Raw genomic sequence first — 576,716 nt, 5'->3', positions numbered from 1 at the left:
CGCAGTATGAACTATAACACAATAGGGAATCTATAAATATATGCCCGAATACATTTCTGCTTTAGTTTACCCATGGCTTATCTTGATTCTCCGGTAACTAGCAGGCCAACTTAGAATTATCGGCGATAGATTCTTCGAACCTAATTTTTTTTATTTAAAAGATTTTTTTTTATTCAGGCCTATTTGCGTACAAGCTTTACGTGGCCGATTGAGACGATTTTTTAAATAAATTTTTTTTTGCGTTGGATCTCTTTGTCACCCTTTTTCTAGGGCTAGAGGAGCTTCCATTTCCCTCCTGCGAGGATTGAGGGGCACTTCGTTTGTGGGTCGTCTCGTCATCAATTGCTGCATCGATGGTATTGTTGTCGATTTCCGTCTTCTTTCCGTTGCTAGTTGCTGTAGATGCGACTTGTTGTACATTGATTGCAGTTGCTGGTTGGTTGGAGGGTAAGTTGTTAACTGTAGCTGGTGTACTTTGTTCTATAGGGGATGATGATGGATTCGTTGAAGGGGATGCTTCATTGTTGTTGGTGGATGTCACAGGTGTACTGGGGTTGCTTGGGGTTGGTGTGAAATAAGCACCGTTGTCCTTTGGTGTGGTTGTCTCCTTGTCCAGTTTATCACATGGCTTACCGTAGTGAACTGCTTTTTGGCAATATTGACATGTAACCATCTGATTGTCATAGGTAACAAGTGATTTGCACGGAATTCTTGTATCTTGACCGAAAATCACATAAGAAGATATAGGCCTCTTCAAGTGTATGCGTAACAAACGTACGCCATTTAGAATACCGGGGAAAAAGTTCTTCCACTTTTCTTTTTCGATAGAGAAAATCTCTCCGTATTGGGACATAGTTTTGCGAATATAAGGATCGATGACGCTTGAGGGAAGATCATGCACACGCACTTCTATAGCATTATCATCCATATATACTGGAATGTTGTACTCAATGTTCTCGTGTTCCACATAGTGCACCCATAATAAATACAAAAATGACGATGATGATGGATGCACTAGAAGTCACAAATTATAAACTTGCTCTTCTTTTAGTGTTTACATTTTTGGCGAATGATCTATATGACAATTAGATTCTTTCAAAACAATTGATTCTACTCTATTTTGATGCCTTCAACAAATTTTTACAATTGAAAATTTTTGGAAAATATCCTTTAAATGAAAGTCAATTATGATGATTTCAAAGTTACTTAAAAGATCAATTTTAGATACGAGCAACCTCAAGATATAAATCTGGGAAAATGAAACGATTTTATATCATCATAATTTTCAAGATAGAGAACATACAAACTTAATTATTTCATAAACAGAGATTAGAGAAGATTTGGAATATTTTGATCGAAAAATATGAATGTGAAAAATTTGAATAACCGTCAACCAATAAATTCAATAATAGTGTAATTGTAATGATCCTTCGTTAAAAAGCGTCGATAATCTTCGGAAAGTGTCTGAAATTAGAATGGCAGCAATACAAGGAAGAAAATATGTGACACCGCCCGCAGAACATATTTTGTTACTTTAATTGATTTTCACTTTTGCTTATTAAGGAATCAATGCATACGCAACCAAATTCCTTAATTTTGTTCATATTGTAACTTGATTTTATTATCACATGAACGAACATTGTCATTGTAACAACGCATGTAGTGATTATTGTTTTGATGTAAATGATAATTTCACTGAAACTGGCGGTAACCCGAGTTTAGTAAGGATTTAAATGGTACATGTAAAATCGCAGATCAGCTTGTCTTGAGTTTATCTCTAATACTGTATTTTATTGCATCTGAGGGGCTGGGGTCCACTAGGAGATTGATAGTACCTATTAGCTCTCTCCGGACAGTACCAGCCAAGATGCTGTGTGGAATCCGGCGGAAAAAAATGAATCAAGAATAGATCCACTGGGTTCCTGCTTCCATGTCGTAAAAGGCGACAATTGCAGGAGTTTCTTTTTCCTTTCAGTTATCAGATATTTTCGACGTTTCACTTCTGATTACTCTATTTTACTAAATTATCTCTTCATTCAACCTATCAATGTCCGTCTAGCTTCGGAGAAAAGTTTTGTTTGGAATGTTTTCTTCTTCCAAATCTGTTGATATTACAAAGTTAACAACAGAGATAACATATATCGGTATATTGAATGCATAGTAAAAAAAATACTTCATATTAATGTTTCAAACAATAAATTAATATTTTTCTCGGTAGCCGGCTGCCCAGATCAACCAATTAATAATTTTAATAAATAATTAAAATAATAAAGCGGAAATACTAAAGAATCAAGACTCGCGTGAAATCTGCTGACCTTAATTTGGTGATTTAAAATGATTTTATAACAGAATATGTCAATGCAATGAATCAACAATGCAATCCTATACACTCGTTTATTTTGTATCACAGAATTTCATTCATAAAAAAACTACAAGGATCAGCCCCATGGGGTTGTTCGAGCCATTGATGTGGAACAAGGCCACCAAAATTTCTAATGATCTACAATCAAACAGTTCAATCAATCGTCACACTTTTGAATTCGCAAATGCACGAGAGTCTGCTTAGATTGAACTTTATTAGGAACCAAAACCGAACACGCGAACCCAGAATATAGACTTTATTTGTCGTGATTTGCATATGTTTTGTAGCCGACGAAATTACACCAATAGCCCAAATGTATGCAATTATATGTTTGTACACGAGCCGAATATCGATATTTAAGCCTGCGATACGGATATCGATGTTTAAGCTTCTCTTCGCCAAGCTTGTGTTCAATTTTTGTATGCAAGCAGTTATTTTTAAAGCGTTTCTTTACCATTGCAACCATTCTGCGATTTCGGTTGAAGCGATAAACATTTTCTTATTATCAATCGAGTTCATCTTATATAAATTGAAAATTAATCTTATGCACTCCAAATTTACCGTGGGGTAGTTGTCAACTTCTCAGGCGAAACGACATAACATGGAATTTTATCCGAACTTGCATGACACAAGATCAGAGCATACCAATTAAAGCTTCAAATCGTTTTATGGCACTTTTTGTCTTGCTGTCTAGCAACAACCTACCCCTAGCATGCTTCACGAAGGACTGAAACGTTAGCTATAATTTTGCTTATATTTATAGATTCGCGTGCTTCCAACAGCTTCGCTTTAGCATCGATTGACCAATCAGAGCAATGCTTTCCCTTTGATATATCGCTTACTCCTTCAAAACCGTCGACTATGGTAGGGAAATCCAGCATGCTGGAGATATTTTGGAGACAAAATAGAACACTGCTCGCTATTAATCAACATTTCAATGATATACAATTAAAAAATACATGGCTATGAACATTCAAATCAATACGTAGAAATATTTCCAATCAAATGGTGACATAATATTAATAATTGATACAAAATTGACTGAGTTGTAACTGTTCAAAACCTGACCACATTTCTACGTGTATTTTTCTTGAGTTTCTAATTTTTACCCCTATATAGAAAACAAAAATGTGTTCCACATTAAAATAGGGAAGTTTTTATTCTTTACGCGATAGTATTGGAAATTTTTCTTCAGTTTCCTCGAATAAGAGCTGAGAATCAAGACTTCACTCGGGAAGTCAGTGAGTTTAGTGGTGCATCCGAGCATCTTGAAACCGGAGCATGCTGAGTCGCGCGCGAATAATACCAATACTGAAATTTTTACTAACAAATATCCTTCTCCCGCGACACTTTTGGAGTGCGCAGTAGTATATACGGCCACTAGTAACAACAAGTGTTGGACTAACATCCTTTCCCATTCCTTAGACGACCTACGTTCGGGCCTGGCCGGCGCCGGTACTGATCAATGAATTCTGGGGTTACCAGAAGATGTATATTGAAGAATGATTTACCAGTCCCAGGTTGGATCATCTAGAAATTCCCTGTACAATTTCAGCTTATCCCGATCAGTAACGGAGTAGCAACCAGGGGTGGTCGCTCAAGCTCAAGCTCAAGCTCAATACTGTATTTTATTGCATCTGATAATTCTATATATGTGAGTCTGTGCAACTTATTTGTACTAAGTTCCGAAACTTTTGAAGCGTTTTCTTCCTGATAGGACAACAACAAATCGATACCGCATAACGATTTTCATTGCATTATTTTTGCTACACTTAGTCTGGATCCCTTCTATAAGATTCTTGGAAGCAAGAATCGATCAAAATATTATGCTTTATACTTCAATTAGGTTACACGATTATTGTTTGGTTTAATAATAGGGCCTGTGGGATTATGCTGAGAGATAGTTCTTTGTATTTAGCCACATTTAATGAAAAAGAATTATCTATGATTATCATCATAACACAACTTTATACTGAATTTATTTGCGTGCCACCGTGTTGTTCGTATGTAAATGGAGCTTTCAGTATGCAAACTACCCGTGGACAAATTAAAACATTTTTAAACTATTTCGAATCAAGTTAAATGAGGAAAATTTATCAATAAATCACAGAGATACAAGCGTTTCAAATTAGGTTCGAAAAATCTATCGCCGATAATTCTAAGTTGGCCTGCTAGTTACCGGTGAATCAAGATAAGACATGAGTAAACTAAAGCAGAAATGTATTCGGGCATATATTTATAGATTCCCTTTTGTGCAATAGTTCATACTGCGCAAATCGGACGATAGTTCGACATCATTCACTGAGACTGTCATTGGCTCGTGAAAACATAGGTCAATTCAATCCAATGCAATTGAAATACTTAAATAATATAGCTAAAACGATACTTGAATAAGATAGCTTAAACGATGAACGAAGAAGGTGTGCGACGCCTAATGAGCCGTGTTACAGGAAAAATTCGAGAATTCCTTCGAAACCGTGACGAATAATTTTATCCGTAATTTTTCTTAAAATTATGAAGAAAACGTAACATTTGTAAAAAAAAGATCTTGAATTCAATAATAAATAATTGAAATACAGGCAATTGTCTTTGTTCCAATTCTATCTGAAGCAAGCTTTATTTGAATGACTATTAGGCTAAACATGGATAATCGTAGCAAAAAGTGCATTTCAATTTGATAATTAAAACCATCATTGAGCATTGAAAAATTCCAACGCAGTTATCATCGCACTTGAATAATTTGTACAGCTTATTTTTAAAACATGAGCACAAAAGATGGAAAGTTACATCTAAAAATTTCTTCGCCGAGAAATGGACTGCCCGCTTTTGGAGTAGGCTCAAGCGGAAGTCTACTTAGCTTTTCCCATTCATGATATATCATTTGTCGACCTTGAAATTGCTGCGATGCTGGCGTGTACATTCGATTAGAGAAATCGCTTTCGGCGGTTTTCTACCGGTGCTGAATTCATTAAAACTCTCACTCACTCAACATCGACGACGACGAAGACGCGGTCATCGCTGGACGTCTTCGTCACGCGTCGTTAGGAACAACCAAGCCGGCTCATCCCGCAGAGCCGCCTAATGATCGAATCGATGACGGTTGTGTGCATGAACGTACTTTCACTTATAGAGTAGGTATTCGCAGTCGGTATCTTCTCCGGGTACGGTTAGTTTGAACTTGAACTTCGTTGTAAACGAAATACGTCTGGAATGACGAATCTATTGCGTTACTCAGATAATTTCTACTGCTGAATAATCTTTCCAACCATTACCGAATAGCGTGGTAAGCTAGCCGTTACAGTTGACTACGCTCATAGAAAAAAAATACCGAAAACGGTTGGCCAATCACCTACTCGAGCAAATCTAAAGCCTACAAGTGTACTGTTCTGCAACGCACGGATTTTCACTGGCTGAGCTTTTGCCACCAACCTGCTGCCATAATCGCATTGCCAGTGGACCAACAATTGTCTTAAACTGCAATTATGGCTAATTCTGCTTTTAATTCGCTATTCGCAATTAGATGAGATAATTTCATTCGCATCAATTGTTGCAGCACAGCTTTTCTCCCGAAGGCTCGCGGTCCGTTCGACTGTCAATTCAATTATACAACCAGCGTATAAACGATTCTGTGGCCATTCGCATCTCCGCGCACAGCACGGACGGCGCGGTTGGATTCTCTCGGTTGGACCGCGTGTTACATTTCCTCCGGGGAAGACCAGCACGGATGTGGTGTGTGCGGTTTTGGATTACTACTAATTACGTGGGGTTGTCCTATTTTACACTGCTCGGCGTTCTATTTTCTTCAGTTCCTGTATCACGTTTGTTGTCGTAATTGAGGAAACTGAGGACAAGTTTTTGTTTTCTTTCACAGCTTCGAAGCAATTTCACGGCGAACAAACACTGACTAGCAGGGGTTCGTAGCGCTGCTGAGCAGTAGCACAACTCCTGCGTAAAGATGCTTTGCTGCGATGGGTGCTGCTGCTGCTGCTGCTGCTGCAGTAAGAACATTGAACGATTAAATCGCAATTATAGTAATTTGAAGATTCGTATGAGTGAGTTAACACTTTGCATTTTCCGATGATGGCCTGAGGGAATTCTTTTGGGTCGTTTGTATTTGCTAAATGCACTAGGAAGAATCTTCGAGGTTAATTGTGTGTTAGGTATGTACTTAATATTGATCAAGCGAATCGTTTTGTATGTTAAAGTAATGATTGTGCATGAACTTCGAAAACTTTCTTTCAGATTCTATTGAATGTGGATTAGGCTATCGAGCTCTTAGTAATTACTTTCAATTGCTCGCTACGATAATATGAAAACTATACTCTGACGTTGTAGTCGATGTTGAACAGTCGTATGAACCGCACGTCAATAGCTCTTAACTTTTGTAAAATATTCTGGTTACGTGTTGCTTTATTTCTAACAGTATTTTTTTACAAAACTATATGAAGCACTAACAGTATCAAAAATTACTCTTTTGAGTGGTTAGTGTAATGAACTAAATCGATTTGAAAATATAAGTTGTTTCTATTTAATTACACCATAATTAAAAAATCTTTACTATTTCGTAACTAATACAAACTAATAATAGTATGGTCTATTGCCATACTAAATTACTGCAAGGAAGGAATACGGGAGAACTCCTCTCCCGTTTAACCAGTTTTTTCTAACAGCATTTACAACATTATTTCAGAATATAATTGTAGGAACATCGAAAAAAATACTTCTGAAATTCTTAAAATGGAAAATGTAACTAAAGTGGGGGTTCGTAATTCGTAGTTTGTAAATAAAGTTTTCGTTTTATCTTTTTTTTCTTTTTCTTATCTTTATATAAACATAAAAAAACCTGTTTTTATCCACCTAGTGGTATAATGATGCCTTTCTTATATTATTGATAACATCATAAATATTAATGTGGAATTCGCTAAAACAACTGTTCATTGAAAAGAAATAGGAAAGTTTGTTCGGACCTAATTCAACAAAATCTACAAATCCTGTTTATCCTGTAGCTCCGGAACTGGAGTAGTATCCACAAGAAATTTAGGAATTCCGCATAAAAGTGTAAAACTTTTCCTTTGAACTTATAAGTTTGTGAAAATCGATTTGGCCATCTTGAAGGAAAGCGAGTGAGATCCTTTTTGCAGTTTCTAATTACCATTCCCAATTCTTCCGAAACCGGAACTGGAATGGTATTACTGCACTACCGACTGTTAAAATTTGCATTTTTTCTCAAATAAATTTGAATTCAATGACATTCGTTTATTCTTTCGGTCGCACTTATCATAGAATAGATAAAATGGTTATCAACCGCAGCACTGTCTTTTACCAATACCACACACCAGTAGCAAACATCCGTAACCGTTTCTTCATACAAACGTGTACAAAATAGAACAAAGCACGCATCGTTCGTTTTGTGTTTTTTTCTTTTTTCGGTGTTGTGCATATTTTCAATCTATATGGCGAATATCTATTAAAAACTTTGACTCTCATCGCACCGTAACTGCGGAACCGGAAGTCGGTTCCGGATGAAATTTCACAGTAGCTTTGAAGATAATATGAGCTTCAATTCAAATCAAGATTTGTGAAAATCGGTTTAAGCATCGCATAGAAATCGAAGTGAGTTCTACTTTTGGAGGTTTTCTTCACCACTTTCGGTGCTTCCGGAACAGAAAAAGGGATGACCAGTAGTGCCGAATTAAGTTTTTATGCCCACAAACTAACAAGCGCTGCAAACTAGAAGAATTTATTAGATAGTTTTATGGAATTTGCACCAGTTTTTGACCATCGTTCGTGAAAAAATACTAATTAAATTGATAATTTTCCACTTATCACGCCGGAATAGGAAGTCGGATCCGGATGAAACGATATAGATTTTTTTAGGAAACTATAAGACCTTTCATTTCAATCTTAGTTTGTGAAAATCGGTTAAGACGTTTTAGAGAAAATTGAGTGCACACTTTTTCTCTAATTTTTACATCTTACCATGTAACTCCGGAACTGGAAGTTGGATCTAAATGAAATTCACTAGCAGGCTGTGGCACCATTAAGCCTTTCATTTGAATCTAAAATTGTGAGAATCAGTTCAGCCATCTCTGAAAAAATTGAGTGTATATTTTTTGCATTTTTTTGGTGCATATCATCCTATGTTATATCTCCGGAACCGGCAGGCTGATAGGGATAAAATTCAATAGCAGGCTATGGGACCATGAGACCTTTCATTTGAATCTTAGTATGTGAAAATCGGTTCAGCCATCTTCTAGAAAAGTTAGTGCATATTTTTGTTACATACATACTCACTTACACACACACAGACATTTGCTAAGTTCGTCGAGCTGAGTCGAATGACATTCGGACCTCCGGGCCTCGGTTAAAAAGTCGGTTTTTACAGTGATTGCATAGCCTTTTCATATGAGAAAGGCAAAACTAGGTATAGAATTCGCTCAAGCTTTGGAAAAAATTTCTGAGGCCCGGAGGGCCGAGTGTCATATACCAATCGATTCAACTCGATGAACGGAGCGAATGTCTGTATGTGTGTACAGAATAAAGAGGTGGAGATCTCAGAGATGGCTGAACCGATTTTTATCGAACTAGTTGCAAATGAAAGGTATTTTTATCAGCCAGAACGCTATTGCTTTCGTTCTTTGATCTGTTGTTTACTTTTAAAGTTATACCAAGTTTTATGTGAAAATTTTCAATATCTGTCACAATTGACCTCAAAAACAAAACAGATTCCAAAACTTAAAATTCTCGAAACTTAGAAATAACGTTTCCTCTCTATCCCAGTAAAAGAAGTTTTGAGCGTTTCATGATAAATCAATGTTTGGAAGCAAAGTGAAACACGATTCTAATATGCACTTGAAAAACTGTGTACAGCACCTAAAAGACAGTGTACAGCATCCTTTTCATGACATTTTGTGCAATGAGCTGAAACCTGTTTGCATTTCTTATATACAAAGGTTATGCAATCACTGAGAAAAGATACTTCCAAATAGATTGAATGGTATGTCATTCGAATCAGTTCTCCGAGATTAGCTAATGTCAGTTTGTGAGTACAAAATACGTAGTCGCTTTTCTCGGAGTTGGTTGCACGAATTCTTACAAATTTAGAAAGATATCTTAATCCTAGAGCCCGCTATTGAATTTCATCTGCATCAAATTTCTCAATTAACGTTAAAGACGTAGGTATTTTTGCTATTTTCCCGTTTCAAATTCAATTTTCTTGGAAACAGTGATGAATATCGAAAAACCCACCTGACAATGTCTTTGAAATTTAGTTGAGCATATTCTGTGATATTTTCAGAATGATTCATTGAGGTTACCGCTCGTGTTGTATTTTTTTCTGACTGAAGAACTGCTAAAAATTGCAACGATTGGAATAACACACATCTACTTGATCATCGAATATCTCGACTTTGAAAGCTTATATCTGAAATCCACCGTGACAAAGTCTAGATAATTTAGTTTAGATACGATAAGTACATAAAAACATATATGTTGTCGCGACAAAAATAAAGTCTCATATTTTTCTGTGCAACACAGTCAGTTTCAATGCGTCTGCCATTTTATTCGCTTTAATTTCCTGGTGGTGTCCGAGAAAAGAAGAGGAGAGGAGAGAAATCAAATCTACTCAACAAGGTTCCTAAACACACAGACGCAAAGGGAATCTAGGGAGTCAGGGGGGAAGATTCGAAATCTATACGCGACCCATTGTCCTCAGGCCTTAATGCCTTCTAATAGAATTTTATCCGGATCCGACTGGGGGTTCGGGAGTAAACGGGTAAAATGTGCGAAAAAATCAGAAAAGTAAACTCTTAAGAAAGAGGTCAAGATTTCATAGATGGCTGGACTGATTTTAATCAAGCTAGGTCTCCACGGTGACCTGAACACTAAAATTTTCAGTTTGTTCTCAATATCTGCCATAATAGTCCTTGTATACAAAATATGTTTTGAAACTTCCATTCCATTTTTACAATAATGAATGAAAAAAATTAATAGCAATCGTGGCTATGGATTCAATTCCTGGGGTAGAAAAACACGATCACGAAAATATGTTAAAATTAGTTGCTGCCGACAGTGAAAGCGTATTACAGTATGCAAAATACACACTAAAATTGGATTAAAATCGATCTCAGCTGTTAAAATTTCGGTAGGCGAAATTTTGCAGTAAAAATAACGTTCTATCACAACGGTACTTTGAGGTTGTGTTGTCAACAAATGTTCATTTGTGCTGATATATGAGCAGAATAAAAATGTTCGGTAGTTCGGTTGTTCAAAACTGGTCAATAGAATTCAGTTGAATGACGTTCGAAGTTGGCTTGCTACCAACGCTTTGCATGTGTTAAAGTGAAAACTGTGTTGGATTTGGCGACGACAAGTGAAAGCGACATAAAAATCGAATATACCACAACTAGTTTACTCGACTAGCGCCTTATACTAAGAAAGCTATTTTCTCAATTGTCAAAAATAATAAAATTCAAAATTCTCAGAAGAACTTTTTTCAAAAGTTTTTCTCAGATCCCGAAAATTCGATAGAGAGCAAATAAGTATGTCTGAAAATAAATCACTTTTTCTGAATATTTTTTATCAAAAACAAAAAAAAAAACTGGATGTAAATTGAGAAGTAAAACAAATGTAATAAAAGTCGAACCAATATTGATTAGCTAGTTTTCTGTATTAAAGAGACTTACTTTATTAAAGAGTAGTAGGTGCACTGACCTCTTTTTTTATAATCACAGGACTAATTCTAATGATTATAAACAACTCATGAAAATAATAACATTTGTAACTGTAGACCTAACCTAAATCTGTACAATGTTTAATTAAATCATTGGGATATGATGTACTAAAAACACCAAAATCATTTTTTCCTTGGAAAGGAATATTAATGTGAAACCGCGTTGCATAATCTGCAACGTAGTATCGGAGGCAACGTGCACATAAAGCGTAACATACACAAATATAGCCAAAATAGCTCTCCTTGTTATTTTGCTCGTTAATTGGTTGAAGAAATCAAATTATCTAACTGAATGCAAAATTTGTCTGACGAAAAATATCTGATTTGCGTTGGAATAAACCACGCAAAAAAAATAACAATTGAGAGCATCGATTGGCACCAGCTGTTCTCGAATCTTGTAACAACGATTGAAACAATGTTTGCGCACGAGCATATGTTATTTACACCCTCAACACTAACCCCTCTTCTTTAGTTGTGCATCCTCGTGTCGAACCTGCAGTTAACCAGTTACCAGCGAGAGAAAAGAAGAAAAAACATCCGCAATAAGAGCATCTTCTCGATTCGAGCAAGTCATCTACTTCTTTTATTCGCACTTGAAATTCGTTTGTGCTAAGCCACTTACTGGCAACTTTTCCTGTGGAGAAAAAAAACAGTTATGTTAATAGTACTGCGAGTAGTTGGAGTGGTCAGCTTTACCACAGCAGCCTACAGCGACAGTCCGAGCTGCTTGGGTCTTGGTATTGACCCCTTTCTCGTTTCCCGTTGACAAGCTTACTTCTAATGACTGGGATAAAGATTTACCTTTTGCCTACGCTTCATCGCCATCACCTGCTGCTGCCGGCCGAATGTCCTGGGACTACTGCTGGGACGGTTGCCTGATTTGGTTCGACACGATACTAATCAGAGAAGAACTGTTGTCTGCGTACCCAAGGCCAAGAACTTGGTATGCAATCAAGCTGCACCAGAATCGATGAGGTTGATGTTGGCTCTGTTTGCTACTCGCGTAACCATGCTCATGAGATAATGGTACGAGCACGGAATGTGTACTACTAACAGCTGATGGAAGCTACAAACATACATAGATCGTTCACCGAGATGCGACGACGACGTCCGGTCCGGTCCGGGTTGATCAGGCGGGTATCGTAGAACATGGACTCGGTTGACAGTGTTCCGTTCTTGGTTCGTATGTTAGCAAGCGTGTTTGCGTCTTATTATGTCAGATTTCCAACAAGCCGTAGAAAACAGTTTTCACGTTCTGATTTTTGCTGCTTCAAGACTACTGCTTTGGGTGTTATTGCGCTGATTTCGTAGCCAAAATGAGTTTAATGTTTTTGACACGAAAAACTGATTTATTCTTTTTTTATATTCCAATTTATCGTGTGCAAAGCAAAACTCAGCTAGATTAATAATTACAAACGTAAACCTGATTAGTAGCTGGCGATGCCGATTCGCGAGTAGCGGAGGATGTCGTAAAAATGAAACCTCTTTACAAGCGCAATCAAACCATTTTAAAGACCGATGGCCGTTGGAAGATAAGTGGTAGGACGTACATCTCTAATAGTAAAATGTAAAAAAAGTAATCAAGCGATATTTTATCCAATACAATCAAGTATCTATTTTCAATTCGCTCTGGATATTAAGCTATATACAGTGTAACATTAGCGTATTAGATCGTAAATTTATGAACAACAGTTCATTTGTGGACTAATAACGGTCAACATTTTGTAGATTGAATGCATATCGGAAATGAGTTTCGTTATCCGATCCAAAGGAATTAGGTTCTACTAAGAGGAAGAAGAGCTAACTTATTACCAATAAATCCCCGACGAATGATCATTAATGGTTAAAACCGGGGTGAAATGGAATAACATTATTAATAATAATCACCAATCAATTTGAAGTTCTTGGGCAGAGTAATTGCGTGCTATGCTATGTGTACACACTTAATTTCGTTCGGTAATTCTTGCCTCTTTTGACGAGTTCTCAACAGCCAAACTACCGAATATTTCCATTCTACTGATATATCAGCACAAATGAACATTTGTTGACAGCAGTACCTCAAGGTACCGCAGCGATAGAACGTGAATTTTACCGATAAAATCACCTACCGAGATTTGAACAGCTGAGGTCGGTAGTCCAATTTGAGTGTGTAGTATCTAAGGAACAACATATCGTGGCGTAACTAATCTTTCCGCTTCATCGAAACTTTTCGAGATTATTGTTAGTAGTGCTATATACCGAGAAGATCAGTTGCAACAAATCTGCGAACATTTACGTCAAAGTATATTACCAGCATGGATGCTAAAGCTCAGATGGATGTCGTTTACACGGATCTAAAAGCTGCTTTCGACGACCACACAATACTTGTCAGTAAATTGTGTCGTGTTGGATTTTCCGCACATCTTGTGTCCTGGTTAAGTTCATATCTCTCCGGGAGAGTTCATACAAGTAAACTAAAGCAACAGTTCATCATCTAAATTCTCTAACAAATCAGGAGTTCCACAAGGCAGTAATTTAGGACCTTTGCTTTTAGTGTTATTTTTAATGATGTTGCATATGCTTTGGAAAATGATTAAAAACTGACATATGCAGACGAGTTGAAATTGTACTTCGTTATTCGTACTGTGGAGGATTGTTGGCAGTTACAAAATGCACTTGCATTGTTCGTAGATTGGTTTAGCTCAAACAAACTTTTGATTAACGTAGCAAAATGTCTTTTTATCACGTTTCACCGTGCTCTTAGTCCTGTTAAATTCGACTATCACATCGAAGGTTTGAGTTTTGAATAGAGTTGCCTAGGTTTGCGATTTGGGAATACTGCGTGATGAAACATTATCATTTGATTTACAACGATCACTGATCGTCTCAAAAGCATCACGTCAACTGGGCCTAATCAGCAAAATCGCTAAAGATTTGCGAGATCCTTAATATTTGAAGGTTTTGTATTGCTCGCTTATCCGGCCTATTCTAAAGAATGCTGCAGCAGTTTAGAGCATACGTATTGAAAGAGTTCAAAAACGATTCGTTGGTCTGGTATTACGAAACTTACCTTGGCAAAACCCTGCAAATCTGCTGCCATATCAAGACAGAGAGGAACTATTAGGAATCGACATGCTTCATCGACGCCGAAAAATCCAACGAGCATTATTAATTACAAAACTGATCAATGGGGAGATATATGCTCCTTAATTGCGCTGTGAAGCAAATTTTCTGATACCGAATAGGACATTGCGGAACACAACCTTGCTTCAGCAGAGATATCAAATGGCTCGTTTGTGGGTTTTATGCACCGATAACTGCTTCCGTTCGAACTTTCACCGCTGCTGAGAATCTTGTATTCATTTCGCGAAAAAACTTAAACAATCTGCTGTGATTTGAATTTTTAACATACTTGTTTTATCAACGACATTTGAGATACTAGCTTCAAGTTTCATTGTTATTATTTTTTTTTCGTTGATGTTTTTAAAAGCACCCGTTTGAGAATGACAAACGAACTGTTCAACTCAAATGGGTTTTCCCACTCTAATTGTCTATTTAGATCATGTTTTCGATGGACACAATAATAGTAAATAAATAAATAAATAAACAAATAAATAAATAAATAAATAAATAAATAAATGAATTAATAAATAAATAAATAAATAAATAAATAAATAAATAAATAAATAAATAAATAAATAAATAAATAATTAAATAAATAAATAAATAAATAAATAAATAAACAAATAAATGAATAAATAAACAAATTAATAAATAAATGAATAAAGAAACAAATAAATAAATAAATGAATAATTAAATTTTATTATTGTGAAACACAACGGCCAAATTCAAAACTGCAAAATAAAATTTAATACAAAATGCTTCTTTTACTTTGCAATATTTTCAACATTCGTTGTTAATTTGATAATTGTCTTTTTAGAGGAAATCAACAATAATCTGAATACGTTTTATTTCATATCTGAATATGTCGAGAACGGCGACTTCTAGTAGATAAGTCGTCGTAGAGGTTGTTTCATCTATAAGTATCCCTCATATTAGACAATTATGCACACTCATTGGTTCAAAGCCATAGGAAGTTGGTGCTTGTTTTACTTACGAACAAAACATGTCGTCAGCCCACTGCGCTCAATCGCTGAAAATATTTCGGAGCCTCGGGGACCCCTAGTGTTGTATACCATTCGACTCAGCTCGTCAAGATACAAAATTGTTTGTGTATGTGTGATTTAGCCAATGATCAAATTCAAATCGATTATTTTTGCATACATTTGGTTTGAGGAATGTTGTTGAGGCATATAGATTTTTACAAACTAGCAAATAAAAAATTTCAAAATTCTTCAAAAATTCCTCCAGAAGTTGATTCAAATCCGACTTCCGTTTCCGGTATTACAGTGCGATTATTGCAAATTTTCAATTTCACAAGCGATGGCGAAACGAGGTGCACATTTTTTAAAACCTACTGCTAAATTCATCTAGTTGGCAGATCTTGTTAGTTAGTGAATATATATAAAACTACTTTGGGACTACTAGTCTCCGGTTTTCGCTTCCGAAAGCACCGATAACAGTGAAGAAAATCTCCAAAAACGGAACTCACTTCGATTTCTTACCAACGGTTAAGCCGATTTTCACGAATCATGTTTGAAATTATAGCTTTCATTGTCTTTAAATATACTGTGCAATTTAGTCTTGATCCAACTTCCGCTTCCGAAATTATAGGGAGAGTCAAAACATTCAAAATGACGATGCAAAACTAGTACGCGACGGTACGTGCGGCTTTGCTCCGTTCGCAGCGTGCTTTGTTCAATTTCGGATAGCGTTCAGAGTTGCCACATTAGAATTTATATTTTTCAGGTGAAAAAAAGGTAAATTTCTAATTCTTTTATTTAATTTGAACCTACTTGTTTATGATAACGATGCTTTTCTATAAAAGTACGCTTAATGCCTTTCTCATATAGAAAGTTTATGCAATCACTTGAAAAAATGACTAGTGAAAATGAGCCCAGAGGGCTAAGTGTTCTAGGTATGTTAGTCGACACAGTACATCGAGCTGAGCAATGTATGTGTCTGTGAGTATATGTGTGTGAGTATGTGTCAAATAATGTCACTCATAAAATGAAAAATCTCGTAGCCCCATAGGTTGCTATTGAATTTCACACCGTTAGCGACGATGCAATAAAGGGTTAAATTCTTCTAGATTTGGCTTACAACTGATTCTATTTGTAGGCTATATTAGTTACTTGCTAAACTAACCGACTTCAGCTATACTGGTTCCAAGTTCCAGAAGAACCGGAAATAGTAATCAAAAAGTTTAAAACGAAACGCACAGAATTTTTTCAGATATGATTTAATCGATTTCCACAAACAGGCTCAAATAAAAGTTCCTATAGTCTCATAGGTTGCTGTTTAATTTCACCCGAATCCGACTTCCGATTTCAGAACTATAGGGTAAAGTGTGTTTAATCCTTTAGTGCGACTATGCAAAATAAAGAAAAATTCTTATCAACTTGACATAACTGTATACAAATGGAAAAGGTTATGTTAGTTTATACTCACGAAAAGTTTCTTATTTTATTCAAGATTGAAAAAAAAAAAAAAATTCTTCACAGAATCTTCTTGTGACATTTTTGAAGATATTAGTAATATGAGAAAGGTATTACACCACTAGGTGGATTAAGAAATGTTTTTATTATTTATAATTATAATGAAGTAAATGATTTTAATGCAATGATCTGTATTATTTAACATTTGCCAAAGGAAAAAGTTGATTCACTGTGAATGTTTTAGCATTTATTTTGACTACGCTATATCTTTATCAGTATTGTTTAAACAATGTTTAATTTCGATCAAGGTAATCTAATTTTTGAAGAGATTTTGAAATAAGAGTTACTGTGTTATTCGTTCATTTTTTTTATTTTTTTTAAATAACTATTTATTGGAATATGATCTAAAAATTTAATTATTAAGATTTAAATTGGGTGTTCAACCACAAGTGGTGACTTTTCAGCCCTATTATATATATGATTTGGTTATTACCATGAGGACATTATTTGCTTCCGCAATTCTGAAATTTTTGTGTAGGGAAAATTCTAAACCTACTTGTATTGTGTAATGGGGAAAAGGAACTTATATACTAACTTACTAACTAATACAGAGAGCGAATCGATTAAATTGAAGATTGCATCGATTTTTGTCGGAATTTGTTTATAATATTATGTGACATTACATCTAATGGTTATCTATTTGTGAGTCTGTATAACTCATTTGTACTAAACCTGGGACGACGCTTCAAAATCCTTTTTAGAATTTTATTCTGAATCCTTTGAAGCATTTTCTTGCTGGTGGAACAACAACTTGACCAAATTGGTACTGCATAAAGCATGACTGGTCTGAAAATTTGTTTATAAATTAACAATTTGTTTTTTAGACAGAGCTTAGAATTTCTGTTTATAAGAGGATATAAACATTTAATATATTTATTACACTTTGCCTGGATTCCTTCAATGTGATCCTTGAAAGTGAGTTTTTTGTCATACGTTAAACCTAAGTATTTAGCTTGATCAGACCATGTCAATTCCAAGCCATTCAATTTGAGAATGTGATTGTTGTTTGGTTTAAGAAAAGAAGCTCTTGGCTTATGAGGAAAGATAATTAATTGCGTTTTTGCTGCGTTTGGTTTAATTTTCCATTTTGACAGATAAACACTGAAAATATTTAAACTTCTTTGTAGGCGACTGCAGATCACTCTTAGATTTCTACCTGTGGCTGACAGACTTGTGTCGTCACAGAATAGCGATTTCTGACAACCAAGGGGTAGATTTGGAAGATCAGAAGTGAAAATATTACACAAGATTGGAGCTACGCTCGAGCCCTGCGGAACACCTAAAGCTTGCTTCAGATAGAATTGGAACAAAGACAATTGCCTGTATTTCAGTTATTTATTATTGAATTCAAGATTTTAATTTTATGCAAATGTAGCGTTTTCTTCATACTTTTAAGAAAAAATACGGATAAAATTATTCGACACGGTTTCGAAGGAATTCTCGAATTTTTCCTGTAACACGGCTCATTAGGCGGCGCACACCTTCTTCGTCCATCGTTTTAGCTATCTTATGCCACCAGGTCGTCATCTGATTGATGTCTTTGACAACCTTTCTCTTTGCCTTGAGTCTCCTCTTCATGATTGCCCAGTATTACTCAATAGGGCGGAACTGGAGGCAGCCCTTTCTCTGCATACCATTCTTCAACGACTTTGCTGTAATGACAGCTTTCCAAATCTGGCCAAAACATTATGGAATGGTCGTGGGATCGAATGAACGGCAAAATTCGTTTTTGGAGACACCCTTTTTGGTATAGTTCCGATGTCATTGTCTTATTTGTAACGAAAACTTTCGTTTTTTGCCACAGCTGCAAATGCCCTGCCAAATCATAAATTTATAATTGCCAAGTAAAATTTTTGACATGAAATTTGCCCGAAGTCAGCCTTGACATAGGTTCCATCAGAAGACACCCGTCGAACTTGGTCAGCACCTGGTCATATAGTTTCCGAGCACGAATTTTGACCATACTATTCTGTTTTATGTAGAGTTCTCCTCACGGTACTATGGGTAGCACCGAATTTTCTGGCCAAATCACGGTCCGACAGATTAGGACTCTTAATCGTCTTCGAAATCTTATCATAATGGATTTTACAAATAACTGTGCACATTTTCTTCCCTTCTTTCGGCTTCCATGTTGATGTTTTTCAAAGTACAGTCGATTTGCGGAATTTTCAAAAATCATACGTGAAGCTGACAAAATTCCCGACACGTGGGCGGCAATAACTTTCAAATCCGTCCACCAGGAGCGCAAAAGTTTGTTCCAATTCTAAATGAAGCAAGTTTTACTCGTACGAGTAGCAATTCAGATTTACAATTAGCTAACCTGGAAGGTACGATCAGTTAAATTATTTTGAATCATTTGAATCAAATAAACAAGAAACTGGAAGTTGAATATTTTTGCTATTAAACATTTGTGCCAAACATTGTCGAATGCTTTTTCTATATCTAGAAGAGCAACTCCAGTGGATAACCTTTTATCATGTTCGTTACTCTAACATGTTGATAAGTAGTAGAATGTTCATGACGAAACCCAAACTTCTCTGGTAGAAAAATTGAATTCTCATTTATATGAGACATCATTCTCAGCAAGATATTTTTTAGCTAATTTGTCGAAAACTTAATGTTTCTGCTGTGGTTTTATCAGGTTTGATGATAGGAATTACTTTAGCGTTTTTCCATCTTTTAGGAAAGGGAGCTAATGAAAAACATTTGTTGAAAATTTTGACCAAGAGTGTCAAGGTAACATCGGGAAGATTTTTAATAAGAATATTTAAGATTCCTTCATTACCAGGAGCGTTCATGCAGTATCAACAAGTCATATAAAAAGAATCAACAAGTCAATACTTATGTATGTTTTCAGAACCCGTTAAGAATTTCAATGTGTCCGCCTTAGCCCCACTTTTTGTCTGGTTTAGCTCTACATAGACAATTTATTCTCGAGAGGCTACAATAATTTTATTTTCCACGTAATTCAAAACACTTAATAGTTTCAGGATACAGAGTGATATAAACTTTTACAAGCACTTTTCAGACCGTCGCTATGATTCACAGAAATTAAATATACCCAGGAAATCAGAAAATATAAAAAAATAAATACGTAAATACGTACACGTTTTGACATGAACACGATTGTCGCCAAACTGAATTGACATCCAGCTAACTGACGTCACATGATAGCGCGTTTTCAAAGTCAAAGCTGTTTAAGTTGTCCTGTTTAGCTTCGGTCTTCTCTAATCCATCTTCACGTACGTTTTGTCATTCATGAGGATGCATCTATCATATTTCGTAACAACTTCATTGAACAACTTCCTGACGTGTTCTCCGCTCACTAGATTATGTTTCAGTGTTCTGTGTAATAGCATACTGTCCCGAAATGAGCGAAATTCCTTTGACAGTCGAATACTTCTGAGAGATCTTTGGCTAAACTTGAATTTATTGGTAGTATCATGATCCGACAGTTACTGGTAACGAAATAATTGCATCCTTCAGGTATTGTTTCAGTCGGCTGTGTAAATTTCTCATTTCCGTATGCAATGATTGAATTTGAATAACATTTCTCCAAAAATAAAACGGTATAATTTAAATATTCGAGGGACAAACCGCATCGTATTGAATTCCGCGTTCTTTTTTAATAACAAAACGTGTTTAATCCACCTAGCAGTGAGATGATACCTATTTTTATCAATCCGCATGTGTTTTTTGCATGAATATTCTTCGGTGTTTGTAAGTTTTCATGACATTATTTTAATGACCGTCGTTTTAAGCGACAATTTCAGATTTTGATCACTCATTACTCTGTAATGCCGAAACTGCAAATCGGATCGAATTTGAATCTAGAAGTGTGATAATCGATTAAACATGCCATGATATGTAAGTTCCACTTTAGAGTTTACGGTTATTTAAGGTACTTCCAGAGCCGGTATTCAGGAACCAGCATAACCCAAACCGATTCGTATGGCCATATGACGAATAAATTACAACAGTTTTGAGTCCAACTTTGAAGCTTTTCGGGATTGTCATCTTCTATATCGGTTTGAATTTTAAAGATTCATCATCATGCAATTCGAGAACCGGAAGCCATAATTGGATAAAATTAATTAATTTTTGTATATAAGTTTGTTTTAATTTGAATTTTTGTTTCTGAAATTTGATTAGGCTTTTTTTGAGAAAACGATTGACCTTTGAGAAACGATTTTATACTGGAACCGGAATTCTAAAAGCGGTATAGCCGAAGTCAGATAAATTCACCTGAGTAGCTGTACAGTTTACATTTGTTTCAAAATATTTGAAAATCAGTTAAGACATCTTTGAGAGATCATAGCACGAACTGAAAGCAAGATGTTTTATAGAATATTGAAACTTTTCATTTGAATCTTAGATGATTCTTAGATTTCATTTGAATCTTAGATCGGTTCAGCCATCTACGAATAAAATGAGTTACACAATTTTGATTTCGTTTCACATATCATCCTGTAGTTCCAGAACCAGAGGTCGGAACCAAACATAATGCAGGAACTTTGTTTGGGAGCATACGACTTTTCGTATGAATCTGAATTTATAGAAAAGAAATTTTCCGAGAAAATTTAGTGAAATTATTTGTCACACACGCATTTTCTGATCTCGACGAACTGATTCGAATGGTGTATGGATGTTATGTTGTTCCAGCATTTATTGCTGTAAGTAGTTTAAAACAAAATAATTAAGAAAAAAATTGCCATCATCTGGTTTACATATGCCATATTCGAACGATTATGTTGCCAAAAACGAGCCGTGCTAAAATCGGTCCGAGGCTAAATGTTATGAAAAAGGATGCTGTACACAGTCCTTTTGGTACTTAGAAACAATTGTATTTAACAGTATAAAAAATCGTGTTTTCCGTTGCTCCCAAGCATTTCTTTGTCATACAGCGCTCAAAACTCCTACTGCTGGAATAGGGGGAAAAGTCGCTCTCAGAAAAATTTCGATATCTCCGTTAAAAATGGACGGATTTCAACAATCTATGGCTTGTTGGATAGGTATTACCGTGCGGAATCTAAGTCTGAAAACATATTCTGTTTTCAAGGTCAATTGTGACAGATACTGTCAAAAAACTGAAAATTTTGACATAAAACTTTGTATAACTCAAAAAGTAAACATCCGATCTCAAAACCATTCAATAGCGTTTTGGGTGACGGGGAGACCTTTCATTTGCGACTAGTTTGATCAAAATCGGTCCAGCCATCTCTGAGATCTCGACCTCTTAGTTGACAACACACATACAGACACACACACATACACACACACACACACACACACACACACACACACAGACATTTGCTCAGTTCGTCGAGCTGAATCGATTGGTATATGACATTCGGCCCTCCGGGCCTCGGAAAAATTTTCTAAAGTTTGAGCGAATTCTATACCTATTTTTTATATATATAAAAATAGGTAAAACTCAAGATAAAATTAGATGGAAGAACTGATTTTTTTTGTTTTTTTTTTGCCCAATAAAACAAAGCACTTAATAAACTGAATCGCAGAGAACACAAATGTAATGCAAAGACTTCTAAGACATTCCAATACCTTTCAACTAATAATGAGTTTGTATGTTGTTTCAATGCGTACCACATATAATCAAACAATACAAACTCCTGATTCGAGTTGCTTATATTCAGACATGTTTGAACTTTAACCAATGGTTTCGGAATAGAAAGAAAAGTTCAAAGAACACTACCAAATCTTTGGGAGTTAAATGCTCCACACGCCGAACGCAACCAAAGCTCGAAGCCTAATTATTGAACTGTCAAGGAGAATGACCCACATCCGATGCGTGAAAAATTCTTCAATCTCTGGCAGTTCCCTTCGTCGGAGCATGTCGGACATACAGTTGAACATGTTTCATTTTTCTTCTTCTTTCGATTCTTCGAACAGTCCCATCGGAAGAATCAAGAAACACAACATTCTGAAACATGAGATTCCCGGCAGCACGCCGCCGTTGATATCGTTTGCTTGGGTTTTTGCTTATTTAATACTTAATTACTCGTGAAACTATTATCACGCAAATTGTAGTGCCTCATGCAGGAACATTATTATTTTTTCTCTTTCTCTCGCTACTCGTTTCTGTTTATTTATACAATACTTGAAGTTTTAAATGTAAATCATCAGCCCGGACTTTGTTCGGTGGGGCAATCCTCAGCCGTAGCGTAGGATCCTAAACCTCACGGACGAATACACCATAGCCTAAGCTCCGATTACCTTAATCGTACAGGGTGGCGAGGAGGCAACAACTACTCATTAATTATCCCCATAACGATAAGAATTCGTCACTTGCGGAGGGCCTCCGATGAACTATATGCTAATGACGCTCTACTACTGACACTCTTAGACGCTAGTTGGTGTTAAAACCTTCGAGGGCAGGAAAGCCAGGCAATTTATGTGCCCTTATCATGCTCATTTTCGTTCGCACACGCACTTGTGTTTTATCGCAGCCATGCGACGGTCGGTCAGGAAAACCTCCTGTTCGCGGTGGAGATTGCAAACCGACCGCAACGACATGGTGCTGTAACAAATAACTGTTTATGCTTGTTCAAACCGTGCAGTGATCCTGTGCATATTCACTTCAAGAGGCGGCAGCTGATGCAGTGGCAGGCGAGACAAAGTGAGATGCTGAAAAGAAATGAAAAATAGCATGCGCGAAAAATGCGCTGTACTTGGCTGAGTTCGAGGGGTTCATCGCTGGTTTACCGTTAGGTGCGTTGATGTCACTTTTGCATGTGTTTCGGTAAGCATCTGCAAACAGTGCGAAAGACGGAATAATAAAAGATTTTCGTTTACCAGTTCCGTCCCATAACCCAGAATATTCGTGTTGATTAATTGAGTGAAACGATATTCATCTTATTTTTTTCATTATTCTTTGTTGCTTGAAGACAATGAATTACAATGTCTGTAATCGAGTGCCTAACCACAAATGATTGAAACAGAATAAAAACTTGATCCAATTGTGTAGGTAGAATACACAATTGGATCAAGTTTTTATTCGGTATTAATATTGCATCGTTAGAAAATTACACTGTAAAATGATCGGTTCACATTATAGCTCAAGCAACCAACACAAAACGGAAGAACTCGACAACATTACTCATTGAGGTCCTAGGGCGTCAATGCCAAAAGTGCACATTATCTAATCCGTCCTACACGACCGACGGCCTGCGTGGGTCGGTAACGCTCACTTTCAGAATTCTTTGCCGCTAAGCGAATACCCACATATAAACAGAATGTCAGCTTCGTTCCATATTAGGAAGCTTGCTACCGGTCACCGCTACGCTAGATACATGCGGAGGATGTTGCCTTGACAAGCGTGAGTAGCGGACAACTATTTCACCATTCCACACTACCCAGAAATCACCTCGGAAACATCCGATTGATTGGAAAACATCATCTCCGAAGCGCGACGCAGTGCAGTTTGGTTTGGTGTGTGGAAACATTCCCCAAACGCTGTCCGCTGTTGTTGTGTTTGTACGAGCAGAGAACTAGTTGTTCGATCGAAGCAAAAGGGTTGAATCACCTTATATCGATGCGATTCATTAGCATATAATAACTGAGAGAGGTACGCATAGTTTGCTACATCTTGCCCCCGGCTACCCTTCAGCCCCCTGATTGCCAGCTGACTGCTTTTGGAGCGCCAGAAGCGACGCAGTTTTTCCAGTGCATTCCATCGACGAACGATGATGGAAAGTTTTCTGTTTTTTATCGCTGAACTATGTTGCTAGGAGAGGAACATCGGTTCGGTTTAATGTCATGCGTTAAAAATTACACCTCAAAACTATGTAAATAGTTATCACAAATCATTCAATGGTGGGATGAACTGAATTCAATATCTGATATATCTGCATTTTGAAAACTAAACAATTAGACATGCGCAAAAAACAGACGTTCTAAAGACATTTTAATGATTCTACCAGATTCGCTTTGTTTGGAATCGAAACGTACAATTAGGAAAAAGAACAATTTTCGTGTCCCTTCTCTGAAATTACAAATTATTTTCTTCATTCTACCGGATTTGTCTTAAACAATTTCTGTTGCAGTGTTCCAAGCAAAACAGCTATACTAGTATAATTTTCTAGTAACCTTCAAGTAAAACACCTGTGTTAGTATTATTTCTAGTAGTCGAGTTAAAGGTAATGGGTTAAACGGTCTGGTTTTCAAATAATGAAATCCACACTTGAAAGTTCACGCAGAACTCCTACCGTACTTTCAAGTAATCAAAAGTACCCCTTTATGCTTTTAGCCAAGGAGAAAACTTACACGTAATGATTATTTTTTTCTGATATTGTGAAACTTGTATGGTAGCTTTCGATGAAACAAGTGAAGATTGTTTACTATCCGATGTTTCAGCCATTTGTTTAGGTCTCTTTCGAGGAAAAAATTACATTTGTTGTGAAAACAGCCATGTCAGACATTTCGCTGTCGAATCAATTAAAGAAAACCCATATAAACTAATGGTCTTTAACATGCATTGAGCCACAAAAAACTCCCCCAACTCCCGGGTGGGCGGTTCAATGCGTACGATGCCGGTCTACCAAATCATTTGTCGTATGTTCGAGCTCCGAGCTGGAAGGATTTTTAGTGTCAGCAGGATGTTTTATCAAGCAATGGTTCTGAACGCTAAGAATCGGCTGATTTTGAAGCGTCCTCCCTGGTTTAGTACAAATGAGTTACATAGACTCACAAATAGAGAACCATTAGATGTAATGTCACATAATATTATAAGCAAATTTCGACAAAAATCGATGCAATCGATTCGCTCTCTGTATTAGTTAGTAAGTTAGTATATCATTACACAATACAAGTAGGTTTACAATTTTCCATACACAAAAATCATAGAATTGCGGAAGCAAATGATGGTAATAACCAAATCATATATATATATATATATATATATATATATATATATATATATATATATATATATATATATATATATATATATATATATATATATATATATATATATATATATATATATATAAATATATATATATATATATATATATATATATATATATATATATATATATATATATATATATATATATATATATATATATATATATATATATATATATATATATATATATATATATATATATATATATATATATATATATATATATATATATATATAATAGGGCTGAAAAGTCACCACTTGTGGCTGAACACCCAATTTAAATCTTAATAATTAAATTTTTAGATCATTAGATCATATTCCAATAAATAGTTATTAAAGAAAAAAAACGTGATTAATCCACCTAGCAGTGAGATGATACCTTTTTTTATCAATACGCATGTGTTTTTGCATGGATATTCTTAGGTGTTTTAGTTCTCTTGACATTATTTTAAATATCGTCGTTTTAAACGGCAAATTGAGATTTTAATCACTCATTACCCTGTAATGCCGAAACTGCAAAACATATCGAATTTCAATTTTATCGTGCGACAATCGATTGAACATTCCATGAGATGTCGAAGTAAGTTCCACTTTAGAGTTTTTCGTCATTATTTATGGTATTTCCAGAGCCGGTATTCAGGAATTAGCATAGCCCAAAATGATTCGAATGGCCATAAATTATTACGCCAAACAATTTACATGAAATTTATAAACTCATCATCTGTAATTCCAGAATCGGATAAAATTCACCAATTTTGTATGGGACCTTAAGTCCTGTAATATTTGTTTTTGAAGTTCGATTTGGTCTTTTTTGAGAAAATGATTGAGCTTTGAGAATCGATTCGATACTGGAACCGGAATTCTAAAATCGGTGTAGCCGAAATCAGTTAAATTCACCTGAGCAGTGTGTAGACATCTTTGAGAAATTGTAGTGCGAATTAAAATTTGGGGGTACATTCCGAATCCAAAAACGAATACCACTCAAACTGAAATAAATTTATTTGGTAATCGACTATCCAAATCTGCAAACCCGATAAACCTGATTAATTTATGTGAAATGGACATTTTTATACTAATCACCCTGCATTTTCTAAACCAGAAGTCGGATCTGACTAAAAAGTAAGAGGTTGTATAGGATTTTAAGACCTCTCATTTGAATCATAGATGATTCTTAGATTTCATTTGAATCTTAGATCGGTTCAGCCATCTACGAGAAAAATTAATTGCATTATTTCAATTTCGTTTCACATATCATCCTGTGGTTCCGCAATCAGAAGTCGGATCCAAACGTAATTCAGGAACCTTGTTTGGGGGTATACGACTTTTCATATGAATCTGAGTTTGTAGAAAACGGTTTAACCATCTCCGTGAAAATAGAGTGAAATTATTTGTCACACACGCATTTGCTGATCTCGACGAACTGAGTCGTATGGTATATGGTATGTTCTTCCAGCATTTATTGCTGTAAATAGTTTAAATCAATATAATTATGGAATTACTTCAAACTCGATAATGCTGGTATCATCTGGTTTACATATGCCATATTCGAAAGATTATGTTGCCAAAAATGAACCGTGCTAAAATTGGTCCGAGGCAAATTGTCATAAAAAAGGATGCTGTACACAGTCTTTTTGGTACTTAGAAACAATTATATGTAATAGTACAAAAAATCGTGTTTCATGTTGCTCCCAAGCATTGCTTTTTCATACAGCGCTCAAAATTCCTTCTACTGGAATAAGGCTTACACAAAAATCGATATCTCCGTTAAAAATGGACGGATTTTAACAATCTATGGCTTGTTGGATAGGTATTACCGAGCGAAATTTAAGTCTGGAAACATATTCTGTTTTCAAGGTCAAATGTGACAGATACTGTCAAAAAACTGAAAATTTTGACATAAAACTTCGTATAACTCAAAAAGTAATCATCCGATCTCAAAACCATTCAATAGCGTTCTGGGTGACGGGGAGACCTTTCATTTGCGACTAGTTTGATCAAAATCGGTCCAGCCATCTCTGAGATCTCGACCTCTTAGTTGACAACACACATACACACACACACACACACACACAGACATTTGCTCAGTTCGTCGAGCTGAATCGATTGGTATATGACATTCGGCCCTCCGGGCTTCGGAAAATTTTTCGAAAGTTTGAGCGAATTCTATACCTATTTTTTATATATATAAAAAAAGGTAAAAAGAAAAAAAACGGTACAGGAAACTTTCCTTTACGCAACGGTGTAGAAAACTTGGCTAAAAACCGAGTTGTAATTGGTGTTTGTTTTTAATTTCCAAAAATTGTCAGGTTTTTCCCCGATTCTTCCTATAGACAGCTTCCCGGAAAAGCCTTTGGTCGAGATGATGTTCCTAGTGAGTACAAAATACGTCTATGGTGATAAATTTACAAAAAATAAACTTATGACCTGGCAAGGTATTTTTTACTGCGGACAGAAACCTAGGTTTTCATAACTAACAAGAAAATGGATTTACAAATGTACAAGCGTACCCGGAAGGCACAAATCTCCAAATAACTAGGGGAACGTTCCATTTGAGCCAATTAGTTATGATTCAGATTCAAGCTTACAATGGACCTGTCGAATTTTGACCCGATTGGCTAACTGTCGCTCCATTTTCGCGCAATTCAAAAATATTGGGCGGTTGCCAAGTAGAAGCTAAAGAAGAGTGGAAAGATGATTTGGAATGCGTCAGAGATGAAGAAAATATATGGAGAAATATTCCAACTTAGGTTAGCGAAAAGAGTGTCGAAAATATGTGGTGGTATTTAAAGAATAGCTTAAGATTTCATCAAAAAGTAATTGAATTTTTTTTCGGTATGAATTCGGTATGATTTTAATCAATAAATCTTCTATATGGTTGAAAAAGGAATAAATTAGTTCATACTGCTTAGAATTGCAACTCAAGCAAAGCAGAAATCTTAGTCTAAAACTGTTCCGTTTTTTTTAAAACTGCTCGAGAAAAATTATTTCAGTTTCAGCTCACTCCCACTAATACATTCGATTAGCAACGAACACATTACTATATGGATTTTCTCTTACATAAATTATGGCGAAAAAACCTTTAATTTAACACGCGAAAGGTAATGGATATGGAAGGTTGTCGTGGAACTATTTATTTTTCCGGAAACCTGCATTTTTAACAGAAAATAATTAGTTTTGTTTATTTTGTGTAGTGCAATCTAATACAAATACATTAGAGCAGTGTAGCAAACTTGTTTGCACCCGAATGTACGAGCAAGTTAAAAAAACCGATCGACCGTCGAGCAAAGGCGATTTGCATTTTTCATATTCAAGCAGCATTGTTTAGGACCATTTCCAAAATTTCGAAACGGTTTGACAGCAGTTAGGGTAGAAATTGGGTCAGACTTGACATCAAGCGAAAACGACATTAGTGTGTAGTATATGTCTGTCTTTTTAAAGTATTAAAATTGCAATCGGCAATTTTTATGAGTGAAATTATTCAACAAAGAAGTTCCATTAAATTGTGTGTGCGGAATCAAATTTCTGGTGTTGAAACGTTCAGAATGTTGCAAAAGACCTTCGGTGATAATTGCATGTCGCGAGCAAGTGTTTTTGATTGGTACAAGTTGTTCAAAGAGGGTTGAGAACGCGTTGACGACGAACCACGTCCAGGACAGCCATCAACATCAACTGAGGATGAACACGTCAATAAAATCAAGGAATTGGTACTTGAGAATTGACGATTACCAGTTAGGAACCTTACTGGGATCGTAGGAATATCGGAAGTTTTAGTGAGGCCGGAATTATGGGCCGACAACTCTTGGTTTGTGCACCACGACAATGCACCGTCGCATACTGCATTGATTCTTCGTGATTTTTTCGCAAAAAATTATGAACAAAGTCTTACTATTTTTTGCCCACAGTATTATTTTTCACTTCTGTCCCAAGGTTCGAGTGTTTATATATTTTTTAATTCAGAGCAACTATAAATTTGTATACATATATCACAATTTTTTTTTCATAAGTTGCAATATCATACAAACCTTTTCACACACACCGACTACAGTGCACTAAACAACAGCTTCTTTTCTCTACCTGCATCAGTTGATAGATTTTGGTCTATCAGTTTGATACGTTCTCAAGTAGCAATATCAAATCATGTATGTACGCTTGAATTACTGTCTAGGCGATTACAACACTATTTTTCATCCCATAATTTGAGCATGGTCTAACGTATCCTACATAAGCACCAAGACTAACACTTTTTATTTTTTGTAGATTATTGACTAATCTTAACGTGATCAAGGGTTTCTGCATATGTTTCCATTGAGCTAATTCCGGGAGGTGAATTCGATAACAAATTCAAATTTTGTAAGAAATCATCAAATTCTAAGCGGACCAAAATTAAATTGTGTACGTAATCGAATAAAAAAAATACAAGTGTGACGACCAAAGCGGTCCCATTAAAAAAACACAGCGACCAGAACGACCTTTACTGAGTGATATCGTCAAATCTATATACAGTGACTAGACAGAACTGAGAAAAAGGTATAATGCCGTCGTTATTTCGTTGTACCTGTACACTTTCGTGGAAGCCCATTGAAGAAAATTAGTGAAGCGGCAATGGATTTCTACATTATTTAATTATAACCCTGAAATTGCTCGGCTTCCACAAAACAAAAACTTCATAGCGAGCGAAAAAAAATCAATTAGAGAACGATTGCTGGAAAATTAGTTGAAGATGATATGTCTGAAATGTTCCTTTCTTTGGGTCAGTATTGATGGTAAAAGTAAATTTCTCTCTCTCTCTCTCTCTCTCTCTCTTGAATGATATATGATTAGTGAACTACAAAGAATATTGTGTACTGAAATGATTCAAATATGCATAACGGAAAAACAAATTAGCAGCCACTTCTCTGTACTTTTAGTGCTAAAAGTAGATGAAATCTTTAGGAGACTTATATCAGACTTGATTTTTCAGATTCTTAGCATATTTGTATTCACAATGTAATCTTTTTTTTTTTGGTTTCAATTATAGAGGTTTTAACATCTCAAGGTCATTCGCCTCTTCGGACCAGAAAATCTTTCTGGCCCTATGTGCGGGGTTGGGAATCGAACCCAGGTGGGCTGCGTGATAGGCATCGACTATCCCTTCACGCTATACCCGTTCCCTACAATGTAATCTGATTGTCGCGTCACTACACTATCACTAAACATAATGAACGTATTTTTATTCACACTGCCTTTAATTTTTATGTCAAAATCACCTACACCCACTGGGATTTTGTAATTAGCCTTTCCATACTGCTCATCATTATTCGCTGCAATGTATTGCAGACTCTACATTCGTAATATTACAGGTGGATTGCTTCCTTCATTTTGTTTTTGGTCTAACACTAAAACGAAAACTCTTGAAACCAATGATGATTGATTTTGAAATTCTACGCTTTTGCGAGCGGTCTTTCGAACGAACGGACGAAAACATGCATGTAGGCATTTTTTTGAGTTCTTTTTCATTTAATCCTCAATTCCTCCTAAGTTTTTGCGACAAAATAGTTGGAGTAGATCTTACGCTTCAAGTTAGCCCAGACATTCTTGATGGGACGCAGCTGGGGAACATTGGGCGGGTTTGTTGATTTGGGTGCCACATCGATATTCAGCCGCTCCATCTCCTCCAACAATCGCTTCGAGTAGTGATTCGGCCGAAACACCACGTCTTCAACCTGTCTTGATGAACGACGCAACTTTCGTCAGCATTTCGTACTATAAATTTCCCCGTTCACGGCTAGTTCGAAACGAAAGAAGAGCGGCTTTGACAGCCCTTTTTTGCTGGTTGTCAGTCACAGCAGCACTGTACATTTTTTTTTTAAGGCGTGAAATACTCAGAGTATGAAGTGGAGCGAAGAAATGTAGAAAAATTCTCTCACGGTTCATGCATTGAGGGACACGATTTCTTGTAACATCTTCCACCGGATTGAAAATGTTGTATACAATATAGATAGCAATATAGCAGCTTCTGTCAAATTTTCGACAATCACCAACACTGATCGTATGTACCGCTTCAGACATTAAAGACTATATAAGCAAACAGGGCCTAGCGGATACAATACAAAATTCTCCGAAGTTTCATTAACGGAGACACTGCAAACATAGAAGCAGTTGGTAGGACAAAATACCGATACGATACAGACGCATGACGACGAATAATTGACTGGTTACCGGGTGAAGCACATTTCCCACAAATTCTCTGGCGAACTTACAATAGAAGATACTCAAAACTTTCGTTGTAAATTGGTTATCGTAAATGAATCTGTAAGTTGGGTTACATGCTGGAGGGTTTCCTTCTTCCATAATAGTGTTCACTTGGATACCATAGCCTAGTTCGTCCGGTATGGAAAATGTGGAGCCTTGTACCTCCACCGTTGGCAAGAGTAGCCTGTTAGTTCAATCCAAAACGTATTTTTCAATCATTCAATTGTGCATTATTAGTCGTCATAAAAATAATCAAAGTTACTCAATTAGGCTACATAAACAACTATGAACTTTTGTGTTCACACCAGCCATTAGTGTCTGCGTAGACTTCTCTAGCTGCTTTTGTTCAAGATTTTCGAAATTTTCTATATTTGTAGCTTTTCTCTTTACGAGTGTCCAATATCGCTCAATAGGTCACAACTTCGAGCAGTTAGATACCAGGTGCTTCCACTGTTTTTTTTCCAAAATTAAAAGCTTTATTGCGAAAAAGTGCTTACAGATGTATTATTCAAAGTATTGTCTGTCGCTAGCGACAACTCTCTCCCATCTTTCCGACAATTTTCGGATCAAGGCTCGAAAAAAGGAGTCTTTTGACGTTTTCCATGAAGCAATCCATTTTTCCAACTCTTCGAAGGATTTAAAATGTTGAGACGTTTTGAAATGGCTTGCTGACTCACTCCCAATGATTCCGCAAGCTCTTCTTGGGTTTGGCACGAATCTTCATCAAGCAATGCTTCTAATTGTTCATCTTTGAAGGTTTTTTCTCTTCCACCACCATGTTTGTCTTCGACATCGAAATCACCATTTTTAAAACGTTGAAACCACTCCCGACACGTTCTTTTACTCAGAGCACCATCACCGTAAGTTTCTAAGAGCATTCGATGCGCTTCAGCTGCATTTTTTTCGATTTTTTTTGGTTACAGAAATGTAAACCTTCCCGCAAATGGCGAGAATTGGACACATAAACAGACATTTTCGAGCGTGAATAATACGAAAACAAGAACAACTGTCATTGAAACGGCAATGATAATTTGTTAGGCAGTGTACACACTCACTTTAAAGGCATTATCATCTATGTATTTTGAGCAGCCTCAGCCGGTACAGCCACCTATCGGAAAACGGCGGAAGCAAAGTTGTACACTTGATAGATTAACCTCTTGAATGAGCTCCATTCGGTTTCAATGAGCTACATTCGGTTGCATTACAAAACATCTTTGACGTAGTGACATGATACCAACACTCGTTAGAATAGCGAGGGCGCATCATGGGTGCGTAGGAATTTTTACAATAGCGATTTTAGACATTCTTCACGGTATATTTCCTTGTTCACCGTCCCGGTAGTGATGAAGCTTTGGCTTGCTCGACCACAGTTGCATATTGCATGTCAAACAAACTATTTTTTGAGAAACTTGGTCTTTTACTCCGTCCTGAAATGCTTGGCATGCGTTGCATGGCAGTATTAAAAGCAAAGGCCATCGTCCAAGTACCATGCGCGCGATGTGTCCAAAAATGTGTCCGAATGTGATCCTTGTTGCCAGCATAAGGCTTTTTGAAAAAAAATTTCATTCCATCGATTACACAGGAACATTTCGTCAAGTATTCGGAATACAACTTGCGAGTCCGGGTTTTAGTCTTCACATTTTGTTTATCATTACGATTCGGTACAGTTTTCACCTTGAACGACTTCATACCTTGCCGGTGCTTGGAAGTGCGCACGAAAGTTGGAGACATTTACATTTTTCCAGATTTGATATCTTCTGCAATATTTGCTTCTGTTTTGTTCCGCTTCCAGTCTTCCTGGCTGTTGTCAAACGTGTGTCGAAAGACTTAAGAGCGCTATGGAAAGTGTTTGCAGGAAAATCAAGTTTTCTTACTGCCAGATCTCGATTTTCATTGCGACCGCACACAATTGCTCTTCTTCCGCCGCCATCACACGTTCGTTCGACATACGTTCATCAGTCTGCGAAATATTTCACGCGATGATGAAGTATTTTCAAAGATATACGTATTTAGGGGTGTCTAGATTTTGTCGCAAACAAGCCATACTATGGAACACGAAAAATTAATTGGAGTGTGAAAATAAACCCTACCCTGCTGTCCTAAAATCAAAGAATTAACTATGAAATGTACTTAAACCGAAGGGTTAATAGCGCAACAGAATCTAGCACTGTTTTTGCTTTGCATTGGAATCCCCATTGCACTTCGGTTCAGAGCTAATGAGTGTATCTTCTATCGTGACTGGGTTGAGTGCAAAATTCTGGTCAAAATAAAGAAATGCGTCTTTTTTCACTCCAATATGCGTTACGTCATTAAGCCGAATGTGATGATTTAATTGACGTGAATATGTTTGATTCATTCTCCCGCAGGAGCAAGTAAATGACAAAATTGAAAAAAAATGTAACGTGATGGAACCTTCAATTTAGTCTCCCACTTTCACTAATTTATATAACCCTTACCGCAGGCTAAAATGTATGATGATTCTGGAAACGTGGTAACAATGGGTTTAAAGCCCTATAACAAGATCGATGGGGGAAAAGTGATGGTCTCATCTCAATTTCCCTTTTCAAATGAAAAAAAAGGGCTTATAAAAACAATGATTGGATCTCATGCCCAGTGCGGCGCTAGAACAACTACGCCAGACGTCTTCGAGTGGTCTCTCGCCCTTTGATGTGCTGCAGAATTTTGCAGAGCACCGAGGGAACGACGAGGAAGGAAACAACAGAACGAAACGAATGATGACCAGAGAAAATTAATGTTTTTCTTAATTGACTCCTGGAAGAAATCTTTTAACGGCTAACAGTGCGCTTCACCGCCGTTTCGCCGCCCATCCGGCGAAGCTTAGCAGAAAAGGCATGAGAACGATTCTTGACGTGTTTGATTTTTATTAGCTCGTAAGACCGCTGTTCTGGGTTTATGTTCTGATGCATGACAGCGATTGGACAAAGTCCCAGAGATCTGTACAAACAGAAAATAAGAAATCTTTGTTGTTACAATTCTGGGTGTGAGGTCAAGTGGATCACAAGAACCCGCGGGTTCTACACGACTAGCGAAGTATCACGAGTGTTGATGATGCTTCTGAATCAGATGCGTTTCGGATCAGTTTCGATGGGATTCGAGGTTCAGACCGAAACTGACGCCACTTATCGTATCTGCTATTCGGGTTTTTACCCGGCACCACTCAATCTGCGCTGATTAGAAAGAATCGGCCGCGTGTGCTCTAGGAATTTAAACTAATCAACGGATGAATTGCTCTTTTGATCGTCGATGGAATGAATACAGTTGTTTTGTTATGGCCGGTTGCTGGTTGCGGTGAGTTTACTATTAGCTACTTTTTTTTGGTTTCGTGAACTGTATCTGCCTTTGTTGTATGTGTACAGAGTGAAATCAAGTATAGCGATGCTGTGATTGTTCATTTGCTGATTGATAATAATGTCGATTGTGCCTTTCATGAGGAATGATTCAGCAAACCCGTCGATTAATGATTCGTTTTCTCCCATCCATTTGGTAGCAGTAGCAGAAAATCGTGCTTCTACCAGTACAGTAGACCAATGAAGGCGTGAAATGCATTTATAATAAGCGTTTAAAATTCACAATTGCAATGAAAGAAGCCGTTCGAAGCGAGTTGAGCTATTCAAGATTGATTAACTAATCGATTCGCATGCTGTCGATTCTCAACCATGAAGCCCATGGCACTTAGTCATACTAATTGAACTTGAAGTTCTATTTTTTTATTAAATCATACATCGCAACGCGTAACCAGTAACCGGATGAGGATAAGGACTAAATTTGAAATTTGCTAAAGTTTTTTGAACATTTGTTAACTGAAAAAACGGCAATATTTCATTGTTCAAATATTTGAAAAATAATGAAATAGGCTTTCGGTACGGGATCGTGAAGAGCCGAGCGCCCGATAATTCACCATAGCAAATCAAATCGCAAACAATCCACACAACCTTTGGTCTCGCGTGCCTCGCCAGATACGCGATGGAATTCTTACACCTTCTACATCATATATTTATTTGGTCTAGCAGGTTCCCAGCAGTGTGGAAGAAAATGAACCGGAATCGCATTGCGTTCGCATCGGAAGCCATTCACCCCTCATTCCGAGGCTCGATTTCAATTAATTCGATCACCACCATTGGCGGCTCGGCAGTCGTATTGGTGAACGGACTCTTACTCTTCTGGAGATGCGTGAATGAACAAAAATAGAGAAACATGACTGTAGCATGGTAAAAAAGGCCAATCTGCAATTCAGCTCTGTGCACGGTGAAGAATTCAGAGAAGGTGAAACTTGAACCCCGCACCAGCCAGCACCAGAAATGAGGCCGTGCCGTATCGAATATATTCCATCTCGGGTGGTTCAGGCCGCTGCCGCCACCAGTGTGAGGCATTGCTGTCTTTGTCTGATATATGGCAACTATTTGCAATGCAGTAATGGCCTAAAGTTACCCTCAATGTCCAATTACGATTGGCATTTTCCTACGGTGGTACGTGTTGGTGCCGCCGCCTCTGAGGTTACCTAGCTCACTATCAGCTTGCCACCTTTCCAGGGGCGGCAAAGTACACACATAAATCGATATATGTGTATATTGCCGTGTATTATCTGGTTGAAATTTAAGTCCATGCAGCTTGTGATCAGTTCATGCAAATGTGGGGTAGGGTGTATTCTGATGGAAATATTTGTTTGCGAAAACCCAAGTTTTCATCCAGATAGATTATATCTTGAAGTCACGACAACATTGTGGACGATTGTTATACTAGCTCCCCTGCAAACAAGAAATAATAGCACAAACAACAGAACCACCCTTAAATATACAGAATTTGCGAGGCATAACTAAAATCAGTGTATTTAGCCACCCGAGTAATACTGAGTAAAAATAAGTAAAAAATGTTTTATATAATCGTTTGTTTGTTTTGTTTAGATTATAGAGGTTTTAACCTTAAGGTCATTCGCCTCTTCGGGCCAGAAAAACTTTCTAACCCTATGTGCGGGGTTGGGAATCGAACCCAGGTTGGCCGCGTGTTTTATATAATCGCATTAGCGTTTTCTAAATTAGAAACTTTTGCAAGAAAAACAGAACTTTTGCACATACCATAATCAATGCTGGAAATTATTGTCAGTAGAGCCTGAAATGTGTCTATTTTTTTTTGTATAACACACAACGAGTTTTGATAAGGATCTGTACTGCAATGAAAGAAAAAAGTACGGGTGTGTAATGTCAGAGACATAACTGGATGTCGTGAATACGAATAAAACTCACACGATTTCTTTATACTTTCGAATTCGAATTGATAGTTGATAGATTGTGTGAATTGTGAAACTTTTCCCCTTTTCACTACTAGAATTTTAAACGATTTTTTACGTCGATTATTTCATTTCGGATTTGAACATTTCATTGAAAAAAGCTATCAAGGTGCTGTACAGGATTCATTTCTGCCTTTAAGAAGCACCAAATTGTGAAATTCTCAACGATCTCGCGCAGCAAAAAGTGCACGAAGCAAATCAAATTATTTTGGATTTTCACTAAACTGATGATTTTACCTTCGATTAGCAAAGAAGTAAACTTAATAGTTCTTTAGATAACATTTAGAGCCATTAGAACGGCTGATTTTATATAATGTTGTTCACTTTTCGTTTTTTCTTTTCTTTCTCTCTAATACAAACGACCAGAAGCTCTGTTGCATGATGCAATCGCTCTTGTTTGAGTTGAAACTAGCTTTGCGTACAAACCGCAGCACATCCGCTCAAAGTGCGAAATGAATGCGTCTTCCCGCCTTGACGACCGGAAGGCAAATGAGAACTACGACCTGAGCGTTTGAGGTTTTTAACCACGCAGAAGGTGCCTTTCCGATGCCGCTGTTTGAATGCGTCTTCTCACCCCGATGTCTGCTTCCATCCAACGCATAAGAAGAAATGATCGATTTTCGACCACGGTTCCCCTTTTATAACGTTCAGTTGAAGATATGAGCCTGAATACCTTAAAATCGTCGTCCTTGCGCGAAAAACCCAAGCGAAACTAAAAAGTTTTCCGCGTTGCTTTCAAATTCTGAGAAAATGTAATTTTTGAGTTGTTTGTGGTTATCTCACACTGATCAAAATATTATCCTAAATTCCTGATCATATTTTTATATTGCTGCCACAAATACAAGTCGAGATATTCACAATTAAGTTCTGCCCATTCTTCCATATGGCTAATTTTAAAAAAGTGTCTCATAGTAAAGTAAGTCACGACAAAAAACTGCTGTTGTCACAATATATAACTCACGGCAAATTGTTTTTCTTACGGGAAATTGCGAAAAAGTCTTTTCGACTTGGATGCATAATGCCACCCATGGTTCCAGAGTCGAGTTCTGACTACCCCACCCATTAAATTCGAACCGTTATTTTATTTTTTGTAAGCTGAAGCTCTTTCTTCAAATGCTTAATATAAACCTTGTACGAAGCTTAACGAAATCTTTTTATCAATTTTAGAATCTTATTAAATTAAAGTTTTCAACAGACAAAATTGAAAAAAAAATACAAAAAAATATAGAATAATCTTGCATCAGGTAACAAAAAACTTGTCCAGTGCACATCACATGTCTAGAACATGGTAAAACGAATGATACATTTTTAGAATACTTCTACAGACACAACGAAAGCGATAAAAAACATCATTCCTGAACTCAGATTTAAACATTATCCCCACCATTCCTTCTAGACTTGACCCCCTCCGACTATCATTTGTTTTCATCAATGTTTCAAGCACTTGCTGGGTAGCACTTCACTAGTGATGAATATGTGGAAAAATGGTTTCACGATTGAGTCGCTTGAAAATGTGAATAAATATTTCAGCGTGTTTTTGTGGCCTTAGTTTTGAACGATAATGACCCAGTTATTTGATGATATAACTCGGAAACATTTAAATTAAACATTTATGGCAACGTCATTTCAGGAGTCCATGCATATAGCGTATCATTAAAAATTGGCTTAAATCGACCTATATTTCCACGAACCAATCACAGCATACCATAATGATGTCATCCTTTCGATTGCTCTCCGACGGTTTCGATCGTTACTTCACACCTCGCATTTCACTCGGTAGCAATTCTGCTTCGATGCACGAACATTCACTGTATGAACCAGCGATTCCAACCCTACAGATTTATCAGTAGATCTACGGATTTCTGTCTTTTCTACGGATCGACAGATGAATCACATGAAATCTTCGCGTTTAGTGTTATTTTTTCAGAAATCTCTGAATTTTGCGTTAATTTTCTAGATATCAAAGGACAATAATTATATATTGTTACATCATCTTCTTAATTTTTTGGCAAGTTCGATTAGACAAATAATCATACATCTATTCGTCACCGTCTACTCACTTTTGGAAGCCTGTCTTCATGGAGTAGAGCTTCAAGCCATTAATTTTATGTGGATGTACAAATATAAGTACACTTGAATCAAATCTACGGATTTGACCTCAGGGAATAATGACATCACTGGTATAAACCGTCGCACAAAACGAAATCTTTAAATATATGCTATGTCACAATTTCCACTTTAGTCGGTGGTTGCCCACGAACGAAACGTTTCTGCACTGTTTGCGGTGTGTGGATGCCATTTTCTGTCTGCTTCACACCGTGATCACTTCAGTATATTAAATACCAATTAGTTTTTGATTTTGATTCTAGCAGGCCAATTCAGAACTATCGACAATAGATTTTTCGAACCTAATTTGAAGCGCTTGTATCTCGATGATATGTTGGTGAATTTGCCACATTTTACTTAATTCGAAAGCATTATCTCAATATTGTACACTTAAAAATGGATGAATTTGTCGACGGGGTCATGTACATACTGGAGTCTTTGTTTATGAGCAAAATGCCAGCAAATGGATTTAGTTCAATGTTGTTTTATGGATATAATCTTCTTATTTCTTTTTCATTATATGTGGCAAAAAGACCATAACCTATTTTTCAGCGTTGGCATATAGTTACTATGATTGAACTAAATCATAATCGTGTAGCCTAATTGACATGGTCTGGTCAAGCAAAATATTTTGGTATAATGTTTGATAGAAATCTTGCTTTCAAGGATCACATATAAAAAATAAAACGCCCCAAAAGATTCAGAATAAAATTGTAAGAGTTATCTTACAACGGCCTCCCAGGTTTGATAGAAATGAATTTCACAGACTCACGTATACAGAATCATATGATCTAATTCCATATAGTACGTCCTAGGTTCGGCTGGACATATACTAAAAAAATTCCACTTAGTATTATAATTAGACTTTGACCAACATATATTCAATCTTCTATAGAATCGTACGATTGTTGTCCTGGGTTGGCGTTTCAATGCAAATGGCACTGGCCTTACTTACATTAGTCTCGACCTGTAAGGATTCATAGTGTCAGTAGGATCGTAACACCAGTTATGCAATGGTTCTATACACTGAAGAATCGGCTGCGAAGTCTGGTGAAACAGAAGGTCAAATTCCACAAAACGAATGTAATACCAAGGCTTTGCTTTTTACGTACCTCAATTCCCGACCAAAATACAACTACGTTTACAATCTCTTCTACAGGATACAACTCAAAAGTTCCAGAACTTTTTAAACAGCGCGGCTCCTAGTATCGCCAGTACATTTGAAGTGTCGTTCGGAAAATTAGTATCGAACGAAGAACAAAAATTAAGACTGCCAAGTCGAACTTTGACGCTTGGTATCGGGCTCATATTCAAAGCACCATGTTTCGCCACCATTGACAATCGAATACAAAAAGTTTGGGTCCTTCTTGGCCTCTTTAATGATGTCTCTTGAATGTTGAATTCTGAGGTATTTTTCGTGCTGTTCCAAAGTGGCCGGAACAAATCGAGTACAAACCTTCCTTAGACCCAAATTTTCTGTCAAAATACGATAAATCGACGCTGAGAATATTGATAATTCCGATTTCAAATATTCAAGCGACTTTTTTTTAATGAATTCACGCACAATTTCTGTTTTTCTTCATTCACAACATCTTCTGGTCGGCCCGAACGTTCGTCGTCTTCCAAGTCCTCCCGTCTCCCTTGAAAACGTTTTAACCACTCCTAAACGCGATAGATGATTATCGCCGTAAACTTGTTTCATCATTTGATGAGTTTCGGTAAAAGTTTTTCCAAGTTTAAAATAAAACTTAATGTTGGCTCCTTGTTCGATGCTCATGTTTTGACCGACACTACAAATGTACTGTCATATTTAGTGTGATATTCCGATACGTCCGAATGTCATAAAAATTGTATACAACACTGGAGGATACACAATTGATGGATGAAAGTTTCAGACAGATGGCGATACTAGGAGCCGCGCTGTTTAAAAAGTCCTGGAACTTTTGAATTGTACCTTATAGAAACAAAAATCGCAGCATCACGGAAGCAAATGATCTAAATGCAGTAGATAATGGAATTGAAAAGTCGTCAGTCATACAAAAATCTAATCGTCAATTTTCCTGTTCGCAAACAATCTATTTGCTTTGATTGAAATAAATTATCAGTTATATGCATCCACCATCATACCAAAATTTATGATGTTTTTTGTATCTTCTAACCTTCCGGGCCACGCCGTCCGATGTACTACTTGTATTCGGTTTTTGTTTTCCGAGTGCTCAAAGTTTTCAGTGAGAGAGTCGATTTCGCGAAGTCAAATGAAGAAAACAGCGATTTAGAAGAAAAATTTTCAAAAAGAAGTTTATGTTTTGCTTATGTCTTTTCTCCAATACAACATCGTATACATACCTGCCAACATAGAAAATATAACCGCGACTGAAATTTTTTTCGGTGGTAGTGTGCCATATGGCTAGTAATCATTACGGTGTTAAAGTTTTTTCGGTGACAGAGCGCCATATAGCTGCAAATTGCAGAAACCTATTCAACCATTTATGTTGGTTGAAAACAACGTTTTATTTCTCCAATTCAACTAAAAAAAAAGTTGAATGGATATGAAGTGTGCCTTAGCTAAGAAATGATAGCACGTTCAATTGGTGAATTCAACTAAAAAAAATAGCCATTTCAACAAATATTTTATTATTATTATTAAGGGAATTAGAATTAAAAAATCTAAATTAGCAAAAGAAAGATTTTTTTAGTTGTCTCAAAAAATAACTAATCAGAAAATCAACTAATTTTTTCGCCAAAATGCTGATTTCGGTCTTTCCGTGTGTGTTTTTTAAAATAAAAAATATTCAAATGACTAACCAATAAACGCCAATCGTGAAAAAAATCTCTTCAAGTTGTTACAATTAGTTCCACACGAAAGGATTTTGATAGTAGAATTAGAAATATACTCACTTGCTTTTTTATATTTACCTTACTCAAAGCTTCGAAAACAGTAAGCCGTTTGTTGATATGATGCTAAATTATTGTATTCTATGATAGCAAAAATAAAAAAAAATGTTTATGAAAAGCTACTATAAGACACTTGGGAAAACAGGAACCTGAATACACAGCAAAGTAATACAGATAATACAGGAATAACCATACTCGGCGTCAGCGTCAGATGGGCGGAGAAATGTTCGAGAACAGTACCGAACATCCGGTAAATGTAATTGTTTGGGAAATTTGGTTACTAAATAATCTAAAATCAGATACTTCAATAGAAAAATGTCTCGAAGCATCGAAGTCATAACCTTTGAGTGGCTTTTACGACACAGACCCTATAGAAGATATATGAACCATCTTGTTCGACCGGGTAACCTGTTTACAATTTGAAGCAGCTATCTCGAGAAGTTGGAAGACTGTCGCTTCCTTGCAATAAGTTACATTCTTAGAGAAAATTATACTTACCTTGACTAAAATTCAAGCATGCCGTAATTTATTGGATGATGGCAGAGTGTTACATCCAAGGGGAGAGTCGCTTAACACACACTATAGTGTGCCTCTAAAAACACATGCTATACTGTGAGTCGAAGTGTACCTCTAAACAGTTACTTGTCAAAACTGAGCCCTTTATGTGCCGCAACTGTGCAACTGTATGAAAACGAAAGTGCCAATATTGATAAATGCACTAACGCATTGTGTTAATGCGTTATTGCCACATTGTTCTAGGCGTCCTCCCCTTGGTTACATCTTTTCATATGCAAAAATAAATATTGTGTTGGTTTCGTTGTCAAGCGCAGTTAAATTAGCCGTAAAGTTCTTGATATGATTCATTTTTATTTACTTTGAAATGTAAATGTAGAAGTGAATTGCGACGCCCGTTCTATGTGCATTTATATAGAGACGTGAATTGCGCAAGATGCAAAGGCATGCAAGGGGTCAAGATTATTTAATCGAGAAGTATTTTATCGAAATCCGTTTCGTCGAAAGTCATTCCACCGAAAGCCGTTTTATCAAAAGCCATATCGCCGAATACATTTTCACTGAAATGACCTTTTCACCGAAGACCATTTTGCCGAATCAAATAATTGTCTAAATATAGTAATGGAATTGATTTCAAATTAAGAAGAATTAAGGACGGTAGCGCTCACGCCGGTTTCGTTGACCCGAAATCGTGCATCTGATACCTTGCCTATTTTAAATAACGGATAAAATCATTCCGACATGATTTATTTCGTCGAAAGTCGTTTCGCCGAATGGGTCATTTCGCCGAATGTTGGGACATTATTTATAAGGAAACCATAAATTCTGGGTATTCATCGAAAATATTTTTTTGTTCTCATGGAAGTGGCGGCCTGTCGCATAGAAACCTGTAACCGCCTCTTTTGTCCGATATACTTGTAGCAAGATTACTGTGCCTCAGTTATGCAGCGAGGTCGGACAGCACATGAACAAAAACGATGTGACGAAGCCGCATTAGATAGTTTTTTATTTGCACGCAGTAAACGGAAAATGCCACAAACATTTGCTTGATAAATACACCAAAACGGGCTTTAATGGAATCATTTTTTTTTCTTTTTGTTTCAAATCAATTCCAATTACGATATTGAGGCAGTTGAAGGATTCAGCGAAATGAAATTGGCGAAAAGGACTTCGGCGAAATGATCCTTTCGGCGAATTGTCATTCGGCGAAATGATCCTTTTGGCGAAATAGATTTCGGTGAAACGGCTTTCGGCGAAATCACTCTGACTCTATTCATGAATAGTATTCTCTTGATTGAACCTTCTAGATATATTTATGATCCTCAAAATTGAATTTTAAGGAAAGCTAGCTGACTTTATTACATACCTATTAAAGAATTGGCGTTAACTGAGCGCAACCTCCTAATCGTATTTATTCGTATGCTGTTCGACTTCGCTTCAGCTCTTTCGGGTTTAACTAAGACAAAGCAAGCTAGCTTTGAGTAAACTCGACAAACGAGGCGGTCACATGTTTGTAGGTGAGGGGCCACTACTTCCAACGGGGTTCGGTGGTCAAATTTGCGTTGGCGTCACCTTGGTGGCATTATACCTTGGTTTTGACCTTTACTTCGGTTATGTACGACTGAGACACATCAATTATCTATGAAAATACATGAATAAATAATTTTGAAACGAAACCAGAATCTGATGTTTTAAAAATTTATAATGTTCGGCTTTAGCATTCTCTTAAATAAGAGAAGTGGTTTCATATTGTCCGACTTTTCGACCTCTGATTACTAGCATCTTAACGCCCCTCTTCTGAAAATAGTAAATCTTCAACTGACACAACCATATCAATAAAAAAACATTTGCTTCATGCCTATTTTACACTGAGCACTACCAAGAGATATCTTCAAAAATTATCTTTGAGTGTCTACAATTTTAGAACGAGAAATATTAAAATATTTTTTATTCATAAATAACAAAATCAGTAGTTGGAACGTCAGGCAGTAAAACAGTCGTTCTTGTTCAAGAGAACGCGTAAGTCAAATATATGAAAAAATAAATTGCGTATGCGGTCGCCTTATCATATTTGGAAACGGAAACGCGAGATTTACGCTACTATTCGCAATTGATAACCCTTTCGACGAAGCAACCCAGTCATTGAAAAGTCCCATTCGTCGAGACAGCTTTCCGCGGAATGGCTTTCGGCAACTTCGATTTCGGAGACAAGGTTTTCGGCCTCGAAGATACCACGTCATTTTCAATGACGATAGTGCGTAGCAAAGTTTACTAATTGATTTCACCGAGACTTTTACAATGTTTCAATAAGAATGATTGAAATAATTTCGAATTACTTACACCTCCGTTTTTGTGGAGCAAACTGTACATGACTCAGCAACTAATATTCACCTGATGTTACTTAAAGTTTTCTAATAAAAATATTTCCTGCTCGGCTGATATAGAATTGCGAATCATACCTTTTTCGTGTGTCTTTCGTTTCATAACTGTTTCTGAGATGCGATCTATTTTTTCTTTGCTCAACTTTAAACAATTGAAACATAATATTCAACATATTTTATCCTGACTTTTCGAGAGTATATATTGAATCAAGAACCGGTTTTTGTAACCATTCGGCATTAAATCATATATTGTTTTTTTACAGTTAATTAGAATGATTAGTTAAATAATCAACGTACATCCGTTATTATCTTTATATAATTTAAAACCCCTGTCCGTGATACTGAATAAACTAATCAACTGTTATCTCGTGGGTGCACTCTTCGAATCTTGAACTGGTAGCAATTTATCAGTCATTTTTCATTTCACTAAACTCGGGACGTACTCGATACTGGGCAGAAATTAAACACCTCCACTAACACTACCGTTAGCTGGTGATTTACCTGACCAGTAAAAGCGCACACCGTTATGGTGCTCAATCTACCACATGTGGACATTCGGAATGCCAAATATGGGTGCAAATTACAGCTTCACGTGTTCGTGCCGCTAACCAGTTGAGCAACTGCAGGTTTACATAATGTTTCAGACTTCTTCTTAAGCACGGTCAATATTCAAATCGTCTGAGAAATCCAGTTTTGCAGCGAAAAAAAAAACAGTAGAAGGTCAACCGTAAACTGATATAAACTTTTATATTGATCACACAAATGCCGATGGCGAAAAACCGATTTTTTCCGGCGTTGGCAGGAGTTTTGGAATCCGGTTCATGTGTGTCTCGATGTGTCAATATCAATATAACAAGACATCGAACAGCAATCAGAATGGCGTGTGACGATGGCAACACCTCCTACGGATGACGAGGAAATCGCTCTCCATTCATGGTGACGGTTCGTCACTCGTAGCCGTTGAAGTCACCGAGCATTCCGTTCATCGTTCATCGAACAACTCAACCTAATGACAGAGATGACTGGCTCTGTGATTAAGCTTATTCTGCTTTGGGTCTAATAGAATAGATTGATTCGGATAGAACGATTGAATTAGTTTGAAAATTAGCTAATTGCGGCGATTAAACAGAATTAATTGAACTCGTAATTGAGTTATTCGACGCGGGATGCTCAGCTAGACTTGCCTCTTTCGGTATTATGTGGTTTCATATAAAGCGCAACCACCACGAGAATGGGATAATTAGTGCCGAAAGAAAAACCGAACAGTACTGGCTGCGATGCGACGTCGGAGTCTGGTGAAAATTAGTTCATTGGTGCGATAGTCATCACGATCAGAGCACGTTAATTGATAATTGACTGACGGTGTGGAAAACTGGGCCAAACTAATAAATGGAATGGTGAATTCGAAAACTGATACGAAATTATGAAAATTTACGAATTATGCTCAATGGTTCGAATGATTGGTTTGAAATACTTACATCGTTTCTGATTGAGGACGATGATCAGAATAACTGTGTTGTTACATTCCTTGTTAACTAGTTTCTAAATTTGATTTGGTTCCAATGATATCAACAAAAATGAATATTGTACTTTCGTTTTGATAGTTTATATTAAAAATTAATTCATTCGAAATATTTTAATTACACCCAAAATTTTTGGTTTGATGCATCGAATTTCACTGAAGTCAGTACTTTGAATAACGAAAGAGTCAGCATTGCTTCAGTTTCACCTAATAAAAATAATCTTCACCTGCAATAAATCAAACCCATTTTAAGTATCCATCCCGAAATTCTAAAGTAGCTCAATCAATCATTTCATTTGACGTTTATTGTCAATACCACGACACTGATCGGCCCGCCACTTACGAAGGTTTCAGTATAGTTCAGCAACCCTCCTTAGACGACGAAACTCATCTTCGTTCGTCTATCGCCTAGAGCGAGATACCATTACGAGCGGTCCGTCATCAGCAGCAGCAATCCAAGTTCCACAGCTATGAAAGAAGAATCTGATCCCATTCACCCACCGAATAACCTTCTCCGAAACATTAAAGAACGACCACAGATTTTGGTTAAAGAGAAATGAAAATTTATTGTCACTTTTCTTTGTTCACTTGCTCACATGCTGAACGCATCAAAGCCAGAGTCGTAGAGTATTTTCTCATCTTTGCCACTCACTTTCCGTATCATGGTTTCAATTAATCAATCGCCCATCAGAAGAAATCATTGACTATCAAGTGGTGTGAAAGGTAACAGCTATGAATAATTTGTTGTTGCATGCCATGTCTGGAGAAGGAGTTACCCTCCGACTTGGCCAGAGCAACAACGAATGGCATTCCGAAGGAGGCGAATGATTGTCCCCTGGAGAACTTCTCGCATCCATTGCTTCAACTTCTAAATGCTTCGGGTCGTCTTGATGGCTTCGAGTGGAAACATGCAATGATGTAATAAAGGAGTGTTACTTTTTGTACTCGGTATGATGATGAGTTTTTTGAAGTTATAACATTTCTGACACATTGTATGCTAGATTTTGTAGTTTAGTTCGTTATCATATTGCGAAAAATATGGGATTCAGTGGTTTAATTTATTTTGATGCTAACAAAAATTGTTTCTCAAAAATAAGTCAAGTGATTCCGGAAAATTTGGTTTCATTAACGGGAAAACTTCAACTTTCGAAGATTGTTTCCATTACAAAAAAACCTGGAATAGGTTTGCTATCTTTAGAGAGAATAAAACATTTGTGTTTGTTAGATGGAATTCTTCTCAAGTGGTATCGCTTTACAGATAAAAAAAGATATTTCTATATATATTGTTAGTGGATTATATGTATTATGTTAATAATATCCTGACATCCCATTGCATACATAAAACATATGGTCCGAGGTCATTGTTTAATAATCAGTCTCATTCAATTTATGTTGTGTTTTTGAATAAATGTATTCATAAACTTACCTTAGATGACATGAACGGCAAGAGGTAGGGACTTGTGAGCTCAAGTTTCCATCTCACCTATCATACCTCATATTTCATCATAGCTCTATCTTTTCATACCTCACTAAAACCAAAATGGTTATAAATCTCTTCTGAACGATTGAACGTAGAAGCTAGTAAATTTTGGTAGTGTCTTTTTCTCTGTTCACTGCGTATTCTAAGATCTTAACTTTTGAAAAATATTTTGCAACATTCGAAATGTAATGAAATCCATAAAATCATTTTGTCTGGTAATTGATTTCATTATTCTCTGCAAAACTGAAGAAAGAATTTACATTCTGTCAATTTAATGATAAAAAATCTTGAACCCAAAATTTCACCCTGTCGTCTAAAAAATGAAGTTATTTTATTTTTGATAAAATTCAAGTAATATTTGTGAAATTTGGATGGAGGTCGCAGAAATTACTCATTTTACATTATAAAAACCTAATAAACTACTTCAATGGTAAAATTCTGGCACGAACCCGTTGGATATGCATGAGACTTAACATGTGTGATAGGTATAGCAACTGAAGTATTTTCCACTGGTCTAGAAATTTTTTTCACTCAAGACTATTTTTTAAAAGGGCGTATGTGTTTTTTAGCCACATTATTTTCAAACAATTATAACTAGGAATTTAAAACTTCTACAAAAATTATGTCAAAGAAAAAGTAGTAGGTAATCATTTAAACTTTCTATATACACTGAAAAAAAAATCTCAAATTTTTCGTGAAATCGAAAACAAAATTTATTTTTGAAAATTTTTATGTATTTTAAAATTATTCTTAAAATTTTATATCACAAATAACGTTAAATTACAAGGAAACTAATGAATATTTTACAAAGTTAAAGAGATGATAAAAAAAAAGTTTCCCGAGGAAAAATTTTTAACAATTTTCGAAAAACAATGATTTTATAGAAATACTTGTATCTGAGCAATGAAATGTTATTCTCCAAGCTGCGTTCAATGAAAAAGCTCATATGAAGCTACTTCATAAGTATAGTCATTTCCGAGTATATGAGGAACTAGATCGAGAAATTGGATATTTCATGAAAATACGCCCTTTTTGCCTTTCTCATATAGAAAGGCTATGCAATTTCTGTGAAAACCGACTTTCGAACCGGGTGTCATATACCATTCGACTCAGTTCGTCGAGTACGCAAAATGTTTGTGTATGTGTGTGTGTGTGCGCGTATGAGTGTATATAACGTTTTTTTGCACTAACTTTTCTCGAAGATGGCTGAACCGATTTTCACAAACTTAGATTCAAATGAAAGGTCTTGTGGTCTCATACAAAGCTCCGGAAGTTCGTTTGAATCCAACTTTCAGTTCCAGAATTACAGAGTGATATGCACCCAAAATGTGAAAATAATGTCACTCACGTTTCTCGGAGATGGCTGCATCGATTTTCACAAACTCGAATTCAAATGAAAGGCTGTACGGTCCCATACAAAGTTTCTGAATTTCAATTGAATCCGACTTCCGGTTCCGGAATTACAGGGTGATATGTACCAAAAATGTGAAATTAATGCACCAAAAATGTGAAAATAATGTCACTCACTTTTCTCGAAGGTGGCTGAACTGATTTCCACAAATTTCGATTTAAATGGAAGGTCTCAAGAAACCATAAGAATACTCCAATTTTCATTCGGCTTAAACCCCAGCTTCCGAAGGTAGGGTGCTTAGTTTAAAAATGTCAGTTTAAAACATATTTTTTGACATAAGTTCCCTTTTTTTATATTTGCTAGTCAAATTAACTAGTTTGCAGAAAATTTGTAGAGTCTGTAACCAAATAAACCATTGATAATCCCATAAAAGATCTGCTGAATTTTATTCCAATTTTTTCCAAAATTCAAATCTTCATAGAGAATCGTAAATAAATTTGTATGTCATATTAGTGTATGGTTGAATGAACCGAATGTCTCTATGCCAATATCCAGCTTTTGGTTGCAGAAGTACCAATAATAAAGACTGTCCCAGAAAGTATGGACGCAACCAAAAACCGCTACCATTTCACAATGGTTCAGAATCTGTCATTTTTTATGGCTGCGTCCTGTTGTTTACACTCTTCTCTAACCACTTGTGCAGTTGTTTATTCGTTTTCATTAGTTTGTTTCGAAATGCGGGGACTTTCAGCAGAACTACGTCGAAAAATTGTGTACAAATGGTGCACAGAACGCGGACTGTCACTGAGAAAGATAGAAAAAATGGAAGCAGTAAGTGAAAAAGCCGTGCGAAATGCAATCAGGAAGTTCAATGAGGATAACACCTTTGAGGATAAACCGAAAACGGGTCGAAAAAAGGTCCTGCTAACCCTCAGTTGGATAAACGTATACTGAAGGCGTTCGAACAAAAGAAGGAGGTTGCAGTTCGGGATGTGGCCAAAAAAGTGGGCACTTCGAAGTCAAATGTTCTTCGTGCTAAAGAACGTTTGAATCTTCGAACCTATAAGAAGCAGAAGCAACCAAAACGTAGTGTCCGAAACAAGTAGCATCGATCAAGGCGAGGGTTCGAAAGTTGTACAATACGATTCTTGCTGGAAATTTGAACTGCATAATCATGGACGACGAAACCTATGGAAACTCGATTACAAATCCTTGCCGGGACCACAATAGTATACGGTGCGAGAAGGGCAAGTGTTAAACCAGTCCGAGACATCGATTGGAGTCGAAAAATTTTGTAAGAAAGCTATGGTCAGGCAAGCAATTTGTAGCTACGGTAAGATTTCGAAACCCTTCATCACCACTGATTCAATGAACAGCGAAATATACATCAAGGAATGATTACACAAACGACTTCTACCCATGATTCGAAGCCACAAGGATCCTGTTGTCTTCTGGCTAGATCTTGCTTCTTGCCACTACTCGAAATCAACGGTAGAATTGTATACTACCAAAAATGTCACTTTTGTCCCAAAAGACATGAATCCACAAATCACCTACAACTTCGACTAATTGAGGAATTTTGGGCATTAACGAAGGCACATCTTAGGGAAAAATGTCTCGGCAGCCGAAACCATTCAACAGTTCCAAAAAGATAGGAAAAAAGTGTCAAAATTTGTCGCCAAGAAGTCTGTACGGAATTTCATGAGGAACGTTCGCAAGAAGGTGCGCCAGCTAGTCTACAATGGCTAAGTAGCAAATGTTGAGAATAATATTCTGTTGTTGTAGTCTAATAATATCAGTATATCGAATAAAATTTGAATATCTAACACTTGTGACTTATTTACAGCGAAATCAAAGTGCGTCCATACTTTCTGGGACAGTCTTTAGTAATCAAATGTAATAAGGTAACAGGTATTTTGGCCACTTCATATATTTTGGCCCACCTAAAAAAATTTATGGATTTAATCGATGTTAAGTAACTCATGTTGCATCAATTGGAAGCTAATCACATTAAATTACCTATTGCGGAAGGGTTTTTGGAAGATATTACAACATTTGATGTATATTTTTACAAACTGGGCCAAAATAAAATCAATCCTAAAGTGGGCCAAAATACCACTGTTACCCTAAAATGTACCTCGATTTACTTTCTCAAATATGATTGAATAGTTTTTCACTAAATTAAATTCAAATGTAGTATATGAATGTAGCAGTATTATGTAACAGAACAGTAGCTGTTTTCGAGATATTTTGAAACACAGTAACAGATAGTATGATTAAAGACTTTTCTGAATACTACAATGCATATTTGTGACTCATTCGATTATATTAATATTGACATGTGTCTGTTGATAGTGCACAGTACCGGAAAAAACCTCAGATCTGACAACTATCGTCAAGAAAAGTATTCCAAAATCGTTGAAGGCACCAGGAAACAACTATTCGACCACCCACCCCTAAATGAATCTGAAGAATTTGAGACAGTGAGTGACTGCTAAGGCTTCAGCATTCGACGAAATCATTGATAAACTAATGGCTGTATTTACCGTACCAGATTGCTCAAGAGATGATAAAAACGGATACTCTCAATATTACCCAACTCGTTGCCTGTTTCAATGACGATGGAAGAATTTAATGTGAATAGTCCATGCCGTATGTCGATGATTTGAAGATTTAATTCATCGTTCAATCTATTGAGGACTGCGTTTGCCTTCTAGCAATATTGCAAAAACTCTCCGACTGATGTCTTCGCAACAAGCTGCCATCGCCAATTTAGTGATCTGGGTTTGATTTTTGATCAAAAGCTTTCGTTAAATTTTCATCGATTTACAATAAGTGCAAAAGCTTATCTACAATTAGGGGTTCTCACGAAAATATATAAAAATGAACTGATCCGTACTGTTTAAAAGTTATCTACTGCTCGCTCGTTTGGAAAATACTGAAGAGCGAGGTTATATTACATGCAGAATACAATCAGATGGAATCGAACAATAAAAACTAAAAAAAAAAAAAAATCACAGGTTTGGACTAACAATAGCTTTCAAACGGGTCTAGACTTGTTGAAATCGGTTAAGCCAGCTCCGAGAAACTTGCGCGGTAGAAAAACAACACATTTTGTCGGTTACGTCACTTATACCATTTTATCTCCGAAACCAGTCACAGCTATTTGATCTTCGAACTTGATCAATGACCCGACAAAAGCTTTTAAACGAGCCTAAGTTTCGCACAGACATTTTCCGATCTCGTCGAACAGAGTCGAATGGTATATAATACTATGGGTCTCCGAGGCTCCGTTCGAAAGTCGGCTTTTCCCGCAATCCTAATACCTTTCTATAGAGAAAGGCAGAAAGCACATGCGGAATTATAAGAAAAGGTATCATCTAAGCACGTTTTGCCTTTCTCATATAGAAAGTTTATGCAATCACTGTGAAAACCGACTTTTGAACCAAGAACCGGAGGGCTGATTTTCATATACCATTCGACTCAGTTCGTCGAGTACGCAAAAGGTCTGTATGTGTGTATGTGTGTGTATATATGTATGTAACATTTTTTTGCACTCACTTTTCTCGGAGATGGCTGAACCGATTTTCATGAACTTAAATTTAAAGTTCCTGAATTTTATTCAGATCCGTCTTCCGGTTCCGGAATTTCAGAATGATATGCGCAAAAAAATGAAACTAAGTGGCGTGACCGATTTCAACAAACTTAGATTCAAATGAAAGGTCTCATGGTCCCATACAAAACCTTCAAATTTCATCTGGATCCGACTTCCAGTTCCGGAATTCTATGGTGAAGTGTGTTTAAAGGGGTTTTTGCTGAACGACCGAAGATTGTAGCCATAGACTCAAAAATGGATCCCAGTCACTTTTCTCCAAACAACTTCTATCATACCGGTTCTCAGATTCCGGTTTCGGAAGTACCTCTTTTTGTTTCCTCAGAGATGGTCTAACTGACCTGAGTACTGTTTCACTTTGTAAGTTATACTAGTTTTATGGACAAACCTTTTTGTTTTTTAAGAATTAAAGAAAATTATTTTTATGAATACCACACATTTATATATGAGAATATGTGAGAGATATGAGAAGGGCATCATTACACTACGTAGATTAAAACAGGTTTTCTCTATGGAAGTGCAAATAAACCACTGTCAACTGTCAATTGATTTTCTATACCCAACACTAGAGGTGTGTTGAATCGTAGCACTAGAATTCATGTATTCAAAAAAATCTCTTTTAACTATATCGGTCCTACTTCTAGAATCTTGAACAAAACTGCAAATGCAGGAATAACAATTAATTAGAAATTCAACTGACACGCTTGTATGATATACTGTTTTCGGATAGTTTTCAGGGATCTATTGATTATTCTTCCAATAAAGAAGCGAACAAAAGCGAAACCGGAACATGCTTTCCGATATGTGTGTACATACTTTGCACATAAAAGAAACGGAGAGTGAATTATTCCGGCCGTGGTATGAGAAACCACTTTTCCGTTCGCGCCCGTCGAATGGGTGCCCACGACTGAGGACTGTCGGAGTAAAGGAGAAGCGTTACAAATTTCTCAATAGCGGCTGAATTTCACCATCCCCACACTGATTCCGTTCCTCTTTTTTCCTGGATGTTCTCATAGAACATTGAACTTTTGATGAATTTACTCCGATAGACGCAAGACCGCACTCGAGCAAGTAAGACTATAAGTTTATTAATATAATCCCCTTGGCGTACGGTCGCTCAAAGGCAGTGCCGGGGTTAAGTTGCGACGAGGTGCAGAATTTAAATTACTTGAACGAAGTTCGGAAGAAGCGCAGAAGCCGATCGAAACAAACATCTGGTCTCCTAGCGGAAAATGGAGCTTGTGGTTGCGCTCCAGTGGTCACTGCTCTCTCGATTTCTCGGATCGAGCTGACGGACAGCTTATTACGTAACGACGTTCACAGGTGATATCATCGGCAGTACACTTGCCTCCCTGGGAGGTACCTGGGAGCAATCAGCCCTTACCCATGAGAGCTATTATTAATATCACACTCTTCTGTTCAGGGGCACTGGAAGAAAAAAATAACAGCTCGCGGTTGTTCTATCATGCGAAATGTATTAGGCGGGTATTTCCCGGATAATTCCCGCATTGTAGTCAACGAACGTGTGACGAGAAAAGCTGATAAAAAGTTTCGCCGGCACATCAGCAGAACATAAAACTAATCAACCATTTGAGTGGGCTTGAGACGGTCGCTGTTATGAGCTCTTACTGCGCGTTAGCAGTTTAAAAGTGACTTTCCCGACAAAGAACTTAGAGTCCGACACTTTTTGTCAGTGCTATTTCAAACGAGCAAATCTAATATAAAATTTTAGGAATTGCTAGCATTCAGGATGAGATATCGTCACTCTCTAAGTCACACACTCAGCATTACTCCATGCGAGTGAGAAATCTGCCAACCCGACATTACTGACATCACCTTAACTTCGCTTTGTGTTCATCATCATCAGCCTTAAAATCGCACACCAAACCGTCAATTTGCTCCGCATTCGACACGCCATAGCTTTAATAAAATTTTTGCATGGATCGCTTGAATCACCCAAATCCAGACAAATTAGAAAAAAAAATTAGTTTTGAAATTTATAATTTGTTAATTTCACTCCTGTTTTAAAAATTGTGATACTGATGTTATAACTCATTCTCGTGAACTAAGATTCTGATGTAGTTTAGACATTCACAAATTTTTCAGAATTTAGATTATAGATCATTCCTAGCTCTTATTTTGTTATTTCTTTTTTTTTCAGGTATGTTTGAGAACAGCTGTGTTGCGTGCCAAATCATCAGGTCCAATGCAGTAAACAATTGTGTATTTCTGTAACAGTTCATCAACGGAAAAGTAATTAGAATAAGTAAATAGTTTTGAGAAAACCTTTCAGATTTTTTCATATCAACAATGCTATTCTGTTTCTCACAATTACTCTTACTCTTTTTCACATCACCTAAATCAAACCCGATGACATGACGACAAATCCAGGGTATCGCACTTACTTCTCGAAAAACAAGCCTCTCGTCACTACTAGCGAAACCAACAAAAAATATAAAGAAACAATCACACATCAGATCCAATTAATCTTGCACAGCATCCTGAGCTGTCGTACTGTCAAAGTATCGCTTCGTACTTGGCATAATTTGTAACCTTATGGTGGGATAATTATAACCTTCAATCAAAATCATCAGCACCGCCCAAGTCAAGACTTCGGGTGCTACTGAGCGGCTTCACGTTGCCTACAAATGTGCTATCGGAACGCAACATACTGAGCTCGAAAAAAAAATGTTCGTTTCAGTGGGTTGCTTACAATCTGGGCAGCGAGTGATATTCGACTCTGCGATCGTCCCGTCCCATATTCCGCACAATACTTCGGGATTAAAGATAGCATAAATGCAGCACCTTATCGTTGTGATCACATTTCTGCTTGTTGAAATCTCCCGTCATCAACTGAGTGGCATGGCGGGGCCGAGGCATGCGTAGATGGTTGCAATTTTATCGAGCCGCCAATGTTTGATGACGGAGAGGCCGGGTCCAATCTGCGGGCCGCTGACAAGGTGCAACGGAATCCGTGTTTTAATATCATCACCAACCAGACAGATGTCGGAACAAGCGATGCGCCGTTTTCATCGTTCTCCTACTGGCACTGACGGTGGAGCATCTCAGAATGTGAGACGTGGTCATACAATGTTCAATCGAGCATATGTATGTTGGAAGATAACTGCAATCAAGGGTATTATGGGTAATATTGAAACAATTGGGTAATTTGTTTTCGCACGAAAGTTAGTTTAACAAAAAGACAAAACTAATATACAGATAAACAGCTAAACAGATAAACAGATAAACAGATAAACAGATAAACAGATAAACAGATGAACAGATGAACAGATGAACAGATAAACAGATAAACAGATAAACAGATAAACAGATAAACAGATAAACAGATAAACAGATAAACAGATAAACAGATAAACAGATAAACAGATAAACAGATAAACAGATAAACAGATAAACAGATAAACAGATAAACAGATAAACAGATAAACAGATAAGCAGATAAACAGATAAACAGATAAACAGATAAACAAATAAACAGATCAACAGATAAACAGATAAACAGATAAACAGATAAACAGATAAACAGATAAACAGATAAACAGATAAACAGATAAACAGATAAACAGATAAACAGATAAACAGATAAACAGATAAACAGATAAACAGATAAACAGATAAACAGATAAACAGATAAACAGATAAACAGATAAACAGATAAACAGATAAACAGATAAACAGATAAACAGATAAACAGATAAACAGATAAACAGATAAACAGATAAACAGATAAACAGATAAACAGATAAACAGATAAACAGATAAACAGATAAACAGATAAACAGATAAACAGATAAACAGATAAACAGATAAACAGATAAACAGATAAACAGATAAACAGATAAACAGATAAACAGATAAACAGATAAACAGATAAACAGATAAACAGATAAACAGATAAACAGATAAACAGATAAACAGATAAACAGATAAACAGATAAACAGATAAACAGATAAACAGATAAACAGATAAACAGATAAACAGATAAACAGATAAACAGATAAACAGATAAACAGATAAACAGATAAACAGATAAACAGATAAACAGATAAACAGATAAACAGATAAACAGATAAACAGATAAACAGATAAACAGATAAACAGATACACAGATAAACAGATAAACAGATAAACAGATAAACAGATAAACAGATAAACAGATAAACAGATAAACAGATAAACAGATAAACAGATAAACAGATAAACAGATAAACAGATAAACAGATAAACAGATAAACAGATAAACAGATAAACAGATAAACAGATAAACAGATAAACAGATAAACAGATAAACAGATAAACAGATAAACAGATAAACAGATAAACAGATAAACAGATAAACAGATAAACAGATAAACAGATAAACAGATAAACAGATAAACAGTTTTCAACAAACTTGGGCTCGTTTGAAAACTACTATTGGGCCAATGGATAGGTTCGAAGATTAAATGGCTGTGATTTCTGGTTCCGGAGATATCATGGTCTGGGATGAGAAATCCAAAAATCAAAAATCATTGCTTATCTAAGATCACTGCTGATGAAAAAAATTACTACTGACTTTATCACAAGTGATCTTAACCAATAAAAACCTGTTTTAATCCACCTAGTGGTGCAGTGATGCATTCCTCATATTATTCATTTTTCTTCTATATATTACAGCATAAATTCCCCGAAATGCTACAACTTAGTTTAGAAAAGTATTTTTAGAATTTCTGTTGTACATTTGAATTAAAGTTAGTGAAAATTTACTCAATCATATGTAAGAAAGTGAAATGAGCTCCATTTTATCACATTTGATTTCTATTGTTGGTACTTCCGGAACCGAAAGCTACACATTAACACATTTTACACTTTTTTTATGATTCTCTATGACGATTTGAATTTTGGAAAAAAAATGTACCGGTAGTCGGACTTAGATAAAATTCAGCATATCATTTATGGGACTATCCATGGTTTATTTGGTTACAGAGTCTCATGGTCTTTAAACTAGAGAAAATCACTAGCCAATATAAAGAGGCAGCTTATGAACAAAATATTCCTAAAATTGACGTTTTCATACTGAGCACCCTATCTCTGGAACCAGGAGTTTGATCCGAATGAAAATCTGGATATTCTTATGGCATCTTAAGAACTTGCATCTTCGAGAAAAGTGGGTGACATTTTCACATTTTTGGTGCATTTTTTTATATCATTTATTTTACCCCGGCTTTAAATATTTTGGTCGTTCACCGGGTTTTCGGTGCATTATTTTCACATTTTTTATGTATATCACCTTGTAATTTCGGAACCCGAATTCGGATCCAAATGATTTTCTGGAACTTTGTATGGGACCGTGAGACCTTTCATTTGAATCTAAGTTTGTGAAAAACGGTTAAGCAATCTCTGAGAAAAGTGAGTAACAATATTTGTTTCACACACACACTCTCTCACACACACACACCCTCACACACACACACACACACACACACACACACACACACACACACACACACACACACACACACACACACACACACACACACACACACACACACACACACACACACACACACACACACACACACACACACACACACACACACACACACACACACACACACACACACACACACACACACACACACACACACACAGACACACTGACAGTCGAATGGTATATGACATTCGGCCCTCCGAACCTCGGTTCAAAAGTCGATTTTTGCAGAAATTGTATAGCCTTTCAATATGAGAAAGGCAAAATTCATTTTTGCCTAATCACAACTGATCTAATCTCTAAGTGATTTTGATTTTTGTATGATCATGGATTAAGAATAGCGTTTTTATTAAATAATATATTTAATAATGCAGACTGCCTTAGCTCTAAGAGCAAATTCAGCAGCTAGAAGTTTTATATGGAAGATCTATAATAGAACTGAAACTGGAACAAACATATTCACAGCAATCAGTTCTAGTTTTATTTATTCGAACAGTCAAATTTAAAACTGGCATACGATGCCGTTCTATTTTTTCTTTATTTAAAACACGAGTAAAATACTACTCGAGATTAGTAAAGATCTATATTCTAAAAAAATCACTGCTGATTCGATCAAAATTTATTGATGTAGAAAATCGTTTCTGATGTGATCAGCAAAAGTGCACAGAGGATCGAGTAAATTATTGCAAAATTTAGCATAATATGAGTACTAACTTCAAACTAATGCATTGATAATTTTAGTCTATTTATATGAGATTGGATGCACCAATCTTTGGAAATTATGTATTTTAAAAAACAAAATCACGTTGCCGGTGTTTGGTGTTGATTGTACACGATACAAATATGTTAAATCACAAAGCATGTTAATTTATCTATTAAGCTAGAATATCATACACAGAAGTAACAGGAGTGCAGAATTTTACTACGTCAATTCAAACGCAGCGCTTGCAGTGTGTTTGAAACATGCCAAATCCTATGCTACTGTTACTTCTATAAATTAAATTTATGTTAAATAGCGTTTTATTACGTTGAATCAAAATAATGCATGAGCATCATCAGCATCAACCAGCTGGAAGTAAGACAAAGTATTTTGTCACTATGATCACTTTTATACTGTGATACATTTTTTCCCTAGTTTTGCATTGCTTGTTGCTATTACGTAGTGAAAGCTCAACATTAACAAAGTGAAAGCTCAAATTAACAATATTGATGTGATGACGATCTTAACTTATTATTTTCACAAACCTTCATCTAGCGTTCATTTCCCTTATTCTAGTATTCATTTTATTGCGAATCAAACAACCGGCTGCGAAATCGAACATGGGGTGCATCAAACGAGAACATATGTTGAAACTACGCAAGCCATGCCGTAACGAAACCGGTGTTTTTCCGAGCACTGCTGATAAAGAGTGTTAAAGAAGCATTCTAAAAAGTTTCAAATTGACAATGTTCCACAATTCGAGCACACTCACGCATATAATTCCCATATATTTCCCAAAAATAAGAAATTGGTAATTTTCCATGATTTTAAAATCCCATGATTTTCGACACGCTTTATTTTTAGTTAAACATTTCTGTAGGATTACTGTTGTTACTAATTTTCATACCCCTCATCGGGAGATCAACGATTTTAGATGTAAATCAATCGGCTCTCATGTCTGATCTTGCTCAGATGTTATCAACTATGCTCAAAGCAGATCGAGTCACTCAAAGATTGATTCTACATGAATAAGGAATCATTTTAGCTCAAAATCACTACCGATTTTATGTGGCGGAAGATCAGTACCGATTCTCATCAATGTGATTTAAAGATTACTGATCAACTGATCTTGAAAGTGATCAGTAGGGATCTTTATTGGAAAAGATCACAAGCATTCTTTCTTGGCAGTGATTTAGATTTGACGATAGTTTTAAATTTCCCAGCTCTGATAATGATATAAGTGACGTAAACGACAAAATGCTCTTTGTTCGCCTTTTTTTCTGCGATTGTTGAACCGATTTTAGCAAGCTTCGGCTCGTTTGAAAGATACTATGGAGTCGTGAATCATATCTGAAGATTAAACGGCTGTCACTTCCAATTCTGTTTGTTCTCTTCGCTCAATTCTCTCATAAATGCCATATCCAATTTAAAAAAAGTTACACGGATAAAAATCTATTCCCGGAACCATAATTAAAAATCATGAAATCATGAATCATGTCTATCATGAATAATTAGTCAAGATTTCATGATCAAAACGATTGGTATCATAAACAATAACACATCTTTCATGAAAATTTTCATGATATCAATCATTTTGCTCATGAAATTTCATAAGAAGACATGGTTCATGATTTCATGATTAAAAAATCATGGTACCGGCAATAGATATTTTAGATTATTTTAGAGAACTTATAAAATGTATTATTGTTGATATACTTGAGTTGAGAAATGTTACCGTGGATGTAACGTAAATACTGAAGCACGCTATTGTGAACTATTCAAATCTATCTGAATGAAATGGTATCGAAAATGAACCCAAATTATCTTCATAAAAAGGCAAAACGGTTTTGCAATTACAGAATAATTTGCGAAGAAATGAAAATCTTTGCACTCAATATTCTCGGAGATGGCATAGCCGATTTCCACAAACCCGTATTTAAATGGAAAGTCTTTCGATCTTTTAGAATGGTATCGGAAATTGGAAATTGAGGTAGAAAACTCCAAAATGGGATTAACATCTATTCCACAGAGATGGCTGGTCCAGTTTTGATAGACTTAGATTAATACAAAAGGTCACATCGATTGCTATTAAATTTAATCCGGATTTTTGGTTTCGGCATTACAGGTGTAAGGGTGCTTAAAATTGCAATTTTTGAGTGTTTGATATTTCAATATGAATAATAAGAGACATGCTTTATCATTTCAACTAAGTAGTTTAAAACAGGGGCTTTAATTACTTAGTGAATCAAGCGCTCCCACGAACAGTTTATTCATTCACTAGAATTCACCTGATAATTTCACTGAGCTCTAGGCAAACTTCAAAATGAGCATTTTTCATACAAAAACGAGCATGGAATTTGCTATCATGTTCGTTTTGTACCAATTCGTCCCTCCTTCGACTTTACCTTCTAGACTGACCATCTACTCCATGAAATTATGCTTGATGTGAATTCAAGCATGCCGTAATTTCTTCGGTGATGACACAATATTACATCCACTAACATGTAAAATTAAATTTTGCGTCTGTATCGATGTAAACTTCAATTAAATGACCTGTGAAGTTAATGAGATGACTTATCTTTACATGCTTTGAATTGTGAATGTACGTGAATTGCGACGTGCATCTATAAAGATGTAAACTTTTCTAAGTGTGTTGAAATCAATTTTCCTGGGAAAAAAAACCCTGTGATCTTACATCTTATTGGGTGCACATAAATGGAGTGTCGCAGTTCACGCAAATTTACGTGGAAGAACATTCAATATTGTGTCTAAAATTCCATGACATGAAATTTATTGAAATTTTAACAAAATGTGTACTGGATAGCGACCACCGCGACTTGAACCGAGAATCATAGAATCACAAAGTACGTTTGTTAATGGACTGAGTCACAGAAGCACACATCTGCTTGGCTGGTAAAAGGTACATTTAAATGCATACAGTCACACCTGCTAGAGGAACGAAAGTTACAGTCGAAACCGGTAAAATTCACGCTAATCCAACTTTATGTCACTACAATTTCCGTCAAATTTCCGTTATTTGACGAATTAGATCTTTATGAATAACATCGTATGAGGGATTAGGTCATCTGTAGAGTTCAATTTTTTTTGGTGTGCACACTTCTTAAAATGCAATTAAAAACACTCACATCTCCAAAGCATGATGCCTAAAAAATCTTTCAAGGAAACAGATTGATACTTTGAGTCCTGCTAACATTCATTTAGCGGAATGGATTTGCGACAAGTTTGCAGAATCAACATTTTCTAATCCCGCCGAAGAACTTTTTCTAGTATTTGTTTTTCACACTTCGCCCACTTATCGTCGAGGGGGGACTATTTTGTGAGTGAATTCTCTTGCTGTCTGTGGCGCGCTTGCTATTGATTTCCGATGTAAGCAAAGATCCACGAGGGAATCCTTGATTTAAGCTCAGATCAACCGTATTAAATGAACTTATGTACGAACTCTCACTAGAGCATTCAACAGTCTGTCTGTGCTTAAGAAATTATTACGGATGAAACACCGTGACTCATATTCGCGATAATTGGACGAAACGAAAAGGGCTGGAACTCTGGAAGTTGTAATTTATTTACTTTTTAATTACACTCCTTCCCCGGAGACTCCGGTGTGGGTTAAATATCCGCTACCTGGTTAGAGCGGCTTGCCAAGTTGCCAACATGTGTAGAAAGATATTTTCTAAATAGCAACCAGTCGACTGTGTGAAGATGCAGGGTTGTCCGGAACCGAAACTTCACATTCCTCGACCATCACCTCCGTTTCGAGTTCACAAAGAAAAATCATGGCTAGGAATTCCTTTGATTTATCGAGATGGGTTCATGACTCTATTACTAGCGAGTATGCCATTTTACCGACCGAGATCATTTCCCCGGATGGTGAACGCTTGGACTCGATCGTTGACCGCTCCCTTGTAGTCCGAAGGAGGTGATAATTGAATATGGTTGAAAACAGACTGGAATTCTAGGTCTTCGGCGCATATGGGATCTAAAGTGATTCTTCACTCCAGAGGAGAGCGAACAGAATATATTAATCATCTGAAAAATAAAATACGGAAGACATCAGAGTCCGGTGGAGATTCCTTGTTTAAATCGTGTTTCCAGCCATCAACGAGACATCGAACAAATGGGCCTTCATATTCATCAAGCTTGAGCTTTGAATTTATCTGTAATGTGACATTTTTGCAATGCCTTTAATTCCCTAATATACGATGAAAGATTATTCAACAATAGTGAGTAGGTTTTGTGGCTATGAAAAAATGTGTGGACGGTCCTCTACTAGTTTTTGAATCTGAGCTTAATAGACTGAGGTTCTGCGCAAGATGTCGTTTCACACAAATTAAAGTCGGAAGTAAATTGGGCGTTTTAAAATAATTCTCGAAATGACCCATGAAACTATTAGGCATATCTTGATGCGGCCCAGGCTGTATAATTTTGTTTGACATTCCAAATTAAATGGCTTTTTATTTGTAATTTTAAACAATACAACTGCAGGGTTAAAAGTGACTGCCGGTGAATACAGAGATAGTCATCAATTATTCCACTTCGGAAGGCACACGACCGCGACAGCAGGTCCACAATCCCACCGCCATCCGGAACGGGGCGTGTCCCATTACTAGCGCCTCGAGCAACGATTTCTACGTGCATTTTACTAGATCGAAGTTCTGTTGAAACGAATTTTCCTCTCCAGTATATACTGCAGCTACCTCCGTGCCATTGCAAGTTAAACTCAAGAACAAGTGTTCCTGTCGTTTTTTTTTCATTATTTGTGTTCGAGTCTTTCCAGAGCCACCAACAACACAACCACCAATTGTCTGTCTCGAGAAATGATATCTGTAATTAAGCTGGACCAGATTTTTTTGTTTCATTACGTTGCCGTTTAATCTAAAATGGACGGTACATGTGTGCATTTATCCGCCAGTTTCTCGGACCAGAAATCTTAAATGAATGATTATTTTTGTCATTATTATTGTCTGTGTGAGAGTCGGATTGTTTAATGAATGTCTTATTGCTGGGTCGATTGATGCCAACTAATGATGTTCAACATTAATCTCAGATACATAATTAGGAAATTTTTATGAAGTTGCTGTGCTTTCCGTTGAAGAGAAACGGGTACATTGAGACTTATGTAGGCGTCCTGGTTCACTTTAGGTAATGTTAGAAAATTACATTTTTTCGTAATTAAAATAAAATCACTAAGAGGCGAAGCCATTTCGAAAGATAAGCCTTTAAATAAATGATCCAATTTGATGCAATATGAAGATATCCATTTAAATATTTGCTTCATTTCACATAAAAATTTTTTTTGTATCAGCGGTTGGAAAAGGTAAATTAAAATAAGTTTTAGTAATTATAAAGGAAACTAGCTCTCGATTTCAGACATTTTTCATACACGAAGGATAAATTTTCCAGTTTTGTGAACGTATTCTTTTCTTGTTGCGAGTAAATGCAAATTTCGAACCACCACAAACTTCAACTAAACCAATCCAGTTAGACACAGCTGGCAGTTGAACAAGGAGATAAAGCGCAAACACGACTGGGCAGTTACTCGTTGAAATAACATGTCTATCTTTCCTGTACAATATCGCGGTAAGCAAACAGGCCGAAACTACTTTCACCCCACGGGTGCTACTTGTATACATAGACTACCCGATCAAAATTTATCATAAAAATTGTGCCAAAAAGATATGAATAATTCGACATTTATTCTTCACGTATGGATATTCAAATATCAAGTCTCTACAAAAAAATAGAAAAAAATTTAACATCTACGATGATCATAAATTAATCTATTTTATGAATTTACTTTTTATAAATAGCACTTTCTTTCATTATTATGCTAAGAGTATTTAGGGTGTTCGGTTTTCGGCACGCTTTTATTTTTGGCTTTTGACTTATTACAGACTATGTGCACATTTATATAGCAATGAAAAACTAAAGTCCTTAACTAACAACATATAAAGGAATTAAATTGATTCCAGTGATTGAATTTTCTAGCTATTTAGTAAGGTGATCATTTATGGTCACTTCAAAAGAGGTGCTCGGTTACCGACACACAAGAAATCTGCTACATATGGACAGATTTAAGTGAAAACAGCAATGATTGAAAGAAAAAACCTTTTTTAATCCACTAAGTGGTGTAAGAACCTGAAAAATATAAATTTTAATGTGGCAACCCTGCACGCTATACGAAATTGAACAAAGCACGCTGCGAACGGAGCAAAGCCGCACGTACCGTCGCGTACTAGTTTTGCATCGTCATTTTGAATGTTTGGACACTCATCGCTCTATAATTTCGGTACCGGAAGTCGGATCTGGATGAAATTGCGCAGTATCTTTTAAGACAGCGAGAGCTTTAATTTGAATCATGATTTGTGAAAATCGTTTAAACCGTTGCTGAGAAATCGAAGTGATTTCCATTTTTGGAGATTTTATTCACTATTATCGGTGCTTTCGGAAGCGGAAGCCGGGGAGGCCCAAAGTAGTTTTATATATTCACTAACTAACAAGATCTGCCAACTAGATGAATTTAGCAGTAAGTTTGATAAAATTGTGCACCTCGTTTCGCCATCGCTTTTGAAAAAATACTCATGAAATTGAAAATTTTCACTAATCACACTGTAATACCGGAACCGGAAGTCAGATCTGGATCAACTTTTCGGGGCTTTTAAAGAATTTAAATTCTTTTATTTGCTACTTAATTTGTGAAACTCGGTTAAGAAATTTCCGTGATAATTGAATGCGCATTTTTTAATAAATTTGCGCGTATTTCCTTGTTATTTTGAAACCGGAAATTGGATCCAAAAGAAAAACAAGAAAATTGTATGAGGCCATAAGACCTTTCATTTGAATCTAAGTTTGTGAAAATCGGTTCAGCCATCTCTGAGGAAATTGAGTGACATTATTTGTCACATACACACAAAAACACACACACACACATTTTGTGATCTCGACGAACTGAGTCGAATGGTATATGACACTCGGCCCTTCGGGCCTTGGTTGTAAAGTCGATTTTCTCAGCGATTGCATTTTATATGAAAAAGGCAAAAAGGAATTTTATTCATTTCGGAGGCATTTTGGACAAAGGTCTTGATTGTCTAATGGTTTTATAGCCACCAATCCTGACAATGAAGAATGTTTTTACTAATATGACGAATGTATGGAAACTGTCAAGTTGTCCACGTGCTGCATATCACCAGAGATGCAGGTAATATTAAATCCAAATAATAATACGGAATTCCGGACATTTTAACTAATGTTTTGGGTTTGAAACGCGTCGCTTCTCGGTTGGTGCCAAAAAAGCTGAATTTTATTCAGAAACAGCGTCGTGTTGATGTGGCCAAAGAGATGATTTCCAACACAGATAGTAACCCCACATTCATCGAATGCATCATAACTGGTGATGAGGTGTGGATCTATGAATATGACGTCGAAACCACCAACAATCGACCGAATGGCGCTTCGAAGGCGAGCCGTTGTTCTAAATTATCATCCACTAAAAAAATCGCCACACGAAAATTTTTCAACTTCTTTTTATAGACGCCAAACAAATACTAATCGTACGATATGCGTCAAAATTTGACAGAATGTGTATAAAAGTGTTGCCAACGTTGAGAGAATAAAAGTTTACCGATTGGACAAGCGCAGGAATTTTAAAATGAAAATTCCGGTTCTTTTTTGATCATAAGGTATATTATCCTCCCAACCTCAGTTAGTTCTCATGCCCCGATGCAATCGTAGCGTATGATGGCAACTCAAAACTTCCCGGTTCGAAACCAGTAGCTTAACTGTGCATGATTTTTTATGGCAAATCAAATCCCCTAAAGGTATGCAATTTCATCTTACTTCGCGAAATCTATTTTTAGATTTGCACGGTAAAGCCTTTCCCCCAAAGAATGGGTAAGCTGAAAAGTCGTACTAAATTTGTAACAAATTAAGATATAATATTGATATTTACATATCATTATTTGTAACAATTCTATTATCATCTAGGTTAAATTGAGTTATAGTTTTTGATATTTTAACTATTAACGAAGCCAAGATTATGACTTTAGATAGAAAAAACAAAACAACCCCAGATACAATTTTGTTCTCCCTTGTTGATCGGGATTAGGCATCAATTGTAACATTACAACCTTTAGAACGACACAGAGATTGTTGTGATATTATGTCTTAATCGCTGGACATCAGTAGTGAGTAGTGATGTGCAGAAATTTTGATGTAATATCACAAATGTGTTGGTGTCGTTCTAAGGGATGTAATATTATACAATTTTCTATCAGAATCGGCTAAGTATTCAGTCAAGCTGATGTAATCTACCGAATATGTTGTTTCGATGAAATAACGTGTGATTTATTTGTAATATTTCTCGAAAACAGAAAATTATTGCGTTTGATGTTCAGTACGTCTAAATTTTGTTCAAATCGATTGATAATCACAATGAGATTGTTACAATTCTTTTTTTGCTGTGTATTGAATCACGAAATAGATTGAATTCACTCTATACATATTTAATACATTCACCCTTTCGGTTTATGTTCTTCAATTTATGACACTACAAAATAGGTTAGAAAAAACTTTTGTGTTGATATTCACACCATCGAAAATTATTTTGATCGCAGCAAAAAGTCTGTTTACTTTGGAATTCGACACAAAAATAACGGACTACATTAAACACATATGACATTTGTCTGAATCACGATATCTGCTTTCTGTCAAACATTATGGTGGGTGCCGGCAACTGAACACCCCTAACTATTTACTTAGTTCTTCGTTTCGACTCGTCAGGGTATAACAGTTATTGGAACTTACATTACTGTACAAATAATGCCACTCAATTTTCTCAGAGATGGCTGAACCGATTTTCACAAACTAAGATTCAAATGAAAGGTTTTGAGGTTTCATACAATTCCTGAGTTCCATTTGAATCCCACTTCCGGTTCCGGAATTACAGGGTGATATGCATCAAAAAACGGGGAAAAAAAGTCACACACGTTTCTTAGAGATGGCTTCGGTTTTACAAACTTAGATTCAAATGAAAGGTCTTATAGTTTCATACAATTTTCTTGAATTTCATTTGGATCCGACTTCCGGTTCCGGAATTACAAGGAAATATGGAAATATTAAAAAATGCGCACTCAACTTTCTCGGAAACTTCTTAACCGATTTTCACAAACTAAGAAGCAAATAAAAGGTCTTAAAATTCATTAAAAAGTCTCCGAGAGGTTCACCCAGATTCGACTTCCGATTTCGGTATTACAGTGCGATTAGTGAAAATTTTCGATTTACTGAGTATTTTTCACAAGCGATAGCAAGACGAGGTGCACATTTTTATAAAACTTTCTGCTAAATTCATCTAGTTGGTAGATCTTGTTAGTTAGTGAATATATAAAACTACTTTGGGACTACTAGTCCTCGGTTTCCGCTTCAGAACGCACCGATAATTGCGAAGCAAATCTTCCAAATCGGAACTAAGTTCGATTTCTCAGCAACGGTTAGGCCGATTTTTACGAATCATAGTTCAAATTAAATCTCTCATTGTCTTTAAATATACTGTGCAGTTTCATCAAGATCCGACTTCCGGTTCCGAAATTATAGGGCGATGAGTGTCAAAACATTCAAATCGTCATTCAAAATGACGATGCAAAACTGGTACGCGTCGGTACGTGCGGCTTTGCTTTTTCAGGAGAAAAATATGTATATTTCTAATTTTTTTATTTAATTTGTACCTATATGTTAGTGTTATTAAAAGATCATGATAACGATACTTTCTATAAAAGTATACTTATTGCCTTTCTCATATACAAAGTTTATGCAATCGCTTTTTTTATTTAGAAGACATTTTTTATTCAGGCCTATTTGTGTACAAGCTTTACGTGGCCGATTGAACCGATTTTTGAATTTTTTTTTGTATTGGATCTCGTTGTCACCCTTTTTCTAGGGGGAGAGGAGCTTCCATTCCCCTCCTGCGAGGATTGAGGGGCACTTTGTTCGTGGCTCGTCTTGTCATCCATTGCCGCATCGGTGGTATTCTTGTTGATATCCGTCTTCTTTTCGTTGCTAGTTGCTGTATATGCGCCTTGTTGTACATTGGTTGCAATTGCTTGTTAGTTGGAGAATAAGTTTTTAGCTGCAGCTGGTGTATTTTGTTCTATAGAGGATACTGATGGTTTCGTTTAAGGGAATGCTTCATTGTTGTTGATGGCTGTCACAGGTGTACTGGGGTAGCTCGGGGTTGGTGCGAAGGAAACACCGTTGTCCTTTGGTGTAGTTGTCTCCTTGTCCAGTTTATCACATGGCTTACCGTAGTAAACAGCTATTTGGCAATGTTGACATGTGGCCATCTGATTGTCATAGGTGATTTGCACGGGATTCTTGTATTGTAACCGAAAGTCACATAAGAAGGTATAGGCCTCTTCAAGTGTATGCGTAATAAACGTACGCCATTTAGAATACCGGGGAAAAAATTCTTCCACTTTTCTTTTTCTATAGAGAGAATCTCTCCGTATTGGGACATAGTTTTGCGAATATAAGAATTGGTGACGCTTGAGGGAAGATCATGCACACGCACTTCTATAGCACTATCTTCCATATGTACTGGAATGTTGTACTCAATGTTCTCGTGCTCCACATAGTGCACATTGTTATTGTCTTTTGTGAATTGAATTGCATCCAACTCTTTTTAAAACTGGATGTAAACAACATCATTTGTCTTATTGCATTGAAGTAAATGCACACGTTCAATGTCAGGATGCATTACACCTTTAAGCAAACCCTAAAGTTCTCGTATCGAAGGTCGAATTTTGCACTGCCCAAAGTCAATTGTAATTGTATTCTTTCGTATCGGCGATAGCTTTTGTTAGTTTGGCTCACTCATTTCAAATTTCATCATGCTTTCATAGTGCAAAGTGTGTTTAAAATTGCACACCGTCATTCAGAGTGACGATGCAAAAAAGGATAAAATTCTTCTTGATTTGGCTCCAAACTGATTTCATTTGTTAGCTATATTAGTTACTTACTAAACGAACCGACTTCGGCTATACTAGTTCCATATTCCCGATTCCAGAAGTACCGAAAATATTGGTCAAAAAGTTTAAAACGAGACTCACTCAATTTTCTCAGAGATGGTTTGATCGATTTTCACAAACAGGCTCAAATGAAAGTTCCTATAGTCTCATAGGATGCAAAATAAAGAAGAATTCTTATTAAATTGACTTAACTTTTTAAAAATTAAAAAGGTTCTGTCCGTTTATACCCAAATAAGGTTGTTTATATTATATAAGATTTAAAAAAAAAAATCTGGTGATATTTTTGAAAACATAATTAATATGAGAAAGGCATCATTACGCCACTAGGTGGATTAAAACAGGTTTTTATATTTGGTGCAATGTGATTTCAGATGAGCCGAACGAAATTTGAACTATTTTCTCTTATATCTATACTGATTTTCTTACTACTGTTTCTTGTTTATTTTTATGTTTTTATTATTCATTTCTGATACTAATACAAAAATCGAACTCAAAAACTTGTCTATTCGGTTTCATGAAACTTCCAAGAAGGGTTGTGTGCTTAGCTATATTGTACCTTTTCATATATGTATTCACTTTTACTTTCAAACAGAGACATAACCATTCTTTTTGATGAAGTACGATATATGAATTAATTAATTCATTAAGGCATTAATTTTAAAGTAAACAAACAATTACCGTGATTATACGATCTTTACGATACGATTTAATTATAAAAACATACTAGAATTTTAATTTGCTTTTCCGCTCGGGCACATACAACACAGATAGGCAAGTTTTGCATTCGATGTTTTGATTCCGCTACTGGCATTATCAGCCACCATTGTTTGGGCTCGCTTGGTGTCAAAGAGTCGGACGGCTCAGGGAACGAATATTGTTCCACAAGCACCAGCGACAGCACAGTCACGATATCCAGTTGAATGTGACTTCCGTCATTTGGTAAACTTTTGCAATCAGAAATAACCACACTGACGTTGCTACAACCTTCAGCAGATCACCGCTGAACTGAACGATTGTTGGGAAGTTTTGATATGATCGACGGTGAGATTTGGTCATTGTTGCAACGGTCATTTGAGAATAACTTATTGCATAACAGTGTACGAGTAATTTCAGTTTAACGGTGTGCAAGCGTTCGTACGATGTTGTATGAATGAAATTTTACTTTCATCTGAGAGCTGAGTGTATTTATACAAATGTTTTTCTTTTTTTTGTGGCAAGTCGCTCGCTTAGAAGAGTAAACACAAAGCCACTTACGACTTTTAAACAGTTGAATGACGACTTTCTGCCATCACCTTTTATGTAAATGTGGTATTCACTAGGTTTGGGTAATCCGGGCAAACACTCGCAACTAGACATAGGTGATTTCTGTAGGGGCACTGCCCCCCCGCAGTGGCCAGCGTTTTAGACGGCGGGTCGCCGCCATACTCGCGGCTTTCGGCTGTCTAGACCTGAATCTATGACGATCTGAATATTGTGCTAGCAATAAGTGAGTTGCTTATATAAAATGATAGTGTGCTTTTTACTACAGAATTTAAAAAATAAAAAATAATAATACTATTTCACCTAATATTTGGACCGAATATAAAATTTACACATTTCGTTCGAGTTTTCCTTGCAAAACATCACTCGATCGAAACACAAACGAAAATTTACATTAGATTAAAGTATTCCGAATTCAATTTATATGACAAATGGCATCAACCAAAAGATCATTACGCTACACAGATTTATGCCCAACGGTATTATGCCAAATGACCTTATGCCGAACGGACCGCCCTCACCGCAACTCAATTACCGGATCCGAAGATCGAGTACTCCAAACCGGAAATCACTCCAATTTCTCAGGAATGGCTGGATCGACTTTCACAAACTTAATTCAAATAAAAAGTTTTGTTTTCCTTGATTCGGCACAGAACTTTTTGAATTTATCGATTATTAATTTTTTTGATTAATCTGCGGAAAGTACCGTACAAATATTTTTAACGTAGTGTAAAAATGTTTGTCTAAACTGATTGAAAATGTTCTTATCGCTAACTTATAACTGGATTTCGTTAAATTGAAATAAAAAAAGAAAAGTCTCATTTAATTCTTTCTCATATTACATATATTTTCAAAAACATTGCTAGAAGATTCTGTAAAGTTTCTTTTTTTGAAAATTGGAAAAAATTAAAAACTTTCTTTGGTATAAACTAGCATCACCTATTCAATTTGTGAACTGTTATGTCAAGTTAATAAAGATTTAAATATGGCGAACCTGCACGCTATACAAAATTGAACAAAGCACGCTGTGTGCTAGGCGGCTACCTTTTCCTATTCTTCCGTACCAGCACGCACCAATGCGTACCGATTTTGCATCATCTTGTATGACAGTTTGAAAGTTTTTATACTCATTGCCCTATAATTTCGGAACCAGAAGTCGGATCTAGATGAAATTGCGCAGTATCTTTTAAGACAGCGAAAGCTTTAATGTTGATCATGATTTGTGAAAATCGGTTTAACCGTTGCTAAGAAATCGAAGTGAGTTCCATTTTTGGAGCTTTTCTTCACTATTATCGGTGCGTTTGGAAGCGGAAACCGGGTACTAATAGTTCCAAAGTAGCTTTCTATGTTCACCAACTAACAAGGTCTATCAACTAGATGAATTTACCAGTAAATTTTATAAAAATATGCATTTCGTTTCGCCATGGCTTTTGAAAAAATCCTAAAGAAATTGAAAATTTTTTTCTAATCGCACTGTAATATCAGAACCGAAAGTGGGATCTGAATCAACTTTTCGGGAACTCTTTTCATAATTTTAAGACCTTTCATTTGCATCTTTGTTTGTGAAAATCGGTTAAGGAATTTCCGAGAAAATTGAATGCACATAGATAGATTTGCACATATTGCCTTGGAATTCCGGAGCCGGAAGTCGGATAAAGATAAAATTCAATAGCGATCTATGGGACCATAAGACCTTTCATTCGAGTCTGAGTTTGTGAAAATCGGTTCAACCATCTCTGAGAAAATCGGGTTACATTATTTGTCACGTACACACATACACACACATACACACACACACATTTGCTCAGTTCGTCGAGCTGAGTCGAATGGTATATGACATTCGGCTTTCCGAGCCTCGGTTCGAAAATCGGTTTTCGCAGTGATTACATAGCCTTTCTATATAAGAAAGGCAAAAAGGATGGTTTCTTATAACACGAACAGGAACATATACATTGATACTGGTTAAGATTTCAGAACAGTCAATACTATTCGATAGCATGTCATGAATAATTTTCTTTTTGTAAAAAAATACGATGGGATTCCAATGTTGTAACATCAAGTAGTTTGTATCTATCGGTGACAAGATCGTTAATGAATAAAACAAATATTAGCGGTTCCAAGTGATTTCCTTGAGGAACATCGGTAGGCATTTCGAGCGTATTTGAACGTACGTTATCAATCCTGACGAAAGAGAATCAACCGGTATCAATCCTTGTGAAAACAGATTCAAGCCATCTAGTCAGCTAAGGGGGGGAATTCAAGTCGCTGCAACTTTAAGATGACAACATTATGAGGAACTTTATCGAATGCTTTAAGAGGGTCGAAATATATCGTAATATATTTATTCATTTTGTGGCGTATATTAGTTGCCGGCTAAATGAACCATTTTCAGCTATACCAATTACCTGGTTCCTGGTTACGAAAGTACTAAAAATAGTGAATTATTTACGTTTCGCATTCAGCTCATCAATACATTAGTAGATTATGTTGATCTACTAATGCACGGGCAAAATTCCGATTCTAGAAATGAGCAAAACGAGTCATGATTTGGGAAAAATAGTGTATTTTCATGGTATGATAATACACCATGATTAAAACTTCTCGGATCATGATCCATTTGGACTGATTTCACTGGAATTCGAACGTAACGCACTTGACGTTTATGAGTATAACTTCAGGCGTGTTTCTGCTGCAATGGTAATTTTTGCAACATAAATTCAGGCGTTATGTTTTAAAATATGAAGGTTTCAAATATGCATTATTGGTGTGATGGACGTATTTTTATGCGATTTCAACTAATGTCTCAAATTATGTACATTTGAATATCAAAACAGTAGAAAGCACGACGATATTTTTTAATCAGAAACATTATCAATTAAAATATTAGGTTTCTGATAAACGACGCCTAAAATAACATGTTTACTTGCGTTCATTGCTTCAGTTTTGATTTTGTGTTTCAGAATTTAAACACTTACACGAACTGCATGAAAAAACACGTGTGAATCAAACTTCTTATTTATTGCGCGGATTGATTTTTCCTTTTATGTTTTCAAAATCGTCTTATTCAAAATATTTAGGTGAATCAATACAGCTTGTGTTGTTATATCTATGAAACGAATTATTCAAGGTGGTTGAAACTTTTTTTTTCTGATTTTCGTTAGATGGTGTTTCAAATTCACAATAGAATTTATTTTTCGGTTAACGCTAGCTCTCGGAATATTAATCTAACAATAACGGTGACATTAAATACGTAAGAATACATTCTAACAAAATGTAAAATTGTTGTTTATCAAATGAAAAGCATAGCCGGTGGGTAAAACAACATAATTTTTAAATGAATATGAATATCCTGAATCAAGTAAAAATGTTCAGTAATTGTTGCTTTTCATTGTCTGCTTTTTGCAAAGCAAAGCAAAGCAAAGGGTTCAAAGTGATATCCCGGTAGAAAATTGGAGTTACGAGGTTTGAAAGAAATACATTCCTCAAGTAACGCATTTTCGAACCATGAATAATTTTCATGGGAGAACAGCTATGGCTCATGATTTCATGAGAAATTAAAATGATTGGTTTCATGATTTTCAAATCATGAGAACTGTAATGGATTTCTTTCCGTGTGCCACCTCGCAGATCAACATAATCCGCTAAGCAGACGTAAAATCATTGCTATGTACAACGCACTTATTTTACACTAAATGTGCAATGTCTTTTCCAGAGAAGCCAGATCTGCAGATTTGTCTGTAAATTTGCAGATTTCGTAAATAGTGCATGTTTTGTTGCGTATTATACTTTATAGAGAAATAGCTGCCAGCAAGATATACTTGCTGACTGCAGATTTTTTTTCGGATATTCAGACTTTTCCAACCCTGTCTGAAGATATTTGATTGTCTTGGTTATTTGTCGACTACATTATTACATCCCTATTCACAAACCAAAGAATTAAAACAGGTTTTTGAGGTTCTAATTTGAAATAGTTCATGGGCAGTTCTGTGGATTCATGTCGTTGGTGGGCGGTGGCAAAACGTACCGAATTAGCCTTATATCATTTAAGCACATTTTTTGAAAAATGGCATGAGACAGAACCCGTATATAACGTCGGTTTTCCACAATGCCGCGCAAAATATGGTAAAAGACAACTACTACTTTTTTTAATGCACACATGACAGCTTTCCCAATCAGTACACTGAACCAAACAACTCCAAATATATGAAATATTTCTCGATATATACTGCACGAAAAAATAAGCTGTAAATACGGTTTAGAATCGCAATCTAATACTAACTTGGACGAGAACATTTTGTTTTTATAAAAATCCCTATTTACACAATATCAAGTTGTTTAATAAATAAATAAATGCTTCAAAACCGAACAATTTATTATATGAATAAACCGTAATTCGCCTCAACGAGAGCTATCAATTGACGTAAGAGTAATAAATATAACTTTTTTTTGCTTACTGTATTGCACTTATCATACTATTTATTAACATTTTTTCAGTACTAGAAAAACATTAATGAGCAAAATTAAATACTATTTTATAACTCTTTCTTGAAATTTCACCTCTGGGTGCACGCTAAACGAAAACTATTAAACATGACTGAACTAAAAGACTTTTCCGTCACGAGATGGTGTTACTGTGATGTCTTTCTCGATTTGTATTGAATTCGTTAAAGTAATCCATATTGATATATAATATGTTTGGTATTAACCATCATCTCCCTAGTAGCAAATGTAACTAATTGAAATTTCAAGAGGTTCTACAATTGTTTTAGAATTGTTTTTCATGTTAGATATGTTCAAAAAGATTCTTAAATATGTTAAAACCGGTTGTGCAACTTATACCTGTTAAGTTTCACGATAAAATCACTATAGAACAATTTTAAGTATATCTAAAACAATTGTGCAGCAAATCACCAACTTGCCCACGTTGCATTAGTAGTTATAGAAGCTCTGCCAAAATTTTCACATCGTCATGTAAAAACGAAGTAACAAAAACAATTGTTCAACTTATCAGAAATTTTCCAAATGGCTGTCATAATTGTATCGGACTCAATATATGCTGAAATGTCTGTATATCTGTTGTGAAGAAAACTATTTTGCTGTCGAGTACGCATTGTCTTGACTGCCTCATGAAATTTTAGGTCAGTGTGTGCAGTTTTCTTCATTTTCAGAAAAACAATTCGAAACTTGCAAATAAGTTGTACCAGGTTTATCTGCTTTAAATGAACGTAAAACTTACCGACATGAGAATATTATCAGAAAAGTTTCAGAAATACATTATTACATACGCAATGAAAACAAAAATCAAATCAGATAATTGGTATTCGGTTTTCATCTCGCGAAAAAATGAACAGACCTGACATCACTTTCCAAAGATATTGAACGAAAGGTTAAGTTCATCATAGTTACTCTCATAGTTATATATTACCGCTCGAGCAACTTGTTTTTGCAACTAAAGCACATGGGCTCACCAAAATAATACCTATAAGTGCTTTAACGACTGGTTGTGGGTTATTTTATTGTATTGTACGGCTTTTCTCAGTCTAAAAAGTAAGGCAGACAAGTTGTTTTTAAATTTGCCCGACGTTTCGGCCGTTTTTGATGGCCTTTTTCAAGGGAAAAATTAGTCTTGTCGTCTTTGTCGGTATGGCTTATTACAAGCGGTAAGAAGTATGTTGTTATGTTGGTACCAGTTAGCAGTGCGTGCAGATAAAAGTGTTGTGACCATCAAAAATAGTTTACGAAAATTTAATGCCGATGATAAAGAATCCGTTCCAGTATTTTGACAGAACTGACAACAACATACTTCTTACCGCTTGTAATAAGCGATACCGACAAAGACGACAAGGCAAATTTTTCCCTTGAAAAAGGCCATCAAAAACGGCCGAAACATCGGGCAAATTTAAAAACAACTCGTCTGCCTTACTTTTCAGACTGAGAAAAGTCGTACAATACAACAAAATAATACCTACAGTGCGTATCATAAATGTGGGGTTCACTAAGATGAATGACTGAACTGTATGTTATTGTTGTTTAAGTCAACTAGTTTGATAAAAGTAAAAACAAAAATTTCTCTTTTCAATATTTACATGTTTATATTTCCTTTTATTTAGGCAAAACAAATCATTACGTTGGGTGAACCATTTTCTTTTCAACACACTGTTATCCTCGATGAAAAATTGGAAAATATTGAAGACAAATTCATTTCAAGATTTTTCAGATTAATTGAACCATCAATATGATTAAAATCATCTGAAAAGGTGTATGAATGTTTGATAACTTTCTTGTACAAATTTTAAACACTCTCCCGATCATATTCATTGAAAAGAATAGATTGTTATTTTCATAGAAATTGATGTGCAATCATCAAAACACGTACATTCAAAGGCGCTTGAACGTTTCAGGCGTACGAACCCATGTTTCACCATAAAAATGCAGTTCGGTGTCGATTTTTGATTTACTGAAACATAAAAGATCAATTCTACAATATGTTGTATTACCATTTATTTATGTGCAGAATATTTTTACAGTTCCATGTTTGTGTTATGGGCAGTTGTATAGAAAATCAAATGTGAAACTTATTCTTTAGAAATTATGTTTGCTATGTTTTTGTGAACATCAATTCAATACTTGTTTACATTACGTAGCAGTTTCACAATTGTTTTTTCGCTGATTTAATTGCTGCATTTGTAATAGGATCGATGCATGAGTTTTTGTATCAGTTGCACAATAGTTGTGAATAAATGTTCGTGACAACGGAAGAACTTAAATATATGTTGCACAACATAGAAAAATTGCGCTTTTTCCATAACACAATAGTTACTAGAATAGTAATATGAACTAATTTGATAAATTGCACAATCTGTCTAAAAATACAGGACAGTAACTTAACGTGCTACTTGGGTATGTATTAACATAAACTTAGCAAACATAAACTTCAAATTTATTTTTTAACACCTTAATTCTAACCGAACCTCGTAAATAGGAAACGATCATTTTAGAAGAAACGTAGAAGTAAGCTATTTTAGTGAAAGAGAAGTTTTTATTTGCTTGCACAATGCACTGAATTTTTATTACGCAATTTTCGCACATTCTACGTATGGTAGCAGCGAATAAAGCCACTGTCTGTCAAGGCCGCGAACCTTTTTAGTAAACATTCAATTGCAATCTTCCATATTCGCCCTCAAGCAAACAACTCGTTGGTGTTTTCAAGTGCTGACTCTGACGGCAGTGAAAATCTATTAGACGAAAACCGATGTGGCAGCATAAAGACTACCTAATGACGGCACCTACAACCACTCCCCCGCACAAAAATAGTTACAAACGTACACTTAATCAGCGGTTGTTGGACAAGTCTTACGATTCCTTGACACAAACCTTCAATCGAAACGTTTACGGAATGCCTAGATGGTGTGATCTTCTCCCATTTTGAGCAGATGCAAAATAATACCCCATTGTTTTGTAGCATGTCGGAAAGTTGCAGCCGCGTGGACGGTTCCCGTGTTAACCACCGACCAAAGCTACAAAAGTCTGTCGGTTCCGCCTAACAGCCGAACTATAAACCTACAGAGCTCGACTTGTTGATGCGGAACATTTTGCTTTCGTTGGTTTAGACAGATCACAAGTGTAGGGAGTAATCAATTTTCGAAGTGTTGTCATAAAACCAGTAGCTGATAAAGCGTCACCTGTTCAGTGAAGATGACACACCGAACCTACTCGGTAGATAAAACTTCGTGACAGATGGATAATGAGTGAGAAATAACTTCATTACTTGTCGTGAAATTTACCTGGCGGGGCTTGAATATTAACGATTTTATGAGATGCTATAAGGTCGTACCCACAGCAAGGTTCGTTGCTTGCTCAGAATTGAAGTCTTTTGACAGGCAAAACGTCTTAACTGTCGTAAACTAGCTTGATGGATCAAGCTTATGGATTTATATATTGTAATTACTCACGCACCCTCTCTTGAATCACCGTCACACGTCAAACATCGCCTGTAATGAGTGCAAATCATTCTCAATGCTTTTCCAATCCCGTCTGCTATCAGAACAACTCGGCTGACGACGTTGTACTTGGGGTGTATGGGTTTGTCCGTGTTCACAAAACCCGCTGTAATCTATTCCTCACAAGTTTCTAGGCAAAAATTATATCATCGCGTGACAGCGCCGCAAAATCTTCTCCCCTTTAGTCACTGGCAGCTGCCGCAGTTGACAATATTTTCATCGCTCTGGTTGAAGAGCAGTCGTCAATTAAGTCTGAGGGTCTCCGGTTTCCTCAATGCACCGACCGACTGGAAGTAAAATGGGTAAAGGGTACCATCGCCGGTTGCTGTTGGTCGCTGTGTCGGTTGTCGTCATGCAATTACAGTGCCTTCCCCGGGTGGTGCGGTGGACAGTCACTTTGGTTCACTGCGGCACATGCAAACGACGGCCATAATCACATGATACCCTTCGATGATCATTCGATCGTTTAGGAACCGTCACACAATACGTTGGAAATTTCGTTCGGTACCGTTGAGTAAATCACAGGTTTTCTTTTCTGGTTTCCTGTTTTTCTTGTTACCACCAGAGAATAGTTCCCTTCGTAGCACTAGGTGGATTTTAACAGACTTTTTTTTAGCTATAGCAGTCTCATTCGGAAAGTAACTCAGAGCCGGTTAACTATTTGATGCAACTAGAAAAACAGGTTGAATAAAATTGCAATGATCAAACTATGTCATGCTTTGGCACTAGAAATTTAGTGTTAGCTCTTTTATGCAGACATGATTCATCATCACTCATCTTCAAGTGGCGAGGAAAATTTTGATGATTTAGTGTGTGCAACGAACTAACGCAGTTGTTATTGACGAGCGAACAATCCAGTGGATGTCTTAGCGGCTCAGAATCGAAAGTTAAAACTAACACGTACAGTAATTATCTTTTTAGCTTTAGTAGCATCAAATTTCATTCACTGTCCAGGAACAGGAAAAACCATTTAAAAATCACAAAACTAAAATTAACAATATCCATTATGTTTAGAGCTATTCAAAAATTAAAACATATTCACGAAAATATCACTCATCCTTGAAAACGATTCACAACCAATATTGGACCATATTTCCATGGTCCATTTCAAACCGAAGTATTCTAAGAATTTAGAACAACAACAATTTGACGTACCAAATAAATAAGTTCATGTTCAAAAGCAGCATATCTGGAACACCTTACAATCTCGAAGCACGTGCTCTGCGTTGTTCAGGCCCACTGCATCGTGACGATCTTCGTGACGAGTCTGTACAAATTAATACGGCAGTAAACAGCTGCTCCTCAATTAGCAAAGATATAATTAACTTTGGCTGAAATCATACGTACTGAGGGTAGAGTTGATATCTTTATGTTCGTGACCTTCGTATGGGGAACTGATCTTATTGTATATAATCTCAGATCTTATACATATTCAGCCCAACCAATTAATCACGAGTAATTGTTGTTGAATTTTAAGATTAGGTTGCCCTAATTGAGTTTTGTCGTGAATACGACTTACTCTACTATGTGGCGCCTTTTCAAATTTTATCCAGTACAAGAATGGATAGAACTTAATCATGAATATCTTTTATTGTACCTAACCCAACAACATAATTTTGCCTCGAAAATATGATCAGCAATTAATGATAAAGTTTTCAATAGTATGAAATAACCACAAATAACCTAAAATATACTTTTCTGAAATGTTTTTTATCAACGAATGTCAAAGCGAAAAACTCATGACTTTGCTTGTCTAGAAATAAAATGTAGACATTGACACGTTTCATTCATTCAAGACTGCTCGGTTGATTTTTATGTTTCAGTAAATTAAGTATCAATGATCTTGAATTAAAATTGTCAGAAAAAGTGAATCGTTCATTCGTTGTACTTTAGTATGGATGGTGGAAGTAAAAAATGAGACCTTTCTCAATTCACACAATATATTAACTTATGAGAACGATTTTAGATATTCAGAAGTGTGAAGAAACGTGTTAGCTTCATTCTTTATTCACGTCATCCTGTTATGTCACTGTCATTACCCACTCAATTTTTTCAAAACAGTTTATTCCATATTGCAGGAGCGGGTTGGCGGTTCAATGCATAGGACGCTGGTCTTACAAGCCAGTTGTCGTATGTTCGAGCCCCGACCTGGAAGGATTCTTATACCGTTTTCGTTTATTGATCAGAGCAGCCCGAAAGCTGACCCAGAGTCGCCAAAAAACGTTTGATATGTTTGTTTTAGCAACCTGAGGTCGCTCTAGATCGGACTCCAATCGCGTAGTTTCGCTCTGAAAATTTTCTCGGGTCGCACCACGCATCCAGCCGAGTTTGTTTATTTTTTCTTTTTTTCATGAGTTGTTGTTTAAGGCGCGTACCACGTGTTCGTTTTACTCGGAGTCAGAGTAGCCCGCGTCTAGGTTCAAAAACGAAAACGGTATTAGTGTCAGTAGGATCCATAGTACATATCCATGCAATGATTCTGTACACTATAAATCGGCTGCGAAGTCTGTTGAAACAGAAAGGCCAACTTCCACAAAAAGGAATGCAATATCAGGACTTTGCTAGGAGCAGGATTGACAGATATCGTAAGCGTGATAATATTTGAACCATCGTACATTACTCCTATACATACAATATACAGTGATCCGAAACGGGAATTTAGCGATACGAAAATAATTTTCTCTATCAAATATAATTTTTTGATGGCTAGTGTTCTCACAAAAGTTATTTGTAATCAAATGGTGGCGTGACCGATTTCAACAAACAGGTTCAAATGAAAGTTCTCATGGTCCCATAGAAAACTTTCAAATTTTATCCGGATCCAACTTTCAGTTCCAAAGAGTGAAGTGAGTTAAAAGTTTGATACCGTCACTTAACGCGGCGAACCAAACACGTGAAAAAAATCTAAACTGGCCTCGAAACTATTCCAATCAGTAGCCATTGTCAAAAGACGGCCAAACCTTAATTTAGCTTTCCTTGTTTTTAATTAACGACCGGAGATTGTAGCCATAGACTCAAAAGTGGATCCCAATCACTTTTCTCGAACCAACTTCTATTATACCGGTTCCCGGATTCTGGTTGCGAAAGTACCTGCAATAGTGGAACTTACTTCGTTTCCCCAGAGATTTCCTAACATCCTGAGTACTGTTTTACTCTATAGGTTATACTAATTTATGGACAAACCTGTTTGTTTTGCAATAATCAAAGAAAATTATTTTGAAGAATTATTACCACACATTTATATATGAGAATGTGAGGCTTATGAGAAAGACATCATTAGACTACTAGGTGAATTAAAACAGGTTTTTATATATCCATTCTGAAAATTTATATTTTCCACATAACATATTAAAAAAATACGAAGTGAAATTTGTTTTCTTCTCAGTTAGAATAAATTCAATATAATTACATGCACTTCAAATCGAATGTTATTTAAAAAAAAAATCCTCTTTTCTGTTACTGTTCGTCTAACTTTTTACCCTTTTACTTCTTTCCGACCGATATAACATTATCTCATTCTTCTTCCTGTTTCCATTCACTTAATTTTCGCTGTCAAATCTTCTACCTTCGTCATACTCCTTTTCAATTGAACCACGGTTTGTCCCATTTAGGTAAGTCGGTGTCGTTCGTCATCAGTGGTTTTAACACAATTCTTTCAATTTTCATATTTTTTGTGTGGAAAGTATAGAGTTTTCTACACAACATATACAAAAATGAATATCGGTTCTGGGGTAACCAAGTTATGATTTTTTTAAATATCAGTATTCCAGAAGACCGAAAAAATTGATTTGTCGAATTTTGTTACTAGTAAAGTGTTCTTCTTATTTATTTCTACATAAAGAAAATGGCCACCGATAGTCATTGTATTTTGGTGGGAGTACAGGATGAGAATGCTCTAACTGAGCGAACGGGTCGGAAGAGGTTTGCAAGCGGCAGCGTTGATTTGCAAAGTTTGAAGATGAAGAATTGGAGGAACTGTTCAATCAAACTCCGTCGCAAGCACAAAAAGAATTAGCAAAATCACTCGAAGTTACTCAGTCAGCCATTTGTCAACGTTTAAAAGCAATGGGAATGATCCGAAAGGTAGTGAATTGGGTGCCGTATGAATTAAAGGCACAAACTAATTTGTTATTTCTTATAGTAGAAATAAATGGTGACTGAAAAGTGTAATTTTATGCTTCAAAAGATTTTACTAACTGCTCTAGTTAAAATAAGTGAGTGCAAAAAAACCTCAGATCATGCACATATGCAAATTTATGTACTATGAAATGAACTACAGTAGACCATGAAACCTAGTGACGGCGCAAACTTTTGTCAACTTCCATTCTGAAGAATTCGACGCTTTTAGTAAGAAATGGAGAAAATTGAACTAATTGTTTATAATTATCTATGAGACTGAAAAGTGCCATGAATTGCCATGACTTATAGGATCTGCCTTTAGACAGAACTGAGTTGGGCACTCGGTAAACTCGTCCGAACTTCGACTCGGAATGCATTGTGAAAAGTGTTCTCCCAATGGAGTTCCTTTACACCATTCTGCTGCTCGCTTCATTCCAAGACGATTAGCAAGCCTTTGGTATGATTTTTCTTTGTGTTCTGCTGCGACAGTGCTTCTGCACAATTCTGTTGCTCGTTTCATTTCGAAAGCGTGAGGTCTCTGGTGTTGCTATCCCGTATGTCTTACTATAGAAAAAGTCTTTTCGAATTGTCATATTGGTTATCGTCTGCCTACTAACATATTATGGAATAATTTATAAAAATAGAAGCTAGAGATAGTCGGGCTTCGGGTATTTTACCCGAAACCCGACCCGAACCCGTATCGGACGGGTTCTTGGTTGGGTACTGGTAAGAATATTTTATTTTAAATCGGGTAAGGATAAAAAAAATTACTGCTCCCTCGGGTACGGGTTAATGATTTTAATTGTTCCATCGGGTACGGGTAAATTTTTTTTGATCGATTACCCGACCATCTGTACTTCACATAAATATGCCTACACGTTGACGAGAAGAATTTTTTATTGCACAACAGCTTTTCCGAAAAAAATAAACAATTTGATTCAAGGGGTTTTGACATTCGCGCCTAGGACCAGACCTTAGAACTGGCATCTTTTTGTAAAAAAAATGGCATCGTTTTTCTAGATATTTCTCTTCTTCATTAAAAAAAATGATCACATTATAGTTACGTGAAAAGTTATGTGAATATTTTCCACCCTACTATTTTTTAACAATATATTTAATAAGACACACTACCTTAGCTCTAAGATTCTGAAGTCAGATACTATTTTTCACGTAGGCTTTAATGGAAACTGTTTAATGCATAATCTAGTAAAAGTTACGTGATTCTCAGAAAAAATGTAGTGTAGTACTCATATTACATTTAGATACCAAAGAATTGTTACATGAAATATTGGTTGGAGATTTTCTCAAATTTTCAAATATATCATTAGGATTCTTACGGGCATAGTTGAAAGATTAATTTTAATCAAAATCACAATTTATTTTGCTTTGTAGTATAACATTGTAACTAAAAAAAAATTTCGCGAATTTTCAAACTACTTACACTTGAAGGACTTACTGCTGACACCCCCAATTGGAAGGTTTTCTGGTCACATACAATTTTCCTGATTTTCATTTGAATCCGACTTCCGGTTCCAGAATTACAAAGATATATGTGCAACTTTATTAAAAAATGCGCACTCTTTTTCCTCGGAAATTTCTTAACCGATTTTCACAAACTAAGAAGCAATATTGTGTATTACATTACAGGTATTACAGTGCGATTGTAGAGCAATGAGAGCCAAAACATTAAAATCGTCATTCAAAATGACTATGCAAACCTTGTACGCGTCGATACGTGCTGGTACTAAAGAAGAAGAAAACACCACCAGCTTTGTTCCGTTGGTAGCGTGTTTTGTTCAATTTCGTATAGCGTGCAGAGCTGCCATATGTAAATCTATATTTTCCTTGTGAAAAATATGTAAATTTGTAGATCTTTTATTTAATTTGTTCCTACTTTTTAGTGGTATTACATAATGATGATAACGATGCTTTTCTATAAACTTCTAATATAGAAAGTTTATACAATCACTTGAAGAATTTCTAAGTGTTCTACATCATTCGACACAGTTCTGCGAGCTGAGTAATGTCTCTGTGTGTATATGTGTGAGCAGTGTTGCTAATAGAGCGAGAACTCAGTGCATGCAGCACATTCTCGAACGAGTGCGAGGCACAAATCTCCAAATATCAAGGGGAACGTGCCATTTGAGCCAATTTGTTCTGATTCCTGAGAGTCAGCAGGAGTAAACACACTTAGTGGGTTACTGCTGCGAGTCAGCTCGCTCTATTTCAAATTATGTCTGATCGCTCGCCGAACGTCCAAAATGTTGGCTACAATAGCACTTGGTAGGACGCTCTTTTCTTGCCACCGGGCTGGTTTGAAAGCTTGTTTGTGTTCTCTCTAGCCGAGTACTGTGCTCCTGTTACCTCTGTGTATGAAATTCAAGTTGGGGACGGGTATAGCGTGATGGGTAAGTCGATGCCTTTCACGCAGCCCGCCTGGGTTCGATTCCCAACCCCGCACATAGGGTCAGAAAGTTTTTCTGGCCCGAAGAGGCGAATGACATTAATGTTAAAACCTCTATAATTGAAACAAAAAAAAAATTCAAGTTAAGTATGGATATTTTTTTTTTGCCTTTCTCATATAGAAAGGTTATGCAATCACTGTGAAAACCGACGTTTGAACCGAGGCCCGGAGGGCCAAGTGTCATATACCATTCGACTCAGTTCGTCGAGTACGCAAAATGTCTGTGTGTGTGTTTGTGTGTGTGTGTATGTGCGTATGTGTGCATGTAACGTTTTTTGCACTAACTTTATGGGGTAAAATGTGCAAAAAAATGAAAATATGTGTTCTAACTTTTCTCATAGATGGCGCGACCGATTTTCACAAACTTAGGTTCAAATGAAAGGTCCTGTGGTCCCATACGTAATTCCTGAATTTCATCCGGATCCGACTTCCGGATCCGGAAATATAGGGTAAAGTGTGTTAAAAATTTTATACCATCACTGAAAAGAGCGAAAAACCGTAAAAAGTTTCCTAAAATCGACCTCAAATCTTTTCCAATTAATAGTTATCAGTAGACGATCAAACAAATCTATTTCGATTATTCTTTTAAAAATCGAAGAAAAATAATTTTGAAGAATACCACAGTATTATATATGATAGTTTGATTGCTATGAGAAAGGCATCATTACACCACTAGGTGGATTAAAACAGGTTTTTTTTTTTTATTTTTACACAATACAAGTAGGTTTAGAATTTTCCCTACACAAAAATCTCAGAATTGCGGAAGCAAATGATGTCTTCATGGTAATAACCAAATCATATATATAACAGGGCTGAAAAGTCACCACTTGTGGCTGAACACCCAATTTAAATCTTAATAATTTAATTTTAACTCATATTCCAATAAATAGTTATTTAAAAAAAAAAAAAAAAAAAAGGTTTTTTTTATTGTCATTATATTTGCTTCTAATCACAGCATGATCGAGCTTGATCAGATTGCATATTGATCAGAGGTATAAGAGTACGAGTGGGAGTAAAAATCTGAGTGGGAACAAAATGCTGAGTGGGAGCAAGAGTGCGAGTATTTATGAGGAACAGCGTAAGTAAGAGTGTGCACGCCGACGAGTTGGCCAACGAAAGAAATATGGAATATGCACGATAGGAGTGCTCGGTGTTTCGTCGTCACTCACAGAAGAGCACTGCGATAACAAAATAAAGGATGGAAATATTCATGCACACGGGAGTTTTAGATGTATTGATGACACACAAGTGAGAATTATCTGCACAATATGAGCGATCTTAGCAACACTGTGTGTGAGTATGTGTCAAATAATGTCATTCATAGAATAAAAAAATCTCATATTCCTACAGATTGCTATTGAATTTCATCAGGGTAAAAGGGGGTTTAAAATAGCATACCACCATTTAGGGCGACGATGCAAAAAAGGATAGAATTCTTATAAAGTTGGCTCGAAACTGATTCAATTTGTAGGCTATATTAGTTACTTATTAAACCAACCGATTTCGGCAATACTTGTTCCTAGTTCCCGGTTCCAGAAGTACCGGAAATAGTGGTCAAAACTCTAAAATGATACTCATTTACTTTTCTCAGAGATGGTTTGATCGATTTCCACAAACTTAGGCTCAAATAAAAGTTCTTATAGTCTCATAGGTTGATGTTCAATTTCATTCGAGTCCGATTCTCGGTTACAGGTTTAAAAGGTAAAATCTGTTCAATCATTTAGTGCGACGATGCAAAATTAAAAAATATTCTTATTAACTTGACACAACTATTTACAAATTGAAAAGGTTATTTTAGTTCATATCCCAAGAAAGGTTCTTATTTTATTCCAGATTGAAAAATAAAATTCTTGACAGAATCTTCTTGTCATATTTTTTAAAATATAAGTAATATGAGAAAGGCATCATTACATCACTAGGTGGTTTTTACCCAACAAGTTTTGGTCGGGTGCGAGTAAAATTTGTACTGCTCATTCGGGTTCGGGTAATTTTTTTTTTAATTTCTATAGGGTACGGGAAATTTTTTTTTTCGGGTACAGGTAAAAATTTTCACTGCTCACTCGGGTACGGTTCGGGTTCGGATATAAGAATCTCTATACTCGACCATCTCTAATAAACAATATATAAAATGCAGGAATATTTAGGAGCTCAAATCATTGGTCGTAACTGTTTAAGATCCCAACACAGATCATCGATGCATGCGGGAAATAAATAATAATTATTCTGTCTGAACCATATTTAATTATTACCGGATGTAATAACGATTACCATTGATAGAGCATAGTCGAAGTAATAAAGTCATTGAGTTCACTCGGATTGGTTCTTATCACAGTCCGAATGATTTCTTATGTTCTTTATCGATTCCGCTGCATGTAGAATTGAAAAAAACTACATACAACTCTGAGAGTTGCAATACTGAAGTAGCAATTTGTTATAAAAAAGATAGGTACTTTACCAAAAATGAAAAGTCATCGAGTGTATTTGCGAGATGATGTTGCTTTTTTCAATCACTGAAGGTCGTTAAAAAAAACTGTTATTTTCTTGACCTGGCTGCATCCTGTGTGCTGCAAGGGTCGAAATAGTTGTATTAAATATGGTCATCATGTGGGCTCATTTGTGTCAAGATGTATCCGGAACTTCATCCGCCACCGTGCATAGAGTTCCGATGAAGTACGGTACACATTCGTACTGGAGTGATTATACACCCTTTGGACGTCATTTGCTGTTCAATTAGCTCGCGAATCAGATCGTTGTACTTTTTTTCTAGCACTAAATACTACCTATGGGCAGGAACAGCTAGCAAAAAATAGCTTTCAGCGGCGGAGCTCAAGGTAAGGCATAATAATAGGTATAAGTCGGGACAAATAAAAACCGCAATTGAGCGGGAGCAGTAAGGTATGGGTCATGTAGATATTGAACGTAAGAGCTTGGCATAAAGATTTTAAGTGATTGATTATTCCAAAATGCCGGAATGGCTTGTTATTAAATTCAAACCGGGCAAGTTTTTCTGTCAGAAAACTCCGATTGCCTTCGTTATTGAGACATGCCTGAGCATAATGAGATGATGCCGTCCAGTATGCTTTGACGCCTTGCGCCCGTGACCAGCTGGGCGTAAATTAACCGACCCACTTTTCAGTAACTAAGCACAACATTCGAAAATATAAATTTTCCGTTACAAAAAAAGCAACTGGTTAAAATCTCTTCTTGAACAGAACCAACCAAACTAACCCATTTCGAGTGGAAAAGCGCCAATATTCACATTGCCACTGGCGATACACATTTCACAGCTGGTGTAAAACAATGTTATCGACCGGCTGAAATCTTTATTGCGACGCTGAAGATTTTTCTTGTTGGTTGGTAGTTTCGGCGTGTTAGTTGAGAACCTTTGAGAAACGCTATGTAATCATTTACTTCCAACTAATTTTATGTAGCATTAATTGCAAATATGCTCTATCGAATGATAAGCTCTTCCATAAACGAATAGGTGAAAAGTGCTGTGTCTCTTATAATATTCATTAGTAAAATACTGATTTGTTGACGTCTTTGTCGAAACACAGCACAAAAATAAAACACAAATTTCCTAAAGTGAATAATCATTAACATGCCAATAAGTGAGGTTCTGAGATAAACTAATACTAAAGTGAGGTTCTGAGATGAACTAATACTAATAAACTATTTGATAACAAATACATTACAACAAAATTTGAATGAATTTTACTTGTGAGCTTTGAAGTTACACGGTTTACAAGTGAGCAATTCTGTAAATGGTTGGTAAGTTATTAGTCGGTTACGTCGGTTACGTCACTTATACCATCATATCTCCGGAACAAAAAGTCACAGCCGTTAAATCTTTGAACTTGATCAATGGCCCAATAGTAGCTTTCAAACGAGCCCAAGTTTGTTAAAATCGGTTCAGCCATCTCTGAGAAAATTGAGCGCGTTCAAATATCTTCTAAAAGTGCACACACAAACATTTTCCGATCTCGGCGAACTGAGTCGAATGGTTTATAACACTATGCGTCTCCGATGCTCCGTTCGAAAGTCGGGTTTTCCAGCAATTCTAATGCCTTTATATGGAGAAAGGCAAAAAGCTTTAAAAACGAAACTCTCTTCGATTTCTCAGCAATGGTTAAACCGATTTTCACAAATCATGATTCAATTTAAAGCTTTCGGTATCTTTAAAGACACTGAGCAATTTAATCTAGATCCGACTTCCGGTCCCAAAATTCTAGGGCAATGAGTATCAAAAGCTTCAAACTGTCATACATAATGATGCAAAATCGGTGCGCATCGGTACGTGTTGGTACGGAAGAAGAAGAAAACGCATCCACCTAGCATGCTTTGTTCATTTAAATCTATATTGATTTGACATAACTGTTTACAAATTGAAAAGGTGATGGTAGTTTACACCAACGAAATTTTTTGATTTTATTCAAGTTTGAAAAAAAAAATCTTGACAGAATCTTCTAATGATAAAAAAACCTAAGTAATATTAGAAAGGCATCATTACACCACTAGGTGGATAAAAAAAGGTTTTTATTTTAAATTTTTGTATAGTTTCTTAATACTTGAAGAGCATTTCATTTTATTTTTCAGAGCATATTTTTCAAAGTGCTAGAGTAATGTTTTTCTTCTACACATAAGATAGAGTAGTTTTATGATTTGTTACCAATTTTTGGAATTGTCCAGAACGCAATAGAAAATGCCTTTTAAAGCAAAAACTCCGGAAATCCTTTACTTTAATTCTACTATTTTCCCTCACATTCTTACTAATGATACTTATTCTTACTAACATTCTAGAAAAGCAGCAAATATATAATTCGATTTCCAACTATCATACTACACGTACCCCTTAAACATAGTATTTTGACGCTTCAGCAGCTTTTTTCAGGAGTATCAAATCGCTCTCCACGCAGTTTATTGTTCACGGAAGAGAACAAATAGAAATCGTTAGGTGCCAAGTCAGGAATATACAGCGGGTGGCTCATCTATTCCACGTTTTGGGTGCTCAAATATTCGGTTCTTTGAACCGATTTGTGAGAGCTGTCGCTGAACGTCTTGCGTCTTGCGCTCGTTTTCCTTATTACACGAAAAAAAATCTGACCAACAAATGGTGGTATACCAATCAGAATTGACGGTCTTACGATCCTCTAAACCAACGGTAGCAATATGTCCGTTTTTACCGAAAACACAAGCCACCATCCATTTGAAGTGCTTTGATCGCGAACGAACAACTTTTGTTGGATTTGGTACACCCATACAGTCGACTGCTGTTTAGTTTCGGGCTCATATGAGTAAATCTATGTTTCGTCACCTGAATTAACGTTATACATTAAATTTGAAGCACAACGATTGAATATTTTCAGCATATTTTGCAATAATCGACACGAGTTTTTTCTGGAACGATTGTCAAATTATGTGAGACCCAACGTGAACAAATTTTGTTCACGACTAAATTTTCATGCAAAATACTATGTAGGCTTTTCACACTGATGTCCAAGACTGCCTTCATTTCACGGTACGTCACACGGCGATCTTTATTAGCAAAACAATTGATTTTGGACGACTTTATTTGAATTCATCGGCAAGCGAACTACCACCACGATTGAATTTGTTTTACCAGTTTTTTTGCAGTTGTATAGGATAGTGCTACACTGCCAAAATCGAACTAAGTTGATTGAAGCACTCTTGTCATGATAATCTACGACAAAAATCGTACGAATTCACTGCGCGAAAATGTTCACGATTCAATTCCAGTTTTTTTGCCGAAGTAAAATTTTCAACTAACTGAAAGCAAAACAAATAGCACTCAAATGACAGAATGTTCTGAAGATTACCAAGGCTAAATACGTAAGTAACAATCTACGTAAATTATTCAAGAGATCGACGATTTCGGCTGTGGAATGTGGAATCTTGTGAAGTAATTAACAAACCAATAAGCACACCAAATACCTCAATCTGCCGATTTTGTAAAAATGAAAACCTCGTATGAACTGCTAGATGGATGAATACTGAAATTGGCGTGAATTGTTACACGGTTGTACGAGGAAACACCCCCGGCGAGTCATATTGGATACTACTCGAACGCATTGTCTGTAGAAGAACGATGATCAATACCCGCTGCCCTGCGACCGCAACGCAACAGAATTCAATCCGAACGTCAGTCGGGGCGGATGAGCTTACGACGATGTGATTTGAATAAATTCATCATCGCTCATTCGACTGCTCTTTTTGTGTGTGTCTTTTTCTCGACTGACAAGTGGAATATAAATACAATAGTGTGGAGAGGTTCTTCTTTACTGTTAGAAGTAAAACTAGATACTCGAAGTTATTTGCTATGAAGTATTCATTGTTGGTGGGTAATAGAATTCCCGACCGGAGATTGACTGCCGGGTTTACGACGACAATGAAGACGGCATCGCAACGGTGCGGTGGCGATGATGACAGTTCATCTACATGCTTTCCAACTTCCCGCTGAGGTAAGGTCGGTGCTTCTACAACAACATCGTGCTAGCGAGCGATGCTAAACGCTGATGGTAGCAACAATAAGTGCATATTAATTATCTAGAAGCCGTTCGGTCGTATGCAAATTACGTACACACATAGCATGCCTTTTCGGTGTTCTTTTCACGTTTTCCAATCTGACTGTCTAGCCTACCCCCCCCCCCCCCCCCCCTCTACCACGGACATTGAAACGTAAACTGATGTTTTATCCCTGATTGTTTTCTGCTACCATTGCTAGTGTTGTTGGTTTTTGTGCAGCTGATGTCATTCGAAATACTTCTCTCGAACACCATCGTCTCGTTTACCATTGTTGTGTATAAAACACTTGACTGAACTTTGGTGTTATACAATGCATAATTTTATTTCCATTAGTTGAAGGTGTTTTTAATTTCCCTCGTATGTTTCGTTTCGTTTCAGATGTATACGTTTGATATCTGTCGTCGAAAAAATTCATCAATATTGGGTAAGTAATCACTGTATACTATTGCTGTACGAGATACTTTTAATAAGCATATTTTTGGTACGATGTTTTAAAATAACGTCAACTATGAAAAAGGAAAATACAAGTTTCGGTGTATCATACGTTTTGCGATAGAAATTTTAATCTTGTTTATTTCGAGTTACTTAAAAAGTAGATTGAATTTGGACAACTATTGAGTATTTTTACAGCATTCAATTAAAAAAAAATTTCTTATTTTAGTTTGCAAACAGATGTTCAAGAATTTCGAATAAAATTCGTTCAAAAATTAGAGAATATGCCGAAAATATCCATCTGTAGTCGTAGTGAAGTTTGTCGATTGACTTTAGGAGTCTGCTCTAGGTTAACCCAACAATCTCAAAATAGCAATATTGTAGTTGTTGTGTTCTACTTCATTTATTCCAACTGCAACGTCATTGATTCAATTAAAATTTCTTTTGATTTTCGCTATCACTTGTGAAAAAATACTCATCAAATCGAAAAATGTTTACTTATCGCCCTGTAATACAGGAACCGGACGTCTGATCGGGATCAACTTTTTAAATAAATTTAAGACCTTTTATCCGCATATTAGTTTGTGACAATCGGTTAAGAAATTTCCAACAAAATTGAGTGCAGTAGTTCAACATAATCTGCTAATGCACTGATGAGCTGAATGTGGAACGAAAATAATTAAAATTAGTCATGTACACTTTAGCACAAACCGGTACTCAAGAGGTACCAAACCCACAAATGACCAGATAATTTTAATATCCTACTAGCTGAATTACCCGGCGTTGCTCTGATGTATTTCGTAAAGGCAAGGCCGCATAAGATTTTTAAAAATGTCCTGTCTATCGAAATCCTCTGAATGTAGTGAAACACAGCAACCTGATTGCGCACGGCCAGTATCCCATCTCAGACCACTGTCAAATCGGGTCAGTTTTATGTTTTTCGTAAAATTCAAATAATTTTACCTTACACTTACCATGTTTGGGACACTTGCTACACTCCCTCTCCCTTGAGATAACGTGATAATTTCCTTTGATTTAAAATAGTATCTGTATTTGTTAAGAAGCATCGTTTCTCGTTGAATAAATTTTATACGGAACTTCCCTTTTTAGTGAACGTACTACAGCTCTCCTCCATGATTATTCATATAACCAGTAGTGTATCAAGTATCTGAGCTTATCATAAAGTATCGATTCCCACCTATTATACATGAGCCAACATTTTGCGCTGCATTCAAATGAACAATAGCAATACTAACTAGCACGAGCACGAATACCCTTATGACCATATTTGAGTTTTTCAAAAAATATGGATGGTCATCAAAAATTATCGATTCTCTTTAAATTCTTGAAAAATTCAACATTTCCCCCTCCCATGTTAAAGACATTTACTACACACTCTCCCCATGAAAATGTCCTAATGATCGTCTCTGAGCAAGCAGTATTAGTGTCAAATTTGATAGTAATCCGTTCAGTATTTCCGAAGTTATTAGAGAAAGGATTTTTAGAGGTGCAAATTACATCCACTCCCAACAAAATCTCATAAAATCATATTTGAGTTTTTCAAAAAGTATGTATGTTCTTCAGAAAGTGTCGATTATCTCCCTCCCCTCGGCCATGTTAAGGACACTTGCTACACACTCTCTCCTCTGAAAATGTCCAGCAGTTAGTATCTGTGGCAATCCGTTACAAATATTACACCCCCCTTTTTAAAAGCACTTTGCACAAAAAAAAAGTTTCTATTGTCTTTTTAAAGTTATCGATTCTCGTTAAACTATATACATTACACTTATGACCATCCCTGAAGAGTAATTTGTCCGGTAGTTTCAGAGCTATACCGTCACAAATATTCCGTCCCCCTTTTGAAGGCACATCCTCCTCTCATATAGTCATATCTAAGGTATGAAAAAAGCTTCTACGGTCTTGAAAAAGTATTATATGAATTTTTTCATGACCCCCCAATGTCAATAATACTTGCTACGCTCGTTTCTCTAGAAAAAAAAACGCTTATGACCATCTCTGAAGAGCAAGAAGTATCTGTGCCAACTTTGATATCAATCCGTTCAGTAGTTTCGGAGTTATGCCGTTTTAAACATTACACCCCCCTTTTTAAAGGCACTTGCTGCATCCACCCCCCATATAGTCATATCTAAGGTAAGCGAAATATTTTTATTGTCTTCAAAACGTATCGATTCTCGTCTAGTTATATGCATTTTTCCATGACCCCCTCCCCTGTTCATGACACTTGTTACGCTCCCTCCCCTATTACAATCCCTGAAACGCAAAAAAGTACCTGTGCCAAGTTTGCTGCAATACGTTCAGTAGTTCGGGAGTTATGGCGTTACAAGCATACAAACTTACACCCTCTTTATTATATATAGATAGATAGATAGATAGATAGATAGATATATAAAGGGTGATTTTTTAAGAGCTTGAGAACTTTTTTAAACAATAAAACGCATAAAATTTGCAAAATCTCATCGGTTCTTTATTTTAAACGTTAGATTGGTACATGACATTTACTTTTTGAAGATAATTTCATTTAAATGTTGACCGCGGCTGCGTCTTAGGTGGTCCATTCGGAAAATCCGCTTTTTTATCGACAAATTTTGTTCAGCGATGAGGCTCATTTCTGGTTGAATGGCTACGTAAATAAGCAAAATTGCCGCATTTGGAGTGAAGAGCAACCAGAAGCCGTTCAAGAACTGCCCATGCATCCCGAAAAATGCACTGTTTGGTGTGGTTTGTACGCTGGTGGAATCATTGGACCGTATTTTTTCAAAGATGCTGTTGGACGCAACGTTACAGTGAATGGCGATCGCTATCGTTCGATGCTAACAAACTTTTTGTTGCCAAAAATGGAAGAACTGAACTTGGTTGACATGTGGTTTCAACAAGATGGCGCTACATGCCACACAGCTCGCGATTCTATGGCCATTTTGAGGGAAAACTTCGGAGAACAATTCATCTCAAGAAATGGACCGGTAAGTTGGCCACCAAGATCATGCGATTTGACGCCTTTAGACTATTTTTTGTGGGGCTACGTCAAGTCTAAAGTCTACAGAAATAAGCCAGTAACTATTCCAGCTTTGGAAGACAACATTTCCGAAGAAATTCGGGCTATTCCGGCCGAAATGCTCGAAAAAGTTGCCCAAAATTGGACTTTCCGAATGGACCACCTAAGACGCAGCCGCGGTCAACATTTAAATGAAATTATCTTCAAAAAGTAAATGTCATGTACCAATCTAACGTTTAAAATAAAGAACCGATGAGATTTTGCAAATTTTATGCGTTTTATTGTTTAAAAAAGTTCTCAAGCTCTTAAAAAATCACCCTTTAGATAGATAGATAGATAGATATGAAGAGTAGGCTCATCACATGGTTACTTATAAAAAATACTGTCGATATTGCATTTTTAATCTAAGCACCATATCTCCGGGACCAGAAGTTAGATCTGAATAAAAATCGGAATATTCTTATGGCATTTAAGGCAACCTTTAAGTTGAATCGAAGATGGTTAAAATTGGCTGAGCCATTTTTGAGAAAAGTGATTGATGTTACTTCCATTTTCAACACGCATCACCCTGTAAATCAGAAACTTCGAATTTTATTCGAATGCAATTACGGAGCTATGTATGGGACTATAATAGCATTTGTTTGATTTTTAGTTCGTAAAAATCTATTCAGTACCCTTTTAGAAAAGTTTATTTTCACTTTCTGGTATATTTCGCCCTGTAATTCTGGAACCAGAAGTTGGAACTAAATGAAATTTCGGAACTTTGTATTGGACCATAAGGCCTTTTATTAGAATCTATGTTTGAGAAAATCAGTTCAGCCATCAGCCATCAATTAACAAAATTATCAAAAGTATAGATTTATTCTTCCAGATTTATTTTACACACCTCAAAGTAATCCCCCCGGTCCTAATCAACTTGTGCCAACATTTTTTTCCAATCCTCGAAACAGTTGTTAAAGTCATTTTTCGGTATAGCCTTCAATGCGCGTAGCGATTCACGATTTTCGACTTCTTTTGACTCAAAACGGTTTACCGGAGCAGTCGTTTTAGTTTGAAGAACAGCCAGAAGTCACACGGAGCTAAATCAGGTGAATACGATGGTTGCGGAACGATATTGGTTGAATTTGTTGGTTGGTTGAAAAAATCACGAAGAATCAATGCAGTAAATTGAGAAATTTTGGAACCAATCGTGGTTTCACTTTTTCTTCGGCCCATATGATCTTTCAAAATAGTTTTTACGGATCCTTCCGATATTCCAACGATCCCAGTAAGGGCTCTGAATGTTAACCGTCAATTTTTGAGCACCAATTCCTTAATTTTATTGACGTGTTCATAATCAGTTGATGTTGATGGTCGTACCGGACGTAGTTCGTCGTCAACACGTTCTCGACCGTCTTTGAACAACTTGTACCAATCAAAAATGCTTCACTGCTCGTAACAAATGATTATCACCGAAGGCCTTCTGCAACATTCTGAACGTTTCGGCACCAGAAATTTGATTCCACACACAAAAGTTAATGGAACTTCTTTGTTGAATAACTTCAAAGCAAAGTCTTGGCATTACATTCCTTTTGTGAAATTTGGCCTTTCTGTTTCAACAGACTTCGCAGCCGATTCTTAGTGTACAGAATCATTGCATGGCTAGTACTATGGATCCTACTGACACTAAGAACCCTTCCAGGTCGGGGCTCGAACATACGACAACTGGCTTGAATAACTTCATTCATTGTAAAAATCGCCGATCGCACATTTAATACTTCAGAAAGACAGACCTATACTAAACACCAATGAATATTTTGACGTGACACTTGGCACAGATGTCACTGACAATGATACCAACCTTGAAAAAAAAAAGGTTTCCACGCGAAATATAATTCAAAAGTCTCGCTACTTTTTGCCCACAGTAGTATATGTAATTTAGCCCTCGGTTCGAAAGTACGCTTTTACATTGATTGCATAGTCTTTCTATACAATAATCTATGTTTGGTTCAAAATTGATTTATTTTGTTGCTGGTTAAACAAATCGATTTCGGCAGCACCAATACCCGGTTTCAGAAGTACCGAAAATAGTGGTCAAAATTTCAAAAGCTTCTATTTTTATCATTTTCGCAAAGAAGGCGTAATCGTTTTTCACAAGCGTGGACTCAAATGAAAGGTCTTATGGTTCCACATTGTGCAATTGAATTTTGTCCGGATCCGACTTGCATTTTAAAAACAGCAAGGTGAAGTGTGTTTAAATTTCAAACCGTCAATCAAGGCGACTTCGCAAAAGCGGAAAGGTATCATTACACCCCTAGGTGGATTAAAACAAGTTGCGTATGTGTAGAATCACGTTTAACATGTTGTTGTTTCTAAAAATGGTGAACTATAACCATAGTTTCCTTTCAACGGATGTACTTTGGCCCTGATGAAGGTCATATGTAGTGAACGAAATGCTTTGCAAAACTTTCTACTATTTCTACTTCCAAGTACGAGCGTTGGCGATAATTAATACTTCTAGTTTGGCTTAGTGGTCTTGCATCATATGCCTAGGTCCAATACTACCAGGCGACGTACGCGCAAGTGGTAATTCTAAGCAAGTTAGTATACTAATTGTTAAACAGAGATCTAAAAAAATCGACCCGACCGGGGTGGATAATAAGCGGTTGACATTATTTCATAGTCATGACCAAACTATTTATCTACTCAAAACAAAAGCGTAATTTCAACGGTGGTACCGAAAGGTGCCGATCATTTTAATGCAATGCGACAGACCAAACATTATGCGACAAAAATCAATTCGAGCATTACCACACCTCGGGTAAACATTTCACGATGCAACGACGACGGATGACAGCCGCGCTCTGGCCAGCGCCGGTATGACGCGTACAAACACGTCCGTTTCATTTTGTCAATCGGCTCAAACTCGCGCGAACTGTGCCACTTCGTGGCAATCGCTTACGTAATGGTCCTGAAAATAACTCGCTTGTATATACCGTAAGCAACCACCGCACCGATGCGGCCGCATGACACTTCTTCTTCTGTTGCTGTGCTGCTGCTGTTGCCGTTGTTGACGTTGTGTTATTGTTTGCCGCCGCATATGGTTCGAAAATACGGCGATATAACGGGACCAATCGGGACTGCCTGGAGGTTGTGTAATAAAAATGAATATGCCAATAGGAAATGGTTGGTTGACGCGAAAACCGCTCAGTTCGGATAATCCGAAGCGGTCAGGTCATCGCCATCTGGCCTCATTCTTGGGTGCGGTGAAGTTTTCGTTTCGCAACAATAGATCTGGACACATTCGAACGGTCGATGACGCATTTCCGTTTCCGGGGAATGGACTCGATAAACGATTTCAGTCGGCAATTTGTGTGATTTGCCCTGTGGCATAATATTTGATTTGATCTCTTCCTCTTTGCCCTTTGCTATGCACGCCAGAATCAAGTCCGGGTAGCAGAGCCTCGGGCACATGATCGTGAGAATCTCGTTGGACGGCGGGTTGTGCGCCGGTTGCAGCTTCATTTCATTGAAAGCTATCGCAATCGGCAAATCAATGTCATAAATTTATGATTATGGCTGGATTGTTTCGAAGCATGAAGAAAAAGTTCCGTACTCAAAACAGTTTCCATTCTGGAGTAACAGGGCAAAGACTGTTGCTTGCGATTAGCAATGGACAGTTACAAAAAGCGAGAGTTTGGCCAACGGACTACCGAAGGATCGTGACTGCCAAATTATGGCATCGTGAGAAAAGTGAAGAATGCAGTCCAATTTCGAACTAACTCACGAGGTCGACTAGGGATCGAAAGGTGGGCCACGTCTCTTCCTTCCACAGTGGGATCGTGATTGGAAATGCCTAATTTGAGCGTAATTATGTGATGAGATAGATGGGATGGATTAGAAGACAACCACACTGGAGCAAAAAAAATAAAAACAATATTCAGAACTAAAAGTAAAGAACAACATCGAACGCAGCGGGCTTCAATTAGCACTAATCGGAGGTGATTTTAGTCCCTCGTTCTAGTCGTGCCTTGGTTCGATTCATAATCGATAAGCCGCACTGTTGGAGGTTGTACTTCCTGGTTATTTGTCGATTATAATTATTATTTTACTCGGTGATGGATCCGGTCGGTTTAATTGTATAATAATCTCATGGACTGAAAGTTTATCCTTGTATTGCGTTGCTTTGAACAACAGTTCGCACTGATATATGATTAATTATCATCCACAATCACACAGACATCGCTTATAAAACAATCCGATCTGTCTTAGTCTTACTTTGATTGAGATGAAAAGTTCGACAAGCAACAAATCAGCTGGTTTCACTTCCGAGGACGCTCAAGGACGGCCACCTGCTGTCGAATGTTTTGCGGTGGATAAACAAAATCGGTTTCAGTGCTGCTACTCTCGATGTTGTAGATGACTGTGGAATAAAAACAAAACAAAATAAAAATAAAAAAACAACCAGCCACCGTCCAAAGTGTTGACGAATTCCGATTTCAACCACCGACTGTGAGCTGCAATCGTCACACTTCGCTGCTGTCGGAAGAAGTTGGGTGAGTAAAACGATTCATTCGGTGGCGCGACACGCTTGATTTCAATTCAGCAAACATGCCAACGATTTATGTAGCATTTCACATTTGTCACTAGAACTGGTTTGACCTTTTCTAATGAAATATGACTCATGTTGTTTGAATGCAGTGATCACTCACTGTTTGATACCAACTTATGTATTAACTGCGATGGTAGTTGATTGATGTAATATATACGACTTTTTTGTCCTAACTTTCCCAACAAAATTCGGCACCTTTTGTCGTGAATACTTTACTATGGAGTGCCTTTTCAAAATGTACCCTCTGAGAGAGTGATAAGTTGATCACAATTTTATGACAAAATTTTCAGTTGTGTGACATAATCTCAAATAATTCAAAATTAAACTTTTCTGAAATATTTGGTATAAACGAGTATCAAGGAGGATAATTCATAAGCCTCGTTTGCCTTTCTCGTATTTTGAAAGCTCATATCTCAGTAAACTGTGAAAAGATTTATATAATCTAACTACCAAGAATCGAAATTTTTCAACTTAAACGTGTATAGCAAAAGCATTGAAGTATTTCAATAGTACACTATTGAAAAACTTCTCTCATTTGACCCATGTCAACACCAGCCAATCAGAACGCGTTCTGAGGAAGAGAACAAAATATCTGCTGCTGTACAACAAACTGTTTGAGAAAAATGTTCCGAACAGTGCTTAATATCGTAGTGAGTTCCACAATTTGGTCCTTCTGAAAGGCAGGAATGAATCCCGTACAGCATCCTGATAGTTTCTTTCAATGAAGTGCAAATCCGAAATGAAATAATCGAAAATAAAATTCTGTATGCGGCTATTTTTATAGCCGTTAGGACCGCCCATTAGTGAAAAAGCTACATACGAAATCACATAAAAAGAAAGCTCTTAACAAAAATTGGATCAGTTTGGATTCTGTCGCCACTGCGAGCAGATGATTTTGTGTCGTTTGCAAAGCTAGTTTCGCTTCCGACAAGAGCGATTACGTCACAGCTGCCAGTTTTTTGCATTAGTGAAAATACAACGAAAAGTGGACAACGGTGGAGAGCATCACACAAAATCGGCTGTTCTAAGAGCCAAAGTTTTCTAAAGAACTATTAGGATTTCTTGCTCGCAAATCGAAGGTAAATATCCTCAGTTTAGTGCAAATCTAGAACTGTTTGATTTGATTTGTGCACTTTTCGCTGTGTGAAATTCACAGTAATCGAGATCAAGTGAAGCTTTATTTGTTTCTGCGAAAAATGTGAAAAAGGGAAATGCTTACATAATTCATACAATTGATCAACTAATTGATATTCGGAAGTGTTAAGGAACATGTCACTTGTTTTCGTATTCACGACATCCAGTTATGTCTCTGACATTACCCACCCGCATTTTATAATAGCAATACTCTCTGACGCAAGATCATTATTTCTTATTCAAAGTGACCTTAAAACATCAATCACAATTTAAATTAATAGTCATGATAATGAAAAATATTTGGATTTTTTTAAATACTTTACAAAGAAATATGTAATGCATTAACAAAAATAATGCTGATCTAACATGCTCAGTGTGAAGAGTGTCTTTACTTAAAACGACTTTCAAAATCTTTTTTATTTCTTAAGTTTTGATTTTAGTACAAACAAGTAGCTTTTAAAATCTTGCACAAATTTCTTTTTAAAATCATGTTTGTTCTAAAATATTGATGACCATCAAAAACATAGCATATTTAGATACTTGCGGAACAGACGCACTATATTTAAATCGATCAATTTTCTTAAAGGGAGCTTTTCCATTAATCGGAATCTTTCGTTTCTTCATTTTATCAGTTGATTAAAACAAACTACGGGATACCACATCTTAAATTTTTATGTATACACACAGCAGAAAGTATGAAATTTACAGGTGACGTAAATCATTCGTAAAATGATTGAATTTCACAAGAATACTTTAAATGTACCTAACTTTTCAAGAAGACGTGTAAACTTACATGTTTCAGCAGTTAAAAATATATCAAAATGCATTTAACTTGTGTTCGGTTACCTGTAAAAATGAGTCATTTTTGGTGTACGAACATGTCGGTCTAAGAAGACGTAAATTTGCACGATTTTTTCTAAGTGTGATCTTCAAGAAAAAAACTCTGTGATTTTACATCTTATTAGATGTACATAAATTAGGCGTCGAAGTTCACGTAAATTTACGTGGAAGAACATTTCAGGTTGTGTCTAAAGCTTCATGACACCAAATTCATTGAAATAATAATAAAAAAAAAGAATACTGATGATAGCAACCGCCGCGGCTTGGCCCGAGAATCATTGGATCGCAAGTACGTCTGTTAATCGACTGAGACACAGAAGCACTTGTTAGCAGAACGCAAATTACAATCGAAACCAGTGAAATTCAAGCTAATATAACATTAAGTCATTACAAATAAAATTTTCCGTCATTTGACAAATTTGGTCTTTATAAATTACATCGTATGAGGGATTAAGTCATTAATTTTTTTAGAGTGCACACTTAAAAAATTTTACATCCTATTAGATGCACATAAATGGAGCGTCGCAATTCACGCAAATTTACGTGGAAGAACATTTAATATTGTGTCTAAAACTCCATGACATAAAATTCGTTGAAATAAAAAAAAGAACACTGATAGCAACCGCCGCGACTTGAACCGAGAATCATTGGATCGCAAGTACGTCTGTTAATCGACTGAGCCACAGAAGCATACATCTGCTTGGTTGGTAAAAGGTGCATTTAAATTCATACAGTCGCACCTGCTAGCAGAACGCAAGTTACAGTCGAAACCAGTAAAATTCAAGTTCATCTAACATTAAGTCATTACAAATGAGATTTTCCGTCATTTAACAAATTAGGTCTTTATGAATTACATCGTATGAGCGATCAAGTCACCTGTAAAATTCAAATTTTTTTGGTGTGTAAAATTTGGTAAAATTGAATTTTACTGGTGACTTAATCCCTCATACGATGTAATTCATAAATACCTAATTTGTCAAATGACGGAAAATTTCATTTGTACTGACTTAATGCTAAATTAGCTTGAATTTTACTGGTTTCGCCTGTAACTTGCATTCTGCTGGTAGGTGCGACTGTATGAATTTAAATACACCTTTTACCAGCCAAGCAGATGTGTGCTTCTGTGGCTCAGTCGGTTAACATACGTACTTTGCAATCCAATGATTCTCGGTTCAAGTCGCGGCAGTCGCTATCAGTATTCATTTTTTTATATTTCAACGAATTTCATGTCATGGAATTTAGACACAATATTAAATGTTCTTCCCCGTAAATTTGCGTGAAATTTGACGCTCCATTTATGTGCATCTATTAAGATGTAAAATCACAGGGTTTTTTCGAAGTGTGTAAAGAACAGCTTGAGCAATTTAAAAAATTTATATGGTATACTTTATGTGCCCTATGCACAAAATAGGTTAACCTCTAAATGAATTCATATAGGATTAAATCGCACCCATTTTTGAGTGGAACATTGTTGAGCAAATTGTAAAAAAGTGAGTCCCACTTTTAAACAAATTTTACGAAGAATAATTGGAAATGCAATTTATTTTTATATTTTTTTTGTAGGAATAAAAAACCGTTTACTGGAGAAACTCCCCTCAATAAAAATTAATTGTAAAATGATATTAGGGGTAGAGATAAGTTCGTGCCGTATATTCTAGATTTGATACTTTATTGATAAAAAAATGATTACAAATTCCATATTCGAAGTATTGCACGTTTCCTAATCTTTCTGGGAATTCACGTATGTTATACCCATTTCAAAAATTCGACCGGTTTGGCTGCAATACATGACGTCACCATAAATGAAGAAGTGCTGGTCAGCCAGGCCAGGCTAAAATGACAGGAAAAATCTGAAGGAGTAATGTCTGAGCTATACGGCGGGTTGGGTAGGACTTCCCATTTGAGCGTTTCTGTGTATGTTTTACCGACTATGCAACATGTGGGAGAGCATTGTCAGGTCAAAACACGAAACATTAAAATCAACCGAATCTATAAATAGACCCTGTTGCACATTTGCTAGTTTCAGTCTATGATAATACATGAACGGAAACACATCGAGTGCGCAGACTGTCATCTACGTCAAGGTAATGGAACTACACCCGGTATTATTCAACTGGTGCTTCAGTCAATGGCCAATATGAGGTTCCGTACCTCAAGCCTAAACGCAAAAAAACAACTAGTTTCAATTTCATTTCTTTCAATAAATTATTTAAATCCGAAATGAAAAAATCGACCTCAAAATTCTATATTTAGCAAATTTTGTGGCCGTTTATCATGGAAATCATGTAAAAAGAAAGCTGTTAACCAAAATTGGTTCAGTTTGGAATTAATCGGCAGTGCGAACAGATGTGTTACGGTTCTTTCGAAAAGCCAGTTTCGCTTCAAACAAGCGCCATACAGCTTTCTGGTCGTTTGCATTGGAGGAAAAGAAAACGTTCTAATGGCTTTAAATGTTATCTAAAGAACTATTAAGGCTACTTTCCTTTCAAATCGAAGGTAAAAATCATTAGTTTAGTGCTAATCTAGAATAATTTGATAGGTTGTACACTTTTCGCTTCTCACCAAACGAATGCAAACAAACCCAGTATACGGCATATCAATATCGTACAATATACAGTGAGTAACAGAAAAAATACATTTAATCGGCCCGAAAAATGAAAAATGATAATCTGAAATGAATTAGTTAACCTTAAAATTCTATATGTTGGTATTTTTGTAGCCATTAGAACCGCTCTTTTGAGCTTTTGATCTATTATGATCATTGTTCGCACCGTTCGCAGAGCGGCTTTCGCTTCAAAGTTCTAAGGGTCATAAATGATAGTGTTATAATCTGCAATTACGGTCAAATCATTTAGTTCTAAACCGTTTTCATTCATATATATTAATTTGGTTATATAAAATTGATTGGCAATCAGAATAAGTGTCGTCAATAATCCTTATGACGTCCAACTTCGTGGGTGCCATGACTCGGTGCGAAACGTTAGCGCTGTAGGGAAGGGCACACAAGCATGTGGCAGATTTACTTTGTGCGCCGTTCGCTAAACGAGAGGCAACCGATTTGTTCAGAATTTTGCTCGTGGAAATAATTGTCAAATGTGTTGAAAGTGTTGAAAGTTGGAGAAATGGTAAACTTCGGTTCTTTTCAGAATCCAAAGCATTTTACAAAGACCTAATGAGATTTACTTGAAATGGATAATTTATTAGTAGAACAATGTACCAAAATAAATGTGCATTCTAAAGCGATCTGCCACTTGTCGACAACAGTCCTACCTCAATCTCGCGGTTATGTCTGTAACATTACCTACTACAAGTTTTTCATTTACGCAAGAAAGTTACAAGCATAGTTCTACTGGTAATTTTGGCGAAAAACCAGGAATAATCCGTAGGATTGTTTCAAGTCAGTTATTCTTGCGGTAGTGCATAATTCTTATTAGTGCAAGCATAGTTCGAACTAGGTTACGTTTAATTTTATTAATTTAGTTCATTTCATGACTCACGATTCAGAAAATCAATATCAATAGTATAATTACTTATGAGTAGAGAATATATTTAGCTTTGGCAATCGTAAATGTCGTAGTTCACATATGACACCTATACTCGTTAAACTGAATTACCGATATTTAAGTACATTTATGTTTAGAATACTCACTACTCTGCATCAATCAGCGTTATGCTGCAATGAACCATCGAACATACAAACATACAACTGGTAAGACCAACGCCCTATGCATTGAACCACCAACCTGGGTGCAAAATAGGTTTATCAAACCTCTTCGCATAGGCTAAATGCCCGCACCTTGCACTAAACGCTACCCATCATATTCTGGTATTGTATAAAAAATTTGAAATAAGCGCTCTTGATAATTTCTCCTTTATCGAGAAGGTACACCAGAGCACTCATTCCGTTATCTGGTGGGTAACAATAATTCCTGATATAATCAAAAGTTATCAGAAATCCTAAAATATCCATTTCAACATGGTCAAACAAGCTTCCCAAGTTCGCTTACGTTCATGTTTCTGGTCCGGAGTCAGCATGTGTAACATCTAGCGGCAGGATAATCTTTTCATCCGCGGAATCTCGACCAAAATCTCGACATGTGTGCTCAGAACTAATCGTCATGGTAGCCAGAAGCTTTCTCACTCTAAATTTTCGGTCGACCACCATGATTACTCGTATTTCTTGACTTTGTTTTATGTAATCGCATCGGAGTGGCTACCGCTGTAAACTTCATCGGCAGTGCCATTTCTGTGTCTACGAAACTTTCGAAATTAATACGCCTGAGTGTAATCATAAGGAGAACCAACTCCATAATGTATGTAATTCATATTTTTCAACGAATATCATTTTTTCCATACTAATCATGACACGTTAACAGAAATCGACTATCCTGAATGAACAATAAGGCACTACAAACTTCTTCGTATTTCTACTTTTCCAGATTCCACATAGTTCAGTGAAAAAAGCTCAAACTAAACAAAATCACTACCAAACTAATGATCGTGTTAACATCGAACTAATATATTACCCTGATCTACCCAGACCAGCAGTTTAGTTGGCATTTTCAATTAAAAATCAATTTACAGCGAATCGGGACCCCGTCGTTCCAGAACGTTGCCTTTCGGTCCTGCTCGTCATTCTCAAGAGTCTATCTTGTGTGTGGTAGAATTCGAACTTCCTCTCGAAACCGGAGAACCTGAGGCGTGGAACGAAACAGTCACTTTTTGTTTCAAACGTTGTTTCCTTTCTATTGTCGATTCGACTCGGATTAAATCGCAAGGCCGGCCGCGAAACCGAAACGGACGGACCACGGCGGAGGGATAAGTCGTTGACATTTGCACAGAAAAAGGTGGCCCGCGTACACCCACGGGGCCCCTGCGTGCTGATTTCATTAGTTCGTTTTTTGTTGTTTTTGTTGTTGTTGTAATCTGTTGATTGACCGGATTGAATTTCCATGTCAATGACACCATCGTGATTAAGTGATGATTTCGGGTGTTCGTGAGGATGATCATCGTGATGTGGGGTTCGTAATTTGCTGCCTAAGAGCAATGACTCTCTCGTGGAATAGAATTTATAGGCTGATGGAAAATACAACCTTCTTCTCCGATATATTATTCAAACTCATTTGGCTTTACATTCGAAAATAATGCTACAGGAAAAGTTTAAAGATTTATCACAGCTTGAAACTATACATTTTTTCAGTTTCATATCAGCTCATAGAGTTGCACTGCATTGCGACGATGATCTTTTACATTGACTTAATACTAATATCATCGTGTTTTTTTTCTGATTATCTCAAAATAGTACTTTAAAACAGCTTGAAGAGTGCTTTAAAAATTAATATGTTATTAAGGAAGGGATATCAGTTAAATATCCAATCACCTATGAACAAACAACTAGTTTTGTGAAAGATGTCCCTTAAAGTTAAAAAAGGTGCAAACGATTCAAGAAATTAAATTTCTTCCCGGTTTGCCTTCGACTCATCGGTGCTTCAAAAGTTCTAATTGAACAGCCATTCTCACCTTAACTTAAATCGTTAAACAAACGCAAAGTTGACACTACTTTTGTAATACTTTTGAAATATTGCATCGAAAAGGTAATTTTGGGGTTTGAATCCGAGTAACCGTTCTTCGCCAAAGGCACACGACTTTTCTTCACGTTTCTTCTACGACTTGTCATCGTTTTTTATTAACGGGTGCTTTTTTAGGTGGATTGTTTTTTGCCTTTCTCTATAGAAAGGTATTAGAATTGCTGGAAGAACCGACTTTCGAACGGAGCCTCGGAGACCCATAGTGTTTTATACCAGTCGACTCAGTTCGACGAGATCGGAAAATGTCTGTGTGTGTGTGTGCACTTTTCGAAGATATTTTTACCGCTCGATTTTCTCAGAGATGGCTGAATCAATTTTAACAAACTTAGGCTCGTTTGAAAGCTATTATTAGGCCATTGATCAAGTTCGAAGATCAAATGGCTGTGACTTTCGGTTCCGGAGATATGATTGTATAAGTGACGTTACCGACAAAACGCGTTGTATTTTTACGCGCTCAATTTTCTCAGAGATGGCTGAACCGACTTTAACAAACTTATGCTCGTTTGAAAGCTACTATCGGACCATTGATCAAGTTCAAAGATCAAATGGCTGTGACTTTCGGTTCCGGAGATATGATGGTACAAGTGACGTAACCGTTGAATTGTTGATTTTTACCGCTTATATATATAAGGGTTCTAATATTTTGGGATCACCTCTAATTTCGTAAAGCGCTGTTGATCACAAGTTTGAGCATCTCGAAAAATGTCCTCATGCAAAATTTGAGCTAAATCGGACATGCGTAAGGGGTGCTGCCCGGCGGTTAAGGTTTGGAAATTTTCGATCTTGAAAAAGCACCATTGCGGGGAGTACATGAAATTTCCAAAATCGAAAAAAATTTTTTGATGCCGAAACTCTTAAAACTGCATCAAACGTCGAGATTTAGTGTCACCTAAAAATATTTTTTTTGAAAATATCAACTTTCTGGGATTTTGATATTTTTTCTAAATCCCAAAAAGTCGATATTTTTTCGAGATGACACTAAATCTCGACGTTTCATGCAGTTCTTAGCTTTTTGGCATCAAAATTTTTTTTTCGATTTCGAAAATTTCAAGTAACCTCCCCTATGGTGATTTTTCAAGATATATGAAAATTCCACTAAGTAGACTAAGAAGGGTTTTTTAGATTAGCATCACTCTTCTCATACAAATAGGCAACGCAAATTTAAAGCACTGGTTTGGAAAAATGATGCTGGCTGTGTCACATAAACACTGAAACATGCTTTTGTGATCTACACAGTTCGAAAAAATCTTGTAATTTTACATCTTATAAGATGCACATAAATGGAGCGTCGTATTTCATACAAATTTATATTCAGGAACATGTGAAATTGTGTGATTTGAAAATAACATGCCTTGAATTCGAATGAAATGAAAAAACCAAACATCGATAGCAGCAGCGCGGCTTGAACCGAGAAACATTAGATCACAAGCATATCGGTTATTCGACTGAACCGCAGAGCTCATATCTGTTCATTGAACAATTGATAAATATAAATCCTTACAGCGCCACTTTGCAGCCGAATGCGAATTACACTCGGAACATGTAAAATTCTATGCAAGTGGAGCATTGCGTCATTTGAAAAAATAAGTAGTTGTGAATTGTATCGTTTGTAGAATTCTGTCACCTGTAAAATTCATAATTTTTTTCTGTGTACTCGAATCAATCTAAATCAATTGGTGTCAAAATTAGTATCCGAAATCATTTAATAAAAGTATGAAATATATTTTCATGAACTGTAATGAAAGAAGAGAAAGGCATTATCACACCGCTAGGTGGATTAAGAAGGGTTTTTTTTCAATAGGGATTACTCGATTATCTGAAAGTTGTTTTGACAGTGGAAAGTGACGTCTGTACTCAGTATTGTTTGGCAAATCATCGTGAATAGGTTAACTCCAGAACAACGCTTCCAAAAAGGGGAAATTTATTTTCAAAATCAGTGTTCAATTAGAACTGTTTATAGCGCAAGTTCTCTTCAGTGATAAGGCGCATTTTTAGTTGAAGAAGCAAAATTGTCGTATTTGGAGCAAAGATAATCCACACGCCATTCAAGAATTACCGAATCATCTCGATAAATGTACTGTTTGGTGCGGTCTATGGGCTTATTTCTTTAAAAATGGGGTAGGTCGAGGCATTACCGTGAATAAAATCGACACAGAACCATGATCAATGAATTTTTGTAGCCAAATCTTCAAGATATGGATGTGGACGAAAACAGGATGGTGCTACCTGTCATTCAGCGGCCGAAACAATCGACTTATTGAAAGAACATTTCAACGACAACATTATTTCGAGAAATGAATCGGTGAATTGGCCTCCACGTTCGTGTGATTTGACGCTACTCGATTATTTTTTTGTGGGGATGTAGTCTTTGGTTTATGGGAAAAAACCAGCAATGATTGATGCTTTGGAAACCAATATTCAACGTTTCTTTGCTGAAATAAGCCCTCAAAAATTGAAAAAGTGGACGAAAATTGGACTTCCGGAATGACTTTTGTGAAACATAATCGTGGCGGCCATTCGTCCGAAATCATATTTAAATATTGAATGCCAAGAAACTATTAGCCAAATAAAAAAATTTGATCATTTTATAACTTAGCATGTGTTTTATTTGAATTTCAAATCAGCAAGCTCTTAAAAAACACCCTTAACAATTGCTTTCTTCTTTCAATTCATTTAGAGGTTACACCCAAATCTTCATTCACGTAATAATCGAGGGTTCGTAAATCGAATTATGACGTAAAACAGATTATGTTATTTGGAATTTTCAACGTGAAAAAAGTTTTCCATATGTATATGTATTTTGGGATATTTATAATATATTGGATAATTATGGAACGAAAATTATTAGTTTTTGTAGGTGGCATCAATTCCCAAGATGGCGACTTCCGGTTCATCGATATTCGTTACAAACCATCAGAATATAAGTATTTTCGGAACGGGTTTGATGAGTACATGTCGGAAACAATGTTTCAGGTGGTTCTGAATGCCAAGATGGTGACTTCCGGTTTATCGATTATTACATCGATTTCCGACATATGCTCATCAAGCCCGTTCCAAAAATACACATATTGTAGTAATTTCCATGGAATATAAATGAGCCGGAAATGATTTTCATTGTATGAAAAAAACTCTTTTTACGAAGTAGGTACGTAAAAAAAGTTTACGTTATTTGTGATTCGGTTCGTAAAAAGAGTTACGTATAAAGAGGTAACGTAAAAAAAGTTTACGTAAACGAAGGTTTGGGTGTATCCTGTTTGTTCCTACGGCACATAATCGTATTGAATTTTCTTTACGTGCATTGACGAGTCAAAGACGAAACGTAAAGAAAATTCTTTCAATTGGTCATGCAGAAAAAGCATCCACTCTTCACGGAGTTCGTTAAATGAATCCTTCATTTTATTTCTATTAATTTGTTGATTACTTAGATAAAAGCTTATATATTATACAATAATTACCGTTGCGGGATAACCTCCTGATTACAAATTGAATATATGCAAACTCCACATAACTTGATTCGAAAGAAATCAACAAATGAATATTGTTTAGATTTGATCTTTTCTTTTCGCGAAACCTTCGCAAAAGTGAAACTATTCCATTATTACAATAATTATTTACTGAGTCAGCACTTCAAATTGAGCTGTTAGTTCTCCATAACAGTTCAATTTGAGTGTCTCTATTTCAAATATCTCAAACAAAAATAATGGACCGCCTACTGACTGGTCACAGATTGTAATTATTTGACTTTACGTCAAACCAACTAGGAACTAATAAATCGTTATTTAGCGACTTGGTAAGACTAAATATGCTCACACATAATCATTTCGATAAATTTCTTCCCTGTGATTTGAAAAGGGCTGGAATTAAACCAATTGGCAAGCGCAATCTAAGAAAGAAGCTTCATCATTTTGGCTCAACCTGATCTTATGGTTTACTCATTTTGAGAAGCCAACAAAGTAGTGTAGAAAATCACTGTGGTGCAATGCACAAGTGCATCGAAAACAAGAAGTCAATTGTTTACTGATACCGTCCTCGTAGGATAGGATTCAAATTAGCATATATATTAAAAGGCCATGTTTTACAACGACTCGTGTCGAGATCAGTCCCGGTAACCACTATATTGTTGTGCAAACCTCGACCGATCAACGGTGTGTGTGTCCATCCACTGGGTCTTCCTTTTAATGAAGTGTAGACTGTAGAGGCAGGAAGCCCGATAAGAACCATCTGTCCTGTTACTAGACCTGCACCAGATCCCGACCCGACCGGCAACTTAATCCGTATGCAAAATAAGCGTGCAGAAACTAGTACGAAATAAACTTGTTAATGATTTTGACATCCGCAATCACACATTCCCTGAATCGTGGCTGGTATCCGGGCAAGGTTCCTCATTCTGAAACTTAAACCGTGCCAGAATGACTCAATTGGAGCTGTAAACATCCGAGATTTCCTCTGTCGAATGCTGAACAAAACCAAATTAAAAACAGATTATGCTAATGAATGAATGAATAAATCATCGATTGTTCCCAAGCGCAGTATCAGAGAAGAATTGCTTCCGTGCTTGTTCATTTTTGGTTTCGGTTTCGTTAATGATAAAATCTCTATGAATAAAATTTGCACTCGTTATGTGTCGACAGCGGACAGAGCTCTGGAGCAACCGAAATCTGCATACCGCCTTAAACCAAGCGGTTGCTGCTGCGGCTACTGCTGCTGCTGCTCCTGTGGAATTGGGTGTGGCATGAGACGCTGGGTTCTGGGCTGCAAATGGAGTAAATTTGAACCAACAATCGTCGTGCAGACACACAATGCCAAACTTGTTTTTCGTCGATACTCAAAACGGTACAAAATTCCCTGCAGGCAACGTTTCCCCATTTAATGTCAAAGTTAAGTAACTGCAGTTGAAAGTGAAGCTAGAGTTATGTCGGTTGGGACCCACCGGTCGAAAGTGAAAAGGTATAACCTTCGGAAAGGGCTTCTCTTTGGGAAACGGGTTTTGCTACCTCAATACAAGTCTATTTCGAAGGAAATAAGCAGACACCAGAGTTTGTGCTGGTTGAAAGATTAACGAATGCAAAGGGATTCGGGTCCTTCGTTGTGACATGCGCTTAATTTATTACAGTTTTTTTTTTGTGCAAAACTGTTGGGCATTGCTTCTGATGTTTATTTAAGAACGCGGGCGTTTTCGTTTCGGTCGTTCCTTTCGCTAACCCATAATACAAATGAGTGCAATTTCATACACTGACGATTGGCAGCAGAGTTCGTAGCTTACAGCATCATACAAATCACTGCAGCGTTTTTTTTTAGCTGCGCCGTTTGATGCAATGTGATTTAACTGCAGAAGTCGAAAGTCTTTTTCTTCATAAACAGAAAAGTAAGTAGTTATGAACATTTACTGAAAACAATTTTTCTTGGTATTATTTTTTTCGGAATGTTAAAAAAGAGTGCCTTCGTGTATGATTTTGTCACTGTGATAAATGATAATGATTTCTTATGATGGAGCTTAAAATTGTTAAACTCAAGCCTTCCATTCATCTCACATAGTAAAACCCTTGTTTGGAGTGATATCTGCCATCTTTGTTCAATGCCTTAGCTCAAAATATGCTATGAAAATTTTTCATTTATTAATTTTTTTTCGTGTAACTATAACAGAAAAATTGCATATTTGTCGCTTTCATTTTCCTTAGATATTGCTTCTTAGAGTCAAAATGGAAATGTTATATCTGGTTTTAAGTGACGCTCCTAATGCTTATACAGGGTCCCGGGTTGGCGGTTCAATGCATAGGACGCTGGTCTTACAAGCCAGTTGTCGTATGTTCGAGCCCCGACCTGGAAGGATGCTTAGTGTCAGTAGGATCCATAGCCATGCAATGATTCTATACACTAAGAATCGGCTGCGAAGTCTGTTGAAACAGAAAGGCCAAATTCCACAAAAGGAATGTAATGCCAAGACTTTGACTTTCCTAATGCTTATACAGGGTCCGCCATGTAACTTTTTTTAACATGCAGTAAAACACAAACGGTTCATACGATTCCAAAATTTATTTTTTCATATTAAAGTACAATCCGTCCGGTTAATTGTGGAATACAGTTTCATTCAAATGGCTCCCTCGGTTGGCCTTGCAGTACGCCATACAGTCCAGTTTTTTAGTACATTTTCGATTGTATGCAGCTTTATTTCAGTAATGGCTGCACGAATTTTGTCCTTCAAGGCTTGAATTGTTTCTGGCTTGTCCACATAACACTTATCTTTGACAGCCCCCCAAAGATAATAGTCTACCGGCGTCAAATCACAGCTCCGAGGCGGCCCGACATCCGAATTTCGACTGATAATTCGATCTTCGAAGACTGTGCGCAGAAGATCGATCGTAGCGTTGGCTGTGTGGCACGGACCGTCGTCTTGTTGGAACCAAATGGTTTCCAAGTCTTCCTCTTCAAGTAACGGGAAGAACCAATCGCAAATCATGGCGCGGTAGCGATCGCCATTGACCGTGGCGGCGACTCCTGCCTCATTTTCGAAGAAAAATGGCTCAATGATGCCGCCAGACCAAAATCCGCATCAAACCGTCACTCTCTGAGGATGCATCGGCTTCTCCATGATAACGTGCGGGTTTTCCGTCCCCCAGATGCGACAATTTTGCTTATTAACATACCCGCCGAGATGAAAATGTGCCTCATCCGAGAAGATGATTTTTTGGCAAAAATCGGCGTCTTCTTCAAGCTGATTTTCAAAGTAAAACTGCACTGTTTTCACGTGTTCCTCAAGCGTATACACAACCATTTTCGTTCAGCGGAAGGATAAAACTAAGTTTCTTTAAAATCAGAAGTGACATTAAGGTTACCAATGTCGAAATAACCGCTAGTTAAAAAAAAAGTTAGATGGCGGACCCTTATAAAGCCGATGTAAGACACCGTTGCCATTCTTCTGCTCTATAATTCACAAAATGGGTGGGACGAAAATGACATTTCACATTTTGACACAAGAGACAATGAGACATGATCTAATATTGTGTGTAAATAATTTTTTGTTTGGCCCTATCGATATCTTACAACTGTTTTGTACATGAAAAATATCATTTCACCTTAAAATTGTTCATATTGTGAATTCAATTTGAAAAAAGATTAGAAAAAAATATGTGAAATGAAACGCAATTGTTTTTCTTTATTTTAGTTAATACCAAAATTTAAATGAATAAAAAATCGTTTCACTCATAATCCTCCCCTAGATTGAAAAACCAAGAGTTGTAGTGAAACTTCAAATCTTTTAGTGTCACATTTTTTTTTAAATAAAACACACAAATAGGTAAATTTTGGCCAATTATTTTTGAATTTGGGGCATGTGATCTCCTCGGCTCTTCTGCACGAATGCCATACGGTCGGTCCAATTTTTGACCTGTTTCTCGCAGAAATCGGGATGTATTTCACTGATAACACGCTTAATGTTGTCCTCCAAAGCATCCAAAGTGTTGGACTTGTTTGTGTAGACCAGCGACCTAACATAGCCCCACAAAAATAATCATGGTGAGTCAGTTCACACGATCTAAATGGCCAATTGACGGGGCCAAAACATAAGATGACATAATCACCGAAGATCACCGAGTCTTCAATAAATTAATCGATTCGCCCGAAGTAAGGGATAATGCGTTCGTCCTGCTGAAATCAAAACTCTTCAGAATTGATGTCTTCGATGTTTTGGAAGAAATAATCGTTGAGCATGCCACGGTAATAGAGTTCATTCACCGCGACGTTTTTAAAGAAATGGGGCGCAAAACGCTTCGCCAAACAATGCGTTTTTCTGGGTGTAATGGTCTCTCGAGAACTTCGTGAGGATGTTCTCGCTCCAAAAATAAAAATTTTGTTTGTCCACAATCCAATTGAGCCAAAAATCCTACGTTTGTTGGGTCGCCGAAAACATTTCTCAATTTTCTGTGCATTTCACGAATTGATCTATTGTTTTCGAAATGAATTTTCTCAATTTAGAAGCGTTGTTCTAGTGTAAACCTTTCCATGATGAATTGTCAAAAATTACTGAACAAAACATCAGAAGTGACTTTGACCTCCAGTGAATTTGTCGAACTGCATCGATCCGATTATCGGCTTGATTGAGCACGAAATCAATGCGGTCGTAGCGCTACGATCAGGCCGTCATCGGACAATTCTACGCCACTCGCATCAACCGCGCCAACTTAAAAAAACATATGATTACTTTTCGAACAAGATTAACGTTTCTATTATGTACCGCTAGTGCGAAAGGGTGAAAAGATATCAAAGCAAGGATCACAAACCTCTAGCGATGGGTATAGGACTTAGGGTTAGAGTTTTTGTGGCCAAAAGAAGCGAATGATCTTAAGGTTAAAACCTCTACCATCGAAACCAAAAAATGTCCGTGCTCTTTATCATTATATCGGGTACACGGAAAAAAATCCGTTACTGTTTTCATGGTTAGAAAATCATGAAACCAATCATTTCAACTTCTCATGAAACCATGAGCAATAAGTCTTCTCCTATGAAAATTAATCATGGTCCAGAAATGCGTTACTTGATGAATGTATTTCTTTCAAAACTTGTAATTCCTATTTTCTACCCGGATATCATTTTGAATCCTCTGTCTCAAGTGATGTGAGGGATTGCTCAACAGATTAATGGTAAGGTAAAAAGCAATCATTGAAAAGCAAGAACTACTGAGAATGTTTATTTGATCCTGAGGCATATTCATTTCATAATTGTATTGTTTTACCCAACGGCTGACAGAAAATTTACAACATAAAGATAATTAACCGAAAATTTACATTATAAGAGACTAAGCGCGGATACGCTTTTCATTTGGCAAACATAAATGTTACATTTTGAATGAATATATTTAAATGTATTCCCACAAATTTAATGTGAATATTGTTGTAAAAATAATATTACAAGAGCTAGTGTAAACCGAAAAATAAATTGGACTGTGAATTTGGAACGCGCCAACTAACGAAAATCAGAAAACTTTTTGTTCAACCACTTTGATTAATTTGTTTCATAGATATAACAACATAATCTCTATTAATTCACCTAAATATTTTTAATAAGACGATTTTGCAAACAATGTTTTGAAAAAATCAAAGAAAATATAAATCCGCGACATTTGCAAGAATTCGACATAGAGTTTTTTAGGAGGTTTGATTCACACGTTTTTTCATGCTGTTCGTTTTAGTGTTTAAATTCTGACACACAATATCAAAACTGGAGTAATTACTCAAGTAAATACGTTATCTTAGGTGTCGTCGTTTGTCATAAACATAATATTTGAATTGTTTATGATTAGTTGAAATCGCGTACAAAATAAGTTCATCGCATCATTCCATTTAATTCATATTTAAAATCTTCCTGAATAACGCCTCAATTTATGTTGCAAAGATTACTACGAAGCACAAACACGCCTAAAGTTATATCCAACAACGTCAAGTGCATAACGTTTTAATTTCAGCGAAATCAGTCCAAAAGGATCATGATCCGAGAACTTTTAATCATGGTGTATTATCATAACATGAAAATATATTCTTTTCTCCAAATCATGACTCGTTTTGCTCATTTTCTAGAATCGGAATTTTACCCGTGTAATAATAAGGGGGTCCGATCAAAGGCCGGGTTTCGCAGCAATTCTATATCCTTTCTATAGTATATTGAAAAATGAAGAGCTGTAATGTTATGTTTCAATGTCTGCACTGAATATGTGCAAGAAAATAGAAGTAAATTGATAAAATATTTTCATCTGTTTAGTAAAGAATATTATACTATACTTCCAAATTACAGGAAACATTATTATTTTAATATTTCGGAAAGAAATGCTCTACGTTTTGTTTATTTTTATTAGTTAAAATATTCTAGTTGAATTAAATAACAATACAGTATAGCCATTCATCTTAGCGGGCCCGACTTTTGTGACATGCACTGTAGATATTATTTTGGTAAGCCCATGTGCTGGAGTTGCAAAAACAAGTTGCTCGAGCGGTAATATATAACTATGGGAGTAACTATGATGAACTTACGTTTTCGTTCAATATCTATAAAAAGTGATGATATCAAACTAACTAGAGATTATAAGAAGAGAAAGAATATGAATATTATAGAGCCATAGTACTCAAGGAAGAGCAAGGATGTGAAGAATAAAGTGCGGAAAAGTGAGACGGGACAAGGGTCATTTAAGTAAGCAGAAGGCTTCTCGTATCTAAACTTTTACCTTCTACCAGAGGAGTCGAACTTAGGCATCTTTAGTGATACGAGTCACCGTGCCGGTTCGTATAGTAAATGGCAAATTTCAATAAGTTACATTGCTTAGCGGTTCAAATTGAACTGCCGAGTTTAGCACTAAGCAGTTCAATTTGAACTGCTCTGCACTGATGAGTCAAAGACGAAACGTAAAAATAATGAAAACGGTTATGTGCCCTAGCACAAAACTTGGCTAACCCCTAAATGACCATACCTGCATCGGCCAGAAATAGTCGAAAACACGTTTTCGTTCGGCATGTCAGAAAAGACATAGCACTTCGTTGCAAAACAAAAAGTGTTCTGTAAGTAGCAGAAACTTTACGTCTGCTTAGCGGTTCAAATTGAACTGCCGAGTTTAGCACTAAGCAGCTCAATTTGAACTGCTCTGCACTGATGAGTCAAAGACGAAACGTAAAAATAATGAAGTTACATTTGCTACTTGGGTTGTCTGTAGGATGAAACGCACATACATCAAGTAATTCAAACACGCATTTAAGGAAAGAAAACCCTGACTTGCTTGTTCGCGAAGAAATCATCTGCTCATAATAACCATAGTATTCACAATGATCATAGTATCAATTTCAAATCAAAAGATGGCTTTTCGATCAACTGTTTCTCATCAAAACATTTCTTTTTCGTTAACGGCCATCGTTTCGAATGTCATGCCTTCATCTTCAGAGCAACTATAATTATATGCATTTATTAGTCACAGAATTTTCACTAAACTAAAAACAACATTAGTTTTACAAAAGATACTCACAACAACTAAGCTTATAAAAAATGGCAGACTGCAGCGGGCTGGACATGTAGCAAGAATGCCGGAAGAATGGCCTACGTTGACACTTCCCACGCACAGCGAGTTTGATTGAGCACTGATATATTGCAAACAGTGAGTATGGAAGACAGTAAAGTAAAAATTAGAACGAGACAGATGAGTTGTTGTAGGCAGTGATAAAATTGACCGGAGCTTACGAAGTTCTTGAATAGCATTCTAGACAGCCCGTTAGGCCAAAATATTTTGAATCAATAACGCAACATATTGGAGAAAATAATCAAACATAAATGGAGAGTCGCAGTCGCTAAACGTAACTTTTCTTCCAATAAGAAAATAAAATGCTTTAATCATTATTACTGTATTTTGTACTCATTTCTCATGAGGAAAGTGAAACAAGAAACTATCATATGTATCCCATAAAATGATCAGTTGGAAAAATCCTGGTTCATGATAAATCAAACAAGAGGTTTCGCTAGAAAGAACGCAAATCATAATTCAAAAGATTGGCTGAAAAAACGTAAATGTGCAAGCTCATTACGATCACCTTCGGCTTGACCAAACGGCACACTATTTCTAACTCTTTCCGCCTAACGCTGGAAACATGGCACCGTAGCAACAGAGCGGAGAGGTTGTAGGCCGTACCTTATGGAACATTTAGCACCGCTAGTTACCCTGTGATCACGTAGTAAGTAACAGATGACTCGTGCTAGATCGAACCCCTCGAAAGAGCGCACCCCTCCTGGAAAACCCGAAGCAAAACAAAACCTCGAAAGGGTACAGCTTCATATGGACACGACCTACCTTTTTCTCCGAGCCGGTGTAAAACACAGTCGCACCGTTTAGCTGGGGCCTGTGTAAGTGGAGTCAAAGTTGCGCCACGATGATCTGCTGTGAGGGCCTACCGAGGGGGAAAGACACGATCCGAACCGCCACGAATGCTGCCGTATATCTGGCTATAATTAAATAATATGCATGCTCATAGAGTTGCAGTACACCAACCGACGACTCCCAGCAGCGTAACAGCAGCTGCTAGAGAAAGAGAGGCTCACATCATATCTAACGTGGGTAGTTAGCAAGGAAAAAGAGGTCAAGTCGTTTTCAGTGAAACCATTAAAGAAGTGTCTCACCAGCACCAATACCAACACCAACGGCGGGGTGACCGGAATCGTTACAATCAATACAGACCCCGCATGAGCCTGTCGTCATTTTGCTGCTCATTCATCGGCGCTAATCGATCGGAGGTTGTATAAATATAATAACAAATAAATACGACTGAACCCAAACTATGGAGTGATTTCTACCGTGGCGTGGATGGCGTCGACGATGATTGTGAAAGATTTTGCGACGGTGTCAACCTTGAGCAACGCCTACTCTAAGCGGCCATATGAACTATGTCACTGATGAATTGGTGATTGCTTTGTGAACCGCACGGGTTTTTTTTGTGGAAACGGATTGAACGTTGTCGTAGGCGAAAAACGTGTTTGGCTGGTTGATCATGATTCAACGGGGTTCCTGTTTGTGTAGTAACTGAATTCAACTTCCGAGAATGATCGAATTTTGACCTTAAAATATAATTTCGTAAACTAACGAATGTGATTTCGTCTGTGGGCGCCGATTTCAGAAAGCAGCTTGCTGTACTGGATTACTAACTAACACATGGATCAATAAGTCCCGAGTTGCTTTTTTGCAAAATTTTTTTTTATTCATCAACACCTTTTAGGGTGATACAATGGTTCCAACGTTTTTCCAATTTTTCAATACCATGTTTATAAAAAAATTTATCTTTCGCTTCAAAATAAGCTTCAGTTTCAGCGATGACCTCCTCATTTGAGCCAAATCTTTTTCCCTGGAGTATTTTTTTAAGATCAGCAAAGAGCCAGTAGTCACTGGGGGCTAAATCTGGCGAGTGTGGGGGGTGGGGAAGCAGATCAAAGCCCAATTCGTTCAATTTCGCCATTGTTTTCATCGACTTGTGGCAGGATGTTTTTGTTCCATCGAAAGCAATCGCGGCACCCACTTGGAAAAAACCTTTTTCATGCTCAATTTTTCATGAAGGATATTAAATACACTTCCATATGATATCTGTGTCATCTCAGCAATCTCACGGAGCTTCACTTCACGATCTTTCATTATAATTTTTGTCACTTCACTCACATTTTCCGGTGTAACGGCTTCCACAGGTCTACCCGAGCGTTCCGCGTCATTTGTGTCGGCACGACCACGTTTAAACTCGACGAATCACCGATAAATCGTTGCTTTTGATGGACAAGAGTCCGGATAACATTTTTCAATCCATTGTTTCGCTTGCACGCTGTTTTTACCCATCAAAAAACAATGTTTTATCAAATCACGAAACTCGGTTTATTCCATTTTTTAAACAAACTACAAAACGACTTTACTCTAACCTCGATAACTATTTTGTTGAACATTGAGGATTGGCTTCAATTATTGTAGAATGAAGTTTTTGTTTCTTGATTAGATTGACACATTTTTGCACTAAATTTTTGCCTTTCTTAAATATTGAATTTTATTTTAATTCGACTTTTGTTTCCTGAATTACAGGGTGACACGCAGAAAAAAAAATCAATTGCAAAAGCATTGAACTAGCCCTATAATCCTTATAACGTGTATGTCTCATCGATTGATGACTAAAACATTAAATTTCAAATATACCGGTTTCCAGTTCCCGGAAGTACTGGAAGCAGTTGTCAAAAACTCCCAAAAGAATTTTCTCAGAGATGACATAATCGATTTTCACAAATTTAGGTTCAAATGAAAGGTCTTATGGTCCCATGATCTGTTATTGAATTTTATTCGAGTCTGACACTCGGTTTCGAAAGTACACAATGAAACGTGCTGAGAATTTCATACTGTCATTTAGTGCGAGGATGCAAAAAAATGAAAAATGTTGACTTAATTTGGCTCAAAATTTGTTTCAATTTCAATTTGTTGATTATGTTAATTAAACTGACCTTGGTTATACGAGTTCCAGAAGTATAAAAAAATACAGGTAAAAAACGAATTCACTTCATTTCCTTAGAGAAAACCCAACCAATTTGCACAAACTAAAATTCCATTAAAAGATCATACGGTCTTCTAGAATGTTATTGAGCCTTATCCAAATCTGACTTCCATTTCCGGAAACACATGTGCTTGAAATTTTAAATTATCATTTAGAATAACGATGCAAAATAATTAAAAATTCTACTAAATTTTGCATGTAACTGTTTCAATTCATAGCTTATGCAAGCTTGTGTCCTAATAAGATTTAATAAAAGGTTTTACGATGCTCGAGAATTTGAGAAGTTACTGAAAAAGCTCGTGTTGATCAAAATATCTTGAACCCAATGAGTGTTTGCATAGTCTGCAGTACAATAGTCTGGTCAATATGAACAATAATATTTTTTCCACATTCCAAGCAGTGACTATAGCGACGAAAGGCTGCTTTAATTCCAGCTGGCTAATTACACTGCATCATTTAGATTAAACCTAATAAAACGCTATATAGCAAGAATTTGATTCATAAAAAGTAACAGGAGCGCAGCATTGTCAGCATGTCTCAAACACTCGAACCTGCGCCTGGCGCGTTTGAATTGGCGTAGCGACAGCCTGCGCTCCTGTTAGTTCGGCGTACGATATTCAAGTTAAATTGGGTGATATTTTCAATCAACAGCATACTTTGTGATTGTTATTTTAATAATGTTTTTACTATCAATATAACTAATATTAATCACAGCACTTGCTACTTTTATTGATGACATTACTCCACTACCACGGTATTGCTAAGTAAATCTCGAATATATCACCACTATTGATCCAGTTACGCACACTTTATCGCTACGCGCACTGAACTTTTCCAGGAAGGTTCAGTTTTTGTTCGTCAGCGAATATATTAATCATGTATTCTGAAAAGCGGTGAGATATAACGGCTATGAAAATTCATTTCCCAAAAATCTTCTGTTCGAGATTCATTGCAGGTATATTCAATGTGTTTTTTTCTTTAATATCACCGAGCAGAACGTTCGCTAGTGAACTTTTCACAATTGAATTTCTGTTGTGTTTCTTGAGAATCGCGTTGTCAAAAAATCAGCACTAAATTCTTCTTCTATGAGTTTCCTGATCGATGTTTTTTTAAATAAAAATCACGTGTGAAACATTTCAATCGCAATTTTCGAAATTTTGAATTTTTCTCAACACTGAATTAACTATTAAGCTAATAAAGTAGACAAGACATCAGTAACTGGTTGCTTAATTTTTAAGCTCTCGAAACAGCTTGGAAACATATTGATCTGGAAAATCTCGAAAACTTTGTCGAAAGGTTAAATAGTGAATGTTGGGGAATAAAGTCAAAGATATAACTGTTTATTTATGACGTGCTTACTCCACCTAACAGTGAGATGATAATGATATAATCGTTTTTATCTCAAAAATTGTGACTAGAAAGACTGGCAATCAATAATCAGGACAATTTCAAAAAAAATATATATTTTTTGATATATTATTTATATATTATTTATCACTTTGAATTCGAAGATAATGCAGAATTTCCAATGTAAGGATCAACACGTCACAGTCGAACAGTTATGTTGTCAAAAACGAACCGTGCTAAAAACAAATCGACGGCAAAAATACTGAAGAATATTGTATACAATCCTTCAATTATTCAGAAATGATTATATTAGAAATTGTGTTTAATTTAGATTCCAATCTACAACTCCTTTGATTAGTATTATGATAAAGTATCTAAATTTGGAACATATTAAAATTTATTGTCAAAAAATTGCAAGTTTTGCAATAAACGTTTGTATAACTCGGAAAGTAATCATCAGATCTAAAAACAAACAAAAATTTGTGTATATACTTCCTGGAAGATCTTGCAATGCACATACAGATACACACACACACACTCTAAACCTATTTAATTATTTATAAAAAAATAAAACTAAATTTGGAGCCTCCGATAAACAATGCTTCATATCTCGACACCAATCCATTTTGAAGAGTTCATATGCTCTGCATGTTTGCTTGTAATAATATGGTCTATAGCTTTACCGAAGAAATGAATTCTCTATAATGCAATATAGGAAAATTATAACTTTAAACTCACTTCTAGGAGGATTTCTGACAATTTTAGACTGCAAAATCAACCTCTGAAGCTTGAGTGAATGTTATGTCTATTTTTTATATTTATAAAAAAAAGGATATCTTTTGTCCATTTTGAAGTAACGCCTCAACAATAAAAAGTACTTATTATGCCCAGAAGAAAGTTATCCTCTATCAAAGGAAAGAACAAACACTGTACATGCATAACATTCGGTATTATCGACTGATCACTGCGATGTGTTAGTTCTAAAGAAAATAAATTCCATTTCATTTCTGCGATGTGATTTATCCTCATTTGCTGGCTAGCTCAATTATAACGCAGTTCCACTAATTGGTTGAGATATGCGGACTCGAATTTTGTTACAGAGAATTACATTTTCGCTTTTTGATTCATTTGTCGTTTTAATTTGTTTATCATTAGGTGTTGATATTAAAGAAGAATACTTTGATTGGTTAGCTAGGCTGGTCTAGATCTCTAGAGTTGGAAATACACAATTTTGATAAGAGAATAGTTCGATGTCCAAATCTACTGAACTAGCGTGGAATGAGATCAGAGACATTTCTGCTACTAAGCAGATACTGTATGGTAGAGCCGGCAGTCAAGGCACAAATCTGCAAATACCAAGGGGAACGTGCCACTTGAGCCAATTAGTTCAGAAGGTAGAGTCGGCAGCCTTGGGACGGCGTATGCATTGGGCCACTCGTTATGGAAAAGAATTGAAGGAATTTATTTGAATTTTCTACTGTAAGTAAAATGAATAATTTTTTAAGACCCCCATTCAAATTTCATCAAAATAACAGTTTTGTGGAGAATAATGAAATTGGGTATCAGAGAATAGAATTTTATGAATTGCAATGTAAAGACTATGTAAAGAGAATAGGGTACCTTGGGTCACAGCGAAGTAAGCTCGGGACTACTCATGATCAGAGAAAAAAAGAAAAAATCAGATACGGTCCTATAATGTGCCGCTTTGGACAGCAAACTTAAGAAGCTCTAAACACCTAGAAAATCAGTATAAAAGTTAAGTTAATATATTGCGCCAAATGTAGAGATCAATTTCGCTCCAAGTAAATATTACTTTTAATTTTTACTTGTATGAGATTATAAATCATAATTTACGATATAACTTTTAGTAAAAATTAGAATTTCAGTGCGAACCCTAACACTTTTTTCTTTTCATGGAACAGTATTATTCAAAGTTTTATCAATTGAAACAATTATAATTTCAACTATGATAGTTGATGATAGTCGTGACTTGAGCTAAATATCATCAAATCTTCAAGTTAATTTTTAATGTAAAAGTACAAAAGTATATATTTACAAAAAAATCAAAATGAAGGTAAGGAGGTATTCTAAAATGTCAGTATGCGTAATGTTTAAACACCTTTAATTAACAGTTATAAAAAAATATTCAATGAAAAATGGCCTAAGGCAGTTAGTACTTCTATGACACTTAAGGAGTGTATTGAAAATAAGCTATCCACAAATTTTTCTTTCAAATTATGATAAAAAACGATATTTTATTCAAACTAAAAATTGATCCTTTATTGTACGAGGTTAAACTTGAACATAATGAAAACCGGATGAAATTTAAGTTATTCCTTCACGAATTTTCGAAATTTGGATCGGACGCTCTTCATCAAGTTCCGGACAAATGTTGCATCGCATTTTTTGGACGCTTGAGCCCAAATTTTTTTGAACTCCTGCATGTGCCCAGCTTCCTTACCAGTCTTCTTGAAGACCCTCTTCACGATTGCCCAGTGACGTTCGATGGGTCGAAGCTGACGGTAATTTGGTGGATTGATATTTTTCTCAACGAAATTTATACCCTATTCCGCAAGCCGGTTTTGGCATAGTGAGCCGACGCTAAATCCAGACAAAACAGTGGAGGTGTACTACGCTTCTTATATCATGGCAGCAATCTCTTCTGGAGTCACTCAGATCGATAGATTTCTATATTTCTAGTTTCGGTAGTGTAAAAAATGGTTGACTTCAAACCACAGGAACATATTGCTTGCCATACCAGTACCTTTCGACCGAATCGACCTGTCCGCATCGCTCACATCCTCCCCAACGACGACAGTAAAGTATTGTGGACCTGGAAGGGTTTATGAGTCCTCCTTTACATAAGTCTCATCGTCCATCAAAACGCATGCATGTGGACACTGCAAAATACGCGAATACAGTTTCAGGGCCCTTGTTGTTGCTCGCGTCTTCTGTTCTACACTTTATTTCGAGATTTTCTGCTTCTGGTAGGTCTTCAGGTGATTTCGCCTCTTGATACGCTGGATCATTCCGACACTCGTTTCTGCATTGGTTTGTTCTTCATGATTAGAGACACCACTTTCTGGTCCAGTTTCGGGTTGGAAGAACCGGGTTTTCTGCCTCTTCATGGTAGCTCATCCAAAGAATAGTGTTTCTTAAACTTATTAATTCTAAACCGCTTCGCCAATTTTCGCATATTAATACCCTTCTCACTTAGCCATGTGTCCAGAACTTTAATTTTCACTTCCTTTTCAATACGCGACATTTTGAAAACGCAGAATTTCAACCGCACAAACAAGTAAACAAACGAAAGCTGACAGCCAAAAGCATAGCCAGCTGTGATCTGAGCATAAAAAAACATCACAAATACATTCGTACAACACTAATGTATGTGGATAGCTTATTTGCGATACACTCCTTAGATCGCCGGATTCTGGCACAATTCTAGTAATTGCCTTTCCAGATTTGACTAAAAAATGTTTTGTAAAAAGGACGAAGTCAATTTCTGTTCACACTTTCTTTTTGCCAATTGTGTAAGTAAACTTGTTCATTCCCTCTGTTCATTCATTTATTTTTAATATCAGAATAACAATGTGCCTGAAACAATTCAAAAATTATTTGAAATACTGAGTGCATCGATTTGTTTTTGACATAAATTATTACCAGATTTGACCTTGAATCATTCGAACTAAATACCTTTGGAAAATACGAAGAAGATAGGTCACACTGACAGTTTTGCAAAAAAAATTTGCTGGTCAGAATCAAAGCACTACGAGTGATGAGCGGCGTGGACAAATATAGTACAAAGTATGATTGTCATTAGTTTTTTGGTATGTCAAAACAAATTAAGATACGTTAAAAAGATACCTTCTTCAAGTCAAACGTTTTGAAAAACATTTTCATCTGTCGTGCGACATTATATACACATTACCAAGCTTAAAAAAACCACCAGTGTTGGTGATTGCCGAAAATTTGACAGAAGCTGCTATATTGCTATCTATATTGTATACAACATTTTCAATCCGGTAGAAGATGCTACAAGAACTCGAGTCTCTCAATGCAAGAACCGCGAGAGAATTTTTCTACATTCCTTCGCTCCACTTCATACTCTAAGTATTTCACGGCCCTTAAAAAAATGTCTAATAATGATCGTTGCTGTGTGGAATTTCCCAAGAAAGAATCGCAAGTTGACAATTATCGCAGAAAATCGAGTCGATGATTCAACTTGATGATTCTCATACTAGGTTGTAATATTTCAAAACCCTTGTGTGGAGCATTCACATACATTTTCATAGACACAACTTATACAAAGATTATATGCACATAGTTAGAATAAGCGGCAATAGTAAAATGAATCTATCGCAATTATCAACTTGCATAAGCGACCGTTTGTTGCTTCAGAGAAGATCCCCACAGCAGCGTGCTAACCTTTGATTCTCAGAAATGTCATCGAGAGAAATTCGCTCTCGCACTGGTGTCGATTCTATGTTAAATGAACCATGCCGGGGTTTTGTTGTTGCGATGATATCCGTATCTCTTTGATGGCACTGATTCAATCGTTGAAGAGTTGCCAGTGAGCGTTCTTTGATACGATAAAAGCCATCCTTGAAAACCACTTATTGGATTTTTACCAATTTTGGCAATGTTCAATCAATTTGAGGAAATCGTTTCATTCCAATGGCGATTTAATGCCTTTCACTATAGAAAGCTAATAGCATTGCTAGAGAAAAAGAATTTCGAACGGAACCTTCAAGACCCATCGCTTTAACATATATACCATTCGACTCATAATGTGTGTGTATGCACCATCAAAATTTTTTTTACCGTCCGACTTTCTCAGAGATGCTTTAACCGATTTCAACAAGCTTATTCTCGTTTGAAAGCTACTATTAGACCATTGATCAAGTCCGAAGATCAAATGGCTGTCGCTTCTGCTTCCGGATATTCAATGGTATAAGTGACGTAATCGAAAAAACGCACTTTTTTATCTATAGATTTCTCGGAGTTTACTAAACTGAATTCTACATATTATCAAACATCCACATATTATCAAGTTTAAAGATTAACCGAACATTTTACATCGGCTTAATTTACTCGAAGATGACACTACGAATTTCGATAATCTTATGCTTATTTAAGTACTACATCGTGTTTAACTTATGGCAAACATCTGATTCTCATCTCTAAAGTAATTAGGACAAACTACTAAATTAATTAAATTCGATTTTGTAAAGTTGATTGGAAAGAGAAAAACTGGTGTCTGGCGATTCAAATCTACCTTTCCAACATTTTTAGGTTTGGTACTTGTTGTGATAATTCCGGTGCTTTGAAACTCATTTATCATATCCAATGATGCTTGCTTTACATACGCTAGGTGAATTCTTATCTACATTAACTCCGCATGTAACACCCGCGTGGGACGATGATTACTTACGATGATTGCTCCAAAATCCAGTCATGATATACTTTCCCACTTTCAAACTTAACATTGGAAGGCGATTATTTTTTTCCACGAAAGGTACGAGAAAGGTATTTACCCTAGCCGGGAATTTTAACTGTATCCAGAAAAAAACAATAAATTGCCAGCTAACGCTGTTGAACTGCTAAGCCTATCTGTAGTCACTGGCGGGGCCGCCACTAATGGAGCCCATCAATCACATCATCATTATAATTGCAGGATGATCACTCATACAAAACGAGCTAATTTTGATCACCGCTGTCATTAGTTCATAGTTGTACACGTCCGCCTATCAACATATCGCTCACGACGCCTTCCACATTCAGGTGAATACTTGCTCCCCAATCTGTGCTGTGCTGTAAAAAAAAAGGATTAATTGCACTTGTTATGTAAAAGCAAGACACGGCACCAGTCTCCACTAAACACAAAATTTAGGTCATGCAAAACTATTTCTATGCATTTCCTCGGAAACTAGATCCAGCCTCCTGCTACACGGCGCAGGATGGCACGATGTATTACAAGGATGATTGGTGGTTTTGCAACGCAGAAAATAGTTCCTCTTACCCCAAACTGAGCTCGTACAAGCATATCACGAAGTCTCATCTTTCACCGCATCGTGGCAGAATCGACCGTTTTCGCATGAGAAATTTTAAACCCAGCGTTCTCCCGTGTGTGTACCAAACGTTGACTATCGTTAAACGATACGAGCAAAACGATCTGTCGATGGAGGTGGCACAGTTCTGTGAAACCCGACGGCCGGAGTCGCGGTCGGACTTGATTCGCGAGCGACGTGACGCGACGCCTCGAGCAACCTATTAGACCTATTTACGTTTCCTCGAACTGAAGATCCACACCGAAGATCCATTGCTTGGTGGAGTTCAGTGGTGTCAGCCTGGTACTCTGAGGTAATCTCCGTTTCAAACCCAGGAATGCTTCCTGGTCCAATGGACCATGAACACATTTCGGTCATGATCTTGTACATCAATCGGCGCGTTCGATCGATCATTAGACCGACTAGAGTGTAAAGATTGAAATGAAGGTCATCGAGAAAGCAGTGAACTGAAATGAGACAATCTCGGTTTCATGTGACCAATGATTAAAGAACAGGGAGACCGTGATCCACCTCAAGGTTCTTTTTCCGTTTCCCCCTTCGTACGGAATGAGGAAAACGATTGGCGCGAGCCATTCTCCATCACAAACACTTGGGGTGCTGAGTGGGTAATGTTTATTGAAAGTTCAAACCGCAGACAACAGTTCGAGTGAAGCGAATTCAAAAATAGTATAAATTTCATTAACGTAACTGTAAAGTGAAACAAAACAAAAAAAAACAACAGTTAAAACAAAGCCGCGTCAAACAAGCTCGGCTTTGTTGCTGTTGTTGTCCGATGTTTCTCTACATACAATGGAATTGATGGCCAAACACAAGCAAGCAAAAGAAGATACCTCAGTTTCATTGCCAATTTAAGTGCCCATGATACGACGGGACGGTCGGGCGGAACTTGAGATACTTTTCATTTAGGCAAGTCAAATTGGAGGTTGATTTTTTTGTGTGAGAAACTTTGGCTAGTGCTAGTGAGCGGGGGAAGGAAACCGAAAAGATTGCGAGGTGGGAAACCGAAACAGACGGACACTGGAAGTATGAGCTCCAAACGAGATGGGAAAATTGTGTAAGTGTTGCTAATAGAACTCGAGTCTCCGAAAGCGGAACGCGGTGCCTTCGTTCACTAGTGGATATTACGTTGCAACGATTAGCGTTGCTTTCTTGTGCTGACAACAGATTGCATGGAGATACGTTCTTGCCCAAACTGACTTGGACGGTTGAATATTGAGCATATTTCCATAAGTTTATTTCAAGCAACTAAAACAACTAAAACAGAAACTTGTATGAAACCTCAGTGGAATGAAGTATTTAAGATATTGGCAGGACCCTTCCAGATTTCAACCAAACTTTCTCGCCATGTAAACTTTGTCACCAAAGGTTACTTAGCATACCTTGTTCTTCCAAAATTGATCTAGGCCAGAGACCGAGAATTTTGTAACCGGAGCCTCAGAATAAAAAATCCATAGATTCCCGATCCGACTAATCTAGACTCTATTGAAAATACCCAAACATTTCCTACCGATTAAAAGTAAATTGATATAATTGAATATTATCTACAGATAGATCTTATCAATCTTTAAACATTCCAACAGGATTTTTTGTTGTCCTAACTTAACTTTTTATTTCAGTGTGCTTTCATCAAAACCTGTTTTAATCCATCTAGTGGTGTGATGATGTCTTTCTCCTTTTACTCTTAACAAACCATGCAGTGAAAGCTGAAAACTACCAATTAGGCAATGCGAAAATGTGAACAAAACAAAAAATGTCTGTAAGAAAGATGCAAAAATGTACCATTTGAATCACTTAAATTGTAATTCATACAGCAATGTAACAAAAAGGAATAATAAAAATTGAATGAAAAAAAAAAATGAATCTCCTTTTACTCATATTGTCATGAATATTACTGCGGTATTCCTCAAAACTAATTTCATTGAACGATTTGTTTTGGTCTAGTAAAATGTTGAGCCAAATTTTTACATTTTATCAGTATCTGACGGGCAAAACAAATTGGAAAGATGACTTATGAATTCAACTGTGAAAATTAGAATAGCGATGAAATTATCACAAATACGGGCCTGGAACAAGGTTATCAGATGTACGGATTTCTCAGTATTTTACTGATTTTCAAGCACATTGGCAAAATTTACTGAATTTCATACGGATTTTGCAAAAAAATACTGATTTTTTACAGATTTTCAAGAAAGTCTAGTCTAAACTTGAGTTATCTCTTATCTACTCATTTTTCAGTTAAGTAATAAAGCTGTCAAAATTTCAGTATTTTGTACTCAAAATAAGAAAATAAATGTTCTTCAAAATATGAGTGAGTTTAACATAAAATTTAAGTTCCTTGCGTTTCCAAATCGTTTCATTTCAACTGGTTTGGAGTCAGAATTGAACGATTTGAACACCCTCTTGTTGGACTTCTCACTTAGCATAAATAAAACTACAAAATAACTACTGAAAACATTTATGATTAATGATGCATGGTAGTATTTTTTACACTCAAATGTTTGATAATTCAACGCTTACTTTCATGTATGATTAAATGCGAGAGAATTCATGACTGGAGTAAATTCTACTCAAATCTCAAATCTAGACTAAAATTTTGACATATTGTTGAGTTTATAAACTTGAGTAATCACAACTCAATCCAAGGGTTACGTCCAAAGAGCGTGTCTGATGGTAGAGGAAGGTGTCAATCGGTTCGACAATCGGACCGACTCCGGCCGACAAATTTCATTTATAATATTTTTTATTCTTTTATATATCATTAAAAATGATAAAACTTCCTTCTTCGACCGAGATGTATTCTCCTGGGTGTATTTAGGCACTAAAGCGCAATAAAGATAGAGATAATTTGCTTTGGATTAAATTAACTTTTTTTCTTATTAAAAAATAAAAAATTCGTTCAAAAACCAATAAATCGCCCTTGCATTACGCAAGATTTGATATCAAAAATTCAATCGATATAAAATAAGTTATACGGATTTATACTGATTTCTTCCTTTATACCACCACTTCAATACTCGATGGAATATGGAAATTTAGCACGCACGATCTGGCATCGCTGTACTGGAAATTCGTAGCTGTCTCCTAACCGGGGAAATTACGTTGAGTCTTGAACAAAAACAAGAAAGTTTGTTCGGGCGTAAACTAGCATAACCCACAAATTGAAAACGATTTTTTAGATTTATGTCGTTTATTTATCCCCGGCTTTAACCTAAATTGAAAACGCTTTGAGTCTAATTTAGTTTAGTTTCATTTCACCCTGTATTTCCGGAACCGTAAGTCGGATTCGGATGAAATTTAATAGCAGTTTATGAGACTGTAAGCCCATTTATCTTTTTTTGAAAATCGATGTTGCCATCTCGGAGAAAATTATGTGAGATGATTAGGAAGACAATAAACTTATCAGTTTCATTACCATATCTAAAGTAATGACTTACTATATAATTACAGTACAGTTGTTCATCTCCCTAGCTCATAGCAAGCCTTGCTCTAGAGTATGAAAATACCATAGCAACCCCACGAAAGCTATATTTTTAACATATTAGTTGAACAAACTGATAAATATACCACAAATTTAACTTATGCGGCAAATCCACTGTTCATCCAAAGGATCAAAATGTCAAAAAACACGAAGGAATATATTATACTGAAAAAACAAGAAGTTCTACAGTTTTGTGCATATTCCTGATGAAAAAATAGAGACAAAAAAGGACTCTGAATATGAACCAACAATATTTGCATATATTGGACATGACAAAATGGCATGCATCAATACAGCAATAAGCAAGCCTGTACCGATTCAGTCTGCGAATAAAAGACATATGACGGGTGGGTAACGTCAGGGACATAACTGGATGACGTGAATACAAATAAAATTGACATGCTTTATCTACACTTCCGAATATCGATAATCACAAGACAACTATCAATGCTTCACTTGGGCGGAATACACTAGTAAAAAATTACAGGGTTGTGAAGAGGACAAGACCGATTACGATGACCAGAGCTGCTATATGACACTATCAACTAGCAACTTGGAAAGCTTATGTCACTGGACTGCTGCCAACCAGGCTCAACAAATCACCATATATTGAGTGTCTGAGAGGCGATTTGTCAGAACTTAAATTCTCTTGATATTACACTCACCAGGACGCTCATTGATTGCCGATGTAATTGATATTATCTTCATTTCTCCTGCCACAGCTTGATTAAGATGTGACTAAATATTAATCAAACAGTATATACAATGAATTATATTCATTTACACCAATAAACTCCGAAATTCGATGACTCTTTGCAAAGAACAATGAACGTTATCAATTTATGTTTACTACTACTGTACGGATCAGGGTCATGTCGCCGAAAGCCATTTCGCCGAGAGCCGTTTCGCCGAAAGCCGTTTCGCCGAAAGGGTAATTTCGCCGAATGTCATTTCGCCGAATGGGCCACTTCGCCGAATGTCATTTCGCCAAAAGCCATTTCGCCGAAAGGGTCATTCCGCCGATTCCTGCAATTGTCCTAAAATCTCAATGGGAATCGATTTAAAATAAAGACAAATTAAAGATGATAACGTTAACGCCCGATTTGTTGACCTACAATTGTACTTCTTGAATAAAGATTGATTCATGAACCTCAGAACGGAGTTCCCAAAGAAACTTTTTGACTACTAATCATCAAAGCAATTCCATAGGTATCTACCAAGCAAATGAATGTGGTATTTTCCGTTTACTAAATAAAAAAATATCTAATGCGGCTTCGCCACATCGATTTGATTCGTGTGCTGTCCGACCTCGCTACCGCTCGTTCGGACCTAACTAAAGCAAATAAACCTAGCTTTGAGTAGACCGGGCAAACGAGACGGTTACAGGTTTGTATGCAAGAGGCCGCCGCTTCGGATGGCGGGTCGGCGGCCAACTCAGCCGGCGTCGCCTCGGCGGCTTTATGCCGCCGAGCCATCTTGGCTTCGGTATCAGTTATACAGGAGGCATAATAACACAAAAAATAATTTGATGGATTCGAAATTACCCTTTCGGCGAAATGACCCTTTCGGCGAAACGACTTTCGGCGAAATGACCTATTCGGCGAAACGACTTTCGACGAAATGGCATTCGGTGAAACGACTTTCGGCGAAATAGCTTTCGGCGCAATGACCCGCTCCCCTACTGTACTACTTACTGTACTATCTTCGATTTTTTTTACTTCAACAGGGAATAGGAGAATGAGAGAGAAAACAAAAAAGTCGCTTGTCTTTGACTGAGTATACTTCTACCTACTTGGTCATAGAACTATCGAGTATCTCATTCGACAGTCACTTTCACCGTACCGATTACAGTTGACAATGATTTTAGTCAGTCTGTCAAGGTCATTTGACATGACTGACAAATTGCAGCTCTGACGGTGACATTGAAAATGCAATGTTCAAATTCATTCATAAATTCATTTAAATTTGAATAATCTTCGCAAGTTCCAACACAACAAACCGTGTCATCAAAGATTTAAAAATTTGAGTTAATAATTAATATGTTATAAAAGTAAACAACTTAGTAGGCTTTTACACATAATTAAAATGACACGCAACAAATCAATAATATCTTCCACCCCAGGTTTCCTCAATTATAAACCTAATCTACTGCAATTACTCCTTTTTGGGAAACATCAAAAGAGTTGAAACTAAATAGTATAGGCAGAATAAATGATTGATAAACTCAATAAACTCTGGGCGATTCCAAGGATTGACATTGAATTAAAATATGGTTATTTCGCGTGTTTGCCATCATACTGTCAAATCACTTCTTAATAGTTTACAAAAAAATACAAACTCCAGCAAGTCACGTTCTCTGAACGGTTTGATCTACCGATATGATATGCACATCAAACACTAAATATTTTAAGTGAACATCTCACAAAATCTTATTTGAATGTTATTCAGTTCTTTTAAAAAAGGATGCATGGTTGGAATCAGTTTGGTGAAGCAGGCGCGTACCCAGAAAAAAATCTCGGTGGTTTTCATAATTTAGAGGAGACCAGGGCTAAATCGGACATTTTTTTAGAAATTTGAAAAAAAAACATCCATTAAAACTGGGTTTTGCCCAAGTCATCTCTACCGCGTCATCTCTAAGCACATTAAAAAAGTCAATCCATAAAACGAATTAATTGCAGGTTTATAAATTATTTAAGCTGTCCAGTTTAACCACGTATCCGGTTTAGCTCCTGCCTCCCCTAATAATTTCTTGAGTTTTGGAGTACCCCCCTGTAAACGCGTCTGAGGTGAAGTATTGTCATCAAGTCAAAGATTTTGACCTGTAATAGGCGAGAAAATCAATTATAAGAGCTTTTTGTTCATAAATTGACCGGCTTAAACAACAATCATTAATGTGTCTCACTCATATTAGTCAATGAAAATACTCATGATTTATAACCACACATAGTTATTGCCTGAAAACTAACTAGAAACTAGCGAAAAAAACGTGTCGTAAGACAAATGCACTCAATCACTGACAATATTCCGTATTTTTATGTGTCGGTTTTGTACGATACGCTTTGTGCGATGATTCGTTCAATTCATGTGGTTGAAATTTTTCGCTCCATATTTTGGCACTGAGTTTCTTCTTAATTCTCGTTCATACCAGAAGTTTTAGAAAACTTGAATTCATCTTCATTTTTAAGTTATTTATAGTTATCTAATACTACTGAAAATTTTATCAAAGATTGCTGAACACACTCAAGAAATATAGGGTGATATAATGGGGAAAGTATTTACTTATCTTGAGACAAAATTCAATTGAAATCTAAAACGGTGTTTTAACTATAGAAAGATAATAGAATTACTGGAAAAAGCAACTTTTGATCGAAGCTTCGGAGACACCTAGTGTTATCTACCGACTCAGCTCGACAAGATCGGAAAAAGTCGGAAAAAGATTGCTTTTTTACTGCACAATTTTCTCCGAGATGGTTGAACCGATTTTAACAAACCTAAACTCGTTTGAAAGCTACTGTTGAGTCATTGATCAAGTTCGAAGACCAAGTGGCTATCACTTCTGGTTCCTAAGATATAATGCTATAAGTGACGTAAACAACAAAACCCACTTTTTGGCTTACTGCTCAATATTCTCGGAGATGGCTGAATCGATTGCAATAAAGTTTTTCGCATTTAAAAGCTTTGTTGAGTTATTGTACAAGTTTATAGATCAAGTAGCTTTCACTTCTGGTTCCGGAGATCAGTGGCTCCGAGTTTTGGCTCACCCGAGCGATTTCTCCAGAGGTAGAGTTCAGTATTTTTTTTTGTTCACTAAACCTACGATGGGGGCAAATCTTATTTTTCCCCGAGCACCAAATTTTCTCGGTACAACACTGCCGAAGATGTAAAGGTAAGGAGTGTATCGAAAATAAGCTATCCAAAAATTTTTCTTTCAAATTATGACAAAAACCGATATTTTATTCAAACTAAAAATCGATCCTTTATTGTACGAGGCTAAACTTGAGTATAATGGAAACCGGATGAAATTTAAGTTACTCCTTCATGAATTTTCGAACTTTTGATCGAACGCTTTTCATGAAGTTCTGGACAAGTGTTGCATCGCATTTTTTGGACGCTTGAGTCGAAATTTTTTGAGCTCCTGCATGTTCCCAGCTGCTTTACCAGTCTTCTTGAAGATCATCTTCACGATTGCCCAGTAACGTTCGATGGGTCGAAGCTGAGGCCAATTTGGTGGATTGATATTTTTCTCGTCAAAATTTATACCCTTTTCCGCAAGCCAATTGAGAGTGATTTTGGTATAGTGAGCCGACGCTAAATCCGGTCAAAACAGTGGAGGCGACGACACGACCTGCCACTCGACTATCAAAACTGTATCGCAAATTTAACTACCCCTCAGCAACTGGTAATGTCAAAACGGAATCGCTTGAAAAAATGTTGGAACTGGCAACACAAATTGGTGAGTTATTGATTTTGAAAAACAGTTACCAGTATCCTTGGAAACCACATATGGAATGTAAACAAAAACAAGAGATTCTCACTTAAAACGAAGCCACTGAATGTAGTTGGCCCGCTGGTAGGTATTCAATTTATTTTTTCAGAGACATCTGCCATAGGGATTGTGTCGTATGCCGCTTTGAAGTCAATGGCGCGACACTTCTGGAGTACTTGTCTCATAACGAATATGTAATTCGTAGTGGCGTACCGTACCGGCAACGCAAATTATTCACTACCACAAATTTAACTTCGGTTGTTTAAGGCAATAAAAAAACTTCTCGTGTGTTATCTTCAGAGGGAATATATTAATCTAACTAAGCATTTATCACTTTCATAACGTTCCTCGTTTAAAGTTTCAACTTTATGTCGTCTATTTTGAAGTCTAGCCTGCAGATTTAATAAAAATGTATCTGTACTAGAACATTTTTACTTTTGCGTTGGGGATCTGAATGACATGTAAATGCTTACCTTAACGCAAGAATTGTCCGGACTTCGCTAGGTGTCAGACGCAATGTTGTTGAAGATGAATCCCAATACTCAGGTAATTCTGAAACGCTCTCTAGATTCAGAATTGTCGCTATTTGTTGCAATTTGGCAAGCTTATCGCGAACGGACCAGGATGCAGCTCCCGTAAGGAATAAAGCCAATGCTCGAGCTTCCTGGTCTAAATAAGTCCACCAAGCCGATTGAATGTCGACTTTTTAATAACTCGCTCCAGACGACTTGTAACTTTACTAGTAATGATACTAACCAATCCATCATAATTTCTTTTTTCGAGATCGAACTAAAAACACAAAGCGATTAGAAATCCATTTATACGAAGATAACCACTCACCAAGCATCGACGTTTGACAAACTTTATGTACAATTCAGCCTTCGAATGAATTATTGTTATTTTTTGCTGTTTTTTGTAAATGATTTTGAATAATCATGAACTGTGGAATTATTCCACAACTGTTTCAAAATGTTTGTTTATTTATTCTGGTGCTCCTTGGTAACTAGGTCATAGCAACTTAAAAAGTGTTGCTCGAATAGTTAGTTTTTGTCATTTTCAAGGGAACGCTATATTTATGGTAACTGGTGGTAAATCGCTCACGAACACATTTTATTCCGTTTTTTTTTCGGAGTGTCTGGTCGTGTCGTCGGTGGAGGTGTACTATGCTTCTTATAGATAGGCACCAATCTCTTCTGGAGACACTTAGATCGATAGATTTCTGCATTTATAGTTCCGGTAGTGTGAAAATGATTGACTTCAAACCACATGAACATATTTCTTGCCATACCAGTACCTTTCGACCGAATTTCTTCACTTGAATCGACCTGTCCGCATCGCTCACATCCTTTCAACGACGACAGTAAAGTATTGTGGACCTGGAAGGGTTTTCGAGTCCTCCTTTACATAATTCTCATCGTCCATCAAAACGCATGCATCCGGACACTGGAAAAGACGGGAATATAATTTCCGGGTCCTTTTCGCTGCTCGCTTCTTCTGTTCTACACTTTGTTTCGAGATTTTCTGCTCCTTGTAGGTCTTCAGGTGATTTCGCCTCTTGATACGCTGGATCATTCCGACACTCGTCCCTGCTATTTTTGGCCAAATCACGTATTGACATTGATTTGTTCTTCATGATTAGAGATACCACTTTCTGGTCCAGTTTCGGGTTGGAAGAACCGGGTTTTCTGTCTCTTCCTGGTTGCTCATCCAAAGAGTAGTGTTCCCCAAACTTTTTAATGATGGTTTTAACACTGGCATGATGAATTCCAAACCGCTTCGCCAATAGTAATACCCTTCTCACTTAGCCATGTGTCCAGAACCTTAATTTTCACTTCCTTCTCAATACGCGACATTTCGAAAACGCAGAATTTCAACCGCACAAACAAGTAAACAAACGAAAGCTGATATCCAAACGCACAGCATGCTGTGATCAGAGCATAAAAAATCATCACAAATACATGCGTACAACACGAATGTATGTGGATAGCTTATTTTAGATACACTCCTTATAAGTAACGTAACTGACAGGTCGTCCATTTTTGTTTATGCGATCACTTTTCTCAGAGACGACTCAATCGATTTTAATGAGCGTAGGCTCATTGGAAAGCTACTCTGTCGGTTCTGAAGATATAATCGTATGAGTAACTTTTTTACTATGCGGACAATTATATCAGATTTGACCTATGATGAAGTTCGAATGTAATATTTTCAATGTATTTGGTTTGAGACATGTTGCCGAATATGTGCCACAAGCGCTGAAGCAACTTTTGTAATCCATCCATTGATTCGGAAATGTATGAAATAGTATCAATAATAAGCTCAAATTCATGTTAGAAATTGTCTAAATAAAATATGAGTTTTAATGAGACTGGATGAATAACAAAAGAAAAGCATTATCACACCACTAAGTGGATTAAAAGTAGTTTTTCTATTGTAAATCGACTTTAAATTATTAAAATTCAACAAAAAAATTAGGGATTTTTACAGTACTCTTATTCGAAAACATGGCTATTTTGCATTGCATTCAACACTTTTAATCGTGTTTGTCATTTTTCGATTATATGCATTTGAGTAAATATAGTTTTTATGACTTACATGCCCAACAAGATTTATTGACATTTGAGAGAAATGCGTTAACACTAGAAAGCTTCAGTTATACTTCTACAATTACTGTGAACTTTTAGCTGGTGATTGCGCTGACACAGTTTTCCCCCGTTATTCTGATTGGAAATTTGCGTTGGAAACCTCAAGGAAAAGTGACCTTGAAAACCACAACTCAATCATCGCTCATTTCTTTGTGATTCTGATGATCATTATGGTGAAGAATTCTGCGGAATCCGGCACAACTCCGATAAACTTTTTTCTCAATGGACACACAGAGCAACTGAATGCATGCAACCGTTTATTAACTTTTTGTTTCTCCATCCATCAATCCCGTTTCCTATTATGAATAAACGCTATTGTAGCTACTGAGGGCAAACCGTTTATCAGCCAGTGGAACCAGTTTGTTTCTGATTTATTGCTGCAATTAAGGTGGGCTCCCTCAGCGCTTCAGTCCTCAACTCGACCTAAACCTTCGAATTCGTAACGTTGCCGGATCGGAATGTGATCGATATCATCATCGAATCTGATGCGTAAAACAGCATCTCATGGTAGCTGATGGAATTTCATAGCAACTAAAACTTACTGACAGACGTTAGCTTGCAAGGCCTTCACTGCCGAGACTCCTACGAGATAAGAGGCAAAGAAAGTGTGCGGAATTTCGACCCAAATAGAGTCTAATTAAGTCAATCTACGCGAGATAACTTTTTCCACTTGAAAGTCGGTTGAGGTAAACAATAGTACTCCAATCGAGGCAACCAGGTCTAGACGAAGCCCGCCCTCTTCTATCCAGATTACAGCATAACTGGCACAGAATTGAACCTCTGGCGTTACACGACGCAGTGGGTGGAATCGATGTATTGATGTGTTTTCTTCTTGTTCCTCTAACAAACCGTCAGATGAATGAGCAACCTAAGGCGGTGGCAGTGAGTTCCCGTTATAGGAATTAAAATACACAGCAGCTTCGGTGGTTTAGAGACATTTAAGCCTAGTTGGATCAGTTGCGCCGTTGATCCGCCCAAGTTACGACCGGTTAGAGTAACTGAATGACCAGTCGCAGCTGGTGAAGACGAGTTAGTTGTTGGCGCCACCGTATATAAGAAAAAATATTATTCTAAATAAGCACACAATTTCATTGCAAATTATAATTCATGTTTGTTTTGCAGAAGAAGTAAAAACAACCAGTAACGCATATTAACATTATTAAAAATCTTTCGTATTGGTAACGAAAGAAAATTCCTTCCAATTAATCTAATTGCTTCAACATTTGAGCTCTGGATTTATTAAAACTTAGTTATTGAAGTATGAACTAATTTCATAGCTTGATTTAATGGCCAAGAAAGCAACGGAAATGCTAACTCGTTACCAAGAACAAGAACAGTGCATCTAATTTGTTGAATGAAGGTGGTTTATTGGAAAAAAGATGTAGAATGACTTTTAATAGGATCGAACATTACGAACGCTATAATTGTGGTATCCTAAACCATGTGACACCTACAATGAGTTTGAGTACAATTGAGTTAGCGTGTATGCTTTGTGACTGAAAACCGGGTGATGCCAGAGAAAGTGTTGAGTAGAGAATAGAAGCAATTCCATTCCAATCTAACAGCTGCAAAAATGATGTGATTAGAGCATCATTCAATTCTTGTGAGATTTGTGAGAAAGAAAACGAAAGTAAGAAGATGAAAATATGAGTGCTGTTACGGCCAAGAATTGGTTAGATATGAATGAGTGTAATTAGTTTCAATGTTTCATTAGAAATTCATATCATGTCCATAATCCAAATTCAATTCATACAAAATACAGAAAAAAAAAATGTTCGGAATTCAGACCCAGAATCCTGCTTCCCTGTTCAGATTTTAGGTTCAGATCTAGAATTTCTGTCAGGAAATCAGATCCAGAATCTAGGCCTTGGATCAGATCTTATATCCAAAACACACAAAACTTATGTATTCCTGTCAGGAGCTCAGGTCTATAAACCAGGTCCAAAATGCAGGCCTAAAATTCGGATCCCGATTTACGCTCAAGAAGCCAGTTCCATGTTCTGAATTGGATTTAGAATTCAGGTGAAGAGTTAAGATTCAGGATCTAGTTTCATGCTCAAAAACTCTGTCAGGAGCTGATCCGGGGTCAAAACTCTGGCCCAGAACCAAAGACCAAGTCCAGGTTGAAAATTAAATTCCAGAATCCAGATGCAGAATTCAGGTTCAGGTAAAAAATCTCTGTGGTCCAGAATCTAACTCCAATTTCAGAATTCAGAGTTCAAATCCAGACTAAGAATTCCGGTCGAATCGAAGTCCCGATTTTAGGTTCAGAATTCATATTCTGCAGTCAGATCACAAACTCATGTTTAGAGGTTAGGTCAAGTTACTCAATTCAGGTGCAGGTTATATGTTCCAGTTATAGTACGGAATCCTGGTCTGGAATTCAGATCTTGGTTTAGAATCCATGTACAGAATCCAGATCCAAATTCAGAATCCAAATAATGAATTCTGTATCAGTTTCAGAATACAGAATCACGATTCTGGTGCATTCTCAGTATCTCTGTTAAATTTTTTGAATAAAAATCTTGTTTGGAATCCTGAATCCAGATTTAGAGCCAAAACCTTCATCGTAAACTCAAGCCAAGAAATCAGATTCAGGCCCAGAATCCAGTTTCATGCTCAGTATCCAAGTGTAAATTTCTGCTTCAGGTTCAGAATTTCTGTTCGAATTCTGGTTCAAAAACCATGTCCAGATTCATTATTCAGATCCAGATTCAGAAACCTTGTCGGATATTAAACTTCAGGGTCCTGGTTCAAAATCCTGGTCTAGGTTTAGAATCTCTGTCAATAATTTAGTTTCAAGAATTGAGGAATCCTAGAGAACTCAGATCCAGGATCCATTTCAGGCTCACAGTTCAAGTATAAAATAGGTTCAAAGTTTAGTTTCGGAAACTCTGTCAGAAGTTCAGAAAACAGAATTCTAACGCAGAATCCAGGTCCAGGATTTAGATTAGGGTCTCTGTCAGGAGTTCAGATGGACAATCTAAATCCAGGTCCAGAATCCAAATCCATGTTCCAAATATTAGAACTGAATTCAGCTTCAAGATCAGAATCCTTATTCGGATAAAGAATCTATTTCAAGAATCCAGCTTCAGATTCAGTACTCTGAACTAGAAACATTGTTCGATAGTTCAATATTCTAATCCAGTGTTCAGGTCCAGAATCCAGATCTAGATATCGCTTAGTTATTACTGGGTGAGAGGAATTGGGAGTTTTCCTAAAAATCATAGAACCAAATATTAACAAATGTAATAAACACAGTCATGCACATCTTTATCACCAAAACTTATTTTTTGTCGTAATTTCCCCTGTGGAAAGTCGTCGCTTGAGAGTCGCAAAAAAATGTTTGACCTCAAATAAACTGTTTGATTTAAAATGTTTTTGTTTCTGTCTCACACAGAAGAAGTAAAACCATGAGAACTAGAAATAACTCGAAAAGTTACTTTTGAGCGAGCTCTTATCCCTGTGTCGATGGTGCGAAAAACTCATCGAAGAATATCGGTGGCAACTAAAGGGATTTTATGACGGATCCGGCATTCCAATACATGCACACGCTGGCAGCTCAGTCATCGCCGATGAGGAAAAAAACGTCCCGGAGAGTCCCGGCATAGTGCGAATAGACTTTTAGACTAGATCTTCGTGTGTTTCACATGCAGGGTAACATAATTGACAATACGATTTCCCCGGATAGGAGCTAGCTACTGGTTCGAGTCCCGTCTCTGCGGTAGCTTTTCAACAGTTTTCATTTCAATTCATAGTTGTTTTCATACGTAATTTTTTTTCGATCACATTAGATACCGAAACAGTTACATATTCGAGTATGAAACAAATGTCATTAACATACAAATTAAAATGAAGGGGGCCTAAATGGGAACCATTCGGTGGAGTGACATGGATTGATTCATAAAGTTTAACTTAAAAGTGAACTGTTTGGTATCGATTCGAGAGATATTTATTTATTATTAGCACCATCTGGCTGTTGTCTACATGAAATAAAAAGTTAAAGCTATACACCAAAACAGTTAACTAAATACGTGACTTGATTAGTGAAATAAACCGGGATGATTGTTCTCCAAACTCATGTAACTCCTCGACGGTCGTGAAGGTTCGAATCATTGCAGTTATTGGTTTGAAATACCCAAAAGTAGTGTGATGAAAACGTGTCTCAAGTAAAGCACTACTACGAAGAACTCTCGGAGGAACTCGAAAAGTCAACATGGAGAGGAGCTCAGAGCTATCAACTTCACCATTCAATAACTTAGCCACAAAACTAGCTTGATGAATACGCCGACGCCGTTCTAATGTATCCATACTCAATAATCTACATCGATCATCATACGGAGGAAGGCTTATGGGGTCTCGCCATGGTAGATTACGAAATGCCAATCGGATGAACTTGCGTTGCACATTTTCAATCCTTAAACTCCACGTCAATTGATAGGGCAACCAAACAACAGATGCGTTTTCTAGAATTGGACAGACGAGTGAACAGTATAATGCTTTTAGGCAGTACGGGTCAGTGAAATTCTTTGCAATTTTCGACATGAAACCCAATTGTCGATTAACTTTTGCGATAATATCTAATAACTATACACTTCGAAACACTAACAGTTAGCTTATTACGATGACACCAATCGACAAAGAGGTCCAAAGTAGACTGAAAACGGATGCAATCTTCGGTGGTACGAACGACAAAATACAGTTTCAAATCATCGGCGTATGCAATCCTACTACCAGGCTGAAGTTGTAGCATCACATCGTTGAAATGCAAGATGAATGACAATGGGCCTAGGTTGCCACCTTGTGGCACATCAGATGACTTCGTGAAATTCGAAGACGTTATCGAGCCAATTGGTAAATCGTCCAGATATCCCAAGCTTGGATAGCCAAGTAATCAGATATAATTTAAGCCATTTCAAAAGATTGATTTCGCACCAATTGTCGCAGTTTGAATAGTAGCAACGGTGGTTAAATACTTTACTATAGTCAATGAATAATATTCCTACTCGGCCATTAGCCATTGCACTGAGAGCGAGTTATCTATTTGTCATAAAATTTGTACCAATTGAAATTTCTTTTTTGAAAAATTTTGGAATATACGCGATTATAGCAATTCAGCGATAGTCTAAATAAAGATTCAGGATCCTGAAATTCCTTGACACATCAAAGTAATATAATTGTTCGACATTACCCATCCGTTTTTTTTTCTGTGGATCGCTACCAGACAACGAGGCTCGAGATAGGTTAGTCATGCACGCATAGAAAATATAACAGAGAGAATAGAAATCAACAATTAAAATCGATTCCACGCAATTGATTTGATTCGAATTCAACAAATAAAAAAATGTTTCGATTATTTTCCAAATTATTTACTGTCCACAGTATGAAAAAAATAACGTTATATCGATATTAATGCTATATTAGTCTACATCAAATGTTTGAAAGTCGTTCATTCTAAAGTAACTATTCTAAGCCCTGAAAGCTGCTAAAATTAAATAACAAATTACTGACAGTTTGTGTTGTCTCTTTTATCTGAAGTTATAAAATGTTGAATCATATTTCAAGAATGCAAGTTTCTGATCACCAATCACCGCTGTTTTTTGTAGGTCGTCAAATGGTGAGATAACTAAGTCCTCACAAGTCCCTATCTCATGCCTCCCCGAGCGTCTATGATGACATTTGGTCAATAGAACGGCGTCGACTGGGTGCTATCGTCTTCTGCGTTAGTAGCAGAATGAGAGGGTGCGAAACGGCTTGCAGGTTGAAGCCCATCCTAAAGTGCAGTGTTTATCATAGTATATTACAACATATAATTCTGTTGTTTATTACATCATGTATTATTATTATTATTATTATTATTATTATTATTATTATTATTATTATTATTATTATTATTGTTATTATTATTATTATTATTATTATTGTTTTTATTATTATTATTATTATTATTATTATTATTATTATTATTATTATTATTATTATTAGAAGAGCGTAACTTACACTGCGACATTAACTGTTATATTGTATCATAGCATATTATTTCACATATTATCGTCTTACACTATTTTATGTTATTATATACTATGTTGTATAGTATTATACTGCATTGCATTATATCATATTATATTGTATTATATTATATTATATTTTATTATATTATATTGTATTCTATTATATTATGTTATATTGTATTGCATTATGTTGTATTATATTATATTATATTATAGGCTTTATTATGAGTAGTACTACGTACCTCTGCGCAAAATATAAATTTGTTTTCCTTATAAGTTATCATTTTTAAAGTAAATTTTAACTAAATATCAAGGTCGTCACAAGGTGAGCTTGGTGCTCACTGGTTCCTGTTTCATGCCTACACGTGTATCTGTGGTGACAATTGGTCGATGGAATGCGTTGATGGCAGAATGAGAGGATGAGAAATGACATATAAATTGAAGTAATATAATATCATAGCATATCGCAACATATCATTTTATTCATGCTATTATTTATTATATAATTCATTGTACTAAATTATGTTGTTTTTTATTATTATTTTCATTATTATATTTATTGTTATTATTATTAATTTGTCATCAATAATAATAACATATATTATTTTTATAGATGTGGATATTATTATTGTTATTAGAAGAGAAATATTCTACTTCCTGCAGTATTGCGAAGATAGAAGAGCATAACTGACACTCTACATTAACTGTTATTTTATATATTGATTTATAATATATTATATTGTATGACATTGTATTATATTATATTAAATTAAAATATATTATACTATATTATGTTATATTATATTATTTTGTAGTATTTAAGTATTATTATTATTATTATTATTATTAGTATTATTATTATTATTATTATTATTATTATTATTATTATTATTATTATTATTATTATTATTATTATTTTTATTACTATTAATATTATTAAAAATATTATTAATAGTATTTCTACTGTTTCTATAAGTATTATTTTTATGATTATTATTATTATTATTACTATTGTTACCATTATTATAATCTTTATCATTATCAGCTACATTTTCATTTCCATACTAAACATTTCACTTTACACATATATTATTAAATTGTATCATATTATATTACGTCATATTTTGTGGTATTATATTATATTACATTGTACTATATTATACTATATTATGGTACAATGTTTGGTTTTGTTTTATATAGTATTGTAATACATTTTTTTAATACACAATTATAAGTGTATTATATTGCATTGTGATGTATTACATTTTTATATTTTATGCATAATAATATTTTGTAATATTCAGTGTCGTATAGTGACCAAACTATATTATAATATATTATGGTATATTTTACTATATTATGTCACATAACATTATGCTACTATTATATTCATCATAAAATATTATAGTAGACTATAATACACTGTACCATACGATTTTGCACCGTTTTATACTATATTGTGTTTTATTGTATTATACTGCCGGAAATTATATTTAAGTGTATTATGTTACATTATATAATACTATGCTCAAGTACATTGTTAGGGAAGAGGGATGGGAGTGCATCAGGGTATCTTACAAGTGAATGACTGGATGAAGGAGTGAAATGTCAACCCGATTCACAGGGGAAAGCTGTGTGTTTTCCCCAGAAGGTCTGAAATGAGTAAGACGCACCCTTCTAACAAACAAACCATCAGGCAGGTTTAAGCTGGTACAGCGAATTCTTTTATTATATGGCCGGATGTTATTGCTGGAAGGCGCCGGGTCCTCAAAACCCATTTTGGCCTTCTTAACAGCAGTAATATGAAAGTTATCTGATAATCAAATTCGGATCTACTGTAAGTCTACCTGCATCCACTGGTAATGCCTTGAACTGATGGTGGCTTCACACATACATACATACATACATACATACCAATCACCGCTGTTTTTTGTTTTGTTTGTTCTGCAACATGCGAAATTCACATGCGCCAGTGAAACCATACGATCCCGGTTCAGACCAACGTTATAAAACAGGTTCGTTTAAATTCTCTTAAAAAATTGTTCAAGCAATTCGTTTCGGGTATCACTTTCATTAAACTGCGGAATTTCCAGTACAGAGCCAAGACATTGCACATATCTCGCAGACCATCAATCTGCCAACGGTTTCAATAGAAAACTCGGTGAGAAGAGTGAAAAACAGCCGAGATTATTCTGATTCAATATGAATAAACATATGTTTGGCGATGCATTAAACATGAGCATGAGCGTATCTTCGCAGGTCCCGATTCCCAGCTCGGTGAAGGATGGATGGGATAACAGGATAGACGGCCGTACGAAATCGTGTAGATTGCCGCAGCTATCTCCACATGCCGGGAATCAATGGCAGTATGAAGGAACCGAAGGCAACCGGACACGGGAAGACGAAAGAAAGAAAGCGCGATTACCAGCGAGTAAATGAACGACCTTCTCATATCCTTTAGCCATTATCGAGTTATGTTTTGCCCCTCACTTTCCTAGCATCAATAGCGCAAATTGCATATCTATGTAGCGTTGCGTTTCTTCGCCAACCCACACCCCCACCCACGGTCAACTTCTGAAGATGGAGTATCAACTTTGATATTTTCCCGACCTCTTTCGCACAGCCACACGGCTAGAGAAATGAGGTTTGAAAATTGAGTTGCTCTTTTGAAACAGGTCTGCGATCTTTTGTTGTTGTTAGTTACTAGATACTAGTGTGCGCCTGGATGCCGGGGACAGGAAGGAAGAGGTCGTGCTTAGATACTGTCGTATCGTACTGTTCGAGGGAGAAGAACAAGATTAGCATTCATATTTCCTCGATTGTAAAAAAAACGCGTAATCTAAATGTTGCATGACATGAAAAGCTAGTTCCTCTACCCCATTCTCCCCCAGGTGCATGCAAGAAGTGCAAGAGCATGAACTCGTTCTCGAAAGTAGTGCAATCAAGCGGCCTTTTCCCTTCTAGCAACCGTGAGTCGATCTAGTTTGGATCTTGCTGCGTGAGTTTTCGAGCTCAGGAATTCCGCTAAAGATACTGTTATTTATCAACCCGTCGGACAGGCTGTTCTACCGCCGAGGAAGCGCAGGATGGTATTTAGTGCGTATCCTAGGGCCGGAAAAGCTGGACTAACGGTGCGCACGTTGGTTGTACTGTGGACTTCTCTTTTGTCGATCATTTCCATTTGCTGGAAGGAACGAACTTCGCTAAAATATGTCAATTAGAAACAGTTACAATGTGTGAAAATACTAGGAAGTAAATTTTCTTTTCAAATAATCAGACTACGGCAAATGATGTGTCGTCAGTGGATAGTAAATCTCACTCTAATGACCGTCCGACGTACGTTGGTTCAGCGAATGGTACTGTGAAAAAGAAAACGAAACGAAAGCTTCGATTCCCATAGGGTTCCTGCAAGCCACGGACAGACATCTTGGCTGAATGAGAAATCCGAACGTTTGGCTCACGATGCAAGGTAGGACGCAGACCATAGGAGAAATAACCAATAACGTACGGGTGGAACGAATTTCAAATATGCAACTAATGCACACCAAAAATGAGAGATGCAGAAATTTAACCCATAAAATCCTATTGAGATATATTAAAATTTAACCTTTAATTTAAATCCTATTGAGATATATTAAATTTAACCCATAAAATTACTTGAGATATATCAAAATGCATCCGGTTGAAACAGAGAGTTCAAGGTGGGAATAAGTACACTGGCAGGTTAAGAGTGCTAAGAGTTAGGACAAGACCTAACAACTAATTGGCTTCTTGTTATTCCTTTGTTATTCTACTTTTCGTCACCTCAGCCATTCTGAAAATATATCAACTGCAGATTTATTTATGTAGATATGATGGCTGATAACTCCGCTCAGGCACACCATGATGAATAAGCAAGCATTTATATTGAAAATCGTTGACTTAACCTTTTGTTTCAAGTAACGACACACGAAACACCTTTCTCCAGACTGTTCTTTTTCAATCTTTCCAATCCAATTTTCTTGTTCAATTCCCGTGTTTGGTGGGCTTGGCGGTAATGCAAACATCATCAGATACAATCGATTAGAGTTAGAATTTAATATAGATATATGTTACAGCTTTAGCTTAATTATTCATTTTAATGAATGAAATACGGAACGACTTGAATAAGATGTTGATTGCATTACGCTCCAAACATCCGGGGTTTGGAGAGGCCGGTACGGCTTAACTGAGCTCTCTTTTATGTTTCATTTTCATACAACCGGCCCTTATTACCAATGTGAAGTGGGGAATTAAGTGAAGTGATCGTATCCCAATTGGGTTTCACACGATGACATGAAACGAACGGTAAATCTAGTCCTTCTTTGACATTTATTGGTGGTTTTTATATCATGGAATACTGTGGAATGAGCTAGAATATTGTGGAATAGAATAAAATAATACAAACTGAACAAATGAGCAAACCACTGATAGCTGTCAAACGATGTTCATCCAGTTCATTTTGTGAGGTAGTGTCGTTTTCATGTGAGACCTGATGGGTGAAATGATCTGTGAATGAAGTGTAAGCAAGAACCGTAATAAAGGCCACCGTTTCAGCTCAGGATTTACGATCGACCAATAGTAGAGATAAAAGTAGGGTAACGGTACCCTCATTTATCTCAGCTCCATTAGTCATCTCATATACGGAAACCATTAGCTAGAGTGAGATCTGATGTCTTTGTTCGATAGATTGACTTCAAAAGTAAAATGAAATTAGGAGCATTCGCTTTAAGTATTCGCGTCTCTATAACAACAGTATTGAATAATTTTCGAACTACTTTTTTGCGGTAGTGCTTCACAAATCCGAAGCAATGATATTATATTCGATTTTATCACAATGCATTAATTGAAAGTCGAGTAACCGCTAAAACAACATGGTGACTCTACTAATTTTTTTTAGGGGCCATGCTAATCTTCTCTGTATCGTTCCAATTTTAGTATATGTCCAGCCGAAGCTAGGACACTAATGAGATGATTATTGATACATTAACCCTAGTCAGAATCTATTAGAAAAGAAACAGTAGCTCAGTGTTACGATGTTTGCTTGTGGAGTATGTATATATGTATGTATATGTGTGAGTATGTTTGCGTGAATATGTATTTGTATATGTTTGTATAAATTGCATGTGTAAATAAATACTAACTCAACATTTCTATTCCATATGAAATTAATTCACACTGAGAAAATCGAACTAAGAGAAGCTCTTAAACTTGTAAAAGAAGAATGATGCAGAATACCATCAATATATAAAAAAAACTTTCTTAATCCACCTAGTGGTGTGATAATGCCTTTCTCTTTCTTCGAAGCAGTCTCATGATTTTTTTTTATCATTTTATGAAATAATTTCTGACACTAATTTTGGCTCATTTTTGACAAAAAATAATTCAGATTGATTCGAGTTCACAAAAGCATGCTGCACAGATAAAAATATTTTGTGAATTTACATTTATTTTCATGCACATATTTGGAGCAGGCAATTGAATGGAAAGTTACATTACAAAACTAAGCGGTTTGTAAATACACAGTCTTGTTCGATGAAAAACTAAATGAATTTTAATGTAATTTTACATCAATCATGGTTTTAAATCAGATTTTCATTTCAACTGATGTCTATTTCATAGTACTTTCGGTTTACATGTTGTGTAAGTTTCATCTTTTCTTTCTGTGTGCAGTGTTTATGTCACATACTCGGCGTCGTTTTTTCCAATCAAGCTAATCTAAAAAAACCTTTCTTAGTCCACTTAGTGGAATTTTCATAGATCTTGAAAAATCACCATAGGGGTACATGAAATTTCCGAAATCGAAAAAAAATTTGGATGCCAAAAGGCTTAGAATTGCATGAAACGTCGAGATTTAGTGTTATCTCGAAAAAAAAATTTTTTTTTAAATCGACTTTTTGGGAGAAAATATCAAAATTCCCAGAAAAGTCCCAGAAAGTTGATTTTTTCAAAAAAAAATTTTTTGAGACTCCTTCCCCCTATGGTGCATTTTCAAGATCGAAAATTGTCAAACCTTTACCACCGGGCAGCACCCTTTACGCATGTCCGATTTAGCTCAAATTTAGCATGAGGGCTTTTTTCGAGGTGCTTAAACTTTTGAGCACCAGAACTTTACGAAAATAGAGGTGATCCCAAAATGTTGGCGGAAAAAATCAACGTGTTTTGTCGGTTACGTCACTTATATCATTATATCTCCGGAACCGAAAGTCACAGCCATCTGATCTTCGAACTTGATCAATGGCCCGATAGTAGCTTTCAAACGAGCCTAAGTTTGTTAAAATCGATTCAACCATCTCTGAGAAAATTGAGCGGTAAAAATATCTTCGAAAAGTGCTCACACAGAGACATTTTCCGATCTCGTCGAACTGAGTCGAATGGTATATAACACTATGGGTCTCCGAGGCTCCGTTTGAAAGTCGGTTTTTCCAGTAATTCTAATACTTTTCTATAGAGAAAGGTTAAACGAATTAATAACGGAGAAGTACAGCAAATAAGATAAGTATGCAAAAAAACATCAAGTACAAAAACAATAACTAAACTATAAAACACAACCACACATTATAAAGACAATTTTATACAATCCATTTGAATTAGCACAAAAAAAACAGTGACCAAGTGGGCCTAGGAACGTCTGTGTGTTGATTTAAAATATAAGCTTTTTTTAAAGAGATTTTAACCTTAAGGTCATCCGCCTCTTCGGGCCAGAAAGACTTTCTGACCCTATATGCGGGGTTGGGAATCGAACCCAAATGGGAAAATAGAAGCTCATAGAAGCTTCTATTTTCCTAATCTTATCAAGGTCCAGTGTAGAACCGAAGCAAGGAACTGCTGCCACTGTGACTACTTACAAAACAACAAAATTTCTTTTTCAATTCTTTTATAAGTCCAACTGCAGAAATAATTTCGTTCTATGGGGCGCTACTATAGTTGTATAGTAATAGTAGTTATAATAAAATTACAAGAAATTAAATTTTATGACGAATTGAAAAATATGTATTTTATTCAGCCATCTGACACCGGTATGTTGGTACCAGCCATTTGAAAGTATATCGATTACGTTGAGCCCCTCGCGTTTCGTGCCTCAGACACTGCGATGTTTTGGTACTCAACGCGACTCTCAAATTGTAAAAAATACCTCTACTTGATGTCATACATTGTTTGCTGTATTTCAGGTAAATCGACAAGTTATTGTGATAGAATTGACCGAAGAATCTATAATTTTTGTGCAATAAACATGGTAAACCGTGAATCGATAACATTACTGTTTATTTATTTACGATGCAATCAACTGATTTTGAAGTTCCGATTTCGATCTCATCAAGATTTTATTCAACATGGCTTTGGTTTCTCTTATATTTACCAACACTGTCCATAAACCCACCAGGAACATTTGTTTTCTTTATTGTTTAGACGGAGTTATCAAAATCAGCCAATCAGTGAGCTGGAACATAAAATTGAAACAATGCCAGCCCCCAGTTGCCAGGTCTTGCCTTTGATCTTGTGTAGTGATCCAACAACCAGAGATCAGCGGAGAGAAAAATCGTAGATCTGGCAATGAGATGAACATAAATTCTGGCACCACTTGCACTAAAGTGTCACACTCAGATAAGTCAGATATTTAAAAAAAAACTCTATTGCTTTGCATAAAAAAATCATTTATCTATATTCACTAATAAAATGAAATTTCTACAATAAATAAAAGGTTTTTCCAATGGATGAGAGTTATTGAATAATAGATTCAATAAGCATTAATTGTTCATATCGTCGGAAGTCATTACCGCGCTCAAAAGCATATTCAACGTCGAAATATAATTTTTTTTCACATATTACATCACATTGTAATTTCATATACTTGTCTAGTGTGAAAATGCTGACTTCACAAGTTGACGTGCAATACCAACGCACAATATGCAACGTCATATCTGGTCATTCAATTCTCAGTCTGACAATAAAATTTCATGATGACATTCCTTGAATATCAGTTAAAATAGGCTATAAATCTGTATTAAATTAAATAAATCTTTACAAAATCTGTACTCCGTATTAAACCTGTATGCGCATGTCAAAAACTGTATAATCCAGACAGAGATGGCATTTCACTAGAGTGATACACCAGAGCGTAAGTTTCAATTGTACACTGCGGATACATTTGGTGTGCTCCACACAAAGAGGAAAGCGAACTTCTGCTCAGTGTGCATTAGACAGACTTTGAGTACGTGCTTGTGTTGAAAGAGCTGGTACGAAAGAATCACATTCTCTTCGCACGAATCGCTCTCACGTGCTCTCGCCTAAACACACCCAAGTGATCACTGGCGCGTGATGGTGAGCGAACACTTCTGTGAACTTTAATTAATAGAGAGTAGATCTGGCTTTGCTATGAAAAACTTGCAAGGGAAAACGAAAATTCAACAATAAATCGTTTTATTTGGCTGGTTTTGCGTGTCCACGCTTCTTCTACGCAAACTATACACCAGAGTGCTCACCGGCGTGTACACCTCTGTGAAAGTATCTGCATCCACCTCAGAGAATTTGATAGCTCTGCTCTAACACTTTGGTGCGATTAAGCGCTAGTGGTAAAAGGAAATAATCACGCACACTCATGATGCGTGCACACTTTATACAACAGTGATGTATATCTGGAAAAGAGAGGAACTCTCGTTGAATTTGTCAGTGCGAGGGGAGAAATTTTGCTTGCTCTTCGTCACACAGAGGAGATGGACATCTCTGAATCCAGATAAATTTGTATAAATGGCATTCCTCAGTTTTGCTCTAATTTAGTGAGAAAATAGCATAAAGCATTTGTAAACTATTTCACGTTTCTTTTAAATACCATACACGGTGAAAATGAAGTACCCATTTATGTGTATTTTTCGTCCCATTGCTGAAAAAACTGGGAAAACGAATTTAATGGGGTAAAGGTGGCGATTGGCCGCAGGTGACCGAATTTTTAATGTCGTTTTCACTCGAGAAAACTGAATCTTACCCAGGATAGTTTCATCAAACAAACGCTTTTCACGAAACTGCGTTGGGTTTGAAACTGATTCTATTTTCATTTCAATTTCGTTGATGCAAGGTTCGAAACCGTCGTCGGTTTGACAGTAGTTAGGGTCGAAACTGGGGTGGGTTTTGCTTCAATATTACGTCTCTCAAGATAGTAAACACGCCCACGAAACTTCAAACCTTGCTTCACAAAATGGTCATGATTTGTTTCTAAAAGTGCGCAAGGGTAAGGCAATCATGTGCAGTGGTAAATAATAATGCACACAACGCATTCTCTATAATTATCGAGTCTTTGTAGAAGATAATAATTTCTCGTCCCTTGGACACGTTATATATTCATATTTTTTGGGAGAAGTTTACCAAATTCAGCGAATTTATCAATCAAACCAATGCTACATGAAAAATTATATCATATGTTATAATTTACGTTCTAAACTTACGACTATTTTTTCTTGAAAGACTGAAGACACTTTCTAATTCGCAATTTCTCACTCGTTCACACAGAGAAAAAAATTGAGAGACTAACTAAACTTGAGCTTATCACAACAACAAAACAAAATTTGTTATTTCCTAATGAGTTAGTTTGTTTCGTTGCATTTTACGATTCGAACTCTTCCGCTAACTGCTTTGTTATTAAAAACAGGCCTACACTGAAAATCGAACTCTTCGTCGAGCTCTTCGTTATCGTAAATGCAATCAACTCAAACTATGACTCGATCGTAAAAAAAAATCAATCTTACATTTATCTAAACATTAAGGAAATCGCTCGTTAGTCTGGTAATATGTAATACGCTAGTTACCTAAAAATTGCGGAGAAGCACTATAGTTGATTTTGGGTGGATTTCGACCCAAAATTAGGTATATCTTATATATCGGGAGATTGATGCTAAAAACAAATTGATGGCATGGCACAAATCTTCAAATATCAAGAGGAATGTGTCATTTGAGCCAATTTGTTCTGATTCCTGATAGGTAACATCTGGTGAGAGTGTAATTTTGAGGCATGTAGTAAGCGAAAATGTAGCAATATCAGACGCACTTGGCGCACTATTTGAAAATAGATATTATAAATTCTATTTACTATTATAATTTCAAATTTGACGTGGTAATTAAAAGAAAATGACGATAACTTTAGTCTAAAAATTGTTACTAAATTAAGGAAAACTAAACTATGGCAAAACCTAGGAAATAAAGCTAATTTTCTACGACCCAAACACGCAAACAAAATAACAGATTTTTTGTGATGAAATTGTTGAGGTCAACTCCAAGTTGAGAAAATCAGTTATCTCCTGAAACAATAATCAAACCTAATAAATCGAAACCTAAATTTGAATAACGTGAGAACTTGCTCAATTGGTGAACGTAAATCATACGTTTATTAACATCGCGCAGAACTAAATTAAGATTGTCATTATCAATGTCGTTGATGACAATTATCTACTTTCCAATAATCGTTGTGTTCTATTTTGTTTCGAAATGATTGATTAACAATACTTTTTTTATTTTTCAGGTAATCTTTCTAACTAAGACTACTTAAAATAGCTGATATGAGTAAGTAAACAATAAATGATATACATTCAATTGAAAACCACAGATATGTTGTTTGCTGAAGGAGCAATTGAATTAAAAGCGGTTCATTGGCATTAACACCATTCATTGTCAAGAAAATTGCGAAGAATCTTGAAACACCTATCGATCATTTCCTATACGAATTAAAAATTCCTCTCTCTCTCTCTGTCCACTTGCAAAATCCAGTTTGATGACCCTTCTGTAGGAAACGCAAAGAAATGTCGACGATGCCGAATGAATCTTTCTCCGCATTTTTTTCTGGTTCCCGTGACATCATGTTACCAAAATAAACAAGCCGGTCATCTGAATTCGAAGCTCTCAAAGGGAGGTCATGCAAATCCCGTCGGTTTCGGATGCCTGCGAAGAATGTTTACCGTAAAAATTATCGCACCGAACGAACCGGTCCTGTAGTAAATAGCTGAGGAAACGGCAAATCTGTACACCACCAACGTTGACGATGAAACTGATGTTGGCTAATTTGACCGATCTTTGGAGCATTGGACGTCTAGATGGGTGATTGATGATCGGTCGGATGGCGCCTCGTCACGTGTGGGATATATTTTTGCATCCTCACTGAGGAGAGAATGATTACTCAAAAAATTAACCTCAACTGAACCCGGAGCCACCTACACGATCGTAAGTAGTTTGGCAAACGAAATTAGTCATTGAACGTGATTGATTTTTGTTGGATGAGTTTTTGCCGACACAGACAGTGAGTTACGTGCATAACGCACGCCGTATTACCTGTGTGTCCGTTTCGTGGTTCGTTCAAAAATGGGATAGAAAAGACGATGATGACTGCGATGACATGCTAAACGTGCGCGCTATCGTTTGTAGAAAATTATTGCCCGATCACGTTCATTAGTCTGAGGCCGATTCGATACAACAAGCCGCAAAGTTTTCGCCGATGTTATCACATGGGACAGACAGTGTTGGTTATTGGTTATCGGGAAGATTTAAATGGCTCCTCCGTTAGTGTGTTATTTCTGTTATTTGATTTTCGTTCTCAGAAAAATAGAACTTAAGTAGTTAATATGCCGACAAGACAGTGTTTTGAGAACTACATTGTTTTTGCAATATTTTTGTGTAAAACAAAGCATGTAAATATATTTAAAATCATTATGTGTGAATACCATCGGCACAGTAAAAAGTTTATTTGTATGTCATTTAGTTTTTTGACTCATGAACGGGTATTCTGCAGAATATAGATTGTGGGAAATATCGAAACACTGCGTATTTTTATGCGAAATAACAATAAATTACCGACAGAAAAGTAGTTAGGTTGTTTATTTCAAGCTTTTTTTAATGTTCTATTTGATAATTTATCACCTGCATTCCGCGTTACGTTATAAAACATGATCGATCAGAATGGCTCCAAAAACAAATTCTATTTTTATTTAATTATGTGTTCAATTAAAATCTCATGTTTTTTTTTCATTACGAAAGTGTAAATGAACATTTTACATGAATACTTGTTCAAATTGTCTCAATTTGCAAGGGAGTTCGAAAATTCCCGCGATTTTTCAAAGCAACAAAATCGAATACATTCGAATTTCTAAATTCAACAGATCTTAAACCGTAGCTTTTTACTTTTAGTTTAACCGCAGAAAACAGGCCCGTATATGAACTGAGTGTAAAATTTGCTCATTCAGCGTGGCAAATAATTGCAGATGTCACCACGATCGATACTATTTTGGGTGCCGCTTTCGCAGAAGGCACTGTTTTGAATGCTACTTACACCACACGCTAGATTTTTGTTTTGCTGCTAAATTTTTTAAGTTTTTTTGTTGTGTTATTCCAATTGAATTCTTGTGTGATTTAAACGACATGGATAGAAAGTTGTCTTTTACATCTATGTGAAAAAATTCAAATGGTTAAAGTTTGAATATTTCTATAATAGGCAGAAGAATTTTATTATCATTCCGGAACGTAGTAGAACGTTTTGAAAGATTGAGGCGAATAGTCGAGTATGTGACAGTAGTGAGCTCCTTGTTTCCAACGTAGGGGTAGATGGGGTAAAACGTACCCAGTAAGGAAATGTTGCTATATCTAAACTATAGATAATAACACTTAAGAATGTCATGCATGACTAACATACCTTCCGTCACCATTATTACTTATAATTACGAACAAATGCAGAAAAAAATCCATGAATTATCTTATTTTCCAAAACCCTTGAAAATTTTAAATTGATATATATATATATATATATATATATATATATATATATATATATATATATATATATATATATATATATATATATATATATATATATATATATATATATATATATATATATATATATATATATATATATATGCGGAGCATGACGCCCGATCGTGGAAAACATAAAAAAATCAGTTCGTGCTCGCATCTCACCCGACGCAGTTGAAAATCGTTTACGGTCGAAACAACAGAAACAAAGACAATGCGCCAGTGAACAATAGAGTATACGGAATGGTCAAATACGATTTAACAAAGCCTGAAACTTGGCCTGCAAGACCGAATTCAATTTGTATAGATTTCAAGCGTTGCAAAGTTAGACCAGCAGCAAATGAAATTGAAATCTTACTTAAAGAACGAATGCATCTAGACGCTAATAATGTAACTGAGATTCAATTCAACAAGGCGTCTAACTGTGTGTACATTATGTTTAAACGTGAAAGCGATGCAATTGCATTCGCTTCGGTTAACAACGAGGTGCACAGTGTTGAGTGTGATAGCATTGAATACAAAATCGCTGTGCACATGGTGGACAATGCCATAGAAGTACGCGTGCGTGACCTCCCCCCGCAGGCCACCGATCAGTACGTTCGAGAGAATATGTCGCAGTACGGTGAAATCCTTTCCATCGAAAGGGAAGTATGGCAGAATTTTTTCCCCAGCATCCGGAATGGCGTGCGAGTTGTGCGTATACAACTACGTAAGGCAATTGTAAGATGGAATTGCCTTACGTAGTTTCATCATTTGTGATCAAAGTGGGACACGTCCGTGTAAAACGTTGATAACCTTTGAAAATCAGCTAGTTACATGCCAGTTTTGTGAACAACCTGCACACTACGGTAAACCTTGCACTAAAACTGCGAAAAAGACATCTTCAACCAAAGACAAGATCAACTGTTCAACAACGAAAACTAGTGAGCGCAGTACTCATGCTTCACCATCAAACCAGAGCTCAAGACTACGAACAACAAGGAAAACGAAACGAAGACGGACACCAACAACAATACAACCGATGCGGCAATGGAGGACGAGACGAGCCACGAACAAAGTGCCCCTCAACCCTCGTAGGAGGGAAATGGAAGCTCTTCTCCTCCTAGAAAAAGAGTGACAACGAGATCCACTTCAAAAAAATTATTATTTAAAAAATCGGCTAATTTGGCCACGTAAAGCTTGGACGCAAATAGGCCTGAATAAAAATATCTTAAATAAAAAAACAAAAAAAAATCATTCTAAGCTATGCGAAGCCACGGGTATTTAAACACAGAGGCAGGACGATCTTAAACAACGGGTTAACATCCATCAAAACAACGACAACAGCGAGGCAAAAGGTACCCTCCCAAAGCTTCTTTCTTATTTTATTTAAAGAACATTTTAATCTTTTCGTGGACGAAATATTTGCCAGATGGAATACACTATTATTCATTTAATTGACAACTTATATATATTTTTTGTAAGCGAATTCTTAAGTATTTTGCCCCACACAATGCGCGTCATTTTGTCCCCAAAAACATGGGACGTTTTGCCATATAGTTGCATCGTCAGTATTAGAACTAATTTTGGAAACACGAATGATTTGCAAAGAAGCTCTCTGATTACATAATAAAATTATCTTCATCACTCTAGAAAATTACAATGAAACGAACATAAAAAATTGCTTATAATTGCTAAAATTGAGACATAATTGGTTTTTGGTTATTTTTATCAGATATGATTGAACTATCGCTACCAACATTATATAGTAATATAGCTGTTATGATGGACTTTTAGTTTCATTTAAATTTCAGTGAAAAAAGTTGGTAACTAGAGATGCATTTTGCTTGGGAGGTCCGTTTTACCGCATCTTCCCCTATAACAAATTTAAGCCTGTATATCTGTTATCTGTGGTTTAACATTTATTTCAACAATTTTGAAAAATTGCGATTTTCGGGTGGGATATCAGATGAGTCAGAATCAAAATGTGGTTCGAAATTTCCCGCTCTCTAATACATTTTTCGTATTTCATAAGAACCTCAATATAGGTATAACTTCCGAACACGTCTTTAGACCTCTAGGATTTGTTCTATTGTCATGTTCCAATGCATACAGTTGCGCGAAATTCTTCTCACAGATGAATTATTTCGACGGAGCATTAAATTTCTTTGCGGATATCACAATCCGATAAAATAAAAAAAAACAACTGTATTAATCCCAATAGCTCTCAACACTTCCAAAGTCCGCTTCGAATTCTTAGTTCTACTAACACATGGATCAATAAGTCCCGAGACTAACAATGGAAACAACATTTTTTTTGCAAAACTATTTTTTATTCATCAACATAATCACCTTTTAGGGTGATACAATGGTTCCAACGTTGCTGTTTTTATTCCATCGAAAGCAATCGCGGCACCCACTTGGAAAAAACCTTTTTCATGCTCAATTTTTCATGAAGGATAGTAAATACACTTCCATATGATATCTGTGTCATCTCAGCAATCTCACGGAGCTTCACTTTACGATCTTTCATTATAATTTTTGTCACTTCACTCACATTTTCCGGTGTAACGGTTTCCACAGGTCTACCCGAGCGTTCCGCGTCATTTGTGTCGGTACGACCACGTTTAAACTCGGCGAACCACCGACAAATCGTTGCTTTTGATGGACAAGAGTCCGGATAACATTTTTCAATCCATTGTTTCGCTTGCACGGTGTTTTTACCCATTAAAAAACAATGTTTTATCAAAACACGAAACTCGTTTTTTTTCTTCATTTTTTAACAAACTAAAAAACGACTTTACTCCAACCTCGATAACTCAGCTGTTTCTGGTCGGATCGACTTAAAATTTTGACCCGTTTCAAACAAAGGTTAGTACTCTAGAAAGACGTGGTTACTGGTTTACTACGAGCGCCATCTCTGCTTTAGTCTCGAGACTTATTGATCCATGTGTTACGACGCAGCAATTGCTTCTTCATTTAAGTTGAATTTCTCACCAATGAGCTTTTTTTTTGAATCAGCTAATAACCAGCAATCACCGGGGGCCAGTTCTAGACTTAAAGGTGGATGATGACGCAATTCGAAGTGTAATTCATTCATTTTAACCATCGTTACCAACAACTTGTGAGCATTGTCTAGATGAAACTGTGTTTTTTGTGATTTTGGCATTCAAATTTCAAACAACAAGTATTCGCTATTGATTGGTTTTCCTTTATCAAAATAGTCGATATGCATCCAAAAATACTGAAACCATAACCTTCCCAGCTAACTGTCTTTTGATGCTTCGGGCGTGGTTCACCGGCTGCAGTGACTCAGATGACAGTCAAATCAACACATTGTTTTTTTTTGTACGACTGAGAGTAAACGCAGCGCCCACTTTTAAAAAAAAAACTTGCTCTGATATCTTTATGACCTCAGCTATCGCTAGTAATTTCTATTTACGAGTAGATATAATCAATTTGTGAACTATTTTGAAGTTTTCAGGAGTAACCAACCACAACCAGATCGTTCACCATCATCGATATCTGTACGACCACGTTTTAATTCAGCCAACCAATCACTAATGGGTCTCAAATAAAGAGATGGCTTTTTGATCGTTGACCGTTAACGAAAAATAAATGTTTTGACGAGAAACCAATTGACCGAAAAGCCATCTCTTTATTTGAAACAACATTAATTGGTCGCACTCGCATCAAATAAACTAATGGGTCTTTTCGATGGAGCAGAGTCTGGATAACAATTTTGAAGTTATTGCTGAGCTTATGCAGTATATTTTTCATCAAGAAGCAATGATAAAACAACACATAAAATAACATTGTTTTGAAAATGACTGTTACTTTTTTTGATCAAAATGCCATGAAATTTCCACATAGTCTTTCGAAAGTTGATACTCCGTAAACCTCATATGGATTTGATGTTTTTTGTTTTGGATTCTAGAGGTTTTATCCTTAAGATCATACGACTCTTCGAACCAGAAAAATTATCTGACTCTATGTGATGGATTGGGAATCGAACTCAGGCGGGCTCCTTGACAGGTATCGACCTACCTATCACGCTGAGCCCGCCCCCTATGGATTTAATTTTGATAGCCCTATATGTGTATTATTGAGTGGTGTATTAGAACTCTAACCAACCATACACGCACAAGTAAGCGGTCACAAAACAACTAAAATGTTTGCTAGTTAGTTTTTTGAATTTTATTGGTAAACATTTGGTACAACAAATCGATTGTTTCACTGTCATTTTTTCTTTATCATGCAGGTAGTTTTGTGACATTCAGCAAAGACACGCACCACAAACGAATAATTAACGTTACAATTTAGTAATAACATACACCCTAAAAGAAAAATGAAACGTTTCAATGAGCTGTCACTCGTGCAACTGAGCAATGACACACTCCCAGCAAAGTTACCTGTATGTATGGAAGCAAAAAATGTCTCAGTTGTTTCAATCAATTATTTAGTTATTCGAACTTACGCGCCTATTGCAAAAAAAATATTTTCCACTGTTAGTTTGTTCGGAGACAGCTAATCGTTCACAGTTTAAACAACGAAAACTGCTGCCTAAGTAGCTGCTTAAAACCTGAACACAAAGCTCACATACACAGCAAGAAATTATAAAATTTAAAGGTGACGCAAATGCACATATGACTCAATTCATTAAAACGTAATGCGTAAAACGACTGAATTTCACATAAATGATTTAAATATTGGGCAAACTTGCCCCACCTTTCAAGCAACCGTGTAAACTTACAAGCTTGTGCACTTGAAGATATGTTAGAATGCATCAAATATGTGTTAGATCAACTCGATATTTCCACGACAAAAGGGCCTAACTGCAAATGAGAGCCTCTCTTTGTTTACTTTCTCTTTTGATTATTACGGAGCCATTATTGAAAATTCTCTAAAGTTTCCAATTTAAATCGAAAGCTTGTAGTTTTACCTTGAAAGTTTTGTGAAGAGTTAAGCGTCAAATATAAAATCAGCTCGGTAAATCGTGAAAGAAAAAGTAAACAAAGAGAAACTGTCATTTGCAGTTAGGCCCTTTTGTCGTGGGACGGTCGAACTGTGAACATTTTTGACGCTCGGATAGGTCGGTCTCAAAAAATGTAAATTTGCACGTAAATTCACACGACGTAAATTTGCACTATTCACAGATTTTCAATTACGACCTGAGCACAAACAGATTCTCTTTGTTCGCTTTTTTATTCAATTATTATGGAATTATTGTATTCATCAATAATTTCTTCAGTGCAGATAAAAAATAAAAGTTATAGTTCTTATTCTGTGCAAATAGAGAGAAGGACTACCATACAATCGGTACTCTATCAATTATTACTTTTTTTAGTTGTTTTCTAACTAATATTCACAATCAAAGTGTAAAAGAATATTTGGAATTATATTGTCATTGATGCAATATCGTTAATTCTGAATCGGTTATTTAATTTAACACCATTCTACAGGCGCCAGAAGCCGATCCAATTCCGGGAAGATACGATCCCTTGAGTTCAGTAGCTATCGTAGATCTTATCGCCATCGGCTTCAATCGTTATCTACTCTCCACAGCCACAGAAACACCTTCGAAGTTCTTCGAAGAATCGACCTTTTCCAGCGAGGTCGAGTTCATGCCAACAGATAATGGTTCTGAAAATTTGACGTCGATTCTGCCCTTCACTTCATTCCGTTCGGCTTCACGCTTTATCCAATGTGCATGTGTGTGACCGATGTATAACTAACAATATCACATCACACCGATCTTGAACGGCCGACCCAGGCATTAGTCATTGCTCCTTTCTCCTCTCGGTTTTTTTCCTGAATGGGACATCATTAAAGATGGACACAAGTGATCGACGAGAATATGACCATCAGGGCCAGTTTTCTCTTTCACCGCAGCCAGCTCAGAACTCATGCAATGCATCCATGAACGCACTTGGCGCGCTTCATTTCCCAGCTAATGAAGGATGAAATTTCGCTGACCGTGGTGGGTCGTCTTACGCTTTTCCGACACAAACGCCACAATCACGGTGTGGTCAATAAAGGCGGGCTCGTCTTACCAGAGGAGTCTTCTACTTCTATTTGGCATACATGCAACTCACATCATAGAGCACGCTTTGACTATCGAGCGGTCGGGCGATCAGCCGACACCGAGAAGGATTCTTTTGAAATCGACGCATCGTTCCACCGAAGAGGAATAAGATTGAATCATCGGGGCAGGTCGGGACGGCATTTTATCATGTAAAGTGCAGTTTTTGTTGACACTTGATTCATCGGTACCGTCTGTGATATTTATTTATACTCCCAATCTACCGGATATCAGGGCCTCAGGCCGTCCGCTATTGAATGGCTGTCGGTGCAAAACAACCGATGCCTTGCGTGCCGCAGACCATCGTTGGGAATGTGTCATTTTAGATCATAAATTTAATGAATTGGTCATTAATTGCTACTGATGGCGTTATTGTTGGTTTCCCGGTGTTCCTAGTGTCGCATTCAATACTTAACTTGTGTACTTAAAGATTTTATGGGAGGATGTTTTGCGGCAGTATTATTTGCTATCTTAAAGTCATCGAACCTCCTTTTTTTCAACCTACGCAGGGTCCCAGATGTGTATCCGAGTACCAAGGTATGTCTTTATCATACACACACACATATTGCAAAGTTTGGTTGATTATTTGCTAATTGAGATGCAATAAAATATATTCCACCTCAAAACTCATCCGCTGAAACCAAATACATTATGCCACCAATAATGGGAAAGGGATATGATGACCAAAATGAGTCAAACAAAATATCAAGTTTAATTTTAATTATTTCTAAAATATTTCCAAATCGGTTGTATTTAAAAAGACAATTTCCATGAAAACTTCGTTTGCAACTAGTTTGACATTACATTATTCGTTTTCCCTTTTCAATTACTACTATTCGATGCTTTAGTTGTGGAACGGTTTACTTGAAAATCGCCGGAATAAACGGGCAATTGGCTTTAATCTATAGATTTCAATGATTAAATAAGGCAGTTGAACAGTCCTAACAAAGGGTTTTTTGTTGTATTTTCGAACAAAAAAATCATCATTGTTTTGTTTCGATCATTGCATCTTTTGGTGATTTTTCTTGTTAGCTTTAGCGACCTTTTCTTAACTTGCTACTATTTCTTAATCTTGGAAGTATTCCGAATTACTTCTCTAAACCTGTGTTCAGCTCGCGCCTTACAATTGTCTAATATTTTACGATCGGATGAAATTGATAAAAACTGAGTCGTATTCTTGAAACTTCTCTCGACTGTAGTGACAACTTGCCAAATCTTATAAAAACATTTTGTTTTAATGTAAACCCTGATTGAGGAGGGGCTGGGGTCCACTAACAGATTAATAGACCTTATTATCTTTCTCCGAAAAAGATCAGCTCACTGGAAATGTGGAATCCAACGGTAAACAAAAATTAGTCCAGAATAGATTTACTGGGTTTCTGCTTCCATTTCGTAAAAGGCCACAATTACTGGAGTTTCTCTTTTCCAAATTTCAGTTGGCAAATTTTTCAATGTTTCAAAATTGGTTGTTGTTTTTCACTAACCTATATTTTTTGTTTCTACATACAATTCTATAAAAAATATGAATTCTTAATTTATTGAGAGAATTCTTTATCTGCTTATTCGAGCCTCAAAAGCTGGCAAAACTGTCTTTCAATGTATGCATGCATGTTGTAGATGAATCTGCCTAACTGCTTTGGTGGTATATTACGAAATAAGTACGTTAAAAAACTACAAGGATCAGGGGTTGTTCGAACCATTGATGTGGAGCAAGGCAACCAAAATTTCTAATGATCTATAATCAAAAAGTTCAATCAATCGTCACACTTTGCTTGAGAGTCTGCTTAGATTGATCGTGATTAGGAACCAACACCGAACATCGTTTGTCTGGAATTTGGATTTGTTTTATAGCCGACGAGAATACACCAATTTCCCAAATGTATGCAATTATATCGTTGTAAATACTTGTGATTTCGATATTTAAGCTTCTCTTAGCCAAGCTTGTGTTCAAGTTTTGTATGCAAGCAGTTATTTTTATAGCGTTAAGTTTCTCTACCATTCTGCGATTTCGGTTGAAACGAAAACTTTTTCTCATTATCAATCGAGTTCATCTTATATAAATTAGAAATTAATCTTAAGCACTAAAAATTTACCCTGGGGTAGCTGTTAATTTCTCAGGCGAAACGACATAACAAGGAATTTCATCCGAACTTGCATGACACAAGATCAGAGCATACCAAATAGAGCTTCAAATCCTACCTCTAGCATGCTACGCGTAGGACTGAAACGTTAGCTATAATTTAGCTTCTGTTTATAGATTCGCGTGCTTCCAACAGCTTCGCTTTTGCATCCATTGACCAATCAGAGAGATGCTTTCCCTTTGATGTATCGCTTACTCCTTCAAAACCGTCGTCTATGGCAGGGAAATACGATATGCCGGCGATTTTTAGCAGATAAAATAGGACACTACTCGCTACTAATCCAAAATTTCAATCATATATTATTGAAAATACATGGCTTGATACATTCAAATCGAAACTTAGAAATATTTCCAATCAAATGATGAAATAATATTAAGAATTGATACAAAATAGACTGAGATGTAAGTGTTTGAAACCTGACCACGTGCCATTTGAGCCAATTTGTTCTGATTGTTCTGCACCCCTATATAGAAAATAAAGATGTGTTCCACATCAATAAATCATCCCACTCCCGGTATTTCGAAAGTTTTCGGTACATGAGTCGCTTTCTTTTCTGTCGGATCACATTGTTTACCCAGACATATCCCAGATCTTCTCCCATCCCTACCAATATATCTCCTATCCTGTAATACTCGTGGAGATGTTGTGGAACCGACGGTCCCAAGAAACAACAAGTGTCGGACTAACATTCCTTCCCTTCGTCAGCGAATTTTGAGTGAGCGATAATGATTAGCTACTCCCGAGTCTCATTGTCTTAATTCGTTATTCTAATTCATACATTTTCACTCACTTGGTACACAGTTAGAAAAAGTCTTGTGATTTTACATCTTTTAAGATGCACATAAATGTAGCAACGTATTTGACATAGATTTATATTAAAGAACATGTAAATGTGTGATTTGAAAGTTGCAAGAGTTTGAAATCGAATGAAATTAAAAACAAAATATCAATAGAAACAACGACACTTGAACCGAGAAACATTAGATCACGAAGCCCGTCAGTTAATCAACTGGACCACAGAAGGCCCATATCCGCTTGATGAATAATTGATCCATATAAATCCATGCAGTGGCAGTGTGTGTAAAGCTGAGTGTAAATTCAAATCGGAGCCTGAAAAGTTCTGTGCGAATGGAATTTTGCGTCATTTGAAAGGTTAAGTAGTTATGAATTGTATCGTTTGTAGAATTATGTCGCCTGTAAAATTCATAATTTTTTTCTGTATATCCCATTTTTCAGGCACACAATACATGGTGATTTTAAAAATTTAGCTAAGTTAATTTCACATGGTGACTGTTTATTTAGCTAAAGTTTACATCGATACAGATAAAAAATATTTTTACATGTTAATTGATGTAATATTGTGTCACCATCGATGAAATTACGTCATGCTCCAATTTTCGTCAAGCGTAAATTTCATTTTTTCTAAAAGTGTACATACTTAAAAAAATGTTGCATCTTCTTTGATGCACATAAAAGAAGCGTCGCGATTCACTTACATTTACAATACATAGCATGTAAAGATAAGTCATATCATTAACTTCACAGTTAATTTAATTGAAGTTAACATCGATACAGACGCAAAATTTATATTTACATGTTAGTAGATGTAATAATTACCGAAGAAATTACGGCATGCTTCAATTTTCTAAAAGTGTAGAATTCTTTGGCAGCATACTTGACGATTTAATCTCAACATTTAAATACTCGCGTAATACGGCCGTATTCTAGAACATAAATACACAACATTTGTCAAGGTTGGTGAGCAAATCAAAAGTTGAAAACAGTTAAGTGTTTGATTTCACACCGAAAATGCCTCTTAGACCCTGAAAGCCATCAGTGTGGAAGTAACCCATTTAATTTGTTGTTGTTATGCTCATAGGAACGCATGCAATTACTGACAATTTTACATAGAACACTTCAAAAGCCGCAGTGATTTGGAACATTCCGTTTACGGTTGACATTCTTGACACCCCAAGCATCTCGGTAATTATATCGGGAACATGCACAAATCATAGATCCCTTCCCGTTTCTTTTGGCTGAAGGTATCCGGGACAGATTCAAGCTCTAAAGCATACCATGAAGCATGAAATAAGTCCCGCAATTTAAATGTTTTGTCACAAAGCAAAACCTTGACAATTTCTAACCTCATTACTCGATCTATCAAATTTTCCGTTTCTCCTGGTACATTCCGAACAAAGCGTAGCAGCAAGAACGTGAGGATGTATTTCAAATCGTGGATGCCGTACTGGAACATGATTACATTGACACTAGTAGCTAGGAACAGGCGGCAGGGACACGTTGCAGCCAGGCCTCAAGACAAATTGAGATCAGTCAAACAATCAGGAAATCACTCCGAAACGGTACCGTTCTTATGAAGTTGTAGGAGGCGTCTGTGCTTCTTCCTCCTCTATGAAGAACTAAGGCAATCAGATGTTAATCTTTGTGTTTCTTGTTGTAGTTGCTGCTTTTCACTGTCAAGCTTTCTGGTTTTCATCCAGAAGACATGGCGTTTGCTATGCGACGATCGTTCAAATATAGGAGACTGTAGCTGATGCGAGAAAAATTAGTTCATTGTTGTTCGCTCGCGGGCATGAGGAATTCTGAAACCGTCGGCTGCGGTCCCGTTACTGCTTGTATAATTCTGAGGGCACGGTTTTATGGGTTTTCGCTGGTTTTATCTGATTATTATCATATCTTCCCCGGCTTTCCAACCGCTTGGTTTACGTTCTCGGGTAATTTTGAGCGCGATTAACTCGTGGCATCGGGTGTCAACAAAGTCGTCTGGATGTCACTGCGTGGTGAATGGTCGGAATCACCGAGTTTTTAATTTAATTTAGATGTAAGCCAGGCGTAATTTTGGGAATCTGATTATAGCATTCCTACATCCACTAGTGCATCAAAACTTTAAAGTCTTCGAAATTGGGAAGTGGAAAATAGATTCACGAATAGTGGAGAATGAAGAGCTACTAGTAACCATAAATTACTATCCGACCGACCGAATACTTTGATAATGAAGCCGTTCACGTAAGTATTTCCACATTCACACATCTATCACACGAAACGGAGGTATTTTACTGAAAACAAAAACTCCATAGACATGAATCCTCAATTAGTACTCTCGACCGTTCGGACCAGAAAACAAAACAATGAAACGCGTCTCTTTAAGTAAAGTTATGAACAATCTCGTTTTGTTTTTTTTTCTCCCACCCTCCAGTATATCTCATCCATCCCTGGACAGCGCGCAGTGATTCACATCTATGTGTGCGAATGATTTTTATCCCTAATTAACAGTGGAATCTCATCGAAACGAGTTGATCGCAAAAAAGGAAAATCCGTACGATCAAGCTGAATTACCCCCTCTCTCAACCTCCTTGTCATCGCTGTAGAAGTAGACAACCATTGAAGGACGCAAGACAAAAAAAAAAGTAAACAGTAAAGACAGTGAACAACCTTATTGATTGTAAATTAGCTTTTACATAGATTTATGTGCATATCGAGAGTGACTTTTCTTTTTTGTGTCTCCATGGACCAAGTCAGCTCCCGGCAGCTAACCCGGCATGGTTCGGATGGCCTTATCTGTGTCCTCGATGTAGGCTCTCTTGTCAACCTTTTCCCGTCAGCCTGCACACCATGCTTTTTTTTCTTGGTAGAACTTTTTGTACCGATGGTTTAGTAGCGCAATAGTTGTGGAGACCAATTGGCAGCGGCCGATTCTGCCCAACGAGCAAAACCGTCATCGCTGAATTATGGCTGTTCGGTTTCGATAATGGGTGGCTTTTTCTGCGCGCAATGTGTGGCTGTGAGAGATTTGCTCCCATCGGATGATATGAAGATGAAGCAATTAGCTAATTAGAACAGATTGTGTAATGGTATAGTTTCTGGAAAGTGCATAAGTCTCTCATGCTGATCGATTAATGGCTGGTTGGACCGGATTTCTCGGAATCGTAAGGTGGTGAATTTTCGAAAATGGCTATGCCAACAACAGTGCATTCCTGTACACTAATCATAACTGAAGCCATTTATGTGTAATTTGCTAGAATTTTCTTTTGCTCAATATTCCATTACATTCAAACCAACAACTATTACTCTGCTAGTTGTTTGTGTTTTTTTATATAAGAACAAAATTTATTTTGTATTCTGATTTAGTTTCAAAACGTAGTTTTGACATAGTACCCAAACGAATTCCCTTGCCTTTCAAATGAATATTATTGAGCGGTTTTGTTTTGTACATTTTTGTTTGACTCAAACATGGCATACGCATTCTTCATTATCAAAGAGGACAATTCGCTTCATCGGTTCGCAATTTTGACTCTAGCCTTATTTTTGAGAAAGACCCAAGCGAAAAGTCCTTCAAAATTTTGAAAAAAAAAACACGTTGGTCCGATTGATTTGGTGTTTCAAACCACACAGATAAAAATATTTTGTGAATTTACATGCACATATTTGGAGCAGGTAATTAAACATAAAATACAATTCTGTACGTTTCAATACAATTTAATCGCAAAATAAGCGTTAATTGAAAAATACAGCTATATTCATTGAAAATTCAATGCAATTCAATTTAGTTTTGCATCGATGAAGGTTTTCAATCAAAATTTCGATTCAACCCATGACTATTCCATGTTACTATTGATTTACAACTCGTGTAAATTTCATTATTTCTTTCTGTGCATATAGAGAAAGTAAACACCATTTTTCTGTAGTACACCAAAGTCTTTTTTTTCATGCGGGAGACTAAACAATCGCAAAAAAATCGCCTAACTTCGAGAATTCGCTTAAAAACCCGCATATTTTTTTTTAAATTCTCATAAAAAAGATAAGTATCATTTTGAGATTTCCGAAATCGAAACATATTTTTACCTTTCTCATATAGAAAGGCTCTACAATCACTGTGAAAACCGACTTTTGAACCGAGGCCTGGAGGGCCGAATGTCATGTTTCATTCGACTCAGTTCGACGATCTGAGCAAATGTCTGTGTGTGTTGAATTTTCTAAGAGATAGCTTAATTGATTTCCACAAACTCAGATTCAAATGAAAGGTCTTATGGTCCCATAGATCGCTAATGAATTATTTCACAATCTAATTTCCGGTTCCGGAATTACAGAGTGATATGCAACAGAAATATGAAAAAAATGGTCACTCACTTTTCTCAGAGATGGCGTGATCGATGTTCACAAACTTATAATTAAACGCAAGGTTCTCTATGACAAAATACGCACTCAATTTTCTTGGAAATTTCTCAACCGATTTCTGCAAACTAAGGTGCAAATGAAAGGTCTTAAAATTCTTTAAAAAGTCCTCGAAAATTTGATTCAGGTCCGACTTTTGGTTCCGGTATTACAGCGCGATAAGTGATTCTGTAGATTTTTTCAAAAGTGATGGTGAAACGAGGTTTATTTTCTTTCATAAAATTTACTGGTAAATTCATATAATTCATTCATATTCATAGACCTTGTTAGTTGATATATAAATCTACTTTGGGACTACTAGTCTCCGGTTTCCGCTTACGGTAATAGTGAAGGAAAGCTCCAAAACCGGAACTTACTTCGATTTCTCAGCAACGGTTAAACCGATTTTCACAAATCATGATTTAAATTTACAACTCTTATTGTCCTAAAAGATACTGTGCAATTTCATCCAGATCCAACTTCCGTTCTGGAAATTATAGAGCAATGAGCATCAAAGCTTTCAAACTGTCATACAAAATGATGCGAAATCGGTACGGAAGAAAAAAGTGCCACCACCTAGCAAACAGCGTGCTTTGTTCAATTTTGAATAGCGTGCAGGATTGCCACATTTAAGGAGCAAGACTCTTTGCAAGCGTGTGAGTAATGTCAACAATGTGTGCGTAAAAACAAATTCCAGCGCTTCTTTTCCTGATTTTACTCAATAAATCTTCCATTTGGTAAAAAATAAACCAATCGGTTCATACTGCTTAAAATTGCAATTTAAGAAAACCGAAAACCTTAGTTTAAAACTCTTACGTTTTCCTTACATCCACTAACACATTTGATTAGCAACAAACACATATCTATATAAATTGCCTCTTGCAGAAATTATTACGATATAAAGATTCACTTACCTTTTATAAGTAAACCCGCAAAATATAAACCTTTAATTTAACACACGAAAGGCAATGGATATGGAATGTCGTAAAACTATTTATTTTTCCGGAAAACTGCTTTTGTCCAGAAAATATTTAGTTTTGTTTATTTTGTGTAGCGCAATCTTATACAGCGCATTGAATCAGTGTTGCTAACTTTTTTAAAATAAAGAATTAAAATCTACATTCACAAAATGTGAGCAATTTTCCTTCAAACGTTGGTGAAAAATTGATCAAAACTGATATTTCATCCAAAATGTCAGGCATTTAAGTTTAAGTTGAATGTTAACATTTAAGAATAAATTATTGTTAAAAAAGATTGTTTGAAACTCAATCGTGCAAGCCACTTTGATAAATTCGTGGCACTGCATATATGAATACATAGACCTATGACATATGTACCAAATAAAATGTACGTAATACACAAATTACCAACACAAGTTAACTTGGTTTACTCTTGATCCTTAAATCTATATTAACTTGACATAACTGTTTACAAATTTAAAAGGTGAAAAGGTCGTTTATACCAAAAGAAAGTGTTTGATTTTATTCAAGTTTGAAAAAAAAAATCTTGACAGAATCTTCTAAAACAATAAATTATTGTTTGTTAGGAGGGTGCGTCATACTCATTTCAGACCTTCAGGGAGAAACACAAAGCCCCACGTGACTCAGGTTGGCAATCCACTCCATCATCCAGTCATTCAATTGTAAGATATCCTGATCCACTCCCTGCCCCTCCCCGTTGTCGATATAATTGAGCATAATACAATATAATATAATAAAACACAATATAATATAACATAACATAACACAATATAATATGATACAATATTGCACTTCAGGATGGGCTTTAACTTATAAGCAACTTCGCACCCTCTCATTCTGCTACTAACGTAGAAGGTGAAAGCACCCAGTCGACGTCGTTCTATTGACCAAATGTCATCATAGACACACGGGGAGGCATGAGATAGGAACTTGTGAGTACTTAGTTATCTCGCCATTTGACGACCAAAAGTCGCATAAAAACAGTTTACAAAAAAAAACACTGCATAACGCTTGTTCGCGACATCTGGACATTTTAAATAAGGAATGAAACAAATTTGCTGTTAGTTCAAATAAAGAATTTTAGTTTATTTAATTGTGCATTATCAGTCATCTTAAATTTAATTACTTAATTAGTCTGCATGAAGAAACTACGAACTCTTGAGTTTACTCCAGCCATTAGAGTCAGTGCAGATTTCGATTCAATTTATGTCGTTTTCGTTTTTAAATTGCACTACACCGGTGTAGCGAAAGTTGCACCTAAACCGTTCGTTTTTACCAATTGCACTACACCAGTGCTACACTTTTTCAGCACCGATACCACTGGTGTAGCACTCATCAAAAGTTTGGTGTAGCTCTGTGCAATGGAATCGTTTATTGTAGTCAATGGTTACTGTTTATGTTTTCGTCATTTTTGTTCGTTTATTCATGCCTCAGTGTAGCACTGCACCGGTGTAGTGCAAATTAAAAACGAAAACGCCATTAGTTTCAAGATTTTCGAAATTTTTCTAAAGTTGTAGCTTGTTGATTATATTGAGAGAGTTCTCTCTTCACGAGAGCCGTCGAGTTCCTTTTCTTCGACACGTCCGGTTTCTTTTTCTGCTCAAGATGCTTCAACTTCTTCTTGGCGTAATGGGAAATACACTTGTTGATTGATGACCCGACCGATCGACTTGTACCACGTCTTTGAAATCCCTCTGTCCAATGTGGCGATGTACAGCTTAACTTTTTTTTCCAAATTTATGCTTAAACTTATATTTTCATCGAAAGGTGTAACCGACTTATCGCTGGAATAGTAGCTGTCATTTCCTCGTAACCTTCGTCGTCCAGCACGAGCAACGTCCCGCGTTCGCTATCTCCTCATCAGTATACACGGGGGACCGAGTCTTATTCCGACAGATGATGTCCTCCATCTTGAGAGTTCGATGTATCAAGATATGAGAGCAGTGAATGGGAGTTTTCATCTCAAAAGTTATCTACCGTAAACTTTTTCCCACGATGACCATGCGTTTCGTAAAACCATACAACACGCTCGCGGAGTGATTGCTGTTTCTACGCTATCTTTGATTGAACTGACAGCATCCGAGCGAAAAGAAATATGCCGCCCATTTCTAGGGAGTCCGGAGAGCAATTCTCGTAGAGAGAAAAAAAAATTACGCTGTTTACTTTGACTACAGAAAGGCATAGAAATCATTCTGATTTTTTGTTGAGCACCCGTTTGTGACCAGATCAGAAATTTTAAAAATTTTCTGAATTCGACTTTTCAGGCAACTCTCAAAAATTTGGCATAAAAGAAATCTTCGATTTCGGAATCTTAAAAATCTCAGAGCCGAACTTATTTAATTTTTTTTCGAGATGACACTAGATCTCGACGTTTTATGGAATTTGTTTGTTTAATTGTTTGTTGATTTGTTTATTTAGGGCAGGGAAAAGCTCGGTGGAGTTAGTTTCTGTCAAACTTGCGCTCCAACAGGCATAAAACCTCCTCATCTTTTGCATCAACAGATTACAATCATCCAAATGATACATTGCACTTAAACGTAGTATTTCTGAACTCACTAAAACTTGAATTAATTAGATAGTAACTCTAGGAACATTTTCTTGACAACGTTTCGTGATAGATTAAAGTCGAATGAATTGGAACAGTGGTTGAATGTTAGGCACATGCTGGCAAAAGGCTCGTTATACCCATAATTAGTTCTAGCATAGGGGATCCTAAGAAAAAAATAGTTTCTAAGATTACGGCGATGGATATCAATTTGTAAATGCTGTAAGAGCTCGAAGCAGTCTATTCTTGATTGAAGGAAATCAGCCACAAAAGTAGCCTTGCTGACATCGCGACGGACAGATAACAAATCGAGATCAATCAGTTTACATTTGGCATAGTAACTTGGAAGGTTTCTCCAAGGAAGCCGACGCAGAACAAATCGAACAAATTTTCGTTGAATTGCTTCAATGCGTTGGATGTCGTTTTGGTAGTACGGTGACCAGACAACCGAGGCGTATTCGGCACAAGGCTTTGGAGATAGTAAACTCAATGTGCTCCTTGAAATTTAGCTTATGTCGTTTTCGTTTTTAAATTGCACTACACTGGTGTAGCGAAAGCTGCACTGAAACCGTTCGTTTTTACCAATTGCACTACACCAGTGCTACACTTTTTCTGCACCGATGCCACTGGTGTAGCACTCATCAAAAGTTTGGTGTAGCTCTGTGCAATGGAATCGTCTATTGTAGTCAATGGTTACTGTTTATGTTTTCGTCATTTTTGTTCGTTTATTAATACCTCAGTGTAGCACTGCACCGGTGTAGTGCAAATTAAAAACGAAAACGCCATTAGAGTCCAAGAGGATACCAAGGTCCTTCACAGACGATGTACGTTCCAGAACAATTTGTGAAATATTATAGTCGAAACTGACTACAGACCGTATGCAACTAAAAGAGATGACGGAGCATTTGGAGGCGTTCAAAACCATTCTGTTGCTAATGTAACAGTTAGTCAAATTATTCAACTCCTCTTGTAGGAACTCTGCGTCAGCTGTGGATTTGATAACATGAAATAATTTGAAGTCATCGGCGAACGATAGGTTTATGCAGTTGATCGAAAAATTTAGATCGTTGAGATAAAGTAAAAATATAAACGGTCCAAGGTGACTTCCTTGAGGAACTCCGAATGATAAAATTGTAACGGTAACAGCGAATGATAAAGTTGTAACATAATTCTAGGATATTTTGCATGGAAACAAATTTCGATTTCGGAAATTTCATTTGGCTGACACTTGCGGTGCCGCAGAGATATAATTTTATAAGTGACGTAACTGACAAATTTTTTTTTTTTTTAATAGAGGTTTTAACCTTAAAGTCATTCGCCTCTTCGGGCCAGAAAAACTTTCTGACCCTATGTGCGGGGTTTGGGAATCGAACCCAGGCGGGCTGCGTGAAAGACATTGACTTACCCATCACACTATACCCGTTATTCATTTCCACAAATTATGTTTAGACAAATTAGCAGGCTGTTATGTATTATTGCTGATAGTTTTGGTTTCAGGAATGTCTTCAAATATGTGATTCAAACACTTTTGTGAGCTACTGAATCAAATTGTGTCAAAATTTGCGCAAGTTCGAGCCAGAAATTATCCTAAAAAATGTTTTATTGATACTGTTTGAGAGAGGTATTATCACACCACTAGGTTGATTGAGAACTCAGAACAGGTTTTATGTGATACAGTTTATAATTGAAGAGATTCATTGTACTCTAGGTCTAAATGAATCTACTAAAACTTTTTTTTCTTTTCCCTAATTCTTGAATAATGTTTGTAAAGAACAATTTATTCATTATGTTTTACACAGTTTGGAGCCACTATGTTGAGTTTCGTCTCACGGATTTATTTACCATATACAGAGGTCCTTTCTCATGCGACTGATGCATACCACCTAGAAAATCATAACTTCGGTAATCCACATGAATATCGCATAATTTCAGAAATCCTTTTAAAAAACATTATTATTGAGGATTTGTTTTATTCTTGTTTAGATGTAGAGCCGCCTTGTGCTAGATTTTATATATGATCAGTGTGTAACGAGGGAAACAAATAGGAAAAATGGCATGTTAATACAACTATGAATACTATACACATACATGTATACATCATCACACAAACACACAGGCATTTTCCGATCTCGTCGGACTGAATCTAATTGTGTATAACAATAAGGGGACCGGAGCTCCAATCAATCGCCGGGTTTCCCAGCAATTCTATATCCTTTCTATAGATCATACCGCTAAGTTTTGCTTCTAAAGTATATTGCAAAATGAAGAGCTGTAATGTTATATTCTAATGTCTGCACTGAATATGATGTAAACTGATAAAATATTTTCATCTGTTTAGTAAAGAATGTTATACTTCCAACATATGAAAGTTATGTCGACAGTCTCTCACCTAACCAAAATACGTAGTAAGGGATGGCGAGACGATACGAAAGAGATGCAGAGTTATGATTGCTACATCATTAAATCCTGGTTGACCGTCCCGGGAGAAAGCAACTCTTCGGATTCACCAAAAAGTTCCATGTGTTGCAGGCGATCTGTGAATGTGAAATTATGAGTCAACCCTTCATCACATCTTTCTAAATTAATGAACAAATTAACAAAAAGATCATATTACATATAAGTTTTAAAATGTCTTTCAAGATCAAACTTCAGGATGTTTACACTTGATTCCAATCTCACTCAAACCGCAAAAAACTGTAACTATCACACATCCTGCGCCATTATATGAGAATGTTTTAACACGATATTAATGACAATCATAAAATAATGGCACTCTATCCAGCTTCAGTCTAGCAGTCTTCAATCTCTGACTTTGGACTAGCACTAAACGATCCCCTCCTCTAATTTATTCGCTCATCCAATATGAAAAAAGCATTAATACTACTTACTGCAGACCGGGCTGTGCGGTAGCACTGCATTGCGAGGATGTGTTCCATCACCATCAGCACCAGCTGCCGACCAGAGACCAGCAATACGCGAAAATATCGCATACCCAATCAATTAGTGCTCTTTAGCCGGTCTTCACGCGTCGAACAAATCGGACGGAACCTGGTCTCGTAGGTTCAAAACTGGCTGGCGGACTACGTCGGGATAAAACAAGTCGCACTACTAAGCACATGAGTTAGAAAGACCTGAACTAGCCGCAGAGTTGGCACCTGAGAAGAAACTACCAACGGCAGACGAAGGGTTCCGAACTTCTTCGTTATTGATGTCGCAAAAGGAAGGGGAATGAGGATGGATGGTGAAATTTATGTGTACGAGATGGTTAATAATTTTGATATTTTCACCGATTGAGTCTTGGCAGTCGAGCCGGGAAAGCAACCTCGCAGCCTTCTGGATGAGAACCGTAAGCAAGGCGGCAGCGGTTGTAAGAACACATGATTGCAACTTTATTGACGACCATTTACGAGCGCAAGTACTTGTCAAGTGCTACACGATGCTCTCGAGGGTAAATGGAAGAATCTTCTGCGAGAAAGTCTTGCTGACTGCCATCGATGGAGTAATGATGAAAAATTACAGTTAACTGGGAGGGTCCGATCGATCAAAGTAGGATGCATCCGTTGCAGTCGCGATTCGAGTGAACTGCAATGTTCTGCTTGTCTACCAGGGCGAGATATTTCCAAAGTTTTAAATATAACGGATTCGAATCAGATCCGCAGTGTAATGAAAATGAAACCTCTTCGAACCAATAAACAAGCGTTTAATGAATGAATGATCAATGATCTTTTTCTGTTAACAACACCGTTCAATTCAATTTTACCTTAATTGGTTGCCTTTCCCCTGTATGACATCGCCAATCATTAATCAATCATAAATCTTCATTTTCTTGGATTGGGATCATCTTATATGAATGAAATGATGCGAATACTTGTAAAAGTCAGTGTTAACTGAATAATTTCTACATCTACATTTAGTGTTGTTTAAGAGGGTAAAAAACCATTAATAATTTTGTTTTTACTCATACCGTAAAATGTTTATGAATCATATTAACAGAATCTCATTGCTGGCAATAGATGGTAAATTACCGAACTTTTTGAATGTTTAAGTCTTTTTTTCGCCCTGCGCTGTCTCAAAGAACAAGAGAAACGGATAAAAAACTATCATTTCAGTCGTCAACTGTGTTTCTATTGTTCATGAAAGAGAAGAAGGAGAAGAAACTGGGTATGTTGAAAAAAATAATAGCTACTTGACTACTAGGCCTGTAATATCAGAGTGGCGAAATCTCAATCGTGATGTTGTCAACAACTCAAAACATTTAGTACAAAAATTTGGTAGCTTCGCAAGCTTTTCGTAGCTTTGACAGGTTTCTTGCTCATTTGAAAACATAGCTGTAATTCCAAAGGAACAACTCGATCAGACGGAAATAACAGAATTATAACAACTGGAGTAATTTATTTCAGAAATATTTTGTAACAAATTTTGAAATAAGCTAGTAAACAAAAATCATAACAAAAAAGACTCTAGCGGAAACAAAATCGTAACTGATTTTGAAACGTTTGTATCACAAATAATATTGAATTTGATATAACTACAGAAGTCCGAAAGCCGAAATTTATATCAAATTAATAGGCAGAAATTTTGTAATAAATTAATAAATAAATTGTAAGTTAGATAGCAAATTTAACACAGAAAAACTATATCACAGCTAACTTTTCAATCCGGAATTGTTGAATGATTTTTTTTATTAAAGAATAATTTATTTAGTAATCTGGTTACTTGTTTTAGTTTTTTGAAATTCTGATCATTATACAGGGTGATTTTTTAAGAGCTTGAGAACTTTTTTAAACAATAAAACGCATAAAATTTGCAAAATATCATCGGTTCTTTATTTTAAACGTTAGATTGGTACATGACATTTACTTTTTGAAGATAATTTCATTTAAATGTTGACCGCGGCTGCGTCTTAGGTGGTCCATTCGGAAAGTCCGCTTTTTTATCGACAAATTTTGTTCAGCGATGAGGCTCATTTCTGGTTGAATGGCTACGTAAATAAGCAAAATTGCCGCATTTGGAGTGAAGAGCAACCAGAAGCCGTTCAAGAACTGCCCATGCATCCCGAAAAATGCACTGTTTGGTGTGGTTTGTACGCTGGTGGAATCATTGGACCGTATTTTTTCAAAGATGCTGTTGGACGCAACGTTACAGTGAATGGCGATCGCTATCGTTCGATGCTAACAAACTTTTTGTTGCCAAAAATGGAAGAACTGAACTTGGTTGACATGTGGTTTCAACAAGATGGCGCTACATGCCACACAGCTCGCGATTCTATGGCCATTTTGAGGGAAAACTTCGGAGAACAATTCATCTCAAGAAATGGACCGGTAAGTTGGCCACCAAGATCATGCGATTTGACGCCTTTAGACTATTTTTTGTGGGGCTACGTCAAGTCTAAAGTCTACAGAAATAAGCCAGTAACTATTCCAGCTTTGGAAGACAACATTTCCGAAGAAATTCGGGCTATTCCGGCCGAAATGCTCGAAAAAGTTGCCCAAAATTGGACTTTCCGAAAGGACCACCTAAGACGCAGCCGCGGTCAACATTTAAATGAAATTATCTCCAAAAAGTAAATGTCATGTACCAATCTAACGTTTAAAATAAAGAACCGATGAGATTTTGCAAATTTTATGCGTTTTATTGTTTAAAAAAGTTCTCAAGCTCTTAAAAAATCACCCTTTATTTCGATTTAAAGCAACAGAAAAACTCATTTTTCCAATTTTTTAACGTTATCATAAGTCTTGCAAACGCAAACTGATTTTGTTATTATATTGTTATCATAAGTTTTAACTTTCAACTGTTTTCATTTGTTAAATATCTCAAAATAACACAAATTGTTATACATATTAACTGTTGATATACGTGTGTTATGATTTTATTATGTGCATCTGATCGGGAACTGTCGTCACTCTTATTATAGTCACTCTAGTGGTCACAATTTAAAACATTTAATTCAAAATGTTGGCGGCTTCGCAAGCTTTTCATAGTTTTGACAGGTCGCTTCAGAGATGCCAGGTCTGCGGATTTGTCTGCAAATCTAGAGATTTTTTACAAAGTGCTGCAGACATTTTTGCAGACTTTTAAAAATCGAGTTTTTACCAGACTTCCGACAAAACTTTTTGCCAATTTTCTGTGTCATATACTTTAAAGAAAAAGACCGCCCGCAGATATTTTTTCGGATTCACAGACTTTTGCCAACCTATGTGAAGATATTAGAAAATTTTACCTGTCATCTTTGGATCGCTTGCTCATTTGGATCAAACCTGCCATTTCAAACAAACATGATATTACTGGCAATCTAATAATTACACTTGATAGGGTGACGACTCCCTATCTCTATCTCATGCCTTCATTTCATAACTTTGAACATGGATTATATCTTTCTGCATACCTACACCAAACTGTGAATTGTTTTAAAATGTTTATTTATGTTTTTGTCACACTTTCCCATTAAGAAATGGATTCAAATCCTTCAGTGATCATTTTTTTTCATTAAAAAATAAATACGCTTCAAAATCTAGAAAACATCTCGTCTCAAATTTTGTAGTTCGTCAGGTTTCTGAATATTTACTAGTTGATTCGTATCAAAACATGATCACTATTTCCCATAATTTCACCACTATTCAATGTTGGATGTCTTCATAATTAGTAATGTTCACTTTTCACTTGTTACAACCACGTTTGAAAACTTCTAAAATTACCCGCTAAGCAATAAAAATCTTCAAAAATATGAGATGGAAATTTGAACTTAATTCACTTGATTACGCTTTGTTTTCATCTCATTTCGTTTCGCAAAGTTTCCAAGTTTTCTCATTACGTTATGAAAAAAATTTCATTTCTATCAAGAAGTATTTTTTCGGTATCCGTAACATTAGTTTAATGATATTATTGATATTTATATTTTTAATAAAACTTTGACGGCTTCGAATATTAGTAGAAAGTGCGTGATAAATACTAATGAAATAACCATTGCGGCAAATCTAGTAACACTGGTTTCATTCTGATATATTTCAACACGACGCTCTTAAGTGAGTGTGCAGTGGCGTATCTAGGAGGGGACATTCGCCCCGGTTGCAACAATATTAATGCTTGAGACCTTTATTTTTTGCTCGCCCAAGGCATCTTTCCGGAGATGGAGTTCAGCTTTGTTTTTTTTTGTTCACTAAACCAACGATGAGGGGCGGCAAATTTCTCATTTTGCCACTGTGCCAAATTTCCTCGGTACGCCACTGTGTGTGTGTTTGTGTGTGTTTGTATGTGTGTGTATGTGTGTGTGTGTGTGTTTATCGGTTATGCATCTGATATTTTAAATATTTTAAAAGGGCCAATCCAGATTAACCTTTCAATAATATTTTGAATGTAAAACGAAAGGAAACGAAAACAACCCAATTATTTCTAAAGTGGTTTAGGCTCTTTTAAGGAGAAGTCTGTCATTTTCAATCTGAGAATTTGATAGTACAATATTTTGTTTTGATTGCTATCGCCATTGCTAATTGTTAGGATGGATATAGGACCAACGATAGGATGAATAAAAATCCATTAAGATGAAATGAGGAACAGAGTAATGAACATATCGGAAGTATTTTAAGCTGTTTTCTCAATGTGGAGCAAGGCGACCTAAGCAGAAATATGAAATAATTAAAGTGATTTTAGTGGTTGAATCAGGTCCATACAAATGAGATGATATAAGGAGCCGTAACCCTATTTAATAATTGATTTAATTATATTCATGTTCAAACCAATCGTAATTTATTCATATTCTTAGGCGCTCAATATGTCAGTGGGTCAACCATAAACTGTTGCATAAAACCGTAGTATATTGTGATCAAACAGCACCTTAAAATTACACTCAATCATGAGAATGATCACATTCAACATTTCACTTATGTTTTGAAGATTATTTGTTTAAAGTTATAGTTGATTTCTTTGAAATATTACAATACAGTTAATCAAAATACAAGTTGTTAGTAGTTTTCACTACTTCACTAAATTCATTTATTGCACTGCAAAAAATATGAAATTTACAAGTGACACAAATCCACATATGATCTAATTCATAAGAACGTAATTCATAAAATGACTGAGTTTCACAAGAATGATTTAAATACTCCACCTTTCCAGCAGACGTGTAAAGTTACATATATTAGACCTTAAAATTATATCAAAATAGCAAATATATGTTAGATTGAATGTAGAAATGAGTCGTTTTTGAGGCTCGTATATGTCGGTCTCAGAAGACTCAACTCGAAAAACAAATTTTGGTTCTACATTAGTGGATGTTTTTTTCAATGAACAATGTAACATTCGTGCGAAATTTTCGATGAAACTCGCTATCTTTTTGCATGGATTGCATTTGTTTTGTTTGCCCAGCATAAGTAAGCAGATTATTTTTCATTTGTTTGTTTTGCACTTCTGTACGAACTCTCGATTTACGATGGTGTAGGTTCTAAAAAACGAAACGGCAGAGCTTCTCTAACGATCATCGAACAAATTCGATACGAAAACCAATTATATCCATAAATTTAGACTACTATTTAGTATTCTATTATTATTACTTTATATTATGGGGACGGGTATAGCGTGATGGGTAAGTCGATGCCTTTCACGCAGTTCGCCTGGGTTCGATTCCCAAACTCGCTCATAGGATCAGGTACACTTTTAGAAAAATGAAATTTACGCATGACGTAAATTCAAGCATGTCGTATTTTCTGCGGTGATGACACAATATTACATCTGCTAACATGTAAAATAGATTTTGCGTCTGTATCGATGTAAGCTTCAGCTAAATCAACTGTGAAGTTAATGATATGACTTATCTTTACATGCTTTGAATCGCGACGCTCCTTTTATGTGCATCTATTAAGATGTAAATTTTTCTAAGTGTGTAGTTTCTCTGGCGCGGAGAGGCGCATGGCCATAAGGTTAGATCCAAACAGAAATAAATTTCATATTTTTAAAAATTATATTGAACATGTCATAATTTTCTTCCATAAATTTGTATAGAAGTAGTGAATTCAAAGTATTTGGCCTATAAAGAAAGATAACTTTAACCATTATAACAAATTATGACTAATCTTCTTATGATTTTACAAAAAATGCTCTCTTCTCGAACATAAATATGGATAAACTAATTCTTTGAAAAACGTTGCCAAATATCAAGCAAAATAGTATACAGAGAAAAAAAATTATGAATTTTACAAGTGATATAATTTTACAAACGATACAATTCACAATTATTTAATTTTTCAAATGATGCAATATTCCACTTGCACAGAATTTTACACGCTCCGAGTGTAATTTACACTCGGTTACCAAGTGTGTCAATTATACAACAAGCAGACATGTGCTTCTGTGGTTCAATCGATTACCCGATGGGCTTAGTGATCGAATGCTTCTCGGTTAATGTCGCGCTTTGCTTTTGATCTTTGTTTTTTTTTTTATTTCTTTCGCACTCAAGCCACGTAGTTTTGAAATCAAACAATTTTAAATGTTCTTTAATATAAATTTGTGTGAAATACGACCCTCCATTAAAGTGCATCTTATAAGATGTAGATTTACAACATTTTTTCGAACTGTGTATGGAGTGAAAGATAAGATAGAAATGTCTCGATAATGAACATTTGGTGAGAAAGAGCCCTAATTTTGTTCGTTTGGTTGGCATGACTTCTGTCAAACATATTTCATATACATCAAGTCGTGGAACAAACAACGTCACATATTTCCATCGGTTCAGATTGAATATGTGACTGAAGCGCGGGAAATCGAAGGCAACGATACCGATGATGTCGATGATGAACTTCTAACCGCATCATACCGTCATCGATACTTTTTGTTCTGCCTCCCCAAAGCCACTACCTCGCCTCTCCGACAACCTGTTGTAAACCGATAAGATTCCGAAGAAGAGATAACAGCGAGAAGAGTTCGACCACTTACTGGCTTCTGTGGTTGGTGGTCGTCGGCGATTCTTCGATCATTGCTCTCCACATCCCGTGGACCTCGGACGGCATACTGCCTTTGTGGTCTCAGTCAATCAGTCTGCAAACAGCGTAAAATCGTTCGCATATTTTCCGTTCCAACCGATCGGCGAAGGGGTTTCAATGCACCGAGGAGGCTGGCATTGCAAACGACTTTGGCGACACTCTTATCGTCAGGAGTTTTTCGTTTGCTGCTGCTGCTGCTGATGTTATAACAGTCGTAAACCATGGGATGGAACAAACACTCCGATACACACACACCGTGATAATGAAAATTAATAAAGAGCTTAAGACATCGCGAGACACGATCGGACGACAACCGACCGACCGACCGACCGATCGGCCGAGCCTTCAAAGTGACCTTGGCGATCAATTATTAATACAAACAGCGTAGGAATGACAGAATTTTTTTTTGTTCTCTCTTTCTATGTCTGGTCCAATCTTTCCGCATTGGAAGCTCGTTTGCCGGGGTAGGCGAAGTGTGGAAATGTAGAAGCTGCAATGTTTTGATACTCGGCAGTAAAATAGCTCTAATCCGATTGTGTGGATGACTGGGTGGTAGACACTGATACGAACAAGTTGTGCGTGGCACATTGCAGGTTTCGCTAGGCATTAGCTAATGGTCTGAACGGGTCTGGATGTGGTTTCAGACAGCGGATATTGAAAATAGTTCTTTCGTTAAGAGCCCGTTAATATGTTGCATAAGATACTATAGACTTGAAACTGTTCACTCGAACATATCTCTGTAAGTAATTGAGCCAGTTCTGCATTACCCTTGCCAATAGGAAACTGTGGTAGGGGAATGCGCATTGCGTGATGGATAAAACCATCGCTTTCTACGCAGCCTAATGGGGCTTAAATTCAGAAATGGAGGTATTTCAGACACAGGAAGTTAGTGACCAATATTTCATATCCTCTTTAATCAAAATCAATACTATGGACTCTGCATCAAACAAAAAATTTGTTGCATAAAGCGGCCCTGCTGACTGAAGCACCTCCCTTCCTTTTTAAGGCATTCAACATTTTCCTAAAGAAAAGTTTTATCAATAACACTATCTTTTCGTTAGATATTTCTACTAGTTTGGCAGTTGTAGTCTGTTGCAAAATATAAATAAACTGAAGAAATCATTAGGCAGCTTTTCGTTTACTCGTAAAAAACGTCTAACAGTCGGTTGCTATTTTAAACCTGTCTTTTATTAGTTTTGATGGATCTGTTAATACATTGAACACACCCATGTAGTTGATATATCATCATTATTATTATTATTATTATTATTATTATTATTATTATTATTATTATTATTATTATTATTATTATTATTATTATTATTATTATTATTATTATTATTATTATTATTATTATTATTATTTTTATTATTATTATTATTATTATTATTATTATTATTATTATTATTATTATTATTATTACATTGTTTATTTACCCCAGATCTATTCTTATTGTGGTCGTTCTTTATACTTTTACTTTTATATAAAAAGATTAAAGATATCCAAATGGTACATAAAAGACATAAAACATAATAACAAAATGTCAATCCAAAATTTAATTTTCAATATTAACATCCCTGAATAGATTACTGTCTTTGAATATGAATGCAATCTTGAGCCTTAACTGTAACGTTTTTTTCTTCAGCTGCCCATTTCGAGTCAGACGCTGTTTTGAGCTGTCAGCATACGGCTAAAATGTTCCCCGGAGTCTTCAATCTTCACTATCTTTCTCAATCTTCACTAAGATTACTCGCACGAAAAACAAGAAATCGTTTCAAAAATTATTTTTCACATTTGTAATAATCTAATTCTAGAAGTTGGGGTTTGGGTTCCAATGGAAGATTTATTGTTTGTTTTATTTTGCTACAGGACCAACCTAGAAGCCGTGCGAAATTCGGCGCAAAAAAGATTAGCCCAAAGTATATTCACTGGGTTTCTGCTTCCATGCCGTAAAAGGTCACTACCGCTGGAGTTTTTCTTTTCTCATTTTCAGTTACCAGAACTCTTTTGTACTAAACTGTCACTTCGCTCAACAAATTGATTTAATTTATTTTTAATTTTTCGAAACTGTTTTGTCATATCTATTCCATCGAAGTTTTGAGAAAAATCTTATTGTGAAAAATTAGTTTTCTTTTCTCATGTTATTTCTCGTTACTCAATACTATAGATTGTGGAGAGATCCTCGTTTATTCTCGTGTGGTGATTCGTTAGCGGTTTATTTCATGGTCCACTTAGTTGTTTGTGGGTTTCTTTATTTCACACACTTCTAACATAAATTGAATTTTGAGTTTAGTTTTCTAATGCATGTTCTAAGACGTCTGGATGGTGGTGAATTCAATTTATCTGCATCTTTGATTTTTATTTTGAAGATGATGATTCTTTAGTAATAAAATTGTTCCACTGGAATAATAAGCGTAATTTAATTGATTGAACACGCATATCTTCTAACCAAACAAGCTGTTTTAATGCTTTGTTTAGTGTGTATATCATCAACAAGGAATCTGTCTGGGAGAAATACGATTTATATAATATGAGTAGGTCTCGCTTCAAACGTTTTGGTTGTTTTAGATATTTTTAGCTCCTAAGTAGTTTAACTAAATGAATAATAACTGTGATTCAATCTTCGTCTCGGAACTGTTAGGATTAGAGTAGCTACAGAGCAATAATAAAATAATTCAAATGAGACAACTACCGTCTTATTGTTTTATTATTATAGCACATCAGTTTCGAACTATTTGGCCGTCAATTAAAATAACTCCATATTTTCTCTCGGTAACCGGCTGCCTAGAGATTGAGAAAGCAAACTATAATTTTAGCAACCTACATTTCGTTAGAAACTTACTAGTATTTTGATTATTATAAATCAGACGCATTATGAATAACATTTTCTTTTGGAGATAGTTCTTATAAAATAATCGCCCTTGATATCGCGTTCTGAGGTACGAAATTGGTTTCAAATCGATTAGTTATCGTCCTCAGAATTTAAATTATACTTGATGCATTTTACTTCTAAATGGAAATATTTCATCAATAAAATATCGCGAAGTTTGGCATTGTCATGAATCGTTATTTTGATAATCGATTTATATATTTTATTCGTTTGGAGATCAGTTCAATTAAGGGAACCACACAAACGGTACACTAAGCTATGCTAAGCTTATAATCTAAATCTAAAAACGCCCCTTCGATGGATCACTAAAAATATTGGATTTGCAAACACAACTGTGTCTCGTGTGATGAGAAATTTCAATGGGCGACTGAGTGCTCGAAGAAAGAAAGAGAGAGGTCTCATAAGTAGTCCAACGGACAGTAAACTGGTCAGACAACTGGTGCAACAGTTTTAGAACCGTCCGAAAATGACAATTTGAACGGTCGCCGAAACGTCTAAGTTTTCAATCGGTTTTGTGTAGAAAACCTTGAAGCGTACTGGGTTACTTGTTTACAAGGTATAGAAAACCCCAAATCCGGAATGAAAAGTAAAAAACCACTGCGAAAATTCGTACCCAGAAACGTTACACGGAGAAGCTCACCAAATCGTGTTGCATCGTTAAATAACTAAACTTACGTCAAGGCCGGCTTCCATCAAATACCTTGGTGAGCCAATTTCGTTGTCAAGTATAATTTCGATGTTTCAGAAATTTACAAAGAAGCTTCTGATCTGACTGGCGATTTGCGGATGTGGTGAAATAAGTACTTCCTTCATAACTTCTGGAACAATAAACAGTGCGGTTTATATCCGAGAGTGCCTCAAGCGTATCATGCCATTAAGGGGGCATCTATGAAACGGTTGAAAAAAAAATGAATCGTTTTCTTTCATGGTACAGAAACAGAACATGAAAGCCGGATGGGTAATATCAGAGACACTACCGGATTGACGTGAATTTGAATATTTTCTCCTACTTTAAGAGCCGGGTAGAATTTAACATTTTTGAAAAATAATTTTTTTATATTTTCTTATAATAAAACAGTCAAGTTTTCAAGCACTCGGAACAAAACTCTGAAAGTTATGAGCTTTTATATTTTCTTATCTCATACTGAAAAGAGGCATGAGTTCGGTGTGATAAAGCTAGCTTGAAATGGTTTTACCATGACAAAATGTATAAAAAAATATTATTTTTCGAAAGAGTTAGATCCTACCCGCTCCCTAGAAAAATGAATTATTTCCTTTGATTTCATAGACAATAAACTTAAACGCGTTTTTCTCGGAAGCACATTAAAAAAATCCGTGTCCATCGTAATATAAAAACTACTTCACAAAATATTTTCAAATTTTGCACATACTTTCTACATATAGTATTCCTAACGCTCGTATCTGTGCTGTATTTTATAGTATTGTACTGTATTTTCGACCCAAATATTGCGTGCTGCTTTTTAACCTCAAATGTACTTGCTGTTGCTCTTTCTTGGAAACCAATCGCCAGTAAGCAAAAGCAAACCAGTTTCATTTTTTGTTTTGGAATACGAGTTACACCTAGATGAAAAAAACATGGTATTCGTGACTAATCGTGACTGGGCGAGGACGTGACGAGGATTTAGGAATTCCGTAACTAGTTTGGAAGCTCCAGACGTTGGACGAAAATGAGCCCATTCGTCGTCGTTAAGGAAGTGTGACATTTTTTTCAGCATATACTGTTTTCTTACGAAAACCAGATTATTTTAGAAAAAAATTAAATTTACGCTTGACGTAAATTCAAGCATGCCCCGCATCATTTCTTCTTTTTCTACCCTTTTCCTTTTTTTCGGTCGCGTGTTCCTGCGCAGCTAGATTTATATCATATCTAAGTGTATTTTCCTGCAATTTACGGACAAATTTTGTTTCGATATTTTGATATTTGTTTGGAAGAACCTGGCTTTAACAGATTTGACTTTAAACAACCTCCAAAGATTAAAAAATGTTAAAAAATGTGAAATAAATACGCACGGGTCTAGAAAAACATGTACTACAACTATGTAACTTGGATGTTTTTACTGTTGATAATTCTTCGCTGTTCTCGAAAATACTTCTTCGCCGACTTCGCGTTCTCGAAAATACTTCTTCGCCGACTTATTTCTCAATATTTTTCATGACAAATAATTATAAATGTTGTGCGAATGATGCTTTGTCTTATGCAAAACATTCGAATTTATAGTTTTGAACGATAACTCTAAAAAACATCGCAATAACTGAGTTTGGTTTTTCATCCGTTACTTTTCATTGAGCTTAATGCTTAATTCTGTATCGAGAACTGAACTCTGAACCTTTAACTACATTCAGTAACTGAATTCTTGATACTAGATTCTGAAACTGAGCTCTGGACCTGAACCAACTTGAATGAGATGCTTAAGATGTACGTGCTTTTGCAGAATAGATTGAACGAAATATATCAAGTGTTAACCCTTTATAACTACTAGCAATGGACGAGCACTCACGAGCCGTTCAATTGAACCGGTTCGTAGGCACGAGAGAACGAAAAGAGTACCGCAGCTCTCAAAAGGGAAAAAATGTAACTCAACCTGTGAACCGTGGATCATCCGAGCCGCAACTCAAATTTTACATGTCTGTTAAGTCTCATGATAAGTCAGAGCTGAAAACTTTAAACGGCGGCTTAAACTGCATCCCACATCGAGATATGAGACCGAAAATGAGCTGACTGAATATTTATTTATTTATTTGTTTATTCATTAAACAAAGTCCATCGGACTAATGTCTAAATGAACTAACAGAGTGGGAAAAAGTCCACCTGAGTTAAAAAATGTGTGTTATTCTCAGATAGGCATAAAAACCACTATCTTTTAAAAATAATCACAAAAAATTACATGATAATAACACAACAACTTAAAAGCTATTACAAACAACTTATAACGAATTAAATTATATCAAATTAACTATAGTCAAATTATTGCAGATCGCTTGATTTTTTTAACGAAGCGGCGGGAAGGTTCTCCAAATTCAAACAACTCTTCTACTGTAATGAATGTGCTTGTGTTCTGTGTATGTACTCTTGTGTGTCATGTCCGACATCGGCGTTATCTATCGACGTGGGCCTTACCTATCGACACTTACTCTCTTGAACCGCTTCTCCACATTGACAATTATTGAGAAAGAGCCGTATTGCCCTTTACTATCTACCCAGTAGGAAAAGAAGAAATGAAATGTCACTTACTACCTGAAAAGCGTCGTCGCGGGTACGAGAACGGCAATCACGCATTATGAGTTTTCCTCTTTGATACTCGATGACATTACAGAAAACTCTAATTTTGAACTATTCGTGGTTATGTTATACAACTGAAAATTTTATCATAAATTACTGATCATATTTCCGATGGCATATAACAAATAATATGTTGATACTCGAGACACAAAAAGAGATATTCACGATCAAAAACTTATCACTCTCCCAGAGAGTAAATTTGGAAAGGGAGCCCCTTATTAAAGTAAAACGTATTCACGTGAAAGGAACAATTACTTTCATAGTATCTGTAGATATAGGTCTGAGGATAAGAAGAGCAGTTTTTATAAATAAATAGAGCTAAATGGCGGACATATTGAGTATTGTATTGCTGAATTTGAAAAATCGCTTTGTGGTTCACACGTTCATCCGAAGTTCAAATCATCACAGAAAACTTCTCTCATCTCATCTCGACCTCAGGTACCATAAGAGAGTTAAATATTTAGGAACATAAATACATAAATTCAAAGAACAACACACTGCCGAAAAACCCGTGTGATTTTACATCTCATTAGAAGCACATAAATGAAACGTCGCAGTTCACGCTAATTCACCTGGAAGAACATTTTATATTATGTCAAAAATTCCATGACATGAAATTGAATGAAATAAAAACGTGCTTAATCCACCTAGCAGTGACTATACTTCGTTGTTTCAGTTTTCATGACATTATTCTAATGTCCGTCGTTTTAAGTGGCAATTTAAGATTTTAATCACTCATTACTCTGTAATGTCAAAACTGCAAATCGGATCGAATTTGAATCAAAAAGTGTAACAATCGATTAAACATTCCATGATATGTCGAAGTAATTTCCACTTTAGAGTTTAGGGTAATTTAAAGTACTTCCAGAGCCGGTATTCAAGAACCAGCATAACCCAAACCGATTCGTATGGCCATATGACGAATAAATTGCAATATTTTTGAGTCTAACTTTAAAGCTTTTCGGGATTGTCATCTTCTATATCGCTTTGAATTTTAAAAATTCATCATCCTACAATTTCAGAATAGGAAGACAGAATTGGATAAAATTGGAATTATTTTAATTCGATTTGGCTTTTTTTTGAGAAAATGATTGATTGAGCTTTGAGAAACGTTTCAATACTGCAACCGGAATTCGAAATTCGGTGTAGCCGAAGTCAGACAAATTCACCTGAGTAGCTGTATAGTTTACATTTGATTCAAAATGTTTGAAAATCAATGTAGACATCTTTGAGAAATCGTAGTGCGAATTAAATTTTTGGGTGCCTTCCGAAACGAAAACTGAAATTTTTTGATTTCAACAATCTATGGTTTGTTGGATAGGTATTACCGTGCGGAATCTAAGTCTGAAAAAATATTCTGTTTTCAAGGTCAATTGTGACAGATACTGTCAAAAAACTGAAAATTTTGACATAAAACTTCGTATAACTCAAAAAGTAAACATCCGATCTTAAAACCATTCAATACCGTTCAGGGTGACGGGGAGACCTTTAATTTGGGACTAGTTTGATCAAAATCGGTCCAGCCATCTCTGAGATCTCGACCTCTTAGTTGACAACACACATACAGACACACACACTTACACACACGGACATTTGCTCAGTTCGTTGAGCAGAATCGATTGGTATATGACACTCGGCCCTCCGGGCCTCGGAAAATTTTTCTAAAGTTTGAGCGAATTCTATAACTATTTTTTATATTTATATAAAAAGGTAAAAAATCATGAATACTTATAGCGACCGCTGCAACTTGAACCGAGAATCATTGGATCGCAAAGCACGTCTGTTAATCGACTGAGTCACAGAAGCGCACATCTGCTTGGCTGGTGAAAGGTGCATTTAAATTTATACAGTAACACTTGCTAGCAGAATGCAAGTTACAGTCGAAACCAGTCAAATTCAAGCTTATCTCACATTAAATCATTACAAATGAAATTGTTCGTTATTTGGCAAATTTGGTCTTTTACGAGTTACATCGTATGAGAGATTAAGTCACCTAAAAAATTCAAATTTTTTGGTGTGTATATCTCTGAAAGTATTTGAATTTCTTTTGGGAAACTTTGCAATTAGAGTCTCAGATAATATATTTTTCATTGAAAGCAGTAAATAAGATATCTATTTTTCGTGGAGTTCTTTCTTTAATAAGGATGCAAAAAAAATTAACTGTGTGTTGGTCTGAATTAAAATCTTGCTTCTACACTCGAAATGTTTTGGAGTAGGACCGTGTCAACGAGATTAATTTTGTGTCAAAAGATTTGATCTCACTCTCTTCACCGAAACCTAATCTAATTGAGAAAAAATCTAGGATTTTGTGAAGACAGAATTTCACAAACACCCCAAAACTATTAAAACAAAGTTGAAGAAGATATGGATAAAACACTGGGAAATCGGTTGTACAAAATTTGATATGTGGAGTAAAAAGGATGCCGAGGACTTTTGGGAAATAATTGTAAATCGTAACTCATAACTCATAGAATTAACTAACTGAGAGAGCTTTCTCACTCATGAACGATTCTGACAATTCTTAAACTCACATTGGTTCACTCAAAAAATCCTGATCGATTGATGCAATTTTCCCATGCATTCGCGTCATCGATGTTCATGTTGGCATGAGCTTCTTTAGAATCGAATATCATCCGCGTCTATGATTTATGGAATTCGTTCACCCGCAAATTCTTTCACGAATCGCCACATTCCACCCATGAGGGAGTAGACAATACCTATTCCAGTGTTCGTCGAAGTGCACCAAGTTGGGAACGCAGCATTTCAATGGCTGGCGGATCACTGCCGATAATTGATTCCGACATCTCCTTTATTGCTTGCTGTTCGTTTTTTTTTCGCGAACACATCATCGCAATTAAGGCGAGTCTCATAAATCATCTGTTCCGATCGTTGCTTGTTAGCATACAATCATGTGATTCCTCCTTCTATTCTTCCTCCGCTGCCTATTACGATTTTTATGGTCTTAGCAAAGGGGTCTGGTTTTATCACATCTCCCATAGAGCGAAGGTGCAATACAGTCAATGTGCGTGCGACACGTTCCTTCCGCGCGGTTTCGTCCGTTGGTTGATGCGTTTCGAGTTTTTGTCGCACAAGGTACCTTTCCCAGAAAAAAAAGTCCTGCCAGGAGTTCCGACGAAACCCGTCCGGTATCGAGCTGGGAAGAATGGATCAAGGAACGACTCATAAATCAGTGATCGGATCGGGTCGATATCGGCTGACCGCCGCCGTCGCCACAGTCTCCTTAGAAACGCACACCCTACTAACGAGCGGGGGGAGTTCATTGTTTCTGCAATAATAAATATTGATTTCTATGCCTATATACTTTACATAGATCATCGGCGTCTTCGTCATCACCGCACTCGGTTGGAAGTTGAACTTATCGGCAGGGGTCTCTCAACTGCTGCGAACACGGCCAGCTGTGTGGCTGGTGGTGTTCGAGCCGGGGATTGGAAAGAGGTCGTCGCTCTTGACCGAGCTGCTGCAATGCCAATTTTCACCAGTTTTTGTTGTTGTTTCTGTTCTCGAAGCACGCAGCTAGTTCCAAGATAAGTGGATTCTTACAGGGTTAAGATGAGGTTTTTCGTTCGTGGTTAAGGATCACTTGTACCAAGAGTGCGGTAGGATTAGATTTTGTATTGCCTCATATGTCAGAACCGTTAGTTTTTTCAGTTCAAACGATAGTTTAGAGGTTATTTAAATTGAGCTCGCGGTGTTTCCTGCTTCGACGAACATAACAGCACAGACTTTAAGGCTATTGAGCGATTAATGATTTGGAATATTTTTTCACAAAGTAGTAGAAACTATCATAGTAAGGAATGTTCTATAAACTTATCTGGAAGACTCAACTCGCTACTGAATTATCTGATCCTTAAATTGTAAATGCATTTCATCATTAATTTTATCTGATGAAATTGTTCCACTTCCACAATTCACAAGCGTTATTTTATTCGCCGCAAACAACTAAATCCCAGATCCATCATTCAACTGAAAACAAATTCGCGTCAAAGGTGGCATCTCTCTTGTGAATTCAATGTAACCCCCGGTGGGCGAAGGTTGACCGAATCCTGGCGAGGCACCTCCGTTTTGGTAATTCATTTTCATTCAAATTTCATACAGACACCAACAAAGAAGCACTTCTCTTCAGGGCCAATCTCGCATACCTGCGGTACGACACACCTCGAAGTTCAACAGAAACGAAACCGGATGACGTCGCCGTTGCCGCCGTCGCCAGCGAGAGAGCAGTCAAGTGCGTGGGATTGTCTTTGAACCTTCACGGGCAAGTAACACCTCGGCATTGTGCACATTGGGAACCCGTAAACCGGCCAACCATCCGTGCGTTCGCTGCAGCCCAGCCGGGAGTCGTCGTCGACAAATTTGCATACGCGTATGAAATGACATCATCATCCATTTCGCCTGAGTCATAATTAACACTAATGCCATATAAAGCGGGCGCAGTAATGGAACTAGTTTGAATCTGTAGCAACAAACTTTGTAAAAATACTCGCCCCGATAGTTCCTAACCGTTGGCGAGGCGTGAAATCTAAATTGAATCGGACATCGGTCGTTCCGGTCGTCGTGGTTTGCAACTCGGGTTCGTCGCTTCCAGCAGTGCAAGTCTCGCTTGCTTTTGTTCTTGCTCACCTTTCCGGAGCTCTCAGGCCGTGTCATAAATTGTGGCGAATTAATAATGACCTACACTCCAAAGATGGTGCAAAAGGATACCTCCCCGGATGGTTTGACTAGTTCGTAGCAGCAGGCAAAGTCAATGAAAAATTAGCTTTTTATCAACAACATTAGCACAAAACAAGAACTTTTTTTTTGCTGGCGTGAGCTACGACCGGTGATAAAAATTAAACACTCTGTAAACGGTCTGCTCAAGTTTCCTGCTGCAGGTACGAGCGTTCTAAGATCATGAGAGAAAACTTCGGAATGACATAACTCGCGGGAAGGGTCCGATGTTTTCAGCGAAATGAGTTTCGATTGCACTCCGGGAAATTTCGAATTTGTCTTAGATTACAACTGACCGTGGACTATAATTCATAATTACAAGCCAGTATATTATTTCCTAGCCATCGTCAAGATATACCGGATGCTCGGGACGAATGGATAGAATGCTGAAAAGAACGAACGGGCGGAGACAACGTAATAAATTGTGACGGAAAATGTTTGCACGATAGAAACGTGTGCTGGCTATTCGGTACCGAAGCGATTTGATCCCGGAAAAAAAGATCTGCCCGGCAATGTAGACGCTAGGCCGACTGAAACATTCCGTTACTTTGTTACGTGCTCTTGCAAATCTGCCGGAAACGTTCTTGGCCCGTAGGAAGACCACCCGGGTGTCGGCAAATAGAAAAAAATGGATCCAACACCTTCGATATCCGCGAGAGCTCTGGCACGATTTTGGGTTAGCCGTGATCGTGCAATGAAATTCAATTATGTCCGGAAGGATTTCTCGAGTATTCGGTCGAAAAGACCAAATGTCGTACAAAATCGTCTAGTTCGTTTCCTGTTTTGTGCAATTGACCCGAACGAAACGGTAAAACTTGAAACTTGAATAGTTTTTTTTAGCAAATAAATTTTCACAAATCTAAGTTTGATTCGCACTTAGCAAGAGTGGTTTGAGCAATCAGGTGTAAAATTTTTCCCGAAATTTAGTTCAATGTTGTTCAAACTGTGTTCCAATCTAACTTCAAACAAACTGTTTGATAGCAGTTCAGGTGAAAATTAGGTCAAGTTCGTCATCAAGCGAAAACGACATTAAATTAGCATTATAAATGATGCGAATGTTTAGCATTATAAAAAGCATCATTCAAACAACATTTTGTAATTTTTCGAGGAAAAATATTGTGAAATAAGTCGGTGAGGAGATATTTTTGAGGACGCTTCTTGAAAATCATGATTTGCGGTGTCCACTGCATCTCAGCGCACGCTAATCAGAAGTTAACGAATCAAATTTGCAAAGTTAGAGTAGAAGTTTTTCTAGACCCCAACGTTTCTGTTTGTTTTTTTTTTTAATTTTTTGAATTTTTGGTGGTTGTTCAAAGTGAAAACTACGATTTTTAATGAAAAAAAATCCGCCATTTTGTAGCTTTAAAACCTTTTCAAAGTAACAAACAACGGAAAGGAAAACGCTGGGGTCTTTTTTTTTATATGTAGAAAGTGTGTGCAAAATTTGAAAAAAATTGGTGCAGTAGTTTTTGAATGACGATGGACACGAACTTTCAAAACCTGCTTCCGAGAAAAACTCGTTCGAAGTTTTTTGTCTAGAAAATGAATGGAAATAATTTATTACTCAAGGGAACTCGTAGGGTCTAACATGATGTAACATTCCAAGAATGTTTTGTCAAATTTTTAAAGTCAATCGAATCAGGAATCTTGAGCCTGTGTGCCGATCTCTTACTTCTTCGCAGTATGAAATAAGCGAAGATAACCCATAACTTGCTGAGTTTTATTCCGATAGGCTTGAAAGTTTCACAGAATATTTATTAAATGGTTTACTACAAAAAAAAACAAATAAAAAAATTGATGATTTTTCAAATGTGTTAGACCCCATCCGCCCCTCTAAAAGAGCATATTTCGTCAGAAGATATAAATAAAATTACGCATATGGTTTAGTCGATGCCTTTCACGTAGTCCATTCTGGGTTTGATCCCTAACACCGCACGTAGGGTCAGAAAGCTTTTCTGGCCCGAAGAATCGAATGACCTTAAGGTTAAAACCTCTATAATAGAAACAAATGAAATACGCATATTGTTCAAATGGGACGACTTCATTGCTTGCGAATCGCCATATTCGAAAACGAAACAATGGACGTGGACAAATTGAGCTCACCACCATCTAGACGGCTTAAAACATGCATTAGAAAACTCAATTCAAAAACAAAGTTAGTAAAGGAAGCGTGTAAAATAAAGAGTGAATTAGTCATTTAAATACTTGAGCAGAGCTCACGAGAACTAATCTACCTTTCTCCTAAGAGGTAAGAAAATTAAGTTTATTAAGATACGGAATTCAACGTGCTTAGATTGTTGTTGAATTGGGCAGTGTTAGCTAACTATCGGTAATTGTATATTTAATTTATGATAACTGATATCGTGTTGTAAAATGACGCAATTTAACGAAAACCTGAGTTTTATGTCAAAATTTCTCGAGAACTGTATTTTTATGCGGTTCTTTTATGCGACTTTTTTGTGCGAATTTTCAGAGTTATGCGGTTTTTTTAATGCGATGTTTCAGAGTTTTTTTGTTTTTTTAACTCGCATAAAAAAGACTTCAGTGTATTTTTTTTTATTATAGAGGTTTTAACCTTAAGGAAATCTGCTCTCCGGACTTTCTAACTTCTTCAGGCCTCGGTTAAAAAGTCAGTTTTCACAGTAATTGCATCAAAAGCGAATGTGTGTGTGTGTGTGTGTACGTGTGTAACAAAAATACGCACTCACTTTTCTCGGCGATGGCAGAACCGATTTTCAAAAACTTAGATTCAAATGAAAGGCCGTATAGTCCCATAGCCTGCTATTGAATTTCATCCCGATTCGACTTTCGGTTCCGGAGAAATAGGGTGATATGCACTAAAAATATGAAAAAATATCCACTCGTTTTTTTCAGAGATAGTTAGACCGACTTTCACAAACTTAGATTCCCATAAAAAATCTTTTAGTGCCATAGCCTGTTATTGAATTTCATTTGGATCCGACTTCCGGTTTCGGAGTTATATGATAATATATGAATATCAAATATAAAATATGTACTCGATTTTCCCGGAAATGGTTTGACTGATTTTCACGAGCTTAAATTCAAATGAAAGGTCTTAACATTATTAAAAATTTTTTAGAACAATTCAACCGGATCCGACCCTTGGTTCCGAAACTAGAATACGATAAGTGAAAAATTTTCAATTTCATGTTTTTTCTCACACACTATGGCAAACACCAGTACAAATTGCATAAAACTGACTGATAAATTCCTCTGGTTTGCAAAATTTATTCATTTGTGGACAAATAAACTTGATGTGGCACTAATAGTTTCCGGAAGCCCCGAAGGCAATGAAGGAAAACTCCAAAAGTATAACTCACTTCGATTTCTCAGCGATGCTTGAACCGATTTTCACAAATCTTGATTTAAATTGAAACTCATATTGTGAAACTCATCTGGATCTGACTTCCGGTTCCGGAATTACAGGGCGATGAGTGATCTTTCAAACCGCCATATAAAATGATGATACAAAACCAGTACGCAACGGTACGAGCTGGCACGGAAGAAGAAAACACAATTCTCCTTTACAAACAATGCACACCGCGCACTGTGTTTTCCGATTTCCGATTCCGGAAGCATCGAAAATAGTGTTTAAATACTCCTAAATGAAATTCAAACTATTTTCTCAAAGATGGTTCGGCCGATTTTCTTGAACTTAGGTTTAAGTAGCAGGTGTTATAATCCCAAGTAAAATTTCTGATTTTCATTTGGATCCCAGTTCCGGTTCCGGAACTACTGGGTTAAGCGTTAAAAATTTTATACCGCTACCTAAAGCGACGAAGCAAAAGAGGGAAAATTTCTTTTTAATAAGTTTCAAAACTGTTCTAATTTGTTGGTCATATTTGTTGCTGATCATACGAACCAACTTAGGCTATTCCGGTCCTCAAAATTAGGTTTCAGAAGTATTGTAAATAGTGGTCAAAACTGCAAAAATGGTCTACCTTACTTTCCTAGTAACAGCGACGTGCTTATAAAATTACATCTGCCTATGTGTTTTCATACAGAGCAAATCGTGTTCCGAGGTCACCTTTCTATCGACCAGCCCTGCCTCAATGAAATATTTGCATCAATTGAATCCAAATATTACAGAAAGAATTGCCATTCCTCTTCAAATGGCAAGCAATTGACGCGTATTTATATTATGTTTATTCATGAATAATTTTCTTATAGAAGCTCCTACATAAAACACTAATAATAAGAATAGAAAAAATTGTTATACCCAAGCAGTAACTCCTACTCATAAGACGTATTTTGCTTTATGCGTCGAATTATTTAAGAATGAGAAGCTAATTTATAGATAATGCATTGAATTTTACAGGCGGTTTTTATAATTTCAAAATAAGCTGACAAAAACACTGGATAATTTAACGTCAATTTAAAACCACTTGAAGGGAATTAGAACTGATACACTGATGAAGGTTTCAAACACCAGCTGTGTCCGTTACTATCTCTTGACATTAGTTGCGAAATATGTAGTAATATTTTTAAAGCGGAATTTTTTTATTCAAAATTGATCACATTAAAGGGTTTAACTATACATCAGCAATAAGACGTCAAACCGAAATTGTTTATCAGTTTGAAGAATTTTTAATAATGTTCGCATTTCGAAGGAGTCATTAGATACGAAGCAATTTGCGCCCTCTCATTCTACTACGAACGCAGAAGGCGATAGCACCCAGTTGACGCCGTTCTATGGACCAAATGTCATCATAAACACACGGGGAGGCATGAAATAGGAATTTGTGAGCACCTTATATATCAAATTTGACGACCATGTGCTTATAAAACTACATCTGTCCCTTAAAAATGAATCTTGAGTCGAATACCATTCGACTTAGTGCGTCGAGTATGTCTAATTGTCTGTGTGTAGGTGTGTGTACGTGTATATGTAACGTTTTTTTAACTAACTTTCCTCACAGATGGCTGCACCGATTTTAACAAAACTAGATTCAAATGGAATCCTGAATTTTTTCTTGATCCGACTTCCGGTTCCGGAGTTACAGGATAAAGAGTGCTAAACATTTCAAGCAGCTATACAGAGTAATGAAGCGAAGCACGGGAAAATGTGTTTGCTAGGGGCTGAAATCAGTTAGAATTGATATACATTGTCAGTTGACAATCAAACGTATCCATTTCTGTACCAGTCCCCGGATTCCGGTTCCGGAAGCACCGAAAACAGTGATTACAAACTCCGAAATGGGATAAACTCACTTTTTTCAGTGATGGCTTGACCGATTCTAACAAACTTAGGTTCATATGAAAGGTCTTGGTTCCATGCATAACTCTTGAGCTTCATTTAGATCTGACTTCCAGTTCCGAAATTACAAAATGATGAGTGTCAAAAAATTCAAACCGTCTTGTGAAGCGCACCCGTACATGCATGCACTGGTAGAAAACAGAAAACACAACACTGCCTCTACGAACGTTGCACGCTGAAACCCATTTTTAAGAAAACATAATCAGGACACAGGCACGAATGTCTGTTACCAGAGTGTGATTTTTGTTGAATACGGTGCTCACGAGATGTGCGCCGAAAAGAAATAAAGAATTTCACTAGATTTTATTGAAGTTTATTTGAAAAAATATTTGCATCGTAATTGCAATTTATATATCCGATAGTACATTAATATCGTACCGGTAGTGTAGTGAACTGCACATAATGCATGCTGTGACCAAATTTGATGTTTTATGCAAATGATTAAAAAAATAATTCCCTGTGTAACTAGAATTTCACATACAATAGTAACAGAAGTGCAGGATTTCGCTTGAATCGTTTGTTTTGGAATAATTCTGTCAATTAAAATAGAACAAGAAAGGTAATTTAAACAACTGAAATTAAAACAAAGACTTTGTCTCTATAATCAATTTTCAGAATGAAATATTTTTTTCATTGAATTTATTGTTAGTGGGTATTGAAGATAAAACCAATTTCTTAAAAAGAACTAGTAAATTCCGACATGAAACTGTCATAATGTTTTTTGGGATTCATTTCTAGCCCCTAGAGAAGCCATGTTGAGGAATTTTCTCGAATCTCAAAGCAACTGAATGTTGGTTTTATTTGCATTCGTTTATTGCGCAGTTCGCATTGCGAACGGTTCACTATACTGATAATTTCATCAGATTTTTTCTAAACGGATTATTTTTTCTTCCAATTTGCATAATTCAAAGAAGAATAATTCTAATAGTCCTACCCGCTTGCATGTGTCTGGTAGATTTCCCCCCGGACACCTGGCAGCGTCTGTCAGAAGATTTTGCCGGAATGCTGGCAGAATTACGGCAAGAGTCTGGCAACAATGCAACAACTGTTTCTGGCAGAGAATTTCGACTAGCGGTTATCAACGGTTTTGTTTCTGCCTGATTTTTGCCATACAAGACTGGCAGAACCGTTTTGAATCGGTTCTTCACTTTTAACGCCTTTGGTTTTATTTTTTATTTTTTATTAAAAAAATTCATATGAAAGGCAAAGACAGCTTTTGAACAACCAAACATAATATGAAAAGCTCCTTCTTTCAATATACCAGTATTTTCATTTCATTTATCTGGTCTTAAGACTCGTTTTCATTTTTGGATGCACATGCTGGCTTGACGAATATCAAATGAAGTCGAATAGAAAAAAAAGAAGAAAGAAGTCTTGCAAGACGTGACGTGGCGAGAGAATGACGCAATTTCGCCTGCAAAATTTTGACAGCTGTCGGAATCTTGCCAGTCTTCGGTCGGCTGCCAGAATTTCTCACAAGCGGGTATGGGAAACTCTTAGAGAGGCCGATTGATTGATTTTTCTGTGTCGCTCACATTTCGGTGTATTTTTCTCGAATGCGAACGACCAGCAGCTGGATGATGACGCAATTGCTAATATATTTCAATATTTCATTTATCTCAATATTTCAGTGAACGAAACTATCAAAATACTGCACGTGATTCGTTTCTGGCATTTAGAAGGACTAAATTGCTAACGTTCGTTTGATGCAAATTTCGCACAGCGAAAAGTGCACAAGGTGCAATCAAATTATTCTAGATTTGCACTAAACTGATGATTTTTACCTTCGATTTGCAAATGAGCAATCTTAATAGTTCTTTAGATAACATTTAGAGCCATTAGAACGGCTGATTTTGTATAATGATCCCCAACGTTGTCCACTTTTCGTTTTCTGTTTCTCCAATGCAAACGATCAGCAGCAAGATAACACAATCACTTATGTTTGAAGCGAAACTCACACTGCGAATTTCCAACAGAAGATATGTGCACAGACGAACTAGTTGTTGTTTTTTCTGCGTTCAGCCATTGACTGATGCACCAGTTGAATAAGGCAGGGTGAGGTTCCACTTTTTCGGCGTCCTGCCTGCGCACGTCCCAGGTTGGCGGTTCAATGCATTGGACGCTGGTCTTACAAGCCAGCTGTCGTATGTTCGAGCCCCGAGCTGGAGAGATTCTTAAGGTCAGTAGGAAAACACATCTGGAGAAATTTCGTTACACTTTCGTGTTATGAATTTTTGAATATGTACTAAGGGTTAGTAAATAAATTCATAATTTTTATAGAAAAAGAAGTAAAAATGATCTTCTTTTTCTAAAATAAGAAATTTATTCTTCTAGTTTACAGGTCTTATAAGTTGAAGACCACACAAACTCACACCGGATATACCGGCTCTCGGAATCCAGTGCCGGAAGTACCGAAGATAGTGGTCAAAATCTTCAAAATGGAATTAACTCACTTTTCTTCGTGACCAAAGCAAAGTCTTGGCATTACATTCCTTTTGTGGAATTTGGCCTTTCTGTTGCAACAGACTTCGCAGCCGATTCTTAGTGTACAGAATCATTGCATGGCTAGTACTATGGATCCTACTGACACTAAGAATCCTTCCAGGTCAGGGCTCGAACATACGACAACTGGCTTGTAAGACCAGCGTCCAATGCATTGAACCGTAAACCCGGGACGTGCGCAGGCTGCTATCTACGCCGGAACAGTGGAACCACACCCTGCCTTATTCAACTGGTGCTTCAGTCAATGGCTAAACGCAGAAAAAACAACAACTTTCTTCGTGACCGCTCAATCGATTTTCTCAAACTTAAAGTCAAATGAAAGGGCTTACGGTCCTTTATAGAATTGCTGAATTTTATTCGGATCTAACCTATTCCGGAACTACAGAATGATGAGTGTTGGAAGTTTCAAGCCGTCGTATAGTGCGCAGTCCAAAAAAGGAAACAATCTTCCAACTTGGACTCAAAACTTCCAATTTGTAGGTCATATTAGTTGTTTCAAACTAACTTTGGATATTCACACTATCTTTCCTAACAAATAAAAAGCCCAAATGAAAGGTAATCCGGAACTACAGGGAGAAGTGTGTTTAATATTTCAAACCGTAACTTAGACCGATGGTGCAAAAACTGAAAAAAATCCTTTAATCCTTTCTAATTCTAATATTTCGATTTTTATACTTTGCTAGTTTTTGCTTCTTTGCGTCTATTCAATGAGCAGTTCTTCTCAAGATTACCACAGTAATATTGCAGAGAATACTAGTCACGTGAGAAAGGCATCAATACACCACCAGGTGGATGAAAATATTTTCAAATATAAAAATGTAAAAATTGGTACAGTTGGTAATTTTTATCATGTAGATAAGATACAGCAAAAAAGACTTCCTAATGTTCTGGTTATGCCATTACAGTAATGTCTCTTTGAACATATTTATAAAACGTTAAAAAAGCTAGTTTAAAACCTCCTTGGATGAAATTCGAAGCTTTCTCCCAAGAAGAAGGGCGACAACGAGATTCAATAGATTTGATTGTGTTCAACCAACAAAAAATTGCTGAATCGATTGTTTTAGGCTTATATACAAATAAGCCTGAATGAAAAATGTTATTCAAGAAAAAAAAACTTGTTAAAAAATAAGACATCTCTTTAAAATATATCTATTTCACAACAAATATGCGGAAAAAAATTACAATGTTATTCCAATAGTGGAACTTTTTCCAACGCCCCCATCGCGTGCCGTTCTTAACGTCATAGTCAACGCACCTTGATTTTTTTCAAAAAGACAAAACATCAAATGATGAAGTTTTATAAGCGACCAATTTGGAACCGAGCAGAATCTAGCAATTCATACTCATTTCCCTATTAGTTCCGCCCCGTCAAATCGGCTAGGCGGACATGTTTTCCAATTATACGGACAAAGTCCGATTCCCTTTTGGATCGATTTGCCTTGCAAAAACTGCTAATTGCCCCGCACGAAAGCAACTCTACCAATTCACCTCAACTCTACTCAAAGTCCATCGCTTTGCGTAGGCCGTCAACCAACGAGAACACCCACAATCAGTTGACCGTTCAGAACCAGAAAACAAAAAACACACTTCCAGGATCGGCAATATTCGTCGGAGGGCAATCTCGTTAGTGCTTCTTAGTACAATGCATAGCTATAAACAAAAGCAAACAAAAAAGGAATAAATACATAAATAAACTTATCAGTACTGAGCGCGGCCGCAAGGCCTTGTAACTGTCACCGGTGCGTACCTTGGTACGCCCCACGAGCGTCGATGTGACGACGGGTTCGAACCCACACACCGACTGGCACAGCCACCAAGTTACCGACCGACTCCGAAAGCTAATTTGTTTGCCCCGGTGTTAATGGCTTTTCTTGGATGAGGAACACATTCTCTTCAGAAAGAAAAAAAAAGATTTCCTTTCAACTCTCTCGCGAACTCTCCCGCGCACCCGGATCCGTACAGGCCAGCCAGACGACTGTAGCAAAGTGAAGTTGTCTTGAAGTCACAATCTCTCGATTTTAGCTCCGGCAGAGAAAACCCGCTTTTTTATACCACCTCAGCCTCGCTCGGTCGGTTCTCGCTCTGTACTCTTCAGTTTCTTCGCGGCTGCTCTACGGGAAAGGTGTTTTCCCGTCTTCGATCGAGTTATAGCGCTACTTCGATTCGCGCGCGGCCTCCAGCAAGATCATTCGGTTTCGTCGCTGCTCGATTGTAGAAGTCTTTTGCGTTTTTTTTTTTGTTCGCTGGAACTAGGTGCGGGTGCATGAAAATGTGCTCTAAATACGTGTGTTTTACTGGCAGTTGAAGTACGGCTAGATAGATTGAGGACCGTGTTGTATCGGTGACTTGCTGCTGTTGCTGCTGCTATTGCTGTTGCTGGTGTTCATGTTCTACAACCAGCAAAGGTGCAAACAACGGCGGAGATTTTAACGCTTGTCCGCTGCCGCAGATTGTAGGATGTTTCTGTCGGTTATGGATAAATGTTAAATGAATACCGTTTGGCGGCAGTGGTATTTTTTTTCTGAGAAAATGTGAAATGTCAAACGAAGTCAGCAAAAAGTGGCAAAACGTGTCGGGGATCTCTTTTCAAATCAAGTGAATGATTGCCGACTGGTTTTCGGTTCGGTGAGGAATGAAACAGTGAGACGGAATAGCGAGAAGTCTAGCCTAATGCTAATTAGTGCCGCAGCAAATTCTATAGGTGGCAAATTCGAAAATTGGTATGGAAATTTCGTCTAAACATCATTGATCACGGAAATAGAAATAAGGAAATAAAATACACAGTGGAAATTATAGCCCAGAAAAGTGAAGTGAAACTGGCGGATTTGAATTGATAGTTCGAGAATTACAAATGAAAAGGTGCTACTGTAGTGCATGGAAGTGAACAGTGATGTGCGTTACAGTGGAACGATTTCCGAAAGAGACAAGATTGGAAATTTTTTCCCTATGCTGGATGGTGATCACCGAGCCTTCGGGTCCCCTAGGACAAGTTGTCAAAAGCAAGGTTCGTAAATTATGTTGCTGCAGATTACGGTACTGAACCGGATGCGGTCGCTACCAAGCGTGAAAAGCATAATAATAATAGCCCATTGAAAGACATTCCGGATTGATTGTTTTTGTGTGATTTCGAACTGCTTAACTATTCGTGTGTTTTTCCAACGTCTTGGACTTTTGAAGCCAATTAGTATTGCTGATGTTTTGGGAATGTATAATTTTTCACATGAGCAGTGCTGAAAAAAAGATGAAATTTTGGCTTTAAGCAAGTTGTTTGATTAAGATTTCTGAGTTGCACATAAAGCGATGCGATAATATTATTAGCAAGGCTATGCTACACGGAACGACCGAAATTAGCTCTGTGCATAATTCGTATTACTGTTTTTGAATTAGTTGATTTTCACAACAAAATTTCTAAAATAACTATTAAATTTGTTAAAATTGAGAATTTACTTTGCTGAAAAAAAAACTCTTGTTTTTAGGGAATGTGTTTAGTTGGCGAAAGTTCCTGGACACAAACCAGCAATATTTCATTCCAACACGAAATTCTCATTGATAACTAATTTTGTTATTAAAATCAGAAAATTTGTTTCTATTTATCTATCACCGTCATTTTTTTTAACAAGTTTATTAACCAAACACTCCTGAGAAGTGTCAAAGCAAAACAATCTATTAAAAAGCTAAAAAGGACAGTCTTGTTGAAACTGCTTGCAAATTATTTTGATGTTTTTCGCATGTGTTACGACATACCCATATTTAAATTTCGCAACCGATATGTAAAAATGCCGTGAACTGTTAGTGGAATGTGTATTTATTCAGAAATTGTGCGCATTTGAAGCGATTATGCGTAATAATGTTTTATGTGGAACAGTGAAGTGAGTTTCGAATGTTGCACTCTAATTGTATATTGCAAATGATGTTTTTTTGTATCTTCCAACCTTCCGGGTGTACTATTTGCATTCGGTTTCTGTTTTCCGAGTGCTCAAAGTTTTCAGTTGGAGAGTCGATTTCGCGAAGTCGATTGAAGAAAACAGCGATTTAGAAAAAAAAATTTTAAACAGATGTTTATGTTTCGTTTATGTTTTTTTCTCCAATACAACGTCGTATTTCTACCTGCCAATGTTTAATTGGTGAATTCAACTAAAGAAACAGTCATTCCCACAAATATTTTATTATTACCTAGGGAATGAAAATTAAAAAATCTAAATTAGCAAAAGCAAATTTCTTTTTAGTTGGCTCAAAAACTAACTAACTAAAATCAGAAAATCAACTTATTTTTTCGTCAAAATGATGATTTCGGTCTTTCAGTGTATATGAATGCTTTTTATGTTGCGGTACTCGGAAGCGAATAGCTCGAGATTTATTTTGAAAATTGTGTAGTGTTGGCGAATATCTGAACCATTTGCTTGCTAGTGGATTCTTTTTTTTATGAATAATCTGGCTAAACGAGTTAACGTTATATTTGTGAAAAGTGTTTAGAGGTCAAGACAACTCTTGACAAAAAAGTAATTTTTATCCTCCTATTTTGCTTCCACTTGCAAAGGTATGAAGATAAGTGGTTCTCAACGATTTGTCATTGTTTTCGTAAAGTCCAGCTGAAGTACGATACGATTGTGGAGACTGCTAATTTAAAATCAATACGTGTAAGGAATCACAAGGATAAACTTTGTCAGCCGAGACAAATATTTTGCGCTTTAGTACATCGCATCTAAAGCACTATTACAATATTAAATTTATAAAAATGAATGATAATTTTTTTTTGTAAAAGTATAGCTAATTTTACAAGTCATGCTGATTTGTTTATGCGGAGCATGCAGAAAAGGTCTAAAAAACTTTTTGTCTGAGTGTTTGATGCCATTCTACAAAACATGTCTGAAGTTGATTTTCAAAAGTTTTTATTGTTTCAACGGAGTTTCTCTAAGTAACAAAGCTAATATTTTGGTATTAGATTCTTTGTATAATATTAAACTGATTTGTGTAAAATTAAACTGATTTGTTAGTTCAGTACCCTGTTCCCCGTTACATAAAACATTGTTGGACTAATATTTTTTTTCAATACAGCAACAATTTTATCATCCTTGACCCTTTGCAAGATTGCCCGACTAAGCAGTTTAAGTAATGTAATTATATTCGTTTACTGGTGCTTTCAAAACAACATTTCGTTTGGAAAATTATTTTCAATTGCTCATTAAAATATGTACCAAGCAGAAAGATGATGCTTATAAAACTTATTAACTTATAAAACCGATACACTGAGGAAGGATGTAAAAAACATTCGTATCTGTATTATAACGTTTAATACACTTTTGTGAAAATAGTGACTTTGTGAGAGTGTAATGACGTGACATAGTAGAACTAAACGGTACAACAACAGTACTATTAATGAAGATGATACCGTTTTTTATCAATTCGAATGTGTTCTTTGCATGAGTATTTTGCATTTTTAATGATCGTCGTTTTAAAGACAGTTTGGAATTTCAATCAATCATTTCGGAACTGCAAGTCGGATTGAGAAGCAAAATTATATAAAACCATAAAATTAATACTTTGAATCTAAACGTTAGAAAATCCATTAAGCATTCCATGAGATTTCGAAGTACACAGATAAAAATATTTTGTGAATTTATATTTATTTTCATGCACATATTTGGAGCAGGTAATTGAATGGAAAGTTACATTACAAAACTAAACGATTTGTAAATATATAGCCTTGTTCAATGAAAAAGTAAATGCATTTCAATGTAATTTTACATCAATCATGATTTTAAATCAGATTTTCGTTTCAACTGACGTCTGCTTAATAGTACTATTGGTTTACATGTCGTGTAAGTTTCATCTTTTCTTTCTGTGTAAGTTCCACTTTAGAGTTTTTGGTCATTATTTACGGTACTTCCGGGTCCGGTATTCAGGGATCCGCATAACCCAAAACGATTCGTATGGTCATGAAGTTACATGATGAATAGATTGGAATAGTTTTGAGCCCAACTTTGAATATTTTTTTATATCGTCATGTTCTATGACGGTTTAAATTTTTTAAAACTCATCACCCTGCAATCCCAAAATCGGAAGTCGGAATCGGATAAAATTTATTAGTTTTGTATGGCAACATAAGTCAGAAAACGATTAAGCTTCTCCATTTCCGATACTTTTGAAACCGGAACTCGGGAATCGTGTGTGTGTGTACAATTTTAATCGATTTTTTTTAAATCAGTGTAATCGTAGTTCGTTCCAAATGAAATATGAACGGCTTCGAGATTGCACTAGATGGCTGAGCCGAACTTAAATTCAAATAAAAGGTTATATTACCCAGGAAAAAGTTACATAATTTCATCTCTTACGTTTCGGATTTCATTCCGATCCGATTTCCAGATTTAAAGTGTGTGCCTAAAAGCCAAAATTTCAATGTCTAGAGTGAGCATATAAGAGTTTGCAGATCGTTTTACGGTCTCGGAAGCAGTGGTCACATAAAAATAAAATAAAAATAAAAGATTCGATTTCGCAGAGACGGTTAAATCGACTTTTAAAATCTTGTATTCAAATTAGAGGTCTGCAATGCTAAAATGAAACTTGTTTCATGTTTCTTATATTACCGGTTATGAGAAAGGTATCTCTACACCACTACGTGGATTGCATCAGGTGTTAGTCATTCCACATTACTCTTCTGCAATGCACAATTGGGTCAAAACTTGTTCCTATACCCAGTGATTCTTGCTGTGTAACGGGAAATCAGTATAAATTCTCAGATTCAATTTTCCACTAAAAATCATTGTTGTCACATAAGAGCATATAAACCAGCTTAGCAGCTGATAAAATTGTCATTAAGGAATTTTTGTTTGAGGCACATTCAAATAGTGAAAGACACACATCAACAAATCGTAGCACGCTTAAACTTGTGCATACCTGTACATGTACTTATCATACTGCTATTTTTGATATTATTTTGATTCGGCAGTCATTTGCCTATCATTGTGTACAGCAAATAATGTTCACGATAATCAAGCTGTAATAAGATTTTTGTGTGTAAAACAGGCTTCATCTCATGAAATTTATCATGGGTCGTGATTTCAAAAATAAATGGGGCAATGCTGATTAATTTGCTCACCTTGGACGCCTTACTGCCCACACAATTGTGATCTAGTTAATCTACTGGCTCAACTTGAAAGAGGTCATTTTTTTCTGACGTGAATACTTCTTAATTTACTACAGGGCGTCTAAAATTCATCATGTGGAATAATTGGTAGAACTTAATCGTTAATATCTCTAGTGGCATCAGAAACATGATAATCAATGCCTATAATCTGGAACTAAATTCTAAATTAAATTTTCAACAGTGTGAGATAACGATGAATAACTAAGAAAAATAATTTTCTCAAAGTTTTAGAAATAATGAGAAAATCATGCTTGCTTGACATTTTCGCATCCAGACGACGGTTTTGAGGTAGTCAGACACATGTCAGTCCCGATGTTCAGCTAAACGAGTATAAAAGGCAACCCATGGTTGAAAATCGATCATTTCTTCTTGTACGTTAGACGGAACTAGACATCGTGGTATAAAGCCACAAAATTCAGGACCAGGAACAACAACAACAAAAAACTATCAGCAATCGTATTCAGTGTCTTAATAATGGATCAGGATTTGGGAACTGAATTTTGGATTCGATTCTAAAACTTAATTTCAGGTTTAGAATTTAGTTCCAGATTATAGGCACAGAAATTAAAATTAGGCTCTGGTACTGAATCCTAATTTTGAATCCTGGAACTTTATTTTCAGAGCTGGATTTTAAAACTAAATTCAGTTCCTTGATTTATGTTTGGAACTGGACTTCAGAATCTCGATTCAGGAATTTAACTACATAATTCTGGAACAAAATTCAAGATATTGATTATTTTATATCCGGATTCCAGGGCCAAATTTCAGGTCTGAACTCCGTAACTGAATTTGGAAATACTTCTAAACCTTTCTTTTTTAATTCAGTTTCAGAATTATTTCTCAGATTTCAGAGCCTGCTTGCTGGAGTTAAATTCGGAACTTGGATTCTGAATTAGATTTTTAAACTGAATTCAGCTATTTCATTCTGGTTTCGAACTCAAGTTCAGAATTTAGATCTAGAACTGAACCTGGATTTTGAAAATGAGCTCAGTTCCAAAATATATTACTACCTATTACTACCTCAGTTCCAAAATATACGATACCTGTTGTATCGTTTTATTTGAATATGTGTCAGAACATTTGATGTAAAAAACTCGTTTCAAATTCTAGTAGTAAAGAAAGGGACAGCTTGCACAATTCACATAATCGATCAACTAATTGATTTTCGGACGCGTGAAGCAAACGTGTCAGTTTTATTCGGATTCACGTCATCCAGTTATGTCTCTGACATTACCCACCCGTACTTTTTCAAAAGGGCTTACGAAAGCTATGCACAGGGACTTAAAATGGTTTTAAATGTTCGTTGATTGTGTAAAAAGTGAAATAGATTTGTAGGACATGCAACCCAATTGCATACGATTCAAATTGTTTTTATTACTAAACGTATGTATGTCATTCCAATTAACATTGCGCTTCGATATGATTGTACTCGAGTAGAATCAATTTTGCTTAGTGATATAAGTTGAAATGCTTAGTTTCCACTATCAAGTCAATTCGCAGCAGACATTTAAAAGGATTGAGTTGGACAGGCTGGTTACCGAAAAACGCCCCCTTCAATGCATTGCAATGTCTGCAGTGTCAAAAGATCTAGACTGTTAAAAAATGTATTTAAACTACATTCTGTGAAGTGCATGATAGCGACAATATTTTTGAAAAATTAAGATAATCGTCCTGACATCACAAATAATAGAACACGCACCTTCGGGATTGAATAAATGACAAACTAATCGTAACATTAATCAGCTGAGTGCAGTCATTTATTATGTAACATTTAAGGTCATAAAGGTCTTAAACGGAAGACATTTTTTCGGGAATATCGAATGCAATAAACTGATCACATTGCCACGATTGTTGCCGGTTTTTCTAAGCAAAAAGTTAGAAGTAGTAGAAAAGAATCTTCAACAATCCGAGAAATCAATCAGTTTATTGCATCGGCTTCCATTGGTTATATTCCTTCAACTTCTTCAAATAAACCGAAAAATTTTGATTAAATAAGTGCTAATTAATAACTGTTCCGCAAGTGTTAATTAAACACTAACAACAACGGTTTATGTTGGCTACATGGCTATCAATGAACGAACCAATATTATAAGCTGTAAGTCTTTGTAGTGCTAGTGTAGAACCCAAATAATCTTTTCGAGTCGTCAAATATTTTCTGGGAGATCAGCTTGAATTTGATTTTCAATCCACATGTCAACAAATTTAACTACCAGAAAGGCGACTCAACGTTACAACTATGAAAGAGTTTTAAGAAGAATAGCAATGCAATTTCGAACAGTTGGCTGTAGAAATACAACCACGTTCCTAGAAAGCCAACGAATTTCAGTGTATCATATACGTAGTTTTGAGATTCTGTAAAGCAATATGAAAATATTACTAAATCATATAAACCTTTATGCATGGAACATTTGATTTTCGAACTGTTCTCTTGTCAAAATAGTGTATTCCTATCTCCAGAGATCTAGATCAGCTTATTTAACCAATCAAAATATTCTTCATTGATATCAATACCTAAACAAAATAGAAAACGGCAAATGAATGAACTCAAACATGCATACCTTATCCGATTCGTGGAACTGCTATGTAATTGAGCTAGCCTGGAAATGGAAATAATTCACATCGCAAAAATTGAACGAAATTTATTATAGGATATTTTTTTTTAATTTTTAAACACCATTGAATTCTACTATAAGTATATCACGTCACTATACACATTCAGTATGTATCACAACAACACTTTTAAAAAACATGTATAAAAGACGTCACATCACAGATACGAATGCCACTTACATTCTTTTTCAGTGTATCAGATTTCTAAGTAAATTGAAAGAATGCTGCAATGTTGTTCCTTTTATATGAAACGGAGGTAGATAGATTCTTACACAGAAAGAAATTATGAATTCTACAGGTGACATAATTCTTCAAACGATAAAATTCATATCTACTTAACTTCTCAAATGACACAATATTCCATTCGTGCAGAAATTTACTGGCTCCGAGTGTAATTTGCACTCGGCTAGCAAATGAGACTGTATGAATTTATATGCACGATTTACCAGCCAAGCAGATATGTGCTTCTGTGACTCAGTCGACTAACTGATGTGCTTTGTGATCTTATGTTTCTCGGTTCAAGTCGCGTTGTTGATTCGATCTTTTGATTTTTATTCACTCTTAGAAAAAATGAAATTTACACTTGACGTAAATTCAAGTATGCCGTAATTTCTTTGGTGATGACACAATACTACATCTACTAACATGTAAAAATAAATTTAGCGTCTGTATCGATGTAAGCTTCAGCTAAATTAACTGTGAAGTTAATGATATGACTTTTGTTCACGTTCCGTTTATGTGCATCTGATAAGATGTAAAATCACAAGAATTTTTCGAACTGTGTAACAACAGGTAGAAATACCTTAAAAATTTCTTAGGGTAGAAAAAAGTGTTTTCAGTGTTTGTTTGTCCCCTGTGTGTAGGTAGTAACTTAAAAAGCCAGGAAGACATATTTCCTTGGTCTCTGTTTAGTAAGGAAGTGGAATTATGTTCGAAAATTTCTAAACTTTCAGCTGTATCTAATTTCCATGGGTTAGAAATTTGTCTTAAGATTTTTATGTCATTAGTAGTGAATTCGTGGTTTTCGGAAAAGGCATGTTCTGCTACTTTTGACTTGAAATGGTGGGATAATCCTCTTTCCCAATTCTTGAATACTTTCCCTAGTTCTGCTATGTGTTTCTTGAAACGGGAAACTAATGTTCTCTTTGTTCCTACAATGTATAATTTATCAGAATGAACACATGAGATTTTATATACCCCAGATTTTTTCAATTTATCAGTAGGATTTTTTGTAGATCCTAGCAAAGTTTTCAAGTGGAAGTTAGTACTACTGAATACTAAATCCAAGCCAAAGGGTTTTAATTTTGATTTATTTATTTTCTTTAAAACCAACACTCGATTAAATCGAGCAAACGTATTTGGACAGGTCTGGACAAAACAAATCATATACCATGTAAGTTTTGTTTTTTCCTTCTATATCTCAGCTGATGAAGGGTAACTTTTTTCTGAACATAGAAAGTATTTTTGTACGACAAAATTATGCTGGCATGAAAAATGAAAGAATGTACATGACTGGCTATATATTAAATCATTTATTTCTAAGGTGGTATTTGAAAATGGACAAAATAAATTATACACCTTATTTTTTAAGGAAGGTTACGTCATGGGAGTTATTCCTCAATTTTTAATACTTAGTGTGACTCTCTCTTCAGTCTTACCTACTTTATTGTCAAGATAATCTTATAGATTGGCCTCAGACTCAAACCGTAAACTGCGGAGGACATTCTAGCATTTTGATTCGGTTAGACTTGAGAAGCATAGAAGTTTTCTACGCAGTTTGCCTTGGATCGTTGTTCTGTTGAAAGAACTATCTCCATACTCTGCAAACGCTCGATGTCTTCTGGAGGTATCTATCTGTCAAACTCTCGAGCGTCGAATAACTTATGAGCATGAACTTAGCGAGGCACCCCTCACCGATGATAACGCAAATAGGTGAATAATTTGTTGCTAATTTGTTGCTAATTAGTTACGGTAATTTTGAATTTGTTGCTCAATTTTTTTTAAATTTTTTTGAGTACTTCGCTAAGTTCATATGAAGTTAGCGAAGCCCCCCTCCAATATATGCTTCAAAACAAATCGAAGCCCAGTGAATAATTTGTTGCTAATTTGTTGCTAATTAGTTACGGTAATTTTGAATTTGTTGCTCAATTTTTTTTAAATTTTTTTGAGTACTTCGCTAAGTTCATATGAAGTTAGCGAAGCCCCCCTCCAATATATGCTTCAAAACAAATCGAAGCCCAGTGAATAATTTGTTGCTAATTTGTTGCTAATTAGTTACGGTAATTTTGAATTTGTTGCTCAATTTTTTTTAATTTTTTTGAGTACTTGGCTAAGTTCATGTGAAGTTAGCGAAGCCCCCCTCCAATATATGCTTCAAAACAAATCGAAGCCCAGTGAATAATTTGTTGCTAATTTGTTGCTAATTAGTTACGGTAATTTTGAATTTGTTGCTCAATTTTTTTTAAATTTTTTTGAGTACTTCGCTAAGTTCATATGAAGTTAGCGAAGCCCCCCTCCAATATATGCTTCAAAACAAATCGAAGCCCAGTGAATAATTTGTTGCTAATTTGTTGCTAATTAGTTACGGTAATTTTGAATTTGTTGCTCAATTTTTTTTAATTTTTTTGAGTACTTCGCTAAGTTCATATGAAATTAGCGAAGCCCCCCTCCAATATATGCTTCAAAACAAATCGAAGCCCAGTGAATAATTTGTTGTTAATTAGTTACGGTAATTTTGAATTTGTTGCTCAATTTTTTTTAAATTTTTTTGAGTACTTCGCTAAATTCATATGAAGTTAGCGAAGCCCCCTCCAATATATGCTTCAAAACAAATCGAAGCCCAGTGAATAATTTGTTGCTAATTTGTTGCTAATTAGTTACGGTAATTTTGAATTTGTTGCTCAATTTTTTTAAAATTTTTTTGAGTACTTCGCTAAATTCATATGAAGTTAGCGAAGCCCCCTCCAATATATGCTTCAAAACAAATCGAAGCCCAGTGAATAATTTGTTGCTAATTTGTTGCTAATTAGTTACGGTAATTTTGAATTTGTTGCTCAATTTTTTTTAATTTTTTTGAGTACTTCGCTAAGTTCATATGAAGTTAGCGAAGCCCCCCTCCAATATATGCTTCAAAACAAATCGAAGCCCAGTGAATAATTTGTTGCTAATTTGTTGCTAATTAGTTACGGTAATTTTGAATTTGTTGCTCAATTTTTTTTAAATTTTTTTTAGTACTTCGCTAAGTTCATATGAAGTTAGCGAAGCCCCCCTCCAATATATGCTTCAAAACAAATCGAAGCCCAGTGAATAATTTGTTGCTAATTTGTTGCTAATTAGTTACGGTAATTTTGAATTTGTTGCTCAATTTTTTTTTAAATTTTTTTGAGTACTTCGCTAAGTTCATATGAAGTTAGCGAAGCCCCCCTCCAATATATGCTTCAAAACAAATCGAAGCCCAGTGAATAATTTGTTGCTAATTTGTTGCTAATTAGTTACGGTAATTTTGAATTTGTTGCTCCATTTTTTTTAATTTTTTTGAGTACTTCGCTAAGTTCATATGAAATTAGCGAAGCCCCCCTCCAATATATGCTTCAAAACAAATCGAAGCTCAGTGAATAATTTGTTGTTAATTAGTTACGGTAATTTTGAATTTGTTGCTCAATTTTTTTAAAATATTTTTGAGTACTTCGCTAAATTCATATGAAGTTAGCGAAGCCCCCTCCAATATATGCTTCAAAACAAATCGAAGCCCAGTGAATAATTTGTTGCTAATTTGTTGCTAATTAGTTACGGTAATTTTGAATTTGTTGCTCAATCTTTTTTAATTTTTTTTTGAGTACTTCGCTAAGTTCATATGAAGTTAGCGAAACCCCCCTCCCAAATATGCTTCAAAACAAATCGAGGCCCAGTGAATAATTTGTTGCTAATTAGTAACGGTAATTTTGAATTTGTTGCCCAATTTTTTTTAGTACTTCGCTAAGTTCATATGAAGTTAGCGAAGCCTCCCTTCCAAATATGCTTCAAAACAAATCGAAGCCTAGTGAATAGTTTGTTGCTAAATAGTTGCGGTAATTTTGAATTCGTTGCTCAATTTGTATTATTTTTTCTCCCGCGAATAAAGTTTGTGCGCGTTTTTGAATTACAATTTTCTCTGCTTCTTTCATTTTCCAGAGGGTTTGAAACAATTCAAGTAAATGTATTGTTAACTAATAATATTTTTGCCTTTCTCTTATAGAAAGGTTATGCAATCACTGTGAAAACCGACTTTTGAACCGAGGCCCGGAGGGTCGAGTGTCATATACCATTCGACTCAGTTCGTCGTGATCACAAAATGTCTGTGTGTGTTGTGTGTGTGTGTGTGTGTGTGTGTGTGTGTGTGTGTGTGTGTGTGTGTGTGTGTGTGTGTGTGTGTGTGTGTGTGTGTGTGTGTGTGTGTGTGTGTGTGTGTGTGTGTGACAAATAGTGTCACTCAATTTTCTCAGAGATGGCTGAACCGATTTTCACAAACTTGGATTCAAACGAAAGGTCTTATAGCCTTATACAAGACAAAGTTCCTGAGTTTCATATGGATCCGACTTTCGGTTCCGGAATTACAGGGTGATATGCACCAAAAAAAAAAGAAAAAAATAGTCACACACGTTTCTCAAAGATGGCTGAACCGATTTTCACAAACCTAGATTTAAATGAAAGGTCTTATAGCCTTATACAATTTTCCTGAGTTTTATTTGGATCCCACTTCCGGGTCCGGAATTACAAGGAAATATGTGAAAATTTATGAAAAAATATGCAATCAATTTTCTCGGAAATTTCTTGACCAATTTTCACAAACTAAGAAGGAAATAAAAGGTCTTGAAATTCTATAAAAAGTCCCCGAAAAGTTTATCCAGATCCGACTTCCGGTTCCGGTATTACAGTGCAATTGGTGAAAATTTTCAATTTCATGGGTATTTTTTCACAAGCAATGGCGAAACGAGGTGCACATTTTTATAAAACTTACTGCTAAATTCATCTAGTTGACGGATCTTATTAGTTAGTGATTATATAAAACTACTTTGGGACTACGAGTCCCCGGTTTCCGCTTCCGAAAGCACCGGTAATAGTGATGAAAATCTCCAAAAACGGAACTCCCGTCGATTTCTCAGCAACGGTTAAGCCGTTTTTCACGATTCATGATTCAAATTAAAGCTCTCATTGTCTTCAAATATACTGTGCCATTTCATCCTGATCCGACTTCCGGTTCCGAAATTATAGGGCGATAAGTGTCAAAACATTCAAATTCAAAATGATGATGCAGGGGAACGGGTATAGCGTGATGGGTAAGTCGATACCTTTGACGCTGCCCACCTGGGTTCGATTCCCAACCCCGCACATAGGGTCTGAAAACTTTTCTGGTCCGAAGAGGTGAATGACAGCAATGTTAAAACCTCTATAATCGAAAAAAATGACGATGCAAAAGTGGTACGCGACGGTACGTGCGGCTTTGCTCCATTCACAGCGTGCTTTGTTCAATTTCGTATAGCGTGCAGGGTTGCCACATTAAAATTTATATTTTTCAGGTGAAAAATATGTAAATTTTTAATCCTTTTATTCAATTTGTACCTACTTCTTAATGTTATTACAAGATCATGATAAAGATGCTTTTCAATAAAAGTGCACTTATTGCCTTTCTCATAAAGAAAGTTTATACAATTACTTGAAAAATTGACCAGTGGAAATTGACCCGAAAGGCTAAGTGTTCTATACAATTCGACACAGTTCATCGAGCTGAGCGATGTATGTGGGTGTGTGGGTCAAATAATGTCACTCATAAAATAATCTCGTAGCCCTGTACGTTGCTATTGAATTTCACACCGTCATTTAGACCGTCGAAGGGTAAAATTCTTCTAGATTTGGCTTTAAACTGATTCAATTTGTAGGCTATATTAGTTACTTACTAAACGAACCGACTTTGGTTATACTGGTTCCAAGTTCCTGGTTCCAGAAGTACCAGAAGTAGTAGTCAAAAAGTTTAAAACGAGACTCACTCAATTTTCACAGAGATAATTTGATCGATTTCCACAAACAGGCTCCAATAAAAGTTCCTACAGCCTTATAGGTTGCTGTTTAATTTCATCCGGGTCTGATTTCTGGTTCCAGATCTATAGGATAAAGTGTGTTTAATCATTTAGTGCGACGATGCAAAATAAAGAAAAATTCTTATCAACTTGACATAACTGTTTACAATTTGAAAAGGTTATGTTAGTTTATACCCAAAGAAAGTTTCTAATTTTATTCAAGATTGGAAAAAAAATATCTTCACAAAATCTTCTGGTGATATTGTTGAAAATATTAGTAATATTAGAAAGGCATCATTACACCACTATGTGGATTAAAACAGGTTTTTCAAATTGAATGTACTGTGAAATCGTTTGCCAAGAAATTGACAGTAACGCACAAGTAAAATATTTGTTCTTTTTATCAAAATATTGATTGAAATAAACTAATCCATTGAGAAATATTTTTTGTCATGTTTTGTAGATTCTTCAAGCAGCAATATTTGCTAGATCAAAGCAAATTTTCTTTTGTCACTTTTGTCGTTCAGTCCGTCAGTTTTCTTTTGATCAGAATAATGGGCCTCCATGAAAAAAAAAACGGATGAAACTGACATGAAGACAAAACGCAACACTGAATAGTCACCACACACGCTCAGTTCAGTTAATCGTTCAGTTTTTCATTCCGTCCAAGGTTCATTTGGACTGTCCGGGAAACTGAAAGTGTATGTGCCGTTTATGGATGTAGAAATGTCGATCGAGCAATCGAATAATAATCCAGATACTCGAATAATATTAAATCGATTAGATTGAAACTAATATCGATTATTAAACTAGTCGAATGATTCGATTCGAATTCGATAATAATAATAATAATTGAATAAATTATCGAGTATTGGATAATTAATCGGGTATTCGATTATTATTTAATCGATCAATTTGAAAATTTTGCTCAATTTAAAAACTAATCTAGCAATTCGCAATTTCCGGACACCCGACTGTGCTCAACTTCACACTCAATAGGTACACAATACAACATTCAAATATCTTCAGACAGAGTTGCACAAGTCTGTAAATCCGAAAAAAAATCATTTCTCTATAAAGTATAAAAAACAAAACTGACTTAGCGAGTAAAAAAATGTTAATTTTGATAAAAGTCTGCAGAAAAAATCGATTTTCCACGCGTCAAAGAGTTGAGAAAATGTTATTGAAACATTCAATGGTTTTAGAATGAGAAATTCAATGAGCGTTCAATATTCGCATCTTCATATCTCACTATAAAATGACGAAAGTAAATGTTTCATCATCAACAATCGGAATAAACAAAATATAATTTCAATTCCATATACTTTCAAAATTTTACCCTCGTAAGTTTACGTGGGATATCAGCATTTAAGTTTCAATCTTAAGCCATCTCAAGCCAAGTCTCAGTCGGCAGTTGCTCTCGTATGCAATTTTGGTTTTCAGTGCTGCATTGGTCTGGTGTCGATTACTTTAAATGATACAACTTTGTCCACCAACAGCGAAATTGATCAATCGTCGTATGGATTTATAATAACACTAACTGACCCGTCGAACTTCGTCTCGTCAGAAGAATTGTCAAAAGACTAAGTGGTCAACGTTTCTCTGCATTATTTTTCTGATTACTCAACCTACAATCAACGGAATTCTACACACGTTCGCTTTAGCTCCAAAAGAAGAAACATCACCAAAGATTAATGTGAAAATATGAAATAATTCTGTTAAGCGAAAATTGAACAAAAGCACAGATTTCTATTCTGAACAGTCCGTTTTATGGAATTACTCATACGTTCACCCGACAGAACAAACTTTGAAGCAGTTTATTATACAGAAAAATTTCTATTTTTGTGTTCGGTAGTAATTTTTGCAGCAACGATCTGTAAAATATTATTTTTACTGAAAGATACGTAAAATTTATCCAACTTCTATGTAAAAGTTACGGTTATTTGTTATTTACTGATACGGTCTATGAACTCTGAAATGCCATTTCTCTTGACGAACTCAGTGAAAGTTCTACCAATATTCGGAAAATTAATAAAAAATAATGAAGAATTTCAGTAACCATCACTATACATTCAGCAGAAATACAGATCTGTCAAATAACATAATTTTTCCGCGGACCCTCACGGACCGAAGAATGCGGCCAACATAGAAAATTACCATCGCCATCTGGAATCATCTCATCCTAAATTCAATTCACCGGCCACTACCGATCGCCAGATACTATATTACATAATGATACTACTCTAGTTTTAAGTTAGACGATAATTAAGATTAGTAAATACCCTTGGCATCTTAGAGCTTAAGCAGTGTGCCTTAATATTATATTATACTATTGAATAAAAAAAAAAACATAATTTTTGGACGTAAAAATGTGAAAATTTCTAGATTTTGCAGAGAAAAAATAGTGGTGCGAATTGATTGCTAGAAAAATAGATAATACTGATTCCTAGCGGTAATTTTTCATTTAGTGAATATATTCAAAAAGCCTTTTAAAAATTTTTATTTCAGTACTCTAAAAATATGAAGGTCGATCCCATATTCTACTGAATTGCATCCGAAAGATATCTGATCATTTTATTTGAATAAATTATTTCTGGAGAGCAAATGTAATTCAATGCATTTTTCACACGCAAATAAATTAATTAATCGGATGGAAATATATTTTGAAAACTAAATTGCTTCTTCCTTTTCCAGATCTCTAATACAATTTACTAAAACACAGTAATACTTCACGGGTTAAGTCGTTTACATATTTTTAGAATTGTGAAGTCATTAGAATTATGACAGATCGAAGTTCAGTGGAACTGTACCGATCATTCAGCAAATAAAACTTTTACTGAACGGATTACCGAATATTCAGCTGTTTGAAAGTCAGTAAAACTGTACCGACATCCGTAGAAATAATTCGGTGTGTACAGCTATTAAGCAGTGAGAAATTTTTCTCAGAATCTGTTCTGTACGTTCAAGTTATCAAAAAGTACAATGCGTATTTTAGAACTCTAATAAAATGGATATTTTCAGGTACTGTGGAACTTTTGATTGCTTGGAGACGACGCTTAAATTGTAATTTGATATTGATCTTACCAGTTTGAACATTCTTCACAGAATATGCAACATGAAATAACAGTCTCAATTCATTATGGTAATCATCTTGAACATTGATATCTAATAACCACTCACTGTGTGCGCTTAGTCTTATCTAAATCATTAGAAAGAAAAATGCAAGGAAAATCTCTTAGTTTGACCTTAGCGCTTCTACAGCACAATCTTTTCATTGATTCGTTAAAAAAATTTCAGATTGGTTAATCTTGCCATTCTCCATTCCCATCTCCATTGAACACAATTCATCAGCTGGTAAATGATATCAAAACTTCTTCTCCTACCTACAACGGTTTTCTAGAGTCATTTATGTCGTTTTCGCTTGATGCCAAACCTAACCCAGTTTCATCTCTAACTTCTGTCAAACCGTTTGTTTGAAGTCAGTTTCGAACCTAGTTTCAACGTTCGACGTTCGTTTGAACTGAAAATCGAATCAGTTTCGAACCTGGTTTTTTAATCAGTTTTACTCAAACCCCCCGTTGCTATGTGCGAAATCAACACAGTTTCGTGAAGTGTTTGTTTGATGAAACTACCTTGGGTCAGTTTCAGTTTTTTCAAGCGAAAACGACATTAGTAAGCAATAATTTTGATACCCATTTAAGCACGTGGTTCGAAATGACGAATCACATCCATCAAGTATGCATGTGAAATCTCCACACAAAATATCTCGTTGCGCGCCAAACAATATTTTAAACTATCTAGTATTCCTTTCTTCGACGGCCAAACATTTATGCAACTCGTTATGCGCCAAACACCTTTCGATGATCTAGCAATTATTGGCGACTTTTTCAGTGGAAAATCCCATTATCAATGCAAAACAACTTTATGGATTTTTCTCACTTTTCCGGTAAGTTTCCTAATTTTTCTTATGTACGAACCCGGTGGGGGTAAAAACTGATCAAATAAAAAAAGAATCATGTAAATCCATCCATGAACGGATGGATCCATACGTGATGCAATTACAAAGAATGATCTCTGCATTTTTATATATATAGATTCGGCGGACAAGAGTTTAATGAATTGATTACGGAATCCACGAGACTAAGAAGAGATTAAAAAGGAAACTAAAAATATCACGTCATCAATGTTCTTAAACCGCAAGTCTGGACGGAAATTATATCGAACAAAAATTATGATGATCATCGACTACTCCACGGATATCATTTTGAAAGCAGTTACGTTAGTCAGGAGAGACTATCAGGTGGATTTACATGTGCGATAAAATTTCTTCAATCTTATTTCCAATATAAAATTTACGATCAACTTACGACAAAAATGAGATAATTGTTTATCCACTCCCCTTTTTTTAATTTTCGGGTTGGTATTGCTGATTGGACTGTCAAGCTACCATTAGCAGAAAAACCTGTTTTAATACAATGTGGTGTAATGATACCTTTCTCATGTACATATAATATTGTGGTATTCAATTCAAAAAATTTCTCTTCGATTTTTGAAAGAAACCAAGAGATTGTTTGTGCATAACATACAGAATAAAACAGTACTTTGATTGTCTAAGTCATCGTTAAGAAAACGAAGTGGGTTTACTATTATATGCACTTTCGGCACCGGAACCCGAGAACCGGTATAATCAAAGTCGGTTCGTACGGCCACCAACTAACATGACACACAAACTCTTCTAGTACGCACTCTAAATTACGATTTAAATGTTTGTTGCATCCGAAAATATTTTAAGTGACGGTGTACAATATTGAACACACTTTACCCTATAACTCCGGAGCCGGAAGTCGGATCCGGATGAAATTCAGGAACCACGAGATCTTTCATTTGAATCTAAATTTGTCAAAATCGGTTCAACCATCTCCGAGAAAACCTCTTGAGATTATTTGACACACACACACACACACACACACACACACACACACACACACACACACACATAAAGACACACAAAGACATTGCTCAGCTCGATGAACTGAGTCGAATGGTATATGACACTTGGCCAATTTTCACTAGTCGGTTTTTCAAGTGATTGCATAACCTTTCTATATGAGAAAGGCAAAAATATTATTAGTTAACAATACATATACTTGAATTGTTGAAAACCCTCTGGAAAATGAAAGAAGCAGAGAAAATTGTAATTCAAAAACGTGCACAAACTTTATTCGCGGGAGAAGAATAGTTCATATGGAGAAGAATAGTTCATATGAAGGAGAAGAATAGTTCATAAGTACTCAAAAAATAATACAAATTGAGCAACGAATTCAAAACTACCGCAACTATTTAGCAACAAACTATTCACTAGGCTTCGATTTGTTTTGAAGCATATTTGGAAGGGAGGCTTCGCTAACTTCATATGAACTTAGCGAAGTTATAAAAAAATAAGAAAAAAATTGAGCAACAAATTCAAAATTACCGTAACTAATTAGCAACAAATTAGCAACAAATTATTCACTGGGCTTCGATTTGTTTTGAAGCATATATTGGAGGGGGGCTTCGCTAACTTCATATGAACTTAGCGAAGTACTGAAAAAAATTTAAAAAAAATTGAGCAACAAATTCAAAATTACCGTAACTAATTAGCAACAAATTAGCAACAAATTATTCACAGGGCTTCGATTTGTTTTGAAGCATATATTGGAGGGGGGCTTCGCTAACTTCATATGAACTTAGCGAAGTACTCAAAAAAATTAAAGAAAATTTGAGCAACAAATTCAAAATTACCGTAACTAATTAGCAACAAATTAGCAACAAATTATTCACTGGGCTTCGATTTGTTTTGAAGCATATATTGGAGGGGGGCTTCGCTAACTTCATATGAACTTAGCGAAGTACTCAAAAAAATTTAAAAAAAATTGAGCAACAAATTCAAAATTACCGTAACTAATTAGCAACAAATTAGCAACAAATTAGCAACAAATTATTCACTGGGCTTCGATTTGTTTTGAAGCATATATTGGAGGGGGGGCTTCGCTAACTTCATATGAACTTAGCGAAGTACTCAAAAAAATTAAAGAAAAATTGAGCAACAAATTCAAAATTACCGTAACTAATTAGCAACAAATTAGCAACAAATTATTCACTGGGCTTCGATTTGTTTTGAAGCATATATTGGAGGGGGGCTTCGCTAACTTCATATGAACTTAGCGAAGTACTCAAAAAAATTAAAAAAAAATTGAGCAACAAATTCAAAATTACCGTAACTAATTAGCAACAAATTAGCAACAAATTATTCACTGGGCTTCGATTTGTTTTGAAGCATATATTGGAGGGGGGCTTCGCTAGCTTCATATGAACTTAGCGAAGTACTGAAAAAAATTTTAAAAAAATTGAGCAACAAATTCAAAATTACCGTAACTAATTAGCAACAAATTAGCAACAAATTAGCAACAAATTATTCACTGGGCTTCGATTTGTTTTGAAGCATATATTGGAGGGGGGCTTCGCTAACTTCATATGAACTTAGCGAAGTACTCAAAAAAATTAAAAAAAAATTGAGCAACAAATTCAAAATTACCGTAACTAATTAGCAACAAATTAGCAACAAATTATTCACTGGGCTTCGATTTGTTTTGAAGCATATATTGGAGGGGGGCTTCGCTAACTTCATATAAACTTAGCGAAGTACTCAAAAAAATTAAAGAAAAATTGAGCAACAAATTCAAAATTACCGTAACTAATTAGCAACAAATTAGCAACAAATTATTCACTGGGCTTCGATTTGTTTTGAAGCATATATTGGAGGGGGGCTTCGCTAACTTCATATGAACTTAGCGAAGTACTCAAAAAAATTAAAAAAAAATTGAGCAACAAATTCAAAATTACCGTAACTAATTAGCAACAAATTAGCAACAAATTATTCACCTATTTTCGTTATCATCGGGGAGGGATGCCTCGCTAAGTTCATGCTCATGAATAACTTAAACTTGCTTTCTGTCTGTCTATTAACTTCATTTCCATAACTTTACCGACACACTATTGCATTTTATTTCAAGTTCCAGCCGCATCTTCTGGTTCCGCTTGCTAATTATTGATCCCTTGGACGCCAAACAACTCTTCAATCCATCGCCATTGAACCATCGAAGAACCGCACGTCGATCGACACATAAATTTAGTAATTCAAAAATCTCTCTGGATGAAAAAAGGTCCCTCGACCTGGTTTGCCCCTATGTAACCAAACACAAAAATTGAAAATCAGTCATTCAGGGGTTAGCCAAATTTTGCGCTAGGGCCGAGTTTAGCACTTAGCAGTTCAATTTGAACTGTTCTGCACTGATGAGTCAAAGAAGAAACGTAAAAATAATTGAAAATCAGTATTTATCTGTATGAAAATTGAATTATCGGTATTTTAAGAGAGCATATCTGTATTCCTGTTACGAGTACAAAGATCGGTAGAAATACCGTTAAATCGGTATAGTTGGCAGCGCTGATCTGCACGGTTAATACAACTGTCAAACAATGCAGTGCTGCCAAATCCTAAAACTGGCTTTAGTCTTATTATTGAGAAATCCGATTCTTGAAGTGAATGATTCATTTTCTCCAAGGAATATCTATTTTAGAAAAAAAATAATCTCGAAAAACTTTATAACTTTTTTTTGATTTATGTATCGGTCTCTGTATTTAGCACACTTAGTTTGTGAAATTTATTAGTTATCTTTATATGTCACATCACTGTTGGGAAAATCATAATCAGAAAAAGTTCATTTCACTATCACTCGTGAAAAAAATCTGAGATTTCCTAAAAAACTCAGTGATTGAAAAAATCCATTTCATTCATAAAACAAGCTTCGATGGTTCAATGACGATGGATTGAAGAGTTAAACAACGTCCAAGCGATCAATAATTAGCAAGCAGAAACACAAGATGCGGCTGGAGTTTTCCATAAAACGCACTAGTGCGTCGGTAGACTTATGGAAATGAAGGTCTATTAACTCTATTAAGACAGAAAGCAAGTTTGAGCTATTCGACGCTCGAGAGCTTGACAGATAGATACCTCCAGTAGAAAAAAAAAACTCTAAACCTCAAAGTTCACAAGTGATTTTTAGTGTAAGCAAATGATGAAGCGTCGGTAGACTTATGGAAATGAAGGTCTATTAACTCTATTAAGACAGAAAGCAAGTTTGAGCTATTCGACGCTCGAGAGCTTGACAGATAGATACCTCCAGTAGAAAAAAAAAACTCTAAACCTCAAAGTTCACAAGTGATTTTTAGTGTAAGCAAATGATGAAGAACTTTCACCCACAGAAATATTACTAAAGAGATAATCGATAAGTTTCATTTCGACACCGAAGTGATTCGTGGAAGACTTTATTATTAATCAATAAAAAAAATCTCTACTGAATAAATTCGCAACTGAGCCGTTACCGTTAGAAATATTTACTAAGATATTCTTGATGCACGTAGGGTGGACCATCAATATGAACATTTCAAGCAGTGATTATAGCGGCGAAAGGCGACTTTAATTCCAGCTGGCTGATTACACTGCACTATTTAGATTAAACCCAATAAAATGCTATTGAGCATGAATTCGATTCATAGAAGTAACAGGAGAGCAGCACTGTCAGCATGTCTCGAACTCACAGTAGGTGTTGCGTTTGAATGGCGCGTTTGAATTGGCATAGCGGTAGTCTGCGTTCCTGTTACTTCTGCCTACGTTATTCAAGCTAATATTTTGAAATCAGCTGCATAACATGATATGTGATTATTTTTATTCGTGTTTTTATTATCATTCTATAACTATTATCAACTACAGCACTTGTAAATAAATATCAAATACATCACCATTATTGATTCACTTATTAACCGTCCTACGCACATACAGAAAGGTTCAGTTTTTGTTCATCGGCGAATTTATTCATCATGTATATGCAAAGGGTTGAGATATAACGTCAATGAAAATTCAAATCCCAAAAAGCTTCTGTTCGAGAATTATATCAGATATATTCAATGTGCGAACTTTGAACTTCTTAAATATCAGGTGTACAACTTTGCTTCCGCCGTTTTTTTCCAAAGTTAATAGCTTAATTGCGAAGAAGTGCTTACATATGTATTATTCAAAGCATTGTCCGTCGCTAGCGATAACTTTTTCCCATCTTTCCGGCAATTTTCGGATCCCGGCTCGAAAAAAGGAGTCCTCTTTTGACGCTAACCATGAAGCAATCCATTTTTCCAACTCTTCGAAGGATTGAAATTCGAAGGATTGAAATTCGAAGGATTTCCAGGTACTTTTTGACCACTTTTGCGACGTGAGGCCGAGCATTGTCGTGTTGAAGGATGACTTTGTCATGTCGCTCTTGATATTTTGGCCGCTTTTCTTTTTGCGCGCGACTAAGGCGCATCAGTTGCGTTCGGTAGCGATCTCCTGTGATGGTTTCACCCGGTTTTAAGAGCTCGTACTAAATCACACCGAGCTGATCGCACCAAAATACAAATAAACACCTTAGCGGTTTTGCTTTCGAGGAAGTAGCATGCCCGGGCTTTCCCCATGATTTTTTGCGTTTAGGATTATCGTATCGAACCACCGGTTAGGATTCGATGTAAAAACCCCTCACGATTTTGTCTTTGAAGCAGACGGCGCTCGATGTCCCTCGGTTTCAACTCCACCAAGTTTCCTTCTTTCTAAATCATACCCAGGGCCTTGAGACGTTTTGAAATGGCTTGCTGACTCACTCCCAACGATTCGGTAAGCTCTTCTTGGGTTTGACACGAATCTTCATCAAGCAATACTTCTAGTTGTTAATCTTTGAAGGTTTTTTCTCTTCCACCACCATGTTTGTCTTCGACATCGAAATCACAATTTTTAAAACGTTGAAACCACCCCCGACACGTTCTTTTACTCAGAGCAGCATCACCGAAAATTTCTGAGAGCATTCGATGCGCTTCAGCTGCATTTTTTTCGAATTGTAACAGAAAAGTAAAACTTCCCGCAAATGGGCACATAAACAGACCCCCGAGAATTGGGCACATAAACAGACCTTTTCGAGCGTGAATAATACGAAAACAAGAACAACTATCACTGAAACGGCGATGACAATTCGTTAGGCACTGTACACACTCACTTTAAAGGCATTATCATCTATCTAATTTGACCAGGCGGTACAGCCACCTATCGGAAAACGGCGGAAGCAAAGTTGTACACCTGATATCATCTAGCAGAATGTTCACTAGTGAACTTTTCAGAACTGACGACTCATTGAAACTCAATTTTCGTTGTTTCGTACAGGGGTTTAAATGAAACATTACGAACAAATGTAAATCTCGGCACTAAGAGACGTTTGAATATTTTTTGAAACAACTATCTTGCAATTTCATTATAAGTTGAAACTCCCAATTCCACTTTAATCATTCCTGAAACATAAAAAGCGATTACAGAACATTCAACGAGACAGGAAAATAAAATCGGAGATCATAAAGAAAATATAGATTCACTGAATAATTTCAAAATATCTGCATCTAAGCTGTGGGTTTTAAACTAACATAACAGTAATTGTTTGCAAATACTGTCAAATGCATTATGAAAGTAATTATTAGGAACTTATTCAGCAAATAACAATGTTCATTGGCTACTAATACAATGCAGGAAAATTCCTTGTGTTATTATTGTGATTAGACGGATTTGGAAAAAATCATACTTTTTGTTTAAAATTCGACTTATTATTTACTGAAACCCTTAGGGAAAAAACGTCTGAGCTGGGCGAAGAAACATAAAGACCGGTAGATATTAATTTTCCGGACTGCAGAAATTTTGAGAGATCGGAATCCACTGAATCGTGCCTAATTGGGAAACTGTACCGCGTTCATTTAGCGCACTGTGAAACATATGATAAAGGAGAATTTTTATTTTTTCCATAAATACGTTTGTTTCTTAAAGCAATTTACATAAGTTTTTCTTCGCCGTAGCATCATTTTTACATAGAATTCTTATCCTAATCTATTACTAATAAAGTCACAACGATTTGAGTTCAATAAAACATATTCCTCTTGTTATTTAAATATCATATTATTTGAACCAAACGATTAACTGCTATAAATTATAAAATAAGCTGAAATTTTTATTCATTTTGTTGTTGATTTTATAACCTATATGGAGTTTGTTTTTATCAGCACATCATTTTTATTAACATTTTGCTATTGGATGGACGCAGTAGGAGGATAGAATTTTTATGACCAAAAAGATTTTTGGATCCAATAACAGAATCATTAGGACAATAACTCGACATTTCAATACTATTTCTGTCATAACTTGAACAAGGAAAATTACATCGCAATTTTAAACTAATCTTTCCGATCTTCAGACGCAAGCTACCTCGGAGCAAACTTGCAAAAAAGTATATTCACAATTTCCAACAATCACTCAACGATTGTAGGCAACAATTGAAAGAAATAATTATTTTCAAAACACGTACATCTTCAAGAATATACTAAAAGTCACATCATGGTTCTCTACTCAATTTCAATTGTTCAGTCGATGAAAATCAATTTAGCAACTACAAACTATATGGCCATCACAGTATCTAATATGTAACAACGGTTTCGTTTGGTTGCTCAATGCATTTTATCGCTAGTTGCCGTGTTTTTGATACATTAGAAATATGCTAACTAAAACAGTAATTCATCTCCGCCAAACAGTCGATACTTATGGCCCTCTTCCATCACAGCTAATCGTGTTATTGTCCAAACAATCAGTTGTTAATTTCAGCCACATTCTGTTCGCAACTAGTAGTGCAATACATTCATCGAATTTTCAACACCACGGTGCATCAACCGTGTTGAGCAAACAGCAATCACCCTTGCCATCAACACCGTCAAGCAGCCGTGAACAGAAGGAAATTGCATCTCCGCATCTAACGCCTTTCGGTGCATCAAAATCTGACGCCCGTTTTTTTCTTCTTTCGTTTGTTTTCCACCGTTGAAGATAGATCCGACTAATGTAAAGCGAAACAAGAATTGATGGCGTTGTGCGGTGGTATATTCCCTTTTTCCACTGATTATGCAACATGCACTATGCGAGATTCTTGGACTTTTGCCCAACTGGTCGTCGGTTATGCAAAAATCGAACTGATCTAAGCCAACGATAGGAAACGATTCAGTAGCAGCAGAATCAGCAGAGGGGGAGGGGAGGAGGGGACGAAGGTTCTCCTGTGATCTAGGGTAGATGCAACCGAGTGTGGCACAATGATGGGGAAACCTAGGACCGAAGCAGCCACAGCGTGACTAAACTTTGAATACCTCCGTTTCGGACGACCGTCCAACGAGAATGAACTTTTCCCGCCCCCCTAAGCCCGTGGGCCGCGGATCGATACGTATAGTGAATGTTTTAGAACAGTCACGCAGTCGGAAAATGTGGGACTTTCCCAAGCTTCTTCAGACCAGCTGCTGCCAATAATGTTGATGTCTACGAGCGAAGGCAAAGGCACGTAGGCTCTCTGCACCACTTGCTGCTGGCCGAGAGCATCCAATAAGAGGGTTCCGGGGTGATAGCGTCGATCGAGGTCGTGTTGCACTCTGCTGGGAATAACAGTAAACCTTGTGAGGCTGGCGTAAACACAAGAGTGAACACCGTAACTGGCGCGCCATTTCCATCGAGTTTTGTAGGGTCTGTTGTTTTTTTCTTCAACTTCTAACAGATGCAATCCGGGGTCCAAACTTCAAGGGAAATGTAACTTCACGCGGTACTGGGTTTGATCTCCCTCAAGCATAATGTTCTCGGTGAGAACGTTTCCACCCGGAAACAAATGATGATTGTCGGTTTCTGTTGTTTCTGCAACTAACTAATTTTTACCTTTCTTGTTTTCTTTTTCTTTGCAGCAAAAATGAAAATATTTTTGCCATTAGTGGTGTGGATTGTGCTGTTTTTTCGGACGGTGAGTAAATTTTATTGTTCTTTTTTTTTCATAATTGGTAGCTACGTTGCCCAATTGGCTGTGACTAGCTTAGTAAACAGTGTGGTACGCATATTTCAATTAACAACCAATTACGTTTACGGTTGTACTTTCAACAAGCAGATATTTTGTTAATGTTTAAGGAATCGAGAAATTTCAGCAGAAACAAAGCCAGTATGTCGCATTTGAAAGTGGAACGGAAATCACGATTCAGGCAAAAAAGTCATAAATTCAAACTAGTTCGCAGTACTAGCGGTACCGATTACGATTTTTTTATGATCTCATAATTCCATGATTATCTTTTTTTCTGTAACACACCGTGCGAAAAATGATTGAGTGCATTATAAGTAGCGCAGTAAAGTTTCAATTCACTCAATTGTGATAGCATACACTTAGCCATGAATCATAAGTTGAATGAGCAGCACTCAATTAATTCGTTCCACTTTCAATACAAACGCATCTCTATCGCTCATCAGCCTATCGTTTAACTCCAACACATGAGAATATATGTCTACCAATTGATTGAATGAAATGATCCCAAATGAACCTCCGGTAAATAACTCATGAACTCGTTCAAGATAATGGATGATTGGTAGAAAAAGTGTTGTTGGTTCAAATGTTGGCCATCGAATAAACCGTTAATTACTTTCTCCACAAGAAACAAACATTCAGGCTGACGTATGAACTGTGTGCAAACCTTTTGAATAAACAGCCTGGCGAATACTTGCAAATGTCACCGCGAACGCTACTAGCTTAGGTGGTGAAGTTTTCACGTCAAAATTTTTGTTTTGGTTTAGGCTAATACCGCTAGTTATTTTTTCTTTAGTTCCGGTTGAATCCACGTCCACGTTTTCAAACGTCTTGTATGTATGTATGTATGTATGTTTGAAGCTACCATCAGTTCAAGGCATTACCAATGAATGCGGGTAGACTTACAATAGATCCGAATTTGATTATCAGATAGCTTTCATATAATTGCTGTTAAGAAGGCCAAAATGGGTTTTGAGGAGCCGGCGCCTTCCAGCAAGAACATCCGGTCATATAATAAAGAATTTCGCTGTACCAGCTTAAACCCGCCTGATGGTTTGTTTGTTAGAAGGGTGCGTCCTACTCATTTCAGACCTTCAGGGAAAATCACAAAGCTTCCCCCACGTGACTCAGGTTGGCAATCCACTCCATCATCCAGTCATTCACTTGTAAGATACCCTGATGCACTCCCTGCCCCTCCCCGTTGTCGATATACTTGAGCATAATACAATATAATATAATATAATATAATATAATAAAATATAATATAATATAATATAATATAAATTTATATAAAAAATATAATATAATATAATACAGCACAATATAATATATTAGATCTACTACCAAGCTAGTACAAACTTTTTTTAAAAGCTATGTAAAGCATACAAGTGAAAATCCGTTAAAAATTGCCGTTGCACACGACTTTGCACGTATGAATGTCTGTTGGATATCTGTTCTCTGTGATATAACATAATATAATATATTGTAATGTAATAATATATAACATAATATAATACAGTATAATATAATATAATAAAGTGTTGCATCGTATTTTTTGGACGCTTGAGCCCAAATTTTTTTGAACTCCTGCATGTCCCCAGCTGCCTTACCAGTCTTCTTGAAAACCCTCTTCACGATTGCCCATCAACGTTCGATGGGTCGAAGCTGAGGGTAATTTGGTGGGTTGATATTTTTCCCAACAAAATTAATACCCTTTTCCGCAAGCCAATTGACAGTGGTTTTGGCATAGTGAGCCGACGCTAAATCCGGACAAAACAGTGGAGGTGTACTATGCTTCTTATATAAAGACAGCAATCTCTTCTGGAGACACTCAGATCGATAGATCGATAGAATTTCAAACGCACAAACAAGTAAACAAACGAAAGCTAACAGCCAAACGCACAGTATGCTGTGATCTGAGTATAAAAACCCATCACAAATACATGCGTACAACACAAATGTATGTGGATAGCTTATTTTCGATACACTGCTTATAATACAATGTAATATAATTCAATTCAATATATAAAAAATAATGCAACAACCAACAGAACATACTACCATAAATATTGCACTTTAGGATGAGCTTCAAACTACAAGCCATTTCGCACCCTCTCATTCTTATATTCTTATATTGACCAAATGTCATCATAGACGCTCGGGGAGGCATGAGATAGGAACTTGTGAGGACTTAGTTATCTCACCATTTGACGACCACATCCAAACGTCTTGAGAACAAAATGCGAATTTCACACCTGCTGATATCAATTAATAAATGTTCTAACTGTTGTAGTTGAATTTTCTTTGTAATACACAAAACGTTTTCGTCCTTCCGGAACTAAGTGAAACATTTTGTAAAATTACCCGATCAGCAAGCAATAACAAGTTCACAACAGAAAGCAGTTTTCTTTACACGTATTGATACAAGTCTGGTTTCTATAGTAGTTAAAATAGAAAAATTTTCTAGCAAACATCAAAACGAGAAACAGTTTAGATATAATTCTGTTATGATGCGTTAATCAGGTAGAGAGACCAGTCGAATAAGTAGCCGTAGTGAGCCCATGGTTTTCAGCGTAGAACAAATTTGATTTTTTTATAGGTTCTTGAAAAACGTTGGTCGTGTCTGAATATGTTATCTGTACTTTTTAGAACGTAGGCTTAATTTCGCAGGCTGAAAACCATTTCGCGAATAATTTTAACCTGTGGAAATAATGTTGAGCCAATACAAAAGAGCAGATACAAAACGAAATTTTTGGAAGTTTACTGTCGAAGACATGCACGCCATTCAGTAGTTTGGCAGGAAAGCACAGACATGATGACGTGACAAAACTTCAATACTGCAATATAACAATAACGTCATAATTCTACATATTCCGAAAAAAAGTCAAGAGCAAAAAAACAGCGTAATGCGCACACGTTCGGGCGAACGCAATTTCACATACACATGAACCCGCGTGATAAAACAACTAATAGTCTATATTTGAATATTACACATATACGGGAAGTGAAATACTGAACATCTTCCAAAAAAATTTTTACAGAAAAACTACAACTTTGGGAGAACTGCTCCTGTAAACGATATTTTTCGCTCGTTTTTTCCGTGTGTGGATTAAAATATACTATGGGTTTTCTAATATTCAAACTTTATGCAAAAGCAACCGATTTGTAGCGTACAGAATTGTTGCATGACTGATATTACGATCCTTTCGACGCTAAGAATCCTTTCAGATCGGGGTTCGAACATACGACAGCTGGCTTGTAAGACCATTTGTGCATTAAACCGCCAACACGGGACAATTTTATGCAATTATTATTATTATTTATAGGAGACCACTATAGTCTTAATTTTATGTAAAAATATCGAGTCATTTCTGAGATATAATTACTAAAAGTACTATGTATTTGTAAAAAAATACCTCAACAAAAAGCTAGAATCAAATGTCTATTGAAATAAATCGAATGCTCTCTGTATATTTTACTATTGAAAAAAATACAACCGAAATGCAGAATATTATTCAAAATTTAATTTTTTTCGCAAATTGGTTCACAGCCTCAATGCATTTTACTATTCATGTTAAATAAAGTTTTATTTACTTTTTTCTAATCAAAATTTAACATCACTTAGACAGGCAGACCGAGGAATCGAGAGGAATATTTGTAAGCTGAAAATAGTGGTAACAGATGGTCAAAAACCTACCAAGACTTCAGAATCGACTTGCGCTTTCAGATATATACTACTATGTAGAGCCTCACATTCACGTCATTTCCGCTTGATGCCAAAATCTAACCCAGATTTCACTCTAACTGCTGTCAACCAGTTAAATTGAAGCCAGTTTCGAACCTACACACTTAAAAAATGTTGCATCTTCTTAGATGCACATAAAAGGAGCGTCGCGATTCACTTACATTCACAATACATAGCATGTAAAGATAAGTCATATCATTAACTTCACAGTTATTTTAACTGAAGTTTAGATCGATACAGACGCAAAATTTATATTTACATGTTAGTACATGTAATATTGTTTCATCACCGAAGAAATTACGACATACTTGAATTTACGTCAAGCGTAAATTTCATTTTTTCTAAGAGTGTAGTTTCAACGTTATTAGAATGAAAGCAGACCTAATTTCGATTCTTATATCGGGTTTGCTCTCAGCTAAAGTGCGAACCCAACACAGTTTCGTGAAAAGTGTTAGCTTAAGGAAACTACACTGGGTCAGCTTTTACAAATGTGAAGACTTTGGCCAGAAGTGGAAATACTTTAATAAAAGATGTTACGATCAAAAATTGGTTTCACTTCAACTTGACGCCTATGTTTATTATGAATCAATAAAACATTTTTTTCTTCAGTTGTAGAAACGGTATTTCATATTATTTTGCTCGTGCATTGAAAAAACCCAGACTACTCGCACGCCAATTAGGCAAAATTGTTGAATGAGGCTAAATCGATTGTCACCATTGTGATAAAAGAATTCAGAAAACGTTTTTCGACAGCAGAACTGGACTGAACAGAAATCTAAACCTGGAGGCCTCAGAAACGTCAATAAGGTGGTCAATTGTTTCGAGCAGAACCCAAACCTCTCCGAGACAGATGTCGCAAACCTGCTTGGTTTTTGTCTACAACCAATATTCAATGGTACTGTTTTAAAATTTGGCATGCGAAGATGGGAATAGTGGTAGAATCTAATTTATTCTAATCAAAAAATATTCAAATCTTCCGGGTTATTTTGATTGTTCCTATATGTCTCAAACTCGTTGAATCGCACAAATATAATACAATATTTTAATAATAATGCCCGCATGACCACGAATAAATACGAAATAAAAGTACAAGAACTCGGTGCGTGTCGTAGCTGCTTTCATTACGTCTTAGCGTCGTATATATCGAAGCATTCAGGATTTTTTTTTCATAATCACTAATAAAATACAAGTGTTTGAAAAGTTATCTTTTATCAGGTTTGTGCTGATGCGCGCAGTTCCTTTTAGCTAAGGAGTGTATCAAAAATAAGCTATCCACAAATTTTTCTTTCAAATTATGATAAACAACGATATTTTATTCAAACTAAAAATTGATCCTTTATTGTACGACGTTAAACTTGAGCATAATGAAAACCGGATGAAATTTAAGTTATTCCAGCACGAATTTTCGAACTTTTGATCTAACGCTTTTCATCAAGTTCCGGACAAGATTTGCATCGCAGTTTTTAGACGCTTGAGCCCAAATTTTTTGAACTCCTGCATGTTCCCAGCTGCCTTACCAGTCTTCTTTAAGACCCGCTTCACGATTGCCCAGTAACGTTCTATGGATCGAAGCTGATGGCAATTTGGTGGATTGATATTTTTCTCGACGAAATTTATACCCTTTTCCGCAAGCCAAATGAGAGTGGTTTTGACATAGTGAGCCGACGCTAAATCCGGCCAAAACAGTGGAGGTGTACTATGCTTCTTATAGATAGGCACCAATCTCTTCTGAAGACACTCAGATCAATAGATTTCTGCATTTATAGTTCCGGTAGTGTAAAAAACGGTTGACTTCAAACCACATGAACATATTGTTTGCCATACCAGTACCTTACGACGAATTTATACACTTGAATCGACCTGTCCGCATCGCTCACATCCTCCCCAACGACGACAGTAAAGTATTGTGGACCTAGAAGTGTTTTTGAGCCCTCCTTTACATAAGTCTCATCGTCCATCAAAACGCATGCATCCGGACACTGCAAAAGACGCGAATACAATTTCCGGGCTCTTGTAGCTGCTCGCTTCTTCTGTTCTACACATTCTGATTCCTGATTCTGCTTCTTGTAGGGCTTCAGGTGATTTCGCCTCTTGATACGCTGGATCATTCCGACACTCGTCCGTGCTGTTTTTGGCCAAATCACGTATTGACATAGATTTGTTCTTAATGATTAGAGGTACCACTTTATGGTCCAGTTTCGGGTTGGAAAAACCGGGTTTTCTGCCTCTTCCTGGTAGCTCATCCACTGAATAGTGTTCCCCAAACTTATTAATGATGGTTTTAACACTGGCATGATGAATTCCAAACCGCTTCGCCAATTTTCGCATAGTAATACCCTTCTCACTTGGGCCATGTGTCCAAAACCTTAATTTTCACTTCCTTTTCAATACGCGACATTTTGAAAACGCAGAATTTCAACCGCACAAACAAGTAAACAAACGAAAGCTGTCAGCCAAACGCACAGTACGCTATGATCTGAACATAAAAAGCCATCACAAATACATGCGTACAACACAAATGTATGTGGATAGCTTATTTTCGATACACTTCTTATAATTGAACTCTATATACATTTAATCAATTCAATGCAAATGATGCGATTTGCGTTACGGCACTTAGCGTGGGAAGATCCTTAAAACTCGCCCAGAGACAAAGATTGCTGAGACTTTTTAAGACGTGGAATACTGGAACTGTGGCTTTGGCATCGTTCGTTTCAGAAAGTACATTAGAAAAATCAAATATTCTCAAGTGAATATTGTGATATTCGTTCAATATTATCTGAAAGATCTTTCCATTAAGGATTAGAAATCGTTTCCTCCCAGAGTTAAAACATAATCTTATGTTTACTATATATATAAAAAATGGAAAAAATTAAAAAAAAAGAAATATCTCAGCCAACGACTAGTAAAATTTGTTAAAAAATATATCCTTTAGGTAGAGCGTAAATCTGTCAACTTTATCCAATTCGTGGTACTGCTCTTCCATATAGCAACTCTGGAAACACATCGTATCATTGACAATGCTTATTTGCGGTTAGTGTGTGTTGAACATTCTTATTAACAATCGATGGAAAACAGAAAAGCTTTCAGATAGCTGACATAAAACTGGAAGAATTTGCTGGGCACACGAAACACTATTTTCCTGCCAATATTCTGCTTCAGGCTATTCTCCTATTACCATTACATCTATTTTAATGAAACTTTAAATAATATTTCCCGCTATTCGTTACCGTCGGCCACAACCACGGCAGTAAACGATTCGCGCTGTCCCTAATATTCCTACTTTTACGTCACAGCGGCACAAAATAATAGCTGTCACAACAATTACTCTTCGCGAGGCATCCGCCACCCTCACGAATTCAAAATCCGTCTGATGTTTTCTCCGCCCAACCAATCAGCCAAAGCACCGTAAATCAGCGCTACCTTGAGAAATTACCTTTTTTTCCATGCTTCTCCCTTCACTATCGATCAAGTCTCCTTTCTTCGCATCACTTACCATGAGCCGTAGTCGATGGCGCTTGCGAATCTTGCCTCCAAACGGAGTCTTAGCTGACTGAATGAGTGCTCCCATCTCCTATGGCTGAATGGAAGTTGGACCGGTTTCAAAGAGGTGGAAAGTATGACCACTTTCTTTAAACACACGAAAAAATCCCAGTCTTCAGGGAAAAAAAACTTAGCGAATAAGGTTTCTAGGTTTCGCTAGCAATTCCCCCTTGGCGGCGTTGCTGCTGCTGCTGATGCTGCCGCTGTTGCAGATTAATGGCGATTTTATTTTGCGAACGACGAAGGCTGGTAACGTAGAAACTCGTTTCGTAGTCGACCAGTTCTTGTCGCTCATGTGACACACACAATGTGACATTTGACTTTTTATTTAATTCCGGATTTTATGCATCCCCTTTGAAGGTGAGTTGGATTTCTGCGGCCAGCAAGGAATCGTGAATTTATTCGCCTTGCTAATACGATTATAAGCGGGGTTTTCGAACACACCAAACCCGCTTCGATTGCAACAGTTCCGCAGGGCATCTGCCAGACCAAAAACTATGGTAGTAAGCAAAACAGTTAGATGATTACGCGGTCGTCGAGTGTCTGGTGCGGGGTCAAGAAGGGGTGCTATTAATGGTATATTTATTTATCCGAGGAACTGCGGCTTTTCGGAGGGAACATCCAAGCAGGGACACTTAAAAGGTGAATGAGGTTAGATGATTGGATCTGATTAGCTACCGAACTTGGCTCTCGAAGGGATTCGTTAGGCAGCCGAGCCAGTGACACACTTTCTTGTCCCCTCCTGAGAGGAAATTGCAAATACTGCCGGTCTTCTTGGAAACTGCTGTTCTGCTGATGAGAGACAAACGGTTTGGCGATTATTGTTGTTGATTGGAGCCACGGCAGGCCCACCGGTGGTCGTCATCGCGAAGGGTTTTGTTTATTGCGACGCAAAATGCTACATGGCGAAAAATTTTACTGATGATTTTACATTGTTAGATATTGAGGGAGTATTGTTGAATTTTATTTTTCTTTCCCATGGAGCTTGCAGTTTAACATCTGCCGGAAGGGATTTATACATACACTTAGCGAAAAAAATCATACATACTTAGAGAATAATCGTGTAAATTTACGTCGACATTGCGTAAAAAATCACATATTTTTGCAGTTAATTCAACACATGTTTAATGCTTTCGGATTTATTTTGAAGAGCTAACTTATTTTCAGGTGCTATAATTTTACGTACTTAGGTGAAAGGCTGGGTTCTTGCCCATTCCAGTCTTTTGAAGAAACAAAGTTCTTTCAAATTGTGTCATAAGTAGATTTGCGTCATCTGGAAATTCAATATGTTTTGCCGTGCATTTCATGACTGAACTGAAAACATCCATTAGTACTAGGTTTTTAACCAAATCATCTATACAGTTGCCTAGCTTTAACCTTCAGCTACAATTCCCAATGTGTGATTTGGAAAAGTATGCATTAGTTTTCGTACCAAGTTACGAAGAAGCACAAAAAAAATTAACCCTCTTTCGAATAGATTATCTGTTGGCTATGAACTTTCGTGAAAAAAATTCTGCTTACCGAATATATTGGTACTGTCTTGAAACTAGGCACCCTACGGTACCAAGTAATTGGTAGGAAAACTGACTTTAGAGTGTTTATTGAAGAGTGATTGATTGTTTTGCTACAAATACACTCTTCCAACTCTCTAGGGAACTGAATGTACGAGGTCTGTTCAAAAAGTTCCCGGAATTTTTTAACTGCGCGCGTCTGGAGAGTCCGGTGGTCAAAATTTTTTTTAGTGTGATTTTTTAGCGGCTGGTGTAGACGTGTTTTTTGAACTCGGCGATTTTTGTCTTGGTGACGTTGGGTGCTTCCACGTGGACGATTGTGCTTTTGTTTCGACATCATAACCGTACACCCATGTTTCATCACCAGTTATGACCCTTTCAAGTAAATTTGGATCGTCGTTGACGTCGTTTAACAGCTCCTGAGCGATGGTAATGCGTTTGTTTTTTTGATCAAAATTCAGCAGTTTTGGAACGAATTTTGCTGCCACTCGTTTCATGCCCAAAACATTTGAAAAAATATGATGGCATGAGCCAACTGATATGCCAACTTCATCAGCAACTTCTCTAATAGTGATTCGGCGATCATCCATAATCATTTTTTCCACTTTTCCCACATTTTCATCGATTATTGACGTGCTGGGTCGACCGGAGCGTTCGTCGTCTTCAACGTTTTCGCGGCTATCTTGTAAACGCTTATACCACTCGTAAACACTTGTTTTTTTCATAGCAGACTCACCGTAGGCTCTCTGTAACATTTCGCACACTTGGTTACACTTTATTTCATTTTCCACGCAAAATTTAATACAAATTATTTGACTCTACAATTCTTCCATTGTTTAAACTAACAAAAATCGCCGAGCTCAAAAAAACACGTCTACACCAACCGCTACAAGACAGAATGTAAACAATGAATACAGCTGAAAATTTCACCATACATTAGGAACATATGTACCAACACAATAAAAAAAAAATTTGACCACCGGACTCTCCAGACGCGCGCAATTAAAAAATTCCGGGAACTTTTTGAACAGACCTCGTATACAACATTATTTGTCTTGTATAACTGAAGTAAGTGATATCGTTTGAGATCAAGATGCATTTGCTTCTTAAGGGCTGAGGCCAGTAGGTCGCGTAAAACCACGTGCCTCGCTGTGCGTATTACATTTCTCTCCGTGCTCTCTCGCAAATGTGCAAAATGACTCTCGACGTGGCCGCGTTGCCAAGAAAGTTTTGATATTTTCGGTTACGAGTTTGATTACATCACATAAAATCCAAGAAAGCTTCCGCTTGTTTGGCAGCCTTTTTGAGCCGATTTTATTTCTCTCCCATGTTTCGTTATGTACCAGGGAACTGAAATGACGCCGTCATAGAAATCGACTTACCTTCACAAAAATAACTTTCACTTCATTTTAACCGCGACAACATATATGTTTTATACACTAATCACATCTAAATTAAATTATCTAGACATTGTCAGGATAGATTTTTGGTCCGATAATCAATTAACAAGTTGAAAGACGGCGTTTTCAGCTATGCAACTCTTCCTTCAGAAAAAAGACTTTCCCGACCGCTAAAGTCAATGAATCATTCTGAAATTATCACAGAATAATCTAAGCTAATTTTCTATAAGATTGTCAGTTTAGTTTTTTTATATTCATCACCGCTCCTGAGAAAGTCAGATTTGAAGCGTGAAAATAGCCCTCTGAAACACACTGCCCTCAGCCCTTAAGGGACAATTTAGAATACCAGGAAAACTGCCATTGTTGCAAAGCTCAAAAGCAGTTTTCTCTGCTGTCAATGAACGGAAATTCAAGAAAGAAATATCAGCTTATTTAGCTCGTTCATCGATATGGTTGGTTTTTCACGTACATTAATCTAGTGATAGCTGAGGAAATAGCTTTGGCGCTGTTCAGCAGGGACTGAAGTTTTCCTAAAATTGTAAGTAAAACCGCACCTCATTTCGGCTCATTCAGTTCCTCAGCTCAGAATTCTGCCCTCACCACTACGGTGAGAAAATAATGTATTAATGTATTTTTTAAGGCAATATGATTTAAATTTGAATTAAGATTTAAGTTAGGTGTTCAGTCACAAGTGGTGACTTTTCAGTCCTATCATATACATGATTACCATTGGGAAATAATTTGCATCCACAATTATGTAGGGAAAATTGTACACCTTCTTGTAAACTGACAAGAAGTTTAATCGATACGTATGGCCAATTTCAAATTATAGAAATCCTGCAAGTTTTTCACAGTTTGCTCGCACAACTCTATTATTTATTTATTTATTTATTTATTTATTTATTTATTTATTTATTTATTTATTTATTTATTTATTTATTTATTTATTTATTTATTTATTTATTTATTTATTTATTTATTTATTTATTTATTTATTTATTTATTTATTTATTAATTTATTTATTTATTTATTTATTTATTTATTTATTTATTTATTTATTTATTTAAATAAGCAAAATTAAGTACAAATTGCTCACTTGAGAGTAAAATTAAACGAGCGTGTAAAGCACAACAATCCAAAACGATTGTGATAATGCGGTAGATTACAAACATTACTTCATACGAAGACAACTAACTGCAAAGATCATTCACGAATAACACATCCAGAAGTGGTTCGAGATGACTCTCTTGGGGTACATCAGATGTTATGTTGACAAAAGTTCGAATGTACAGTTCCGACTTATGTAACATTTATTATACTAAATCATTCTATATCGGAATCACATTCTTCTCAACATTATTTTCTCTCCAGCACTTCATTATAAATCGGCGTGCTGCGATGTAAGTAAATTTTCCTGAAATCAAAACACCCAGGGCACGACAACGCATTCGGATTGTCTTTCAAATAGTGATTCAAAGCGAGATATGCAAACTTATGAAACATTGCACACCCACTGTCTGCTTATTGTGAAACCTTTCGTTACCCGGGGCCCCGTGCACACGAAGGTCTCGGCAAGATGAGACATCACCAAGCCGGAGATCATTCCGTTGCCCATTTGCAATCTCGTCTCGCACCGAGAGTCTTCCATAACCGCATGAGTGGGTGCGGGTGGCTTCAGAAAGCGCTAGGTTGGCTGTCAGCCGTAGCGAGTGAAAGTGAAATTCAAATCAGGGAAAAGTGAAGTCTTACCTCGCAATCAGTCGGACGAGGGGCTATATGGAAGAAAAAAAATGCCGTCATCCGGCCAACGCTGTTTCAATTATGACACGCTGTTATTCAGATCAAATGACGTGTGCAGTGTCGGGACAGCCTCGGGGGACTACACTCGTGTGTTGAAGGGAAACGAAGGGTACGTGCGGGGGTGAACTATAATAAATTGCATTCGTGAGTCTGCGACCAGATTAAGTCAGCTAGGTAATCGAAAGCTTTATGTTGCATGCCCGTATTACGGCTATATTAGAATTGTTGGTAAAAGTAAGGTCGAACAAAGAAGTGATCTGATGTATCGATATAAATACAAACAACAAATGATTATCATTGCAAATAGACCAAAATAAACATTTCAAGTATTCAGTATATGTGTGTGTGTTTGCACTGAATATGTCGCTTATTACATTCGAGCTCACTGAAACGAACATTCGTCTTACTACAAGTCAGATGGTGATTGTGGCAGCTCAGTACAGAAAGCTGTTTAGCGCCAATCGACTTGTGAAGGCCGGCCTCATGAATCAACATTTACGCAAATCGTGTAGGTCCAGGCGAGTTCATTTTTACCTGACGATGCACAACGTAATATTTTAATTAGAAGAAGTCAGTCGAAAGATGTACAGCTCAGACGTTATTCCGACGAACATCGTGGTCACTTAAACTTGCAAACAGATGGGTTTGCTGGTGACGTAACAGCAATCCCATTTAGGCGAACGGGTTGCCATCTTTGAGCAGACCTTTTGGCTCACAGCGGAATCAACCGCTACGAACTTTTGGTCACAACAACGCAGACACTAAAGAGAAAGTGAGGTCAACGATTTACCGGTGTTCGACGGTTGGCTGTTGCTCGAATCCAGGCGACTTTTTGGGTTCGCAAACGTAAACCGGAGAGGAACAATCAAAATGAATTATGCGTTTCGGTACTGCTTTTATCAGTTTTTTTTTTCAGCATAACGTTTTACATAACAAGTGGGATGCAGTCAAATTACCTGTTTGCAGGGGTATGAATAATAAACTAGCAGATTATGATTATGGAAATGACTTACACCTTTCAAATTGTGTGTCTAGAAACGGCGAGAATGAAACATATGGCATTGGAAACTATTGGTTTAGTAACAGATTTGATGAATGTGCAAATTTTGCCATAAAGTGCATTATTCGAATTTTGGAAACAAAATATAGAGCTTTCTCATGAACCATCGCGTGTTGAAATTGTGAAACCATGCCGCCTAAACTAAAAAATAATATCAATATAATATTTAGACTTGAAAAGTTAATCTGATGTATTTAAAAAAACGCACCAGCAATCTTAATGAATTGCGGTTTCTCACGGAATGGCAAACATTTCGGACCTCACCATATCTAGATAGCGATTGCTGCTTTTCGCTCTGTTTAATGCGGTGATTTTCAACCACGCGCCATTTTCGTCTCAACACAAACGTCGTGTGATGAGTTTTTTCTATCTAGGTTGAAGTTTGTGTGAAATATCGAACAAACAAGATAAACACTCACAAACTTCAAGCGAATGAATGAATGAAAATCGTTCGTGACAAATAAGATCAGCATTTGCATAATTTTAACTCTCACCCACCCGGTCTACTGTCAGACACAAAATAGCAAATCCTTTTCGCACGCAACAACCAATCCCGCTCACATCGCACAGAAGATAATCGAGACTCGAAAAGGCACACCTTTTCACCAGGTAACGTGCAGCTTTAGCGTTGATTTTCATGTCGCCGTGCTACTCCAGCTCTTAAGAAAATCTACGCCCGACGACAAGCTTATGGTTGTTGAAGTGTTTCCGAAATTGTTATTTCGTGCCGTTTTCGTGACTTTAGTTGACGCAGAGCAGACTAGAACCGAACATACGTAACATGTCGCAACAAATGAGGTGTGACATTTGGTCAGAATATCGAGAAACTGTCCCCATCATGGCATTCAAGTTGCCTTGATTTAGTTGACACATGTAAACTCCATCACCTTTAAAGGTCACTCACTAAGCATTTATGCTAATGGAAGATGTCATTAGAAAAAAAATAGTACACAATTTATATAGGCAACCTGTAATGACTCAATTTACCAAGATGCTAGGTGTATTGAGTCATTTTAGATTACCCATAAAAATTGTGTACCATGTAGACGACACCATTGAAGGATCAATAAATATTATAGGCACTGGTCATTCTGTTATTACATCATCCGACTTGTCGTGTTGTGTTGCCGAGACAAACGGAGTAAAAAAGGTGATTAATCGATATCGAGTAACAGCCATGGTAACACAAAAAAAAACAGAACAAGCAAAGCTTTCTAGAAAATTTACACGGTTTTAGTTGTCACTGTTCTTTAAAAAAGATTACATTTTTTGTGACTATATTGAGTGTCAGTTGAATTTCTTTCCTACACGGAAAAGCCCACGATCGCGAAACAACTAAAATACTAATTTTATTCTTAATTTGATTGGTTAAAACAGGTAGAGTGCCAGTATCATGATTAGAAAAATCATGACACATGTCTTCTCTTGAGATCTCTTATTAAATAATTTATATCATGAAAATTTTCATGGAAAACAAGTTATTGCTCGTGATCAGAGCTAATAAAAGTCAGTTTTCATTGACTCAAAATAGACGTACATTAAATGAAATATGGGTTTCAAAAAGGTATTCTTTCTTCCATATACCCTTTCAGTCATGTTCGGTTTCCAGTGTAAATCGTATATTGTGCATTACACTAAAACCTCAATTTACGCGAATTCAATTTACGCACCTTTGTTTACTCGTTTTATTTGAAATAACGTTTTTTGTATATTAAAGGAAATTTTCATTTATACGTATACAAATCAATCCAACATGCTTCAGTGAATTGAATATTATGAAATGTACATTACGGAATTGTTCGATTTCATATGATCTAGTTAAGGTCGTGGGTATCCAAGAATTCTCCGGGAAAAAGAAATCAGTGTATAAACGCGTGACTTTTGTATGGCTTTTGAGTGCGGTATATGCTTGTAGTACTACATTCAGCAAATTGACCTACTGTGATAATGTCTGTGGAAGTTCTTGTCAATCCAAAATCTCCTTGGAATTTAGACCTTAAGATCTACCAATGTAACCGATGCCAATAGTGAGTTTCTTTTTTGTGATCAATACTCGTGGAATCACATTCAATTCATGGGATCATTGTGAGGAATTATGAAGATGTGCTTGTTCATCCAAAAAACTACCTGGAGTTCAAACCTTAAGATCTAGCAGCATTACGAAGTGCATTAGCGAACATATTGTCCTCGGCCCGTACCCGTGATACCACATGCAATTCATAGGCTTATTGTGAATGATCTACGCCATCCAAATACTGCCTGAAGTTCAGGCCTTAAGATCTACTAGCATAACAAAATACAATAACGAACTTAATTTTCATGTTGATGTCCTTGAGTAACTGAAAATATCCCTGAAACAGATCAAAATAGACAAATAAGCAGTACGAGGTCTGTTCAAAAAGTTCCCGGATTTTTTTAATTGCGCGCGTCTGGAGAGTCCGGTGGTCAAAATTTTTTTTTATTGTGTTGGTACATATGTCCCTAATGTATGGTGAAATTTTCAGCTGTATTCATTGTTTACATTCTGTCTCGTAGCTGCTGGTGTAGACGTGTTTTTTTTAGCTCGGCGATTTTTGTCTTGGTGACGTTGGGTGCTTCCACGTGGACGATTGTGCTTTTGTTTCGACATCATAACCGTACACCCATGTTTTATCACTAGTTATGACCCTTTCAAGTAAATTTGGATCGTCGTTGACGTCGTTTAACAGCTCCTGAGCGATGGTAATGCATTTGTTTTTTTATCAAAATTCAGCAGTTTTGGAACGAGTTTTGCTGCCACTCGTTTCATGCCCAAAACATTTGAAAAAATATGATGGCTTGAGCCAACTGATATGCCAACTTCATCAGCAACTTCTCTAATAGTGATTCGGCGATCATCCATAATCATTTTTTCCACTTTTCCTACATTTTCATCGATTATTGACGTGCTGGGTCGACCGGAGCGTTCGTCGTCTTCAACGTCTTCGCGGCCATCTTGGAAACGCTTATACCACTCGTAAACACTTGTTTTTTTCATAGCAGATTCACCGTAGGCTCTCTGTAACATTTCGCACACTTGGTTACACTTTATTTGATTTTTCACGCAAAATTTAATACAAATTCTTAGACTCTTCAATTCTTCCATTGTTTAAACTAACAAAAATCGCCGAGCTCAAAAAAACACGTCTACACCAGCCGCTACAAGACAGAATGTAAACAATGAATACAGCTGAAAATTTCACCATACATTAGGGACATATGTACCAACACAATAAAAAAAATTTTGACCACCGGACTCTCCAGACGCGCGCAATTAAAAAATTCCGGGAACTTTTTGAACAGACCTCGTATGTAGCTCCACGACTATGAACAGCATTGTTTTCACTGAAGTTCTTGGACGACTGAAAATATTTCTGAAACAGATGAAAATAGACTGATTTATTTTGAGATTTTTTTTACATAAGCCATGTGTAGTTCTAAAAATACTTACTGTGGCACAGTGTAGTACAGGACAATATTCAGAGTAGCTCTTATATCTTGGAATATCTCTTACGGATTTCCATAGTAGCAAAATATGCTCAGATGGTCCTAGATACTTTTGCGTATGGACGTGGCTAGATTTTTTATGATATTTATACCAAATTTGAAATAACGCGATGTTTGCCTGGATTCCTTCAATGTGAAACGAGTCACAATGATTTTCAACTGCTGGTGTTCGTATCTATAGTAGTTTTGGTTTTTAAAGCAGTTCTGGGATGTAATTACTTCGATTTATCATATTTTAGACACGCTATATAGCCATACTTCACAGATTTTTATTATATGGAAGAAATAATGACAATTGAACTACTACAGATTCTCTCTATACAGACGTTATTCCGGTTTCGTCTTGTCATATGGAAGCGAGTGATGTTAACACTGGTACTCTCTTTTGTAGCAGTGAGAGACGAAAATGCTTCGTCTCTCTTCGTTGGTTTTAAATACGATCATTTACGAAAGACACAGTAATAAAATGAATACGATGCTGTAAGATTGGATTCGTTCATTGAAAATACGTGTCAACTTTAAACTCTGCTCGTGATATAAATGATCTTCATGTTTCGTGGAATGATGATGTTTTAATCATGGTACCGGCTAGAAATGGGCAATACGTTCGCGAACGGTTGAAAAGAATTAGTTCTTTTAAAAGAATGAATGAGCAAGAGTTCTTTTTTTCGAGAACGGTAGTTCCTCAGTTCATAGTCTCGTTCAGTCAAATCAACTATGAAAAGAACGAACGAACGGCTCTGGAGAACTAGTTCTTTCAATAGAACTCTGCATCACTGAACGGTTCTTTGAAATTAATTGTGTTGCCCATCTCTAGTGCTGACAATAGATTTTTATCCGTGTATTCGATTTCTTGTTGAACTGTTAGGTTTTATTTATAAAAACTAACTTATTGTGGTTCAGCAATGATATAAGTATCGAAAGATGTCTCTCTGAAACTGAAAACAGAAGCTATCTGAAGGGTTGGACTTGCCATCAACTTTTCGGAAACAAAATACATGAGAGGTAGAGGTTTAAAAAACAAAAACTTTTACCATCCATCCATCCCCGAAATCGAGGTGGTATATTTCTCAGAACTAAGTAGTCCTTGTTTTTTATGTCTGCTTTCCGTTGCAAATTCTATAACATTATAATTTGATTCTGAAGGTGACATCCGAGGTGAAATGAAATGAAGTCACGAGCATTTCTCAAATAACACATTTTCTGACAAGTAGTTCGGATTTTCGCGACGGGTGAGCAGAATTTTTAGACGTTGCTTGCTTTGTTTCGATGTCATTTTCAGAACTGAAGAGGTAATGGTAACATTAACAGTAGATATAAACACACAAACATTTTTAGAACGAGATGTTTGCAGAATTTTCAAATGCACGTTAGGTTTAAGTTTATCGTAATATCATTTATTATTATAAATGCGTTGAGTTGAAGTTTAGCGCAATACCATTTATCACTATCTGCTGGCTTACCTCGTTTCACAAATCTTACAACAAAGATACTACTCATTCACCTATCATCTCACTCTAACGTTCGTCATGCAGCAGCGGAAACTTAATTCAAAACATATAAAAATGATCTTTTCGTAAACGGAAGCAGGAGTAAGCTCACTGGAGTTGTAATGTAAAAAGTAGGTGTTCGGATATTTTTTCAACCATCTTTATCTTGCTACCGAATAAAAGAAGAGACAGTGGCAAAAGGTCAATTTTTTGCTTTTATTTTTTTCGGGGCCTCAATTGTCACAAATATATTATGTGATTGCAACTCAAATCAATCATGTTATGGTCTTTTTACCGAAGGGTAATTTTTTTACCATTGTTTTTTTAAAGATATTTATATTCAGGCCTATTTGCGTACAAGCTTTACGTGGCCGAATTAGCCGATTTTTTAAATAATCAATTTTTTGAAGTGGATCTCGTTGTCACTCTTTTTCTACGTCCCAACGTAATTTAAAATGGTAAGTGGATGGGGCGAAGAGGAAAATCAATTCTGCAACTCTCCAAAACCATTTTTGGAGCTAAAATAAATATGAAAACATTAGAATTTTTCTCAATCATTTGCACGGATCATTTTTATGAAATGTGTGATACAAAAATCATTTTCTTCGCGTTTTGCCTTCTACTTATCAGTGCTTAAAGCAGTTGAAATGCCATATCAATTTTCCCCATATTTTGGGAACTATGCCAAGTACACACAAAATGCGTATGCGTACATTACATTGTATAAATTGTTTTATATTCGAATTAGGCATCCCTCATATTACCTTAGAAACTTATTGTTAGTGAAATCTGTTTTCGAAATGTGGTCTACGGGTGAAACTTCGTGACGAAAATCCTGTTTTAATCCACCTAGGGTGTAATGATGCCTTTCTCATATTACTTATATTTTCGGTCAAGATTTTTTTTAAGCTTGAATAAAATTAGAAACTTTCTTCGGATATAAACTAGCATAACATTTTCAATTTGTAAACAAATATGTTTTGTTAATATGAATTTAGCCTAATTTTGCAAAGTCGCAGTAAATGACGGTTAGAAATTTTAAACATACACACTACCCTATAGCACCGGAGCCGGAAGTCGGACCCGGATAAAATTCAACGATAAGCTTAATTTTCAAATTCGATTCAATGACTTTTTAATTTCGTTGCGCTTCAATTTCTTATCATTACCATGTACAGATTTTCGGTACAGAATATTGATCCCCCGATACAAACATATAGATTTTTCTCCTGAAAAATATAGCTTTATATGTGGCAACCCTGTCGTATAGCGTCATTGAACAAATGACGCTGTGTGCTTCGTTCGCGGTGGTTTGTTTTGTTCTTCCTTACCAGAACGTACCGATGCGTACCGGTTGTTCATCGTCATTTTGTATGACGGTTTGAAAGTTTTGACGCTCAACGCCATATAATTCGGAACCGGAAGTCGGCTCTGGATGACATTACACAGTATCTTCTATGACCATGAGAGCTTCAATTTGAATCAAGATTTGTGAAAATTGTGAATTATGTCGTTTTTCATTGATTCCACTCGCTCGGTGCCAGTGTTTTGCCCGTTTTTTGCCGATCAATGAAACAGTTTTGTAAAGTTTGGTTTGCACACTTGCTGCTCGGAAAAAAAACGGTTGCAAAATAGTTGCTCGCGAATTGCCCCCGAAAGTGCATTTTTTGCGTACGGTGCAAATCAATGAAACACAGTGCATCTGTTTTGATTGCCCGACTACACGAAAAGTGCACGAATCGAGGAAAACACTCCACGACATTAATTTAACGAAAAACGACATTAGTTTAACCGTCACTGAGAAATCGAAGTAAGTTCCGTTTTGAGGGCTTTTCCTCACTAATATCGGTGCTTTCGGAACCAGAATCCGGAGATTAGTAGTTCTAAAGTAGGTTCATATATCCACCAACTAATAAGATGTGAAAATTCGATGAACTTACCAGTAAAAATTTGCACTTCGTTCTTCCATCAATTGTGAAAAATAACTTATGAAATTGGGAATTTTTGCTTATCGCGCTGTGATATCTAATTCGGAAGTCGGATCCGGATCAACTTTTTATGGAATTTCAAGACTTTTTATTTTCATCTTAGTTTGTGAAAATCGGTTGAGAAATTTCCGAGTAAATTGAGTGCGCATTTTCGCATAGATTTGCACATATTACCTTGTAATTCCAGAACCGGAAGTCGAATAAAGATGATATTCAATAGCAAGCTATGGAACCATAAGATCTTTCATTTGAATCTAAATTTGTGAAAATCGTACACACAGACATTTTGTGATCTCCTCGAACCGAGTCGAATGGCCTTCGTTCAAGAGGCGGTTTTCACAGTGATTACATAGCCTTTCTATTTAAAAAAAGCAAAAGCCTAGGTTTTGAATAGAAAATGTAGATAACGAACCGATGCTGTTTTTTCAGTGCAGTACATTTTTCGAGCGATCATGTTTTGCAACGCAACATGGTATATCGGTGCAAAATGATAAAATGATTCGACATTTCCCACATGCAATTTTATGCAAATAGTATTTTTAGAGTGCAAATAATATTGGTTTGGTACTACTCAGAAAATATCGCAAAACCAATGAAGCTTTAGAAACACGTTTAGTTTTCAATCTAAAAAGTTACTTGATTGTCACAGAGACCATAAATTTTTTTTGATCCGCTCGACTGCTAATGAAAAAATAGACCAAACTGAGATAATACAATGGTAGAAGTTTCGTATAGATCGGTGCCAAGTAATGACAGATAAGACTAATGTTTTGAAATACCTCGAATTTCCCTACTTATCTTCAACGTCCGCCTTTTCCATAGTATCCATTTTCTGGAAAGTTCCTCTACATTTTCTCTTTCACGAATTTCTTCCTTATTAACCGACTAATATCAACATATGTATAATTTTTCTTGTATATATGATACAAAAGACATCAATTTTTTGTCTAATTGTGAAAAAAATGATACTTTGTTTAATACATTTCAACGAAGATCAATTTAAATACCGACGGATACAAAAACTTTGCTTCACACGCACGAGAAACAGGAATCAAAAATTACCTTTAATCCGTCAGTTCCAAAAACGCAATTAACATTTCCACGCCAAACACAATTAGCACTCGGCTGACATCGGTAATGATGATGATGACCAACAGACTATAGGTCAGTGTAATTTAAGCTTTCAGATATTTTCCACAACCATTGATTAGCAAGTATAGACGCAAAATCGCGTGTGTCGTTTTCTTTCGCGGCGCGAACATGATTACGGCATAATGTTTGTATCGGTCCAATCAATCGACCGAAGCGTATCGGTTAATTTACACATCGAAAGGAGAAATTTCCCCTTCAAAGCCATCGCGAACAAATCAGCTGGGATCGGTGCGTGTGTGTGTGTGCGTGTCAGAGTGAGTCAGAGAGCAAATTGCTTCAAGTGGTTTTAAATCCAATTACGCTTAACTGTAACGATTTAAATACTCCTTTCTTCGGCATCTTGCTCGGGTAGTTCTGGTGCCAACGCATCGGAACCCGCCATGAAAACTGTGACAGAATACCGGATTGTCGACACACTGCACTGGGACCGACCGTCAAGGAGTGAAAAATGAATTCTTCCTAATGGGCCCACTCGTCGTTGTCTTCGTTGTGATTGTGATCATCATGCTGGCGAAATGGATGTAACGGGAACCGGGCTCCGACTGACAGATTACGGTTTTTATGTGCGGTGCAAGCAAGCGGGACTTCGTACGTGACGCGAGCAGAATACCTCGCGCTGCTTCAAGTAGGACGCTTTACGATGTAAAGCCATAATCGATTCTTTCTACAGGTATTGGCAATTAGCTGCGTCTGTTTGGATGAATGGAAGCGACATTGCGTCTGGTGCTGGAAGCGAATTTTTACGGGCGAACAGCTTGAAATTTTGATTGAGTCCTTCAAATAACGGCCTAACACTATAATTCAACCCGACCCGAGGCATTTCTATTTCTATTCGAAACGATTACCATCAATAGGAAAGTTCTCAACAAACTCCCTGACATGAAACAAGTTGTATTTTTTTTCTGTAACTCTCTTCAATCGGATACAATATTAGATTCCAATCTCAGACAACATGGTACTGCCATGTAAACACAAATGCGTTGCCTCTGATATTACGAATCACACCTAAACTGTCGCTTGATTATCATCTCCAACACGATTCCTACAAAGTAACAATAATCAATAACTAAGCACATTTCTCCGTCATCAATTCGAACGAAACAAAAAATCCAACCCTTTGATTCGTCGTCGTCCACCATGGCTTGTTCAACCGTGAAATGTTACATTGTGTTCTTTGAACTGATCTGACAGTTGACATCAGCACCACGATCAAGCATTCTCTCCACATGAGCTCCGAACAATTCATCTTCGGTTGATTCTGCATGAAGGGAGGGACAGTGGCGAGGTTGGCTGCTTTGTAACTCCGTAACAACTACAACAACTGCATTCCAAAAAGCGCACAAAGCTCGTCATGGAAGGGCTGAAAAAATCCGAGCAAAACATGAATCGAGGACAAACAATGACTGTCGTCGTCGTTGTCGTCGTTGTCGTGACTACGTGATTGAAAATGCCAACCGAGCGAGGCCAAGAACCGCAACAGAACCACAGGCCAACAACATTCTGGCCGTGCTGTTTTAGTCCCGTCCCGAAGAACCTGACACGACTGGAAATGAAATGGAAAACAATAAAAGTAAAAATTGTTCTTAAATTGTTATGATCGGAACAGTTGATGGCCTTTGCTCCCGTCCAAACTTTTCCTAGCAACCAAGAGCTATCTCATTGAGTTCTTCTGCCACCCTGCGAGTTGGTTTAGTCCCGTTGGAAGCAATTGATAAAATTTATCAGCTGTCGGGGTCCACCGGCGGGAAACGTGAGCCGAAGATCGATGACCTGCTCTATCGATCGGAATTTTTCCACGATAACATGTACCGCCGTCGATATAAATCAACGGGTATCTTGGAAGGAGTAATTCATTTTTGCATGTTGCAGCTCAGGAATGTCCTAAACCAGAACAATTTTCTCATACCACACAGCACATAAAACTAGTCCTGGTGGAAGATGTCATGTTTTTAAGTTTATGCCATGTAGTATATCCTTATGCGTGTGTTGTTAACCGACTCAAACTCGTTGCATGTCGGTATTCTAAGGTCGATTGCATGATTTCAAAAAATAGCCGGGTATCGAACGCGTTGGATGATCTTAAATAGGGATAAACTGGATTAAGCCCTGGAGGATACATTCAACTAATTTGAAACTAGAAACTATTATATAGAATTTAGAGCGACGAAGCATAAATGAAAAAAAATCTTCTGAAAGCAGCTCAAAACTATATCAATTTGTACGTTATGAAAGTTGTTTCCTAAACGAATCGACTTCGGTTATACCGGTTTCCAGCTCCCGAAAACTTCAACTTCACAACGGAAATCACTTGATTTTCTCAGAGATAGCTCCACCGATGTTCACAAATTAAAGAGATTATGGTCCCATAGAACACTATTGAATTTAATCCGGATCCGACTTCTGGTCCCGGAACAACTGAATGAAGTGTGTTTAAAATTTATACCGTCAGTTGAAGAGAAAACGCAAAAGAAAACGGAGAATTCGTATAAACTTGATTCAAAACTTATTTATAAATTGGAATAGTTATGCTAGAGTATGCTTAAACAAATTTTGCTGTTTTTATTCACGATTCAAATTAAAGGTTTTTGGAGAACTCCTTAGCAATATTTATGAAAACATAAGCTATACGAGAAAGGTGTCATCACACCACTAGGTGGATCAAAACAAGTTTTATTTAAAACGATTGCATGGAACTTCATAGCTACTACTAATCTAGAAACTATTATTCTAAGCATAACAATACTTAGAGCAAATTCAGCTGCTAGAAATTTTATATCCATAATCCATAATAGAGCAGAAACTAGGACAAACGTATCCCCAGTTCGCCATTCTAGTATTATTTATTCGACCAGTTCTTCTGTTAAATTTAAAACTGGACTTCGATACCGTTCTATTTTTTCTATATTTGAAACACGAGTAAAACACTACTGGGACTGCCAGTTTTTCTTGTTAAAAAATTCAGATTTAAATTTTGTAACTGACATAAATTATGCATCTAGAACTAGAACACTACTGAATATACCCTTATAGTTTATTGATCTGGGAGAAAAACAAAAAACAATGTTTAAAGGTTGTGTACTTCAAGTAACTTTGCGGTATTTGTTAATGTATTTTCCCAAACACACAATCTGTAAAGATGTTGTGTCTCTCATTTGAACCTAAATTTTGGAAAATCGTTCAAGTATCCTCTAGGAAGATTTTTTTTTGTATTTAGAAATTTACATAATATTCCTTTGAATTGAAACATTCAAAATATGGCTCTGGAAAAAGGTACAAAAATTCAGCCAAAATAATAGTTAGAACCGTATTCAACAGGCGACTACTTCCAAGTTATCTATCAAACATGGAATTCTTCTCCAGCTTTGCCGACATTTGCATCACATGTCCAATGAATTTAAATCCGTCGTATTTTAATTTATTTTCACCTCACCCTTAGATACAAAAATACATCCTCGAAACATTTTTTATATTCAGTTTTCGGTATGGCCATCAGAGCCATCTGCGATTTTTCCATAATCTCATCTTGGTTTCTGAAACGCGTTCCACGGAGCGGTTTCTTGAGTGAACCGAATACGAAAAAGTTGCAGGGAGTCAAATCGGGTGGATACGGTGGTTTCTGAATGGTTTTCGTTACGTTTTTAACCAAATGTTCCCGGATAACGATTGCATTGTGTGACGGTGCGTTATTGTGGTGTAAGATCCACGAGTTTTTTGCCAACAAATCTGGCCTTTTTCGGCGAATTGCTTCACGAAAACGGTTCATAACGCCCAAATAATACTCCTTGTTGACGGTCTCAATTGAAACTGTGAGCATCGCCTTCTTTTTCGACTGAAAACGACGACACTTCTGAAACGTTCGTGTCACTGATAAACGACAGTTTTCTTCCGAGTATCGTTGCCGAAGCACTCTTCTATCATTTGCAATGCCGTAGCACCATTGAATCAGATTTTAACGCAAAGTTTTATGCAAACTCATTGTTGCAAATTTAATTTCATTTTGAAAATTGTATAAAATCGAGAACACACACAATCACAAATATACTCAATGCAGCGTAGCTTTTACAAATGTCCAGGTATCAAGCTGAAAATTTTATAGAATAGCAATGACAGATGCAACCTAAAATATCTACACCGAAACCTCCATTTACGAACTAAACGGGGGTTCGTAAATAGAGGTAGTTCGTAAAAAAAGTTTACGTTATTTGGGATTTGGTTCGTAAAAAAAGTTTACGTTATTTGGAATTTACTTCGTAAAAAAAGTTTTATGTAATGAATGTGGAAACCCCCAATCACATGGCCATTTTCGGAACGGATGTGATAAGTGGGTGCAAGAAAATGATGTTTGGGGTCGCTTCAAAATCCAAGATGGCGATTTCCGGTTTATCGCTATTCCTTAAACATCCTTACAATGTGGGTATTTTCGGAACGGGATTGATGAGCAGATGACGAAAAACGATGTTTGGTTCGGAAATCCAAGATGGCGTCTTCCGGTTTGTCGATTTTCCTTAAAAACCTTTACAATGTGGATATTTTCGGAATAGGATTGATGAGTAGTTGACGGAAAACGATGTTTGAAGTGGTTCGGAAATTCAAGATGGCGTCATCCGGTTTGACGATATTCCTTAAAAACTTTTACAATGTGAGTATTTTCGGACCAGAATTGATGAGTAGGTGACGGAAAACGATGTTTGAAATGGTTCGGAAATCCAAGATGGCGACTTCCGGTTTGTCGATATTCCTTAAAAACCCTTACAATGTGAGTATTTTCGGAAAAGAATTGATGAGTAGATGACGGAAAACGATGTTTGAAGTGGTTAGTTATGGTTTTAAATTTCGACATTCTAAAAATTAATACTGTGTCGAAAAGGTTCTTTTATCAGGAAGAATAGATTGCCATACCAAAGAGGTGTACATTGTTTCATCCGATTCGGAGAAAGTCTATTCTGTCAGTTTATCTGCTATTTATTTCTGGAATTGCTCATAAATGTTAGAAAATCAGTGTCATGTGGTTGTCTAACTGATTCTTACCACTTGAGGCAAATAATATCCCTTTTTCTCAATTACTTACAAAATGTTAAATCATATTCCGACGGGCCAGTTGACATGAGATTTTGACAAGTTTAAATAAAAACAAATGTGTCGTGATGAGTGTAACAGTACTTTTTTCGACTTTATCACGTACACTAAAGCAACTGAAATTATAAAATGAAAATAAAAAAAATTGGAGAACACGGTCATTGATTTGAAACCAAATATTAATGTTTGTGATTGCTTCCAAATATTAGATTAAGACTTCCAGTTGTTCAATAAAATATTGAAAACATACAATATAATTATAACAATATAAAATTATTATAGCTAATCGGACGTCTACTTGTTATGGTCATTTCAAAAATATAGTACAGTATTCAAACAATTCAAAAATGTTTTTAAGCAATATCAAAGAACCGGAAATCGCCATCTTGGATTTCCGAACCATTTTAAACATCGTTTTCCGTCATCTAATCATCAATCCCGTTCCGAAAATATCCACATTGTAAGAGTTTTTAAGGAATATCGTCAAACCGGAAGTCGCCATCTTGGATTTCCGAACCACCTCAAGCATCGTTTTACGTCATCTACTCATCAATTCCGGTCCGAAAATACCCATATTGTAGTAATTTCCATGGAGCCGAAAATTGCTTTCATTAGATGCAAAAATCTCTTTTTACAAAGTTGGTTCGTAAAAAAAGTTTACGTTATTTGGGATTTGGTTCGTAAAAGGAGTTACGTAAAAAGAGGTAACTTAAAAAAAGTGTTCGTAAACGAAGGTTTGGGCGTAATTGGATGACTGAGAGCGCCACACGGTGGTGATTCCGGGAACATTTTGATCAAGGTAGTATGAGATGACTATTGTAACAAAGATTGAGCCCAAATTCGAGTCAGAAATTATCTCAATGAAAGAAGGTAAAAAAGTCAATGCCAAGAAGAAGGTATTACTAGATGCGTTAAGAATAATTTTTTCTATATAAAATTGCATTGTATAATATATCACTTGTTTCCTTCCGAAGGTATGACACGAGTCTGACGCGCCCTTCTAAAACAAACCATCAAGCGGGTGTAAGTGTCTCTGCTTACAGGTCTGGCCAACCACATGTGTTACACACTATAAACAAATTCAATGTCTATACTTTATGTTTCGTCTTCGACTCGTCAGTACATAGTTTATGTTGAACTGTTATATAACCTAGCAGTTCAACATAAACCGCTAGGCAGACATAGAGTTCCTTCCGATTCAGGTGATGGTCATTTAGGGGTTATTCTGCTAGGTTATATAATAGTTCAACATTAACTGTTATGTACTGATGAGTCGAAGACGAAACGTAAAATACAGAAATCGGTTATGTGCCCTATGCACAAAATAGGATAACCCGTGAATTAAAATTGAATGTTTTTATCTAGAAATTAGACAGTCACCCCAATTTTTTTAAATCTTGCCATATTCAACGTTAATTTGATAAATGTTTTCTAGAAAAAACAATGAATATACTGCTAGAACAATTTTCAATTTGCTTACAATGACGTTTCTTCTTAAAGTAGTCTCTTCCGAGATCTGTAGACATGAAATTCAAAGAACTTATATTTTTGTTGTTTTGTTAGTTCGTATTTTCAACTGTTTCCGAGTGACAACCTCTGCTTAGGGCAAGCCGTGAAGAGAATGAAACATTGAATGGTTAAGAAATAGTTTAAATTTCGTTGGGAGTACTGCCAAGTGTTCGGTTAAAATGAATGTTTGGGAATCATTACGTCTACCAAGTATCACTTAATATTATTTTTAATAAAATAAAAGAAAACGAAATTCGAATTTTCGTATTAATATTTTTAATGCGTCATATACTGGAATTTTCGCTGTAAAGCGAGTTGTACGGCTCGATTCCACTAAAAATATTTTCTACTCTATGGTAAAAGTTTTATTTAATATTGTAATGGCTTCCAGAACAATCTGTCCACTAGCTTTCCTGTACGGATAAAAATCTATTGCCTGTGCCATAATTCTTCAATCATGAAATCATGAACCATGTCTTCTCATGAAATTTCATGAGCAAAACGATTTATATCATAAACATTTTAATGAAAATGTGTTATTGTTCATGATATCAATCGTTTTGATACTAAAATCATAACTTATTATTCATGATTTCATGATTTTTAATTATGGTTCCGGCAATAGATTTTTATCCGTGTACTTACGACGACTTACAAAAAGAGAAGAACTTTAACCAACCTAGTCCTACACAGGTAATTTCTTAGATAATCGCCCTTATTCTGAATAACGTCGTATCGTTTTTTCGCTCGTATTTCATTCGTATTCCCAATAACGCTAGCAAATCAAAGGTAGCTATGATTCGATCGAATCACATTCGATCGAAAAATCAATACGTCGTTATTCAGAATAAGGGCGAATATATTGACCCAATGCCAACTTAATCCCGAAGGTTTTCCAAAATATGGTTTAGTTTTTTTCAATCTAAAGTACATCGGAAACGCCAAAAATATATCTGGATTCGGTAGAAATAATTGGAACAAGAAACAAGTGATATTATTATTAGTTCAACAGAATTTTTGATAAATTCACATACTTTGTTGATTTTAGAAGGTGGTGAGTACCATTTGCCCACGTCCCTTATTGTCAAATGACGATCCATTAACAATTGTACTATTAATTACGTTCTAAATGCATATCTGAAAAGACAATCCGAGTGACGCTCATGGAGTTCACATAACTTCGTACTAATCAGTATTGATGTCCTGTTTAATATTTACATGTTCAATTGAAAGTTGGTCCAGTAAAAGTTCAATGTTCGGAGAAATTCGCATTACTTAGTCTTAGTAGATTGTAAAATGAGACTTATGGTTTGCTTGCTTGTCATTCTTCTGACGGATGCAATATATAACTTCTGTAAAAGTATAAATACCATTCCGTCACATGTTGAATTGAGTACATCGGTCTTAGATTTCTTTTTAAGCTTAAGTCTTTTTTCCCCTTAATTTTAAACTTTAATTTTTGGAAGATTTCTACCTACTATTAATTAAACAAAATTACTTCCACAAATCACTTCAAATTAAAATCCCTGACTATGACTAATCACTGACCTGACTATGAAGTTTTTATTTTTTTCATTTGACAATTCAGTACATCTCTTGTTTTCCACGATTACCTGATAAAAAGAACTCAATTTCTCGGTAATTTCAGCTACGTCCTTCACCTGTTACGGTGCCGGCTTCTGGCTAGCCATGGTCTGACATTAGTTTGAGGAGGCACAAACACACTCGCCTGGCAGGAGCAGCCACACGCTTCTGGAACGCCAGAAATCTGGTTGTTATTACATCGAATGCACGCTTCTTTTTTGTTCCGTCTTGATCACGCAACAAAGATTTTTCGTTGTTGCTGTTGTGGTTGTTGTTGTTGTTGTGCAGCTTACATTCAGTGTGTAAGTGGTTCTGGCTGGTTGATATCACTGTGCGATTCCTCCTAATTAACATTTCAAGATGATTCGTGTGATTATATTCTGCTGTTGCGAACCGACCAAGATGTGATTCCCCTCCGCTACTTGACTTTCAGCATACGGCAGGAGTTGGACTGTGGCAGTGGCAATCGGCACGGGAAGCGATTCTGATTACGTATTGAGTGTAATTGATTGTTATGTGTTGTTATATTCGTAATTATCCCTGCTAGGACGGTGCGCACTGTGATCACTTCTTAAGAAATTCAGAGGCAGGTTGCTGAGATCGGTAAATGTTTGCATAGGAATTTGCGCAATTTGGTTGAGGAAACCGGCTTTGAGGAGATTTTTTGTTGAGATATCTATTTTTTGTATTACATGTGATATGAATGATTCGTGATGCGAACAACCTATGTTTCTACATTTGAACATAACAATACCTACACTGGCTCAATTTTGAGAAGAACTCATATCTGATTCTGTTTCAAAAGTTTTTTTTTAATGAAAAAGGCATTGCATTGCTTTGTCTTCGTTACACTTAGTCTGGATTCCATTAATGTGATTTTAGGAAGCAAGATTAGACTAAAATATTGAGCCACATTCAATGAAAATGAAGCATCTATGATTATTTTCATAATACAACTTTGAACTGAATCCATTTTCTAGTCACAGTTTTGCTTGTAAATGGAGATTGCAGTGTGCACCCGACTCCGCCGAAAAATCGATCCAATTTTAAGTGTACAATATTGAAGTAATGATTTCGAATCAAGTTAAATATGGCAAATCCATCAACAAATCACCGAGATACAAACGCTTCAAATTGGGTTCGCAAAATCTATCACCGATAGCTCAAAATTGACCTGCTAACTACCGGAAAATGAAAATCAATCGCTAATTGATTTCTTCGCGTTTTGCCTTCGGCTCAACAGTTGAACCGCTATCTCCGCCTAACAGTGCAATTTGAACCGCTAAGCAGATGCAAAGTCCACACAATCTGTGTGACCCTTCAAGGATATTGCACTAGGTGCCATATCCTATCTGACGTCTTGGATGAAAACGTGTGACGACCGACTACTGGCCGCCGCCGAATTTAAATATTTAGGGGTTTTTGGCTTGTATAAAAAGTACGCATTTCGTTTCGATTTCTTCGCGTTTCACCTTCGCCTCATAAGTGTTTAAAGCAACTGCTTTAAACACTGATTGAACTACTTTAAGCACTGATGAGCTGAAGGTGAAACACGTAGAAATCAAAATGAAATATGTACTGTTTGTACAAACAAAAACCCCTAAATGAGCTAATCAATATACTAAAGTGAACACGACGTTGCAGCAGACGGAAAATGGCATCAGACAGTGCAAAAGCGACTCTTCAGCGAGGGAATGGATATAACTTTCAGTGTGCTCTTCCACTCACTAGTCAAACTACCTGCCTCACTCACAGTCAGAGATTAACTGAGCAAAAAATGTGACACAACATATATGTATACATTCTGTGTTGTACTACAGTTCGTTCTGCGCTAATCGGACGAAAGGATGATATTATTATGGAAAGTTGTGACTGGCTCGTGAAAACATACGTCAATTCAATCCGTTTTCAATGGTGTGCTATAGAAATACTTAAACTACTTGTCTTCATGTTTAGGTTAAATGTTTCCTAATCGATAGATAGATAAATTATATAAATTCATCAACAAATGACTAAGTTATAAACGTTCAAAATTATGGCAGAAAAAGGTTACGCAGCTAGTTTTGCATTTTTCAATTGACCCCGAATTACAAAAGCAATTAACTTATTTTTGCGATTTTTAGTGTTTTCGTGTGCCCGAACGATTTCCTTCAAGAGTATGCTTTTTGGCAGTGGCTTCTCGTCCTCATGTGTACCTCTTGCACTGCACAACCGGTTAAAATGAAGAAAATGACTGCATCTCCAGCCGTATTCAGTTATTTTCTAGATTCTTTATTTATTCGATAAAAGGCGGTTGGATGGTACCAATATAAAATAATGAGCGACTTTGTCCATAGCACAATGTGCACAAACGACCTATACCTTCTTATGTGATTTTCGGTCAAGATACAAGAATTCCGTGCAAATCACTTGTTACCTATGACCAAGGAAGGGAATAATCGTATCTATTTTCACTCGGCTAGCACTCATAGACACGTTTCTACCTGATGCGAGTCACTCGATTTTATTCGTTCATAAGTGTGCTTCTGCCGAACACCCGATTGCCTCAAGTAACACCCGATCGTCAAAGCGCAATAGTTAATTCTCTCGCATTTATTCTCTCTTTCATTCGTTATGGAGCGCTGCCATTTGAATTCTGCTTAGTACATGTTCGGAACCAATCCGAACCAATGATGAGTTAACTCGCTCGGCAATCCGAATATTTGCAAGTATTTTGAATCGTGATTCAAGACGATCCATTCTTTTAACGCTCTGGAGTATAATGAAGGCAGGCGCAAAATAATCGTATCCGTGGGGTGATTTCACGAGCCGACGGGAAGTTTAAGTGCATTTTTGATTCATGCTGCAAATATGTGAAAAAAGTTGTTATTTTCTAAATTAAAGCGACATTATTTGCAGTTTTCACGATGTTGTTTCTAGTGGCCCGCTCACCTAGAAAATTTATGATACCGTATTTTCAGGTGATTGTAGTATCTCGATTTGCTATATTTCAGTAGAGGCTTGACAGTTGCCGAAAGGAACTAACATTTTCAACTGAAAACCTATTTTCTATGCACATTATATTTTCAACTTTTGTAACAGCATATTACAAGAGAGCAAAAGAAATGAATGAACAATGTTTGCTTCAATCGATAAATAATTATAAGAAATCATGAATGCAAAATTGGAAAATCAGTCTTACAATTCTTTCGGAGATATTCCCTTTGCGCGTTTTCTCGAAACCGTTAGGGAACACACGATAACAATAAAATTACTGGACCAAACTGAATATATTGCTTTTCCCTATAGAGAGGTAAAAGAATTGCTGCAAAATCCGACTTTCAAACGGATCCTCCGAGTCCCATTTTTCAGAAATGGTTGAACCGATTTCCGCAAGCATCCCGTTTGAAAGCTACTAACAGATATTGAGTGGGGGGTTATATAAATATAACACATATCGAAAAAAATAGGAATAATTCTTTATAATAACGCATGCGCTATCCAAAATAATAAACATTTCAACTGTTGTTGTTTACAAATCAGCGGAAACATTCTGTTAACAATATTATTCCTTGTATCTAAAACCCTGAATCGTGATTTTTTAATAGTCTAAAATTATTAATATAACCGCTTGGTGTATGTTAGTCCCATCAGCACCCAATAAATTAAAATTCGATGAACATAGAGTAGTTCCCAATTTTCGTCTAATATGTCAATTATGGTGTTGTTTAAGTGAAACTAAATTTGTCCTCTGGGGTATCGGAGGAGGGATCACGTACGGTGATCAAGCGGTGATCACCAGAAATTTAGCAATCACAGAAGGTGATCGTGTATCACCAGTCTGGTGATTGGGTAATGGGGCAATAATTTTTTTATAATATGGCTAAGGAAATAAAGTTTTCCAACCAAACTTTTTCCTATTCAAACTAATTTATTTCAGTGTCTTTTTATCGAAAACTTCGAAAACAAAACTGAATAGAATGTCGTAATCATTCAAGAATTCAATGAAACTCAAAAAAGTATCAGTACTTGACAAGAAGTGATGATCCATAAACTCGAACGTGATAATAAAATCATAATCATTCAAAAACATTCTCACTATTATCAGTCATGCAGAGATTCTCACTGAAAATGCTGAAATTCAATATGGTGGGTGATGTATTGAAAATCAATTTAAATCTGATCTTAATATGCCACTCTGTGATTAAAAACAATTATAATGACAATTATAACTTCAATCACGAAGCATGTTTCATGCAGAGTAAATTGCAGGTACATTTTTTATGCAGGTTTAAAAAAATATGTCACTATTGCTTGCTTTTCATACACCGAAGTAACAGGAGCGGAGAACTTGGCTAGAGCGAACACAAACAAGCGCTCAAACCAGCTCGGTGGAAGAGTGCTGTAGCAAGTGTTATCGTAGCCAACAGGCTTCCCAGTAGAGGGCTGGTTCAAGTGCTGCGCACAAATATTTGCACTCTTGTTACTTCTATACACAAAATTCGTGCTAAATAGCGTTTAATAAGGGCAATAAAGTTACTTAGACCATGAGATTTAATCAACCCTAGAATTAAAACAAAGTCCTTTGTCTCTATAATCAATATTCAGATTGTATTGTTTTTTTCGCTGTATCCTATTGCGCATATTGCTATTGCGTACTGGACTTCCGACATCTGAATATCATCATCTGCTAGTGCAAATCGCTGCATGGCTGATAATAGTGAGAATGATCATTCATAATCATGTGTGTATTTAAATAATATTACTGTAGTGATATTGAAAGGAAAGAAATTTTCCCCATACTTAGCGGAGGTGGACTAGGTGATAATTGTGCAGCACTGATCAGCACCCAATATCAATCTCAGGAAATCAAAAACATTTCGTTAACATTATAATGCAAACACTGGTGGTATGAAGATTTTTCGAAGGAAGGTTTTCCCAGTGTTACTTGTTTGATCTTCCTGAAATGAGTCAGAATATGCATTGATTGATATGATTAACAGAAATGCATAAACTGTTGCTTGAGAAGATTGAGCAAGCAACAAAGGGAACAACTGCTTTGGAATATTATGCCTATTGAGAGGTTTTACATGAAGATACAGTTATGATTATGTCCAGATTTCCAAAACAAACTTATATGAAATGCACCGATGATCGGCGGACAAATTTGTTAGAGTTGGAACTAATTGATTTCCTCATTCGTCAACTAACAATCTCATCTTATTTGTCTTAAAAGACCTAATTAACTCTGACTAGAATAGCACATCAAACTTGTAACATGTTAACATAACTGGCAATGTAACGATCATCATAATGCACATTGCCCTTCAAGCAAAAACTTATATTCAGCCGACCGAACTCATCATGCAATCTTGCCATAGCCAGTTTTTTTCCACCCTTCCCTACAACAGATCGTTTCGATCTAACTCCTGCTGAATATATCCAGTCACACTTGTCAATCGTTCGGATTTTCGATTGCACACGAACAGTTGGTTCATTTTTACGAACGAACATAATCGCTTCCGATGATGTTCGCTGGCACTCTTTAACTCATGCATTGGCAATTGGGTTCGTGTTTCAAAATTTTGCGATTTTCAATTCTCTTATTCTCCGCCATCGCACGCAGTATGATACCGAACGAGTTTGAGTGACTCTGTTATGTATTATTGAGTACGCAATGGAACGATGATGCATAGTGAAAGATGATCGTGTGTATTCAGGGTGATGATTGATTTTTTCCGTCCTTGCCTATGACAATCAGATAGCCACATGTCAATATTGCCAAAAAGCTGCTCACTATGGTAAGCCATGTGGCAAGGAGACAACCACACCAAAGGACAACGGTGCTTCCTTCACACCAATCCCAACCAACCCCAGTACACCTGTAACAGCCACCAACAACAATGAAGCGTCCCCTTCAACGAAACCATCAGTATCCTCTATAGACACACCAGCTGCAGTTAACAACTTACCCTACATCCAACCAGCAACTGCAACCTATGTACAACAAGGCGCATCTACAGCAACTCTCAACGAGCCCAAGACTACGATCAACAAGGAAAACGAAAAGAAAACGGAAATCACACACAACACCGACGATGAAGCAATGGATGATGAGATAAGCCGCGGACGAAGTGACCCCCGATCCTCGTTGGATGGAAATGGAAACTCATTTCCCCCCAGAAAAAGGGTGACAGCGAGATCCAATAGCAAAAAAAAAAATTAAGTAACAAAAATGTAAGCCAATCGGCCACGTAAAGCTTTTACGTAAAAAGGCCAGAATAAAAATTTTATAATAAAAAAAAGAGCGACTTTGTCCATAGCACAATGTGCACAAACGACCTTTTGATAGCGCATAGCCATGACCAATACAAGGCACTCTGAGCTCGAGATCTTTATGTTGTGCACCAAATTGCATGTGTTTACACACATCTCAAATACATCCAACCAGTATTGGTGATTGCCGATAATTTGGCAGAAGCTGCTAGATATTTATCTATATTGTATACAATCCGGTAGAAGCTGCGACAAGAACTCGTGCCTCTCAATGCATGAACCGTGAGAGAATTTTGCTACATTTCTTCGCTCCACTTCATACTCTGAGTATTTCACGGCCCTTAAAAAATTTACAGTCTGATAATGATCGTTGCTGTGTGAAATTTCCCAAGAGAGAATCGCAAGTTGACAGTTATCACAGAAAATTGAATCGATGATTCGACTTGATGGTTGTCATACTAGGTTGCAATATTTCAAAACCCTTGTGTGGAGCATTCATAGATAGCATTTTCATAGACACAACTTATACAAAGGTTTAATGCACATAGTTAGAATAAGCAGCAATAGTAAAATGATTCTAGCGCAATTATCATCTGTCCGTATAGAATCGGATTGTGAAACGAGAATAAGCGACCGTTTGTTGCTTCAGAGAGGATCTCCACAGCAGCGTGCTAACCATTGATTCTCAGACATGTCATCGAGAGAAATTCGCTCTCGCACTGGTGTCTATTCTATGTTAAATGAGCCATGCAGGTTTTTTGTTGCTGCAAAGAGTTGCTAGTGAGCTTTCTTTGATACGATAAAAGCCATCCTTGCATCCAATTCAATATTTCAAGTATCTCTTGGCGCTGTGTTAGTGTCTTTTCCGTGCACATGAGTTACTGTACAGATTCAACAAAAGAACGAATTACTCAGCTCAGCTTTGAAATTTGATGTTCTCTCTGTCATGAGAACTTGTATGCACACCGTTAGGAGAGGCCAGTGCGGTAAAATTTCATTTTCAATCGAATAATATCAGATGGAAATGAGATTTATGACCACTGACCGTCAGCATACCGATACAAATGCTTTTGACATTTGCTGGCATTTTCAAGTGAAGCTCCCAGAATTCATCGTCAGTTGAATAATCGTACCTAGTCATTTGAAGTTTTGTTTGCTCAGTTTCAAGTGCCAAGTAGTCTAGCTGCTTCATTGACTTCGCTGATGGTAGTGAACAAGTTCGAATGAATAGAATTATAAACGAAGTTTAGTATTAAAAAATGAAAACTGAACGGAAAACTATTAATTTATGTGTATTTTTTTTTTTGTTTCTATTATGGAGGCTTTAACATTAATGTCATTCACCTCTTCGGGACAGAAAAACTTTCTGACCCTATCTTCGGGACAGAAAAACTTTCTGACCCTATGTGCGGGGTTGGGAATCGAACCCAGGCAGGCTGCGTGAAAGGCATCGACTTACCCATCACGCTATACCCCTCCCCGATTTATGTGTATTCTGTAATTGATATTTCAGCTATCTGGTTTGTCTTTCATCTATTATCTCGAACCAATTCGAATGTTTACATGAACCTCATTTGAAGGTCGCTCTCATTGTGTCTATGTCAGAGTGTGAATCTTTCTGCAGTAGAGAGATCGTCAGTTCACATTCGGTTTCAATTGAATTGAATGAAGTTTTACTGAACTGGAAGAGGCTTATGTTCATGGTAGTTGAAAAAAAAAATTGCTGTCTGAGTTACAACGTCGAAGCGGTTTTATTGATGAAGTTATTGACGGATTTGCTCGACGTGCAGAAATATGTTTAATAAAGAAAATTGCATCCAAAAGTATATCGCTATTTCGTTGCATTGAAAAACACAAGCGGATATTCATTCCCCAATCTTCAGTTTTCACTTACAGCAAGCTGTTACATCTGATATCATACCACATAAGCAGTGCACAATCCGTAAATTTTGTCACGAGACGCCACTGCTTTTTGGCAAGTTTTCTTGTTCGCTATTTTATTCACAAATCATCTGTTTCATGTAGATCATTGAAACATATTAAAAAGTTTAACGTTTAACATAAAAAAGCAGTAACGAAAATTAACTACGAATTTGGTTGAAAACTTGCTTGGATTACATCAACACCGAAAATCTCTTCGATTCGTTTTTACAGCAATAAACTATCAACCGAAACTCTCTCCGTTTTTTTTTCCTTCTGAAACCCAATTCGGTTTTATAATCTTCCCATCTATTCTATACTTCCTTATGGCGCTAATTAAAGTGACCAAAATCGGAATAGCCAAACAATGTTCTAACGGCAATCAAACCACAGTTTGGCAAACGTCCTACTTCGGTCACCTGCAGATGAGGGAGAAGTCCCTAACCCAAGAACGGTACTCCCGTTAGTCGTTCGGTGGGTTCTGATCAAACTCTAAATTGTCCATCTGCGGCATCGGTTGACTAATAATAGCATTCCACTAATAAATGGAGAACTTGGCAAAGGGATTGCCATTTGGATGTTTTGGGTCCAACTGCTGCCTTCGAGTTCAACGACCCAAACCGAAAAATCTTCATTGGAATGAAAAATGCATGACCCTCTCGCACTCATTGGAACTGTAAGAAAACAAATGACTAGCGGATTACTTCTTTCAATTGTCTTCCCTCAAATGGCTGGTCCACATGGAGTCGATGTCTGCCTACTTGTGCCTATCCGGTGGGGGGAAGAGGAATGTGCGCTTTGGAATACTGTGAGCAAAAGAGAAGAAAAATATGCTTCCCCGAGGCCACGTGTTGTGGTTCATTTTTGGAAAGTACACCAAAAACCAATAAACGTATTAGTTACGGCTCTCGTGTTCCCTGATGAGGCTATGCAAATATGGACAAAGCACTGGTTAACTGAACGAAGGAATTGACTGAATAAGACAGATCGATCGAACAAACAAACAAGTTAGTTTCTTGAAAGATCGTTTCCATCCTGCAGCATAGATGGATGCTCCCGAGGGGGCAGGAAAACCGGGCAGCGGATGGTAGACAGCGGCTTGGACTAGCTGGTAATTGATTTTAAAAGGTTTGTTTTTCTCATTTTTCTACTGCGTTCGCCGCTCGGGTTTTGATTAGAACGCACGCTCGAAACAGTCCGCACTGCGCTGCTCTGCACTGCTCTGCGCAACGCAACGATCGCCGGGCCAAAGCGGAAATTGCTTGTATTCTAGGGCTCATCATTTGGGCGAGAACGAAGAAATTGCCGGCTGTGATGAAGTGCAATAAAAGCGTAATTAAGTGGAAAGTTTCTCGGCTTTTTGCCGAGCGACTGGGAGGCTCTGTTCGTAGAACGGATATTCCTGCTAATGAACGAGAACGGTTGGGAACTCGTTTGATCCATTTAGAATACACCGGTGCTGATGGAGAATCGTGTTGGAAGAATTGAACCTATGATGGATCAAATAACGATTATTATCTAGTGAAGTAAATTTTCTTGATTACTCGTTATTTAGATTTATGTGTGTTAAAAGGTATTATACGTGTACAGTATATTCAAAAAGTAGAGCAATTCCAGAAATGAATAGCAGAGAAAGTGGCAAAATCAAGATCTTCAGTATGAGAAACCATTTATTTAGCAGAGATGAAGAGACTAATTTAAATAAAGATTGATTTTTAAAAAGGAAAATGTGTTTCACCATACTTTTATTGGTAGAAAAATGATATCGAAAAAGAAGTGGTAGGAAATTGATTGAACACTCTTAAAAAATCTACAAACTGAAAAAAATAAAGCACTTTTTCAAGCATTCTATAATTGACAACTATGAAAAAGAAAGCGTTGTTCCATTTGTTATTGAAGCCCACAGAAATTAACGGAAATGCGATGCATGTCTTTGGTAAAATTCAGTAATAACAGCTGAAACAATTTTTAATGATTTTCAAGTACTCGTGTTCTCGATGAAAAACAGCCAAATAATGACTAGAACAAAATTTCATTGGTCAAAAGAAATAAACTTACTCATGATAACCTTTCATCTAGAAGTAACCGTTTTTGGAATATTTAGATATGAAATAAAAAAACTCAGAATTGCGAATTCTTCTTCTAATCGGTGAAGCTCGAAACCTACTAATTGAACAAAAAAAAAAAGAATCGAAGTTAAAGTTGCAGAAAACCGATTAGACACTCTTGAAAAAGTATACACAGAGAGAAAATTCGGGTATTTTCTCGGGAATAGAAAAAATTGCAGAAAACTTAAAAATAAAAAAAAAACGTCTCTTTAATTTTGCCTTTCTCTATAGAAAGGTAATAAATTTGCTGGAGAACGCAACTTTCGAATGGAACTTTGGAGACCCTTAGTGTTATATACCATTCGGCTCAGCTCGACGAGATGTGTATGTGTGTGTTCTTTTTTTTCATAAATACGTTTATTTCTTAAGGCAGTTTGCATAAGTTTTTCTTCGCCGTAGCATCACTTTTACATAAAATTCTTATCCTAATTTAATTCTAACATAGTCACAACGATTTGAATTTATTAAAACATATTCCTCTTATTACTTAAATATCATCTTAGGTAACTCGTCATTAATTATGAAATCTACTCGGAAATATTATTTGAACCAAACGATTAACTTCTATAAATTATAAAATAAGCTGATATTTTCAGGCATTTTGTTGATAATTTCATAAACTGTTTCGAGTTTGTTTGTATCATTACATAGTTTTTATTCTAATTTAGCTATTGGTTGAACTCATGGACGCAGCTGGAATCAGAACTAAGTCTTAAAAGGGGCCTTTATTAAATTGAAATTCCAATTTTCTTTATGAAATGATAAATAAGTTTCATGTATGAAAGGTCACGATATGCAAGAATGTCTCGAACTGGGACATTGGATAGTCTACCTTGGGTACGCAAAGAATTTATTAGTTGAGATCATGATCAATATCCCGATAACCTTCTCCGCAAGCACAATGATTAGTCTCGGAGAACCCAATTCGAAGGAGATGTGCATCTAACGTGTAGTGATTGGACATGAGTCTGGACATCACACGAATGAAATCCCTACTCACATCCAGTCCCCTGAACCATGCCTTTGTCGATATTTTTGGAATAATTGAGTGCATCCACCGACCCAGATCATCTTTATCCCAAGAAGCTTGCCAGCTGGCAAGTGTTCTTTGGCGAGACGAGCTATAGAATTCGTTGAAAGCAATCGGTCTCTCATAAATTTCACCCTCAATAGCACCACGTTTGGCTAAAATATCAGCTCTTTCATTGCCAGGTATGGAGCAATGAGCCGGGACCCAGACAATAGTGATTAGATAATTATTGTTCAATATGTCGTTCAGGCACTGTTTTATTTTGCCCAGGAAAAACGGTTCAGTCTTGCCAGTCATGTTTGAGCGAATGGCTTCAATTGCACTCAGACTATCTGTGAAGAGGAAATAATGGTTTGGAGATAATGTGACAATTACACTCAAACTATAATGAACTGCTGCTAGCTCTGCTATATAAACAGATGCAGGTTCTTGAAGCCTAAATGAGGCCGAAACAACAACATGTTGTTGAACATACCAAACCCTGTCGCTTCTTCAATTCGCGATCCGTCCGTGTAAAACATTTTCTCAGAGTCAATATGCCTGAACTTACTTGAAAATATTTTTGGGATTTCCGTCGAGCGTAGATGATCCGGGATTCCACGCACTTCGTGCTGCATGGATTTATCGAAAAATAAAGTTGAGTCAGGGGCACTCAGGATGCTGACACGGATAGGAATATATCTTGATGGGTTGATTTCCTGTGACATATGGTTAAAATATACTGTCATGAAATTTGTTTGAGATCGAAGCTCGACTAGTCGTTCGAAATTATTAATTACCATGGGATTCAGCACCTCACATCTTATTAGCAGGCGTGATGAAAGCTCCCAAAATCGATCTTTTAATGGAAGAACTCCCGCCAGAACTTCAAGACTCATTGTATGTGTCGAATGCATGCAGCCTAAGGCAATTCGCAAACAACGGTACTGAATTCGCTCAAGTTTGATAATATGAGAGTTTGCAGCGGAACGAAAACAAACGCATCCATATTCCATCACTGAAAGTATCGTTGTCTGATACAATTTTATTAGATCTTGCGGATGAGCACCCCACCAAGATCCTGTTATTGTTCGAAGAAAATTTACTCTTTGTTGGCATTTCGTTATCAGAAACCTAATGTGTCCTCCCCACGTGCATTTGGAATCAAACCACACCCCAAGGTATTTAAAAATTAAAACCTGTTGGATCATTCTTCGCATCATATGGAGCTTAAGCTGCGCGGGATCATGCTTTCTTGAAAAGACGACTAACTCTGTTTTCTCCGCTGAGAATTCGATACCAAAATGAACAGCCCAAAAATTTTGACAAGTGAACACATCCGCCGACTCCAACTAATCCGGGAAGCCGAACACAATTTTACAAGGCCGAATTTTCGGAAATAACGACGCCCTTTGACGAAGGAATAGACACCGAAATTAGTAATGTAAGTATTCCAGAATTCTCAAAAACTTCTTCGCTTCATAGACAAAATGTGACTGAAATTTTGGTCTATTGCCAAAATTTCAACCGCATGAAAAGCCCGGCCAAAATGAAAGAAATTCATCAAAATTTAATAACCTCCTCTTGCGACGTAATCCTTGGAACTGAAAGCAGCTGGGATGAAAGTGTTAGAAGCCAAGAAGTATTTGGAAATAATTTTAACGTATTCCGGCACGACCGAAATTTATCTCTCTGTCAGAAAAAATCTGGAGGTGGAGTCCTCATAGCCATAAACTCTTGCTTTACTTCTGAAGAAATTATTACTCCTAAATATAAAGAATTTGAGCATGTATGGGCCAAAGTCTCAATATTGGGAGAAGAACATATTTACTGCTCTGTCTACTTCCCACCCGAAAATGCGAACAAATTCTCTTTTGAATTTTTCTTTCAATCTTTAGACACAATTATTTCGAATATGGAACCTGAAGTAAAGCTTCATATTTTTGGCGACTTCAATCAACGTAATGCGGACTTCATTTCTGACATTGAAAATGAATCAATCTTACTTCCAGTCGTAGGAGAAAACCCAACATTGCATTACTTTTTCGACAAAATTTCTAATTTTGGCCTACATCAAGTAAACTCCGTAAAAAATCAACAAAACGCATATTTAGACCTTCTTTTCACAAATTGCACAGAAGACTTTTGTGTGAATGCATCAAACCTGCCATTATGGAAAAATGAAGCATTTCACACTGCAATTGAATATTCATTATTTACACACAATGCATCCCTTCCCTACGACTTGGAATATGAGGAAGTGCCGGAATACAATAAAATTGACTTTGAAGAAGTCAAGTGTAGACTAAGTATAATAAATTGGCGGAACATACTGAGTACAGAAGGAAATGTCGACGTCGAAATAAACAAATTCTATCACATTATAAACAAAATATTATCCGAAACTTTGCCCATGAAAAGAAGAAGAAAAAATCATAACAGCAAATTACCTGTATGGTTCAATTCACAACTAAAACATTTGAAAAATAGGAAACAAAAAGCGCACAAAACTTACAAACAAGAAAAAAGTGACGCCCATCTTCAAAATTACTTAAATCTATGCAATCAACTCAAAATAGCCATTAACACAGCACACGAAGAATACAACCGCAAAATTGAAAACGAAATAAAGACTTGCCCTAAGAACTTTTTTAACTACACGAAAACTAAACTAAAAAGCAACAATTTTCCATCTCAAATGCACCTCGACGAACATGTAGGGAAAAATAGTACAGAAATCTGCAATCACTTTGCAAATTTTTTCCAAGAAGTATATACATCTTATTCAGAAACTGACCGTGACCGTGAATACTTCTCTTTCATACCTGCATTTTCCAACTCTATCTCTGTAAACTATCTATCAGAACATGATATTTCGACAGCACTGAAAAACTTAGACGCCTCAAAAGGGCCTGGACCTGACAGCATACCACCAATATTTTTAAAAAATCTTGCTGAAGAACTTACACTACCACTACAACTACTTTTTAACTTATCACTTAATAAATGTACTTTCCCTAAAGCATGGAAATCTTCCTTTCTTGTACCAATATTTAAATCTGGTGCAAAATCTAACATTCGGAACTACCGTGGAATAGCAATTATCTCATGCATTCCAAAATTATTTGAAAAAATTGTAAACGAAAAACTTTTTCATCAACTTAAAAATGTAATAACAAACAAACAACATGGCTTTTTTAAAGGCCGCTCAACTACAACAAATCTCTTAGAATTTATGACATTCACACTGAATGCAATGGACGCTGGCAACTACGTAGAAACTCTTTACACTGACTTTAGCAAAGCCTTCGACCGTATTGACATACCTTTACTTCTACACAAACTACAAAAATATGGCATAAAACATACTCTTCTTGAATGGCTCAAATCATACTTAACGAATCGTGTACAGGTAGTCCGCTTCCAAAACATACTGTCTGAACCAATTAATGTAACTTCTGGCGTACCTCAGGGTTCTCACTTAGGGCCTCTCCTTTTCATTTTACATATAAACGACATTTCCTTCATACTAAAAAATCTGAAAGTGCTTATATATGCAGACGACATGAAACTCTTCATGGAAATTAAAAATATCAACGACGCTGTAATATTCCAGAACGAAATCAATCTATTCCACATTTGGTGCTGCAAAAGTCTACTCCAACTCAATGTAAAAAAATGTAACTCAATAACTTTCAGTAGGAAAAATGAAACTATACCTATAAACATACATCTAGGAAATCAACTTGTAGAAAAATGTAAAATTGTAAGAGATTTAGGCGTAATCTTAGACTCCAAGCTCACTTTTGTGGAACACTACAATACCATAATCAATAAAGCTAATAGCATGCTGGGCTTTATTAAACGCTTCAGTCATAACTTTCAGGATCCATACACAATTAAATTATTATACACTACATATGTCAGACCTATTTTGGAATATTGCAGCCTAGTATGGAATCCATACAATATTATTCACGAAGAACGCATCGAATCTATTCAAAAACAATTTCTTTTATATGCACTTCGTAAATTAAACTGGACAGCATTTCCTCTACCATCATATGAAGCACGCTGCATGCTTATCAATATACAAACACTTAAAGAACGCCGCGACTTTGCAATGCTTTATTTTATCAGCGACATTATTTCTCAACGCATTCAATCAGCTCCATTATTATCGCAATTAAATTTTTATATACCTAGCCGCCAACTACGTTCCAGGAAATTATTTTTAGAAAAACAAGCTAGAACAAATTATGCAAAATACAGTCCAGTCAATCGAATAATGCGCCATTACAATCAATACTGCGAACATCTTGACCTTACTATGTCAAAAAATCAAATCAAATCTAAGCTTTGTCGTAGAAATAATGTGTAGTATGTAAGTGAACATTGTAAACAATTTATATGTAGTCTACATTTGCTTGACGAAATAAATAAACAATAAACAAACGGACAAGTTATCTAAGGTATCTTGCAATGGTTTATGCAGATCAATAACTTTGGGTCCAGTAACTGAAACCACGCCATCATCTGCCAATTGTCTTAGTGTACATGGGGTTACTAGACAGCTGTCAATGTCATTCACGTAAAAATTATAGAGGAGCGGACTGAGGCATGAGCCTTGCGGGAGACCCATGTAGCTAATTCCAGTAACTGAAACCACGCCATCATCTGCCAATTGTCTTAGTGTACATGGGGTTACTAGACAGCTGTCAATGTCATTCACGTAAAAATTATAGAGGAGCGGACTGAGGCATGAGCCTTGCGGGAGACCCATGTAGCTAATTCTGAATGTTGCCAAATCTCCATGTGAAAAATGCATGCGTTTCTCTGACAAAAGGTTGTGCAAATAATTATTTATAACCGGTGGAAGTCCATGTTGGTGGAGCTTGTCTGAAAGAACATCAATGGAAACTGAATCAAATGCTCCTTTAATGTCTAAAAATACAGATGCCATTTGTTGCTTTTGAGCGAAGGCAATTTGGATGTCAGACGAAAGTAATGCAAGTCAATCATTTGTCCCTTTATTTCTACGGAAGCCAAACTGAGTATCTGACAACAAACCGTTCGTCTCAACCCAAGTGTCGAGACGTCGTAGAATAATTTTTTCGAACAATTTTCTGATGCAGGACAACATCGCAATGGGTCTATATGAGTTGTGATTGGAAGCTGGTTTCCCCGGCTTTTGAATGGCGATAACTTTCACTTGTCTCCAGTCAGGTGGAACAATATTTTGCTCAAGAAACTTGTTGAACAATTCCAACAAACGTCTTTTTGCGAGGTCGGGCAGATTCTTCACCAAGTTGAATTTAATTCTGTCCAACCCAGGAACGTTATTGTTACAAGACAAGAGTGCTATAGAAAATTCCATCATTGAAAATGGATTATTATTAAAACCATTATTTGGAGGAGATTCCCGTATAATGTCTGCGTAGGAACAGAATCTGGTCAAACTTTCCTAGCAAAGTCAAATATCCATCGGTTCGAGTATTCATCACTCTCATTGCCCACGTTACGATTCCTCATTCGTCTGACCGTATTCCAAAGAGTGCTCATTGAGGTTTCTCTTGACAAACCTTCGACAAAATGTCTCCAATAGCTACATTTGTTGGCTCGAAGTATGCTCTTGTACTTGGTTTCTAAAACCATAAGTTTTTCAAAATTCTGAGGAGTTCCTCCTCCCCGTTTTAGAAACGTCTTGCAAGCATTTTGTTTTGCGAGTTTAGCCTCTGAGCACTCTTTATCCCACCAGGGGTTGGGAGGCCTTCTGTTAGTCGTTGGCCCAGGAAAGCGTTTAGTTTGGGATTGTTCTGCTGCCTCCAGAATCGAACAAATGAGGAAGTCATATTCTTCAAGTGAAGGGAGCTCTTCCATTGAATTCAAAATACTAGAGATACTACTTTGGTATTTAATCCAGTCGATATTTTTTGTCAAATCATATGGAATACTAGCTGAAGTAGCAATGCAATTGCTACTGCTAATTGAGATGATGATTGGTAAATGATCGCTACCGTGTAAATCAGGCAATATTTTCCAGGTGCAATCTAGTCGAATTAATGTTGAGCAAAAAAATAGATCTAATGCACTTCGGCGTGCAGGAGGTCTTGGGATCCGTGTCATGCTACCCATATTTAATACCGTCATGCTAAAATTGTCACAAATGTTTTGTATTAAAGATGATCTGCTATCATTGTAAACGGAACCCCACATAATACCGTGCGAATTTAAATCCCCCAGAATCAATCGTGGAGAAGGAAGGGCTTCAACTATTTCATTAAGCTGTCGCTGTCCAACTTGTGCTTTTGGAGGAATATAAACCGAAGTTATGCAAATATCTTTGCCTTTAATGTTTATTTGGCAAGCAGCAACTTCTATACTAGAAGTTGAAGGGATGTTTAATCTATAAAAGTACTCCACCATACGGAGAGTCTCTATCGAGACGTATAATGTTAAAATCATTAAAATTTAAAGCTATGTTTGAAGTAAGCCATGTTTCGCATAAAGCAAATACATCACATTTTTGACTATGCAATAAGATTTTAAATGAATCAAGTTTTGGCATGATGCTTCGACAATTCCACTGCAGGACAGTGATTGTATCATTTGCGGCGGGTGATAAATTATCCATCAAAAGATACAAAACCTGAGACAATTGGCCATTGAGCTGATAACTGCTTCAAAAAGGTTCTAGCTATTGGAAGGAATGCCATTATGAGGGTCTTTAAGGGTTCAGATATATTGAATGCTGAGAAAATCCATTCAACAATTTCCGAAAACTTCAGTAATTCTGCTGGTGGCTGTGAAATGGAGCCCACTGGATTATTATCTTTTTCTGTGCTAGATCCTGGATTGGTTTGTGAATTTGACAAACCAGGAGGCACAGTCTTTGATTTTGACTTTTTTTGTTTAACACGGGGATCTTTTTTTGAAGATGAAATTTTAGGTGTCTTTTTTTTGGTAATTTGGAGGAAGACTTCTTTCTTTTAACTGACCCTTTGGGTAGTGATAAACGAATTACCTTCACTATTTTCGTCAGAGTCAGAGTCCTCTGGTTCCTCTAGATTTGAAAACCCGTTTTCGGTTTCCAAAGGGGGGACATCAATGACCGTTTTAAGCATTTCTGCATATGTGCGCTTAGACCGTGCTTTTAGAGAAAGCTTAATTTTGTCTTTGTGCACTTTAAATTTATTTTTATTTCGTCAAGCAAATGTAGACTACATATAAATTGTTTACAATGTTCACTTACATACTACGCATTATTTCTACGACAAAGCTGAGATTTGATTTGATTTTTAGACATAGTAAGGTCAAGATGTTCGCAGTATTGATTGTAATGGCGCATTATTCGATTGACTGGACTGAATTTTGCATAATTTGTTCTAGCTTGTTTTTCTAAAAATAATTTCCTGGAACGTAATTGACGGCTAGGTATATAAAAATTTAATTGCGATAATAATGGAGCTGATTGAATGCGTTGGGAAATAATGTCGCTGATAAAATAAAGCATTGCAAAGTCGCGGCGTTCTTTAAGTGTTTGAATATTGATGAGCATGCAGCGTGCTTCATATGATGGTAGAGGAAATGCTGTCCAGTTTAATTTACGAAGTGCATATAAAAGAAATTGTTTTTGAATAGATTCGATGCGTTCTTCGTGAATAATATTGTATGGATTCCATACTAGGCTGCAATATTCCAAAATAGGTCTGACATATGTAGTGTATAATAATTTAATTGTGTATGGGTCCTGAAAGTTATGACTGAAGCGTTTAATAAAGCCCAGCATGCTATTAGCTTTATTGATTATGGTATTGTAGTGTTCCACAAAAGTGAGCTTGGAGTCTAAGATTACGCCTAAATCTCTTACAATTTTACATTTTTCTACAAGTTGATTTCCTAGATGTATGTTTATAGGTATAGTTTCATTTTTCCTACTGAAAGTTATTGAGTTACATTTTTTTACATTGAGTTGGAGTAGACTTTTGCAGCACCAAATGTGGAATAGATTGATTTCGTTCTGGAATATTACAGCGTCGTTAATATTTTTAATTTCCATGAAGAGTTTCATGTCGTCTGCATATATAAGCACTTTCAGATTTTTGAGTATGAAGGAAATGTCGTTTATATGTAAAATGAAAAGGAGAGGCCCTAAGTGAGAACCCTGAGGTACGCCAGAAGTTACATTAATTGGTTCAGACAGAATGTTTTGGAAGCGGACTACCTGTACACGATTCGTTAAGTATGATTTGAGCCATTCCAGAAGAGTATGTTTTATGCCATATTTTTGTAGTTTGTGTAGAAGTAATGGTATGTCAATACGGTCGAAGGCTTTGCTAAAGTCAGTGTAAAGAGTTTCTACGTAGTTTCCGGCGTCCATTGCATTCAGAGTGAATGTCATAAATTCTAAGAGATTTGTTGTAGTTGAGCGGCCTTTAAAAAAGCCATGTTGTTTGTTTGTTATTACATTTTTAAGTTGATGAAAAAGTTTTTCATTTACAATTTTTTCAAATAATTTTGGAATGCATGAGATAATGGCTATTCCACGGTAGTTCCGAATGTTAGATTTTGCACCAGATTTAAATATTGGTACAAGAAAGGAAGATTTCCATGCTTTAGGAAAAGTACATTTATTAAGTGATAGGTTAAAAAGTAGTTGTAGTGGTAGTGTAAGTTCTTCAGCAAGATTTTTTAAAAATATTGGTGGTATACTGTCAGGTCCAGGCCCTTTTGAGGCGTCTAAGTTTTTCAGTGCTGTCGAAATGTCATGTTCTGATAGATAGTTTACAGAGATGGAGTTGGAAAATGCAGGTATGAAAGAGAAGTATTCACGGTCACGGTCAGTTTCTGAATAAGATGTATATACTTCTTGGAAAAAATTTGCAAAGTGATTGCAGATTTCTGTAGTATTTTTCCCTACATGTTCGTCGAGGTGCATTTGAGATGGAAAATTGTTGCTTTTTAGTTTAGTTTTTGTGTAGTTAAAAAAGTTCTTAGGGCAAGTCTTTATTTCGTTTTCAATTTTGCGGTTATATTCTTCATGTGCTGTGTTAATGGCTATTTTAAGTTGATTGCATAGATTTAAGTAATTTTGAAGATGAGCGTCACTTTTTTCTTGTTTGTAAGTTTTGTGTGCTTTTTGTTTCCTATTTTTCAAATGGTTTAGTTGTGAATTGAACCATACAGGTAATTTGCTGTTATGATTTTTTCTTCTTCTTTTCATAGGCAAAGTTTCGGCTAATATTTTGTTTATAATGTGATAAAATTTGTTTACTTCGACGTCGACATTTCCTTCTGTACTCAGTATGTTCCGCCAATTTATTATACTTAGTCTACACTTGACTACTTCAAAGTCAATTTTATTGTATTCCGGCACTTCCTCATATTCCAAGTCGTAGGGAAGGGATGCATTGTGTGTAAATAATGAATATTCAATTGCGGTGTGAAATGCTTCTGTGCAATTTGTGAAAAGAAGGTCTAAATATGCGTTTTGTTGATTTTTTACGGAGTTTACTTGATGTAGGCCAAAATTAGAAATTTTGTCGAAAAAGTAGTGCAATGTTTCGTTTTCTCCTACGACTGGAAGTAAGATTGATTCATTTTCAATGTCAGAAATGAAGTCCGCATTACGTTGATTAAAGTCGCCAAAAATATGAAGCTTTACTTCAGGTTCCATATTCGAAATAATTGTGTCTAAAGATTGAAAGAATAATTCAAACGAGAATTTGTTCGCATTTTCGGGTGGGAAGTAGACAGAGCAGTAAATATGTTCTTCTCCCAATATTGAGACTTTGGCCCATACATGCTCAAATTCTTTATATTTAGGAGTAATAATTTCTTCAGAAGTAAAGCAAGAGTTAATGGCTATAAGGACTCCACCTCCAGATTTTTTCTGACAGAGAGATAAATTTCGGTCGTGCCGAAATACGTTAAAATTATTTCCAAATACTTCTTCGCTTCTTACACTTTCATCCCAGCTGCTTTCAGTTCCAAGGATTACGTCGAAAGAGGAGGTTATTAAATTTTGGTGAATTTCTTTCATTTTGGCCGGGCTTTTCATGCGGTTGAAATTTTGGCAATAGACCAAAATTTCAGTCACATTTTGTCTGTGAAGCGAAGAAGTTTTTGAGAATTCTGGAATACTTACATTACTAATTCCTGTTTCTATTCCTTCGTCAAAGGGCGTCGTTATTTCCGAAAATTCGGCCTTGTAAAATTGTGTTCGGCTTCCCGGATTAGTTGGAGTCGGCGGGTACGTTCACTTGTCAAAAATTTCCCATAAGAGTCCAGGTCGGCCAGCGCTTCCTTAGGTTTCATTCCATATTCCTGATGCACTTCGATGAAGATTCGTAGGAGGTGGTCAGGTGTTGTTGGAAGGCCTTCTGATGCTAATAGCATTTTTATACTAGTTGGTGTCATACCCTCGATGCATACTGTAGGTTGTTGATTTTTCATGTATGACAAATACAGACGGACGACGTGCATTATTTTCGGGTCACGAAGCCTTGCTTTTAAGAAGCGTTCGTCGCCATTTGCAGATTGTGAAGTAAGACGTACAATTGGAGGACGCATTGGATCAATTTCGAATTGGCTGTCTGTATTCATGTCCTGTGATATTGCAGACGTATTTATGTTCTGTGATATTGAAGATGTGTTCATATAGTTAGTGGATGGTGCAGCTTCGATGTCATTACTTCCTAAGACCGGAGTAGTGTTGTTTTGAATACTTCTTGTTCCTTTGTAAGGGTTGATTGTTTCACCTTTTTGAAAATTTATGAATTTTGAGGCAATATCTGCACCTGGATTCCCGGAGAATTGAACCCGTGCAGCTGCTAGTAAGTCTTTGTCCAAGGGTAAGGTATATTGTAATGACACATTATTGTTATTGTTGTGGCAGGTATTGTTACTATTAGTGTTCAAGTTGCTGTTGTAGTGCACATTATCGTCGTTGTTGTTGTTGTTGTTGTGGTTGTTGTTGCTGCTGCTGCTGCTGTTGTTGTTGTTGCTGCTGTTGTTGTTGTTGTTGTTGTCGTGTTTGCTGTTGTTGGTGTAGTTGTTGTTTTTACTGCGTATACTGTAATTTTTATTATTTTGCTGTTTCCGCTTCCGATGTTTTCGTCTGAGGTTTGCTTTTTCTGCTTGTTTTTCTTGCAGTCGTCGAGTGCGCTGTTTTTTGTCATACTCGCTCCAGTCGCATTTCCATATTTTTTTGCTGCCGATGAAGCGCCAGCCTGACGTGACTTTCGAGTCAGCTTTTTCTTCCGAAGGTTTAGCATACTGGGCACTGATTCCCATTTCTTCAGCAATACATGGATGAGCTTGAGGGACTTGCTCTCTCTTCATTATTGCTTCATTGCACAGTGCTTTGATGTCGTCCAAAAATTCTTTCGATGATAAGCTGCATGGTGGGTCGATACTTTTTATTTCATTAATATTTGTTTGCACGCCGTCAATTTTGTTTTCGAAAAAAGTAAACACTTTTTCAAGGTTTACTTCTGTCTTAGTAGACAGTTGCTTGTTGGCGGTTTTTATGTCAGCTAAAAAAGTTTCGTCGCGTTCATTCAAAAGTGATGAAATGCGATTTATGACTTTACTGGCCGCGTTGCATGTATTAATGTTTACATTTTTTATGTCCGTTTCTAGCTTCAGCAAAAGAGATTCCATGCTGTCGAGAGCGTCATGTGATACTTTCATGCTTTTTATTTGTGCGAATAAAGCATGGTTTGCTTCAATTTGGGCACGGACTGTTTGGTTCAATTCCTGCTGTTGATGAATAAGTTTTTTCATTTGCAGTTCTTCGGCAAATTCCTGCTGACAGTCAATACAGAGAGGTACCATGAAGGTCCTTAATAATTCTTCGTGGTTTCTCTGTGTTCCCACGCAGGCTGCATGAAATTTTCGATTGCACTTTCCGTGACACTTCCAGAGATAGCGATTGTCGTAGACAGTACAATTACTAATTCCGCACTTCTCCATGTTTACGCGACGGTATGTTAAAAAATGATTACTATTTAAAAAAGAGTGCCTACTTGCACGTTTGCGTCGAAATAAAAAAGTTTAAATATACGCGCGCGATATACTGCGACACGAGTCCCGTGAACACGTCCGTTCGGTTGGACGGATGGACAAATGCAGTGCATACTGAAATATCATCATGAGGACTATTCCCACAATAAATACATTTTTCAATTTCCTTGTTGCAATCATTATCTTTATGAGACCCTTCACACTTAATACATTTTGGTTTATTACTACAGTAAGTAGCTGTGTGGCCGAATTTTTTGCAGTTCTTACAATTCATTACATTTGGAACAAAAAGCCGAACAGGGAGGCGAATTTTATCGACATAGACATGGGACGGCAACGCAGACCCGGCAAATGTCACTCGAAACGAGTCTGGTGGGCGATAATGTGTGTGTTCTCTTTTCTAAGACTTTTTTCACTATTCAATTTTCTCGAAGTAGGATGAACTGATTTTAACAAACTTAAACTCATTTAAAGGCTACTATTCAGCCATTAATCAAGTTCAAAGATCAAATGGCTGTCTTCCCATCCCCGCACATAGGGTCAGAAAAATTTTTCTGGCCCGAAGAGGCGAATGACCTTAAGGTTAAAACCTCTATAATCGAAACAAAAAAAAATGACTGTCTCTTCGTGTTTCGGAGATACTATGGTATAAGTGTCGTAACCGACAAAACGTACTTTATTCATTACCGCTACCATTAATAAACTTGAGCTCGTTTGGAAGCTACTATCAAGTGCAAAGAATAAATACCTGATTCGTTGATATAATGGTATGAGTAACTTAACCGACAAATCGTTTTTTTTTACCGCACAGATGCCTGAGCCGATTTTAATAAACTTAAGCTCGTTTGAAAGCTTTTATTTGATTTTTGATTAAATTCAAGGATCAAACTGTGGTTACTTCTGATTCCGGAGATGTAATGGTATAAGTGACGTAACTGACAAAACGCTCTTTTTCACCCATATCTTCCGATAGCCGAAACGATTTTAAACAAACTTCAGCACATTTGAGAGATACTATTGAGTAGTAAATAATAATCGAAGATCAAATGGCTGTTCCTGCCGATTCCGGAGATACAATGGTATAAGTGATATAACCAACAAACGCCAACAACCAACAATTTCTATCTCCGCTCAAATTTCTCGTAGATGACTGAACCAATTTCAACAATGTTAGGCTGTTTGGATGGTTACTACTATTGGTTCATGAAACAGGTTTGAAGTTCAAATGGCTGTCACTTTCGGTTCCAGTGCTTTAATGGTAAAAGTGACGTAAAGAAAGTGTTACGATCGAATATTTTATAACTTGACTGATATATTCATTAAGACTTATTATATTGTCAGATGAATAAATGGAATAAATAAATAAATAAATAAATAAATAAATAAATAAATAAACGACCAAACTCATTATTGTTAAATTTTTTCAAATTTTAATGAACTGATTTCATTAATTTTTGGCTCGTTCTAGACTAAAATGTATTATGAATCGAGGTCGAGGATCATATGACTGACACTTCAAATTTCGGAGATATAATCGTACAAATGACATAATCGACAAATCATTTTTTCTATCCACATAATTATTTCAGAGTGATCTATGATCATGTTCAAATATATATTATTGCTTATTGGTATGATAAATGTTGACGAATCCGCGTTGCGAACTACCCGAATCAATATGGATGAACTGCTATCAAAAATTAACCCAAATTAGTTTCAGAAACTATCTTAATTTTTTGTAATAATGTTTTAATGTGACTGACACAGTTAACACGATAACAAGAAAATGCATTATCACTTCACAAGGTGGATTAGGAATTGCTTTTTTTTAACTAATTTTATTTTTACTTCAACACTAAATCCACATTTGTTGAAATCGACTTAAAAATGAAAAATGGTTTCCATTTAATTCAACTATATTTGAATATATCTTTGCAATTTCGCCACTAATGTCACAAGACGGTAACAGAAAAAGATACCAATATTTCGGTGTGTTATTTGCAACCTTTACCAGTGTATCAGTTTTTCCACATTTGTAGTTAACTTAATTAGTGTCAATTGAAAAGGGTAGTTGCGGCAAATATTAAACATTTTTCAAGCATTTTCCCATTTACAATAACCTGATGGGAAATAGTCATTCAATCAAAAAAAAAGTTCGGTTTATTATTTTCAGTAGTGAAAAGTTCGGCTTATTATTTTCAGTAGTGAAAAGTTCGGTAACTATCGAAATTTTCAGTTCAGTCAGCCCTTTATAGTTAATTGTATTACTAAGATTGAGATTTATGTACACACTTCGAAAAAATCTTGTGATTTTAAATCTTACAAGAAGCACATGAATGGATCGTCGCATTTCACGTTAATTTACGTTCAACAATATGTTTATGAAATTCATTAAAATAAAAAGATACTGCTACCGAGAGCGGTGACTTGAACCAAGAATCATTGAGCCACAGAAGCACACAACTGCTTTGCTGGTTAATAATGAATGGAAATGTCATTCGGAACCAGTAAAATTCAGTCTCATCAAACATTAAGTCCTAATGCATCATATGTCGGATTATATCACCTGTAAAATTCAAAAATTTTTATGTGTAGAATCAAAATTTCTAGACAAAACAGTAGGTTTTCATAGGATTATTCGTAGGAAAGAAAAATCCGATTTGTTTATTTTTGCAAGATTCGCCCTTCTTTGAAAAATGGAAGTTTGTGCTAATTATTAGTCTGTTCCTATTAACCTGATAAAAATCAAATTGTTTAGTACCGTATTCAATTCACCGGGAAAAAACGATTCAATAAGAAAAAAAAATTAGTGCTCAAGGTGACCTAATCCCTCATACGATGTATTTCATAATGACACAGTTCGAAAAAACTTTGTAATGTTACATATTGTAAGATGCACATAAATGGATCACGCATTTAATAATATGTAACGATTTCAAGAATATGTAAAATTGTGTGATTTGAAAATTACACTTAAAAAATGTTGCATCTTCTTAGATGCACATAAAAGGAGCGTCTCGATTCACTTACATTCACAACACATAGCATTTAAAGATAAGTCATATAATTAACTGTACAGGTAATTTAGCTGAAGTTTACATCGATACAGACGCAAAATTTATATTTACATATTAGTAGATGTAATATTGTGTCATCACCGAAGAAATTACGGCATACTTGAATTTACGTCAAGCGTAAATTTTTTTTTAAGAGTGTACATGGCTTGAAATCAAATGAAATAAATAACAAAAGATCTATAGCAACAGCGCGACTTGAACCGAGAAAAATTAGATCACAAAGCGTGACAGTTAGTCGGCTGATCTACAAAAACACATATCTTCTTAATGTTTAATTGATACATATGAATCCATACAGCGCCATTTGGTAGCCAAGTGCAAATTATATTACAGCCAAACAGATGGATGTTTCTGTGACTCAGTCGATTAACAGACTTACTTTGTGATCCAATGATTCTCACCTTAAGTCGCGGCGTCGCTATCAGTTTTTTTTATTTCAATATTACATGTTCAGTACGTAAATTTGCGTGAACTGCGACATTCCATTTATGTGCATCTTATCAGATTTAAAATCACAGGGGTTTTTTGAAGTGTGCAGATATCTGTTCCAGGTTTACCACAATTGGGACTAAATCCGATAAATGTTAAGGTTGATTCGATTACCCAATATGTGTTCCATGAAAGAAAAGAACTAGAAAAGTTCACATTACACATAATAGCACTATCATCATAGCCCAATATACAGATCTCTCCGATCAGATCATTCCTTCTGGTGCGAATCAAAAAAGCAGACCCACACAAATCAGATATAACAGATATCCATTAACACCTACAATTATTCAATTCGATCTGAATCATCATCCACGAATCCTACGAGCACCATTCGAAGGTTCTAACGAACTAAGCAAACAACCTAGATTCCCCCTCGGTCCCTCTCTCGGATCGCACCGTCGTCATGCCAGCAGCGGAGTGAAACATATCCTAGACATTCAACTGGTCCAGAGAAGAAAAGGCTGACTGAGCCGGCGAGTTCATCGCTCCTAGCACTCACCCACCTGCGCGCGCTGTTCGCATATGTGGGCACATGTTTCGCTATGGCTATTTGACGCCACATTAACCACACAATCTGTTGGCTAATGTTCTGACACACGGCAGCCAACGGGAAATACTGAATCGGTGATCGCTCTATCGGTTTGTCCGTTCGCAGTTTTCGGATCTTGGCTAGTTGGAGGAGATTTGCGCTCGAGTAAGCGTGGCCAAGTGTCTCCATTACGATCAGAATTGCGGGTTATAAAGAATGATGACCACGGTGATGCTGACGACGGCGAAGCGAGCCAATTGTACCATAAAAGGAGCCAATAGTAGGGTGCTCCTGATGGTTTGAGTGGTCATGTTTTTACTATTCGAAATTCGGTTCCACGGTGGCTGATAGAAGCAACTGAAATGGTAACGGGAATCGAACCAATGAAGACATCTGCAGTTCAAAGGTTTGAATTGTTGATTATTTCCCGTTACGATACGATTCGTAAATGAAGAGACCATGAGTAAGACATTTTTTTACAATTTATAAGTTGTGATAGAGTATGCTAAATCGACATCTGTTACCGTTATTGCAGGGTCAGCATTAGCATGAACTGCTTTGGTACTTGAACGGTTGCCGATTTTCGTACGTTACGAAAAGAGTCGAGGATTCAGTTACATTCTATATTGTCATAGGCTCATCACATGTTACTGTCCTATTATGCGATATGTTTATTTATTTCGTCTCATGGTTCCAATCTGATTCGGAACAGTCAGAATGAATGAACAGATTTACAAGATTTTTTTGTGCTATTCATCTCATACCTATATTACCGAGTTTTCACATACTTAAAAGATAGAAAATTTCAGCCAAATAAGTTATATGATAAGGAATTGACAATAAAAACCGTACACCGAGAAAATTTTTGCCCGATGCGGTGATTTATCTCGAATTTACGACAGCTGACAGTGTTCGGTTAGGGGCCGTTCATAGGTCACGTATAGCTAAATTTAACACTTTTGATCACCTACCCAGTCCTCCACTCTTCATTAACCCACCCACTCTCATAGACCATTGCAGGCTATTTAAAATATTCCTACTCCGCCTCGTCGGTTGAAATTACGTAGATTTTCTGAGATTATGTGAACAGGTTAAAATTTCGACTGGGGTGATAATCGTGGAAAACTAGAAAACTATATTCGCTTGTATTATAAGACTGAGAAAGACGTTTTCCAGTTTTTCCACACAAATAAAACTTTTTTGTGAATTTACATCAATTTTTATGCACATAAAGGTTTATTTGTTTGCTGGTTTCCGGCAACACTGTTGGTTTATAATTTAATCATGGATCGACTTCCAACGTCTGACATTTGGTAAATGGGCGCTGGGCCTGTGAAAGAGATGGGTACGACGGGTAGTACATTCCCAATGTGGGTAATTATCCACCTGAAATATTTTTATTTTTATTTTTCTCGCATGACTGGTTTACATTTAAAATCAAATTACCACAAATCTTCAACGGCTTGCGCGGTTTTTTCCCTTTTAAAAGCAGTGTTTTACCAATTCGCAGAACTCGTTATTTCCATTTTTACCATTCTAACCTTTTTTACCTTTTTTATATACATAAAAAATAGGCTTCGAATTCGCTCAAATTTTCCTATGCCCGGAGGGCCGAGTGTCGTATACCTGTCTGTTACAAATGACCTTGAAAACAAGATATATTTTCAGACTTATTTTTATGTAATCGACTTTTCCCCCTATTCCAGCAGCAGGAGTTTTGAGCGCTGTATGACAAAGCAATGCTTGGGAGCAACGTGAAACACGATTTTTTAAACTGTAACATACACTTGTTTCTGAGTACCAAAAAGGCTGTGTACAACATCTTTTTTCATGACTTTTTGCCTCGGACCGATTTTAGCACGGTTCGTTTTTGGCAACATAATCGTTTGAATATGTAAACCAGATGATGGCAGAATTTTCAAGTTGAAAGCAATTCCATAATTATGTTGTTTTAAGCTACTTACAGCAATAAATGCTGGAAGAACATAAAACCCGTATACCATTCGAATCAGTGCGTCGAGATCAGCAAATGCGTGTGTGACAAATAATTTCACTCAATTTTCTCGGAGTTGGCTAAACCGTTTTCTACAAACTCAGATTCATATGAAAAGTCGTATGCTCCCAAACAAGGTTCCTGAATATGTTTGGTTCCGACCTCTGGTTCCGGAACTACAGGATGATATGTGAAACGAAATTAAAATTGTGAGTTTTGATATCCTATAAACATTTTGCTTTTTAGTCAGATGAAATTTCCGGTTTAGGGGATACAGAGCGATGACAATTCCGAAAAGCTTTAAAGTTGGACTCAAAACTATTGCAATTTATTCGTCATATGGTCATACGAATCGGTTTGGGTTATGCTAATTCCTGAATACCGGCTCTGGAAGTACCTTAATTTACCGTAAACTCTAAAGTGGACTTTAATTCGACATATCATAGAATGTTCATTCGATTGTCACACTTTTAGATTCAAATTCGAACCGATTTGCAGCTTCGACATTACAGAGTAATGAGTCATTAAAATCTCAAATTGCCGCTTAAAACGACGGCCATCAAATGTCATGAACACTGAAACACCGAAGAAAATTCAGAAATATTGGAAAAATGAAGTTAGTTTGACAAACGTAATCTTTAGTCTCTCGCCCCGGACCTTTTTGAACAGTGTGCTATGCAGATCAGCGACAGGACTGTTTATGGCGTTTGTTATTTTGTGCGTCGTTCGATTCGCATTCGAAAATCGACTGTTTCTTCGTATTCGTATTCGAATCCCAACAAACTATACGGTCAGGGTAACCGAAATTTTCAAAGAATTGAAAGCACAAAATAATGCTGTCTTGATATTCGGCACAAATATTGGCAGTGCTTTTGAAACTAGTTTAGCACATCTACAGTTCGAACAACCCCACAGTAATGTTATGTCGCATTTAACCCTTAAATGTGCAATTTTGTAAAAAAAAAATGTTTCAGACTTCGAATTTACGCGTTGCATGCAAAGTTATGTCGAAACAAAATATTATACAAATCATTTATTATTTTCTTTATATTTTCTCATAGTAAAACATTTCAAGAATATTCTGTGAAATTGTCAAGCCCATCGGAGAAAAACTCAGCAAGTTATGGGCTTTTATCTTTGCTTATCTCATACTGCGAAAAAGTAAGAGCTCGACATACAGGTCCAAGATTTCTGCTTCGATCGACTTAAAAACTTGACAAAACATTCGTGAAATGTTTCATTCTAGAAGAAAACAAAAGAAAAAATAGGATTTTATGAAAATGTTAGACCCTACGGGCTTCCTTGAGTAATGAATTGTTTCCATTGATTTTACAGACAAAAAACCTAAAACGCGTTTTTCTCGAAAGCAGGTTTTGAAAGTCCGTGCCCAACGTCATTCAAAAACTACTGAAGCAATTTTTTTTTTAATTTTGCACACACTTTTTACATATAAAAACCCAGACCCCAACGTTTTCCTTTACTTTGTTTTTTACTTTGGGGAGGTTTTACAGCTACAAAACGGGGAATTTTTTCGTGAAAAACCCTGCCCCCCCCCCCTTAAGGGATAAATATCATTTAGAATTAAGAAATATTTCAAAATAGTGGGTCGTTCACCCCCGTACAAAAAATTACCCATGTGGGCTTAACACGTTTCACCGGCCCTGAATGGACACAGGCAGAGTTGGAGGAAGATCAACTTTTTTATCGAAAAATTGTGTACAGCGACGAAGCTCATTTGTTGTTGAATGGCCTTTGAATAAGTACGGCCAGATGATGCCACCGGTCCAAACAGTGACTTTTTTGGATTTATTGGTAGCTCTTGCAATGCTTCTGGCTGGTCTTCACTCCAGATACGGCAATTTTTGAATGTAACGCTGAACACAATTTTTCAACCCTTTAAAATCCAGATCTCATCATCAAGCACAGAATCGCAATGAACGGTAGAACACGGTGAGAAAACTACGTGCACGGAAGTATTACACACAGATGTTGGTTAAATCGCATCATTATAGATGACAAGACGTACGTGAAAGCAGACTTCCAGCTGCTTCAGGGACTCTAACTATTCGCTGCCCATCATAAGTTTGAAGTTCCAGAAAACGTTGGAAAGCAGAAGATGTCAAAGTTTGCCAAAAAAGCATGATTTGGCAACCAATTTGCTCATGTGGAGAGCGGAACACTCCATTTGTGACAACCGGTACGATCAACAGATACGAATACACGTATACTGAGGTCTCTTTTTACGCGGGGAATACGTACCGGGTAAAAAACCGCGTAACTTCGGAAATCCACGTAAAAAGAAATCGCATGAAAAAAAAGTATCCGTAAAAGTAAAATCGGAGCAATATATGAAGAAAAAATTGATCTCCACGTAAAAAAAATGTTGGTCCAAACGTTTTACATGACCTCAAGAGAAGTGTTGAGAGGAAGGATCGAGCATTTGGATATGGTATTGAAATTGAATAAAGCGAATATAGAAAAAGTTGAATAATATTTTTAATTTGATTCAGGAAATGATCGGAATAAATGAACTTCGCCGAATATTTTATTAAGATGAAATTTGGGACCGTACACCCTTTAGCTAACCCAATCTAGTTTGTTTGAAGCTAAAAATAATTTTGAAATACTGATTCTGCTTCGTACATAATGTATACAAAACTCAACTCTCGATGCTACATTATAAATTATTATTTGTAACTTTTCGAAAATGATTAGAAAGAACTGAAAGCATTTTGATTGAAAATGGTAGTTCAACTTGAACTAGGGTATTAAACGACATTGTAACTGTTGTACATACAAAAGACAACCAAAATAATTAATAGAAAATACTTTGATGGTTTTTCACCAATATTCAACAATAATCAGTAGAAATAATCTCTCATGTATAATCTAAAATCTCAGTTAGTTCTGCAATAGTTCTTCCATTCAAACTAATAAAGAAACATCTCTTTTTTTTCAATATACGAGGATATTCTAAATAACATTTTTTTCTAAAAACGAGTTTCTTACATCATCATTCATAAAACCGTTAGCAACCGGGCACTCGAAACGCCTTTCATAGAAATCAATGAACTTCTAATCATTTCAACGTGTGATCCATGAAGAAACGTTCACACCAGTCGCCACTCAGTGCGTATTGATGGAACAGATCCGACGATGGGATCAACCTTAATCTGTCATATCCGCTCAACACTCACTACCGGTCCGGACTGGATGGCCACTCGTTCGGATAAACGGTTCCATCATATTCTCAAATGGCATCGTTGGCAGTTTCGAGCACATTCGCGTTCGCTACTAGAAAGGGGAATGGCACGTAGAGAATAGACCCGATAGACCGTAAAAAAAGACACCGTTTCTACTGCCACTTCATTATTTCATTTTTTTCTCCAACATGTTCACTTGGACTCTGCAATTTCTATCAATCTCGACCGCTGAAGAGGGCACTGACTTGGAGGCCTCAAGTGTTGGGCCACATTTCTTTCTGCCGAGAAGAGCATTACTTGGCTCCCTTCGCACAAATATCCACCCCACCCATCCCGAACACAATAGCATTAGAAAGCAATTTCAAAATCAGCTTACATTATTAGCGAACAATGAGAATAATGATTTTTTCTACTGATGCGACCCTCGTCAGGCCCCGTTCAAGAAACGCTAGGGCCTCCGGGCACAGACCGCGAAACGCTCTTTAGCGGCAAATATTCAAATTGAGCTTCGTGGTCGACGACGATGCGTTGCGAGAGGATAAATATTTGCGTAATTTTAGCGCACTCCGTCAGATCCACCAGATGAGCGTACTGTGCTGTACCTAATAGCGAACCATCGGCGCGCGTTCCGCGGTTGATGCCCAGAAAATTGAGCAATTCACGTGCCGTGGAATAATCAACCGCTATGATCTTTACGGTGCTGTGTTCTTTTCGGTCTCCCTGATGATTCTAATTTCGAGAATACAGATTTCCATTGTACTTTACAATTTTTTTTTCTTGTTCTTCTCATTTCAGGTAAGTGCTTTTCATCGCTTTTCGGACAATCTCACCGGATTCGGTTGAAGCAGTGACAGTACGGCACATTCCTGCAGGCCATTCCGGGAGTGGAAGCCATTGAGCGAGTGTTTACCCTTGTCCGAAGCAAACTCGACGAAAGTAGAAAACTAACCTCTAAATCACTACGAGAGTTCTACGGAATCCAGTTTAGCTCGATGATTTATTCGAGTAATTGTTGCTTTTAAAAAACCCATGGACTTGGAGATAGAGGAATGAAGAAGAGTCTCACTGTCAAAGCGGTGGCTGGGATTCGGCGATAAATGCACAGAATTATAACAAAGGGTCGGTGATAATAGTTGAAATATGAGGAGTTAAATGTAAACAACTTTGCTCATTATCTTAGAAGGGATCACATCGCCGCTGGGTGCCGCTTGCCGAATGGAATTGTGTTTTTTGTGTACACAAAGAAGTGATGTGATCGAGTTGTATAAGTCCAATTGTTTGCTTAAATCCCTCAGGGCTTAGGTAAACGGATTTCCTATAGATTTGGAAACAAGCCGAAGCTTATACACAGTTTATTGACACGTGATCATATTGGTTCGTCAGTAAGGATACAAATTGAGACATGCATTATATCAAACAATCAACTTTGGCAAGATGGACCGTGAGCCATTTAAATAGACAGAAAAAAACACTTTCATCTTGTGTGAGAATGCTATGCTATGATTTGAAAGAGTCAAAAAATGATGCCAGAATTTTATTCGAATCCGACTTCCGGCTCCGGAATTATAGGGTGACATGTGAAAAAAAATGAAAATAAGTGTACTAACTTTTCTCACAGATGGCTGAACCGATTTTCTTAGGTTGAAATGAAAGGTATAATTGCCCCTGAATTTTATTTGGATTTCAAAGTTAAATAAATGATGATCCGATGCTTTGAGTTAAAAAGCAAATTCGAAGGGCTTGGAACAAAAATGCGACTATTTTTTTGGAGGCATGATACAGTTGACCACAAAGAACTTTTTAGGTATAAAATGGTCAGTAGAATCGATTCCATTTATTTGGAAGGACCGTACGAAACGCTATCATGTTCATTTTATCCCAAGATCCCTTTTTGTTTTGTTTTCAATCTTAACTATTTAACATGGGGGACGGGTATAGCGTGATGGGTAAGTCGATGCCTGTGATATTCTATTCAAAATGTTTCTCTTCGAATTTTGAAAATTTCATACGATTTTGCCATCGTACTCTAAACTATGGTTTGAATTTTTGTTTAATCCGAAAATATGCAGTAATTCTTGGTAGGACCATAGGACCTTTCGTTTGACCCTAAGATTGGAAATATCGGTTTTGCAAACTCCGAGAAAAGTGAGTGAAGTCCATTTTTGAGCATATGCCTCCGGTCGTTAATCGAAAACCAGGAACCAGGATAGCCAGAATCGCTTTGTTAAATTGCCTTCTGATAATGGCTATTGATTTGTTTAGTTTTGAGTCCAGTTTAGAATTTTTTTTTTGCGTATATTGTTTCGCTGGTTTAAGGGACGGTGTACAATATCTAACACACTTTGCCCTATAACTCCGGAACCGGAAGTCGGATCCGAAATATGGTAGGATTATATGGGGTTGTAAGACCTCTGATTTAAGCCTTCGTTTGTAAAAAAAATTGATTGCACGGTTTTAGTTCATATTGCACCTTTTACCCCATAACTCCCGAACCGGAAGTCGGATCCAGAAGAAATTAAATAGTAACTTATGAGACTACAAGGCCTTTCAGGGGTTCAGCCATCTCCGAGAATACACACAATCATACACACACAAACACACACACACAGATTAGTTTCTTTTTTTCAAATTTTATCTAGTAACTGGTTTAATGTCTAGCAACTTGACATTCAATTCTTCACTACTGAATTTTATAGAGTTGATACATATTTACACACAAAAAAAATCTGAATTTCACAGGTGACTTAATCCCTCATACGATGTAATTCATAGAGACCTAATTTGTCAAATGACGGAAAATTTCATTTTTAATGACTTAATGTTAGATTAGTTTGAATTTTACTGGTTTCGACTGTAACTTGCATTCTGTTAGCAGGTGCGACTGTATGAATTTAAATGTACCTTTTACCAGCCAAGCAGTTGTGTGCTTCTGTGGCTCAGTCGATTCACAGACGTGCTTTGCGATCCAATGGTTCTCGGTTCAAGTCGCGGCGCTCGCTATCAGTATTCTTTGTTTTATTTAATTGAATTTCATGTTATGGAATTTTGGACACAATATTAAATGTTCTTCCACGTAAATTTGCGTGAACTGCGACGCTCCATTTATGTGCATCTAAAAAGATGTAAAATCACAGGGTTTTTTCGAAGTGTGTAGTTACATATTCCAGTGAAGGTGCAGAATATTCTGTAAATTAAAATTAATATTTTATTAATAATAATTTATAAAATTAATTTTTTAATATTTCGACACAGTTTATTTATGAAAAATTATTATGTAATTTTCGGATAACACTTAAATTAACAGAGCAGTTTTATACGCATATACATTGAATCAATTATTGAAAGTTGTTTGGTAAAAATCTCGACACTTCCGCAATACACTATCGATAATTGCTAGTACATGTTTTTTATCCACATGTGCATTCTTTGCCTTCTAAATTTTAGTCTAATAGATTTCGATTGGACGTAATTCAGAGTATTTCGAGGCCTTCAGGGCTTTGGGGACGAAATACACCCAGTAAGCCTCATAAAACTAAAGCTTGAAGCTAAGTCTAGCAAAAAAAACTTATTCTTCTTTGCATAGCACTCGGAATAGTAAAAAAAATATATTTGGGGGGTATTCAGTCACGTAGGTTTTACTTTTTATTACTTTCCATCACTGCCAACGATAAACAGACCGATACGAGCGCGAAATGGATGATCAAAACAGTGAAAAAATGCGAATAAGAATCATCCAGAAAAAGGACTTGCACGTTCCCGTTACCATAAAAAATCTGATCGAAATAGAATAACGTAGAATATGTGGGAACAGATTTCGTTTAATAGTGCTTAGTTTTAATAGTGCTAATCAAGTAAACGATGCTTTGTACGATCCGACTGAAATTCAAACTTGGTTACTCTGCCATTCTTGCATATCAGTCCCATATGGGAAATTGGCATGTCGAGATAAACATTCGACTGACATGTGGATACCTTGCATATGGGTAGACCCTGTCAGCTTGGAGCGGAATCAATCTTCAGTTCAGCAACGCCATCGCACGGCATCACATTCAACATATCATGTCAATTGTATGGGTGCGTAGCCCTGCTATTTTGGCGCGCACGAATTTGACATTTCCCTCTCCTACTTCTATGTTTGAGATTCGATGCGGACTCACCTGAGGGAGACATGCTCGCAAAAAAGGATGTTGCCAATGATTTGTTCGGGAAATGTGAGAGCTAAATATCTTGTTAATATGATGTCTTTGATATGGGACAGGCATGAGTTGATATTTTTTCACATTTTACTGAACAAACTCTCAACTTTTATTGAAATTTCTGAGAGTATATTGAGGATAGATTTCATTCCTCAAGCTAACTCAAAATTGGCGAAAATCGATATGGGACTGATATGCGAGTATGGGCAGTACTGGTGGACCTCGTTTCCCAAACCTGCATTATAGATGCAACCACAAATATTCTACCTCTTAGCTCAATCTGTCGTTCGGCGAGCAGGATGGGTTGAGAGGTTTTACTTTTGTCTTGTGCCGACAATCAGCATTATTTCACCATGATTGATGGCACCTTGAAGAGAATTTTACTTCCTTTTCCCCAGGTGCTAATATCGTACCAAATGCGAAATTACGATGCTATTGTTTTCTTTCTTTCGGCCTTTATTTATATAAAGGATACAGAATTACTACAAAAAAACTTACCTTTGATCGCACCTTCGAAGAATTCTGGTGTCATTTGCCACCCAACTCAGCTCGATGTGATCGAAAATTGTTTGTGTTCGTTTATAGGCATGTATGCTTACCCTTTCACACTTTTTCTATCCGCTCCATTTTCTTGTAGATGGCTAAACTGATTTCAACAATTTATGGCTAGTTTGAAAACAACTATTGAACCATTAATCCAGTTGGGTGAAATTTCCGGTTCCGGAGATAAAATCGTAGAAGGGATACTACTGACAAATCACTTTTTCTTAATCCATATAAATATTTGTGGGGGTGGTTATGCCGATTTCAATCATCTCAAGTTCAAATTGATCAAATTCGCGCTTTCTGCTGCTATATTTTTTCGGAGGTATTCCAACATTCTCCAGCTACTGGATCATCGATCAAGTTCGACATGAGTGTTAAAGTAATGAATTTTTTTAAAAATGATTGGATCTATCTAAATTAATGTCGAAAATTACTCCATAAAAATAATGAAACAGTTTAAATGGCAGAATAGTAGAATAGACGGATAGAATCCTTCTATCATACCAGTAGAAGGAGGATTTTATTTTCAAAAAGTATAATCCTCTTCAAACTTTGTTCTCTAATGTAAAATACCTGTCCTGACATTGATTAGTATCTGGTCATAATCCCCGTGAAAAGATATCTAGCGCAAGTCTTGACAACAATTCGCTGACGTTCACCACGGTTGGGGAGATATCAAACCCTTTATTCATGTAATCCGGCTCTTGTCTTGACCTTCAGGTCATTCCAAAAACCCAACTTTTTTGGCAACTTAAACGTTGAAAATTTTGAATTTTTGGTAAACTTTACTTCAACCTTTCCTTTTCCTACAAGATGCTCTTTTCTGCTTCCCGGTAGTGGCCTTAAGTCAACCGAGTCTTTGAACGTTTTTTGTGTACACAATGCGTCCATTAAGTTGCGAGACTGATTCCCTAAATCGCAAAATAAACCAGATTTCTTGAGTTTTTCAAATTCATTATTCGAAGTATTCGTGCTTCTATTTACACTAAGGTCTCTTTTTACGCAGGGGATACGTACCGTGTAAAAAACGCAAAAAACCGCGTAACTTCGGAAATCCGCGTGAAAAAAACCTCCAAACTGAAGAACAAAAATTTGTTGATGCCAAATATCTTAGAAATGCATGAAACGTCCAGATCTGGTGTAATCTCAAAAAAAAATTTTTGTGGAAATCGACTTTAGGACATAGAAAAATTTTGAGACTTGACTTCGGAAATCCGTGTAAAAAGAAACCGCATAAAAAACCGCGTAAAAAGAGACCCCAGTGTAATACATTTCTTATAGCGATTCAAATGCGTGCTCCAGCTCATTTTGTGGAATAGCCTCCAATGATCGTGTCGAAGCTGTTTTGATGGTTTCAACATCTTCAAAAAAAGCACCTTTTAGACTTTAACTTCAACTTTGGAAACAAGGAGAAGTCACACAGCGCCTAATCAGGTGAATACGGTGGGTGGTCCAACACACACTTGATTTCCGGCCAATAAATGACTAACAATGATTGATTTGTGACCCGGCGCATTGTTTTGCTACATGCACCATTTCTCTGGATCGCAATATTCGGATCGAGTACGACGGATTCTGGCCATCAAAACTTCCAAATAAAATGCATCATCGACCGTTTGACCGGTTCGTACGAACTCTTTGTGTATGATGTCTCTGCTATCGAAAAAAGTGATAAGCATAGCTTTGATTCTTGAAGGAGATGTTTGTGTTTTTTTGGTTTGTGATTAGTTTTTTGACATTCCGAACTATGGCGCTTAGTTTCTGAATCGTACTGAAATCACCAACTTTTCATTTTGTACAAAACTTTGTTCCTCGCGTGAGACGAGCCGTTTCTTTACCGATATTCATAGCCTCTTTCATTCCATCATTCGCAACATAATCACGAACTTTTTCAATCATTTCGGCTGTGAGAGCGAATGTCGAATTTCGCGTAAATTTACGTCTTCTGATATATGAAATTCATTAAAATAAAAAAATACTGATACCGAGAGCGGTGACTTGAACCGAGAATCATTGGATCACACAATATGTCCGTTAATCGACTGAGCCACAGAAGCACATCAATAATTGTATCATATATAATACTGTGGTATTCTGTAAAATAATTTTCGTAGATTCTTGAAGGAATAACCGGAATATCCTTGTTTGGTCGTCTACTGATAATGACCACCGATTGGAGTAGTTTTGATGGCGATTTAGAATTTTTTTTAAGTGTTTAGTTTCGTTTTTAAACACACTTTACGCTATAATTCCGAAACCGGAAGTCGGATCCAGATGAAAGTAAGAAGTTTTGTATAGATTCATAAAACTATTCATTTAAATTTTAGTTTGTAAAAATCGATCACGCCATCTTTGAGAAAAATTAGCACGCTTATATCAATTTTTTGCACATTTTACCCCAAAATTCCGGAACCGGAAGACCTATCCAAGCAAAGTTAAGGAATTTTGTATTGGATCAATAGACCTTTCATGTGAATCCAAGCTTGTGAAAATCGGTTCAGCTATCTCTGAGGAAAGTTGGTGCACTTATTTTAACAATATTTTACCCCATATTCCCGGAACCGGATGTCGGATCAAAATAATATTCAGGAATTTGGTATGGGACTACAATACCTTTCATTTGAATTTGAGTTTGTAAAAATCTATTCATCCGCTTCCAATAAATTGGAGTGATTTCCGGTTTTGATTACACGATCACTTTTTTCGATACTTCCGGAATCTAAAACGAAGATCCGGTACACCCAAAATCAATGTATTTGGTCAACAACTCACCAAATTTGTCCAATTCTAAAATTATACGACTATCTGAATGTATTGAATTGAAAATGTATGAAAAAACGCCCCTAAAAATTAAATTTATATACCTATCAGTATGTAATTCGGGAACCGGAAGTCGTATCCGGATGAAATTTGGTAAGATTATATGAAGCTGTAAGACCTTTCTTTTGAACCTACGCTTGTGAAAATTGGATGAGCGGACTCGATTGCACTTTTTCTTTATTTTTTTGCACATTTTACCCCGTTACTACGAACCGATAGTCCGATCTGGGTAAAATTCAATAACAACTTATGGGACCAAGAGACCTTTCATTTGAATCTAAGTCCAGCCATTTCCGAGAAAATCGAGTGTACATTTTTGTTACATACACACATAATCATCATAATCCATAATTCTAGGGGTGAAGCGATGCCAAATCAAGCTACTTCCTTACGTTCCTACATGTTCCAGAGTAACTTACTTGGAAGAGCATGTCCACGGTAAGGAGAAGGTTGGTGGTTCAAGTTCGGACTCAAGCAGTTCTTTTCACAAATTTTCACACCATCACAATTTTATTCACCTAGCTTCTCTCACGGTCTCGTTGGCAGTAATCTAAAGTAAGAACTCTATTCTAATGTCATATGTATTTTAGGTGATTTTCAGATACAAGTAAATCTTTAAAACATATTGCTAAATATGGTTGTTTTACACGAAGAATAAAAGCTTCACCTCTCGGTGTTTTACGTACGATAAATCTATTTAGATTGTCATTTACAAAATGGAGATCTGAAATTTTAGTTTTGAACGGTAATCGCAATAAGGCACACAATTTCATCTTCATTCGAAAGTGGAAAATTAGCAATCAGATATTATTGACAAGATTTTTCTAATACATAAAGTTTGTAAAAAAAAAGTTTACTCATTTGTACAAAAAAAACGTGATTAATCCACCTAGCAGTGAGATGATACCTTTTTTTTATCAATCCGCATGTGTTTTTTTGCATGGATATTCTTAGGTGTTTTAGTTCTCATGACATTATTTTAATTATCGTCGTTTCAAACGGCAAATTGAGATTTTAATCACTCATTACCCTGTAATTTCGAATCTGCAAATCGTATCGAATTTCAATCTTAACGTGTGACATTCGATTGAACATTCCATGAGATGTCGAAGTAAGTTCCACTTTAGAGTTTTTCGTCATTATTTATGGTACTTCCAGAGCTGGTATTCAGGAACTAGCATAACCCAAAATGATTCGAATGGCCATAAATTAATACGCCAAACAATTTACATCTTCTATATCGGTATGAATTTTAAAAATTCATCATCTGTAATTGCAGTGTAGACATCTTTGAGAAATTGTAGTGCGAATTAAAATTTGGGGGTACATTCCGAATCCAAAAAAGAATACCGCTTAAACTGAAATAAATTTATTTGGTAATCGACTATCCAAATTTGCAAACCCGATAAACCTGATTAATTTATGTGAAATGGACATTTTTATACTAATCACCCTGTATCTCCTAAACCAGAAATCGGATTTGACTAATTTTTATAGGATTTTAAGACCTCTCATTTGAATCATAGATGATTCTTAGATTTCATTTGAATCTTAGATCGGTTCAGCCATCTACGAGAAAAATGAATTGCATTATTTTAATTTCGTTTCACATGTCATCCTGTGGTTCCGAAATCAGAAGTCGGATCCAAATTTGGAAGTATACTAGTTTTCATATGAATCTGAGTTTGTAGAAAACGGTTTAGCCAATTGAGTGAAATTATTTGTCACACACGCATTTGCTGATCTCGACGAACTGAGTCGTATGGTATATGGAAGTTATGTTCTTCCAGCTTTTATTACTGTAAGTAGTTTAAATCAATATAATTATGGAATTACTTTCAACTCGAAAATGCTGATATCATCTGGTTTATAAATGCCATATTCGAACGATTATGTTGCCAAAAACGAACCGTGCTAAAATCGGTCCAAGGCAAATTGTCATGAAAAAGGATGCTGTACACAGTCTTTTGGGCACTTAGAAACAATTGTATGTCACAGTATAAAAGTCGTGTTTTCCGTTGCTCCCAAGCATTTCTTTGTCATACAGTGCTCAAAACTTCTACTGCTGGAATAAGGGGAAAAGTCGTTTACACAAAAATATTGATATCTCCGTTAAGAATGGACAGATTTTAACAAACTATGGCTTGTTGGATAGCTATTACCGTGCGGAATCTAAGTCTAAAAACATATTCTGTTTTCAAGGTCAATTGTGACAGATACTGTCAAAAAACTGAAAATTTTGACATAAAACTTCGTATAACTCAAAAAGTAAACATCCTGTCTCAAAACCATTCAATAGCGTTTTGGGTGACGGGGAGACCTTTCATTTGCGACTAGTTTGATCAAAATCGGTCCAGCCATCTCTGAGATCTCGACCTCTTAGTTGACAACACACATACAGACACACACACACACACACACACACACACACACACACACACAGACATTTGCTCAGTTCGTCGAGCTGAATCGATTGGTATATGACATTCGGCCCTCCGGGCCTCGGAAAATTTTTCGAAAGTTTGAGCGAATTCTATACCTATTTTTTATATATATAAAAAAAAGGTAAAACAACTTGGTATAGACATCAGCTTTACCAGTTTCTCAAAGATGTAGCAAACATCTGCAAAGATGTTGCTAACCGGGCACCCCGCTGGAAGTTCATCGAAACGGAACGAAAGCTTCCCCTCGGTGTTAGTGAAATCATTGAAAGGATCAATTACTGGTAGTAAAGTAGCATAATTAGCAGTTACGTAAATGAGTTTGCTTTATAGTGCAACTATGCCATTATGCAGATCAGTTATGATCACCAGTCGGTGCGAAGAAATTGTTGGACAAAAAAATATCGGTTACGAGCTTCTACTTTTTCACGGTCATGTAATTTTGTTCGTGCTCCGGATATTGACCCGAAACGAACCCAAGCAAACCTTTGGGACGAGTAGTAATCGCATACATCAAGTAGCAATCAAATATGGCTTTAAATCGGTGTTCTGTTTCAATAAAAAAAATAATTACCATATTTCCATACTGACTAAACTCCAATGCCAATCAAATAAGGTGGCACCGCGAGCTGTCATAGATCGAATTTTTATCCATCGATCGAAATCAAAAGTTTACAAGCCTTTCCATCCGACTAATTGCTTCCATTTGACTGTAAATAAGATGAAGGAGGGGGTCATTATTCATTTTAGTCTGAGCCGTCCGCGCAGGCCTATCTCGCCCAGGTCATCGGCGGCAATAACTGAAAGATTAGTCGTCGAAAGGTATTTCTGGTGGCACCATTAAAGTGTTATTAGGCACAAAAGAACATCTGTATTGACATGGTCGTTTATGGGGTGTAGATTGGAGGCACATTCCGAGAATGGGTATTAAATCGGGAATCGCTTTTAGATTATGTTGGAACGATATCGGGAAAGTCATAAAAACCATTTCACACCATAGAATAACTCCAGCTACAGTTACTTGCCTTTCTATGAATGATTCCGAAGTGCGTTGAGAGAACTTCCGGACGTACGAAGTATTCAACAATGATGCTTTATGCTGTTGAAGTTCAACAACGAAAAACTATTCAATGTACCAAGAATTACCAGTTGTAAAAAAAGGGACACCGATCGAATCAGAAAGAGAGACGAAAGCCTCTTCGGTTTACGCAAGATCATCTAATTGGTTCCATCACAAAAGTAGGTGGAATGAAGTGCAGCTCACTCACCCATTCAGTGGCAATATCAACACAGGAAATCCACAGAAGTCGCACATGACCTTTCACTCGTGGTTCACCGCACACCCCAGCACCCCTGTGATGGAAGACGATGAGAGATGACTTTTCGATTTGTGCCATCACAGTGTCATCGCGCCGGCTAGATAGGGCCGAGCCTGAGAGCCTTGCGCCGATGGCTATAATTCTGGTTCCCGTTAGATTCATTTCTTCAAGATTACTGTTTTGCTTCTTTGTCTGGTTTGTTTCTCGGTTTCGGGGTCTCTTGGTTACAACGAAATATGGTCCGCTACTGCAGCATCCGTTTATGCTAATGATTTAGTCGTTTCTCCCGATGTTTCAGGCTGCTGCTTACATCGATTGTGATGAAAATAAACCTGAACGAGAGAAAGAGAGAGGCACAACACGATACACAACTCAAACGTTTGACCTACAGATCGGATTGTTGACGATCGAGACCGAAAACTAGACCTTAATTGATGGCAGAATAGGAATTTTAACTTCCGATGGAGCCATGCTAGTTGATGTGTCTATGTCAGTTGCTATGTCAGTGAAGAGCACATTCTCGAATGGTGCTGGATATGAATGGGAAAAGGATGTGGATGTGTTGTACGTTTGATGCGTAACGCCTATATGAAGGATCCTTGTTATTCCCCGGCATTGCCGACATCATAATTTACCAAATCACACGAAACCACTCATCGATATACAGAGCAGATCAAAAGATCGAATACACAGCGTCGAAAGATTTGAATACTTTTTGGCTGGTCGATTTTTTGATAATCAAATACAAATTTAATATTACAACATCATCGGAAATAGGAGAAATATTTGTTTTAAATGCGGATATCAAATTATCAACAAAGAAGTTGAAACACCCATTCTTGAGTGTACTGAAACTTCTGACCAATGCTGTACGAATTTCCCATCTCATGACGAGACTTCGTATCACCATCGCGTGTTCAGGCACCGATGAAGTGTAGTGTGAAACCAGTAATTATGTTGTTTTATGTCGAGTTGATTATTATAATCCTGTATAGACTAAGGTTTTATTTCCGTGGAAGTCTGATATGCAATCAGTGAGATTAAATAACATACACGGTAGGATATACTGGCAATAAACCTTCTTGGTGTAGCCTTTTTACTCGGTCATTTAAATAAATCGGCTACATAAATTTTACACGCATAGGTAGCTGAACTCGACTCCAAGTTCCATTCATACTTTATTGTGTTCATCTGAATCACCTCAGCGAATAATTTTTTTCTTTTTTCACTAAAATTAGTAATCAGTGGAACTACGATAATCTGCTAAACTGCGCATGATCCCGACAGGATTTGCCTCAAGAAAACAGCTAATGTGGTGTGAATAATGGCACCCATCAGTACCAGTTTCACCTTTGACAACAAATTGTCTTAGCTTTGGAATCGGCTGAAGTATCCTTTAATGGAAATCATAAGGTGGAAAAGCTTAACGACTCATTCAGGGTAATTGTAGGTTCCTCGGTACGGATCACAGGTCGGATATGGTTTTATTAATAACGGACAGGACCGCGCGCACGAGAAGACCATGGCCCTTCATTCACACATTCATGATCGATCTTAGTTTGAACAGTGTACACAGAAAGAAATAATCAAATTTGCACGATATGTAAATCAATAGTAACATGAAATAGACAACGGTTGATTCGAAGGTTTGATTGAAAACTATCATCGATGTAAACCTAAAATGGATTGCATTGAGCTTTCCATAAATAGAACTGTATCTTTTACATTTAGGTTTTTTTTAGTTTGGGTAAAAAAAGCACAGCTTTGCGTCTGCTTAACGGTTTAAATTGAACTGCTAGGCGGAGATAGCAGTTCAATTTGATGAACTGCTTTAAGCACTAACGAGTCGAAGGCGAAACGCAACGAAAATTGTATCTTTCAATTAACGCTCAGTTTTACGTTTAAATTATATTGAAACGTACATAATTGTAAAGTAACATTAAGTTTGATTTGATGCTCCAAATATAGGTATGAAAATAGATATAAATCCACAAAATAATTTTATCTATTAGGTGAACAACTTTGCTTCCACCGTTTTTTTTTCCAAAATTTAAAGCTTTATTGCAAAAAAAGTGCTTACAGATGTATTATTCAAAGTATTGTCTCTCATCTTTCCGGAAATTTTCGGATCCCGGCTCGAAAAAAGGAGTCCTTTTTAGACGCTATCCATGAAGCAATCCATTTTCCAACTCTTCGAAGGATTGCAAATGTTGATCTGGGGACGGGTATAGCGTGATGGGTAAGTCGATGCCTTTTCACGCAGCCCACTTGGGTTCGATTCCCATCCCCACACATAGGGTCAGAAAATTTTTCTGGCCCGAAGAGGCGAAAATGACCTTAAGGTTAAAACCTCTATAATCGAAACAAAAAAAAAATGTTGATCTGCCAGGCCGTGTGCCATCGAACGGAATAGGTGGAAGTCAGAAGGGGCGACATCTGGGGAATACGGCTGGTGGGGCAAGACTTCCCATTTCAGCGTTTCCAGGTACTTTTTGACCACTTTTGCGACGTGAGACCGAGCATTGTCGCGTTGGAGGATAACATTGTCATGTCGCTCTTAATATTGTGGCCGCTTTTCTTTTATCGCGCGACTAAGGCGCATCAGTTGCGTTCGGTGGCGATCTCCAATGATGTTTTCACCCGGTTTTAAGAGCTCGTAGTAAATTGTTCTTGATTGAGAGAAAAACTCTTCCACCATCATGTTTGTCTACGACATCGAAATCACCATTTTTAAAACGTTGAAACCACTCCCGACACGTTCTTTCACTCAGAGCAGCATCACCGTAAGTTTCTGAAAGCATTCGATGCGCTTCAGTTGCATTTTCTCGAATTGTAATAGAAAAGTAAAACTCCCCGCAAATAGCGAGAATTGGGCACATAAACAGACGTTTTCGAGCGTGAATAATACGAAAACTAGAACAACTATCACTGAAACGGCGATGACAATTTGTTAGGCACTGTACTTAGGCACTTTAAAGGCATTATCATCTATGTATTTTGACCAGCCTCAGCCGGTACAGCCACCTATCGGAAAACGGCGGAAGCAAAGTTGTACACCTGATATGTATTCCTTTTTTTTATTTCTGTGGGACGAAACCAGCTCAAGATGTATGAATGTTATGATTATGAACGACTTTTTTTGTAAACCTATTTGTCAAGTGGAGGAGCAGAACTTACAAACTAATTTACTAATTATACTAGCAGAGAATCGAACCAATAGAAGATGACATTGATTATTGTCATTATTTGCATATAATACGAATGCTTTTCCTATATATTGAGGAGCAGTGCCAAAAAATTTTTTAAACCTGCTTCACAATCAACAATAAAATTACTCGGACGAATTCCATAGCAAGAATATATTAGATTTTATTTACGACTTTAAGGGTTTCAGAAGTAAAAAATGCGCTTTTATTTTCATCGTGAGTCCATAGATAAAAATAAGAATCATAACTAATAATTTTTTTTGTGATTTATCGTCATTTCGATATAAATCAGCTACGTTGCGTAAATCGTATACGTATCCTCATTTTTTGAATTCTGAAATTGATGTTAATAAATCCACCGGTAGAACAAAAAAATTTGTTGATGCCAAATGTCTTAGAATTGCCTGAAACATCGAAATCTAAAATTTCAGAAATAACTATTTTTGAATCGAATCTGGAATTTAGAAAAATTTTGAGATATCCGAAACGAACATTTTTTATCTTGGAATCTGAGAATTAAAAACTTGGGGATCTAAAATCTAAAAAAAGAAATTTTCTCAAATCGAAATCTAAAATTTCAAAAATATATTTTTTAACTAGGCCCTAGAATGCCAGATGTAATAGAAATGGCTTAAAGCATCGAGATCTAGTGCCATCTCTAAAATAATTTAAAAAAATCGACAATGAAACTTGAGATTTTCGAAATCGAAGTATTTTTAATTGTGAATGTCTTAGAATTGCCTCAAACTTCGAGATCTATTGTCATTTCTAAATTTTTGTTTTCGAAAAAATCGGAATTTTTTTGATTCCAAATGGCTTACAATTGCATAAAATGTCGAGATCTGGTGTTATCTTGACGTTTAAGGCCATTTTAAGATATTTGACATCAAAAATAAATTTACGATCTCGGACTTTACTCCGACAAAATTAATTGCCTCTCATGCACGGCGAACGCGCAGTTAGCTGATGAGCATAGAATCCTTTTCCGCAAGAAATTAATGTTTTCAAAACTAATTGAACAACAAATTTTTACCAATTCCATTATTTTTTGGCGCCCCCTGGATGTTGGTACCCAAGGCGGTCGCTTCACTCGCCTCACCCTCACTACGGCACTGAACTGTTCGTTGAATGGAAACAGAAAAGTATGTTCGAACGCAACTCTAGCAAAATCTACAAATCAAAAACACCATATAGTTCCGGAACGGCAAGTAGTATCTACAACAAATTCAGGGATTCCGTATGACTGTTCTTTTGAATCTACAAGTTTGTGAAAATCGATATCGCCTGCTTGAAGAAAAATGAGTGAGATCCTTTTTGCAGTTTTTGATTACTATTTCCAATACTTCCGAAACTGGATTCCGAGGACCGGATTAGCCGAAGTTGGTTCGTATGGCCAGCAACAAATATGACCTACAAATTGGAATAGTTTTGAAGCAAGTTAAAAATCATTTTTCCTTCTTCCACTTCGTCGCTTTAGAAGGTGGTATTAGATTTTCAATGCTTAACCTAGTAGATCCGAACCAGAGGTCGGCCCCGCATGAAATTCAGAAATTTTATATGGAACCATAAAACTTTCTACTCAACCCAAAGTTCGTGAAAATCGTTCAAACCATCTCTGAGAAAATAGACTGAGTTTCATTTTGGAATATTTGAACACTATTTTCGGTTCTTCCGAAATCGGAAATCAGTAATTTGGATAACCGGAATTAATTTGGTAGGCCGTTTATAAACAATGACTAATGCTTGGAATAGTTTCGAGCGCAGTTTAGAAATTTTGTTGCGTTTTTTGCTTCGTAGCTTTAAGTGACGATATAAAACTTTAAAACACTCTGCACTCGGTAATTCCGGTGCCGAAAATCGTATCGGGATGAAATTCTAAAGTTTTGTATGGGATCATATAGCCTTTAATTGAAATCAAAGTTTGTGAAAATAGATCAATAAAAGGTCTTAAGGTGTTTTTCAGAAACTAAAACATTTATACTGTAATTCCAGAACTGGAAATCGGATAAATTTTTAGTTCTGAAAAACACCTTAAGACCTTTTATTTGAATCTAAGATTGTGAAAATCTCCAAGAAAACTCAACGAAATGATTCGAATGGTATATGACACTCGGGCCTCCAGGTCCCGATGCAAAGATCGGTTTCCGCAGTGATTGTATAACCTTTCCATCTGAGAAGAGCAAAAGTTCCGTAAAACAATATTTCATTCTGAATATTGATTATAGAGACAGAGACTTTGCTTGAGCTCCTATCGGTTGATTTACTATCTCATGCTCTATTTCGATTAAACCTATTAAACGAATTCCACACGGAACCGCAAAACATGCTAATTTTAAGTACATTCTACCCAATTTGGGGGTTCCGTTCAATAACCTAGTTTTAGGTAAAATGGATCTAGGTAGTTTCCGTAAGGTACGTCAAAAAATACGTAAAAATAAGTTATGCCTACTCAATGGCAAGTTAGTTTTACTCTACAGTTGAGTCGTATTGACTGAATTTCAGATTGATACGGTTTGCTTAAGTTTAGCTTATTGAACGAAACTCTAGCTGTTGGGTGGTTTTACTCTTTGTATTTTGAGAACAATGGAAGGAGCTAATGGAGGAAAAGATGCAAAAGAACTCAAAATTAAGTAAAAAGAAGTCAAAAGATATGTAGTTTTTATTTTCCGTGTAAAACAAAGCGAACCTGAGTTTCTGGTACTTTTTCATATGTAAGTCAGTTATGAAAGATGACAGCATGACTCAGGAGCATATAGTAGGATTATTATTATTATTGTTGTTATAATTATTAGCATTGTAAACAATTTTCATAACAGTGTGTATGTTAATATTATTTACTTTTTTCATTGACATCACTACACCACCGCGGCACGGTATTACTGCACTGCTGTGAAAATTGCATATACATCGCGAAGCTTGAAATTTCTATGCATGCTTGTTTTAAAAAAAATCCATTCATTGACATTCTTTTATTCTTCCGGTTACTCTATTCGAAAAAAAAAGGCTTAGATTTTTATCAACCGCAGCACCGTATTTTACTACAATAACACACCTGTAGCAGACATTCGTTACTGTTTCGTTTTCATTATAGCGCGTACAAAATATAACAAACCACGCATCGTTCGTGTTGTTTGCTTTTTCCGTGCCAGTACGTACCGGTGTTGTATTGTCATTTTATATGGCGGTTTGAAACCGTTGACACTCATCGCCCTGTAATTGCGGAACCGGAAGTCGGGTGCGGATTAAATTTTACAGCAGCGTTTGAAACAATGTGAGCTTTAATTTAAATCAAGGTTTGTGAAAATCGGTTCAAGCACCGCTGAGAAATCGAAGTGCGTTCTACTAATGAAGTTTCTGTTCACTACTTTCGGTGCTTCCGAAACAGGAAAAGGGGAACCAGTAGTACCGAATTAAGTTCACATGCCAACAAACTAACAAGTTTTGCGATTCAGAAGCAGTCAGTCAGTGTTTTGAGATTTATACCTGTATTTCGATTATCGTTTGTACAAAAATACTCATGAAATTGAAAATTTTCTATTTATCACGTTTTGGTTCCGGAAACTAAAATCGGAAAGAAAATTGAGTGCATATATTTTCCGTAATTTTCACATATTACCCTGTAACTCCGGAACTGGAAACCGGATCCAAATGAAATGGAATAACAGACTATAGGACTATTAGACCTTCCATTTGAATCTAAGTTTATGAAAACCGGTTAAGCAATCTCCGCGAAAAGTGAGTGCATATTTTTGTTACCTACATACACACTTACATTTGCTCAGTTCGTCGAGCTGAGTCGAATGGGTCTCGGTTAAAAAGTCGATTTTCACTGTGATGGCATAGGCTTTCTATGCGAGAAAGGCAAAAATAAAACAAATAGCGATTCACTGGATCACAAAAAGTTCGTCCGTTGAGGGGTGGGTAAAGTATAGCACTTTTGAAAAATCATTTCTTTTTTCTTTTAATTTTATTATAGTAAAGAATATCAAGAATATTTTGTCAAATTTTCAAGCCTATCGGAACAAAACTCTGAAATTAATGGGGCTTTATCTTTGCTTATATCATATTGCTAAGAGACAAGAGCTCGGCGCACAGGCCCAAGAGTTCTGCTTCGATTGACTTGAAAATTTGACGAAACATTCTTGAAAGGTATTATTATGACAAAATACAAAGAAAAAAGTATGATTTGTCGAAAGTGTTGGGCCCTATGCACCCCCTTGAAACATAAAAATGCTACTTTCGATTTTATAGACAATAAACTTTGAACGTATTTTGTTTAGAAAGCATTTCTTCATTCGAAAATTACTACCGATTCTTTTCAAAAATTCCAGAATCCAACGTTTTCTTTTTCGTTTTTCGTTACTTTGGAAAGGTTTTGTAGCTATAAAATGGCGGATTTTTCGTTGAAAATCGTTCTTTTAACCTTAAACAACAACCAAAAAATCAAAAATAAAAAATAAAAACAAATAAAAACGTTGGGGTCTAGAAAAACATCTACCGTTTTCGCAAACCGTAAACGTTTCAAAAATGGCTCCAACTATTTAAATTTTAAGGCTATGATGGTTGATGATCTAATAAACCGACTTCAGCCTATACCAATATTCACACGGAAAAGCCTGCAATCACAAAACGACTAAAATATTAGTTGTTTTTAGGAATTTGATACATCTGATCGATTGTTGTTTTTCCTATACAGTCGTTTTTAATTCATCATACTGGCAGCTTAGCATTGACACTCACTACAACCAAGCAATACCACATACAAGACAAACGAAAAGGAAGGCATTCCAATGAAGTGCAATTCGTACAACTGAGCAATGACACACTCCCATCAAATACCTGTATGCACGAAAACACAAAGTGTCTCAGTTGTTACAACCAGTAATTTATGAACTGAACTATCTTTCACAACCAGGCACGTACCTAGAAGGGGGCCCGAGGGGCCCTTCCCGAAATCAGCCAATTTTATTAATTGTTCTTCCACATTTTATTCACTCATACATATTTTATAAGTATATTTTGTTATTAAAAAACAAGACCTTCATTCTCTCAAAAAACATTTTCATAAGAGACAAAACAACCAAAAAACATAGAAAATGCTTCTTCAGGGCGAACACGAGTGCATTTCGCAACTGTTCATGAAACCAGGATATTATGCGCCCGATTACCCGATAACAAAGACATCATATTAACAAGATATCCAGCTCTCACATTTTCCGAACAAATCATGGGCCACATCTTTTTTTGAGAGCGTGGCGCCCTCAGGGGAGTCCGCATCGAATCTCAAACATAGAAGTAGGGGAGAGAAATGTCAAATTAGTGCGCGAAAAAATAGCAGCACTGCGCACCCATACAATTGACAAGATATGTTGAATGTGATGCCGTGCGATGGCGTTGCTGAACTGAAGATTGATTTCGCTCCAAGCTGACAGGGTCTGCCGATAATGAATTGAAATCGTCACGAGTGCTCCGAAGCGGCCTAGGAATAGTCCATGGGTCGGAAACGTTATGACGTCTGTTTTCTGACATTGTCATGGTATACTTTTGGTAGAGTAGCCTAGGAAGGTATAGTGGAAGGTTGAGTAAATAACTATTGAAAATTTGCAATCTAGAAAGGTTTACTGGATAGTTTTAGGGTAATTTTTTCTCTTCAAATTGATGGTTTCAACACTCACCGCTGTGATATTCCAAAACGAGAAGTCGAATATGGATAAAATTTGATATAATCTCTTACCCTTTAACACTAAGAGATTTTTGTTTCAATCCCTCACAGTAGCATCCATTTTGATCAACCATATATCAAGAACAACTTGGTAGTTTTACATAAAGTATACACTGTATCAATTTCAAATAAAGAATAACAACAACTTAGAACTTGAACATTAGACAACCCATAACTGATGCTCTAAAAAGTTATTGAAAGCGTTCTGAGAATAAGAATGTTTTGGGCCCCTTCCTAAACGAAATCCTGGGTACGGACCTGATTTTAATAATTTTTTTTCACTGTTAGTCGCTTCGAAATATGTCACGATGTAATGTAATTGAATACATTTTTCATTCGGTAAGCAAGAAATTGAAGTAAGGGCTTTTAAATGGTAGTGAAATAACCCGCTTGAACAACGTAATTTTGTCCAAGTAGCTGCTCATAGATATTAAATTAATCAGCTAAACTTTTACAGACCATTGTGCAGTTTTAATTCCTTCCGTAAAACTGCTCGCTGAAGAGCATTTCTGAATCCGTTTTCACGTATGTTGATGATGAACCCAACGCTTCTTTCTAGATTTAAGTCCGTCTGAACAATTTAATTGTTTGCATGAAATACATTTAGCTACAGGATTCCCAAAAACTATTCTACGGCCCGGGTGTGGTTAGCAAATTATAAACTGAACTATTTCGAGAAAATTCTTTAAAAAGCTCATGTGGCAATTCCTTGTTTCTGAATCAAAACTTACCCTGAACGCAATGTGGCACAGAACGATCTGTCCGCCAATCTTTTCCCTGCACAAAAAACTTGTCGCCCCATTTCAAAACAATGCTCTACTCGTGCTGCATCACTTTGCAGTTGATAAATAATCAGGTGAATATAACATATTGATCCTGACAGCTCCCGACGATTACCAGTACCTGGGTTGATCGAGTGGTTAGCAATGCACGTCGTTGATTATTCCTGGCCAATGATGAAGCTTCCAAGCCGACGGTCGTACAGTGTTACGCTCTTTTCGAAAGCTGCAGTTGATGACGGTGGCGATCGCGATGGCAAAGTTCCATTAATATAAAATGGTCATCGTCGACTGTACTCACTATTTTAGCACTTTTCTATTATTACGAATTAGCCTGATTGCCGACTGAACGGGGAACGACCCACTGGATGGTGAGTTCTGTATCTGTTTCTACATACGCCCGATTCGCGATAAATTACACGCAAAGTCATCTCCCACTTCTGTGCGAGGCCGGGACTCGGCTGGGACGGCGGCGAACCCTCAGTGACAGTGATGTATTGTCGGTGCTCAAATTAGATTATAGTTGTGCGTCGTGCATATTCCCGAGCCTGACGGTTTGCCACCAAATGCTACGAGATGCTACGAGAAGACGACTGAAACCGATCAACAAATTAGTTATTACAGTTCTTCTTGTCGCGAAGAGCGGCCTTCCTTCCAGCGGACCACGGCGTTGAAGTCTGCGGCCAATTGGAACCATTAATCATGCAATAGACATGTTTGTTTGCAGACAATTTTATTAGTCCCCATTCGTCTCGGCATTAAAAGGAATGGCCTTTCTCCCGCTCTCGGCCACAGTGAATCTAATTAAAACGCCGCCGGAGAAATGCAGCTTGGTTGATTGGTACTATAATTGCTTCTGTTAATCAGTGGAAAATCGAATGTTCAGAGGTTAGGCAACCGTTATTCTGATACGAGATTACGAAATCCATTTGTCGATACTGGTAACTTCATTAGTATTTATGTGCGTAATTGAGTTACTTCCCATCCTTGACCTTGACTGGCCTACCCGTGTAAAACGATTAAGGAGGTCATAACGGTATCCTATTTACGTTGCGCTTCGAACCTTTTGCACCAGTGGTGATGATGCGCCTCGGCGTTGTTCAGTTGAGAAAGTTTCCAATCTCTATTCATCCAATCATTGCTTGCCAGTCTTCGATAAGAATTGAATGTCGCTTCAGATTCATCGTATTGCAACTACTCAAGCGTTTCTCACATTTTCACCGTCTTCCTTCGTAACGAAAGACGCCAATTGAAGCTGATTTGCTGGAGAGATGATTGTTCAAGTAGGAAGGTCGATCAGATCGCTGCCCATAATTAGTGATTCGAAACGGACATCTATTACCTCCATCGTTGTGCTAACTTGATTGAATATGATAAATGCACTTCTGTTTGTGTGTACATGTGTGTGTGTGTGTGTGTGTGTGTGTGTGTGTGTGTGTGTGTGTGTGTGTGTGTGTGTGTGTGTGTGTGTGTGTGTGTGTGTGTGTGTGTGTGTAGTTCTGCGTCTATTAATAGTGACTCATTGGTTTTCATTAGGCTGCTGTTGAACACTGGTCGGCTGCGACCTACGACGAATAGCCAATGCAAAGTAGAATCGTTTTGATAACTTAATTGATGTAACTGGAAGCTGACAGAAGGCGAATCAATCGAATGGCTGCTAACGGATTTGATGGACTACTTTTACGCGGAATCGAATTGTGGGAAAATCAACCTTTCAAAAGGGAACCGGTTATCGGTTCAATTAACAGAAAAAAACATTAACTTGTTGGTTACGCAATCCTACACACTTGGAACTAAACGTTCGGTTCGATAATTGAATTGATTACAAAACTTACCGAACTTTTTTGTAAGTTCAATATTGTAAAGAAACGGATAAAACGGCAAATTTAATAAGTTTTAGGATTTCACAATTCAACTTTTGAGCAAAAATCTCTTGAAAATGTTTAAAAAACTATATCTCATAAACGGTTGGTTCGATTGATGTTTTGGGTAATTATTGAAAAGAAAAGGATGTCTATTTATTTTATTCGGAAAATAAAATTTTTCAAATCAATGTTCTCAAGAAGCGATTTCATTTTAATATGTTTTGTAACTGACAACTGAAAAAGTTTATTGCACTATAGTTCAAGACGAAGAAATAATGGATACAAAGAGTTATAGGCTTTTTTCGATTATAGAGGTTTTAACCTCTATAATTCACCTTTTCGGATAAGAAAATCTTACCGGCCCTATGTGCGAACTTGGGAATCGACGTAGTTATCTCGCCCCCTATAATCTTTTAAACATAATCAAATTTTTTTTTAAAATTCAGTTTTTTTATAATTATTTTCCGAACCGATTTTGTGAATAAAAGTAAATTTTCAATCTAAAAAAATAATGCTAAAAGCTACCGTTCTCTAGATAAAGTGACAATTACTGAAAAGCGGTTTTTTGGTTGTAGGGGAGAGTGTTCGGTTACCGGCACTCTTTTCTTTTAAGCTTATAACTTCTGACTAAGTGCACATTATGCGGACATATATACATCAATGGAGAGCTAAAGTCCCTAGCTAACAACTGAATAAGAAACTAAGTTAATTCAATCGATTGAAAAAACTAAAATATAAGAAAAAACTGCAATTATTCAAAGAAAAAACGGAATTCATTCTTTTCGGAGGCGTTTTGGACAAAAGTCTTCATTGTCTGATGGTGACTTCGCCTTGGCTCTCTTGGCCAATGATTTGGATGGTGGCGCCTATGGTGTTGATTAGGCCGGTCTTCCACCGGCTTCGCGGGATTGAATACGTTGCTGCAATCAAATTTTTGGCTTCTTATCCACTAAGCAACGTTCAATGGCATTAATCAGTGCATTAAAGTTTATTTTCCTTGACTTGGACGATTTATTTGAAGTCGCCATGGCTAACAGAACCAGTGAACCAAAGTTTTTACTAATATGACGGATGTATTGAAGCCGTCAAGTTGTCCACGTGTTGCATATCACCCGAGATGCCATGTAGTAGGGTAAGGGCTGCCTATATCATCTCAGCTCCAATTTCCATCTCATTCCTTCACCTCATAACTTTGAACATTCATCATATCTTTAAACGTACCTGAACAAAACTGTGGAATGTTTTAAAACATTTATTCTAGGTTTTGCCATACTTTCCAATTAATAAAAATAGTTAAAAAACCTTCAACGATCGCTTTTTTCAATTAAAATAAACGCACTTTTTGATTTAGGAACCACTTTCGTTTTACAATTCATCATGTTTCTGTATATTTACTAATCGATTCGTCTCAAAAAATGATCACTATTTCACATAATTACACCACTATTCAATGTTAGATGACTTTATAGTTAGTAATGTTCACTTTCCACTTGTTTATTCAACGATTAAAGACTTCTGAAATTACCTGATAAGTTATGAAAGCAATGAAAAATATGAGATGAAAATTTGCACTTAATTCACTTGATTGCGCTTTGTTTTCATCTCATTTCGTATCGCAAGGTTGCCAAGTTAATCTCATAATGTTCAATAAAAAAAAATATTTTTTCTTCTTTAAATTATCATCAACTATTTTTTGGTATCCGTGACATTAGTTTAGTTATATCATTGATATTTATATATAAATAAAACTGTTTCGGATTCTAATATTATCAAATAGAGCGTGTTAAATTCTAATCAAATAACCATTGTGGCAAATCTAGTAGCACTGGTTTCTTCCCGCTATACGTCACCATAACACTGTTAAATGTGTGTGTGTTTCATCGGCTGTGCACAGAGATGACAGATATTTTCATAGAAAATATGCATCTGTTTTCACTAATAAAATGAACCAATTCAAATTCAAATCAAATTCAAATTGGTTTTAAATGTTAATATAAATGTTTATCAGTGTTTATCACCCAACATTTGCACAAAAGATTTCCATTTCAACATGTGATTTGCCCGTTGATTAATAAACTTTTAAAGAAGTACTGCAATCAAATACTAATAGATACTCAGAGAGAAAAGTCGTTTTACTTCTCACTTTTTATGAACCTTTACAAATAATAACGAACGCGAACGCAAAAATCTATACAATACAGATAAATCTATATGAATGGCATCTCTGGTTCTGCTTTTTGTTTTTAGAATGGCTAATGCCTAAATAGTAACAATTCTTTTTTTGTTTTTTTTTAAGTTCTTCAAATTAACTGCAGAGTAAAATTTTAAATTTGAAACGAAAGGTAATAAAAACGATCCAAAAAATTTTAAACGTCGAAATGATTCCAAACTGTTTCTTTTAAATATCGTGTGTTGTGTCATAATTGGCATTAGGCCCTTTTTAAGGAAAATTCTGACATTTTGAACCTGATAGTGTAATAGTGCAATATTTTGGTTTTGATTGCTGTCGCCATTGCTAATTTATGGGATGAATGAAGGACCAACGATAGGATGAATATAGAACCTTTGAGATGAAATTAGGAGCACAGTAGTGAACATATCAGAAGTGTTTTTAGCTGATTTTTTAATTATTATTTCAATTTCCAAGGAATGTGAATCAATTCCCAATGAGGAGCAAGGCGAATTAAGCAGAAATATGAAAAAATCGTAGTGATTTTGGTGGCTAAATCAGGTTTTTAAGGTAACGTCCTTACAAATGAGATGAAATAGGGAGCCCTTACCCTACAATAATTTTAGCTAGCAAAAACGAAAAGATCGCGCCAATTTTCAAAAGACTGTACTCTGACGAATGTCTGCAAACAATCGAAGTTTCAAAAGTCTGTAAAAAGTCTTTAGACGAAAAAAAGGTTTACATGTTAACTAAGAAATTGTATAATTTACAGACAAATTTGCAGATTTGGCATCTCTGCATATCACTGACAACTTTTCGCGATTTGTCGAAAAATATAGGATGCCGGTAACCGAACACCTTGGGGTGCCGGTAACCGAAATCGGTACAAATTTTAGAAATGACGAAAAAATACTTTGACTGCGAAAATTTTGATAGCATTTAGTATTGAATCACGAAATAGATATTCAATTCACTCACCTTTTCGATAGATGCTTTTCAATTTATGATACTATAAAAAACATAAAATAAACATAAATATGTATATGAAAAATGCCGAAGAGCAAGTGTAATTTCTCCCCTCGCACTGACACAATCAACGAGAGTTCTTCTCTTTCACACATATACACCACTGTTATAGCATTCGATCACACTAAATTGCTAGAGCAGAGCTCTGAAATTCTCTGAGGTGGATGAAGATATTTTCTCCGAAGTGCGGCTCGAGAATATTGGTTGAGAGAAGCGTGGGGAACGCATATTCATCAAAAGTGCAATTTATCGTTAAAGTTTAGTTTTTCCTTGCTGCGAAAAAGATTGTCATAGCAAGGCCATCGTTACCTTCTATAAATTTAAAAATTAAATCACAGAAGTGTTCGCTCACTAGCACGCACCAGTGGTCAATTGGGTGTATCTAAGCGAGAGCGCGTGAGAGCGATTCATGCGAAGAGAATGTGTTTAACCACAAGCACACACTCAAATGCTGTCTATTCGACACAGAGAAGAAGTGCGCTTTCCTCTTTGTGCGATGTTTCGCTTTTTGCATCCCTTGTGTAGACAAGAATCTGACGCCAGCGTGTATCACTCTGGTGAAATGCCATCACTGCTAACTACCAATAGTGTTTCCAGGGAAAACTGGATTTAACAAAAGTGCGAGAAACAAAATGACGAATGAAAACACTGCGACTTTTGCAAAACGACCTAACGACCTGCGACAGAGGTGTGGAGTAAACAAAAACAAAACTAACTGTCCGGTCAAATTGTGAAAATTGTAAATGAATTGTGAGTTGGTCACTATGATACGTTGCGCGCATGCAAATTGAAAGATTTCGTGAAATAGTAAGTTATTCCAACTACATATTTTTGAATAGGATTTAGAACAATGGGATTATTTTTCAACGTCACTTTTTTCGGTTCAGCGAAAATGATACTTTCGTCGTATTGAAATCTTCATACGGAATTATTCATTAACGTTTAGTTGTCACATCACTCCGATCAAGAATTTAATACAAGTCAATTTTTTCAATAATTCCAATCGTCATTGAACTCTGGAAATGTTTGTACAATGACCGAACATTAACTCAATGCTGCATTAGAACTCCGATTTCTAGCACAATTACGACGAATAAGCTCAAAGTTGGTAGTATCAAAACAAACATTTTTACAAAACAATGCGCTTAAACGATAAACGGTAGCAGCTGCCATCTTGTGATTACCGCATACGATAAACTATTTCAAACGGCTCTCAATGATCCCATTAGTGGGGTTGTTAGGAGTTAATTCACTAGAAATGTTCGCATTTCAACTAGCACTCCAAACCCTTGGCCTAGATCCTAACCTAACCTAACCGAAAGCCGGCCATAGTTATTTGCAGAGTCCCCGATGAGCAACTCTCGAGGTGCCATGAAAAACGACTGTTGCCTCTTCCGACGCTTACGATGGTGGTGACGACGACGATAGCGGCGGCGGCTGCGGCGGCGCATTAATCTAATTAAAGGTTGCCGGGTGTGTTTCGCGAGCCTGAATTAAATTGACTCGCGGCACCGTGCTCACTTAAATATGCGGTTTGGCTCGTGTGCTCCTTTCGCTCTGCACCGCCTCCCGGTGCAGGAGACTTACACATCAGAAGCACTCAAACACAGCCGGAGCGCATCGGTCAAGTAGGAGGAAGACAATTTCGTTTATGCCAGTTGGATGCCCGGTCCGAGGCATTCAAATATGCACCAAATTCCGGGTTGATTAAAAAGTCATACTCTATAAACTGGAATGAGTGCAAGCAATGCCTGTCTGACCGAGCTCCCGCATCCCGCACTTCGGCAGGTATACCAGCATCTAACCACAAATCAGACATGGAAGAATCCGTCTCGCTTGGAGGGGGGAGGTGGCTTCCAGACTTCCTGAAAAGCGCTGGTATCATCAGCATTACACGCATGGCCGTTTTCTTTGGTGCGATCCAGTCATGATCTTTTGTTTGGAGCTTGAGTGCGAAAAAAAGAACTACAGAAGCCGCCACCACTGATGGAGTCTCGAATGAGCCAATATAAAGTGAAACCGCATCAAACCGCTGCCGCCGCCGCCGCCGCTACAGGCTTGGGAGTTTCTGGCCTTTGCTGCGGTGATATCATTATTATAAATATTTACGTAAATAATCGAGATATAAGGAATTTATTCGCAGTTTTTCTGTAATGTGATGTGGTGCCGGGACGTTCCAAGCGGAGTACAATGGGCGCTATTTTCGCTATGAAAGGTTTCCTCCCTTGCGCACGGATACAAGAAGGCGCGGTTGCTCGGGGAATGTTGAAGCTTTCGAGGCTTAATTTAATTTAAGGAGCACCACCATTACGACGCCCCGCAAGTGAGCGCTAACTCGTGCATTATACAAGGGAAATGTGTATGATAAGATGCCGTACGAGGAGCAAATTGAAATCCGACTCACGGTAAGCTGGATGGAAATGGATTACTGCAATTGCCCCGGGGACGGAGCTCAATTACGCGCTCTCGCTCTATTTCAGAGAAATATGTTGATGATCACGGTTGAACTGGAAAAAAAATCGCGCAGATCCAATTACATCCACTGTTCAACGCCTAAAGTTCAAGTAGATTGGGAATTCTGCGCCATGAATCTTCCTCTCCCAGGCTCAATCGACGATGCGCTTGATTTTTTTTTTGCAAAGCGTTATTGGCGGACCACTAAGTTTAAGGTCAAAACACTTATCCATTAATTTCAATCAACAAGTATCGCAGTAAAAACGGACCATTCCTCGCACGATCTTCAAACTTGTAAGATCAACAAAAACCGTTGAAGCATTGTAGGCGCATCTCATGAATATTGGTTGTCGGTAAAAGCACCCATTCAGTTGTTGTTGTTATTCAAACAAACCGGAGCCTTGGCGGACCGCACTGATCAATAGACTAGTGGTAGTTTTATGCAGAAAAAAAAAATCAATGAGTCTGCTAGCCTATGCTCTTTCAAACAATCGATCCTAACTCGTTAGTTTGGAGATCCTTATGATGTTAAAAAGATTGAAGTGAATGATGTATTTCTAGCGAAATTAACTCGAATCATCACAGTCAATTTCAGTAAAGATTTCGCCTCAAACCAACGTCCGGGGTTGAACCGGGCTGGTTTTTAAAAGTTCCACACTGGTTCAGTTGTCCTCCGTTTATGTCATTCACTGATAAGAACACTTCAATTAGTGTATTTGACGTCCTTATTTAAAATTGCTAATTAGAGACTAATGGAAAATTGTCGCCTGTTACAAATGGTGTTACATTCTACATCTGATGCTAACCATTTGCGTCTGGAAGCCAAACGAAAATTAATAAGCTAAGCTGATGTGTCGGTTAATCATAACTATAACAACTGATAAATTTTACAAGATTGACTTAAATATGTGGCAAACATGCACAAAAATATGCATTTGCAGGTGGCTCAATTCTACATACGATACAATTAATAAAAACCTAACTTATCAACAAACAGAAGATTCCATTCGTGTTTAATTTTACAGACTCTGACTGTGTAGTTTGCACTTGGGTAGCACGTTCCGCAGTATGGATTTTTATCCGTCGAGTAGATGTGTGCTTCTGTGGCTCAATCGATCGACGGGCGTGCTTTGTGAACTAATGTTTCTCGGTTCTAGACGCACTGTTGCTATCGATTTTTGTGTTTTTATTTCAATGATATTCGAGCCTTGTAATTTTCAGATCAACTGAAAACGTGTGATTTTGGACGCACGAATATATCGATCTACGATTTTTTCTAAGTGTGTATGTTTATAAGTTATTTAGATACAGTGTAGTTTTACGTCCTACCCCAAAAACCCTATAGATATTTCAAATATTCGATGATGTAAAATGCTTCTTCAATGCGATTTTTCAAAGCTAGAAGACTTTCTGTAACACTTTCCCGCAGTTCTTCCGCAGGAAAAGAAGACTTCAGAGTATTTCACCCGTAAGTGTAAATTTCAAGCAAACGTGTCTCATATTTGGACCGAAAAGAATTCATTCTAATGTATCATGTAAAGTCTACTCAAACCAAATGATGCGGGACTTCCCGCAAAATTTCCTACCGACCAGTCTGATGTTGATCGAAAAAATACTAAAAAAATTTAAACCTAATTTATTAAATGACGGAATAATCCATTTTTAATGACTTAATGTTTGATGAGACTAAATTTTACTGATTCCGAATGAAATTTCATTTAATTACTAACCAGCCAAGCAGATGTGTGCTTCTGTGGCTCAGTCGATTAACGGACGTAACATAATTTGCGATCCAATGATTCTCGGTTCAAGTCGCCGCTCTCGGTATGTGCGTGTTATTATTAGCCAAAAAGTAGCTTTCAAACGAGCCAAATATTGATGAAATCAAGAGAATTGAGTGGATACCTATACACATCCGCTCAATTTTCTTGATTTCATTAATATTTGACTCGTTTGAAAGCTACTAATTGGCTAATAATTTAGTTTGAAAAACAAATACCAGACATGTCCGGCTCCGGAGATATAATCTAATAAGGACCGAACCGAGAAACGAAGATAACAGTACCGATTTTAAATCTTAATTTAAAGTCATTATCTGGCTAATGATCAAATTCGAAACACTCGACACATTCGATTTTGAAGATACAATTGTTAAAGTGACACAACCGACAAACTTGCTTTTTGCTCAATCGTCTAGAAAATGGCTGAACTTATTTCAATCATCTTGGTTTGTTTGAAATCTAGTATGAAGACAGTTTACGCAAACTTGAGTCTATTTTTTTAGCTAGAGTGCACAGTGGCTCAGAAAACAAAATTATAGAAAACAATTCTTGGCGTTTTCGTCTTTGGACTTTGAGATTTTGTGTCTTCTAGAAATTAGTTAAAACCATATAAACTTCATTTTTGATTGATTTTGGAGTACCTGTAAAATACAGGGTGACCAGAAATAACGGGAAAAAACTCCTAATCTCAAAATAACTAATTGTTTTCGAAATGCTCACCGGTTCTTTTTGCCTTTCTCATATAGAAAGGCTATGCAATCACTGTGAAAATCGACTTTTCAACCGAGGCCCGGAGGGCCAAATGTCATATACCAATCGACTCAGCTCGACGAACTGAGCAAATGTCTGTGTGTGTTTGTAACAAAAATATGCACTCACTTTTCGCAGAGGTGGCTACACCGATTTTCACAAACAAAAATTCAAATGAAAGGTCTCATAGTCCCATAGCCTTCTATTGAATTTCATTCGATCCGACTTCCGGTTCCGGAGATATAGGATGATATGTACCAAAAAAATGAAATAAATATGCACTCACTTTTTTCAGAGATGGCCGAACCGATTTTCACAAACTCAGATTCAAATGAAAGGTATTATGGTCCCATAGCTTTCTATTGAATTTCATTTGAATGTGACTTCCGGTTTTAGAGTTATATGGTAATATGTGAAAATTTGAGAAAAAGTTTACACACAATTATCTCTGAAACAACTCAACCGATTTTCGCAAATTAAAATTCAAATGAAAGGTCTTATAATATCCTAAAAAATTGTAGAATATTTTATATATATCCAGCTTTCGTTTCCGGAACTAAAACGTTATAAGTGGAAATAACCAATTTTTTTTTGGTTAAAAACAGGTACAAATCCCATAAAACTGTCTGATACATTCTTCTAGTTTGCAGAGCTTATTAGTTTGTGGGCATGAAAACTTAATTCGGCACTACTAGTCCCCTCTTTTCCTGTTCCGATAGCACCGAAAGTGAAGAATAAAAACTCCTAAAACTAAATTCATTTCGATTTCTCTGCGATGCTTGAACCGATTTTCACAAATCTTGATTTGAATTAAGGTTCATACTGTCTTTAAATCTACTGTGAAATTTTCATCCAGATCCGACTTCCGGTTCCGCAGTTGCAGGGCGATGAGTGTCAAAGTTTTCAAATCGCCATATAGAGTGACAATATGTACAACACCGAAAGAAGAAAAAAAAACACAAAACGAACAAGGCGTGCTTTGTTCTATTTCGTACACGTTGTGTAGTGATGTCAATAATAATATTAATAATAATAATAATAATAATAATAATAATAATAATAATAATAATAATAATATTAATAATAATTGTAATAACAATAATAGTGATAATAATAATATTAATAATAATAATAATAATAATAAACGCAGGTTCGTTTCGTTTGTTAGATTTCGTTTAGTTGGTTTAATCGAAATAGAGAATGAGATAGTAAGTATAGGTTTAACTACGTTCAAAACTGTTCGAATTTATAAGTCATATTTGTTGGTAGCAAACGAACCAACTTCGGCTATTCCGTTCATTCGAATCCAGTTTCGGAAGAATTGGAAATAGTGATTAAAAACTGCAAAAAGGATCTCACTCACTTTTCTTGGAGATGGCCAAATCGATTTTCACAAACTTATAGGTTTAAAAGGAAAGTCTTACAGTTTCATACGGAATTCCTTAATTTGTTGATGATACTACTTTCGGTTCCGGAACTACAGGGTAAACAGGATTTGTAGAGTTTGTGAGATTAGGTCCGAACAAATTTTCCTATTTCTATTCAATGACAGTTGTTTTTGCGAATTTCACGGTTATATTTAGGATGTAATGAGTAATATGAGAAAGGCATTATTACACCACTAGGTGGATTAAAATTGATTTTTTTGGACGTCGTACTTTTCGGGGATGGGTTGTTACTCAGCCGTCGTAATCTTGTCCCGTTCTCGAGTCAATGTTCGGTTGTAATCTTTTTTGCATGCTTTGAGTTGTAAATTTATGTGAATTTTGACGCTCTTTTCATGTACATCTGGAGAGACGTAAATTTACATGATTTTTTCTTAGTTTATAAAATGAATGTATTTGTTTCATTGGTTGTTTTATTTATTGTTTAGACAAAGGTTCTTACAGGTTTGGGCAAGAGCTAAATGTGACAAATTATTGTAGGTTAATGATGTGACATATGAATTTCCAGTTTTCATTGTCATTTTTATTAATTTTGAATGTGTTGATATCTGTATCAAGCAGAAATTCAAACTGGCGACGAACGAACTTCTAAGCAGCTTGTTGAATATGGGAGACCGGGGCTAGCTGGTCGAGTTTCGCTTTCGGAATTTCTGTACTCTTTCTGGTAAGACTTTTTGATAAACGGTTTGCTCTGTCATGTAGATACACCTTTCGAGTACATGTGTGATTTTTTTCATTCCTGAATAAAAATCAGCAAAAATAGTTATTAACAATGAAATGCAAAGAAAAAAATCGGCCAACCAACCCCATAACCTGGGGTAGATTGGCCGAGTTTGGTAAAAATATGTGAAACACATGAAATGTATCAATAAACGTTTTTATTAATTGAAAAAAGTTAGTTTTTTATTATGTAGGTACGTGACAAAAAACTACCCTTCTTGGTTTTTGATTATTTTTAACTATTTTGAACTAAGTTCCGGCAGCATTAGTAAACTTTTTCAGCTTCACTTCTATCTTTTCCTTCACCAGCGTTCGCGATTACGCTTGGTTTCATTTTTCTACTCCTCCAATGCTACTTATTAATTTTGGATCATTTCGCGATTTATGACCTTGACGCTCCTCCGAATCAGTTCGCATACTCGCCTTGGGAAGTAGACTGACATTTTCAGGATCTGCAGCAGATTCTATACTGATTGACGAGTTTCGTTTGGGGTTGGATCATTCTGCAACAAATCCTTTCAGGAACTTTAAATGCTAAAACTTTTGATGGCATTTGATTCATCAAATATTTTAAACATCTTTTCTATCGACAATTTCCAGCTTTTAATGATTTTAATCTCTTATTTCAATCATTTTAATTTATTTCCGTTACATATTTCTCATGCATATTTTTCCTTATAATCATGAATATAAGAATAACATACTGTTAAAAAAAACAAAGGATAACATTCCACGAATATCCAAGTGCATTTTGCTCTAAGCTAAAATTACAACTCGGCCAACCAAGCCCGCACAAAGCTCGGCCAACCTGCCCCAATGAATGTTTTCGTAAACAATCACGGTTAACATAAATAATAGTATTTTTATACTGGAAACCAATATGCCATTTTGTAAAGTTTTAAAATACCCTTTCCAATGGTACCACGCTTTTGAAAATCGAATATAAATTACTCCGCGTTACACGTATCCCTTTACAAAAACACAAATTTACTCACCAGTTTAAAAAAAAAGGAAAAAAAACGTGCTCCTGCACAAACGACACTTAAAAACACCTGAAATTACTTCGGTACGTGGGTGACCAAATTCTTCACAAAAATCATTATAGATGTCGCCACTGTGCATAATAGCCTTTTCAGAAAAACCACTCGGCCAACCAGCCCCGGTCTCCCCTACATCATTTTGCTTCTATGCATCAAGAAAGTTCACACGGAGCTTTTTCTCTACTTTTAAGCTCACAGAAGCTCTGCGTATACTTTTAAGCAGCAGGAAAGTGCACGGGCAAAATTCCGATTCAAGAAATGAGCAAAACGAGTCATGATTTGGGGGAAAATAGTATATTTTCGTGTTATGATAATACACCATGATTAAAAGTTCTCGGATCATGATCCATTTGGACTGATTTCGTTCAAATTTAAATAACGCATTTGACGTTGTTGGATTTCACTTCAGGTGTATTTCTGCTACGGTGGTAATCTTTGCAACATAAATTCAGGCGTTATGTTTTAAAATATGAAGATTTTAAATATTAATTAAATGGAATGGTGCGAAAGTGTGTCGCGTATTGTTTATACGATTTAAACTAATGTCTCAAATAATGTACATTTGAATAGCAAAACAGTAAAAAGCCCAACGAATTTCTTTTAATCTAATCAATTTATTAAATATGTTTTTGAACAACCACGACACCTAAAATAACGTGTTTACTTGCGTTCATTGTTCCAGATTTGATTTTTTGTTTCAGAATTTGAAAACATAAACGAACTGCATGAAAATACACGTATGAATCAAACCTCTTAAAAAGATACTCTATGTTGAATTCTTGCAAATAACGCGGATCGATTTTTCCTTTTTTGTTTTCAAAACATCGAAATTTTTTTCGGTTTATGTTATCGCTCAGAATATAATTTTAACAACAACAGTCACATCGAATATGTAAGAATACATTCAGATATATTCATACAAAATGTAAAACTTAAGATGTCAATTTTCGGTTCATTATCTTTATGTTGACAATTCTCTGTTTTTTTTAATTGTGTTGGTTTACTCACCGGCTGACAGAGAATTGACAACATAAAGATAATGAACCGAAAATTGACATCACAAGTCTTTTAAAAAATCCATCACGTCACTTGAGGCAGAGGGTTCAAAGTGACATCCGGATAGAAAATTGGAGTTACGAGCTTTAAAAGAAATACCTTAAGTAACGCATTTTCGGAACATGATTAATTTTCATGGGAGAAGGCTCATGGTTTCATGAGAAGTTAAAATGATTGGTTTCATGATTTTCTAATCATGACAGCAGTAACAGATTTCTTTCCGTGTGGAAATTTTCAGTAATTGTGGAACTTTGTGGAAATTGTGGAACTTTTGGTAGATAATGAAGAAGACAACTTTTTGCCTTTCTCATATAGAAAGGTTATGCAATCACTTGAAAAACCGACCAGTGAAAATTGGCCCGGAGGGCCAAGTGTCATATACCTTTCGACTCAGTTCATCGAACTGAGCAATGTCTCTGTGTGTGTGTGTGTGTGTGTGTGTGTGTGTGTGTGTGTGTGTGTGTGTGTGTGTGTGTGTGTGTGTGTGTGTGTGTGTGTGTGTGTGTAAGGATCCTAAGGATGGCTTACGCAATCAAAGCACTGTTTTATTCTGTATGTTATGCATAAAAAATCACTTGGTTTCTTTCAAAAATCGAAGAGAAAGTTTTTGAATAGAATACCACATTATTATATGTACATGAGAAAGGCATCATTACACCACTAGGTGGAATAAAACAGGTTTTTCAAATTTTAGTTACTTTGACCTCGTCTAAAAACTGTCGAACTATCATGATTTCGAGAAAAACGCGTTTAAAGTTTATAAATTTTCTTCGATGTGCGTTCGCGACGCTTTCACTTTTTGTACATAACGTCTCCGTAAAAAAGTTCAATATAAGTGCCGTATATAGCAGCTTGAAGCATTTTCAGAAGTTTGCTTTCGTGTTTGTTTGTAAATACTCCTAACCTATAGTTGATATGACAAATAGTAAGAACTTATATCAATCACAAACCAAAAACGCAAACGCCATGTGAACTGTGCCTGACGACTATCTTAAGAAGTCATCGAGGTGCGGGCTGAAAAATTTTACTGCGCTCTATTCTTCTTGAATTTTCTTCAAACTTACCTGCTTATGAAATCCAATTCAATTTTTCAACTTAGATCGTGACATAAGCCGTCATCCATCTCGATGACTGCTGGGAAAACATACGAAGCGAAACAGCGAGTCGGCGCAACCAGCTTCCGAATAAGGGCGAGGAAAGTTCGGCTTACATAAAAAAGCTTTCGATGCACTGATGGATTGGTACAAACTAGCACGAAAAACCGGTCCCTACATATCAGGTTTCCCGCACCGAGAGCCCGTTAGTTCCCTTATTATCAGACTAAACTCTGCGCCATCCCCCGAGGACTCGCTGATGGTGGGCGCCGTAATGCCTGTGGTTACATGATTGTTGTCATTCTCTTTGGAATATGGGTGCTTATAACTAATTACTATAGTTTTATTAATCGTTAATACTTGGTATCAAACGACGTTGCAGGAAAGTGCATGGAACGGAAAAAAAATCTCACTTAACCAAAGTAATTGAGCGACAAAGCTTCGTGATTATGAATGCCACAAATCTCATACGAGTTGACAATGTTATCTACTCACAAGTCTTCTCAATGCAAATATTCCAAGAACCTTGACTACGCAAATTTGTTATGATAAATTTTCGATATAAATCTCAAAAACGCACGATCATGGCCCCATAAGCGACGAGTGCGCGTGTGGCTTATGGCAATTATTATTACCCACCACACCTCACAACTGCAAGTTCTCACATTACATTAGACGCCACGATCAGGAGGCGAACCGAGCTAGACGGTCAGAAGCGATGCAATTGAGGTTCAAAAATTATGGTCCAGCCCTGCGAGCAACAGCGGGCGCTCTACCCGTTTGTTGTCTGTCCGACAGTCCGCCGATCCGTCTGTCTATTCGTCTCAACTGTGCTGCGATGGCGCGTGTTCTCCATTCCGAAACGGTAATTTCGCTAAACACACGTATCACTGACATTGTTGCCGCACTTCGTGTCTTCTTACCTTGTCTTGCTAATGCCAAAGGGGGCTGATTACTCGCGGTACCGATGATATACAAAGTAAAGGGTGTTGCTGTCCTCCAATTTGATGCTGTAAGAGTGTGTGTGTGTGTGTGTGTGTAAAGTAATGGAGGCGAGATTTTCGCGCTTTCGTAGTTTCACAGTCTCACGCCTGTGCAGTGCGCTAGAAATTGTTGCTAGTGTTTTATTTTCATTTCATTTCATTTCACCCTAACTTGACCAATCATTTACTCGTCATAATTTATTTCTTGGCGTGCGGAAGAAAAAAATCTACCTCCACCGAAATGCAAGCCGTTCCTTCCCAGTTTGATGTCCACTCATTAATCTTTCCAACATGCGCATCTTATTACCACCACAGGCTTCCTGCGATACCATTTTTTTCGTTGCTCATCGGAGTTAAATTCTCAGAATTCACAGAATATCAAGAAGTAAACAACCAAAAATTAAATGCATTATAATTTAAAAATTCTTCACTTTTTTCCCTCCTACTGCCGTGTTTTTCGGTTACTGTTAGCAATTGAGACATGCCATCGGGATTCGGGTTTCCGTGGAATTCTGCGAAAATTACCTGCGGAATTAAAATCATCAAGTTTGTACGACCGCCGTTCTGCAGTGAAGAAGACTGAAGTTAATTGGCACAATTCAAAAAATGGAAGCACACATGAATTTGTGAGTTCGAGGCTATAAATATGCCCAATGCTAAATGCTGTAAATTCGTAAGCCAGTTCGCGAAGTGTCAGAAAACGCTGTAGCAGCCCATTTCGCTGCCCGTCCATTGTCGTCTTAATTCGACCACGAAGAAAAAAATCCCTCTTACTGTGTTCCATTCATACTCAAGCCGCACGCGGGGAAGCTCGAGCATTAAAGGATGTTTTATGTTTCTAGAAGAAAAGTTTGTTATTCGTTTTCTTCCGAAGGATTTCATATAATGCGAAAATTGTATGCGAGAGAAACTGAAACTGTCCAAAATCAATTAATTTAAGTGCTTTCCATATCACTCTCTAGAATAGCTCTGATGTTGGACACCCATGAAACGGTTGTTATGTTTCTTTCATAGATTATTTAATCACATAAATCGCAAGAAACTTGTACAATTCCATTGAATCAGGTGTGACTGAAAGAATCCTTCATAAATAACAAAATATAACGTACAATTTGAAAAATAAAATGCTTTAAATTCACTTCAATAAAAAGCAAATCTCTTTCTCATACTGTTCATATTTTCATTCGTTGATCCTTAATTAGAAACAAGGTAGCTTGTATCTAAGTTTGTGAAAATCGGTCCACGGTAGCCTCTGAGAAAGTAAGATGAGTGCCATTTGGATTTGTATTTCAGGTATTTACGGAACCGATAAGTGAGAAACGTTAATAAGGAAATTATTAATTCACAGTTCGGAACGTTCTTGTGATTTTACATCTTATACGATGCACATAAATGGAGCGTCATATTCCACACAAATTTATATTCAGGAACATGTAAAAGTGTGTAATTTGAAAACTACTCCAAAAAATTTTGAATTTTACAGGTGACTTAATCCCTCATACGATGTAATCCAATAAGACCTAATTTGTCAAATGACGGACAATTTTATTTGTGATGACTTAATGTTAGATGAGCTTGAATTTTACTGGTTTCGACTGTAACTTGCGTTCTGCTAGCAGGTTCGACTGTATAAATTTAAATGCACCTTTTACCAGCCAAGCAGATGCATGCTTTTGCATGCATGCGTCTCCGTAAAAAAGTTCAATATAAGTGCCGTATATAGCAGCTTGAAGCATTTTCAGAAGTTTGCTTTCGTGTTTGTTTGTAAATACTCCTAACCTATAGTTGATATGACAAATAGTAAGAACTTATATCAATCACAAACCAAAAACGCAAACGCCATGTGAACTGTGCCTGACGACTATCTTAAGAAGTCATCGAGGTGCGGGCTGAAAAATTTTACTGCGCTCTATTCTTCTTGAATTTTCTTCAAACTTACCTGCTTATGAAATCCAATTCAATTTTTCAACTTAGATCGTGACATAAGCCGTCATCCATCTCGATGACTGCTGGGAAAACATACGAAGCGAAACAGCGAGTCGGCGCAACCAGCTTCCGAATAAGGGCGAGGAAAGTTCGGCTTACATAAAAAAGCTTTCAATGCACTGATGGATTGGTACAAACTAGCACGAAAAACCGGTCCCTACATATCAGGTTTCCCGCACCGAGAGCCCGTTAGTTCCCTTATTATCAGACTAAACTCTGCGCCATCCCCCGAGGACTCGCTGATGGTGGGCGCCGTAATGCCTGTGGTTACATGATTGTTGTCATTCTCTTTGGAATATGGGTGCTTATAACTAATTACTATAGTTTTATTAATCGTTAATACTTGGTATCAAACGACGTTGCAGGAAAGTGCATGGAACGGAAAAAAAATCTCACTTAACCAAAGTAATTGAGCGACAAAGCTTCGTGATTATGAATGCCACAAATCTCATACGAGTTGACAATGTTATCTACTCACAAGTCTTCTCAATGCAAATATTCCAAGAACCTTGACTACGCAAATTTGTTATGATAAATTTTCGATATAAATCTCAAAAACGCACGATCATGGCCCCATAAGCGACGAGTGCGCGTGTGGCTTATGGCAATTATTATTACCCACCACACCTCACAACTGCAAGTTCTCACATTACATTAGACGCCACGATCAGGAGGCGAACCGAGCTAGACGGTCAGAAGCGATGCAATTGAGGTTCAAAAATTATGGTCCAGCCCTGCGAGCAACAGCGGGCGCTCTACCCGTTTGTTGTCTGTCCGACAGTCCGCCGATCCGTCTGTCTATTCGTCTCAACTGTGCTGCGATGGCGCGTGTTCTCCATTCCGAAACGGTAATTTCGCTAAACACACGTATCACTGACATTGTTGCCGCACTTCGTGTCTTCTTACCTTGTCTTGCTAATGCCAAAGGGGGCTGATTACTCGCGGTACCGATGATATACAAAGTAAAGGGTGTTGCTGTCCTCCAATTTGATGCTGTAAGAGTGTGTGTGTGTGTGTGTGTGTAAAGTAATGGAGGCGAGATTTTCGCGCTTTCGTAGTTTCACAGTCTCACGCCTGTGCAGTGCGCTAGAAATTGTTGCTAGTGTTTTATTTTCATTTCATTTCATTTCACCCTAACTTGACCAATCATTTACTCGTCATAATTTATTTCTTGGCGTGCGGAAGAAAAAAATCTACCTCCACCGAAATGCAAGCCGTTCCTTCCCAGTTTGATGTCCACTCATTAATCTTTCCAACATGCGCATCTTATTACCACCACAGGCTTCCTGCGATACCATTTTTTTCGTTGCTCATCGGAGTTAAATTCTCAGAATTCACAGAATATCAAGAAGTAAACAACCAAAAATTAAATGCATTATAATTTAAAAATTCTTCACTTTTTTCCCTCCTACTGCCGTGTTTTTCGGTTACTGTTAGCAATTGAGACATGCCATCGGGATTCGGGTTTCCGTGGAATTCTGCGAAAATTACCTGCGGAATTAAAATCATCAAGTTTGTACGACCGCCGTTCTGCAGTGAAGAAGACTGAAGTTAATTGGCACAATTCAAAAAATGGAAGCACACATGAATTTGTGAGTTCGAGGCTATAAATATGCCCAATGCTAAATGCTGTAAATTCGTAAGCCAGTTCGCGAAGTGTCAGAAAACGCTGTAGCAGCCCATTTCGCTGCCCGTCCATTGTCGTCTTAATTCGACCACGAAGAAAAAAATCCCTCTTACTGTGTTCCATTCATACTCAAGCCGCACGCGGGGAAGCTCGAGCATTAAAGGATGTTTTATGTTTCTAGAAGAAAAGTTTGTTATTCGTTTTCTTCCGAAGGATTTCATATAATGCGAAAATTGTATGCGAGAGAAACTGAAACTGTCCAAAATCAATTAATTTAAGTGCTTTCCATATCACTCTCTAGAATAGCTCTGATGTTGGACACCCATGAAACGGTTGTTATGTTTCTTTCATAGATTATTTAATCACATAAATCGCAAGAAACTTGTACAATTCCATTGAATCAGGTGTGACTGAAAGAATCCTTCATAAATAACAAAATATAACGTACAATTTGAAAAATAAAATGCTTTAAATTCACTTCAATAAAAAGCAAATCTCTTTCTCATACTGTTCATATTTTCATTCGTTGATCCTTAATTAGAAACAAGGTAGCTTGTATCTAAGTTTGTGAAAATCGGTCCACGGTAGCCTCTGAGAAAGTAAGATGAGTGCCATTTGGATTTGTATTTCAGGTATTTACGGAACCGATAAGTGAGAAACGTTAATAAGGAAATTATTAATTCACAGTTCGGAACGTTCTTGTGATTTTACATCTTATACGATGCACATAAATGGAGCGTCATATTCCACACAAATTTATATTCAGGAACATGTAAAAGTGTGTAATTTGAAAACTACTCCAAAAAATTTTGAATTTTACAGGTGACTTAATCCCTCATACGATGTAATCCAATAAGACCTAATTTGTCAAATGACGGACAATTTTATTTGTGATGACTTAATGTTAGATGAGCTTGAATTTTACTGGTTTCGACTGTAACTTGCGTTCTGCTAGCAGGTTCGACTGTATAAATTTAAATGCACCTTTTACCAGCCAAGCAGATGCATGCTTTTGTGGCTTAGTCAATTAACGATTCAATGATTCCTCGGTTCAAGTTGCGGTGGTTGCTATCACTATTCTTTTTTCATTTCAATGAATTTCATGTCATGGAGTTTTAGGCATAATGTTAAATGTTCTTCGACGTAAATTTGCGTGAACTGCGACGCTCCATTTATGTGCATCTAATAAGATGTAAAATCACAGGTTTTTTTTAAGATAGGCAAGGAGAGTGAATAAACCAACTTTTCAGGAACATGTTGTTTAAGTGCTTAGTTATTTCATGAGAGTATCAAAAATATTCAAAATAAAATAAATTTCTACCTGTTTCATAAAGAAAGCCTACACTCTAAAAAAGACCTAATTCGTCAAAAGACGGAAAATTTCATTTGTATTGACTTAATGTTAGATTAGCTTGAATTTTACTGGTTTCGACTGTAACTTGCATTATGCTAGCAGATGCGACTGTATGAATTTAAATGCACCTTTTACCAAACAAGCAGATGTTTGCTTCTGTGGCTCAGTCGACATACGTACATACGCTCCAACGATTCTCGGTTCAAGTCGCGGCGGTTGCTATCAGTATTCCTTTTTTATTTCAACGAATTTCATGCCATGGAGTTTTAGACACAATATTAAATGTTTCTTCCACGTGAATTTGCCTGAACTGCGACGCTCCATTTATGTGCATCTAATAAGACGTAAAATCACAGGGATTTTTTAAGTGTGTGTCGTTCATATTCGAGTTTCCAAATTCGTTTGTGCCATCTCTAAATATCGAAGTGAGTACAATTTTGGAGTTTATGAACACTATTTCCGGTGCTCCTGGAACCGGAATCGTACACAGAAAGAAATTATGAATTTTACAGGTGACATAATTCTTCAAACGATACAATTCATAACTACTTCTCAAATGCCACAATATTCCATTCGTACAGGAATTTACTGAACTGAAAACTGAAAAATTTGAAAATTTTGCTGAAACCTTCACAAAAACACTCATTTTTTGGAGCTATATTTGATAACACTCGAAAAATCCTCCGAATTTTCCTGCTATTTTTGTATTATTTGTGATCCAATGTTTTTCGATTCAAGTTGCGTTGTTGATGTAGATCTTTTGATTTTTATTTCTTTCGTTTTAAAGCTATGTAATTTTCAATCCCACAATTTTACATGTTCTTGAACACAAATTTGTGTGAAATATGACGCTCCATTTATGTGCATCTGATAAGATGTAAAATCACAAGAATTTTTTGAACTGTGTAAGGTTCAATATAGCCAAAGTGAATTTGTGTGGTCATCTATTAGTAAAAGATGTTGATTTGGAAAATGTTCTAATTAACTTCAGGGAATAAGCCTTTCTTTACAACCTCATGTATAAAATTGTTTTTTTTTTTTACTCAGTATTCGTAAGTAGTATTCGGGTAAAAGTCAAAAAGTTTTCCATGTAATTATAACATCTTTTATTTGAATCGTTTGTGAAAGTCGTTTCAGTCGTTTCGGAGAAAAGCGGAAGCATATTTTCTTCAGTTTTTCTTGTTGTTCCGAAACCGGAATATGATGTCAAACGAACATTTATATGACCATGAGAATTTTTATTTGAATCAAAGTTTGCAAAAATCAGATCGGTTTCCAGTGTAATTTCACTTCTAGTTTCGTTAATCGTGATTCTTCTCGAAAACATTCATTAGGGTTGGTTGGCCGAGTTGCAATTTTAGCTTCAAACATTGTGCACCTGAATAGTCGAGAAATGTTATCTTTTTTTTAAACGAAATTGGATATTATACTAATATATGAGACATTCTGACGGTGTTTTATTGCCATGTCTGCTCGAAAATGCAAAACCAGAGCAATCCACGCCACCAGTGCTTTTCAATGAAAAACGCCATAAGTCTAACCAGAAATAGAACAGAAATTCCAAAAACTCGGCCAACCAGCCTCGGTCTCCCCTATTGTATTTTATATAAAACTATGTCCAGTACAGATTTGCATCTTCCCAAATTATGTCAGCTCATTTACCTCTCAGGTCAGAAAAAAGACCTATATGACCGCGTTTATTGTAAATGTTTAGATTTTTTCTTAAATTTATTTCAAACATTTACTATATGCATTGCCAATAACTTTGCAACAACACTAATGAGTTTTTCTTTCTATTTTTTCATTACAGGTAAGCATTCAAGCAAAATTATTCACTGAGAACTGCACACAACGCTCTCGGTACAGGTAAACTGTTTCAGCGGCTCTGGTTGAACTGTTGAAAAGTACCTCATGAAAAGCCCTCGAATGAAAGTGTGTTCTAGGAGATGGTGTTTTCAATGCCCGAAAAAAGACATGAAAACGTGATTTATATTTTCCACCTCGAATGAAGGCATGAACAGTTATCCGGTGCTACCACCGGGTTTGCTGGTCACACTAACACAGCCGTCACTCGGTGTGTCGGAACTTTCACGAGGCCAAGATCGTGAGCTTGTTTTACCGCCGACCCGCGACAGGCGACGATGCAGCCGGAAAAGTAACGTCGGTTGCCGGGTAATCCCACCTTGATTAATGTAATTCAAAAGGGCCGTCCTGCCAGCAAACAGTGTTTAATGCGATCTTCCCTTTCCACTGTAATGCCGAACAACGGTTTGCTATCAATTTTCGTCATTAGAAGATAAGTGCCAACCGGTTTATGGGATTGCAATTTGCTATCATCGGCTATATTAAAAGACTCGATTCTAACATTAGATTAATGTCTTGAGCTCTTCTTAGCACTCGTAAATTGCAGTGAATGACTACCTCAGCATTTGAACCCATCAATAATAGCACACCGAAACGACACTGGTACTTTCAGTGTCAGACCATCGTTTGCTTCGAGCAGATCATTCCAGTTCTGTCGAAGAGTTCACAGCAAGACCACCTCCAGGCAGTTCAAATGGATCACATCAAAGACGGGCAATGATCTTCCGCAAGCGTTATTCTTATTATCACTCATTTCGACGCTACTTTCTCAGCAACAAACATGCCCATAAACGGATTATAATCTCACATCATTGTACAATTAGCACAATGCTGGGGGGAGTTGCCATCGCCATAAATCAAGCTTGGCATTCTCACTGTCATTAGAATTTTTCACACTTAAATTTACCTCCATTCGTTACTTTCCATCCGTTGGCTACATTGGACCAGTAATGTCTGTGCCATGTTTGCTCTCAAGTATCTCCATGGTTTATTACTTCTGCTAACTAAAACTAAGCTCCTTGTATGAGAATAGACAATCGGTGAGATATGTGCCGGTTGCGTCGTCGGTTGGTAACAGTAAGACTTTGGCCACATGTTTCCGCGTACATGCCCTCGTCAGGGCCCAGGAAGCTGCAATTTGTCTGACCTGGGGACAGTTTTCTTGGACACGAATTCGACTCCGTTGGTTTTCTAGCAGGCTACCGCGTCCTTTGGGTAATGTTCTGATGCCAAATCCAGCTAGAACAGTAGTGGATTATGAAGTTTTCGGATCATGGGGATTAAAACCGGTCTACGTTGAATTTCGGACACCAAAATAATAGCAACCGAAAAATTTACACATAATTCATTAAAAAAAAATCAGAATAATACAGTTGTATGTGTATAAAAGCAGTTGATACAGACGTTAATCCTTCCCCGCAGCTCTCCAAATTCTTTTGAATTATCGGTACTAATAGCTTTCTTCTTAGTTTCGAAGAGTTTCTGCTTAACTGAAGCCCAGTACTTCTCTGTTGGGCAAAATTCTGAACAGTTTGGTGGATTAGACCTTTTGTACCTTATACAATTGCAGGACGGATTTCGCACAGTGACAAGAGGCCAAACCATCCGAAACATAACTGGAGAGTAAAAGGTGGAAACTGCTTCCGCAGACATTCTGCTTACACATGCCTATTGATAGTGCCGGTAGAAACGAAGCTTTCTACAATTTTTACTTTTGCCTGTTAAATCAAACACTTTTTTCGGAAACTTGGACACTCTTGCTATCCGAAAATGTTCGGCAATGGCATTCCTTCGCATTGTGGTATAAAAAGCCAGATTCGAGAGCTTCGGGCACGGATTTGGCTAAAATTTCATGGTTTATCATGGTTGGATACCTTATTCACTTTGTACGCCATCAGTGCTTTTCTCTGCTTCTCGTTTTTGTATTTGGGTATTTTTCTGAATAATGGTCTTTACTTGCCTATCTCGATCTATTCAAGAAATTTGCTTCGTTTTCCAAAAGCTTGATTGCATCACCAGTAAAACTGTATGAAATTTTCAACACTCTTCATCCTGTAATTCGGAAGACGGATCCGGATGGAGTTCGGAAAATTTTTTTTGGAAAACCTAAATTTGTAAAAATCCATCACGCCATCTCTGAGAAAAATGAGGAAGTAATTTAGAATTTTTCCACGAATCAATCTTTAATTCTGGAACTGGAAGTAATATCGAAATAAAGTTCAGGAGCTTTGTATGAGACTACCTTTCATTTGAATCTAAGTTCATGAAAATCGGTTCATCCATCTTTGAGAAAAATGAGTGCAGTAAAATGTTACATACATACATACACACAAATACATACATAAATACACACACAGTTTTCACAGTGATTGCATAACCTTTCTATAATAAAAAGGCAAAATTGAACTACGTCCACACGCAAAAGTATCTAATGTCATCTGAGTATGCTCTGAGACTATAGAAATCCTTATTAGATGTTCCTTGATCCAAGAACTACTTGGAATATTGTTCTTATGGACTATACTGTGCCACAGCAAGCAACATATGTGACGAGCAAGCAACATATATTAATAAACCTATTAATTGCATGTTGTAACTCAAGTGTTACGCTGTTACATCTTAAGGCCTATGCCAGTGGTGGTAAAGCATCGATTTCGAACACGCAAAACGTGTTCGTTCCGAACCAAAAAGCGAACCACCATCGCGAGTATAAATTTTCCGATACCATCGTTCGAGCAAGCATCGCCGAACCAAGAAGCGATGCTAATGGTGAAAGAACCGATGCTTTAGTTTGTGAGCCTATGGTTACTAGTATGTTCATGAACTTCCGATTCGAGTACTATAGGCTGCTGATTCGGATGAACCGAACTTTGTCAGCTGCGGCTGGACGTTTCAGTTTTTGGGTAGCTTAGCAGAGTATGGTAATTTTGTACATTTCCAGCGAACGTAGGGTGGCTCAATATGATAAATTGAAAATGTTTTAACTTTTGCAAATTCGATATTGAATAAATTGGTGAGTCAATAGCAATTAAAATTGAGTAATTTTGGGCATTTCCAACGAGCGTTGGGTGCCGGTATATGGAAAATAGAAATTTTTTTGACTAATCTCATTTCGATGCTCTATTGATTAGTGAATAAATAGCAGTTCGAATTGGATAATTTTTTACATTTTCAGCTAGCGGGGGTGGCGCAATATGAAAATTTGTAAATTTTTTGATTTTTACTAATTTGATGTTTTATTAAATATTGATTCAAAAGCAATTAAAATTTAACAATTTTGGACCGTAGGGTGGTTCTATTTGAAAAATCGACAAAAATTGTATCTTAGATTAATTCGATGGTCTGTTGATTCTGGAAATAATTTTTTACATTTTTATCGAGCGTAGGGTGGTGCAATATGAAAATTTGCATATATTTAGACTATTGCTGATTTCATGTTCCATTTAATAGTGAATCAAGAGCAATGTAAATTTGATAATTTTGGACACGAGCGTAGCGTGGTGCTATTTGGAAAATTTTAAAATTTTTGACTAATGTCGATTCAATGTCCTATTAATTGATGAATCAATAGCAGTCCCAATAGGATTTCCAATTTACAGCGAGCGTAGTGTGGTTCTATTTGAAAAATGTTAGTATTTGAATTTGCAGATCCGATGCTATTGATGATTGATGAATGAATAAAATTCGAATAGAATAATTTTATACATATCTTGTGGGCGTGGAATGGCTTAATATAAAAATTTGGGAATACTTTACCTTTTGCTAATTTAATGTTTAATAGATAGCAATTGTAATATTAGAGTTTTAAACATTTTTTTTGGTGGTAAGGCAGCTTTATATGAGAAATTGTGAACTATTTTTCCAAATCGGATGCTGTATTGATTAATATATAAATAGTAGTGGTGGTGAACCATCGGATTTAAACATGCAAATCGTCGAAGTGCCTGTGATTTTGATTGTAATTTTTAATGCGCTATTGCTTTGCTCATCAACTGAAATAGAATTTACTTTTGATGCTGTAGGTAGGCATTTCATCGAACCATAAATAATAAAACTACGCATCGAATAAAGCTCAATTGACTTTCGCCGATGGTTTGCCAACTGAATGGTTTGGTATGCTCTCTGAAAATGTCTAAAATTATCCAAGTTGAACTTCTATTGATTCAACAATCAATAGAACATCAAATTTAAATACGCTCGTTGAAAATACCTGAAATTACCTAATTTTCTTTGCTATTGACTCACCAGTTCATTAAACATCGAATTTGCAAGAGTAAAAAAAAAATCCCTTTTTATATTGAGCCACTCTACGATTGCTGAAATGTTCCAAAATATTCAATTCTTATTATTATTATAGATTCTATAACCAAAACCATAAAATTTTCAAAAGATCCAAAACTTACTATTTTCCATATCGAGCCACCCCACGCACACTGATAATGTCCAAAATAATACCATTTGAATTGCTATTGATCGATTTATCAATCGAACAAAACAATTTTTTTTGTGCTGATCACGTGTGCATTGATAATTTCAAAACCAGGATGCGAGAATTGAAATCAACAAACCATCGTATCGAACGCAGTTTACTCGACCCTCGCCGATGCACAGTGGTTCAAAAGCGCAATTTCACGCTCTTAATTGATAACTCATAGGATCGTGGTTTTTGAGGTACAGTATCTTCAACAAAGTTGCTCAGAATGATAGACGCCATCTTTTGGCAAATTTTATTTATGTGATTAATCCCCCTAAAAGTGAGATAAACATTTTATTTTAGTTCAGGGCCAACATAGGGGCTAAGTTACTTCGACAAAGTTGTGGAGAAAGTTATTTCAAACAAGTTTGCTGAAGATACTATTCCCGTAACTTGAGTGTAATTCAAGATATAATGTATCGTTCTGAAAAGGTGTCCAAAAACCAGTGAACTAAAATAAAATGTTTATCTCACTTTTAGGGGGATTAATCACATAAATAAAATTTGCCAAAAGATGGCGTCTATCATTCTGAGCAACTTTGTTGAAGATACTGTACCTCAAAAACCACGATCCTATGAGTTATCAATTAAGAGCGTGAAATTGCGCTTTTGAACCACTGTGCGATGGTCCGTCAACCGAACGATTCGAAACAGATTGCTTCGCCGAACACCGAGCACAGAACACCTTCGCATTAAACGAGGGAATAGTTTTCGAACCTATCGCATGCTTACGCTCGGTGAACATTTTTGAGAAAATTTGCAGAAGCATCGGCGTTCGGTTCGCAATTTACCACCACTGGCCTATGCTCCAGGTATTATTCGGATAAACAAGCACGTACTCATAATTCATCACATCAGTCTCATTAATTGAATGTGATACCACGAGTATAGACCACAAATCCGAAATTCGCTAATGTCTAATGGTTTGTTGGTAGACCTTAAGGCCTATGTTTTGAGGAGGTTCTGGTTGAGGAAGAACTTTCACCCATCTTATCACAGTGTATCAATGTGTTGTCTGTTGGAATACGAGTACACACCGCATTCAAAAGTGATGATTCGACTTTATTGGCTTTGACTGGTTCAGTATACTGTTGTAACACCGGCAAGGATTTTTGGGTTATTTATGGCTACACAGTTTAAATTCCCAGCAAGCATCGCATCGTACAACTTTCGAACTCTAGACCTGATGGAATATGGTTATTCAAAACAAAAGTTGGTTGTTTAAAAAAATACATTTGTTGAATCACACTTGAATTGTTATTGTCACTATATCAACCACAAAATTCGTTAGAATTACCCGGAATTCATTTATTCATACAATATTTTTTCTACGTATGAGTGAAAAATGTAAACAACAGGACGAAGTCATAAAAATACCGGTTCTCAAATATTGTGAAATGGCCGCAATTTTCAACTGCGTCCGTACATTTTGAGACAGTTTTTGATCGAGTGTCGACTTAACGAAATAATAAGAACTAATGTCAGATCTCTTGCTCAGGTTATTTTGCCTTCAATTCTCGCTTCAAATGGATTGATTGTTTTCAACACAACTATCATCGAATACAGACGAATCAGAAGGGTTCTGTCACTATGAAAAGCATCCGAGTGGTCGAACTATAGGAATAAAAGAACCGAGAAGAAAGACGAAACTTGTTAGTTACTGTCTACTTCTAACCTGACGAAACAAAAACGTACGAAATTTTCGAAGTAGATTTATTTGTAGACCTGGTTATTTCATGACCTTAAAAACTTACTGCAACTGCGACCGTCTCCAGATTCCGATTCCGAAAACAGTTATCCAAAAAATCCAAAATGAAACTTGCATCGATTTATCGTGAAATTTAAATGAGAATGGCACCATAACACAACCAGGTTGATTGAAACAGGTTTTCGAGTGATTGAGTCGATATGCCATTTCAGCGCCTAATCTGCAAACTCAAGTCAGGTCATACATTCTCAATTTGATAATGAAGTTTCATTCAAGCATCGCATTGATCTGCAGTTCAAGTCTAAGTTTCAAATATTCCATATACCGTATTTATTACCAAGAAGTAGAAAAAAAAATCATTTTATTTAGGTATTTGGACTCCACACTCTTCAAAAAGTGTAGTATTTATTTATTTGGTTTTGTTGATAGAAACATGCTTTGAGTTAATCCTTTCGAATCTCGAAATAAATAAAAAAAAAACGTGCTTAATCCACCTAACAGTGAGATGAAACCTTTTTTTATCAATCCGCATGTGTTTTTTGTATGAACATATTATTAAGCGGCAACTTGAGATTATAATCACTCATTACTCTGTAATGTCGAAACTGCAAATCGGAATTTGAATCTAAAAGTGTGACAATCGATTGAATATTCCATGATATGTCGAAGTAAGTTCCACTTTAGAGTTTACGGTTTTTGAAGGTACTTCCAGAGACGGTATTCAAGAACCAGCATAACCCACAACCGATTCGAATGAAAAAAAAATGACGAATAAATTGTAATAGTTTCGAGTCCAATTTTGAAGCTTTTTGAAATTAACATCTTCTATATCGATTTGAATTTTAAAAACTCTGTAATTCCAGAATCGAATTAAATTCATTAATTATGTATGGGACAATAAATCCTTTAATTTGAATTTTTGTTTTTGAAATTCGATTTGGTCTTCTTTTAAGGAAACGACTTAGCTTTGGGAACGATTTGATTCTGGAACCGGAATGCGAAAGTCGGATTCTGGAACCGGAATGCGATAAACCTCATTAATGTATGTGAAACGGACATTTTTATACTAATCACCATGCATCCCCTAAACCGGAAGTTGGATCTGACTGCAAAGCAAGATGTTTTTTAGGATCTTGAAACTTTTCATTTGAATCTTAGATCGGTTCAGCCATCTACGAGAAAAATGAGTTACACAATTTTAATTTCCTTTTACATATCATCCTGTAGTTCCGGAACTAGAAGTCGGATTATTCAGGAACCTTGTTTGGGAGTATACTACTTTTTATATGAATCTGAGTTTGTAGAAAACGGTTCCGAGAAAATTGAGTGAAATGATTTGTCACACATGCATTTGCTGATCTAGACGAACTGATTCGAATGGTAAATGGGTTGTATGTTCTTCCAACATTTATTGCTGTAAGTAGTTTAAATCAATATAATTATGGAATTGATTTCAACTCGAAAATGCTGCCATCATCTCCTACTGCTGTAATAGGGGGAAAAGTCGCTTTCACAAATATGTCGATATCTCCGTTAAAAATAGACGGATTTTCACAATCTATGACTTGTTGGATAGTTATTATCGTGCAGAATCTAAGTTTGGAAACATATTCTATTTTCAAGATCATGTGTGACAGATACTGTCAAAAAACTGAAAATTTGGACATAAAACTTCGTATAACTCAAAAAGTAAACATCCGTTCTCAAAACCATTCAACAGTGTTCTGGGTGACGGGGAGACCTTTCATTTGCGACGAGTTTGATCAAAATCAGTCCAGCCATCTCTGAGATCGAAACGAAAAAATAATAAGAACGGTTATGTGCCCTAGCACAAACTTTGGCCAACCCCTAAATGATCTAATTCTTGTTGAGACTTATGGCGATCTTACTCCAACCGTCAAAGCTTGTGAACACTGCTTTTAACGTTTCAAAACAACCAATTTTCATGTTAATAGCAAAAAACGTTCAAATCGATTGGAAAAGTGTGTAGATGACGAACAACCGTCATTATTGAACGAAGATGATACAGAAATAAAAATGATACATGATGGCGGAGCATTTGAATTGCATTCGGTAAGCTATTCGAGAGGCATGGCGAACATTCAAAATGGTTGGTAAATGGATTCCACACAAACTAAACGAATGACAGGCGGAAATGCAAAAACCCCAGTGTAAAAGGCTTCTTTCATGCTACGAATAAAATAATTTTTTGCATGGGATTGAAACTAGCGAAGCAAAATAAATGTATTCAAGAATCCGAAAAGCAAAAAATCATGGATAACTCCAGGATCAGTGCAGTAAAACTTCATTCAATTCAATTGAAACTGAATGTAAAACACACTGATGATCTCTCTACTGCAGTAAACTTCTCACTCTGACACACACAACGTTCGCTGACGTACCGAACGGGCAGCATTCAATTCTTCAATCGGTTCTCTTCAAATAGAAGTTCAGTTTAACCACCCTCAGTGATCTCTTGAACTAACAAAATATTTCTTTCAATAATGTGAAAGCGGCATTCAAATAAGGTTCATATAAACATTCTAATTGGTTCAGGATAATAGATAAAAGACAAACCAGATAGCTGAAATATCAATTACAGAATACACATAAATTAATATTCTCCTTCAACTTTTCATTTTTAATACTTTACTCCATTTTTAATTCTATTCATTCGAACTTGCTCACTACCCGCTGTGAAGACAATGAAGCAGCTGACTACTTGGCACTTAGAACTGAGCAAGCAAAACTTCAAATGACTGGGAACGATTATTCAATTGACGATGAAGACTGAGAGCTTCACTAGAAAAAGGCAGCAAAAGTCAAATGAATTTGTATCGATATGCTAACGGTCAGTGGCCATAAATTTCATTTTCAACTAATATTATTCGATTGAAAATGAAATTTCACCGCACTGGCCAGGACAACCATCAACATCGAGTTCAAGACCGAATCGTTTTGGGAAAAAGACAATGCTAGGTGTGTGGAGGGTTCAGAATACAGCAGTAAACTTTGAACATTATGAACCCAGCGGAACAAGTAATACCGTCCGCTACCATCACCAAAGAATTAATTTGAACAAATTATCAGATAAAAGGCCAATACTTGGAATTAAAAAGTGGGAGGCTAATGTAAGAGACATAACTGGATGACGTTAAACACGTTTATTTATACTTCTGAATATCTAAACTCATTCTCATAAGCTGATATATTGTGTGAATTGTGCAAGGTTTCACCTCTTTACTTCCAGAATTATAGCGTTGCACCTATACTAAAGTATGAGGAATCAACGACTCACTTACTCTAACACACTAACAGACAGAGCAAAAGAGAGTAGAAAATTGTTTGCCTACAGAAGTACACACTGTGAGAATTATATTAATTTCAATAGAAGAAAATATCAAAAAGTTCTTTCATAATTAACTTACTGATAATGAAAGTCAATTGCACAAGCTAGAACAAAAGAAACGCGTCAATTTTTAACTACCCATTAGGTAACGCGGGAATGCAATGTCGCTAACCGCATCAAAGCCGAAGTCTGAGCACCAGAAATAAAAAAAAAACAAGCGTCATGAACTTTTCGTTTGAGTGTTTGAACAGAATGATTTTACAAGGATAAATTTTTTAATATTGCCATTTAATTCTGTTATAAGTATATCACGTCACTATACAAATTCACTATGTATCTCACGACACTATGAATCTTGTATAATAAACGTCACATCACATATACGCATTTCGAATACAATTTATATTCTTCGCTCGTTGATACCAAACATCTTAAAAAAAACTATAGTTTTGAGTTATTTGTGATTATTTTATAGTAAAAGCCTTGGTATTACATTCCTGTAGTGGAATTTGACCTTCTGTTTCAACAGACTTCGCAACCGATTCAGAGTGTACAGAACCATTGCATGGCTAGTGCTACGATTCTACTGACACTACGAATCCTTCCAGGTCGGGGCTCTAACATACGATAACTGGTTTCTAAGGCCAGCGCCCTATGCATTGAACCGCCAACCCGGGACAATTTTGATTATTTTATAGTACGAATCATAAATTGCTGGTCATATTGTATGGAGAACAAAATAGGTTCAGTTAAACAAGTAATATTCACGAATTAATTCTACTCATTCTTGTACAGGGTGAATTTTGAAAAGGTACCCCATAGTAAAGTAAGTTTCATTCACGACAAAACGATTCGTCAACGAAAACGACATTTTGAACTTCCACAACTTAGTGATTTGTTTTTTGCTCACGAAACTTTTATCCCGCCACTGTTACCAGTTGGTTGAACCGCCAACCCTGGATATAGCTTACACAAAAAAAATATTTTGTTTTTTTATGTACTTTTTTCAAATCTGCACAAATATGTATTGAACATAAGAAAACTGTGCAGAATATGTACTCTGTGTAAAGGCTGTATGAGAATGTTCAAATCTATATAATAAAGATTAATCTGTATAAATGGCATCTCTGATTCAAATATAAGTAACTTTTTTATACACCATGAAGCAAATGTTTCGGTTGGCCTAATGGTCACTTGCTACGCTCAATTACCTTAAACTCTTGCAGTTTCACACAGTATCAGGTATCGATGAGCAACAAACAAAATAGTTCTACCATCCCGTCTGTCTGCTGCCGCAATAATATTCAATTTTCTCTTCTAATGTCTCTATACTTCCGTTGCTTCATTCGCATAAACATGCACACACCAATCCCAAGCAGACCAGCTCTACACCGGATGAATGCGGCTTTTCATCGGCATCGTCTCTTCATAATGCGCGTGTTTAGCATACAAGAATAGATAATCATATTACTGTTATTACCAGAACGTTAATCGGGTCCGGGCAGCAAACCAGACGGGCATTGATTCAACTGCCAGTGCCGCCGGGCGTTCTGCGTTTCGAGGAGGGAAAGAACTTTCCCCATTTGCATTTCGCGCACAAAACTTATGATGTACATAACAATTCACTTACAAGTTCCCGTTTTTCCTCTACGATTCGCCATCACAGTGCGACATTCTGAGGCTTCAGACTTCGCCTTTGTCCGTTCGCGTTCTAATGAACCGTACCTTTGTCCAAGATCCGTTCGATGGCCGTGAGTCATTGGGTACTTGAGAATCGAACGGACATTGTTTTCGTGTACCAAGAAGGATGAGCTCACTTTATCGCCGAGGTATTGTTACTGGCAGCGGTCAAGAGCCACTGAAGACTTCAATGCCGTAAGTTGTCCGTTCTGAAGCGACGAACCTCCGACGAAGGATCCATTCTAATGATGTTTCGATGTATGAACATAACTTCACTTACCAAAGAGGGCGACCGTCGCAGGAAATGTGTATCCGGAGTCATTGCGGCGTGTACAAGTTAAATAATATAATGGTATATTGATTGTGGCTTGTGGCTTTCAATCGGAGGAAGCAAACACTCATATAATAACCCAGTGGTTGCATTAATAACCCAGCATTAATTGAAAGCTAAAATGTATGTAAAGTCTAGAGGATCCACTATTTGTAATTTTAGTGTAATAGAAGCGCTATTGCAAAAAAAAAGTTTTAAAGTTATATCATTCCATGGAAATAACAAAAATGACCTCATCAAAATAAAACTCCAGAAGAATGACGTCGTCGGCATGACATGCTCATCAATTATGCACCACACATCCCGAAGCAGCACACTTTGCCGCTGCTGAGTCAGCTGCGAATTTATTTAACAACCGCGGAAGAAGACTCTTAAATCATCCCATAATCATAAGCAATAGACAGAACTTTACGACGTCCCGGTGAGCAGATGATTTTTGGGTCTCAATACTTAACAATAATTACAGTTCTGGGCTTCTTCATCATGTCCATCATTAGCCGACCGGATGTGAGGCGTTAAAACTTCGAATCAAAATAAGCACTTGGTTTGCGTGATCCGGAACCGAAACATCGAAAACGCAGCTTCGGTGGCCTTCACCTTCGGACCCAGCCTAGCAACGACATACGATTGTTATCGCTATGGCTGCTTTGTCAGACAGACGGCACAGTTTCTGATTAAAGACAATCCAGTCAAAACCTATTCTCTTTGTCAGACTGTGCGTATGCGGCACGCTCTCAGTGATTAATGAGCGGTTTCCTTCCATTCAATTGTCAACTGACGGGGGCACGTGTTATGTTTAGAAAATCATGTTGTTCTATACAGATCTTTCGGTACCGTAGTTTCCCAGCATACTAAAAGGCTAACAGTCGTCGCGCAACTTTGGGTATCTTTCTAAATTCTCGCGAAAACGAGCAGAAACATGCAGCACTGTTCACCTTTCAAAAACATTTTTTTTTTTCATACTCTTTCAAAGTGTCACGCTCTCGGTGGGATGAGCAAATTTACGAAACAAGTTGAATCTTAATCACCGGACGCTGCACCCGTAGAATACAACAAAAAAAAACAGTCGACTTTACCGCCCTTACGAGCCGAAAACAGAATCCTATCGCACCACGGTCCAGAATCTTCCTCATAAATAATCGCCCGAGATGATATTTTCTTTTTTTAACACAAGGGCGTAAAGTAAAAGTCTCTCATAAATTAACCATCACACGGTCAGGGACTCACTGGCCGCGGCGGTCGGTCGGTCGGTCGGTCGGATGGTTAGAACTGGGCATCACGTCCCGAAGGAGTGTGATTTCAACACCGTGTCCCACCGGGTTGCGAACCACATAACTCATCTGCCGGGGCCAGCCTGTTGCGGGGCCGCATCACTAGCACAGCAAACGGGAACGGAATTCACTTTTCGCCCGGATGCCATCGCATCTGGCCTCCGAAACCAGAGGCAGCGGCGGCGGCTTCGGTGGATTCTTATTACAGGGTACCGGACCTTGGACATTGAATCTTCTGATTTAAGATATTCAAATTCGACGCCCTCCAGTGGCGGTAGTTCAACGAGCCCCAAAGTCGTGCCCAGACGAGAGTACCGGCTCAAGTTCTGGTGTGTTGGAAAACGCCGGAGTGCAAAAATTCGCGAAAACTAAAAAGAACACGAAAATGTTTACGGGTGAGGGAAAATTGAATAATGAACTTGTTGGATATACTGATAACTGGGCACTGTTGATAGTAAGGCCCCGGTTGTGGTGAGTCACGGGGAAGGATAGTATATTCTACCCAAGTTAAATATTCCTCGGATGGTGTTACGAAAGACGTCGTTTTTCGGTTTATCACATTGAATTTTAATGAGATGTTTTATTTCTGCTGGGAGTCGTGGCTTGTAAAATAGATCATCTGATGCACCAGGGCCCTGATGGAATGCGACTAGTGAGGCTCGAGGTGCGAGATCCACGATAGTGCGACTGGCAGTTCGTGCCTGATACATTGTAGCTCGAAAGAAGGAACACTTTCTTGAAGTGAAATGTGGCATGTATGGTCTTATTCGATACTGCTTGAAAGTGTGCTATGATCTGCAGTAAATTATTGGTCGACAAAGGACACGTAGCAAAATATTTTCAAGACTGCGATAAGGAGATTTTATTAGATTCACATGGTCTGCAATTTAAAAATATGGTATAATATTGAAAAATATTTTGAAATTTTCCCCATCGGAATAATCAGCGCTTCAAACGATATATCACTTATAGCACTTGCGGTATATCATTGTAAACGCGGATTGTAAACAAATAATACTGACTGGTCTTTTAAGAAAATATTAAATTAAAATTAGAAAATGCCCTCGGCATCCTAGAGTTTAAGCAGTGTGCCTTCAAAAGTAGATTATTTAAATTAAAAAAATGCTGACTAGGTTAACCGGTTGAAATAAATGAAAGTTGTTTAGGGTAACTAAAGTATTTTGGCCACTCTAATATATGTTGATCCGGCGTATATATTTCTAAATATAATCTAAATAAAATGAATCATGAATCATGTCTCCGAATTTGAAAGATTACTTCATATTTGTAAAATAATAAAATTGAATATTCATTGTGATTACAATAAAATATATGAGCGGTGGGCCAAAATGTATTACAGTGGTCAAAGTCCCTTAGTTACACCTTAATTTTGAAATTATATCGAAACATTAGTAAATCTATCGGTTAAACTTTAACCTTTTTGCCTTTCTCTATAGAAAGGTATAAGAATTGCTGGAAAAACCAACTTTTGAACGGAGCCTCGGAGACCCATAGTGTTACATACCATTCGACTCAGTTCGACGAGATCGGAAAATGTCTGTGTGTGTGTGTGTGTGTGTGCACTTTTCGAAGATATTTGAACGCGTTCAATTTTCTCAGAGATGGCTGAACCGATTTTAACAAACGTTTGAAAGCTACTGTCGGGCCATTGATCAAGTTCGAAGATTAAATGGTTGTGATTTTTGGTTCCAGATATATGATGGTATAAGTGACGTAACCGACAAAACACATTGATTTTTACCGCTCTTATATATATATATATATATATATATATATATATATATATATATATATATATATATATATATATATATATATATATATATATATATATATATATATATATATATATATAAGGGTGCCAAAATTTTTGGATCACCTCTATTTTGGTTAAGCTCTAGTGCTCAAAAGTTTAAGCACCTCGAAAAAAGCCTTCATGCAAAATGGACATGCGTAAGGGGTGCTGCCCGGTGGTAAAGGTTTGACAATTTTCGATCTTCAAAAAGCACCATAGTGGGGAGTACATGAAATTTCCAAAATCGAAAATTTTGTTTGATGCCGAAACTCTTAAAACTGCATGAAACATCGAAATTTAGTGTCACCTCAAAAAAAATTTTTTTTGAAAAATTCAACTTTCTGGGACTTTGAAAAGAAAGTCCCAAAAAGTCGACTTTTTCAAAAAAATTTTTTTCGAGATGACACTAAATCTCGACGCTTCATGCAATTCTAGGCCTTTTGGCATCAAAATTTTTTTTTCGATTTCGAAAATTTCATGTACTCCCCCCTATGGTGATTTTTCAAGATATATGAAAATTCCACTAAGTGGACTAAGAAGGCTTTTTTTAGATTAGCATCACTGTTCTCATACAAATAGGCAACGCAAATGTCAAGCACTAGTTTGGAAAAATGATGCTGACTGTGTGACATAAACACTGAAGCATGCTTTTGTGAACTACTCGAATCAATCTGAATCAATTGGTGTCAAAATTAGTATCCGAAATTATTTAATAAAAGTATGAAACATATTTTCATGAGACTGTTATGAAAGAAGAGAAAGGCATTATCACATCACTAGGTGGATTAAGAAGAGTTTTATAATAGTTCGAATTACTCTACAAGCCAGCAACTTAAGGGAAAAAGAGGACTTTTTGGGGAATTATTTTGGGATTCAAAAAATGGAGTAATCCGAATTTTATTTAAAGCACTTTTTAATATGTATATTCAAGTACAAACAAATGATCAGTTTTAAAAATTGAAAAACAAAATGGCGGCTTGGCGGCATTTCCGCGAAAGTGCTGCATTTTGACGGCCGGAAATTCAACAAACAACAAAACATTTTCTAATTTCATATTACAATGTGCACAGATGTACGTAGGGGTTTTATAATTAATTGATTTTCTGTAAATTGGCAGCCCTTTGAAAATAAAACCGCATTTTTCATCACAAATTGTTCATAAAAATAATATTCACAATTTCCAAAAACCCCTACGTACCTCTGTGGAGATAACTATCGAGAATTTTCTGTAAAATGACTTATGGTTCCGGCCAGCTCAAAAAACGTAGAGTATAATTGTCGGAGTCTTGCGGTAAAACTCGAAATGAGACGTCTAGAAATTTTTCCCGCTTTTCATTTTTTGGAATATTATTTTTAAGATCATACATGACCTTTTGCTATGAAAAATTCCGATTTTTCGAAAATTCCACAGTAGTGTAACCCCTTAAACCATTAAAAGGTGTTAAATTTAAATAATTACCATTTGAAAGATAAAAGCGATTATAGTTATTTGTCTTAATATTGTAACAGTTTCACTGAATCTGAGTTTTACGTATTCTGTAAAGCTTTAAAACTATTGTTTGCCTTTCTCATACAGAAAGACTATACCGTCACTGTGAATACCGACATTTTATCCAAGGAAATTGTCTTGATTAACCCTGGATACTATTTTTACCTGTAACTGTTAGCGGAATATATTCAATAGTTGCACTATTTATGTACCATTTAATTCCACTATTTCACTGTCACGTTATTACACTTTCACAAAATCACTACACTTTCATGAAGTATAACAAACGTTACAATACAGATACGCGTATTTCGGAATGTTATTTACATCCTTCTTCAGTGTATCGGTTTTATAAGGTAAAAAAAACAAACTTATAAAACCGATACACTGAAGATGGATGTAAATAACATTCCGAGGTACGCGTATCTGTATTGTAACGTTTGTTATGCTTCATTAAAGTGTAGTGACTTTGTGAAAGTGTTATAACGTGACAGTGAAATAGTGGAATTAAAAGGTACATAAATAGTGCAACTATTTAACCCTGGATAGTAAATCCGAAATATTTTAATGTTATATTGTGGTAAGTCGTACTTTTGAAGAAGAATCTATACCTGCTAGATTAATGAGATCGTTTTCTTTTATTTACTGGTTAAGATATGTGCTAAAATATTCATTATCATTTAGATAACTCGTTCTGCTCACACCTTTGTAGGGGTATGAGGTGGGACCATCACCATCTTCATCATTTCATATAGCATTCGACTCAGCTCGTGTGTGTGTATGTATGTACGTAACAAAAATATGCACTCACTTTTCCTGGAGATTTCCCCAAAATTAGATTCAAATGGAAGGTCTCATGGTCCCATAGCCTGCTATTGAATTTCATCTCGATCCGACTTCCGATTCCAGAGATGAAACTAAAGCGTGATAAGCGGAAAATTAACAACTTCATGAGTATTTTTTCACGAACGATGGCCAAAACAGGTACAAAATCTGATAAATTCTTCTAGTTTTCAGAATTTATTATTTTTGTGTATATGCCCAAAATTTTTTTCAACTTAAAACAACTTAATTGGGCCAGACCCTGTCAGCTTGAAGCGAAATCAATCTTCAGTTCAGCAACGCCATCGCGCGGCATCACATTCAACCTATCATGTCAATGTACGAGATTCGATACGGACTCGCCTGAGGACGACATGCTCGCAAAAAAGGATGTTGCCAATGATTTGTTCGGGAAATGTGAGAGCTGGATATCTTGTTAATATGATGTCTTTGATTCGGCACTACTGTTCCCCCCTTTTCCTGTTCCGGAAGCACCGAAAGTAGTGAAGAAAAATTCCAAATTGAACCAAAATTTGCTTGAACCAATTTTCACAAATCCTGGTTTAAATTATTGCTCCAATTGTCTCAAAAGCTACTGTGAAATTTCATCCGGATCCGACTTCCGGACCCGCAGTTACAGGGTGATAAGTGTCGAAGTTTTCAAACCACCATATAGAATGACAATACAACACCGGTACGTGCAACGTGGAAGAAGAAAACATACACTCAGAAAAATCCTCACTTCAATGCTACGTGAAAACGTGTGTGATTTTTATCCATAGAACTTTTCTTGTAATACTTATGTGAAGTATAGATAGCACAGAATGAACTCATGAACTCTTAGTCCACATTTGTATCACGTAATATCTACGTCACTTTTTTCGTAGATTCTATAAAATACTTTTGTGAAATTTATACAAAGCTCATTTAAATTGTGCTGTAAAATTTATTTCATCTGAACTTACCTTTTACCAGAATTTTACTTAATAGTCGCATTATTTTCATGACATTGTTACTATAAAGTTCTATATTGAATCTTAATAATGTATATTGGTATTCATAACTAATAGATTACATAGTCTGTTGGACATAAAATTGCGATAAATTTTGTTCGCACGCAGATATTCTATTTTACTTTTAAATTCGTTTCTGTTGAATTACTTGCGAAAAATATCAAACATACAGAATGCATTGTTCTAAATCCTTTCTCCGGAGCAGCTAAACTGAAGCAAACATTGTTCCCTTCAAGGAATGCATTCAGCTGGAACTAGTAGTTCAAGATGTGATTGATGTGCTGGAACACAATCTAGAGCCTTTTGAACTCCGCTGTAGAAAAAAAAAACAAAATTGAATTGTGTTTCAGTTTCGTATTTTTGGAGCACAGAATTCGCGTAATGCCAATTGGTCATGCAAATAAGTTGTTGAGGATTGGGTTCGCAGAGCCATTTAGTAAACTCACTAAATGGTACATTCGCTTATAAATTATACTTCTGCTTGGTACTAATATTAGTTCTGAAAGTATAATAAAAATTAGCTAGACTGTCGATAAAATGAGCAATTATTTACCCTAAAATCACTGTGATAAATACCGTAGAAGGGTCAAAAAGGGTTTGGCCTATGTTGTTTGTTCTAGGTTTTTCAACTGACGCCCACAAAATGAACATGACAAAATGAATTCAAGTAAGTGCGTGACACATAAAATATATGTGACAACAGCAATAATTCTGACATATGGTTCATTTCATATTCAATCATGATCCGCTGGTTGTTAAGAAGATCACGTAAACTCCGATGACAAAGACATTTTTGGAATCTACTTGTTTTTTCACATACGGCTAACGTGTGGATTTTTCTGAGTGTAACACAAACGATGGTATTACGCTTTATTCTATTGTGTACACGCTTTAAAGAAAACGAAACGGTTACGGATGTCTGCTACTGGTGTGTGATATTGGTAATAGACGGTGCTGCAGTTGATATAAATTTTAGCTATCTTATGATACGTGCTACGAAAAGAATAAAAGAATGTAAATGTAAATACAATTTTCACAGCCAGTAGTGCAGTAATACAGTGCCGGTGATGTAGTGATGTCAATTATAACAATAATAATAATAATCCTACTATATGTTTTATGCTGCTGATTCAAGCTGTTTAGCTTGACTTACATATGCAAAATAACAGAAACGCAGGTTCACTTCGTTTGTTAAATTTCGTTTGATTGATTTAACCGAAGTAAGTCTATTACCGTTTTCGTTTATTGATCAGAGCAGCCCGAAAGCTGACCCAGAGTCGCCAAAACAACGTTTGATATGTTTGTTTTAGCAACCTGAGGTCGCTCTAGATCGGACTCCAATCGCGTAGTTTCGCTCTGAAAATTTTATCGGGTCACACCACGCATCCAGCCGAGTTTGTTTATTTTTTCTTTTTTTTTCATGAGTTGTTGTCTAGGGAGCGTACCACGTGTTCGTTTTACTCGGAGTCAGAGTAGCCCGCGTCTAGGTTCAAAAACGAAAACGATATATGTTTAACTAGGTTCAAAACTGTTTCAATTTGTAGGTCATATTTGTTGCTGGCAAACAAACCAACTTCAGCTATTCCGGTCATCTAAATCCGGTCTCGGGAATATCGGAAATAGTGATCAAAAACTGCAAAAAGGATCTCACTCACTTTTCTTCAAGATGGCCAAATCGATTTTCACAAACTTAGAGGTTCAAAGAAAAAGTCTTACAGCTTTATACGAAATTCCTAAATTTTGTTGTTAATACTACTTCCGGGTAAAGAGCTACAGCTTTAACAGAATTTATAGATTTTATTAGAATAAGTCCGAACAAACTTCCCAATTTCTATTCAATGAACAGTTGTTCTTGCGAACTCCACAATAATATTTATTTATTTATTAGTTTAAGATCAAATACGTTGACTTTGAGTATACCGGATCATCGTTCCTGGTTCCGAAAGTACTGGGAAAGTACTCCATACTCCATACAGGAAATCATTTCAATTTCTCAGAAAAAGGCCAAACCGATTTTCGCAAAGTCAGATTCAAATTCATGGTAGTGTGTATGAAATTGCAACCTGTCTTGTAAAACGATAACGCAAAAATCGTAAAAATTCTTCTAAAATTCAAATCTGTTTCAATTTATAGTTACTGACCAAATCTACTGATTTCAGCTATACCGGTGAGTCCGACATATTCGACATCAAAAATGACTCATTTTTACAGTTAATCAAACACAAGTTAAATGCATTTCGATGTATTTTTACTTGCTGAAAAAGCAGACGTGTAAATGTTTGAAATTTTTTGTAAAATTCAATCACGAACTGCGTTTTTTTTTAATTGTGTCAATTGTGAATTTACGTCACCTGTAAATTTCATATTTTTTGCTGTGAAGTTTTAAACCGTCATTTAGAGCGAAAATGCAAAAAAAACGAAAATTTCCCATTAACTTGGGCTAAAACTGTTTAAAATTGAAAAGGTTATGCTAATGTATGACCAAACAAACTTGTTTGTTTCAATTCAATATTCAAAGCATCTAGTCTCGGACCCAGATGAAATTCAGTAGCTGTCAATAAGTGTATACTGCTACTTAAATATACAACATTAATGAAATTATTCCTGCTATTTCCAGATTAACAACCTCATTCTCACAGTGACCTTAAGATAACTCTTATTAACTGATCGAAATCAAGATCGAATTGACCAATTCGATCTATTAAAAAGTAGCTCTTTGTGATGAAATATTTGTGATAATCAGTAGAACAGAAAACCAGAAATTGAAACCAAATGAAAAAATATTTTGTTATTTTCCGACTACTTTCATGAATGTATTAGCATCAAATCAAATTGTCATAAGATTTGCACACAGAAAATCTAGTAAAAGAAAAGCTCACAGTATATTGCGCACTTTATACTTGACTAAAATATACTTTATACTGCGAGAATAGTCCGTTTTCCTCAGTACACACATACAAATAAGCTCAGTGTATGAAAACTTCTTTACTACTACTTCTTTAATTCTATTTGTTTATAAATCCGAAAAAATAATCACGATGAGTTAAGAAGATTTTGCTCTTCAAATCACCACTACACACACCCAGCCAAACCATATTCTTATTTTAAAAAAACGTCACACTTTTGAATCCACAATTGCACGAGAGTCTGCTTGGATTGATCTTGATTAGGAACCAACACCGAACATCGTTTGTCTTGAATTTGTATTTGTTTTATAGCCGACGAAATTACACCAATGTCCCAAATGTATGCAATTATATCTATGTACATACCTGCGATACGATTTTGATATTAAAGCTTCTCTTCGCCAAACTTGTGTTCAAGTTTTGTATGCAAGAAATTATTTTTATAGCGTTAATTTTCTCTACCATTCTACGATTTCGGTTGAAGCGATAAACTTTTTCTCATTATCAATCGGGTTCATCTTATATAAATTAGAAATTAATCTTAAGCACTCAAAATTTACCCTGGGGTAAATGTCAATTTCTCAGGTGAAACGACATAACATGGAATTTCATCCGAGCTTGCATGATACAAAATCAAAGCATACCAATTAAAGCTTCAAATCGTTTTATGGCACTTTTTGTCTTGCTATCTAGCTACAACCTACCTCTAGCATGCTACGCGTAGGACTGAAACGTTAGCTATAATTTTGCTTCTATTTATAGATTCGCGTGCTTCCAACAGCTTCGCTTTTGCTTCGATTGACCAATCAGAGCGATGCTTTCCCTTTGATATATCGCTTACTCCTTCAAAACCGTCGTCTATGACAGGAAAATCCGATATGCCGGAGATTTTTAGCAGACAAAATAGGACACTGCTCGCTAACAATCAAATCTTCAATCGTTTATAATTGAAAATACGTGGCTTGATACATTCAAATCGAATCGTAGAAATATTTCCAATCAAATGATGAAATAATATTAATAATTGATACAAAATATACTGAGCTGTGAGTTTTTATAACCTGACCACATTTCGACGTGTATTTTTCCTTGAGTTTCTAATTTGCACCCCTATATAGAAAATAAAGATGTGTTCCACATCAAAAACTTCGACTTGTCACTTTGTGAAGTGACACAAAACTCAAGTCCAGAAAGTTGCTTGAAGTATTCTTCGACCATGCAGTCAATTTTAGTTAGCGATTTGTCGTACAGTTTACGTTCACTCATTTTCGAATTGGTTTTCTGCTTCTCGTTCTTGTGTTGAGTTTTTATTCTCTTAAACCATCTATATTGTTCCACAAAATAATGACAAATATATTAAAAACTTAAATTTGGATTTCACAATTACGGAATATTGAGCATCAAACCGTTAAGAAAATATCGATTTGGTAATGAACTGTTATAATACCAAGTTTTATATTTAACATATATCAATTGCAAGGGCGGTGTCATTCTCCCACTATACTAGTCTACTGTCCAACAAAATTTCTTCATAATAAAATTATCATTAGGCGATTTCTCAAATTAATATATTCAAAATCCATAGACATAGAAAAAGGTTCTCCCAGCATCGAAAATCAATCATTTCTTTATATCTCTTCTTTTCTGAAAGGACACAAATGGTAGTTATTTTCGAAATCCTTCAAGCACACGATACGCTAATAGTTCTCATAATCGAATGAATTAATCAGCCGTGCTCACATGATGAACTTGATGAATGCGACACGCAAACAATATACATTTATAAGCTGGCAATAACAATATCTCAGCAGTATAATTATTCGAAAACACGCCTAGCAAATGGACAACGCGATCAGAGCGTTGTGCCGAGTTCCCCTCAGAATCCTGGTAAAACTAGTTGAGTGCTCGTAATTTTCACCTTTTTATTTCGAACTCCTCCGCTTGACTCAGGCTATCAGGCCATGCAATGGGAGAAGATCAGTTTCCATAAACAGCAATCTTAAAGGAATATATAAAATAAAACAGTATCCGAATGATCATTTGCCTTCCACTCAATCGGTAGTGCTTCTAAACGGCATTCCTCCCTGATCAGCAACCGTGTTACAGCACTGGCAGCTTGACCTTGATAATGAAATTGAATTACGAATTGAAATTGCGAATACCTGTGTACCGTTCACACTCCGAACGCCTAGTCCTGCCTCTGCCCTCGGTTCCGTTTGGTGGTGATCCAACTCAGAAGAACCTGCCGACTGGATGTGGATGCTTCTGATTGATGTGAGTTTGTGCGCACGCCCTGATGTTGGACGTTGATACGAAGATCAAGCCGGCTGTCGATAAGTGGCCCGGTCTGTTATTAAAATTTAATTTGCTCACCAATCCCTCCCTGTGGTGCTGCTTGGGAGGGAAACTTTTATAACTTATGGACTTGAACCATGGAAAATATGTGTTAAAATTCACATTTAATATTATAGTGTCTATCCTAGGGAACACCGAATTCCAATTAAACGTTTGTCGGTTCGCATCAATGCGTTGCATTCCGCGATGGTCGGAACGGGAAGAGATAATCTCAGTTTGCGAGCGGAATTACGGTCCTGTGCAATAATGATGGGACTTAATGTGCACAGGCTAAACGCACATTAAAGGGCAATTGTCGATATTTTATATAGTGCCGCATAATGGGTTATCTCATGGTTTAACACTCATGTGATAAGTGCAACTTGACGAAGATTTGAGTGCGTTATTTTCATAATTTGTGATAATGCTTTATCAAGTTTCAAGGATCACGAGAATACCCCTCGGGAACAGGTCACTTCACTAAACCCGATTTGCTGCGTAAATCGCACAGGAAATCTACAATATAAGAGCCACTAACCACAAGCAAAGTTATTGATCTGGATCAATAACTTGTTTCTGTGGAGCATACTGATGGTTTCCAACGGCTCGGATCTCGTCCGGAATTGTCGGGTCTAGAAGAAACTACCGGGCTTCCGGCTATACTTCAAGCTCCTTTGCTATTACACAGCTGACAGCTAAAAAAAAATTTCGAACGGGTCAAAATTAATAACTTTAAAATTACAAACACAGAACCCGGATTTACTTGAAACAATCAGAAAGATAAGAGCTACGAACTCGATAAGGATTATGAAGTTTTTCAATTGATGAATGTCGTTTTATATACCTACAACTGATTTTCGCATATTCACCGAACATTGTAAACCCATTACCAAAAAGGTATACTAATTAATGAAGCAGTGCTGTGGTACGAAACGTCCTTGAAAACATCGTTAATTGCTCGATGATACACGGAAAGTCATGACAATTATATAAGATTTCATGATCATCAATAACGCTTCGCCCATGAAAATTATCCACGGTTCAATTCGTCCCGGATCACTTTCAACCTTCTGAATCAAGTGATAATATGAATTATGTAATAAATGATTGAAAACGCAGTAAGGAGACATTAAAATACAAGCACTAGTCAAAATGATTACTTGACTTTGCAGAATATTCTAATAATAAATAGAAGTTAATAGTGTTTTAATATTCATCGACATACAAAGAATTGACATTAGGAAAGATCCGCAGTTCGCTTTTACATCTCATCCAAGTCAGTCGAAAAAACAAAACCGCTTACGTTCGGGACAGAAGAAACCAAGTACAGTATTGTGTAGTGAACAATAGAACGACCTCGAAATGAGTGAACCAAACGAACAAAAGCTACCGCCGACACGAAAGAATACAATTATTGTTGACTTCAGGCATCGACCTTCGATACGAGAACTTGAAGGTTTGCTTAAGGAGCAAATGCATCTTGACATTAAACGTGTGCATTTACTTCAATGCAAGGAGACCAATAATGTTGTTTATATCCAGTTCTATAAAGAGTTGGATGCAATTCAATTCGCTAAAGACAATAATAATGTGCACTATGTGGAGCATGAAAATATCAAGTACAACATTCCAGTATATATAGAAGATAGTGCTATAGAAGTGCGTGTGCATGATCTTCACTCAAGCGTCACCGATTCTTATATTCGCAAAACTATGTCCCAATACGGGGAGATTCTCTCTATCGAAAAAGAAAAGTGGAAGAACTTTTTCCCCGGTATTCTAAATGGCGTACGTTGGTTACGCATGCGCTTGAAGAGGCCTATACCTTCTTATGTGACTTTCGATCAGAATACAAGAATCCCGTGCAAATCACTTGTTACCTATGACAATCAGGTGACCACATGTCAACATTGCCAAAAAGCTCAACATCAAATCAACAACAATACCACCGATGCGGCAATGGATGACGAGACGAGCCACGAACAAAGTGCTCTCAAATCCTCTCAGGAGAGAAATGGACAATCCTCTCCCGCTAGCACCCTTTCTACGAGATTCAATACAAAAAAAAATAAATCGACCACGTAAAGCTTGTACGCAAATAGGCCAGAATAAAAATATCTTTTAAAAAAAAATCAAGTTTTTTTTAAATACATTTGAATGTATTCTCAAGATTTTTCAAGATTTCAATAGTTTGTTTCTATGAGACTCGATTCACACGTTTTTTCCTCACAGCTCGTTTGAGTGAATTCACGAAAACGAAATTAAACCCGAAGCAATGAATTCAAAACTGTTCAGAGAACACGTTTTTTAACATTATTCTTCAAAACGCAATGTATAGATTATAAATTAGAAGCATTCAGATGAACAGAATTTAAACTGCTCCTAAAATTTCCTATTCAAAGATGAGGCATTAGGAACGCCATTTTCCTATTCAAAGATGAGGCATTAGGAACGTTAGGTAAAATGGAAAAAGTAAATGAAGCATAGGGGAAAGGTGGGCAAAAAAACGCGGTAAATATTAGTGCGCATTAGACGTGGTCGTATTTCGGGTATTTGTACCCGAAACCCTAGCCGAACCCGTACCCAACGGTTATTTGTCGGGTTCGGGTACAAAAAAAATTATGTTAGTCAGGTTCGGGTACGAGTGCCAATTTTTTTCATTTTTAGCAGGTACGGGTCGGGTTCGAGTTGAAAAATATGGTCGGGTTTAGGGTTTCGGAACTTTTTTTGGGTTCGGGTGAAGATTTTTTTATTTTGTACAGGTCGGGTTCGGGTTTTGAAGAAAAATTAAACTCTAGGTTTGAGTGGGGTACGGGCAAAAGTTTTTTATTTTCGATAGGGTACGGGGCGGGTTCGGGTTTGAAAAATCATCTCTACTGCTCATCTCATTCTGAGCTCCTGTTAATTCACCTTCCCTGTTCATTTCATATAAATACGACAAATGTAAATATAAAATCTGTCATTAGATAATAAGCTTTATAATTATTTCTAATAGAATCATGTTTTTCTTGGTTTAGTCTTTCGACCCAAAAGAAGTTATCATCGAGTATTCCAAGTATTACGAAAAATTCGAGTATTTGAATATTATGGAAAATTCATTGTGCGCATAAATGTGCATCACTGCGCGCTATTACCTTACCTTTGGGCACTATTTAAAACAAAACGACCATTTTGTAGCTTTCATGCTCGTAAGTAACATAATAATTGTAATCGTTCATTTGAGGAGCATTTGTTAAGCAAGGTTTTAAGTTTCCGTACACAGAAAAAAATTATGAATTTTACTGGTGAAAGAATTCTACAAACGATACAATTCAGGTTAGAATGAAAGGTCTCACAGTCCCATATTGAATTCCTGAATTTCATCCGGATCCGACTTCTGGTTCCTGAATCACAGGGTGAAGATTGTTAACATATTCATACCGTTACTAAACGTAGCCAAGTAATTTCTAAACTCACCTACAAACTATTCCATTCGGTAGCCATTGTTAGTAAACGGTCAAAAAATTAATTTCGACCCTCGTGGTTCCCGGTTTTCGTTTAACGACCGAGAATTGTAGCCATAGACAAAAAAAGGATCGGACTCGGATTTCGGTTTCGGAAATACCTGCAATAGTGGAACTCACCTCGTTTTCTCAATTACGACCTAACCGATTTGAGTTTTGATTCACTTTGTAGCTTATACTAGTTTATAGACAATCCTTCTAGTTTTCCAAGAATCAAAGAAAATTATTTTATAGAATAGACACATTTATTTATGAGAATATGTGAGATATGAGAAAAGCATCATTACACCAATAGGTGGATTGAAACAGGTTTATCCTCAAATCATGACTTATTTTACTAATTTTGTAAATCGGAGTTCTACCCGTATAGAGCTTGAGTTTATTTCCCTATACAAATTGCTTGTTAAATATTAAATGGATAGTTTTAGTTTTGGGACACTCTTCGTTCGGACACGCGCTTTTGGTATGAGATCCGACACTTAACGAAACAAACTCGTGAGGTTGGAAAGAACAGTCCATAACGAAACGTACACAACAATGAAATATTAATTTTAAACTTAAAACGACAAAATTTGTAAAACTATTATCCTACTATTATTCCATCTATCTTTCTACCCTTGAATCTAAAGACACTGTGAATTTATCGTGTTTGCATGATACGTTATCAATATTGTGTGTTGTTACGCAGAACCACTTTTGACTTTGTTTTCAAGTAGGTAATTAATTCTGTCCACAATAATGTTCTTTTTCAGTCGATAATTCAAACAGCTGGTCTAATTTTAAAAAATATTCTGTTCAAAAATTCTCGTTAGGTCTTAACTATCATTCTTCTATTAATTATATAACAGACCGGCTGAAAAGTTCGTATCGTTTCTATGAGAGGGCGTCACTAGAATTAAATCCATACCATTTTCAGTTAGTACCAACCTTCAAAAGATACGTGTATAAATTTGACAGCTGTCTGATTATTAGTTTGTGAGATATTGCATTTTGAGTGAAGCTACTTTTGTTATTGTGAAAAAAATGGAAAAAAAGAAATTTCGTGTGTTGATGAAACACTACTTTTTGATGAAAAAAAGTGCCGCCGATACCAAAAAATGGCTTGATGAGTGTTATCCAGACTCTGCACCGGGCGAAGCAACAATTCGTAAGTGGTTTGCAAAATTTCGTACTGGTCATATGAGCACCGAAGACGATGAACGCAGTGGACGTCCAAAAGAGGCTGTTACCGATAAAAACGTGAAAAAATCCACAAAATGATTTTCAATGACCGTAAAGTGAAGTTGATCGAGATAGCTGACACCCTAAAGATATCAAAGGAACATGTTGGACATATTATTCACGAATATTTGGATATGAGAAAGCTCTGTGCAAGATGGGTGCCGCGTGAGCTCACAATCGATCAAAAACAACAACGAAAACCATGCTGAAATTGAACGAATTGGGCTTCGAATTGCTCCCTCATCCACCGTATTCTCCAGATTTGGCCCCAGTGACTTTTTCCTGTTCTCAGACCTCAAGAGAATGCTCGCTGGTAAAAAATTTAGAAGCAATGAAGAGGTAATCGCTGAAACTGAGTCCTATTTTGAGGCAAAGGACAAATCGTACTACAAAAATGGTATCGAAATGTTGGAAGATCGCTATAATCGCTGTATCGCCTCTGATAGCAATTATGTTAAATAATAAAAACGAATTTTGGCAAAAAAATGTGTGTTTCTATTAAACGATACGAACTTTTCAGCCGAACTGTTACCTAGTTAAATACATACACCCCAGAAAAAATACGAAAAATACGGTGCAATCAGTCCTTAAGTACGCCTCTTGCATCAGATATTACATAACAATTAAGGAAATTTGAAAAAAGTAACTGTATTCACTTGCACGGGTTGGCTGTTCAATGCATAGAACACTGGCCTTATAAGCCAGTTGTCGTATGTTTGAGCCTCGACCTGGAAGGATTCTTAGTGTCAGTAGGATCGTATCACCATGCAATGGTTCTGTACACTATTAATCGGTTGCGAAATTTGTTGAAATAGAAAGTAAAATTCCACAAGAGGAACGTGGAATTTCCACTTGCAGGATCTTTTTTGTCCAAATAAAAATGCTGCCGGGTGAGGGATGCATCCGAGGTGGTATCCCTTAGTTTTTTTCTATTATATGAGCTGCGTCACGCTTTATCCCGTTCCCCCTAAGTTTACTTCATTTTCCTATCTAAAATTTACGATTCAAATTCGAATATACTAAATCAAAGAAAAAGTGTTCAGGGATGGAGTGAATGGTTCCACATTGCACTGATTGTCCACCAGCAAGTAGGCACCATTATGGTGTCAATCGTGTTGGAATGTTACACCCGGTTGTCAGGACTGATTGACAATCTGCGCCCTACCGACAAGGAAGTCTCGATTCAACATTAGTGGCAATGTCCAATCTTCACCAGGGATCTTAATCTGAAAAAGCTAATGAACGTGTATGATAATAGTTAATATCGAGTTTCAAATCATAATACTTTGGAATATGTTTCAACCGATAATGTTGCACTTGGAAAATCAATGCTACAATTGTGCTCACATCGTAATTACTATATCGTACAGACCATGGGGGTCTGCGGGCTAAATGTATCGCTCTCCAGTGATAATTTATCATGTCTGGTCTAGTAAATAGGTGCAATCTGCATACAATGCCAGCCCGAGCTCGTCCGGTACCGCACGAAGGTGAGGATAGCGAAAATCTAAAACAGATCATTTGCCATAATGAGGTTGAAATGCCAAGTTGAATTGGTATCCAAATGCCGTGTATTAAGAGCATTGAGCAGCTTGTATGCTTCGGGTTTAAGTGGAGCAAATGATGTGTAAACAAACTTCATTTGCACTTCACGAGATCGAGGTAAAACTGGATCGTTGAAACAAGTGCAGACCTGACCTCAACTTGCAATCCAAATATGTAAATGAACAGAAATGATTGATAGGCGTTACTCGAGTAAAATTGAAATTAATGAAGATTCGCTCTGGCAATCCAAATGAGTTTCTGAAATAGCTGGAATGATTCAACTCATTTTGGTGAGGTCAACTACTCTTTGTAAATTAGGATGATCTCGTCAAAAGATACCCAGCAAAGCAAAAAATCTGTGGGCACGGCATGAATAAAAATGAGGCATCACTGTCGAATGTGCGTCATTATCCTGAAATAACTTTTTTTTCCCCCTCCGATGTCAGCCCAGTGTGAAAAATCATCAAGCGCTTCGTCCACCAACACGTTTGGAGTATCGTGTTTTTCGGAACGCTTCGGTCATACTTTTGGACGCACAGATATAATATATAAGAGATCTTTTGCACTGAACTCGACGGGTGACTGCCGACTTATGCAGCACTCAGTGGCCATTGACCACCAGTAATGCGAGTCGCAAATTGCCGACGACAGAAGCTATCTTGAACGCGTGTCTGACATTTATCAAATGATGTAATCTAGGCTCGATGCCTGGTACCTGAAAATATCCTCAACAATCAATAAAGAAAATTATTTGAAGTTAAAAAAATATAGTTCAACATCCCAGCAAATCAAACTCTATCGAACAACAGCTTTACATGTAATTGAATCATACACATTTAGTTTATTTTAGCGAACTCAGCATTATTTTCACCAACTTTTACACAGCTGAAAGTTTCTCATTCCGTTCAGTAGTTTATTAATTGGAGAATGTTCAATTGAACTGAAATATGTATCTATTGTCAATTCAGTAATGTGTAACGAAAACTCAGTCAATAATTAGCTTTTATGACAGCACTTACACGAAGTATAATTATAACTGAATGTATCGTTAAAAACTACCGATGAAATCAGTAATTTTCACAGTAAGGTCCAGTAAGGAATAAAACTTAACTAATACTGAATTCATTCAAATTTAATATTTTGAACAAACCAGTCGAGAACCCACTTAAATTGATCTCATATTTCAATGAAAGAAAAATGATCACCACACTCTAAACTAGGTGTGAATTGAATGATATGATTCATTGTTACTTGCTTTGAGATGTCAAATTAGGTAGATTGTGACGCTCCTTTTATATGCATCGAAAGAGACGTAAATTTACAACCAACAGTTCGTTGGATCAACCATGCTCTCGTTTAAAACAAGCACATTTTACTCGAATCTTTGATATCTCGATTTGAAAAAAACGTGAATTACGGTTTGAAACAACTATTTTTTGGTTTGATAGGTAACAAATCGTTTTATTGTTCCCACCAATCAAGATTATTTTGCGTGTGCAAGTATTCGCCACACGGGAAAATAAGAACAACCTATTGTCGTTGTCGTTTTTTAGCGGCTTTAACCACGTTCAGGTTGGTCGTCACAAAATACCTACCTATTATTTGATTTCTATTTAACTTAATTTTGAGTTGTTTCCGATCTTTGCTTTCCTTCGCTCTCACCATTGTTGTCAAAACAAAAAGAACAAAACCACACAACAGCGAGAGTTTCAACCAATAAGCTAAAATTAGTTAAATCGCATTGAGTAGATATAACTCACCTCTCAGTATATTTTGGCAAATGCCTTATTGAAATTACTTAGAACCACTTTACATGAAAGTACTCAGAATTAGGTAGTTTTGCGTCTCTGTGTAGACTTCTCAATCACAATTTTACACACACAGCAAAAAATTATGAAATTTACTGGTAACGCAAATTTACATATGACACAATTCATAGAATGTAATCCGTGAAACGACTGAATTTTACAAGAATGATATAAATATACACATGTGTAAATTTACATGTTTAGCACCCAAAAGTATGTCAGAATGAACTAAATATAAGTTATATTCACTGTAAAATTGAATTATTTTAAATTTACACGATATTTTTTATAATTACATATCAATTGTATTCACAATTTTGCATGAGCACTTGAATAAGAAAAAAATGTTTACAAAGTGACACAGAAAGAAATAATGAAATTTACACGACACCCGATCAGATGCACATAACAAAATCATAACACAAGTATATCAACAGTTGTTATGTATAACAATTTGTGTTATTTTGAGATATTTAACAAATGAAAACAGTTGAAAGTTAAAACTTATGATAACAATATAATAACAAAATCAGTTATGATGTTTTATTTTCGTTTGCAAGACTTATGATAACGTTCATTAATTGGAAAAATGAGTTCTTCTGTTGCTTTATATCGAAATATAATGATCAGAATTTCAAAAAACTAAACCAAGAAACCAGATTACTAAATAAATTATTCATTTAATAAAAAAATCATCCAACAATGTTGGATTGAAACGATGCTTAAATTTGACTGTGATATAGTGTTTCTGTGTTAAATTTGCTAACTATTGTTATAAATTTCTGCTTTCGGACTTCTGTAGTTATATCCAATTCAATAATAATTGTGATACAAACGTTTCAAAATCTGTTACGATTTTGTTCCCGCTAGAGTCTTTTTTGTTAGGATTTTTTTTTTTGTTTCAATTATAGAGGCTTTAACATCTTAGGTCATTCGCCTCTTCGGACCAGAAAATCTTTCTGACCCTATGTGCGGGGTTGGGAATCGAACCCAGGCGGGCTGCGTGAAAGGCATCGACTATCCCATCACGCTATACCCGTCCCCAAGTTAGGATTTTTGTTATTTTAACAGCTTACCAGCCAAAAATATTTCAAAATTTGTTACAAAATATTTCTGAAATAAATTACTCCAGTTGTTATAATTCTGTTATTACCATCTGATCGGGCATGTAAATCAATAGTAACATGGAATAGACATAGGTTGAATCGAAATTTTGATTGAAAACTAAAATCGATTAGAATCGGGTTGCATTTAATTTTCAAAGAACATAACCGTATCTTTCAATAAACGCGTAGTTTGCGATTGAATTATATTGAAACCTACAGAATTGTAAAGTAACTTTATGTTAAATTACCTGCTATGTGTATGAAATAGATGTAAATTCATGTGCATGATATGCATGTGCATGAAATAGATGTCAATTATGTGCATGAAATAGATGTAAATTCACAAAATAGTTCCGCGTTCTCTCACAGCTGATAAAATGCACCGTGTCTGAAGTCAATCGCTACGAGAGCTAAATCCCATTGAATTCATATTCGAACTATTGCTGCATCCACCATAAACGCCACACTTAGCCCCTAACGACTATTTTCAGAGGTTTTGGTACTTCGGGGGTAATCAGTTTGTGAAAATAAATCAAAACGAAACGTCAAAATAAGACTATTATTAGTTCTCAGATTTATGCAATGGGGCATTTTAGAATAATTGTATTGCTCTTACTCGAAAACTATTTGTAAATTCAAAGTGAACTTTCTAGCACTTATTTAGACCCCAAAGTAATTTCTTTCATTGAATTTTGAATACAAACAGTTCCTTTTTCGATGTTTTTGACCACTATTTCCAGTACTTTAAGAACCGAGATCAAGAAACCAATGTAGCCGAAATCGGCTCGTTAGGCCAGCAACCGAAAAACACCTCAATTTGAAAAAGTTTTGAGCCAAATTAAACTATAAAAATTGAAAAATAAAATGATCTTTTCCGTATTTTGCTTCGTTTCTCTAAACCAGGGGTTCCCAAAGTGGTCGATATAGACCTCTTGGGATCGACATCCTGTTTAGCGGGGGTCGACGTAAACGAAAACTGACTTTAGGGGTCGACGAGGTCTAGAAATCGACCCCCTATTGTTTGATATAAGTTGTTATTTAAAATATATACGCTAAGAAGTTGTGTTTATTTGACCATCCGCAGAAATTGGTAAGTATTTTACTTCAAAATTAAAAAAGCAAGAAATTGAATTTTCAAAGGAATATGTTGATGGGGGTCTGAGGCCTAAGTTAATTTATGTAAAGGGGTCCATGACCCAAAATAGTTTGGGAACCCTTGCTCTAAACGATGGTATGAGGTTTTAAATACACTTCATCCTGTAGTTACAGTACCGGAAGCCCAATCCTGATGAATTTCAATATCAAGTTTGTAAAAATCGGATATGTCATCTCTGAGGAAGAAAAGTGAGTTCCGTTTTAGAGTTTATGGCAACTACTTCCGGTACTTCCTGAATCGAGAACTGGGAGCCCACACATATATCGAAAATCAAATTCGCACAATATAACAGTTATTTTGCTAGTTCAACGGATATTTTTACTCACTCGATAGATTTTTTTTACTTTTAATCCTGTAATTCCAAAACCGGAAGTCATATTAAGATAAAATTCAATAACATTATATGAGACTGTAAGACCATCGATATGAATTTATGTTTTCGACATTCTGCGTCTTTCTATAGAAGAAAGGCAAAAATGGGACTTTTTACTTTGAAACTTTTCAAAAAATTTATATTTCGGAATTATTTCTTATTTTGGTTCCTGATACAGTCTCAAGCATCACGAATAAAATAACGCATGAAGTTTTTGAATTCAGATAATCAAAACGGCCTGAATAATGGGAGCAGTGAAGCACCTCTGCTTTTATTTTATTTTTATTATTATTAATGACACTTTACCATCTTTGTGGCATTCGTGTCAGGCCTCTGCTTTTATGTCTGTTACTGTTGATAAGTGTATCTTTGAAAATATGTTGTGTAATGAACTCTAAACATTTCAAAAAAATTTTCGAATGTGTTCCAAAAAGATAGGAAATATAACATTTACTTTGTTCCTGCGCTAGCTGACCCCCTTAAATGAGCAAAAAAAGCGTGTGAAGTAAATGAAAAACTCATGGAAATTTTCCTATTAATGCCAACTCTATCATAAAGGAATCGAGTATAATATGCGATGAATTGTATAGAGTTACCATGGGCTCTAATGGTAATACGTTAACAAGAATAAAGTGTAATTCATTAGGGTAAAGTGTTATAATATGCCCCCCTTAAGAAAATATTGAGATATTTCCAAGTGTATTGATATATTTTCCTAAAGAATGTAAGTATTTCATTGCAATACGGATGAGGAACATAATTTTCAATGACTCCAATAGAAAAGATGAGAATTGATTGATATAAACACATTTTCCAAAGCGGCCACATTCTTAGTTTTTTTCACTCGCCTCAGACATAATACCCCAGCAGCCGTAAAATATGTCTCACAACAAATCAGTGGCATGACACACAACAATAGACATTTTATCTCACAACAATGATGCATTATGCTTCTTGAAATGTCCACAAAGTTACTGTTTTGAGATAATCAGTATGTCAAAGAAATGGCTGATAAAACAACTATTTAGTCGAAGCAAAACCTTACATCGAAAAGCAGCCAAATGAAATTTTTAGTTTTTTCATACTTTCCTGCAAACGACAACCACCAAACTTGCATAGCAGAAAGATCCTACGAAAAGATAGTGTTAGTGATAAAACTTAGGTTCAGAAAAGTCTTCAATGCTTAAGAAAGGAAAGGGGGCATTTTGGCTAGCAGGGGCGCTTTATAAGACTTTCCCCTAGTTGGTTTAAGATGGGTTTTTGCTGGTTTGATGGTTGCTTTCCGTTGAACACGAAAACTAAATTTGTTCAACAATAATCTCTACTTACATCTAGCATAGTTTCTCCAGCTCATTACAAAAAAAAAGAATCATGTTTGTTCTAAGTGACTGTTACTGTACACTACAACAATTAGCCAAACGATCCATAAATTTGATGTTTTCACATACAGATCCCAACTTGTGGAACCCGATCCTGTCTTCGACAGAACAATGTTACTATCCCTGATCCACCCATTCGATAATTTTCGTGTTACGATCGTGTTTACACGACCCGACTTTATTTTTATGAGTCGGAGCTTTTGTACTTGGGAAGTGATTTACATCATCGTTTTTCGAAAACAACAAACCGACAGCAGCGGGTGGTGAAACCACTGCTACGGTAGGGGTCCCACCGAAGACGGTTGTTGAACTTGGACACGAGCAGAGCTAGCAAATGCGTGCCTTGATTGGGACGTGATTGATTCTTCCCCTCTGGAGGATATATTCGCAAGGTTCTCGTGGCGATTCGTAAACCACCGCACCAGACACCAGACGGCAATGCACGTGGGAGAGGTGAGGACTCCATAAATTAATTTTGTTTCCCCAAGCCCATCAACGAGTAGTCAAACTATAAAGGAAATTGATTTAAGCAACATCTACGTTGATGTATGCTCGTACCTAGCGGCGGCAGTCGGCATACCTTTCGGAAGATGTAATCTTCGTCGTTCGTTTCCGAGAATCGCGAGAGGCAACGAAAAAGTTCTGATTTGCGTGCATGTCGAATTTCATCTCAAGACTGACAACGTAGCAAAAACACGCTTACCCGTTCTGAATAGTTAGCAGAAGTCAGTGTTCCGCCATTGATGATTTTAGTTTTGTCGAATTAAATACTCGTTGTTGAAATACTTTCCAGAAATACTACTAAGTATTTTGCCGCACAGAATTTTGGTCATTTTGCTTCCATAATCAGCTTTGACGATTATTCAATTAAATTATAAATACATCATCTGTAGTAGAACTAAATTTAGAAAAACGGCTTGTATGGCTTGTTGTATACCCTAGTAGAGTGTGAGAATAAAAAGAAAACTAAATTTGATGTTGTGCTGTTCGCATATACCGATTACATAATTTGCTATCGTTTTGGTCGTTTTAACGGTTAAAAGATCAAAATTGAAAGCAAAAAAAATGCTGTGTGACATCAAACTGGAAACTAGTTTTGCTCTCAGTGAAAGCACATTGAAAACTTAATATGATCTAGATTTTCTCGAAATGACACGTCACGAGCATAATCTAAAAATAGAACAGCCAAAAAGGTCCGGGATAGTATACATCTAGGCGATATTACTCGCAAGCAAGAAAAAAGATTTTATGCAATCTCCATATTAGTCGCAAGAAAAAAAAAAGATTTCATGCAATCTCTACACTACCGCGGAGAGAACCGGTTTCGAACTTAGATGTTTTGGAATGCGAACTTTTTGCGATTGCTATGGACTGTAAGTGCTAGCTATCAGGAGATGGAAAATGTTCGGTTATATGACAAGTAGTGTTGTTTCACAAAGTTGTATGCAGGTAGTTTCTGTTAGTGCACACTCGTTGCGTCGCTTCCATCCCGCATCCACCGTGAATAGCAGTGTGGCTATTTGAGAACAGTATAAAAATGTTCTCTTTGTCCTTCTCATATCCAAAGATGTAGCATTCAAGCATTATAACATTAAATTGAGTTATCTACTTGATCTGAAACAACTCGCACATGTAATCACTTTGAAATACGAATTTAGAGGCTCTGTAGACCGAACATTTTACATTGAAGTCTCCTACCACACAGGGATCGTGAATTAGGAATCCGGCAATAAGGTATTCCAGATCACTTGTTTTTTCGACTAATTGGGACAACGAACGATTATCTCGCTTCTAACCACAGATAGAACCAAAATCTCTTCAGTAAATTTTTAGTTCTTGTGTATAATTATAAAGATTTAGTTAGACGATTTCTTTAGAAAAGTGTAAGTAAGTTCCAAGATCTATTAAATGATTGATAAAACACTGCTCATAATATCTAGCGTTAGTAAGTATATAAAGTTCTAAGCATTTATAACTAGGAGTGAGAATTATTTTGACGAGTGTCTTCGACATAGTTTGTGAACTACTTAGGAATATACAAATTAAACATAGATTTTCTTGGTGGCTGGATACACTGAAAAAATGGTCTAAAAGCTTTGGAATGAACTTCGTGACGTCGTATGACTACAAATATCGAATATCGCCAATTTATCTAATGCCTCCATGACGTGTGGTTTGACACCAATATTCTCGTGGTTAAAAAGAAAGAGCATTATTTGCGTAAAAGTTGTTAAAATGTTGAAAAAAAAATCGTTTCTGCGCGGTTATGGTTGCGGTCAACTGCAGGATTTCGGCAGGATGTCAAAGCATTTTTGAAAAAGGCAACAAAGGATTGAAGGAATAATTCTTCCATTGAAACTTAACTTTGTATTTTTGTGCTGCCATTTGAAATTTGTTCAATTTCAATGGATTTACTAAGTTGTTGATTTTAATATATTCATTTTTTGAGTTTCACAAAACTTTTGCCTTTAAACATCAAAATGATAACACAATGTGATATTAATTGAAAATTTGATGAGTCGATATCATATTAGGATTTCAATCTGATGTTGCTATCATAATCAAATATCAATTTGTTCTAATTTTGATGTTAGACTGTACTCGGGTAGCTATTACCGTGTGAAATTTGAGTCTCGAAAAATGGAAAATTCGACATAAACCTTCGTATAACTCAAAAAGCAAACTTTCGATATCAAAAACGATCCATAACGTTCAAGCTTATGAGGAGACCTTTCATTTGCGATTAGTTCGATCAAAATCTGAGAAATTTAGACCTCTTTGTTGACAACAAATATACAGACATGGACATTTTCTAAGTTGGTCAAGCTAAACTGATTGTTATATGACAATCGGCCCTCCGATCCTTGGAAATTATTTCTAAAGTTTGAGCGAATTCTATACACATATATATTTTATAGTAATAAAAAAGTAAAACCATATGCACTATTGTTTTTATCGTGAATGTAGAGAAAGGAATAAGAATTATTACTAATCGCCTTGAAATAAATGCAGTTTTGTAAAAGTCTGCTTGGCTTATCGAAATTAATTGTTGTGATAAATTATCATTTTGTTTTTAAATTCACTTTATCGTGTCAAAACTTGTGCAGGTGTTCTGAAAATGAAAGATAAAAGTGAAATCTATTTTCTCCTTTTGTCGTTTACCACTTACTTTACTATGGGGCGCCTTTTCAAAATTTACCCTCTGAGCGAGTGATAAGTTTTTGATCGTGAATATCTCCTGTTATATCTAATGAATCAACACAATTCTTGCTACATGGCATCGGAAATATGATCACAATTTTATGATAAAATTTTCAGTTGTGTGACATATTCTCAAATAGTTCAAAATTAAACTTTTCTGAAATGTTTGGTATAAACGAGTATCAAAGAAGATAATTCATAAGGCGCGTTTGCCTTTCTCGTATTTTGAAAGCTCATAGCTCAGTGATCTGTAGAAAGATTTATATAATCTAACTACCAATAGAATCGAAAATTTTCAACTTGAACGTGTATTGCAACAGCATTGAAGTTTTTCAATAGTACACTATTGAAAAACCTGTTTGATTTAACCCATGACAGCACCAGCCAATCAGAACGCGAGATGTCTGAATCTATACAAGAGCATCCATATAAAAGTTGAGTGGTTCATTTTTCCTACCATTTGCTGAGCTACTGTTCCTGAAACAAGACACACGAGAGTAACATCGAGGACCTGTCGTCTCACTGTTTCCCGATCTGAATGCATGAGACGCCATCAGCACAGTGACACCGAAAATCGGTAGAAAAGGCAGCCAAAAAGTCCAGCAAGGCCCATTGTCGAAACAAGACACACACGAGAACCATCTCAGATCTCAATATTTCCTACCAAAAGATTCATCAAGATGGAAGTTAAATTAATTTGCACCGTCACTAACACATTCAATTACGAACGGCAATGCGAAAGCGAAAGTGATGATTTTGAACACATCTTTATACTAGTATATAAATATGCCGTGCGAAACAGAGTTGCCACGTATACAGATCAATATGTATTTTTGTCGTGATTACTTTAGTATGCGACCGAAAACAAAAATGAACAAATTCTTAGAACAAATGTTTCCACTTGATTTGCGCATTCTACTTTCCAGGCGGCTAAACTTAAAGCAATCCTAAATATTTCTTCATCACAGTGATGTGGTCGTCCTGAAAAGGACGGGGTTTTCAACTCCTCGTCGTTACGGATGCAGATGGCGAGGAATGATTTTCCAAGAGCCAAGTACTCCATCACTGCCGCCAGATAGACCGGGGCACCGGCACGCTCTGCGTAGTTTCCCTTCCGGAGCAGACGATGGATTTTGCCACCTTTTTGCAGACCAGCACGGTTCGAGCGGGACTTTGCCTTGCTCTTAACTGTTCCTCCTGTGTGCGTGTTTCTGCGTAAAAATTCCACAAGATGCTGTTATCAGCTAGACAGCCAATTCAGTATTACTGGCTGCCGCTCTACTAGCTCTCTCTTTTATATCGTCTCACTGTTTCCCGTTCTGCGATATTTTAACAAAGGGGACGTCCGTACACCGCTGCCAGTAGCAGGTATAAAATGAAATGTGATGTGAGAAATAGCGTCATTTAAGTTAAAGCAGCTACTCTGAACGTACGAGACACCGTCAGCACGATGGCACCGAAAACCGGTAGAAAGGCAGATTTGTACCGTCACTAACACATTCAATTCAATTGACGTTCGTACAATGCGAAAGCGAAAGTGATGATGTTGAACACATCTTTATACTAGTATGCCATGCGAAACAGGGTTGCCATATATACAGGTTAATCTGTATTATTATTATTATTATTATTATTATTATTATTATTATTATTATTATTATTATTATTATTATTATTATTATTATTATTATTATTATTATTATTATTATTATTATTATTATTATTATTATTATTATTATTATTATTATTATTATTATTATTATTATTATTATTATTATTATTATTATTATTATTATTATTATTATTATTATTATTATTATTATTATTATTATTATTATTATTATTATTATTATTATTATTATTATTATTATTATTATTATTATTATTATTATTATTATTATTATTATTATTATTATTACTATCATTATTATTATTAGAATGACTCTTGCATACCGAAGATCGTCGACACATTTCAAACCAGGCCATTGCAATTGTTTCGTACTGAAATTTCGAGAAGAATCAGATATCTTCGAACTTCATAGCTTCAATAAAAATAAACTACAAATTTGTCGTACCTAGCCTCCTATATTAGCAAATTTAAAAACGAATTGTTTCAAGTTTGGAATATACAGTTGTGGAATAGTAGCTGTTTAATGTAGCTAATCTGTACTTTAATGTAGGTGCATCGCTTCGAACTCTATTAGTGAAAAATAGGAAAGCTTGCACAATTCATACAATCAATCATCTAACTAATATTCGGAAAAGTGATGGGAGCGTGTCAGTTTTTTCGTATTCACGACATCCAGTTATGTCTCTGACATTACCCACCCGCCTTTTTACCTTTCTCATATAGAAAGGTTATGCAATCACTGTGAAAACCGACTTTTGAACCGAGGCCCGGAGGGCCGAGTGTCATATACCATTCGACTCAGTTCGTCGAGTACGCAAAATGTCTGTGTGTGTGTATGTGTGTATGTAACGTTTTTACCTTTTTTACCTTTTTTTATATATATAAAAAATAGGTATAGAATTCGCTCAAACATTCGAAAATTTTTCCGAGGCCCGGAGGGCCGAATGACATATACCAATCGATTCAGCTCGACGAACTGAGCAAATGTCTGTGTGTGTGTGTGTATGTGTGTGTCTGTATGTGTGTTGTCAACTAAGAGGTCGAGATCTCAGAGATGGCTGGACCGATTTTGATCAAACTAGTCGCAAATGAAAGGTCTCCCCGTCACCCAAAACGCTATTGAATGGTTTTGAGATCGGATGTTTACTTTTTGAGTTATTCGAAGTATTATGTCAAAATTTTCAGTTTTTTGACAGTATCTGTCACAATTGACCTTGAAAACAGAATATGTTTTCAGACTTAGATTCCGCACGATAATACCTATTCAACAAGCCATAGATTGTTAAAATCCGTCCATTTTTAACGGAGATATCGAAATTTTTGTGTAAACGACTTTTCCCCCTATTCCAGCAGTAGGAGTTTTGAGCGCTGTATGACAAAGCAATGCTTGGGAGCAACGGAAAACACGATTTTTTATTCTGTTACATACAATTGTTTCTAAGTACCAAAAAGACTGTGTACAGCATCCTTTTTCATGACATTTTGCCTCGGACCGATTTTAGCACGGTTCGTTTTTGGCAACATAATTGTTCGAATATGACATATATAAATCAGATGATGGCAGATTTTTTTTCAATTATATTGTTTTAAACTACTTACAGCAATAAATGCTGGAAGAACATAACATCCATATACCATTCGAATCAGTTCGTCGAGATCAGCAAATGCGTGTGTGACAAATAATTTCACTCAATTTTCTCTGAAAATTTCTTTTCTACAAATTCAGATTCATACGAAAATACGTATGCTCCCAAACAAAGTTCCTGAATTATGTTTGCTTCCGACCTCTAGTTCCGAAACTACAGGATGATATATGAAACGAAATCAAAATTGTGTAGCTCATTCTTCTCGTAGATGGCTGAACCGATCTAAGATTCAAATGAAATCTAAGAATCATCTAAGATGCAAATGAAAAGTTTCAAGATTCTTTAAAACATCTTGCTCTTCAGTCAGATCCAACTTCCGGTTTCGGGGATACAGGGTGATTAGTATAAAAATGTCTATTCCACATAAATTAATCAGGTTTATCAGGTTAGCAGATTTGGATAGTCGATAAAAAAAATTAACTTCTTTCAGTTTTAGTGGTATTCAGTTGTCGATTCAGAAGGCACCTAAAAATTTAATTCGTGCTATGATTTCTCAAACATGTCTTCACAGATTTTCAAATATTTTGAAACAAATGTAAACTATACAGCTATTCAGGTGAATTTATCTGACTTCGGCCATACCGATTTTAGAATTCCGGTTCCAGTATAAAATCGTTTCTCAAAGCTCAATCGTTTTCTCAAAAAAGCCTAATCAAATTTCAGAAACAAAAATTCAAATTATTATTCGTCATATGGCCATACGAATCGGTTTGGGTTATGCTGGTTCCTGAATACCGGCTCTGGAAGTACCTTAAATTACCGTAAACTCTAAAGTGGAACTTACATATCATGGTATGTTTAATCGATTATCACACTTCTAGATTTAAATTCGATTGTATTTGCAGTTTCGACATTACAGAGTAATGAGTGATTACAATCTCAAATTGTCGTTTAAAACGACGGTCATTAAAATAATGTAATGAAAACTTAAACACCGAAGAATATTCATGCAAAAAACACATGCGGATTGATAAAAAAAGGTATCATCTCACTGCTAGGTGGATTAATCACGTTTTTATATATATAAAAAATAGGTATAGAATTCGCTCAAACTTTCGAAAAATTTTCCGAGGCCCGGAGGGCCGAATGTCATATACCAATCGATTCAGCTCGACGAACTGAGCAAATGTCTGTGTGTGTGTGTATGTGTGTGTGTGTCTGTATGTGTGTTGTCAACTAAGAGGTCGAGATCTCAGAGATGGCTGGACCGATTTTGATCAAACTAGTCGCAAATGAAAGGTCTCCCCGTCACCCAAAACGCTATTGAATGGTTTTGAGATAGGATGTTTACTTTTTGAGTTATACGGAGTTTTATGTCAAAATTTTCAGTTTTTTGACAGTATCTGTCACAATTGACCTTGAAAACAGAATATGTTCTTAGACTTAGATTCCGCACGGTAATAGCTATCCAACAAGCCATAGTTTGTTAAAATCCGTCCATTTTTAACGGAGATATCAATATTTTTGCGTAAACGACTTTTCCCCTTATTCCAGCAGTAGAAGTTTTGAGCACAGTATGACAAAGAAATGCTTGGGAGCAACGGAAAACACGATTTTTATACTGTGACATACAATTGTTTCTAAGTGCCCAAAAGACTGTGTACAGCATCCTTTTTCATGACAATTTGCCTTGGACCGATTTTAGCACGGTTCGTTTTTGGCAACATAATCGTTCGAATATGGCATTTATAAACCAGATGATATCAGCATTTTCGAGTTGAAAGTAATTCCATAATTATATTGATTTAAACTACTTACAGCAATAAAAGCTGGATGATCATAACTTCCATATACCATACGACTCAGCTCGTCGAGATCAGCAAATGCGTGTGTGACAAATAATTTCACTCATTTTTTTCGGAGATGGCTAAACCGTTTTCTACAAACTCAGATTCATATGAAAACTAGTATACTTTCAAATTTGGATCCGACTTCTGATTTCGGAACCACAGGATGACATGTGAAACGAAATTAAAATAATGCAATTCATTTTTCTCGTAGATGGCTAAACCGATCTATGATTCAAATGAAATCTAAGAATCATCTATGATTCAAATGAGAGGTCTTAAAATCCTATAAAAATTAGTCAAATCCGATTTCTGGTTTAGGAGATACAGGGTGATTAGTATAAAAATGTCCATTTCACATAAATTAATCAGGTTTATCGGGTTTGCAAATTTGGATAGTCGATTACCAAATAAATTTATTTCAGTTTAAGCGGTATTCTTTTTTGGATTCGAAATGTACCCCCAAATTTTAATTCGCACTACAATTTCTCAAAGATGTCTACACACTCCTCAGGTGAATTTATCTGATTTCGGCTACACCGATCTTAGAACTCCGGATCCAGTTTCGAATCGTTTCTCAAAGTTTAATCATTTTTTCAAAAAGGCCAAATCGAACTTCAAAAACAAAAATTCAAATTAAAGGACTTAAAGTCCCATACAAAATTGGTGAATTTTATCCGATTCTGGAATTACAGATGATGAGTTTTTAAAATTCATACCGATATAGAAGATGTAAATTGTTTGGCGTATTAATTTATGGCCATTCGAATCATTTTGGGTTATGCTAGTTCCTGAATACCAGCTCTGGAAGTACCATAAATAATGACGAAAAACTCTAAAGTGGAACTTACTTCGACATCTCATGGAATGTTCAATCGAATGTCACACGTTAAGATTGAAATTCGATACGATTTGCAGACTCGAAATTACAGGGTAATGAGTGATTAAAATCTCAATTTGCCGTTTGAAACGACGATAATTAAAATAATGTCATGAGAACTAAAACACCTAAGAATATCCATGCAAAAACACATGCGTATTGATAAAAAAAGGTATCATCTCACTGCTAGGTGGATTAATCACGTTTTTAGCACTAACTTTTCTCGGAGATGGCTGAACCGATTTTCACAAACTTAGATTCAAATGAAAGGTCTATGTCCTGAATATTATTTGGATCTGACTTCCGGTTCCGGAATTATGGGGTAAAATGTGCAAAAAATTGTGAAAATAAGTGCACTAACTTTTCTCAGAGATGGCTACACCGATTTTCACAAACTTAGATTCAAATGAAAGGTCTTGAGGTCTCATAAAAAAATCCTAAATATTATCTGGATCCGACTTCCGGTTCGGGAGCTATGGGGTAAAATGTGCAAGAAAATGTGAAAATGTGTGTTTAAACTTTTCTCATAGATGGCGCGACCGATTTTCACAAACTTAGGTTCAAATGAAAGGTCCTATGGTCCCATACGTAATTCCTGAATTTCATGCGGATCCGACTTCCGGATCCGGAAATATAGGGTAAAGTAGGTTAAAAATTGTATACCATCACTGAAAATGGGGAAAAATCTTTAAAAAATTTTTAAATCGACCTCAAATATTTTCCAATTGATAGTTTTTATCAGCAGACGGTCAAACAAATCGATTTCGGTTATTTTTTTAAGAATCGAAAAAAAATATTTTGAAGAATACCACAGTATTATATATGATAGTATGATTGATATTAGAAAGGCATCAATACACCACTAGGTGGATTAAAACAGGTTTTTATATTTTGAAATTCATTTGACGTCAATAGATACTACGGTAGAATTTTTCTAAATGCAAAATACACTTAATCTAAAATGTAGGAACTCCTACAGTACACCGCAAATGTAACTTAAATGTACTTCAAAACCTTAAAAATTGCTCTGAGTGAAACTGTCATGCAACTGACACACAAAACCAGTTTTATGAAAGATTTATGTTTACAACAATGATTTAAATAGGATATTTGATATCAATATTGAAAGTGTATGCATTATTTTATTATAGCACTAGTTTTTTTATTTTTGGTGAGTTGCAATGCGAATAAAAAATCAATGATGAAGTCGAAATCTTGTGAAGTTGTTACTCCGTGCAACAAGTTTTAAAAATACTATTATATTATTAGTCGAAAGAGAAATAGATTATAGCAGTTATATAATATGTAGCCATTGCTGAATCAACTACAAAACCCTTATAAATTATAATTGAAACCTAAAATCATTCGAATTATTACTTGGGTATTCAAATTGGTATATCATTCTAATTAATGCTCGGTCAAATTCATTCCAGTGAGGTCGGTCCTCCATTTTCGGTTTCGTTTTACTAGGAATTAGTTTGAAAAAGTGTAAATGTTATTGAGTGACATTCAATTCTTTATACGCACGTTAAGGATAAAGGTATTATTACACCGCTACTTTATGGAATGAGAATCCCCGGGCCTAACAAAGAAAAAGTCGATTTTTCACCGCGAAAATTTTTTATTCTTCAGTATAATCTTCATCTAGAGCGATACACTACACCACAACATTTTGATGCCCTTTAAAAAAGAGATTTAACAAGACCTTCAAAATATGCTTCTGTTGCAGTTTCTGCAATGACCTTTCAGGTTTGTAAATACATAATAGTCGCTGCGGGCCAGTTCTGAAGAATACGGGGGATGGTGAACCAATCCGTATCGCAAATCATTCAATTTTACCGTTACTTTTATGCTTAACTCGTCTAACACGATCAACTGTTATTCAAACACCAGAGGATAGATTGTCATGAAATTTGGTATTGAGCCATCTAGAGACTTGTTCTCAACAAAAATATACACGGTTCGAAACTGTTCACGTCTTTTCTTAGATTGATCTATGATTCTCTTAATTAATTTCTTCGAAAGCTTGTTAGCGTTAAATTTTGCTGTATACTTTGCGAAACTAACTAGGCAAGAGGCCGTTATTGTCGATTGCGGGTCGGTGGCCAACTCAGCTGGTGTCGCCGAACCACCTTGACCTTAAAACTACATAAATAACTGCTAGGAAGAGCCGTTGTCTGATTTCTGTAAAATTAAGTGATTTTATGATCGGTACAACTTTTAGTGGAATAATAAATTCGGCGAAATTCTCCATTGTGCGAAACAGCCCTCGGTGAATTTATATTGATGTTGAAAAATGGTTTATATATCCCAAAACACTCGTCATAATTTTACACATAAAATGAGTTATGTGATTCAATAAAACCGTTCTTTTTTTTAATGTAAAGGGTGATTTTTTAAGAGCTTGAGAACTTTTTTAAACAATAAAACGCATAAAATTTGCAAAATCTCATCGGTTCTTTATTTTAAACGTTAGATTGGTACATGACATTTACTTTTTGAAGATAATTTCATTTAAATGTTGACCGCGGCTGCGTCTTAGGTGGTCCATTCGGAAAATCCGCTTTTTTATCGACAAATTTTGTTCAGCGATGAGGCTCATTTCTGGTTGAATGGCTACGTAAATAAGCAAAATTGCCGCATTTGGAGTGAAGAGCAACCAGAAGCCGTTCAAGAACTGCCCATGCATCCCGAAAAATGCACTGTTTGGTGTGGTTTGTACGCTGGTGGAATCATTGGACCGTATTTTTTCAAAGATGCTGTTGGACGCAACGTTACAGTGAATGGCGATCGCTATCGTTCGTGCTAACAAACTTTTTGTTGCCAAAAATGGAAGAACTGAACTTGGTTGACATGTGGTTTCAACAAGATGGCGCTACATGCCACACAGCTCGCGATTCTATGGCCATTTTGAGGGAAAACTTCGGAGAACAATTCATCTCAAGAAATGGACCGGTAAGTTGGCCACCAAGATCATGCGATTTGACGCCTTTAGACTATTTTTTGTGGGGCTACGTCAAGTCTAAAGTCTACAGAAATAAGCCAGTAACTATTCCAGCTTTGGAAGACAACATTTCCGAAGAAATTCGGGCTATTCCGGCCGAAATGCTCGAAAAAGTTGCCCAAAATTGGACTTTCCGAATGGACCACCTAAGACGCAGCCGCGGTCAACATTTAAATGAAATTATCTTCAAAAAGTAAATGTCATGTACCAATCTAACGTTTAAAATAAAGAACCGATGAGATTTTGCAAATTTTATGCGTTTTATTGTTTAAAAAAGTTCTCAAGCTCTTAAAAAATCACCCTTTACTATGCTTTACTGAACCCAATTAGTAATAAAATTATACTTCCCAGTTTGAACAAGAACTTTGAATTTAAAACAAACTATTTTAGCTGTGTTGTTATTTTGGCAAATAATTTTATTTTACGAAGCATGAACATAACACTGACACAAAAAAAAATTTCGAATGTTTTTGTCATTGGGCTGTTGTACCAATAGTCATCTCTTTAGTAGAGTCCCCCTATTCTTTTATCGAATACACGTCTTTCAATGAACTAATTGTGATAAAACCGGATACCAATACCTCGATTTAGTTACGTTACTCATTATCTTGGCGGATTACACACTGCTATCATAATGTTCATAGGAAAAATCGTATCTAGGGGCGGTACACATCAACCAAAATAATTCTGTCATCAAACTCATTTCAGTTCCTGGCCGATTAGACTATGGCTGCTTTTATGGTGAAGTCGACTAATTTTATGTTTTTGTTCTTTTTCTTACCAATAGGCGAGTGCCCAGTACTCGGCGTCCCGGAAAAATGTCGGCATATTCGGACTAAAGCACGAAGTGTTTTTTCTGAATCTAGAGGATGGTTACTTCGGCTGCCAAGTCAACGAGTCCACAGACTTCCTGCAGCTGTACGAGCTGTCCAAACTGTGTGATGGCACATCGGACTGCTACATGGGCTCCGATGAGCTTAGAAATAAGTTAAAATGTACAAGTAAGTATTGTTATTTCTGCCATCAAAAGTTTACCCCTAAATTACCAATCGCACACTAATCGCTTCCTTGTTTGGTTTTCTCTTTCGCCATTCCGCAGATGATTGTGATAAAGAAGGCACGGCTTGTTCCAACGGAGCGTGCTTAGAAGGCCAATGCCATTGTAATGATGGCTTTGGAGGATGCAACTGTCAAGTTCCAGGTAAGCTTCGTTTGCTAGCTCAAAGCGCCACGTAGTAATGGCACCTTTAAGAATTTTCTAAGAAGCTAAGGCACCGGAGCCATATTTTCTCTCGCCTATCGCATGTAAACGATCGTCATCATCCTCGGATTTTTATAGCCTGTATATTTTCCGAAGTAGCTGGGAGAAAAGGTTAAAACACTATCCGTTTGAACCGCTAGTTTCATAATTGAAAAAATCTTGTGCTTTCTTCCAACGGGCAAAAGGGCCGTTGATACCTCATATTAATTCTAAAGTTTAGAAAAAAAAATAACGAAACAATTTATTGGAACATTCCGTGCACCCTCCAGCCCTGAATGTCCCGTTAGACCTTTCATCCCACTGTAACCGCGTCAGTAATGTGCACCCGATGCTGCAGAACAAGTAGCATTAAATAACCGAAACCTGCTCCTCCCCCGAAAAAAAATAGAACCAGTCTATTATTAGCAGAAGCCGGCCGCACACTTAGGGCAGCCGAGGTGTGGCTCTTCCTCGTCACTAACTCGTTGCCAAGAAACAGTGATCAAAATTGTAGTCATGGCGCAAACTAACTGCCATTGGGGACGTGCTACTTCTGTCGTGATCCTCACCTCAAAGCGAAGCTTAGTGAAAATCTCCTCCTCTCACGAGCCCACTTTGAAAATGGGTAAATTAATACCTGGAAGACCTCAGAAAGGGGCTTTTACCCGCGATATACACGTGATCAATACAGTAAAGTGTAGGTCAGCGTGGCAGGCACGTTTGGTTAGCGGCACTCTCGGAGGCACCCGAGCTGTGATTTCTACTACTGCCGTATACGGCACAGGAGGCCAGATTCGTGATGTAAATTCTAAAGAGTTAACTGTTCTAATGTGCCACAACTGGAAACCTTCTGGTACTGGATGGGGTACACCATCCAGTTTGTTGAGTTTGTAAACGAACAGGTTTAGAACGCAACATCTTCAGCACTTATAGCTGTGCTTCAAATTATATACCAAGCTTTGGAAAAAAAATCCACACAATAGTGGGAAGCTGTTAAATTATATTTGCTTAACGGTTAGGATCGTCCTGAATATAATTCCTTAAAAGGACTTGACTAACCATAGCTGTCAAAATAAACAATGCATAACCTCCAATCAGATGATCCATTTGCCCTCACTGAATGGATTCAATTCATCTTCATAAATTTCGATAATCATCATTTCTGCTCCTCTCAGTGGGATAATTCCCCACTGTAAGTGCAACCAATCAACTATGTTGCGAGACTTCATCATGGATACATCCGTGCTAGAGCACGCTTCAGAACATATCGCCGAAAGCAGAACCGATAGAACTAGACCCGATTAGAACGGAAATGATCGCCAACGTAACGATGTTGTAGGAGTTCCTTCACTATACGTACAGCTATTCAACGGTCCGAGCCTAACATGACGGAGTAAAACTTCACGCTCCCTCTGGACCTGTTTCGCAGAACCGGCTTCGACTATTCCCAGGTTTAAAATCGAAATAATAGTATTTCGCTCAATTGGGTTAATAAGGAAGATGATGATTATGATGGTGATGATGATGATCTTCACGCGTAGATATAAACTATGTTTGATGAGTGTGCGCGAATCTACGCAATAATGCCACTAAATGTTAACCCTTCTATGCCTTACGTGTAATTTATCCTTATTTATTGTATTTTTTTTTGTTATTTATCCTACACAGACGAAAACGAGTGTAAATATCGACCCTGTGACGTTTTCGCGCACTGTACAAATACTTTAGGTAGCTTTACTTGCACGTGTTTCCCTGGCTATCGAGGCGACGGATTCCATTGCGAGGGTGAGTACTTCAAGTTACATTTCATTTTACGTAAAACTTTCAATGTCAGTTTGATAAAATATTCCGTTTATTTTTTGAATTAAAATTAGTATTTTAACGATCCGAAAATTACAGGACTCGTTACCTGTATATTAGCTATATTGATAAAAAATATTTGATTCAATTGGTCGATCAAAACTTCCTATTTATTTATTTTTTCTAATACACTAGATTTTTTTAAGTTTTTTTACGTGAATACGTCTTACTTTACTATGGACTGCCTGTTCGAAATTCGTCCTGTGGAAGAATGGGTAGAACTCAACCGTGAATATCTCAAGATAAACTAAACGCAACAACATTATTTTTGCTCCATGCTATCAGAAATATTTATTTATTTATTTATTTATTTATCTATTTCTTTCCATCTGACCTGGATTGATCTCAATGGAGTTTTTGGTGGAGTGGGAAAAGCCCATTTGAAATTCATCAAATGCGCGTAAAAACCCATCATCTTTTTTAACATTTTACATATTTGTTTACATAGTTACAATTCAAAAACATTAGTCTAACGAATACAAACATTGTCCAGTGCTAAAAAATAATTAAGTTCAACTTATATTCTATCAGAGTCTCTTAAGCCTATTCTTGAAAACAACACTAGATACACAAAAGTCAAAAAGGTCGTACACACTATTGAAAACATTGCACATTGCTCTAATCGGTTCGTTCTGGCCATATTCCGTTCTTCGTAAGTCGAGTCGCAAGAAATTCCGCGCTCTTAGCGTTCTTGGAGGGACATTAATACATATTTGCGAGAGAATTTCAGGAGCATCAATTTCTCCATTCAGCAATTTCGCTATAAATACTGCTCTGAGTATATTTCGTCGTTTGTCTAGTGTGTCCATGTTGAGCAAACGACAGCGCTCAATGTATGGTGGAAGCTCTGACGGATTACGCCATGGCAGAGATCTGAGAGCAAATCGCAGGAATCGTGATTGTACTGCTTCAATTCTATTGATCCAAACACTGGCGTAAGGACACCAAATGTGCACTGCGGTTTCAAGGGTAGACCGTACTAACGCGTAATATAACCCTCGCAGGCAGTATGGATCAGTAAACTCTTTGGCGATCCTCATGATGAAACCTAAGTTTCTATTTGCCTGAGCAATTATATGCGAGTAGTGATGTCTGAAGGAGAGCTGAGAATCAAGAAGCACACCCAAATCTTTGAAAACAGTTACTCTTTCAAGTGTTTCCCCAGAAATAGAGTAGTTCCAGACTATCGGGCTTTTCTTACGTGTGAAAGAAATCACAGAGCATTTGGACACACTTATAGTTAAGAGGTTGAGATTGCACCATTCACAAAAATTGTTTAGGTGCTGCTGAAGTTCCATGCAATCAGCTGTCGATTGCACAACAAGAAACAGTTTCAAATCGTCCGCATACATAAGTCTGCATCCTGGTGGAATGACAAAAGAAATGTCATTAAAAAATAATGAAAACAGCAATGGTCCGAGATTGCTTCCTTGAGGAACACCTGATTCGTTAGCGAAGGTTTGTGACTCGACATTTCCTAGCTTCACTGATAAAATTCGGCCTACGAGATATGACTTAAGCCACTGAGAGAAACTAGACGATGCACCTAGACGCTCCAGTTTCGCAATCAAGAGCGTATGATTTACACGGTCAAACGCTGCTTTCAGGTCGGTATATATTGTATCTATCTGTGATCCAGTTTCAATGTTCTTAATACAAAGGGAACAAAATTGTGTCAAGTTAGTGATTGTAGATCTGCCTGGATAAAAACCATGCTGATCATTAGAGATATATGTCTTTGTTTCACGGAATAAAACGTTCCCCACTAAAATCTCCAACAGCTTTGATCCAGCACAGAGAGAGGTTATACCTCGGTAATTTGCAATATTTTGTTTATCTCCTTTTTTGAAGATCGGGAACATGTACGATTTTTTCCAGCATGCAGGAAACCGTGACTGCGACATTGATTGGTTGAAAATTAATTTGAGGGGCGCACACAATGATCTCGAACATCTTTTCAATACTATAGACGGAATTCCATCTGGCCCAGCTGATGTTGAGGATTTTAACTTACTTATTGCCGTCATAATATCCTCATCAGTAAATCGAATGTTTGCAATATTTATCACATTATATGGAACGTTTCGAAGGCATCGTTCCACCTGAGTTGAATTAGCCGAGTCTGTATTGAATACTCTCGAGAAGTGTTGTGCGAATAAGTTGCAGGTGCCTCTTAGAGTGTTCGATGTTTCATTTTCAAGGAACATGCTGGAAGGAAGTCCGTTTTCTTTGCGTTTGCCATTAACAAAAGACCAAAATTTCTTCGGATTTCGTTTCAGATTGGATTGAGTTTTTTGTACGTGCTTCGAGTAGAGATAGCGATTGTACGACCGATAATTGTTACTAGCTTGAGCAAAATCCCTATAATAAATAAATATGATCAGTAATTTATGATAAAATTTTCAACAGCATGAAATAATCATAAAAAACTCAAAAATTCAGTGTTCTCAAACTTTTGGAAATAACGAGGAAAACTCATTACGCTTTCTCGTACCCGAGATGACGGGTTTCAGAATTTAGTTCCAGATTATAGGTACAGAAATTGAAAACTATGCCTCTGGAACTGAATCCTAATCGTGTATACTGGAATTGGTTTCTTGACTACATTTGGTAACCTTATTTAGTTCCATAATTCATGTTCGAAATTTGGATCCAACTTCTGAATTCTGGAAAAAATCTCAGGAAGTGAATTTTATATCTGAATTACGGAGCTAAATATTAGATCTGAATACCAAAAATGAATATGAAAAGTGGCTCCCAAGCCAGAATTAATTATCTAAATTCAGCTTCAGAATTTAATTCTTAAATTCAGCTTCAGAATACAATTCCTACACAGATAAAAATTATGAATTTTACAGGTGACATAGTTCTACAAACGATAAAATTCAGAACTACTTAACTTTTCAAATGACGCAATATTCCATTCGTACAGAATTTTACAGGCTCCGAATATAATTTGCACTTGGCTAGCAAGTACGACGGAATGAATTTAAATGCACCATTTACCAGCCTAGCAGATATGTGCCTCTATGGTTCTCATTCGATTAAACGCCTTGCTTTATGATCTAATGTTTCTCGGTTCAAGTCGTGCAGTTGCTATAGATCTTTTGTTTTTTATTTCATTCAATTTCAAGTCATGTCACACAGTTTTACATGTTCTTGAATATAAATTTGCGTGAAATACGACGCTCCATTTATGTGCATTTTATAAGATGTAAAATCACAAGAATTTTTCGAACTGTGTAAACACTTCGAAAAAACCCTGTGATTTTACATCTTATTAGATGCACATAAATGGAGCGTCAAATTTCACGCAAATCTTCGTGGAAGAACATTTAATATTGTGCCTAAATTCCATGACATGAAATTCGTTGAAATAAAAACAACGAATACTGATAGCGACCGCCGCGCGACTTGAACCGAGAATCATTGGATTGCAAAGTACGTATGTTAACCAACTGAGCCACAGAAGCACACATCTGCTTGGCTGGTAAAAGGTGTATTTAAATTCATACAGTCGCATCTACTAGCAGAATACAAGTTACAGTCGAAACCAGTAAAATTCAAGCTAATTTAACATTCAGTCAGTACAAATGAAATTTTCCGTCATTTGACAAATTAGGTATTTATGAATTACATCGTATGAGGAATTAAGTCACCAGTAAAATTCAATTTTTTTATGTGTAAACTCAGTTTCAAAACTCATTTCCAGAATTCAGAGCCTGAATGCTGAAACATAATTTGGGACGTGGATTCTGGGGCTAGATTGTGGAACAGAATTCAGTTTCTTTTTTGAGGTTCGTAATAGATTTCGAATGTACACTCTTAGGAAAAATGAAATTTATACTTGACGTAAATTAAAGCATGCCATGGCGATGACATAATATTACATCTAATAACATGTAAACATATTGTTTGTATCTGTATCGATGTAAACAGCTAACCTAACTGTGAATTCAAAGATATGACTTATCATTACATGCTCTGAAATGTAAATGTAAGTGAATTACGATGCTCCTTTTATGTGCATCCATAAAGATGTTAATTTACACAATTTTTTCAAGTGTGTACACACATAGAAAATGTTACATCTGCATAGATGCACATAAAAGGAGCGTCGCGATTCACTTATATTCATAATACAAAGCATGTAAAGATAAGTCATATCATCAACTTTACAGTCAATTTAACTGAAGCTTACATCGATACAGACGCAAAATTTATATTTACATGTTAGTAGATGTAATATTGTGTCATCACCGAAGAAATTACGGCACATTTGAATTTACGTCAAGCGTAAATTTCGTTTTTTCTAAGAGTGTAGCTCTTTAATCCAGTTGAAGAATTCAGTCCTGACCCCGAACACTCAACAATACTCAAGACTCAACAGTTGTAAACTCTAGGGTTTGCGGAATTTATCCAACAGTTGTTGGATAAATTGCGCAAATCGGTTTTTTCTCGAATCACTAAAATACTACCAAAGGATTATGCTAAGTTTACCTCTACTGAGTATCTACATTTACAAAAGTGTATTTGTTCAGTATTATTAATTTGTTTAGTAGAATATATTTATTCGTCAATTAGTCGTAAATTAGTAAATTAGATGCATCGTTACAATTCTGAAGGCAAAGCAATGAAAGTTGAAAATTCACGAAATCTGAAAGAAGATTGTTAGATTAATTCGTATTCACCTCCTCTGGTTATGACTGTGACGTTACCCACTTGCTTTTTATCGTTTTATTTCTATCTCGTAGTAACACATTCTTTCATAATAATCTGTTGTGCTAAGTTTATTCTAGTGTCTAGTTATATAAAATGAAATTTTGCTGGTTTTACAGTTAGATGTCGCTTGCAATACCCAAGAATCACACTTTATGACACTTTGGTATCTCTTATGAAACAAATTCATCATCGAACAAACTAATGCAATAGCAAAGTTCATTATTATGTAACCCAAAAAGCGTAGGAAGCATAACTTGTGCGTGTTTCCCGTAACGCTTGTATACAGTTACAGTTTGTTGATATTTTTTTCATTCAGCAATGATGAACAAAGATTGGAACCTGATGATCTAAATTAAATTATAGAATAAAAACTTGATTAAACCCATTATTTTTTACTTTTCTTAACGTTTTGTCTTGGACTCATTAGTGCAAAACAATTTATGTTGAACTGTTTAGCCACTCAGCAGTCCAACATAAACCGCTAAGCGGACGTAATTCCATTATGTCAACCAAAAATCTATAAGCTATTCGATAATCACGGCAAAGTTAGTTATTGTACCTAGTGAAAACGTACGCTCCATTGCCAAACATACACTGTCAAGATGATGAGTAAAAATATTGTTTCTGGATGAGAAAATATATGCCCAAAACCAAAGCATGAAAAAGAGATTTTCTTGATACATCGACAATTCAAATTCTGATTTATTCCATTAACGATTTGCGATAGAGATCTTTGCAGGTATTTTACTAATTGTCTTAAGCCAAGTTCACAGTATGAACTTAAGTTTATAAAACTGTGATTTAAATTCTGAGTCTTGCTCTTGATTAACGATAACACATCAATCAACACGTCTTGAAACTGACACACAGATGGCGTTATCACTGTCAAATTTATATGACATTTATGAAGTACCAATTTTGAAAACGCTCTGTGTGAAATTTCATTGCATTTCGATAAATTAGAATAAAGTGACAGCCATTTAAGTGTGACTACTTTTATCTTCTTCGAAACAATGGTTTTAAAACAATTTCAAGTGTTAATTTATCGTTTCTTCTAGAAAAAAAAATTTGAAGTAGGTAATGCCAAATAACATAGCCGTAAGATTGGCGTTGGACTGCATTCGAAATGTATTCAGATATTAACTGATTTGCTACCGTTTGATCGTTTAAAATTTTGTAGTTCTGAAAAGGACTATTCTGTTTTGGAAGATTGCGTTTGTATTCGAGGAATTAGAGCGCAGTTAAGACAGTTTTCTAAGTAAGTTCTTTGCGTTACTTTTGAGGTCCTGAAAAAGCCGACTTTCAGAAGGGCAAATTTGTGGAATTCTCTACGATATTAATCACCGTTTTGGAACACATTTCTCGAACGCAAAGCAGCTAAAATGCTTGCTTTATTTGCGCTCGTTTGGTGCGAATTTCGCACGGCAAAAGTATCACTAAGCTAAGCAAATTATTCAAGATTCACATTAAACTAATGTGAGCATCATTTTTCCAAATTAGTGCTTGACATTTGCGTTGCCTATTTGTATGAGAAGAGATGCTAATCTAAAAAAAACCCTTCTTAGTCCACTTAGTGGAATTTTCATATCTCTTGAAAAATATTTTAAGATTTTCGACATCAAAAAAAATTTTCGATTTCGGAAATTTCATGTACTCCCCCCTATGGTGCTTTTTCAAGATCAAAAATTTTCAAACCTTAACCGCCGGGCAGCACCCCTTACGCATGTCCGATTTAGCTCAAATTTTGCATGAGGACATTTTTCGATGTGCTTAAACTTATGAGCACTAGCGCTTTACAAAATTAGAGGTGATCCCAAAATATTGGCATCCTTATAGAGCGGTAGAAATCAACGTGTTTTGTCGGTTACGTCACTTATACCATCATATCTCTGGAAACAAAAGTCACAGCCATTTGATCTTTGAACTTTATGAGCCTAAGTTTGTTAAAATCGGCCATCTTAGGAAATTGAGCGCGTTCAAATATCTTCTAAAAGTGAACACACAAATACACATACACACACACACACACACACACACACACACACACACACACACACACACACACACACACACACACACACACACACACACACACACACACACACACACACACACACACACACACACACACACACACACACACACACACACACACACACACACACACACACACACACACACACACACACACACACACACTATGGGTCTCCGATGCTCCGTTCGAAAGTCGGTTTTCCCAGCAATTCTAATACCTTTCTATAGAGAAATGCAAAACGTTGGAATGATTGTATTGCTGTAGAAGGATTTTTGACAAAAAATTGTGTTTTTCTTAGTAAGTCACACGACTTATTGAATAATGTGTTACATATTCTACTGAAAAATGTATTGGATAGTGTTATTCGACATTCGTTCCTTATAAACATTTGTTCGTGATCGCGATAACCGAGATTGTTCGAGTTTGCCCGACATTGGTCATATTTCATACAGCAACATTCCATATACTTTGTCTTGTAATTTGAGCTCTCGATTTACCTCTGCATACAAGTACCTACCTCTTGTTGAATTTGTTTTAGATATTTCAAAGCAATGTGCTAAGTTCAACGACGGTCACAAAACTAACCTAGCAAACGGTGCAATGGTTACGATTTTTTCATAGTCAGAAGAAAACTAAATATATTGTGCAATTTTCGCTCATCACGACGAGCGGCAGTTAAATCTCGTTCTTCATTTGCTGCGGCGGAAGGAAAATAATCAGATCCCACGACCCAAGGTCTTGGAAACGGGCAACAAAGTATACCCTCACGTAGAACGCATTCGAAGCTGCAGGAATAAAGTGATATGATCATGTGATTGATTCTTCGGAACATTATGTCGCTCATGTCAACGCTCACGTGTGTCTTGCTAGAGGGTGTCTGATGGGCGGAAATAGGTTGGTCCCATGGAGGCGGGTATGGGCGTAGAACTGTTCTCACTTTCTTGGTGCATTTCCGTGATCCATATGTTTGTACACAAGGCTCTGTCAGAGACCGATCCGGTGAGATGTAAGCAAGAAGCACTGGAGAGAATCGTGACGAGGTGTAGCCTTGTCGAATTGGATCACTCTCAGCCTACCTGATTCGTTGCCGGCTTCAATCGGTACGAGCAGATCTACGGTGGTTGTAATAAAAATTAGCTTCTTGCAGCTTCTTGACTTATACAACGTGCACCACATGTTGATCTCAGACTGATCAGCATTTTGCATAGCCTACATGTCCACTCCATCCGATGTGATTCACGTGTGTGCCCCAAGTTACTTTTGTTGACCTTCCGATGGTACCCGGCTACATCTGTGGGCCAAGAACTCACAATGAAGAGTTTACCTTAAATAGGAACGCAAAGGAATGCTTTCCCACTATCAACGCATAGCTGTTTCGCTATGCTTATTAATCAGCTGGCCGGGAATCTGCCAGGCGCACGATTAACTACGTAAACAAATTGGGTTTATGTGTGCTAACTTGTCCAGCCGGTAAATAATAAGTTCTATAGGTGCTATCGCACACCCGGACATCTATAAATTTTTGAGAAGCCTTTGCACAACTGAAAGGGCTTGTTTGGTTGCGATGCAGTACCACAAATTGCTAAAGATAAATCACCTTCCGTGGTTGTTTCTGTCCGGTTGGTTGGTGCGTGTTCTGCGCCCAAGAAATGCAAATCGCACTCAAGATTTGATCCTGAAAAGGCGATCGAGAAAATGGCGCTGTTCAGCAGCCAACTACAACAGGTTCACCCAGCATGACTGTGTTTCCATCGGTATGCCGGGCAGTTCAGTTCCAGCCGAGATATGTGATAAATTTATCATTCCCAGAAGGAAGAATTGACAATCCGTTTTGCTCCTTCGGTGCTGCTGGTATCTTCATCTCTGGAACGCTCGGGCTTTTGCAGCTACAAATTGGGTCTATCGGCTGCCGACGTGATTAGATCATTTGTTGTGAGATTGTCCGCTTTCAGTGGGAATTACTTTCTCATACATTATCGACCGGCCGGTGCTTGTTATGACTAGTTTATGGCATTATTTCAGACTGTACCGCGGTGTAGTACAGTTAAGACGATCACAAGTGTAGTCTTCTCATCTGGGCGGCTGATCGATACACCGGTCATCAATCTTCCAATTTGCTCGCAGGCTGCAGTAGATTATGATTAGTACATGACAGAATATAAAGGTCTGCAAGCCAGAAACGTTAATCAGTTAATCGAGTCATTAATTTATAATGAAGCACTATTTGTTTGAATTTCCATTAATTTATTGTCTACAGGACCAGATTTAGCTTCTGGCTACTGATGTAGCCGAGCGTGAAATTCTATCCGCAAATAATATCCTATGACATAAAAAATGGAAAACTGATTAGTTATTGATTGGTAGGTAGTGAAAATTTTAATAGTTTTAATCTCGTATACGACTCAAACTTTATATTTGTATCTTTTAACAGCAGTTTCTCCATATCACGTTAATATGTACTGGTCTTACAAGTCAGTTGTCGTATGTCCGAGCCCCGACCTGGAAGGATTCATAGTGTCAGTAAGATGTACCTAAGAACCAGCTATGCAATGATTTTGTAGACTATGAATCGACTTTGAAGTCTGTTCAAACAGCAGGAATGTAATACCAAGGCTTTGCTTTGCTTTAATGATGGCAATTGAGACTTATTACCTTCCACATTTTGAAACACTTGTTTAACTTCAGATAATTTCAATATCTTACCATCCAGTGATAGTTTCGCGGATAGTACTTCAAAGAACGGTTTTACAAGATGGTGAAACTGTGCCATTTGTTTCTGGGCAGACAAGATCTAATATTTGCTCGGTGGGCCCAATTACTAGCCATAATTTTTTGTTATAACAAACAAGTTTTAAATCTTTTTCAAGTAATTTTCATTTGCCACTTACACACGGCTACCTAATGCGACTTTATTTATATGTAACATTTACCTGTCAAACAGATGTTTCAGTGACTCAATCGATTTACAGACGCTCTTTGTGATCTACTGGCACTCGGTTCAAATCTCGACCATTACAAATATTTTAGTTTTTCATTTAATTGTTTCTCTAGAAATGTAATTTTCAAATCGAACATAATATTCTGCTATATATGATTAATGCCCTTGGTTACAGCAGATTTAATAGAGTTTTACAGGTTTCTTTCCAACTGTACTCGCCCATACACTTACAGTTTTCGTATTCGACTCTTTCTCTATAGAAAGAATATAGAATTGTCGGAAAACCGATCTTTGATCGGAACCATAGCAACCCCTAGTGTTTTACTATTGATAATTTTCATTACTAAACTGCCAGCACGGTAAATAAAAACTGACAGTTTAGTAAAAACAACAATCGATTAGTTGTACCAAATTTAACCAATCAAATTCAGAAAAACAACTAACATTTTAGTTGTTTTGTGATCGCAGGCTTTTGCCGGTTAGTCAGGACACATACCCTTCAATTTCACCATTTTTTTAAGTTGATACCAGAGTTGCCATGTTAGTTTTTCAAAAATCTGTCTCTGATTCAAAAATTTATCTGGGTTGTCTGTGTCTAACTATTTACAAGGAAATTTCGACCGAGCTTTATTTTCAGTGAGCAAAACAAAAAAAAGATAAAGATCTGGTAAGATCAGACAAAATCTATTAAAATTTGTAAAATCTGACAAAATATCTGGTTCGTTAGAGAGTCTGGTGAGGCGAGAAAAATCTGGCAGTTACCATATAAACAACCTGGCAACGCTGGTTGAAACAAACGGCGTTGTTATTGTTAGTTGTAAAATAAATCCTTTTAGTTGTTTCATATATAGCAATTAGTTGAAAATATGCAAGTAATGTTATTCCTCATAAGCCAAGAGCTTCTTTTCTTAAACCAAACAATAATTACATTACCAATTGAATGGCTTGGAATTGACATGGTCTGATCGAGAAAAATACTTAGGTTTAACGTATGACAAAAAACTCACTTTCAAGGATCAAATTGAAGGAATCCAGGCAAAGTGTAATAAATATATTAAATGTTTATATCATCTTATAAACAGAAATTCTAAGCTCTGTTCAAAGAACAAATTATCAATTTATAAACAAATTTTCCGACTTGCCATTTTATATGCAGTACCAATTTGATCAAGTTGTTGTTCCATTAGGAAGAAAACGCTTCAAAGGATTCAGAATAAAATTCTGAAAATGATTTTGAAGCGTCCTCCCTGTTTAGTACAGATGAGTTACACAGACTCAAAAATATAGAACCATTAGATGTAATGTCACATAATATTATAAGCAAATTCCGACAAAAATCGATGCAATCTTCAATTGAATCGATTCGCACTCTGTATTAATTAGTAAGTCAGTATATAAGTTCATTTTTCCCGTTACACATTACAAGTAGGTTTACAATTTTCCCTACACAAAAATCACAAAATTTCGGAAGCAAAATAATGGCAATAACTAAATCATGTATATAATAGGGCTGAAAAGACACCACTTGTGGCTGAATACCCTATTTAAATCTTAATAATTTAAGTTTAACTCATGTTTCAAATAATATTTATTTAAAAAAGAAGAAGATGCACGACGAATGCCTGATACTCAGAGGACGGGATATATCGGGGTTGGATTTCCAACCCCTAATATAGAGCCAGAGATTTTCTGGCCCTAAGAGACGAATGACCTTGACGTTAAAGCATCTATGGTCAAAATAAAATAATAATACTATTGCTGGATGTCATTGCTAAACTACCAGCACGATGAATGAACAAAGGCAGTTTAGTAAAAGCAACAATCGATTAGTTGTACCAAATTTTAACAAAAAAAAAACAGAAAACAACATTTATTTTAGTTTTTGTGATCGCAGGTTTTTGGCTTCTTCAGTGTCAAAATCAGGATTCTTATTCGTGTAGTTGCATAAAAAAATCCTGGGATAAATAATATAGTTCATATACGGAATCACCCGCAATCCCAATTCAACCAGAATATCAGTTGATTTTCTGAAATCGATTGGTTAAAATTTGAAACTTAAATAAGATCAAATTTAAATCAATTTTTCCAAACTGTCATTTTTGTTTGTTAATTATCATAAACGATAGTAGAAACAAATAAATTATTAGTAAAAAAATGCTGTCGGTTAGTCAGGACACATACCTTCCAATTTCAATAAATATTTGAGTTGTAAAAGATGCGTTGTTATTGAAACATAATTCTATTAGTTGTAAATTGAATCGTTTTTATTTGTTTTATACATAGCAATTAGTTAAAAGTATTAAATCAATGCGTATATATTTATATACGTTATGATTTCCTCTATAAAAATTAGGTATGTAGTGATATATGAAATAAATATTGTATGGTTATCACTAAAATTTAATTCCTTTGTTCGGTCATGTTTTTGACGAGAACTTTCGGTAATCAATAGAAATAACCGATATTTCGGTACATGAGTTTTATTTAACAATAATTATGCAAAATTTTACCGGACGATCAGTTTTACATAAATTTTCATTACAGAATTCTGTAAATATATATACAATTCATACGTTAAATCTGAACAGTCACCGAGTACGGTAAAAACCACACTGTTCGTATGGTAAAATTACCTTCCAATAACCGAACTTCTGTGAAAACTGATTGTCGTGAAACTAATTAAAATTTTCAGTAAGTGCACTTTTTATTAACCAAACGAAAAAAATTTTGAAGGGTTCATCGAATGGATTGAGGTAAAGGTGCTAAAGTTTTTAAAACATTAGAATCACTAAAAGCTTTTTGTTTACTTAGAGACAGAAAATAATTTCATATCACTTGTCCATTTGCTGCCAAGACATATCGTTCGAGCGTAATTTTCCGAGTAAAGTCTAACATCAAAATTAGAACAAATTGATATTTGATTATTATAGCAACATCAGATTGAAATCCTAATATGATATCGACTCATCAAATTTTCAATTAATATCACATTGTGTTATCATTTTGCTGTTTAAAGGCAAAAGTTTTGTGAAACTCAAAAAATAAAAATATTAAAATCAACAACTTAGTGAATCCATTGAAATTGAACAAATTTCAAATGGCACCACAAAAATACAAAGTTAAGTTTCAATGGAAGAATTATTCCTTCAATCCTTTGTTGCCTTTTACAAAAATGCTTTGACATCCTTCCGAAATCCTGCAGTTGACCGCAACCATAACCGCGAAGAAACGATTGTTTTTTTCAACATTTTTTCAACTTTTACGCAAATAATGCTTTTTCTTTTTAACCACGCGAATATTGGTGTAAAACCACACGTCTGTGAGGCATTAGATAAATTGGCGATCTTCGGTACCACGTTTGTCTGAAGCAGGTCAATCTGAATAGTGGCTTTGGCATTCCCATCTCGCTGATCGATATTCGATATTTGTACGTTGTACGTTGCGAAGTTCATTCCAAAGTTTTAAGACCATTATTTTCAGTGCATCCAGAAATCGGGGACCTGGATGGCGAAAATAATCTACTCGCCAAACCCGTTCTGAAAATACCCATAACTTTATATCCAACAGTATGGAAAAATTCATTGTTTACGAAGTGCGAACATCGAACATTGAGTGTCTCAGATTTCAGAGCTAATTCTTAATAATACTTCAGTGGCTTAGAGGAGCCACCAAGAAAAAATATGTTTAATTTGTATATTCCTAAGTAGTCCACAAACTGTGTCGAAGACACTTTTCGAAACAATTCTCATTTCTAGTTATAAATGCTTAGAACTTTATATACTTACTAACGCTAGATATTATGAGAAGTGTTTTATCGATCATCTAATAGATCTTGGAACTTTAATACACTTTTCAAAAGAAATCGTCTAACTAAATCTTTATAATTTTGAGCCACAGGACTAATTCTGCATCAAATGATTGTAAATTATAAGTCTACACAGGAACTAAAAATTTACTTAAGAGATTCTGGTTCTATCTATGATCAGCAGCGAGATAATCGTTCATTGTCCCAATTAGTCGAAAATACAAATGATCAGGAATACCTTATTTCCGGATTCTTAATTCACGTCCCTGTGTGGTAGGAGACTTCAATGTAAAATGTTCGGTCTTCAGAGCCTCTAAATTCGTATTTCAAAGTGATTACATGTGCGAGTTGTTTGAGATGAAGTAGATAACTCAATTTAATGTTATACTGTTTGCATGCTACATCTTTGGATATGAGAAGAACAAAGAGAACATTTTTATACTGTGCTCAAATAGTCACACTGCTATTCACGGTGGATGCGGGATGGGAGCGACGCAACGAGTGTGCTCTGACAGAAACTACCTGCATACAACTTTGTGAAACAACACTGCTTGTCGGCGATACGCCGATCGACGAGGGCTTGGCCTTGGTGGCCCCCGTTGGATTAAAAGTTAAGTACTATTATTTTGTATATTTTTTTTTCTTCTTCATTCGACCGTTCATTACCCCCCCCCCCCCTTCGAATCATTTATTTCTGCGCGGAGGTAGCTCCGCGACATGTCAAATTTGACTCCCGACCCCTCCGTTCTCGATGATCAGATGGAGACTTCTGTTGGCAGCAATAAGTCTCGCATAAAGAGTTATCCCGATGGGCTTGCACTCTCGGCCGGGCCTTACTCGGTTTATTTCCGGACCAAGGCTAAAGAAAAAAAATTGAATGTTTTGAAAATATCGCGGGATCTGTCCTCGCGATACAATACTATAAAAAGTATTGATAAAATACGACCAGATAAGCTCAGGGTTCTGTTCACCAGCTCAAAGCAGGCAAATGAGCTCGTTCAAAATGACCATTTTACGCGGGAGTACCGCGTCTACGTGCCAGCTCGCGAAGTAGAAATCGACGGTGTGGTCACCGATTCGAGTTTGACTTGCGAGGACGTTCTTAAGTACGGAGAGGGCTGTTTTAAGGACCCCTCACTTAAGAACGTCAAGATACTGGACTGCAAGCGATTGCATTCAGTATCGATCGCCGGGGATGGAACAAAGTCTTATCCCCAATCTGACTCTTATCGTGTGACCTTCGCCGGCTCTGCTTTGCCCAACAACATCCTCTTGGACCGGGTTCGTCTGCCTGTTCGTCTTTTTGTACCTCGAGTAATGAATTGTACCAATTGCAAACAATTGGGGCATACAGCTTCTCATTGCTGCAATAAGCCCCGGTGTGCTAACTGTGGGGAGGCTCATGCGGATGGCTCTTGCGGTAAGGATGCTGAAAAGTGTCTCTACTGCAAGGAGGGTCCGCATGACCTAATGGCATGTCCTGCGTATAAGCTGCGAGGAGATCGGATGAAGCGTTCCCTGAAGGAACACTCCAAGCGTTCCTTTGCCGAGATGCTTAAGAGTGCCACCCCTCCTAAACTGACAACGAACCCATATGCCTGCTTGTCAACTGACGAGAGCGATTCTGACGACCCTTTGGAAGGTCCATCATCGGCGGTCCCTCATAGCTGTAGGAAAAGAATGAATAAATCCTCTCATAAGCTACCTAGTAAGGGCTCGAAGGTGTCTTCCGAAGGGCTTCGAAAAGTTACAGCTAACGGGAATCGGGACAAACCACCGAAGCAAAAGGCTCCTGGTCTCGGAAAACTCAGTTCCGAGATGGAATTCCCACCACTTCCCGGGACAACAAAATCCCCAAACGTCCCTGAAAATCTATCAGAGAACCAACTAGGTGCTGGACTTATCAAGTTCTCTGATGTTGTGGACTGGATTTTTACAACTTTTAATGTTTCTGACCCTCTTAAAAGCATTTTAATTGCTTTCATGCCAACAGTAAAAACATATTTAAAGCAGTTGACTGCAAATTGGCCCCTTCTCTCAGCGATTGTATCCTTCGATGGCTAAATCATCCATCGAGGTCACGGATCTAATCACTGTTTTACAGTGGAATTGCAGAAGTATTATCCCAAAAATAGATTCCCTTAAATTTCTAGTAAATAATCTGAAATGTGACGCATTTGCATTGTGCGAAACTTGGCTAACTTCTGAAATATCCTTAAACTTCCACGATTTTAACATTATTCGCCTGGATCGAGATGATCCCTACGGAGGAGTACTTTTGGGGATCAAAAAGTGCTATTCTTTTTATCGAATTAACCTCCCCTCGATATCAGGTATTGAAACTGTCGCATGTCATGTTACAATCAAAGGCAAGGATCTTTGCATTGCTTCAATCTATATTCCCCCAAGAGCCTCGGTTGGGCATCGGTGGCTCAGTGATATCATTGAGCTCCTTCCCGCACCGACGTTGGTTTTAGGAGACTTTAACTCACACGGTACGGGATGGGGCTGTCTTCACGACGATAACAGATCAACTATGATCCATGATATCTGCGACAACTTCAATATGACAATCTTGAATACGGGAGAAATGACACGGATTCCTGCACCACCAGCAAGACCAAGTGCGCTGGATTTATCACTTTGCTCGACATCGCTACGGTTGGATTGCACGTGGGAGGTAATTCCTGATCCCCACGGTAGCGATCATCTACCGATCGTAATATCAATCACCAGCGGCTCAAAACCATCGAAGACAATCAATGTTTCCTATGACCTCACACGAAATATTGATTGGAATAGCTATGCGACCGCGATATCTGAGAAACTTGAAAGAACACAACAACTTCCTCCGGAGGAAGAGTACACGTTTTTGGCTGGCTTGATTCTCGACACCGCGACTCAAGCTCAGACGAAACGTGTACCCGGCGCAAAAACTAACATCCGTCCTCCCAACCCGTGGTGGGACAAAGAGTGCACAAATTTAAACGCGGAGAGAGCCTCCGCGTATAAAATATTCAGAAAAAATGGAACACCTGATAATTACCGGAATTACGCGGCGTTAGACGTTAAAATTAAGAACTTGATTAGAGCTAAGAAACGCGGTTACTGGCGTCGGTTCGTAGACGGCCTAACAAAAGAAACATCTATGAGCACTCTTTGGAACACAGCCCGACGAATGCACAATCATAACACAACGAATGAAAGCGAGGAATATTCTAACCGCTGGATATTCGATTTCGCTAAAAAAGTATGTCCAGACTCTGTTCCGGAACAGAAGATCACCCGCGCCGCGACACCAAATACAAACGAAACACCGTTTTCGATGGTAGAGCTCTCACTTGCGCTCTTGTCATGTAACAATAAAGCCCCGGGATTAGACAGAATAAAATTCAATTTGTTGAAAAATCTGCCTGACCCCGCCAAAAGGCGCTTGCTGAGTTTATTCAATAAGTTCCTTGAGGACAACATTGTTCCACATGACTGGAGACAAGTGAAAGTGATATCCATTCAAAAACCAGGAAAACCAGCCTCCGATCACAATTCGTATCGGCCGATTGCTATGCTTTCCTGTATCCGGAAATTGTTCGAAAAAATGATTCTGTTTCGTCTAGACAATTGGGTCGAGACTAATGGCTTACTTTCAGATACACAATTTGGTTTCCGCAGGGGCAAAGGAACGAACGATTGTCTTGCGTTGCTCTCAACCGAAATTCAAATGGCATTTGCTCGTAAGGAACAAATGGCGTCAGTTTTCCTAGACATCAAGGGGGCTTTTGACTCAGTTTCTATAAATATCCTATCTGAGAAGTTGCATCAGCATGGTCTTTCACCAATTTTGAATAACTTTTTGTACAATCTATTGTCCGAAAAATACATGTATTTCGCGCATGGTGATTTGTCGACAATACGATTCAGTTACATGGGTCTTCCTCAGGGCTCATGCTTAAGCCCCCTTTTATACAATTTTTACGTAAACGACATCGATAAATGTATCAACACATCTTGCACGCTAAGACAACTTGCCGACGACAGTGTTGTGTCCATTATAGGACCCAAAGCTGGCGATCTGCAAGGGCCGTTACAAGATACTCTTGCCAACTTATCCACATGGGCTCTTCAAATGGGTATCGAGTTCTCTACGGAGAAAACTGAGCTGGTTGTATTTTCAAGGAAGCGAGAACCAGCACAACTACAGCTTCAACTAGGGGGTGAAAACATAGCTCAGGTCTTCACATTCAAATATCTCGGGGTCTGGTTCGACTCCAAAGGCACCTGGGGATGTCACATTAGGTATCTGAAACAAAATTGCCAGCAGAGAATCAATTTTCTTCGTACAATAACCGGAACTTTGTGGGGTGCCCACCCAGGAGACCTGATCAGATTGTACCAAACAACGATATTGTCCGTTATGGAATATGGATGCTTCTGCTTCCGATCCGCCGCGAACACCCATTTCATTAAGCTGGAAAGAATTCAGTATCGTTGTTTGCGTATTGCCTTGGGTTGCATGCAATCAACTCATACGATGAGTCTTGAAGTGTTGACGGGCGTCTTACCGTTGAAAAACCGGTTCTGGGATCTCTCATATCGTTTGCTCATTCGATGCGACATTTTGAATCCTCTGGTGATTGAAAACTTCGAAAGGTTAGTTGAGCTTAATTCTCAAACCCGTTTTATGTCCTTGTATTTTGATTACATGGCTCAGAATATTAATCCTTCTTCGTTTGCTCCCAACCGTGCTCATTTCTTGGATACTTCTGATTCTACTGTGTTTTTCGACACATCCATGAGAGAAGAGATTCGTGGAATTCCGGAACACGTACGCCCTCGAGTGGCCCCTAATATATTTTATAATAAATTTAGAACAGTCAACTGTGAAAAGGTGTTTTACACTGATGGATCAAACATCGACAGGTCCACAGGCTTCGGCATCTTCAATCAAAACATCACCGCTTCTTACAAACTCAGTGATCCGGCTTCAGTTTACGTCGCAGAATTAGCTGCTATTCAGTACACCCTCGAGATCATTGGAACATTGCCCAAAGACCATTACGTCATTGTCACGGACAGTCTAAGTTCAATAGAAGCTCTCCGGGCAATGAAGCCAGGAAAGTATCCCCCATATTTCCTGGGGAAAATACGGGAACACTTGCGAACTTTATCTGAACGGTCTTATTCAATATCGTTAGTCTGGGTCCCTTCGCATTGTTTCATTCCGGGCAATGAAAAGGCAGACTCATTGGCTAAGGTGGGCGCATTACAAGGTGACATTTATGAAAGACCAATCTGCTTCAATGAATTTTTCAGTATTTCTCGTCAGAAAACTCTCGAAAGTTGGCAAACTTCATGGACGAATGACGAACTGGGACGATGGCTACACTCCATTATCCCTAAGGTATCGACGAAACCTTGGTTCAAGGGGATGAACGTGAGTCGTGATTTCATTCGCGTTATGTCACGACTCATGTCAAATCACTATACATTCAACGCACATCTCCGGCGTATCGGGATCGTGGAGAACGGGCTCTGCACCTGTGGCGACGGTTATCAGGACATCGAGCATGTCGTGTGGTCGTGCGTAGAGTATCGCGACGCCAGATCGGAGCTATTGGAATCCCTCAGGGCCCGAGGTAGACCGACTGAGGTTCCGGTTCGGGATGTGTTGGCGAGTCGGGATAGTTCATATATGCTTCTGATATACCAGTTCCTCAAACACATTAATATACAAGTGTAATCTGTTACATCTTGCTTAGAAAGTTCCTCCTATTTATCGACGTTATTTCAACTGTGGCTAAGAATTATTTTCACCTGCAGGCTCGACACTAACTTCCGCCGATTATCCCGATTCCTCATCTGTCCACCATCTTCATCGGAACTAACAAGATCTTTTTGCTGTCACTAACCTTTTCGCTTCCCCCCTCCCCGTCTCTTCTCCATCTCGATGTCAACTAATTAGATCTCTGTCGTTCTTAGTCATTTCGTTCCCATATCCCCATTTTACTTCGTTTTCCGCAATATTTACTTCTCTATATTTTTTCGTTATATTTACATCACCATCATCGCCCACGGAAGGTCGCTCTAGTCATGCGGGCCACCCGCCGGGTATTCGTAGCCTGGGGGTGTTTCCCGCGGACCCACACAGACCGAGGGATGCGGCCAACGTCATCTGGAAGACTCATGATATATTCCACCCACCGGCCGGTGCCGATCGCCAGCTGAAGGTTGGATCTGCCAAAGTCGACCACTGCGACCCCAATACAACATTATCCAATCATACTATCCTAGTTTTAAGTTAGTCGTTAATAAAATTAGAAAAAGTCCTTGGCACCTTAGAGCTAAAGCAGTGTGCCTAAAAAATAGTTATATTATTGAATAAAAAAAAACACTGCTTGTCATATAACCGAACATTTTCCATCTCCTGACAGCTAGCACTTGCAGTCCATAGCAATCGCAAAAACTACGCATTCCAAAACACCTAAGTTCGAAACCGGTTTCTCTCGGCGGTAGTGTGGAGAATTGCATGTGAAATCTTTTTTCTTGCTTGCGACTAATATGGAGATTGCATAAAATCTTTTTTCTTGGTTGCGAGTAATATCGCCTAAATGTATACTATCCCGGATTTTTTTTGGCTGTTCTATTTTTAGATTATGCTCGTGACGTGTCATTTCGAGAAAATCTACATCATATTAAGTTTTCAATGTGCTTTCACTGAGAGCAAAACTAGTTTCCAGTTTGATGTCACACAGCTTTTTTTTGCTTTCAATTTTGATCTTTTAACCGTTAAAACGACCAAAACGATAGCAAATTAAGTAATCGATATATACGAACAGCACAACATCAAATTTTAATCTCACACTCTACTCGGGTTCTGGTGGAGTCGAAGGATTGTGTTCTGGAGGCTCTCATAATTCCGGTTAACACTTTTCAATTTTTCCGTGGAATAAAACCATAGCTACAACGGGTAGGAAATTTCGACATTTTTTTGTGAATTTGCATTGTTTTTTTTGAAATCCGAAAATCCAGAATTTAAATCAAAGGAAAACAAACAAACCAAAATTACCGAACAATGTGTTGGATCAATTTGGTTTACAGTTTACGGTAGTTGTTTGACAGTTCAGCAATTACCTAACGATCGGTAATCAGTTCAATTACCGAACTGATTATCGAACGTTCAGCTGTTGAAAATTCGGTAAAAAATTACCGAATTCTGCGAAATGTTCTAAGTATGTATATTGTATTGAATTGTAATACACGTGGATATTATTTTTCGGTGTGAAGTTACTAAGAAATCTTCACCCAATCACTGCACCGTATAGGCAGTGTAAATAAATACTTAACGTCATATTTTTGTCGATAACAAGATTAGGGAATAGAAATAAATTTTTTTTTCTAGCCAAGGTATCTAATAATTTGATTACATCTTGAATTGAGACAAACATCCATTTTCTAACATTAAACCAATCGCTCAGAAGATCAATTTTTGATTCATATCTTGAAGATTAGGTGATGATTTTTCATTAACATTAACATTAACATTAACAATAAATAATGAACTAGACCTTATGACTGAATTTTGAACGCATATAATCTTTGGGATCAAAACTTGATTGAGTACCTTTTGTTATTCTCATTAATTTGCAATCTCACAGCAGTAAACGTTTCCTAATTTATCACCAAATCTTTTTTTTATAATTAACAAGGAGTTTATCACTAAAATTCATCATAAACAAGGAGTTCATCACTAAACTACTGATACTGATCGATAAACACTTGTTACAGAATCATAAATTTCTTCAAATTGAATGCACACAATTTTCACAAACGGTATTACCAAGAATGTCGATTTCATTGACATTATAAGGCAACGTGATCTTATTTCAACTAAATAAATGGTTTGCGATTTTTGTTTAGCTTTCTGATGTCTCCGGAATTTGACAGCATTTAAACCAACACATTTTTCAACAACTTCAATATATTCAAATCAAAAACCATATCGCTTGAATCAAGAAAAAAAAATGTTAAATAAACTATCGCAAAAATCAAAATCTTCATTTTCGTAGTTTTACATGTAGTAATTATGTTTCTGATTTCAGCTTATTGAATCATTCTTCTAAGACCCACGATCCATGAAACTATTGACGATATCGATAGGTTCTCAATCGTAATAATTAATTAAAATTCCATTCCAAAGAAACTAAATGATACCATTCTAAAGAAAAGTAAATGATACCGTTGGAAGAGCAACTAGCATTACAGCGTTACAGTGTCTTGCAACCGAACAAATTAATGCGAAGAAACGCACTGGTACACATGTTAAATGTTCCAATGTGTGTTTGCATTTACTCGTTATAATGCTACGAAGATGTATAGTATTCATACTAGTTGAACCAGCGAATCAAAACAAACCGAAGAAAATCAGTCTTCTCTCTCATGTCGACGGCCGTACCAGAAATGCCATAAACCACATGTTCCTGATCTTGGATTCATGAAAGAAAACATCCTAACACGCAGGTATTCCATGGATCGGTGAGTTCTTCGCCGCTCGGAGTCAGAGAAAATGCATAATAAGACAGTCATCATCATTACCATCTGAACTCGAGATAGCGGTCAAACCGTTCAACGCGCTGACTACGGTCTAGGAGCAAACAATGAGTGTGCAATTCTGTGGCATGCACCAGACAGAATGTGCCAATATTGGTTCCGACAGGCGGTTTCACATGTTTCCTAGCTCTAACCAACTGATAGAAGCAAAAAAAACTACCGTCAGGCTATCACATAAATAAGCGCTTGGCGTTGGTGCACTCGAAAATACAAAGGAACGTTAGGAGGTTCAGAACTTCCGCGTCGGAAGACTAACCGTTCGCTTGTTCAGACCGAGACCTAGCATAGGATCGATGGTACCCATCTTTTTGCATGTTCAAGTTTCGATTGCCGTTCGGAAACCAGTAGCGCACCACACCGTGTCATTAGCGTGAATCGGCAAGTTTGATAGGAGGAAGTTCAAGTCGGTGATCGCAAGTGACATGTAAGGTATTTTAATTGGGATCGACCGTTAGCCGAGTGGTTGCAGCCAAACCGATGTCCAGTAGAAGGATGGTTTCACACTGCAATGGCGGAAATTGGCGCGTAATGACAGGCTATGATTTGCTTTTCACCGTTGGCCGTTGCATATTGATGCTCGAACGGGTGATTATCAATTGAAACGTGATGCAACGGTATTAAAATTCCTAGAGAGATCATAAATCTTCGACGCACTCGCTCCCTACGCATTCGCCTACCTGCCATCCGATAGAAACGAAGCAGTCGACGTAAACATAACCTATAAAAATCAAGTTAGCTCCATTCCCGGCATCGCAAAAGCGAGAAAACCTGCGGTAGCACAAACTACGCAACCAGCAAGACATAGAAGATTGTTCTATAAATTTATAATTCTGTATCTCCATCACGTCGGTACTGTCGATTTATGGCCCGGTAATCAGCCACCATTGAGATGGACTCCCGAGCGATATAATCGGGTGGTAGTAAATATTTTTCCGACCCATCGCACATTGTCTCCTCCGGGTTTTGGATTTGACTTCGCCCGCTTAACTGTTTCGGTCGCGTCGCTTGTGAGCCGGCACTGCCGCAAAATGGAAGTGACAGTATTTACGAGGAAGAGTGAGAGAATACGTCACGCTTTGACACGGGCTGTCGTATCACGAAGCAGGATGCCGACGGAATATTAATTACCACCCGAACTTAGTAAAGTAGGTTAGGATCAAGCAACGGATCGGACTGAAAGAAAAACCTGTTCAGAGGAAGTCTTCATTCAGAGCAATGGAATAATTTATTGCGACACTTGGCTGTATCTTTCATAGGATATCTTTTGAAGGCTTATTCGACTATTGGTGAGACCCAAGCTAGAGATGGCCTAGAAAATGGAAAACACAGACTTCCGAGATCGAATAGATTTGCATGAAACATTTGAATGGAACCCGTTACAATCATCGGTGATCAAATTAAGAAGCTCGTCAAATTTCAATCGATAGAGCTGATCTCCAGGCGCTCAATATAAGCTAGTATTGCCGTAAATTTGGATTTCAGAAAGAGATTGCCGATGGTTTCAAAACTATTTTAGCTGCGGTATAAATGATAATATTGATAAAAACGTCCTAAATTCTGTGACTTGTTTTTTTTTTGATTTGGTATCCTTTAAAATTATTTCCAAATCTCTTGGCCAAGGTTCGTCACTGTCAAGATTTTGACGGACACAATTTAGATTGAGCATTGCGAGCAGGGACTTTCCGCACTCTCTCAATTTGTTAATCATTTATGGGACGATAAAACCTAGGGCCCACCATTTACTACTTGAGAGTACTTACACGGATAATCCGTGGCCTCAAAACAAAAAAAATAGTTAGTTTCTTGAATTTGATAAGTGAAAATTTTGTACACCTAATCGATTGTTGTTTATTCGAAACTGTCATTTTGTATTCGCCATGTTGATAGATAAGAAATGACACCTACACCAACAAGCAATGACACACCAAAAACTGTTAAACAATGATCAAAACCCAAAGAAATTAAACACTTCAACTAAGTAATAACACAATCCCATCAGTGGTCTGCATGCATAAAAGCAAAAGGTGTTTCAGTTGTTTTAACTGATTATTCAGTAGATCGATCAAAAATGTCTGTTACAAACATTTTTTTGTTTGGTTATCTTGTCGTATGTAATTTAATTGAATATTATTTTCATTTGGGAGACAATTGATAAAGAATTTTTTCGAAATGTTCCATTGAATAAGCATAATTTTCGTTGTAAATAACAGTATAATGCGTTTAAAAAAAACGATTAAAAGATTTCAACAAACGAAGTTGCAAAAAAACTACAAAAAGCTTAAAAAACTATTATAAGATTTCAACAAACACAGCTACAAAATTTTCCAAATAGTGGCGATAGAGAAAGACATCAGGCACACCTACCCAAATTTTACATTAGTTGTAAGTTATATTGTTTCTAGTCAGTTGGTATATAATACAAGAAATTTAATCACTTTAAAATAAAACCTTGAACTTCTTTGGAATAATGGCTAAATAAACTTAAACATATTCAAACATTCCCTAAATCGAAGTTTGAAGTCGCAACTTTCTCCAATCCGAGAAATCGTTCTGTTCTGATGAACCAGAGCTCGAATTGAACAGATCTCCGTTCATGTTCAATCATAGCATGGGCGATCTGCTTCAGATTTTTTTGGGTCTTTATTGGCTTAGTTCTTTGATCAACTTAATGAGCTTAACTCATGTTCAGTAGCGACTTGGCTGCATCTCGGCATGACCGGCCTGACCGGGAAAGATTCATAGTGTCAGCAGAATCTTAGAACTTACCATGAAATGGTTTTATACGCTAAATGCCAGCTGCGAAACCTATTAAAACAGAAATTTAAATTCTACAAAACTACTTACTACTTACTACTTACTACTTACTACTTACTACTTACTACTTACTACTTACTACTTACTACTTACTACTTACTACTTACTACTTACTACTTACTACTTACTACTTACTACTTACTACTTACTACTTACTACTTACTACTTACTACTTACTACTTACTACTTACTACTTACTACTTACTACTTACTACTTACTACTTACTACTTACTACTTACTACTTACTACTTACTACTTACTACTTACTACTTACTACTTACTACTTACTACTTACTACTTACTACTTACTACTTACTACTTACTACTTACTACTTACTACTTACTACTTACTACTTACTACTTACTACTTACTACTTACTACTTACTACTTACTACTTACTACTTACTACTTACTACTTACTACTTACTACTTACTACTTACTACTTACTACTTACTACTTACTACTTACTACTTACTACTTACTACTTACTACTTACTACTTACTACTTACTACTTACTACTTACTACTTACTACTTACTACTTACTACTTACTACTTACTACTTACTACTTACTACTTACTACTTACTACTTACTACTTACTACTTACTACTTACTACTTACTACTTACTACTTACTACTTACTACTTACTACTTACTACTTACTACTTACTACTTACTACTTACTACTTATTACTTACTACTTACTACTTACTACTTACTACTTACTACTTACTACTTACTACTTACTACTTACTACTTACTACTTACTACTTACTACTTACTACTTACTACTTACTACTTTCTACTTACTACTTACTACTTACTACTTTTCAAATGCTACTTGCTATTGACGAATTTCACATCAAATCGTATTCGCAGCTGGTAGCAATCTACCAAATTTGAATAAAACTTTCTGGACATGTAAACTTTGTCACAAAAAAGCCACTTCGCATACTTTATTTTTGCAAAATTGATCAAGACTGTATTTTGGAGAGGGCCAAACTTTTTTACTCAATATTTTTCAAATAATTATTGTAGGAAAATGATTTTTGATTTTTATCAAATTTTGTCCTATGATAGCTGATTATGTTTTCTAGCAACCGTTCATACATTGCAAGATGGGTACTTTTAAGGAAAAAAGTTTTTCTCACAAAAACTATTTCTTGACCATAGTAATTTTTTTAATCTAATGTCTTATCCAAGGATGGCTTTTATCGTATCAAAGAACGTTCGCTGGCAACTCTTCAACGATTGAATCAGTGCCAGTTGAGAGAGTTGAAAATCATCGCAATAACAAAAACCCGGCATGGCTCATTTAACATAGAATCGACACCAGTGCGAGAGCGAATTTCTCTCGATGATATTTCTGAGAATCAAAGGTTGGCACGCCGCTGTGGGGATCTTCTCTGAAGCAACAAACGGTCGCTTATTCTCGTTTCGCGATCCGATTCTACACAGGCAGTTGACAATTGCGATAGAATCATTTTACTATTGCCGCTTATTCTAACTATGTGCATTTAATCTTTGTATAAGTTGTGTCTATGAAAATGTATGTGAATGCTCCACACAAGGGTTTTGAAATATTGCAACCTAGTATGATAATTCTCTCTTGGTAAATTCCACACAGCGGCGATCATTATCAGACTGCAATTTTTTTTAAGGGCCGAGAAATACTCAGAGTATGAAGTGGAGCGAAGGAATGTAGAAAAATTCTCTCGCGGTTCATGCATTGAGAGACTCGAGTTCTTGTAGCATCTTCTACCGGATTTAAAATGTTGTATACAATATAGATAGCAATATAGCAGCCTCTGTGAAATTTTCGGCGATCACCAACACTGGTCTTATCATCCAAAACTAATCTAAATTGAAAGTCATTAACATTGAGGATTCCAATGAAACTCAAAATGTGAGAAAATTACACCGAATACCCTATTGCTAGGGTAACAGAGGTATTTTGGCCACTTCATATATTTTGGCCCACCTGAAAAACTTTATCGGTTTTCTCGGATTTTATCGATGTTAAGTAACCCATGTTGCATTAATTTGAAGCTTATCACATTAAATTACCTATTGCGGAAGAGTTTTTCAAAGATATTACAACATTTGGTGGATATTTTTACTAAGTGGGCCAAAATAAAATCAATCCTAAAGTGGGCCAAAATACCTCTGTTACCCTAGTTGTCCGATATTGGCAGAAAGTATCAGTTCTGGATAAGAAAAAGTTTTTGTTGGAAAAACTTTATTCCATTCAAAATGCCCCTCTTGCAACATATGGAAGGTTGGCAGGGGACATAATTGTCTATGTTGGAAAAATTTCATTCAAATAAAGAATGGTGTTTTTGTATTTTGACTTAAAAGATTTTAAAGTCGATTTTTTCAGTATAGGGTTTAATAAGTAATTTAATTTTTTTATCAAAACCAAAAATGTTTTTTTTTGTAAATCGATTTTAAATTTTTTCCAGTTTAGGACTCAATAAAGATTTTGTTCGGTGTTTTACTCAGAAATTTTACCTGATTTTTTGAAAATCACTAGCACAACACTTTTTAAGACTTGTAATTTTTCAAAGACATTTTCTAAAGACAGCCTAGAACAGTTTTGGAAAAAAATCAAAGTACTCAAAGTGGCTTTTTGTGACAAAGTCTACATGTCCAGAAAGTGTCATTCAAATCATGGAGGGTGCTACCAACATTTGTTTGAGTTAGCGTGAAGTTTGGCTATTTACTTTTCGATATATATAATTTACTTTTATTATAGTTTTCGGTATAGACAATTTTCTATTTTCGATTTCCTTTTATATATATATATATATATATATATATATATATATATATATATATATATATATATATATATATATATATATATATATATATATATATATATATATATATATATATATATATATATATATATTTACCGCCTGTTACATAAGAGCGTGGTCAATGTTATGAGAAAATGGAAAGACTCAACATGAAAATATTTCGAATATTATTTTATTAGATCAAAATACATACTTTGAGCAAGATTTTGCGCGTATTCTTCTGAAAACGACCTCCAAAATTGTGAATTCGGCCAACAAGCTGATTCAAATTGTGTGGTCGGGTCTTCCCAAGCTTCATCGGGCGACTGAGAGGACCATCGAGCGACTCAGAGGTCCAATTCAAGGTCACGACACCGTTTTGCTCCTTTGCCCATTCAAGACGTTTTCGCACATGCTTTTCACTCAACATCGGTTATTGCAAAATACTTCGAAATTTCAAATTATTTGCGATTAAATGTCTGCAAACAATTCCATACGATATATTTAAACTTTTTTTTTCAATTTTGAAGCACCTTCAATTTTGAAGCACCTTCGCGAAAAGTTAATGTCGGATTCTTCAAAAACAGGTCACAAATCACTTTTTCATCTTTTCACGACAATACACCGACAAAGCCGCGATTTGGAAAGTCGTCGACATTTTTCATCTCTTTAAAACGATTCACCCACTTACTCACAAACTGTTTCGACTTTTGCATGTATTTCACCGCGACAGCTTGGGACATTTAGGGACCTTTCGGGTGCGAGCACAAAAAACTACTTCGAAGCGCGTAGCGTACGCGGTACTCATTTTCGAAAATGCTGAAATCGAATCGTACACAATAGTCAGCTGATTTATTGTCGCATTGCATCAAGGACACTACTGCCCCCTGTGTTTGAAAATAATATCACACCATTCCACTTTACCGATCGCGAGTAATCGTGACCACACTCTTATATAACTTAATTTTGAGCTAATACGATTTAGGTGAGATACTAGAATGATCATTGCGTTGTTATTTCATCCATTTTTCGAGTATGTTGAATACTTTAATTTAAGGTTCAAATATATACTAGATCCGGAAAACTAAACCAAGTGGAAACAAACAAATCAACATTCGTTTAATTTCGCTAATAACCAGTTCCTGCCTAAAATTTTTCAATTAATTTGGTCAGTTGTTCCACGTGTTCGAAGACATGTCTCCTCGTTAATAATTCAATTAAAAGTTTCTGCTTTTCATTGCATATTTACATCAATGTGACAAATAAATCAATATTATTATCAAGACCATCACTTTAAATAACTCAACCAATTATAAATCAATAATGGACAGTCAATGTTTCGAAAACCCACCAAGGTAGCATCGTCTCCACATCAATTATGAGCAGAACGTTTTCCAATTTAACGAATCATTTGTCTTGACAAAATCAACTCCGGTAATAATGGTATACATTTAATATTTTTTCCCGCCCGGAGTACTCTTCTTCGCGAAATCGTTACTGGCCAATCTTTAAACGGACGTATCAGCTATCCGTAAATTTTCCACACAATACCTTTCGATTGATTTTATTACACAAGAAGCTCACCCAAACCCACTTGGGAGTTCGAGATTTGATTCGTTTGCCACCCATCGTAAGGGCATGAAGGGCACTCTACGATTGTGGATAAACCGGCAGCGAAGATTATATCCGATGGAATCAGATCATCAGACCAGCAACTGTCAAAAAGCCATCTAAAGTTAATGATTATGATGCACGTCTTTTCCTCGTCGAAAGCGCCCATGCCCTCCGGCAACTGGCTTGACCCTTTTTGACAACTTCATACGTACAACCCATCTGGGGTAGACCAGCTGGTATAATGGCTTTTTATAACCCACGCTACTGACTGATCACGGATAACTGGTTTTATGGTCATTCCACTAACCATTCGTGTACAACTTGATTACTGATACTTCGGGAGTCAGCAGTCCAATGATCGTCGCCGGGAAACCTTCTCTTCTGCACTAATCACCTATCTTTGTACTGAATCGTGGTTCAGCTACATTAGCATTCGAATACAATTAGTTGATTGTAGGTTGGCAGGTGGCAGGTGGTATGCCTAGACGGGATTCATTTTCGATGACAGGCTGTCAGCTTCCGTGAGGTGTTTGCTTGGATATTTTTATGATTTTTTTTTATTTTTGGTTTTGTTTTCCCATCATGCCCGGAATGGGAGATCATCATTCACTACGAAGTTTTATTAGTGCTTTTGGCTGCCAGATGCAGGGAATACAAGATTACTACCAATCTGGACGCCATAAAAGTGGGACGATAGTTTTAATAGTATTACCATAAATCCAGTAGTTTCAAGATAACACCTGCTTGTACTTATGACCATTAATGACGACACATTTGATTCGTTTAGACAATCATAAAACTACACTCCAAATACTAAACTTACGCGGCGTGAGTTCTCTGAAGATGAATTGAACAATTGCCTCGTCATATTAGAGCACGATTTAGCACACGATTAACTTAAAATCAGCACAGAGCACATGTATTTCCCAACCCGATTTCTCCAGTATGACCCAGAAATGATCCGACGCAACCATGACCTAAAAAACAAAAAAAAACACCAACCCTCCTCTACGCTCCCAAGCTCATCCGTGCAACAAAAATAGACCACCAAACAGGTTTGTTCTCGAAGCAACATCCAGCAAGGTACACTTTCCCGTTACAATTACGTAAACAAGCTGAAAAACTACTAAATGAAGAGAAAAAAAACAGAATGCAAACTGTTTATGGTGTTTGATAATCATCTTTGCCTGCATTAAGGCTGCCACCTTTACCATTCACTCGGTCGTTGAGGTTACTCTTATTTTCAGTCCAGTTCAGATCTCGGTTCAGTTGGACTTTTGGTCCCGAAGAAGGAGTAACATGCAAAACATTCATCGGGACACGTAGGTGGAATTACATGTCATGTGAGATGCTCGCACGGCCACGGTTCAAGTCTTTTGTCTGCCGTTGTTTCACTCTTCCCTCTCTTTCTATGTCAAGATCACATACTCAGTTTGGTCATGTCATCACCTCATCAGCACCGTTCAAGCGCGAACCGGGACAAATAGGGTTTGTATGCAAATTTCAGCCATTCTAAGTATACACAATAGCGATAATAAACGACGAACCTGGTGCTTCAAATAGGTTTCACGAATGGGGGCACCTGGATATTACTCATAGCAGCGGTCTGGGTCAATTATTTGTTCCAGTTTTTTTTTTCGATGATCTGCGTCTAGGTTGACCCAGATAATAGAAAAACGAGTCCCACGAACCAGCTACCAAAAGGTTCGATTTCCCTATTGAGACTGAATAAAAACAGATTACTTTCGGTATGTTCGGTGCTAAATATGCTTAGAGTTTGATTAATGTATCCATTATACTGCGATGAGTCATAACACTTTATACTTGATCTGCTTTGTGTTGGATTCTAAAGTCATTTCTTAAGCAATCACAGAAGTCAAAGTAATATCTTCTGTTATATTAAAGTGTGATAGCCTTTGACGAACCCAATTTTTGGTTTTACGCGTAGAGCCCAATATAATTATTAGTGTGCCTTATTTTATTATACTCAATAGAACCTGCAATCCAACTTGTGAATGAGCATTTTTTCAAGACTATTGTTACAACAACTTGCAACAGGCGTTTCCAGAATTCTAATACGTTTATTCAGACGAATTAAATTTTCCCTGCAATACATTATTGATAATTACAGTGATATGTTAGAAGATGTACTTGACTTACGTTTAGTGCCTTACTCTCCTATTAACGACCGGAATATGAGTATCAACAGTAGTTAAGATGTGACAAACTTTAGGTACAGTAATATGTATTTATGAAACCCAAGGAAGATTTAGTGAAAGGAAATGATACCTGCTAGAATTATCTCAATGCTCATCAAATACGGACTGATATTCATAGATATCAGACCCACATATCACACGTGGCAATTGTAACCCTAAGGCTAATAGTGTTCGTGCTTAGTTTCTAGTTCTGTTGTGTTGGGTGCTGATCCCTCGTTCGTGGCGAGGTGCGGTTGCGTTTCGGTGATGTGATCTCGGCAAAGGGCGTAACAACTATAATACGGCTATAGTCATATGAAATAGATTTTACCAGATATGTAAGCTTTAAATAAGCGTTTACTAGATGGCGCCAAACAATTGAAGATATCATTTAGGGGTTAGCCCATTTTTGTGCTAGGGTACATAACCGTTTTTATTATTTTTACGTTTCGTCTTTGACTCATCAGTGCAGAGCAGTTCAAATTGAACTGCTTAGTGCTAAACTCGGCAGTTCAATTTGAACCGCTAACCAGACGTAAAGTTTCTGCTACCTACAGAACACTTTTTGTTTTGCAACGGAGTGCAATGTCTTTTCTGGCGTGCCGAAAGAAAACGTGTTTTCGACTATTTCTGGCCGATGCAAGTTTGGTCATTCAGGGGTTAGCCAAATTTTGTGCTAGGGCACATAACCGTGTTTATTATTTTTACGTTTCGTCTCTGACTCATCAGTGCAGAGCAGTTCTGTAAGTATCAGAAACTTTACATCTACTTAGCGGTTCAAATTGAACTGCCGAGTTTAGCACTAAGCAGTTCAATTTGAACTGCTCTGCACTGATAAGTCAAAGACGAAACGTAAATATAATAAATTGAAGATATGTTGTCTCAGAAATGTTACACGTAGTTTTATTGTTTGCTTTGACATGTGTCAACAAAAATCAGTATACAACAAACAAAGATTTATACCACATCGTAACTTTTTGTTCAAATACTTGAAGAGGTTTTCAGTCCTCATGTTCAATCGGAAGCCAAATGCAAAAGATGTTTTCAATGCTTTAAAAGTGACCATTTTGAAACGAGGGAGATTGTCGACATAAAATGTAAAGATACCGAATTGCCGGCATTATTGGAGATGGTACGTGAACTTATAAATAATTTACTAAGGCATTGACGGTGTCACAACCAGCAATTTCCAATATCTTGAAACACATTAAAAAAGTATAAGATTGTAAAATGGGTGCCACATGAATTGAATGAAAAGGAATTAGTTTTGCGTATTGCGACTGGCTATAAACAGTGGATCAATTTCTACTTCAGGGGAAGCATTACCTACGACTGCAAAATCAACTCAATCTAATAAGAAGGTAATATGCGATTAATATGATATTCTCTGCTATGAGCTACTGTGTATTCTGAATGCTACAAACAACAAATGATCGATTAGAGTAGGAGTTCCCAAAGTGGTCGATATAGACCTCTTGGGATCGATATCCTTTTTGCGGGGTCGACGTAAACGAAAACTGACTATGGGGGTCGAGGAGGTCTAGAAATCGACCCCCTATTGTTTGATATAAGTTGTTATTTGAAATATTTACGCTAAAAAAGTTGTGTTTATTTGACCACCCGCAGAAATTGATAAGGATTTTACATCAATATTCAAAAAGCAAGAAATTGAATTTTCAAAGGAATCTACATCTACAGATGGGGGTCTGAGGCCTAAGTTAATTTTTGTAAAGGACCCAAAATTTTTTGGGAACCCCTGGATTAGAGAATATACGAGTGCGGATGGGAAGTACTATCGCATGCGTCTTACCTATTTACGTCGATGGGAAACGAACTCGCTGATCAGCGCTTTACTTACTTCAAAGAAGTCACAAAATGGGTCTTCTTAGAATCGAAAATGGCGGACCATTGACGTGGGAATAAAAAAATGGGCTTGCAAGCTGGAGAAAATGGATGTGGCTAATACTTTGATACTTTTTATACTTTGAATAAACAAACTTTTCATTTTCCTTATCGCATAGGCATTTGGTTTGGTTAGTATCGCTCATTTGAAGATTATTCACCTGGAGTTAAAACATTTAGCTCCTACAAATCTACTTCTTGATGAATATTCCAGAACAAACATCAGTTTATTTAGGAAAACGAGCCGAACAAACTGGTATTTCTCATTTAAATATCCGCTCAACAACATCGAAGAAAGCTGATTTCGCAACAATCGCCGTTTTCCTAAATTTGCAAAGTAACCCTTAAGCATTTCAAGCACTGCCGAAATACACTACTTGCAAATCATATTAAAACATGTATATTGCAGAAATGTGATGTAAACTTGTTTTGCGAATAATTCCTGAAAGCGGGTTTGAAGCAAAAGTACTAGACTCACTACTCAGCAAAACATTATGAAAGTTATAGATGACGCAAATGCACATATGACACACACTTGAAAAAAATTCCTGTGATTTTACATCTTATAATATGCGCATAAATGGAGCGTCGCTGTTCACGCAAATTCACGTGAAAGAACATTTAATATTGTGTCTAAAACTCCATGACATGAAACTCGTTGAAATAAAAAAAGAATACTGATAGCAACCGCCGCGACTTAAACCGAGAATCATTGGATCGCAAGTATGTCTGTTAATCGACTGAGTCACAGAAGCATACATCTGCTTGGTTGGTAAAAGGTGCATTTAAATTCATACAGTCGCCCCTGCTAGCAGAATTCAAGTTACAGTCGAAACCAGTAAAATTCAAGCTATTCTAACACTAAGTCATTACAAATGAAATTTTCCGTCTTATGACAAATTAGGTATTTATGAATTACATCGTATGAGGAATTAAGTCACCTGTAATATTCATTTTTTTTTTTTTTGAGTGCAATTCATAAGAACGTAATCTATGAAACGACTGAATTTTACTAGAATAATATAAATATACGTCAACAATACCCCGCCTTTCAAGCAATCGTGTGAATTTACATGTTTTAGCACTTAAAAATATGTCAAAATGCATTAAATATAAGCTACAATTATTGTAAAATTGAGTCTTTTTGACGCTCATTTATGTCGATCTTAGAAGACGTAAATTTACACGATTTTTTCTAGGTGTGTACACACTTAAAAAATGTTACATCTTTATAGATGCACATAAAAGGAGCGTCGCGATTTACTTACATTCACAATACAAAGCATTTAAAGATAAGTCATATCATTAACTTCACAGTTGTTTTAGCTGAAACTCACATCGATACAGACGCAAAATTTATGTTTGCATGTTAGTATATGTAATATTGTATCATCACCGAAGAAATTACGGCATACTTGAATTTACGTCAAGCGTAAATTTCATTTTTTCTAAGAGTGTAGTTACGGTTGCTAGACGGTTGTTCTTGTCTTTGATTGAAGATGTCCTTTTCGCAGTTTTAGTGCAGGGTTTACCGTAGTGTGAAGGTTGTTCACAAAACTGATCTGTAATCAGCTGATTTTCATGTGTAACCAACGATTTATAAGGAAGCCTTCCACCTCACCACAAATTACATAAGATGGAATTGTCTTATGCAGTCTCATACGTACCACTCGCACGCCATTCCGGATACCGGGGAAAAAATCTAGCGCTTGAAGTCAATACAAATTTAATTTGGTCTTGAAGGTTAAATCTCAAGCTTTTGTGAATAGTTTTCGCAAATTCGGTAAACTCTATTGTTCTTTACGCTGTTTTGTCTTTGTTTTTATCGTCTCGATCGTAAACGATTTTCGACCGTGTCGAATGAAGTGTAATTCCCAAGTTGTTTTATTTACTTTCATTAAATGACGTTCAATTTCCTTTTACAATATTCAACATGAAACGTTTCTGAGGAAATGAAAAGTATTTTTACTTTGCATTTTTCTGCCTTCGTCCTCAGCCTATGAACAGAATTCGAAAACAGCAATTTTCACAATTTAAATGATTTGGAAAAACCAACATATACGTTAGTTAAAACAATAATATTTTAACTAAGTGTAACGAAATTAAACGAAGAGAAACTGTCATTGATTTATGTGTCCTTATGAAATGTTCAGGTCGAAATAGTTTTAATTGTGACTTTTTCATATGAAAACACACTAATCATATTAATTCAAATCTGTGGCGTACCGAGGAAATTTGGCGCCCGGGGCTAAATGAGATGTGCCGCTCGATTTGGTCAACAAAAACAAAAAAGCTTAACTCCATGTCCTTGGATCTGACTTGGACAACAAAAAAAATCCCAAACATTGGTTAGCCACCCCCCTTAAAAACGTTGCACCCGGGGCGAGTGCCCCCTTAGATACACCACTGATTCAAATGTTGGTTTTAATAACAGGCCCAACCCAAAAAGTGAAAGATGCGCTTTAGTTTTGCTTTATTTATTTTATTTTAATTTTTGAAAAACCGTTCAACTTTTTTTTCCTATGTTTATTTTTCAGAGTTCCCATATACTATCTTGATCAAACAGTTCCCGGAATCACAACCATGTGGCCTCTCAGTAAAAATAAAACTGATTTGGCTCCCTGCGACTTTTTCCTATTCGATCGACTCAAGAAACCGCTCCGTGGAACGCGTTTCAGCACCTGAGATGAGATTATGGAAAAATCGCAGATGGCTCTGATGGTCATACCGAAAACTGAATGTAAAAAATGTTTCGAAGATTTGATCAAGCGCTGTCATAAGTGTGTTGCAGTCGATGGGGACTACTTTGAAAGGCCCAATATCAATTTTGATGAATAATCTTGTATTTTAAATTTTCTGAATAAATTCCGGGAACTTTTTGATCAAGGTAGGAATTTCTCATTACTGTTTCTTTGCTCAAATAAAGTTGTGAGTTACAACGATCAACTAAAACCGGAGTATTTTGAATTTTAAGTCTACATATCTGAAGAACGGCTACTCATAGAAGAAAAATGTTTGCGAGAAAATTTACTGATTTTCCATTGTAAAATCTTGTTCAAATAACTATTCGCTATCACATTTGAACTTAATGTTTTGGCAAATACCTTCAAATTCATTTCTTCATTGCGCTTTTTATGTTTATTTTTCCTGTTATTGAAGAAGATTTCGTCTTTTATCAATGTAATTTTTTTATATTGCCCGTTCGATTTCCTGCAACTACTTCTTGTTGAACACAATTTTCAACTAATTAAACTATTAAAGTTTGTTTATATCGACTGATTTGGAGTTTTATCGAAAGAAATGCGGCTTTCTTCCGCTAAAATATTAAAAGTTGCAACGATTTGAAAAAAGTGAATCGCTCATCTATGTAGGATCTAGGAAAATTGAAGCTATTTTCTCGATCTATCCCCAAATTTTGAAAAAAAAATCTGTACTTGCAGTTATAGTTTTTTTATGTGCATTGACTGAGAAAAATTGTCTTCTACGGAGGGCATCATTTATCGATAATAATAAAAGATCAGAGATGTACTCATGATTACTACCAAAACCCATTAGAAGGAAATCATTTCTGTAGTCTATTTGTCAGCTTCGATAAAAAAAAGCCGATCACATCGGTCCTAGATTTGAGTTCACACTCGCACTTTGCAATGAATGGCAAATAGTAACCCATTGAAAAAAATATGCTTATTCATTAAATTCAATTACGGGTTATTTTGAAAGGCCCTACCTTACTTACAACGGGACAATCAAGATTGAAAAGAAATTATCACTGCCGCTGCTGCGGTCTGTTAAGAGCTGGGATAGTGTATCAGTAGGAAATCTAATCCATTGTTAATTTTCTATCGTTTCAGATATTGACGAATGTCAGGATCCCGCGATCTCCGCTCGATGTGTGGAGAACGCAGAATGCTGCAATTTACCAGCGCATTTTGTGTGTAAATGTAGGCCAGGTTTCGAAGGTGACGGAGAGGAACGATGTACAGGTAAGCTGCTGTTTTTTTTTTTTTGTGATTTCTAGTCTAATAAATCTAACTGATCAGAAAAACAAATGCGATGACCTCTGGATCTCGACAAACAAATTGATCTCTTTGTATATTAGTAAGGGAACAATCAGGTCATAACTCTTTCAACCACCAAACGCAAAACGAAAATGTAATAAATTATCCCAAGCTTTCTTCCAAGTGTGGCAGTTATACATGGCACATTACCTAGTGATAACAATCTAGAGCCAACAAGCTATCGTTATACTCATTTTTCTAATACTTTCCTTTCTGCGATCATCTAAACAACTATGAATAGAAGTTATTGGATTTCAACACTTTAACCTCAAAAGAATAAATCGACGATGCAATCCAAAGCTTACTTAGGTTCCCCCTTTTCCGAATGGAGCTCCTCGCGGGAAAGCGCTCACTTTACCAACAGCAAGTATCCCTCATGTCCATTGTTCTCTGCGCCGTTATCAGCATCCAGAGATCAGCAGTACTACGGTACTGGTTGGTTCCCTCGTATATGTGCATTTCACTATCAGCACTCAGCCAATGATTTTTCATTGTCATTCGACGATCTCGAGCTGAACAGGAATGTACTTGGTTTGATCAGCAGGATACCATCGGTCACCACTTTGGAGCCCATTGTCTGTGAGTGCTATTTATTTCCAGGGTCAGATACGGAACCACTGGAGAAGAGGATCAATTTTACTTGGTACCTTTGTATGACCGCTTTCAAGGTCACTGCAATTACAAGCTGGCTGGAGATTTTCCGATTCAGTCCCGAAGCAACGGGAACTGGGGCAATAATAGATCCTAGATAAAAAGACGCTACCAGTTAAAACGGTATTTGGGAAATAAATTGATATTAAAATAAAATTTTTATTTTATCAAAAAAAAATTGAAAAATTAATGTCGTTTAAACTGACTTCCACAGAAATTGAGTTTAATAAAACTTCCGTTATGGGCCATGGTAGATTAAAACCGAGATCAAAACCAACTGCGAGTCTGAATCAAATGCTTTTGGGTTACGTTGGTTATTGTTGCTATAAAAGCGGGCTCCATCGATTCAATAACTTTTTTTATGTGTTTACTGGTCTTTCAATACGTGGTAATAAAGAAAATTTAGGTCATGGGAACTGGAAGGTACTATTTTGGAATCATATTAACAAAACAATTTTGTGTCACCGTGGCCTGGTGTGCTGTAGTTGAATCCTGTTGGAATGTGTATAGTCTGTTCCCACGTTCACTTTCAATTCGTAATAGTTTCTAAATCCACACACTTAAAAAATGTTACATCTTTATAGATGCACATGAAAGGTGCGTCGCGATTCACTTACATTCACAATACAAAGCATTTAAAGATAAGTCATATAATTAACTTCACAGTTGTTTTAGCTGAAACTCACATCGATACAGACGCAAAATTTATGTTTACATGTTAGTAGATGTAATATTGTGTCATCACCGAAGAAATTACGGCATACTAGAATTTACGTCAAGCGTAAATATAATTTTTTCTAAGAGTGCAGTGCTAGATGCATTACAATAGTCTAAAACGCTCTTCGTAAATTTCAACTTTCAAAATTATGACAGAAGCAGAAGATGTTGGGCGCTTATTGAATTCCGGAACCGGAAGTTGGATCCGGAGTTGGATAACACTTACCTTTCATTTAAATCAAAGTTTGTGAAAATCGATCCAGCCGTTTCAGAGAAAGTGGAATGATTTTCGGCTTGTAGTACACGATCACTTATTTCGGTACTTCCGGAACCGAAGATCCGGTAAACCCAAAATCTGAGTATTTAATCATCATTTAACCAAACCTGTTGAAGAATTATACGGAAAGTTGAAGATATTTGGCTTGATTTTTCCGTGTAAGATTTTCATACTCATCAGCCTATCATTCCGGAACCGGAAATAGTATTCGGATGAAATTCGGTAGGGTTATATTACTATGGGCAGAAAGTAGTAAGACTTTTAAGTTATATTTCGCGCGGAAACCACATTCGTCGAAATTTTTTTTCTAAGTTGATGTGACTGTCAGTAACATCTGTGCCAAGTGTCACGTCAAAAAATTTATTAGTGTTTATAGTATACGTCTGTCTTTCTGAAGTTTTAAAAGTGCCATCGGCGATTTTTACAATGAATGAAATTATTCCATTCAATTTTGTGTGCGGAATCAAATTTCTTATTGAAGACGGAAAATTGGAAATTTTCGGACTCGACACCAAAAACCTTTCACTTTCTTTTGATTCGAAAAAAAAATCGACGGAAATAGGTAATAATCTGAAGGGGCTAGTTCTGGTGAATTCATTGCATGCGATAGCACTTTCCATCCAGACTCCTCTATCTGCTACCGGACCGGTTTCGAAATGTGAGATGGAGCATTGTCGTGAAGAAGTATTACTTTCCGCTGTCTGGTGCCTTACTCTTATCGTTTCAACTGAATCACTCGGTTCTAATCGATCATTTGGTGTTTGTAGAATTGAATATTAAGGCTGAGGAAAGTAAGACGCAATTATTTAATATTTTCTCGTTTAAAATCAAATTTTCTTTGAAACGGTGAATCGAAAAATCCTCCTTATGATGTCTTTGAACTTCAATGAAATTTTCAGATCGATTCATTGAGTTTACTGCTCGAGTTATATTTTCTCTGATTGAAGAACTGTTCATAACAACAACGCTTGGAATGACATACCTCTCGGCTTTCAAAGATTATAGCATAAATGTACTATGATGAAGTCTAGATAATTTAGTTTAGATACGATTAGTGCATAAAAATATATATGTCGTCGCGATAAAAATTAAGTCTTATATTTTGCAGTGAAACACAGTCAGTTTCGACGCGTCCGCCATTTATTCCGCTTTAGTTTCCTGGTAGCATTTGGTAAAAGGAGTGATAAATGTAATCGACTCAATAAGGTTACCAAAACACAGACGCAAAAGTAATAAGGCGAACCACAAAAAATCGATTCAAAATCTATACACAACCCACTGTCATCAGGCCTTAAGCGTTCCAGCAGCTCATACGAGGATTGTTAAAGCTTGCTTCATTTAGAATTGTAACAAACTTTTGCTCATATTGTGGCGCTCCTGGTGGACGGATTTGGAAGTTCTTGGTGCCCACGTGTCGGGAATTTTGTCAGCTTCACGTATGATTTTTGACATTCCGCAAATCGACTGTACTTTGTAAACAATCAACATGGAAGCCGAAAGAAGGGAAAAAATTGTGCACAGTTATTTGTAAAATTCATTGTGGTCTGCATCTAGGCTAGCTGAACAGCTGAAATTTGGTATAAGGAAACATTGACGACGATTCGGAAGCCTCAAGCCAATCGTCGGAGTGGAACTGTCGACCGGAAACTGCGTGGTAAGATTTTGAAGTCGATTAAGAGGAATCCTAATCTGTCGGACCGTGATTTGGCCAGAAAATTCGGTGCTGCCCATAGTACCGTGAGGAGAACTCGACTCCGGGAAGGAATCAAGTCGTATCGAGCAAGCAAACAGCCAAATCGGACCATAAAACAGATTAGTGTGGTCAGAATTCGTGATCGGAAACTATATGACCAGATGCTGACCAAGTTCGACGGGTGTTTTCTGATGGACGATGAAACCTTGTCAAGGCTGACTTCAAGCAAATCCCAGGTCAAAAATTTTACTTGGCAACGGCTCGGGGGGATGTTCCAGCCAAATTTAAATTGGTTTTTGCCGACGAATTTGCAATAAAATTTATGATTTGGCAGGGCATTTGCAGCTGTGGCAAAAAACGAAAGTTTTCGTTACAAATAAGACAATGACATCGAAATTATACCAAAAAGAGTGTCTCAAAAACGAATTTTGCCGTTCATTTGATCCCACGACCATCCCGTAATGTTTTGGCCAGATTTGGCAAGCTGTCATTACAGCCAAGTCGTTCAATAATGGTATGCAGAGGAAGGGGTCCAGTTTGTTCCGAAAAACCTTAACCCACCCAACTGCCCCCAGTTCCGCCCTACTGAGAAATACTGGGCAATCGTGAAAAGGAAACTCAAGGCAAAGGGGAAGGTTGTCAAAGACATCAATCAGATGACGACCTGGTGGAATAAGATAGCAAAAATGATGGACGAAAAAGGTGTGCGCCGCCTAATGAGCCGTGTTACAAGAAAAATTCGAGAATTCCTTCGAAACCGTGACGAATAATTTTATCCGCATTTTTTCTTAAAAGTATGCAGAAAACGCTACATTTGTATAAAAAAAGATCTTGATTTCAATAATAAATAACTGAAATACAGGCAATTGTCTTTGTTCCAATTCTATCTGAAGCAAGCTTTACTTATTTATTTAGCCTATGAAAACAGTATGATATTTGATCGGAAATAGCTTTATTGTTTTTCAAAATATTTCCATAGATGATCAACATACGCTTGAACCAATATCCACAACATTTCTTGAAGTACTCCCAATAGATAATTTTTGAATCGTTCTCCACGCAGTTTCGTTAGGTGTCAAGTCAGGACTACTGTTTAATTTCGGGCTCATATGAGTAAATCCATGTTTCGTCACCTGTGTAGATATTATACACAAAATTTGAAGCTCCACGATAAAACTTCTCAGCATTTTTTTTTTTTTTGCAATAATCGACATGAATATTTTTGATCCATTGTCAAATTATATGAGATCCAACATAAACAAAAAAAATTCACGACTACATGTTCATGCAAAATAACATATAAGCTTTTCACACTAATGCCCAAGACTGCATTCATTTCACGGTACGTCACATGGCGTTCTTCCATTATCAGATTTTTCACAGCATCGATGTTTTCTGGCAAAACAACTGATTTTGGACGACCTTCTTTGAATTCATCGGCAAGCAATCAACGATCACGATTGAATACGTTATACCAGTTTTTTACAGTCGCATTGGATGGTGCTACACTGCCAAAAGTCGAACTAAGTCTTGATAATCCACAACGAAAATCCCAATAAATCATTGCACGAAAATGTTTTCGATTCAATTCCATTTTTTTGCTGATGTAAATTTTTCAACTCACTGTAAACAAAACAAATTGCGCTCAAATGACAAAATATTCTGAAGATGGTAATGGTTCAAAATGTCCAACTTTATGATGAAATCGTCAAATCCACCCAGGCCAAATACATAACAACCTACGTAATAAAAAACATCACACTGATCCCACCAATCGCAAAGTATTGTATTCTTATCAAATCGATTTGGTTTTGTAACCGATCTTGATACCTTCTCTGGACTAAATTATGACTTTTTGCGCTCAAGATTCTCAAAGAGATCCATTTTTCATCGTCACCCACAATCCGATGTGCATCGTTTTTTATTTACCTTCTAAGGCATTTCACGAACATCTTGCTGACATTTGTTCGATTCATGTTTTACCCATTTTTTCATATTATGCACAATTCCGATGGCTCTCAAGCGATCTCAAATTGCCGTTTGTGACGCATTTAATGCCTCAATCAATTGTTTTTGAGTTTGCGTATCGTCTACAATCCAATAATAATAATGGCTTCCTAATTTATTTCAGTCTTCCACGTTCCTCAGTTTTTACATGAAAATCCCTTTAAAAGCGTTGAAACTATATCTCATTACTTCCCACAAAGTATGAGGATCGAAAGCGTATTTCTGCCTTCCATAAGATCTGGCAACGGATTGTAATCAATACTGTTCGCGATTACCCGGTATTTGACACAGAATTTGTCATATTCAGACCCCAGAAGGAATAGGATGTGGTATGAAACATCCCCTGTTATATAATAAATATTGTTGACAGATAACAAAACAACAAAAACAACATGTGACAGTTCTGAAATCACAACTTTAATTGTTTAGTGCCATCCTAAAAAGTATAATTCGATACTAATTTTCGTGATAATATTGGTTTTAATAACAGGTCTAACATAAAAATAATACAAAACAGATGCGTTTGTTTTACCTTTAGTTTTTCGGTTTATTTTCTTATTCAATTTTCTTTAACTCATTCAACTTTTTCGCCAGTGTGCACACTTTGTTAGAGTATCCACATGATTGTATGCAACATTTTCTTAATAGGTAGTCATGTTTGTACAATTAACAATTCTGAGTCACAACGATTCGAAGGAAGTTCAGGTCTTATAAAATATCAGATATAAGTCGAATTGTTTCATCCAAATCGGAGTATGTGATCTCTGTTGGCTTGTTACCCATTTCTGGAATTTCTCTACAGTAACCTGTATTCGAAATGTCTTTTTTTGTTTTAACACGAGATAACTTGATCGGTAGCAGGTACTGTTGTGAACACTGTTTCAAAAAATGAAATCCTTAAAGAACATCATTAACCCAAAACATTTTCCATCAGAATATCAATGGTATTATCAAAATATCGTGAATTGCCAATTGTATTGAATCGTATAAGTCTAACTGAAATCTGCTTGTGTGCTTTTGATGATTTAATTCCTGAGTCACGAAACGCAATTATGTACATCGGTAGTATTCCTGCTCGCTTGATGATTTCCCCCATTTTGCTGTATCCTCATTCAATGGTATAAATGAATTATTTGTTACCTGTCTTCTGATCTCGCGTACAACAAAACAGAGTTCACAATGAATGTGAATCGCCTTTCGCAAACCAATTCCCTAGAATCACGTTTCTGTGAGGCTCAGTCGGGACCTTCTGAGACCTAAATTAAACAGAAATGATATAATGAAATCAAAATCGGAACCTCCCGTTTTGCTGTCGCTTCTGAATAATAGTTCAATTTCAGATTGTCGTTTTGCCATTTTGCTGTCGGTGTCCGAGACTTCAGTGTTTTAATACAATCTAAAAAAACTTCTTTTGCAGACATCAACGAGTGCCTCGATCCACAGGCTTGCGGAGTAAACGCCGAGTGTGTCAACTTCCCCGGTAACTACACGTGCCTGTGTAAAGATGGCTTTGTCGGTGATCCGTATAATGGCTGCGGAGATATCGACGAATGCGCCCAGCCAGGTGTTTGCGGACCCGGTGCCATATGTACGAATCTTGAGGGCAGTTATCGCTGCGACTGCCCTGCAGGGTTCGATGGAGATGCACGCTCGGCTCAGGGTTGTGCCGACTTCGACGAGTGCACGCGGTCACCATGCGGAAGGAATGCTCTGTGCCGAAACGACGTCGGGAGCTTTCGATGCGAATGTGCTGAAGGTTTCCATGGTGATGCTATGACGGACTGTCAAGGTGAGTGAGAAGAACAAATCAAAACCATATCGTTTCCTGATTGATAGTTGCATACAACAATAAGTACTCCATTCTTCCACCACCCACACATTGTTGGTATTGTGAGTAAGAGGGAGCTATTGCTTTTTTGACAAAAAAAAATCGATTTAATCTCACCAAAGATTGCAACCACTAACAAACATTCATTTTCTCATTCCCATTTTGTCATGGTCGTCGTCGTTCACGTCATAACTTCATAAACCTTGCCAACTTGACGTGCTTTGCTCGCATTGGAAACGCACAACGGATGCTTAAACCGTACTAACAATCACCTGGCGATCATCGACACCAACCATACGCACAAACACACTTAAACATTCCAACATACACTACATTGTGCGGACAGATATTGACGAATGCTCGAATAACCCATGTGCCGTTGGTGCTAAATGTACCAATACGCCTGGTGGCTTCCGGTGTAGCTGCCCGACGGGAATGACCGAATCGGGCAGTGAGTGCGTCGACATTAACGAGTGTGCTAGATCTAACGCTTGTGGAGAGAATGCCAAGTGCATCAACTTTCCCGGGTCATATAAATGCTTGTGCCCGCAGGGCTTCCAAGGACGAGGAGAACTTTTTTGTAAAAGTTAGTTTGTTTGTTTTTTTCTAATTTTAAATTTACATTTAGGCCAACGGTAACGGCAAACAAGTATAGACTACACAAAGGAAGTAGTAGAATAAACATTCATGGATGCCGTCATCGCTGGCCGCTGCTTTTACTCACTAATCTTCACATACACACGTACACATTTTTTGTTTGTAGATGTAAACGAATGCCTAGATAATCCGTGTGGGGAGAATGCGATATGCACGGATACGGTTGGTAGCTTTGTTTGCTCGTGTAAACCAGAATACACAGGAGATCCATTTCGAGGATGTGTCGATATAAACGAGTGTACGGCATACGATAAACCGTGCGGTAATCATGCAATATGTGAAAATGCCAATCCCGGATACAACTGCCTGTGTCCTCAGGGATACGTGGGGAAACCAGACGCAAAAATTGCATGCGAACAAGCCGATGTCAACATACTGTGTACCAGCAACTTTGACTGTACTAACAACGCCGAATGTATCGAAGGACAGTGCTTTTGTCAAGATGGATTCGAACCACAAGGATCTAGCTGCATCGACATAGACGAGTGTCGCATGGACAGCAAAGTTTGTGGGTCGTCGGCTATGTGCATCAATACTCCTGGTTCCTTTAAATGTCAATGTGAGGCTGGATTCATTGGAACCCCACCAAGGATTCAGTGCAAAACACCCTGTGCTGATGTTAAGTGTGGGAAAAATGCGTATTGCAAGGCTGAGGGACAGGAGGCATTTTGCATTTGTGAAGAAGGTTGGACATTCAATCCAGCCGATATTTCTGCAGGTTGCGTAGATATAAATGAGTGTGACCCTTCACAAGGACCAAGTGGACGGTGTGGCGTTAATGCAATTTGCTCCAATCAACCGGGTAGCTACAGTTGCCAATGCCCGTCGGGGTTTACTGGTGACGCCAACCGGCAGTGCTACGACATAGATGAATGCTTAAGGCCCAATGCTTGTGGTGAAAATGCTATATGTAAGAATCTTGACGGATCCCACCAATGTTCTTGTCCCGACGGTTCTATTGCTGATCCCGATCCTAGTGTAAGGTGTATAACCATTGTAACATGTACCAAAGATCACGACTGTCCTGGTAATGCGATTTGCGATGCTCAAAAACGCTGTCTTTGTCCGGAACCAAACATTGGAAACGACTGCCGGCATCCTTGCGAAAACATTGTTTGCGGTCCTAACTCACACTGCATGCTGGTGAATGGCGAAGCCCAATGTTTGTGTAGCGAAGGGTTCACCGGTCATCCCGGACAATGTGTCGACATTAACGAATGTGCTGGTAATCCATGTCCTAGTGGAGCCATTTGCTCCAATCTGCCGGGAGGGTATACATGCCAGTGTCCGGGTGGAAGCTCTGGGGATCCATACTCCGGAGGTTGCTCTAAATCTGCTTTGCACACATGTAACGAAAAAAATCCATGTCCTACGGGTGAAAAATGTATACAAGATGCATACAGCGGGAATAGTGTTTGTATTTGTGGGCAAGGCTATAAACGTAACTCGAAAGGTTCATGTAGAGATGTTAATGAGTGCAAAGACCCAAACAAACCAGCATGTGGCGTTAACGCTATTTGCAAAAACCTACCCGGAAGTTACGAATGCCAATGTCCTCCGGGGTTCAACGGAAATCCGTTTCTCTCTTGCGAAGAATGCAATAGTTTAGAATGCAAATGCCCTGCTCCATACAAATTTGTTGACGGAAATTGCGTTTTGGATAGCTGTTCGCCCAACGGAAAATGTCCGGGTGGTGCTGAATGCATCTCGATCACCGGAGGCGTAAGTTATTGTGCTTGTCCGAAAGGTTTCCGAACTCAAACAGATGGAAAATGCGAAGACATCAACGAGTGCTCTGAAGGTCGGCAGGTATGTGGGTACGATGCACTCTGCATGAACACTATTGGAGGTTACGAATGTAAATGCCCGTTGGGATACTCTGGAGAACCGTATCACGGATTATGTGCACTTGCCCAGAAACGTTGCTCTGCTGATCGAGAATGTGGTGCAAATGAAAAGTGCGTGCAGCCAGGTGAATGTGTGTGCCCTCCACCATTCTATATGGATGCTTATGATGGAAACAAATGCAAAAGCCCATGCGAACGCTTCCCTTGTGGTATTAATGCACGCTGCACCCCGTCTGATCCTCCACAGTGTATGTGTGAGATTGGCTACAAAGGTGATCCTTTGACCGGTTGCGTGGATGAAGATGAATGCGCAAATACCCCATGTGCATATGGAGCACAGTGCATAAATCAGAAAGGTGGATACAAATGCATATGTCCGAAAGGAATGGTCGGAGATGCATACAAAGGAGGTTGCATACTTGAGGAAGGATCGATTAGAAGCCAGTGTCGCCGAAATGAAGATTGTGCTGATACTTTAGCTTGCGAACGAGGAACATGTGTTAGCCCATGTAGTGGTTTGCTATGTGGATCCAACGCGTATTGCGAACCAGAAAAACATGCTGCTTGGTGTCGATGTAGAGTAGGTTTCGTTGAAGGTCGTAACGGAGAGTGTGTGTCACGTAAGGATTGATAAATATCAATTCCAGACTTATTCTTTAATAAATCATATTGCTTTCAGAATGCAACGGATTTATGTGCGGTCAGGGTGCTATTTGTATTGTTACAAGTAGTGGACCAACCTGCAAATGTCCTCCTGGCGAATTAGGCAATCCATTTCCTGGTGGTTCATGTGTTACCGATCAGTGCTCCGGAACTCGTCCATGTACCGAGCCACAGGTTTGTATCAGCGGACGGTGTAAGCACAAATGTGACAGCGTCGTTTGCGGTGTCGGGGCAACCTGCGATAGTGCAACGGGAAAGTGCATATGTGAACCATTCTTTGTTGGTAACCCTGAAATGCTTTGTATGCCTCGTAAGTTTTTGGGTCAATTCCTCAGATTATCATAAATTAATCTTTATCTTTATTCTAGCCATCACTACACCTGTATGTGAACCAGATTGTGGGCAAAACGCACATTGCGAGTATGGAGTCGTTCAAAATACTTGCCAATGCAATCCAGGAACTAGCGGCAACCCGTATGGAATTTGTGGTACCAAACAAAAGAACACTTGTAGCCGTACAACTTGTGGAAGAAATGCAGAATGTCGTGAATCACTAAATGCAGTCGAATGCATATGTCCGAATGGTTATATCGGCAATCCCTATGTTCAATGTCAAGACATTGATGAATGCTCAACGAGCAACGTATGCGGGGATGGTGCTGTATGTATCAACACAGCCGGAAGCTTCGATTGTCGCTGTAAGCCAGGTCATACAGGAAATCCATTCACTATGTGCTCCCCGGTTGAAAAAAGTATTTGCGATAACCCAAGACACTGCCAATGTGGAAAGAAAACTCAGTGCCCGCCAGGATACATCTGTGATCGAGGACACTGTAAAGATTTATGTGCTAATGTCAACTGTGGACCACGTGCTGCCTGTGACTCGGGAAGGTGCGTTTGTCCACCAGGATACACTGGAAACCCAAAAGACCTACGGAATGGATGTGTTCAGGAAGGTCAATGCGATAATGATGCAAACTGTAAGAATAAGGAAATTTGCTTTCAATTTGGAAAAGGACTCCGAAAATGCGTGGATGCTTGCAGTAAACTACAGTGTGGACCAAATGCCTTGTGCGTTTCCAACGATCACCGATCTACCTGTATCTGTTCCAGTGGTTATGTTGGTAACCCTGGCGACCTAACATTTGGATGTCAAAAAGAAGCCAAGATTGTGGAAGGTTGCAAGGATGATATGTCATGTAGCGATGGAAATATCTGTGCGCTTACCGAAACTGGCTTACGATCGTGTGTTAGTCCATGTAGTGCTGTCGAATGTGGTGTTAATGAAGTTTGTCAACCGGATAAGCATAACAATCCTATCTGTCACTGCCAGGACGGATTTCTGTGGAATCCAGCAATGTCAGTATGCGAGAAACCTTCTATTCCTGATTGTACTAACGATGATGACTGTCACCAAGTAGCTGCATGTCGTCAAGATGCCTTGGGAGTGCTAAAGTGCACCCAAGTTTGCGCAGAATTTACTTGTCCGGCAAATTCGGTCTGTGTTACTTCAAACCACCGAGGCAGCTGCCAATGTTTACCTGGATATACTGGAAATCCCAATGATCGAAACGGCTGCCGTCCAGAGCTCCAGGATAAATGTCTCACTAGTGCGGAATGCTCGGAATCGGATTCCTGCGTGACATATAAAGGTGCACTGGCTTGTCGACCTGCTTGTGAAAATGTGCAATGCGGCCCTCATGCCATTTGCATTAGTAATAACCATAATGCACAGTGCCAATGCCCACCTGGGTCGTTCGCAGGAGATCCATATGATTTAAAGAAGGGATGTCAATCTGTACCTTGCGTTTACAACAACGACTGTCCACCGACTCAAATGTGTAATCGAATTACTCACACGTGCTATGATATCTGCCAAGAAGATACCTGTGGAACAAATGCAGTATGTATAGCTGAAAATCACCGCTCCATTTGTCAGTGTCCACCCGGTTACAGAGCGAATCCAATAGCTGAAGTTGAGTGTGCTCCTTTAAAATCGTGTGAACCAAATCCCTGCCATCCGTCGGCTTTATGTGAGGCAGGGCCAGATGGCCATATCTGTAAATGTCCTTCAGGTCAAGTAGGAGATCCGATGACCGGTTGTCGACCAGAAGGTGCATGTCCGAATGGAGACATTCAATGTCCTGAGAATTCTGCATGTGTCAATGGTAGATGCGTCGATGTCTGCGCGAATGCATGTGGAATCAATTCAAAATGTAATGTTGTAAATAGGACACCGGTGTGCGAATGTAGAGCGAAGTATGTTCCAGGATTAACGGGATCAGCGCGGGACGGTTGTGTCCGTCAAGTCAGTACATGTATTAGTGATTTGGACTGCGGAGGAGATATTTGTCAAAATGGTCAATGCATGGTTGCATGCCGCAACTCAAACGACTGCTCGGAAGGAGAACGCTGTGTTAACAGTGTATGTACGCAACCATGTTCCAGTCATAGCCAGTGTGGCGATGGACAGGCATGCATCAGTGGTAGTTGTCTGATTGGTTGCAGAAACAATAAGGACTGTAGTAGTTCTAAAGCTTGTATCAGCAATAAATGCAGTGATCCTTGTGAATCGGAAGGAACATGTGGACCAAACTCAGTTTGTAACTGTGTGAATCATATACCGAGCTGCAAGTGTCCGCCTGGATTTGAAGGAAACCCAATTCCAGAGCAAGGATGTGTGCGGATGCCCTCTCCTTGTACCACTTCTACTGAGTGTGCCATAGGGCACATGTGCATCGCAAACCAGTGTAATCTTCCTTGTTCTGAAACAACGATGTGTGCAGTTGGAGAAAGATGTCACAACAGCATGTGTGCTAAGGTTTGCTACACTAACAACAATTGCCTCCCAGGAGAGGTGTGTAACGAAGCAGGAACGTGCCAACCGGGTTGCAGTACGGATACTGATTGTCCATCCCAGAAAGTGTGCCTAGCAAGCAAATGTAAATGTATGAAGGGTTTCATCGGTACTCCATCGGGTTGCGCTGATATTGATGAATGCTCAGATAATCCATGCCATTCATCAGCACTCTGTGAAAATATTCCCGGATCATATCGATGTTCCTGCCCTGCGGGAAAAGTTGGCGATGCTTACTCAAATCCGGGATGCCGTTTATCGAATCAATGTTATAAGAATACAGATTGCGCGGAAAACTTAGCATGCAATGAAGGGAAATGCAAAGATCCTTGCCAGTTAACAATGTGCGGAGCAAATGCCGAATGTCATACTCTCGATCATGTAGCAGAGTGTCAATGTCCACCAGGACATCTGGGAGATGCTCGTGATACGTCAGTTGGTTGTTTCCGTGTTGAGTGTTTAGAAAACGACGATTGCGGCCAGGATAGAAAATGTTTAAGAGAAACAAATAAATGCATGAATCCTTGCGACCAAGTCGATTGCGGTAAAGGGGCCTGCCATGTCGAGAATCACGAAGCAATTTGTACATGCTTACAAGGATACGATGTAGTTGATGGACGTTGTGAAGACATAGACGAATGTGAAACTAATCCATGTCATAAGAGCGCTAGGTGTCAAAATTCTCCCGGAACTTACACCTGTTCTTGCCCAGAGGGATTGGTTGGAGATCCTATCCATACCGGATGCAGAAGTCCAGATGAATGTATTACAAACTCGGACTGTCCAACATCGGCAGTCTGTGAGCAATCACGTTGCAAAAATCCATGCAGCATCAAAAATGCCTGCGGTGAAAATGCTGTGTGTACAGCTGTAGGTCATGCAGCAGTGTGTGAGTGTGCATCAAATACCCGTGGAGATCCGAAAGTTAAATGTCGTAAAATTGAGTGCTCAGAAAGCAACGACTGCTCCCCTAGTCAAACATGTATCAACTACAAATGTGTCGACCCGTGCTCATTGACAAATGCTTGCGGTCAAAGTGCAAATTGTTTGTCAGATAATCATTTAGCGATTTGCTCATGTCAACCGGGAACAACCGGAAATCCACTACTAGGATGCGTTCCACTACAGTACTGTAACAGTGATCAACAATGTCCTGCTGGAACTAAATGTAATGCGGGTGTATGTTGCACCCTATGCTCGAGTAATCGAGATTGTATCAGTGATCAACTGTGCATCCAAGGAGTTTGTCAACCAACTTGTCAAACCAATTCCAGTTGTCCTGACTTCCAATTTTGTCACAACAACATTTGCACCCAGGAATTCAAATGTCGCTCAAACGACGATTGTGATCCTGATGAAACTTGCACCATAGATGCAACAGGTCGCTCGGAATGTAAAAACGCTTGCTCGGGACGAGTTCTTTGCGGAAGAAATGCTGAGTGCTCAGCCAGAGATCATTCAGCAGTTTGTGGGTGTAAAGAAGGATTTTATCAGGATAACAGTGGCACTTGTCGAAAAATAGAATGTCAAACAGATAACGACTGTTCAAGTGATAAGACCTGTGAAAGCCATACGTGTAAGATTGCGTGCCTAATAGGTGAGCCGTGTGGATCTAATGCTCTCTGTTCGGCCGAAGATCATAAACAGGTTTGTTACTGTCAGCCAGGATTTACAGGAGATCCGAAATCAGGCTGTACTTTGGTTGATTTTTGCAAGCAATCTCCGTGTGGACCGAACGCGAAATGCCGAAACAGTCGCGGATCTTATCGGTGCGCATGTCCTTCTGGCTTGGTAGGAGATCCCTACAGTAGTGGATGCAAAAAGGCAGCCGAATGCGAAAAGAATTCCGACTGTCCAGATGTAGCGATTTGTGATAAGTCGAACGCAGAACCCAAATGTCGTGACGTATGCGAAACAGTTAATTGCAGCCCGAACGCGGAATGTCAATCGAGGAATCACAATGCCGTGTGCCTATGTAGGAATGGCTATGAAGGTGATCCGAACGACCGCCTTAACGGATGTAGGCCAGTAACTGTACCGTGCAAATTAAATAGCGATTGTCCAGAAAATTCATACTGTAATAGGCAAATATGCAAACGTAAGTTCCCGAGTAGTGTTTTCTTCTCTTTCTGCCTTGGTGTGATAAATTTCTTTAGTTCTATCGTTGACCTCCTCAATCTTCCTAATAAATCTAGGACAAATGTTGCCGTCGACTTCACGTGAGTTCGTTACGCGTTCCGAACATAAGAATGGATAATTCTTCGGTTATTTCAGACACTTCATTCATGACTCGTCCACAACTCAAAACTCACTTCCAATTCAAAATCACACTCTTCAGTGAGCACATTTTTTCACAACACCATTAAAACAAGCACCTTCATGGGTGTGCTGCCAATTGCAATGATTCTAACATTAATCTACATGAATCAAACTCACCTTAGGACTCAATGATGTCCTTATCTAACTAGAGCAACCAACTTATTCAATTAGTTTAGATATTTACAGAATAATAGAACCAATCAACTGCAATGATGTGCTAATGGAATATTTCTACATCAATCTAGCGGCTTGTTCGAGTACCGAAGAATGTAATCAGGATGAAGTCTGCTCCAAAGGACAGTGCCTCAACCCTTGCCAAGAACCGAATGCCTGCGGGATGAACGCGGACTGCCTTATGGCAGGACATTCCAAACAATGTTCCTGTCCTCACGGATTCACTGGTGATTCTGCATTGGAGTGTGTAAGAAGTGAGTTTTGTAGAATCAGTTGTAGTAGGGCTAGCGATACAATTTTTCTTTCTCCTGCTGTTTAGTTCCAACCTTATGCGCCTCTAATACTGATTGTGTAGCAGGGACATCTTGTCATGAATCGATGTGTTTGCCAAGATGTGGCACCGATCAAGATTGCGCTTTGAACGAGAAATGTATTGGAAACAAATGCATGCGTAAGTGATGATTTATTGATAACTGTTGCGGTGTGTTCTGAATCCGAGCTTTTTCTTCTAGTTACGTGCCGTCTGGATAACGATTGCTTCCTTGGACACATTTGCTTGAATGGTCGCTGTGTCTACGGATGCCACACGGATGATGACTGCAGTGCTAGTGAAACGTGTCGAGCTAATCACTGTACTGATCCATGTCGCGATAACCCTTGTGGCCCCAACGCTGCCTGCACCGTTGTCAACCACCGGGCTAGCTGTTCCTGTATCAGTGGAATGGTACCAAGTCCAACGGCGAAAATTGGCTGTGTTCGTGCCCCAGCACTCCAGTGTACAGCTAATCGAGACTGTGTCGATGGAACGCAATGCATTGAAAACCAGTGCCGCCCTGTTTGTGCAAACGATCAAGGATGTCTGAATAACGAACGATGCGACCGTGGAACTTGCAAACCGATTTGTAGGCGAGACGACGATTGTCGAACGGGAGAGGTTTGTCAAGGACAAACGTGCATGGTCGGATGTCGATCTGACGCTGGTTGTGCTTCAAAGCTATCATGCATTAACCAACAATGCGTGGATTCTTGCACGGAACCCACCGCTTGTGGCACTAACGCCCTCTGTTCCGTTTCGAACCACAGAAAACTGTGTTCTTGTCCACCACCACTTATTGGAGATCCACTTACAGGATGCCATGCTGAACAACGATCATGCCAAACAAGATCCGACTGTCCAAAAGGATATACATGCTATGGGAATACGTGTATGTCAGCCTGCCGCAATGATCAAAACTGCTTGACTGATGAGAGGTGCATTCGTGGTACTTGCAGAACGGTATGTAACAGCGATGCCTCTTGCTCTGATGGATTGATCTGTGAAAATAGAGTGTGTCAAGCAGGATGCCGAACAGATAACAACTGTCCTACTAATCAAGCATGCGTCAACAAACAGTGCACTGATCCTTGTACGGTTCTCGGTCAATGTGGTACATGTTCGGAGTGCACTGTAGCTAATCATGGAGTTCAATGCAGTTGTCCGAATGGTTACCTCGGAAATCCTCTAGTATCCTGTTCACCACCACCACAAAAATGTAATTCCTATTGCTACTGTGACGAAGAAGGCGTGTTTTGCGCTGATAAATGCCGGCAAGCTAAAGACTGTGCTTGTGGACAAACATGTTCCCGAGGAAGATGTCGCACAAAGTGTAATCCTGGGGCCTGTCCTGCTGGACAGTTATGTCAAAATGGAGCATGCATAGCAGGTTGCCGATCAAACACGGATTGCGCAGCGGAGCGATCATGCTCTAATAAAAAATGCGTTGATCCCTGCGCTGGAGGAAAAGCATGCGGAAAGAATGCTATGTGCCGAGCGTCTGATCATCAGGCCTTCTGTTTGTGCCCTGACGGGTATCAAGGAGATCCACGCGAAGGATGCGTACATTACGAATGCCAAACGAACGAAGATTGTGAGCTGGACAAGAAGTGCGTTGTTGGAAAGTGTACCAATCCATGTCTGGAATCGGAGGCATGTGGTCTAAATGCCCAGTGTCGCGTCGTGAATCGTCAAACCCAATGCTCCTGCACTCCCGGTTTCTTCGGCAATGCCCGACAGGAGTGCCAACCACTGCAAAAGGGTAGCTGCTCGCAAAACCCGTGCGGAGAGAATACCATCTGCCGGGAGGACGCCAATGGATACGAGTGTTCCTGCCAACCAGACTGCATGGGAGATCCTCGACAGGGTTGCCTATGTCAAGGCAAACAAACGAACAAATGTCTTGATTTTCCATGTGGTAAAAATGCAGTGTGCCGCGTTACAGCCCATGACCAACCGGAATGCTACTGCCCTCCCCTCTATGCAGGGGGCGACCCGTACACGGAATGTAAGTATATCTCATGCCTGTGATGAAAAGTATTTTTTTCCTTCGAAGGTTTTTGTACTACAAGCCACTAGCGACGCTATTACAAACTGATGCATTTTTTTAACAGTACTTGTAGATTTTTTTAGATTAACTTAATTATTTCTTAATGTTTTTTTTTCAAACAATTCAGGTACGAACGAACGAACAGTAACTGACTGTCGAACGACTGGATGCACAGAAGGCGAATGTGTTCGAGACGGCACGAAATTCATATGCCGTAATGGTAAGTGGTCCCTTCTATGCCATGAAATCAAATCCATATTTATCATAATCGTACTTAGAAATTGTTTTTTGATTAAAAAGAGTTAAGCGACTGATTGTCAGTAGGAAATTCCAGCCCATGAAAAAAGGTTAATCAATTACCGTAACGAGTTACATTCCTCGATAAGCTGAAGAAAACTTAAGCATTGCTATTAAAATTGTCCATGTCCATGATCTGTCTAACGATCTTTTTTCAATACTAGTCCCATTTACATTAGAATCCGGTTTAATCTTCCGAAGCAGTCACAATCATTTTGCGATAAATTGTCCATAATAGAGACTTTCTATCAATGGATTGCCTTTCCATCTGTCACGGAAACCACTTGAACATACTTAGCATGTCTATACACATTTGCACCCGTTCCAATGAACCAACAGTAATCCATTGATAATCTGTCATAAGTCATACCTTCCATTTTAATCAATTGGCTCTATATCCATAAGAAATGACTTTAATGAACGTTTATATGTACCGGAACACACATTGCACAAGAATATCTACTGTATACATACAGAACACGCCATTTTCGATGCCGTCCTACCAAGTGTTCATGTGAATTACAATGTACAAAACAAAACAGCACAAACTTTTTCCCCACTGTTCACTTAGTATATATTTGAAAGAATGGTTAGAGATGTCGCTGTCGTAATCGCGGTTACCCAATCTGCGCCCTCTTTTTTCTCAATGTACAAACACACTCCGCAACGTTTCGACCTTCCCTTGGGCTCCTTGGCCAGGGATAGCGGCAAATGAGCGTGGTATCGAAACTAGATCTTTAAACTCCCGCAAATCCTACATTTACTTTGACGAAAAAATCATACAGATATATACAAATGCTCCTCACAGCAAAACAAAAATGAAACCTCCACATATACACATCGTTTTTAGTAACTAGTGGTTGTCAGAATTTCCTTGAGTTTTATCCTAATTTTGTTTTGATTTTCTAGTCCTAATTATTTTGACGCTAGCATGAAATTATTTCAAAAACCAAACGAAAACTGAATCATATTATTAAGAAAAGAATAGGCAGATTGGGAACTGTGGACGGGACACTTCTCACATAGTTCATTACTTGCACGTGTTTGGCTCGGGCTGTGTACACACTTATCAACTTAGCAACTAGCTGAGATCAGTTGTTTTGATTGGGTTTTTCTCTGTATTGTTTTGCGAGTTCCTATTTATTTTATTTTTTCTAACTCTCGATTGTCAATATTGAATGAAAATTGGCCATACGATGTACATATAGTTTTCTTTTTCCTCTTACCTAATCTATACTGTGTTCTATCTGTTTTTATTTCTTTCAATAAGAGTGTATTCGATATTTTCCTTTCATATTAGAAGAGAACAATAGTCAAGTTTGATTTACGTTTGTCCAAATTCCAGCCAAAAAATATTTCAAAATTATCACCTCCTGTGTCTTTCCCGGGCAGAGCGCATGTGTTGGATGTACTTTAAGTGTGAGAAACGTTTTGGCGATGAAAGTTAAGATAACATCCAGTTCTCGCCTCCACAGTTCCTTTTTTAATAACAAATATCTTTTAGCTCAAGTGAAACTCAAGCTTTTCCTTGGTTGTTTTGAAATAATTTCTTCCAATTGTTTTTTGTTTTGTTTGTTTGTTTGATTGATTGTTTGTTTGTTTGGATAGCAGTCGATGAGTTGTTGGGGTAAATGGACCAATTCACGGTTTTGTTTTATTTTTAAATCTGCACAATTCTTTCGTATGTTTGTTAGCTAAGTATACGATGCAAGTTATTCTAGCAATTACGCACCCAACTCAAAAAGTCTTCTAAATTTTCATTTTCGGAGCAATGATTAACATTAGGAGGTAAAGAATAAGTGAACTTGATGACAGTGACGCGCCTTCGCCAGAAAATTGGTACATTTGCCCCTTGGAAACTTGGCGTATCCATAAGCAGATTCAACACGAACACACACCACTACTACTACCACTGCTACTACTACTAGTACTACTACTACTTGTTACACACATACATCTCACACACATACCTACATACATACATACAAATACAAAGTTACTGTTCTTACAATCCTGTTATTATCATCACAAAAACCAAATCTAGACGAGTCCTGCGCAAATGATATGCAATGTCCCAATGAAAAGGCGTGTATTGGAGGAAAGTGTTCCGATCCTTGCTCATTACGAGGAGCCTGCGGGGATAACGCTCTGTGCCGAACAGTTTTCCATAGGCCCCAATGTTCATGTCCAAGCTGTTTTGTGGGTAGGCCCAATATTGAATGTAAGCCCGATCCAAAATGTCAAGAAGTCAACACACAAAAACCAAGCGATCCCAAAATAGTATCGATATCATGCGAAAGAGATAACGACTGTGACGAGTCATTACGCTGCGACAACAGTGGGCAGTGCAGTGATCCCTGCACTATTCCGACTACATTTGTGTGCGATTCGAATAAGAAATGTATCTCGCGGAAGCATCGACCCGTTTGCGTTTGCAAGCACGGCTTTATTGTCAATGACTACGGAGAGCTGATTTGTGCTCCGGAAAAGCGCGAATGCCACGGCGATGATGGATGCGCCTCGAGTATGGCTTGTATTGACGGCAAATGCGTTAATCCTTGTATGCCCAGTGCCAATCGGGGCCCTGCTTGCCCGGAGGACAAAGCATGTCTGGTAATGGATCACAAACCCACCTGTATTTGTATGAAGGATTGCAGTCCTTCCCTATCGATATGTCTGCGAGACAGCGGATGTCCGCCGGATCTCGCTTGTCGTAACTATCAGTGTGTTAATCCTTGCGAAATTACTCTGTGTGCTGACGACACACCATGCTTTGTCGAGAACCACAAGCCAATATGCAAATTCTGCCCTCCTGGATTCGTGAAAGACGCCCATCAAGGATGTTTGAAAGGTAACGAAAAAAAACTGAGAACTTAGCGGCGATTAGCGCAAAGATAGAAGAACTTTCCTTCAAGTATCTTTCTCAAATTAAATTAGGAAATGAGTTGCAAAATTCAACTATTCCAAACCTTCTACCGTCTATTCTTTCTACTTATGTGCTACATATTATCTTCTTTTCCGTGCCAGCTGTCTATACGTAAATGTAAGGACATTGTAATAGATTTCATAACTACAGCTGTTAGCCGACTCTATGTACATTAAGCCTTCATATTTCTATCCCGAATCGACTCCAACTATCTCGAAGTCAACTGTCCAACTACACTACCACGATTGGAAACATTGAAATTCAAAACACTCTTTGACCAGAAGCAACTGAAAATACGCCAATTGAAATTCAAAATAAAATCAATTCTAACGACGCCTCAACATTCACACATGCTCATGCTCAACAGAAGAAAATAAACCTAAGCAAAACCAATGCCAAACACTCACCTACTTGGCTCTTCTAAAGCTACTCTCAAACGCCTTGCTCCAAGTGTCGCATTCATCTGGAACCAACACAAATGGTTCCCAGTAATCGCGATACTCTCTGCCACTATCTCTATACACTCTTACTCATCTACACTCACACCTACTTCACTACACTTTCGAACAATCAATCTATATACTATCACTCTAGATACTGCTGTAACTTCAAAACTGTTATTACCACATTTACCTACTCTACTACTACTACTACTACTACTATTACTACTACTGCTACTTACTACAAGACCTTACCCCGAGTGTAAATAATAGTACGTCCAGTAACTTGCATCAAAAATATTCCTTTCTTGAACTATCTGTACGCTAGAGTGTAAATTAAACCATTTCTTCTAATAATATTTGTTTTGTTTATAACTTATAACACCAATTACCACTTACCTCCACAGCTACAAAAATTAAAGATGCTGAACATGAAGTACATAGGGATCAGCAACACGAGACGACGCCCGGTACCTGTTCGACACATTTCGACTGCGGCGAACAGTTGCAGTGTTTGGCGGGCCGGTGTCTTGATCCGTGTAGGTCTGGTTGTGGTCAGTCAGCTTTATGCACCGTGAAGGCACACGTTCCCATCTGCACCTGTCCCCCTGGGCATCACGGTAATCCGAACCAAATGTGCATTCCAACTATCTCCTCTTCTGTTAAGGATGAACAAGTCGACACAGGTTTGATGACAACTACCGGGGCCGATATCCCGATAACCACTGATGGTTACTACCAAAGCGATAGTATAGACCGGTCGGATGTATTCAGCACGTTTGAATCAGAGATGGATACGGAAAGTACACGGGAATTTTCGCTCAGTAGTACCATATCTTCAATAGATACCCTTGAATCTACCGGAACAAAATCTGATGCACTGCCATCTAAGACCGATATTGAGACATCTACTAGTGATATATTAATAACCGAAATCATTCCAAAGGAATCGAAAATTCCTGACGACAGTTTACTTCAGTCAAACGAAGTAGAGACTACCACAGTCAATATTTTAATTACTACTGAACTGAAAACACATATAATAACAACTGAAAATTCCAATTTTTATCAAACCACAACTCAAATCCAATCCGCAGAAACAAATTCGATTGAAAATAATGTTACACTAACTAGCAAAGACGGTGAAACGACAACAGATGAAACTAAAACTAGTACATCAGTTACAAATAACCCACAAAAGTTATCTATGGATGAGCTTTCTGGGCCAACTACTAGCGCCGAAGAAATAACAACAAACGAACAGTACACAACAGTATCAAATGAAATTGACACACGTTCTCCGCAAGACAGTAATACTCTTCCCAGTATTACTGAAGACGATACTACCTCTACGTCTTTACCGGTCATAAGTACAACAACTTCAATTCCTAGAGACAGAGAGACATTATCGATTGATCTGCCAACAACACGTGTTTCACCGAATGAGGTGTCTACGAACTCAATTACTTCGTCAATTCCCGATTTAATAGAATCGACAACTTCATCTATCTCCACCACTGAAACTAGCCAACCAACTGTGACAATAATTGAATCGGTTTCGGAAGAAACTACTGAAACTTCAGTTGATCGTGTGACAAGCATGGTTGATAATAATCAATCTTTCACTACGAGTGAACCCAAAACAACGATTCCCACAAACTCTGTAACAACTTCCGTAGATCAAGAAGTGACCGAAGTGCTCTCAATGACAACGATTCCTACCAGTACTCGGAAGTCACCTGAAGCACTGTCGAAACAAGACCGCAAAACTACAGAACTAGAAACCGCTATACCACCTATAATTCAAACCCAGCCAACCACTCTTCCGGATGTGCTGCTCAACCGCAGTACAACCGAAACGTATAGTGAGTTTATGTACGATCGCGAGGGTACAGTGAAACCTATCAAGAATCCCAACCAAACTACTACAATCAAACCGATAAAAGAGCGTAAGGAAACCGAAACGGTGATATACTTTATCGATGAAACAACAACATTCTCATCCAGAACACTTGACGAGCAAACTGAACATGATAGAAGCATTCCTCTGTCAACTAGTAAATACGAGAATGACGATAATGAGGTTGACGATTACGAAGATAGCAGCGGTAGTGGAGAAGCTTTGGATAGCACCCAAAAATCGATAAGTACAACTCAGGAAACTACGGAGACAGCTATAAATCCTACAAAAAGCACAGAAACCACTGTAACATTGGACCGGAACGAAGATAGAATAACTGAAGAGACAACGTCCGATAGTTCAATTTCGTCTACGATTGTTGAACAAAATATTTCTTCAACCGAAAAGACTACAGCGACTGTCACTGAAATGACTATGAAAACCTATCCCGACCTGTCTCAAGCTAGCGATTCATCAACCCACATCTATGATCCAGTAACTACAATGGAAGCTCTAGGGTTCGTTCCAAAATGTTTACTCGACAGCCAGTGTCAGTACAACGAATCCTGTGTCGACTACAATTGCGTCGATCCTTGCCAGTTGCGTAACCTTTGTCCCGAACACATTCCCTGCCTTACCGTGAACCACGAGCCCAAGTGCTTTTGTAATAAAGCTGATCCGGTTGATTCTGCAAATTGTATAAAAGAATCAGGTAATATGTTCAAAGAATATCTCTTAGTTGACAGCTCTCTGGACCGACCAAAACCTGCTTCGAATCGCTGCTCTTGGTGATCTACAACTATATCAATCCCACCCTGTTTTCCAATCATCCGGTGCTAATTCAAACAGTACTTGAACACACCGCTTGAGCGCATCCATATACAAAATCTACTGGAATGCATCATCCAACTGTTGATTGGTTCATCCTGCCAGTAAGCTATCTATCGTAGTGCCAACGATGCTCGAACTTTATTCACATTCTGCCTATCTCATTTACTTTCTGATTCGCCTCCTATAACGATCTGCAGCAGTGCATTCCCGGGCAACTAGGAACAATGGTCGGATTCCAGCAGAGTTGGTCATAGAGAAAATCCTGAAAGGCACACCTTCAACTTTCTCTTAGTTCTGCATCATACCTTTCGCGATGTGGCACCTCAAGTGCGCTAGCGCACCACAAAAGCGCCTCATTGTACTGCAGACCAGACGACTGCAGCTGCATGGAAATCAATCAGAAATCGACCACTTTCATATTTATAGTGAGGTTTTACAACAGTTTACTTTGTACTCTGCTAGAGCAGCATCTCACTCTATCCGGTGTACAGTTAAAATAGATTTGAATCTGTAGTATACTCTATCTTCTTGTTCCAGTAGTGTATATTTATGAATACGTAACGATTTCGGAAACTTTCTCCGTCGAGCAAAGCTCAAAACCGAAAGCGATCTCTTGTTGTATTCTATCCTAGTTTTTTTTCTGTAAATACATTAGATGTACAACTCTTGGTGATTGGTTATTGGGAACGGTTGAAACACAATATACACTAATACAAATATTTCGCTTGCTTTATGTGTATCAATGTAATAGAAGCTTAAGCTGCTTTGCTTGCCCGAATGCTTGCGTAGATTTCGTAGCCATGGTCACGCGAACACCAGTAGTTAATAGCATTCCATCGGTTATTCTTTCAGTAGTACCATCAACCTGAACCAATCTAAAGCCACAGTGAAAGAAGAATACATGCGTATCCTCGTGGGGATCCCTTTCATGAACCATACTAATCTATGCTTGCACATTTTCCAGAGGTTGGATGTAAACATAACGACGAGTGCTCTACCGAACGGTCGTGCATCAACGGAGCGTGCATCGATCCTTGCCATGCGGGTAATCCATGCGAGTCCGGCCAGGAATGCGAAGTGCAAAATCACGAACCGGTGTGCATCAAACGTAAGTGCTCAAATTTTATTCATTCATTAAACATTGATTATATAATATTGGGAATATTCTTGTATACCAACCATTGAGTTACGTACGGTATCCTCAGATACGCCCGCGGTGACAATTCTTCATCATTTACTTTTTTCTTAGCTTCGAAGAGTTTCCGCCTAACTTTAACCCACTACTTCTCTACCGAGCGAATTCACCTCTTGTACCTTATACCATTCCAAGACGGATTTAGCTGAATGGTAAGAAGCCATATCGAACCAAATAAAGAGCTGGCAGTCGTTGTTACCGATAAATGATAACAACCGCTTTCGCAAACATTCTTTCTCGTACACATTCTCATTGACAGTACCGGTAGAAAACGCAGCGTTTAGGTTGTTGACCACAGCTAAATATGGCCTGCCAAATCAAATATTTCTTAGGGAATTTCGACATCTTCTTTGTCCGAAAATGCTTGGGCACTGCTATTTGAAGCGTTCGAGCCCGTATGCTCCGTCGTCTAATGTGTTACAAGAGAATTTTTGCATAAAAATTGTGTAAAGCTAAAGAAGTTTTTTGCAGTGAAATTTCACTTGTCATCACGGTTGTGCACCATTTTCACTTTGTACGATTTCAGTCTTTACTTCTGCTCCCCCTTTTTTTTTTTGATTTTGACTTCCCAAATTTACGAGGCATAGTTCGCACAGAAAGATTGGGATTTTTCCCAATAATGACTACCACCTTCCTATCCGTTTATCGGGACCAAGCTTTTCGATATATTCCACTTCCAATTTTCTGATCCACAGTCAGGCGCCGATTTGCGAACACAAAACACGTACCGATAAAATCAGATTTTTCTACCGTATAAATTGCGCCCTTCCACTTGATGTGACGTCGTTGAATGCAACAAGAAAGTAAACATGTTGAACCACCCAATAAAGTGGAGAGTTTCGTATAAATACGATATTTCAGTAATCAGCAATTCAGAGTCTGCACTGACAGAAAAGTGTCCGAAATTGACCACGAACAGACTTTAGACAGACCCTGTCAGCTTGGAGCGAAATCATTCTTCAGTTCAGCAACGCCATCGCACGGCATCACATTCAACATATCATGTCAATTGTATGGGTGCGCAGCCCTGCTATTTTGGCGCTCACGAATTTGACATTTATCTCCCCTACTTCTATGTATGAGATTCGATGCGGACTCACCTGAGAGCGATATGCTCGCAAAAAAGGATGTTGCCAATGATTTGTTCGGGAAATGTGAGAGCTGGATATCTTGTTAATATGAGTCTTTGCTTTAAACCATTTGGACGTGATTTATCATAGCATCGTAGTTTTAAAACTAGCTCAGGTTCTCCTAAATCTGTTTTTGTCCAGAAATGTTCGCCATAATCTAGCTAAACCTGAAGCTATCTGAAACTAAATTTTAAGTTTCAAATTAACATGAGTTGGCCCGAAGCGACGCAGCTATCTCCGAACAAAATGGATGGATGAAAAAAAAGCAATTTATTGGTTTAATTATAATTTTTGAGATAATCGAGTGAGAAAGTGCATTTTATTGGAAGCGTTATCTATACCATTATATCTTCCGAATTAGAAAAGCCTGCTATTCGTTCTATGAATTTTACATATGTCCGAATAGTAGATTCCAAACGAGCCTAAGATTGTAGAAATCGATTCAACCATCTACAGATCTCGTCGAGCTAAGTCAAATTGCATATAAAAATGAACTGCGTCAAACGGTATACAACAATAAGGGTCTCCAGCCACCGATCAAAAGTCAGTTGTCAAGCAATTCTATATCTTCTCTAAAGCTTGAGTCATTTAATACCTGAATGCAAAACAAAATTTATCTCGGAGCCACGTCAATAATTGTTGAATACTCTAAGCAGCCATTTTATTTCACAATCTCTGTCGCATTCCGAGTCACCTCTACTCCTCTCTGTTTGATATTGACCAAATAGGATAAAGTGTTATAATATGCTCCTCTCAAGAAAACATTAGGATAATTCCAAATATATTAATATATTTTCTTCCAGAATGTGGGTATTTCATTGCAATACGACTAAAGAACATAATTTCCCATGACTCTGGTAGAAGTGATGAAAATTGATGATTCTAACACATTTTCTAAAACGACCACATTCTCAGTTCTTTCACATGCCATAATGCCACAGACGCCGTATAATATACTTCACAACAAATCATTGTTATGCCCCATAACAATAATGCCCCTTGAAATATCAAAATAGAAAAAAAAAAAAAGCATTGGGTTAGATTAGATTAGATTTGAAAGGAATCGCATGCGAGGGATATATATCTAGGAGCGAATATTAACAGTTCCAAAATAATTGACGTTAGCTTGGTTATGTCTCAGGTATGATTTTCCGGCCTTTTGTCGTGAATACGACTTACTTTACTATGGGGCGCCTTTTCAAAATTAGCCATATGAAAGAATGGGCAGAACTTAATCGCGAATATCTCGACTTGTATTAATGGTAGCAACATAATTCTTTCACCATTTCATCAAAAATATGATCAGGAATTCAGGATAATATTTTGAACAGTGTGCGATAACCACAAACAACTCAAAAATTAAGTTTTCTTAAAATTTGAAAACAACGCGGAAAACTTTTTACTTTCGCTTGGGTTTTTCGCGCAAGGACGACGATTTTGAGATAGTCAGGCACATATCTTCAACTGAATGCGTATAAAAGGGGAACCGTGGTCGAAAATCGATCAATATTCGTCATCTAACACTCGATGTGGATAGACGAATAACCTACTACGACTAATTTCGATTTTGTTTTATTTTTTATTCGCAGTTGTCTACCTACCCAAGCTATGGGTAAAAACCGCCATAGATCCGAGAAGGATCCAAAGGATGCTAAGCGTCTGAAGCCAAGTGATGTACAGGTAAACGACCGTTTGCTGAGTAAAAACCAATATGCTGATCTGCCAGTAGATGTCGAAGAGGAACTGCAGAAGAAGGAAAAAATGCCGCCTTTCTACCTGAAGGGCTTCCCACCAACTCTACGCTCGGATTTCAACACACTGATCAGCAAAGGACTACAGGCAACAATCCGTTTATGTACTGAAGGCTACAAAATAACTGTTCCGGCTTTGAACCACTACAAAGGAGTGGAATGCTATCTGAAGCAGACAAAAGCGGAATACTTCACACACGATATTGCCGCCAACAAACCTATGAAGGTTGTACTTCGAGGACTACCCGACATGATGGAAGCCGAACTAAAGCAGGCACTTTCGGAGGCTGGACTAAAGCCTTTGATGGTATTTAAAATGAAGCGCCATAATACGGACAAAAAGTTTAGAGATCAACTGTACCTGATTCATCTGGAGAAGGGCTCCATCACCATGAGTCAACTGAAAACGATTAAATCGTTATTTCACATAATCATCGAATGGCAAAAGTATAAACCGGTACATCGGGATGTCACACAGTGCACGAACTGTTTGAACTACGGCCATGGAGCGAGGAATTGCCACATGAAAAGTCGGTGCGGGAAGTGTGCCGAACCACACAATACCAACGATTGCCTACTAGATGACATCGCTGTAAAATGTGTGAACTGTGATGGCGACCATCCATCTACTAGCAAATCGTGTCCCAAACGTGCTGAGTTCACAAAAATTCGACAACAGGCGTTCCGCAAACAATCAACGCGCAAGAATGTTCCACAGAAGGATGAAGTTAATTTCCCACGGCTCCCACCGAAGAGGGATATTCCGAATTTGCCGCCACTTCCTCGCAGCAATCCAAAGACTTCAGCCGCTGGATCTCAAAAAGAATCTTCCTCAAGAATCCCTCCTGGATGGGGCAATAATCAACCACAAGCAAAGGATGACTCTGGTGATTTATTCTCTGCTGAACAACTGATCGTCATTTTTGAAACAATGACAACAAAACTACGAAACTGCAGAACGCGGTTAGAGCAAATCAACGCCTTAGGCAAATTCATCATCGAATATGCAATATAATGAGTTGGTTATAGTAAATTGGAATGCTTGCTCACTCAGGAGCAAAACTGCTGAATTGTCCGACTTTCTTCAAGAGAAGAATGCCGATATTGCTATTTTAACTGAAACTCATCTTAAACCTGAAATTTCTGATTTTATTTCCAATTACAGGATTCACAGGCTCGACAGGGCAACTACCAGAGGAGGGGGAGTTGCCATTGCCATTAAACGATCCATTCAGCACAGGCTTCTGTCAGCCTTTAAATTGCAACTCATAGAAGCCATCGGAATTGAGATTACAACGACGATGGGACCCATCATCATCATTGCAGCGTACTGCCCCAAACAAACCAATCTTCGAGATGGTACGTGTGCATCATTGAAGCGAGATCTGGCTATGCTCACTCGAAGACAAAACAAATTCATCATTGCTGGGGACCTGAACGCACGGCATGAGCTGTGGGGAAACAGAAGACAGAATCGAAACGGATTCGTACTTGCCGAAGATTACGAAGCTGGACAATACAACATCTTCGCTCCGGATCAACCAACGCGACTTTCCAGATCGGGAGTTCTTTCCATTTTGGATATATTCATCAGCAACATCGCTATAGACAGCTCTCCGGTTGTCTTCAACGAGCTCTCTTCTGACCACTTTCCAGTAATATTGACGTTGGGATCTTCACCAGAAACAGTGCCTATTCAACCTCGGAGGAACTATTATCGCACCGATTGGGTCCAATTTCAACATATCGCCGACCAACTTATTAATATCGATTTACCACTTGATTCCCCGATGGAAATCGATGCAGCCCTATCTTCCTTCCAGCATTCAATCACAGTCGCTCGTGATAGGACGGTTCCAGTACAACATATGCCGAGTTCCTCTCTTCAAATCGACAGTGTCACCAAGAAACTCATCCGACTTCGGAATATCTACCGGAGGCAGTATCAACGAACTGGCATCCTAGATAGGAAGACTACTTATAACAACTTAACTAGGATAATCCAGGAAAGGATATCTGAGCTTCGCAACAGGAACTTCCAGCAAAAGCTTCGAGAAATTCTCCCACATTCAAAGCCCTTCTGGTCCTTAACGAAGGTGCTTAAGAAAAAACCGAAGCCTATTCCTCCTCTGATGTCACCCCAGGACGCAGCTGAAGGAATACCTTTAATCACACCAGTAGAGAAGGCAAATGCGCTAGGCCAGCAGTTTGTGTGTTCTCACAATTTAGGACTCAACATTGTTAGTCCATATGAAAGAGCCGTTGCTGATAGCGTAGCTGAGGTTGACCAATCAGACAGCTTAGTTCCTGAGGAAAGTAGAGTCACTGCGAATGAGCTGATGGCTTTTGTGAAAAAATCCAAAAATATGAAGGCCCCCGGTTTCGACAACACATTCAACATTGAGCTGAAACATTTGAGTATTCGCTCATTTGTCTTCTTAGCTAAACTTTTTAACAGGTGCTGGGAGCTTGGTTACTTCCCTTCAATGTGGAAGTTAGCTAAAGTTATCCCAGTTTTGAAACCGGGGAAAGATCCTTTCTTTTCCAAGAGCTATCGGCCCATCAGCTTACTCTCTGCCCTATCCAAGCTGTTTGAAAAGTCAATACAAAGGCGAATTCTTGCTTTTGCAGATGAACAGGATATATTCCTGGAAGAACAGTTTGGGTTCCGGAAAGGAAGATCCACCATCCACCAGCTCACAAGGGTTAACAACGTCATCCAGCAAAACAAATCAGTGTCCAAAACGACTGCCATGGCAATATTGGATATTGAAAAGGCATTCGATAATGTGTGGCACGATGGACTGGTGTTCAAACTGCATCGGTATAATTTTCCCATGTATCTTATTAAAATTATCAAAAATTATCTTGCAGATAGAGCATTCCAGGTTTCTCTGAATAATGCACTTTCAGAAAGATTTACTATTCCTGCTGGTGTACCCCAGGGAAGTATCCTAGGTCCCATTCTATACAACATTTTCACATCAGACATCCCACCTCTTCCAGGTGGTGGTGTTCTGTCACAATTTGCTGATGATACTGCCATTCTTTACAAAGGTCGTGTCATTAATGCTCTGAAAAATAAACTACAGACAGGTCTGGACGCTTTAACGGAATATTTTACAAGCTGGAAAATTGTGATCAATGCAGCAAAAACTCAGGTCATCTTGTTTCCACATTCAAGATCTCCAAAACTTGTTCCATCAGACGAATGCAGAATACGATTCGGTGATGAGGTCATTCAATGGTCCGATGAAGTTATCTATCTAGGACTCACCTTTGACAGACATCTGATATTCAGGTCACATGTTGACAAAATCGTTCAAAAATGTAGCATACTCATCAGGTCTCTGTATCCGCTGATTTGTAGAACATCTAAACTATGCCTGAAGAATCAGATGGCTGTCTATAAACAAATCATCTACCCCGCAATTGAATACGCAGTCCCTGTTTGGCGGGGTTGTGCACGAACACACAAACTTAGGCTTCAACGCATTCAAAGTAAGATCTTAAAGATGATTCTAAATCTACCCCCTTGGACAAGGACTAGTGAAGTACATGAGATGGCCTCCCTGGATATACTAGAACAAAAATTCGAACAATTCTGCACGAAATTTGAAGAGAGGTGCTCAATCTCTGAAATACAAATAATTCAAAATTTGTACGTATTAGGTTAGGGATAGTTATAAGTAGGTAGACATTTTATAAATAATTAAAATAAATATTATGATTAAACATTAGTATGTAAAACAAGAGTAACTAATGTCGTTTTCGTTTTTAAATTGCACTACACCGGTGTAGCGAAAGCTGCACTGAAACCGTTCGTTTTTGCCAATTGCACTACACCAGTGCTACACTTTTTCTGCACCGATACCACTGGTGTAGCACTCATCAAAAGTTTGGTGTAGCTCTGTGCAATGGAATCGTTTATGGTAGTCAATGGTTACTGTTTATGTTTTCGTCATTTTTGTTCGTTTATTCATGCATCCGTGTAGCCCTGCACCGGTGTAGTGCAAATTAAAAACGAAAACGCCATAAAACACCTAATATTAATAACGAATCGTATGAACAACAAAGATGAAAGGCCAAAGGGTCAAAACACTTGTACTGTAAAATGTTGATGTAATACACAAAAATAAGATTAATAAACAGATATTTATGCAAAAAAAAAAAATGAAAATCGATCATTTCTTTTCGTGCGTTCGATGGAAGCAGACGTCGTGGGAGTGGAATCATCAACCAGCAGCGACAGAGAATGCACCTTCTGCGTGGTTAATAAAAACCTCAAACGCTCAGGTCGCATCTCTCATTCGCTTGCTGGCCATCGAGGCGCGAGGACCAGCCAGCAGCAGCAGCGGGAGTTAACCAGCAGCGAGAGAGAATGCACCTTCTGCGTGGTTAATAAAAACCTCAAACGCTCAGGTCGCATCTCTCATTCGCTTGCTGGCCATCGAGGCGCGAGGACCAGCCAGCAGCAGCAGCGGGAGTTAACCAGCAGCGATAGAGAATGCACCTTCTGCGTGGTTAATAAAAACCTCAAACGCTCAGGTCGCATCTCTCATTCGCTTGCTGGCCATCAAGGCGAGAGGACCAGCCAGCAGCAGCAGCGGGAGTTAACCAGCAGCGAGAGAGAATGCACCTTCTGCGTGGTTAATAAAAACCTCAAACGCTCAGGTCGCATCTCTCATTCGCTTGCTGGCCACCAAGGCGAGAACCAGCAGCGACTGAAACTGGATTCTGAGTCTGTTATTGGATCTAAATTTAGGTCTTGAACTCAGGGTCCAGTTCTCTATTCCAGACTTCTATTCGGTTGTTCTTAAAACCATAATAATACTCCTAAAGAATTATGCGGAATTTACTTTACTGTACCTCTATACAACCCATTTTTTATTCATGGCGAAAAATCGTCTTCAAATTTCAGAGCTTAGTTCCGGAATATGAGTTTAGAATTCAGAGTCTGCGTGCTGAACTGGATTCTGGAAAATGATTGTAGTTCTAGAACTAAAATCCAACTGAGTTCTGAGTCTGTTCTATGTTCTAAATTTAATTCTTGAACTCAGATCCAGTTATTAATTTCAGAATTCTTCAAATCGGTTCTTTTGTCGTGAATACGACTTACTTTACTATTAGGTGCCTTTTCAAAATTTACCCTCTGAGAGAGTGATAAGTTTTTGATCGTGAATATCTATTGTTGTATCTAATGAATCAACATAATTTTTGCGACATGCCATCGGATCACAATTTTATGATAAAATTTTCAGATTTGTGACATAGTCTCAAATAATTCAAAATTAAACTTTTCTGAAATGTTTGGTATAAACGAGTATCGAAGAGGATAATTCATATGGCGCGTTTGCCTTTCTCGTATTTTTAAAGCTCATAGCTCAGTGATCTGTGAAAGGATTTATATAATCTAACTACCAATAGAATCGAAATTTTTCAATTTAAACGTGTATAGCAAAAGCATTGAAGTATTTCAATAGTACACTATTGAAAAACTTGTCTCATTTGATCCATGTCAACACCAGCCAATCAGAACGCGTTCTAAGGAAGAGAACGAAATATCTGCTGCTGTACAACAAATCGTCCGGGAAAAATGTTCCGAGAAGTGGTGAATATCGCAGTGAGTTCCTCAATTTGGTCCTTGTGAATGCTAGAAACGAATCCCTACAACATATTGATAGTTTCTTTCAATAAATTATGCAAATCCGAAATGAAATAATCGACATTAAAATTCTATATGCGGCTATTTTTATAGCCGTTAGGACCGCCCATTAGTGAAAAAGCTACAAACGAAATCACATAAAAGGAAATCTCTTAACAAAAATTCAATCAGTTTGGATTCTATCGCCACTGCGAGCAGATGTGTTTTGTGTCGTCTGCACAGCTAGTTTCGCCTGCGACAAGAGCGATTACGTCACAGCTGCCAGTCATTAGCATTGGGAAAAAAACAACGGTGGAGAGCATTGCACAAAATCAGCCGTTCTAATGGCTCTAAAAGTTTTCTAAAGAACTATTAGGATTTGTTGTTCGCAAATCGTAGGGAAATATCCTCAGTTTACTGCAAATCAAGAACAGTTTGCTTAGATTTGTGCACTTTTCGCTGTGTGAAATTCACAGTAAACGAGATCAAGTGAAGCCTTCTTTGTTTTTGCGATAAATGTTCCAGAGTTTAATGTCGTAGAGAATTACGCAATTTGACCTTTCTGAATGCTAGAAACGAGTCCCTTCAGCATATTGATAGTTTCTTTCAATAAATTATGCAAATCCGAAATGAAATAATCAACATTAAAATTCTGAATGCGGATATTTTTATAGCCGTTAGGACCGCCCATTAGTGAAAAAGCTACAAACGAAATCAGGTAGAAACAAGCCTCTCAATAAAAAGTGAAGCCTTCTTTGTTTTTGCATAATTCATACAATTGATCAACTAATTGATATTCGGAAGTGTTAAGGAACATGTCAGTTGTTTTCGTATTCACGACATCCAGTTATGTCTCTGACATTACCCACCCGCCTTTTTTCTTTGCGTATTGTTAATTCTCTAATTAGCATACCTGAATCCACATGTCATAACAGAATCAGGGCTAAACTGTTTCGGTTATTGATAATTGTTAGAAAATGTTGTTTTTTCAACTACTAATGAGATCAGAATTGTAAACGCATTTGCAACAAAATTTCAACAAAAAATTTTAGTTCAGTTTTCTCTATAGAAAGGTAATAGATTGCTTTCTCTGTAGAAAGGTAATAGAAAATAATAACCGCACAGATGGCGTAACCGACAAATAATTTTTTTTCTATACGCATAATTATTTCTGCAAGTGACCTATGATCAATTTAAACCATAATATTGCTGATAGTATAGGTTTGAAGAGTTTTGCCGAAAATGTGACCTAAGCCCTGGGGCATGTTTTTGTGGACTACTCAAAATCAATCTGAATGAATTTGTATTAAAAAAAGAACTCAAAGTCGTGTCAGAATTCATTTAGAAAAGAGCTTAAATTCATGTCAGCTCTGTGCAGAATTAGAACTAAAAATATCGTCTTTACATTCAAAAGTTATGAAATGGTGTTCAACTTTTCTGAAAATAAAACAACCTGATATTGTATATTTATACCACTGGAATCGGAAATCATCATCGTCATCATAAATCTGAGTATAAGTGGATTGATTTGCGAAAACAAGAAACTGTAATACTTTGTTCGGAAATATTGGCAAAATTCTGGACTTAGCATTACGATGAATTTGTTTCGTTGAATTGAAAATAAATATCACATACACCTAAATTAAAAACGTTTTTTTTTATTTAACAATGTATTCTTTCTCTCGAATTAGTAAAATATTGTATTTCAAACCATATTTACAGCCTCTTGATAGAACAGTGCATAGGATAAATGTTTTATATTAGATTTTTTATCGTGACGTCACAAATGAACAAGAATTCATGCTAGGTAGTTCTGCGGTACTGTTTACAAACAAGCTTAAACAAAAGTCGAAGAACACATCTCGAACAATCATCTTTACACTTTGCAACTAGTGACTTTTATTTAATAAATATTTAAAACAAACCGTATCCATACGTGAACAAATGTTTTAAAACTCTATTTAGGCGATATGGACCGTAAATGGTCTCATCCAATTTGTCAACAGACAAACAAAAAAATCTATGTTTACAAACAGTACTGCTGAACTGTCAAAATGTGTTCATTTGATTGAGGTTAGCAGTGACGGTAAAAAACCTAATAGTTGGGGTTGTTTGATATAGTGTACTGATTGGAAAAGCTGTCATATATGTATAAAAAATTTGTAGTGTATTTGTAACCTATTTTTGCCACCGCAATGTTACTATGATGTCCCTCGTGAATCGCAAGAGTGATCCATATTGATATACATGTAATATATTTGATTGTACTGTTTTCAATAATCAAGTATTATTTTACTGTTTCGTTTTACAGTATGCCAATGTCAGAAAACGAATGATTGCCACTCTGGCCTACAATGCGATGGCTGCAACTGCGTCGATATGACTAATGTGGGTCGAGATCCAGGATGCGAACATTGTCCGCCGGGCATTCCGTGTAATCCAATTACCGGTGCCTGCATCAACGGTAAGTTTCATCAACATGCATTGTATGTTTCCTACTGCCCAGTAAGATTAATTTCATTTGAGCATATATCATAACGCTATTATTAACCATAAAACATAATATGCGCATTCGTTCTGCTAAAGATGGTCTTTGCTTTTCTAGCTTAATTATCTTGCTATAAATCATTTTTCATTTCCCATACAGCTAGCTTCATAATCTCTACTCCTCTATATATGTAACGTTTGGTTTAGCTAATCATCTCGCTAAAGCTTGCATATTAGGACACATGCCGGAAGACGGTTGTAGTCGAACAGTAAGTTCATCATGACGTGTGACTGACTAATCTGACAGCTCACCCATATGCTTCTGCGAACCCACATCATTCAATCACTGAGTGTCAAAATTTAAATTTACTTTTCACAATCGCATGTAGCATCACTCGTTGTCACATTTCGCAGTAAACCGCGTACACAAACGCAGCTCATCACAACACAAACACATAGAACACATACACACATTCAAGGTATTTTTACGCAACTACGATTTTCCATCCAAATTCAATATTCGCACAGCCGCGAGTTTACTGCAATATAACTAACGAGTTTTTTCGTTTTTTTTAACCAATACAATATCTAACCTAGATTTAGATTATACTACCAAGTCAACGATACCCGATGTACATAGCACACACACAGATTTTATACCACACACAAGCGAGCAAATAACTACTAACTATGTAACCAAACTGCCAATAACAACAACTGGCCAGTACGAAATGTCTTCGCCCCCGAGTATTAGCGAGCTTTCCCAAACTTCGTTGCCCACCGTAGCAGAAAGCACCGAAAACATGACGACCGTGCCGGCGAGTCCTGGTTCCACAGTACAAACCCCAACCCCACAAACTTTGTCCACCGAAAACCCTTCAACTGCTTTGACTGGAGACGATTTTGACGAAAATAATGTCCAACGTATAACAGAATTTCACCGACCGAATCAAATGACTACTAATGCGCAAACGACTCGACTACCGACTTCTAGTACTGACGAATATATGAGTGAAATGCTGACTACAACATCTGACTTTAGACCGACCGATGAAACAGTTACTAAAAGCCAAACAATTCCAGATTATATCGTTACAACAGTTAAGGGTATGATATCAGCTTCAACACGATCTAGTTTATCTCTGAAAACAGAAACAACAATGGATTCAACAGAAAGTATAGTTACCACATCCGAAAAGGATGTATTTGACTCAAGTACAAGTTATTCAACTGATGAGAAAGGATACAGCACTTCAATCACAATTAACGAAAATATCACCTTGAGCAGCGATGAGCAGGTTTCAGAAACTTCTCAAAGCTCGACAACATTAAATGAACATTATAGTACTGTGCCATCAACTGACAAATCATTTACTTCGATTAATAAAAGTGATATACCTTTCACAACCATTGGTCATGACACCAAACCAACTGTGTTCAATGAAGATGCTATTCTAAATCCGATGCAGACAACTAAAAACATTATTGAAAAAATCACCACAATCAGTGATGATTTTGAGCCTATAAAAGAAGTCTCGAATAATTTTGAATCAACGATATCTGAGCTGAAGCTAACAACGAAACAACTTGATTTGAGTACTGTTGACAAAATGACCACTGTATCATCATTCAATAATGAATCGTACACCGAGCAGGTTAATGAAAATGAGAAAACTACCAGTCAGTCCGTTGCATCCAAATTTACTACTACCGATAAGGTGCTCAATCAGATGCACGAACTATCCTCCATGACCTCGACAGAACCAACCACGACCATGAAAACTACCGAAAACCATGAAACCGAATTATTTACAACAGACGAACAAGAAAAATTCACTGAAACGAGTGCATCTTCTGTGACAGAAGAAGCGACAACGCGAACCGATCAACCCGCTTTCTTGTCTACATCGATCATCGACCAGAAATTCACCACAAGGGAATTCTTTGAATCTTCATCAACTCAATCAATAGATGAGGAAACCGTTTCTTCAACGACAACAATTCCTAGCTCACCACGAAATATCACTCAAGAGGTTGATTTGATTACTACTTCATCTGTTCAAGATAATCCAGAGACGTCTTCAACGTCTGAATATACAGACAGTACGACTCATAAAGAATACCATACTACTACAGCAAGTACAAAGGATTCTTCTTTGACAGATACTACACAAGATCATTTAATGAATACTAGTACTGTTAAGACTGATACAGCTACTTTATTAGAAAAAACTACGAGCACTCAAAGAATCAGTACCGTTACAAACGAGTATACACTTTCCCGTGATACCGAAGAACATTCAACTACACAAGGAGCCTCGAATGTAACTGCTGAAAGTACAGTACCCACTGTAGACGAAATAGCGACACGAGAAACAACCAGTGAATCAATCTACGAAATCTATTCACATATCGTAGAATTATCAACAACTGCATCGAGTATACCTCAAACGGGAATTGAAACAACTTCGAGTGTTACATTGAAGTATGACTTCGAAGGAACTACTAATATTTATTCAGACGGAAGTACTACTACTTATGTCCCGTCAACTAACGAAATACCAAGCGATATTGTTAATCAAACAACGGCTGCCATTTCTCAAATGAACGATACTTCCATGACGACAGTGGTATCTGAAGTAACAGATTATCCGAAACGTAGAACAACCATAAGCACTAGTTATCCGACCGACCAAGACATGATGAGTACGGACACTCAAATGACGCAAGAAGAGTTAACAATACACTCGATTGTTGAGGCCACTACAGAACCAAGAATGACTGTGGAATACAGCTTTCAAAGCACTACTGGTATTTATTCTGATACAAACACTACCACTTCCGAGTCTTCAACACAGCAGAAGACTACGGTTAGTGATGAGAAAAGCGATAGAAGGACTGACTCGTTAACCGAGGAAAAGCCTGTCGAACAAACTTCGACGATATCTTCTATCACTTTACCAATGAGCGATACTTCCATGTCTACGATTATAACCAAATTAGAAGTAACTGAGCTTCCAAGCACTAGCTTTACGACCGACCAAGAAATGGTAACCACGGAGTCTCAAGCCACGGAAGAAGAATTGCCGACGCATTCGGTTGTTAAAACTAGTACAGAACCAAGGACGACTATGAAACACAGTTTTCAAAGTACTACTGGTGTTTATGCAAATATCAGTACTATTCATTCAGAAACCTCAACACAGCAGGAAATTACAGACAAAATTGAGTATAGCGATGGAATGACTGACTCGTCAACTACTATTATAACCGAATCACAAGTAACTGATCATCCGACGCAAAGAACAACCATAAGCGATAAGTATCCAATCGACCAAGAAACGATAACCACGGAATCTCAAGTGATGGAAGAAGGATTACCAACGCATTCGATTGTTGACACTAGTACAGAACCAAGAACGACTATAAAACACAGTTTTCAAAGTACTACTGGTGCAGATATAAGTACTATTCGTTCAGAAACCTCAACACAGCAAGAAAGTACAAATAAAATTGATGACAATGATGGAAGGACTGACTCATCAACTACTTCAATATCTTCGGTTATAACTAAATCACAAGTAACTGACCATCCAACGCAAAGAACAACCATAAGCGATGGGTATCCAATTGACCAAGAAACGATAACCACGGAATCTCAAGTGACAGAAGATGGGTTATCGACGCATTCGATTGTTGAAACTAACACAGAACCAAGAACGACAATGGAACACAGTTTTCAAAGCACTTCTGATATGTATGCAGGGATTACTACTATACGTTTAGAGTTCTCAACACAGCAGGAGATTACGGATAGAATCGGAGATAGCGAAGAAAGGACTGACTCGTCAACTACTGCAATGTCTACGGCTATAAAAGAATCACAAGTAACTGATCATTCAATGCAAAAAACAACAATGAGCCCTGGGTATCCGATTGACCAAGAAACGATAACCACGGAGTCTCAAGCCACGGAAGAAGAATTGCCAACGCATTCGATTGTTGAAACTAAAACAGAACCAAGTACAACTGTGCAACACAGCTTTCAAAGTATTACCGGTATTAATGCAGACATAAGTACTATTCGTTCAGAAACCTCAGCACAGCAAGAAATTACAGATAAAATTGGGTATAGCGATGAAAGGACTGACTTGTCAACTACTTCAATATCTTCAGCTACAACCGAATCACAAGTAACTGATCATCCAATGCAAAGAACAACGATAAGCCCTGGGTATCCAAGCGACCATGAAACGATAACCACGGAATCTCAAGTGACGCAAAAAGAATTTACAACCCATTCGATTGTTGAAACTAGTGCAGAACCAAGAACTACTATGAAACACAGCACTACTGATATTTATGCAGACATCAGTACTATTCGTTCTGAATCCTCAACACAACTGGAGATTACGGATAAAATTGGAGATAGCGATAGAAGGACTGACTCGTCGACTGAGGAAATGCCTGTCGATCAAACTTCGACGATATCTTCTATCATTTTACCGGTGAACGATACTTCCATGTCTACGATTATAACCAAATCAGAAGTAACTGAGCATCCAATGCAAAGAACAACCATAAGCACTGGCTTTACGACTGACCAAGAAATGATAACCGCAGAGACTCTAATGACAGAGGGCCGGTTACCGACGCATTCGATTTTTGAAACTAGAACAGAATCAAGTACGACTAAGGAACATAGTTTTCAAAGTACTACTGATATTTATGCAGACATACGTTCTACTCAGTCAGAGCCCTCAACAAAACAGCAGACTATAGTTAGCAATGAGGATAGCGATGGAAGGACTGACTCGTCGACTAAGGAAATGCCTGGCGACACAGTCAAACAAACATCGACGATATCTTCTATCATTTCACTATCAACTGAGGAAATTCCTGACGACAGTTTCATGTCTTCGATAATAACACAACATCCCATGGAAAGGACAACAATAAACACTGGTTATCCGATCGATCAAGAAACGATAACCACAGAAACTCAAGCAAGTACAGAACCAAGATCAACTCCGGAGACAGAGATATCTGATTTGACAAGTAAATTTCCTAATGAACAAAACAATGACGAGCTGACAACTTCAACAGCTATGGCTGCTTCGGACAGTGCAATAACCTCTCTAATGGAATCCAAAACTGATACAATGAGCAATACAACAGAATCTACTGAAACTGCCGTAAGGCAACAGGATGTGACAACCGAATTAAACACCCACTCTACTACTGCATCGAGTATAGAAATGTATTCTTCAGAAACTACTTCTGAAGTTGGGACTAGATTGCCGTCAAGAAATGCGACTGGCATTACTGAAGCAAATCAAAGTTTGTTTCCCGAGGATGAAAGAAGTTCGACTCCGCTAGTAACTATTGAACCTTACAGCGACAGTATTTCAACTGAATCCCTTGAAACTACCACGACCATAAAATCCGAATCATTAGACATCAATAAAACCACTGAACATATTTCTTCTGTAGTTACAACTACATCTTTAACAAGTGAGAAAGTTCCTGAGGCTACTTCTCCTGACGAAGCTGTCAGTACTACCGATTATACCGAACTGCAATTTACTACTCATACCACTCATAAACATACCATGACGTTTAACGATATGACTACTGCTCCCAATGATGTTGTAACTACTATACCTAGAGGAGGACATACATCTACGGAATCGGCTTCGGTTGACATTACGACTGTAGAAGACACTATGATTTCAGTGGGATCTACTGAAAATTATTCATCTGAAAACCCCGAATTGGCAAGCTCTACACCAAAGGAAACAGATAACACTTCCAAATATCCGGACACTACTGCATATAATGCTTCTGATAAAAATAACATACCCGAAACAACACTACCAATAACGAGTAGTAACTCTCAAACAGAAACTGAACATGATATTGAAGAGAACACATCATATGAACCTACCACGTATACCCAGTCGGTGCAAACTACCGTTCTACCGAGAACTACTCAGAGCACTATTACTCAAGCAATCAACGACGATTTTACAACACGTTTATCAGAACAGTCTACTATAGCTACTACTACTCCCTATTTTGCAATCGCAATATCAAATGAACAGATTACAACTGCTGCTACGGACATAGGATCGAAAACGAATACCCCGCTATCAGATACAACAGAAGAAAAATTAACAAATACTACAGTGTCCAAAGATTCCACCACAGCTGCAGCAACAACTACAATCATTTCTGAGCATACCGAAGAAGTTTGGAAGGAACAAACAGTAGCTGGAACATCATTCGAGCAAACAAAACCTACTACACAGACTAGCTTTGGACCACGAACTACACCATTCACAGAAAATATGAACGAAAAAACTACGGATTCTTTATTTACTGAAGATCAAACCAAAACTACTTCGGGAATAGGTTACCCAACTAATTATGATGAAACAACATCGACCAGTACTGAAATTCCTGTCATAGATGAAATTACTAAGAAAACGTTTGGCAAAATTTCAACAGAAAGTGAGCACGCCCAAACTACCACATCACTTGAAGAACGTGCAAAATCAGAAACATCAACTAAAAGCAATGGTATGTATAAAACTACAGTACTAGATGAACCGGCTGTCACAACGCAAAGCACAACTGTTACAACAACAAAGCAATATGCAACAGAAACAACTTATCCGCAACATGGCTCAGCAACAGTTGACGCGATACCGAAAACCTCAACTATGACGATTTTAGAGGATACTTCATTGACTAGCCAGTCCTTAAGTGTAATTGATTCGTCAACTGCTTCAGTTACGTCCACCATGGAATCCGACACAGATGAAACTACGCTATCAATTGAAGAATCTACTACACAGGAAACGTCGAGCATAACTTCCGAATCTTCTGAAGACCATCAAACTAGTACTAACAAATACAAAGTCACGACGGAACACACGACAACATCATCGACTGAATTCGATGACCTCAGACCAAGCAATAGAGAAAACCCTGTAAACGTTTCTGAAACCACCGATAGATCAGAAATGTTGTCCACCCAATACACCAGCAACGAAGATGCAACAACTTTCAAATCGTTTCATACTACCTCCAGTAACGGTTCCTTCATGGACAGTGAGAATCTTCTGACGAATACGCATAAAATAACACCAGACGTCACTAAAACAACTGAGTCAATGGAAACGACGACAAGGGGTACAACGGAAAGCACTGCATTCACTATATCGAAAACGAAGACTACAGTGAAAGAACGAGAGTCGAAGATACCGAAAACCATTGACGATACATCAACAACAGAACCTAGAACGGAAATTATTACGGAGAAAGGAATCGGACTTATTTCCCCAACAGTGGAAGTTCAAATCTATTCCACTACTAGCAGAGGCGAACAGACAATTACCACTGAACATGAAAACCGTAGTGTTACAGATACTCCTGAATTCATCACCACAACTACAACGTATGATCATACGAAAGACCGACCAACGACAACAACTGAACAAACGACTGAAAACTTGGCAACCCAAGAAACAGATAGTGCTCAAGTTATTACGGAGAAAGGAACAGAATCCATTTCCACATTCAACCCCAAAATAACTTTCACAACTGGCAGCGACGAGCTTACAATTCCCGTAGAACATGATAGTCAAAATGGGGTAGATACTTCCCAATACTCCACAACAACACTAACGTATGACAGTTCATATGAACGATCAACGACAATGATTGACCATACGCTGACAACCCTAGAATCGAAAAGTGCTCAAGATTTTAGTACTTTAGCCATATCATTAGACTACGATAACTTAAATTACACTACCGGTAAAACGACAATTCAAACAGTTGAAGATATTTCTACCAGTTCGAGTACTGTAGTCATCGATTTAGATGGATTGTCTACTGTACCGTATATGGAAGGCGATACGACGACTTCCCCTGTACCAACTAAAATGTGCCGAACCTCTTCCGACTGTGAAATATCCGAAATATGCAAACAGTCACAGTGTATGCAAATCTGTACAGAAAACCTATCTCCTAATACACTCTGCGCAAAAGGTATAATCAGCTGCCTGTTGGAAGCAAACACTCCTTTAATCGATCTCTCTACTACTCTTCACTATGCATCTACACTGTCTATTTACGTATCCCTATGACTCGATAGTTACAGTGTGTCCACCACTGACTCTATTTACTGTACAGTTGTTTCCGCTGTAGCTTCTGCCTTTTACACACTTTATTTTAAGATAGCCCTTTACTGATACTGTCACAATACTACGTTCTAAATATTTCAGAATTTCTTTGAAACACAATCTACTGCAGCTAGCAAATTAGTTAAATGTGTACAAAAAAAATAGATGACACTAGCTGGGTAGATTGTCGATGAATAACCAGATAGTCTAAAACCACAAACATATTTACCAATTATTCTAATCCACTCTAATCCTCACATCCACGCCAATTAACCCACGGTAGAACCACCCGGTACACCTAAAAAACCAGAACCATGCCAATCTAATGAGGACTGTATCGAAACGGAAGTTTGCTATAGAGAGATGTGCGAGGATCCTTGTCTTTTTGACGGGGTTTGTGCACCAACGGCAACGTGCCACGCTAAAATGCATCGTCCAATCTGCGCTTGTCCGGCAGGGCACGAGGGCAATCCGATGATCAAGTGTACCCCGGTGAAATCAAGTAAGGAACTAACGCTTTTCATTGTACCAATGTTACAAAAACTATCAATACTAAACTGCACTTTGAACAAGTCATAACCTTCTGACCCCTGATGCACAAATTGCACATTACCAACCAAATATTTTCCACATACTGTTGGGTTATGTTTTGTATAAATTGTACAGAAATTTTCGGACCACACATGCAAATGTAAATATTGTTTCTGCACCGTGTAATGAAAATACACTCGTTTTTCTTTTCTTCATATTCTTGCACCGACAAAACAGTTCAATGCACCTCAAACGACGAATGTCCTTTACTGGACGCCTGTGTTGGCAACGTGTGCCAGCGTCCCTGTGATGTGAAAAATCCGTGTGCACCAAATGCCGTATGCATTAACCGGAACCACGGTTCCGAATGTAGCTGCATCGAAGGTTTTCATGGAAACGGTTTTGTTTCTTGTCATCTAGGTAAATAGCACCTGTTCGAAAGAAATGATTCACCAATTCCACAATTCTCTGTGGTTTCTCTTTTAGTAAATACGCCCGGTTCCGTGTGTCAGTACAACGAGGATTGTCCTCCTGATAAGTTGTGTGACCGGTTAAATCGAATATGTATCAATCCTTGTCAGGATGACTCCTGTGGAGATAATGCCGAATGTTTTCCACAGAACCACGGAATCGAATGTCGTTGCAGGAATGGATTTTCTGGAAATGCATATATCGAATGCGTTCAATTGCACGGATGTCGTTCGGATAGTGAATGTAGTACTTCGGAAGCATGTATAAATGGTCAATGTGCATCTCCTTGTCAGTGTGGGCCTTATGCATTGTGTGACGTGCGCAACCATATCCCACAATGCCGTTGCCCTCCAGGTTACAAAGGTGATGGACGCTTAGGATGTAGTCCACCAAGCAATCCTTGCAATCCGAATCCTTGTGGTTTAAATGCTATGTGTGAAATCGACGCTGGTAGTCCGATTTGTTTCTGTCCAAAGGGTTTAACTGGCAATCCATTTAAGAATTGCAGTAAGTATTTACTGGAAATTACTATGATCATTAAGGTCTCAAATGAATTATCTTACATTTTATTTGCAGTTCCCGAAGGAGATGATTGCACACCGAATCCCTGTGGACCCAATAGTGGCTGTCGAAAAATAAACAATCAAGCTGCCTGCTTTTGTTTGCCTGAATTCGAAGGAAGCCCACCCGAAGTGCCATGTAAATTGCCGCAAAACCCATGCGATCCATCACCCTGTGGACCGAACACTCAGTGCTCTATTCTTAGTAATGGATATGCCAAATGCACCTGTCTTAGCGGATACATCGAAAGTCCAAACACAATTCGCGGTTGCATTGAACCGAAAAATCCATGCGACCCGAATCCTTGCGGTTTCGGAGCAATATGTGACTCGTCGCGTAATCCAGTTTGCTACTGTTCTGAAGGAATGGTCGGAAATCCATTCCGTAGCTGCGTCGAACCTGTGGTTACCCCAGAACTATGTAAGCCAGGTCCATGCGGTAGGAATGCCGATTGTTATATTGCTGAAGGTAGAGAGCAATGTTACTGTCGTTCAGGTTTCGTTGGTGATGCCTATGTTGAATGTATTGAACAGCCTCGCTCTGTTTGCGAACCAAACCCATGTGGACCAGGGGCAGAGTGTCTAGTGTTACCCGATGGAACACCGGCGTGTAGATGTCCACCAGGACTTAGCGGAGATCCTACTACCGCTGAAGGATGTCATGGCTTCGAGTGTCGTGTGGACGACGAATGTGCTATCGACAAAGCTTGCATTGGTTTTCAGTGCGTTGATCCTTGCCCGGGGGCTTGTGGAAGTGGGGCGTACTGTAAAGTAGAAAAACATCATCCCGTATGTTTCTGTAACGCCGGACTTACAGGAAATCCTGCAATTCGATGTTACTCGATGGATGAAAGAGTACCGGATAGTCCCTGCAAAAGTAATCCTTGTGGTATCAATACTCAATGTACGGTACGAAACAGAAGACCTGTGTGCAAATGCTTGCCCAACTATAGAGGAGATCCGAAGAAAGGTTGTAGGGCAGAATGTGAATTGAATTCCGATTGTCCGTCGGATAGAGCTTGTGTAAACCGTCGTTGCACTCCACCTTGCAACGGTGCCGTATGTGGCGTAAACGCGGAATGTTACGTTGAGTACCACACGCCAATGTGTAAATGTCCTCAAGGTTTTACCGGAGATTCTTTTGTACACTGTGTGCCAATTCCCGAAGACAGAAACATGACACGACAACCTTGCGAGTCTTCACCCTGTGGTCCTCAAGGAGTTTGTTCTGTTTATGGTGATGATGTAGCTCTCTGTGATCCTTGTTCAGCACCTGATGCAATACATAATCCACGTTGTAGACCGCAATGCGTGTTAAACACCGACTGCCCTTTCAATCTTGCTTGCCTACAAGGCAAGTGCCAAGATCCCTGCCCTGGATCTTGTGGATATAACGCACAGTGTACAGTAGAACAACATCGTCCGGTGTGTTCTTGCTCTCCCGGTTTGTATGGAAACCCATACGAACGCTGCATTCAACAAGATACACCTCTGGAAACATGTGATACAATTCGATGCGGTGCCAACACCGAATGTAAGAGAATGGGTGGTGTGTTAGCATGCGTATGTAGAAAGAACTACTACGGAGATCCACTGCTCGGTTGTAGACCAGAATGTGTAATAAATACAGATTGTCCCGTGAACAAAGCTTGCCTGAATAGCCGATGTCAGGATCCTTGCGTTGGAGTATGTGGCGTACGCGCTCTTTGCAAAGTTGTAAATCATCTTCCCGTGTGCCATTGCCCACCAACACACACAGGAGATGCATTAATAGCGTGCACAGAAAAAACCTATCTACCTCCAGATACAACGCCATGTGATCCGAATCCTTGTGGTCCTAATAGTAAATGCCTATCAACTCCTAATAACTATGCCGTCTGTTCATGTTTGCCAGGATTCCGAGGAATGCCACCTGCTTGTCAAGCCGAATGTATGATCAACGCAGAATGCCCTCAAAACAAAGCTTGCATCAATCTGAAGTGCATTGATCCATGTCCAGGAACATGCGGAGTCGGTGCCAGATGTGAAGTATTGAACCATAACCCCATTTGCAGCTGTGGACCAAACCAGCAAGGAGATCCATTTGTGATCTGTGAGTCTAGACAGAACGAGCCAGAGCCGGAACCAAAGAACCCTTGTGAACCTTCGCCATGTGGTCAGAACTCCATTTGTCAGGTTAAACGGAATCGCCCGGTGTGTTCATGTCAGCCTAATTTTATAGGTAGTCCACCCTATTGCCGCCCCGAGTGTGTACTGAGTACTGAGTGTCCTCAGGATAAAGCTTGTATTAATGAAAAATGTCAAAATCCATGCGCGAATGCTTGCGGTGCAAATGCAGAATGTCATGTGGTTTCTCACTCGGCATTTTGTAATTGTCGCCCAGGATATGAAGGAGATGCGTTCATCGGTTGTTCTGAAGTTCCGAAAATGACACCTCAGAAAGATGTTTGCTATCCAAGTCCGTGTGCTGATAATGCGGTATGTACTGACGTTAATGGAGCAGCAAAGTGTACCTGTATTGCACCATATCTTGGCGATCCCTATAACACGGGATGTAGACCAGAGTGTGTGCTTCATTCTGATTGCCCAAGTCATCTTGCATGTGTTAATCAACACTGTCGCGATCCTTGCCCAGGAAAATGTGGATCGAATGCGGAGTGTACAGTTGCTAATCATATTCCAGTCTGTGAATGTCTAAGAGGATATATCGGAGACGCCTTCCGTGGATGTCGTAAGGATGTACCGCAGCCCATAACTCCCAAAGATCCGTGTGCCCAGTGCCCGTCAAATAGTATATGCCGAATCGTGCAAGGACGGCCCACTTGCTCGTGTCCGGAAGGTTACCGTGGAGCACCTCCAGCATGCCGACCCGAATGCTCAAGCAATGAAGAGTGTCGCCATGATCAGAGTTGTATCAATCTTAAATGTAAAGATCCATGTCCTGGATTATGTGGAATTAACGCGCAATGTCAGGTCATCAACCATAAACCTTTCTGTAGTTGTTTGCGTGATTACTATGGTAACCCCTTCGAGCAATGTATGCCGAAACCGAAAGAGCCCGAAGATCCATGTCGACCAAGTCCGTGTGGACCGAATTCTGAATGCCGTGAATTGAACGAACGTGCTGTTTGTTCCTGCGTTCCAGGTATGCTAGGAACTCCTCCAAACTGTCGACCGGAGTGTGAAACTCATCAAGACTGTCCATCAAATCGTGCATGTTTTGGACAGAAGTGTAAAGACCCTTGTGTAGGATCTTGTGGTTTCAATGCGCAGTGTATTGCTCGCGATCATCGCCCAGAGTGTTATTGTATGGAAGGATTCGAAGGTGATCCATATAATGGTTGCAATCCCATCGGTAAGTCTATCGTAGTATTTTTCTATTATATTTTTGTACTAGAGTTGATCCGAAACAAAACAAGCAGCAAATTAGAGAACTATCAAGAATTATCCATATATCACAATTTTTGTAGTCCGAGATGAGATTATAAATCCCTGCAACCCGTCGCCATGTGGATCAAACGCTATTTGTAGAGAACGTAATGGTGCTGGTTCATGTAGTTGCATGCAAAACTATTTCGGAGATCCCTATGTCAGCTGTAGACCAGAATGCATTCAAAATTCCGACTGTCCGTACGATAAATCATGCGTTAACACAAAATGTGTCAACCCGTGTGTTGGTACTTGCGGTCTGAATGCTGAGTGTCGTGTACATAATCACTCTCCCTTATGCACTTGTGTGTCTGGATTTGTGGGGAATCCTTCACTGGCTTGTCAGCCTGTGGTCTTAGAAAGTAAGCTCTATACTACTATGTGTGCACTATGTTTGTATCTAACTCTTCCTGTATTCCTATGTACATTAGAACCTAAGGATGAACCTATCAATCCTTGTGTGCCATCACCTTGCGGTCCATATAGCATTTGTAGAACGGTAAATAACCACGCTGTGTGCTCATGTCAGAGCAACTACATTGGAGCCCCACCGAACTGTAGACCGGAATGCATGCTCAATTCCGAATGCTCCAGAGAAAAGTCATGTGTTAACCAACGATGTGTCGACCCATGTCCAGGAACGTGTGGTATCAACGCACGGTGCCGTACCGTAAATCACAATCCAATATGTAGCTGTAATTCCGGATTCATTGGTGATCCATTTGTTAGATGTACTCCCGAGCCGAGTAAGACTTTGTGTCTATAATTATGGCTTTTGTTGCTACCCACGCTATTGCTTCGTAGGACATTTCCAATGGTAGAAATGAAATGCTAATCAAAACTAGCACTCTATACATCCGGAAGTGTTCTACGCTACCTGCTTTTGCTTAGGCTTATGCATGTTAACTGTTTGTGTCATATGTGTATCAATGTGTACCCCGTATATACATTTTAGAACAACCTATCCTGCAAGAGGAGCCAAGAAATCCTTGTCAACCATCCCCATGCGGTTCAAATGCAATCTGCCGGGTTCAGGCCAATCGCGCTGTCTGCTCGTGTGTGTCCAATTATATTGGAAGACCACCTAACTGTCGACCGGAGTGTGTAGTCAACTCTGAGTGTACAATGAACTTAGCTTGTATTAATGAAAAATGTTCCGATCCTTGTCGTGGATCGTGTGGTCCCAATGCTCAGTGTACAGTTGTGTCACACAAACCCATGTGCACTTGTCATACCGATTACACTGGTGATCCCTTCTCGGGTTGCAATAGAATTCAAAGTAAGCTGCTCCCCTATCACTTCGAATTTGCACTTGCATCGTTTCAAATATCTACAAACTATCACTATCTGTTTCCCATATCTATCTCTTTAATTTTATTTTAGTTTATCACGAACAACCCATGCCTTGCACGCCTAGTCCATGTGGTGTAAATGCAATCTGTAGAGAGCAAAACGGTGCCGGATCATGTTCCTGTCTCCCGGAATATTTCGGTGATCCATATGTGGGATGTCGCCCAGAATGTGTTATGAATAGTGATTGTCAGAGGACACGTGCTTGTATCAATAGTAAATGTGTAGATCCTTGCCCTGGCACTTGCGGTTTCAATGCAGAGTGTCATGTAGTTAATCATTCGCCCACATGCACTTGTATTGCTGGTTTCATTGGTAATCCGTTCACTTCATGTACACCAAAACCCGAAAGTAAGAGCTCTTTACTTTATTGTCGCACGGGTAATTTAATTTAAATAATCCTTTTTCCGCAATACTCAGTTCAAGAGGAACCTATCAACCCATGTCAACCATCACCATGCGGACCGAACAGCATCTGTCGAGTAGTCAACAATCATGCCGTTTGCTCTTGCAGTCCAAATTTCATTGGAACTCCGCCCAGCTGTCGACCGGAATGTGTCGTTAGTTCCGAATGTCCATTAGATAAGGCTTGCTTAGGACAGAAATGTAAAGATCCTTGTCCAGGAACATGCGGAATAAATGCGCGGTGCCAAGTAGTTAACCACAATCCAATTTGTAGTTGCAAGAACGGATTCACAGGTGATCCATTCGTGCGATGTGTCCCGGAAGAACGTAAGCAAATGATTATTCAATTTCACGATCATAAAAGTCATTTTCCTACTTTTGAAATCAGGAACACCCATTGTTAGTGATGTTCCCCGAAATCCCTGCCAACCATCGCCTTGTGGACCAAATTCTCTTTGCAGAGAAATTGGCAACACTGCTGTTTGCTCATGCCTTCCAAACTATGTTGGCCGAGCACCCAATTGCCGTCCAGAATGTACATCGAACTCTGAATGCTCTACATTGCTAGCCTGCATCAATGAGAAATGTAAAGATCCATGTCCAGGATCATGTGGCTCATATTCTACTTGCGTCGTTCAAAATCATCAACCCAATTGCAAATGTTACGATGGTTACAACGGAGACCCTTATTCAGCTTGCACGCCAATACCAAGTAATATCCAAATATTATAATGTCTGAGATGTATAAGTTATCCCGATCTCAATTGTTTTAGTTTATCGAGAACCCGAAAACATTGACCCATGCAACCCTTCGCCGTGCGGGGTTAATGCGGAATGCCACATGCGCAACAATGCAGGTTCTTGCACTTGTTTGCCAGACTATTTCGGTGATCCTTACCATGAATGTAGACCAGAATGTGTTCTAAACACTGACTGTCCAAAAACTCGCTCTTGTCTGAATAACAAGTGCAAAGATCCATGTCCAGGCATGTGTGGATTAAATGCTGAGTGTTTCGTATCCAACCATGCACCGACATGTTCATGTCTTGTAGGATTCACTGGCAATCCATCGATCGTTTGCCATGAAATTCCCAAACGTAGGTTTTCAATCGCATCCTCCTCCCATACAAGTTCGCTTATATTTCATTCAATATGAAATTTCAGTAGCCGAGCCGATACCAGTAGATCCATGCAGGCCTTCACCCTGTGGTCCGTATAGCGAATGTCGTGAAGTAAACCAACATGCGGTATGCTCGTGTCAGCAAAACTACATTGGGACCCCTCCAGCTTGTCGTCCCGAGTGTACCGTGAGCTCCGAATGTCCTCAAGATAAGGCCTGCTTGAATCAAAAATGCGTCGATCCATGTCCTGGAACATGTGGACTGAATGCAAGATGTAATGTGATTAATCATAATCCAATCTGTAGTTGCTCCGTTGGCTATACCGGTGATCCTTTTGTACGGTGTCTACCGGAAGAAAGTAAGCGCTTCTCTGATGTCCACTTTTCCTCTTAAGCTATCTATAAACGTTTCTATCTATCCTTTCTATAGAACGCCCGGAACCTAAAGAACCAGAAAATCCTTGCCTGAACAATCCATGTGGCCCCAACTCGCAGTGTCGCGCAGTTGGGTTCGTACCCGCTTGTTCTTGTTTACCAAACTACGTCGGGCGGGCACCAAACTGTCGTCCGGAATGTACAATCAATTCAGAATGTGCAGGAGATCTTGCATGTATCAACGAGAAATGTCGCGATCCCTGTCCGGGATCTTGCGGCCCTAATGCCATCTGCAACGTGATAAAACACTCCCCCGTATGCTCCTGTTCATCTGGTTATACTGGTGATCCCTTCTCTGGGTGTATGGATATTCCTAGTAAGATTCTGTCAATTATTCACAAAGGCATAACGAAGATCTTACAGGTTGCGTCTACATGTCCTTGAGTTCTATTACTTCTTTGTTCCACTCGAGTTGACGGTAACAAAATTCTTATGCAGAACATACTAAGCTTATGGTGATGACTATTCCTCCTGACCAAATGTCATCCGTTCCCTGTATCTTCGTTATGCTTTTGAAGTATGTAGTTACGCATGGTTAATGTAGTTTGTGAAAAAAAATAATCTCTACTCAGCATGTGCGTGTGTGTAAATGTACATATGTGTTATCTATCCTTTCACTCTATTATAGCTCCACCGATACGAGACGAAACGAGGGATCCTTGCAATCCTTCGCCATGTGGATCGAACGCAGTGTGTAAGGAACGTAATGGTGCTGGTTCTTGTACATGTTTACCAGAATACTTTGGCGATCCGTACAGTGGATGCCGTCCGGAATGTGTGACCAACAGTGATTGTCCTCGTAACAAAGCATGTATTAATAATAAATGTACTGATCCCTGCCCTGGGGTTTGCGGGCGAAATGCTGAATGTTACGTGGTCAATCATTCACCTAGTTGTTCATGTATTTCTGGATTTACTGGGGATCCACTGTCTGCTTGCCACGAACCAATCCCTCCGAGTAAGCTGCACTGTATTTATCTATCTAGACAACTATCACTCTAACCTATGTAAATACAACCTTGTAGAGCAAAACGAATCAATCAATCCGTGTTCGCCAACCCCTTGTGGGCCTAATAGCTTGTGTCGTGAAATCAACGGGCATGCCGTTTGTTCTTGTCAAACCGGCTTTATTGGAACGCCGCCGAGTTGTCGACCGGAGTGTGTCGTTAGCTCTGAATGTGCCATGGACAAGGCTTGCATGAATCAAAAGTGTCAAGATCCCTGTCCTGGTACGTGTGGACAAAATGCACGCTGCCAGATCGTCAACCACAGCCCTATATGTAGCTGCTCTCCCGGCTTTACTGGTGATCCTTTCGTTCGGTGTCTTCCAGAAGAGAGTAAGCATGCTAATAAGACCGTATTGCCTACTACGTGTGACTATATTTCCTATCTTTCTTTCTATCTATGGTGTATGTAAATTTATTTTAGAACGCCCTGTGGTATCTGAACCTATTGATCCATGTGTGCCATCTCCCTGCGGACCCAACTCACAGTGTCGAGCAGTTGGCAACACTCCCGCCTGTTCTTGTCTACCAAATTACATTGGCCGAGCGCCCAACTGCCGACCGGAGTGTATGATCAATGCCGAATGCCCGGCAAATCTGGCTTGTGTAAATGAAAAGTGTAAAGACCCTTGTGTTGGCTCGTGCGGTATAAACGCATTCTGCACTGTAATTAAGCACAATCCAGTTTGTGAATGCCATGCTGGGTTTACAGGTGATCCGTTTTCAGTTTGTACAGAGTTTACACCCTGTAAGAATCTTTTCAACTCGTAACTCTAGTACCGATGCAATTGATTCAACTTGCACTCTCATTTTTTTACAGCTCGCGAGCCGGAACAGGTCAATCCTTGTAATCCATCACCATGTGGAGCCAATGCAGTCTGCAAAGAACGCAACGGTGCTGGATCGTGTACCTGTCTTTCGGATTATTTCGGTGATCCTTACACTGGCTGTCGACCAGAGTGCGTTCAAAATTCAGATTGCGATAAATTCCGTGCATGTGTAAACAACAAGTGCAAGGATCCCTGCCCAGGAGTGTGCGGTCTTAATGCGGAATGCCGAATTCAAAACCACAGCCCAATATGCTTATGTCTTGAGGGTTACACCGGCGATCCTTCCAGAGAGTGCAGGGTTGTAGAAATAATAACTGAAAGACCTAAATCAGAAGGATGTTACCCATCTCCGTGCGGTCCAAATAGCCACTGTCGAGAAGTGAACGGACATCCAGTATGTTCGTGTCAGTCTGGATACATCGGAACACCTCCGGCTTGCAGGCCGGAGTGCGTTGTCAGTTCAGAGTGCAGCCAAGATCGTGCGTGCGTAAACCAAAAATGTACTGATCCTTGCCCGGGTACATGTGGAACGGAAGCTCGATGTCAAGTGGTTAATCATAATCCCATATGCAGCTGTCCAGCAGGTTTCACTGGGGATCCGTTTGTGCGCTGTGATAAAAAAGAAGTTGTGAAAGATACACCTCAACCACTCAATCCATGCTTACCTTCGCCTTGTGGTCCAAATTCTCAATGCAGAGTTGTAGGAACACAAGCTGCCTGCACCTGCCAGACGAACTATATCGGTCGACCACCAAACTGTCGTCCAGAATGTACAATCGATGCCGAATGTGCCAGCAACTTAGTTTGCCAAAATGAACAGTGTGTTGATCCATGTCCTGGAGCTTGTGGACACAACGCCGTTTGTCAAGCAATCAACCATCGCGCTGTCTGCATTTGCAACGATGGATACGAGGGTAATCCTTTAGTGCAGTGTGACAGAACTCTACCACGTAAGTTGTTAAGTTTTATAATGCAAGACAATGTGATTATCAGTCGTTCATTTTTTACAGCGGTAACCGAAAGACTGACTCCATGCACACCGTCGCCATGCGGTCCTAATGCCGAATGCAGAGAGCGAAACAAAGCCGGAGCATGTTACTGCTTACAAGGATATGAAGGAAACCCGTACGATGTGTTCTCCGGATGTCGACGAGAATGTGACGTAAACAGTGATTGTACAGAGAAGCTTGCTTGCGTGAATTATAAGTGTATTGACCCGTGCCCCGGACTATGCGGAAATCAAGCTCTATGCGAGATCGTCAACCATGTTCCAACGTGTGTCTGTCCGGAAGGAATGATTGGTGATCCATTCACGCGCTGTGAGTTGCGACTGGAAGAACCTATTACGAAAGCACCACCAATTTGCGACCATAGTACTTGCGGACCAAATAGTATTTGTCGTATCCAAAATGGCGTCGCAATTTGCAAATGTCAACCAGAGATGATTGGAAGCCCACCAAATTGCAAGCCAGAATGTTTACGAAGTGTTGATTGCGATGCTCAGAAGGCATGTGTTAATTCGAGGTGTATCGATCCATGTCCAGGATCGTGTGGCATAAATGCTAAATGTCAAGTTATCAATCACAACCCTATATGTAGCTGCAATCCCGGGTTCACTGGTGATCCATTCTCACAATGTGACAAGGCAATTGTCACTGTTACAAATGCACCTCCGACACCCTGTATGCCATCGCCTTGTGGACCGAATGCTGAGTGCAAAGTCGTCGGCAGCAAAGAAGCGTGTTCATGTCTTCCAAACTATATCGGATCGCCACCGAACTGCCGCCCCGAGTGTGTTCTGAGTACCGAGTGCAGCCAAAACCAAGCCTGTATTCGCCAAAAGTGTACTGACCCGTGCCCGGGCTCGTGTGGTCTAAATGCCAAATGTTCAGTAGTGAATCATACGCCTAGTTGTTCCTGTGAGCAAGGATACACCGGTGATCCATTCACTGGGTGCCAGCCGATTGAAGGTGAGTCAATTTACGCTTACTTTATTTATTTGAATATCATTATGCCAATGCGGTAGGGCAGGAAATTGCTTACGCTTACAAGTACACCTGGAAAGATCTTAACCAACGCCGCTTGGAATTATCGCTATTTATCACAGGCAAACTCCTTGCAGTTCCCGTAAATTTGACGTGAAGCAAGTGCTGGTGAAATCAATGTGTTGTCCATTAAAATAAATATACTCTAAATCACAGGTACAGAACCAATGCTCGTTTCAGTGTGTTAGTAGATTTATAAATTTCTATCAAGCTCGTCAAGCACCCATTTTTATTTGTTTGATATATAGTATTGAAAGCTTTATGTATGTTTCTAAAAAGATTTAAGACTAAATCGAAATTTCATGTTTAATTTTACGTTTCCTAAGATGTTTAATTAATTTCTTTTTGATATGAAGATGATAAAAAATTATTAATTTACTTACTTTCTTCGTGATTCCTGAAATTTTACAGGTTCTTTCGAAATTAATTGCTTTTAAAATATCAATGCAAAAATTCTCAAAATCATCCAATACATATTTCAGTGTATCTAAATGGACAACGCAAAATCAAAACAATATTTATTACAATAACTAAATTATGATGTTCAAAGAAATTAAACCAGCACTTGTGAATCGAATCCAACAACGATGACAAGAAATACCCAAAGCAATCATTATTTTAAAACATATACAAATGCTTTACCGCTTGGAATTCAAACATAAAAACATGATTGGTTACCATGGGAATGATGTTAAAAGATGCACTTCTGATATGTCATGCAATTAGGGTAGACTAGTGATGACACACGCTCATGTTAAATCATGGTACAATTTATGTTCACTGATTCGTGGTGGGAGCTATGCTGCTCAATGCACTCATCCTGGTTGGTACCATATTCAATATCATAGGGATTCATGTTTTGATGAACGTATAAGATGGCTTGCGAACATTAAAATATTTTCGTTGGTCAACTACTACTTCTGATCTATCTCCTGCATCTAGGGGTAATTATTTTCATATGAATTCTGCTGATTCTTGGAAATTCAAGTTAAAGGCTACAAGCATTACCGAACGGCGGTCCTTCTAAAAGCCTTTGAATTTATCTCAAAGATCTGATGAAGATATTTTCATCAATCGAAAGAATGTAATTTTCAGTAAAACAATTAATCGAAAAACAGTCATTTTGACCATACTTGTGTCGTCCTTTGCGAATAGTTTGAAGGGAAATGAATAATGAAAGCTGTAATAATTAAGTTTTACACTAACATGACATAACTTTACAAAATGAACAGAATGAACTTTTTTGGACAGCCACCGTGTGTTTGGTTACAGTTTAAAAGTTCATCAGAGGTTCATCGTTTGAATTTAAAAATTGCAAGTCGCCAGATTTATACAAACAGTCACGTACCCAGAGGAGGGGCCAAATCAAAAACATATAATTATTTAGAATGTCTCAGACATGTGTTACAGAAATAACAAGACAGTAAACGTAATGAAATGTAATACAGGGTGATTTTTTAAGAGCTTGAGAACTTTTTTAAACAATAAAACGCATAAAATTTGCAAAATCTCATCGGTTCTTTATTTTAAACGTTAGATTGGTACATGACATTTACTTTTTGAAGATAATTTCATTTAAATGTTGACCGCGGCTGCGTCTTAGGTGGTCCATTCGGAAAGTCCAATTTTGGGCAACTTTTTCGAGCATTTCGGCCGGAATAGCCCGAATTTCTTCGGAAATGTTGTCTTCCAAAGCTGGAATAGTTACTGGCTTATTTCTGTAGACTTTAGACTTGACGTAGCCCCACAAAAAATAGTCTAAAGGCGTCAAATCGCATGATCTTGGTGGCCAACTTACCGGTCCATTTCTTGAGATGAATTGTTCTCCGAAGTTTTCCCTCAAAATGGCCATAGAATCGCGAGCTGTGTGGCATGTAGCGCCATCTTGTTGAAACCACATGTCAACCAAGTTCAGTTCTTCCATTTTTGGCAACAAAAAGTTTGTTAGCATCGAACGATAGCGATCGCCATTCACTGTAACGTTGCGTCCAACAGCATCTTTGAAAAAATACGGTCCAATGATTCCATCAGCGTACAAACCACACCAAACAGTGCATTTTTCGGGATGCATGGGCAGTTCTTGAACGGCTTCTGGTTGCTCTTCACTCCAAATGCGGCAATTTTGCTTATTTACGTAGCCATTCAACCAGAAAATGAGCCTCATCGCTGAACAAAATTTGTCGATAAAAAAGCGGATTTTCTGCCAACTTTTCTAGGGCCCATTCACTGATTTGCAAGCGTTGCTCGTTAGTAAGTCTATTCATGATGAAATGTCAGAGCATACTGAGCAAATAATAATGCATGAAAATCATAACCTCAAAAAATCTGAGCAAATACTAATGCATGAAAATCCTAACCTCAAAAAAATCACCTTTTACAATATCAGTTCCAGTGGAAAAGTTGAAAGTGTATGTTAAAAACACCCGTAGAAGGCACACCAAGATTTAGGTACATAAGCAATCTTCAGTAACATTATTTTTTTATCTTTGGGCCACTCCCGAAATGAAATCCTGGGTACGGGCCTGTATACAAATATCGCTCCTTGATGCTAGAAACGCATACGGGGCAATCTTTTTAGTTCTTTTCACTGTGGAACACATTTTTAACAGGCACTTTTTCGTCATTTTTCAATTTTTAATTTGCAGTCGCAAAACAAAACAAACGCACGGCAGCTGTCAAAGATGAACTTGATTCATCGGCAGTTCATTTGTGTCGGCATCGTGTAAATCTAATAGGTAATAGGTTATCCCGGGTTGGCGGTTCAATGCTTTCCGATATCAATTCAATTCAGAAATCAAAAACAGAAAATGTGGAAAGATATTCGATTTGGATAAAACTTTGACCACATCTTCGGTATGAAAAACCAGTGGTTTTGCACGGAAGGAAAGACTTTAGACTTTTAGTTACACACTCCGAAAAAAAAACCCTGTGATTTACATCTTATTAGATGCACATGAATGGAGCGTCGCAGTTCACGCAAATTTACGTGAAAGAACATTTAATATTATATCTAAAATTCCAAGACATGAAATTCATCGAAATAAAAAAAATATACTCCATCGCTACTTAAACCGAGAATCATTGGATCGAAAAGTATATCTGTTAACCGACTGAGCCACAGAAACACGCATCTGCTTGGCTGGTAAAAGATGCATTTAAATTCAATCGCACATGCTAGCAAAATGGAAGTTACAGCCGAAAGCAGTAAAATTCAAGCTAATCTAACATTAAGTCCTTACAAAACAAATTTTCCATCATTGGACAAATTATGTCTTTATGAAATACATCGTATGAAGGTATAAGTCACCTGTAAAATTCAATTTATTTTTTGGTGTGCAGTACTGCAAAATCTTTATAATGTAATCTAAAGAGACAAAGTCACTTACTCATGTGATCATTTTACAGATAACTGTCTGTTATGTCCAAGAAGAAGTTACATGAAATCAAATCGGGCACCGAAAAAAAAGTCAAATGCTCTTTCAAAGTATAAGAATATAAACCACAAACAACAATGTTGAATAAATCGTTTCCCTGATGTTTTTTACGTCCATTTAATCAATCTTGAGTTGGATCCATCTCTCCATCCAACCATAACAAATGGTTTGTCATACTGCAGATTTGGGCATAGTTTCATCCGAATCGATGTTTGCGAAGTTTTGTGGTTTGTTACCGTTCACTAAAAAAGCTTAATAATTGCAAACAACATCGACAGAGTAATGAAATGAAATTTATTTATGCACATAAAAAATCAATGTTCTGTATCCAAAAAGAAGGTCATTAAATGCCCTCTAATGGGAAAATGAGTAAAAATAACTATTCCCGCATGGTTAATTTGATATCTCAAACTTTTCCTCAAATACTACTCTTCATATTTTGTACGCTTTATTGGCTAACCTGAGTGGCGATTTTGATCCACCATTTCTTCATCACCACTCCACTCTTCTTCAACTTCTGTTTGATACGTTCCAAATATTTCAATATTGCTCCATAGGGCAGAAATGATTGGATAGATTTATTTGGTGGATTGAAGTCCTTTTCGAAGGATTCCACCCTGTTGTCTAGATACCACTTTAACACTTCTCTATTGTAGTGACAACTTGGTAAATCAAGCAAACACTTCAATTTGCAGAAGAATACGCTTTTCAGGCATTGTACATTCGGAAATCCGTGGTTTCGTTTCTCACGAACGTCTGGGTGTTTTGTCCGTAGTTACATATATCTTACCACATCATAAGCTATCTTGCAAATTTATCGGAAGAAACGAATTTGAACACGTCGGCCCTTATACAATTATTGTCCGGGAAGCGTTGCATCTTCACGCATCCTGTATATTTCGCAAGAATCTCATTGTACAACTTCCGGGCTCCTCTTTTGATAGTTAGATTCTGTTTGGTTGCTTGCTGACCCGAAAAGAATGAAATCCTTCTCGCAGACGAATTCTCTAACGATGCTTTGGCTTGGATTGAATTTATTGGCGATATCATAAGCTCTGGATTTACTCTAATCGTTCTCAACATCTTCAAATGCAGCTTCCAATTGTTAATTCGAAACTACGACGCTAAGGACCGATAGATAATATGTCGGTCATGGAAATATTCGAGAACGCAGCTAGAGATGGACAAACAGTTCCTATCAAAGAACTGTTAAAACATGATAGTTGTACCGAAAGAACTAGCTATCCTTAACCGTTCATTCGCTTTTCAGAAATTTTGTGCGTTTCTGCGAAAACCATTCGAGAGCAAAGAATTATATTTCGTTGGTGGTAAACTCTGTAAAAGTGTATGCAGAGTCTTTTTTGCATGTATTTGCTAACTTTTGTGCACTTTTTCTTTTGTGTCACTTATCATAGACAATTTCTACTGCATTACTAAAAACTACGACCCTTTGGAAATATGCAAGTGTAGTTATTAGACCTCAATCACTCAATCAATTTCTTTTAAAAAAAATTAGAGAACTATCGTTCTTGAACAAAAGTACGGGTGCAAAGACATCATATTAGCAAGATATCCAGCTCTCACTTTTCCCGAACAAATCATTTGCAACATCCTTTTTTGCAAACATGGTTCCCTCAGGCGAGTCCGCATCGAATCTCGTACATAGAAGCAGGGGAGAGAAATGTCAAATTCGTGCGCGCCAAAATAGCAGCACTGCGCACCCATACAATTGACATGATATGTTGAATGTGATGCCGTGCGATGGCGTTGTTGAGCTGAAGATTAATTTCGCTCCAAGCTGACAGGGTCCGACGGGTGTGTAATGTCACAGACATAACTGGATGTCGTGAATACGAATATAACATAAACGCTGTCTTCTTACTTTCAAATATCAATTAATTGATCACTTGTATTCATTATGCCAGCTTTCCCCTTTTTCATTACTAGAATTTGAAACGATGCACCTAAACTGAGTCGGTGCTATACATTTTATACAGCAAATAAATAGAAAGTTCCTACAACTAGGACCTACAACTGGTTGAAAAAAGGACCGTATACAGTGCAGTAAAGTAAAATTTCACATAGTTCTTTGGGAATATGTTAATGGTTCTAAAAAACCGACTCGAAGAATTCAGGAATTAAAGACTGAACCTGAGTTCAAGAACTAAGTTCAGAACTTAGGACAGGCTTAATTCAATTTAGTTTTTGAACTAGTTTGCAATTGAGTTTTTGAACTAGCTTCGAAACTGAATTCAGTTCCGGAATACAGTTCCAACATGCAGGTTCTGAACTGTATTCTGGAAATAAGTTCCTGAAACATAAATTTGAAACTAAATTCTCCTCCCGACGATTGAAGTCCAAATAAAAGCACGGCGTAAGCATTTGAGTTTTTATATCACGCAAGAAATCTGCTTTCATTGCCGACTGCTCCACCTGACGACCGAAGTCCTAATGAGAGCACAACCTGAGCGTTTGAGGTTTTGTACCACGCTTAAAAGTCTGCTCTCATTACTGGCGTCTGTTGCTCACGATGAACGAAGTCCAAATGAAAGCACGACCTGAGCGTTCACACTTTATACTTGGTTCGTTCTTATCAATGTTGGTGGGAGAACCTCACCTCGACATTCAGTTCCGTCTGAAGCACTAGAAGAAGTGAACGATTTTCAATCAAAATTCATCTTTTGTACTTGTCCAGTAGATAATGATATTTTCTTGACTATCACAAAACCGTCGTCTTGGTTCGAAAAAGGCAAGCAAGCGTGATGAATTTTCCTCATTATTTCCAAAAGTTTTAGAAAACTTTGTTTTTCAATTATTTATGGTATTCTCAGACTGTTGAAAATTTAATCACAAATTCCTGATCATATTTCCGATAACTTGTAGAAAAGTAGTATTCACGACAAAAAACTTTTGTTCGCTCATGTTTCCAGAAGAAAAACAACTAGTTTGAACCGTTCGCGAACGGATTGCCCATCTCTAAACACTGCACACGGTCTATTTAGCCAATTTCAACGCCTTTGGATTTTATCTACCTGACCAGGTTGGATTTTGAACTTTTGTGGATTTTTTTTGTAGATTTTCCTCTACAAAGTGAGTCGAAATTAGTCCTTTGTCAATGCATAATTTAAACCTGTAGGTAAAAAATATTCATTTAAAGAACGTATTGTTGTTAGTATTCAAAAACATACTAGTCAAATATAAATTAATTACAAATTAAGATAGGTTCGGATCATGTTGAATGTAAAACAATTACAGACAAATCAGAAGTGCGTCTTATGTTACGGAAAATCCCATCTACACCTTCATGAACGTAATTACAGCTGTATCTGTTTGAACACAAGAATATCACAATGGTAGCACAGACAATGGTGAAATGTTAATCTAGGCTTCCCTATACAACTTGAGAAAAATTGTTCAAAAATGTTCTAGAGAGACCAAAACGGAATATCAAGTTCGAGTATAGTTAGTCCGATTACATTTTTAAGCAATTTGTACTTATGATATATTATTATTCATGGCATGCATCATTGGGCGGCTAACATATTTGAACTGTAAACAGTTGTCCAATGGTGCATCTGTGCGCTTAAGCTTCGAGCAAATGAGAATTCACGAAGGTAAGTGAATGAATTCTCCACCTATAACTGCCTGCCGCAACGCAACGATGCATAATATCACAACACAATTATACACGCAAAACACACGCAAATCTAACAAACGCAATCGCAAACTCAACAACAATTTGCTTCGGGCTTTCGCTGATTGGTCGCTTCTTTCCTCCGTCCCCAACTACCCTCTGCACGATTTTGTTCGTTCGGTGAAACTTAAAACGCACCCCCTATGTTCATTTTGCAGCTGACTACCCAGTGCTGGTTTCATCTCCATGCGTTCCCAGTCCTTGTGGCGCTAATGCCATCTGTCGCGAGCAGAACGGCGCTGGTTCGTGTACCTGTATTGAGGATCATTTTGGTAACCCGTACGAAGGTTGCCGCCCCGAATGTGTCTTGAACTCCGACTGTCCCTCCAACCGTGCCTGTGTTCGTAACAAATGCCAGGATCCATGCCCTGGAACCTGCGGTCAAAACGCTGAATGTCAGGTGGTCAACCATCTGTCCTCGTGCACCTGTATTGATGGATACGAAGGCGATCCATTCCGATTCTGTGCCGCTAGGCAGAGAGAACGTAAGATTCATTTGGTTTTTTTTTCGTACACAACACCAACTGACGTAGACACTATGACCTCAACGGTGGAACGTACTTGTACTAATGTGACAAGTCAATTTAAGCGAATATTCATTCAACCAATAAGCAGTGGTATATTTTATTCATATTCTATTAAAAAAACCGTTTTTGTACCACCTAGTGGAGTAATGATGCCTTTCTCATATTGTTTAAATTTTCATAAATATCACTAGAAGATTCAGCCAAGAAATTTTTCCTTTCAAACTTGAATAACATCACAAGCTATCTTTGGTTACAGTTATGTCAAGTTAATAAGAATTTTTCTTTATTTTGTATCGTCGTACTAAATGACGATTTGCAATTTTAAACACACTTTAATCTATAGTTCCGGAACCGGAAGTCGGACCCGGATGAAATTCAATAGGAACCTGTAAGACTACAGGACCTTTCATTTGAGCCAATGTTAAGCGAAGAAAATTGAGTGAGTTTTGTTTTATTTCCGGTACTACCGCAACCAGGAACTGGGAACCGGTATAGCCGAAGTCGGTTCGTTTAATAAGTAACAAATATAACCTAAACATTAGATCAGTTTTGAGCCAAATCTAAAACAGTTTTACCCTGTTTTGTATCGTCACTCTAAATAATGGTGTGCCGTTTCTAACACACTTTACCCTATGAATGCACGATAAAAGAGAATATCAAGGATGGTAAACTTTACAAATGGTCCCATCTGATAAATACAGTTTATCTATATTAACTTTTTATTTTTATTTTAGCGCAATTCTTTGTTTTCTAAAATTTCTTCCGATAAGACGGAAAGACGGTGGCTTGGTCATAATATAAGATAGTAAAAAGAAATGGTTGTCAACGCTATCTCTGAACAAAAAGTAGCTGTCATGTTCAGATTCGATTTAATAACTTTTTCATTTCGTTGCACTTTAATTTCTTATCATTTTCATATACGGATTTTCAATACAGAATTTTGATCCGTCAAAAAGATTACAGATTTTTCTCCAGATCAATATAGGCAACCCTGCACGCTATACGAAATTAAGCAAAAGCACGTTGTGTGCTTCGTTGGAAAGGCGGTATTGTTTTCCTTTTCCGTACCAGCACGTAGCGATTATGCATCGTCATTTTGTATGACGGTTTGAACGCTTTGACACTCATAATTTCAGAACCGGAAGTCGAATCTGGATGAAATTCCACAGTATCTTTTAAGACAATGAGAGCATGGATTAGAATAAGGCTTTTTGAAAATCGATTTAACCGTTACTAATAAATCGAAGTCCGTTCCGTTTTTGGAGCTATTCTTCACTATTACCGCTGCGTTCGGAAGCGGAAACCGGGGACTAGTAGTCCCAAATTATGTTTATATATCAACTAATCAACTTGATCTGCTAACTAGATGAATTTTCCAGTAAGTTTTATAAAAATTTGCATCTCATTTCGCCATCAATTTTGAAAAAAATGCTCATGAAAATGAAAATTTTTCATTTATCGCTCTGAAATACCAGGACCGGAAGTCAAATCTGGATCAACTTTTCGGGGACTTTTTAAAGAATACAAAACCTTTTATTTGCATCTTAGTTTGTGAAAATCGCTCGAGAAATTTCCGAGAAAATTGAGTTTATTTGAATCTAAGTTTGAGAAAATCGCATTTCGTCTTCGACTCATCAGTGGATTAGCAGTTTATATTCAATTTTTATCGCATCCGTTTATGCTAGTTTATACACAAATCCTTTCATTTACGAATTGAAGGTGTAAAAACGGTGTTCGTTATTTGAGACTTATTTCGTTAAAAAAGCTAACATTATTTAGAATTCAGACACAATGCTCTAAATGCCGACAAATGATGTTTGAAGTAGTTCCAAATTCCAAGATGGCGATTTCCAGTCTTTCGATGTTCTATGAAAACCTTTACAAATTGGATAATTCCGAACGATGTTAACGTCGTTTCCAACATCTAAAATGGCATGTTCCGATCTATCGATGTAGCTTGGAATATTACATTATTGATATTATCGAAAAGAATTTAATGATGAATGTCATATAAAACGTTATTCGAAGTCACATTAAAATCCTTTCAGATCATCCGTATTCCTTGGAAACCACTCCAATGCGTGATTTGAATATACATTATTTCATTATTTGCAATGTCTGTGTTCATTTTTGCAACTAATTTAAAGAGTAACAATCTTTGATTTCCTTTCAACATTCAAAATGTATCAATTTTCTTCAAAAACTGTCGTACTTTAAAATACAGGTACTTTCTCAACGTATTTTTCAAGGTAAACGGTGTCCCAAATCGTTTATAAGTCTGGGATTTCTGATATATCATTACTCTTCGGTATTGCTAGAGCGGATCTGGCATGCATAAAGTAACGTAGATTTACATAGGCATAATAATTTACGCTGAACGCGAATTTGCTGCAAGATTTTTCTAAGAATATCATGGAAAAATAGGGAACCGACTGTCTCAGTGTTATAAAACAAACGAATATTGTTTACTGTCCGACGTTTCCGCCTTTGGGGTACGCTTTTTTCGAGGAAAATAAAGTCTATCGTTTATAGTCAAAATGTCTATAAACTATAAACGATAGACTTTATTTTCCTTGAAAAAGGCCTACATCAAAGTCCGAAACGTCGGACAGTAAACAACATTCGTTTGTATTATAAGACTGAGACAGCCGTTTTCCTTCGTCGCTTTTTCATCAATTTTTCGAAAAAAAAGTAGATCCAGCTTTGCCAGCGATTTCATTATAGACTAAACGACGTCTCATGATAAAATTATAGACCAAATTGAATAAGTTTGACAGTGACACAAGGCACGATTAACGCGTGATCTGTGAAAAATTGTGTTACCAAAAAAGATACCAGCGAAAAAATCACCCTTTATTTTTGTATAGGTTTTTTTTTCAATATCAAATCATATACTCAAATTTCACTCAAAATTAGTTATTTTCATAATACAAATATTTCAAACTGCAGAAGCGATAACTCGAGACAATTTTTTATTCAACGTAGACAACTCGAAACCTTGACTCCCAGTAATACAATTAACATATTCACTAAACAAAAAAATCATGACCTAAAGTAACGAGTTTTTTTAAACGACGGAAGACCGTAGTACAAAGACTTTCCGATAAATATCATTACTAAATCAAGGACAGAATCTCAATAGATAACTGCTCATCCACAGCAATTCAACAATATGTCAACCCCTGTAACCCAAGTCCATGTGGTTCTAATAGCCAGTGCCGTGAAATTAATCAACAAGCTGTTTGCTCGTGCTTACCAACATACATTGGAACACCGCCAGGGTGTCGCCCGGAGTGTGTTAGCAGTTCCGAGTGCTCACTGGACCGAGCATGTATCAACCAGAAATGTGTTGATCCATGCCCTGGAACCTGTGGTACAAATGCTCGATGCAATGTTAACAATCACAGCCCAATATGCTCTTGTCAATCTGGATTTACTGGGGATCCCTTTACGCGATGCTATCCTAACCCACGTAAGATCGATAGATTACCTTTATCTATGTATAGAATAATGCATGTTTCTTTTCAAAATTAGCACCCCCTCAAGATACCGAAATTGTAGCTCGAGACCCATGTGCCCCTTCGCCATGTGGTCCAAATTCTCAGTGTAGAAACATAAATGGAGTTCCGTCTTGCTCCTGCTTAGTCAACTATCTCGGATCTCCACCCAATTGCAGACCCGAATGTACGATCAGTGCTGAATGTCCAAGTAATCAAGCGTGTATGAATGAAAAATGCCGAGATCCTTGCCCAGGATCATGCGGTATTGGGGCAAGATGTAATGTCATAAATCACACACCTATTTGTACCTGTGAATCCGGTTATACTGGAGATCCATTCACAAATTGTTACCCCGAACCACCTCCACCCAGAGAACCGGTTAACGACGATCCATGTAATCCGTCACCTTGCGGTCCAAATGCACAGTGCAACAATGGAATATGCTCATGTCTTCCGGAATACCAAGGAGATCCATATCAAGGCTGTAGACCAGAATGCGTACTTAATTCTGATTGTCCTCGCGACAAGGCCTGCATTCGTAACAAATGCGTTGATCCTTGTCCAGGAACATGTGGACAAGATGCAATTTGTGAAGTCATTAACCATATCCCAATGTGCAGTTGTCCTGCCGGTAGACAAGGAAATGCCTTTGTGCAGTGTAGACCCCAACAAACACCAACGGTGACAAATCCATGTAGTCCAACGCCTTGTGGACCCAACAGTCAGTGCCGCGAAATAAATGGTCAAGCGGTTTGTTCGTGTGTGCCAGGTTTCATTGGTAGTCCTCCTATATGTAGACCGGAGTGCGTTGTCAGCTCCGAATGCCCACCGAATCAAGCATGCAACAACCAGAAATGTCAGGATCCATGTCCGGGAACGTGCGGCGTCAGAGCTCGTTGCACAGTCGTCAACCACAATCCGATATGTAGTTGTCCTGATCGATTTACTGGCGATCCGTTCATCCGATGTCAACAAATAAGTACGATTTCTACTTCATACATATGTTTCGATAGTGAAATGTTTCATTTAACCTTTTAGTTGAACCTCCAATTCAAATGACTCCAGTCAATCCATGTCATCCATCTCCTTGCGGTCCAAACGCCCAATGTAGACCCATTGGTGACACTCCGTCATGTACTTGCTTAGAGAATATGATAGGCGCCCCTCCAAATTGTCGACCCGAGTGTATAAGCAACAGTGAATGTCCTAGCAACCAAGCTTGCATTCACCAAAAGTGCCAAGATCCTTGTACAGGAGCATGTGGTGCCAACGCGGAATGCAGAGTGGTCAGTCATACACCTATGTGCATCTGTTCAGTAGGTTTCACTGGAGATCCCTTCAGCCAATGTGTACAAGTTTCACAAGACATTTCAAGAGAACCAACATCTCCTTGCACACCCAGTCCCTGTGGAGCGAATGCAATTTGTCGAGAGAAAAATGGTGCCGGTGCGTGCACATGCATTGACGATCATTTTGGTAATCCATATGAAGGATGCCGACCCGAATGTGTGCTCAATTCAGATTGCGCATCGAACCGAGCATGTGTCAGGAATAAGTGTCAAGATCCATGTCCTGGCACTTGTGGTCAAAACGCAGAATGCCAGGTCGTCAACCATCTTCCCTCGTGTACCTGTTTCACAGGCTATGAAGGGGATCCGTTTAGATTCTGCAGCATTCAACAACGTGAACGTAAGTTATGATTGTTATTTTGGGATACATTTAATAATTAGCAAAAATAGCCTGGGTTGCCGGTTGAATGCATAGGGCGCTGGTCTTACAAACCAGTTGTCGTATGTTCGAGCCCCAACCTGGAAAGATTCTTAATGTCAGTAGGGTCGTAGTACTAGCCATGCAAAGATTCTGTACGCTATGAATCGACTACGAGGTATTTTGAAACAGAAAGGCCAAATTCCACAACAAAAATGTAATGTCAAGACTGCTTTGCATTAATAATTAGAAAGTCTCCAATACGTTTACTAATTAATACCCAAACGAGTTTGAAGTTATTAAAAAACACATGTTCGATCAATCTATAATTGCAGACAATTTGAACTAAAATGTGGATTACTTTATAAGGTGAAACATAGTACCACGTCAAGATCTTAGTCAATTCTTTGTACTTCCTAAAAATAACGTTTCAGAAGATCAAGTTCAACCACATTATTAATGCTTGTATTTTATCTTCTTTTATGGATGCAATTTGCATTTAATCAAACTTTTAAGTTTTTTTCAAATATTTTTATTATATAGAAACATATTTTTTCTGTTTCATGAGTCCTGTGCTATGCTAAATGAACGTTCAACCTAACTCTTATGTCATTGATTGTTCAATGTTATCATAAAGCATATTCAAAGTAGGAATTTTTGTTACATACGAAAACACGCAATCATTATTATGGAAACATACTTGAAGTAGTCTCTCATAAGTTTATCTGGCTCTTTACACAATTATTCAGTAAAGATGTTATACTATTACCTGTAGAATCGGATAGGATATTGTAGGAATATTCTCAGACAAGTCACAAAACAGAAATCGAATTAAGATATATTTTCATTTATTCAAAACTAATAGCTGTACAAGAGTACGTAAACCCATGTCAGCCCAGTCCTTGTGGTCCCAACAGTCAATGTCGAGAAATCAACAGCCAAGCTGTTTGTTCATGTCTTCCAACATACATTGGGTCTCCCCCAGGATGTCGTCCTGAGTGCCTAACAAGCTCTGAATGTTCCCTAGACAAAGCATGCGTCAATCAAAAGTGTGTTGATCCGTGTCCGGGAACATGTGGAACAAATGCTCGATGCAATGTTAAAAATCACAGTCCCATTTGTTCTTGCCAGTCTGGTTATACTGGAGATCCATTCACGCGATGCTATTCCAATCCACGTAAGTAACGTCACAAGTCTACATTCGCTTTTTAATACAATGGAATTTTCCCAACAGCACCCCCACAAGATACTCAAATCATTACCCGCGATCCATGCGTTCCTTCGCCATGTGGTCCAAACTCTCAGTGTAGAAACATAAACGGAGTTCCATCATGCTCGTGTCTAGTCAACTATCTCGGATCTCCGCCCAATTGCAGACCTGAATGTTCAATTAACGCCGAATGTCCCAGTAATCAAGCTTGTATGAATGAGAAGTGTCGCGATCCTTGCCCTGGATCATGTGGTATTGGAGCAAGATGCAATGTAATCAATCATACACCTATTTGTACCTGTGAATCCGGTTATACTGGAGATCCATTTACAAATTGTTACCCCGAACCACCTCCACCCAGAGAACCGGTGAACGACGATCCATGTAATCCGTCACCTTGCGGTCCAAATGCACAGTGCAACAATGGAGTCTGCTCATGCCTTCCGGAATACCAAGGAGATCCATATCAAGGCTGTAGACCAGAATGCGTACTTAATTCTGATTGTCCTCGAGATAAGGCTTGTATTCGTAACAAATGCGTTGATCCGTGTCCAGGAACATGTGGACAAGATGCGATATGTGAAGTCATTAATCACATACCAATGTGCAGTTGTCCTGCCGGTAGACAAGGAAATGCATTTGTACAATGCAGACCCCAGCAGACTCCCATAGTGACAAATCCATGCAATCCATCTCCTTGTGGCCCCAACAGTCAATGTCGTGAAATCAATGGACAAGCAGTATGCTCTTGTGTACCAGGATTCGTTGGAAGTCCGCCTACTTGTAGACCTGAGTGTACTGTTAGCTCAGATTGCCCTCAGAATCAAGCCTGTAATAATCAAAAGTGTCGTGATCCTTGTCCTGGAACATGCGGAATTGGAGCTAGATGCTCTGTTGTTAATCACAACCCAATCTGCAGTTGCCCTGAACGATATACCGGTGATCCATTTACTCGCTGTCAGCCTATAGGTATATAATTATTATTTCATATAGCCATTCAGTCGTTTTATATATTCTAACCAACCCTTTTAGTCGAACCACCGGTTCAAATGACTCCATCCAACCCTTGTCAACCCTCACCTTGTGGTCCGAACGCTGTTTGTAGACCAGTGGGTGATTCTCCTTCGTGCACCTGCCTTGAAAATATGATCGGGGCACCTCCAAACTGTCGTCCAGAATGCGTTAGCAATCCAGAGTGTCGTAGTAACCAAGCATGCATCAGACAGAGATGTCAAGATCCTTGTACCGGAGCATGTGGAGCGAATGCTGAATGTCGAGTTGTCAGTCACACTCCAATGTGTATTTGTTCCATTGGCTTCACCGGCGATCCTTTCAGTCAGTGTGTACCGGTTCAACAAGATATTCCAAGAGAACCATCTTCACCTTGCATGCCTAGTCCTTGTGGAGCTAATGCCATTTGTAGAGAACAAAATGGTGCCGGATCGTGTACATGCATGGAAGACCATGTTGGAAACCCGTACGAAGGATGTCGACCGGAGTGTGTTTTGAATTCAGATTGTCCCTCCAACCGGGCATGTATTAGGAACAAGTGCCAAGATCCATGTCCTGGAACATGTGGTCAAAATGCGGACTGCCAAGTTGTAAATCATCTACCGTCCTGTACATGCTTCGTAGGATACGAAGGGGATCCATTCCGATTCTGTAGCGTACAACAAAGAGAACGTAAGCTATACATTTTTATATATTTTATTTTATTATCGGATTTGGTATCAAACATTTGTTCGTTTTATTTCAAGATTCAATGCAAACAGCTAGAATATTCAATACAAGTATAAAAGCTTTGCTAAAGTGTTTTATCATCGAATGCACTTTATAATGCTTCTGCACACACATAACCACTTTGCTTATTAAAAAAACAAAAAAGGCGCCTAATACGAGGGTGAAATTTTCTGGAAGCTTAACATAGACGTATATACAGTAAAAACAAAGGAATTTTCATCAGTTATTATTTACAGAAAATAATTGCAATCCCGCCATTTTATTTAACTCGTTTGAAGTTAAGATTGAACGTAATGTTCTTGACACTAAAATTGCTTTAAATATGTAAAGCGCATATTTTGTGAACGATCTGCTCGTGTTCTTGATTCTGAAAAATCTAAACTAGATAACAGCCGAATTTTTGGATAAATCATATTATGAAATGCGCTACGCTTTTTAGTCTCACGAAAATGATTGACTCAATCAATTAACTACATAATCAAAACAAAGTATGACTCAAGGGCGCTTTGCGAAGTTCCTTAAAATGCAAACGTTTAGTCTGTCATGTGGACACAAGTTGTGAGTTCGTCCATATTGGTAAGACTATCTTCTCGAAATAACAGGAACATTTATTACTTCATTGAATTTCTGTATAAATACCGTCTGTGTGACTGTTCATTGAATGAACAGGTGTCAGTTGTGAAATTGTTCAACAAATTTTTCACTCAACCAATTATGAAATCTCGGTGAACTAGATTTTTTATGAATAAATAAACATATGCGCTAACGAAATGATTGCCTCTTAAAGCAAAATCCCTTGGTCTACAACATTAATTAAAATGTGCAAAATAATAAGTTTAAAATATACAAACTTATTGGATAGGTTTAGGATTGCTAATTAAAATGCTTAGAAAGATCGATTCTTGCTTCATTTGCTGTAGCATGGTTACATAAATTGCGATGATCTTTGATTTTAATCTTCTTCTGCTAATAGCTGTTCAAGAGTATGTAAATCCATGCCAACCCAGTCCTTGTGGACCCAACAGTCAGTGTCGAGAGATCAATGGCCAAGCTGTTTGTTCATGCCTTCCATCATACATTGGATCACCTCCTGCATGTCGCCCAGAGTGTGTCACTAGTTCTGAATGTTCCCTAGACAAAGCATGTATCAATCAAAAATGTGTTAATCCATGCCCGGGAACATGTGGAACAAATGCTCGATGCAATGTTAAAAATCACAGTCCCATTTGCTCTTGCCAGTCTGGATATACTGGAGATCCATTCACGCGATGTTACCCCAATCCACGTAAGATTCATTCCTAACCTCGAGATAACCAATACTAAACTCATTTACATTTCTTCAACCAGCTCCACCACAAGATACTCAAATCATTGCCCGCGATCCCTGCGTTCCTTCGCCATGCGGTCCGAATTCTCAGTGTAGAAACATAAACGGAGTTCCATCATGCTCATGTCTAGTCAATTATCTCGGATCTCCGCCCAATTGCAGACCTGAATGTTCAATTAACGCCGAATGTCCCAGTAATCAAGCTTGTATGAATGATAAGTGTCGCGATCCATGTCCGGGATCATGTGGCATTGGAGCACGATGCAATGTAATCAATCATACACCTATTTGTACCTGTGAATCCGGTTATACTGGAGACCCATTCACAAATTGTTACCCCGAACCACCTCCACCCAGAAAACCGGTTAACGACGATCCGTGTAATCCGTCACCTTGCGGTCCAAATGCACAATGCAACAATGGAGTCTGCTCATGTCTTCCGGAATACCAAGGAGATCCATATCAAGGCTGTAGACCAGAATGCGTACTTAATTCTGATTGTCCTCGAGATAAGGCCTGTATTCGTAGCAAATGCGTTTATCCTTGTCCAGGAACATGTGGACAAGATGCGATATGTGAAGTTATTAACCATATACCAATGTGCAGTTGTCCTGCCGGTAGACAAGGAAATGCTTTTGTACAATGCAGACCCCAGCAGACTCCCATAGTGACAAATCCATGCAATCCATCTCCTTGTGGCCCCAACAGTCAATGTCGTGAAATCAATGGACAAGCAGTATGCTCTTGTGTACCAGGATTCATTGGAAGTCCGCCTACGTGTAGACCTGAGTGTACTGTTAGCTCAGATTGCCCTCAGAATCAAGCCTGTAATAATCAAAAGTGTCGTGATCCTTGTCCTGGAACATGCGGAATTGGAGCTAGATGCTCTGTTGTTAATCACAACCCAATCTGCAGTTGCCCTCAACGATATACCGGTGATCCATTTACGCGTTGTCAACCTATAGGTATCTCTATCATCTTAATATCGCTTAAACATTCGTTCACATCATATTTTTCGATTAATTTTTTCAGTCGATCCACCGGTTCAAATGACCCCAACAAACCCTTGTCAACCTTCACCCTGTGGTTCAAACGCAGTTTGTAGACCAGTTGGTGATTCTCCTTCATGCACATGCAATGAAAATATGATCGGGGCACCTCCAAACTGTCGACCAGAATGCGTTAGCAATCCAGAGTGTCGTAGTAATCAAGCATGTATCAGACAGAGATGTCAAGATCCTTGTACCGGAGCATGTGGAGCAAATGCTGAATGTCGAGTTGTCAGTCACACTCCAATGTGCATTTGTTCCATTGGCTTCACCGGCGATCCTTTCAGTCAGTGTGTACCGGTTCAACAAGATATTCCAAGAGAACCATCTTCACCTTGCATGCCTAGTCCTTGTGGAGCTAATGCCATTTGTAGAGAAAAAAATGGTGCCGGATCGTGTACATGCATGGAAGACCATGTTGGAAACCCGTACGAAGGATGTCGACCGGAGTGTGTTTTGAATTCAGATTGTCCCTCCAACCGGGCATGTATCAGAAACAAGTGTCAAGATCCATGTCCTGGAACATGTGGTCAAAATGCGGACTGCCAAGTTGTGAATCATCTACCGTCCTGTACATGCTTTGTAGGATACGAAGGGGATCCATTCCGATTCTGTAATGTGCAGCAAAAAGAACGTAAGCTATACTATCTGATATATCACCAGCATATCGGATTAGATATATGACCGCTTAGCTTATATTTTGCTATTCTCTGTGATGATGCTTTTGTTGCTTAAACAGATAAAAAAAACTATTCAGTTTTAGCCGCCTAACTGAAACTGCTTAACAGTGCTTTTTTTCAGCAAGCATTACTTCGCCAAACGCAAATTTTACTATGATTAAAACGACTCATGTCCAAATGATGAGTTTCATTGCAATGCAATCTTATCATTATACAAAGTTTTCTTATAATATATAAAACCAATATAAGCTTAATGTGACACAAAATCGGAAAGATTCATGAAATAAAAATGGTCGGATATGCAATCTCTTAAACTCAACTCGCACCCGATTAAAAAAATATCTGTTCCCATACCGGCACTGTTTTTTCAAGCCCGAACCCAACCCGGGCTCAAACATCCCGACCATATCTATCATGAAGCAATTCATAACACACAATACAGGATGCCTACGGTATTGAGGATAAAATGATATTAAAATTTACTCGTTCATATTTTTTTTCAAAAATTATTATAATTCCATAATATATAGTTTAACCTAAATTGACTCCCAATTCAATGGAATTCTCACTAACGGCAATGACTGACTCAATCCGAGATCAAAAACGACTGCATACCTCTCGGCGAAAGACCTAATGGTTAAAATCGAGATGAAATGAATTTATATACAACACAATATAAGATTTCACATTCACATTTTACAAACAAATCGTAAGCAACATACGGTTTTGCGAGCATAGCGCCCTCAGACGAGTCCGCATCGAATTGCATACATACAAATAAATGAGATAAATGTCAAATTCGTGTACACCAAACTAGAAGTACCATACAATTGACATAATATGTTCAATGTAATGCCTTAGCTGATTTCTTTCTAAGTTGACCAGGTCTAAGTACACTAAGGTCAGGGGAACTGGGAAGCAAAATTTTCTGAAAATAAGGATGAAAAAAACAAATTTTGTTCCATCGTGGATCTGTGTGCTGGAATATGTATAATCTGTTCCCAAAAAAACACCATCAATCCTGGGTGTTATAATACCCTCTCAGCAGGCCGTTCAATTTTGTTGGTTTTTGAGCGCTTGTTGAACGACATATTGCACGAAATATTCGTTCAATTTGCTGGAACGGTTTGTTGTTGTTTTTTCTCTTGCAAAAATAGTGTGAAAATTAAGTGTTACCTTTACATAGAAAAGAAATTTGTTGTTATTCTACGTGAAGTAGAAGTATTGTGCAGGTATGTAATGTTAGTTTAAACAAATAAGTGGAGAAAACATCAGAAATTCTGCAGTAAAACTAGTCCAACGGGGCTTCAACTCCTCATGTTAAAAATGGCTCAACAATGGACCTCTGTCTGCCGGGTTTGTTGAACGAAAAAAATGGCATTCGGTTCAACGGTCTGTCTCAAAATCGGCAAACGAAGGTCCCGTGTTGGCCTCCCGTTGAACGATTGATTGGACTTTCATTGGACCAATGATCCAACGTATTGGACCAATGAAGGACCACCGTTGAACGTTTTTTTCTAAGTGGGTAGTTTCCGAAACCTTGATTTATGCAGTAGAATCTGCCACTGCTAAGTGCGGTGTTCCAAAACACACGTCGTTGCTCACGACTCCTAAAATTTTGACAGAGTATATACCGACCCAAACTACGCATAACAAGGTTGGACGAATTAGACATTGCTGTATCTTACCATTAACCTCATGGATGTTGAAGAGCTTTTGTTGACGTTCGTTTGCACTTTTTGGACAAACAGTATATTTCTAAAATTGTGTCAATATTTTGTCATATATTCGACTTACACACCTAGAAAAAATCATGTAAATTTACGTCTTCTGAGACCGACATATATGAGCGTCAAAAATGACTCAATTTTACAGTAAATCCAACTTATATTTAATGCATTCTGACATATTTTTAAGTGCTAAAACATGTAAATTTACACGTTTGCTTGAAAGGCGGGGTTTGTTTGACGTATATTCATGTCATTCTTGTAAAATTCAGTCGCTTCACGGATTAGGTTCTTATGAATTGTGTCATATGTGAATTTGCGTCACCTGTAAATTTCAAAACAGTGATTTTTACTAACGAGTATTAAAGAGAAAAACTCATGACTTTTGTTTGTCTCTATCGAGCTCGGACGACGCACAGTGGTCCAAAACTGGAAAAAGACGGTCAAAAGTCTGTACTGACTTTCACTGGTTTTTAAGGACTAACGTGTCTTCGAAGAAGTTTTACAAGATTAACACATGGATCAATAAGTCCCGAGACTAAAGCAGAGATGGCGCTCGTAGTAAACCAGTAACCACATCTTTCTAGAGTACTAACCTTTGCTTGAAACGAGTCAAAATTTTAAGTCGATCCGACCAGAAACAGCTGAGTTTTCGAGGTTGGAGTAAAGTCGTTTTGTAGTTTGTTTAAAAAATGGAAAAAACCGAGTTTCGTGTTTTGATAAAACATTGTTTTTTAATGGGTAAAAACACCGTGCAAGCGAAACAATGGATTGAAAATGTTATCCGGACTCTTGTCCATCAAAAGCAACGATTTGTCGGTGGTTCGCCGAGTTTAAACGTGGTCGTACCGACACAAATGACGCGGAACGCTCGGGTAGACCTGTGGAAGCCGTTACACCGGAAAATGTGAGTGAAGTGACAAAAATTATAATGAAAGATCGTAAAGTGAAGCTCCGTGTGATTGCTGAGATGACACAGATATCATATGGAAGTGTATTTACTATCCTTTATGAAAAATTGAGCATGAAAAAGTTTTTTTCCAAGTGGGTGCCGCGATTGCTGCAATGCACCCTGCCACAGGTCGATGAAAACAATGGCGAAATTGAACGAATTGGGCTTTGATCTGCTTCCCCACCCCCCATACTCACCAGATTTAGCCCCCAGTGACTACTGGTTCTTTGCTGACCTTAAAAAAATTCTCCAGGGAAAAAGATATTTTGAAGCGAAAGATAATTTTTTTATAAACACCCTAAAAGGTGATTATGTTGATGAATAAAAAAAATTTTGCAAAAAAAAAATGTTGTTTCCATTGTTAGTCTCGGGACTTATTGATTCATGTGTTATATAACGCTTCTTTTGAAGGTAGAACCTAAATTTTTGTAAGGGGGGTAGTGCCGGTTTCGAATAAAAATAATTTTTTTTCGCAAAAAAAATTTTTTTTTTATCTTATTTTGAAGAAAAAAACATTTGAAGTATTTTTCCTGAAGATATGAAAAATGTAAAAAAAAAATTTTTTGAGATACATTCGCTTTATTTCAAAAACAGTTATTTATCTACGTAGAATCTACCTTTATTACCTAAGTATCTACTACAAAGTTATAGATAGCATTTAAATGAGTAACTTTTTCCAATACTTTTCACAATATAATCAATAATTAATGTTACTTAATAAATCATTACAATGCCTATTGCTTTCGATCAATCAGTATCAGTCGCTAATTTCTTGCTCGGTTTTTTTCTGTTTTGCTGTAAGTTCTAGCATAGTGACAATTTCTTAAGCAAACTGTTGCGATTTTTATTTTGTTTAGTTTTTACCAATTAACTATATTTAAAAAAAATCTAAATGGAACTCGATGCAATTTTTTTAGACCTTTTCAAAGTTTGTTTTAATTATTGAAAATCCGAAAAATTATCAAAAGTTCAACACATATTTAAAAAATGGAAAAATGTTTTCTAAACAAAATATGATAAAGTATTGTAAAAGTACAAACCTTTACGAAGAGATTACATGTTTCAACGTGTAAATAAATTTGAGTTAACGCGAAGCAACACGATTTTTAAGACGAGATGTTGATCGTGCGATGCTCACTGCAAGAATGAGTTACAGAAATAGCAGACGCGTGACGCCCTCCGTTTCTTTACCATTCATGGTTTCATCATGGCCACGAGTAGTACTCAAGATATTCTCATTGGAAAAATAATTGGATTAAGAATATATTTTCCTACAGTTATTCCAAACAAAGTATGCATAAAAAAATAACTCGAAACAAGTTATGATTAAAAAAAACTAGTTTTAAGGGGGTTGCCATAATTCAATAACTAAAACTAACTTTGAAATGGCCTAAAAAAAAGTTCCATCGAGTTCCACTTAGATTTTTTTTATAGTATTGGGCATATCTTTTCCTATAAATTTTGTACAATTTAGCTGCATAAAGTTGCATATTTCACTTCGGTGCAAGTTTTTATCATGGGTAAAAAAAGGTAAAATGTTGTATAACTTGACCAGGAAAAAAACAAACCTATGTACTACGTTCAACAAAAATATGAGACTTTTTATTTTCTACAATTATTCCAAACAAAGGATACATAACAAAATAACTCGAAACAAGTTATGAATAAAAAACTGATTTTAAGGGGGTAGTCATAATAACGCTTTGTATATCCGAAACGGTGCGACATAGACTTTTGGTATATTTGACAAAGTAAATTATTTTCAATAGTTCCAAAACTTTGTAGAAGAAAAAAAATTTCTATCTCTTCAGAAAAAAAGTTATCGTTATTTTTTTTGTCAAAGTAGGCCATGAACAATTAGGGAAAGAATCAAATTACGCGGTATATATTTGTAAATAATTTCTTACAGCAACTATATGCTTTAAAAGAACGGTTTGGCAGCTACTGATTTTTGTCCACGTTTTTATTGATTCGAACCACTGTGCGACGCTTTTGATACAGTGCGTTATCTACAGAATAGGTAAAAAATATATAAGATGACACGTTTCATTCTTTCTAACTAGCGCAGTTGATTTTTAAGTATCAGTAAATTAATTATTTGCGAATTTTTTGATATTTTCTTCCATTGAAAATATTGTAAATCGTACCGTCTGTACTTTTGCAAGCGAACGATGTTTTATTCTCTTTTGTCCTGTTTCATTAATTTCTGTGTTAGAAAAAGTCTGGTGTAATTCGTCGTACTTTAGTGTAGGTGCACCGTTACCCGGGTAGATGTAAATAGCAAACAAAGATCAAAATAATAACAAATTTTTCCATCATATTTTGTCTTGACGTCTCTGCGCTGTCATAGTGATACTTGATATTTTCTTGATATTTCATCTAAAGCAGGGGTTCCCAAACAATTTTGGGTCATGGACCCCTTTACTAAAATTAACTTAGGCCTCAGACCCCCATTAACAACTTCCTTAGAAAATTCAATTTCTTGCTTTTTAGTATTGATGTAAAATACTTACCAATTTCTACGGATGGTCAAATGAACACAACTTTTTTAGCATGAATATTTCAAATAACAACTTATATCAAACAATAGGGGGTCGATTTCTAGACCTCGTCGATCCCCATAGCCAGTTTTCGTTTACGTCGACCCCCGCAAAAAGGATATCGACTCCAAGGGGTCTATATCGACCACTTTGGGAACCCCTGATCTAAAGCATCAAGAAATTGCACAATATCTGTTTACCATCAAAATTAGTTATTATATCTTATTTCGTTACTGATCAGTTATTCCAATTTCATTAAGTACAATTGATGCATTAGTTCTATCTTCAAAAAAACTTACTATTGAATAAAGTGCATCAGAATCAGATAAGAGAAATACTTATGATATTATTCTATTCTGAATGCTAGAATATAAAATAACTGAGAAATTCGTCTTCTATCAATAGTTTGTCCTTGGTTTGATATAAGAAAAACCGATTTTTCTATTTTGTTTATACTTCTCATGAAGACTTTGTTATGAATTTTGATATTTTAACGCTTATTTCAAACTAAATAATGTCTACCATTGAGATGTTCGGTTTTACTAACTAAATAATTTCTACCGTTGAGATGTTCGGTTACCGGGTACAATTCTGGAAGTAAATAAATTAAACCGTGCATAATTCCCACAATATATCAACTTATGAGAACGATATATATTCAGAAGTGTGAAAAAACGTATTCACATCATCTAGTTTTGTCTCTGACATTACCCACCCTTTATCTTACCCTTTGCAAAACCAATGTGTTTCTGTTTCGCTATTTCCTCCATTCACGTAGAGTCTTCCAATATTGATATAATAAATAAGCTTTAATATAATAGGAAAACAAATACTGTACAATATATATTGTCCAAAAATACCGCACGCACTCTGTCGCTTCGATTCGATTACTTCATTTTGACAATGCTATTCGTGATCATCGTTATCCAAGATATTATTTTTCCATAGCAATCCAAGAATACGTGAATCCGTGCCAACCCAGTCCTTGTGGTCCCAACAGTCAGTGTCGAGAGATCAATGGCCAAGCTGTTTGTTCATGCCTTCCATCATACATTGGATCACCTCCTGCATGTCGCCCAGAGTGTGTCACTAGTTCTGAATGTTCCCTAGACAAAGCATGTATCAATCAAAACTGTGTTGATCCATGCCCGGGAACATGCGGAACAAACGCTCGATGCAATGTTAAAAATCACAGTCCAATTTGTTCTTGCCAGTCTGGATATACTGGAGATCCATTCACGCGATGTTACCCCAATCCACGTAAGATTCATTCCTAACCTCAAGATAACCAATACTAAACTGATTTACATTTCTTCAACCAGCTCCACCACAAGATACTCAAATCATTGCCCGCGATCCATGCGTTCCTTCGCCATGCGGTCCGAATTCTCAGTGTAGAAACATAAACGGAGTTCCATCATGCTCATGTCTAGTCAATTATCTCGGATCTCCGCCTAACTGCAGACCTGAATGTTCAATTAACGCCGAATGTCCCAGTAATCAAGCTTGTATGAATGAAAAGTGTCGCGATCCTTGCCCTGGATCATGCGGCATTGGAGCAAGATGCAATGTAATCAATCATACACCTATTTGTACCTGTGAATCCGGTTATACTGGAGATCCATTTACAAATTGTTACCCCGAACCACCTCCACCCAGAGAACCGGTTAACGACGATCCATGTAACCCGTCACCTTGCGGTCCAAATGCACAGTGCAACAATGGAGTCTGCTCATGTCTTCCGGAATACCAAGGAGATCCATATCAAGGCTGTAGACCAGAATGCGTACTTAATTCTGATTGTCCTCGCGACAAGGCCTGTATTCGTAGCAAATGCGTTGATCCTTGTCCAGGAACATGTGGACAAGATGCGATATGTGAAGTCATTAATCACATACCAATGTGCAGTTGTCCTGCCGGTAGACAAGGAAATGCTTTTGTGCAATGTAGACCCCAGCAGACTCCCATAGTGACAAATCCATGCAATCCATCTCCTTGTGGCCCCAACAGTCAATGTCGTGAAATCAATGGACAAGCAGTATGCTCTTGTGTACCAGGATTCATTGGAAGTCCGCCTACGTGTAGACCTGAATGTACTGTTAGCTCAGATTGCCCTCAGAATGAAGCCTGTAATAATCAAAAGTGTCGTGATCCTTGTCCTGGAACATGCGGAATTGGAGCTAGATGCTCTGTTGTTAATCACAACCCGATCTGCAGTTGCCCTGATCGATATACCGGTGATCCTTTCACACGTTGTCAACCTATAGGTATCTTAATAATCTTAATTCCGCATAAACGTTCAATCACATCATATTTTCCGATAAATTCTTTCAGTTGAATCACCGGTTCAAATGACTCCATCCAACCCTTGCCAACCCTCACCCTGTGGTTCTAACGCAGTTTGTAGACCAGTGGGTGATTCACCTTCATGCACATGCCATGAAAATATGATCGGGACACCTCCAAACTGTCGACCAGAATGCGTTAGCAATCCAGAGTGTCGTAGTAATCAAGCATGTATCAGACAGAGATGTCAAGATCCTTGTACCGGAGCATGTGGAGCAAATGCTGAATGTCGAGTTGTCAGTCACACTCCAATGTGTATTTGTTCCATTGGCTTCACCGGCGATCCTTTCAGTCAGTGTGTACCGGTTCAACAAGATATTCCAAGAGAACCATCTTCACCTTGCATGCCCAGTCCTTGTGGAGCTAATGCCATTTGTAGAGAACAAAATGGTGCCGGATCGTGTACATGCATGGAAGACCATGTTGGAAACCCGTACGAAGGATGTCGACCGGAGTGTGTTTTGAATTCAGATTGTCCCTCCAACCGGGCATGTATTAGGAACAAGTGCCAAGATCCATGTCCTGGAACATGTGGTCAAAATGCGGACTGCCAAGTTGTGAATCATCTACCGTCCTGTACATGCTTTGTCGGATACGAAGGAGACCCTTTCCGATTCTGTAGCGTGCAGCAAAGAGAACGTAAGCTAAACATATGTTTCGTATTAGTGATAAATTGGTTAGTGATTAAAATTACTGTTCAAGATAGGTTCATCCATATAGCAAAACACGAACAGTTAGATAGTATAATCCAATTTTAAAAGCTTTGCTTAAGATTGTTTAGAAGCTCTGTATATCTGATTTACAAACAAAACGATTAGACAATTTTATCTTGTTTGTTAGTTACCTTCGCTATGAAACTGTTTTTATCCTATTAGTCTCGACTGTATTCTTTTATCGATAGCAGACCTAATAATTTTACCAAAAATTATTCGATAGCTTGGGCTCACCATTGCCATCTGAAATGGTTTCATGCGATTTTCCGAATAACTACAAAGTTTCATTCGGAAACTTGTACACATTTCAAGCACAGACTATTGTTATGACTGACGGAACTAAGCAGTTTTGCATCAGTTCTCCTCATCATATAACAGCATTTTTGCAATCGACTATGCTACTACATGATTGACTCACTGCCTATAGAACTCGCTTTTTTTGATTCTCTTGAGTTCATCATTTCGAACAATAATAATGCGAAATTCTTTCTACGCTCAATTACCTCGTCAATTCATGATTTTCTTCTGGCTCCTTTTCTGAGCAAACAGTAGAACTTATGTTAGTGATTTCGACAGCAATGCACATTTCTAAATTTTGAGATAGTCAACTTTCGGAATAATTTAAAATTTTGCCTAACACGGTATAATGTTGAGGATCACAAAAAAATCCAAACGAAGTGTAATGAATATATAAAAAGTTTACATTTACAGTTTAAAATTTGGATCAACTTTTTATGCGTCGATCGCGACAGTATAGAACACTTAAACCATGAATACATAAAAAATAAACTAAAATCTACCAAGTCCGAATTAAAGAACATCTGTACAGACCATCGATCTATAATGTCAACATTATCCTACTCACAGCTATTCAAGAATACGTAAATCCGTGCCAACCCAGTCCATGTGGACCCAACAGTCAGTGTCGAGAGATCAATGGCCAAGCTGTTTGTTCATGCCTTCCCACATATATTGGATCACCTCCTGCATGTCGCCCAGAGTGTGTCACTAGCTCTGAATGTTCCCTAGACAAAGCATGTATCAATCAAAAATGTGTTGATCCATGCCCTGGAACATGCGGAACAAACGCTCGATGCAATGTTAAAAATCACAGTCCAATTTGTTCTTGCCAGTCTGGATATACTGGAGATCCATTCACGCGATGTTACCCCAATCCACGTAAGATTCATTCCTAACCTCAAGATAACCAATACTAAACTGATTTACATTTCTTCAACCAGCTCCACCACAAGATACTCAAATCATTGCCCGCGATCCATGCGTTCCTTCGCCATGCGGTCCGAATTCTCAGTGTAGAAACATAAACGGAGTTCCATCATGCTCATGTCTAGTCAATTATCTCGGATCTCCGCCTAACTGCAGACCTGAATGTTCAATTAACGCCGAATGTCCCAGTAATCAAGCTTGTATGAATGAAAAGTGTCGCGATCCTTGCCCTGGATCATGCGGCATTGGAGCAAGATGCAATGTAATCAATCATACACCTATTTGTACCTGTGAATCCGGTTATACTGGAGATCCATTTACAAATTGTTACCCCGAACCACCTCCACCTAGAGAACCGGTTAACGACGATCCATGTAATCCGTCACCTTGTGGTCCAAATGCACAGTGCAACAATGGAGTCTGCTCATGCCTTCCGGAATACCAAGGAGATCCATATCAAGGCTGTAGACCAGAATGCGTACTTAATTCTGATTGTCCTCGCGACAAGGCTTGTATTCGTAGCAAATGCGTTGATCCTTGTCCAGGAACATGTGGACAAGATGCGACATGTGAAGTTATTAACCATATACCAATGTGCAGTTGTCCTGTCGGTAGACAAGGAAATGCTTTTGTGCAATGTAGACCCCAGCAGACTCCCATAGTGACAAATCCATGCAATCCATCTCCTTGTGGCCCCAACAGTCAATGTCGTGAAATCAATGGACAAGCAATATGCTCCTGTGTACCAGGATTCATTGGAAGTCCGCCTACTTGTAGACCTGAGTGCGTCGTTAGCTCGGAGTGTCCTCAGAATCAAGCCTGTAATAATCAAAAGTGTCGTGATCCTTGTCCTGGAACATGCGGAATTGGAGCTAGATGCTCTGTTGTTAATCACAACCCAATCTGCAGTTGCCCTGAACGATATACCGGCGATCCTTTCACACGTTGTCAGCCTATAGGTATATAATTATTATTTCATATAGCCATTCAGTCATTTTATATATTCTAACCAACCCTTTTAGTCGAACCACCGGTTCAAATGACTCCATCCAACCCTTGTCAACCCTCACCTTGTGGTCCGAACGCTGTTTGTAGACCAGTGGGCGATTCTCCTTCGTGCACCTGCCTTGAAAATATGATCGGGGCACCTCCAAACTGTCGTCCAGAATGCGTTAGCAATCCAGAGTGTCGTAGTAATCAAGCATGTATCAGACAGAGATGTCAAGATCCTTGTACCGGAGCATGTGGAGCAAATGCTGAATGTCGAGTTGTCAGTCACACTCCAATGTGCATTTGTTCCATTGGCTTCACCGGCGATCCTTTCAGTCAGTGTGTACCGGTTCAACAAGATATTCCAAGAGAACCATCTTCACCTTGCATGCCTAGTCCTTGTGGAGCTAATGCCATTTGTAAAGAACAAAATGGTGCCGGATCGTGTACATGCATGGAAGACCATGTTGGAAACCCGTACGAAGGATGTCGACCGGAGTGTGTTTTGAATTCAGATTGTCCTTCCAACCGGGCATGTGTCAGAAACAAGTGTCAAGATCCATGTCCTGGAACATGTGGTCAAAATGCGGACTGCCAAGTTGTGAATCATCTACCGTCCTGTACATGCTTCGTAGGATATGACGGGGATCCATTCCGATTCTGCAGCGTGCAGCAAAGAGAACGTAAGCTATTCAAACATTTAAGCATTAATTCCGTTTATCTAAAATATAATTTGCTGGATTGGTTGATGCTTTTTCTGATCGCTATGCTTATGATTATCTGCTATCTGTGGATGTACTGTATATTGCTTTAACTCACAAGTTAGGTTTTAAGTAATATCAAATACCGAAAAATTTGCTTGAATATGCTTGGAAATAATATTCTTATTTCACGCGCGAATTACTTTTTCTTTACTTAAAGCTTCTCGTTATCACAACAAACGTCATCAAACTGTAGAATGGAAAAAAGGAACATCCATAATATGCGTATGATGGGTTTCTTGTGAAAATAATCTGGGACAAATATGAATCAATTTCAAACATGCACTTGAAAGCCATAACTGGGATGATTTATAAAATCTCAACAAACCAATTGGATCATATGATAACACTTTGCTGTTCTGTTGTCAAATTAACTCAATCATAAGACAATAGCAATCAAAAGCTATTTTGGTTTGTAGCGTGATAAGAAATAAATGATCGCACATCCAATAAATCGTTCAACACTAGAGATTTGCACCTTCTCCATTACCTTTTTATGTGAAGCATTTATGTATATGACCAAATCGTGCCCTCCATTTTCTAAGAAATGGATCGACCGACTTCCATAAACTTTAATTTGAAATATCAATCTTGGTAATAGGACTCACATTTCTAGAATATGACTGAACCGATATTCACAAATTCAGATTTAAATGAAGCGTTTTATGGTACCATTGATCATTAAAAAAATTTATGCGAATCTGACTTCTGGTTTCAGAGTTACAAGATGATGAATTTAAAGACTTTATGGCTTGAAGTTCGTTTATGGCCTCAGTCTTTGTTTTCTGCTTCCAGAAACAATGGAAGTATTGAGCAAAAAACGCTTAATATAGAATTACTCTAATGAATGAATTAATACAGTTTTAGTAAGTTTCTGGGTCAGAAACTGAGGTATAAACAATGTTCGGATCGAATGCATTGCGGATGAGAATGGAGGTGATGTAATAGTTCAAATATGCAACAATGAGAAGAATATCGAGGCGTTTCACAAAATATTCACATTTATTCACCCTTGATTGCACACCACACCGGTTGCTCTTTCCCATTGCAGATCGAGTCCCCCTCTAAGTTATAGTGCATCACAAGTGCCTTTACAAACGATCGATAATTGATCGGGTATGCCAAAATAGCTATTTTATTTTGAATTTAATACATCTTTGCTTATCACTTTAATACAGCAATATACTTCGTCAGCTAGTTAGCTCTTATTGGTATGACAAACAAATTCAACACTGCAATTGAATATGAAAAACAAAAGTTACTAACAGTTTACAATTTAAAAAAAAATTGGCTACCTGCATTACTAATGAAAATTACAAGGTGCAACCTTAAAGCTATAAAGTTAGAACGAATTTAAATGCAATGTTAAATTATAAATAGAAAAATAGTTACGATTTTTAACGTCAACATGGTTCTTCTAACAGCTATCCAAGAATATACAAATCCGTGCCAACCCAGCCCATGTGGTTCCAACAGTCAGTGTAGAGAGATCAATGGACAAGCTGTTTGTTCATGCCTTCCCACATATATTGGATCACCTCCTGCATGTCGCCCAGAGTGTGTCACTAGTTCCGAATGTTCCCTAGACAAAGCATGTATCAATCAAAAATGTGTTGATCCTTGCCCGGGAACATGCGGAACAAATGCTCGATGCAATGTTAAAAATCACAGTCCCATCTGCTCCTGCCAATCTGGATATACTGGAGATCCATTCACGCGATGTTACCCCAATCCACGTAAGACTCATTCCTAACCTCAAGATAACCAATACTAAACTCATTTACATTTCTTCAACCAGCTCCGCCACAAGATACTCAAATCATTGCCCGCGATCCTTGCGTTCCTTCGCCATGCGGTCCAAACTCTCAGTGTAAAAACATAAACGGAGTTCCATCATGCTCATGTCTAGTCAACTATCTCGGATCTCCGCCCAACTGCAGACCTGAATGTTCAATTAACGCCGAATGTCCCAGTAATCAAGCTTGTATGAATGAAAAGTGTCGCAATCCTTGCCCTGGATCATGCGGCATTGGAGCAAGATGCAATGTAATCAATCATACACCTATTTGTACCTGTGAATCCGGTTATACTGGAGATCCATTTACAAATTGTTACCCCGAACCACCTCCACCCAGAGAACCGGTGAACGACGATCCATGTAACCCGTCACCTTGCGGTCCAAATGCACAGTGCAACAATGGAATATGCGCATGCCTCGCGGAATACCAAGGAGATCCCTACCAAGGCTGTAGACCAGAATGCGTACTTAATTCTGATTGTCCTCGTGACAAGGCCTGTATTCGTAGCAAATGCGTTGATCCTTGTCCTGGAACATGTGGACAAGATGCGATATGTGAAGTTATTAACCATATACCAATGTGCAGTTGTCCTGCCGGTAAACAAGGAAATGCTTTTGTGCAATGTAGACCCCAGCAGACACCCATAGAGACAAATCCATGCAATCCATCTCCTTGTGGCCCCAACAGTCAATGTCGTGAAATCAATGGACAAGCAGTATGCTCTTGTGTACCAGGATTCATTGGAAGTCCGCCTACTTGTAGACCTGAGTGCGTCGTTAGCTCGGAGTGTCCTCAGAATCAAGCCTGTAATAATCAAAAGTGCCGTGATCCTTGTCCTGGAACATGCGGAATTGAAGCTAGATGCTCTGTTGTTAATCACAACCCGATCTGCAGTTGCCCTGATCGATATACCGGTGATCCTTTCACACGTTGTCAACCTATAGGTATCTTAATAATCCTTATTCCGCATAAACGTTCAATCACATCATATCTTCCGAAAAATTCTTTCAGTTGAATCACCGGTTCAAATGACTCCATCCAACCCTTGTCAACCCTCACCCTGTGGTTCTAACGCAGTTTGTAGACCAGTGGGTGATTCTCCTTCATGCACATGCAATGAAAATATGATCGGGACACCTCCAAACTGTCGTCCAGAATGCGTTAGCAATCCAGAGTGTCGTAGTAATCAAGCATGTATCAGACAGAGATGTCAAGATCCTTGTACCGGAGCATGTGGAGCAAATGCTGAATGTCGAGTTGTCAGTCACACTCCAATGTGCATTTGTTCCATTGGCTTCACCGGCGATCCCTTCAGTCAGTGTGTACCAGTTCAACAAGATATTCCAAGAGAACCATCTTCACCTTGCATGCCTAGTCCTTGTGGAGCTAACGCCATTTGTAGAGAGCAAAATGGTGCCGGATCGTGTACATGCATGAAAGACCATGTTGGAAATCCGTACGAAGGATGTCGACCGGAGTGTGTTTTGAATTCAGATTGTCCTTCCAACCGGGCATGTGTCAGAAACAAGTGTCAAGATCCATGTCCTGGAACATGTGGTCAAAATGCTGACTGCCAAGTTGTAAATCATCTACCGTCCTGTACATGCTTTGTAGGATACGAAGGGGAGCCATTCCGATTTTGTAGCGTGCAGCAAAGAGAACGTAAGCTATGCCTTCTTTTATATATACATAATTTTATTTGCTGCCCTTTGAGGTTATGCTTAAGTCGCTCGAACATACAAATAACAGCTTAGCTTTTACCAAATTCCAATACTACAATAGGAATTTGCAAATTACGCTCTACGACCCCTCCTTTCGTAGCGTAAGTATTTTAATGTTAGTTCGCAGTAAGTGCATATAATAATCGTTATACCGTGAACTGTAATTGCTTAACAACATTTTTTTTCTCACCAATCAAGTTATCAACAAAACTCTACTAGTACGAATAAAACAATTCTATTCTGCTAGTTAACGATCTTAGTACAGTCCAAATAAACTAAGCTAAAATTAAACCACGACGAACTGTTCAACTGGTCAGTTCCATATCTATTCAAATCTCCAAAACAACTACTCAGTGCTTACGGCATAAGAAAATAATTGCTGTGTTCGAAAGTTTTAAAAAAGAATGCTTCAAATCTGTAGCATAACTTCTGAACTTTTTTGTATTATTAAAGACAGTCCAATGCAAAACCGCAATAATTCTTAAAGAAGCTTATAGTACGCATTAGGTTCGCCTCGAATGCTTTATCTCGACTAAGTTTTTCGTAACCATCGTTGTTCTTGACATTAATTTTTCCATAGCTGTCCAAGAATACGTAAATCCGTGCCAACCCAATCCTTGTGGTCCCAACAGTCAGTGTCGAGAGATCAATGGCCAAGCTGTTTGTTCATGTCTTCCATCATACATTGGATCACCTCCTGCATGTCGCCCAGAGTGTGTCACTAGTTCGGAATGTTCCCTAGACAAAGCATGTATCAATCAAAAATGTGTTGATCCATGCCCTGGAACATGCGGAACAAACGCTCGATGCAATGTTAAAAATCACAGTCCAATTTGTTCTTGCCAGTCTGGATATACTGGAGATCCATTCACGCGATGTTACTCCAATCCACGTAAGACTCATTCCTAACCTCAAGATAACCAATACTACACTCATTTACATTTTTATACCAGCTCCACTACAAGATACTCAGGTCATTGCCCGCGATCCATGCGTTCCTTCGCCATGTGGTCCAAACTCTCAGTGTAGAAACATAAACGGAGTTCCATCATGCTCATGTCTAGTCAACTATCTCGGATCTCCACCCAACTGCAGACCTGAATGTTCAATTAACGCCGAATGCCCCAGTAATCAAGCTTGTATGAATGAAAAGTGTCGCGATCCATGTCCGGGATCATGTGGCATTGGAGCACGATGCAATGTAATAAATCATACACCTATTTGTACCTGTGAATCCGGTTACACTGGAGATCCATTTACAAATTGTTACCCCGAACCACCTCCACCCAGAGAACCAGTTAACGACGATCCGTGTAATCCGTCACCTTGCGGTCCAAATGCACAATGCAACAATGGAGTCTGCTCATGCCTTCCGGAATACCAAGGAGATCCATATCAAGGCTGTAGACCGGAATGCGTACTTAATTCTGATTGTCCTCGAGATAAGGCTTGTATTCGTAGCAAATGCGTCGATCCTTGTCCAGGAACATGCGGACAAGATGCGATATGTGAAGTCAATAACCACATTCCAATGTGCAGTTGTCCTGCCGGTAGACAAGGAAATGCATTTGTTCAATGCAGACCCCAGCAGGCTCCCGTGGAAACAAATCCATGTTATCCATCTCCTTGTGGGCCAAACAGCCAATGTCGTGAAATCAATGGACAAGCAGTATGCTCCTGTGTGCAAGGATTTATTGGAAGCCCTCCAAGCTGTAGACCAGAATGCGTTACCAGTTCCGAGTGTCAACAAAATCAAGCTTGTAGCAATCAAAAATGTGGAAATCCTTGCCCTGGTTCATGTGGCGTAGGAGCTCGATGTACGGTAGTGAACCATAATCCTATTTGTGTCTGCCCAGAACGTTTCACTGGTGATCCATTCGTTCGCTGTCAGCTCATTAGTAAGATATCACAACATTGCCATCTCATCTTTCACAAATAAAACTCCATATCTCACTATTTCAGTTCATCAACCTGTCCAAATGAACCCGGTCAATCCGTGTCAACCTTCTCCCTGCGGACCAAATTCTCAATGTCAATCCCTGAATAATTCACCCTCGTGTACTTGCATTGATGGCATGGTTGGTGTACCACCAAAGTGCCGTCCAGAATGCATTAGTAATTCGGATTGCTCGAATAATCTTGCATGTATCCGTCAAACATGTCAAAATGCCTGCATTGGTGCTTGTGGCAATAACGCTGAATGTAAAGTTGTCAGTCACACTCCCATGTGCATCTGCTCAGCTGGATTTACAGGAGATCCATTCACACAATGTTTCAAAGAGCATCAGAATACTCAGAAAGATCCAATTTCGCCATGTGTTCCTAGTCCATGTGGGGCAAATGCTATTTGCAAGGAGCAAAATCGGGCTGGTTCCTGCTCGTGTATAGAAGATCATTATGGCAATCCTTACGAAGGTTGCCGACCAGAGTGTATTTTAAGTTCAGATTGTCAATCTAATAAAGCCTGTACTCAGAATAAGTGCCAGGATCCGTGTCCTGGAACATGTGGCCAGAATGCGGAATGTCAAGTTGTAAATCATGCGCCGTCCTGTACATGTATAACCGGCTATGATGGTGATCCGTTCCGTTTTTGCAGTATTCAACAGAGAGAACGTAAGCTACATTGTTTGAACAAATACATTTCTTTACATGTCCTGCACTGCGGAAGTGATTACTCTCCGTCACTTCTTTATTGCTTAGTCAGCTTTATTTTGCTTACAAAAGTAATGCATGTCATACTTTTCACAGAAAATAAAAAACAAATATTACTGAATAACAATGAACGATGCGCGAGTCACAATTTAACGATTAATTTTCTATACCTTATCTATATACTTATAAATTCATGAGTGTATGTAATATCTATATAACCGTTTCCAAAAAACTATTTTTCTGCAGCGGAACTAGTGTATAAAAATCCATGTCAACCCACTCCATGTGGGCCAAACGGTCAGTGTCGAGAGATCAATGGCCAAGCTGTTTGTTCATGTCTTCCATCATACATTGGATCACCTCCTGCATGTCGCCCAGAGTGTGTCACTAGTTCTGAATGTTCCCTAGACAAAGCATGTATCAATCAAAAATGTGTTGATCCATGCCCGGGAACATGTGGAACAAATGCTCGATGCAATGTTAAAAATCACAGTCCCATTTGCTCTTGTCAGTCTGGATATACTGGAGATCCATTCACGCGATGTTACCCCAATCCACGTAAGATTCATTTCTAACCAAAGTATAACCCATACTAAACTCATATACATTTCTTCAACCAGCTCCACCACAAGATACTCAAATCATTGCCCGCGATCCTTGCGTTCCTTCGCCATGCGGTCCAAACTCTCAGTGTAAAAACGTAAACGGAGTTCCATCATGCTCATGTCTAGTCAACTATCTCGGATCTCCGCCCAACTGCAGACCTGAATGTTCAATTAACGCCGAATGTCCCAGTAATCAAGCTTGTATGAATGAAAAGTGTCGCGATCCTTGCCCTGGATCATGCGGCATTGGAGCAAGATGCAATGTAATCAATCATACACCTATTTGTACCTGTGAGTCCGGTTATACTGGAGATCCATTTACAAATTGTTACCCCGAACCACCTCCACCCAGAGAACCGGTTAACGACGATCCATGTAATCCGTCACCTTGCGGTCCAAATGCACAGTGCAACAGTGGAATATGCTCATGCCTCGCGGAATACCAAGGAGATCCCTATCAAGGCTGTAGACCGGAATGCGTACTCAATTCTGATTGTCCTCGAGATAAAGCTTGTCTTCGCAATAAATGCGTCGATCCTTGTCCAGGAACATGTGGACAAGATGCGATATGTGAAGTTATTAACCATATACCAATGTGCAGTTGTCCTGCCGGTAAACAAGGAAATGCTTTTGTGCAATGTAGACCCCAGCAGACACCCATAGAGACAAATCCATGCAATCCATCTCCTTGTGGCCCCAACAGTCAATGTCGTGAAATCAATGGACAAGCAGTATGCTCTTGTGTACCAGGATTCATTGGAAGCCCGCCTACTTGTAGACCTGAGTGTACTGTTAGCTCGGAGTGTCCTCAGAATCAAGCCTGTAATAATCAAAAGTGTCGTGATCCTTGTCCTGGAACATGCGGAATTGGAGCTAGATGCTCTGTTGTTAATCACAACCCAATCTGCAGTTGCCCTGAACGATATACCGGCGATCCTTTTACACGTTGTCAGCTCAAAGGTATTTTAATCATCTCAACTTTGCGCAAACGTTCAATCGCATCATACCTTTCGATCATTTTTTTCAGTGGAATCACCGGTTCAAATGACCCCATCCAATCCTTGCCAACCCTCACCCTGTGGTCCGAATGCTGTTTGTAAACCAGTTGGTGATTCTCCTTCATGCACATGCAATGAAAATATGATCGGGGCACCTCCAAACTGTCGACCAGAATGCGTTAGCAATCCAGAGTGTCGTAGTAATCAAGCATGTATCAGACAGAGATGTCAAGATCCTTGTACCGGAGCATGTGGAGCAAATGCTGAATGTCGAGTTGTCAGTCACACTCCAATGTGCATTTGTTCCATTGGCTTCACCGGCGATCCCTTCAGTCAGTGTGTACCGGTTCAACAAGATATTCCAAGAGAACCATCTTCACCTTGCATGCCTAGTCCTTGTGGAGCTAATGCCATTTGTAGAGAACAAAATGGTGCCGGATCGTGTACATGCATGGAAGACCATGTTGGAAATCCGTACGAAGGATGTCGACCGGAGTGTGTTTTGAATTCAGATTGTCCTTCCAACCGGGCATGTATCAGAAACAAGTGCCAAGATCCATGCCCTGGAACATGTGGTCAGAATGCAGATTGTCAAGTAGTAAACCATTTACCAACATGCACATGTATTGCTAATTACGAGGGAGATCCATTCCTATTCTGTAGCATGCAACAGAAAGAACGTAAGGAGTATTTTCTTTTGAATTTTAGGCAACGTATCATGAATTTCTATCGTCAATTAAACGGAGATATTTTTTCATGGCTAGTTCTAACACTTTTATATTTTCGTCATCTTAAGAATTAAATGTGGAATGCATAATTAAGTAGATTTCGATTGCATGTTGAAAGTAACGAGTAGACCACAACACGTAGTTGAAAAGATGATTGCATTATGTACCTCAAATTGGTTGATGTTTGTTTAGAAACAGATTTATGTTTATAGATTTCTGCAATCTACCCTTTCTTCTTAAAGTTGAAATTTACTTAACCTGATTCTAGAGATTGAAACTTAGTTATTAATTTGCTGTACTGACAAGAACAAATTATTTTTATTGATATATATTTCAATTGATGATCTGTAAGAGAATTTCAACAAAAAATCCAGCACTCATAAATTACTAGGATGATCATATGTGTCCAACAAATATTTATGCACACAACTTAAAAGATCTCTCTCAATGTTATTTACATATTATCTGACAGCAATCCAACAATATGTCAATCCATGCCAACCAAGTCCATGTGGATCGAACAGTCAGTGCCGTGAAATCAACGGTCAGGCCGTATGTTCTTGTTTACCAACATACACTGGAACTCCGCCCGGATGCCGTCCGGAGTGCGTAACTAGTTCAGAATGTACCCTGCATAAAGCCTGTATTAATCAGAAATGCGCTGATCCATGTACGGGAACCTGTGGAATCAATGCTAAATGTAATGTTAATAATCATAGTCCCATCTGCTCTTGCCAGTCTGGCTATACAGGAGATCCATTTACCAGATGTAATCCTAATCCCCGTAAGAATTTTAATTTTTGGTACTAGACAAGTTTTAAAAGTATTCTTTTAATCTCAGCACTTCCACAAGACACTCCTGTCATGAATAGAGACTCTTGTGTTCCATCACCATGTGGTCCCAATTCCCAGTGCAGAAACATCAACGGTTCGCCTTCCTGTTCGTGTCTAATCAATTACATCGGATCACCACCCAATTGCAGACCTGAATGCTCAATCAATGCTGAATGTCCAAGTAATCAAGCATGTCAAAATGAAAAATGCAGGGATCCTTGTCCGGGATCCTGCGGTATCGGGGCCAGATGTAACGTGCTTAATCATACACCAATTTGTACATGCGAAAGCAGATACACCGGAGACCCATTCACAAACTGTTACCCAGCACCGACACCCCCAAAAGAACCTACTCATGACGATCCATGTAATCCTTCTCCTTGTGGATCTAACGCTCTCTGCGACAATGGAGTCTGCTCATGTTCACCAGAACATCAAGGGAACCCATATCAAGGATGCAGACCCGAATGTGTACTCAATTCGGACTGCTCTCGAGACAAGGCATGCATTCGAAGTAAATGTACTGATCCATGTCCTGGAACATGCGGACAAGATGCTATTTGTGAAGTATTCAATCATGTTCCAATGTGTAGCTGTCCTTACGGCATGGCTGGAAATGCCTTCCTGCAGTGCAGACCTCAAGAAACTCCAATGGTATCAAATCCATGCAATCCGTCCCCTTGTGGCCCAAACAGCCAATGTCGCGAAACTAATGGACAAGCCGTTTGTTCCTGTGTACCAGGTTTCTTTGGGAGTCCACCGTCTTGTAGACCAGAGTGCACTGTTAGTGCAGAATGTTCACAGAATCAAGCATGCAATAATCAAAAGTGTAGAGATCCTTGTCCAGGAACTTGCGGTGTTGGTGCTCGATGCTCCGTCGTTAATCATAATCCAATCTGCAGTTGTCCAGAAAGATATTCCGGTGATCCATTTGTTCGTTGTCAAGCTATAAGTATGCTCATTCTTAAAAAAGTGTTAGAGAGCAAAATGTCATCTTTGATTTTTCTAGTTGTTCCACCTGTTCAAATGAATCCATCCAATCCATGCCAACCATCACCGTGTGGTCCAAATGCTGAATGTCGACCAGTCGGCGACTCCCCATCATGCACATGTTTGGACAATATGGTTGATTCTCCTCCTAATTGCAGACCAGAGTGCGTCAGTAATTCGGAATGTGTCAGTAATCTGGCTTGCATTCGCCAAAAGTGTCAAGATCCGTGTCAAGCAGCATGTGGAGCAAATGCGGAGTGCAGAGTTGTCAGTCATACTCCCATATGCATTTGTACCATTGGATACACCGGTGATCCGTTCAACCAGTGTACCCCAATGCAACAAGACACTCCGAAGGAGCCTTCATCCCCATGCGTACCCAGCCCATGTGGGGTTAACGCAGTGTGCAGAGAGCAAAATGGTGCCGGATCCTGTACATGCACTGACGATCACTTCGGCAACCCATACGAAGGATGTCGACCGGAATGTATTATGAACTCTGATTGCCCTTCCAATTTGGCTTGTATCAGAAATAAGTGTAAAAATCCGTGCCCTGGCACATGCGGACAAAACGCCGACTGTCAAGTCGTGAACCATTTACCATCGTGTACTTGTATTAATGGATATGAAGGGGATCCATTCCGTTATTGTAGTGCCCAACAACGAGAACGTAAGACAATTATGTTATTCGCTTATGAAAACTGCTTACATAATGATTATTTTCTGCTTGCGATCAATTCATTGAATTCGTTCAAATTTTTAAGCTTCCTGCTCAAGAATTATCTAAATCACCTTCAATAAAATCAAAAGTGAAAAGAAATCGAGAGTTGGTAGTAGTAAGAATCTATTCGGACAATACCTAACCAAATAGATCAAACCTTGCTGATTTACAACTACTAATGTGAAACAAACATGCTTAGTCGTACAGGGATGACTATACAAATTTGCTTATAACAAATTGAAAATGGCTAAAATAAAAACAGTTCAGCTTTGCTTGATTGTTTGGAAACGGAATAAAAGTATAATGAAGCCATCATTTAGCAGGCGTTTTCAAAAACACTAAACAAATACTTTCTGAAATAACCATTAAAATTGTTAAATTGCTCTTTCAGTTGAATTCCAATCCTTCATTCTAATTGAATTTAAGGCACAAATTTTCAATTTCGCAGAGAAAACTGGTTTTGCATTTTTCAACAATGGCTGTTTTCCTAAATTGTAAATAGAACCTCAAAGAAACCTGACAAAACACATTTTCCTATTCGTGATGAATGTATAGTATACAGAAAAAAAATCCATAATTTCACGATACCATTATTTTTCCTTGTCCTAAGAGATTACCTCGAATCGTTCAAATTTTATCTCACAAATCATCGAAATTAAGTATCAAGTAACACCAGTAATATTAAGCACAGGCTGTATGCTGTACTTCCGTAGAATCCTGGGAATCGTTAAAAGATATGAAAATAGTTATTGCTTCAATCCAAAACATGTGCATATTTAGAACCAATAGCAGAACTGCTGTTCGTTCGCACAAACTTGTGTGAAAGTCTAGATTCGTGGACCAACTTATAGAGTATAGTTTTCGCATATTAATCGATGCACCCAAAGCTTCCTCAAATGTACAGGAAATTGAGGTTTGGGGGAATTCAGAAAACGTTCGAAATGATAATATTTCAAACTAATAGCTTCCACAAATGCTTTTCAATATGATAATGGTTTTTAAAGTTATTGTTGTTAAGTAATTTCTATACTTGAAGTTGATTTAATACAAATACGTTCCACAGACAATGACTTTGACTAAAAAATTAACAAAAAATATTACTCTGCTAACCAATCTGGCCCTAACATCTGGCTAAACCTAAGTTCCTATATACAAAATAATTTAACCGCTATGCCGACACTGCAAAGCATTGAATATCAATACTGAAACTAGAATCTTTTATTTAGCTCAAATCTACCAAAATCCTTGTCAACCGAACCCATGTGGCCCCAACAGCCAGTGTAGAGAAATCAATGGACAGGCAGTTTGCTCCTGTCTGCCCAAATACATCGGTTCACCTCCTGGATGTCGTCCCGAATGCGTTTCAAGTTCCGAATGTTCTCTGGACAAGGCATGTGTTAACCAAAAATGTGTCGATCCATGTCCGGGTACATGCGGAACCAATGCTAGATGCAACGTTAACAACCATAGCCCCATCTGCTCTTGTCAAACTGGTTACACAGGAGATCCATTCTCACGATGCTACCCAAATCCGCGTAAGACCTCCTTAATCAGAATAATTCAGCAATAGAATAATGGAACCTTTTTCTTAGCCCCTCCTCAAGATACTCCAACTGTCATACGCGATCCCTGTGTACCATCGCCGTGTGGACCCAATTCACAATGTAGGAATATAAATGGAGTCCCATCTTGCTCTTGTCTAGTCAATTATATCGGATCACCTCCTAACTGTCGACCAGAGTGTACGATAAACGCTGAATGTCCGAGTAATCAAGCATGTATGAACGAGAAATGTCGAGATCCATGCCCTGGATCATGTGGTGTTGGAGCCATTTGTAAAGTTATCAACCATACACCGACCTGCAGTTGTGACGCCGGTTATACGGGAGATCCATTCACAAATTGCTATCCTGCGCCGCCTCCTCCGAGAGAACCGATTCAGGATGATCCATGCAATCCATCCCCTTGTGGTCCTAATGCACAATGCAATAATGGGGTGTGTTCATGTCTGCCTGAATACCAAGGAGATCCATATCAGGGGTGTAGACCGGAGTGCGTACTCAATTCGGACTGTACGAGGGACAAGGCTTGCATCCGTGGTAAATGTACAGATCCTTGTCCTGGAACTTGTGGGCAAGATGCTGTATGTGAAGTAGTAAATCACATACCAGTATGTAGTTGTCCCAACGGAATGACAGGAAATGCATTCGTACTATGTCGACCACAACAAACCCCACAACAAACAAACCCATGTAATCCAACTCCTTGTGGACCTAACAGCCAATGCAGAGAAATAAATGGACAAGCCGTATGTTCATGCATAACTGGATTCATCGGTAGTCCACCACTTTGTAGACCAGAATGCGTCGTAAGCTCAGAATGTCCACAAAATCAAGCTTGTAACAACCAAAAATGCAGAGATCCATGTCCTGGCACATGCGGAATAGAAGCAAGATGCACAGTGGTCAATCACAATCCAATCTGTAGCTGTCCCGATAGATACACGGGTGATCCGTTCGTCCGATGTCAACTTATAAGTAAGAGTACCCGGTGCTCTATTTTTTCTCCAGCATTAATCCCAAATTTCACGATTTCAGTTCAAACACCTGTCCAAATGACCCCAACTAATCCATGCCAACCATCTCCATGTGGACCAAATTCCGAATGTCGTCCAGTTGGTGATAGTCCGTCATGTTCGTGTCTGGACAATATGATTGGCTCGCCACCAAACTGCCGGCCCGAATGTGTCAGTAATTCAGAATGCGCCAATAACCTGGCCTGTATTCGTCAGAAATGTCAAGATCCATGCGCCGGAGCGTGTGGAGCGAATGCTGAATGCCGAGTTGTAAGCCACACTCCCATCTGTGTTTGTTCTGTTGGTTTTACCGGAGACCCATTCAATCAATGTGTTCCGGTACAACAGGACATTCCAAGAGAACAAACGTCGCCCTGTACACCGAGTCCTTGTGGTGCAAACGCAGTATGTAGAGAACGTAACGGTGCTGGATCTTGCATTTGTCTCGAGGACTATTTCGGAAACCCGTATGAAGGATGCCGTCCGGAATGCGTTTTGAACTCGGATTGTCCTTCAAACCGAGCCTGTATGAACAATAAATGCGTTGATCCGTGTCCAGGAACTTGTGGACAAAATGCTGAATGTCAAGTGGTCAATCATTTACCTTCATGTAGTTGTTTGAGCGGTTACGAGGGGGATCCATTTAGATACTGCAACATTCTACAAAGAGAACGTAAGATTTTTCGATTTAACAGTATATATTTGCTTCCGCTTGCAATTTTGCTTTGCCCACCTATTTCCAAAGATTAGAAAGTTCTTCAATGCTTCATAAAGCATATTCCAACAAATTGCAAAGATGTAGTAAAATTAAATTTGAGATAGAAATTCGATTTGAAATTTCCAGACAAGATTCAATTTGACGGAGTTACACAATGCTTTTACTCTACAAATATCAAAAACCTAAATTAAATTTCGAACACCATTTTGTCAAACATAATTCACTAAAGTGTACGTTTTTTTATGCTGTCGCAGCAGTTCATATCGGCAAAAGACGACCAGCGACAATTTTTTTAGTGCATCAATATACGAATAATGCGCGATATTTGCGACCTCATATATTTCACGTCAAACGTAATAGTTATTTTCCAATTTTCAACTTCAACGGGAATATGATATTCTACTAAGAGTCATTTCTGGGAATTTCTACGAGTTTTTCATAAATTCAAAACACTTTCGGGACAACTTTGTTCACTTTGAAAACTATCTAATAATTGGAAATATGTCAGAAGAAAATAATTTCATTGTTCATAAATCGGATAATTAAAGAGTTTGATTTTTTGGATAATATTTCAAAACAGCGATAAAAGAATACGTAAATCCATGTCAGCCAAATCCATGTGGACCCAATAGCCAATGCCGTGAAATTAATGGTCAAGCTGTATGTTCATGTCTGCCCACATATATTGGGTCTCCGCCAGGATGTCGTCCAGAATGCGTCACTAGTTCTGAGTGCTCTCTCGATAAGGCATGTGTTAATCAGAAATGTGTTGATCCATGCCCTGGTACTTGCGGATCTAATGCACGATGTAACGTAAACAATCACAGTCCTATTTGTTCTTGTCAATCTGGATACACTGGTGATCCTTTCACAAGATGTTATGTAAACCCACGTAAGAATCAATACGTACGCTTACTCTATAGTTCTATCTGACATATGACATTTACACAAACAGCTCCTCCGAAAGACCCGGAAATTGTAGCCCGCGATCCCTGTGCACCTTCACCGTGCGGACCCAATGCTCAATGTAGGAATTTGAATGGAGTTCCATCCTGCTCATGTCTAGCTAACTACATTGGCTCCCCACCCAATTGTAGACCGGAGTGTAGCATCAACGCTGAATGTGTCAGTAATCAGGCTTGCATCAACGAAAAGTGTAGAGATCCTTGCCCTGGTTCTTGCGGTGTTGGAGCACATTGCAGTGTTATCAACCATACACCGATATGTACCTGTCCAAATGGGTACACCGGAGATCCTTTCACCAACTGCTATCCAGCTCCTCCTCCACCCAGAGAACCAATCAAAGATGATCCCTGTAATCCTTCACCATGCGGTGCAAACGCTCAATGTTCCAATGGAGTGTGCACATGTTTACCAGAGTTTCAGGGAGATCCGTATCGTGGCTGTCGTCCAGAGTGTGTGTTGAACTCAGAATGTGCTCGAGATAAGGCTTGCATCCGCAACAAATGCATTGATCCCTGTCCAGAAACCTGCGGTCAGAATGCTGATTGCGACGTAATGAATCATATACCGGTTTGTAGTTGTCCGCGAGGAATGGCAGGAAACGCATTTTTGCAATGTATACCGCAGCGAGCTCCCATAGAAACTGATCCATGCAATCCTTCACCATGCGGTCCGAATAGCCAATGCCGGCCTATCAATGGACAAGCTGTCTGTTCTTGCATTCAAGGCTATTTCGGAACACCCCCCTCTTGCCGACCAGAATGCTCAATAAATTCGGATTGTGTACAGAGTATGGCATGCACGAACTTCAAATGTAGGGATCCATGTCCTGGCACCTGCGGGGTGGGAGCGAGATGCACTGTAGTAAATCATAATCCAATTTGCAGTTGTGGGTATAGAATGACCGGCGATCCATTTGTTAGGTGCTCTGAATTAGGTAACATTTGATACATTTTTCAATCAAAGTTCATTATTGTCATACGAAGTTTTTGTCACCAGTTGAGAAACCCATCATCCAAGACACTCCTCGGGACCCTTGCATTCCTTCACCGTGTGGTCAGAATGCTGCTTGTGTGAATCGCAATGGTAATCCGTCTTGTTCTTGTCTTCCCAACATGATTGGAGCGCCTCCGAACTGTCGTCCCGAATGCATTAGCAATTCAGACTGTTCCAATGCGCTAGCGTGTATAAACCAAAAATGCCAAAACCCTTGCTCAAATGCGTGTGGAACCAATGCTGACTGCAGAGTATCTCTTCACATTGCAAACTGTATTTGTCCAGAACGATACACCGGTAATCCATTCGTCAACTGCTTCGAAGAACGTGAGTTTCGATTGCGTTTGTTAGACAACGTGCGTTTATTGAAAAGAAATACATTAAACTAACAACTTTTCTATAACGTTTTCAGCTATTACTCAACAACCGGCACCAGAACCGAGAGATCCTTGCTATCCATCACCATGTGGTACGAATGCTCGATGCCGACCAGTTGATGGAGGTTCAGTGTGTGAATGTTTCGAAAACTATTTCGGAAATCCATACACTGGCTGTCGTCCAGAATGTGTCTCCAATTCCGAATGTTCTAGAAGCACGGCTTGTATTCAGAACAGATGCAAAGACCCTTGCCCAGGAGTTTGCGGACATAACGCAGATTGCAATGTTATTAACCATACACCGACTTGCACATGCCCGGAAGGAATGATCGGTAATGCATTCGAACAATGCTTGCGAAAACCAGAACCCCCATCACCATCAGATCCATGTTATCCATCACCGTGTGGCCAGAATACAGTCTGTCGATCCTCCGGAGGAAATGCAGTCTGCGAATGTCTCCCTGACTTTAAGGGTACGCCATTCGGTAGAGGCTGCTACCCGGAATGTGTCATCAATTCAGATTGTCCAAGAGACAAAACTTGTGTGAATAAAAAATGTGTCGATCCATGTCCAGGAGTTTGTGGATACAGAGCAATATGCCATGCAATAAATAACAACCCCGTTTGTTCTTGTCCAAGCAACATGATTGGTGATCCATTCGTTGAATGTGAAGAATCTCGACCCAGAGATCCATGTAATCCATCTCCGTGCCGAGCAAATGGAATTTGTCGTGTGACTGGCGGACGCGTCGAGTGCCAGTACCCAGAATGTGTCACAAACTCCGACTGCTCATCCAATCGGGCATGCTTCAATCAGAAATGTAAAGACTCATGCATTGGAGCTTGCGGAGTGAACGCTATCTGTAACGTAGTAAACCATTCACCAGTATGTTCATGCCCAGAGCGACACGCTGGTTCACCTTACGTTCAGTGTATTCCTCAAATGGATCCTGTTCCTAGACCAGAATGTACTAGTGATGATCAGTGCACCAACGACAAGGCCTGTATCAACCAGCAATGCATCAATCCTTGTACAGCCAACACCGGATTATGCAATCTCAATGCCGAATGTAGAGTTCAATTCCATCGTGCAATCTGTACATGCCGGGAAGGATACACAGGTAATGCTCAATTCGCATGCTATGAAATCGGCTGCCGATCCGATTCAGATTGTCCTGCGAGGGAGGCTTGTGTCAACCGGAACTGTGTCGATCCGTGTCAGTACACGCAATGTGGACGAAACGCGTTATGTAGAACGGATTACAATCATAATGCAAGATGTCACTGTATAGATGGCTACAGAGGAAATGCATTGGCAGGATGCACTCGACCGGAGTGCACAAACGATGATGAGTGTCCCTATCATTTGTCATGTCAAAACGAGCAATGCAAGGATCCATGTAACTGTGCTCCAGGAGCTCAATGTAGAGTTGATAACCATAGAGCACTGTGTAGATGTCCACCAGGATATACGGGCGATGCCAGCTTTGCTTGCGAAAAAGGTACCCGCATTACGACCAGTAGATAGTATTTAATTTTCAACTAATCGAATGACTTTATGTTACAGAACCTCTTAGAGATAATGACCAATGCAAAATGGACGCAGATTGTTCTAGTAAATTAGCTTGTTTCAGTGGAATATGCAAAAACCCTTGTTATGAGACGAAACCATGTGCTGCGCATGCGATTTGTACGGTACAAGATACGCTTCCTCTTCGGACAATGTTCTGCGTATGTGAAGATGGATATGTTGGTGATGCCGAAAAACGATGTTTGCCAGGTTTGTTGGAATACCAAACAACGTCTCAAAATTACCAGCTTTCAACTGCCATAACAGATATAATAATACTCGCTTTAATTTCCAGATTACTCCAAATTATCTAAAATAATAACTTTTCCTTAGACCATCCTTAGCAGATCTGTTTCTGTATTTAACATGCGCAATTCTTTAACTATTATCCAGTAACATCTCAAAGGCTAATTCTCATATTTCTTCACTTAGTATCTACGGACACACCTGAATGCACTTCAGATATTGAATGCGCCGCGACCGAAACATGCAGAAACCGAGTGTGCGTAAATCCTTGCACGGCGTTCAATCCATGTGCACGTTCGGCTGAATGTCTAACTCAAAGCCACAAGGCTATTTGTGTGTGCCCCAGCGGTATGGTCGGTGATCCATTCCAAAACTGCTACCGCGAACCGGTAATAGCACCGGAATGCACCGTCGACTCTGAGTGTGCCAGCAATCGAGCTTGTATCAACCAGAAATGCCAGGATCCGTGCGCTGAAGGCAACCCATGCGGTGGAAATGCAGAATGTAGAACTCAGTATCACAGACCACTGTGTACATGCCCGCAGGGTTGGGGAGGCGACCCAAGACTTCAATGCTATAAGCGTAATTTTTTTATGTTTTATTTGAATACGCCACCAGACATTCAATTTATATTATTTTTCAGCGGAATGCCAAAACGACAACGATTGCCCGTACGACAAGGCTTGCTACAACGAGAAGTGTTTGAATCCATGTACGTATGGTGCAACACAATGTGGCCGTGGAGCGGAATGTCTTCCACAGGGTCATCACGCCAATTGTATCTGTCCACCTGGAACTCAAGGTAACCCACTCATTTCTTGCGTTACTGGACTTTGCCAGTACAATGAAGATTGTGCAGACCATGAAGCTTGCGACAGATTGAATAGAGTTTGTCGACCTGTCTGTGATAACGAAGCATGTGCTCCAATGGCCAATTGTATTGGTAGAAATCATCAGGCGACATGTGAATGTATTCCTGGTTCTCGAGGAAATCCATATGTAGGCTGTGCAAGAGACGAACCGGAACCAGTGTGTCGAACCGATGGAGACTGTCCATCACAACAAGCTTGCATCAACAGTCACTGTATTAATCCATGCACGGAAATCCACCCATGCTCACGGCAGCAATCTTGTACGGTTGTTGACACTTTGCCACTTCGGACAATGATTTGTGCGTGTCCTTCGGATATGATAGTGGACGTAAACGGTCAATGTAAGCCGATTGTGGTTGAGGGTTGTCGAACTGACAATGATTGCCCAGACACAGATCGCTGTATTAGAGGACAATGTACGTTAGCCTGTCGAGCAGAGCCTTGCGGGGTCAATGCTCAGTGTGTATCCAACGGACACCGCGCTCTTTGTTCCTGTGCACCTGAATACGTTGGCAATCCACACATTGAGTGTACTCCAGAAGCTAGAGTACCGTCACCCAAGGAATGCTCACGCGACGACGATTGCCCTCTGGACAGATCATGTGTAAACGAGCGGTGCATTAATCCCTGTACCCAAAATATGTGCGGTCGAGGTGCAATTTGTCACGTACGGCAACACGAAGCGGTTTGCAACTGCCCTTCAGGATATAACAAGGATAATTCCGGCCACTGCATTCCACGTAAGTATTATGATATTAATTCCAACAGATGCATTGTTCTATCGATCATTTGATTTATATTATAGCATCTGCCGATCTGCCAAAGTGTCGTTCAAGCTCAGACTGTACTTCAAGTGAAACGTGTGTTAACGAAATCTGCGCGAATCCTTGTAACTGCGGCCAAAATGCTGATTGTTATGTCAAAGACCATTATCCAGTGTGCAGTTGTAAACCAGGCTTCTCCGGAAATGCACAATTCGGATGTGTCAAACTTGGATGCCAATCAGATAGTGAATGTGCCAATGACAAACAGTGTTACAATGGGGAGTGTCTGAATCCTTGCTCTTTAGATAATTCATGTGCTCTAAACGCCGAATGTTACGGTGACAAACATCGTGCCGCCTGTCGCTGTCTGCCCGGATTGGAAGGTAATCCGTTCGATCAGTGCCGTCGGGTAGAGTGTCACTTCGATGGAGAATGTCCTGATAATCGTGCCTGTATACAAGAACAATGTGTTGATCCATGCAGTGCACTCACTCCATGCGCGCAAAATGCCATTTGCTTCACTCGTAATCATGCTTCCCATTGCAAGTGCCCAGATCATCTTCCTGAAGGAAATCCGTTTTCTTTCTGTGAACGTCGTATTCCTGAACCGGAATGTACGATGGACGTCAATTGCCCAAGCCAACGGGCCTGCATTAACAATGAATGTGTTAATCCATGTGTGGCGCTTACACCTTGCGCTAGATCTGCGCACTGCACCGTCCTGAACTCAGTTCCTGTACGTACCATGGTTTGTGAATGTCCAGAATTACACGTGCCGGATTCGAATGGAGAATGTAAACGTATCGTCCTACAAACGGAGGTGGAATGTACAAGCGACTCTCAGTGTTCGTCGAACGAAGCTTGTATCAATCGCCAGTGCAGAAACCCGTGCAACTGTGGTACACACGCCATGTGTACTATAAAGAACCACCGAGGAATTTGCTCTTGTGAAAATGGATATGAAGGTAACCCGAATATAGCATGCAAAACGATTGGATGTCGAGTTGATTCTGAGTGTGAGTCTAGCAAGGCATGCATTAACGGAAACTGCGTTAATCCATGTTTGGATCATAACCCCTGCGGAATCAATGCCGAGTGCTTCGCTGTTTCAAATCGTGCCGAATGTCGCTGTTTGAGTGGTTACAGAGGAAACCACTTTGTCCAGTGTACGGTTGTTGAGTGTCGCAGTAATAACGATTGTCCAAACGATAAGCAGTGTCGCAACTCTCAATGTGTTAACCCCTGCATTTATGACAGTTCATGTTCACCGAGAGCAGAGTGCAAAGCGCAGAATCATCTAGCAGTGTGTAGGTGTCCGCTAGGGTTAGTTGGAAACCCGTATGTGGACTGTCGACCTGAGGTCCTTCCGGAGTGCGTCTTCGATACTGACTGTCCGTCGCACCTGGCTTGTATTGACAACAAATGTATAGAACCATGTGGAGCTCTACAGCCATGTAGTTTGCCAGCAAGATGTGAAGCTATTCCCTCTTCGCCAGTCAGGACTATGATCTGCATTTGCCCAGATGGATACATCAGTAGCGGAAGTGGAACTTGTAAGCCAGTAATCAAATCAGGTTGCATATCTGATTCAGATTGCTCCAGCGATACTTCCTGTATCAACAGCATTTGTAGAAATCCTTGCAACTGCGGCCCCAATGCCGAATGTCGAATTAAAGACCACAAACCAGTATGCTCCTGCAAACAAGGCTACGACGGAAATCCTGAGATTGAATGTATCAAAATCGAATGTCGTGCCGATGATGATTGTTCAAATCAACATTCGTGTATCAATCGACAATGTGTGCCAGTTTGTACAATTGATTCTTGTGGAAAACAAGCGGAATGTTACGGCCAAAACCATAGAGCAATATGCGAATGTATGCCAGGATATGAAGGTGATCCTAGGGTTCGATGCAAGCTACTGGGATGTCGAGCTGATTCGGATTGTCCATTAGATAAGGCCTGTATTAACAGCAAATGTGAGAACCCTTGTGAGCGACAAGCTATCTGTGCACAAAATGAGCTTTGCCGAGTATATCATCACCGTCCAGAATGCGCCTGTCCACCACCATTCGAGGCTGATCCGACTAGAGGATGCGTACTGCGGGACGAACGATGCCGTACAGATGGAGAATGTCCATCACAAACAGCCTGCATTCAAGGTGATTGCGTAAATCCGTGCAATGTAACCGAACCCTGCGGCGTAAATTCGATGTGTAGGGTATTGGATACTCTTCCTGTTCGTACGATGATCTGTGAATGTTTGCCGGGTTATCAAGGAAATGCTGCTATTCAATGTGACAAAAGTAAGTATTTGTATACAGTTTTTTTTTGCGGAAGTATATTATTCTAACTATACCATTTTACACAGTGGCACTTTGCCAAACCGATCGTGGATTCATCCGAAACGCTAACGGTGAATGCATATGTCCTCCCGGGCACGGTCTTACCATCTACGACGACTGTCAGATTTGTCAAGAGAAAGATGGACTAAAGATAGATGAATCAGGACGTTGTGTGTGCGCTTTGGAGCGAGGTATGGTCATCGATGAAAGGGGACGCTGTATTTGTCCAACAGACTACGGTTATCGGCTAACCGAGCGTGGCGAGTGTATCCGTACCGCTGTACCAGAGTGCATACGGGACAGTGACTGCCCAGATTGGAGATATTGTGACGAACAAAGCAAAACTTGCGATGATCCTTGTACGACGAAGGTATGCGGAAAGAATGCGCTCTGTAATGCAACCAACCATCAAGCCGTGTGTCAGTGTATCGCTGGGTACACAGGAAATCCCGAGGAGCATTGCAGTAAGTATCAAATGTTTGTTTCTATGATGAACCATAGTTTTAATGTGTATCGTTTGACCGCCCTACAGACCAAACCACCGGTTTCCGAACTGATTTCCCACAACCAGATATGCAAGTTACTTGTCAAGCGGATGGTGTACAAGTTGTAATCGACCTGATGGAATCGAACTTTAACGGTGTGTTGTATGTGAAAGGCCATAGCAAAGACGAAGAATGCCGACGGGTTGTCAACCTAGCAGGTGACTCCTCTCAACGTACGCAGATATTTAAAGTGCATTTCGGAAGCTGTGGCTTAATTCACATCAACGGTATAGCAAGCTTCGTACTGGTGATTCAAAAACATCCAAAATTGGTAACATACAAAGCTCAGGCCTACCATATCAAGTGCGTCTATCAGACGGGCGAACAGAATGTGACTCTCGGGTTCAACGTTCAGATGTTGACTACGGCCGGTACGATTGCCAACACGGGGCCACCGCCAACGTGTGCTATGCGAATTGTTGCTTTCAATGGTGAAGAAATAAATTCAGCCGAAATTGGTGACAATTTGCGACTGCAAGTCGAAGTGCAACCAGCGAGTGAGTTTTTTTTCTAATGCATGAGAATAATGCATGGCTAAGGCTTTAATTGTAACTATGTTTCGTAATATTTTCAGCAATATATGGAGGATTCGCTCGCAGCTGCGTGGCCAAAACGATGGAAGATAGCGTCGAAAACGAGTACGTTGTAACAGACGAGAATGGTTGTGCTACAGAACCGAGCATATTCGGTGACTGGGAGTACAATGCCGAAACCAACAGTCTGCTAGCTAGTTTCAACGCATTCAAATTCCCTTCGAGTGACAACATTCGGTTCCAGTGTAACATTCGCGTATGTTTTGGACGTTGTCAACCAGTCAACTGTCACGGTGCCAACGCATTTGGAAAGCGCAGAAGACGTGCTATCACTGACATGAACGAAATCGAACTGATACTGAACAGAACTAGACGAGCTGCTAGTACAGCGTTGGCGTCTGAAGATACGTTGGGTATTGAAGGAACGCTTCGAGAAGAAATTACTGTAGAATCGAATGCAATTCTAACACTCGAAAGGAAGGAAGATCGATCCTACGATTCAGACAATAGTAAGTCCGAAACAGTGATAACATTAGAAATATTTTAACCACCAATGCACATCTTCATTTACAGTAACTCCTGCTGCTCAACGGGTCGAAGATATTTGCGTGTCGATGATTGGGCTAATCATTGCATTAGTCATAACTGCACTGCTGGCTCTTGTGGCCGTGGCAGTGGCAGTTTCATGCTGGCTCATGGCCTATAGGCGACGTCCAACAATAACCGGACCGTTGCCGCATCCACCGGAGTTCCCGAATCCGTTGTTTGCGCACCAAGAACCCTCCGAGGTGTCTCATAATTACATGACGTAAAAAAGCTCAGTTCGTAAACCAAATGTCATTGTAAATGTCAAATGTACTAAATGTGTATAATGTGTTTTAAAGCTGAAACATCAAATCCGACCAAGAAAACAACGAAATCCGAACGAAAGTATAAAGTTTTAAGATAGGATACTCGAAATACTGTAAATATACACCTTAAAAATAATATGCTTCGGGACAGTTACATCACAAGAATAGGAATGGTGCTTTAACCTAATCGTGCCGATCGGAATGTCCATTAGTTTTTGCAACAGCTTAGGAATGCAAAGTTTATCGTAGACCTACTCGTTTTCATAAATATACGCGAAATGTCACCAACCGTACCAATAGAGCATTTCCGCTCGTTCCCGCTTCCCGTTGTAACCTCATGTAAAAAGCAAACTAAGATCGAGAAACCTGACGAATAAAAGGCAACCTCAACCTCGTTAGTAAATAGGACACATATAGCACCACTTGTCTCGTTTCTCGATGATCCTATACCGGCGGAAAGAGCTGAAATGTCGTAGAAACGATACACTGCCAGTGCACTTTGCGCCCAGTAATTCACGCACGGTTGGTGATTTTCCGTGAACCAATTACAACATCTCCTCCGCGGGCCGTAACTAGTCTTTTATTTATTAATGTTATTATTGTACTTAGTTAGAGATGGATCTAGCACTTTCATTGTGTCTATTGAACTGAACACAAATCCTTCGTCCACAGTCGAAGGATACCCGTTTTCTTTCCGTACTATGCTGCCTTATTCGTCTGAAATAACGAAATAAGCATTGCAATACCAAAAGTTGTTCATCGAGATCCTCATTTGAACCCGAATTCAACTAAAAATTTCCGAACAGCACGCTATTCACCTTCGCATTTCCACTTACGAACAATGTTGTCGGTATGATTCCACTAAATATAGTTGTTTTAGTTGTAATTTATTAAAATTTTTATTATTAATCGAAAAATACGCGAACTCGACCCCCGGAGGATTTGTATAACCTAGATTAATTGAAAAGAAAAACAGATTTAATTCAGTTGGAACTTTGTGTGTACCCTTGAGGTGGCGAAGAATCAATATAGACAGATCGTAGTCATTATACAACTAACCTATCATTTAAAGATCGAAACTATACGAGATTCACATTCCGATATTACCTGTACTTTCGAAACTGCCATTTTAACTATGAAAAGATCAATCACGGATAGCCGTCCCGATTCATCCCAATTTAAAAATCGAAAATGTGAAAGAAGCAGCGAGCTTTCACTATATTCGCTTTGAACACTGGGATGTTCAGACTATCTGTTCCGAATTGTATCTGAACAAAAATGCTAATTACAGTTGAATCTTACTGCCCTTCAGAATAGTGCACATACGCGAGTAAAACATTAGAAAAATTTTTAATCTTCGACTATGTACCGGAATCGCTTTAGTTTTTTGCTCGGTTCATTAAAAAAAATGTTGCAGTCTCCAAGAGACACAAACATTAGCAGAAAAAGAAAACCACTTTCCGTAACCCTAACAGGTATTCTTCGATTCCTTTTTATGGCTGGCAATGCCAAGATATTTAAAGTTATTTTAACTGATAATAATGTCAACTATCAAGACTGGATTAACATTAATCGAGGTAAAACGAAGAAGCAGAATTCGACAATAAGAATATAAACGTTTTCCTGAATAAAAAAGATTACCACAGATATTTTCGGCACAATATTTAAAAACAAATGCAATTTTCCCAGTGTAATAATTTTTATCACCATGTATAGTTCAAGTGAAACATTCAAGTATCACCTCAAGCAAAAACGTTGATGGAATAAAAAATCTACTAATATGTTGGCATTGATTTTCATTCCTCCGAACATTATCAAGACTTAAGGGATAATCAAGAAAACAGCCATTGCTGCAAAAGGAAACACAGTTTTCTCCGCTGTCGTTAAACTGGAATTTAAAAAAATCAATTTATTAAGTTAATTTTTATAAATAAAATGATATTTCTGTTGGAATATTCGTGGCTACAGCAGAGAACAAAGTTGCAGGGAACTTATACCGCGTAAAGAAACGTGAAAATCAGTTAATCAAAGTAACGCGTGTTGTATTTCTATCTTAGGTGCAAAAAGGAAATTGAACAGTGGTATCAAAAAAAACATTTTTATCTTGACTGGCATGGTTGCCGGTTTTAGTGACTCAGCGTCCCTATAATAAATCTCGCCAACACTCCTCCTCGCTGTTTCACTAAAATAATCAATTTCATTTTTCCATCAATCCCAAACATGTAGCAAACTGCTTCATCTTCATTGGTCCCAGAGGTTTCGTGAACACGTCAGCAACCATTACATCACTTGAGCAAAATCGCAGACAGATTTCTCCTCTCGCGCATAAATCTTTCGCCTGGTAGTACTTGACGTCGATGTGCTTACTCCGTCTGTTCTGCTTTTCCAGTGAAACAAAATCGATGCAGCTGCGATTGTCTTCGAACACCGGCGTTGGCTTCTGTTGTGTATGTCCCAGATCCACAAGAAGCCTACGCAACCATACTGCTTCATTAGCTGCCTCTGAAAGAGCGACGTATTCGGCCTCCATAGTCGAAGTAGTCACACAATTCTGCTTCCTGCTAGCCCAACTTACAGTTCCATTTCCGAGTTGGAAGATGTAGCCACTGGTGGATTTTCTGTCCGTATCGCCTGCCCAGTCAGCATCGCTGTAACCAACAAGCTCCATCTGCTTCGTTCTATCTCCTCCCAGCTTCAATTCGTAGTTCTGAGTACTAAGCAAGTATCGCACGGTTCTTTTCAGTTCCACCCAATCTCGCTGCGTTGGATTCTTCGTTTTTCTACTCAAAATTGATACTGCCGCTGCTATATCCGGTCGAGTGTTAGTCGCAACGTATAGCAACGCCCCAACTAAACTGTGATACTGGATGTTATCCGGTAAAGGTACACTATCCTGCTGTTTCAAATAACCCGTATCCAGAGGATATCCGCTTGCTTTAGCTTCTTCAAGACCAAAACGTTGCGCAATCTCCCTTATGAAAGATTGTTGACTGAGATGAAACAGTCCGTCGTCATCATTCCTCACTCGCATGCCCAGGAAATGTCGAACTTCACCTAGCGACGTAATCTCAACATTTTCGTTCAGCTTTCGTACAAGATAATCAATGTGCCGTTGATCCTTACAAGCCACGATCATGTCGTCCACGTAAACGAGTAGGTAGAGCCATTCACCATCTTCCAATTGTTTCGAAAATAAGCAAACATCTGATTGTGATTGCTTAAAACCCAACTTCAGCAACATTCCTTTCAGTGACATATTCCAAACTCTTGCCGCCTGTTTCAATCCATACAGGCTACGATTCAATTTGCAAACATACTCCTCCTTTCCCTTCACAGCATATCCTGGAGGTTGTCGCATGAAAATATCTTCTTCCAAATTCCCGTTCAAGTAGGCGTTCTTTACATCGATATGATGCACCTTCAGTTTACGATGACTAGCTACTGCCAACAGCACTCTAAAAGTCTGTTGCATAGCGACTGGCGCAAACACTTCATTGAAATCTTCGCCAAAACGCTGAGCATAACCTTGAGCAACAAGTCTGGCTTTATGACGCACTACTTGTCCAGACGAGTCCTTCTTCAACTTATATACCCATTTCGATCCGATGGCGTGACTTTCTTTGGGCAAACGAACGAGCGACCAGGTATCATTAGACAACAGAGCCTGGTATTCATCGTCCATTGCCTTCACCCATTCCTTCCTATCTGAACATTCAATTGCTTCCTTGTAGGTTCTTGGTTCTCGCGATTCACTTCTTGCTATACCAACTACATAGTTTTCTAGTCTAGTAGGTAGCACACCAGCATTAGATCGATGCGATCTCCGCTGTGGAAACTCATCTGCTTCTTCGAGATCATGATACTCGCTGTCACTTTCCGAAAAACCATAGAAGTCTGGTTCATCCACGATAGTACCTGTATCAGATGAGCACTGAATCTCTACGTCCATTTCAACCGATTGATCACTTGGCAAACGATCCTTGGTCTCCTCCTGTATATCAGATCCGAGTTCCAGGAACTTGGCATCCCTACTGATAACCATCTTATTGGTCTGTTTGTTCAGGAAACGGTAAGCTTTAGATCCACAGCTATAACCAACGAAAATCAACCTTTCCGCTTTGCTGTCTAGTTTACCACGCTTCACGTCGGGAATGTGAACGTAAGCCTCACAACCGAAAACTCTCAGATGAGACAAATCAGGTTTTTCACCGCTCCATAACTCGTAAGGAGTTTTTTCTACTACTCGGGATGGTAGTCGATTCTGGACGTACGCAGCTGCCGCAATTGCCTCTCCCCAATAGATTTTCTCTAAACCTGCATCGAGGAGCATGCAAACGGCCATCTCCTGCAAATAACGGTTGCGTCGCTCTGCCACCCCATTTTGCTGAGGCGCATACCCCGCTGTCAGCTGCATCTGGATCTCTTCGTTTCTGTAGAATTTCTTTAGCGTTTCGTTCACGAATTCTCCGCCACGATCGGAACGAATAGCCTTCGGTTTTCTTCCGAACTGGTTCTCCACAAGCCGTACATAGTCCATTACACAATTTTTTGCTTCACCTTTATCTCTCAGCAGATACATCACTACATACCGGCTATAATCGTCGATAATAGTCATGAAATATTTCTTTCCTCCTGGTGTGACATTACTCATTGGTCCGCACAAGTCTGTGTGCACTAAATCCAATGGCTGAGCTGCTCTGCTCTTTGACTGCTGAGGATACGGTAAACGAGACGACTTTCCTGCCATACAATGTTCACACGGTATTTTAGTTCCACAATCGACAAGTTTCATCCCAGTTGCCAACTTGTCCTTCTGGATGCGCTCGAACACCGCGGGGTCATGATGTCCGAATCTTCTATGCCATGTGTGCTGGCAATTGAGGGTGTGATATCGACTGTTTGCTATTAACACACGCTCGGATTCTTTGAGCACGTATAATCCGCCACAGCGATCTCCTAGCGCCACCACTTCATTCGATTCATTTATAATCTGCACGCAATTGCGTTTAAACAGAACACTAAAACCCTTATCAGCGATTTTGCTTACTGAGATCAAACCGCTTTCCAAGTCCGACACATAGAGAACGTTTTCAAGTTTGATATTAACCGACTGACCCGCGCGATTCATACCCGTCACAGTACCGTTACCGTACCCGCACGATTTCGCACTGTTCCCGTTAGCCATCAGCACCGACGTGGTCGCTGACATGTCGATTTCATCAAAAAAACTTTCATCGTTGCTCATATGGCATGACGCACCGCTATCGATTGTCCAATAGTGATTCGTTTTTACCGCCGCGCACACGAGTTCACTTTTCTCATTCGCTGAGAAACAGACCGAACTTTCACCCGTTGCTTGTTTCGCCTTTGTTTGTGTCTGACCGCTTGCTCCGGGCTTGCTTCCGGATCCCTCGCCATCACTATCTTTTTTTATTCCCAGCCATTTCCTGCAATCCTTCTTGAAGTGTCCTGGCTTGTGACAAAAGAAACACTCTTTTTCCTTTTTTATCTTTTGTACCTTCAAAACTCGTTCGTTTTTCATCACACCGCCCCGCTCCTTCCGCTTGTGGTATTCCTGCATAAGTTTCGATCGGATTAATTCCATAGTAACGTCTGCATCCGGCCGTGCTTCCAAAGCAGAAGCGAGGAAATGGTATGATTCGGGCATACTGCGCAAAACCATCGCAATTTTCAATTTCTCGGCTAGCTCGAGCCCAGCGCCTTCCACGCGTTCGAACAGTGAATCCATGTCAAGTAAATGCTTTTCCACATCTCCGGATTCATCCAATTTTGCGTCGCACAGACGAATCAACAAAGATAGCTGTGATGTTGCCGTCGACTTTTCGTGGTAAGTCTTCAATGTATCCCAAACAGCTCTCGCAGAGTTACTTTCTTTGATGAGAACGTACTGACTTTGATCGATGCACAAAGCGATTGTTGCCCGTGCTTTATTGTCCGCCTTCTGCCATGCGTTTGTGACCGGTTCTGGTTTCTCATCTTCAATCACGTGCCATAGTTCCTCTCTGGTCAGAAACATTTCCATCTGAAATTTCCATATTCCATAATTATCGTTCCCGAGCTTGACTACCGAAAATTTTCCGGCCTCCGCCATCTTGCTCACGATCGCGAACTGTACACCACCGAGATTTTCGAACCGCTAACTGTTGGACTGAATCCGCACGTTAATCGCCGATTTCACGATTCCTGCACTGGGACCACTAACCTGTTGGAATATTCGTGGCTACAGCAGAGAACAAAGTTGCAGGGAACTTATACCGCGTAAAGAAACGTGAAAATCAGTTAATCAAAGTAACGCGTGTTGTATTTCTATCTTAGGTGCAAAAAGGAAATAGAACAGTGGTATCAAAAAAAACATTTTTATCTTGACTGGCATGGTTGCCGGTTTTAGTGACTCAGCGTCCCTATAATAAATCTCGCCAACAATTTCTCTCCCGAGGATTTATCAAGTGATAGCGAAGCAAACTGCTTTTTTTTGTTTTTTTTTCAACAATGGCTGTTTCCTAAGAATGTTAGTAGAACCTTAAAGCATGTTATAATTGTGTAAAACTATCACTTTCGGAGAGAGACACGAATTTACGAACAAGTTATGTGACGCTGAAATGCTAAAAATATACATAAAATTTTTCGATTAATGCAAACAACGATGATGTGAGCAATCGCAATATAGGAATCAGGTTCGAAGTTAACTCGAATTTTAGTTCAATGATTTTGAAACGGTTTGAAACCTGTGAGGGTGAAAACTGAATTATATTCGGCATCAGGCGGAAACAACTAAATGTCTCGAAAAACGCTTGAACAATACTTGCGGTGGTTATCCATTTCATTACGATCGCTCCAACGAAACGGACAATAAGCTGAACACACGGGGTTGTCATGTAGACGAATTAGGGGCAACAGATTTTTTTTATCGTGAATACGACTTACTTTACTAAAACAGCATTGCTGTGGGGTGCCTTTTCAAAATTAGCCTTATGGAAGAATGGGCAGAACTTAATCGTGAATATCTCGACTTGTATCAACGGCAGCAATATAATTCTTTCACCATTTCATCAAAAATATGATCAGGAATTAAGGATAATATTTTGAACAGTTTGAGATAACCACAAACAACTCAAAAATTAAGTTTTCTCAAACTTTGAAATCAACGCGGAAAACTCTTTACTTTTGCTTGGCTTTTTCGCGCAAGGACGACGATTTTGAGGTAGTCAGACACATATCGTCATCTGAATCGATCATTTCTTTCGTGTGTGTTGGATGGAAGCAGACGTCGTGATACCAGTAGCTTCAGAGAGTGCACCTTCTGCGTGGTATCAAACCTCAAACGCTCAGGTCTTACTCTCATTTGGACTTCAGTCGTCAGGTGGAGCAGTCGTCAATGAAAGCAGACCTTTTGCGTGGTATAAAGCCTCAAACGCTCAGATCGCAGTGCCAGTTTCCCTTTGAAGAAGATCGATTACATTATCCTGTTGGTGGTCGTTTGCATTGGAGAAAAATACAACGGGAAATGGACAACATAGTGGAACATTATGCAAAATCAGCCTTTCTAATGGCTCTAAATGTTACCTAAAGAACTATAAAAATTGCTTCTTTGTAAATCGAAAATTAAAATTAGCAGTGCAGTGCAAATCTAAGATAATATGATCAGTTTTTTTTTGCAATTTTCACAGTTCTAAATTCGCAACAGTGTTCAAAATCGTTTATATCAAATCAGTGTTTAATATCTTAGAAAATTATACAATTTGGCCTTTCAGGCACGCCTTCATAAAAGGTGCTTTCCAAAACCTCCAATATTTTATCATAAAGAACTATACTAGTTATTTTGTAATATTTGTGTGTCAGAATGTTTGATGTAACTAATCTATACTGTAGTTTCTGTGTATCGTTTCACATTCTAGTAGTGAAAAAGAGGAAAGCTTGCACAATTCACACAATCGATCAACTAGTTGATATTCGGAAGTATAAAGAAAGAGTGTCCGTTTTATTCGTATTCGCGACATCCAGTTATGTCTCTGACATTACACACCTGTACTTTTTGAGATCCGAAATCTATCCGCCTAGTCCTGTGGTGTTCTTTGTTGTATCTAGCAAACGTCTTCATGTAGCTTTTTGTTATAAACTTATTTCAGCTTAATGATTGTGTTCGCTAGTCATTCAAAGCACGGATACTTCGTAAATCAGGAGATTCAGGAACCATTTTTACTCAACACATAGATCAATAAGTCCCGAGACTAAAGCAGAGATGGCGCTCGTAGTAAACCAGTAACCACGTCTTTCTAGAGTACTAACCTTTGCTTGAAACGGGTCAAAATTTTAAGTCGATCCGACCAAAAACAGCTGAGTTATCGAGGTTGGAGTAAAGTCGTTTTGTAGTTTGTTTAAAAAATGGAAAAACCGAGTTTCGTGTTTTGATAAAACATTGTTTTTAATGGATGGTCATACCGACACAAATGACGCGGAACGCTCGGGTAGCCCTGTGGAAGCCGTTACACCGGAAAATGTGAGTGAAGTGACAAAAATTATAATGAAAGATCGTAAAGTGAAGCTCCGTTAGATTGCTGAGATGACACAGATATCATATGGAAGTGTATTTACTATCCTTCATAAAAAATTGAGCATGAAAAAGGTTTTTTCCAAGTGGGTGCCGCGATTGCTTTCGATGGAACAAAAACAGCAGCGAGTCGATGATTCAGAAAGCAGTTTATCGCTATTTACTCGCAACAAAAAAGATTTCTTGCGTCGTTACGTGACCATGGACGAAACATAGATACATCACTACACTCCAGAGTCGAAGCGGCAGTCATCTGAGTGGCGCACAGCTGGCGAAAGCCGTCCAAAGCGTCAGAAAACGCAGCAGTCAGCTGGCAAAGTCATGGCGTCAGTTTTTTTGGGATATGCATGGCGTGATTTTCATTGACTACCTCGAAAAAGGTAAATCGATCAACAGTGATTATTATATTGACTTACTGGTGCGTTTGAAGGAGAAAATCGCAAAAAAACGACCGCACATGCAGAGAAAAAAATCCTTTTTCATCAAGACAATGCACCCTGCCACAAGTCGATGAAAACAATGGCGAAATTGAACGAATTGGGGTTTGATCTGCTTCCCCACCCCCCATACTCGCCAGATTTAGCCCCCAGTGACTACTGGCTCTTTGCTGATCTTAAAAACTGGAGCATTTCCAGTGAAAAAGATTTGGCTCAAATGAGGAGGTCATCGCTGAAACTGAGGCTTATTTTGAAGCGAAAGATAAATTTTTTTATAAACATGGTATTGAAAAATTGGAAAAACGTTGGAACCATTGTATCACCCTAAAAGGTGATTATGTTGATGAATAAAAAAAAAATGCAAAAAAAATCAATCAATATTGTCGCCGTCTATCAATATTTGTGGTGAAAGCGCAGTGTTTATTCTTCAGAGCCTCTTCCTTTCATTTCTTTTGTTTTCGACGCATTTATAGCCAGCCCGGTACACCTTACTTTGGCTTTCAGTCCGATGTTTGTCTCCATCATTATCTAAAATGTGTAGAAATTTTAAGAAGAACGTACAACTCGTGTCAATCCTCGCTCTTCGAATCACACCCTTCAAAGTAAAATTAATCAAGAAACGAAAAAGCTCATCATATTGCCGTCGTCACCTCAGAGATTTGAAGGGACTCGAAAGCGTCCCGTCTCTCTATTCATCGTTGCTTTGGCCGGTCGGGTCAAATTCGTACATGACCTGCCAAAGCTGGTCTCGATCGATTATATCGTATGCCACTTTAAAGTAAATAAATAAGTATTTGTGTCCAAAAAATGTCGCTATACACGGCTTTGCGGATTCTTTAGTTTATGATGATGGACGACAACATACGATTTGGGAAAGAATCTTGTAGGCAGCATTCAGCAATGTGCAATTAGGGATGTCGTAATATCGATCGATTAATCGAGTAATCGATTAATAACCCAGATAATCGAGTAATATTTAATCGATTAGATTTAAGCTGGTATTCGATTATTGAACTAATCGAATATTTTAAAAAATCTCATAGTAATAATCGAATAAATAATCGAGTAATCGATTAATAAACCAGATAATCGAATAAATTTCAATCGATTAGTTTTAAGATCATACTCGATTATTGAATAATCGAGTAATTCGAAAATTCAGACATCCCTATGTGCAATGCGCTATAACGGGTGGCAAGTAAAATTTTGGAATTTTTTCGAGGCCTGTATGCTTAACAACAAACGAGCTCAGAGAGAAAAAAGAGTGTGTATGTGTTAGCTCTCTCTCTCTCCTCTTTCTGTTAGTATTTTTTCCGTTTTGTTTATGCTTGCTCAGTTTTGCTAAAACTGCCGTCGAAACAAGAAGTATTTCGCGAGCGCGTTGTACAGTTCTACGAACTGCACAGAAATTTCTGCAAAAAGTATACAGTACAACATTTTAAAAGCTAAAATTTTGCGGTTTCGACTCTTTATCATACCCTAAGATCCCCAAAAACTCGCTCGCAAGAAAGTTAGTGGAAGACCAGCCAAAATTATGGATGCAAAAAGACTTCGTTCTCTTTCTCGTGCCTTCAACAACAAGGATTCACTGAGGCAACGGAATGCCTCAACAACGTTCATCTGTTCTCACCAGTACATCTGTAAAGCATTGAAAAGAGTCAGAATAAAGTGCCGAAAGAAGTCACGAGCCCCGGAATATACTGACGCACAGATTTCAACGCTGAAGTCCCAATGCCGCTGGTTGATCAAAAATTATACCGGAAAAGGTTTTGTTTTGGACGACGAAAGTTATTTCCCTCTTTCGAAGACGACGAAAGTTATTTCCCTCTTTCGATTCTCGAAAACGATCGATACTATTCAATGGATAGTTCTATTGCACCTCCGAACTTAAAATATAAGTTTAAACAGAAGTTCGAACAGAAGGTGATGTTGTATATTACTATTTCCGAGAAAGGTATTTCTAAGTCATGGTTCAAACCCTCTGGTTTGCAATCAATCAAGATGTGTACCAGAATGTTTGAGGAAAAATTTGATCCCGTTCCTTCAAAAACATCATCGTTCCTGAATACCCATTCGATCCCATTTGTACTCAAAACCACAACACGACAAATCTGCCTCAGTGTCGCTCAATCGAAGATTTCTTCGAGGCTCCTTGGTGTACAAAATAACTGGAGAGCCACGAATTGCTAACAGTTGATTGGTAGAATCAGGAAATGCATTCGCAAAGTTGACATGAAGGCCGTACAACGCTCCTGTTCCGACATCAAACGAAAGCTTCGCCGAACATCCGATTACAGACCGTTTTGAAATGTTCACTAAATTTGTTTTCAACGTAAACGGAAGTAATCTGGTTCCAGTCCTAAAATGAGACGCAAGAAATCTTCTAACGTTTCAGCCAGTACATTAAAATCTGCTAATGTCACTGTTAGTACCCCGGGCGTCGGCAAAGAAAATTCGAACGAACGATGAAACTTCGCTACTGTCTGCAAACAGATTCAGTGTTCTCAGTGAAAATGGTACAGCTATTAATGGCAGTGAATTGCACGGATTCGGTCAAGAGGAAGAAGTAGAAAACCCTCCTGTCGTCGTAGCCACAAAACTACCACCGCTGATAGTGAAGTCGATTCCCCAGATGAAATTGCAGCTAGATCTCCAGTCGAAAGGCATCAGTGCGCAGTTTAAACTTACCAGAGTTGGTGCAAAAGTGATGCTACAGTCAAAGGACGAATATGTGAAAGCTAAATCATATCTGAATGAACAAAAAGCACAGTATTTTACCCACCCACGACATGCCGTCGGAAAAACCGTTTAAAGCAGTGTTGAGAGGTTTACCGATAATGCAAACAGCCGAGCTGGAGGAAAATTACAAGCTAAATCCTCTAGCAGTGTTTGTCATCTCAAGGAAGCAACAAGTGCACCAGCAGTTTAGAGACTGTCTCTATCTCGTTCATTTCCGTAAGGGAACAGTAACCCTTGGTGCTTTAAAAGCCATGAAAGTGATCTGCAACGTCGTTATTTCGTGGGAACCGTACCGTGGAATGCACCGGGATGTTACACAGTGTATGCGGTGCTTGCATTTCGGGCATGCACTCGAAACCAGCGCTTGTCCAACCAAAGAAGCTACTCAGTTCAAGTGTGCCAACTGCAATGAGCAACATTGTGCTACCGACCGAACGTGCGGGGCACGTGAAACGTACAAACGTATCCGTAAGGAAGCATCCAAGAAAAACCAGCCAGGACGTCGACCAAACAAACTTCCAGCGTTCATTCCAGAAAATTTCCCAGAGCTACCGCCAGGTGGACCGGATATCGGCATTCAAGGAATTCAGTCTTCCGAAATGCTTCCCCCAGGATTCCAAGGAGGTAATGGTTCTTCCTCTGCTTGGCGTATTCCTGGACAATCAAATTCAAACCCTCAAGAAGGAAACCAATCTACCCCCAAATATACTGCTGCAGAGCTTCTGCCCATCTTTACCGCTATGTGGACCCAGCTACAGCGATGCAACACGCGTGCTGAGCAAGTATTGGTACTGGGAGAATTTGTTATTAAATATGGATGCTAGACCATTGAAAATACTGCTGTGGAACGCCCATGCCATCAAGCCAAAGTGCATGGAACTGTTTGAATTAACTTCGCGTGAAGAGACTGATATCATTGCTATAACTGAAACATTCCTGGAACCGGATATAAACTTCCATCTACCTGGATACAGTTTGGTACGGCTTAATCGCACGCAATCCCGAGTGGGTGGGGTTGCCATCGCGATTAAAAAGCCAATCAAATTCACCGTTCAACCGCATTATACAACCTCAGTCATCGAAAAAGCACTAGGTGTGGAGATCTCAACAAGCAACGGTGCCCTACTGGTATGGCCAGGAAATTCCGGAACGATATGGTGAAGCTAACTCGACACCGTAGGAAATTCATAGTCGCCTGTGATCTCAATGCTCAGCACGAGTTGTGGGGCAATCACATCCGCAACCAAAATGGCCGTATGATCTTCGACGAAGCGCAGGTTGGTTACTTTATCGTCAACGCTCCCGAACGTCCCACCTACCTATCACCAGCTGGAATGCCCTCCACCCTTGATGTGTTCCTGACCAACCTGGATCTACCGAAGCCGCTAACCATCCAAGAGGATCTACCGAAGCCGCTAATCATCTAGGTTCTGACCACTACCCGGTCATCCAGCAAATCCACGAAACGGCGACTCGAGGCCCGGTTCAAACTCGAAAGGACTATCATCGAGTGAACTGGGTTGAGTTGACTTCAACGCTCCACTTGAATCTACGGAAGACATCGACCGTGCCGTGCATCAATTTCAAGTCGCCATCCAAGCAGCTGATGAACCAAAATCGGGACTTCGATTCTGGACCGGAATTCTTAGTCTGAATCTGAATTCTGAAATTGGACTCAGATTCTAAATCAAAATTATTCTGATCCCAGGTCTAGATACTGGGTCGGAATTCCTGACAGAAATTTTAGATCTCAACCTGAATTCTGAACCGGGAAGCAGGATTCTGGGTCTGAATTCCAAACATTTATTTTCTGTATTTTGTATGAATTGAATTTAGATTATAGACAGGATATGAAATTCTAATGAAACATTAAAACTATTTACACTCATTCTTATTTGACCAATTCTTGGTCGTAACAGCACTTAAAATTTCATCTTCTTACTTTCGGTTTCTTACTCACAAATCTCACAAGAATTGAATTAAGCACTAATCACATCATTTTTGCAGATGATAGATTGGAATGAAATGGGTTTTCGCATGGATATATTATCCACATGTCTATATAAATTTATCATGAATACATTTTACTCAGGGCCTTTCTCAGACAGATTTGTCAAGTATCGAAGCCAACTATTTGCGACCTGTTACCAATTTTGAGTTTACTACCCACAAAAACTGAGCTAATGCCCACTAGTGGACTGAAGGGACCAGTTTAGGAATCACTGTTTTTTTTTTGTCAAGAAGAACTGGCAAATGTTGTATGTCCTTAAATTAGCCTCTTTTCCAGTGCTTAGCCAGTACACGACTTCTTTCGTAAACTATTGTTCAAACATCGAGTCGTACTACAATTTTGGCAAAGACATCATATTAACAGGATAACCAGCTCTCACATTTCTCGAACAAATCATTGGCAACATCCTTTTTTGCGAGCATGTCGCCCTCAGGTGAGTCCGCATCAAATCTCATACACATAAGTAGGGGAGAGAAATGTCAAATTCGTGCGCGCCAAAATTGCAGGGCTGCGCACCCATACAATTGACATGATATGTTGAATGTGATGCCGTGCGATGGCGTTGCTGAACTGAAGATAGATTTCGCTCCAAGCTGACAGGGTCTGATTTTGGCCACAGATCGGATATTAATCAAACAAAAACAAGATTTATTCGTTTTATTGTTTTATGAAACAGTAGCTTCATTATATTAGTTTTATAAAAAAAAAATCGAATCTCACTGATTCGAACCTTTTGAATTGACTTTATCAAGCTTATATAGTGTATTATCACGACAACCAATATAAAATGTGTTTGAATCCACAACTACTGCTGTCGAAAATATTTCTCCACCCAATTTAATAACTGTAACCACTTGAGTACTCGTTAGCGAAACCAAATTGATATAACCAGATGTGCTGCAAACAATTATCAAGTCGTCATCTAACAACACAGGACCTGAGTAGATGGGAGACTGCAATCTTATTTTCCAAACGAGTTTGGCGCCTTCGCAGGCACTATTGTTGGTAAAGCTGAAGCAATACAGATGCTTATCATGACAACCGAGAAGAATCCTTACGGAATCATCGGACTGCTGTTGTACTATCGGTGTAGAGAATATGTTACCATCTGTTGAAACTGACCAGAGCTAAAAGAACACTGTTTGAAAAAAACTTGTCAGACATTTAGTAATAAGGTGATTCACCTCTTCTCCATTTTGACTAGTAAAACAATGAATTACTCCTTGTACCTCGGCTACAAGTATTAACTGTAGATGTTCCACGACGCTGCAGTTGGCAAATACCGGTGAATTGAGTTTTTTCGACCAATTTTGGAACCCGTCTTTAATTGTGAAGCACAAACAAGTACCATCCAGGGTGGCCACAAATGCAAATCTATCATGCAACGCTAGTGGTGAGGAAAGAATCCCTTTTGATCCTATTCGTGTCTTCCAGACAAGTGTTCCATTCTGAATCGGAAATATGATTCCGTAAGTTCTGTGTAGAGATATATGACAAATAACTTACATATTCCAGAGCAAAAAGATTGTATTCTTCAGCATAGCTGCCAAATACAATTAGAGAATCGGATACTAAAGCTCTACCCTTAATCATCCCACCGGAACTGAACTTCCAAAGGATATTGGAAGTTAACACATCGAAACAATACAAAAAACCATCATAGCATCCAACAAAACCATGTTCTTGATCTGTCAAATAACTAACGGCGCTTTCTATTCGATCAGGAAGTATAAGTTCCGAAACAATCTGGTCACTTTGTGTATCAACTACAACCACTTTGTGAGAGTGACTTCCTACTGCCAAAAAGTTTCGATTATGTATCTTACTATAAAACGTAGTCGGGCTTGCATCGATGCATTTGTTCATGTTAAAACGAGCTCCGATAGAGATTTCCATACTATCTTTCACAGCATGCACATTTATAGCCTTCGAACTATTCGATGAGATCAAGTGGGTAGTTTCATCCAAATACGATGCAATATCCGTCAATGAAACTGCCTTGTCCAACAGTAAACCGATCAAATGAGGTATTGGAGAACTGGCGTAGTCTTGCAGAAAAGTAGTTAACTGAATCGCCTGAATGGACGTACCTCCTGCATCCAGAAATGAGATTTTACCATCCCATTTTTGACGTTTGGACTTGTGAGAATTTGCACAGCCTACTCCTAAAAGTTTGTAAATCTGTTCATTGAATGTTTCACGTATGTCACTATGTGTAGTGAGCTTCTGTTGCTCACAATGTTTTCGATAATGTCCAACAAGACTTTTCCGATCGATTTTACCATGCTTGCACAATGGAAATGTTTTAATTTCAATGAATTCATCAGGCATCATTTCATTACAAAGTACTGTTTTGAGCTTTTCAGTAATGCTTGCTTCGTGATCAGATTTGTCATTCGTCGTATAAAACAGTACCAATTTATGGTTTAATTCGTCGAATACAGCACAACTTTTCCTTACCCCATGACATCGATCCGCCATCTGCTCGACACACACTAAACTTACTCGTGTACCGAACCTTTTGACCAGTTCATCACAGCGACCTAGGTAGTAGAATTTGGAGTCCTGTCGTAGTTCGACAAGATCACCGGTGCCTCGATAGAGAACCTCCTCGGTGGCGAGAAACGTTGTCATTGGCTCATCATTCACCACACATTTACGAGTGCGACTGCCTACGAAAAGCTGACCTCGCAATGGATATGCTTCCTGGTTTTTGGACAGAACAATATCGTTGTCGTCAACTTGCCTTAACTGCAACTCAATTGAGCAATCCAGTGGCAATCCTAAAGATATGTCACCACCTACAATTTTGGGATTAACTGTTTCAATAGTTGCCCAACAAGAAATCTCGGTGATTCCATATATGTTGTGAATGGCAGTTGAGGTCTGATCCGGTATCTTCATTTGCACCGGAAATGGTTCACCGCCTAACACTAAATGCCTATAATTCTGTTTTAATATTAAACCCAAGGTTGAAAACTTTCAATTTCATAAATACAATACCTGAGGGAACTATCTTTCCTGAGAATCACATCAGCAACGGATTGTTCGTTCCAACGTTGAAAAAGTGATGGAGTCAGCTGCATAATGGTGACACGATCCTGTACAAACAATACTCCTAGCAATCGTTCGGAGTCCAAACGAATTTCATTTGTCACCAAAATTAGACAGGCTCCATTCCGTACTGCCAGAAACACATCCACCACAAATGGATCAAACGATGAGGGCGATGATACGAATAAGCGATCATCCTGCGTCACTTGAAGTAAATCTTTCAATTTTTCCAAATTTGGTTGAATGCAAAGATTGGGTACTTTAACCAACTTAGGCTGACCCGTACTACCGGATGTACCAATGTAATATGCAATACCACACGCAGCTTTTGTTGAAGAAACATCCGATATGAATTGCAGCAAAGCTATGTTCTCGTCAAGTAAATTCAAAATATTTAGAATTCTGAAATTTGATTCAGTTTTGCTGAAATGCACAACATCCTTATCAAGGCAGAAACAATAGCAGGAGCCAACACGTATCAATTCCTCTATGACGCGGGGAATGTTGTAATTAGCGTTTAAACAATAAAAGACTGATTCCGAATAGTTTATTCTAAAAATAGGGTAAATGTCAATCGTGCCTGTTCTAATCAGTTATTTTATCTTAACCTAATGCAAACTATATCTAACAGACTTGTTTTATAATGTTAACTGCCTTTAATTGCAATTACAACATAATTGAATTTTTGAGCCCTATTGAGTACTTACCCAATGACAACGGCTATCAGTGCCGGTGAATGCGTTATGAAAACACCGAAACAGTGTCCAACGAGTTTCTGAGTTTCGATGACTTGCTTCACACTAGTAACTGCTGTAAGCAACTGAGTGTATGTAAAGCTAATCTTGCGCTCATTGCTAGAATGATAAATAATTGCGTAAGCAGTCGAGAACCTACGAAAAGCATCAATATCCAACATTGTTTACTAATTCTGAAGCATTTGTTTTCTTTATTCGCTTAGCCAAATAAATCGATTAATAATCGAAAGCAAGCGACTATTCGTAATCGATTCATGACAGGTATACACTGAAAAAAAGATATCCTATACAATTTTTCAATTCTGTTCATTACGACCTAAGTAACAAAAGTAAACAAACCGAGATTTTTATTACATTTTGTTAGGAATGTCCTAATACACGCACAACCCGAATACCGTTCCTCGATTCACTATAGATTCACTAAAAAATCTGTCAACACATTTGAAGTATGTCGAAATCAATGAAAAATAATCATAAATGCTACTTTCGTCAATTGGCCAAGTTTTGACCAATGTACCAAATCATAAACAAAAGTGTATGCGCGGACTTACGACAAAATAGTTTTTTCACGAAAACGCAGATCTAGTGTGATATTATGAAAGTGAGACTTGCTGTAGAGTTGGAGATATTTAATGGGATCGAGTTGCTATTAAGTGTTTGTTGAAAAATAAACTGATTAATTTGGAAAGAAACTGATTTGTTTCCAATCGTAGAAACCGTTATGAATCCTTCGTCAAACAAAAGCGAAAGTTATCAAAACACACTAAAAACGAGTCGACTGTCATTTTTGCCACTTAACATGCAAAACTAGCTCTTACTAATGTTTTCGAGCAAAACTGGCTTCCACACAAGTGCGAGTAACAAAACGACGAATGAACACTGTGACTTTCGCCAAACGACGTGTCTAATAATAGCAAAACGACTTATCATACTGTCCAATGTGCATGATCAAATTACAAAACGACGTAAGTGTCGTTTTTGCCTAAAAGTTATCTTTGTAGTTGAAAATTGTGAATTAGTCACTATGATACGTTGCACGCATACAAATTGGACGATGAAGTTGTTTCAATTACACATTTTTAAATAGGATTTAAAATTGTGCGATTATTTTTCAACATCGCTTCGTCGTTTTGAAAATTTTATGCAGAATTTTATTCTCAAGACTTGGACAGGATTTAGTGAGCAATTTGTACTCACTTTTGCTTACCTTATAGTTCAAACACACTTTAACAGACAGAACACTCAAATTGGATTCTTTAGTCATTTTAACGGCCATTTCAAACACCAACTACACTGAAAATAATTTGCACGCTAGCATCATGTGCAAAGCATTCGATCTATCACTGCTTGTAGAACAGATGAAATTCATGAAAATAAACACTTAACTCATAAAATGAGTGTAAAAACTGTTATATTTAGTGGAAATAATGCTACGTTTATCTGAAACAGATATATTGTTACCTCTAGATTCTATATGCATTTCATGTGAATGTCACATTTTTTCCACATAGATTTTAAAGCTTTTTTCCACATAGATTTTAAAGCTAAGTGAAAAATAATCTAATCTCGCATCTTAGCGAATTTGCACATGAAATCTTGAAACAAATCGCTTTGGTTATGTATTGATATGAAAAAGCATATTAAATTGAAGTAGTGTTTACATATGAATCGATCGTGCAATTTTTTATCAGTGCAGCAGGAAACGTTTACATAACACAAGGGGTGTACCAATAGTAAATAGTTCACGTAGTTCAATATACACGCTGCCAAAAAATTACCTAATTTTAATTTTCACTCAATAGAGGGGTTGTGTGCAGGAAGCCAATTTTGGGTAAAATGGGTTTTACTTATTTTTGAGTAAAAGCATCAATAGTACTGATTAGGTAGAAACTACGCAAGCGATATAAAAATCAACTTGGGTAATTTGATTTCAGTTTTCGTTCGATGGTTTGAAAAATAAAACGCAAACAATAAAGTCAACTATGATTACTTTATTTATTTAATATTTATCTTTTTACATATTTCAACAATGTAATTATGTTCAGATGGTTTGTTACCGTTACATTTACAAAATTCAGAATGGGTAATAAAATTAAATCACACTTATGGGAATTTATATTCATTGTACTTTGCAATTGGAGCTGCAACAGTATTAAATCTTCAGACTATATAATTGAACTGCCAAGGCTGCTCTATTGAGCTACTGGAACTGCACCGTTGAGCGATCGAACGCATCTCAATATCTTCCATCGCCTGAAATGATATTGCGGTGTAATTATTGTTTAAAAAAGAAATTATACAAAGCTACTCACACTGCGATTGATGATAATCATTGAATTATTCTCCTAAAACCGGCAATTTTACAAAATAATTGCACTCACTTCAAATCTGACCGATAGTTTCTGCGATGCAACACACAAAATTTGTTCACCCAACAGCAACTTATTGAAGTAAACTACACTGTTGAGTGAAAACTACTCAATCGATACAGTACTTTTCACCCAACAATTAAAAACATGCTTGATTACTTCATGTTAGGTGAATTTAAGTCAACCGTTGGGTTTTTTTTGGCAGCGTGTAGGTTTATAAGTTATAGTTTTATAAGAATCTACTCATAGTGTCATGCATGTTAGTAGACATAACTGTTTACAAATTGAAAAGGTGATGGTAGGTTATACCCAAGAAAGTTTTTGATTTTATTCGAAAGTTTGAAATCAAAATCTTGTATAAAACTCATTCACCCCGATTCTGCAATCCGACGGATTTGTGATACGAACGAATCTCCCCGCATACGCATGGCTGCCAGATGGCTGACTAAACGCTGCCAGCTGGAAAAATATGGCTGGCAGACATTCTGGTGACCGACTGCCTCACCGCTGCCAGATATACAACTCAAACGATACAACCGTACCATCAGGATTTTTCCACATTGAAATCTTTGACATTTTCAGCGAAGGTGAGAAGATGAAAACGCTCGGCTAACTTAGATACAGGAAATTGGATTTGACAACCGTCACTGAATCAATTTTGGTAGCCGTCTGGTGGCCATGGCAGCCCAGGTAGCCAAAACGCTATGCGGTGGCACGACACTCAAATTGGATTCTTCAATAATTTTAACGGTCATTTCGAATATTCCTTTAGTTGGGACAGTACTCGCATATGTCATAATGGCGCCACGTTACCCTATCAAAAACATCCTGTCTGCCATCTAGACTGTATTTATTTTTTCATTTACCAACAGAGTTGCCATTCATACAGAATTACTTGTAATGTATTGTTTTTGTATACGTTCATGCGAATTGCAGGCTACAGATCTAATACATATTGCCAAAACTGTATATAGAATTGTGCCTATATCTCATGATCCAACGCAATACAAAATCGAACCCGTTTTGTTACAATATTTACTTGCTTCTCATTTGCCGCCACTTAATTTCGGGTTAAAATTACCAACACAATCAAAAATAATCTAGATGAACAACGTTGAGAAAAATAAATGATCATTATCAACGTAATCCCATAATTTATTGTGACGATTCATTTTCAAATATTATAAAATCAGACATCCCTGCAAGCAGTTGATCGGTATTGACAAACGAGAGGGAACCAAATTGTAAAAAACTACAAGGATCAGCCCCATAGGGTTGTTCGAGCCATTAATGTGGAACAAGGCAACCAAAACTTTTAATGATCGTCATTTTTAATCAATCGCCACACTTTTGAATCCGCAAATGCACGAGAGTCTGCTTAGTCTTTTTCTTTTTTTTTTTTTTTTTTTTTTTTTTTAAATAACTATTTATTGGAATATGAGTTAAAATTAAATTATTAAGATTTAAATTGGGTGTTCAGCCACAAGTGGTGACTTTTCAGCCCTGTTATATATATATGATTTGGTTATTACCATGAAGACATCATTTGCTTCCGCAATTCTGAGATTTTTGTGTAGGGAAAATTCTAAACCTACTTGTATTGTGTAATGGGGAAAAGGAACTTATATACTAACTTACTAACTAATACAGAGAGCGAATCGATTCAATTGAAGATTGCATCGATTTTTGTCGGAATTTGCTTATAATATTATGTGACATTCTGCTTAGTCTTTATTATGAACCAACACATGTCATGATTTGTATTTGTTTTTTAGCTAACGAAATTACATCAATAGCCCAAATGTATGCAATTATATGTTTATACAAGCATGCGATACAAATATCGATATTTAAGCTTCTTTTCGCTAAGCTTGTGTTCAAGATTTGTATGCAAGTAGATATTTTTATAGCGTTTCTTTACCATTATTACCATTCTGTGATTTCGGTTAAAGCGATAAACTTTTTCTCATTATCAATCGAGTTCATCTTATATAAATAAGAAATTAATCTTATGCACTCGAAATTTACCCTGGGGTAGTTGTCAATTTCTCAGGCGAAACGACATAACATGGGATTTCATCCAATCTTTCCTGACACAAGATCAGAGCATAGCAATTAAAGCTTCAAATCGTTTTATGGCACTTTTTGTCTCCTTCAAAACCGTCGACTATGGCAGGGAAATCCGGTATGCCGGAGATTTTTTGCAGACAAAATAGGGCACTGCTAGCTAATAATCAACATTTTAATGATATACAATTAAAAATACATGGCTATGAACATTCAAATCAATACGTAGAAATATTTCCAATCAAATGGTGACATGATATTATTAATTGATACAAAATTGACTGAGCTGTAATTGTTCAAAACCTGACCACATTTCTACGTGTATATTTCTTAAGTTTCTAGTTTGCACCACTATATAGAAAACAAAAATGTGTTCCACATTAAAAAACTTTTACATAACACAAGGGGTGTACCCGATATTAAATAGTTACTCATACTGTCATGTCTGTTAGTCTCTGCTAATACTCAAACTCTGAGTAACTTTTTATAAGCGTGCAGTTCTTCTCTATGGCCACGAGAGTGAGACCTGGACTATACTGACAGAGGATCAACACGCCGTGAGTGTTTTCGACAGAAAAACGATGCAGATCATCTATGGCGAAGTGCAGATGGAAGATGGAACGTGGCGACGCCGTATGAATCACGAATTGCAACAGCTGCTAAGAGAACCCGTACGGACGGCTACGACGGGAAGGACATGTCATCAGGATATCGGACGACAGTCCAGTGAAAATGGTTCTTGAATCTAACCCGGCTGAGATAAGAAGAAAATGAGGGCAGCGAGCAAGGTGGATCGATCAAGTGGAGAGCGATCTACAAAGCATTCATGCCTTGAGTGGCTGGCGAGTTATGTGGAGACAGATGCTTGATACAGCAAAGGATACCCCAGGACCAAAACTGCTAGGTAAGGTAAGGTACAATTCAGTTATTGACTACATGACTTGTAAACATTGTTATTATTTTCCCCCTGGCAAACGATCGCAGTTAGGCCGAAGTTTAATAAAAGATATAAAAAAGACACAACATTTCACATATTTCTAGTAAACAGGAAAAGAAAAGAAGATTCGTAGCTGTACGGCTTAGTGCTCTCTTGTGGAATACCAGACCAGAGACTGAACAAGCAAGGAATTCTGTTTGGAACTGGGTCATCCTAAAAAAAAGAACATTCTCTCACGGAGTGATGAAACTTCCTTTATTCGTCCTTCCAAATTGGGAACATTACTTTGATTACTCGGTTTAGTGCTTTGCAACCAACGATATGAATGATCACATAAACAAATCATTGAAAAGAAAACAATTCAAACACAGCGATTACGTTGCGAGAATTGCAAACAAAAAAGTTACTCAAATCCAATTTCAACTACATTCGGAAAGCACATTTTTCAATGACTTCTACTAAATATTTTAACACGCTGTGTTCCATGTGTGGATAGCCAAAGCGATATTTATGTATTCAAAAAATCAACTCCTTTTTTTTGCTTGCATCAGTTTCCTAATTTCTGCGTTTCGTTTGTTTCGCGGAAAGGAATGTTTTTTTTTATTAATGTAGTTGTCTGGCATCAAAGCTTGCCTAACGAGCCCCTAATCAGTTGAATTGCAAGTTGTTTTAGGTTATTCTTTCGCGTTCTTCGCAATATGTTTTCGGTTCAACATTGGTTACTAAACAATCAGTTTTATTTGATGATTTGCGCAAACATACAATAATCGATGATAATATAATCAAGCTGTTCAAAACAAAAGCCGAGGAAAACATGTTATTTCTTTTCTTAAAAATCCAGTAAACATTGCCAGATGTATTTCCATTTTTTTTTCTGCCATGCATTTCAAATATTTTCTTACTCAATAAAGTCTTACTATGTTTTATCATTTTCCAGTGAATATGCGCGGATAAATTTGATTATTCTATTTTCCTTCCACGGTATAATCGAGCTTTTTTTTACTTATTCCGTAAAGTCTCTCTTGCAGCTGTTTTCTCGTTCTCGTCAAGCGAAACTGTTTCCTATTGAAAATCTGCTGACTGTAGGTGAAGTGTGAATGTTTCGCGAAAAAACATGCATAAATCTGACAGAAACAATCCTCTTAGCATTCACAATAAAACATAAGGAAAAACAAAATCGAAAGGTAGCAAATCAGTGCCCGTAGACCATTGGCGTTAATATGTGAAAAAGTGTGAACGATTTGACTCATCCATTTGATCATAATGGTATTTAGTTTAGTTTAGCTCCGCTTTTTTTCCTAGGAGATGCTTCGATGTTCGTTTGTTTGCTTTGTTCTGTACCTTCAAAACTGACAAGTCGTAATGGTGATGATTTCTGATTCGTTTTTTTATCTTTCAATTTTTTTGCCCGGAGAGTGCTTTACTATAGCTGAGTTTTGTCTGTCATACAATTACATGTTCGAAGTTATATTCTTGATACTCATACTAAAAATAGCAGTAAATATTAATAATGTATCAGATGCAGATATTTCCATGTATTAATCGTAATTAATATATTTTTTTTATTCGGAGAAGCTTTCTCTTTTAATTGTGTTTCTCGCTGTTAGAAAGAGGAATTACACTTTTTCTTATCATTGAACTGTCCCATTCTACTGATCCTCTTCACCCAACTCCTGTTTTATCTTGGAGAAATCGAAGTCTTCGCCAGTGCCACGCTTGAAGATGTCCAACACATCCAAACAGGTCGTCTCGAAATGCGTTGTGGCGTCATAAGACTCCGAGATAAATACCTGCGATTGCAATCCGTTGTCCGTAGGTTCATAGTAGTCGGAAACGGATACGAACTTTTGTGCAATCGGAGCTAGAAGTTCCAGACCTGGTCGGATCTCAGCCTCTGGGTTGTCGGTTTCCACCGTGGTTGAAACCATGCCGATGAACCAGCCTTTTGCTGACACCTGATGCGTAGAACTAATCAGCGACACGTAAATGTCCGATTGACGTCCGACCTGCTTTTGCGGAATGATTATCTGGGTAGACAGCGCGTCTTTCGTGTTATTGATCGGATGATCTAGTAGACAGATGCATCGGATCACTTTTCCCTTGATACGTACCTGAAAGAAAGATGTTCGATGTTCGAATAAATATGAGTGCAACGAAAAATTGCCCAATCAATTACCTTCCCTGGTACGTATGTTGGATCACAGTAAACTTGTTTGCATTTAGCTACTTCTGCACCAGAACGCACTCCAACTACCTTTCCGCTATCGTCGTAGACAATTTCATCAATCGGTTTGTCCAGCATGTAAGTGCCCCCGTAGATGGCAGACAAACGGGCAAAACCTTGCGGCAACTCTCCCAGTCCGTACATTGGGTACAGATACGGCGATTTACCGTAACGGGCCAGCGAATCCGAGTACAGCTTGATGCGATTGATCGTTTTAACAGCCGGCTCTGCGAGATAGTCATCGTCACGATACAGGGCTAGCGCATGACCGGTGAAATCTTGAGTATTTTTGTCCAAACCAAACTTATCATACAGGTCCTGCATGCTCTTGTTCGTCGGATCGAAATCCTTCCACGTCTTTGGGTCAGCCTGAACAAAGTCCTGCACGTAGATCAGAAAGTTGCGGAAACGTCGCTTTTCGAACATGCCTGTAAATGAGTTTTATTCATAATTTGCTTTCAAAATACTGAAAAAAACATTATCAAATATTGCAATATGAATATTATCTTCCAAATTAAACTGCTCATCTGTAATCCAGTTTGACTTTCCAGCTTCATTCTAAGCTACCAGAGTTTGCTTTGTCAATACACGTTCAATCAAACAAATATTCATGTCATGTTTCAAGCTCTGTATATAAAACGTGCTGCACGCAATTTTGATTGACGTTAATTTGATTTATTTAGAAAACGAACACATCAAGTAAATTCTCGCGATGATTTCTGTCAAAGAAATAGATGCTTCTTAACAAATTAGACTTTATTACATCATACATCGAAAACAACACCCATCCGCGAGCCCCTCGTCATTTTATCTCTCCTTTTTTTTGCTACTTCGACCTTTTCCTTCACTCACCGCACGGGAGACGATTTACAAAGGAGAAAACGTCGATTTTTTTTCTCGTCAATTTGTGCGAATTTTCCAGAGGCAGCAAATGGAAGACAGTGTCAGTTAAAGTTTCCCCGTCACTTCACTCACCCATTAAATCCGAAGCGAGGGCCTCTTTTTGATCCACGGGCACTTTGGAAATCTTGCCCCCCTTGTAGACGTAACTACCCTCCACCGACTTGAACTCCAGATAACGGGTTACGCCCGTGTGAATTAGCAGCTTTACGAGCAACCCGTGGGCCATCAGAAACTTGGGGATGAGATCGACGTTCCAGTCGCGACCGCGTCCATACTTTCCTTCCGGTAGCTCAACGCCGAATCGGGAGAACAAATCTTCTAGGGGCGTGATCGAAGCCGACTCGCCACCGTAATACTTATTGCGGTCGATATGCAGAACTTTTTTGCCTGATACCGATAACATTCCGCTGAGAATACACTCCTTTAGCCCCGTGCCCAGCACAATGGCGTCATATTCCTCATCCATGACTGGCTTTTCTTACACAATTTACCAGCACGAAGGTAAACTATAGGAAAAGGTTCAACTGCACCACTAGTAAAATTGAAAGCCACGTATTATTCCTGCTTTTTACACTTCAAGTCCGGGAAAGATAAAACGTTAATGATTTTTTTCACTTTCGTTCTTTTCTCTCCACGAATACAGCACTTTAGATCAGCAGCAGCAACTTCCTACCACTTGGATGACGAGAAAAGTTTTGACACAGCAGCAAATGCAGGAGAGAGAAAGCTACTAACACTAGAGCTGGCAGATGACTGGAGAAAAAGATGGATGACAGATGACAGCGAAAAGAGATAAAATTTTTTGGGAATGCATAACGCGTCATTGACAGCTGTCATTTCGAAACGAGGGGCTGTGAAGAAATTGAAAATCACTAACGTTGAAATATTTCGTCATATTCTATATGATTAAGGTGTTTCGCCCAATAGCGGGTTTGTTAGCAGAGATATTTTTCAAAAATCTGTCTCTGACTCAAAAATTTATCTATCGTGTAGAGGCCAAGACCGTAAAGATCTGTAGAGATCTGACAAAATCTGTGAAAACTTTTAAAATCTGGTAAAATTTGTAATATCTGGTTAGTTAGAGTGTCTGGCCAAGGATAAATAATAAAGACATGTACGTGCTTATAAATATTTTTTTTAAATGTGGTTCGTTCCCGGTACCTTCTGAAATGACTGCACTCACCGCTTGGTGGAGCGCGAGGTTAATTGCATTGTTATCATTTTAACCAAAGTGTGCCATAAAATCTCAATATATACAAATGAGCTACCGAATCGAAAGGGTTCTCACAGTTTGACATTTGCATTATGGATGTATGATGGGAACTCAGCAGTGCAACCAATTTATCACCATTGGTGCCAGTTTCACGGAGGACCGTAGATGTGCGCCAAAAACAGATCGTGACTGTCATGTCTGGAAATTCGTTTGTGGTCTGGCGAAGCGAGAAAAACCAATCTGGAAATGCTGTTTTTTAGCAGGAAATTATTTTTCAGGAAAACGCGTCGGATACAATTAAAAAACGAAATAAACTGTCAGTTATACCTTTTAACTGGTGGATTTTCATAATTTTTTAACAGATTGAATGAGATTCATTTAATTTTAACATCGTACAGTAAGTTTTCAAAGTTTGTTGGTTTTGTATGAGATAACAGATATATAGGGTAACAGAGGTATTTTGGCCCACTTTAGGATTGATTTTATTTTGGCCCACTTTGAAGAAATATCCACCAAATGTTGTAATATCATTGAAAAACCCTTCCGCAATAGGTAATTTAATGTGTTTACCTTCAAATTTATGTAACATGAGTTACTTCACATCAATTAAATCCGATAAAATCGATAAAGTTTGTAAGGTGGACCAAAATATATGAAGTGGCCAAAATACCTCTGTTACCCTACACACTTAAAATCGATTCTCGAGCATTTTGAAATGCCGAAGTAGATAGGCAACACGATATTTTGCTGATTGTTCAGTAATCCACATGCTCTTTTCCAAATTTCGTTAAAGTAATATGCTGATATCTCAGTAAAGCACGTACTTTGCCGAAGTTTGGCATATTATGCTGAACTTGTCAGTAAACAACAAATATACCGAAATCAGCAAATCCGTTTGCCGAGATTTCGAACAGTGAGATAGTTTTTACTGAAACTCAGTGAGACACTTATCATCTAATGTCTCTTTTCGATTTTGCATTGCGCCATTGCTCGTGAAGCTGGAAAACATTGGAAGAAGGACAACAGAATTTTTATATTTCGTGACAAGATAAGTGAAATAAGAAAACTATCTGCTTCACAAATATAAGTATTAATATCTACTTATTTCCAGGTAGATGCGTTAAGGAGCACTAGAAGAAATTGATTTGGGGCGTGATGTTTTCTTTTTTGTATGCTAGATTCAAATGAACATAATAAATCACCATCTTTCTCCAAACTTTGCTTTTGTGACTTATTTTACATACAATAAAAATCCATTCCACGTTCGGTTACTGATGACGCGGCAATTCATAGTTCAATCAATAATTGACAGGTAATAAATTTAGGATTGCAGATTCTCAGTAATTACACATTTTTCCGAGATGATTACCGAGCACTCGGCTGTGCAAGTCTCGGTATTATGTTGCTGAGATTCAGCAATAAAACTTAAGTATGCAGGCTAGAACCAAAATTTTTAAATTCTTTTGTGAAATTTTAAATTTGCTATGCGTTGGAAATAAGGAGCTCACTACTCTTGAGCTTGAAGAGCCTAGATCCACAGAAAACATAAAATAAACTGCGTGCAAAATTTGCTCATTATGCGTGGCGAATACTTGCAGATGTCACCGTGATCGACACTATTTTGAGTGCAGTATCCTCATCACGACACTATTTTGGATCACATTCACTTCACATAAAATTTCTGTTTTGCTGTTGGTGAAAATGAAAAGGTTATTTTTGTTTTATACCGATTGAAGTCACGTGATTTTAACGAAATAAAAATAAAGTTGTCATATACACTTAAGCAAATCGTACGAGAAGTTCTCAAATTGATGTTGTTGAAATATGTCTATAAAAGTGAAGTGAACTTTTCTATTGCTCTGGACCATTGAGAAATAGAATGCTGCGAATGGTCGAATAAGTGTCAGTAGTGAGCTCCTATTCCCAATATCTAATTCGAAGTTTACAAAGGATTTTAAAAAATCCGAAATCATTGATTTTAAGAATTCTAAAATATAAATTATTGATATCCACTCGCTAAGCACGGACAAAAAGTATCTATAGTTTCATAAAAAATTCATGAGAAATGATAAAAGATTATTCACTTGTATACTGATATGATATGCACTTCACAGACTGGATATTTTTAGTGAACATCTTATAAACCAGTTGTAATTCCGTTCAGTTGGAAACCGCTTAGTAATTAATAGAAGAGATGGAAACAAAGAGAAACCGTCACTTGTTTATACGCCCTAATGAAAATTCAACCGAGAAATGTGTTTCCCTCATATTAGTCAAGTGGAAATACGCATGGTTTATATCCATGAATTTACATGTGTCGGTTTTGCACGATACGCTTTGTACGATGATTCGTTCATTTCATGCTGTGGAATTTTGTGTGCCTTCTTTTGGTACTGAATTTCATCTTAATGCTCGTTCAAACCAAACATTTTGGGAAACTTCAATTTTAAGTTTTTTGTGGTTATCTCATACTACTGAAAATTTTCTATATATATATATATATATATATATATATATATATATATATATATATATATATATATATATATATATATATATATATATATATATATATATGTGTGTGTGTGTGTGTGTGTGTGTGTGTGTGTGTGTGTGTGTGTGGAAATCGTAAGATGAATTCTTGGAAGTGCTGTAAGTGGTGTTTTCAAAGTTATTATGGTTTGATCTTAAAGAGAATTTGCGAATTTTTTTAGAGCTATCGATCAACAAAATAAATTCAAATGTTTTGCGAAATTTGAAAAATATTGCGAAAAATACAAGTAAAGAAGTATTTTAGTGGACCTTGGAAATCATGATTTGCGGTGTCCACTGTATCTCAGCGCAGACTTATCAGAATTCAACAAATCAAAACAGTAAAATTAAAGTAGGCGTTTTTCTTTTTTTTTACAACGTTTTTTAAACTTTTTTTTAAATTTTTAGTGGTTGTTTAAAGTCACGAAAAAATCCGCAATTTTTTAGCTGCAAAACCTCCCCAAAGTAACAACAAAACAATAAGAAAAACGTTGGGGTTTGATATTTTACATGTAGAAAGTGTGTACAAAAATTTGAGAAACATTAGTGAATTAGTTTTCGAATGAAGATGGCCACGGACTTTCAAAATCTGCTCTAAATAATCAATTTATTTTGCTGGGGAGCGCGTAGGTTTCAAAAGAATCATATTTTTTTCTTTGCATTTTGTCATAAAAAACATTTAAGAATATTTTGTGAAATTTTCAAGCCTATCGGAGCAAAACTCTGGAATTTATGGGCCTTTTTCTTTGCATATCTCATATTGAGAAGAAGCAAGAGCTCGGTGCACAGGTCCAGGAGTTCTGCTTCGATTGACTTGAAAATTTCACAGGATATTCTTAAATGTTTTACTATAAGCAAATACAAAGAAAAATATGATTTTTCAAACTAACCGCCCTTAAGATTGATTGATAATTTACTACCAAAATTTATCTAATTCGTCTATTTGCTCACGTTTTATCATCTAAGTCAAATCTTCATGGAAACAAATATTTCCATAATTTCATTCGAGATCTTCAAATACATAGCGACGTGAACATTTAAAAAGGGGCTAAAAGCAATTGACTGTTTCTAATTTCCTTGGCACGCCACTGTTCCATTTGTTCCCTTTCTCTTTCGATTATATCTGCATTATTATACAAATATTCGTTTCATATCTGGTACTGTTAGACGTAAATGTTCGCTTTCATTCTACGTGAATATTAAGAAGTTAACAAATAGAAAGTAAACAAATAGAAACTCTCATTGGGTTATGTGACCTAAAGGAAGGACAGTTTCAAACGAATACGTATGACGACAACACGTGAATGATCATTGTTTTCCCCATGTTTGTAATGTTTTACCACATGAATTCGTCCAAACTCTAGTGAATTGCTAAATACGTTGGATATGTCAAAATAACCACCATCACTCTATGTCGTGTGGTGAACTCACACTGAAAATTATTTGTGCGTTACCGTTACGTGCACATCAAAACCATAAGATATATCGGTATCTCTAGATTCTATATGAATTTCATACACTCAGAAAAATATTACAGTAACCGCCCCGCATAGCGTTTTGGCTACCTGGGCAGCCATGGCCACCAGACGGCTACCAAAATTGATTCAGTGACGGTTGTCAAATCCAATTTGACAAAACAAAGTCGCCTGTATCTAAGTTAGCCGAGCGTTTTCATCTTCTAACCTTCGCTGGAAATGTCAAAGATTTCAATGTGGAAAAATCCTGGTGGATACGGGTGTATCGTTTGAGTTGTATTCCTGGCAGCGGTGAGGCAGTCGGTCACCAGAATGTCTGCCAGCTATATATTTCCAGCTGGCAGCGTTTAGCCAACCATCTGGCAGCCATGCATAAGCGGGGCAACGTGCTCCTCATGGCCATTTCAACTATGCACTAAAATCTCGGTTAATTTTTCAAAAGGGCGTATAAGCAAGTGACAGTTTCTCTTTGTTTACTTTCACTTCTATTAATTACCAAGCGGTTTCCACGTTTATCACTCAACTCTATGCATGAAATGATACCCGAAACTTTCGACTTTCAAACAGAATAGTGATATTAAAGAAAATCTTTTTAATCACATCACAATAATCGAAAGAGAGTGTGATTAAAGAGAAACTGTCACTTGCTTATACGCCCTTTTGAAAAATTACCCTAGAAATCATAGTAACGACCATGACTTCAGATTATTTACCATCTTTATGACTTTTCTGGCGTGGTAATTCTGACAATCATTCAAATAACAAAAAAATACCAATGACAATTATAATTAAAGTGAAATTTGAACTTTCGGTCACCATAAAGTTTAGAAGTGATATAGTTATGACTACCATGTAAGTAAGTTTGTTCTTCAGAATATAATAATGTTACCATGAATAAACATATAGTTGGATAGAGATTATCAAGATTGAAAAGACTACACATATTTTTCATATCAACATAATTTATGTAGAAAGAACATCGTCGTATGGTGTTTTTCAACCGACTATGCATTTTCTCAGTCCGACTATACAAATTGTCAATTAACGCGTCTGCTTTTTTTAGTGTCACATAATGCTTCATTAGAGCGGCAGATTTCATATCCAAACGACGAAATTGCGACGTTAGGTTTCTGTGTAAATACTTCTATTAGTAATTTTTACATAACGTTTTTTCTACACTTTTATAGGAACTGTTTTATTCCCCAAGAAATTCGATGGTAAAAACCCGTCTGGTTTATTGTATGATCGATTTCATAACAGAAACAAAAAAGAAACATTAAATCGTTAGAAAGATCAACGAGTTGGTGATCAAAAAATAAACTCTTAGGCCGAAGGCAGAGTGGGCGCGAGAAGCTGTTTTTTAAATAATGTTAAATCAGTGTAGAAATGTATTAGGAAAATAAAGCAGGTTTTAAGGTATTCTTTTTATTCAGTTATATACAGTTCAATATTACTATTCTAGAGCTAATAAATCGTCACAATAAATTATTGGATTATGTTGATAATATATTTAACTTTTTCGCGATGTTGGAAGGTAACCATTTATTTGACTCAACGTTGTTCATCTAGACTATTTTTTATTGTGTTGGTAGTTTTCACCAGAAATTAAGTGGCGGCAGACAAGAAGCAAGTAAATATTGTAACAAAACGGGTTCGATTTTGTGTTGCGTTGGAGGATGAGAAGTAGGTAAAATTATGTATATAGTTTTGGCAATATGTATTAAATCTGTATCCTGCATGAAATTCACATGGACGTATACAAATCAAAACATTACAGGTAATTCTGTGTGAATGGCAACTCTGTTGGTAAATGAAAAAAATAAACACAGTCTAGATGACAGACAGGGTGTTTTTGATAGGGTAACGTGTCGCCATCATGACACATGTGAGTACTGTCACAAATAAAGGAATATTCAAAATGACCGTTAAAATGATTGAAGAATCTAATTTGAGTGTCCTGTCTGTTAGTCTGTGCTAAAACCATTCATAGTAAAAGTGAGCTTGCAATATTGTTAACATCATCTGATTTTATTGCGTGCTGAAAACCACTATACTCGTATGGTTAAACTAACCTCCCATATGGTAGCTGTTACCATCTTATTTTTCTGAGTGTATGAATGTCCCATTATTTTCACATAGTTTCCAATTGAAACACAGTTGACCGAATCAAGTTTTTTGCACATACATTTGTGCTGTACTCATTTCCATTAGAAAAATCGTTTGTAAACAACTTACCGCCATTGTTGTGTGTTTGTTCGCTCTGGTAGTTTTTCTGATTATTTCGGAGTTTTTTGAGCGTTTTTCCCACTGCGTTATTGACGATTTCGACGAGATCCGGATTGTGTTTCGTGTCGTGTCGAGGCGAAGGACTTCGAAGTGTTTTTTCGATCCGTTTGGTCGCTGTTTGTGATTTGTTTGGAACGATAGTGCCGGCTACCGAAGATTTCGTTTTATATAGAAATCCAACTACTCACTCTATTTTTCCCGTTCGAGGCGCCATCTGAACCTCAGTGTCAGCATTGTGAGTTTTGTGCACGATGGCTAGTGCTTGTGATCGGTGTGCTAAAACCGTTAAATCAGATGATGATTTCATAGGGTGTTCGGGTTTTTGCAATCATGTAGTCCACATGAAGTGCGCAAAACTAAACAAGCCGTTTTTGAAAGTAATTGACGAGAACCCCAATTTGCTCTGGATTTGTGACGAATGTTGTAAATTGATAAAACTTGCTCGTTTTCGCGAGACAGTTTCCTCCATTGGGTGTGCTGTCTCAGCTATTGCTGAAAAAACTGAGTCAATATGTGCTGAGCTGAAAGCCGAAATAACAAAAAATAGCCAGCAAATATCTCGCCTGTCTCGCATCGTTTCTACTTCGTCATCGGTGCCAGCGAATCCAGTTTCTCGTCCGGCTGCTAAACGTCGTCGCGAAGAGGTATTTGAGACAAGCAGTTCATTGATGGGTGGGCGGAAACCAGCCGAAAACTGCAATATTGCAACGGTTCCGCTAGCTTCCCCTCTTGCATGGATCTACCTCTCTCGCTTTCATCCCAGCGTTAGTAAAGAGATGGTCGAAAAACTAACGAAAGATGGACTGAATTGCAATGACGAAATTTCGGTCATCCCGCTGGTGAAAAAAGGAATGGACGTCAACACCCTGAACTTTATCTCCTTCAAAGTTGGAATTCCTGCTAAGTATCGTGATGTTGCACTTAATCCTGACACATGGCCTCAAGGTGTCCTCTTTCGCGAGTTTGAGGACAACCGGAAGCAGGATGTCTGGTGTCCGCCTATCGATGTTTCTCCGCCTACTCCAGATAAGAATGACCGTAGTACGCCTGTGAGTATGGAACAGCAAGGTACACCTGGATCGCCTTTTTCCCTCTTGACAACACCAATGACGTTATGAGATTGCATGGAAATATACCGGGACGCACTGTTATAGGCATTTTGGAAGCTCCTGAACCCCTCACCACAGTCGAGCCATTGCAGCCAGCGTCCTCCAGCCGTCCTGGTCCTGTGTGTGGGTGTGATGAAGGAGTCTTCCAAACATTTCTCCACGGCAAGTATTGTCTTTTTTATTTGCATCCAAGTCCTGATCTTGCTCGCGCTTGTAGATGTCTACCCCTCGTTGGAAACCTCTTGCTGCCCAGCACCATTGATGCGCGTGATTTATCGTTTGAGGTTGGACTGGGACGCAACATAGTTAGCATCATGGAAGCCCCCGATACGTTCCCCACAGTCGAGCCACTGCCGCCAGCGATCGTCAGCCGTCCCGGTCCTGTGTGCGGAAACGAAAAGGGGGTCTTCCAAACCACCACAAATGGCAAGTACTCATCTGCATTGAACGGTTCTAGCACTGATCCGATCCCAGTTTCCAGCCTTCCATCGCAAGTCCGATCAAGTAACTCCAATCTGCAGATTTACTACCAAAACGTCGGTGGTATGAACTCATGTGTCGACGAGTATTTGTTAGCAAGTTCAGACGATTGTTTTGACATTATCGCTCTTACCGAAACTTGGCTCCGAGAAAACACGCTGTCTGTCCAGGGGTTTGGTGCCAGTTACGAAGTTTTTCGAACCGATCGCAGTACTCTTAACAGTCCCAAATCTACCGGAGGCGGGGTGCTCGTTGCGGTACATAGACGTTTCGAAGCGCAGTTGATCGAATCAACGCCTGGTAGTCGTGTCGAGCAATTGTGGATCAGTGTCAAGCTAGCCGAGTTCACACTCTTCCTCTGCGTGGTCTATCTTCCACCTGATCGATGTCGCGATCTTGCTCTAATCAATGCTCACTTAGAGTCCCTTCATGAAATTTTTTCAACTCACGCGCGTCCAATCGACGAAATTTTAATTGTTGGAGACTTCAATTTTCCCGGAATCAAATGGCAAGGAACTTCCGGTGGATTCTTTTTCGCTGATCCGACGCTTTCAACATTCCATGTTGGCATTACGACCTTGCTCGACGGTTATAGTGTGAACTTACTTCGCCAATCGAATCCTGTTGCCAACGAAAACGACCGAATGCTGGATCTATGCTTCTCGAGCAGAGCAGATGTTGCACCTATAATTAGTGCCTCACCGTTTCCTTTGGTCAAATCTGTTCGACATCACCCGCCACTTCATATTGTGCTCAACTCTAATCTTCCACCAGATGGCTACAACACGACCGACATCATCAGCTATAATTTTAATAAAGCTGACTACACTAAAATGACCGACTTTCTAATACATATTGACTGGGAGGAAATTCTCGACAATGATGATGTCAACGCTGCTGTACAAACGTTCTCTAACGTCATGAGCTACGCGATTGACTTCTTTGTACCAAAACGATCCAAACGGCTGTCCCTGCATCCACCATGGCAGACCACCGTAGTGAGACAACTGAAAACGACTAAAAGAGCCGTCCTAAAACGGTATTCAAAACATGGCGGATACACACTGCGTAATCAATATGTCCAGATCAATCAATTATATAAGAAAACTGTCAAGCGTTGTCATGTCAGCTACTTGAAAAATGTACAACGGAAATTGAAATCCAATCCGAAGTCTTTTTGGAAACACGTGAACGAGCAAAGGAAGGAGTCTGAGTTACCTTCTATAATGAAGTTTGGAGAGTTTACTGGTTCGTGTAAGCGGGAAATCTGCCAGCTTTTTTCGGAAAAATTTTCTCGTGTCTTTACAAACGAAACTTTAAGCCCGCAACAAATTACACTCGCCGCGCTCAACGTTCCAGAATCTAATAATTCTTTAAATCTCATTCATATTGACGAGGATTCGATTCGGACGGCAATCGCTTGCATGAAGTCGTCTACCTCCTCTGGCCCTGACGGTTTACCGGCAGTTATATTGAAAAATTGCTCGACTGGTGTAATTGCTCCCCTTTGTCGACTATTTCGGATGTCACTCTCTAAAGAAGTTTTTCCCAACTTATGGAAATCTTCTTTTATGTTCCCAGTGTATAAGAAAGGTGACAAAAAAGACGTTAACAATTACCGTGGCATCACATCGCTTAGTGCAGTTCCTAAACTGTTTGAAAAGGTTATTCTGGCACCGATTTTCAACCACTGCAAGCAATATATTGTTGACACTCAACATGGTTTTATGCCCAAGCGCTCCACAACCATCAACCTATTGTCATTCATGTGCTACGTGACTGATGGTATGTCAAAAGGCTTACAAACAGACGCTATTTACACCGATCTCTCTGCTGCCTTTGATATAATAAATCACAATATAACAATTGCTAAATTGGAAAGACTTGGATTCGGCTCTAGCATCCTTCGGTGGCTGCAGTCATATCTTGTAGATCGTCGTTTAGCAGTGAAAATCGGCGATCACGTTTCCATTGAGTTTATCGCTTCGTCCGGAATTCCGCAGGGTAGTCATCTCGGGCCTTTAATATTTTTACTGTATTTCAACGACGTCAACTTTACTCTAGAGGGCCCTCGTCTATCGTTTGCCGATGACGTTAAGATCTACTATTACATTCGAAGCCCAGAAGATGCAGGTTTTCTTCAACGACAGTTGTTGAGCTTCGCCGAGTGGTGTAAAGTAAACCGTATGAAATTGAATCCTGACAAATGCTCGACCATCACATTCTCGAAGAAGAAAGAGCCATTTCATTTTGATTACTTTCTGGAAGGATCCCCGATAGTCAGAACG

The 576,716-nt window shown here is 37.6% G+C and overlaps 3 protein-coding genes and 1 pseudogene across 3 annotated transcripts; 1 reads left to right on the top strand and 3 right to left on the bottom strand.

Annotated features, from left to right (window-relative positions):
- Positions 1 to 151,186: 151,186 nt before the first annotated feature.
- LOC131433394 (U6 spliceosomal RNA) lies at positions 151,187 to 151,280 on the bottom strand (annotated as a pseudogene).
- A 55,508-nt stretch (positions 151,281 to 206,788) lies between these two features.
- Positions 206,789 to 541,049, top strand: LOC131427166 (uncharacterized). The gene is made up of 81 exons (XM_058590132.1): positions 206,789 to 207,677; positions 233,345 to 233,400; positions 387,908 to 388,121; positions 388,220 to 388,321; positions 390,029 to 390,145; positions 427,509 to 427,640; positions 434,478 to 434,849; positions 435,235 to 435,474; positions 435,652 to 438,012; positions 438,072 to 438,365; positions 438,424 to 443,010; positions 443,477 to 443,659; positions 443,725 to 443,856; positions 443,918 to 445,726; positions 445,896 to 445,988; positions 448,110 to 448,916; positions 449,839 to 452,043; positions 453,127 to 453,270; positions 464,194 to 464,346; positions 464,967 to 472,427; positions 472,845 to 473,063; positions 473,330 to 473,512; positions 473,579 to 474,070; positions 474,140 to 477,478; positions 477,594 to 477,914; positions 477,984 to 478,298; positions 478,508 to 478,831; positions 478,936 to 479,253; positions 479,323 to 479,634; positions 479,696 to 480,019; positions 480,081 to 480,404; positions 480,472 to 480,786; positions 480,858 to 481,178; positions 481,491 to 481,820; positions 481,888 to 482,199; positions 482,291 to 482,614; positions 482,687 to 483,646; positions 483,707 to 484,666; positions 492,028 to 492,354; positions 495,557 to 495,868; positions 495,931 to 496,875; positions 496,935 to 497,585; positions 498,469 to 498,780; positions 498,838 to 499,782; positions 499,846 to 500,496; positions 501,527 to 501,838; positions 501,901 to 502,845; positions 502,913 to 503,563; positions 509,777 to 510,088; positions 510,151 to 511,095; positions 511,163 to 511,813; positions 512,755 to 513,066; positions 513,129 to 514,073; positions 514,137 to 514,787; positions 516,290 to 516,601; positions 516,664 to 517,608; positions 517,676 to 518,326; positions 518,966 to 519,277; positions 519,339 to 520,283; positions 520,348 to 520,998; positions 521,284 to 521,595; positions 521,658 to 522,602; positions 522,670 to 523,320; positions 523,841 to 524,152; positions 524,210 to 525,154; positions 525,212 to 525,862; positions 527,140 to 527,448; positions 527,506 to 528,450; positions 528,511 to 529,161; positions 529,787 to 530,098; positions 530,162 to 531,106; positions 531,169 to 531,492; positions 531,578 to 533,044; positions 533,110 to 533,322; positions 533,545 to 533,940; positions 534,002 to 534,970; positions 535,036 to 537,300; positions 537,366 to 537,803; positions 537,872 to 538,381; positions 538,459 to 538,926; positions 538,991 to 541,049. The coding sequence occupies exons 1-81, from the start codon at positions 207,548 to 207,550 to the stop codon at positions 539,227 to 539,229; spliced, it is 59,535 nt and encodes a 19,844-aa protein (XP_058446115.1). The 5' UTR covers positions 206,789 to 207,547; the 3' UTR covers positions 539,230 to 541,049.
- Positions 541,050 to 553,708: 12,659 nt separating this feature from the next.
- Positions 553,709 to 557,011, bottom strand: LOC131427160 (beta-alanine-activating enzyme). The gene is made up of 5 exons (XM_058590121.1): positions 556,786 to 557,011; positions 556,028 to 556,630; positions 554,531 to 555,965; positions 554,209 to 554,472; positions 553,709 to 554,151 (listed from the first exon to the last, which is right to left on the bottom strand). The coding sequence occupies exons 1-5, from the start codon at positions 556,992 to 556,994 to the stop codon at positions 553,741 to 553,743; spliced, it is 2,922 nt and encodes a 973-aa protein (XP_058446104.1). The 5' UTR covers positions 556,995 to 557,011; the 3' UTR covers positions 553,709 to 553,740.
- A 5,423-nt stretch (positions 557,012 to 562,434) lies between these two features.
- LOC131427159 (rab GDP dissociation inhibitor alpha) lies at positions 562,435 to 566,063 on the bottom strand. Its single transcript, XM_058590120.1, has 3 exons — positions 565,406 to 566,063; positions 564,383 to 564,858; positions 562,435 to 564,317 (listed from the first exon to the last, which is right to left on the bottom strand). The coding sequence occupies exons 1-3, from the start codon at positions 565,797 to 565,799 to the stop codon at positions 563,856 to 563,858; spliced, it is 1,332 nt and encodes a 443-aa protein (XP_058446103.1). The 5' UTR covers positions 565,800 to 566,063; the 3' UTR covers positions 562,435 to 563,855.
- Positions 566,064 to 576,716: the final 10,653 nt, after the last annotated feature.

Source organism: Malaya genurostris, chromosome 2, assembly GCF_030247185.1.
Source record: "Malaya genurostris strain Urasoe2022 chromosome 2, Malgen_1.1, whole genome shotgun sequence".
Lineage (NCBI taxonomy): Eukaryota > Metazoa > Arthropoda > Insecta > Diptera > Culicidae > Malaya > Malaya genurostris.
This window is presented reverse-complemented; position numbering and strand designations above follow the sequence as displayed.

Bases quoted from the DNA above. Each gene is read 5' to 3' on its own strand.
- LOC131427159 (XM_058590120.1), bottom strand. From the start codon at position 565,799: ATGGATGAGGAATATGACGCCATTGTGCTGGGCACGGGGCTAAAGGAG. The intron at 564,859-565,405 runs GTGAGTGAAGTG...ACTCATTTACAG, and splicing joins CCTCGCTTCGGATTTAATGG to GCATGTTCGAAAAGCGACGT. The intron at 564,318-564,382 runs GTAATTGATTGG...TCTTTCTTTCAG, and splicing joins CAACATACGTACCAGGGAAG to GTACGTATCAAGGGAAAAGT.
- LOC131427166 (XM_058590132.1), top strand. From the start codon at position 207,548: ATGGAAGTGAACAGTGATGTGCGTTACAGTGGAACGATTTCCGAAAGA. The intron at 510,089-510,150 runs GTAAGATTCATT...TTCTTCAACCAG, and splicing joins GCGATGTTACCCCAATCCAC to CTCCACCACAAGATACTCAA. The intron at 523,321-523,840 runs GTAAGGAGTATT...ATTATCTGACAG, and splicing joins TAGCATGCAACAGAAAGAAC to CAATCCAACAATATGTCAAT.
- LOC131427160 (XM_058590121.1), bottom strand. From the start codon at position 556,994: ATGTTGGATATTGATGCTTTTCGTAGGTTCTCGACTGCTTACGCAATT. The intron at 555,966-556,027 runs GTATTGTATTTA...ACAGAATTATAG, and splicing joins AGGAAAGATAGTTCCCTCAG to GCATTTAGTGTTAGGCGGTG. The intron at 554,152-554,208 runs GTGAATCACCTT...GTGTTCTTTTAG, and splicing joins CTAGTCAAAATGGAGAAGAG to CTCTGGTCAGTTTCAACAGA.